This window comes from Onychostruthus taczanowskii, unplaced genomic scaffold (assembly GCF_017590055.1).
Source record: "Onychostruthus taczanowskii isolate IOZ18803 unplaced genomic scaffold, ASM1759005v1 scaffold22, whole genome shotgun sequence".
Classification (NCBI taxonomy): domain Eukaryota; kingdom Metazoa; phylum Chordata; class Aves; order Passeriformes; family Passeridae; genus Onychostruthus; species Onychostruthus taczanowskii.
This window is the reverse complement of record NW_024499462.1, coordinates 5,338,618-5,915,333: the sequence shown is the minus strand read 5'-3', so window position 1 is coordinate 5,915,333 and position 576,716 is coordinate 5,338,618. Positions and strand designations below refer to the sequence as shown.

General features: G+C 38.8%; 2 protein-coding genes across 3 annotated transcripts in view; both read left to right on the top strand.

Annotated features, from left to right (window-relative positions):
* WAPL (WAPL cohesin release factor) overlaps positions 1-22,958 on the top strand; it is a 64,043-nt gene extending 41,085 nt beyond the window's left edge. For both annotated transcript variants that reach the window (XM_041404798.1, XM_041404799.1), the window contains exons 7-20: positions 661-813; positions 1,050-1,186; positions 3,162-3,273; positions 8,426-8,653; positions 12,518-12,629; positions 13,604-13,701; positions 15,231-15,307; positions 16,489-16,664; positions 16,974-17,089; positions 17,779-17,940; positions 19,160-19,367; positions 20,534-20,622; positions 21,654-21,749; positions 22,099-22,958. In XM_041404798.1, coding sequence (XP_041260732.1) covers positions 661-813; positions 1,050-1,186; positions 3,162-3,273; positions 8,426-8,653; positions 12,518-12,629; positions 13,604-13,701; positions 15,231-15,307; positions 16,489-16,664; positions 16,974-17,089; positions 17,779-17,940; positions 19,160-19,367; positions 20,534-20,622; positions 21,654-21,749; positions 22,099-22,164 — 1,830 coding nt within the window. In that variant the 3' untranslated portion in view covers positions 22,165-22,958. The remainder of the gene's footprint in view (positions 1-660; positions 814-1,049; positions 1,187-3,161; positions 3,274-8,425; positions 8,654-12,517; positions 12,630-13,603; positions 13,702-15,230; positions 15,308-16,488; positions 16,665-16,973; positions 17,090-17,778; positions 17,941-19,159; positions 19,368-20,533; positions 20,623-21,653; positions 21,750-22,098) is intronic.
* A 71,170-nt stretch (positions 22,959-94,128) lies between these two features.
* Positions 94,129-576,127, top strand: GRID1 (glutamate ionotropic receptor delta type subunit 1). Its single transcript, XM_041404961.1, has 16 exons — positions 94,129-94,226; positions 96,326-96,481; positions 288,136-288,420; positions 361,429-361,634; positions 463,633-463,686; positions 475,374-475,547; positions 486,009-486,170; positions 487,420-487,539; positions 525,600-525,701; positions 527,043-527,240; positions 529,122-529,446; positions 530,885-531,023; positions 549,141-549,336; positions 556,966-557,132; positions 558,480-558,720; positions 575,699-576,127. The coding sequence occupies exons 1-16, from the start codon at positions 94,148-94,150 to the stop codon at positions 576,125-576,127; spliced, it is 3,033 nt and encodes a 1,010-aa protein (XP_041260895.1). The 5' UTR covers positions 94,129-94,147.
* Positions 576,128-576,716: the final 589 nt, after the last annotated feature.

Here is a 576,716-nt window from a genome sequence, read left to right as displayed (position 1 = left end):
AGAGTGTGTTCTACCTGGTTTGAGGTCTGCTCTGTGCCTCTCCTGGCTCTGTGTGGCTTTTGTTGTGCTGCTACACAATGTACTGGTAGTCTCCTGCCTCCAGGCCAGGTGGAGTTTGGAGTGTGAGGCTGGAGGGTTGGACAGGAGCGCAGTGTCCTGGCAGGCAGGGCCAGAACAGCTGGTGCAGAGCTCTGCTGGGCTGAGGCAGGGCTGGCTCAGGGCTGTGCCCCCATCCAGAGCCAGCTGCTTCCTCAGGGCTTCATAGTGCAACCAGCCTGGGCATTCCTGGAAGCTCCAGTGCAGAGGGGTAAGAGACTTCAAAGAGCAACAAATAAACAATGGATTTGATTGGTTTACTTACCCTGAAGCTTAAGGAACCAGTGTAAAGGACATTTTATTCTTCTGCTGGTTTTAGTTTCAGAATTCAACTGGAGCTTTCCTGATACTTGGAAATGGTTTTTGGTTTTTTTTGTCTTGTATTTAAGAGTAGACACATTGTCACACAGCTTAGGGTATATACATCTTGGTAGTGCAAGGCAAGGACTAAATAGTCCCAAAATGTGAGTTTGACAATTGCACACCTGTACTGTTTCCTGATGTATTTAGTGTATGTTTTCATGCTCAAAACATCTGCCCATTTTAGCACTTTCTTATTAATAGGTAAGGCTATCTTCAAAGGAGGCAATTCATAAAGATGATGGAGTTTTTAAGGCTCCTGCACCACCTCCCAAAGTGATAAAAACTGTGACAATACCTACTCAGCCCTATCAAGAGATAGTAACTGCATTGAAATGTAGGAAAGAAGACAAAGAAGTAAGTATTCTTAACAAATTTTTAAGATAAAGAATTACTAGTAATCCTAACTACTGAAGGAACAGTGTCAAAACACAATTTGGCTTTCCTATTAAAAATAATATTTTGAATGGCCTTTATTAACATCTTAATGTTTCCTTGCACTTAAAACTGAATAGATTTTTAAACTGTACTTGTTAAGATTATTATCAATCCCAAGAGCAACTTACTTAGGTCAAAATATTTGTCTTTTCCAGTTATACACTGTTGTTCAGCATGTAAAGCACTTCAATGATGTAGTGGAATTTGGTGAAAATCAAGAGTTCACAGATGATATTGAGTACTTGCTAAGTGGATTGAAGAGCAATCAGCCCCTAAACACACGTTGCCTTAGGTAAGACATCTAATACAAAACATAGAACCTGTATTTGAAAGAGATACTGAATTAAATATGCATCAGGGAAGTGACCATGCTTTAAAATTTCATTAACATTTACCTGGCACTTTTGCCATGAAGAGTAAAATTTGAAAATAATAATTAAGATTGTGTATTTTGAATAATCATAAGCAGTATGGCTGTGAAGATGAAATAGTAAATTGTGCAGTAAGAGACATCTTTAATGCACTTGTTATCCTTGCTGTAAATTAAAAAATACCTTCTGATGACTTGTTCATGTAGTACATCTTGTGTGTGATATCTGTTCTGTTTTTAGTGCAAATTCAATTCTAAAATAAAATCCCTAAGACTGCAGAGTTTGAGGAAAATCTAGAACTGAGGTAACAGTGAGATGTTGTTTAACTTCAGCTGCCTGTTCTTTATCTTCTGTTGAGAAGTAACATAACTGGCACCCAGTAAAAGGACTGATGCTGCAATATTAATTGGGAGGTTCCTTAACTTGCCTTGGGCTACTCTTAATATTCGAGTTACACATTATTGTGAAATTGACATCAAAAATGTTAACCTTACTTTGAAAAAGTTTGTGACTTGATACCAGTGTCAATTGCCTGGACATGAAAGTAATTGTAATAATGTTAAATAAAATAACCATGCAATAATATTTTATATACCTAAATTTTCCTTTCCGTTCAGTTAAACTAAAATAATAGAGAAAGAAAAGCTTGAATTCATAGAGAGGCGATGGCAGTGCTTTGTGATTTGACTGTGGCTGAGAAAAAGCTTTCTATGCCTCTAAGACAGCTACTTCAAAATTTATTTGTTCTTCAGAAATTAGCAATGAATATTGTTGCTGGAATATAAGTACAAGAATTCTATCACCAGTTCGTTTATACACTATGATAAGAATAAATTACTGCTATAATGACAGTTTAGGAATAGTTTTCATATGAGTGCTCCTTTTTTGCTCATGTAGCAAAATTAATCAGATTTTTAACTAATTCTTCACAAATTTATATAGTGGAATGTAACTTACATAAGCACAAGAAAAAATCTTTTCTTTCAGTTAACAAATTAAAATGGAAATGTTTTTCCAAAGGAAATCAGTGTGTAAGGAGAGGAATAGATGTAAAAGACTCAAACAGGTCAGTAAGCTCTGACTGGTGCCGTTGTGGTTGGAGATTGAAAGACCCCTTGTTCTTTTGAACACCTTACTGTGTGAATTTCTTAGAGGCAGGTTCCTCAGCAGTCATGGAAGACTTGATTGCAGAATCACTCCCACATTAGTGCACATTTAAAAGCAATGTATTTTTAGCAGTTGTTATGTTGCACTGTGCTAGAAATGGCAGACATCTTACTGAGAAAGCTAGGGAAAAGTGCCATTTTTAAAATAAACTCTTATGCTGCTCAGTGATTACTGATACATTTGTCAGATCTTTTCTGAAATCTGTAGTGTTTCCATCAATTATAAATGCAGCAATAAATGTAAAAAGAAGCTTTAAGTATAAGTAATGTTGGGCTTAGGTGAGGCTAGTCAGTTAATTAGATAAGCATTAGATAACAATGGAAGCTCACATTTACAATTTCTCATAATGTCTTGGTCCATAATGAGCTTTCCCATGTCTCTAAATCAGAGCTTCATGCTTAATCCATGGCACTTTACTTTCAGTTTAACTATTGGAAATTTTCAGCTTTTTTAAGAAGCAAATTCAGGCTGTCCTTTAAAATCCTGGTTTTAGCCAAGTTTAATCTAAAGCAGACACAGTTTGGTGCTGATAGCAACTTGAATAAAATACTGCTCAACAGTTGATGTTCACCAATTGCAAACCTGCCTTTGACAAATTTTAGAAGAAACGTTCCAACAGTTTGCCAGGGTCTGGGGAACGTGGTCAGTCTTGTGTTGAAGACTTGTTTATCTGCTGCTCTTGTTAAGTGTGGTCATTTCAGTCATTCTAACCCAGTTGGTTTTCTCCAGTGTAATCAGCTTGGCGACCAAGTGTGCCATGCCCAGCTTCCGAATGCATCTGAGAGCACACGGGATGGTAGCCATGGTTTTCAAAACACTGGATGATTCCCAGCACCATCAGGTATGGATACACTGTGCATTTCATTGATGTCTGGTGATACCTGTTCTGCTTGGGGGGGGATTTTGTTCAAGGTCAAGCATCCAATATACTGTGTACTGGTGTGTGTATATGTATTTATATATATATAGTATAGTGTATCTAATGGTGCCTCTGGGATCAGTGGCTCCATTTTAGGGAGCAATCATCAGTGGCATAAACAGCTAGAGCACCTGTGTTCCACTGACAAATTCCTTATTCTTCTGTTCATGTGCTTCTTGGTTTTGAAATTCTTCTAAAAACTAGGGATTTTGTAAAAATAGACTGTGCTTTGGATTGCTGTTTATTTATACTCTTAAGCTTTTTAAGAGTTGTATTGTTGTATTTTAAATTCTTTCAAATACATTTGAAAGGAATCCTTCCTCTTTATGTTTAGAGGTGGCTCTCAGTGCTCATTTCCAGACTTGCTTGTATTGTAATTCTCAGAGGAATTGCCACCTCTGCTGTAGCTGTTGTAGGGATTTTTTCATGTCTTGTGCTTGTCTCCTTGAGCACTGCTGTAATTGCAATTTTAGGATTCCCTGAGCATATATAATGTTCTTTTGGATTCTAGGAAAGGTAAGTTTCATCTATTTATGGTAACATGACCTGAGAGTTAAACTGAAGCAGTTTGGTTTTCCTTCTTATCGATGTTACCTCTGTGGGGTATCCCTTGAGATATTTTTACAAAAGCTGAAAAGATGAGATTTTACTTGAAATGGGTAGTAGCTATGTATGTCAGTCAGGTTTATAATTTTCTGTAATAGCTCTAGAAGAATGGCATACAATGCAGAATGCAACTTTGCACCCACAGAAATAGACTTTTCAGAGATGGTATTTGACATCTTACTGTGGGTGAGGGGGAAAAAGCTTTAGTTTTAAGTAACTGATTTAGAATAATAGCTTATTTTCCATCTCCCTCAAAAATTAGCAATGGTTAATTGTAAAACATAGGCACCAGGTTCAATGAGTTCATTATTTTGTGAGCTGTCAAAATAGTGCCAAGTGATACTAGAGTAAATGAAGTACAGTCACTCTATTTAGGACAGTTACCACCACTGAGTTGCAGGAGATCAGCAGAGGACAGCTACAGTTCCCTGGAAAACGTACAAGCTTGCTTGGCTGTATTTTTGGCTGTCTTTTAACAGTTACCATTATTCCTTCATTTTCAAAAGAACTAGCACATGCAGTTCAAAAGGAAATTGCATGCTATTATTAGTCTGCAGTAACAAAAAGCATTGATTATATTCACTATTTTCAGTATATTTGATGCAATGCTCCCTTTTGTCAAAGAAAAAATGGATAGTTAATGTTTGAATATCGTTACAGTACAATCTTGGTACAGGTTTTACAGTATTGTAAAATTACTGATTTATCAAACTACTCTTGATAAATGCTAATGGATATGCCCCGACTACTGACAGTATGTACTTCAACACTAACATCTCTGGATAAGCATGCTGTCTGTCAATACTACCTTTTCATTCACTAATTATTTCACTGATACTTGATTTTTTTCCAAATTAAATCTCAGTTCAAAGTAACTGAAGAATTAATAAATCACACTTACCTTTGCATGCATGGCTCAAATCCCTCTAAGATAAATAAGAACTAAGCTAAAAATGCACAATTATGTGGTTAATATTTTCTTAAAGTATTTTGAAGATGGGAAAACTGCCACAATGACACTGTTAATGGAAACAAATATGAACTTATATTGCATTCATTGTTCAGATGCAATAGAATAGACTGAGTGTACAGGGGACTCTTTAACATTTCCATAAGGAGTATAAAGCAGCAGTTGCATCCTGGCAGTTGGCATTTCTTGAACCAGCAGGGAAAACAAAATACCATCTATCTTACAGAGCTTTGCCCAAAAATAACATGAAAATTATTTGTTCCGCCAATTTTTTCCTGTAGCCTTGTGTTTAAGCATAAGTTTTTAATTGACTTTGTCTCTTCAGTGGTGCTCTGTAAAGATTTTGAAGTATTATTAATTTTTAAAATAAAAACTATATTTCCATTATAGCTGTCAATAGTTAAGCACAGAAATGTGGTTTTATAATGTCATGAGCATGAGAATAACTTAAAAAAAGATAAAAGTGCATTATATGTAGTGCTGAACCCTAGAAAATAGCCATCTGTTCCCACAAGCTGGAGTATAAATAGAACTAGCAAGAGAAGACAAGGATGAGAGTGGGTGTAAGTGGTCTGCCATTTCTGGAGTGTATGTTCAAACCAGGATGTTTTCCTGAATTCTGTAGAAGTATGGAATGCAAATCCATAGTTAGATACACCATGAAATTTATGTCTAGAGCAAATTTTATTTATTTTACTTTTTCCCTTCTCTGCATTTATTTGGAAGCAGAATGTGTTTTACTCATCTTAAAGAGTAGAATTAGATGGGTGAAGCTCACCCAAAAAATCCCTCTCCTACTGCCATCTATAAGGGTGGAATTTGGAAGGATTGATTTGGTTCTTTGGTTGGGTTTTTTTGTTCTCTTAGAATACTGATCAAATAGGAGTTTTAGCAACAATTTTCCCCTCATTCCAAACTCAGAATTGTGTGTATGGTAGGGCATGAGATGACTGAAAGCTATTGTGATTAATTAAACATTTAGAGACCATCAGAGCAAAATGTAGAATTGTTTTACTCAAAATGAAGATTAGAGGGACTACGAGAAATGAGCTTTACAAAACCCTTCTCACTGGTATGAAGCTAAAGCAGGTTTGTTCCATGCTGTAAGCACCATTCACATTTGAGGTCCTTACTTTGGTATCATCAATATTTTCCTGTTGCACATCAGCGTTTGGAGGCTTATTGCCCTGAATCTCTGCTGTGTATGTGCTGTGGCAGGAACCTTGGCTCTTGTTTCACTGAGCCAATCCACCCTTTTTGCTTTCCCAGCAGCCCTGCTGCAGCTGTAAACCTCCTGCATCATGTCTGGGTGATCTGATCACATTTTAGTGTCTTGAAACCTGGTGGCCAGTCTGAAGGGAAGTGTCAGCAGAGCTGATGCAGGTGGAAAAAGAACCATTACTCCCTTCATAATGGAAAGCTGGTTGGGTTGAAAGGAAGGGAATCTGGAACAGGCAAGGGCTTGGTACATATGCTTACAGAGTGAATGTGATTGCCCTTACCAAACTTTGGGGTATCTGTAAAGCATTTCTGAGTAATGATCTAAGAACAGTCTCTGACTTCTTGAAATGCCTAAATAATGGCAGCCCAGATTATAAATTCAACACTTTCCCTCTGTTAACTGCTGCATACTTTTTAGTTGATAGAAACTCTCTTGGGACCTTCACCATTTTTTTTTAAACCAGGAAACTCACCTAGATAATGCTGGTCGTTAAAATATAGTTCTTCAGAGATGTTGAAGTCCCATGTTGGCTGAACAATAATTAGCTAACCTTTGGTTCCTCTGGAATGTGTGCATTCCTGTGTCCTGTTTTAATTGCTGCAATTCTGGAAGAACCCAGTTCTTCAAGGAACCTGTACAGTTCAAGCCAGCTGCAAGTAAATGAAGAGTAAACAATTTCTCTAACTAAAACAATAAAATTACAAGGCTTATGGGAGAAAGTTACTGAAAATCAAAGGTAAACAATGTATACCTTCTGCAGACAGGTCACATAGATGCTTTCTGGTTTACATCTGGCAAGGCTGAAGTAGTGATAAAAGGCTGGGATAGTGATGCTCACAACTGAGAATTGTGGAGTTTTTTAACAACCCTGTCTTCATTTATTCATGAAAGATGTAGATTTGGAAACTCTTGCTTCCTTCCTTCAGTAGTTCAAATGTGTCTTTGGTAGTTGGTCAGATTAAAGTCTTTATTCACCTGAGGATTTCCTTAACTCAGACAGGAAGGAGTTTTGACATAGCTTTTGATAGACTGTCAGCTGCCTAATCCTGTCTTGGAAATGCTGATACTGCTTAGTATGGCCAGGTATGACTATTACTTACTTCTAAAATAAACAGAGTAGATAATGATCGCTTTGGTGGTTGGCTGAAGTCTAAACAAGATGTTAATCTGCTGTGACACAGAATTCTGCTCTTTCCTGTTGAGCTGTACAACATTTATATTCCAGAATTAGTTTGTTTCCATGTTTAATTTATCTTATACAGGAATAATTGTGATGGATGCATGCAGCATGTTGACTCCTGAGGGTTGACCTCAGTAGGAACACATGCCCCACACACCCCCCAGCTCTCAACTTCTCCAGTTATTGACAGAGGCTTCTGAGAGTTTTGTGTCCAGCACACCTCTGTTCCCAGTGAACATTTGTCCTCTTTCCTGTAACTTAGAGCTCAGTGCAAGTGTGGCACTTAGACACCAGGGATGGATGGCTTTGTTTCACTGCTGTCTGACAGTCTCTTCTGCCTTGGCTTTTTTGGAGCCTCACGAAGGTAGAATTTAATTCCTTCTTCAAGAAGAATCAAGTATTCTTTAGCCAGTCAGATGTGCCTGTACACCAATTCTGTGTAAAATATGAGCAGTCAAGTTAATTACATTCATGTGTTAAGGGCTGATGGGGATGGACAGGGGGAAGCTGGTTTATACTCTGGCTACTTCTGAAAAGCAGAATTCCCCTGGAAAGAAAATGTGTTTATGCTGGAAAAAATTGGATAAATTATTAACTGACAGACCCATTTGACAGAATCAGAATTTATGTCCCCAGGCACTCCCTCTCTACAGACAGTGTCCCCATGATCCCTGGATTTTCTGGTGCTGTCACCAGTTCATCCCCTCAAACCAGAATGTTCACCTACCTTGCCATGTACCCTGAGCTGTTGCACTTTGTTCCCCTGCCGTCTGTCTCTTCTCTAATATTATGTTACTGGAGTTACTGTTTCTTACTCTGTCTGCAGCACTGAGTCTCTAAAAAGTAGGAATCCCTGCTTTTCTACTAGGGCTTTGTAAATATATTGAGTGCTTTATGTCTCAGTTTTATTTGTCAGGAGAATGCTTTAGTAACCTCCTAGAAGGAATCTCCATTTAACAGTGGGTGCTCATGTAAGTGCCTGTCAGGCATTTTCTTTTATGAATCTTCAGCTTGTTCATTAAAAATAGTGAAAAGTCTGCCTAAAATGATTAGTAAATGCTAACTGTTTTTTTTTTTCTTTCTCTCCCAACCCAAGAATTTGTCCCTTTGTACAGCAGCTCTAATGTACATCCTTAGTAGAGATCGCTTGAACATGGATTTAGACAGAGCTAGTCTAGATCTGATGATACGGCTTCTAGAATTGGAACAAGATGCTTCCTCTGCCAAGCTGCTGAATGAAAAAGACATGAATAAAATTAAAGAAAAAATTCGAAGACTGTGTGAGACTGTTCACAACAAACATCTTGATCTCGAAAACATCACGGTGGGTAACATGCTTTTATTGGAAAGCCTTCGCAGTTGTGGAATAATAAAGTGGAAATTTGCAAGCATCATCCTTCATTTCACGTCCCCAGCAAAGGATTCCTGGTGTTTCATCTACCTTTTTTATATACCTGACTGCGCTGCAAGTGTTTTCTTCAAATTTGAAATTTCCTTTTTCAAAGGCTGTTAGTGGGATAAAGTTAGGAAGTTTTTCAGCTGTCTATTTACCCCTGCTAAGGGTAGCTAGTTACAGGGAGCAGTTGCAAACAAGTAATACTAAATAACTGTGTGTTTAAAGCCCCACTTAGATTCACTCCATTTCTTTGCTTAGGTTTTATAAGTACTTTCACAAATAGAGGATTCTACATGGGAGTAAGACTATTGTGTGCTAAATTAAAACTGTGGTGCAGGTTTTCACATTTAAAAAAAAACCCATCCTGCAGAAACTGATTTTTCCCTACCCAAAGTGTGGTGGCAGTTCTGTTGCTCACCACGAATGTGGATGAATTTTTTTCCTTCCTTTCTCAAACATACTCGCTCTTTATGAAAATACCTTCATCTGTAGCAGAGTGAGCCAGTTCTGTTTAAAAAGAAATTGGATGCTATCATCAAGCTAGCTTAAAAAATAAAAAAGCTGAGTTGCAAGGTTTTTTAGAAGAGTATAATTTAAGAATTGATTGACAGATTGATTAGATGAGTGGCCATAAATGACAGAAAGAAGTAATGTGTCTTTGCTTTTGCCATATTTCAGTATAGTTGATGTTAGTATGATCTTAATTTTTTGACATCCTGTAATACATTCTGTTCAAGATTCTTATTAGGGTTTCTGCCTTTTTTTCTGTAATGTTTATACCCTTTTTCCTGTAACACTTATACTCAATGGGAGAAGCTTCTGATTTATTGCTTATGAAGTGAGCTTTTCAGAGCTTTGTCTGTGCAAGTAATGTTCCAACTCCTGGCAGTAATCTGCAGTCAGGATTGTGTTCCATATTCAGTTGAACTAAAAGATGATGTGCCTTGTTGAGCTGGTACTTTGTTCTGTAGCTTTTGGGACTTTTGTGTCAGTTTAGGAAGAGTTTCCTTGGGGTGTTTTCTCTCCAAATTCTGGCTATGGAACAGAGAGCTGAATTGATACGAAGAGTCACTGTTCTGTAGCTTTAGCAGGAGCTGAATTTTGGGTGAGGAAGATAATATCCATGACGTCATTGTTAACTTTGGTAATCAGATTATGGTGACAATGGATTACAATTTTAAATTTTTAGGCTTGTTTCATACAAACATATGAAAGGTGCTGGTAGGGAGCTTGAATTAACTTTCTGGCCTTGGAAATCTGCAGAGAAAGAACGAGCATGAGATAATATTCTGCACTTTTAGTTTATAGTCTGAAAATACCACCACAGACTGAAATTTGTTCTCTAGGTGGTGATCAGCTAGGATTTGGGATAATCAGAGTCTTCTTTCAGTGCTGTTTTGGCACTGAAGGCAGCTCACATAGTCAGTGCCAGGATATTTCTTGCACTATAAAATGTAAGACAGCTCCCTTTATTAAGCATGGAACAGCTGGTGCAGGTTCCTCATTGCTAAAGCATCCAGCCACAAAGACCACTGTCTCCTGCTTGAGCTTTTCTCATATTCATAATCTGATCTAGCCTGTTGCTTTTTTATGAACTGTAATTCTGTTCTTGTGTTTTCTTAGACATGGGTTTTAAAAGGAGAGGACATATCAAAAGGGTCTCTGTTTTATGAGGAAGTTGTTCATGAGTAAAGAGCATTAATATCCTCGGCCATCAGTTTCAGCTGCTTTATTTGTGGGTTTTTCCCTGAGGCAGCTCTATTTCTTAAATTTATTTCGAGCTGTTGCTGTAAATGCATTGAATATTGTAGTGCCTCACAGATGGAAACTGGTTTCCTCCCAGCTGCACATCTAGAAGCAGAGACTGTATAGTATTAAGAGAATATTTGCAAGCCAAATGAGATGATTAGGTTCTCTTCCAGTTTAAAATAGTAGCAATGGTAAGTTGAGACAATAATGAACTTCATATGTTGAAGATCAAGCTGCTTTCATGTAGATCCCTGTCATGAGATACAATAAGTAATCTCTGTTTTGTACTAAATGACATGCAGAAAATGAAAAAAAAAAAAAAAAAAGCAATTCTTCTGGGGGTAAAGAAAAGCTCTGTGCTTTTTTTGCTTCAGACATACCTAGTGAGAAACAAGAGGATTGCAGCAGATGTTTTTATACTTCCAGTTTGTGCCTTACCAGTCCCACCTTCACTTGTTTGAATCTTACACTGATCAAGCAAAGGTGATCAATTAGCTCCCTCTTTCCACAGACAACGTTGTTTGTGTGTCTGTCTAGAAGTGAGGCTGGACTAATTTGTGCATTTTCAAAGGTTCTATTTTCTTGATGGCTATTTATGTTAAAAACATAAACCCAGAACCAAGAAGGAGGTGTGTGCAGCTTGAAATCGTTCCAGGCTCGCTGTGCTGCATTAGAGGAAGATAAACCTGAAGAACCTGGCCTTCACCTCAGCAAATGGCCTCGTCTGTCAGTGAGCACAGCCCTCTGGAGCTCGTGCTTTTGCAGCTGCCTCCTCACTGTTGCATCATAACAAAAGCCTTCAGGAGTGACTTCTGTTTTCAGATGGTGAAAGAGCTTATTCTCGTTTTCACTCTCAGCATAAGGCTGAAATGTTAAGGCAACCATGTTTTGGGCCTTTGGTGTTAAAATTTTGTAGTAATTGACAAAAAATTTCAGTGTAATGGGTTATTTTACTCAAAAGCAAAAGGATTATGAGGTTTTGTTGCTTTTGTTTAAAAAAAAGGAGAAAATTGTGTCCTTATTAAGTGTGTACAAATATAAGATTATATTCTTTAAAAGTTATTTCAAGTCTTATTGCCCTCTGGCAGAAAACTAATCACTCTGTTTTAAATATTGTGTGGCCTTTGAGCTTTTTTGGTGTAGGTATTTAGGAAATTAACTGTCCTGCTATAGATTTGCTGCTGCTTGTGTTCTCTTGATCCGCACAACCCTTTGCTGATCCAAGGATTCTTCCATTTGCCCCGGAGAAATGCTGTTACTGTTATGCTCATAGTGACAATGTGCTGCAGGGCTTGCTCCTACAACCCAGAACTTCTTTATCTGATCTTCAACTTTCTTTTCCTCCTTGGAAATCAAGTATTTTGAAAGCAAGAAAAGCATCTGGAGATGCTGGGGAGTGGGGTGAGGGCTCATACTGAGACAATGGAGTGTTTGCTCAAGCCTGTTGAGGACTGCTCTAATTCCATTTGCAGGGAGTGAATGTACCTTTACTGTTGCTGAGTTTATATGTGTTTTCCTCCTTTTTTCCAAAAAAGTGTATCAGTAAATATATGCAGGTTTCCTGCAGTTGTTCAGTTTAATTGTTTTATTCTGTAGGGTTAAAATTAAAACTACAAGATACCTGCATTGGTAGCAAATGTGATCTATGAGCAGCAAAGCCGACGTATCTGAGAGGTTGAGAAGTGTGTTCACTGGGGATTTTCTTGATTTTTTTTTTACTGCCTGGCTGATTTGTCCATTTACTTTCCTCCACTTGTTGATTTTGGTAACAAGAGAAACAGATGGCAGGAATCTGCTTGGGTTTTCTAAGCTATTAATAAAATAAAGAAAATTTGAAAATGCAAAGTACCTTTTTTTATCAGTACTGTCATTTTTTAAAAGAAATGCATATTTTCCAGTCTGTTCTTGCTCCCTCTGGTGGTGGTTATCAGAATCTATACTTTAATTTTTGTGCTTTTCCTATGACGTGTATTTGTATGACTTGCTACATTGGCTGCAGCTGCACATGATGATTTCACTAACTCCAGAACCTCACTCTTTCAGACTGGGCATTTGGCAATGGAAACGTTGTTGTCTCTCACCTCAAAGCGAGCTGGGGACTGGTTTAAAGAAGAGCTGCGTCTTCTGGGTGGTCTGGATCATATTGTAGATAAAGGTATAGTGGGGATACTGCTTTGACAGCATGAAAAAAAAATTAATTGTAATAAAATGTTTGCTTTTTGTAATGTTCATTTGCTGTGGTTAAAAAGAGAAATATTATGTATTTTTCTTAGCAGTATTAAAAATAAAATACACAATTCAATATCAAGTAACTGAGAAATATTAGTGATTTTAATCTGTTTTTGGTGGGATTGGAAGTAGTTTTCATGTTAAACAGAATGTATAGAATGTTGCATTACAATCCATGAGAATAAAAATGGCTTAAGCTTGGACAGAATGCTGTTACATATCTCTGTAGAGCACACTTATTCTTGAGTAGAATCTCCTCCTTTATAGTCTTCTAGAAGTATTTTCAGACCAGATATGTTTTAACTAAATATACCGAAAGAAGTAAACCCTTCAAGAGGAAAGGGGGGGAGGGTTCAAAGATAAGCCTGTTAGTGTGTTTTTGATCAGAATCTCCTAGCTAGGAAAATGGATGTTTCTAAATGAATTCTTGACCTGAATAAAGCTTGGTCTTTAGTAAGCAGTGTGAGGACAAAGAAAGGAAGGACTGGAGAGATGGAAGTATTCAGTTTGAACACAGTTTCAAGTTACTGTTTCAGACTTGTAAAGTCTGGGAACTCTGTGCTTATCCTGTCTCTTTCCTCTTGTAAAAGACTCAGAGTTAATAAACATAGTCATGTGCTAGACACTGTTATTAGCAGGAGAAAACAATATATGGTTAGGTAATTTGTAACAACAACCGAAAACTTGTAAAGACAAAAGTTGTAAGGTTTGTTTTTTTCATCTACTTGGAGCAATTAAAAATTTTGGAGTGCTGATCATGTTTTCATGATTATTTCCTGCCATTAGAGGTGTGTGAAGTGTAAAACGGGGCTGATAACTCTTGAGTAGCTGGTTAGTTTGTACACCTGGCTTTTGGAGACCTCTTACTTATGGAGGAAAATAACTTCTTTTTGTGTTTAGTTAAAGAATGTGTGGATCACCTAAGCAGTGATGAAAACGAAGAGAAGTTGGTTGCTTCGTTATGGGGTGCAGAGAGATGTTTACGGGTCTTGGAAAGTGTGAGTATGAGCAGAGCCTTTGCATTCCTGAAAGCTGCTTCTTAAGCAGTTCTGGTTTACATTCTTTGAGTATATAATCACATTATAGATCTATAAGGTTGATTTTTATTTTTTTATAGAGTGTACTAACTTTCTGATGCTTATCAGCGTTTCTGTAATGTTTGAAAATTTAATTTGCTATTCTGAATGTGTGTACCACACTCCGAGATTATTTTTGTTAAAAATAACTAAATATGACATGATGCTTTTTCTCGAAGTTCCTACAAAAAGCTGCTGTTTATGGATGTTGTTTTTGATGAGTTTTGACTCTAATGTGTGTCTTGTAATAACTGATCATTATAGAAGTGGGATATTCTTAGAAGCAATAAATCAATGTTAAGAGTCACTATTTTGAGCCATCAGCTGGGGAAGTGCTGAAAGAGAAAATTGTCCTGAAAGGCAAACGAGTCCTGTCATCAGTTCAGTGTGTAAATGCAGGTGCTAAATATTTCTTTGAAAACTTGTAAGAAAACAAAAAATACGTGGTACTTTTGTGGAGTTTACTTGGCAGGAATGGTGTGTGTGTGTTTCTCTGCAATGCCTTTGCTGAGTTCATTGTTTGTTACTGGTGTTACTCTGTTTCTGTCATGATACTATAAGAAAGCAGAAGAGCCTTGTTATGTTCTAGCAACACATCAGCAAACAGTGGGGATCAGAGTACAGGTCAATGAATCTTGCTCAACACCTTAAACCCAAATGAGAGGGCAAGTAGTTACAGTGGTTGCTTGTTTCCTTCACTCAAATAGAAGGACAGACTTAAAAAGTGTAAATGCAAGCTAAAAACTGAGTAACATGAACAGTTGTTGAAGGGTGTCTTAAAAATTCTCTTTACCTTTTTGCTCAGCAGTGAGGAAAAAAAAATTCAGAGTAATTTTCTGCTTTTATATTCAATAGATAGAATTGCCAAGCAAGAGTAGAAGAGCCTTGTCTAGTGTCAGAAAATTCATATTTGGACTTGGGGTGTTTGTGATGTAGTAAGATCCCTAGAAACTTGGGAAAGATGACAAAATTCAAAACAGGCCAAATCATGCAAGCCTAAGAAAAGAACTTCTGTTGCTTCTGAAAATGGATTCCAAATTTCAGTCAAGGGAATCAAGGCAAACCTTGTGTGTTATGGTTGGATGCATAAAAAGCTCTCAGAAGTGGATTTGATATCAAGTCCTTAAAATTCCACATACATGATTGTGTTCTCTATACACACTTGGGATACTGTAGTCCCAGAGTGTGGATTCAGGGTTTTGCTGTGGCAAAGCATTCTGCTGCATGGTTTCTGTACTTCATCAGGGAAGATGGTTTTATCTTCAGTGCCACAGTTATTTAGACATGAAAACTCCAAGGAAACACTGAAAAATGAAAAGTGAAAGTTTACATTGGATAATAGCCAAGAAATGTGGACCTGAATAAAGCATAGTAGTAGTAAAAGGGAATGCTTCTCTTTCAGGGGAAAAGACTCTCATATTTTTAATACTGCTTTCTCCTTCTCTCTTTAGGTAACTGTGCATAATCCAGAAAATCAGAGCTATCTGATAGCATACAAAGATTCTCAGCTCATAGTCTCCTCAGCTAAGTAAGTAGTAGAAAAAAAATCCCCAAAAACTCCAGTTTTGCAAAACACCTCACATGATAGGTAAAAAAATAAATGCATTATATCAGAAGATTCTAGGGGTAAATAACCCCAAAATTTCCACTGTTGCTTTTTCATTGAGTAAAGTTCATGTAGATGGGGGTTTGGGCAACTACCTGAGTACTAGCAATGTGTAGGGCTGCTACTGTTTGGTCTGTAGAAGCTGCAGACTGTGGATTCATCTCCTGCTCTACTAAGAAGGAGCACAGAAGAGGATGAAGTGACATTTATTTATTGTGTTTTTGTTATGCTTAACTGTTTACTGGAATGGAGCATAGCAGAATTGACAGTGTAACTAAGAATTAAAATAGTGAAATCTTGTTCTTGGCATTTCTCCCTGGCAGAGATTCTTGTACAAACACCTCTAACCCATTTTTCAATCTGGGTGAGGTCTCAGTTGGCTGGCAGAACCTGTCTGCCCTTGTATTGTTCTTCTTAATAGAACAAATGAAGCTGAAAGTTTGACTCTGCATACCTCATTGGAAACATAATTTCATGGTTATAGATAACATATTTGGAGTATTTTTCTTTAAATTAAAATTAAGCAAACCACAGTTTAATCTGTTAATTAAAGCAGCATATATTTTTGACATTTCTGGTTTTGTTTGTAACTGAAATCAGTGTGGTGTTTTAACATGAAACTAATGTTATGCAGTAAAGTCATGCCTGTGGTCCATTAGTGTTACAAGATTAGGATATTACTGCTGGGAAGTCATGTGTCATTCCTTACTGAATGGAAGTAGTTCTGAGAAGATAACAAGAGAACATTCTGGTAGCACTCTCAGAATCATGTTGTGCCAGAGGATATGAGAGGCTGGGTTTGTAGGAACAGGAGATAGCTTTTGTAAGACCATGTGATGAAGCTGGGAAGGAAAATTAACTTGCTCTTGAAATACCAAGCTGATAAAGCCCTAAGATTTCCAGGTTTTTATTTACACAATTTTCATTTGAGCTTATAAAAGATTTTACGGGTGATAAGTTTATTATCTGTCCCTACAGACTGGGTGTTAGAAAAATTCTGCATAAAGCTCTGTTTCAGGTTTTTTTCCCTGTGAAACAAGTCTAAAGGTGAAGTGCTCTGTATGTTGTGAAGATAATTTTGTTTCTGCCCCATCTCCCTGCAGAGCACTGCAGCATTGTGAGGAGTTAATCCAGCGATATAATCGTGCTGAAGACAGTATCTGTTTACCAGACAACAAGTCTGTGCCTCACCAGAATGTAACCAACCACGTGGGTAAAGCCGTGGAAGACTGTATGAGGGCCATCATTGGGGTCTTGCTCAACCTGACAAATGATAACGGTAAGACAACAAATTTGTGCATATTCTGTGCTGAGGTGTCAAACGAACCATTAGTGTGAATACTTTTTTGTATCTATGATGGTTTTTCAAGTCCAGTGCTATAAAACAGTTACCCATGGTAGATGTTTGCTTGCAGCACTCAGTAATTTGTCTTTGCAAACTGGGTGACGAATTGCAAGTGTGAAGTGTTCAGATGAGGGCTTGGGCTGAGAGTGGCTGGTTTGTCATTAGAGCCAAAAGGCTTTTATTAGGCTGTTTACCATTATAAATGTGAGTGTTTTCACTACTGAGCCTCTGAACTCTTTGCAGAATGGGGTAGTACAAAAACAGGTGAACAAGATGGTCTGATAGGCACAGCGATGAATTGTGTGCTTCAGGTTCCGAAGTTCCTACCTCAAGAACAGAGATTTGATATTCGCGTGCTGGTAAGCTCTTGTGCTTCTCGTATCAGCAGAAAATGATGTACCTCCTTCTTGTGCATTGAGCTGCTCATTAAGGAATAGTTTCCCCTACAGTTTTCAGTGACAATATATATACCTAAAGTGAGGTACTTAAAGTTTTTGTAAGGATTTGGTGGGTTTGAGGGTTTTTTCCCTGTGTTTGGTGGGAAAAAGTGCACTGCTTGATGAACAGAGGGATTTAACTAAATAAATATGTGAATTAATAATTTTCAAACATCTTTTCAGTTTTGGAAATATGGTTGATATCGTTGTTTGAGTTAAAAGGTTTGTCAGATTTACCTCAGCTTACATAAAATGAGTCAGAGTGGCCGAACAGCAGCAGTGAAATTGTGTATGTGAAGGATCTCTTATGAGCATAAGTTCAGGATTGGACGCCTGAATCCCTAACCTTTGTAAAGGAATTCTCAGCTCCAAAAATGTTTTCATGTTCAGAATTAGAAAAACAGAGATTCCTGCATAAAATTTCTCCTGTACAGGGATCTCTGTTCCATCTTGTCTTTCTTTAAATCCTGATCCCCCTGTATGTCAGAGTGTTTCATAAGTTCTGTATTCTCAGAAAGATAAGGCGAAAGATGTTTATCTAAATAGATGTTTTTTGCTAAATCATCTTTTTTCCAATGTGTGTAATCCTTTTTGACTCTCCAATTTTGCAGGGATTGGGTTTGTTGATCAATCTCGTGGAATACAGTGCCCGGAACAGGCACTGCCTTGTCAATATGGAAACATCGTGTTCTTTTGACTCCTTGTGTACGGGCGAAGGAGACGAAAGCCTGAAGATAACTGGACAGATTGATGCTGTTCAGGCTTTAGTGCAGGTGAGAAGTGTTTGTCCTGCAGTAGTTCCCATTTCTCATTATCAGACTGTCGGGAGGAAGGGAGAACTCAGCAATGAAAATGTGTCAGTTTTTCTGTTTAGCATTTTGAGGCGTGGAGCAGGGTCAGGGGAAGATTGCTGCTCACAACCCTGAGTTCTGCAGTGCTGTCCATTGCAGAAACAGCTTCCTGTAAAAGGCAGTGGTTTACAGACATCCAGTAAAACTATTTTGTTCCCATACAATTTATTTCTAGTTTTATTGTTCCTAGATTATTTACTTTGACTTCTATTTTAAACCAGCTGTAAGCTACTTTTCTGTTACATACTTTGCTTCCATAATTTTTTTTAAAGTACTATGTTTTGGGGACTTTGCAACTTTAAATCAAAATACAGGATCATCCTTTATAAAGAGCAATAAAATACAAATGTAATGATTGTGGATGTGAAACAACATTCTTAAATTGACTGTAAAGAAAAAAAAGAAACCCATCAATAAAATGAAGAAATTAAAAAAAAATCCACCAATAATTTTGGCAAGTGAGCTTCACCACGCAAACTAAAATGAAAAAATTGAAAGGAAATTACAGATGGCTTGTTTCAGTGGAGTTAATTTTATGGATGCTTTTAGCAGTTGTATTTAACTTTGTGGAATAACTGTCCAGTAGCAGGCAAAAAAAATCAGTAAAAATAATGATATTAAATACCTTAATATATGTAGCTTGGCAAAGCAATATTTAAAATTGGTTGTATGGTATGGGAAATAATTCATGAAAATAAGTGTCTAATGTGGGGTTCCTGGTTCATTCACATTCTTTGCTGTCATTTTAAACAACTCCTTCATATTTTTGCTCTAAGAAATCCAAGAGGGAATAGTTAGCATGAAAAGAAAAGGAAAATTGGTAGAGAACAAAAATGGACAAGAAATGATGGCAGCTTTTAGTCTTCCAGCCATGTCTCAAGGAAAGTGATTAAACTTTGATGATGCCCAAGAGGAGCCTGTCAAGCGGTTCAGCACCAGGCAGGGAGATCTTGCTTTGGAGCACAGCGCTGGTGTTGGACCACATTATATTTTCCTTTGAGGAGGAAAAGCCTATTGTTAAGAAAAGTATTGAAGGCTAATTGTATTAAGGAGTAAATTATGAACAGGAAATAAAAGTATTAAGTCAATGTGTTTAGGGTTTAGTTTCTAATGGAAATTCTCCTGGAATTCCCCACACCAGCTGTTCCTGGAGTGTGAGCGAGCGGCACAGCTCGCCGAGAGCCAGACGGACGAGCTGATTAAAGAAGCTCCCACAGCTCAGCATGACAAGAGTGGGGAATGGCAGGAGACAAGTGGGGAGATCCAGTGGGTCTCCACAGAGAAGTCAGATAGTACTGAGGAGAAGGATAAGAAGGAGGAAGATGATGAAGAACTTGATCTTAATAAAGGTACGTTGTCTGGCTGTGATGAGCTTGGAAAAAGCAAAGAACAGTGTGATGGCAGAAAATCCCTCCTTGTCCTCTGCTTCCTCTCTACATCCAGTCTCTAGGGCTGAGATTTCCTCAGTGTATCCCAGGTGAAACTGCTGCATAAGTAGGAGCTATTCACATCTGAAGCATGAGAAGTAGGAGCTGTTATGCTTCTTTTAACCATTATCTGTTTCTTAAAAAAAATGTTTAAAAAAGCCCAAAAGAAACATAAAAAAAAAAAACCCAGACCTTTTTGGGACACTCTATGTGCAAAATATTCTGGAAAGGATGGCTTTTAGGATGTTACCTTGTTCTGGAACAGTCCTTGAAAGTTACCTGCCTTAATTTTATTTTCCAGGGTTCTTGTTTCAAGCTACTTTTAAGAGTTGAGGTTTTTTCCCCTCCTCTCCCTATTTGCCTCTTCTGTCCTCATCTGCTTTGTGTGTCTGTCTTTTCCCTTCATCAGTGGTGTCTGAAGTGCCTGTGTAGTGCAATGATGTACTGCATCTTTGGTAGTTTGTTCCAGGAGTTTGAGTATCTCTGCCCTGTTAGATAGTTTGTCTCTGGAAAATGGATCTGAAACATGATTCCTTCTTGTTTAATCTTCTAATAGTAGATTCAGTGTATGACTTTTAATAGTATTTTCATCTTATGTTAATAGATGTGGCATATTACCTTCTCCAAGCTTGCTTTATATCCTTCCTCCTTTTTGTAGCTCCATCAACTGGTGTCTGCAGTTATTTGTAGTTTTTCCTAAAATGCAGAGTCATCAGCAGAAAATGCTGTGCCTGTTACCCTTAACACAATAAACTACTTTGGGGGAAGTTTTAGAGGCATATAGTATCACATGAAACATTTGCATTGGTTGTTTGGGGTGTTCAGCATACTGTTTGCACATTGAAGTGGCAAATGACAAAATACTGTGCAGCAGAATGAGTTGAAACTGAATGAAGACCATTTCTCGTGTCAAGAATGTGCTGCTGAGTCAGTATGTGTAGTGTTTCCTGATCTCTAAAATCTCGGTCCAAAAGCTCATTTTGTTTGAGGAAAAAGCATTCTGGAAAGTGATAATGAAGGATTGTATTTGCAGCAGTAAAAGATACCAGCTGCTTAGAGAATACAATAGACTGTTGTCTCTTTTACAGCTCTTCAGCATGCTGGGAAGCACATGGAAGACTGCATTGTGGCCTCATACACAGCATTGCTTCTAGGCTGTCTCTGCCAGGAGAGTCCAGTAAGGGAATAAGTTGATCCTAAGTCCAGTATAATGTTTAATCAAGTGATAATTCGCTGCGTTGAAAGGGGTTTATTAAATTGGGCTTCAGTGTGAGCAATACGTTGGTGAAGCTACACTGATGTATACAGCTTTGGGAAGAGTTGCCAGAGTTATTCCAGCCAAAACAAATTTTTTGAACATCACTGTGTTTATCAAAAACAGTTGGAATTGAATATTTGACCTTTTTTACCTCTCTCCTCTTCCTTGTAGCCAGCAAAAGAATTAGCTTTGGAAAGGCAGAGGAAAATTGGCTAAGCCTGTTCATTCTCCGTAGTTTTACTAAAGACGTTACTATTTAGTAACTTATTCATTCTTTATCAGTCTGCTTTAGTTTTTTGCTTCCATTGAAATCAGATGAACTTGTGTGTGTCCCTATTAGTTCAAAATAATTGTCTCGGATTGGAAACATGTAGTAGAAAGCTGAAGTTAAAAATACGGAACGCCAATGGCTGAGAACTCAATAAAGTCTGTCAAAAATGTGTTCACATGCAAATGAGTTCAGACCTGTCTTTGGGCTTGTCTGAATTTACCATGGTGCAGAAATGGCCTCTAAGGTGCTGTTCTGTGTCTTTGGACTGATCAGTGTCCATAACAGTTTCAGTGTTCTGAGTGAGACTGACAATGAGATCAGTAATACCCAGCCCTCCACAGTGGTAAAGGGAGAGCCTCTCCCTATCAGGGGAGTGGCTTGATAATCTTGTGGGTCCTGAGAGCATCTGATAGTCTTTTTTTTTTTCTTTTCTTGTTTTATTTTTTTTAAAACTTGAACAAACCAACAATAAAAAATTATTTAAGCAATTGTTGTCTATAAACATAAACACAGTGATTATATGAGTATTGATTAAAAGAAACTTAAATCATAAAAATGACAGCAGAAGGCATCTTTATGCTGTGAATATACTTGTCTCAGTGCATCTCACATGCAGAGCATTATTGTTCTGTGTCAGAAAAATGTTTCCCAAATAAGACAAGATTGTTTTATTTCTTAGATCAATGTGACTACTGTGAGGGAGTACTTACCTGAAGGGGACTTCTCAATAATGACTGAAATGCTCAAAAAATTTCTCAGTTTTATGAACCTTACTGTAAGTAATGCATATTTCAAATTGATATTTGTAGATATTTTTGTAGTTTTGTGTTCTGTTATTATTTCATGCATTTTTAGAAGCATTAACATTTTTCAGTTTGCATCTTCGTAAGAGCACAGGACAATATTCTGTTTTTTAATACTGAAAGGCCATTTGTGTGTCATAATTTTGTCTGTCATTATATTGTGGGCAGGAAGATGTTTCTGAATTGGCTGCCTGAGCCTAGTTGCTTTTACTGATGCATAATTGTAAATAGTAAAATTCTGAAAATAGAATAGCTCTCAGATATTTGAAGGAGGTGCTACAAATGCTTGTTTGTTACTTGTGTTTTCTATTGCATTTGCAGTGTGCTGTTGGAACAACAGGCCAGAAATCTATCTCTAGGGTGATTGAATACTTGGAACACTGCTAGATACTTAACTTCCGCTGCAGGCACTCTAATGCTGGAGCTACCCTTAGACAAAAGAAGAAGTCATGAAAGAAGTCCTTGAAGGATATACCAAGAGCATTCATCTGTGTCATTCGTGTTCGGATTTTTAAGGCTACCTGGTCTCTTAACCATGCATTCAGCATTTTCTAAAAGACAGTTACTACATCAATCTGCAACTATCAAAAATGAGGGGAAAAAGGTTCTGAGGAAAGTAAATAAAGAAACCTTGCTGTTTATGATGCAGTGCAGTATTTAAATATTTTTGGCAGGGTTTACCCTCCCTATCTTTTTTCTTGCTTTGTTCGTGACAAGTTTCAAGGGGAAAAACTTGCTGCTGATAGTGCAACTGCTGTTTACTGTTGAGCCACTGTTTCATGCCAGCCAGGTGCAAAGGCAGCTTAGCTACTGAGGTATCAAACAAATGTTCTAATAAAGAAGTTCTGGACAGCAGCACCGCTCCTATTTGAGTTTAATTTGCTCCTGCTTTTTTTATTACTAGATGATTCCAAAATCATAAAATATAAATTTTTAAATACTTTTGTGATTTTAACTACTGTCTATATTTAAAATTTGTTGGAATCCAAAGAGGCGAGGATTGGATAGTTTATTTTTTATACTGTTTGGATTGAAATTAGGTTGTTGAGCTATTTCTCTCTAATCTGAGTTCTAAAACTCCCATGGCCCATGTACTGTAACCTGCTAGACCATAACGCTTTGTAGTTCCAAGAGCATGCAGACCCATAAACACATAAAGCCATTGAGGGTATGTTATCCACTAAAGGAATAGTGACTGTAAAAAGTTGTGCCCTGTTAAAATGCAAATGAAATAAAGAAAGAAAAAAAAAAAAAGATGTAAAAAACACTCACTCGCAGGGTAGTTTACACTTCCGATAAGCAAAAACTTATGAAATGCTGTTTTAATTTGTTTCAAGGAAGAACTCAAGGTGTGTTTTATAATGTTGAATACAATTAATTTGGATGCTTTAGGGGGAATAATTTTCAAGAAGCTAAAACACCAATGGGGATTAATGTTTCCAGCTGACATAATCTTTCTATTTCATCCTTCTGTAGTATGACAGAGTTGAAATGCATACAACACAAAGCCTTAAATTGCTGATATAGCTAAGATTTTGTTCAGTCTGAGGTTTAGTTCACAGCAAAGCATTGTGTTTGAGGACTGAAGTGGAACAAAGAATCCCAGAAAATACATGATTTTTTAAACAATTTTTTTCTTGCACTCACTATTCAGACCAACAGAATTGATTATTAAGTATTTTTATTAAGGTGGTCTTGAATATTTGCAGACTGTTCTGCAATCCGCTTCGTTGACATTTTTAAATACCTGTATAGGTAGTTACATCATGTTACTCCATTGAATTTGTAAAACTTGAAGCCATAAAAATATTAGTTCTATGTATAATGAGGGGGGAATAACAGGAAATCTAACCTGCTTTTAGATCTTGTGTTATCTCCGTGTATAAAGTTAAGAACTTGTGCTTTTGTATCAGTGCCAGCTGTAAATTTTTTACATACAGTGGCTGCCTTCTATGTCTTCCTATTTTTGATAATGCAGATTGTTGGGAATTCTGTAAGGAAGTAACTGATTAACGGCAAAAATCTTACGTTGGTCATTTTTTTTTTTTTGCATTTTCTCTCATCACCTTCTAAAACGTAGTGTATCAGTGTAACTTAGAAAAGTTTTTGAGGTTGTGCTCCCCTTCTTCAAAAAAAACCAAAACAGTGCTGAGAGAGAGAGAAAAGCTGTATGTAAATGATCTGCATCAGGAGAAAATTATTAAATATCTGGCACATCTAGTTTTTGGATTTCAGAGATTTTCACATCTACAATGAGATTTCAAATTGGTTATGTAGTTTCATGTGGAGAGATGGCAAGAAAAAAGATGCAAATGTGATGATAGGGGAAAGCAGGGACAACTACCTTTCTTTGTTACACTGGTAATTGTTTGGGAATTGATTTACCTCAGTGTTTAACAGTTTTTTTTTTAAATGTAACTAATTGTCAAGCACTGACAAATGCAGATTTTTTTTTTGAGGGTGGGGGGAGAAATCACCCTGTGAACTGCAGTGCATTTTTGTGTGTTAGACCCTCAAATAACTCTGCATTAAAGGGTACTTGAGGTCAACTTGCAAATTAAAGTTTTAAAGTAACATTTTTTCCATTGTAAATATTTGTGTAAATACTCTCAATTGGAAATTAGAACAGTAGAGTACTTTTCTGAATCCAATCCTATTTTTATTTTATACAGTATTTCTCAGCTGTGATCTTTGGAGCAAAAGCCAACGGCAGGAAAAATAGTTTGTACCAGTTTCATGAAGTATGTCTTTGGGTTTTTGTAAATAATTTTAACTCAAATAAAATTGCTACTTTCAATACATATCTTGTCTTTTAACATGCAATAAAACACTCCTCTGAGTGATTGCAGAAAGAAGGCAGTGTCAGGTAAATTGCTAAAAGAAAAAAAATGGAAAAAGAAAAATGATGAAAAAAACGATAAAGGAGCATCCTGAATGTAGTGCTTTGCTTTTCACCTGTGTGTTGGAATGGAAAAATTCAGTGCCTGGATCTGAGGCTGTGGTCAGTCAAACCAGCCAAGGCTGGAAATTTTCTGGAGATGATGTATTGTGTCTCTTGATGCATTTTGGAGTTCTCTGCACAAGTTGATCTTCCAGTAACAACTCTGGAGAGCTGTATGCAGAATAACATAAATGTGATAGAGCACAGGGCAAATGGCAGAGTTCTTATTGTGAGACTTTTCACATCATGGGGGGTGTTAATGGCTTTCTTAAGTGAAAACAGAGGAAATTGTCATGGATGTTCCTGTTTCTTGATTAACATGACTGATGCTTTAATTTCAGGATGGATGTTTTCCCATGGATTTCTCCTTAATTGGTACAACTAGCTATGGCTACAATATGCAATAATTCATGAACTGTAACATGAGTTGAATGTGATGTGTCCTCTCATTGCCACTTGGAACAAGCAGCAGCATAATGTAACCTTTTCTGTGCTGTAAGGGAACAGTACTGGAGTTTGAAACATGGAACAGTGTGTTATTAGTGGGTGGTACTGTAAGAGCCAAATGCAGCTTTATGTAAGCAAATGTTTTTTAAAAATCTGGTAAGAGTATTTTCTCTTCTTTTGTTGGTAGGTAATGGAAGCATTGTGTGTTAATGCTTAGGGGTGACATCAGCATTTGCAGATTAACAGGATAATTGTGAAGCTTCTACAGAAGATTTGGGAATCAAAGCCTTTCTCATAAATTATTTCCCTTTCAATCTGTTTTGAAGTGCTTGATTTGCATAGGAGAAAGTGATGTGGTCTGATGCGTATGGCACTGATTTATCTCATATTTCCTTTCTGGGCATCACTAAGCAGAAGCCAGACTATACTTGGTTAGCTGGGGCTATAACCAGGCAAGCCCATGTATCTTTTCCAGTAAAGTTTCTTTTCATGAATGTGATACTTTTCTTGTTTAAAAGGCATGGAAAACAAAAAATGTGAATTTGACTTCAAAAGATAAAGAGGATTTAGGTAACTGCCATTGTTCTGCATCAAGCCTGCCCTTATTGGATGGCCTGTTAATTGGGTTTTTGAAGATAATGAGGTGGGAATTTACCCTGAATTCCACTAGCCAAGTGTTTTCAAAACCAGGCCACTGTAATTTTTGATACTGCTGCTTCTCTTCCTCTGTGTAATATGTTCATTTGTCTTTGGAAAAAGGACACCTACTGGGTTCTTTCAGCTGTGTGGAACAGAAGCCTTTCATACATACTCTTTTTTACTTGCCCAAAGATCCCCTATCTGAGGGACTGTAATTTAGTAAGATGTTTGCAGCATCAGTAGGTTCAGATAGTCTTCCTGTAAACAAAAATGAAACCATTATAAATAATGCAACTGCTAGACGTCCTTACCCAAGGGTAGATTTGTTTGCTAATGCCACAGGATCTTTATTCCATTTGCACAGACTGAACTGAATTTGCAGCTACAGGTTGTGCCCCAGGTAGCCACGCTAGGTACGATACATCTGTGTGTGACAGCAGCACTCTGGTGTCACGCACAGGGGGCTGTAAGGAGCCCTGGGGACAACAGCCTTGCTGGGAGCTGCTCTGCACAGAGCCTGACATCTGAGAGGCAGATGTGTCACATCTATCACCCGCTGTCTTCAGACTGTATCTCCACATCTCCTGACCCGCAACTTGAACTTCAGTTCATCGCTTCGGAGAGGTAAATGCCCAGGACACTCTCTCCATGTGTGAAGGCCACATTGGTAAATAATGAAGAGTTGTGCAGGTGGTAGTACATATTTCCAGAATTCTGGTCTGTCTTAGGTGGACCAAAGTTATTTAAAGGAAGGTTCATTGAACTTCTGCAGACTAAAATCAGGTGATATCTAAGAGCTTAGAGTAAAAGAAAGAGTAACAAGAATTGTATTAGATACACTGCTTAGTGTAGGAATTCCTTAAATTTCCTGTATTATCAACACAAGATTTACTTGTGTCTCTGCATTTAGTTTTTTAAAGGTTGAGAGGCAGATTGTTAACCTGGGGTGTGAAGTGGATGAAATCATATCAATCCACCTGTAAAGCTGACCCTGTGATTATGTCCCAGAACGAGTTATTTTGTTTCTCACTGTTTGCAGTACATCAGGCATGAAAACCAAGGTGGAAGGCATTTGCAGAAGTTTGAAGTGAGAAAGGGAAGAAAGGAGTTGATTTTGTCAAGTGATAACCATTCAGGACCCTTGTGCACACCTTACCCCTGGGAATGATGTTGAAGTTGTGGAACTGTTGGTTTTATTCATGGGTGTTTTGTTGGCCTGTTACACCAAATATATGTGTCTTAAAAGCATTTCTGGGGCAAAAAGTTTTAAAATATCCACGCCAAGTTGTTTTCTGATCTAGTGTTAAATTTATAGTCTGAATTGAAGTACAAATCATAAGCAAGTCTTGGAGTAAGATCACTTTGTGTCACAGCTTTGTGCAGAGGCAGAAGTACGGGTTCAAAAGCTTGATATTCAGGTTACTGAGCCTTAAAAAGCAGTTCAGTAATGTGTTACATAAAACTACTATCAGATTAAAACTGCTATCTGGTGTCATTTTGCTGGCTAATATTTTAAATTTTTGTCTTCATTTGACAAGGAATTTTAAAGCAAAGCTATCTTACCCAAATTAAAAATATCTAGGTTGAAGTGCTGTAATGAAATTATACTTTAGCAGCAAAAATTGAACATTGTAAGTTAAATAGAAATGATGCAAATATTGTTTGTAGTCTCTTCTGCCCTGTTTTTTAAACCTGGCTATAAATTTTTAATAAGGAAATTCTTCTTTATATTGGAAAACCCTAATTGCAATTTATGTGCTGAGTATATTCATGCATCTGAAATATCCAGTTTCAGAACGGAGCTTCATATTGCAAAACAATGTTTTTTTGTGATACCTTAGATTACAGTGAGAGCCTTACTGAGGTTGTTGTGAGAACAAATTTGTAGCTATTTTAGCCCAGATAATCATACAAGTTCCCTCTTATTTAATGTAGGTTCTAATGGTTATTCAAGTATAATTTCAAATGTGAGACAAAAGCAAACATACAGGACTTGAAGTCATTTAAGTATACCTGTAGAATATAAATTTAAATTACTGGGGAGAACCAGTAATCTAGAATGATTGTTAGTCTATTATACATCCAGTCTAGGACTGTAAAAACACCCCCCAAAACCTAAAATCATTCTGTTGAGAGAACTAACTTTTGATGTTCCTCACAAGAAGAGACAAATGTACATCTATCCAGGTGTTATACAATGTTAAGAGGTTTATACAAAGATGAACTGTATGTTAATTCTATATAATACTTGTGATTAGCCTTCAGAAGTTCTCAGGAGAACTGGTTTGTGCTCTTTGATACATGATACAGCTTCAGCTTTTTTTTAAATCTGAAAATGCCACAGGATCGGTGTGTTTGGTTTCTGAACTTTGCTACCTGGGACCAAGTGAAGCAGCTCTTGAACAAAAGGTGTCTGTTGGAACTTTGGGTATGGGGAATACTTCTCTGTCAGGGAGGTTTCCACAGGTGTCTACACAACCCCACTCTTCTCTGCAGATTTTACCTGGTCACTTCTTTCAAAATGCTCAGTCCAAACCCTGCTAAGCTCAGTCAGTCCTGCATTGTGGTGGTAGTCTTTAAGGCTGAGCTCAGTCTGTACCTTTTTCTGTGAAAAAACCTCAGCAAACGCCGAGTTCTCAGCAAGACCCAGAGTGCTCTTGCGTCAGCGAGACCCGGGGAGCCGGGGCGCGGTGCCAAACCCGCGGCCAGGGGCTGGCATGTGCGCAAGGGCTTTGCTCGGGTCACTGGGAGCGGCCGTCTCGGGCTCTGGCTGTTCACAAACAGCTCGAGCCGTTCACAAAGGAGGAGTCTGAATTGGAACGGGGGGGGGCACCTGCTTGGGCTGTTCCTGCACCAGATCTTGCTGATGCCAGAACTTCCCCATGTTTCCCAGGCTGATTTCAAAATCCACCTGGGTGCTGAGCCGTTGTGAGCCTCATTCCAGTGAGAGCAGCACATGGCACCATCGCAATGCACTTGCTCTCCTGGGTCTAAGCAGGAAAACACTTGCATTAAGATTCCAGAAATTAGAGTCCAAGGCCAGGAGTTTCTATGAGCCCAGATTTCATCACTAACTACTGTCACATGTGAGACTCTGCTTTGGGAAGTCAAACCACACTCTCACTAACCTCTTTGAGAGGTAGAGGTCATCTTCCTTTCAAACAGAATTTTAGGCATATGCAAGACAAAGATATCTCAAAGAGCAGGACTCTCCAGTACATTGTAGTCTCTGTTTTAATTGATGAAGTTTCCACAGCAGCAATAAATGTCTAATTATTTCAGGAGCTTACAGAATTTTTGATGTCCTGGAGATAAATTAAGAATTGTAAAGATTCAGACTTGTACAAAACAATGATGTTTCAGCAATAGCATCCTAAAAAAAATTTCATCTGCTTGTGACCAGCAGTGGGGAAGAAAAATAAATACCCTTGGTTAACAAACTTTACGTAGAGATGAAGTCAGAGACACAGAGGTCTGATGGGATGAAGAACAACCATCATGCAAGTTATGATATCAGAAGCTGGATCAGCTACTGGGCCTGGTGTGTGGTTGCACAGCACTCCCTGTTCTGAAATGTCATGTATTACTTGGAAGAGCCAGGTGCTGCTGAAGGCTCTCAGGGTCTCCAGATGGGTGAGCCATTAGCCCATGAGCGTTGTACTTCCCAAATCATACTCCAGGAGTACTGCATGGTGTCTAAGGTTAGGTTGCAGAGCATATCACCTACAAGCAGGTGCCTTGGAGATTCCATACACTGCTGAACCAGAAACAACTTCTTGCACATTGACAACTTGGCAGGATAAGCTGAGGTCAGTGTTCTGCTCAAGGTTTGGCAGTGCACAGTGTTACAGCTGCAAACTTAGTATTTCTCATAAAGTTGTTGTCCAGAACAACACTGGCATGTTGCTGCCAGGTGCCCTGGGAAGCTGCTTTGCTTTCTTCATTGAATGCAGTTGAAAATTGTACATGCCTATGACATTTCTTTACATCATTCTCTACTCATCTTCCCCTCTCTTATTTCAATATCACTGCTGAAATAAGATTTTATGAGAGAAGTCCTTTGCAGGAGTACCTGAGTGTTGTTCGAAACTGATTCTAGAATTTCTCTTCTACTTTGGGAGCTGGTGAGGGGAGAGGAGGGGATGTGAACCATCCTGGTCTAAAAAGACTCTTAAATTACTACTGTTTCAGAATGCTGAGGTCTGCTTCCATCAGTCTAAGGTCCAGGCTGCATCATGGCCCTTGATTTATTGCCCACGTTTCCGGTGCCAGTTCCACAGAAACACTGAACACATGAAGTTTGGAATCCTGAATTTTCACACCACAGTAAGAACCAGCACTGACTAATGCACTATGCAGTAGTAGTAGAAAATAAGAGATTTACTCAGGAGTAAACTCACCTGCTATGATGTCCAGTTGTAAGAACAGATACTAGGGTAGAACTTTCGTTATTTGAGATGCTGTGAAAGGTGTGAAACTCAAACTTTTGATGTCAGTGTTTCAGAACAGCCATCATAAGCATCAAACTGCAAGGAACAAAAGGAAGATTACAGGTATTTTTCTCTTTTTACTTCCATGAGGAGAGAACCAGGAGGTACACAAACCTTAACAACACAGCTTCAAATCTGTCTTGCCAAAACAAGCTCAAGATCCTGAGCTCAAGAGTGACAAGTATTCCATTAGCAGGTTTCATGCTGATTCCTTCATCTTTGTAGAAACACAGTAGCTGCTGAAGGCATATTGTGCCCCTGCCTCCTCTGATCACCCCTGCAGCTGACAATAGCCCCCAGGGATTATTTGAATTATTTTGCGGAGGTTTTGTGGCTCTCAAAACACTTCAAGGGTTGTTGTGAAATCCTCTCTCTGTGATGCTCTGCCCATGGCAGTGGGGGAGAGCTGTGCATGTGTGGGCAGAGGAGGTGAGTGCGTGTCTGTGCTGGGCTCCAGAGTGCTTTGTTTATGCAGGGAGCTCTGTAAAATGCACCTGGAGCCTTTCAAGGGGAACGCAGCACAGGCAGAGCAGAGTTCTCTGCTGCTCTGAAGCTGAGATACTGGTTTATGCCGCTCTGGTCACACTGGCTGGGAATTGCTCACATTACTGTGTAACAGGTACCACTCTGGTCAGATTGCAGGAGTGTTCAGAGGAGATCTTCTGAACATACGGATTGGTGACAATAATGTGGGATTTGGAATGGGAATGTCAAGCTCTATGAAAGGTGAGTGATAAGGTGTTAAATTGTGTCCTGCACGGGGGAAACGCATTATCAAACATGAGAAAAGCCACCACACCTTCTGGAGTAAACAGGTGACTTTATGAAAGAGATGATGCCTGAATGTAGGGCATATGTAGTGCTTCCTTGCAGCTCTTCTGCTTAAACACAGGATTTACCGAGGAGACATCCCCACCAGTGTCTGCCAGACAAACAGAGCTCTGTTCTTACTGTTTGTCACTGTTTGCAGAGGATCTCAAGACAGAGAGCACACTGATTCAAAATAGACTTCTTGGAAATTTGGTGGAGAAGTGTCAAGGAGGTGTCCTGTCAAAGCAAGAACTGTGTAGGTATGAGAAGAGCCATCAATCACTATCAGGGCCAACTGGTGTGGACCAAGAGACCTGAAGCAGCTCCGTGAGTGACTGGTTTATGTGTCACTTGCAGTGGGAACTAGAGGAAAGATTGTGACTTTTGAAAGAGCTTCAGAAACAGTCCTACTAACCACAGGCTAGCAAGTTTAACCTCCTTCCAAAAGAAACTGCTGAACAAGTAAGTCATACACTAATAAAACACAGGCAGCTGGTGTGATACTTGGCTAAATATTGGGGGGGAACAAAGGAAACTGTAAGGATTGCTCTTGAAAGCCCAGAGGAGCTTATAAGTAAGCAGGCAGTTGTGACATAGTTAATATAAAACCATGCAAGTGTTTGTTGGGAGAAACTCTGGAAATCATCTAGTCCAGACTTGTGCTCAAAGCTAGATCAGGTCAGCCCTGGCTTTGCCCTGCAAAGTCTTGAAAACATCTGATGATGCAGATTGCACAGCCTCTCTTTGTAATCCACACCAGGGCTATGCTTTTTCTCCTAGAGAAGAAAAAAAAAAAAGAAAAAAAAAAAAAAAAGTTGTACTTGTCAAGAAAAGAAAAGGAAAGGAAAAGAAAAATGAAAAGCAAAGCCTACAAACAAAAAACCCAAATGCAATAAAAGAACCAGACTTTTCACTAAAGCTTCCTCGTGCCCCTAAGTTGTGGAGAGAAAAAAGTCTTCTATTGGACTGATACCCTTCACTCCAGGGGTTTAAAAGAGAAGAGCTGAGCAGAAATAGCAGTTTCATCCCTGCAGGAAAGGAGGAGACTGCTGAGTTACCACGGGCTGTTGGCTGGGTTCAGGACTGCTCTAACAGGAGGAGGGGCTGGCTGGGAGGGAAATGCGGGCACTCAGCACTCTGCAGTTTTGGGTGTTTGTGGTCAGATACAAATCTGAGTGCCCAGAGCTGCACAGGCTGTAGGCAATGATGGCCTGATTGGAAGTCTAATGAACTTGTCACTGGTAAGTAATGCACAGGAGGAAAAATAGCTCTGTACTACAGCAGGTTAAACTGCAAATTAACTGTTGACTGCAGGGGTGAGTCTAACTATTCAGCTCCTACAGAGGGCAGAACATTTGTAACATTAGGTGTAATTAGGAAACAAATAGAAGAAGAAAACAAGAACCATCTTGGGATCACAGGATCTATCCCTGATGTTGCCTTGTTCAGAACTCAGCATGGATTTTGGGAAGTAGCAAGAGGCAGATACTTTATCTTCTTTTTTCTGCTTTATACCCTGATTCGTCAGCAATGTGGAATAGCCAGAAGAGGTTAAATAGTCCACAATTCTTCAGCTTGAAGAAGACATAATGACTGGAGGTGCATGACTGGCAACAGTAACAACAAAAAATCAACTAAGATGGGGAAAACATGAATAGAAAATGACTGCTTCTCCCAGTGCTCTCCTTTGTTCTTGTAACAGGGAGTCCAGTGCAATTACCAGGTAACAGAATTTGAAATAAGCAAAAGGAAGTACACTTTAACACAACACAGAATTAAACTCTGGAACTCGCTGCCCCACAATCCTGGGAACAGTTTACTTGGAGTGTTTTGCTGCTGAACAGTATCCTTTGCATGCCAGGCAGCTCAAGTACACAGGAGTGCTTGAGGGAGCAGCATCAGCTCTCTGGTTTCTGCAAGAGCTCCTCTCTCCTTTCAAATTTTGCCCCAGGCCCCCCTGGCTGTGCCATTCTTTGGTGGCAGCACCGTGTGTGTTCTGCAATGTGCACGTACAGCACAAGCAGCTTTATTGTAGTCTAATTCCTCAGTAACCCAGCAGTGTCCCAGACACTGCTTCGGGATTAGCTGGGCTTAAAGAGTCATGTCCCTGGTTGACAATCCTGGAGAGGCAGACTGGCCAAGCCCTGGCTCCCTCCATGGGGCAGGGAGAGGGTTTCCACCTCACTGCTTCAGTGGTAGCATGGGTCTTTTCCCATTTCATCCATACTCTCGGTATTTTTCAGAGTTCACCATATTCCTGTTTATCCCCTTCCTGCTTCTTTTCTAGCCCTAATTCTCCCGTTTGCCTTCTCCCAGCCTCCACATGCCTATTACCCCTTGTATAAATAATTTGCATTCTTTTCAAAAATAATCCAAGTCCCCTCTCAATAATGTGCTACACTCAGATTCTGTTTCCAAAAATACTAAATTAATGCCACAGACAGACAGACATGCCTTGGCAGCAAACCTTGCTCCCGCTTTGACCCTGGCTGGAGATGGCCTCGCTGCAGTGGTCAGTATCCCCCGGAGCAGTGCAGGTGTCATGAATCCAGGCCGGTGAGAACCCTCCCTAGCCAGCCCTTCTGCTGCTCCCCTCTGAGTGCACCACGCGTTCCTTTTGGGGAACTCAGCTCTTTGCTCAGTGCTGCTCTCCCTGCGGCAGCCCCGGTGAGGGAGGGATGTGAGATGGATGTGCAGCCCCGGGGCTCAGAGAGGGGCAGCCGGAGCAGCCGCCAGGAGCAGGGCTCGGGGCTCTCCGAGTGCTGACAGCAGCAGTTCACGTCCCCAAATGTGCCACCTCTGAGCTCAACCCCTGCACTGCCGCATGCCGCTTGTTCCCAGTCCGTCCAAGCATGTGGGAGGGCTCTAGCACGGTTAGGAAGGTCAGGCTTCTTAAGTGACCCAAATTCAAGGAGGTACTAACAGAACTGTATACTGCTCTCTCCATGGCCAGCTCTGGGTTAATTATTGAGGAGTGATATTTTTGGTAAAGCGTTTGCAGCAGATTCTGTGTGTCTGAAACCTTGTTCCCGTGGAAGTTCATCACAATGTCATGCATTTCATTAATTTTAACCTTTATTCTATGCAATTAGTAGAACTGTTTCTAAAAACCTCTGAGTTTTTTCTGCCCCCTTTCCACTGAGAAGGCTAAACAATGGGGTGAGTTTCTAGGCATGCACATCACAGAAGAGCAAGTTTGGCTAGGATATAAATATAAATCCTTAGAAGGCAGGAGGGAGAAAGAATTGGTTTACAAGATGGAGACTCTCAAAGAAATGTATAAATGTCTAAAGTTAAATTCAACAAATAATCTGCTATTCTGCCAATAAGAAATATACACTTTTAAAAACAAATTGAAAAAATAATTGCAATGCTTGCAATCTTTCCTACAAAAGAGAGAAAGATCCTTAAGCAGTGGCAGCGCTTAGTATAATTTGCCTAGATTCATACACTGATTTACATGTAAGAGTACATTGCCATGACAACTTTTAAATCGTGCTAAATTCTGTTCTTACTACTACTATTTTTTTTTTTTGCTGTACTTTGTAAAGTGACCTGTAGTCTGGGATCTCCTCCACACACAAGGACCTTAAATCCTGCATCTGTAACTCTGAGTAGTTCTAAAGCTTGTTACCCTCAAAATCTTGTTAATCAAGAAACAGAAACATACTATGTATAAGTATATAAAAAAGCCAAGATTATATTGTTAGTATGGCTGAAATCTTAACTTTAAGAATCATAATTAGTCCAGACCTAATCATTACAGAAAAAATCCACTTCTATACAGTAATAATAATAACAATAATCATCGTCAACAACAACAACAATACAACTATGTCTCTTATACTCACAGTTCCAGCTCCTTGCCCCTTTCCTCGTGTTGCACTCACCCTGCCACTTCTCAGGGTCCTCATGTTGCTGCCTTCAGTGTGGTGGTAGGGGTGCTAAGGCTGGTCACCAGCACATGAGGTCTTTTGGCTGGGAGGGATGTGATGATGGCTGCATCTTTCTCGCTCCAGGATCCACTTGGGGCCTTTTTTTATATTTGCCAACAAACCTTCACACCTTGCTGCTTCATCACTGGTTTGCAACCCACATGATATCCAAATTTGCTGATGTGTCTTGCATATGATGGAAACTTGTTCTTTGTTCTGAGTGAAAAGGTGGTTTTGTTTGACTGTAGTTCTGTGTTTTTAATAGAAAACAATGGTTGGTTTCTTTGTAGCTATGGGGCTTCCAGTGGCAAACCCATGCCTCATCTTTTGTCATCTTATTCCTGTACTCCTCCCCACTGCATCCTGTGCCTCCTCCTCTCAAGGCCTCTGCCACCACTCCAGGTCTGTTTTCTCCACATGACATCATTTATGTTGGTTGTATCTTCTTCTGCACAGAACAATGACCTGTCAGTCCTGCCTGTGCACAACTACAGTGGTACCATACAAGGGTAAGCAAAAGTAAAACCAAGTCATCCATGACCGTGTGGTCAGAAGAAAAAATGCTGTTACAGCTAAGCCAAAAGAAAACTTGCAGGTAGGTCAGCAAATATTCTGCCAAAGCAGGCAGGCATGACTCTGTGCTGAGGCCTCAGGGCAAAGCACGTGGGCTGTCCCCAGCAGTGGCAGAACTGACACAGGGCAGAACTGACACAGGACTGCTACAGGTCACCAGCAGGCCACTGTCTCATTAGCAGGATGCGACATCACCAAGTGCTGCTGCCATTCTGCTGTGTCACATTCCAGCTCCAGTTGCAGCAGTGCCTGACAAAAATAAGGTACAGGTGTTGAGCAGCAACATCTGGGATCTTAGTTACTGCTCCTACAATAAAAGAATCCAGCCTGGCATTTTGGTCTTGCTCCAAGCTGTCTGGGCAGACGCTTGAGTGGAAAAATAGCTTGCTGGTGAGATCAGCCTGTTCGATCCAGGCAAGTGAGAAGAGTGCATGTTATTAAAATAGAAGGCAAAATGAGGCAATTGCTCTGCCTGTCAAATAACTGGGTAAATCTTCTCAAAGTCTTTGCTCCATGTGCTTTTTTAGATTTGGCTATCTGTCCTATGAGAGTCAAATATTCTTGGCAGTGGAAATGCTGCTTTCACAAGTACCAAGTGCCAAGCTTTTAAAAATTAGTACAATGTAGAGAATATGCTTTGTTTGTATTAAAAAGTTGTTGAGACAGGCTTTAAAAAAAAAAAAAAAAAACAAACCAAACTTTTTCTGTTTTCAGGAGCTATGCCTGGTTTTCACTGGAAGTGCTATGAGGCTGGGAATCTCTGTGCAGCTACAGCTGTACTCTTTCTCTGTATCCAGGAGTGGGAAGCAGTGTTCCTGGCATGCCTCCAGTCAGGAGGGACCAATCCACAGCTTGGCAGGCAGAACATTGTTTGTGCTTGGCCAGAGCCCTCTTGAACGATTTGGACCAAGTGTCCTTTCATGTTCCCCACCCTGGGGCACTCCAGAAAGTCCATCCCAGTTAATGAAAGGCTGCACAAGCTGAAGCTTCATTAAACCTGCAGAATGGCTGCTAAGCCCATGCTTTAGTTTAATTCACAAATGGGATTGAGTCAAGTGTTTACCAGCTCTCCCTGACCCCAATCCCCAAAGGCTCGCTGTGTTTGAGCTCTGAGCTTAAACGTCTCTGCAATCCTGCTTCTAGGCCAGGCTGGAAAATGAGGACACTCATGTTTCCCCATGGCAATGGCCCTACATGAGGTGAGAGCTCATGGCTGGCCTGTGCCCTGCTTTCAGCTGGGATGCAGTTAATTTCTTTTTTCTGGCTGTTACAGTGCTGTGTTTTGGATTTGGAATGAGAATGACGTTGGTAACACACTAATGTTTTGGGTTTCGCTAAGCTGTGTTTATCCTAAGTCAGTGAATTTTTGCCTTTTTCTTTTTTTTTTCTTTTTTTTTTTTTTTTTTTTTTTTTTTGTCACACTCTACCAGTAAGAAGGTACACAAAAGGAAGGGAGCATAGCTGGGATAGATGACCTGAACCAGCCAAAGGGATATTTCACACCATGGAATATCACTCCTGGAGGAGTGACCCAGCAATGGGGCCAGTTTGGGCTTGGGAAAGGGTGGTTCTGGCATTGGTCAGTGGGTGGTGCATCGCTTGTTTGTTTCCTTTTTGTTATCACAATTACAATAATTTCTTGTCATTTCTGTATTTTACTTTGCCCTTGGCTATTAAATTGTTCTTATCACAGCCTAGAGTTTTACTTTGATTCTCCTCTCCATCCTAGCACGGTGAGGGGGAGTGAGTGGCTGTCTGGTGCTTTATTTCCAGCCAGGTTTGTCTTCTGATTTCCAGACATTGAAAGTGTGTTAGGCTTTTCTTGCAATGACAAGGGCTACCCCCTTTCAAAGGTAGGTTTTATTTAATCTTCTTTTCAAAGGGGAGGGTTTTTTGGCCACCCACAGGCACCCTCGCACCTCTTTGGCTCCTGGCTTCCTGCGGCAGATGGGGTGGGCAGGAGGAGCCCACCCTTGGCCCTCCCTTCCCCTCATGGTGAGCAGCTCCTCGGAGAGGGATGGAGCCAAATACCCATCAGGGAGAGATGGAAGGGAATGTGTCAAATGTAGAATTCAGGTTGGTTGGTGGCTGCTTCTCCCCTGGGTACGACTCTGGGAGCTGGTGGGGTGTTACCCCATAGCCTGGGCTGCTGCCCAAGCCATGGGGTACCTCACCTGGTGATGGCACCCCTGCTCATGAAATCCATCCTGGACGGCTCCCCTCAGAGTTTCTCTGGGACTCCAGGCTGTGAGCACGGACGTGGGGCTGGGGAGCGTCTCAGGTGTGCTCCTGAGGGAAGCGCCCGGCCCCCGGCCCAGCACTGAGGGAGAGGCTGTGCCCGGCATGTGGGGCCAGCCCAGCGCCAGGAGCCTCACGCAGCCCTCAGGGCTCGGGCTTGCTGCGACCCCGCAGCGGCTGGGGGCTTCTGGAAGGTTCCTCAGGCAGGTGAGCAGGGGCTGGGGGCTTCCGGAAGGTTCCACAGGCAGGTGAGCAGGGGCTGGGGGTTTCCGGAAGGTTCCTCAGGCAGGTGAGCAGGGGCTGGGGGCTTCCGGAAGGTTCTGAGGGGAGGTGAGCAGAGGCTGGGAGCTTCCAGAAGGTTCCTCAGCAGGTGAGCTGAGCCCAGTGCCTTAGGCAGGTAAGCGGGCTGGGCTCTCCCTGCCCTGTTGCACTTGCAGGTCTTGGCCATTGTTTTTCCCGTGTGTTTTGAGGACAGGTGTCAGCCATATGTTTTGGGAATAGGTGTCAGGCCTGTGTTTGGGGACAGGTGTCAGCCCCATGCCTGTACGAGGGCAGGAGGGTGCTGGGCACCCCAGGAGGAGGGCCGTGCTAAGCTCACCCTGTGTGACCCCAAAAGGCTCAGCCGTGGCCAGGTGTTTGGCTGCTTATATTCGTTTTCGGTAACCAGCGGGGGGTGACATGCTGGAATTTTAACTTCGGAATCGCAGAAATGAGGCATCGCGTTCTTTAAAGGTCAGAGCTCAAGATAAAACTCCGCAGGTAAAGACATTTTCTTTTGTGAGCTGGTCATGAGCTAGCCGCTCGTCTGCTGCTCTTTTGGGCTGTGTTTGGGGCATACTACACAAACCTAGCTGTGAATTTCCTGTGGAAAATTTCCATCAACAAAAAAAACCTGTGATCTGTTACAGCTGAAACTGTGGAAAAATAGTTGTGAATTCTGGGTTTCCTGATGTGAAGAAAAAAAAAGTCGTTTGTATATAGTTGAAGTATCCGGCTTCACTTATATTTACAGAAATATGTTTATTACACTCTTCTGTTTGGAAATTTACATTCTCCTGGACAAAACTAATAAAACATGGTTCTGCACGGTGACATTCACACTGTGAAGGTGATATGTTGCCTCTGCCCCAGAGCAGGACTGTGGCCCTCCATATTTCTGTGGAGATTAGAAGAGATTATTTTGAGTATTATTGGCTACCCCTAGCAGACAGCTAGGAAAGTTACTTGGTGTCACTCATTCCCTGGGAGCTTGCCAACAAGTGAATCCATGCCTAATTACATGGTCTATTCAGCTGCAGCTACTTCAATATCCAACCCTGATGTTCCAGTAAATGTGAATTTCATGTGAAAGGACGTAAACATCAAACTGCAAACTAAACATGATGTACACCCTGGACCTCAGGGATGCACCAGGGCTGAGGAAGGCACACTCCTAACCTCAATGAAAAAGAAACAAACGAAAAAATAAGGTTGGAATGTTACTGTTTGTGTCTAAGAAGATTCTTCATTGCACATGTGCAAATAAAATGGTAGGGTACTCACAAAAAACCCAGTTAGTTGCTTTGGATAGTGATCAGCATGCTTGCATCATTAGAGATCTTTGCATAAAACAGAAAATGGCCTAATTTAACACAGCAGGAACTAAGGAGGGGGTGATGGTTGGAGCTTAAGCAATTAATAATTAAGTAGGAGACAGAAGATATTACCTGAGAAGAAAACAGGCTGTGTAATGTAGACGTGACTGCTGTGGTGTATCCACAGGGAAGATGGGGCTTGGACACAGTTTCTGGGCAGCACTTCATCAAAATGCAGTTGCATTGCAGATGTAAGGCTCCAGTGGAACTATGTAAATTGATAGAAAGGATCACTCTTTAGACTGTTCTCTTTTCTCAGTTTTGGAAGCTTAGGAGGTTTTTGACTCTTAAGGAGTTTCACTGCCAAAAGCTCTTTCTAATTTCTGTAGTAAGGCAACAACTTAGATGGAATAGACACCTTGTTTTGTGGGGTTTTTATTCCTGTCCCTGTCTATTACACAAGGAAAGAAAAGGGCTCCCTGCTAAAATCCAGGCATGCAGTTTCTATTTTAAATCTCAAGTGTTTGTTTTTTGTGCTACAATACTGCTGACTTTGCTATAGTTATACATAGTTCCTTGCCCTCTGTCCAAGACATTTTTAACTCCCCTTTTCTGTTTTAAAGAGAACTGAATTGGAGAAGAAACATGCTTCTAATTCAGTCTTCTTTTTAGTTTCAGTGGAGATGGAAATTGAAGTTGCTCTTGAGGGGAGAGTGGTAGATGGACCAGAACTACTTAATATCAGAGTCATAATTCATACTGCTCACATCTCATCTTAGAAGTACAAACTGTACTGTTCCTGAAATGTCAATGCTTTTTTTCCCTATTTAAAATATGGATTCGATCTCTTCATCTTGAAAAAAGAACTTGGTGTCTTCATTGATTTCACAATACAAAATATTCATGCAAAGCCTGACTTCTCAAAGGACTGTGAGGCAAATGTTAGCACGATAGCAATAACTTAAATCAGAGGTTTTATCTCTGCTGAGCCACTTCTTTTTTTATCCTGTATGTTTTTAGATAATAAAGCCCTTTGTTGCTAACTTTTTATATACACTTACAAGCATAGAAAACATTGTGAGTAGGCTGCATTTGGGATATTTAGTTGCAGCTGTGCCAGGTTCCTAATAATAACAATTTAATTGTTACAATCATGGACTTATCTCAGTTGCTGTGTGAACTTTAGATAGACCCTCAGTAGCCTACTGAATTCAGTAGGAGCTTCTCTTCTAGAGAAAATTATGAAGGTTTAAAAAAGGAGTTCATCCTCTTGTGGATCCATGTGTGCTAATTGTAGTTCCAATTGCTCGTCATTGCTCCCTGGCTATACTTTCTTGCTTTCACAGCTTGTTTTCCAGCTGAGCAGTCCCTGTACAGTTCTAGTTCTGCTTCAGAAGAAAATATATTAGATTCAGTGTGAACTCAACAAGGAGTGATTTCGTCAGCTCTGTCATAGCTAAGATGCTGTAGCTGTGCTCTTCCCCGTTTTTAACTGACATAATTGTGCTGTCAAAATGTTGTTGTGTAAATCAAGCTGCAGTGTGTTTGCAACATCAGTGCTAATGTGGCTGGTCTGACACTTCCTTCTAATTACAATTTGCATATTTGCAACAGTTGGCTGAGCTGCAGGAGGTGCTGAGATGGGCGAGTCATGTCAGGGAGGCTGGGAAGGAGCTGGAGAGCTGCCTCCAAGCACAGTCTGCAGTGGCCCCAGACCCAGACAGGTCCAAACTTTCCACAGGAAAAAGGGACAGAGGGAGGAAGAGAGGCCAGTGGTGCAGCAGAATGAAAGCTTGCACCGGCAAAGACAAGGTCTGGTTCAGCTACCTAGAACAGAGGATTCTGCTTGGAATCCTGGTCTGCTGGGGGCAGATGGGCTCCATCTGTCAGGCAAGGGGGAGAGCATCATCAGTCACAGGCTTGCCGAGCTGACAGGCAAAGTTTTAAAGTTTCTGTGGTAAGGGACCTTCAGCCCATCCCACTCCTACCAGTTGAATGCCAGGTCAGCAGGAGATGCCCAGAGCCTGGAGAGGGGCGGCATGTGAGCAGGAAGAGCAGCCAAAGGAAATCCAGCCAGTCCAAAACTTCACTGGGAGCTAGATTTAAATGCAAAATGCTAGATTTAGATGCAAATGCATGTAGCATTGGGAGAAATTAAGAGGAGTTAGAAATGTGTACAGATCAGCAGGGGTGTGGAATCATGGACATGTGTGGGATGGATCCTGTGACTGCAGTACTGGAATGAAAGGATTCAGGTACTTCAGGAAGGACAAGCAAAGGAGACAAGGAAGAGCTGTTACCATCTATGTTAATGTCCAGCTGGAGTGCATGGAGCTGTGCCTGGGGATGCATGAGGAGATGATCGAGAGCTTACGGGTCAGGATGGAAGGAGGGCAGGGACAGTGCATTATAGTGCTAACCAGGAAGACTGAGTGGAAGAGGCAGCCTGGTCTTCATGTATTTTTTCAACCACCCCAGTATCTGTTGGAGGGACACCACAGCAGAGCATAGGTAATCCAGGGGGTTCCTGGAATACACTGATGGTAACTTCTTTCTCCAGTGAGGAGAGATGCCATGCTGGACCTTGCTCTCACAAAGAAGGAGGGGCTGGTGGGGGATGTGAAGCTCCAGGGCAGCCTTGGCTGGAGTGACCATGACATGGTGAAATGTTGAAGTGTTAGGACAGTGAAAAGGAAGGGCACAGCAAAGCCCCAGCCTTCAGGAGAGCAGACTTTGGCCTCTTCAGGGATCTGCTTGGTACAGAGCCATGGGATAAGGTCCTGGAGGTAAGGGGGTTTCAAGAAAGATGGTTCATATTCAAGGATCACCTCCTCCCAGCTGAGTTGACCCTATGTGGAATCCTGTGACAGAGGCAGTACAGTTTCTTAGCTGCTTTCTTACTTGGCTATAGAGATCGTGCAGAATACTAAAAAGGCCTCTAGGACAGATTATAGTAATGATGGGGTTCTGAGACCTGTACTAAAATACTTTCTGAAAATTTGACATGGTATCAATATAGGAGGTAAACACTTTATCAGGAATATAGCAGTCCTCAAAAAGATTCATGGGGAGTGGTAGGGATGGGAAGAGGTAAATACTTGCCCAGACAGGCTTTACAGTGTCTTTTGTCACACGTGGTACAGATCAGAAAGAGGAACCAGACATTTTTCTGCGATAACCATAGATTCTGAAAGGAGAAACAGCAGGCATGGAAATTCAGCCAGTAAAAGATGGGTATGTCTGGCTGCTGTGGAGAGCTTTTAAGCCTTTCAGATCTTTGTCTTCATAGCTGAAATGTTAGCATGCATAGGTGTTGTTTAGTGAAAATGTAGCTCAAAGAATTTTTATTTCAGTGACTGAGACTGATGTTTTGCTACAGAGAGTGTTGGAGTAGGGAGCACAGACTGATTCCTTTCTGCTTAGCTCAAAAATCTCCAAACACTACACCTTTTTTAAGTCACTCTCTAAATGACAAACATCTATTACTATTAGGTTCAACAACAGACTCTTTTCTCCTTTGCTAAGCCCCTCTGAATCTCCATCATGCATTTTTTATAAATTCTATGCTGAGATCTTTATCAAAGCTTAGCTGGGGAGCATGGTACATGACCATTGACTGTACCCCTCAAGGCAGTTTTTCTGTTGAAATGAAATGCCTCAGCTCCTCCACTCTGCACACCTCTCAACCCAAAAGACAATACCCAAAAGGCTTTTTATGGTTATATAAATTACCATGTCCTTCAGAGTGTAGTTGCTGAGAAGTAGCTGCAAACACACATTTCCTTTAGCATTAAATACTGTGTGGCCTACAGGTCACAGAGCAGCGGCAGCTGCCTTTGGACAGCTCCTCTTGGCTCATTTTGCTTCTCCCCTTCATTATACACACCTGCTCCTGGGGAATTCAGGTAGATGTTCCCTAAGGAGGTCTTATGGAATAAGAATGGAGGTGGTGCCCATTTTTGTATTTCTGTCCCTCTCCTACCTTTCACCTCCTCTGTCTGAATGGCCAGCTCCAGAGCATAAAAACAAGTGAAAAGGGGATACAGAAATGCTAAATGAGCATTTAGCTGTTCATTTATCATTGGTAACCTGTTTGTTTGGGGCAGACATTGCTAGATTAACTGGCAAAGAAGCATGAAGCAGAAATGGCTGGCAGGGAGCCCCATAATGCCCAGCACTATGGCCCTCTCTGCTTTGCTTGGAAGAAAACATGGTAGCTCGCATCCACAGCCTTGAAATTAATCCTATTAGACACTCTTTTGAAAAAAACCAAGAGGCATGCAGCTTTCCACTTGGATTAATTCTCTGTGAATCTATTGTAAAGACAGCCCCTCCCATCGTGCCTTGTATTTCCACATGCTCTTGAATGAAAATGAGCTTGAGACTGTTGCAAGTTTCAGCTGTTCCAAAAATCTAGGAAGATAGGGAGAGGATGTGACAGCTTGGTCTGTTTTGCTTATTCAATTAACAGACCATCCAGGGAATAGAAGATTTATAAGGAGCTGTCACTGTCTTTGGTGATCCCTGATGGGTTTCAAGTTTTCATAAGAACAAAACATCAATGCCTATGGTGAGGGAAAGACCCTTTTCCATAACTGAAACACCCCAGCAACACTTTGTCCAGGCCTGTCCTCTTCCTCAGACCCATTTTAAGGCAGGTGGATCTTCATGGGGATCTCTTTTCAGGTACAGATGTGTTACTACTGCCCTTCAGGATGACACCAGTCTTGCAGTGATTTACTTTCCTTCTCTGCAATAAAACAGAAAATTGAAGGGTTAAGAAAAAACTTTGGTGCCACTCAGTGGACTGGGAAGGAGAAGAACATGAGTGAAACAGGCTCCTTTGAAACAAACACACTCCTGAGTTAGAGTAAGCCATGCAAGAGGAGAAAATACTAAAGAGAAAAATAATGAGACTGGGAGGGAAAGTGTTGCTTTGCTATTATTGCACTGAATATCAGTAGTGAGGTTTGCAGAACCTAATTACAGCAAACTCATATACAAACCCCACATTTGCAAGCAAGTGAAAAGAAATTATTTTAGGTCAAGGAAAAGGATCCCAGACCTTTAAATCTGCTATATCTGGCAGATTTACTGGCAGCAGAGAGATGGTGATTCTTTTACCTTATGTATGCACAGAAGTGTTAAGAAGTGGGTGTATCTGCTGGATTTCACTCCATCCTCATTAGCTCTGCTCCCATTACAGTCCCAGAAATGCAGGCCTTGGGAAGAGGCAGTGTTTGTGTTTCATAATGCCCTCTACAGGGTCTCAGAAGCAAAACACCTGCTCAAAGTACTGAAATGTGTTGTATTAAACATTATGTAACAGCAGTTTGCGCACTCTAAGGAAGAAAGCTGAAATATGTTAATCAGCAATACTCTGCTGAACAATACATTGCTACCTTTCTGTGGCTAAGCTGGAAAATTGCACATCTAAGTAACTTATTGATCAAAAGAGCCTTTAAATAGCAACAAAACTGCACAGTGATCCCTTCTACATTCTGCTATCAGTGGATGTGTTGCAAGCCCAGAAGTAGTCTACATTTTTTGAGGCTGGAACAGGCCCAGAATGCTATTCCACTCTTTCTCCTGGCCTGAAAACAGAATTCTGGATTTTTTTTTTAACACTGCCATTTGATACTACACAGTTTTTGGGAAATCAACATATGCCTATCTATTAAACAGCACTTTTTTGTGTGAATTTGGCTCCACTTCTGAAGAGCCAATAACATTTGAATGCATTCCAGTTTCCATTGTAATCCAGGCTTGGAAATTTGGCCAGGCTGGAAACTTGGAGAATAGCTTGGGTTGCATGAAAACAAACATTGCAGCGCTGAACACGAGGCCCTTAAAATCAATGGGAGACTTTTTCTCTTGCCTGCCCTGGGTCTTGAGGCCGACCATGGTTTGCTCTCTCCTTGGCCAAAAGGTTTGAGGCAAGTGCTTGCCCATTGCTATTTGTGTCAGCTTACTGAGTCTCTGCTGGGCAGCCACAGGAACAGGGCAGGACTCACAGGCTGGATCTTTTTCCCCCAGTATAGGTAGGGCTGCTGTTACTCACTATTACACCAATTTCTGTAGCACCTCTTTCGTGGTTTATAGCTCAAATGAAACATTTGGTCTGAAATTTTTCATACTGAATTTTTTTTCCTGAAATAAAAGTATATATAGGTTTTTAAAATTATTATGTGTTTGGGTAGTATTCCCTTATTTTGGAACAGGGACTTATTATATAGTAAGAATGATGTTTCATATCAGGAAAAACTTTTTTACTCTGTAGCCAAATTCAAATGAATTTTCAGTTATCAAAAAATATATAGGAATCTCTAAGCAGTATGATGAAATGCAGTCTGTCTCTGGGCACAGTGTTTTTTATTGCTAGATCCTGCTATAACATCAGAAGGGTGCTGAAAATCCACATTGGATCTGATGCCTACCTGTGTGTTCTCTTATGTTTTGGGCTTGAATAATGTCTGACCATTTTCAAAAGGAAAATTGGTTGGTTGGTGTTTTTCTTAAGGCAGATGTTTCCCTTCTCACATAGATGAGTAATTAACTTGTTTTTAAATGTCTCATAGCATCTTTGTAATACTTGTGTTTTTGACAAAAGCTGCTCTTGGCATATGGGCAAAAAGGAATAATACCCTTCAAACTAACTATATCTATCATGTTGCATCATTAAGAGAATAGGCTGAAAAAATGTGATGCTCTTAGACAGTTATGTAAATAAATTGCTTTTCACCTATCACTTCCAGTAACCCATCCTTCTTTTAGGAAAATGGGTAGGTGCAATTTCTCTCTCAAGAAAGATTTAATGCCACAAGAGGCAGGGAAAATATGAACATGTCTGTTGCTCTTTATTCCCCAGCTGGTTTCAATCCTCAGCCCACTCTATATTGGCTTCATTATCCTTTTACTGAGATATTTATCATAGGATTCATTTTTCAATTGTACTCTTCACGAAACTGTGATAAAGAGCTTATTTTACTATCTTAAAGTCTTTAGAACACACAGCATTAGAACTTGCAAGTATTTAATTCAGGATAATTTTAGAAGAGCAATTAAATTCACAACTGCACTTTGGAAGACAGGATCATTGCGTGTATTTTTCTTGCACTGTAATAAGTAAATGTGCCACAAACCTTCATTTCCATGGCATACCTCTCTTGAGAGTGGTATTGGAGATAGCATTTAAATCAAAGTAGGCTGTAAAGCTCAAAGCTTCAAAGCTTAGATGTCAGCTATGATGTCAAATTCCTACTGACTTTGAGCGAGCTGAAGATAAATTAACCTATAGCTTGAATTCCTAAATCTACCCCACTTGTAGTATTTTGCTGGTTTTTTATATACTTTTTTTGCCTGTAATGGTGAAACTAGCTTCTAAACCATTTTCTATGGAATAGGGGCCTCTGTAAGTTCTGTTACATTTTGCTCCTTATATTGGTACACTACTTACTGAAGATAGCATGTAGTGAGAGCCAGATTCAGCTCCTGCCCTCGTCAGCAATCGGGAAGATAATAAGGTGCCTTTAAATGCTTTTATTTCTTTACCCTTCTTTGAGATAAAAGTGTATCAACAGAGAATTCTACAGCAAGCTGAGCTGGTTTTGTAATTATAATGGCTGCCAGTTGAATCAGGTAAAATTAATTCACTCCAATTGCTTCTCTATTGTGGTTATTTTTAAAGGATTTTGCCTCACAAAACGTGTCTTCACATGAATACATTTTAAAGGAAGTATCACAAAGCATTTTGTAGTGTAAAATGCATTTCTTTGGTGTGTGGGTGACAGCTGAATGCCACAGTGGACTACTGAATAATTGCTCACAACTGGGGGAGCCCTGGTGGTCCCACTGGGGTCAGTTACAGAGCTCAGGTCATTTGCAGATGAGTGGCTGAGTAAATGATTAATCAGGCATGGCCACTGATAATGGGGGAGCTCTGTGTCTTACAAGAGACTGAGGGCATGCAGTGGGCCTTGTCCCACTTGAACAGTTCTTCACTGAGCTGACTGGGCTAACAATTAGACTTCTCTGAGCTTGTTTCCCCTTACATCAATATCAGTTGTGTTTCTCTTGTCTTTCAGTGACCTCACAATCCATGTATTCTCTGTTAGATCATGACTAGCTGGCCAGGGCCAGGGGGGCAGCTCACTGCAGTCCCATGCTTGTTGGTTTTGCTTGATAATAATTTCTTTAGATTCATTGTTACTAATGTCATGGAAACAATGAATTGTTTCCATTCAATATTCTAAGCTGGGAGATCCGAAGCAAAGTTGAATGCCAGATTTTTACCAGTAATTAGGAAAAGAGATGGAAAAAAAGAAAATTCAAGTTGATCTCATATAAACTGTAGGATGTAAGATAGAAACTGTGGCCCTAAATTAAGAAGTGTTTGCTTTTATTAAAACAAATAAACAAACTTACCAGCACAAATTGTTATTTCAGAATTTTATTATTTTTAGTGCCAGACAAATTTTTTTCCCAGACTACTCAGTTGCTGAGTTCTATTTAACCTACAGAAAATCTGGATTTCAAGAGAAAGTTACTAATCTGATCACCTAGTCATTCACTCCAGAAGGCAGGTAATGATGGAAGTATTCAGTGTGTATTTGTGGTGATTCACTTTGTGATTATAACCTCCTTAGACTGAAATAATTTTTTTACCTGCAGCTTTTTCTCACCTTTGCTTCTTTCACCTACTCTGTATAAAATTTTAACTGACATAGGGCATAAATCTTGAATAAAAACCTTTTTAAGAATCTTTCTTTTGAAAACCAGCTTACTCTAGGTTTGCATATTGATCTATTGCCTAAAACATTATGGGTGAGGGTCAGTGGGAGTCATTTGCAATTGCTGTGCAGCTTTCTGAGTCATGATTTTCTAAGCTCAAATGACTGTTCCTTCATCAGATCTGTTTCTGTAATGTATTTTTTTAGATTTTAACCCTGTTGAGATAAAGTCACGATTTCAACAGTTCATTCTATGTTTTTCTAATAGGGGACGTCCAAATATTCACACATGTACAGACTGTGCTACAAGGTGTTACTTTTGGAGAAAACCACAGCTATGTCTCAGGAGGGGAAAAATTTTAATCTTTATAGAACTAGTCATGAACCTGGATATGGCAGTCAGGCTGAGTTCAGTGAGTCTGGGCTGAGCTCTGCCAATCAGTTTTTAAAATTGAAATACAAAGGAATGAAAGGCATCTTCCTGTTCTACACTGGGCATGCTGTGTGGATGATTCCATGTGAGATCTTCCAGGTTTTCCAGCCCCCCATCTCGCACCTGGCCACCTTTTCATCCTGTGCACTGACAGCACAGCTGCTCTTGGTGAGCTCTGTCATGTGGGGAAGCTGAATGGAGAATGGTTTGGCCTTTTCTGATCTCTTATGATTCACCTCACCTGCCTCCTCTGTATTATTAATCTGAAATGCTCAGCAGAGCTGAGGAATTTGGTATGTTCAGCAGGGTGAATATGATCCAAAATGCTGCTCTGCTGTGTGATAGGGAATACATTGAAGGGGGTAATATTCCATTCCAGACAGTTCCCTCTGATTTATGTGCGGAGATTTAAAACTATCCAAACATTTCTCCCACTCACTCTTGGCTTCTGCTGATCTTTCAGAGTCAGTTTCCTGAATTCTTCTGTCCTTACGTCTGAGCTACGCAGCATAAGACACATAAACGTTCTGGTTTTGGTGCTCATGATTACCTTACAGGAGACACAGAATTTTATGTGTATTCTCCAGGATTCCTTAAAATGTGCTGATCAGCAGATATGCATGCCTGTAAGCCAGCTTGATAGAATTGTGAAATAAAAACACAGTAGTACACAAAGCAGCCTTATTGTAGGTCTGGGGATTTAGAGTTTTCAAAAGACTTTAGAGAATTTTGGAAAACAAAGCCCGTTGAGAGTCAAAAATATTTGTATGGTTAAATCCTTCAGCCATTTTGGAAAAACTTCTCATAAATGAATAAATATAGAGAAAATCAGTGTATTCACACCCAAAGAAAGAAAACAAGTCCAGGAAATACACAGATTTCAGATGACAACAGGCAAAACAACCTGAAAAACTATAGATTATGTAAGAAAAAAAAAAGTACTCTGAAGTTAATTTTAAATTTACCTTATAATATATACTTTTGGAGCTTGGATTTTTTTTATTAGTATACTTAACCTACCCAGTGCCTAAATCTGGATTGAACATAAGTTCTAAGTAACTGCTGTGACTTCAGGGGTTCAAATTTTGCTCTTGAAAATCCAGGGAAATAGCTTTGGAGCTAGCTAGAGTATGTAATTCTCCATTCTCCTGCAGTGAATGTTGCCTTAGTCGCTGTTGCCTTTCATTTGAAGACTCTGTAACACGGTGTTACATCCAGCACAAGCACATAAATCGCTTTCTTGGGAAGGTGCTGCTTGCAGAGGCTGGCTCTTGCCTGCCGTCCGTCAAGCAGAGCCTTGCTCAGTCTGATACCCCTGTACCTCAATTCCAAGAGTGGAGGACAGAGCTCCTTAGTCAGATGGCAGTTGCACCAGCTCTGCTTCTCACAAGGTCTTTCTGTCGAGGTTCTGCTGCTGTTGCTGTGCTCGGCGATGGAGAACTGGTGTGCTCATCACTCAGTTCAGATGCTGACGGTCATCCCTCCTTTTATGTTGTTACCACAGTGCTGGGAGTTCTTCCACAGCTCAGATGGCTAAACCAAGGGAACTATATGTGTATGTTCTTGGATAGTTTTTAAAAGAAAACATAGTTTTTTATTGTTTGTATTCTGAAGAAAACCCAAGATTTACATATGTACCTTAGCTTCTCTTCCTGTGCTTTCTGATCACATGCAATGAAGTTGCTTTGTATGTTTAGATTTTGTCTCAAATACAAGAATTTAATGTAACAAAGGTCAAGGTTTCTAATGGATAAGGATATAAGAGACGAAAACCAGAGAATAGGATTACCTTGGTACTTTCCCAATCCTTTACTGTTGAGGAAGATATTCACCACCTCTTTTGAATTTTAAGACAGGATACCTGGCTGTAAAATGTGTCATAAAATAGGATAACTGCTGTCAGAATCCAACTGTAATAATTGAAAGAAAGGAAATCTTAGAGGAAAAAAATATTAAAAGAAAAGGGAAAGGCACTTTTAACTCTTAAAACAGGGGAAATATAATAAGGCAGTGAAGTTCTTTAAGACAAGTTATAGTTACATCAGCCTGGAGCTGAGATGTTCCGAGGGCTGGAGTTTGTAGAAGGTCTTCAGGAATTGCAGGCAATGAGAAGAATGGAGAAAAAAAAGCAAAGGTGTAAATGCATCACATCGCCTATCTGAGGGCTAAAGCTGGGAAAAGAATGGTTTGAATAAGACTTCTGCTAGGAATGCAGAAGGATGTTTCAGTCTCTAGCTCAAGGGCTAATTTCACTGAGTGAGGGAGTGAAGGACCAGGGGGAAGTCATGGTGTTTGAAGGATTGGCAATGAACTTTCAGAAAGTGAGGGAACACCAGGAACAGAAATAGCCGGTTGGGAAATGATAGCATCTGTTTTGAAGGTCTACAAGCTTCCCTTGTGTCTAGAGGAAAGGATATAATAGTTTCTGTGCTAAGTCAGAATAGATGGAATTGGCAGTTTGGGAAAAATGAGAACTGGTCAGTGATTAAAGCCACAAGACTGAGCCACTTCAGTGTCACAGAAGTGCCTCTGTATGTGTTCCACAATCTTCATTCTATCTGAATATTCACTATGCAAGCAAAAGTTTCTTTAGGACCTGCACAGGTATAAGTCTGTAAGGAGCCACTTTCCTGTACTGAGACACATGCCACAAGCAAAGAGGTCAAGGGAAATCACTGGTTTTTACATTGCTGGGTACAGACTTGTTCACAGAGCAAAATTCTACATGTGGCTGCCTAACTCCATTGTAGGACAAATTTAGAATACAACTTTACACTGAGGAGATGGAAAACTTTGAATATTTGAGAGAAAGAGGCTTAAAATATGTTCTGGACAATTAATTTGTGTCTCTCTACCCTGAAAGGAGCTGTTTATCTATATGATAGAGACACCAGAGGCATTACCAGTACAAAGTACCCTGCCTGCATACACCAGTGTGCCCTTGCATGGCTGTAGGAAGTGAGAGCCTCTCTGGAGGCATGACAGCTGAGAGTTTCCAGTTCCCTCTGCCACTGGCAGCCTCTGAAGCTGACAGAATGTTGCCAGCTAATGCCAGCTGATAGTCCAGAAAGGCTCTTCAATTCAGGCACCCTACAGCTAACATAAGGGGACTGCTTTATTTTCACAGTACTAGCTCTCAATGTATTTTCATTTATGCAGAGGGGGTAAAGTGCAAAAAAAAAAAAAAAAAAAAAGGCAAGGAGTTATTTATCTAAAATTCAAATGGAGTATTAGCTGCGTTACCATCTGACAACGGAGGGACACAGAATTAAAGACAAAGGTACATGCCTGTGTATGTCAGACATTTGACTGTCTAATCCTGCCCAATTGCTGCAGTCAGGATCATAGAGATTATTTTTGTGAGCTATTGCTCAGCAAAAGCAAAACAGATCAACCGTAGTTTGTAGAATTAAATCAGCCCTGACCTGAGGCATCCAGCACAAAATACAAAGCTTCTGGCAAAAATAGAGAGAAATATAACCAGCTTGTCCTCCTTAAATCTAAGTGAGGAAAATGCATCTGGTGTAGCCATAAAATCAGAGGTGACTTGTTTTAGAAGGCAGGAAAACATCAATTTGTCATTCTGTAGCTGTTTTTTGGCTGAGCAGAGTTGCTGTAGGGATCAGAGCGGTCAGTGATAGAGAAAGACTATTAAATGAGTCCACTCCCCTGCACACATGGACGTAATCCCTTGATGCAAATGCATGGTTTATTAAGGTTGCAGTGTACTGGCTGTGGGAGTCAGACCTCTAATAACATCATCCCTGGAGCTCTGGGGGAACAATGCTGCTTCTCTTTAAGGGTGAGCTGTGGGTGGTTGTGCACTAGTGATGTACACTGGTAAAAGGGAACTTTCCTTGCTGCTAAGAAAGGCCATTTGAAAGGAACTATGAATGCTCAGGTTAGCTGTACGTATTAAGTGCTTTTCAGATATGTTCATTTGAGGCAAGCTTAAATTCTCACAGCAAAATGTTGAATTCAGATTCCATTCTAGTAACGTTCAGTCTGGAGAGGAAATTTCCATTGGATGATGTAGGAAGTCTGAAGGAGAAGAAGATTTAAAAATTCTGGTGCTGTTGGAATCTCCATCAATTAGCTAAATAAATAACCAAAAGAAGAGTTCTAACAAACCAGACTGGATGCCGGGAAGAGACTTAGAGAACCAGGTAGCTTTGTATTTATTACAGATCATGTGTCAGTGAAGACTTTTGTCAAGTTCTCTGTCCTCCTTGGGATGTCGCGACCAACAGCAGAGTTGGAATCACAGCCATGTCCTACAGATGTCTGTGGTTGTGTCTGGGCCAGAATGTCCTTCCTGCTCCCCTTACTCCAGGCTTTTGCAGCTGCTGTGACTCCCATCCATGCTAAAGACACAATGGTAGGAGCACCAGGATCCATGAACTGCTGGGTTTAAGCTGCTGTGTTTGTTATGCGGTGCACATTGAGGGTCTAAGCTCTGAAGCCCAGAGACAACATGACTGCATCAATGTCTAACTAGCATCACAAGAGTGAGCTTGCATTACATTTTCAACTGAGCTGATGTTTTTGTTATCACAAGAGACTCAGTTCATCACAATAAAAGTAATTCATCCTTCACTTTCCTGTCAGATCCTTGGGCCTGCTTCATCTTTTTCTATTGTAGGAGATGATGTCTTTGCAAAGGCAAATGAAATGCAGCTGAGAATGTAATTTTGTTCGCTACCTGTTACTTTACAAGCTCAGTGTAGCATGGGACAATACAAAAGAGAAGCCCTGAAATTGGGACTATTGGTTTTCCCTGTATTTTTTGTTGAGGTTTCTGAAAGATGTAATTCACTCCAAGTTTCAGTTTGACTTGCTGCCAGGATCCATAAACCAGGAAAGAAATCCCCAACCCTCAGAAAACAGCTCATGGCAAGGATGTTGAATTGGTTATTCAAAAATCAAGACAATTGCTAACTTTTTTTAAAAAATATCAGTCTTATTATAAAGCCTGTTGCTAATTGTTCACCCATGTACACATACACAGTGTTAGAAATTTTGACCCTGAGATAGCATCATTAATAGCTTTGATTCACCTTTTAGAAAATTAGCCACAGTCATTTTTCCCCTTCCTAAAATAAATGTGAGAGGAAACATCAAATTAATCATAGGTACAAAGACTGCCTGTAGTGAGGTAGTTCATTAAGCTCCCTTTTCCTATGGAGATCAAAGTTTCTTTCAGAACTTTGATCTCCATAGATTTTTTTGTGTTGGAGTGTGTGTAGTATTCTGCAACAATGAAATGCTTTGCTGGGTCGTTTATCATCCTTTGCCTTGAGGAAGGTTTATACAATTACCTTTGTGTTTGTGTCACACTCTAAAGTTTTATAATCCTGCCTTCCAGAATTTGTGCAGTGGAAGATGCACATTAGAGAAGGTGCATCCTTGCTTCTGAAAGCCCTTCCTTGGAAGTTGTGTAATTACATCCCTTTACTCCAAGTAAACTGTTTATTTTCTGGTGCTGTTCTCGGGCTTACAGCACCACCTACAAGTTACTTCCAAGCTGCAGATGCGGACTGGTGTCCTCCTGTGTTTGTGCACCCCCTGCCATGACATGGCTGCGGGTGGCCACCTTTCTGCAGCCCCGTGACAGCTCCTGGGACTTCAGCCCTTGCAGCTGGCAGCAGGGCTTACCAACAGGTAAGGATACTGTGGTTCAGTGACTTTGTCTTGGGAGCCGCTGAACTTCGCTCAGTTCTGAAGGTTCCCACATCCCATTTATTCCTCAGCTCTGGATTTTAATTAATGAAGGAGGAGGAGTTGTGGAAGGAAGTCTTTGTTGGCACTAGGGATGGACCATATGCCAAAACTTGGTAAACCAGTCTGCAAGGCAGTGATCAAGTCCAAAGAGAGTCACTATGGCAAACAAAAGCAGCTTTATTGTTTCATCAGGTGGAGATTCACACCAAATCATTTGGATTTGTTTGTTAATTTTAGAATTGCTCTATCTCAATCTTACAAGTTTAATTACTTAGGCTTTGTGAGAGTGAAATTAGTCACACTCTGGCAGTGAGATAATTGAACTGCATATACCAAATATTCTTGAACCATTGCAATAGCTGTAATGGCTTTGGTGGAGTTTTTTCTTCCCTATCTCAGAGTACAGTATTACTCTCATACTTTCTTGGCACTATGTGCAGTTCAGAAGGTGTTTATCTGTAGCTCTTCTGTCAGTTCATCCCTCTCTCTAGTCCAGCTGATAAGTTTTACTCAGGTGAAAATTGTGAAGATACATGTTATTCCTCCATTTCTTCTAAAAAAAGTATGTTATTTATCTTCCATTTCTTCTAAAAAAATTATGTTATTTATGCTTATGAAAAGGCCCTTACCAATATGGATACACTCGACAGCTCTTGGAACAGCTCACAACTGGCTATCGCCATACCAAATGAAGCCTGCACTCACACAGGGTTCTTCTTGCTGTTGTTAAGCAGAAGAGGGAGATTATTATGTTCTATTTGAGGAAAATTTTGTTTAAATCGAAAAACTTTCAATATGGCTCCAATGCAAAACCAGCACATTCCCTTAGATAAACCTATGTTAATGAATTTATCCAGTCTGAATTTTAGTTATGGCTTGTTTGATGTACCTTCATCTAAGGCTTCTTTCACGGTAGCTGTGAGGCAATCCCATTCAGTATCTCAGACATGGACACAGTCAGGAACTTCCTGACAGAGTGACTGACTCCTGCTGGTAAACTTTGAAAAGTATATTGAGCTGCAATTGTCCAGATGCTGTTATTTTATTTTTTTCCCCTCCCTTAATTTTTTTAGTTGTCAAATATATTTGTATGGGAATGAGATTCAGTATTTTAGAATTCAGAAGCTATGGGTAGGACACAAGAATGTGATTTCAGGTGAGGAGAATAAGCAGCAGGAAGAGAAGAAATGTCAAGTAATTATACAGGTTTCATATCAGCTACCACAATAATACAATGAAAACCCAAACGTCTGAGTCTCAGCAGAGAGTCAAAATTGTTTCTAAACTGAGAATAACTCAAGTTTTGCATATATGTCAGGTGCTCTCTTGGATTGTGTTAATTTGACAACCAGACTATGAACTTGTAGAAAAGAAAGATTTATTTTATTAGTGTGTATTGAAGGCTTTTACTGAGCTTTTTTATTATATGTTGCACATAAGACAAACAGATTTTTTGCAATATAGTAGCAGATGACAACTCCAGTCCAATAACTCTAACAAAATCTGTTACCTGAGGTAAGTGCTTTAGATGTCTGTGGGAACAGCTGTAATAATTACTTAGTTGTTTACCTTGATGTCATGCAGAAAAGAGGGGAGGCCAAATGATAGCAGATGTGGAAGTTTTAATTACAAGGAAATCAAATGAGGGCGTCAATTTTGGGTTTAAGATGCTGGCAAAGCTTTCTGCTGAGGCTTTGCTGAGTTAATCATGTTTCAGAGGAAGTCTTGTTCTGTCCTTGCACACATTACAGTTTGTTTGAAAAAAGCATGTTTTTTTGGCAAGACTCTCCTTCCCCATGTCCTTAATCATTTCAAGAAGAGCAATGGAAGCACTGCTCTGAGGCCTTATTTAGCTCAGCACCTTCTCTGCCTAATTAGCAAATATCCTGTGTCACTGATTTTAAGAATTAGTGCGACAATAGTTCTCTAGCTAATTACAGCCTACTGACTCTATGTTGAAGAGGATTAATTTCCAGTTATCAGGGTATAATATATAGAAATGCTAACAAGAAGGATTTGCTTGCATTCTGATACAACTGCTCTTTGAATGAGGACCAGGTGTTGCGGGTCTTGTCCCACCATTCCCATCTTATCACTGACATCGATATGTTTGTGTTGCTTAAACTGAATCACTGCATGTGCACCTCGAATGGACATTGTGCTCCATCAGGGTTCTTGAGTGGGTTCCCTAGTGTGGGTTTGGGTACACATAATATACATAATTAGAGCAGCTGGAAGCCTTTGTTTGCAGGTTAAGGAATTAACCTGGATCCCACCTCAAGCCACCAAGCACCTCTGTCTTCTTCAGGGGCTAATTTACTCTGCTTGGTGTCTCAGTTTTCACTCTGCAGGATGAGGGTAGAATAAATCCACCTGTAAGATGGGAGAAGTGCAAAGGTAGTAAATGCTTCAGCAGACAGGAGCAGTGATCCCGATTTCACAGCCTCCCTTAGTTTCCTAAGTCCTGGGAGGACTCAGCCTTTTTGTTTGATGCAGCAGCATATGATTTAGTGATCCTGCCTGTAGTACAAGCTCTTCAGTTCTGGTGCTTTCATCCCTACCATTGCACTGACACGGGATGGTGTTCTGTGTTTAACTGTAGCAATATGAGTCTCTCAGGCTTGCAGTTAAGAATTATTATCTTCCTAGAATAGATGAAATGTCTTGGGTATTAGGGGCAATAAAATTTGTATCATAACTTAATTTTGTTCCCTAATAAGGAGAGAGTGAAATAGAATGATCTCAGGGCTGAGTTCCCTTAATGCTTATGGGGCTACTGCATTTGAAACAGAGAAATTATTTTATTTCTGTTAATTCTTGCTTTCCAATTTTATTCAAGCATTTGAAAATCTAGGGAGATTTTTTAGGTATTCAGTATGTTCACTTTGCGTTTCAGGAAATATGTCTTCCTGTTTTTGGTTTTTTAGGTTTTTTTTCCCCCCTGGTTTACACAGGTCATCTACAAAAAGTGGGATTAAAATATCCATCTGAGAGTCATCCTCCTTCATGTATTGATGCCTTTTCTTTCCCTGGGATTATGGACTTTTAAATTTATATGTGTTACCTTTTTCTTTTATATCCACAGTGCTTTAATTTCTTAACATTGCATTACAGTCACACCTTTAGTCATACCTGAGTGCATTCACCCCTCCAATGGTGAAATCACCCACTGAATTAACTCCATACAAAAACTTCAAAGCTACAGATGAAAATTCATGGTTTCAAATATATTTAAACAAACAAACCAACCTACCTATTGAGAGCCTATGAGAAGTCTTGAACTGCTTGTTTTCCTGCAGAGAGCAATGTGGCTTGAAAAATAATGTGTGTTTTACTGTTACTACTCTGTAGAGCACGTGTGGGATACAGGCAGAATCTGAGAATCACTGAACATATTCACAGCTCTGTGCACAGGAAATCTGCAGTCAGACTGTCCATCACCATGTCATCAGGTTCTCCTCTATGCTCACAGCTGACTCCAATGGATAGTAAGTTCTGGCTTCACAGCTGACTTCTCAGTCACAAAAATACTGCTATCCTTGCATCTAACTGTTCTCACATAATGCAGGCTCCCTCCTCCCAGAACTCAATTTCACTGCCACTGAACCAGTGATAAAACCTGAGCACTGACAGGCGAACAATTGGTGTTCTTGAAGGCAAAAAAGGAACCTTATCACTTGGCTGTGCAGATTGTGATAGGGAGATGAGTGCTGAGTAGTGACAATTCAAGATGAGGGATTGCAACAAAGGGGAAACAAAAGTATCTGTACTGATAATGAAATTACTTAACAGTTCGGATTTACACAGGACTTCAAACTAGTAATCTACCAAACAAATTGTCACAATTATTTACATTTCCTAACTGCTCAAGCAACACAAGAACTAACACTATTTTTCATTTTTACCTTATATTAGCTTGGATATTTTTACATAGGGGATATAACTGCAGAGAATTTGACAAGGGTAGGCAAGAATTCTAAATTATACCATATGAAGGGCTTGTATTTAATTCTTCCAGCTGTTTCCTTTCCTCAGCAGGTCACAGGCGTTAAAACTCAAGCATTTGAATGCAAGTTACCTTGCTTTCTAATGAGCTTTGCCTATCCTTTGTCCCTCTGTTTTTATTCATAATTTCTCCAGTCCTAGAGAATATATAATATTGTTGGTCAGATCTGAGGCACACTGGCAGTGCTATCTATGACATTAGGTATTTTTTCTGTTTACCAGTATGCTGTGGTTTAGCCGGTCCAGGTACTTGTGGTTATGCTCCCAGAGTTAATTTCGTCAAGTGCAAATTCACCCCTATGCAACTTGGTTTGTAGTTTCACATTTGCCTAATAGGACTCCTCATTTCCCTCAGCTAGAAAATCTGCTCTCAGCTGCGGCTTAATCCTGTTCCTGTTTGTGTTTTGGTGCCATTTGCAGTTCTGAGGAAAAAAGATAAGAGTAGGTGTGAATCCCTCCCGAGTGCACTGGGAGTTCAAAATCTATTTAGCTGGCTAAGTCCCCTCAAACACTTACTGGTACAGGATTAATATCCTGCGCCCAGTGACAGGGAATAGAGATCACAGCTGTCTCCTGGTAGGGCTGCCACTCCCTAGGGGACCTGCAGTGAGTGACTCCATTAAAGAAGGCTTCAGAATTGCACCATGTCTACTAGAATTTACATTATGAAGCTATTTATCATGAAGAGCATTATTTCTTGGCCAAAGAAGGATCAGGTGGATAAATTATATGATGCCTATACAGAGTTTAAAAATATCTCTATGAAATTGTAAAAAGGCAGAGATACTTCTCATGAGGGAAGGGAAAGTGTTAATCGCACTTACAGCCATCACTTCAGGAATGTGAGTTGTTGGTAAGATGCTGATAGGTAAGATAACAAACTGCATCCCCATGCTGCATTCCGATTCCACTTGTTGCACGTCTACAGCATGTCTCTGAAGCACGATTTCTTTTCTGACCTGCTGTTTGTATGAAAAAAGCTAAGGGAGAGTAACACATTAGAGCTGTGTCCTCCTTTTTAATAAAATACCAACCTTCCGTCGAAGACAGTTGTGCCATTAGCACAGGCTGTTTCCTAAACTTGCTTTGCCATTGCTTGAGTCTTCTAATGGCAGGATGAGCTGCACCTGGGGCCCTTTAGAGCAGAATTGGTGTAGTTGAGCCCATCACTGGATACACCCAAAGACTTCAGTGTTCCTTTGAAACGGCTCAGTATTGACTTCACTGTGAGCAGCTGCTGCTAATTAATGTGATTTAAACCTCCTTGTGTGGCAAGTAGAGCAGTGTGAAGCGGGCTGGCTGCAGTAACTGGTAGGTAATGCGCTTTGGGTGTGTTACTGCTATTAGAGGGGAAAGGGACTTCTGATCCGTTCCTTTGCGAAAAGAAGTAGTTTGCCAAGACTGGAGTTCCAGACGCTTATTTAGGGTTTGCCTTAAAGCTGTGTTAGCCTCTGGCACAGAGGGGCCTGGATTTTACTCAGAGAAACGTTTTGCCTTGTAAAGAAAGTCCAGCATCAACTTCAGGTGGGTTTCAATTACAAACTTTTGTTAATTGTGCTCAGTCTGTAAGGACGGGACAGTTGGCATTGCTACCCAGGCCTGAATATTTCTTTAATGTTTTGGGGAAAATCTCATCCTTGAATGGGACCCAGTACATGTAGAAACTATGTGCTACTTTAAATAAATTATTTAAAAGCTTGTTTACATTGGTAAAGGTATTTTGGAGGAAATAGCTGACCAATTCATGTCAGGCATATTGGGGCCTCTCTCATTCTGTTCTTTATGTTTCCTGTATTAAAAAGGCACTATGTTATCCTAATGTGAAATGAGCTTTGTGTTGCATGGATTACAAGGCACTAAAGGGCAAATACATTGTCTAATTCTGCCCTTTTGAATGTTCTTTAGGATAGTCCTCAGGTTCATAATTATGTTATATTAAATAACTTTTACTTTACTTGTAAAATAATTCTGCTTTTATGTAGAGAGTGGATCATCAAACCAGACAATGATAAAGAATGAACTATTTTCATGTTCAGCTCTGTTTCTCATGGGGTATTTCTGAGCCTAAGTGTACAAGCTTAATAATGCCTTAACCTAGTTTTTTGCATTCACTGTGAAATAAGGTTCAGAGAGGTTTATGATTGTAACTTTTATTTTGAATCAAGGGGGAGGGGAAAAACACCTTGAAAATACTGCTTTGAAATAGTCAGATGCTACATTCTCTTAAGTTATTTAGTCAAATCCTGTCAGTGTGTATGACTCTTCCAGCAAATTTAAGGATAAAAAATCATCACTATTTTCAGATGCCTGACCAGATCAAGATGCATTGTCACATTGTGAGCCGGCTGAAATGTTACCTGTGTACAGTAAGGAAAAGAAACCTGGATTACAAGCAGAACTCAAAATTCCCAGGTTGGTGTTCATTCCTGTGTTGGGGCTTTCTCAGAGAGGTGACTGCTGCAGCACTGACTAATGGTGGTGAGTTCTGTCCCATTGAGATTATGTACATGGGTCCTGGGATGGTACCAGATTTTGAATTCTTGTCTCTGAGGACAGTAATTCCTATGTCTTCTTTCACCTAGGATGTCTCTTTTTCTGGGACGTTTCAGTGCAAGAAATAAAAGGTGGCTGGGAGAACTGAGTGTTTATGTGGCCCCTAAATGGGATTACCTGGGATTGGCACCTCATCATGGGGAATATTCCCAGATTATAGACAAGCAATGTTGTCCCAGGTAGCACAGCACGATCCTACTCACTTTGCTGCTTCTAGACTATCTTTTTTGCCCTCATTCTTCCCTTTTTTCTTTGCAGATGAGACGAGCATGAGGATCAATAGGTCTTTTCTCAGTTTGTTAAGGGCTTCTTTTCCTTCCCCTCTGACTGAGTTCTTAAATTACTTCTGCATCCATATCCTGAATGACAGTGAAAATTAAGTCAGAATAGCCACTTGATCTTCTGCTGTTATGAACAGAAGTGTTTGAAAGAATTTCTTGTTTATGCATGGGACTTTTGTTCCAGCTAAACTTCTTTCTGCCTCTCCAGAAAGGGGCAAATAAATTTCAAGTTTGAAATTAATCTTTTCTGTTTTGCTAAATGGAAATTCAGCTTTTACACTCAGTTAGTTAAACAATCCATTAGTGAGAATGGCATCATTTCCTAAGGTGTTATTTTGAATCATCCTGAAAGACCCTCTGTCATTCTAGGATAGAACTGTTCTGCATGGCAGTACATTTAGTGTGAAATACTTGACATTTTAAAATTTGTTTGAAAAGGGAAATGGATTAAAAAGTTAATTTGTTACAGTGTATTTCCATGATAGAAAAATTCAGGAGGTCTTGGGTTCCTATTTTCAGGTCAGGAGAGATTTTAACTTTTACAAATCAAAATAAAAGGGATTTCTACATAATGCATGAATTATGTATAACTTCAAAGGAAACTTTCCCAGAGGAAAGTTTTGGTTGTCCTTTCCTAACTTCTCTTTACCACAGGGAATGGGAGATAAAGGAATAGGCACAAGGGGATGATTGAAGTATTAATAAAATTGTAGAGAGACTTTTACTTCCACAGTAGATCATCACTTTGAATCCACCATACCTGTCAGTGCTGAGCAGCTGCTTGTCCTCTTTTGGTCATCACCAGCTCTCTTTACCAAGAGGATGATGACACTGCAGTAAACATCAACTTGAGCTTGAGACAAATTGAAAAAATGGGTCAGTTTATGAAAATTCTTCATCTGAAGGCCTAGTGAGTTTGTGATATAATCTGGGGAGAGAAATATCTTTTTGGACTGAAGGGGGCTGCTGCAGTTCAGCTGTGGAATACAATCCTTGCAATAAATTGGAGTTATTTTAAATCGAGTTAGGCTGGGCCTTTGTCCCCTTTGCTCCTTGGAAGGATGCTCCAGATTTCTCTAATGGTCTTTTTTTCCCATCTGCTCTGGGCTGGCTTTCCTTCTCTAGACCCAGGAGCATCTCTGTCCTGCAGGGCAGCCTTGGGATACATCACAACAGTTTGCACACTGTTTGAGTAGAGCAGTCCACTGTCAGTAGCAAATGCTCTCATCACTGAAAGACATAGAACAGATTCTTGACCCTCTGTGATTAAAAACAATCTAGAAGTGGCTCCAATACTTGGAGTTTCCCTCTGCTTTAGAAAAGCACAGGAAAAAAATGCATGTTTCTTGTTTTGAAAATGTCAAGCCTTTGTAATATGTGTGACTTAGGAATTAGTTTTGAGTTGTTTGACCTCTGTTTAAATTTGAAATTAGAGTCTGGATATTTTTCTAAACAAAACCACCCAACAAAGAAAACCTTTAAGAAATCAGGAACTATTTAAGAAATCGTTTGATGGATTTTAAATTATTTTTTCTGCTTTGACAACTATTGTGTTAGGGATCATTTCAACTCAGTTTAGAAGAAGTTCAGTTCTAAAGGATAGTTGTAAGATAGCATTGTGTTTCCCAGGGGTTGGGAATCATGCATGTAATTTTTCAAATTAATGACAAGACTTGGATGAAGTGTGTACTCTTGGAACAAAACTGTCTTGTTAAAAAGCACTGTGTTTAGACAGCTTGCAGCAACAGGAGATTAAATTGTTGGATTTGCCTTTTATATAGCTTGATTGATGAGAAAACTCTGCTGCAGTATTCTTTGTTTGTCAAATGCCACTCGGCTGGTCGCATTAACAAAAACAAATATTTATTTGGTGCAAGATTAAAAAATTATATTGCAGAACTATGTGACCAGTTTCTGTAAAGATTTCTCTATCTCTGTAGGGGCAAAAAGTTAAGATATGCTGAAACACTACTGAGAGGCGCTGTGCAGTGTAACCAGGGAGACATCAGGCAATGCCACTGTCACAGAAAAGTGGTTCTTGTTGGTCATCTCTTACTGAAGGACGTTGCAGGAATAACCTGCATGTGTTTATAAAATCAAATGCTTTCCCTAAGTGCCTTCTCTTCTCCTCCTACTCCTTTCAAAAATAAAACGACCCTGCCTTTGATGGAAGTTCTGTTACTGTCACTCCTCACATGTAGCTTGCTTTGTGAGGGGTTACCCCTGTGCATTACAACTGATTGCAGCCAGCTGCAGCACTTTTATCCACAGGAGGCAATGGAAGCTTATCCATACAGTTATCTGGTTTAGGCACTCGAATGTGTTGTTTTGGTTAGGACAGTGCTGTGGACTGTGTCATTGGAATGAGTGGGAACCTAAAGGTGGATTATCACAGTGAAAAATGGGAAAAACAGAGTTCTCATGGTGACAAGCAAATTGTGGACATATTTGATATGCTCTCTATACCCTCTTTGTATAGAAGAGGACTGGCTTTTAGGATTTTTGTCTGTGTGTATAAGAACAGATTTGGGATTCCATTGCCTCTGTAATTCCACACCATTAACAGTTATTACCTGCTTATTTGCAGGGGATCCTCTGTGTGCTTCTAGTTTGGATTTTTTTTTTTTTTTTAAACTTGCTTATCTAAATATGGTGTTTGTAAAAATGACTTTCACATTAGCTGTAGGTTAATGTAATGTGAAAGACATGCTGGGCAAACATCCTCTAGATAGTCTGGAAATATCTCTGATCTGTGGAGTGTTATCTTGGCTAGTTCGTATCATATCCCAGGGAGTCAGTTTCAACTGTTCTTTTATTGGTGTATTATTTTTTGGAATGTAATTGTCAATTACATGAGAATTCATGGCAAAGGACAGTGAGTAATTTTGCACCCACTACCTACAGTCTCTGTCAGCAAATGGCCTTCTCCTAGTGGGATTTATAGTTACTTCATGGTTTCAAAGGCGGAGAATTCAAATTCTGTTTGCTGTGCTGTGACCAGTGTTATGTTATTTATTTTCTTTCTCTCTGCTTTTCAGTCTGGCCTTAAACTAACACTGCTTCTTTTATTCCAAAACGGAGAGAAAATGTGAACCTTGGAGGAGGTTGCAATTATTTTATCCTGTCAAGGTGTTTTTCCTCTCTAAAATAGGAAAAGGTGGGAGTGTAGGGAAGAAAACTAAGCAAAAATTAACCCTAGTTCCACCTTACTTATAGTGAATATTTTGTAGGTTTATTGTCTCTGCATTGCATTCTCCTATTGATTTTTGAGGAAGTGTGTCTGGGGCAAAACTGAGGTGTGAAGATGTAATCCCCAGAGGTAAGGACTGTATAAGTGTCTGCACAGCTGCTGTGGGGAGATCTGACTTAAGGTCTTTCTTTTGCACTGCATTTCTTTTCTGTTCCAACTTCCACTTCTAGATTCATTAAAAAGTGTAAAATGAGGAGAGAATGAGTTGGTTTTTTTTGGTTTTGAGTTTTGCTTGTTTGGTTTTGGGTTTTTTTGTTTGGTTTTTTTTTTTTTTTAGTGTCTTTAAGAGATAAAGGTAGATCTCCTATAGCTCTCATTTGAAATAAGTGAATGAAGCATTTGTGACCACTTTGTTTCTTTGTTTGGGGTTTTTTCCACTATTTTTGTAGTACCTACTCTGTAGAAAGAGAGTGTATGTTTTAAGAGGCTCACAAGCTGTGTAAGGAGGAGCAGTTGTGCACCGTGCCTGGGTGTAATGCTGCCCATACAGGAGGATTGCAACAGGTGGGATGTTTCACACAGGAGCTGTGGATAACTTGGAACCTGTGGAAGATATTTGCTTCTGCAGGAGACAGCCTGCAGCCTCACAGGAGCAGCCGAGGTGATGGAACTGAGCTGGGGATTCAGGTCATTGTTGTCATGTCAAGTGAAAAAGAAGAGTTTAAAAGACCTCAGAGAGCTGCATTTAAGAGACATTATACATTCCATAAGTACACTAGAAAAGCTTGGTTTGGATGCTGGAGTCCCCCATCCCTTTTAACTGTGATCCTTTGGCAAGGTAGGCCATGTCAGGGAGTTAACTGTTAGTTGTGTCCAGATGAAGGCTGTCCCACAAACAGGAAAGGACATTGGTCGGGGAGCATGTCAGTCTGGCACTGCAGTGCACTAAAGCACACCTCTGAAAGAGAAAACCAACTCCAACAAATTATTGGGTGGTGTATGAAATAAAGCCCCAGATCTGCTTTACCTTTGCAGAAGCAAATACAGTTTATGGTTGCTTAAGTAGGGGCCTTCTGTTAACATATGTTGTATCTTGCAATTTCTCAGCCTTCCTGCTCAGCATCTGTGAGTCTCAGTAGCAGAATCGTTGCTTGGAAACTCAATTGTCTTTTTGCATTTACTGCTAGAAAAGAGTTTTCAATTCCACTAACTTGATTATCATGGCTTGTACATAGATCTAAAACTCCTTAGCAAAGGCAGTTTCTTTACTGGCAGGATAAATACTGCAGCTATACAAGAAGTGCTTAACAGTGTTTTCAGCAGAGCTGAAGCTTTTCCAGTGTGTTTGTATTGCTATTGTGATATAAAATAAGTTGCAGGTTCCCATCACCTGACTACTGGCTTCTTTGAGAAGTGTCTTATGTACTGTTATTCCCAGCTTGGCAAGAAGACTTATGGGGATTTTTGGTGTGAATGGAACACGTAATGAGCTGGGTTTCTTAGGGATTATTAATTCTGAGGGTTTGGTTTGAAGGGAGTGAGAAGGAAATAGTGATCATTGCCTTGTTTTCTGCGTTGCTTTCCCCACCCTCCTCTGTAACATGAATTTCACAAACCTTGCAGGATCAATACTTAAACTGCACACTAACGTGCTTTGTAGACTACAGAGAAGATGGAGAACATGAAATTTTTTTTTTTTTGTTCATAGTGTGGTTTGAGAGAAAAATAACAGCTGCAGTTGCCACTTTCAGTTGTGCTCAGGAACATCAGCATCTGAAGGTGGCTCTACCAAAATGAAGAGAGGTTGCCAGGGCTTTTGACCTTATTGCCACATGAATTTAAATATTGGATCTTAGGCTGTGTGCTCTAAAGCCATAGCAGAGTTATTTTTCACTCAGTTTCTAGGAGTTATTGCAAGGACTGAAAATTGAGGTAAATGCCAGGGTAGGCTGCATGAAGTGTTAGATCAATATATGAAATTGGCACGTGGAATGGCAGCTTTGAAACTGATGTGCATGTGAGCGTGATTGATAAGCACATTGAGAGCCTTTTAAGAGAAGCTTGGGGATTAATTTTGTTTAAAATGGATGGGAAACAGTATTGATACAACACTGTGTACTACACTTTATGGTAAGTTGTACAAATGAAGGCTTCAAAGAGTATTTAAGAGCTATATGCTATTTTTTTTATCCTCAAGAGTAGTATTAAAATCAGCATTCTAGGTTACAGAGCTTATGGGATATGTTTTCCCTTAGCAGAGAGGGATGGTAGCCTTTGTGGTTTAGCTAGTGCTTGGATTCTTTTTTCACCCCCATCTGTGGCAATTTTCATTAGGAGTTATATGTATCTGGGCTTAAGAAATATCATACCTGTTTAACATTACATGAATATAGGATTTCTTACATTTGTAACTTTTAAAGTCTGGGTACGCACTAGAAAGTTGCCATTTAGTCCCCATCACATCTCTTGTAAAGTTTAGTGACTTTGACTTTATTCTGTGGACCATAGAGTGGTCTGAAAGTATGGGATGATATCAAGTATTTAATTATGCCACGTGTGCCAGTGCAGTCAGCAGCCAGGTTGTTTGCACTCCTGAGGAAGTGATTTGGCAGTGAGCTGGGATTGTAAACAGTAAAAGGAGAACAATGTGCTGCTTCAGTACTTTGGTATAAAGGGCTGTTCTTTCCTTGAAGAATGTAACCACTGAAAAAAGAATTACAGCTCCCCAGTTAGAGCCAGCCCCTAGTTTAGGGCTAGGTTATTGTGTTCTGTTTGTGGTTTAGATGTTTCCAGGCAAGAAGGGAGAAGAAAGTAGTGTCCTTTCCTCCTCCTTAAATGTTTTCCTTTATTTCAAGGATCTGAGATCTTCAGTATTGGACCCTTAGGCTCTTTTACTACCATCTGAAGTTATTTATGATCAGGTAGGAGGTAGGACAACAGTTCTTGCAGAATGTTCTTGCTAGGCTTTTTTTTTCTTAAAATTGACCTGCTGGAGATTTCTTAAGGGCATGCGCTCCCAAGCTCACTCTTATATGAAAACTGTTGCTCTCACTTCTCACTGGACACTCGGAAATTAATTTTTATGATCCAGTGTTGTGTGCTCTTCTAAAAATCACTTAAGTAGTGGGCAGAAATTTTGCTTTGGCATAATACAAAAATGAAGATGATCTACCCATTTCCATGCAGTTACTGCTGTTGTCATTAATCCAGGTGTGGTTTTAATGGCCCCTGTTGTTTGGATCTGCTTAGCAGGCTGACCTAAAGTCTGAGCATGGAGTTATGTTTAAATTTGCCTTAATGAGGTTAACTGGAAACAAGGGAGCTGTTGTTGGCATGACAGGTAGTCTACAGAGAGGTTGAAAGTAAAACTCCAGCTTGCTGAGAAGTTCAAGCAGCAAAATGTGAGGTACATTAATTAAATGCTAGTAGTGAGCAAGTGGGGAGCCTATGTTTAAAAAGACTGGGACTTGTATGGCATTTTAATGAAAATGTAAATAAGAATTTAGGAAATAAGTTACTTGGGAATTTTCTTTATTTTTCTTTAAATCTTTGCTTCTTTGCCTTGTTGTAATAAAATTAAAAAAAAAATTAAAACAATATTAAGATATTTCCTCCAACCCAGAGAGCTTCTATGCTCATCTAGAGTTTCCTAAATCTGAAGTAGTCCCAGACTCCTGTTGCTGGCACAAGAAGGGGAATGACAGTGTCACTGACCACAGCAGAAGGGACATGCTTGGAGTCCTGGCTGAGACAGTGTAAGCACAGCTGTAACCCTGTGCTAGTGTCTGTAATGATACAAAAAGAGGCTTCTTGCAAACTTGATGATTTTCAGGATCTGTACCTATTTCCAGTTGGGGCTGACAGATACTGAACTTGAAACATTGTGACATTAAAGATTAACAAAAACCTTTGAATGCTAGTTGGGGAGGATTGTATATTTTTTCTACCTTTTTTATACTACACATTTATGTCTAGAAAATGTCCAGTTAAATCCTTGACCTTTCATATAAAGCCTTGAAAGATCCTGTGGCACTTTACATGAGAATGTGACTGCTGTGAGGGGGCTGGTGTTTGCTAATTGAATCTAAATTGACTTATACTGTGATGCAGTTTTAAATATTCTGCAAACTGCCTGGTAGCAGAGAGCAGGATTTTTTTTTAATTAAAAAAAAAAAGAAAATTACATTTTTTTTCATTTTTTTAAGCCTTCTAGTAGATTCTGCAGTAAGAACTCCCTGTTTCCTGGAGAAGAATCTGCCACTGCTAGCATGATACAAGTATTTTAAAGATGAAACATAGAGAGGCACATGCCATACTCACAGGATATTTTTCTCTTCCATTATGCTGGCTTTCTCTTGCTATCTTTTGAATGTGAAGGTCTCTTCCAGCAAGACTGCTCTAGCTTTGAAGGAAATCTCACTCTTTGAGAAGTGGCTTGAAGTAGACCTTGTTTTACTCAGTGCAAAAATAAGTGTCCTACTCAGAACGAAGAGACTGTGAAAATGAATTGCCTATATGAAATTCGTATGAATGTGTCCTTAAGAAATACTCTTCTTCTCTTTTCAAATAGCAGTAATAAATATATAGCAAGGAGTCTGCTGGAAGAGGTTTTGCATTTTACTTTGCTGGAAGATGTTCTGCATTTTACTTTCTCTTATGAAACATTTTTCCACTTTGCTAAGGTGGTGGAGTTCTTTAGAATATTTTTTTTGTTGGTGTCACATATATTAATTTTACCACAGAATACACCAAAGAAGAATTTTCATGATCCTGGTTCCAAATGTCACTTTTGTACCACGCTGGCTGTTTGGAGCTCTATTCCTATGGAGTAGAAAGAAAATAAGCTGCTTTGGAAGGAGTTGTTTCTAAGGATTTAATTGGCCTTTGCCAGGATAATTGTTTTAGGTACACCATATCTCACAATATTGAGCTAAGAAAGGTTGCATCTCCATGTAGGCTTTAGTTTTATGTTGTCTTCAGTGAGGACAGTGCTTAGACTGCTTGTGGTCAAAATTCAAAAAGACTTACTGATTGCCAGTCGTAAAAATTTTTATCCCATCTCTTAAGTAATGGTGTCTCTGTTTAATACCCACCAAGTAGGAATATTCTCACACAAAGAGGAAAGTCTCAGAACTAACCAGGTAATTCTGTTCACCTGATGGAAATAATTTGCTGTCTCTCAGATCTGGGATGTATTTTGGGTTTAATCTTGTTCTTCAGTTTTTTCCTGGAGCTGGAGCTGCATAAGTCAACTTTCACTATGTTAGTGGCAAAATCGATGGATTTTCTTAGTATAAATTAAGCAAGGCTTCCTTTAAATTCAGTGTAGGAGTAGAGGATCTCAGGAGCATGGCATGAGGAAGTGAAGTACCTCTTGGGAGAATTGGTCAAATAGTCACATACTATTTCTTCCTAGCATAATTCTGCTCCAAGATTACGCCTAAATAGAGAGAGAGCTTAATAGCACAGTATCTTCAAAGATAAAACATAATTTCCTCAAAGAATAGACATAATTTCTCTAGTAAAATGTGCATTTTTAACAGCACCACCTGGTGACTCCCATAGCAATATTTCCTTATTAAGTTACAACTGATTAACTTGTTTCTTTGGGATAGGTCACATAGCTAATTCTCAGTCGCATCAGCTTGTCTGTAGTTAGGATTTTTGCTGATGTGATACCAGTCATTGATTTATCGTTATTTGGGTAGGTTGATCTTGCTGTCTGTGACTTTCCACTAAGCTACTTGCTGCTGTGAGCTTTTACAAGAGATAAAACCTGTTGTTAGCCACACATAGTTAAATCAAGGTAATGGCAAAATATTTGAGGAGGAAGAGACCACATCAATCTTCAAAAACCATACAGATGTCCAGATATGTCCAAGATGAAGTTAGCTACTTTGTGCTGACAGTCTATTAACTTCAGAGGTTAGATTTTATTTTGTTTTTTTGTGTTGTGTCCTGTGCCCCCTGATTTATTTTGTGAAAAGTCTCTAGCAAGTTAGTTTTTATTATAATAACCTGTTCACAACAAAGTGGAAGCTGACTTGCTTAGTAGAAGCTCAGATATTAGACAGCTATCAGACTCTGCTTCTAATATAGATAGGATTCTAATAAAATATTTCAAGCTTATGAAAATAAGAAATAAAGTATTTCAGGCAATGTGTCTGTCATTTTTATCATATTCCCCCATAGAGTCACTTTATGAGCTAATACCATCTGCAGACTGGAACAGGAACATTAATAGTAAGCTGAACCTGTCATGCAGGGTGTTTATCTAGAAGATCATTTTAATACAAGAACCCATAATCACCAAGAAGAAAGCTGAGGGTTCTTGAAAGTCTTTTCAGGACAGCAGTGAATAAAGGGTAAGGTTTCTTTTCTGCTTTTCCTTGTAGGCTTTTCTTCTGTTGCCCTGAAAACACCATGTGTGACCTGGCTTGTCAGGGATGACCAGGTCCCAGTGAAGTCCCATCACTGGTCCCCAGAAGGAGGCACAATGTGGGTGTAGCAAAAACAAGGTAGAAGGTCACTGAATTTATTTATCCCATTGAAGTAAGTGGATCACAGGGCAGCAGCATAAGAACTGCAAAATCTGCAGTTAGGTTGCAGTAGCAGTTTCCCAAAAGACCAATTGTAAGAGGCAATACTTTGGACTTCAGTGATTTAATATATTCTAATTCCCTGGACCTATTCAGTCAAAGTCACCATAATAAAGCTGATATGAGAAAACACAACGAATCAGGTTGTAGCTGTTTTAAAGATGGGTTTGAACTGTGATTGAAACAGGGTAATCAGGGGAAACCTCTGACATTGGTGATTTACCTTTTCTTTAAAGTAATCTTATTGTAGCCTGTAGGACAGGATCGATAGCAGGTGAGAGACAAAGGCTTCCCCCTGGTTAGAAGGGAGGCCTGCTCTCAGTCTGCAGCACTGATTTAGCTCTGTTCTGTAAGAAGAGGAGATTGGAGTAGATTGAACAAATGGCTCTGGCTTTACTTGCACTTAACTGAGAGATGTTTAAGAAATTGGCACTAATGGTGCAATACATTAGTTATGTGGCATGGGGATTTTTTGTTTGTTGGGATTTTTTTCTTAAGCCTTCAGAGAAGAGGATACTTGTAGACAGGAACTTAAATTGTTCCTAATGCTAGCGAAGAATGATTACCTTGAATTTTTCCTGCTAAATGCAGAGAATTGGTGGCTGTAACTATTGACACAGCTTGATGCTTAATTTCAGTTTCTTCTTCTTGTTCTGATACCATGGGCAGGATGCAAGTTAGCATCTAGAAGAGACAAAAAAAAAAGGATTCAGTGTAAATATGTCTTGCACAAGCCCCCACAGCAGTCCGGTAAATGAAAAATGCTAATTGGATACTACAGCACTCAAAATTCTGTAGAGAAATATCTTTGGGCATACCTCTGCCCACTTACTCCCAAACTTCTTTGGACCCCTTCTTTGTGTTACAATATTTCATTCTATTGTGGATTTAAAACTCTGAATGTTGAGCTGCAGGGTGTTAGAGCTGGTGCAGTGCTTGGGCAGACATTTGGTAAGAAGTGCTTCTTGCTTCAGTAGAAACAGAAGTGGACATGCAAAGCAGTGGAGTAGATGAACAGATGTTCTTCAGGGGTGTCTAGAAGTGTGTGGGAATTTCCTCATTTCTGCTTACTACAAAGGATGCAAAATGCTTTCCCTCTCCCAGACTGCAATAATAGGAAAACTGAATTTCCATGTATAATTTCTGGAATGCTTTGCAATTTATTTTGACACAAAGTCGATGCCACTAGCTAGAAAGAGACCCAGCTTGCAGGGAGGAATTCCCACGGAGCACGTGGCGCTTGTGCTGCTGCTCTCGGCTTCCCTTCCATGTCGGTACGGCAAGCACAGGTGGAGCCTTTCCGTCCTCGGCTTCTCCGAGAGAGACAATGACTTTTGCAGGCAGGCGATGGCACTGTTGCACTGTAGCTTCTCAGCCTTCCATCCAAAATGTCTCTATTTATAAAAAGGGCTTGGTATTTACCAGGAAAGGAGCATATGAACCAGATGCATTGCTGCAAGATTTTCTTGAAATAATTCTTTATAAAAGAACAGATTTGAGTTTCTGAGAAGTTTATATGTTGCTAAAACTCCCAGAAGAATGTGTTAACATGCATCTAAATTGGATGTTAGCAGTGGACACAGTTTAAGGCATTCTTATTTATTTTAGATTTAAAATGCAACCAGCAAGTACTTAAAATCCTTTCTACCTTTATTTTATTCTGGAAAATGCAAACTTCGTTTGTCAGAAGTCTTAATACGTTGTTTTCTGCAATTCACCCAGAAATTCCTTAGGGCAAAAGGCCAGTTCTGAAGGATGCCCGGTCCACACGGGCAGACATCTGTGGTTGTTGTGGAAGCAGCATTCAACCTGCTTGTCTTGACTCACCACAGTTGTAGGAACATGGCAGATGGACTGAAATAATTTCTTTGGAGGGATGGGCTTTTGCCATGTAAGGCAGCGCAGATCTTGATCAGCACCTTCAGCTGCGAGATGAGTTCAGTCAGAGCTGTCACTTGTGCACTGACATCAGCACATGGCAGCAAGGTATCTAATCTTGCTCCAGTCATGCCACGCTCCTCAGATGGAGTCCCATCTGGGATGTGCTGGTAACAACCTCAGCGTCGAGGTGATGAAAGTGTAGGTAACAACGGGAAAGTCTGCGTTCAAAATACAGATGGTAGGAAAAGCTGAGCAGGCTGTTGCTGAAATTAACTCAACAACTCAGTCCCTTTTCTTGGAGGAGCACAGCCACCTCTCCCTTATAGCAGTGCTCTGTGACTCCCTTAGTTTTACCTGAATGGTGCCTGTCTCCTGTTCACCTGCATCTTTGTTCCAGCAAGGCCTGGGCTTAGTCTGAAGGTAAACCATGCAGTCTGGATGAGATACAGCTGTAAAGCTGCTATGTGTCAGTACACAAGAAACACTGGCATCTGTGTTTCCCCCCCGTCACTGACCAACCGCTGCAGACTGGTGGTGTGAAGTCTCTAGTGAACAAAAAAAAAGGACCAAGTCCATGACAATCAGCAGACACATTATCTGGAGTGAAAATATGAAACCTCTGAAAAGTTAAACTGCATCAAAGTCTTTCTTTCACTCTGCTTTTCATTTTTTTTCCCAATTGTCACCCTGAAAATGTATAACTGATTTAATGGAATCTGTGAGATGAGACATCATGGAGTATTTTTGGGAGGGCAGAGGGAAAAGATACAGATAAATCTGGTCAGTTCATTTCACTGGCACTGCATTAAAAAAAAAACAAAAAAACCCCAAGTTCAACATGACATTTCAAAAGTAAATATGTTTACTATGCTTAGTTTTGATCAACAAAAACTTATTCAGCTTGTACCCACATCTCTTCAACCTTCCTGCCAGCTGTGGGAAAAACTGACAGAGTGAGTTGCTTTACTGGAGCTTGATTTCTCACTTGAAGGACAGGCCCTATTGCTGCCTGATGGGGTGTGTAGGTGACTCAACTCTGAGGCCTTCCTACTCTGAGGAAGTCAATTTATTTTCTGGACAAGATAAATCAGATTAGAGGTAACCCAATAGCTTTTGTGAGAGTATCAAAGGCAGCCAATCAAGCTAATAATAGCAGCATTATTACAAGACATCTGATTCTCATCCATCACTAGAAAGAGATAATTAGCTAAAATATCCCTTGGATTATTCTAAATCCATACCTAGAATACAAGGGTCAGGTGCAAGGAAGGCATATATGTGCTAAGAGCTGTTTCACCATCTGCCTCGAGAGAGGAGATGAAATGTTGGTTGGTTATTTTGCTGTACTCTGGTGGTGGCTTGTGAAATGTGCTCTTTTCAAAACTGTATTCAGCCAGTTTTTCCTGAGGTACTGCTGGCCAGGAGTTTGATAGCTGTCCTCAGGACTCCTTTAGAAAGGTATTACATAGATTCAAAGGGAAAGCTGCTAAATTTTGTTTTTCCCCCTGGGTCTCCCTGAATTTTAGTAAGTCAGTAAGTAACTGGAACATGCTCAGGGCCAGCAGAGCAGCCAGGGCACTGTCTCAGATTTCTCATCTACCTGCTGGCCATGCAGTGCCACTACAATCATGTTCATCATGTGCTAGCCTGGTAATAGCATGAATAGAAATGCACTAAAAGAGTTCCAACTTTGTTTTGTGTGGGGGCTTTTATACTAAAGCTAATATTCTTTCAGGTGCTGTTTTGGACAGAACCTTCTTGTTTTGTTTGTTGTTTTGGTTTGGTTTTTGAACTTTGAAGAATGTTCCTCAAAAAATACGTTGGAACAAAGTGGATTTCTTTACCTTTAAATTTCACCTGATCATGCAATTTGTGCCTGTGTGTGTAGATAGGTGATGACTTCTTCTTGGGAATGGGAAAAACAGACCTTTAAAGATAGAAGCACTACTGGAAAATTATTTCACTTGAGGGAAATGGATGGTCACCAGTGATGGCGATTTAACTTGAAACAGGTAAAACTAGCCTGGAAAAATCATTAAAATTATATTGTAAAACTAGTAACCATGAAGTAATACAGGCGTAAAGTGAAAGAATTTAGAGGAAAAATAGTTATCTGTACTTTTAAAGCAAGGCACTTTTAAAATAGGAATTAACATGATTAGAACTAAGGTATCATCATTTCCATTTCAGAAAGGGGGAAAGAATGCACAGATGCTGAAAGACTTAAGTTCACTCACTACTGCATTACTGTCAATGCCAGATGTCCTAAAAATATTAGAACACAATATTACCTAGGAGTTAAAGAAGAACTAAACTTTATCACTTAAAAAAATATTACTAACTCAGCCAAGAATTACAAACTCACCATGTGTGTTAGGAAGTGTCCTATGGAATGTCAGGCAAAACTCCAAGTGTTCCGCATTAGGAAGAGGCCAAGGTACATGACCCTAGTGTTCCTCCTGCACCTCACTTTTTTCTTTCTCCTGACAGCACTGACACCTCCCTGGAACATCCCATCTGAGCCCCAGGTGTCTCCAGCAAGGTTCTGCCTGTCATTCATGATGAGGAATCTCCATGTGAAATTAATCTAGGATATGTGGCACTTATGCATTAAGTGCTGCTGAAATTGGGCTGAGTCAAAATGTTGATGACCTACCCTGCACTGAAATGAGGCTCATGATGCGTAGTGGCGAAATGCTTATTTCAATACTTAGCTGATGATGCACTATTTATTTTAAGGCTATTGAACTGTGGGTTTCTGATAAGGTTTGGGAAAGGCAGCTATGAAATGTCCTGATTGTGTATCTGCCACCACTAGAGATGAATCAGAACTCTGGAGGCAAACACTGCTGGATTCCAGGTGTTTAACATCTAAAGTTGTTTGTGAATTTCTGTACCTTAGATATGTAAGTCTCTGCATGGAAACATATCTGATTACATAGAATAGTCTATTTTAAAAAATCCTAGTTTGGACTTCAAGGTGTAAACTCTGTTGAAGCTCTCTTTGGATAAAGGTTTTGGACATGAACCTCATGAAGTCACTGTTAAAAAATTAATTCTGCCTCATTTATTCCTTTACAGAAGGAGTACTCACACCAACAAGATTAGGTTGAGGATTTATGGATAAATACTCAGAATTTTCCTTCCAAACATCCTTGTGTTAGTGTTGCCTCTAAATGTTGCATTTAAATTACAAGACTGAAATATTGTTTTTTTCTTCTTTTGGAGGTAAATGCCTTTAAAATACTATGTATTTTTATGCAAGAAAACAAAATAAGGGACAATTTCTTGGAAGACACTATGTTTCTAATATCTGGGTCTGTGACTATAAACCTTTTTGTAGTTAGTCTAGGAGACCACAGATTTCCTAGTACAGAATCAATGTTTCTCTGGGAATGCAAGGCTTTGCTGCTGGGCTTCCCTGAACAAGTCCATTCTAGCTTTCTGCCTAGAAGGTAGTCCAGCACATGGCACACATGGGTAGAGTCATGCCTTTTTTTTTAAAGCATGTGTTTGCCACACATGCCAGAAGCCTGAAGATTTTTTTAAAAATTGTGTTCGTTGAATAACAGAGTTTAAACTGAACTTGCTAAAGAGTTTAAAAAAGGCAAATGAAAATCTGCTGCAACTAAGTGCATCAGAAACTGAGCCGTTTTTTGATAGGTTTAATGACTAGCACTGGTTATTTGAGAATATAATATACTTTTATCTTACTATTGGGAAACTCAGTTGCTTTTTTTTTAATTAGATGAGTTTTTTGCATTTTCTTCTGAAAGTTTTTTTGCACCAGCTGTATAATATGAAATTAGGGAACTAATTTAGAAATATTCTGATATGCTTTGTGAACTGTCTCACAGTAAAGCCTGGTGTGGCAATAAGCCTACTTATGGTGTCTAGATCCAAGTGCTATATTAAAGGTTCTCTCTCTTTTGTCAGGATCTGTGTGACCACTGTTACTGAAATTGTGCTTCATAACCTGTTGAACAATTTGTGTTGATACCTAAAGTAACTAACAGCATGATGTATTTAGGTTGTTAAACTGTGTACTGCAAATAAAAGATCTGTTTCAAGGAACTGGTTGGGTGATCCAGTTTCCCTCTCCCATTTGGGGACTTGGGCTGCCATGCTGTCTGAAGGTATCAGCAGAAACAAATGTTTCCCAATGCAACAGTGAGTTAAACTTGTGAAAATAAAGTGTGAGTGATGGTCACATTAGGACTGGTTTTCAGGATGGCTTTTTTTTTGCAAAACTCTTACAACTTTCAAATAAATAAGGGCTTTCTTTAAGCCACTTTACCAGGATCACTCATAATTTGAAAATAAAATATGCATTTTTCACTTCTTAGGATTGGAAATAAGTGCTTCAATTATCTTTTCATACACCTGAGAGTGTTTGATCAGCAATTAATACTGCTTGCCTGAAAAGGAGGACTTGAGTTCTGTATTAAAGGTCATTGAGTTGTAGGCACCCATAATGAAACTGTCTTTGGGAATGATTAAAGATGCCAAACAATAGTGGCTGTCAGCACTGCTTGGGCTGTTGAATCCCTGCATCCTTTCTCTTTAGAGCAACTGATCAAAGGCAGAATTGACAGCAAAGTCACGTTTTTCAAGACGAGAGGTCTAAGGGATGGCAGGTTCGAAAGTGTAATGTGCAGGGGCTGAGGGAAAAGGATGTGTGGGAAGGAAGTGTGTTAACCAGATGGCTTCACTTTGCTGTTTTTGGGAGCCCTTGAAGAGAGTGAGGGGGAGATCAAGGCAGCAAGTTTCTGCCTGAGCAGGGTTTTCAGCCAAAGGGAGCTCTGTGTGTGCTCTTCGCCTCCCTGGTTCAACTTGACAAGGCTCAAGGTACACCCTGTAAATAAACTCCCTGGTTCTTCACTTTTCGTCTTTGGAGCATGCTGCTCTTGAGTTGGACACTGTATCATGCTAATGTGGATCCTCTTTCTTTCTGGAAATGGATGAGCTTCTAGTTACCTTTTTTCTTCAGATCAATTAACAAAAGATCCAACTTTTGTTAACTTTCATAACTGTTTAATTTCAGGGCTTCTGAAATTTGATTAGAACTTCTAGTTCCATGGGAACCAGTCAGTATTGGCTAATTGATATCTGTGTGCACCTTGGTGACCTTTAGAACAATCTAATTAAAGCGATGCAGAATTCCTCTGGAGACCTATGTCTGCAGGCTCACAGTGGATATTATCATCCTCTAGGACTCCATTTAGGGGGGATCCTGTGACTTTTTAAAGACAAAGCAAATCGGGATTCTAGGCTACTGCGAAAGAACAAAGTGGTATGTAGGGATGAAAAAAATGTTGCATAACCTGTAACATTGCTCTAACAACCTTACCGGTAGTTACTACTAAAATACTCTACGGTAAATGATATGCGAGCAGCCTTTAACCTAACAAATGAGAGGAGGGGGGGAAAAAAGATATTATTAGCAAGCATAAGATGAATCATGACTATATATTCCCCAAACTGATGAAAACAATATCTGTGTTCTACTTGGAAGAGGTTTCAGCATGTGGGTACATTGGTTATTTATTTGCTGCAACTTGAGATAACCACTGTTAATTTATATGAGTGTCAACCAACTTTGAGTACTGCCCTTTAAATTAATTGCAGGGAACAGTTTTAAATTTTTATTTTAGAATTATTTGTGCCATTTCAGCTTCTCATCTCAGCTGTTCTTGATGTTATTCATTATTCCTCGTCTTGTTACTGAATTACATTTCGTGAACTAAGTGAGATTGCTGTGATTTGTGATGACATATGGTTCACTGAATTGCCATGATCTCCTGCTAAACTTGTCTGCCATTAGTTTAAGACTCTTGGACTTTTATAGGAATACTTCACTGACAGTGGATTGACTAGAAAAACTGTATATTTCCTTTATATGACACAAATAGGAACTTTTAGGTGCCCAGCCCAAAACCCACAGTTCAGTTGTATCTTCTGGCCAAGTTCCAGTGCTTACTGTATGCTGTGTCTCTGAAAGAAAAGAGAAGGCCAGTTTGCTTTTTGGATGCATCACTGAAAAGAAAGGTATTGACTGTTGTTTGGGTGGCCTTTCATAAAAACAGCTTTTTTTTTTTTTGCTGTTGTTTGTATTTTTTGTTGGTTTGTTTCAGTTCCTGATGGCCTTTCTCAGCCTGAATGAGTCCAGGCTATAAACAGTGCATGTTGCTCTTGGTGTATGAAAAAAATCACATGGAAAATTTGTGTCAAATTTTTTCAATTTTCCTCAAATATTTACACCAACTTGTTTTAAGCTTAACACAGTGACCTCGTTTTTGGTAGCAAGGCAGGGATTTCTACCATTTCTCTGGCCTCTGAGGGAGAAGCAAATCCTGTGTTCTGGGATGGAAGGCATTATAATCCTGTTGGTTCACACATCAAACTGCTTTGTCAAAGTGCTGTAGAGAAATAGAAAGGTGACAGTTCCTGTCCTGGGCAGCTGTTCCTTCCAGTTATCTGACAGACTCTGATGGAGAAACACAATGAGGAGCTGTGTCAAGGCAGGGGTGAAGGCTGAGGCAACAGCAGAGACTGCAGAGGTGAAAGCAATTGAAAGTGGGAACAGAAATTGTAGGTTGATCTCCCTAAGAAACTGCCAAAGTATAAATTGTCACTGACAGTGCTTAGCTATTTCTTCTGTGTTTGCTTGCCCTGTGAACAGCTGAGTGTTTATGGGTTCTGTTGGAGGCAGAAGTCCTAATTAACCCAGTGATATAAACCCCTCCAACTTTATTCTGATATGAATACACAGTGACCCACTTCAAAAAATCAATCGCTATTTCATTAATTGCATTAAAAACAGAAGACTATGCTCTAAGAGAACCTAAGATCTGGATATTGGGCTACTTGATGAGTTAATTAGGAATAGAAGTCAGTGACAGTCAAACTTAATAGAGATGATACATTCTAATATTGGCCTTTATTATGAATGCTTCATTTTAATGGTGAATATGTACGAAAAATTCATCCTTTAGGTACTGACAAATTTAATGCAGGTATATCTGCTTCTAACTCTCTCTGTTCTAAGGAAGACCTTTTTTTTCCTTTTTGCTTGTGGTTTTGTTTAATTTTTTAGATTAAAAGCTAGTTGCTATTTTTTCTGAAGTTGTTATAGATCTCTTGGAGCTTCTCTCATGGGACACCTCTTGTGGAGATCAAAGAACAAAATCACTTCTGTCACATTTGTGGATCATTGCAATATATAATTGTGTGTGTGTTGTGCTATTTAAATGACTGATTGAAATCAGTTACATGAAAGTATAAATTGCTTTTTAAGTAGATTAGAATAATAAGATAGGAGTTAGATTATTCAGGATGTATGCCCAACCTGTTTCTTGATGTTTAATGGCTCAAATTCTCATAACCAAAGGTATTAGTATTAAGTGTTGTAGCACTATCAACCCTGCTGAACTGCAGCTCCTGGAGTCAGAAATCCTGTACATTAAAAAGAAACCAACAGATGGCATTTTATAAGCCTCATGCTTCATTGTCCTATAAATAGAGATTATCAAATGCATAATGAGCATCCAGCAAGAATAATATTCCTTCTCTTTTAACTACTTTATTAATCATAAGTAACTAATACCTTTTTTGCCTCTTGCTGGTAGTTCTGTACGTAATATATCTGATGTTATCATCATAAGACTGTGCTCATTTGTGAGTTAACATTTCAAGTGGGACAGAGAGAACACAAGTAGCGCCCACTTTTTTTGGTCTTCTGCTACCCATATTCCTGTAATGTGCATATATTGGTGTTATGATTATATTGTCATTTTCATTAAGGATGGATTTCAAATGGTTAGAAACCAGATTTTTTTTACTAGAAGAGAGGATGGTAACTGGCAATTAAGTATAAAGTCTTAGTTGAAATAAGTGAAAGAAATTGCTTTTAAAATAATAATAATGCCAGGTAGACAGAGATTGCTTATGGATGGTGTAACTAGCTGTGCAGGAGAAATGTCAAAAGATGGTTATGGGAGCATTTGGAATGTAGAAAAATCAATCTGAAAGGGTGTTACATAAAAACTGTGCCTTTTATCATGATGGTGCCTTAAGACTATTATCCTGTATCCTGTGATTATGAGGTTCTTTCCGTTGTAAAATTGCTCTACCTTTGCTCATATAACTCCCTTAATGTTATTTACTGTCTTCTGTAGAAGGAAAGCAATGTGCTGCTTTTAGTCATGTAAGAAGTAATGAACTAAACCATCTTGTTAAGAGAAAATAGATCAGCAAATCAAAAGTGTGCTTTGGAGCAGAGAAAGTATTACACAGGAAAGAACCCTCTTTATTTCATACATCTCCTTTCATTGCACTTTCAGAGCCATGTCACCTTATTTAAGGCCTTGTTGGAGCTACACCCATGAAGAGGTTTTGGTTTTGCATCAGCAGTTCCTAGTGATTCCTTGGCAAAGGTTAATCTCTCCCCAGATTACAGGTCACCGGAGACTTCCTAAGCTCTCAAGAAGGGACATGGTTCTTACCAGCATTTGTTTTGGTTTGTGACATTCTGGGGTTGATATATACACATAGAGAGTAATTTTGAATATTTCTTTATTTTATTCTAGAAAATACATGTTTTTGTGAGGAAAATTTCTTGCAAACATACAAACCAAAGCTTTTCTTTAAGTTACTTGTTTTGCAGTTTTTGTCAGCAGATAATGTCAGGAAAGGAACAAAACTGCCTCTTTGTCTTAATGAGGAGTGAGACCAGTAGCCTGATAATAGTTTCATTAATGACTATTTATCTGTTAGTAAAAATGCATGAAGCATGACCACAGAGCTGTGATTTGGATCTGTGGCCATGAGTGACTTTTTATGGGTGGGACTTGAGCTTACAATGCAGATTTTTTTTGGTGCAGCCACTCCACTGCCCCGAGAGCTGAGTTGGTTCTTGCAGGTCCCTCCTTCTAGCCAGAGGCTGTAGTGTGGCCATAGAGAACTGAGTAAATCCATCCAGGGACATGGGACTGGAAAAGGAATCCAAAGCCTGGTCTATCCCCAGGATGAGCCCACACACTCAGTTCTTGTGCAGTCAACCAGTTTGCTGCCCTCGTCTACAAGTGTGATTATTAAATCATAAACAAAGGCTTGATTTTTATATTCCTGGTGTCTTTTTAGAACAAGGAAATATAGAAAGCTGGATTCCATTCTAACATATATTCTTATCAAAGTACTAGAGGCAGCCATACTTTTTGCAAGGATATTCTTGATAAACTTTTCACTGGTGGGGAAAATGAAAAAAAAGCTGGAGAGGTGAAAATCTGAGCTACTTAGATTGAGGTCAGACCCATTCCTAGCCACTTGGCTTTGTTTCTCCACCTATGCTTTATTGTCTCTTGAAATCTGAAACAGCATCCTGAGCTGCTGCCTGTGCTGCTTGCCAGGATGGTTTGTGAACTGCAGAGAAGCTAGTGCTGGCTGTAGCTTTGTGCTGAAAGAGAGTTCACTCCCTTTAAACCCTCTCTCTCTAGCATTAATCCAAAGCAATTAATTATTTTTCCTGTGAGCAAGAAAGGTTATTCTTCTTGTGAGCTGATTGGGTTATCAGTAGATGTATTAATTTAGTGATCTGATTCCTTGAACCTATTGATTTAATTGTAACTGTTCACTCAATTTTTTTCATTGCATTATTCCATCTTTAGTTTAGTAAAACTGTACAGTGAATAAGCTTAGAACAACTATAGTTATTTAAATGGTTTTTTCTTGTTCAGCCTTGAAATCAAATCCATAATTGCACAGTTCAGATTTATTCCACTACATTGCAGCAAGATGAGCTCAAGGTTACAGAAACCAACAGATGAGAAATTTGCTTGCGTCTTGTTTTTGTTTCGCCACCAGTGTTCAAGAGTCCCTTTTAGACTCCGTCAGTATTCTGAATTTGTTTCTCCTCTATAAGCAATATAAAGTCTGATTGTGTGCTAATGGAAAATCGTTTGAGCTGCTGTGTTTCCACCTTCATCAACAGAAGGGTGTTTTCATCCTGTGCACACAAATTCAAATGATTCACTCCTAACTGCACAGAGTGAGAACTTCCGCTCCAGCATTTAGAAGTCTAAATAGAAGAAATCATTCACTCTTCTTTTAAAATGCATCCTCTGAGGCCATATTAGTTAAAGCACAATCAAATACTGAGCCCAAGACTGATGGAATTGAACGGGCTGCTGCCGCTGAGGGACAGAGGTGTTGCCAACCTGTGCCTGCGTACCTGGCTAGTGGGCAGCATGCAGGAACCAGTCTCAAATTCGGTAGGGAACAGGGTGGGTTGCAGTTTCTGCCTGCTTAACCATTAGATAAATCCAGGGATTGTTCTCCATCTAGCAGCAGTTGGCCCCATGGTTGGCCTACAGAGCCAGGATCTGGAGCCTGGAAACTTCTGAACTGGTGTTTTTTGTTAGTAGTGATCTAGATAAATATGAGTGCATGAGTGGTGGATTATCTGTGACTCTAAAGGATCTGACAGATTTTAATCACTGCTCTTGCAGTTTTGTAATCAGGCAATGATGTGGCTGGGTGGGCAAAAAGAAAAGGAATGATATTGCTGATGGAGGGCTTTAGCTTCTGGGGCCAGAAATGCTTCTGCTGAAAACAACACTGAGCCTAGATTATAATACAAAATTAATCTCAGATTATGGAACAAAATCCATGCACCCATATTCACTTTCACTTTGAACAGAGAAAAGGAAAATTCCACATTTTTAACATGTATCAGGCATTGCCAAAATTTTGTTGAATTGAGCATCTTGGGCATGCTGGACTGAAAAGAAAAGCATCAGTAGGAAAGGGTATCTTTTGAGTCAAGTATTGCACCTAGCAATTATATATGTTTGTCAGGTTAGGAAAACAAAGTTATGAGGTTTGTATTCCTAAATGGAGGAAAGGACAAATAACTGTGAATGGATAAAGTGCACAAAGAATCAGGGTTTGGTAGGAACATGTCTTGTTATAATAGTTCCTTTCTTTAATAGCTCTTCAGTGTGGAATTAGAGGAAGGTAAAGTTCACTGAGAGGTGTCTGTAATGCATTTATTAAGACGTTTCTTTTATGTGTGTAAGGCAAAGGTGATCAGTAGCTGGTTTGCAGCTAGTCCAAGCTTTCAAAAGAAATCCAAGTAGGTGTCAATATTGGCAGGACTAGAGGAGTGACTGAAGCAAAACTGTTCTGCTGCTCTCCATGGTGCAGCAGTGCTGAGAGCAGCTGCATGCCGCTGGTCGTGAAAAAAGGGACCTGTGCAGAAGTGACAATTTCACTGTGATGATGCCAGGCCACTCTGGTTTTCGTCTCTTGTTGCATGGAAATTTTGATTTTGCCCAGTGCTGGGGGGGTGGGGGGAGGAAGTAATTCTGTTGTGTGGACTGTCCTAAATCAAAAGCAAAAGGGTTTTGGGGTTCATGAAGACTATTGTGTTTGATGCTGATTCTCCTGAGCCCCAAAGCCTGTTTGATACAGAAGGAGGTAGTAGAACAGTTGTGGCTTTTATTAATTTATTTTGACTGGTTTGCACTTAATTAAGGGACATCCATGGATGCAAGCTGGAAAGAGAGGCTTTGAATAAACAATAGGATGGCAAGTGCTGCTATGCCACCTGTTTCTCCTAAAGACGTTTTACTTGGTGAATTATGGGAACTATGTGAAATCATTGAATAATGGATGCATCTTCACTTAGTGTTTCTACTGGATTTCTTTAGATTTGGACTCTAAATCTGCTGCTTGACAGGGAAACCTATGTATTAATAAGCCCAAGTAGGGGGTAAGGACAAAGATATCTGATCAAAAAGGGAGAAGGGTAAAATATAATTTATCCATAAAGGTAAGTCCATCAGAAGCTTAAATGACTAACAACAATTTAGAGATAGTGTTCCAAAGAAGGCTCAGAAACAGATTCTTGCTTTATTGTAACACATGACACAAAGATCACTCTGTACCTGTGATTTTTGTATTTTGGTGCTTGTAAGTCCTGAGTGAAACAAGGAGCTTGTGGTGTGAAGGGGAAAGAGGGGCTACTCTTGTGTTTTCACCATGTACTCTGTGGGGAAAAGGATGTTTAGCTACTTGGGCAACAGGTTTTGTGGATCTGCAGGTAGATCAGCACAGGTGGTGGCATTGATGCACTTCCCTGTATTCCTGCAGGAGAAAGGCAGAAGTGGAAAAGCATATGCATTGTTACAAACAACCCACTTTGCAAACTGGAATTGAGCTGGCAAAACAGTAAGATAGCTAGGAGGTTGAGAAAACAAAAGCACAATTTGCAAAGAAATCTTGGAGAGGTATTTCAAGGTTATGTTTGGAATAGAGCAGGAACTACCCCATGGAAACTGGTCAAGCAATAATACGGTGTTGATGAATCTGGAGGGCTGCTTGACAGCATGAAAAGTCTGTAATGATTGCATACCCTCAAGTATGCAATTTAAAATGTAGGTGTAAGGATATATTTTGGTTTTGAGGTTCGTTGTTTGGTTTTTTTTCCTTGCCCCCTCACCCTGCATAATTTATTTAATGTAAAGTGTTCTTCCAAGAGTGCTTTGCTTCCTTGCTTGTGGACTCTTGCATGACTCAGAGCAGTACATGAAGAATCTTCCTATATTTCCAGGGAACAGACATCTCTACCTTACTATGCTTTGAAAGGTCAAATTCAATTTAATAAGTTTACCTCTCTGGATAACAAGCATCTTTTTTTAACTAGTGAAAATAAAAAAGAAGATTTTACATTTTGAAAACAATAATCTAAAGCATATTATATTTGTGTAAGTGTGAAGTACTAAAAGCTTCTACTACTGAAACCATACTGGTGTAAATCCTCAGTACATGTTGAAGTCAGTAGCATTATTCGTAATTCTATTATATAGTCTCTGTAAAAAAAGCAGAGCTGCTGGGAAATGCAATTCAAATTTGGTCTTAAAGTGCTTATCTAAGGGCTGTATCCTGCCAGCATTTTAAAAATAAGACTTGTAATCAATGCCATTGCTTAGGAATCAATGTTGCCTGGTCTAGTCATGTGTGATAATACAGCACTGCAGCAAACAAAGCTATTTCCACTGCAGGCTTACATTCAACTGGATAGCATGTAGCTGCAGTAAAATATATTGCTGTATAGTGCAGCATAGTTTGGACTGGGAGCAAGGTGAAAGAGTATTTAGTGATATTATGGGGCCATTGGAGAACGTGGGAACTTTAGAAACTGTTGGTCAGTGAAGTTTCATTAGGGTGCAGTGACAGGGACTGTGACTCATGCAGTGCTGGATGCTTAAAGTGGCGCCTGTTTTTTATCCATCCTGCCCTTTTCATAAACCCTTTACTGCAGTATCTCCAAGTTTTCAGAAGACTGGAAAAAATGTTTGGGCTTTTTTATGCTCTTTCTCAGAACTGTTGAGTCAAGTAAATGGAGTAATAGCTTTAAGTTCACTTTGAATAAGAATCAGTAAAGAGAGGTCATTGTTTCCAGTGTTCTCAGGTGTTGTGTACCTGCAACCAAAGTGTTCTGCAGCTCTTCAACTAATTTGTACTTTTTCTGTAGCTTACACTTCTACACTGTGGCAATAACATCCCAGTGGTGCTATGTGGAATGCTCCAAGCTCAGGTGGTCCTGGGCTGCCTATTTCCACTGGCCACAGTATAGACTACTGCAAAGGGATCTAAGATACGCTTAAGAGTTTCAGCTGAGGCTGTGTGAATGGCAAGGGAGAGGTGTTGAAGGGATGAGGCACCACCAAGATGTGGCTTGCATGACTCAAACCATTGCAAGGGTTGTGAGTGCCTGGGTGTACCCATAGAAATAGTTTCTTTTCAGGGAGCAGCATAAAATGTCAACAGAAAATCAACCTGACATAAACAAACTTCTTGACATGGGAAACCTGGGTTTGAAAGCTGTTCTTGCACACAAACACCTTTTACAGCCAAAAGTAGAAAGGAAGCAGTGTGCTTTTCTTTTTTTCTTCTCCCCCTCTTTCTCACCAGGCCATATGGAAATATTTCAAGGTGGCTTTTACATTTTTTTCTTTCTCAAAAGAGATGTATATTCTTCCCCTGCTGCTTTTCCAACACCTAGTCATCAGGACACCCCTTTCTCATGTGGAAGACCTAGTTCAAGTGCTTACTCTAGCAGAATAGAAGAGATTACTTGAATGTAACTTAGAGGGGAATATAACCTGCTTGTAGCTCTGGGTGAGTTTGTCTCTAGAGCTTTTCTTATCCATCTCAATATAAGGTATTGTCCCCAATTTCACATAAACCTCCCCACCATGGTTAAAAAATTGAAAGGAAAAGAAGTCATTAGACATCTGAAGTCCTGTCACTCAGGCCGGCAATGGAGCTTAGATACTGAAAAATTGCATCCGTACTCAGTTGAGTGGAATGGGTTAGTCTCAAGTACCATAAAGAGCATTTTTGTTTGAAATTATTTAAAATAAGACAATTTTTCCCTAATCTCTAGGATCTACAAACTTGAAATTACTTAAAATTACTTGTTTGACCTGCCAAAAATACACCTACTGTGTCTCCCCTATACCTCCTAGAGAAGAAGTAGGACAGCTGACTGAGTGCAGGAACTGAGGAAGGGAACTTGATGTTCTTGTTCACCCTTAAATTAAGAATTGAATACAATGTTCATGCAACAGTCCACTCAATTAGTCATGAAATGAATCGGTGCCTGTGTTGGGAATGGAGCCCAGGAATCATGGCCCCTCTGCTCCAATGGCTGGACTGCACTGCCTTTAAAAAGTATTCCTTTCTTTGAGTAGGAAATTTAAGATATACCATGACACTTTGCTTTTCACTTGATTGTTTTCTTTCTTCTAAGGGACAAAAAATACAACAAGCAAAGGCTTTGGTAGAATAATGTTTTAGGTCAGGCCTACAATGAGAAGCTGGTGTTTCTGCAAAAGAAAAATCTTGATTTCGACACTTCCTGGGAACATGAGTATGAATTATGAACTCCATTACAGGGAATCTTTTCCAGAAGAGCACACAGATCATACATTCTGCCATTAATGTTAATGGCGTCACTGAGAAGCCAATGCTGCACCTCGTTTTTACTAATGGTTGCAGAAACACACTGGGAAACAAACAAATAAACAAATCCCACCCTAAACAAGAAAACCCAAGCCACCAACTCCACGACACAGCACTGCAAGAAAAGAGAGGCCTTACCTACTGGTAGAAATGGCCCATTGTGAGACAGTCACTAAACATAATATAGTTTATTATGCACTGCTGAAGGATTTTTTTGAGGTAAAATTACTTTTCTCTTAGAGTACTTTCCATTGCAAGGCTTTCAGAGGACTCTGCAAACACAAACTGCATCAGTATTTAGTGACAGCAAAGGATTGAATTAGTGCAGTTGAAAAGGTCCCTATTCTTTGCCTGAGACGCAGAAAGGGCAGCATTCAAGTTTCTGGCTTGTAGCAAAATATTTCTGCTTACATCACTTCTCAGTGGAGTTTGCAGTAAAGCAGGAACAAACACGAGATCAGTTACTGGGTCTTGGCTGGAGGGCAGAACTTTTTAAATGTACTTTCCAGACTTTTCTGGTTCTCTGCTTCACCATGCAGCAGCATCTACTTTGCTGGTTTTGTTACTGTCTAGACGTGTAAAGTGCGAAGTAGCAGGAATGTCACTTCTCCAGAGTCTTCACCTAGCTGAGGTGAACTGCAGGTTGAATTCTAGTGGCTTGCTTTTTCCTTTGTCTGGCACAACCACCCTGCAGCAGCTTCAATTGGCTCTAACAAAGCAAGGATGTGTTTTTATGGTCAGGTGTTGGGAAGTTTTATAATAGTGGAAGTACTGGGATATGCATTCACAGTGAAGTATCTTTAAAACATAGGTGTCATTCTTGGCCTATTATTGCCTGTGAGATTGGTCAGTATGTATTTATGGAGGTTGCACATCTGGGGCTTTTTGTGTTGTGATTTTCCCTTTGGGATGTGTCTCTTTGGGTTGCTGTGATGGCAGAGGACAGCTGTCCTAGCAATGTCTCATTATCTGTAATAGGCAGCTCATTGAACAGCTCATGAGACTGGACTGTGTGTTCCATGTGGATGGATCAGTGAGGCATGCAAGATGTTTTTGAATGCAGTTCCCCTGGAGAGGTTTTATATTGGAGAATCTTGTAAATTCAGATGAATGACAGTGAAGTTAGTTCAGAGATTATCTTGATATGGCTACTATTAAATTAGGAACAATTGACAAACACTTTTACTTGGAGAGCCTGCATTCTTACAAAACCGTACGGTAACAAAGATGGTAACCGTGCCTACCTTGCTTCCTTTTTATTTTAGGAAAAAAAAGGATGCATCTCTGCTCAGGAAAAAAAAATTAACAGAGTTTAGCCTTTTCCAGTTAGTGTGCAGTGGATATAATGACAAGGCGCTTGCTTAGAAGTTAAGGAGAAAGGTATTTTTGCTTCTAACTATGTACATTCCCATCCCTTACAGTAATAACAAAGAATTCTTTGGTCACCTGAATGTTAGAGTTCTAGTGAAATACATATTGGTGATATTAAAATGTTGTGAATGAAGAGGTTCCCTTTCTTCTGAATCAAGGTATTAACTAAATACAAATGCCGAGATAGAGATTACATTTACCAACACTGATACAATTCACCTTGCACTACATTAGGAGTGCATTTATGCAACTATAAAAATGTGGGAGGCTGGAAAGGCCTATCAGGACACTTGTCTATTGTAGAAAAAAAAAATAATCCCATTAAAGAAAAATAGGGTGTGAAAAGTCACAGTTGAAAGAGAGCAGTAGGAAAGTATAGATGAATCTTATCAAGATGCAACAGATATAGCAGTGATGAAATTAACCAAACATAGGTACAAATTAAATCACATCTAGGCTGTGTGTACTCTGCTGAATCAAATCAGGTAAAAAATAAGGAAATAACAGTGCTTTGCTTCCTTTATGGTATCTTAAAAGGCATGTCAATTCAGATAAAGTGTTAACTGTAGCAAAGTTTCAGCTTGTTAGTAGGCACACAACAAATTAATCAAGAATGTCAACTGTCCTGCAAAGAACTCTATAATTCAGCAGCCTCTTCTTGTAGACTCTAGCCCATTTACTCCTGCAAGATTATCATACTATGCTGTCAACCATGAAAAGAGAAAAGGTGGTTTCAATAAGCTAAAGGAAGCTTCAATAAAGCAGCTGAAACCTCTGGCTGTCACCACAGGAGAATGACAAAATGAGTTTTTAAGCATAAGCATCCACAAACTTTGGAATTAAGTTAGGCTTGAGGTTTTGCATTATTCTTTCTGAAGAGAAGCACAGCTGTTGAATTTAAAGGCATTTTAGAGTAAGAAATTTTACTTTTTTGTGGGTGTGTTAACAATAGAGATCTTGGCTATTGTGTAAGGAAGGGAGATTGTTACCATGTGTATTAGGATATTTTGGGGTTTTTTTGTTTTCATTCTTCCAACTCCATAGACTGAGCAGCTAACAACTGGAGGTATTAGCTGCATCTTTACACCTGTTTAACTGATACAGAGGAAGAGTTCCATTTGCTTTCAGAAGGAATAAATCATTGCTACATGTACACAGATACATATATACACAGCTTTATGTGGGGAAGCCTCAGTTTAGCTATAGTAAATGGGTGAAACTTGCAAGAACACTCAAGAAAGACTGAATCTTAGAGACTTCAATTTTTTTTTCTGAACATAGACTATGATAAAAGTCTCAATGTTATGGTCTTGTAGAGCTCCTGCTTATAAAGCAGTTTTGTAAATGTGAGGTGCTTTCCAGATCCAGGCATACCCTGCAGCTATGGTTCTGATGATGCCTTTCAAAATGTGCCTCATTCTTGTTATGGTAGCACAGAAGGACAGAGCCCTGGGCACAAGGCTCTGAGTGTGGCACTGCACAAGCCTTTCAGTTCACCTTTCTAGGATGTTCTGTGTTTCTAATTGCAATGCAATTTTTGGAGCATTACTCCATCTGTCCTCTTGTTGTAGCAAAACCCGTTTGGTGCAGGTTTGATACTATGTTCATTCAGACAACAGAAATGAGCCTAGCAATAACTCGTGATAGGTCAGCTCAAATCCACCACAGTGGTTTGCAAAGGTGGTAAGAGCTGTCTGAGACATGCACAGAGTTGCATCTGTTGCCACAGAGTAGAACTGTGGCTACGTGGCTGTCGCTTGAGTTGAGGGTTTATACCTCACATATTTCTCTTGAGATGTCATTCTTCTGTTGGCACTGTAAATCCAGTGGCACCTTGTGGAATAATGTGTCATGAGTTGTCCCCTACACAATAATGATGGAATATCACAGCAGCTTGGAACATTCTTAATATGCAAAATATTGGCCTTCTAGTGCTGTTTGCTGCACCTAAACACTGCAAAGTGTCAGCGATCCCCCAGCTGCAAGCGAGGATATGGCAGGGTTGAAAGAAGTGTTCTCATTTGTACTGGGCTTAGAAATGTAGCATTGATAGCTTGTTTGGAAGAAGGTGAAATCACAGGAGAAGTAATTGTTATGAAAAACAATAATCCAAGCCAAAGTTGTTGGCTTTTTTTTTTTTTGTTTGTTTAAAAAAAAAAAAACAACCTAGAAGAAGAAGAGAAAGGAAAAAAAAAAATGTAGATAATATGAAATAAAAGATAATGCAACCTGAATTAAAACCAGACACAATGAAGTTTTGATGTGGCAACTTCTCATCTTGCAGAGATGCTACTGAAGTTGCAATTCTCTTTGCTGTGGTGGATCCATTTAGGTCGCATTGTACTTTGCATGTTACTGTCAGTTTTTATACTATTTGAGACTTACTCTATGCATTTTTCTGGCTTGTTTTTGTCTTTTGACTGTAGACTTCTGTCTGTTTTTGGGGCCCATTTCAGTTGGTCTGTTTTACTGTATTCTGGTCTCTGGTCTCTTGTCTTTTCCCCTCTCCCTCCCTTGGCTGGGATCCTTTTCTGCATTCAGAGCATTTGCTCTTGGATTTCACAGGAAATTTTGTAACTTGTCCATTTCACTGGGTTTAGAGTATTAATATTTTATGTTACTATTTTTCTATTACTAAAATAGCACCCAGAGGCATCCCAGCTGAGGTCAAGACCTTGCTGTACAAACTAAAGTAGGAGGCAAGCCTGCTCCCAGGTGCTTGGAGGGCAGCTGACTGGTGTTTGGGTGCCTGCATAAATCGTGGGATTAATAGCTGCATATTTCTACAGGTTTCAGGCTAGGATGCCAAAGCACTTCTCACACACAAATAAATTTAGCCTCCTTTCCTCTATGAAAGTCAGAGACTTGGTTCTGCAGTAACACTTTCCCCCTCTCTAATTCCCACACATGTACTTGTTACTGACATATATATGACTCTGGTCAATATAGGTGCTTAACTTTTTAAAGAGCCTGTGTAAGTCACTAAGTGCATATTGATTTGAAGCAAATGTAAATTAGAATTAATTTTGACTTGCTAACGTAGTCAAATAAGGAACATTTCTATTGATCTCTGTCCCAGAAGCCAATTATCTGGATTAAGCATTTTTATTACGTGAAATGCAGAGTATAGTATATATCATTCTGCATTGATCAGTGTGAAATTGCATATTTAAGACAAGGACTGTAAGTAAGAGTAGTTAACAAGTGATTTATTTTTAAAAGGCATATCTTGTTTTATTTACCCCCTGCTCTTCCCTGTTCGAATGCTGTGTTTGTAACTACTGCTGAATAGGAGGTTGTTGATGCATGTGAATCAACAGGGATTCTTGTTCATATCATTTCCATTTCAGCTTCCTTCCCTTTCACTCTGCTCCATCTATACTGTGTGTTCCCTCTCCCTTCTGTCTTCCCAGCCCCCTTATCTATATTTCCTACTCCTTATGTTGAGCAGTTCTTGCCGTACTGCATGAAAAAAATGCTTTCTACACTGAACAAATACATCGCAGCCATCGCTCCTGCAAGCAAGCGCTGCTCAGCATCAGGAGCATTTATTAGCACACGTACAGGGGATGATTACAAAAAGTGTGCTGAATACACATGACGGCGATGCTGTAGCCAGTGCCAGGGGTACGGACGCGCCGGCCCCTTTGCGGCCACTCTGCCGGGGCTCAGCAGGCGGCGGGGTCCGCTCCTTCCCCGCCGAGCCCCCGCTCGCCGGTGCCATCTCGGGAGCAGGATGCGGCCACGGCGCGCTGTTACCAGGCTTGCCGCTCGCAAGACGGCGACCTCCAGGAATCGCTCTTCCTCCCGTTATCCAAAGACTGACATTATCTGTATGTATCACTATAGCGGTCCGTGCCTCAGCCCCGCAGCAACTTAATAATCTTGGTAACATCCTGCTCTCAACTCATTTTCTTGGCAGTAGTTTTAATTACGTTTCGGGCTCCTGAATGAATTTGTTTTCTCTGGGTCCTCGGTATATTGAGACGCTTGTCACGTTTGGGTGCCTGCAATCACTGATGCGTTTGTTTTAGGGGATGAATTAGTCTTCTGAGCCCCGAGCATGTCCAATTTATGAATTAGATTTCATTGAAAGCTAGAACAAAACAAAACAAGAAAAGGTTCTGCTGTACCACTCTTCTTCCCCACCACCTCGTCCCCAGCGCGGGGATAAAAACCTCGCATTTCCATTTCTCTCCTCAAACACGGATCATGTCCCGGGCTCGAGCGTGCGGAAGGAGGAAGGGGCATTCCCTCCACCTCCCGCTTCCCCCGTCGCTGAAGTTGGAGCAGCGGCAGCGGGCGCAGCCCCGCGCCCTTACCTGCGGGGGCGTCCCGCGGTGCCGGGCCGGGCGGGGGCTGCGGGAGGCCACGTAGCGCTGGGCGCTCTCCGGGCAGCGGCTGCGGCCCCGCGGAACAGCCTGCGCCCGGCAACCGGGAGCTGCCCACCCGCCTCGCATCCCTGCGCTTGGAGCATTCGTCCCCTACTCCATTCCTCGGGGTGACATACATTATATATAAAGATATATATATATATATATACGTATAATTCTGGCTCTATGAAGGCGGGCGGCGGCGGCGGGGGGGCCGCTCCGCAGTTCGCGGTCTGCCGGCGCCCCGGCACACACCGAGCGCTGGAGGCTCCGCCGCGCCGCCTGCCAACCCGGGATCTACCTCCGTTATTTTCTAGCCCCGTTTATTTTTGGTGTTTTTTTTTTTTTTTTCCCTCCCCATCACCCGTTTTCCTCAATCTTGGATAATTCTTGGGGTGCTGGGGGATTTTGGGATTTTTTTCTAAGAGGGGGGCGTCTGGGCATCTCCCCCCGCGCCCGCTGCCTTGCTCCACCTGCCCTTGCGCCTTTTTTTTTTTTTTTTTTCTTTTTCCCTGTCTCTCCACCAAACCCGGGCTGATGTGCTGTGCGAGAGGCTGGAAATGGAAGTGTTGATGCTCTGGCTTTTCCCCTGGATATTTCAGTGCGTTTCGGTGCGGGCGGACTCCATCATCCACATTGGTAAGAGAGAGGGAGCGGGGGGGGGGGGGGGGAGGGAGAGGGAAGGGTAGATAAATAAATATATAAAAGAAGCGTAGAAGCGTCTCGTTTAGCCGCGATAATGTCACGGGCAGTGGTGGAACCCAACTCCGCGGAGAGACAGGAGGATAGATGGGAGGAAAGCAGCTGTATTCTGCCCCCGGTTGTAAAGTTAGGACCGAAATGCCGCCTGTGCGCCGGGCAGGGGACCCGCCGGGGCCGCCGCTGCGGTCTCCCATGTGGCTGGGGAGTCTGTGCTTGGACCTGTTTGCGTGGAAAGGCTTTCTTCCCCCCACCCCCCGCCTCCTCGCCACCGAAAACAAACAACCGCCCCCATCACCCGAGCAGGAGAGAGGCATAATCTGAACGTGCTCGCAGGGAAAACTTTCGGGGAGACAATCCCCTGGTTTCCATCCCCTGCCGTAGCAGGTGTCAGCCAAGGCGGAATACAGGGGGCGGAGAGGGAACTTGGCTGGGAAAGGGTTAGGACGGCGAGCTTTGCAGCGGCTCTGTGTGAGTGTGTGCGTGTGTGTGTGTCTATGCGCGCAACTGTTGTGGTTTGAATAAGATCTCATTAAAACCCCTGGGCAGCAAGAAGGCTGGATCAGTGGGAGGAAGAGAGAGATGAATAAGGGGCAAAGGAAAGGCTGATGTGAACTTTTATGGCTTCTGGGAGCAAGGCACGGTGATGTCCGCGGGAAGCCTGGCAAGCAAAAGCGAGGCTCTGCAGTCACCTTTTGGCTGGTGTTGAAAGGTACCAGCAGGATCGAAAACGAGGATGTTTAGGGGCGGAGAGGGGGGAGAGAATCACTTGTAGAGGATGATAGAGGAGGAAACGGGAGTATGTCTGGGAAATGGACAGCCGTGATTCCCACCAGCCTTTTGGGGAGGATGGGAGATCAGAAAAAGGAGGGGGCCGGGGTAGGAGCCATCCTGGCGAGGGGAGGCTCCACGGATACGGGAAGAAAGTCCCGAGGCAGGGAAGGGGAGAAAGGGACCAGCCCTGTAACAAGTTTCCCGGCACGGACGGCTCCGGGGCCAGTGGGAATGAGGCTCCGGTCGTCGCCGCTCGCCTCCGGAGCGCAGCCAAGGCAGACAGCATTGCAGAGCCATTAAGGAGACGGGGTCAGCCCTGACCGCAGCGGGGGACTCCGGCCCAGGGGCAGTCCCCAGGGCAGTGCAGACCCCCACGGCACCGGGTCCAGCCCCGCGGGGAGGAAGGGCCGGGGTAGGAGGGTGGGTGAAGGAGTCTCCGCGGGTCTCTCTCTCGGCCCCGCTTCCCTTTCGCGTGGACCGTGTCACCTCGGCTTCTCCCCGCACGAACTTCAGCCGGAGCGCTGTTTGCTAACTAAGTGCTGGCAGAAAGAGCGGTCCGCTGGGCAGGAGCGGGGAGCTGCTGTGTGCAGGGCTGTGATGCACACCGGCAGTGCACGGAGGCTCAAGCCACAGGCACGCACGGTGTGAATCAGCAGAACTTTTCCAGGCTGGGGAATAATGTTTTTTGCTCGTTTTGTTGCCAGCTCTAAAGATCTACCAGCACCGCGTACAGCAGGGCAGTAAGCCTGGCGTGGGCACACACACGCTCCGCGAAGAGGGATTTTATGTAACACACATCGCCAGATGTTTTCACGTTAACTGCATAAACAGGACAGTGAAATTAAAGCTTCCAGGTTACTGGACACAAATCCCGGCTTCACATTCGTGTGTCCTTCTAAGCCTCAATAAAACCGCGGCCCGAAAGGCAGCATCCCAGGGAGAGGCGAGCAGCGAGCAAAAAGTTGGTGGAGTTTCCAAGCCTGCTCCCTTTCCCGTCACTGGCGAAGCAAGTCCATCACCCCGCCGTGCCTCTGCTTCAGGGCTCCGTAAATGCCGGTGGAGCAGAAGTGACCGGGAGGAGGGCTGCGCTGCCCCGTGCTCCGGACGAGGCCGCCCACGTGTGCGGCGCGGCCCCAAGGGCAGCCGGTGCCCCCGGGGCTGCCCCAGCCGGCGCCGTGCGAGCCGGCTTGAGCGCTGCACTGCCCAGAGGGGAGTGGGGGTCCTGGCCAAGCCCTCCTCACCCTCTGCCACCTTCCTCCCCTCAGGTGCCATTTTCGAAGGCAATGCTGCCAAGGACGACGAGGTGTTCAAGCAGGCGGTGTCGGATCTGAACCTCAATGACGACATCCTCCAGAGCGAGAAAATCACTTACTCCATCAAGCTCATAGAGGCCAACAACCCCTTCCATGCGGTGCAGGAAGGTGAGCGCCTCGGGCGGCACTCCCGGCGGGGGGGAGTTGGGTACGTGGACGGGACGGGGCTGAAGGAGGATCGTCCCGTCCCATCGGCCGGGAGGGGCTGTCGGTGACAGCCCGGACCTGTCCTGGCGTTCGGCTGGAAACTTTTCTTCGGTCGGGGGTTGGCGCTGTTTTACAAGGAAAGGGGAGGGACGGCGCGGTGCGGCGGCGGCGCCGTGCCCAGCCCAGGCGGGTCCGGCCGTGCGCGCAGCGCTGCCCGGGCCGGGGCTGCAGCCGCGCTGCGCAGGGACGGCCGGACAGGGCAGGGCTGGGCAGCGCAGGGCGGAGGGGCTCCACAGCAACCCTGCTCCGCCAGTGCCGAGGGCAGGCCGGGCCACGTCGCACCGCTGCCCCCGTGCCACCAGCAGGGCCACGCGTGGACGCGTTGGGACAGGGCACGGGAAGGGTCCCGCCCGCAGGGAGGGAGGCGGTGATGCGGCACCGAGGGGCCGGGCAGGGCGTCTGACTCTGGCCGGGGCGGCCGCGGAAGGTGCGGGCACAAGCCGCACTTCTCCCCGAGCATCCAGGGAGGCAGGGCCGGGGCGGCAGCGTGAGCGTGAAGCATCCACGGGGGGCCGGGCAGGGGGTGAGGGGGCTGGCTCAAAGCCTTCCCTGAGTTTGCAAGATCTGAAAAGTAGCTCCGTTGGTAAATCATTCCAATTAGATTTTTTTTTTTTTTTTTTTTTTTTTGAGAAAGGGAAACGTTTAAATTAATCAGCTTGCCTTTACAAATAAGACTTTAAAAAGATATTATTTGTGATTTAATGAAGCGAAGGTTAATTATGGCCTAGGTTATTTAAGAAGGTTTTTTTTTTTCAGTAGTAATTATTCTAGAAACAGAAAGCTATTTATATACCCAGACTAGAATATTTAAAAAATGATTCATCACCAGCCTTACCCTTAGTTTTACAGAGCACAGTGAATCTTTCCCGGTATGAAAATTTGCATTTATCCATATGTATTTATGTCTAAGTTGTGTACATGTAAATTATGGCTACAAAATTATACCAAATGTTAATTTTCATGAACTCTGAACAATTTCTTCTGCTCACTCTTTTCCTCAGAGTAGGTGCTAGTTAGTATTATCAGGAGAAACAGCAATATATGTATTTTCAAGGGCCTCATCCCATTGACGGTAAGATTCCTTCAGCTGCTCTGAAAACTTAGCAAGGTGCTATGAAAAAAAATCTTTATGAAAATGGGAAGAAGGAGATTTGAAAACAAAACTGCACCCACATATTCAGACACCAGAGGAAACCAAAAATCTCCAAGTACTGGTGGGTTGATTTATTGGCAAAGAATAAGTGAACAATTGGATCTTCTTCCATTTACAAAACTCAGTGTCCTATATTGGAGCTTATTCATATTCATGGAAGTGACAGTAGTTGGCTGGCTGAACAATAGCTTTCAACAATGTCTCTTCTCAGAAGTAAAACTGTATGAAACCATTTTGGATGCCCAGCGATCTGAGCTGGCAGTCTGGTGGATGGGGTCCTTTTGCTCAGTTTTGTTAAAAGCAGGAAAGCGTGACCTAGTGGTGGATTCTTCTTGGTCTAGTAATACTTTTTAAAAATTGAGTTATTTGCTAACCTTGAAGATTGGGGTTGCATTTATGAAGACTACTATGAAAATAAATTCTTTCTGTTGAATTTCTATGCTGCAACCACAGAAAAGAGCCTGGTCAGATTTTCAGCCATTTTGTTACAGGAGCTTTGTGCTGCCTGAATATATGTAAATGAAGACGTTTTCTGCTGTCCCTTCCAAGATGCTCTTTGACTGCCCATTGCAGTTTGAATTGCTTTTTGATGAACTGATACCATGCTGGAGAATTAAAGGAAATGGTTGATGATTCTTCACTATTCCAAAAAGAACTTGTTCTCTCTCGCTGCTTCATTAAGGCACATCAAGGTGTTTTCTTTTGGGAGAACTGTGGAATGATCCTTTCTGCAAGTACAAGCTTGCCACAATGGGAGGCCTAAGAAAAGAGTGTCTGACTTTGCTCAGTTTCCTGGCTTGCTTTGTTGGTTCAGGTCAGGTCTTTTTTTTTTTAAATTTCAGATTTAAGTTTGTACCTTTGAAACTCATCCATGTGGGAAGAATAATCCATGGGATGTACAAGTTACTGGTCTGTTCTTACTGAGCAGTGTCTCATTGCCCAGTGTTACTTGATGTTCTGATTATTCAAAATCTCATCACTGTTTGTATATCCTGCTCATTTTGGTAAAATACTGCATGTAGTAGTCAGAACAACCTGGAGTAAATCCACTGCCCAAACTGCTCACAGAATCTTGCCGCCACTACATAAAACGCCCTGACATCCACATTATTCTTCTGCAGCATCTTTCCAAGCAGTGGCATGGAAATCAATGTTGCAAGCCTTAGCTTCACAGGGATGGAACTTTTTTTACAAGTGAAAACCAATTTGGAATAGATCATTGTCTATCACCACCAGAATAGTTCACACAAGGAAACCAATCAAATACTGTTTTTATTTGAAGTGTCTTTTGCACAGTCTTGTAAGATGACATTGTAAATTATCCTTAAGTCGTTTTAGAAGAGAACTTTAAAGAGGGACCTTCATTTCCATGATATTGTGCTGGTAGAATTACAGAAAGTCATAATTCCACATAACAATGTCTATTACACAATGATGAAACTTTAATTACTGAGATAGTTCTAGCGTGTCCTGACATTTACTGTGCAGTTGGAGAACATCTGCGTGGGTAGGAAACACAGAAGAGTAGTACCAGCAGGGTTTTCTTAGAGGAGCAATGCATTCACAGAACTAAGGCCAAACAAAAGATACCTTGCTTTTCATACATAGTAGTTTTCAGTGCTGGGATGTGCTGAGAAGTATTGGTAGATTTTGGGGAAAAAAACCCAAAAAACTCTAGGGACTTTGCTATAGTCAGGTAAGGGAACTATAGTGATACTCTCTGGTGACTGAAATCGGTAAATAAAATTCAGAGATAGTTTTTCTTCAAAGACTTGGTGGACGCTCATGTTACCCATTGTGTCAGGTACCAGAAAACTGCAATTAACAAAAAGTATAAATTTTGTTTCCTTCTTTGTCTTTCATTTCAATGTGTATTGCATAAACAAGATCCTGTTTTGCTGATAAGTAATGAGATTGTTTTGGTCCCATTAAACTCACTGTATAACGAAGTGCAGCAAATGGGTGCAAGGAACTCCAGTGGCAAGGGATGAAACAGTAAAGAATGAACAGACCCTGGTGTATGCATAAAATAGTCCTCGTTTGTTTGCCCTTGCAAGCTGTTGTTGCATTTGGTAGAATATTGCTTTTATGTATGTGGCAATTACTTGAGGGAAAAATTGTTTTTTCACTGACTGTTATGGGAGGAAATATACATGGGGAATCATTGTTCTTTTCATGTGATGTCGAGAAATAAGCTCAAACCACAAATGTGAAGTTAAACTAGATTCTTGCTTCCAAAAGAGTTATGTGCTCAGTTTCAGTTAAATGATTGCAGTGTGAGCTTGTTTTTGTGTGGCCTGTATTTAAACTAGCTGTAGTAATCTTTTTGTGATTCAAGGATTCAAATAAGCTCAAAGCTACTTTTTAAGGCTTTCTGTTCAAACTGAGATTTCTGAGCCTGTCATTGGTGCTCAGAAGGGATTGTGTGCATGACATACGGGTGGCAAAAAGGTTTGTGGATGGGCTTGAAAATGTGATGGCATGTTTAAACCAAAAAAACCCAAACAAAACTGACCTGTAAGTTTTTAAAATGTTGCTTTCAAAGCGGGCATAGTTAGCTGTAGGTCAAAACTGGAACATGAGAAAGCTAATATTTGCCGTTTGTAGCATTCTTAGAAGAAGGGATCCAAAGGAGCCTGTTACTCTGAAACTGCAAAACTTTAAACCCCTTTTTCTCAGTGGATGATGCTTACACATCTGTGGAGCTTTCCTGGAGCTGAAACTTGCTGTTCTCTCTGCATAGCAATTCCAAATGAATCGTTTCTAATTTGAGAGGCCTTGTATGTGTGCTTGTTGTTGTTAAAATGCTGTCAGTTCTGGAAACCAGAAAAAATTTGGAAAATAAGAATGTGATTTGAGAGCAAGAACGGTGTTTCATGAATGGGTTTATTGTCAGTCCCATACACACTGCTGTGGTTTCAGAGCAACTCAGAGCTGCTTAGTTTTTGGGTGTCTTTGCTGTATACCATTGAGTGAATGTGATCTGTTATCATAGTCTGTAGTACTTGGTAATGATCTGTACTTGACATAAAATAGAATAGACAGAATAGACTATTGGAAGTGACCTACAACAATATCTGGTCCAGCTGCCTGAATAATTCAAGGCTGGCCAAAAGTTCGAGTGTGTTGTTAAGAGCAATGCCCAAATGCCTCAACCACTGACAGGCTTGTGGCATCAAGCACCTCTCTGGAAAGGCTGTTCCAGTGTCTGACCACCCTTGCAGTAAGGAAATGTTTCCTCGTGTCCAGTCTAAACCTCCCGTGGCACAGCTTTGAACCATTCCCACACATCACGTCACTGGATCTCAGGGAGAATAGATCAGCACATGGCTCTTATCTCTCTTGTCTCAGCACATATATTTAATGTTACAACCACAGTTGCTTTCTACAGTTTTATTTGCTGAGAGGGTGTAAGCTGATGAAATAAGATGAAATACAGATCTGGAGAACCAGACTCAGCAGCTTCATTGCTATTTACATTTGTTTGTGAAATATTGCACGTACAAATTACTAGGGTTTTTTACTATTATCATTATTTATTTTTTTTTATTTAAAAAAAAAACCCACAAACCCAAACCCAAAAATTTATTGATTTAACCACACTGGCTTGGGGAACTGGGTGCAGAGGTAGGACTTATAGGCTGTACCTAGATTTTTCAAGTAAAGCATTAGAAAAAAATCCCACCTGCCAGAATTGCAAAGGATTGGTTTATATCGATGTACTGTCAGTTTTTTTTCCAGTGTTTTCTCTTGAGTCTTTTGCTGTCAAGTAACTTTACCTTTATCTGCTCTTCTTCCATGCTTGAACACAGATTTCACACTGTTTTCATTGGGGTGCAAGGTCTTGTTTGGAAGTTTTGACAGGTGCACTCCTAACTCTCTGGAAAGCAAATACTGTTACATACCTTTTTTCTTCAGTTTAATATCAACTTTCAACAGTTTTTAAAAGCCAGCCAAAAAGTGTAGGTTGGGGTTCCCACCTGTGGTCAGAGAGGCCTTGCTGTGCAATGACATGTTTTTTGTTTCTGCTGGTTCTCTGCATTTAAAAGCTGTTACTCAGTGGGGTGAATGGGTTTACCAGTTTTACCTCCTTGGGCCCTCTGAGGTCAGACCACGACTTGTTAAGGACTGCCACAGTGAAGACATCTGTGACACTGTCGTTTCATCGTGCTTGTTTATGCTCTACAGTATCTCTTGGTGTATTATAAACAAGAGTGTTTTCAGAGCTAATGAAAACAGCGAATTAAAATAGCCATCACCTGATATTCTTGTGCTTTTGTTATTGAAAGCAGGGATGTGCAGTAGGAAGGAAAGGAGTTGATTTTGCATGAGGGAGTCCCTTTGGTGCTGAGGATGAAGGCAGGCTACAGTCCATGGGCCAATATCTATATCCCCTTTTGTTTTGTTGGTTCATCCCTCTTGCTGTTTGTTACTTGGTAGCCAACAGCTGTTCTGTTCTGGCCACAGTTTAACTGTGGGTGCAGAATATTTAGTGCTTCTGGGAGGCAGTCCCACTCCAGCACGCCCCTGTTGCAGTTTGGGTGTTTTCATAGGCTGTACCGGGTTAGTTCCACCCCAGCTTTGCCTTTGCAGAGGTTCCTGTCAGTTCAGGCTGGGGCTGGGCTGCCCGGAGCTTGGTGTGACACAGTGTCACACACCGGTGCTGCAGGCATTTAGGGGAACAAGGATGTGTCACAGCTGAGCATCCCAAGGGAGCAAAAGGCTTTCTGTGGAAAAGAAAGTGTACAAGCAGTGTAGATGGGACCTGATTGGAGCACCTGGTCCTGCCCCAGCTTGGTGGAGTCTGGGGGTAGAGAGGAGGCCACGAGAGGCATCTCAGTCCCTGCTTGCTGTAGCTTGCTGTAGGATGACAGGGTATGCCTTATTATTTTCATGCTTTGCAGTTAAAAGACTTAGTTTGAAAGAGTTATTTTTATTTTTTTTATTTCTTCCATCTGCATAGCAGGTTAAGTATTAAGCATTTCTTCCTTCTTCTAATTGCAGACCTCCTAATACTTTTATTTCCACGTAAGGTGTGGGTGACCCATCTATTCTGAGGGTCTCATATAGAAAATTAGCTGCAGGTTAGGCTACAGCTCCTTTTCAGTATGTAATGGTCTTTCCCACTGATCCTGCTGCTGATCCTGCTCATTTACCAAGGAGCTGCAGTTGGGTTTCTTATTCTGGGATTTCATTATGGAAAACATGCTACTCATTAACTGGTATCTTAGAAATTATCCCAAAAGATCAGAAATAAGCAGTGTTCATAAAAATGTTAGGGAACGTGTTTCAGGGTTAAAGATTTTCTTTGTGTTTCACTTATTTATTATTTTTTAGAGAAAATAATTTTCTGAGCACTTTGTTTGTCTGTGGCAGCTGTTCTCAGTCATTAATGTGGAGGAGGATCTGTAAAAGTGAAGTGAGTACACAAAACCTCCTCAGCCTGATCTAGTTAAAATAATGGCTCAAGAACAGGATCCTGAACTGTGAAATACAATCTGGATTTATGCATATATATGCTTGCCCATATATTCCATACAAATAATTTAATTGCTAGACTTACTGTAATGTGTCCAGCAGGGAATATGCCTTGAGCCTTTCTGTGTTCAGAATCTTCTAGCTACAGATGATTAGGGGATTGACTATTTAAGTATTACTTTTGAAATTACATTTTTATACTTGCTGAATGAGATGAATTTAATATTTTGATGTAATTTATCATGCTGAGGTTGAGCCGTTCAGTGAAAGTAGTTAAAGCTGCACATTCTTTGAATAGAGGGGATGTCATCTTTATTAAAACTGTTTGTGGCTTACCACAGTTGTTTACTGGAAGGAAAATAAAACAAAGCCTCAAAGCCAAGTTATACAGCTATAATAGTGCCTAACTGTAAGACTACAGCACACCAAGACTGTAGCTGAAACAGTTACTTCAGATTTCACTTTTTGTCATTTCAGAGCAGCTCAAGTCTTTTTTTAGGCAAAAATCAAAATGTTTCTCATACTTTTATTCATAATAAATTTCCTCTGAGGGGAATTCCTGCTGTGTCTTTATTTGTCTCTGTCATCTTTTGCTTAGAGGTGTTTTTTCAACTTGCCCTTCAGAAAAAATATTACTTGGATTGTTGGAATCATGTGTGAGTCTTGTAATTGTAGGAAACTTAACTGTTTTTTTTTAATATGTAAAATTTTGCAAATGTGTGTGTTTTTCTGAAAGCGACCTGCTAGAACAAAATTGATCCACAGAGATCTTTTTTTTAGTTGGCAAGAGATTTTTCCATAATTTTCAGTTATTTGAGTTGATGATTTTGAAAAATGGTTTACATTTAAAATGTTCAATTTCACATTTTAACACTTTTATTTTGATGTCATAGTACTCACACTGATTTTTCTTACACATGGAAATGCTGTAGGTCCTTTCCATTTGGAAACCTGTTGAAAGTGGTCAGGTTTCAGAGTGAGGAATGACATGTTTTATGCACAGGGCATGTACAAGTCCTGCAGACTTCCTTACACAGAACTGTGTTGGCTCTGAGGTCGAAATCCTTGGTGTCGTCCTGAGAATCCTTTCTATTTCACTCTTCACTGAGGAAAGGGAGCAGCTGATGCTGATCCTTAGTGCAGCTCTTTTCATATTAGGAATCTTGTGAAGGAAATGGAAGTGAGATTGTTAAGTATTATAGAACATTTTAAGATACTCATTTTATATCATATGTGGATATGTAAGAATTTCAAAGGCAGATAATAATGATATGCTAATATACCAGGTCTTCTTACGTTTACATAACTTTCTGGCAATAAATATCTGAAATGAGAACTATGTTGAAAGGCTTTCTTTTATGTTTTTCCTAATAGCTTGCATTTAATTATAATTTGGAGTCTTGATTGCTGTGTTTGAAAAAGGCTTCAGGTTTGTGGGTTTGGAGTGCTTTTTATGGCCTGAAAGGTTTGCCTTATCAGGAAGAGGCTGTAGCACAGCTTTTGTGAAGTTTCTTCATTCTGACCCTGTGGTGCCTGTCCATTTTCTCTCTTCTCCCTATTACATATTCATGTATGCAGTAAGAATACTGGAAAGAACTAACAGCCAGTCCTTAAAGGTAGAAAGAACCAAGAGGCATTAATTTCAAGTGTTGTTTGGCTGCATTAAAACACACAGCAGGGTTTCTGCTGCTTGACCTTACTGAGAACTATTCCCTTAGCAACCTTTCATAGAGGGAGTAAAAGGACAGTAAGAAAACAATTTCTCCCCCATATAGTCAACCGAATAATATCTAAGAAATTAATTTCTCCTATATAAACACATGAATCTCAAGCCAAAAACTCCCAGTGGGGCCAGGGACTCATTAAGTATCCTATTCCTCAGTCTAGTCATTTTATCCTCTGCTTTTTAATTTACTTATCTGAGTCTTGGAGATTTTGACTAGTAACATTGCTGATGAAATGCTTTTAATGTCCTCAAAATCTCATTGACAATCTGGTTTGTTCTTATTTAGAAATTGAATAAAAGGATTTTCCATAGAACTGAATGATTGTAAAGTGAATGGGAATTGTCTTTGTCAGTGTGTAAATGACCTTATTTATGCCGTTACATGATATTTAGGAAACACCAATTATTTGCTGCTTGATAATACTTTCAGTAGAGAAACTGTGTAATGATCTAGAGCATTTCCATAGCCCTTTGTCTTCTTAACCTCTCTGTTACTAAATAAGGGTAAAACTTGGGATGTTGGAAGGAGAAGTTTGCTTACAGGAGACAGTCTCTCAGTGTCTGTGCATTTGCAAATCCTTTATTTTAAAACAAGTTGTTTAAATTTAATTTTACATTGATTTAAAAAATGCTTCATAACTCCCAAGTAAACTCTGGTGTAAATTGAGCATTGTCTTGTGTGAAATATTAGCTGCATTCTATTTGAAGTGACTGATGATTTGCCCATTTTCTATACTACTTGAAAATATTTTTGGAATTAGTAAAGTTATCTGAGAAGTTTAGAGAAAAGGAACATAGGATGTGATGTCTGCAAGGGTCAAACCAGAGAGGGCTAGGATGTTGAAGTGCACAAAAAATAAAAGGGAGCAACCCAATTATCTGCTTTAAGTGTTTTTTGCTTTTTTTTTTTTTTTTTTTAGTGAAACTTTTTTTTTTTCCCTTTCCTTTCAGCTTGCTTTTGTCCTGAAGTTCATCAGTTACTGTGGAAGTAACAGTGTTTTTGATATGGGTAGGGCTTAGTGACCCAAACAGAAAGAGAAAAAGCTTGTTCCTCCTCTGGTCTGAGCAAGGTGTTTGCATGGTATGGGTATGGTTTTTAAAGAGGCTGGAGAAGGGCAGGGGTGCCACATCTTAGACAGTAATCATTTTGCAAATAATCAACCTGTGCAAGGCATTTCACTTTCCAAGAGGAGAAAAGGGATTTTTGCTCACAGGACGAGATGGGGAAAGATACAGTGGATCCGAAGTTGAGGTTGACAAACCTCAGCTTGTAGAAAGCCCCTTGCCCAGGACAGCTTGACAGGAGCACTCCCATATCTGGGTTAAAGCATTGTGTTGTCCACATGAAAAGCAATCTCATGTTTCAGCACTACCTAACTTTTTTTTTTTTTTTTTTCCCCCGTTTAAAAACTGTCTTTCTAAAGGCTTAATGCTTTGTTTTGTGTTGAGGGCAGTTTACATTTTTGTGACCATGGTGTGTCCTCTTTGCTTTTACACTGCTGTTTTGAAATATAGTGTAACATCAGATGAAACTGAGAGTCATCTGGGCAATGTAGTTAGTGATACCTGATTATTTTACAATCAAATCTGCAAGCCTAGGTCTCACAAGTGTCTTTGAGTAGACTTACTACTGTTGTTACTGTCTTTGAGTAGACATTTTTTCAGTAACCCAGAATTTTTCTCAGGATGTGTTTCTCTCTGTTGTCCATTTGGTTTGTTCTTAGTGTTTTATTGCCAAGTCAGGGACTGTAGAGTTGCAGCTGGTATCTTTCTGTCTGGGGTTCTTAACTAAAACTCCAGTTTCTCAAAAGCATCTAGCTGAGGAGAATTTCCTGTCTGTGGCTGCACTTTCCAGGGCCACTTCATCACTTCTAGCCTTGCCCCATTTTGTATGAACAACAGGTCCATCATTTTACCTCTTGGTGAGGTCTGTAAATGTAAATTTTCTCTTCAAATTCTGATGTCTTTTTTACTTGTCTTCTCTTGTTTGGCAACATGGTGTTCCCCCATATTTCCCTCTTCCCTGCCATTGCTCAATGCAATAGATTTTATGAACACGCTTTTCATGATTTACTGGATTATTTTATTTCCACTGCATTTTAATCATCGTGATGACATCTGTTGGCAGCAGTACACAGATGCTTTGTCAGGGTATATTCTAAGGTTTGTAAGTGCTTACTATGTCTACATGACAAAACCAAGGTTTTGTCTTTTTCATTTACATTACAAGAAGTGGGATTGCATTATGGAAATGAAAAGTGTCTCTGGAAGACTTAGTGCCTTTCAGTGACTAACAGGTGAAACCTCAAAGTTTCATGTAGCTTCCTCTGGGTTACCTGCTGCAGTGAGCCTTGCATTACAGAATTAAGCCTCTCATCCTGCTTTCACTGATATGAAGGGTAATCTTCCTCTCTTTTAAAATATTTTTATTTTAGATTTTAACCTTTAAAGCTGTCCATCACTGCTATTGTAAGAAAATGGAGAACACACAGGGACAAGAAGACAGAGCTGTGACTTCAAGGCATCTCTATAGCTCTGAAGAATGGCAAAATATTAGGAATGTAATAAGAAATTACAGCAGTGGTCAGTTGTATTTGCTATAGGGCATTCTGGCAACGCTAGTACCTAAATGTAACCAGGCTAAAATGGTAGTTTGGTCAAAAAGCACTTCCTAAAACTTTTGTGAACTTGAGGCAGATTATTCATTGTCATAACTTCAAGGTATTTGTGTTTTTTTCTTGTGTTAATAATGTTCAAAGAGGTGTTGCACTTTGTGAAGCTCAACATGAAGAAAAGTACTTGGTGGTATGCAAGAAGTAGCTTGTTGATCAAAGATGGGACTTAATGTCCTGCATTCATGGTGACACTGGGGCTCTAAACCAGATTTTGGTAATGCTGATAACTGGTTTTTGTTGTTGCTGTCCTGCAGGGAGGCTGTTTGTAATCTGAAGTCTTGTCTCTTGCCTTGAGAAGTTGTGGGTGGTTGTGTTGAGTCAGTAGAAGTGGCACATCTAAAGGATGCTGTAAGAGGAAGGCTTGGAGCAGGATGTGTGTCATGTTTTGGTTCTGAAATGTATTTTCTCAGAAGAATAAATGAATAAGCTGTGATATGGGGTAATTAATAGGGAAGAAAATTCTCTTAGAACTCTTGTGTTTGTAAGAGAAAATGTGTTTTAAAATGATGCATTCTTTTGGGCTTGCAGGGGAGAAGAGCTTATAGTCTGTAACTTGTGACAGACTTACAGTGTAGGAAGTTATGTTTTATATATATATATATATTTTTTTTTTTTTCTTCCAGAAATAGCATTGCTAAATTGCCCAGGGGTGTAGTTTACCTCAGTGTAAAACCTGTGCATGGAGTGTAAGTTAACTGTGAAATTCATACACAGTGAAATGCAGCAGAAGAGCCCAGAAAACTACTGAACAAGGCCCTGGAGAAAAATATGTATCTTACATACACACAACACTTTGCCTGGCAAAATTCAACTTAAACTCAGTCAGGAGAAGATCAAGGGACAGGCAGAAAAAGGTGTTAACCTGAATTGCTCAGTTCACTTTCTGGGACAATTAGGGGAACTAATAAGGTAAAATTGCTATGTCTGAGGCTGAAGAAGAAATAGAAGGAGATTCTCTGAATGCAGAACAGCACAGCAACAGTTGGAAAGGCTCTGCTGGCTCCAGTGCCCCTGAGAAGTCCCTTAAGGCAAATTGAAGGCTTTGATCTGTTTGTCATTTAAATCTGTACCCATCTACTTTGTTGGTGAGGCGAACCAGACTTAGAAAATACAAATAAATATAGAGATTTAGAAAGTTCTGTCATATCTCCATCTCTTCAGGGCTACTTTGAATGTATAATTTGAAAATATCTTGTCAGATTATCACATTAACTGGGAAATAGTCATATATCCTAGGGCCTTTGGAAAATGCACTTTGAAGCTGAGAAATTGAAGAGGTATTTTCAATTTTAGCATGTTATTACAATGTTATTAAGTAGCTTGAGAACTGAAGAAAAACTTATGATAGTGTTGGTAAGATGGAAGCTATCTGAGGAAGCTGGGCTACAGCTCAGATAGACATGCATGAGGGGAAATGAAATTGCTCCTCAAAAAAGGTCAATATATATGTAAACTTCGAAATGAAAATAAAATTTTTCTGGTGATATTACATATATGAAAAAAAAAAAAGAGATTATTTTTTTAGCTTTTGGTCAGAAAGTTTTCTACCAGGTATTGCAAAATCATTTTCCTTATGAAAACATACAGAGTGACAAATGAAGGTGTAGTTTGATCTTGGTCTCATAAATTCCAATTTTACAAAGTTCTGTGAGTTTCTTCATGAGAGTTTGTTAACATGAAGTGTGCCTGTGAGCTTTCTGAAAGATTTCTAATTACCTTTGTATCCATTTTTGTAAATAATGGTTAATGTGGGAAAAGTGTTGCCATCAATGTAGTAGAGTGTTCACACTGCTTTAGAAAATTGTGCCTACAATGCAGTCATCTGAAATAATACTGAGATTGAAGTTAATGGTGGGAAATATTTGCTGACAGGGCTGGCCTCAAGGCATTCTTTTTCCTTCCTAAATGCTGATAAAATTTATTGAAATGTTCTGAAGTGTATTGATGGTTGTCTCAAGATGGCTTAAAAAAGTATTATGCCATTCTCCTCATAATTATAGTCTCTTTTTGATGAGATTTTAGAGGAAACTAATTTAATGTCCTTTTCTATAGAGAAGTATTTATATAGAAAGTAAACTTGTTGAAACTATTAGTTATCTTGATACAGGGAAAGGTCAACTGATTTTCTGGATGCTGATCCTGGATTAAGTTTTAAGTTGTGTAATTTTAACTCTAACTCTGGTTGCTGGTATATGAAAATATGTGAGGAGAGGTGGGAGTCCCAATATATTTTCCAAGCTCTGATCTGTACAACACAGTTAGGAAGACACAACTTTGTGACCTCTGTGTGTGTCCTTGGGCTTGCAGTTCCTCTTCCCAGTGCTCATAAAGTGTTATCAGATACTTCATGCCTGCTCCTGACACAAGAGGGGCCCAAAAAGGGATCTTCCTCCTGAAAGATAACTTAAGGTGCTTGGTAGTCTTTAGCTTCATTCCTTATTTTCTTTCTCTTCCTTCTCACCGCTGGCATCCTTTGATCACTGAAGTACCAGAGGGAGTGATGAGATATTTGGTAAATTAGCCTGGTGCACCTCTTGCTTAATTCTGCAGCACTTGTTTAAATCACAAGTGGGTTAAACAAGATACGGACTTGTGAAGAAATTTTTCTCCTTAGTGAGATAAGTGGGAAACAGCTGCTTACTTTATTTTCACACTCTGTGCTCTGTTGGATGGGATCAATTTCTCAGAGTTTTCTGAACTGTTTGGCATAGAACAGTTGATATTGTTAGGGGTCAGTACAGCAGCCCAAATTTCATCTGCTCTGCTCTTGTGTTGTGGTTCTGGCCTTTGGCCTCTTATTGTAGACTTTGGCCTGGCTGTAGGTCAATTGTTTTCAAGCTTTTTCCATTTCTGTACCTCTGGAAAATTTTCTGAGTGCGTTGATCATTTAAGTCTACTTAAACTTGGTGATTGCACCAGTGTTGGTTGTTTTTGTTTTTTTTTTTAATTGCCTAGATTGGTCTGTGACCCACAGGTTGAAAGCAGTTGTAGAAGATTTAGGAAATAGTCCTTGGTGTTCACAGGACCCATGTGTTACTGACTTGTTTATTATATTTTCCCAGGATTCCAGAGAATTGCAATCAGTGATCCCAATGGTCTTTCCAGCTTTGTTCCCCTGGCATGGAACATAAATAAAGAATTGTAGAAGGATTTAGGTTGGAAAAGACCTTTGAGATTATTGAGTCCAACCATAAACTGACAGTCTGCTCAATGCCACTAACTTCATGCTTATGTTGATTTTCCTTAAAAGAAATAATAATCTGTTAAATACTTTTTAAAAAAATTTTATTTATTTATTTATTTTATTTTGGTGGTACTGAGGATTTTTTTTATCATTAGCTGACTACAAAGACTAGAAAAATTGACTGGTGTTCTTGAATGATAAGCCTTTATCTAGGAGCTGACAAGCAGTGGAACAATCCCCTTGAGTTTGCCAGTCTTGTTTTCTGTAGGGAAATACAATGTGAAGGAGGAGAACCTGTCTTTGGAGGTATAAGCCTGAGAAATATAAAATGAAGATAGGACTTCAGGATGTCTGACAACCATAAGCTCAGATATTGGCCTGTTTGCCAAGCATGACTGTTCCACTGTCATAATGCAGAGTAGGATTCTTTAATAGCTGCACTTCAGTGCTTGTAAACTAGTGAGTGATTATTTCATCTTGTGTTTATATCATTCATCAAAGCAGTCTGGGCTGACAAGGCCTGGAAAACTCTCAAAGATTTGCTGCTGTTAATGCAGTGTGCTACAATGGGACCTTTCTTGTACAACAGTGTTGCTGAGTACTTCTAATACCACAGTCTCTATTGTCACTGACTGACTAAATCATAGGAGCTGCATGTTCCTCCCCATCCTCCTCATCGCAGCAAATTCCCTCTGTATCTTTCATGTGAACATTTGAAGTTGATTATATTTGTTGCCATTGATAACAAACAGTAGTTTGCTGCTTTTGTAAAAACTCAGGCCATTTGTTTAAAATAGAAAATAGAATTAGCTGTGTGAATATTTTGATGAACTTAACTGTTTTCACAAGTATAAATAAATCATTGCATTTGCTAGTGTTTTACTGCTCTAATTTACTGAATTTATTAGATGTTTCTTCAGCTTTCTTCAGTTCATAGAATTTTAGTCTGAGAACCACAACTTGCTTTCTTTTTGTTTACAGAGATTTGAAAGCATAACTTTATAACCTTCAATAGCCATATGAACTTTTGCCTTGCCTGATTCTCAGCCATATTAAAGCTTAGGCTTTAGACCACACATAACCTCATGGCAACTCTTTGTTTCTAATCAGTGCCAACCACTGTTACTTTTTACAAGCAAGCTCAGAATTTGTGTACAAAAGGGCTTTCCAGGCCCATGTGTGTTTAGACCTGATCTGTGATCCAGGCAGTGTGAGTACAGTGAGCATGAGCCATGTCCAGTCCTGGGGTTAATTCTACCCTGTCTGTAGCAGAGCTTGACTCAGTCATGGGAATCTCCTTTGTGATGCATTTCTTTCCAGGTTAGCTTGGCTCTTCAGCCTCAGTGAGTGTGTGTCTTACACAAGAAAACAACTAACTGGTTTGTTGCTTATGCTTATTGCAGTCACTCAAAGCCTTTTGCAGGTATTTCTGAAAAGTTGCACCCCTTTAACTCAGACACAAGTGATCATCTCACAGGTGACAGTGTGCCCAGCTGTGCTGGCTGAAGACAACCAGGCCTCTGTCACTGGACTAACTGCTTCCAGCTGAGTCAGGAGCCTCAGCAGGCTTGACTGACCTGTAAAGACTTGAAGTGGTTCATTCTAAGAGAAAGAACTGCAGTCTGATATGTGCTATTCAATATAGGCACAAAATAAAGACTACAGTGGGGGAAGTTATTTGTTGAAAATTGCTCAGTCAGCTCTACAAGAAAGAGGCAATAAATCCGCTTGACTGTCTTCATTAATCCTCAAAACATCTGTTGCAACACTTTTTATGGTAACTGAAGTAGGTATTATGTCTGATTGTAAAAGTTATAGATAACATAGCTTTTAAAATTTATTGCCTGTTTTACTAGTCATTGACAAATAATTTCTAAAAAGAGGCTTTACAGGGTCTGATCTGTGGAGTTCAGAGATTTGGGGTTGAGAGTATCTAAGTCTTTCAAGGAGAGTCTGAAGATTTGCTATCAAATGATCTTCCAAGCTTGTAGCCAACTATTGCTAAGAAATAAGGAAGAGCTAGCCAAGTATGGACAATGGGAGAAGGAAAACAGAAGATCCCTACAGGGGTCTCCCAGGCCCTAATGTCAGCCATACAGGTGAAACTTGATATCCCATCTTAACAATATCTTTAGACTGTAACAAGAGAAAGGCTCTACTTACCCCACATCACCACACTGCATTTAATAATTTACTGTAGCTTCAGGAAGTGAATCTGGAAACAAATATGTCAGGAGAGAGGTCAGAGCTGGAGCTGTTACTGCAAGTCCTACAGAAGAGTGCTGAGTCTACTTTTTTTAATACACAAAAAATGTTACATGTAGCACAGAACATACTCCATAGTGGATTAGTGATCCATCATTAGTTTTTGAGCACTTTCAGTGGAAAAATGTAACAAAAGTTCTTTGAAAAGGCAGGTAAGCAACTTTTCTCCTTTATCATACTTCTGAGCAAAATGTAAAACAGAAAATGCAAACAAAATTAACCCCTCTGTTTATAAATTCATTCAATGAGGTTTGTGAAAGAGGAGCTGGAAAACTCCCTTATTTCATCTTTGGTATTTTGAAAGCTGAATAGAGTGCAGCTTTTCTGTTACGGACTTATAAAAAATTATTCCTGCCTCAGAATGTATGCTTTTTGGTGACAGTGATGTTTTCTGTTACCTCTGCTTGTTCTCCTAAGCAAAATCCAAGGAAGCCCTTGCTGTCAGTACTGATTCTTCTTGTGGTAAGGAATATTTTTGGTCTGAAAACTAGGTAGCTAATCAGTCTTGGTCAGTGTCAGTAGACATACAGAACCACTGCCTTCTCTAATTTCTTTTGTTTCACATCATGAGAATATTTTGGAGAAACCCCTAAATTTCCAGGGAACTGTTAATTCTTTTAGTGTTCTTGGATATCTGACAACAAAGCCTTATTGTCATTTAGAAGACTTTGAGGTAAAGGGAATGACTTCAGCCTGAGAGCTGTGGTGGGCATTGCCGTCCCTGTCATTGATGGTTGCTAGTGCCAGGGCTCACTCAGACACACCTAGAGCTGTCCCAGTGCTCACTGAGGCACACCTAGGGCTATCCTAGTGCTCATTGAGGCACACCTAGGGCTATCCTAGTGCTCATTGAAGCACACCTAGAGCTGTCCCAGTGCTCACTGAGGCACACCTAGAGCTGTCCCAGTGCTCACTGAGGCACACCTAGAGCTGTCCCAGGCCTGCTGATCTGGCTTCTGTGCAGGCACCCTGGCAGGGAGAAGGGAAGGGAGGCAGCAGAGGGGTGGTGTGGCTGGATCTGCCGCCCTCGCAGCTGGCAGGGGCTGCTGAGCCTTGCACACAGACAACCATGGGCAATATGCCCTCTGACTCTGGGCCAGTCGCAGAAGAAACCTCACAAACTGTTCTTGGGACTCCTTGGTCTAATGAGGGAGCAGGATGTGTTGGATTGCTCATGACTGATCATCTGGTCTCTCTGTCAAAACTTGTTACTGAAGTCTGTGTATGTGGGAAAATTCCCTTTTAACTTCAGTGAGAAAGCTGCAAACTGAGGCAAGTGAGTCCCAAAATCTGGAATTTGAACCAATTAATTGGCCTGTACTTTTCCCGCTTCTTATATATATATGTGTGTGTGTGTACATATATATATATATGTCTAAAAGAACTGCGCACCATTAGGAAGATTATGTACATATTTTCTATACTTTTGAACAGTCATTTTTTGAGCACTCTTGTATCTCCTTTATAGGCCCAGCCTCTGCCAGGCTGGTTTTTGATGAGGTGACCCAGCCATCAGCTGTTGAGGCACAAGGTCCCTGCAGCTCTTGCTGCACTTAACCTTGTGTTTGCATTGCACTGGAACTCTTCGGTCAGGTACCGACGTGACCGTCTCAGTGTCCCCATTTCCCACAGAACACTGAACCCTCCACTTAATATCTCCTTTCAGTCTACCCAAGCTTTAACACTACTTGAATCCCAGTAAGAAGTTCTGTGATGCCGAACAGTGTATGTCTGGTAACTTGCTGTAAACTTGCTGTAAAGCTCCTGATGATTTGATGCAACAGAAAGAAGGCATATATCCACTGAAAATACTTTTGTTCTTTCCATTTGTTCTGAAGCCAAATGCTTCAGAAATAACTCTAGTGGTTGGGTTTACCTCTGCAAACCTGAGTTTTTTGATACTGAACAATTTCTCTTCAGAAATTACTAATTAGTTGGAGGCTCAGGATAAAACATGGAGGCGTCAAATATGGTAAGAATCTCTAGGGAGGTTGCTGTGTACCTGCCCTGTGTGTTTGATTAGGGAAAACTTCTAAAGCATAGGAAAGAGAAGCTGTCATTCTTGCCTCTAATGGGAGGCTTTAGAGATGGAGCTGTTAACTGCTCTAGAGACAGCACTGTGGATTTCCCTTTTGAAAGTGTCTTGAGAGATAATTTTCCTTCCCCAGATCCCTGGTGACATGAAGGGCTCAAAAGCATGTGTCTGACTTACAGCCCCTCAAAGCCTTCTTATCCAGAGGAAATCTTCCCTGGAGTCTCCATAAAGATACTTGAAAAGAAAAGGAGATCACTGCTTGCACAGGGCCATAAGATCTCATAAAAAGGAAAAGCTTTGCGCAGTACAGGATTTTTCTTTTTTTCATATACCCCCTAATGACTGAAATCAGTTAAAAAACCCCAACTATAGCCTATCACACAGCAATGGAGAGGACTTGGGTTAGACAAAGTTTTTAACTTTATATAAACCTTCTTTGTGTTTTATATAATAGCTGCATGTCACTGTGAAGGACTCTAAAATGGCTTTCATCAAGAGGGATTTACATGAACTGAAAGACAAGGTGATACTAGTACTGACTTGTTTCACATGTAGTCTTTGTCATTTTAGCAATGTCAAAATTTCTTATAGCCTAGATGTTTCAAAAAGGCAGATAGGTACATGTAAATGGTTCTTCAGAATGTTTATAAGTTTTGGGCTTGTAAATCAGAATTTAAAAGCCTCAGTCTTTATCTGAAAAAAAATTTAGTCACTTTCCAGTAAATCTGTATTCTTTTAAACATAAATATTTTAGCCATTCTAGACCATTTTATTGCCTATCACTGTATAGATTCTGATATTCTAATAAAATAATCTTTCTGCTCTACCTACTTGTAACAAGCATTGTGAGAATTAATTAACAAGTCCTGATTAGAATATTCAGCACACTCTTAAGCATTTTATTCCAAGAGATCTTGCCTTGAAGTGCTTTTCCTTTCCCCATAAGTATTAGGATGAAAGGTCAGGAAACAGTTGCAGTGTGTGACACCAGGGATGTGTGTTCAGATGGTGGGGTGAGGGTTGGCTGCCACACCATTTGCGGGTCTCTGAAATTGCTGTTTTTATGGCCTTTTGATGGCTTTGCACCAAAAGTTTTCTGAGCATAGCTGTCCCTTCTCTACTGGTGTCAGACTTTGAAGCTGAAAGAGAAGTTAATAACAAGATTTGTGAGAAAACTGGCAAGGTCCTGTCAAATCTGCAACCACCTGGTTTCACAGTAGTACCTGTTTAGAGAATATTTTCATCTTTGTCTGTGGTTTTCTGCAGAGCAACCACTAATACTTAATTAGTTGGTTAATCACAAAAAATAGCAGGACATCAGTTCATATGGATTACCTTTATTTAAAATAACTCTTGGCTTTCATAGTAATAATCCTTGGTCTTACCATTATTTTTCTCTGGCGGTTCTTCAGTTACCAGGGATCAGCTACAGGCCCTTCTTTGGCAAACTTATAAAATTACCTAGGTGGCAGGCTCTTGCGTGGAAGGAATTGATATGATATTGATAAAAGGCTGTTATTTTGTTTGTCTTGAGAATGCCAGTATCCTGTAATTTGATGAAAACTCCCTGGCCAAGTCCATCAAGCTTTCAATTATTTTCTGTGACCTTTCCCAGTCCTTGCTCTTGTCCCTTTGGTTTACATTTGTCCTCAGAGTGCTATGCCAAAATAGGGTTTGGCCTTAGTATCTGTCTGTAATTTCCTAAAGGAAAATAAACGACTGCACCATTTCTGTTTACCTTTTAGACTGATCTTCTTTTGCTACATATCTTTGATAGCTGCCAGAATGCATTTCCAGCTTCCTCAATGGCTGAGTTTATCTCCCATCAGATCTCATTATGTTCTGCAGCTTTACTGCCCTAGGAAGGAAGTATATGTATTTCTTCATCATGTTATTGTTTTCTGCTCTTTTACAAATATAATCTCTTCTATTTTTGTCCATTTCTGAACGTGTGGGTAACAGCAGTTACCCAGAATAATTGCTTTGTGTTCTGTAAATCATTGCACCACAAACAAATTCCCTTTTTGACTGTACTGATGTCTCTTTTGCCCCTCATAGTCTCGTCATCACACATTCCTGCATCATGAAGTGCTTTCTTTAGGCTCATCTCTTTCCTTCCCTGCCACTCCAGAATTTACCGATGTTATTTCTCATCTAACCCTTTCGTTTTTTCTTGGCTGCCTTTACTTTTGGACCTCCAATCTCTTCTGTTTCCCCTGCCAGGGCAGCCACAGTCATCAGATGTGTGTGATGTAGGATGTCTGTTGCCTTAGTACTTTCAGAAAGCTTATGTGAAAAGGAAAAGGATACAAACCCTCACATTGCTTAGTAATGAGGGGAGTCAATGTGCAAGGGATCCTTGCAACAGAAGAAAATCCTTCTTCCTCACTCAGAAGAAATCTGAGGACTTCACCAGGAGGAAGACACATTCCCCACACGTCTGTATTTCCTTTGTGCCCATTTTCCTCTCAGGCTGGATGCACATAAATGTGCTTATGTGGCAAGTCAAAGCAGGAGCCATATAAACTGTCTTGGACCACCCAGATCTCAAAGTCACTGCATGTTCATCTTTATTACAGCAATCATGCTTTCAGATTTTATATACCTACTATCTTTCTCTATCTAGGCCATATATCCCATTTAAAGTGAAAGAAATGATGCATCTCATCTTTAAGATATTTTTTTCCCCATCTGTGCATTAGCACAGCTGTAACTCTAAAGGCTACACTTCAAATGAGTGCTGAATTCTTACACTGTTTGCAGCAACAAGCACTACAGTGATAAAAACACTTCCATCATGGGCTGTAGCTTGGCTCTTGCCTCCCACTGGGCATCCCTTTCATTACCACTGTTTGTCTTTAAACAGCATATCTTGTCTGTGGACACAATGGAGAGACAAGCTCTTCAGAAATGTATGCAATAATAATCATCCTTTCTGCAGTCTTTTCAGAGTGGTGAGTACTTTGGGATCTGTCCTTCTGTAGCAAAATAGTGGCATTTCAAATGAACTTTATTTTAGGGAAGTAAGGTGAGGCAGTGTCCAGGCAGTGAGGGAAGTATTTCATATCAACTTGGCTATGTGAATTTCATAGGTAAACATGAAATGCTCAATTTTTCTCCTGGATTGAGGTGACAAGACTATATGATGTTGAATCAGAACGAATGATGAGTGTTAATTTTTACCCTGGGTCTACAGTGGTGAGTAGCAAACCTGCAGAGTGTCAGTCTCCAGTTTGCTCATGAACATGGCACCTGAGCAGGGCAGAGAGGGACTTTTGGGTCTTCCTGATGTGAGGTTCCCTCTCTTAGCGAGGGTAGGGGTTTCATGCACATTTTCAGTACATCCATCAATAAATGAAAGGAACTTCTGTTGTAGGGAAAGGAACTTTTTGTTTGCTACCTTTCTCTGTGATTATTTTGTTAAGTAGGATGAGTTTCCTTAGGTGGGAAGCCAAAGTAGGCACAAATGCTCTTTCTTAATTGTGTACTTGGTAGTTGCTTGTTGATGAATTAACTCAGCAGTTTGGACATTCAGAGTTGGCTATTGTTCAACTTACCTAACCCAAATGCTTTGGTTCTCTGCACGTGTGTGATATGTGTCAAACTTTATGTATGCCATAAAAGAATCAAGACAGCTAATTTGGAGTCTCTGTTAGTCAAAAGGCATATTTGAAGGCATCGTGCATCTGCAGACTAATGTTTTTAGCTTAGATGAGGCTCTGGAGTGAGTTTGTCACCATTAAATGAGGGTTGTTTGCAAGGTCTGAAAAATAACAACTCCAGATCCATGCAGCCATTGTCATGTAGCTGCATTATGTGAAATTTATTCTGTGCCTTCCAGTTCTCTGAAGATTTGTGTTGTTTCTGCAGGGAACAGCTTATAGAATCCAGTAGCTATAAAAGATCTGTGGGAAATTACAGTTACTGGGAAAGTATTTTCTCCCTCTTCCTCTGGTTTGATTCTCCCTAGTTTTCTATCTATGATGGAAAAATGTGTACCACATTGCCATTACTCTAAAATAATTCCTGCTGCTAAGCACTGCAAGTTTGATGTGACACAGTCAGTGTTGGGAGCATTATGATCTGTATCATACTGTCTCTGAACATTCTTCTTTGTATGTCTGTCTTGTTTGGGTTCTTTTTATAAACTTTTAGTGTCTTCTGTTTCTAGTTTTTGTATTAAAAAAAAAATTAAAATTCTTATGCTTTTTTTCTGAAGACAGAGACAGGGATATAATGAATGTTTGTTTTCAAATACTTTTACTAGGCAGTGATCTCTATACTTTTTTTAAAATTTAACTGAAATTTTGGATTTTTGAAATAATGTTAAAAAAAATCTTCATGACAGTAGTAGTAAGAAGGATAATCAAGTAGTCATTTCCTTAATCCAGGCTAGTCTATTGAGTACCTCCTTTAGGGTTCCATCAGAGGGTCAAGATTTGGGTTTTGGAGACCAAAACACAGTGACAGCTTCTGGCATTATAACTTTTGGAAATACGTGCCTTACATGTGCTTTCACTGTTTTTGTTTTGTAGGGTGTGTAGAAGATCCAAAGTCCTGAACTTATCTGCAAAATTTAATTTTCTTCCATTCTTATAATTAGAAATATGGAAATGCACACAAATGTCACATAATGTACAGGGATATCAAAAACCATCTTGTGCTATTGACGTGAACTCTTAGTTAGATACTGGCAGATTTTACACTTGCCAAAAGCTGAGGTTTTGGGGTGGGAGGAGAAAATAGATAAATTTAGAGTGAAATGCAAGAAATTTTTCACAGAAACAAATGGAATTAAAAATGTATTGCTACACTTCTGGCAGCATCTTCACATAAAATATTTTGACTTTTTTTCTTTTGGAAATGATGCAGTTCAGGGATAAACCCTAACAGTTGTTTATGTAAACTGTTGTTGGGAAGTTTTTATACCTTTGCCAACTATTCCATATCTCCAGCTATAACCAACCATTCTATCCTAGTTTTTGGCTTGAAGAATTCTCTAAACTAAAAGGAAATATTGTTGAAAAAATAAAAATGTCAAATATAATTTGACATTTGCATTAAATATTTGGTATTTAAGAAAAAATGTTTAAAGAAACATTCCTTTTTTCCTCAGTATTTTACTTCTGTAGTGGATTTTAATTTTTTAAAATGTTTTGCTAAGCCTAGCTCCAGCAATAATTCTAGGAGCTGTAACTGGTAAATAATCACAGGTAAATGAAATATCTCTGCATATTTCTGTACATGCAGACAGGCTGGCATTGTGATATTCCCTTCAGGGAGGGAATACGTTGTGAGAAATCGAGTCTGCAAATTATCTGTCATAAAAATGCTTTATTTCTGGCAAAGCTACAAATGGGGTGTCTGTGTTGATGCATGCCCATAGTGTCATTAACCATGTTCCTTAATAACTATTAATTAGCTTCACTGGAGCTCTGGAAGTCCAGATTAATTACAGTGGGAGGGCCAAGGAGAAGTAAGAAGCTCCTTTATTTCACTACTGCTGAGAGTTGAGTGCACTTAGGGAATGGAGACTGCCTTTGGTCATTCTCTTTGAGTGATGCTGGTTCCCTTGGATCTTTTTACATGTCACACCTGAAATATCACTTATTAACAGCATCCAGATCATGACTGGGAAGAAGTGCATGCTCCTCTTCCTTTGCATGCTGGTATGCAGCTGCCAGGACTGCACACAGATACAGTGCAGATACTGTTATGAGATTTTCCTTCATCTCTGTATTTTCACATCCAGTACCCTTTGTTGCAAACCTTGTAAACAAAATGAAGGCAGAAAAGCTATGAGCTATTGGGGAATGCCCCAGTGGATACAGGAATTGTCAAAGGACAAGTGAGAAGACCCTCTGCACAAAGTTTGTTTTCCCATGAATCACACAGGAGCTCCCATTACACATCAATCTGCTCGAGGATGATTGTTTTAGTATATTCTGGGGTGGAATCCTCTTTATCAGTTTTAAGAACTAGAAACTTGTGAGGTTTTTTTATTGTTCTTCAATAACTATCACAGGATCAGTTCTGTTGACCCCACTCGAAGAAATACACCAGTTGGATTAGCCATAATTACTGCTCATATGCAGATTTTCTTGGGAAGTTTCAGAATTTTCTCAACCTTTTTCTATTTCCAGTTATTATCAAACAGTTTCTCCATAAGGAATTAGCCATGTTGAAACTTAAGTAATATTTTAAATCACTGCTGAAGAGCAATTTTTTTTTTCTCTCATTTTGGAGTATTTAATTATTTTGTCCCTTTCTGAATGGGTATTTCTTTGTTGTCCAAATTCCTTCTAGTAGTACTAGTAGAGAATGCTTGCCTGTTGTTGTGCAGTCACTGATGTCTTCAATATAAATGGTGTGAGTGGCTTGAAGAGGATATTGCAGCATCTCACCAGGAGAGAAAAACGCCTGTGACCGCTTACTTGTCTTACTGTATTTTCCAAATACATTTCTTGATACTTATATTGCAGTTGGACTTTGGATGAAATACAATTTTCTTTTTTGGATAAAATACAATTTTTCTTTTTTTTCTTGTCCCTGTGAAGCTCTTGCATCCTTAGTCTGAACAAGCATTTCCATGTCTGTTGGCTATTCATCAGACATTCCATTGTTGATACACTGATGTGTTTTAAACAGACATTTACTGTTTAAATACAAACAGTAATTACTGCTTGTTTTCTTAATTCTGGTTCCGTTTTTCTCTGATTTGTCAAGAACACAAGGGTCATAGCTAGTTTTATTAATTTTGCAGTGTTAGAGTTCTTGTACTGTTTTTAATCCTAAATTCCATATCAACATCACCTTATTGGAAATGTAGTCTAAAGCCTGATGGTCTGTGTTGCTTATAGGTTTTGGGTTTTGATTTGGTGGTTTTTGTTTTTTTGGTTTTTTTTTTTAAAGGGAAGGGATAGAGCAGAACTGTTTGATATGGTTTTCTTGTAATTTATGCTGTAATAGTGGAACTCAGTTACTAATGTAAGCTTTAAGCTGGCAGGTACATTGGTTTAGATAAACAAAGCTGTTACCATTTAATCTTGGGCTACTGTAGGTAGGAAGGAAACACTGTCTCATTCAGGTTGCTTTCTAATTAGGAGGGAGGATGGTAGGACCTGGAGAGAATTCTGCAATTCTCACTTTGTAACGTAAGACTTAGGCTTCAACGTTCATTTGTATGTAACTTACTCTTCCTGGACTTCAGTGATGCAGAATAGAACAGTCTTTGACATTTTGCTTTTATTGTAATAAAATTGTTCTTGCTCTTATTTTAAATTTTTATGTATTTTTTTCTTGATACCTGAAAGAGCAGCACGTTAATTCTTTTAATATCAATCTAAATATGTAATAAATTCAGGGTTGGTCCAGCCTTCCAGCTGGATTTTGTAAACCAGTAAGGAGCAAATGGTCTTTGTTGTCACTGCATCCTTTCTGTCTCTGTGGACCTGAACCCAACTTAAAATTTGTCTTACTTCTGTATAGTTACTCTTAGTGATGTAAAAGTCAGCATTGAAAACAGCATTTTTTGTGAAAAGAATATAAAGATATTTGTTTAATAAATATATTCAGGGTGCCTAATCCTAGTGTGAAGTTAAATAAAGCAAAAAAGAAAAACTTGGACTTCAATTTTCCATTATTTACAAGGAAGAGATATTCCAGTGTCTTAGTAGGAAATTGTCTTTACATTGTAGATTCTGAGCCATTACACTGTACCTTTTAGCTCAGATAGGATAAGACCTATTTTGTTCTCATTAGATTTATAATCCCAGAATTAGTTTCAGCACAGATTGCTTAATGGAACAAAATTATGCCGACATTAGATAATAGTTGATTTTTACAAAATTGAAGATGTGAATATGACCAAACTTGAATATATATCACTCAGAGCCTTTTAAATTATCTATTAACTCTTGGCTTCAGTAACATAAAATGGATATTAAAATGCAGTTTAGTGATTAATCCTTAAGCTTTTCCATGTTATACAAGTTTTTTTAGTAAAGTTGCAGTCCTAATTATTTGTAAAAAATTGTACATCTGTTGCTCAGAGTAGGCATGATATTGAAATACCAAACAGATAAATTTTTCCAGCTTTCTGATAGACATTTAAGTGTTTTTATTCATCAAGTGTGGGTTATTTACCATCATTTACCATTTACCAAAATTATTTACCATCTTATTTTATGAAGTAGTCCTTAATGTGATGCAATTTCATTAAATACTGATAGACAATTGGCAACTGAAAGGGGGAACTTAGTCTTGGGTGTGTTTTCCAATTGCAGTGATACTTCAGAGGACAGTTTTCTACATTCAGGTTTGTGTTTCTGAGCCTATGTCTCTGTCATTATTTTTACTGTGGCAGATCAGCATTAAAAAGGAAAAAGAGGCAAAGGTGAAAATTCTCTTCTACCATGGCAATACAATTTTGTGATGGCCTCGTCTTGTTCTGTGTCTTATTCTGTGCAACTGTTATGAAGGCAGGCTAGTATGCTAATATGGAAGAAATATAGATTTTGCTCCAACAGCACATACTGTCTCTAGGATGTCATTTAATCCCAACTGTTCCCAGTCTGCAATTCAGTTGTAGCCATGAGTGGTGCAGAAAAAGCTACTTGGCATACCGTGGTCTTACTGGGCAGCAAAAATATACAACCAATTGAAAGAACAGCTTGCAGATGTATTGCTGTAAGAAAACAGAATAGCTTCATGACAGAAAAAAAGCAGAAAAAATATATGTCTATTTGGGTTGTGCTTCAGCGTGGTGCATGAAACCGTGTTACTTTGTCACTTGGAGGCTGATTCTCAGTGAGAGAACAGATGCAATTCAATATGTGCTGGCTTTTAACCAAATTTTAAAATATGATAGGAGGTTGTAATTTTAACATTTCATTATACTTAATGTTGGAGGAAAACTGAGTCTTTGAAGTCATGCTGGTTCACTGATGCATGTTGTGTAGCTGCCGTTAATTTGAACATGAGTTGTGCCAGTGAAGTCTACAGAGGTCTTAAAACATCTGATTTGGTCCTCAAAGCCACGTGCAACCTAACACTTAACACTGGTGGTGAGGTAATAGGTTTTATTTATGGTGATGGACTTGATATAGATTTTCTTATGCCAGCATAGGAGTTTTTTATCTGATCTAGGGTACTACTGCAAGACACAGTGTGAATTTTGTGATGAGATTCATTAGTAACCTGCTATATACTATTAGATTTAGGATTGCTTATATGTTATAAGACCACTGACAGGACACCTGGGTTTAGTGATTTTGTAAAGGTGTGTAAGTTCACACGTGTAATTTCACAAACAGTTTCCAATACACTGGGACTATTTGTGCTGTGTTCAAATTTTACATGTTCTTGTTGAACCTAAGTGATATTCAAAGTGGGTTCTTTTTTTCACCAAAATTATATGGGTGTAGAGATTTTTAAAATGGGAAACGACCTTTTGGAATCTTTCTCATTTTTCATTCTTTGTGTGAAATATTTGACATCTTCCTTGAATTATTTTCATTGGTGAAAACTTCTGTCACAACCTGAAGGAAGCAGCCAGATAAGGAGTGAGAGTTGCTGGCACAGTTCATATTCTTGGAGGTCTGTGGTATTACTCTTTTTAGACTTCTCATAGGCCAAACTGTTTTGTCTGGCACTGTTTAGATATGTCCAGATTCCTCTGCAGAATGCAATATCTGAAGAATATTTAACCTTTGGTCTTTCATACTGCTCACAGGAGTCAGCCTCCTGGAAGATCTCACATGAATGTAATGAAAGGCTTTATGACTGTAGTTCTACTGTGATTATTTTATAAAAGAGGAATTATAAGCCTCTAAGTTCTGCTGAATTCCCTTGTTAACAGCCCCCATATAGTAGAAAGCTTATTATTTCCTAAGGGAAAAACTAATATAAATGATATTGTAATGTGCCATTAACAAGAAGGTGACAGTTTTACTTGCACTATTAGTTTCAGGTTACTAATCATGGAGAGCAAAATATTTCATGTGCACTTGACTATAATTAACCCCTTATGCCTTTCCCCAGTAGTCATGTCATTTAACAAAGCTTCATTTGCAGCAGCTCAGTAACACAGCATGTGCTCCTACACATGCAAAGACCACTTCAGTGACTCCCTATTGCTAAAAGCTGCTCATACTGCAGGGCAACTTGTAGGATTAATTAGTCCCTCTCTGAGTTTCTTACTGCTGTTGCAAATTTTAAACACTAGACAGTAGGCAATTCTGCATTCCCAGAGTCTGTTACTACCTTGCTCTTTTAATTCTATTTTTATGTTAATTGCTATTTTCTTGGTTTGATCACTATAACATGGGCACACATAGGATACTAAATGTTGTTTTTCAGGAGAAAAGAGAAGGTAGGTAAAATTGGATGAAACTGAGCATTAATCATGTTTGTGTAGAGTTTGTGTCCTGCCTATATTTTACATCTGTAGCACTTGGCTGTATCATCACACTGTGTCCTGCTGTTGTCTAAAGCTGAGAAGGAGGAAATGCCCCTTAGTCCTTTACTCAACTAGAGCACTCGTGCTGCTGATGGGCTACACAAAGGTAGCCCTGCAAGGTGACCCTGGCAACACCAAGGTGTAAAAGAGCCTGTGGCTGGGTGCTTTGCTGAGTTCCACAAGGCTGAACAAAGATCCAGGCAGGATCTAACATGTCATTCACTTGTTCCTGTTAGCCAGAAGAGCCTGAAGTCTAGAATTGTAACTATTCTAGAGAAAGGGAGAAGAAAGGTGCATGACTCAGCCCACTACAGCTCATGTTGCTGGAAGTGAAATTGCTTGAATAATCTTTTAACTGCAGATCAGTTGCTCAGCATCAAGTGATGCCTACCTGTCTGGTGTCCATTTAGTATTATCAAGTGTGTTTAAAGTGTATTGTCATATGCAGTGGTAAAGAACTTCCCTGAATGCTCCATTTGCATGTTTTCCTGGTGTGCGGGGTACCATCCTGAAGGTTAGATATGTAAATAGTTTTTACTTTATGATTGGTATTTGCTGTAAACTTGTACATCCATATTTGCTGAATTGGATCTGTAGTAAAGATTGATTAATGAAACAGTAGATTTCAACAGCGACAGAGAAACCACAATGATGTTTTGAGAAATGTATGTCTATTTTTTCCAGTGTTGGAAACTTGCATTTACACTGGAAAGTTAAACTATTACTGCATGGTTGAATTAAAAGAAGCAAGGAAGGAACAGGTCACAGTAAGAATACTTAAAATTACTTCTATTTAAGATTTTTTAGATTAATTCTGTTTAACAAACTGTATACAGCATGAAAACTAGTTTCATCTACATGTGTTTTTTCCTATTGATTTTTATATTAATTTAGAGAAAACTGTGGTCAGTTTTTCAGTTACAGGGAATTGCCAAAATAAACAACTGTTCACAAACTGGAGGGTAACTGAGAGAGTTGGTAAAGTATATCTGTGCACTGGAACCGTATTCTCTTGTTAGCTGTTCAGATTCTCCTGGTCAGCAGGGTCCAGACAAAAAAATTAAAACTGTGTTGTGACTGGTTTGTCTAGACCAAATGAGTTACTAACCCTCCCTTCTGCAGCAGCAGTAGTATGATAAACGTGTGTGGGATATGCTAAGACTTGCAATCTTTTTTCAGTCTAAAAGATTAAATCTTGTGTGGGGAATGGAGTACTTTATTTAAGGAGCAATTACTTCAGCTTCTTCCATCTACTTTAGTCAAAAGGAATAATTGATTCCTTTTCTCTTGGTGTGAATCTTGCTCTTCAGAATGACATTTTCAAAATTTTCATAATGCAAATTTTGTATTTCTTCATCATTAAGCTGAAATGATAACTGCACCTCAGCTGCCTAAGAAAGGTCACAGAGAGTTGGATCACAGATTGCTTTTTGTCTCTCTTCCCCAGTCATTTTACAAACCCATATCCTGCTCAACAGAGCCCTGAGTAAGGCAGCAGCAGGTGCCCTTGCTGCAGTGAGAGGAATTCAGGCTTTCGGTCATCTCCACCCCAGAGGGTGATTACATCCCATAAACACTGAAGACTTTTAAACACTCTGCACGAATGACTTACTCAGGCCTTGTATGTCTTTTTGCCTGTGCAGTATTTATTCATTAGAATAGATTTGACTTTTAAGAAACAATTGCTAATGCTGTGTGACCTCTGAATTGGAGAAAACATTTAAAAGTGCATTAAAAATCAGGGCAAAACCAACTTGTGAAATAGAGATTCATTCTGCATGTTTTGAAATAGTGGTTAGATAACATTTCTGCACAGTTTCAATGACACAAGGACTTTTGTAAAAGTTATTGCAGATCTATTTACCTTCAGAGAGGTACACAGCGGGCATCACAAATCAGTAGAAAGCCATACATTCTACTGCATGGTCAAAGCTACTGACTTTGCTGAAGTGTCTTGAGCAATTTGAAGAAAACAAGCTTTTCTTGCAAAATAAAGGATCCCTATCTTATCGGGAGATGATCTTCTAAATTTACCTGGAAATTTACAATGCCAGTTTCTGGCTGCCCAATGTTGAGACAGCAGGTTAGGAAGGTTCTAACCCTGTCCATGGGAAAACTTGAATGGGAATTAAGATCTTTCATTAAGATCTGAAAGATTATAGTAGGGAAATGCCTCTGTTTATCATAAATGAAATAGAATACAATAGTATTTTGCAAGATAAGATTTAGGATATAATTTATGCAGATGATGAAAGCATGAAACTGAAGAATTAGTTTGGTCACCCTCCAAGATCCACAGTACGCTGGAAGAATCCAAGAAGTCTGGTATGTTCATGAAACATGTAACAGGATTTTTGTACTCTTTGGCTAACGAGTGTGACAGGTGCAGTATGTTCTAATTGCTCAGAATTATACTGTTTGAGTTTCTCTTTCTTGTTTTATTACTATCAGATGCCAAGCCTCTAAATGCGTTCACACTTCTAGTGACAATAAAACATGAAATTGTCAGTGTTTGTTTTTCACGTGTATCCACGCGTGTGAATGTGAATATGTAGTATGTGCATCATATTAGCTTTGACTGCAGTATAACTTCAGTCTTCTTATTGAGAATTGGCTGCACTGTGCAATGTACCAGCATTACACATGTGCAAAACATTTATTTTTGCTGACTTCATGTTTACTGTGGAAGTTTGAAACATTTATTCCTTTCCCTTTCTTTTCCAACTTTATTCTTTTTTTTTTTTGAATAACCTAAAATTAAACCACTGCAGGGCTTGTTTTAGATTTTACAGATACTGAAACATTATTAAGTACATTTAAGCAACTGATCTAGCTTTAATTTCTGCTAAGCTAATAGTTTTTCGTTTGTACTGTCCATTTTCTTCTGAACAGAGGGGTATCTGGATTACAGAAGAATTATCAAGCACTGTTATAAAAAGTGGGAAGGGCTGCTTGTAACAACACTAGGAGCTCTAAGGAAAAGCAGACAGTATTTTACATCTGATTGTTCAGTTACAATAATAGCTTTCATGTCTGCAGCAGTACAGTGCCAAGTTTTGTAGAACATATGCATTGAAAGTGGTTTTATGAGAGATGAAATAAACTCTCAGAATCTGTACTCCGTAAGGCTGGATTCCATTAAATGAAATGTGCAGTTTATTCAAGGCTAACAACTCTTTTTATGCTTTGGAGAGGCTGAAAACAAGAAAAAAATCTGCTAAGATTGCCAGTGTTCACTGACATGGGGGTTGAGTGAGTCCCTCCAAATGATCTCAGAGTTCTTTGGAACAGCATATTGTTAATGATCAAAATTATATAAGATTAGGCCTGCAAAAGATTGGCTTTATGTAATAAAAAGGTGTCAAGCCACTTAGATGGAGCTAAGAGAATTAAATTAATGAAAGGCAGTGGAATCAGGTCTCCAGTGAGTACGGCATCCACTGATCAATACAGCGCGTTAGCAAGTGCTGGGGAGGGATCTGTTTGGAATGCTGATGGCGAGCAACCACTGCAAACAGCCACCACCAGCTGGGGAGCTGCTCCTGTGTCCTCATGTGCCCTGTGCAGCCAGGGGCCACCGAGCCAAGAGGGCTGGCTGAGCCTCTCCTGCCTGCTGCTGCACTGTGTGCAGGGGATGGCACAGCGCGGGTGATGAGAAGTGGGTTGTTGGCTCCGAGTTTGTGATTTCAGTAAGGCCCTTTTCCAAGTGGGGAATGCCTCTGTCTAAATGAGACATGGAGAATATTATCTCTATGGTCTCAGCCAGATGTAAGGGGCAATTGCCTTCAGTGGTCAGGAATTGCTACCAGCCCAAGGAACCGAGGCTTTTACCATGACTTCTGTAGTTTCACATTTAATTTGCACAACCTTTCAGGTACAATTTATTAAAAAAAATTAAAAGACTATCTGAAGCCTTAAAGCCTGTGTGCCATAGGGAAGTATGTACGACAGTTGAATTTTGCAACTCGAGATTTTCTCCTGTTTTGAGACAGTGAAGTAGAATCTGATTATTGAACTGCTTAGGCAAAATGCTGCTGCAACTGAGCAGTCCCTTGCAGTGAAAATTGTGGCAGGATTTCCCAGTTTGTGAAAAGAATCAGAGCTCTTGAATCAGTCATGGAGTAAACTGAGGGAATGATCTTTTAGAAAGTTCATGCCTTAAAAAAACCTGTCATAGCCATGTGTCATGCACCAAGTTTGTCAGCCATATTACAGAAGTCTAAAATTATAGACAGCAATGTTAATAGTAAGGTTAAAGACAGCAAGAGTTAGATAGTTTTTTGCTGTCTATGTAAAAAAAAAAAGAAGGCTTAGGGGCTTCAGTATCATCACAAAGTTTTAATGCCAATTAGCTGCTCAATTATGTTTATTGTAAGTAAATTAAGAAATAAGATGATGATGGAAGTGATGATACACCTGAAAGTTCCAGCAGAGATAAGCAGAAGGAAGGTTTTGTATTTGTGGAGATTTTTGGTGTTGGAGTAGCTGGCAGGTTATTTTTCATTTTTGCCCATGGTAGGTTGGGAGGAGGAACAAGTTTTTTTTGCCTGGGTGATGACAACTCTGGTTTGTAAAGAACCTGAGGTTCACATGGGAGCTTGTCAGTTCAATTGTTCTGAAAAATATGAATAAAATAATTATCTTCAGTGTATTTTCTATTGCTGTTGTAGCTAGAGATCAGTACAATAGTCTCTCTTACTTTTGATCAGTCATCTGTACAAAATGCTGTGTGTTTTAAATTGTTCAAGTTCAGGAACTCTTCAGAAGTGTGTAGATACTTGTTCTTTAAATATTTCAACATTTTTCATTTTGTACTTTCACGTGAAGCTATTTTTAAAGAAATTGCCAATGTCTTTGCAGGGAGCAATAATAAAAAGAATAGTGAAGAATTACAAGAAGTACCATTTAAATGCATGTCTGGGAGGCAGAAACTTGTGATATTTAATCTCAGTACTAAAACTAATCCTTCTATGGCATTTGCTTCTCCTAGGATTCTCGTAATTTTATTACTACCAGAATTATTTATATTGCTAACACTCAGGCAGCAGTCCGTAGGTTTTAGCAATTGATCCTTGTGCCTCATTGGAGACATTCAACAGGGAGGGTGTTAGTTTTCTTCACTCAGTCAAGAACATGCTGTGATTGCTGGGGCTTGATTCTGGAAAAGTCCTAAAGTCTTTGGTCCATTGTGCTTATTACTTGCACTATGCATGTGCACACACTACCTGTATCTGTGTGCATGTGTTTTGGTAAGGATTATTTGGGAACAGAAAGGAAAAAGCTAAATCCAGCTTACTTTGATGTCAGTGTCAACCAAATGCTAGTTCCAAGAATTATCTTCAACAAATAGTAATCAACAGTAATGAACAAAGGGTTATCCAGATTTATTCTTTTAAAACTATCTGTGAGGTTAAGCAACCAGCTGGTTGAAGAGACTGATTGCCTTTATCTGACTATTCCTTAGGAATGGACTGTTGAGATAAATGCTGTTAATTAAATACAAATCCTTTTCTCCATTGTACAGAAACAGCCTTGCCACTGGTCCCTCTCCTAATCTTGTTATAACAGTCCCCTGATAGGTTTCATTAGATTGTCTTGTTAGCTGATACAGAGTATTTTCTACAGCAGAACAGACATAAAAGTTAATGAGTTATAATGTTTCTCAAACACTAATGTTTTCTTTTATTTATTCACTTTTGCTCACTCTCATCATCTACTTCCTTTTGTTCTGTTGCCCAAACAAAAGCCATGTGTGAAAACAGTAATTTATTTACTTTGATTAGTTTTTATTTAATCTGTCATGGTTTATTGGATTTAATTACTTTTAAACCATTAACTTAAACTGAATGATGTGATGGGGAGAGAAAAGCCCTGAGTGTGTTGTACAGTGGGAATAGGACATGCCATGAGTGAGTTCCTGATTTGCTTTGATGGAGAATACCATCTATTTTGTCAGGAGAATTTATGGAAATATTGTCACTTTTAATTGCATGTGTGGCATCTTCTCAATTTCTCTCTGCAACTTTCTCAGAAAACCAGCTGCAGAGCAGCCTTTGTTACTTCAGAGGCTCAGAAGATAAAGGCCTATTGAAAAATGACCATTTGTAAAAAGCAACAGTTGTATAAAGTAATTCCAGTATTTGGAGTTGTCCATGATTGTGCTAATTGATGTCCTTTGGAAGGTGAGTTTAAGTAAAAGTAGCATGATTGGTATGGTACCTTGTTAACAATTTATAGATTACTAACCATCAATAACTCAATTAATTACTCTGGTACCTGTCAAGCTCTTTTGTTGCTGAATTGTTGCTTAGATAGTGCTGTTGGTGTGTGATGCTTCTTTAAAAATTTCTGGCTGGCCTCTGAGACTTTAAATTAGCGCACAAGATGAGGTGCATGATTGTTGTAATTGAAGCCTTATTGCAAATGTTCACCTTCACTTTTTGTGTAGGACATCTGGTATATTGTCTGCTTAACTGGAGACCAAGAGTTTTTTGGCTTTGCAGAATGATTCCAGCACCCTACAGATGAGGACCTCACATTTTCCCATTTCTCAGAAATCACAGTAGCAGAGGTAAACGCCACTGCTGAGCTCTTTCTTGTCTGGTACTCACTCTCTACTTCTCCTTCTTCCAACGTATCCTTTTGCTTTTGGGCCTTGGTTAAAAATTCTGAGGAGTCAGGATCTGGGGATTTTCCTCTTTCTTCTTAGAAATCTTTTGATGAAATGAATGTATCCTCAGAAGGTGATGTCTGCTAAATTGATACTTTCCACCAAAGACAGAGAGCAATGTTAGGTGTAGCATGAGGTGCACAACTCATATGTCCTGGCTTCCAAATCATGGGTTTTTTTCAAATGTAATTTTATTCGTCTTTCTTGCTCCACATTATGCACATGATAAATCCCCAGCTAGAGCTGGCTCTCTGAGGAGGAATATGGGTAGAAAAAATGAGGACACTCTTTAGGCAAGACTGCGTCTTCCCATTTATTTTGCACTTTTGCATGGACATGGTTTTATTCCATTTGGAGCTGCTGCTGCTGCTGCTCTGAGCTTTCTACTACAGCATTTGTAAATACATCCGTGGCACTGGCTCAGTGTTCAGAGGGAAGGATGAGCGTGTCCTCGGAGAGCAGAGTTGAGAGTCTTTGCCAAAGAGCTGTAAGATTTAAGAAGCGATGGCTGATTGCTTGGCAGATGAAAAGTGGGTGGGCTGATTCAAGTGTGGGTGCTGGCACGAAAGAAGAAATAAAGCTGAGAATAAGTACAGGAAACAAGTGTGCAGGTAGGAGGAACAGAGGAACTGTTTACTCAGCAACCTAATAGCTCTTTCAGCTCAGGCAGAGCAGAATCACAGTGATCTTGGTGGTTTTTGCTTAACTGGTCCAGCACCACAAATTTACTGCTCAAGCTTTTTAAAAATGTAAAATGTGTATGGGTTTGATTGGGTAGATTTTAGCATGAATTATTATGTATGGTTTAATTTGAATTAAGAGTATTCATACAAGCTTTTAATGGGTATGACTAAGTGGTGAACTGTTCTTACTTCTATTAAATCTGAGTTCAGACCAGGCCTTAAATATCAGCTGGCTTCTAGAATGTGTGGTTAGGCTTTTATCTCCTAACACTTTTGTTTGTTTTTTTTTTCTGAAAAAAGCTTTTACTTTTTATTTGTCCAGACTTTGTGCATGGGTACAAGGAATGGTAAAGTCTTCACTGAGGCAAGTACACTGTCTCTTTAGTGTATACAGTTTTCAGAGATCCAAGTTCATCATTATACTGTGCAAAAGAGCCCTTGATGAAATGTGCTTGAAGCACAAATAGCTGGTAAAGCTGCTTCTTTTGTGTAGTGTAATAAGAAAAAAAGGCATGACTGATTACTTATATTTTGTCCTCAAAGACAAAAAGTCTGTCAAAGACATCAAGATACACTTGAACAGCAACCATTCCAGGTTCTGCCTTCTATGATGTGTGTAGTAGAGGTCTACAGTATGAAAATGGTTCCCATGTCCTTGGTGAGCAGAGCCCTGTGGGTATTCTGTCTATGAACATATGATGAATTATTCTATGAGAAATAACAAATGTTTTCTTTCAGCCCATACTGGATTTTAAACATGCATCTGCTACTTTACCAACAGCCTCACAAATGCTGCCACAAAATCATAACTTGCACATTTTGGTCTTGGAAGCAAATGTTACCTATAGGCCTTGGCTTCTACCTCAGAGTCCCCAAGAACAGTTATAAAATGTTTGTGTAATTAATTTTTTTATGGGATACAGCTTTTGTTTATTTAAAAGATACAGAGTGTAATATTATCCAGGTGTCTGAAACTTCTACCAATGCTAACAACAGAGAATTCACAAGTGTTATGGGCTGAATCTTCCAGGATACAATGCAGGAACACAGTGAGCAGCCCCTGCTGCTACTGAAGTTACTGCATGAAGACTGAGCATCTGACCACTTGTAATTCCTGAGAGCTGGAGAGTGTTTGGCATCTAGTGTAGATGCAGACAGGAAAAAAATCCTTCATCTCACCTTGCAAAAGTTCAGCCATTAAATCAAATGGTACTTTCACAGTTAGCTAAGTCCCCATAAAATGTGAATGGCTAAGCTTTTAAAAAATGGTTCTTGCAGTTTTTAAGACTTGTAGGTTAGAAGAAGAATAGAGCCATAGGTTTAGGAACTGAGAGTTACCCAAATTTTAAATGAGTAGCACTTGAGAATCTATCCTCCCTTTGCTTGTTTGATTAAGTACCAGATTCTGTTCCTCACCCTGTCGATAGAACTGACAGTGTCAGCAAGGAGAGATAGAACCTGTTCATGCTTTCCAGTCACTGCCAAGAAGAGACATTGAGGAACAAACCCAAATTTCTTTTGCAAGCCTCTGATCACAGTGGTAAAGCACTAAATGACCCAGTGCAGAGCCAGCACATTCCTGTGGCTTCCAGATCAGATTCTCTGAGCCTGACCAAACTCCATCTGGGTATAGTGGAATGTCTCCTAATGCCCCCTAATTTTGTCAGAGTTTTCTGTATGATTTACCTCAGAAGTATTATTGCTACTTACAGAGGGACTAGCTTTAGCTCTTGGTGTCTATGGTGTGAAGCTAGACAACTACCTTTGCTTCCACAGTCAGCCAGAACCTGAATGATTATAGCAAATATAGGAGACTGGGTGTACAAAATGCAGCACAGTAAAAGAGGATAAAGTGTAATGGCTAAAGGAGAAGTGTGTTGGTTCTTCAGATATCAGTGATGAACAAGTCCAGGGACTTTACTGCCTGGTTAATAAAAGTGTTTCCATTTGGGAAAGGAAAGGGATTAATATTCTAAGTGATTTTAATCTAAGGGCTAAAAAGATGTTTGATCTGGTCCTATTCTTGCAAGCATTTTAAGAAGTAAAGTAAAAACTGATCCTAAATAAAATGTAATTACAAAGAGGGGTAAAAAGAGATATTTACACTTGTGGACAGGTTTTTTTACTTTTTCAGTTTCCTTTTTGAGTTTATTACCTCATAGATTTGTTCAATTTCTTTTTTCCCTTGTGATTTTATTTTTTCTTTGTTGGTTTTCTGTATATTTAATTTATAGTGTTTACATAATAAGCATAATTACACCTAATTATGTCATCTTTCCACTGAAACCTGTAATTACAGTTGTGATGTGTAATGACACCCATGTTAAATTTAGTGGGGGAAATATAAAGGGAGACCATACCAAATTAATCTAAAAATGAAATTATATAATAATACAATAATACGAACCCCCTCCTCCAAACAGGGGCAATTGAATTAAACCAGTTGAATTGTTACTAATCAGACAAATCTTGTTTCAATAGCATTAACTTTCTTTTTTTTTTTTTTTTTAACATGAAGAAATAGTGTTCAGTTTCTTTTTCAGATCACATTTTTGCTTTCTCAGATTCAGAGACTAATTTTAGGATTTTTCCCTGGCCAATAATTACGCAATGTTTTGTCTAAGCATTTCACTTATGATTTGCAATTAGGTTAAACCAGAGAATTAAAAATCTGCACACTGTGTGACAAGTACAAAAATAGACACAGATTAAAGGAGGTCTTTTGTATCTTGAAATCTTCTACATTTTAAGAAGTAGGGTTTTAGCAGTAGTAAATATTTAATCAACAACCCCAAACTTCACTTAAAACCCAGAAATCACTGCCTTTATTATCCAGATGGAAGAAAGCTGTAACCAAAGGCACAGACTGTAATTGTAGAAGATGATTTTTAATGTTGCAAATACATTATTCATTTTATAACTGAGAGTCCACTTAAAGGTGAAAAATTTTCTAGTCCTGCTGAAGATGGAATAGCAGATAGATAGACAGATGTGTAGCAGTTGTGGGCCTTGACAGAGATTTTTGAATGTATTTCTTTGTTTCTGGGCCCCGTGTGATTCCCCTCTCAAGAAGGTGAAGGACAGAACTGAGCGAGTCACTGAGTTTGTGCTGAAGGCCGAATGTCTCAATGAAATGAGCATCCCCGAGCAGGTTCCCAGACTCTTGGGCATCACATGGGCTACTGAAATACTTGTGGAGCTACTACTTGTGTAGTAGCCTCCTCCTTCAGGAGGCCAGAGTGCAAAACCTTTCACCCCTCTGTCTGTGGAGACTCCAGAATATACATTGCTTCAGGTCATGGTGCAAGACTTCAAATAAACTTGGGAAAGGAGCTCTGGAAATTCTGGTTAGCAGCCTGTGAAGAGGAATGAAGTCATGTTTCCAAGTCATCTTGGGCATGCTCTGAATACTGAAAGAGTGACCCCTTAATTATTCTGATGACTCATATTTAAATTGTTCTAAGTGATTTATTCTTGGTATGAGATGCAGACCTTTTCCTAATAGAAAAAATTTAGATTGGGCTTTCCTAAGGTCTTGAGCAGAAAGTGCATAGGCAAGAGATGGGAAAATCCTGACTTTTGGCACATCACGGTGAGACTCCCCAAGAGGTTCTAACTGTCCTGTATTGGTACCTAATCCTATTAGAAAGCAGCAGCAGTTGCTTGCAGTCTTCTAAAGGAAGCTGATCTGGCCCAGTGCCACCTTCAAACAACGTCTATTGCCTACCGAGAGCCTCTTTTGCCTCATTGGTGCAAGGTCAAAGTTTGACCTTGCAATGAGTTATCTTGGGAGAGATAATTCTGTTTGCAGTCCATTCTTTTTTCAATACAGCCTTGTCAATAGCCTCCTCTCTGAAAAAATGCTTCCAGGGATTCATTTTGCAATCACCACCCCATTTATAAATGGGCTTTTTCAGGCAGATGATGGCTGAGCTGAATTCTACCACAGTTAAGGCACATCACTTGTAACATAAAAGGGACTTTACTCGATGGGCTGGATTTCTGGACTTGTTTATTAAAACACAAGAATTAAAATGCTGTACTCCAGTTCCACTCACAAGTTCCTTATGCCCTGCCCCTCCTCTCCATTTCAGTCATTCACTGTAGCAGACTCTTTTGCATAACTGCCAGCAGCACACGTTTTCCAGCTGTACAAATGAAATGGAAACCACTGAGCACAGCTGAATCAGAGGCATGATTAAATATATTGCAAACTACCAGGAATAGGAGGAACATGCCATGAAGGCATCGTATATCAGGCAGTGTATGTAGGGGAAAAGAATCTGTCAACTTATTCTATGTTAGTGCCGTGGTAAATTGGTGCTTACCTACATGTGTGCACGTGTAGAGCTTTGTAAATACATGGAAGAAAAGTTAAATGCCTGTGAAGACTTCTCAAGCTATTACTCTGAAGTTAGCAAATTAATTGGCTCAAAGTATCTTTCTTGCAAATGAAGTCTGAAAGCTGTTTATGTTTGACTGAAATACCATAATGGAGAACAAATGAATGACACACTTAATTACATCTGTGGAATTCAATAAAACATGCTGCTAGAACATATGCATAAGGGTTGCAGCAGTTTTATTTTCTGAGAAATTAATTGCTTTATTTTTTATTCATAAAAACACACAAAATGGTACTTGGTGTTTCAGTTATTTTTTGTCTGTAGCATGTTTTTATTTTCTCTGAAACAAGATTTGTTGAAAGGGCTTTTGTCCATTGATGTTTTCAGGACATAATTTCTGAGCAGCCCCCAGGTATTTGATACAGCTCTTAGTTTTCTACTTTTTTTAGGATCTGCCACTGTGTACATGTATGTACAGTTAAAACATCTGCTTTGGAGTACCTCTGAACATGTCCATTATATGCATGGGCCCTGGGATTGATTTCCTTACCTCCACCTGAAAGCATTGAGCAGGGGTATGACAGAAAAGCCAAAGTAGCAAGACAGCAATTTATTATTTGTGATGTTTTGTCTCTGCAGTGAATGTGCAGTGATCCTGAGCCTAAGCAGTTGAAGTAGTTGGGTCTGTCTAGGTTCTCTGGGAAGCAAGTGAGTGAGGAGTGGAAGGGACATTTGGGATTTCCTCTTGCCAGCTGTTCCTTTCTGTACTCCATGTGGTGATAGACTGTTTTCCAGAAGAGTCTCCATACTGTTTCCTTACAGAGGACTTGACTCATCCCAGTGTAGGCAACAATATAAAGCTGTGTTGTTTACACTCAGTGATGAGTAGGTGGGCACCAGGCTATGCTGTTGATACACATTACATAAATTTAGGTGGGCTGTTAATTGACAAAAAGTAAATTGAACACGGTGAAGTTCTAGTCAGAAAGGAGTTAAAGGTAAATCTCACAAAAAAGGCAGGAAGAAGGGCAACATCGTGACCTCAGTGAATTCTTGGAAAGGAAGCAGGTAAAACCCTCTGGAAGAATAGAAAGAAGGATGAGGTTGCAGCAAGTTGTACTTCTTGAATGTACCTGCATGAAGAGCTCAAGTGATGGCTGAGAGCCACAGAGACCCACGCAGACTTGGCGAGGGCTGTGAGAGATGTAGCAGAGTAGAGGAAAAGCCTTAAGGCCATTGTAAAACACTTCGCTGTCATTCTTGCTGAACCCTGAGCTCCCCAAGAGGGTGAAGTGTGGACCCTCTGCTTCCCTCTCACAGTAGGAGCTATCACAGGCAACTGTGGTCTTGGAAAGTCCCAAGCAAGGATTTGTGTTGACTGTGAGGTTGCAAATAGTGTTTTCTGTTCTTTTACTTCCAAAGCTGCAAATCTGAGGAAGGAGGAAAGCACCAAGGCTGATTCCTTTCTTCTGTCTTCTCTTCCCTTCTCTTCCTGTTTCTCACTGTATCCTAGCAGCCAGACTGCAGGTAGAAGGGCTCCATAGGGAGCAGTAAGATGTGGTGGCCATTTAAATACCAGGGATGTGTTCTGCTTAGAAATGCTTAACTCAGTGGTAGAAACACTATCAGAAGGTAGGTTCTGGGTGATTTGGTGTTATCCATCACTGCCAGTCGCTTAATTTATCCATATTGTCTGTTTTAGGACAATGCATCTCAGCCCTTGTCTGCAAGAGGGAAAAACAAAAAAATATTTTTCAACCTGTGTTGTCAATTCCATTATGAACTCCCAAATAATGTTAATAAAGTTTTTCTTTCATACTTCTCAGTAATAAAGCTGAATTTTCCATGTAATATATTTTTTATTTTATAGTAAAACAAGGCCTTTTTTACAAACTCTTATCACAATGAAGCTTTCTCAGATGGCTACAAAAATATTTGACATTTTAAGCTCAAAATGGTGTTGATACTATCCAGGAGAAAATCCAAAGTACTTTGAAGCTGGTGATGGAATTTTCAATATGCTCACTGACTGCTAGGACCCTGGCAGATATGTTTTCTTTGTGTGAGTTTCAGAAATAGTTAATTAATATCATTAATGCCATTTGACGTTACCTGTGCTCCTTTTGAATGAAAGCTGATCTGAAATTTGGCAGAAATTAAATAGCACGAGAAAGACCAGGAACCAGTACAAATGGAATGTCAAGTACATAGTTCATGTGTTGATTAAAAGGCAATTACCAAATCTATGGACAACCAGGAAATTGGAAATGCAAGTTGAAGTAGGAGGAATGGACAGAAAAATCAGTGAAACCACATGGAAATTGTTCACGTTCCTCTGTGTATTTAAAGTAGGTATGAATACTTTTGCAATGAAATCTTATGATTTCACAAATAAGTGACAGTTTTAATATTAAGTCTAGAGCAAGGGAATGTCTTTGTCCACTATTTGACCACAGTTACCTGTTGCATTTTTAATGACAGCTTTTTGCAAAAAGGGTAATTTATTTCCATGGTTATTTTGTCAGAGAATGATTATTTATGTGGAAGCAAACTAGGGAGCATTTTTGATTCTTGAAGTAAAAGTCACTAAGTACATATGAGCCATTTAAAAAATCAATTTTATTTCATTCCAGGTTTCTTGTACTCTAGACAATTGCTTTTTTGTCATGATGGCTCAGGGTGACTTCAGGCTGACAAATCTTTCAACATGACAGGGTGCACTTAGTGCTCTGAGGGCATAAAATGGGTTCTGTTTATCAGAGTCTTTATAGAATTATATATATGGTGGAAGCCATGTCAGAATTTATCTCAGTCAAAGCTAATATTAAAATCACTGTCAGTTTCCAGGTGCCTCACCTATCTTGGAAAGTGTTGCAATTGGTTAACAGTCACGTTTATTGATGTCAACTTTTGATGGATTGTGTGAATAAAAGAAGGAAGAAAAATATTTAGTATCCATTGTACCAAACATCCATGTTTCAGTGAACTATGGAAAAGTATCGATGGGCAAAGTGTGTTATCTTTTACAGTGTTGCTTGTTACAGCACTGTATATGAAATATAAGTGTTCTTTTTTGTATCGTAATTCTTGAGGTGAATTTCCCTGGAGGAAAAGGTAACTGTTTAGCCATGAACTAGAAAATAGTTTTCTTGATAGATGTACCTAGTTCCATTTGGTAACAAAGACAAGAGCAGATGTGAGTAGCAAACTTTCCAGATCCACACATATTCCAGCATAATTTTGCTGTAGCCACAGTTGTCACAGAAGTCACCTCATGTGTTAACTCATTTAACCTTTGTGGATTGAGGCCCCCTGAACTCAGTTCCAGTACTGACTTGTACGCTGATGGGGTTAGAGCCTAAGGAGGGAGGAAGAACATGGGCTTGGAGGAAGTTTACAAGGGACACACAGAGAATCAGAGGTCTGTTTCATGGCAACACAAAGCTGCTCCTCAGCTTGTTAGAGGGAATGAACAAATTTCACTTTCCTGTGTGCAGGAAAAAGCACTTTCAACATGGGAATATCTTACACATGCACAAGCATTGCTCTGGGAGCTCATGCATCAATGTGATTATGGGTGTAATACCTGGATTTACATTTCTTTGTTGATGCAATTCTTGCTTATGTCAATAGGCTAAGTCTGGTACGTGCAGGCGAGGAAGAAACTTCTTTCTATTATCCTATATAGTGTATTGTTTTGAAGAGGTCCCTTTTTTGGATATATTAAAATGAATGAAGCTCATCTAGAAGTCAGAAGTCATATTCACAGCAGTTAAATTCTCAACATCAATTACTTCTATCAACACTAAACTAGGTTCATCTGGGGAAGAAATATATTTCCAGCAATACCTGAAACCCATTTTAGGAAATACATATTGGAGAAGCATGTTGCGTTTGGAAGGTGTGATTTGATTTCAACATAGAAGACAACTAAAGGGGCATTAAGTTAGTAAGGATGTGCTTTTACTGTGAAAAGGTTTCACTGCATTCATGCCCAACGACTTTATAGGGGTGCCCATACAGCACTGGTAGAAGGAATGTCTCAGGTTGTTGTGACTGTTGGAGGATAAACTGTTTGCCTTCAAACAAACAGAAGTCTTTGAAACTCAGTAGCTGTCAGACCTGGGAATGGCATAACAAATCTCCAGCATCCTCATAAAAAAACAGAGAACAGTATTCACTGTGGTGACGAGAGCAAGGGAGCTGTACCAATGAGATGCTCCAAAATACATTTGGTCACCACACAGGAGCACAGGCCCACACTTAGGTACAGTCATACTTCAGAAAGATTTTGAGAAATAGTAAACAATACACAAATGATTTTTTTTTTTTTATGTTGAGTGGAATTTTGAGCAAAACTGGGTAAGTGGTGAGCACATGAACAGCAGCATTGCTTTTGTGAAAAGGATGCATAACCTTTCTGAGAGTTACTTCCTGTGCTGAAGCTAAGTGCAATTTAACATGTCTGCTATAAAAAGCCATCATAATCCAATTTGTATAATGAGTTAATTGTTAAATGCTAATAATTATTAGTATATTAAAAAAATAGTCTGACAGTTACCCTGTAGTAAGGACTCTGTGCATGGAGCAGAATTCCCATTCTGGTTTATCTCCATCATTCAGTTGTTTAACTTGGAAAGAATGGACCTCTCTTTCAAGAGAGAAGCATCCTCTCTTTTTCTTGGGAAGGTATGTCAGCATGATCTATCATAAACAGAGACACCTTCAGGAGACCATGTGTAGTTTTGCTGCTTTATAAATACAAGTTCTCAAATATTGAAACTTACATTGGTTAACTTGGTGTGAAATTGATCCAGTTTTAGAATGGGTAAGGAAGAAAAAAAAAGGGCCCAGAAATATATCACCAGTGAACTCTGCAGTCTTAATTGGTAAACAATAGAGCTGTAACTATTTTGTTTTGATTATATTCACTAACGGAGTAATTATCATTTTAATTGATATGTATGAACAGGTGCTTACACTGAAAGCAGTTTCAAACTGGGATGCGTTATGCTTGAAAAGTAGCTTGGGTGATTGTTCTCATTAGCCAAACAGATGGCTGGACGTTTGCTTGCCATTTTATGGAGAGAGAATTATAATCTGACAATATTTTACATAGTATGAAATATTTATAAATCAATAAAAAATGAAATTTATGCTCAGTATTAGTGTTGAGTAAATGCAACTCACATGCTGGGGAATGGCATCTCCATGATAAATACCGAGCTACTGTTCTAATTACCTCTTCTGGAGGGTTTACTTTCAAGTGCAATGAAGCTGGAGCATTGGCATGCTCAGGAGTACATGGAAGCAGATCTTATTTTAAATGATGGATTTTACCGCCCTTCTCTGGACACCCTACATCTATCTGCTTCATTCTCATCTATTGCCAGGTTTTAACAAACCTTAGGGCTTCTTGGGAGAAGTCTTGCTTTGCATCTCTGCATGTTAATTTGGTACACTCTGAATGCTGGCTTCTACATTTTAGCCTTGTTGCAAATGAGGTTGTGTGGGCATTTAAAAATATTTAATCTGAATTTACTTTTATGTTTGAGAATCCTCTTCAGTTATACTCTGTACACTTTAAGACAGTACTCTACTATGTGGAATAGTTGTGATGGATATATTGCGCTCTCTTGTCTGGATAGCACTGTGGTTCTGATAGTGTGCACTCCAGCATAATTTGAACTTCCTCTCAATTTGTTACTATTCTTGGCAAAAATTTCTGATTTTTGAAAAATTCTATTTGATGTCAAAATGAATGTTTGTGGGATTTTTGCTCCCAAAAAATTAAGAAAGAAGATATAATCTGTCGTTGTTGTAGTCTGTAGAAGGCTGTCACTTCCAGTTTTGGAGTAAAGGAACAGAAACATTAGCATTGTTTTCCCATATTGCCCTGAGATCCATAGACACTGTTCTTTGGTGTACACATTTTCTAGTCTTGGTTCTGAATCCAAAAGTTATTTTCCAGTGAAACTTACTGAACTTTGTAAAGTCTTATGAGAAGTCTGGCTTCCTACCAAAACCAATCATCACCTAAAATAATAAATCTCAGAAATCTGCATGTTAATATGTGGAGTTTGCTTGCTACTTTACAGTTTTAACAAGGTATTTTAACTACAGCTGGTTGGTGGTGGCCAAGCACCTGTTGAGTCTTTTAGATATGATCTCCTGCTATGCAATACTGCACCAGAATGAATCTCCTTTATTTGGCACCATAATACTTTCCAGAATGTTGATTGCAGTACCTGAAAGAGAAACAGAAGACCAGATTGAGAGATCAGCAATAGCACTTCACAAACTTCAGAGTTCTTGATGATTGCATTGCTTTAATATAGTGTTCCCATTAATAAATGTCAAAGAAAACATAATTATGATACTGTGGCTTAAATAGAAAACTAAGAAAAAGTAATTCATATTGCACAAAATATTTGGAAGTCCTGATAGCAATTTCTTTTAACATTCAAATGCCATAAAAGCTCACATATTAAATATGCAATTATGGCCGCAAATCTCGAAACATATTTGGGGGAGGTGGGAGGGCTTTTGCTTAGCACTGGCACCAAAACAAAGCTGTAACCACCTCTCCTTTTTAGTTCCTCTCCCTTTTCATACCTCCATGGCCACATGATGAGCTTTTTTGCTTTAGACGTTATTTCAGCCATGGGATCCAGATGAAACTGCGGCCACACAAAAAGCCATGCTGGCATAAAAAATCAGAGTGTCATGGGCTGGGTGGAATGTTTGGGATTAGAGGAAAGCAGGACATCTCTTGGTAACAGCAATTGCTTTTGCTGCCTTAAAATATTTAAACTCCTGCTGTTCCTGGAGTCTTTTGAGTACCAGGCTTGGTACTGCCCCAGCTGGGGAGCCCTCTCTGCTGCACGAGTGCCCAGTCAGATGTAACTGCAGTGTGCTGTCCCTGTGTACCAGGTGTTACTCTGTTAAGGAAGCAGCTGTAAATTTCAGATGCTGCTTAGTTGAATAAAAATGATTTTTAGCCTTCCTTGTTTTTCTCTCCTGCAAGGGATAATGTCCTAGGCACAGAGCTTCCAGTTATTATCTGTAGATGAACTTGTGCACTCTACATTCTGGCTGAGCACTTGAAGCTAAGATGCAGATTCTTTACTGCAGACAGACTGTAAGGCGCAAGGAATCTAAAACTGCCTCCCCCTTGGTCCTGTGGGGCCAAGTGATAAGGCATTTCATTCTAACCAGTGAAGACATTTTTGGTGCTGAACAGCATTCCTCTCTGTTTGCTAGTGTCAGAGGCTTCAGAACAGTAAATAACATCAACAGATTTTCTCATGTTTTAGCCACATTGTTCTGTAAGCCAAAGACAAGGCAAAAGGCAAAACTAAAAATGAGTTGTTTCAGTCAAAATATGTTGAACAGCACACTTCTCTGAAACTAAGTTACAAATCATTCTGTCAACAAACTGAAATCAGTTGGCCTTCCAAAGGGAGTGATCACCATGGTAACAAAGGATCCCAGACACTTCATTTCCCCCAAACCTTTATTTATGTCATAAATGGAATAGGAGCCCATCCTTCTTTTACTGAGGGAACAGGAGAAGTATTTTCATTGGTGCTTGTTATCTGCCGAAAAATCCTCTCCAAGTTGCACATCACTGGGTGATGTTTGCTGGAACAGGTGCTCCTGCAGATCCGCTACGCAGAGGCTTCACTTGACTCCGAGTGGAGACCCAACTTTGTAAAGCATTGAAATGGTCCATAAAGGCTGATGAATTGCCAGGGGAAGTGAGACGAGGAGAGAGGGAGAAAGGAAGGTTTGGTGCTGCTGGCATATGAGTACTGGAATATAAAAGCAAACTTTCTCCAAAGCTAGTTTTCTTTATTTCCCATGGTGAATTTATCATATTTCAAGGGCCCAGAGCTCATAAACACACACCTGGCTCTTGAGTTGCAATTTGTGTATTGAAGCCTCTTGTTGTGAGGTTCCTGTGCTGGAATAGGCAAAGTTGTTTTACTGTTATTGTACACACAGTCAGTTCGTTCTTAATTTAATTTTATAAGCATCGCCACAAATTTTGTCTGCAGCTCTGGTAGGCCATCTGGAGCAGTCATTTTCCTTCTTTTACCTTTATTAATTTCACATGCAATAGTAGCTCTTCACTTCATAGTTCAATTATGAACTAAAGAATGCAATGAACCAGAACGGGTCAGTTCAGACTGGAAAGGGATCTTGAGCAAATGCAATGAACCAGAACAGGTCAGTTCAGACTGGAAAGGATCTTGAGCAAAGTTCTACACTCAAGACCGTACCTTAGGAAGAAGAACTGGTCTGAGCACTGATTTTGATTGAAATACTGCAGCAGAGTCTTTCATTGCAGTAGGGCACAAAGCTGGAGTAAAAAACAGATAAAAAAATCAGTTGCCTCTTTTTTTCCCTTCCATTTCTCCCCCATTATTCTTTGCTCTTACTGCTTTATGAACAAGATCCTTATCTCAGGTCTATTTTGCAAACCTGTTCTCTGCTTGGCCTCAAGCAATGCCTGGAGACAGTTCCTGATGGCCTTACTTTATCATGCTATGTATATGTATTTTTGGGAACTATTGTGATGCCAGAAGATTTTGCTTAAGAAAACAAGATTTCTCAAAGCACCCACCTGAATTTCACTCTTGACTTTCCCTTTCACTAATTGTGGCCTTTATGGAGAGTCTGTTGTTCAGGCTCAGAAATGGGTATAAACAACTATTTTAATTCCTAGATTCCGAAATAGTTTTGAAAACCAGCATAATTTCAAAGTTAGAGTTTTTTTTCCTAAATCCATTCTATATGCAATGTTTTTATTAAAACTAATTGATTTACTGTAAATATAAACTTAAGTTCCATTATTATAATGTGATGTTCATTATAGATCCTGTCTTTATCTTTCATAGTGTGATGTAGCAGGATTTTCCTTCTTTCTGTTCTTTTTGCTCTTTTTAATGTGATTCTGTGATGAAACATTGATCTTGAGGTTTCTTGTTTGCTGTCCTTAATTACAACATAAAGTGAGTGTATGGTACTTCAGCTTAAAAAGAAAAAGTGTAGATACATAATAATCTGTATATTGTTACCTGTTTTAAGAAGAGAAACTAAACATTAACCAGGAGAACCTTCCATCCACCTGAAGGAAAACAATGGCGTAAGAAAGTTGATCACTTAAAAAAGAAGGTTGTGTAATTCCATTCCAATATCTGTCTGTACCACAAAACTCAAAAGTTTGGAATGTATTAGGAGGGGAAATGTCACAACTCTTGTCTATCACTCCTGGGCTTTGCCATCCTTACTGATTGCTCCTTTCACTTTGTGATGCTGCTCAGGGCATTTGGGATGCTTTCAACTCTGTGCTTTAGTCCTGTAGTCTCTTTTGCATATGCAACAAGTAGGCCCTGGTGACAATATTCAGAATTGTAAAAAAGACTCATTGTTGGCCACATACGTCAGTGATAATGAGAACAGCTTTCATATCCTTAATCTTTAAATTTCTCAGAGTGCACTGGAATAGTTCCTGCATGCATGTAAATATCCACATCTAGTGAGAACATCCTTTAGGACTATCTACCGGATGAATTTCACTCTAATTTTCTGTTCCTAGGTAGTATAAATTCAGATACAGCATCCTCAAACTTGTTAATTATTTGAATAATCAAGTAAACTTCCTGGTGAATGTTGTTTCCTGTCTGTATTCTTAAATGGTTCTGTCATGATTATTTTCACTTGAGAAAGTGTTTTCTGCTAATGACATAATATTTCTAGTGGCATTTCTGTTTTAATTTATTAAGATCCCAACTAATTGCTTTCTTTCATATGCTATTCTAGTAGACCACATTTTGTGGAAAATACACAATGAAATTTGGATATGTTTAAACAAGTTATTTTTTTTCTAATATGCATAAAATTACTGGCCAAATAGTCTGGGTAGGTCTGTGGGTGAGAAATACTGGCACATGATATGGAGCATTTGAATAAAGACGTTTCACGTTTTAATATATGCTGGCTGGCTTAGGGTAAAAGCCTTAAATGGAGATTAAAGGAGAACATAAGCAAAATGCCCACAACCTGAACCTGAATAACTGTATAAATGTCAAAAACCATAATGGGAAAGCCACAAGGAGAAAGTTTCTGCATTTTGATAATTTGCAAGAGATCATGAAATCAGGAGTCTGGTGAGATGTTTTTATTAAATGAATTTATATTGATGCAGAATTTGAGGTCAGGTAGATAGTGAAGTTTAAATAAGGAGGCAAAAATGTGTGGATGCTCAGGAAAGTCTTAAAATTCTTTAGGTTTGTTAACTGACAAGTACTTGGATGTCAGTCTAGGACACAAAATAGAAAGACATGGACAGTGAATTTTTCAAGGTAAAAAAGAAGGCAGTTTAATTTCTGATTCCAATATTTACAGATTTCTAAAAGTGACAGTGGATTCAAGGGTGAAAGTGCCACCTCTTCAATGACACTGGACAAACCAACACTCTATAAAATTTCTCCTCTTCCACAAAAGAAGGCAAAACAATTAATTATTTACATAAAGTCTGTGAGAAAGTTCATTACAAAAAATGTAAACATCAGAAGGCTTAGAAGAACTCAAAAGAACAGGGCGACACTTGTTTATTGATAGGGACAGTGCAAAAATGGAAGTGATTCAAACAGCCTTCAATCTGATCCAGAAAAGTCCAGTGCTGAGGAAGTTAGATTGGGTGAGAACTGCTAGAGAAACAGAGAAACAAGGGCTTTTAAGAAGGCAGACATATAAAACTTCAAAATCTCCTGGGGGACAGTTTAGGGAAAGCAGAAAGTAAGGTGACCTGCTTTCAAACAGATGACATTAACAGCATAATTCAAAATTATCCATGTGTGGAAGAAGGATAGCAAAGGAAGATTATTAAAGACTAACTTGACTGAATCATGAACTCCCCACTGGTTTTATGTAGAAAAGAAAATTAGTTAGTTTACTAAGAACAGCTATAAAAAAGTAACACAGATTTATAGAGAGGTACTTAGAAAACCGAGGCACAAAATTAGATGTGTTTAGCAAGAAATATTAAGGATGTCAAGAACTACTTCTATAATCACATTAGCAGCAAAAGGAAAAGCTTTGGTCTTCTGTATCAACAGAAAAGAGATTTCTCAAGAGATGGTATTAAGAAGGCCATTGTTCTTAAGGTCTTTTGAAAGAGATCAAATATAAATAAGAACAAAATTACTGCTTACAATAAAAGGAAAAAATAAGTTCCAGCATGGGAAAGAACTTTGAATTTAGCACTTTGATTGTTAAAAATGTTTTCACATCAGCCCATGATACAGTGTTTAAAACATCTTTGAGTGAACCCCAGGGTCAGGAGTAGCTGCCCTGTAGAAGCCTGTGTAGGGTGGGTAGCACTGAAAGAAGACACGGGTTTCTTCATCTTTAAAAGAGGCCATGGAGGACAAGGGGAACAGGATTATTAATCTGGGCCATTCAATTCCTACACACATTTCTGAAGCACAAAAGTAAGAGTAAATTGGTTGTACTGACCTCACAGTTTGGAGCAGGACTGCCTACTGGGATATATCCTCTCAGAGTGTGAGTAATTGAGGTACAGGGGGTATTTGCATTGCACTCTTCAAAAATGTGTAATTTGATAGGAAACCTTGTCTTTTGTATCACACTTCAGATAAACTTGTTCCTTTTGCATCTGTCAAGGTTCTGTATTTATCTTTTGGTCTGGAAATAGTTGGCAACAACCAAGCAATAAAACCCCCTATTTATAAAGAAGATGCAGAAAGCCGTTTGTTCTGTTTATGTCCTTGTTTGCCATATAACGTAGGATCAGTAAAAAAAAATGTCAGCAGCCTTAAGGAATACTTCAGCTCAATAAAAGAGGTAAAAAGTACTAACTCTGGGTCTGTGAGGTTTTGGGGGTTTCTGTTTGTTTTGGTTGGTTGGTTTTTTTAAACACTGTAGCACAGAGTCCTTAAAATAGAGGTTAGTTTTCTTCTAGCAGTCAGAAGAAATCATTGGTTTGATAGAATCAAAAGGACTGCTGACTGAAGTAAAGGTCATTGTTTTACATTGAGAAGTTAGCAAGAGTAAAACAGCAAGAAATAGAGGTCTCAAAATGGACCTGCAAAATCTGATGATAACTGAGAACTTGATAGGGTAAGATATTTGTGGATTGATTTATAATGTTTTTGTTTACTTTTTGCTCTTCATTTCCTATGAAAATGTGGAGAAATTATATTCAAACCCTTAAAAATTACTTTTCTGTGAAATAAGTGCGAAGTTGTGTTAAAGCTGTGCTTCACATGCAAGTGAGAAAGGACACTAGTGAATTTTTGAAGTCAAAGTGAGTGCAACAGCTGCAATTGATAGCAAATGTCTGTTGACTGGTACTATGGGTTAGAAAAAGCCCAGGTCAGAGATCCTGTCTGGGAAAATGAGGAAGTGATTTTCCAGAATAAAATCTCCAATACTGTCTTGGTAGATGTTATTTTTAATGGTAATTTCTGTAAAATTCAGCAGTTGAAACTAAAATGCTGCCAGATTTATGGTTTGTTGATATGCATTTAGATGGTTGTGCCAAGTAATTTTGTTAAATTTTTAAATTTCATGGTTGCACCTTAATTTTTCCATAGAACCCATATTCCCTTTTGTGCTCTGTGGGATATATGCTCAAAGGTTGGTTGACAGCAACATTTGAGCTTAGGTAATTCTGTTTTAGAAAACTGAAAAATCAAGTATAAATATTTTAAATATAAGAAAAGTGCTTGTCAATGTTAACTTCTTAATCATGACAATACTTGGAGTAAAGACTACTAAACTCTTACTGCATAATTGTGTAGAACTAGGTATTTAATATTAATTTAATAGTAACTTGCAAAAGAAATAAATTAAAACCCAAATATATTCTTGATATATATAAACCATTTCATGAGGGCTAAATGCTTTTTAGCTGTTTCATGTGTTTAATATTTATTGGTCATTAACATACTGTGATTAACATACTGTTAAATCCTGAAGGATAACAAATTGAACTAGTTAAGCTGCATTTCCTTTCTTCCTCTCCATTACTGCAGCTCTCCACTGTAACTGGTTAGCATTCATTATTTATGCAATAGATGTTTTTAGCCTTTTTTTCCTCATATAGTATTTCTGCTTTTTCCTCTCTGTGGCCTTGTTTTTCACTCCAGATACATGGTTAGGGCACAAAGAGCAATTTTGCAAATGCCTGTTAAATGTTGTTCCCTTGTGCAAATGCTTACTGCTGATTAGTGATTGTATGCATTGCACATTTGCAGTTTTGTGTTGGCCTTTCCAGTAAATCAGACATAGTGACTTCCTAGGTTGGAGCAGAAGTACCAATTGGGGTGTAACCTCTTAGAGGATGTGCAACTCAGAGTGTGGTGGGGGATAAAAAAGGTTAAGAAAGGGGGAGATTAACCAATAAGGCTGTATTTGTTAGATCAATGGGATCTCAGAATCGTTCTATTCGAGAGGTAAGAGCCCTGTGACAGAAGCTCATTGGCTCTATCTTATTGCAGTAAAAGGTAACATTCCCTGTCCCTGTTAACTCAGGAGCTCCGGGGAGGCTGGGAGCACAATGTGTCTCTCTCAACCAGCTTTGTCAGAGTGAGGCACAGCTACATGAGCACAGTGACCCTGCTGATGTGACAGGTAGAGTAGGAGACGTGTCAGCTGCATCTTCTCTGACACCTCCAGGTCAGCATGGGGCCTCTGCTGCCTTGTGCTTCTCGCTTGTGCTTCCCACTAATACCCTGGCAGGGCAGGGGGAGTGGCAGGTGAGCGGGGTGCTCTGAGAGCAGCAGTGACAGGTACAGGGCCCTGAGGAACAGGCCATATGCTGTGCTGGGGGGCTGCAGTCCCAGCTGCCTGCAGGGGCTTTGTCACTCACAGAGTGACAGCCACTCTGCAAGGGACTGCCTTACATTGTTCCAAAGTGCGAGAACACAGAGCCTCAGGGAGAGCTGGGAGCATTTCCCGTGCTCTGTGGCCACTGGAAGACAGGGGCTTGTTTGTAGGCAGAGCCTAGGTTAGGAAGAGAAGTAATGAGGAGCATGGCAAGACAGTGATGACTGATGCCAGGGGAAATTGCCTGCTCCAGGTGGCAACGGAGCAGAATGGAGAGGTGAAGCCTTCGGTTACTGTAAGGAAGGAAATGAGAGCATGAGGAGGAGGTTGGTGAGACCTTTGTCCCAAGGAGGTGGGCAGAGCACAGCCTGGTTGCTCCTGAGTGCCCACGGCTGTTCTGTGTCCCAGGGATGGGCCCTGCATACCACCCCACCTGGGGCTGCTTGGGGCCTGCGTTGTAATGTGTAATATACCTGGAGGACATGGGGTCTTGTCCCTTCCATCATCACCAGCTTTGCAGTGTTTGGATATTTGGTGTATTTTTCCTGCCTCCTACAACATTAATATATAATTTTGTTTCTCTTTCCACTGTCAGCTGTGTGTGATACACTGTTTTATTTCCTCTCTGCCTTTCCTTCTGTCATTATTCAGCTACAAGGGATCTATATCCTTTTCCTATTTTTTTCTTTGCATTCTTTCATGAAAACAAATAGATCTTAGCAGATTTGCAAAATTATATAGTGCACTTAGCTTTTCTGTGTTTGGGATCCCCAGCCAATAAAATGGGCTAGTGACAGTATTCTCTAGTAGTCATTCTACTGTTGGAAGTGTGATTGAGTTCATGATTACATCTGTAATTTTAGATCACCACATTTGTCACATCACTGAGGAAGGTATTTACCTCTTCATGAGTTATAGTAACATTAATAATAATTGCTCTGCTTTGCGTTAGGCTGAAGAGAAAGGTTCTTTTTATTCTTGTGTCCCATTCAGATAGCTTCTGGCCCGCTGGCTTGTCACATTACCTTAGTTTTCACCATCTGCAGTAGCACTGCTTTTTCCTGTTTTATGGCATACCCGAAAATGGTTATTCTAAAGGGGTGAGAATGTAATATTCATTGTAGTGCAAGAGATACAACAAACATTTAACTTCCCATTATCCATTCAGCAGATAAATCTGTTGTTGTTAAGCTGTTTTTCTAACTGGTTTTGTCTCACTGAAGAAATGATAATTTCATGCCAATTTGTATTTAAAATTTGATAAAACAAGGCATGATTCCTTAGAATAAAATGTAAAGTTTGATCTATGGCTAAAGGAAAATCAAGTGCCTTGTTTTTTAGTTTCATTTTACCAACAACTAAGTTTTTATGTTCTTTTAAAATACAGAACTCTTGACATGAAAAAACTACACAAACAGGCTTTTATTAACTCAGCATAGGGTTGGCTTTGCTCTTTTGTCTTTTATTTCTGAAACTGTTGGCTGTCAGTTTTTCTTATCCTAGACCATTTTTCTGCTTAACAGGAGTGAATGTTTTCGTTGTCTCAGAATCAGAAACTTGTGTATGCTAGACTAGTACCTCCAACAGAATGAAAGTTTAAGACATGGAACTTTTAATTTCTTTGGAGAGAAAGACAGAACTCCAGCATGTTTTATATTATATTGCAAGTTTGATAGTAAAACAGTAGCAGAAGACCTGTAGCCAGGAATGGCGTATGGCACAATGACTAAAGTTGACTCAAATCTGGCTTAGCTTTTGCCAGAATCTTAGGTAATTCCTCTTTCTAGATAGGTGAGAGCAGTATTTACAGAGGCAGAGGAATGACATCTGTTTTAGAGACACTGGAATAAATACACCACAGAGGATTAAAACAGTCTTTGCCCAAGGTCATGAAATAATTTAGTGAAACAAGTTGTGTGTAAATATGATCTCTACTACTCATGTGTTGAAATGTGACAAACCATTCCCTATTTTCTTACATTCATTATTATTAGGCCTTTCTCCTGTCACTTCAAATTCCTTCTCTATTCTTGTGCTTTTTTCCTTTAGGCGATTTCTCTTATGACAATTTTATGTCCACTTTTTTCCATATACATTTGCTGCCATGGTGTCAACAAACATCAAAAATACAGATAAATAGAGCTAATTCAGAAAAACAAAAAGAGAAAACACAATATTTATTAAATTCTAGGATTTAAATTAAGATTAGTTTTGAAAAGAAAGAAGTATTAATATTCTTTAAGAAAAGTGCAATATACTCACCAGAATTCTTTGTTGTCACTTAAAAACATGTATAATAAACTGTCAGTAAAATTATTAAAATTAACCTTCCCATTTAGACACTAGAAACTGGTTCTTTCATAAAGACTTTGGGTTTTAAGAACTTGGCAATCTCAGATGAAAAATTAGTATCAAATTTGCAGAACATGAACTGTGCTTCTCTTTGCCCCTTCCTTGAGGCTGTGTTGCTGTGCTCATTCACAGCCAAAGTGCCAGAGCAGGGCAGGGAGAGGCCTCTCCTTCAGGGGGTAAAGGTTCTTGGACCTTTGGTGTGGAACAGGTAGTAAAAGGTTCCTGTAAAGGGGGCCTCTGTTCCTGCTCTTTCCTTTTTATTTTCACTTTAATAAATTATGATCTTTGAGTGCCTGAGAGAAATAAATTTCATTTCTTTTGTACCCTTTTATACAGAGTTTTGTAGTATCACTTTCTCCTTCATTACGCTCTTTGTGCCAATGATCCTATTTTTGCTCTGTGACTTGTCTACCTGCAATTTTTTGTTGTTGACTGGGTATTTTTGAGAGATCTGTTGAAGTTATTGCATTTGTCCTTGTACTGGGATAGTTTTCTGGGACAAGATCACTGTTTGTATATGACATACAGTTTTTTCTTGGCAGCATCTTTTGATGATGTGGCCATCCAGAGACTGTGCTGACTTCTGTGCTTTGCAAAGGCTGTAGGTTGATTTATTTCCAAGTTAGATTTGAAATGTAGAAAATAAAATCTTTGTTAATCCACTGTCTGATGTGTCCTTGGTTGTGGAGGTTTTTTGATTTGTTAGGGTTTTTTTTTATTTGTTTGGTTGTTTTTTTTTTCTTTTTTTTATTCAGGAGTGTGGTAATCAAGTGTTATGTTATTTTTGTAATGAAACGTTAAGGATTTCTTTTTCTAGTTTTGATGTTAGTTTTCTCCTTTTTTATCCATGTGGAAGAAATCTTTCAGACTTAGCAATTTTTATTTATTTATTGCTAAATCTGCAAATTAGATGAGTAATTCTCTTATATGACCTCAAAAACCTAAGTTTATATATTTGCATTTAAAACAACATAAAAATTGAGTTTTCAATTTATACTGCATGCCTGAACTGTATTTTGTCATATCTCAAGTATCAGTATCATCTTTCAGATGCGGTGATCCTTGTTACACCTTCAGAACTGAGATTTACTAAGTTTGGTGGTGTTTTTTTTTGTTGTTTGTGTTTTTTTTTTTGTTTGTTTGTTTGTTTTTTTTTCCTGAACTTATTCAGAGACTCTTTGGAAAGTATGAGGATGGGGCCAGTCTCTTAATGTTATGTGTGTTTTTGTTCTGCAGTAATTAATTCCAAATTAATGTAACAAGGTGCTCTAGAGCTACCTAAGACTGCCAGGGGAGGCACTCCAGGTGAGCTGCATATGAGACTGGGTGTTCCTGAACAGGTCAGAACACTCCTGATACTCTGAGCAGCGCTCCATTTACCAGTGCTTTCCTTTGGAGATTTACCAGGTGATAAAAATTGCTAGGAAGGGAGTGGGTGTTAGTAAAAGGTAGCAATTAGTTGTTAGTCCCTCAAGCAACTGCAACATGATGCCTCCATGGGGCTGGTTTCCCCTTTGTGCTCAGATCAAACTCACACTTCCATTAATGAGAATTACCTGCAGGTGTCAAGGGAAGGGCAAACCCCTCTGTCAGCCACTGGAATGAGCCTCCTTGTTTCTACACAGAAATGGAGAAGATAAGACTCACTCTCTGTTTTGCTGGTGACTCTTGCACTAAACTGCAATTCCACGTTGGCAATACATTAGTCAGTTTTATAGCAGAACATCACATGTGCTTATATAGGTTTAGGTGTCTCCTTGCCATTAAATTCCTGGTGAAATATAAGGGAGCAGGCTGTCTCTCAGATCCTGGAAAAAGGTGAGCACTTCTCTTTGCAACTCCCTTTTCTGTCCCCACGGTCAGAGTCGTGGTGGCTCATTGCAGTCATTGACTCCTGTCTCATCCTGTGTGGGCAGTAAGGTCTGTGCCACTGCTGTGCTGAAGTGCCAGCATCCACAACAGCTCTGCCCTCTGTTGGAACAGCTGTGTGACAGTGACAAAATCATGGCATTGTGCTCTAAACCCATATAATCATCCGGAAAGTCGGGAGGTTTGACACAAACCCAAATATTTTAAGCTTCTTTCAGCAAAATGGACTTTCTTTATGCACTGTAGGGAGAGTTCCAGTGATGTTACAGTGCTAAAACACCTGTGCGCTTGTAGGTGATAGTGGGAATACAGCAAGACCAGCAAGGATGTAGTGCTGCTGAATGTGCTGGCTTCTTTGACACTGAATGGCCTCTCACAGCTTAATAACCACAAAGCAGTGACAGGAGCCTGCATTTTGGCAAAGGGTGCCTCTCTGTCATGGTATTTTTTTTTTTTTTTTTGAAAGTAGATGAAAGAAAATGCAATGGAGAAATATATTTTGGTTTTATTTGCTGATAAAGCCAAGTGGATGGCAACCAAATTATGTTGATCTCTGGGCTGCAGCTCCAGTGGGTAGAAATGATGTGTGGGAGGTGAACTTATGGCCACAGACATCAGCCAAAAGGCCTGATTGCTGCTTTGTTGATTGGAAGGACATTTCAGTAGTACTGCTGCATTACAGCTGGGTAAGTTGCATTGGTGTGCTCATTTTGGTGAAGCCAAAGAACATATTTATGCTCTGAAAAGTAATTTAATATTTATGATAGATGCAGCAGTTGTGTGGTAACTTATTTTATAGTCCTTTAGAGAAGACTTCTTTTTAGAGTTGATTACTCCTTCCATCTCGTAATACGTTTCTTTGTAGTCAGAAGTTCTCAAAGATGTGTTTGGGGCACAAAACCTCAGACATCAGAGTAGAATATTGAATAAATATGTCTATGACTACTGATTTGAGAAGCATTTGTAGTGAAGCCACACTTTTATTTCCTTGTGCACTTGAAATCCTGCTTGGCAGTAATTGTCTCCAAAAAGAACAAAAATATTTTTTAAAAAAATACCTGAGGAGCTATAACAGTAGCAAGGATAGTCCACCTCTTTCCCCATTTTCAGCTGCTTGCCTTTGGCTTAAATTACAAGGATTAGTTTAACACTGTACTTTAAGCTGTATTTGAAGAGAACATGAGAGTCCTATAAAAAATTGTGACATATGCTTTCAGTTTTCTCTCTCCATACCTCTCCTGCCATGTTGAGTAGTCTTAAGCTTTGAAGTGTGCCACTGGAAAAATGTAACAAAGACATTTTGTGCCATGATACACTGTCTGTCTTTGCAGTTACTGTGAAAGCTCTTCATGGCATGACATGAAAATTTTTATGTTGACTGATTGCTCTATAAAGTATTGTGTACTTTTGTAACCTGGAAAATAATGATGTGGGGATGATAGCTGTGAAGACAGGCAGGACTGCTTGTGTTGCCCACTCATGAGGGATGCATTACTAGAAGCTGGTTTTGGTAGAATTGTGTTGTGTGGTATCTGCCACAACTGCAGAATCACTGTTTTTCAAAAAAATTAGTCGTTTAGTTTAGAAAAAAATTTTCAAAAATATGTTTACTTTCCAGCAAATCAATAAATGCTCAGGCAAATGTAGCAGGCGATGTGCCCTTGACAAAGACCATTGGTATTCAGTAATAGTTTCTGCCTGTCTTGCTCTCTGTCTTGGTCATTATGAACAGTAGCTTTGCCCAGTGCTGCTGTGCTGGGTCAGTTCTGCGCTGGGATGGGAGCCCTTTAGGAACAACTTTTGTGCTGGAGAGGAGTCTAATGATTGTGCATCATTACCTGGACTTGTGTTCCAGTTCTTCAACCCCTCTCTGGAGGTGCTCTTTTATGGGTAGTAAAGAAAATAGTTACGACACTTACTCTACAGTATTAAAAATCTCATAGCACATAGTGAGAACTCCAGTGGCTCCCACTTACTTTAGTGCAGTTTCCCCATTTGCAAGGCAATTCCATTGTCTTTCAGCATTTTCATTATAAGGAATGAGTTAGAATACAATTATCCGAGGGTTTTTTTAATGGTTATGATAGGTGTCCTCATTTCCTGTCCCAAAATTGCAGTAATTAAATAGCTTATCTTCATCTCAGAACTGGCTGAAAATCAGAGTGGGGATGTGCTTGCCAGTCTTTACATGTCAGTGTGTGACAGCACTTTGAGGTGCCAGTGACCTTGGGCTGTCCACAGTTAAGTATAGACACTGCCTAATTCTTCTGCTCTAAAGCAGAACCTTAAATTCAGCTAACAAAACTGAACCTATTAAATACTCTGCTGTTGTAATTTTCTCACTGGCCTGAGAGACAAGAGTTTTGAAGGTCACAAAACTACTGCTCAGTTATTTTGCAACATCAGTTCACATGCAGGTGGTTGTACTTCAGTGTTACTTTTTTCTAAAAATGCACAGAGAAAGGAAAAGAGTAGAATAAAATGATCATTCTGTCAAGGCTAACAATCTTCATTAAAATCTAATGGTTTTAGTGGCTATTTTCCATTTTTTAAAAAAAGCTCTTAGAAATTGGATAATCAACAATATGTTATGCAAGTTTTTCATTAATGCTGTTAGCTTGACTATTTCTTCATCTTTTGGCTGACTAGTGCTATTTTTTAGTGGAAAACCAAAGAGTTTGCAGAAACTCCAGTTCCATGCATTGCCTTGAAATCACTGTTTTTAGGTTGATCAATCAAATATCTGTATTTGGTCTGATTAATATGTGGTTCAATGGTGAGAGTTTGGAATTCCTTTGTTCTAATTTAGATTAATTTATTCTGAATGAAGAAACCATGCAGTCAGCCTTGAGACAATGTAATATGAGATACAGTCCATATTATGTTAATCCCAACCAAACTAATTTCTTGAAACATTCATCTGATTCCTTTGTCACACTCGACCCTCCTTGATAGGGTTGATACACAGGAAGTCCCAGAGAGAAAAATCTTAGTAAAGCAGTAGAAGCAGATGAATTTGCAGTGTGAAAGGAACTATAAGAATGTCAATTCTGAACGATTTTCAAGGATACTGAAGAACACCACTTGAAGTAGTTGAACAGTATTGACTTGATAACATACCTGATTTTAAATAAAGAAGTGCATGTACTTTATCTACCAAAAAAATGAATCAACAAAATATTAGTGCAAAAATAATTGCTCTTAGATCTCTTTGTTGTTGCATAGTTATCACCGTTGAGAAATACTCCTCAGTTCTTCAGCTGTTCTGCTCTTCATCCTTTTTAGCTTCCTCCTGAACATGAAGTGGGGAATTTCTGCAGTTTCATATAGGTCATCTGTTGCAGTAGAGAGATGAAACAGTTTTTGGAAGTTACAGAAAAACTGAGCAACACAAGCCTGACTCTTTTCTAAGCTCTATTCCTGTTTAGAATTAGTGATCCTGACTACAGGTGGTTTTTGTTCTAAGCCTCCTGGAAGTGGTGGTCAGGATATCAGGGGCTTTCACTTCCAGCTCATCATTTTGGTGCATGGACACTCTGAGTCTACATATTTTTGTTGTCACTATCTCTTTATAAAACCACAATAATATAGAAATAATATACAGGACTTTTCACGGGGACTTTCCGGGAAAGTTCCTATTCCAGTTCATTGCTTCTTCAATTAATAAAAGATGAAAAATGAGGTTTATTTTGGAGTATGATTAAATAGATGTTTTATTTGAACATGAATTCCCTCCTTTAAATTCAAATAAAAATGGAATTTCAGTCTTGATCAAGTTTAGAACATCCAATATTTTTTAACATGTTATTCTACCTCCTAAATATAGAACTCAGATAATATATTTTGGTCAAATAGATGCTCATGCTCTGCAGAGATCCTCTTACAATGCAAGTGCAAGCCTGTACAGATGTTTGATTAACATTTAGTATCCTTTCTGCTAAGTGTGGGTTTGGTTTTTTTCAGTAATTGAGGGTTTTATTACCATGTCTGCATCTCTCTGTGTTTAAGATTCCTTCTCAGATCCATTGCTGCTGTCTCCCATCCTCTTCCAGCTCTGGGCTCTTTCCTGACCCCTCTCTGCCTTTCTCTGTGCTGCAGTCCAAAACGCATGGCTGTACCTATTTCTGCAAGTGTGCAGCTCCCTCTGTCCCAGACAGTCCCATCTGAGGTGTCTGTCCTGTGTCATCTGGATAATTGCACTCAATAATAATATGACATCTTGCCTCCAATGATAATTTTCTACACCTGGAAAATATGATTATATGACCTTATCTCCTAGTGCAAGAACTTGAAGTGTTAAGATATATTTACTGGTTTGTGGCCACCTGTAAATTATTTCTGTTCATTCAGGTATAATTAATGTACTTTTGACCTATTAGGGCATCCATAGCTGCAGAGCTAATTAACTAGGAAATTATTTTTGTATGCATACAGGTGCACTCATTTAAATGTCACTGATTTAATTTAATAACATGCTGTGAGTTTGGACATGCTGCCAATTTGATGGAGTTGTTTGTTTCTTCTTTAATTTATTCTTAGTAAGTTTCTTTGTCTTCTTTTTGGAGTCTCTGAAGAGTTTGGATGATAATTTTCTGTATGAATAAAGTGATGCTTTGTTTTGGTTTTGGTTTTTTTTTTTGTTTTTGTTTTTAGATAGTGATTGGATGTTTTAAAATAGTAACTATTGTTTAGGGAAAAATTAGTTTAGGGAAAAATTAGTTTCAGTATTTGGACAAGAAGAGAAGATGCGGTTCTCTTTCTCAGAACCAGCACTTGACAGAGAAGATGTTTGCTTTTCAGAGTTCTTAATAAAGACTGAATAGGTAATGGTGAGTTAACATTTATTGGAAGCATCTGTTTAATTACTGATATATTGAAGGAATATTTTTTCCTATTTTTTGTGAGAGACATCGATTGTACTAATGGGAAAATGACATTGCAGCATGTTACGTATGTAGACGTGTCACCTAGAACCTGATCTAAAGGTAAAGCATTCCCTGCCAATCTTTCCCTGTCCTAGCACAGTTTCCCAGCTCAGGCATAGCCAGAAAAATTGCCTGGCAAGCTGTGTAAAATAATGATGGCTGGAATGAATCCCACTGGATGTGCTGCAGGGCTCAAGGACCCGGAGGTTGTGTTTCATTCCTGTCTTCAAGAAATCAAACCTCACTCATTGGAAGGAAAGGAAAATGATATTTTATGTTTATAAGACTGAGATTAGAAAACATAAGCCAGCTCTGAGCTAAAATTTTAAGTCAAAAATACAGCCAGTGTCCTTCATGTATATATATTGTTATTTATCAGTATTGCTGGTGGTTTTCTTAGAAGTCACTTCTGGAGGGTTTAGGGCTTTTAAATTGTTCAGAGGATTAATGCAATGCTCTTACATCTGAACTAAACACAGTTCAGCTAAGCCAGTAATTTGTACAGAAAGATAAAGTGCTTCTCCTTCCAATCAAATTGCACAGAACTGAATTTCCAGTTGTCTTTCATAGCAAAGGATTTTATTGCCTCCTCTCTTCACAAGAGAGCACATTCTCTGTTTGAGCATGATCTTTGCTGTCTTAAGTTCCAGATCTTACACACTGTAAGACCTATCAGCCAGTGCAATGGCACTTATTCATATGAGGGAACAGTCCTTGACATTATCAGAGAAGAAAATCTAGGATGTGGAGGGAAGAAAGTCTTGCCAAAGACCTTCCTCACATTGACTGAAAACTGAGCCTTTTCAAAAAACACTTTTACCATGCTGTACAAGAATCAAAGCACCTTTTTTTACCCATCTTGAGAGGTATTTAAAGTGCAAAGCAGCATAAAACGTGTTCAGTTTTGTAGTTCAAAGACGCTGGTTTTGCAATGTTGTCCTGAAAGAAGTCTCTCAGTTTTTCAGTATCTGCTTGGTTAAATCTCTATCTGAAGAATCTACTGAAAACAGGCAGGAGTTATTCAGCTAAGGCACAAATCTTGTGTCTTGTACAGAGCCTGGGTGCCCAAGAAGTGCTAATGCAACTTAAATGGGCCTGGCAGGAGGATGGCTCCAAGTGGAAATGCTTGCCTTGCCCTGGAATGCCACTGACATCACAGCTCTTCTCTCAGCATTAAATCAGGGCTCAAATATCTGAACAGCACCAGCTGTCATCATTCTCACCAATAGGGAACAGCCACCTAATGCAATCACCAACCCTAAACTATTCCCAGATGGATGGTTTATTCCAAATTCCATTGAGATTTTCTACTATCGTAGTGCTTGTCAAGCTCAGAACTGCTTTGTTTTTTCCCAGTGATCCTTAGACTCTCTCTAAGCTTTTTTTTATCCAGTCATATAAAATCTTAAGTGACAAGATCTAAAGCAAGTTGTTTTATTATACCAGTGCTTTTCTCCCTACTGCTTATTTCTTGGCATATTTTGAATTTTTTTCATCAATGTCTTTCATTAATTTTTAACAAAAATAAGGAAAGATCCCCTCACTAAAAAGGTATTTATATAAATGTGCAACTAAGATCAGAGTCAGGATTCTCCCTGGACAAGATCTTTTACTAAAAAGCAGAACTCTACGAGAGAATTTATTGAGTTGTGGCCGTCAAATTATGCATATTTAATGTTCTATTTTTCCTAGCATATATGAGATATTGCATGATCCTTCTTTATGACCACCTGCTAGTCATCAATTTCAGTCTCATTGTAATCTCAGCTGAAGCTTTTCATTGTTACTTGTTCTATTCTTTTAACTATAATGACAATATGTATTACCTTTATTTCACATTCTGAACATTTACTCAACATTTTTCCTGCTTTGAAAATTTATATAATATTTTTGTCATTACTTAGAATACTAGCAGGAGTCCCAAAATAATGAACTTTCTTTTCTACATGTTGTAAACCCCATAAGGTACATCCATTCAATTTATAAACACTAATACTTTCAAAGAACTTCTTAGAAGCTGTTCATCAGTGACTATTGCTAGACTGTTTGTCATAAAGCTAAATTGTCATTTTTTCGTTATCTCAGGAACGTGGAAGTTTATAAAATTATATGTGTAGTATTTACTGTGAATTTTCACTTAATTTAGTATTATTAAGCTCTGATGAACTTAAGAAATGAAAAATGAGCTTGCAGAATATTTTACTAAATTATTTCATAGCTTATGATTTCTATAATTGAATATTCATAGTAATTGTAAATACTATCCCTGAAACTTTTCTTTCTCATTTTTTTGCATTTTAGTTTTACACATACCATGTTTAGTTTTGAAATATCTCAACTAATTTAATAAATGAAAGTCTCTTGCTGAGCTCTGGAGGTGGGGTTATATATTTGCACATACCTCTCTTGGTTATTCAAGGCTTTTGAGGAGGGTGCATCAGTTCTTATTGATGGAAACAATCTCCTATGAAAACAAAGTGAAATTTACCCTCACATGAGTAATACGTGAAAGCTCAAAACGAGCTCTTGTTACACGTAAACATATGCTGCCCTATCAAAAATGTTCACTGCTGAGTTTTTTGATAACTCTACGGCAATTCTCATCTGATGTTCTCTGGAGTCCTCAGACTTCCCTTACCCTTTTCAGACTGGCTAAGGCCTCCCTCCTTATGTAAAATGCTATTTAAGAACTCATGTTCTCACTGATTCCTTCTGGTTAATGAACTAGTGACAGGTGTCTGTATTGAATATTTAAACCTTTTAGCAGTCTGCAATATTATTGACCATTCAGGAATTTTTGGGGTATTTTTAGGACCTCATGAATATTTGGGCTCATGCTTGAGTAGCTTCATCTCTTTTGTCTTTCATCAAGGAAGAATTCCTTGGTGTGGTACTAGGCAGATGTATTACTGATGGGGAACTTTGTGGTCTCAAGTTCCACAGGCATATGCTATCACTGTTCTTGCTCAGATCCATTTGTGTTTGTGATCACCTGAGACATCCATGGAATATTCTGGGGAGCGCTGACATAAGGAAGTAGATTATGTGCTCTTCCCTACTCTCTCCATGTCGTGAGACCTGAAACAGACTGTTTGTCATCCAGTGTGCAATGTTTACCTAATCACACTGAGTTTTACAGAGAAGAAATAATTGTAATTGGTGCTATGTGCATCAAGAACTTTAAAGGGTTTGAAACCAAACGTTGTCCTGTAGTGATAGTTCTAGGCAGTGGGATGTGGCATGTTGTTCTTTATGTAAGAAAAGGTAAGCTGTTCAGAGGTAAGCTGTATGAATAGCTTTTTAAAATGAGACAATGAGACATTGCATGATCAGAATATTTTCTCTAAACATTGTGTTGCTGACTTCAGTATTTGAAAGCAAAGGTCTTTCTCCCAATAACTGTGCTTTGCTGATGGTTATATCCTTCACCAATTACAGTGGAACAGTATTTTTTCCTTTATGTCAGGAATTCAGCACCACAGGAAAGTAATTTAGCTGTTTCAAAAGAAGAATGTCTGAGCTTACTTTCTATAATGCTAGTGTCCAGATTCCCCCTGGTTCAAAGCGGGCCACTTGAGCCATTGGTGATGAGAGTTACTGAACGAGACCATGGTGTATTTTTGTCATGTTGGGGCTACAAAAGCTTGTTCTGTGAATTCTGAAAACCTCCAAGGCTGTGGCTGGATTTTTGTCTTGTTGTGCTTCTTGTTACACACCTTCATTAATGATGCATCCTTGAAGAAAAGGTTTTTACCCTCTAACCAGTAGGTATTCTGGTAGACATTTGCTTTTCTTCAAAAATCCATAATTGCATTTTTTGCTGAGGAATCATCAACATTGGCTCAGTTTCTGGGCACATTTCAGACGATGCTCTGTGTAACGTCCTCCAAGTTTTGCTCACACATCTCAGGCTTGTGTTCAGTGCTGGCAGCTATTCTGCATGAGACCAGGGCTACAGCAGAAACTGCGTGGTGTCACATCAGGCTATGGGATTGTCAAAGGCCATTCAGTTGTTTCAGAGGCTGGGTTTGTTCCCCAGGGAATGAAAATCCCTCAGTACCTCACTGCACCGAGATGCTGAATGAGTCCATGTAGTTGTTACTAGTTGTTACCAAACTCTGCCAGTCTGCTTTAGAAGCCATGTAGTTTATTGAAAGCCTCACCTCTGGCTAGTTGAACATGCTTTCCCTTGGACTACTCAAAACTAATTAGAAATAACTTCAAAAGGGTAAACCCTAATAATGAGTCACTTTAATTCAATAGCCTCTGCTGGCAGAAAATTACAAAATCACTTTAATTCTTCGCATAGTCAGGGTGCTTTAGTGGAGTCATGAGTTTGTATCCAAGGGCAAGCTCCAGGAACATTTTTAGAAAGATTTCTTAGGCATTTCATGCCCACCGCAACTAATTTTAATTACCTTGTTTTAAAGAAATAATTTAGCTTGCAATAAATGCTGTGCACATGTGAATACTAACGGTTTATAATTCAGATCATAAAATGTAATACAGAATACACATGAGACACACAGGCTGAGAGCTTGAGAAGGCCAGTTCCTGTTCTAAAACTACTTAATCTTCTTTTCTGTCTTCCTCCTCTTCTTGTCCCCTTCTCCTGCCTCAAAAAATTGAACTAAAGAAACCACCTTTATTTGGAAGTGGACGAGTTCACATGCCATAGAAAGTAAAGCTATTCCTCTGAAAGCCTGGGGGAGATACCAGTCCATGTTCTATCCATGGATACACCTGTTCTGCTGTATTCTGAGCAATACTGACGTGCTGTTCTGAAAAGCCATGTACGGATGTACCAGGTTAGCATGCAGTTAACTCTTGTAGAACTGACCACATTCTCTGGTATGTTTGATTTATTGAAATTTATTCACATGATATGATGCATTTTTATTTTATTTATTTAAAAGAAATCCTAACCACTAATTATTGTGAGCTATTTAATATATGCACCATGTGGTTAACACAAGCTGTGACTCTCCCCTTTGCTTTTATGAGCTCGGTGCTAATGCAGTGCTATTTCTGACTTCGGGTGACATGCAGTTCTATAAATGGAGATAATTTGTTTTGCCTATTGAGACACTAAGTTGTCTGAGCCAGGACTGTTCCCTACTATAAACAGTACTTAAAATGAGGTGATTGTAACATCAGCTAGTGTTTCTGGGGACTGTTGCATATTAATGCATGCAATATGCATCAACTGCCAAAAATGAAGGATTTTCTTATGCTTTAAGGTCCCTTGCTGTCTAATTTTCTCTCCTCTGCCTTTGTATATTCCCAAGACATTTGTGATTTCACCTCCTTTCTTCAAATGATTTTGAAAGTTCAGACCTAATATATTCAGTAGTAAAAAGCCCAAGGCACCAGTGTTGCTTAGGCAATCTAATATTCATACTCTTTTCAAATATTTATTTGTACAGTGCTAATAAATTAGAAGACAAGAATGTGACCTTTCCCTTCTTCCCCTCCCTATGAGTGAGAACAGCTATCTGACTCAGCAGCATCTAAAACAGGTCTTAAAAGTGTAATTTCATGAACCTAACACTCTTACTAATTTCTTTCTTAGTGGTCATTGTAGTAGAGGGCTCAAGTTTCCAAACCAGCCTTATGTATCAAGGTTTAGGTGTGAGGTTTTTGAGATCTTTAGTTTTAGGTGAGCTTCAAACTTTTATAGACAATGCATTATGAGGAATTACATTTTTTATTTGCATGTGCATTTTCATCTTGGATCTTATCAAAAGATACTTTTTCATGTCTAAATCTCTACTGTTAGAAATGCTGTTGTTGCTTACTCGATTTGTGAAGGCAACGACTGATGTGATAATTTAGGGTTGCTTGTAGTCATGGGCATATCTGCTGTGAAGTAAAGTTGGGATATGTAAAATATCTTAGCTCCAAGAGAAAAAGGAGAATTTTCTTTTGAAATCTTTAAAGTAAGTATTGCCAGCTGGAGCTGTTAAGGTGACTACAGACCTCAGGGACTTTAGATGGAGATTCATTCATAAGGCAAAGGCAGGATGCTGGGGTTGAAATCTATCATGGTCACAAAGATTTAATAAATGTATGCTATGTGCTGAATATAAAGCACAACAAGGTTACCTCTTGTTCTCTGTGGAATATTTGTATGCTATCATAGTTCTTGCAAACAGATTATTCCAAACAGTATTGAAGTTGATGGAAAGACACTGTATTTGAAATGGTTTTGCCAAGGAACTTCAGTAATGCAAAAATACCTATGAACAAAATCAAGTTAGTGTAATGAGGGAAAGCAAACATCCTCCCCTCCAAAAAACCAAAACAATTGAGCCTTCCTTGTTACCCAAAGAGCTCATTACAGCCGTAATTTCTATTACTTGTAAGTTTAATGAAATGTGGCTGTAGAAATAGACTCAATTCCTGGATTCAGATGATTCAGATTGTTTGCTTATTTCTTAAGCTTATTATGCTCAGTTGTTTCTTGCATTTATGTTCCACTTCCAAATAAGAAAAGTGGGAATTTGAATTTGATTCTCCTAGGAAGTGTGGGTGTATACATGAATGTCTGCCTTAGCATACAGTATAACCTTAAGGACCTTAATTTCTTTTCAAGTTATTATTTTTTATTTCTTCAAGGACCTGGGTTTAATGAGACCTTATTGCATATTGCAGAAATTACAGAATTATGCAAGAATGGAGCAAGTATTCAGTGATCTTTTAGGGCTTTTTCTAAAACTACTAAGTTTATAAAGCCACAGAGTAATCATTCTAACAATGTATTCATTATTTAGAAGCTGAGTCTGAAAACTCAGTCTGAAAACAGTCTGAAAACTGTATTAATGCAAGAAGAATATTTGGAGTTTTGTGAGTTTTTGGAAGCACAGATTTGAAGCTAAACAGGGATTAAGTTCTGCTCTTTCTTCCTTGATAAACTCTTTTTCTCTGCAAAATTGAAATGGGCATAGATGGGACACAAAATGCAAGTATACAAGCAATAAATCTTTCCTTCTTCCTCTGCCCTGTTGATTTAGGGAATAATTTTACGAGATGTCAAGGTTTTGGAGAATGCTGTCAGATTTTGCAGAGGTGGTTTGTATGCGCCAGCCCCCTGCCCAGTGAGATAGGTGGGCACTGATAAGTGCTCTTCCATTGAGTTTTGGCGTCACTGCTATTTTCCTGATTCAGTTAAATTAACTTCTCAGCAAAAAGTTTCTAGTTTTGGTCACTTGTCTCTTCTCCTCCCTTTGTTTGCCTGGTTTGTTTTCTGAGCACCAGTGTATCAGGCAGGCATGTTTCCAGAGCAGCTTTTCACAACTGACTTACGCTTTCGTTTTTCATTCCAATGCCCCTTACTGTGGCTGAAACTTCAGGGTTCTGTCAAGGCTGGTTCAGAAGCACAGCAGTGTTGGTGAACAAACCTTGAGGCAACCCTGCCAAATACAATTTGCATTGCTGCAGTCTCTGTATGTTTACAAAGTGTTATTGTTTTGACAGTGTCTTAGAGGATATGTTTTTGTTATAAGGATTATGACCAGGTAGCCTCAATTTACCTCCAGATGGTCATATGTCTGCCCTCCATATGACATTTCTATTTACATATGCATTTTTCTGTGTCTTCAGGTAAAGGATAAATGTCTGTGTGATGGAAGCACAGCCTAGCTTGTCAAAGGCACTATTTGTAGAGCAATATGCAACTCACAGTAATGTCATTAAAGTACCTCTGAATATTATTTGAGTTACGTTCAACTCTTTAATTTCATCAAATGCATCTAACAAATAATTTGCCTTTAGAATATAGATAGTACATTCATGCTGTTTGAACATAAACAAAAATATTTGGATGTCATTTTTCCAGGCCTCCTTGAAAAGGGTTTAGTGTAACTTGGTAGGAAATATTCTTGTGTATGTGGTGTTGTTACTTGGTTTTTGTGTGTGTTTTTTAAAAGCACATTTTATTGTTTCATAACAATACCATGACTATTTTTCCCCTTTCTCTCAAGTGTGTCATTGGTATATTATAAAATTAAGCACTGTATGCACGCTAGAAAAATGCAAGTAGTCTCAATTCTTTAAAAACCCAAAGTAACAACAGCTTTTTTTTTTTTGAGTAGAGACAGTTCCCCATTTCTTCAGGGTTACTCAGGAGTGCAACATTCCTATGCTTATGGCAAAAAATCAGACTTTCTGGTTGAATGGTGAAATCTTCCTAAAAACCCATGCATTCTTGTATTTTGTACATAGCAGGGAAGGTCTCCTTTCTGTTTGCCAGCTACCAGCAGTTTCATGGGTTGTTGCTCTTCATCTGTTTCTCATTCCATTCCATGAACATTGCCTTTTTTACCTTTTTTTTCCTTAATAAAGACACGACAAATGTTGCATCTCCGATAAAAGATGGGTTTGAAGGTGCTGTGGTATATATTTCTTCTCCTGACTGGAACAGACAAGGCTCTGTGTGTGTGCTGTGCTGGCAGAGGCGAGCTCTGAGTGCAGCCTCTGCTGGGCCCCAGCACCGAGCTGTCCCTGGAGGGAGTGACCAGCACTGCCCCTGCAGAGAGCCCTGGCTCACAGGGAGAGAGCCTGCTCTGGGAGCACAGTGCTGGAGCTCCTGTCATTTTCCATACTTTCATACCTAAAGTAGTAACTGACCTACTTTTTGGCTTTGATTTAAATCTATTCCTTTCCCCAACAACTCTTTTTCTTTTATCAGTGGTTACTATAAATTCATCTGGCAAATCACAGCAGATGTAATCCCAACGCTTTATCTTTCTTTGGATTGCATCTGTGTTTTACTGAATCTGGTAATTTGCACTGAACTCTAAGCTTTATTTGCAGTTATTATAATATTTTACTTCCTTCGCTTCTGTAGAAGTGTTGGCAAAGAAAAAACAACAACAAAAGAACTAAAATTGATATAATATGTCAGAAAACAAACTTTTAGAAAGAGCAAGTATGATAAGAGTAAGTATACTTATTGTTAATATCTTGGGTACATCCTCTAAAATACTATTCTTGGTTTTGTCTAGAATGTGCTAAGATTAAAAATATTTTTTAGAGAAAATGTAAGATTCTGTGGAAAATTTCATATTCCCCTTTCAAGGTGAATGTCCAAGCCCTTATTTCTTTTTCCTTGGTGAAGTTTTTAAGACAAGCTCACCCCTGACCATGCTGGCTGTCAGTAATCAGACAGCACCCTTGGAAATGACACTCGTATCAAAAGGTGGGTGTGATTTGTGTGTGTGTGTGAATGTGCCCTGAGAAAATGAAGGAAGTTGTAGAGCTTTCTATGACCCAGCAAAGTGCTCTAATCATTAGGACAAACAACATCTATTTCTAGGCATCTCAAAAACCTTCTCAATCACCAAAATATTGTTCAAGACAAAGGTATTAAATGAGTTTCCCAATTTCATTTATGATTTTTGTTCTTTTCTTGTTTTTTTCTTTCCTCCCAGAAGGTTATTCCAACCAACCCACAGAAAACAGCTCTTCCAACTTCGTAAATTTAATGTCTGTCATTCACAGACATGTACATATACAAAACTGTAGTTTCAGAAAACAAGTTTCTGGTGAACAGTTTATATTCACAACATTGCAAGTGTGTTATTTCCTAGTATTTCTCATTTTGAGTCAGGAAAGCTTTGTCATTTTTATATTTGTTACTAAATTTTATGAGCAAGATGTACAAACTTATTATGGTCAAAATGCTGTTCTGTCATAAAAAGAAAGCACTGTGTCTCTGTTTATATTTACTTAATTCAAATGCCAGATCAATTTATGCTTGAGAATCTTTTATTTAAAGTTATTTTTTATGCCAATAAATAGTTTTTTCTATATTTTAATATATAGTAATGAAAATAATTCAGTATCTTGTCACCACTGATCAAGTTGGTCTTACGAATTTCATAGGCATTTCTAGCAAAAATTTACCTAAACCACAGTAGCAGAAGCTTTGCTCCACTGAGTCCATGCTAATTAATTTTTGAAAAAGGCAGATTGTATGATGATGATAGTAAGGAAAGAAACAGATACAAGTTTGACAGATCAGCCTGGGCTGTATTTCTCATGTTAAGAATGGGGGACTGTCTCCAGTTTGCCAGAATACCCATTCAGTTCAAGGAAGGATGTGCCTTCCTTCCCTGAGCACGTTCCCAGCCTCCCCAGAACTGCGCTGCAGTGAACCTGTCAGCTCCACTGGGCAGGGCCTCAATATCACATCCTTACAGGGGATGAGACGGCTGAGATGTTGCAAATTGCAGACACAGTGAAGAGACTTTGATTTATAGGCTTGTTGTTCTTGCAGAAGAGACACGAATGCTTAATTCTGAGTTCTGTTTCACATTATGCAAATTGGGAGGGAGATAGGTGGTTTAAGAGATGAGGCATTGAGGTTTTTAATCTCCAGGCTTCCATTTCAGGTTCTGCATGAGTCAGAGCAGTTGTGAAACCTTTTTGTTTGGCCAGCAGTCCAGTCTCCTCTGGGTTTTTTATCCATTTTACTGGCTTGTCTTTATTAATTAATATGCAGCTTAGCAATTTCAGCAATGACAAAAGTCAGTGTCAATACGAAATCTACTTTTTCAAAAATAAGGATACCTTTCTAAGCTGACAGCAGTGCAAAACTTGCACTGCAGGAAGCTTGTGCTTCTGCTGCCTTTTGAAGACCAGAGTTTGTTACTCAGAGCTGTTAGGCTGGAATCTTCTGTTGGTTTCTTGCAATAAATAATTAGTGAAATCTGGAGTATGGGAAATTGGATGTATTTATTTTAAAGTCTCTTGGTTTCTGTTTACTACAGTACTTTAAAACTATTTGTCTTGATCCATTGTATTTCTCAAAGGGATATATGATTGTATTCTACTTCTCAGAGCTGAAGAACATTTGAATTGACTTATAGCAAAGCCTATATAAAAAATCACTTTCATGGTGGGAACGGGCCAACTCTGAATGCTCTGGCTTCCTGCAAAGTGACCATGTTTGGTTTTGTGTGTAGAAAAGATTAAAAGAAAGATGTTTCAGAGAGTGAGATGCTTTCTTGCTAAAGATGTCCCTTTAGAAGTTTCTGTCATGGTAACATGAGGTGTGGAGACACAGCAAGTCCAGGCTGTACCAGATGGAACACTTTGCTAATTGGTTAATTCTGCTTTAGTGCCTGGCCACCACTTGACACTGTGGCACAGAGAATTTTACATAGATCCAGCAGGGAAGCTTCTCATTTTTATTATTCTGAAATATGGAATTGGCTTTGATGAAATGAACTGTTTTAGTGAGATTTTTCTTAAATTTTAGCATGTTCTGAGATCCCCCTCTTTAACCCTGCATATGTATAACTTTTTTGAAATTGAAATTATAACTGGGTCTTATTTTCTTCAGTAGGCTTCAGTGTTCTTGTAGTAGTTTTTAAGATCATGGCTACTGATTCTGCAAGTGAAAAACTGCATTTTCAGTAAATGTGCTAATAATAGATTTTGCTTATGGGCTGTCATAACTACTGACTAATGGATCTGTGGACAGGATGAGTGCACTCAATTCTCCTAATTCAAAAGCAAGCACCCTTCTGGATAGTGGGACAAATTTATTCTTGGAATTATTCCATACGCTTAAATGCACTTACAGCTGAGCTGAATTTGCACCCTAAGGTCCTATTTGAAGAAAAATAATCATAATTTCTTCAGTTATATTCACAAAGTACAGCGACATCTTTTAATTTTTATTATCATATTTAATGGCACTGAGAAGTTCATGGTAACATAGTAATGTCAAGCCCTGCAATGGTAACAGGGTAGTGGGAAAGAAGGGGGCAGCCTCTTTCTGCAGATGCTAATTTGCAGCACAAGATTTTGATGGAGATGAGGGATGTTTAACTAGCTGTTTCCTTAATTTGTTCATTCCTTCTGAGCTTTGGGAATGTATATTTTCATTATTTAAAATGAAGACACATGCTTCCCAAAGCTTTATTAGTAAACATTTGGTATTGGAAATGAACAAGTTTAGAAGACAAATTTCCTGTAAGAGCAGTGTATTTGTCAACTACTCACCATACCTATGAGAGGCTCTTCAACATGTCTTCTGTGCTATACTTCAATGAGTATTGCTAGAAAATACAAATAATTAGGGAATGGAAAATGTAAGAGTATAGGAAGACAGGCCGGGTTAGCTTTGTCTGGAATGTGGAGATTGTGATTTGGATTGCATAAATCCCCTATTTCCGTGCCATTGACAACACTGCATTCAACAGTTACAGAATCAGAAACCGTTTTGGGTTGGGAGGGACCTCTGAAGTCATGTAGCTCAACCTCCCTGCAGTAGGCAGGGACAACAAAGGAGATGACAGATATCTCTCTCTCCAGCAAGTTTTACTGTCAGGAGGGCTAACAGGGGCTTGAAAAAGGATCTCAGAGAAATTTTAGCATGCCCAAGTAAATAGTGTGTTGGAGGTAATTTAAAAAGGAATAGATTCAAGCATCAAATATTCATATGCTTTCTCTAGACAAACATTTATTATGTTCTGCATTAGGAGCTTGTTTTCCCTCTCAGACATATAATTTCCATGCTGGTAGATGATTCCACTTACAGTGTATTTATATTTTCTAAAGGCACTTACCTTCTTGATTTCTTGCAAATATTTTTCTGTTTTGGTGATGGGGGAAGGAAGCAAAGAACCTCTAACCTTGTGGTGAAGTCAGTTTAAAGATGTAAATAGCAAATTCAGAACAGAAATGAGACATTTAGAGCAACCTTTCACCAGGAATTCCTTTCTGCAGGAAGACGTATTTGTTTTTGTGTAGCCATGTAGATGCACACATCTACACCTTATTTATATTAGGGTGCATAAAAAGGAAAGCACACATCAACTCTTAAGAGCTGACCTAGGCTTGTCTTTCCAGAGATTTTGAAGTGCTCCATATGACCATGTTAGTCTAGCCACTTTTTCTCTGCTTATTTATGCCTGATCACTGGCTGAGAGCATTGTTTGTTCTGTGGCATTTGGGAGTCCTCTTTGAGAGTCTTCTAGCCATAAGTGGGAACCATAATGCTCGCTGGAAACAGGTCATCAAGCAGGTTATTAAGATAACATGCCTTATGCTTTTTGCCTAATACAAACCTGGTTCTAATCAGGAAGGAAATAAAATTCATTTTCCCACCTCAATGTGCCAATTTATCTAGTGGACAGTGGTGCTTATGTTATCTAGAAACATTTAAATTTTTTTCAGTTTTGTTTTTTCAGTTTGTGAAATAAAATGGCATGTTGTCTTGTCTCCATGACACCAGCACTTTTTGAATCCAGTTACAAATAATTTGAAAGAGTTTCTTCAGAAAAGAGACAGCTGTAGAAGAATATGATAGAAATCTCTAAAAACTTCACTAAGATGGAGGTGGATTATCTGCTCACTGTTTCTTCTAATGCAGGCACATTCACCAGGTGAAAGTAGTAGGTGATAAATTTGAAACACATGAGAGAATGTGGCTGTTCTTGCTCCAGATTGCTGAGGAGGTAAGGTTTTACCTTCATACAGGGACATCTTGAAAATTTAATGAGAAAGAAAAGTGCTGAGAGTAATTAAATGCACAGAAACTATATCCAGGTCCTAGTCTGAAAACTGTTGGCTTTCTGAGCTGAGAGAGTAGGTTGAAGCAGGGAACAGGTTCACCCTGTTCTTACTCTCTTCTGTAGCAATCCTTTCATGACCCCTGGTGTGGAGAGAAACAGACAGATGAGATAGTAAGTGTATGGCTACCTGGAAGAATGATCAGCTTGTTCATGAACCAACTGGTGTTAAAAAAAGCAGATTTTTTGCCAACATGATTTGGAAGATACTTTTAGCACATCAAGAATTTAAAATATTTCTCAGATAATAGTGAAGTCAAAAGAAAAAAAAAAAAACAAACTGTTGCCTGTAACTTGTAATCTCTTAATTTTATTTATTTTTTTTTTTAGTTCTGCAGCTCTTGGGCATAATATAATCACATTTTTATTAATCCAAAATACAAAGCATGCTTTTGTCAAGCAGTTACTTAATGCTTTGCTATCTATACTTTCTGTAACTGTTGTCGTGGGAAAAAGCAATGGTAGGTTGAATTAGCTGAAAAATGCCACAAAGCAAATGGTGTTCTAAACTGTATAGGCCAAAGTATTGCCAGACTGGAGGAGGATTTTGGTTTAGTGGTGTTGCTGAGATGGTGAACATCTGAGTGGTTCAGAAAAGAACTTTAGAATGGATTGAGTGCTGGAGTATGAGTGAGAATGCATATTTGGCTCATCATTTGGACTTCCAAGCATGTATTTCAACAGCTGAAATATATAGCAATGTTTAGGAAAAGTGCAGTAAAGAACATGGTTCTGTCTATTTTTATTTTATATCTTGGTTTCAGTATTATCTCAGTGAGAAGGAGAGCACGATTACAAGCAGACAGTTTACACTTGTGTTTCACCCAGCTGTAGCACTGCAGCCTCTTGGAATGATGTCCTAAGCCTGCTACCTATACAACTCCTCCTTATATTGTCACCAAATTTGCACAAATGTGTTATCCCATTCACATATTTTTTAAAGTTGTCCTTCCCTTTCTAACTTAAGGAATCTTAAAAGATAGCTGGAGGGCTCTACCATGCTCAAGAAAGAACGAGGAAAGGTTCTGCTGCAAGAAATTCACTTGTTGGTGCAGAAGGTAATCGAACACCTCGAGGTGCTGTGCAGAGCCTGAAGAAGGAATATAAACCAAACATGCCCTGAATAGGACCGTGTCAAAGTGCTTGTCTCCTGTGAGGTTGTGAAAGAATTGAAATACCAGAGGGAAGAAAGCTGTGAGGAGTAGCTGTTTATCACACATGCTTCTGCTTGCTCCTATTTAGAGCTGCTTGCAGCTACTCTCCTCCTTTGGAGCCATCCAAGACACACAGAGAAGCAGATTGCTTACAGGCTGGGAGAATAATGCTTTTTTTAGCACAGAGAACACTGTATTATCTCCCTTTTAATGCTGTGCATGTCAGTACCTTGCCCAGCTAATACTGCCAACATGTTTTCCCTGGAAAGCTTTAAACAATATGAAAAAGCACTTTGGGAAAGCTTGTAAAATTCAGTCAATTTGTCACGATGTTTTATAGTTTTATCACCTTAGTCAGTGGAGACTGAGTGCTGCATAGCAAACCAAAGAGAAACAAGCTGGAACCATCCCTGCTTTTCTATGTTCTAAATAGTCCCTGACATTCAAATACCATGTTAAAGGGCTGCCTGGTATTGACTGTGGTAGTAGACTCATCATAGACTACACAGCAGATAGGCCACTTGGGCAGCAAAATAAGTCTCTGGAGGTGATTATTCTTATTTTCCCTTGTTTTTGTCATCTGACAATAACAATAATTATGGCTTTGGTGAATCTCTCTAACTTCTTTTAACAGCGCGCAAGACAAGTTAAGTAGAACAAACTTGTTATGGATTCCTTTAAATGCATGCAACACTGAATAAGGGGAAATAATGTAACACCAGCAAATTATTTGGATAACATTAAAATTGTGTAAGATTGGTGCTTTTTGTTTTAATAGTAGCTGTTTGGCAGACAGGCTCTTGTAGATAAGAAGGATGTGGAATATGGAATTGCAGAGCTTCTAGGATCTTTTTTAAAAGGGTATTTATACTTTTATAGGTATAAATATAAAAGGTATTACATTTTTACAGGTATTTATATGAAATCAGTGTCACTTTGATAGCCTGACAAAGCTACAGAAATGAACCAAGTGCCAGAGTAATTCTTATCTAGAAGACATATTGAGGGATATTTTTTCCTATTCTGAAACCACATTTTCAAGGCTTATTTGGTTTTATCTGAGTCTCAAGTGGGCTCCTCCTTGTGCTCCAGAGTCCCACGAGACCCAAGTGGGAAGTGACTTACTGAATGTCAAGAAGATAAAAAAGGTGTTATTTTGTGACTTGATTTGGATGAAACAGCAATGCCCAGAACCCTGACTGTGTAGCAGACTGATCCAAGGATAAGTTTCACAATTCAGTACCTTTTTTTTTGAAACTATCATGCTTCCTCTGTCTTAGCTGTTCAGAAGACACCCCAAACAACTTTTCCATTATTTTTCTCCAAGAGTGCTAATTTCAAATTAATGTATTGCATCAGATGGTCACAGGATGTTGCACTCTAATTTTTCTGCAGCTGTGGAGCAGCCAGTCTCCTACAGCTTTCTTCATGTGTTCTGCCATCCTCTTGGTGTACTTGTTCCAGTAGATCTGGGGTTTCATACCTTTCTTTCTGTGTTTTCATGCAGACACCTGTTGCAAGATACTCTGCAAGAGTGGAATGTGCAGACCTGCCCTGGCACGGTGCTGTGCCAGTCTCAGTCTCCAGGCAGTGCTGGGGTTGTTGCCTTGCTCTGCCGTGGGTGTAGTTCCACTCGCTGCTGCTTCACTTGGTCCTCTCCCCTGTGGCTTTTCAGAGAGAAAGCACCTCTCAAAATTCAACATCCTCTCATCTTTTGTGTTTCCACACAGAAACTCAAATTCTGTTCCAAGGCATGAAATGTGTGCAAAAATGGTACGGAAGGGTCCAGGGAAGGTCATGGCCCCAGAGCAGCCTAGCCCCAGTCAGGTGCAGGGCCACAGGAGCTGTATGAAATACAGCTATCAATCAGTCATGGATTTCCTGATTAATGCTTTTACAAGTGACAGGACACGTGCTTTTGTTATTTTTGTTACAGTTTAGTTGCTAACCTTATCTAGAAGTCAAAGTGGGATTCAGCACAGAAATGTGAAATCCTGAGGGTGGGGAAGGATGAAGCAGCTACAAACATTTAATATGAATTGCAGAGGCGGCAGGGCTTTGCTTCAAATGTTGCTTGTACTTTGTGCTGAATTTATTGGCTGTGTAGCAATGGTGATGGAAAGAAGAAAACAGGACAGAGAGATAATGGTTATCAGGGTTTTCATAGTTTTTTTTCCTATGTGATTATTGATGATGTTTACAGCACAAAAATTAACAGCTCTAAAAAGAAATAATTGATAGGAGCTGTCAGTATAATGATATTATTGTTGGAAGCTTGGTGTGGAATAAGTATGACTTGAAATGAATCAAGGATTGAATATGTCAGTGGAAGAAAAAAAATTATAACTGAAGGCGATTCACTAAGTTAAATATTTGTTAGCACTTTATTCCGCATGTAGAATAAAAATGCAAAGGTACCAAATCTGAGCACTTGTCACATTTCAGCGTGTTCAAAGTATAATGATTACTGTAGTTATTTAGCATAATGATTAAAATAGTTGCCCAAAGTACTTTATTTATAGCAACATTTATAATTAGGTGCTTGAACATTTGTTATTTCAAACAGGAATGTCCTGTAGAGCTAAACTATGTGAAATGAATTCTCCAATTAACGAATTTACATATCATCCTTTTTCTATGAAAAGTAAAATAATTTTCTTCTTCTTGGCAATTTTTGTTACTATTATTTTGAGTTTTTTAAAAGGAAACAATATAACATAACGCCTTGTCATATTTAATTCTTAAACTCAGCTATTGTATCCTCAATGAGCAAATATGACAATTATTTTCCGGCTGGAACTCCCCAGATGTTATTATTTCATGGGGAATTCTTGATCATGAAGATTCTTTTTATTCTTGTAGATTTCCCCTTCCTCCCTCCCCCAAAAGATTGCTTCCCCCCAGCAATACCTAGCATAAAGAACTGAGCGTGAAATATTTCTGAGGATGAATCAAGTTCATTCTTTGCGAATTAAATATCATCAAGTGCTTTAGTAAGTTTTCTATTTCTTTTAAAAGTCTCTTAAAATTAATTTCAATCAGAGATTAAAATTAAAGATGATTGTGCCTGGTGCACATTATGATATAATACCGTTATGATGGAGGGTATTCAAATGGAGTGGTCTAGAGGCTGATAAAGGTGTTCAGAGGACATAAAGGCTGTGCCTAAAACCTTGATTTAGGGTAAACTCCTTTGCCACCATTTTGAGTACCAAGCACAAGAAGTGAGTTAAATATTTAGGCAACGAGAAGATTCTCATGAATAGTTTCTAACTCCATGGAGGGGTGAAGTTTTTGTATACCAAGTTCCTCTCAGTCCAGATTTCTGCCCCTGTCCATGCACAGGACACTGAGATGATTGGAGACCTGATCAAATGCTGGTTCCTCTGCCTGCTTTGGATCAGAGTGCTGAACTCGTGGTCCTTGCTTCCTGAGGCATGTTGTGATCACTGATCCATCCAGCTACAAGGGAACATTTCTGGCCTCCTTTCTTTGCTGTGTGACCCAGTTGAGATGCTTTTTAGACTCAGTTTGTACCTGAACTCTCTAGAAGGTTCATGGCTCTTGTGATTTGTATTTGTGAGTACTCAAGTTCCTCTTGTCCAGTCTGAGGAGTCTGGGTGTTGATCAGGGGGCACTGGGTTGGTGAAGGGACAAGTTTGATGCTCTGGCTGTGTCCCTGGGGGAAGAGTTCTCCATTCTGGTAGGAAGGCTTGGTTCGCCCTTGAAACGACAGGATATCTGTTTTAAAAATGTTATACTGTGATATGTTATAAATGTCTTGCTGATTTGAATGTAGTTTACTACTTTTTTCAGATGAGGCTAACTGCCAAGGAGGAACACCACTATTTCTGGCTTTCCTTTCTTTCCTTTCAAGCTCCCAATATACCTCAAGAGAAATAGGGATATTGTGAAACCAACTTCTGCCAAAAGTGAAGGAATACAGAATTTGTCATGTGGGACATGAGGAGCAATTGTGATTCTGGGACGTGTTAGTTGGACCGGCTGCTGCTCTAAGCTAGTGGGACTGGTAGTGTTCTACTTTTAATAGATTAGGTTTAATAGATTAGTAGATTCTTAGTAATAATGGTAACAATGCTCAGCGTCCTTCATATCAGTTTTCATGCCTTTATCGAAGGGTGGTATTAACCCAAGCCAAATTAGGAAACAAGATGGTATATGGATATCAGGTATTAAGTATTTACCACTCTGAAAACAGATCATTCATGCCCATTAGCACTGATGCTTCAGTACAAAGAGGTGGGTTTGGCCTTCTGTTTTCTTAACTGTCAAATACTGTTAGGTACTAACTTATGTTCCTATTTCCAAAGATGCTTTATTCCTTTTTAAGAAATTCTTGTTGCTCTTACTTTTTTCTGAAAAAGCAGAAGAGGTGGTTTCCTACAGAAGTTCACACTTTGCTGGGAAGCAGGGAAATGTATGTTTTTTGTTCAAGCAGCTCAAGTGTTTCTATAGCCCCTTAAAATCATGAGTAAAAGAATTCCTTTTTATCTGAAAAAGCCAATTTGTTGAAATGGTACCATCAGAAATAGATACCCAGGCCCATAACAGAATTTCTTTAGAAGGAGACTGATATTTAATCTGCTAGTTCTGTCTAACCATCAATGGCACTTAGGGTTGCTTTGCTGTTTTACTGAACGTGGGATTTGAGGTCAGGCTATTTCAGGTTGCATATTTAACTGTTCTTTGGCCAGGACACTTGCTGGGGTAGGAGACCCTGGTATTCTAAATTGATCAAAATAAAGCTAATGTATAGGTAGAATTGGAATCCTGTGGTCAGCAGGCTACTGGCTGATCTCTGCATGCCTCTCTCTGGCTTGTAGCTGGTGAAGACTTTCCTCCTAAAGAATAATATTGCAGAAGTGCTTGGGATGGAGGCTATAGGTCTCTTCTCCTAACTTATCAATGTGTGAAAGGCTAAAGGCCCGTGGCTGTGTCTTCATGATGAGCTCTCACTTTTGGATCTGTCGGTGACACCAAAGGCAGTGTCTTGGTAAGGGAAATAGAAAAAGAATTTCTGCTTGGCCTATATGTCCTGATTGTCCATTTAGAAGAATTTAAAGCCCTCCTTCTTTAATCTTTTTTTAAAGCTATATCTTAGAAAGTTATTTTAAAGGCTGTATCTTATAGAAACAACACTATATCCATAATGGAATGTTTTAGTAGGCATGTAAAATGTAAAGTGTGAATTCTGTGAAATATTCTTATATATTACAGAATGTGTTTTTTTTTTTTAAAGGAAATATTTAAATTAAATTTCTTTTTATTTTCCATGCTTTTCCTGTGTGCTTCTAATGTACCTGAAAGATAATCTAGAACATAGTCATATTTCTAAGAAAATTATTTTTATTAAAAATTATTTCACTTTTCTCAGAAATGTCACTTTGTTTTAGAGTACAGCTTAACACAGCATGATCCCTTTTGAAACATTATAACACAACACAAATGTGGTTCCAGCCACATGAGTAATTCAACACAGCCTGATGTGTAATTAATGCAGTACTTCACAATGTGAATGCTTTTTAGAAGGAATAAAAATGCAAGTGCAATTTTACAAGATAATTGACAAGTAAAATGACCTGAGAGGAATATGATTTGACTTACTCTGGAGCAAACACTGGCTGTTCAATGGTTGGTAATGTGTACCTCACATACTTGTAGACTATGCAGTGGGTACTGTGGGCAGAGGTAGTGAAGAAATTGATGGCAAAACTGAAAAAAAGGGATGATAAATTTCTTTAGTTTGAAAAAGACAATTGGGCATTGTATGAAGATAACAGAAGAAAAAAAGGTTTGCAGGAGTTGGTTATTTGTAGCTAAGCAGCTCCAGTATGTTGAGATTTATTTGGAATGTCAGGTAAATATGAACCCGTTTATGCTTTTACCCTGTCCTTAGCACATGATTTTGAGAATTATTATGTAAAAAAAATTTAAAAAAAACCCTTGACTTTTTTACAGAGAGAAAAAGAAATCCATCTTCTGAATTAAGCTATTGTTAATTGGCTAGTCTTTGGTAAAAGGGATTATTATATCAATTCTGAACAATATCAGAGTTCACTTTAAAAAATCCTAAACCAAAAAAAATCTTATGAAATTCAACTTCCCCGAAAGGGATGAAGGACAGAGCAGCCCAGGAGAAAAGCTGGGTTGTGAGTAGAGGCTGGGGAGAGGAATCATGGATGGTTCTTGGACATGGCAAAACTCCTGCTCAGATTGGATGTTCTTGGCTTTTACCTAATAGTCGTTATGTATCATGTGAAACATGGATGAGACTTGGGGAGATCTCTGGAAGGGAAAAATGCTCACTGTCTTTGTCAAGCCCTGAAAGGGCTTCTTGCCTGGAAGGGGCTGGCCAGCTCCTTGCAGAGTTGCTGATTTGGTGGAATCTGTGTGAGACTGCTGTGGGAAGAAAAGAATCAGGGCTGAGAACCACACTAACATGGGAATAACATTGTACACTTTAGTTCAGGCTCGAGGACTGTTTTTATGCTAAACCTTGAAACACAAATGTTCTTCTCAGTCATTTCCTAGTACCAGAAGGCAGCTACTCTCAGGGCAGGCTTTTGTTCTCATGGATTGCTTCTTCAAATACTGGTAAGCAGAAGTGTCACATGCAGGTTTGAAGAGCTGGTATGTCACAGTATACATCAAACAGTGTGTTTAGAAGCAGAATACCTGCCAAGTAAAGGTGTCTTTTGTACATCTTGCAGCCTAAAAATACACTTAAATAAGACTTACCCTGTAACAGTGCCAGGAGAGTGCTTTTAAATACTCAAGGGAATTCTAAGGAAAGGTTATCGTCTCTATTTGAAACTCAAAATTCTCAAAACTTGAAAATCCCAAGTGTGGGAGAACATTGGGTAATCCCTAGAACTGCACAAATGGTAGCAAATTTGAAAATGGAGAGTACACAACAGATACTTGTGCTAATATAGCAAAGCAACACCTGTGATGGGAGGGCTGTTCTCACCATGGCTGACTCAAAGCCTATGACCACCTAATTAGTATTTAGTAATTCGTTATTCAGATCAAAAATGCTGGATTCCAGAGCCAACACAGGATTGTAGCAGCTCTGCGAATTCATCAAAATACGTGTAAACTAGTAAAGAAATAAATGCAAATGTATTTTTATATTTCTGGTTTGTGTTCCCTTAAATGTGTGCTGGGAAGCAAGGATTCTGCTCCCTTTCCCAAGGAGTCTTGTCTTCTTTCTCTTTGTCAGTCAAGCAGCTACAGTCACTAGCAAACAAATTTCTCCTCTGCTGCAGGGCTGAGGTCAACCAAGCCCAGAGTTTGGCTCATTAGGAAGGCTTAAAGATACAAAGAAGTGAAATGTTCCCCTGACTGTTTTGCTGTCTATGATGCATTTTAATCCTTTGTGTTTTCTGTCTGCCACAGTCAGTCCTGGTTTATGCTCTCCACACCAGCGTGGTTTTTGTTTGTTTCTGTGAGTACACCTGTGCTCCTGCAAGATTCCTGCTGTGCTCATCTCACTCCTATTGCCCTGCTTCAAGGGAGAATGGTCTGGGAATATGGTGGACTCTTGTTACAGGTGCCAGAGCTGCTGATTTTACTCTGCAGCTGGCCAAATACACAAGCGTTTTGGGAAGCCAGGAGTGCATGGCCATGTAATAGCACTTGGCTGGACAGCAGCTACATAAATAGGAACATAAATGAAAGATTCATAGGCTGAGCTCCTTCAAGGCTGTGTGGTCCTGCAGCTCACCAAGGGCTCTCCTTGTCATCCAGCCCCAGGTGCTTTCCAGCTGAGGAAGTGCATATGGTTATTGTCCGCTCTTTGTTCTGTAAATAAATTAACAATCACAGTTACTTACATGCCTATTCTGGCATCTTTGATACATGAACAGGCTGAGATTTTGTGTGCGCACATGTAGTCAGAAGAAAAATACCTCTAAATTGAGAAGGATGTTATTTTGGTGGAACATCTGCATTACTATATTAGCATTTACTGACTAGCAAACCTTAGAAAACCTTGTAACTAACTCTGTATTTTCACAGTTAGCAAAGGGTACGACATCTGAATTTTGCTTTATACTATTCATCCCTCCTGTGTCTTGTGAAGAATTGAAATGCACCTCACTCTCAGTTATTTTCTTATGTCTTAATTTAATTCCCATTCATTTTCCCCCATGGCCTTCAAAGAAAAGAAAATAGGTGTGGCAGACAAATTGGAAGGTAGGAAAATACTCTGTGTCAGCTTTTCTGATTGTGTCAGGTGTACTGCAGAAAAAATAATCTACTTCATTATCTCCTCCTTCAAGTGGAATACTAATCAATATCAAGGACTGAAAGAACAGTGTTTGACAATGCAGGATGCTACTGAGAATTCACTTTTTAAAGTTATTCTTTTATAACAGAAATTAACTGTTCTAAATATTTTTTTAAATGTTTAAGTCTTATAGAACACTGTATTACTACTTATGCCCTTGAAAAGGAGATGCCATTGAACTGTCCTTTAACTGCTTTCTACTCCACCTCAAAAAATAAGAAGGAGTTATATCATCTTTCAGGATAGACAGAGCAAACTGAGAAAGTTTATAAAGTAATTTTAATTATTTAATTTAATTTAAGGTAATGTTAATTTAGAGGGCAGTCATAAGTTCCCTTATTCTAACGACTCTGCTTCCTTATGCTACGTTTTCCTTTCTGCGCCATGTTTTAGCTCTGTTTATATTCATTAGTACATGGGATGTAGAGAATGCATTAGAATTAAAACAATTGACTTTGGGTGGTTAGAGCAACTTAAAACAGAAGGAGTGCACATATATATAGGAGTATTACCTGCCTAAGATAGTGTTTTACCCTGTGAAGAGCATTTACTGCTCTCTCAGGCCTAGAATCAGTGTAAATCCCCATCTCTAGAAAAAATAACACAAAAGTAACCACCTTCATTCTGTTTTAATGCATTCTGAGCTAAATGTCAGCTTGAGAGATCTGTCCTTCTCTTTTAGCTCTTCTGTTTTCAGCAGCAAGGTGATAAGAGGAGTAGCCCTGGTTGGATGATGAGATTGAGGCAGGTGACAATCCTCCTTCTTAGACATGTTCTAATTGTAAATTTGCTCTCTTTCAGTACACAAAGATGAGGATTCATGACAGCTCATGTTCCCCTTTAAGGCACATTACTGAGAATGAGCGTTTTCAGAGAGCTTAGCATCTCAGTCTCTGATATTGTGACAAGTGAGGTCAAATAATTAGTGTTGAAATTCTCTGAGTTTTTTTTTTTTTTTTTTCTGAAAACCTGCCATCTTTAATACAGTATTGGGAAAGAAGACTTGAACCCAATTTAAAAAATGCTGATCACACTGTTTCTGTAGCTCCTCCTGTGGAGGTTGAATGGAACACCTGTAAATTTTCTGTCCGCTGGTGGCATGTAATTGAATTTTGTAGATTAATATGCTTTCTGTGATGGACAGTGACTGTCTCTGAAGAGTTTCTCTAGCCAGCAACCAGACCAAAAGACGTGCAGTCGTAGACAAGAATATCAGATGTCATCTTGCTGCTCAGAGTGAAAGCATTTGTCTTTTTGCTTGGAGGTTTGCATCCCTCCCTGGCTGACACACATACAAAGGCCATCAGGAGGTAGCTGCAGGCTTTGGTCTTGCCCTCCCTTTATGGGTCATTGCTTGGCTGTAGATGATGCGTGCTCCAGGATAACCTTAGACATGGAAGATGAGGTTTGAGCTCACCTTGCTGTGTCTGTGTTTGAGCTCACCTTGCTGTGTCTGTGCATCTGTCTGTGCCTGCTTGGCACTTAACAGAGTGAACAGGCAGCTGCTGCTGCCCCGCCCATAAAGTTCTGGTGGGGATCTCTGGGGACAGGCAGCCTTGGCTCCGGAGCCCACATGCTCTCAGATGATGATGATAAGGAAGTTAGTTTAATTCATGATGCCCCTGGTTTTGGGCTGAGATCCCATTCTGCCCATTATTTTAAAATGGTCTAAAAGGTATACCATGCATCTTGTCTCGTACAAGGTTGCAGCCATGAAGCTAAAACTCTCTGTGTCTTCTCCTGAGCATTTGAAGATCTCTCTTTACAAGATCACTCTTGAAGAAACGAATATTTCTTTCTTGGGAAATACTGTTCCTCTATCTGCCCTAGAAGAAGATGTCAACATCCTTGTTCTCAAAGTATATTTTGCCACAGTAAGAGGTGTTTATTTTCTCTGCTTTCTCTACTTTAATACCAGCTTCAAATGGCTTAATCCTCCCTTAACGACTGCAGCTTGGCCCTGTGCCATGAATCCACCTGTATTTGTAGACTTCAAACCTCCCCCCACTCCCCAAAAAAAACCCCAAACAAAACAAAAAACTGTGAAGAATATTGGAAATCTAGCCAGAAAGACCCTCTTTAACTTCCTTGGCAGAGAGCCTGGAAAGGAAGAGAGAACACAGAATCAAAATAAATTACAGGATTCAGAAGTGCATTAAATTAGCCCTAAGAAATTGCTTTCTCTTGGTATTAGTGAGTAGTGGTAATTTGAAACACTTCAGCCCTGGTCACTTTGTTATTTTAAAAGAAATAGAAATACGGATGTAGGAAAAGAAGCCTGGAATAATAAGGCCTGTGTTTGCATTTTCAATTGGTAACTTAAGGTGAAATGCTTTGGTTAAGATGAGACAACCAAGTGAAGAGTTAATTCTAAGAGGTGTAAAAGGAATCAGAAGATAATTTATTCTTGAAGGAATTTCTGGATATTCTGTTGTCAATCCCCTTACTCAGAGCAGGGCCAGTGAAGATAAGGTTGCTCAAGACCTTATCAAATTAAATTTTGAGTATTTTAAAGGCTGCAGATTTCACAGTCTATGTGAGTTTTAGATCAGAGAGGAGAGATTTGAATCACAGAGTTGAATCACTCTTTATATTTGCCTTCCTCACAGGGTTTTAGGACAGGAGTGCATTTTGGTTTTGCTTTGGTTATGTTTTGCCCAAGTTAATAAATAATACAACCTGTCTCTATGAAAACAGAGAAGTTCACATTGCAGATGTTCATTGGTTAAATCAGTATTGTCTGGCCATTTTTCAAATGGTGCTACCATGCTATTTGTCTTCTCTGAGGACTAGGAATCCCCCCAAAGATGCTGTGTAGGTTCCATATAATGCAATCACTAGTAGTCAGTGCATGTGGACTGGGTCAGCCAGGCAAACTTGATCAGGTTATTTGGCTCCTGTGCTCATCAGCTTCAAAAATAATTCCTGCCAGGAGTTTGAAGCTCCCCCAGTACAAGCAAGAGAGTTATTACAGAGCTCTTCTGGCTGCAGAGATCTTTCCACCAGCTTAGACTGCAACTTCATTTATTTTTTCCAAGAATTGACCATAACTAGGAAAAAAAATTCAGACAGGACAGTAATTAATGTCATTTTCTCCATGCGTCAATGGGAAAAAAGACTGTATTAACAATAAAATGTCATTTATGGAGTGTGCAGCACAAAGATTATCTCTTCATTTCCTGTAGGTGAAGATAATCCTATATTTATTGTGCAAATATGTAATCCCAAGGGTGAGGATTTGCTGCAGAGTGGGAAATATTCACCTCAATGCAATAATAAGGAATGAAAGAATATAAAAAAATTAAATAATGAAAAATGACAGAATCTTCACTCCTCACAGTTTTTATGCAGTCCTTAATTGTGGATTCATTTAAATACACCAGAACCAAATTCTTTCTGTTTGTGCTTTTCTTATCATTAAATGCTTAAATGAAGAGCATTTCTAAGGATGTACCATAAAGGCTTTATGAATATTTATAAATATTAATGCTTTTATCCCCCTGGAACCTGGTAAAGTCCAGAGGGTACGAATTTGAAAAGGACATTCTTTGGTTCTTGTCTGCCATATTGAGTTTCTGAGTTACTCTTTATTTACTTCATTTATTGATTGATTTATTAATTGTGCCCTGTATATATTTCACTGGCTGCGATAACAGAGGCACCTTTCAGGATTTGTTTTCCAATATCTATCTCTTTGTCCTCCTTGATGGCTTTATTATAACGGCTAGAAGGTACAGTCTATTTTCCAAAAGTTGTCTGGATCAGCATCCTGTTGTCTTGGAATTTGGAGATGTGCTGCATAACAAATGCAGTGACGCAGTAGAAGAGACACATCAGTGCAGGTTATAATTTTTGAGCAGAAAAGAATAGTGTAGACATTCCTGCGAGTACTGGGGGAGAGAAATGAATCTCCAGAGGGTAATTCAAAGGAAGTCTTTGGAAAGGAAGGATGGCACACTCCCCTGTAGTTCACAGAAAGCAAAGGGAGCTAATCAGTGTTCTGTCACATCAGACAGAGCAAGTAAACGTTGAGACCTTACTTGGGGAAGGCCACAGGCTGAGGGATCTCTATTTATTTATCAAGGGTATCACTTCAGTGCAACTATGAATTAGAATTGTACTCATTACAGGACAGTCATTCTACCCTCTTTTTTTTTTTTTTCTTTCCTTATAAAGCATTCTGTAGTTTCTTTTGGTTTGCTTTTTGGGATTTGTTTTACCCTGAATGTTGCTGACAATTTTGCCAACATGGCTAACTTTGTAGCTAGGAAGTAGTATCATATGCCAATGTAATCTACAAATAAGTAATTTGAGGGAAAGAAGAATTTCAAGTTTGTTTATATGAAAAATAAATGAGAGATTATTTGCAAAGAGAGATCCAACATAAGTTTAATTGAATATATTTACATTTAGAATGCAGAAGATTAATAACAGTAAATGTAAAGATTTAATGTGCAGTGGTAAGTTGTCTTTCACCGAGGATAATGAGTTGGAGAAATTTGTGGAAAAAACAAAGTAGTATTTCTCTGGGATGCTTACAATGCTCTCTGAACTTTTATGATGTGTTTCAATTTGCCTTTGAGGCTAAAAAATCCTATCCTTAGCAAATATATCCTTATTTTAAAGCTGGGGAACTGAAACACAAGGTAGACTCTGGCTTCCCTAAGGTGCAGGAAAATGTGTGATACAGAGTAGAAAGCAGCAATTTGGTTTTCTGTTTCCCAGGCTGGAAGGCTATCCCCAAGTTTATTTGAGATTTATTTATAATTTGCAGTAGAACCTGCTTGGTCGGATTTAAGCAAATTGAGACACTGAGGGCAATTTCTATGGCAGAAAGAATTTCAGTGCAGTCCAGACCGCTCTGCCTCTCATCTCTGTTGGTTATATCCAAGAGCACAGAGCTCTATGGGAAGTTGGTTTCATATTCCCAGTCTAACAAATGTAAGGGTAGTTTTAGGATAACCCACTGCACTGCAGTGTGTTGTATGAACATCCCCTAGTGTGTAAACTTACCACATTTTGTGGAGTCAGAGAACATTTTGCATTCTGTCTCCTTAATTTATTAAGTTCATGAACTTGATGGTTCAACCAGAATCTCCCAGTTCTGCCACAGATATCTGGATGTGTAAGATTGGTCAGGACACTTATTCTCTGGGCCCTGCAGTTCTCCTGCTATAAACTGAAGGCAATGTTTCCTTGCCCTGGACAACATCACAATTCATGTCTGTTCAGTGCCCAGAGCCAGGGGGAAGACAGTCATAAAAATACACCTCTAAGTACCCTAGACCATTAAGGCTTTGCAGCCTTGAAACAGCTCTGACTGCTTTATTGCTATTAAATAGGGAATGAATATTTTGCAGTGTCTACATTCTGTCCTGTCTAGAAATGCAACTCTGGGAGAGAGCTGGGAAGGATGAAAGCTTGCTACTTCCCTTGTTTGTTGTTTTGAAACAGAAAAATAAGTTTGTTATTATTACTTTAAAAACAGTCTCAGTTACTGATTTCTAGAGAAAGTGTGCATTATGCCTGTCACTGATGTGATTTTGCTGAGGTCAATAGTACTGTCAAATAAATTTATTGATCAGTTTTCTACCTTTCACTAAATCTTGACTGTTAAATTTTGTTGCCTAAAATTTTCTGTTTCTTCTGCCACCATAACAGAAACCATAGAAGTTTTGAGAGAGTGTGATTAGTAACCTTCATGTAGCCCAGCTGGCCTGAAGGCTCCGTGTGTGCTCAGACACACGCACACAGATACACAAATTCCAAAGAGCAAAGTGTTAATAAAGGGGTACTCTGGAGCCAGGAATTAAAGTTATGCAACATTTAGTGCCTCTCTGACCTGAAATAACTTAAAACTGGAACTTATTTTGAACCCTTCTCTCCTAACCTCAGTTGGCAAAGGCTTCAGGAAACAGGATTTGCAGACCACCTTGTTTTAGAACAGAGTAAACAATTATTTCCAAGGATTAGAGAATGGACAAATTTTCTTCCCTCACATGTTGATATGGATAATCTTTCTGGAGTCCAAAACCCTAGAGGAGTGATGGAAAAATGATCTGTAACTGTATGGCTGACATGATTGATGAGAACATAGGATACTTCATGTTCCTGTCATTTTTTAATCCAGACCATGTAAAAGGGTTAAGCTGTGCCTGTTGCTCAGCAGCCTGTGGAAAATAAAGCAGTGCATGTTTTTACAAACCTTTGTGAAAAGTTTATGTATTTTTTAGAGCTATTTAGCAATTTAAATACTTGTTTACTTGTTACTTGGTAATACCAATGAATGAGGGAACTTCTTAAAACCAGACTTAGAGAATTAAAAAATGTTAGTCTGAAATTGGAAAGGAACCACTAGTGGATACCTTATGAAAGAAAGACTTACACAATCTCTAGCAACAAAAACTTAATAAAATAAAGAACTTGGAGAAGAGTTAAAAATAAGACAGATCCTCTGATGTATGAAGAAGTATTTTCTTGCTCTCCCAAGAGACTGAGTTAGTTCATTCAGGAAACTTTTTCATGCTTCATCAACAGATCTGTGACATTGATTTTGTTATCAGCTTTCTGTTTTTCTGAGTTCCAGTGACAATGTTACATCTGAAAGCTCCTCATCTTATATTAGAATTTTTGTGCATTATCCTATGTAAGACATTCATTAACACATAATGGAACATGCAAATTAAGAAATTAGCCCATCACAGAGCACAAAAATAACAGATCTGTCTCATAAGCCTGTTTGTCAAGTCTGCCAGCATAGGCACTTAGATCAGACTTCTGTGCTGAGAGTTGCCATGAATTTCCAAGTAGGTGTGTAATTAAGCAGAGTCAGCAGTAAAGTTTTGATCATGCTTTGTTTGCTTTCTTATTTTTAATAACTGAAGTCATACCAAAAAAAAAAAAAAGCTTGTGAGTGAATGCAATATGCTTTGCCCTAGAGCTGTTCTTTAAAATTACATATTGTTAGCCTTTTTCACATGTTTCCTTCCCAACCAAGAATATCATGGAGTTGTAGTTTAGGATGCTTCCTCAGAAACTCACCCTGAAGTGATCTGTATTTTTCTTGTCCCTTGACTGGTATTGGGGAACTTAAAATCTTGGGCTCTTATTAATTGATAAAACCCATATTTTGCATTTCTTCATCTCTTGCCTTGATGTCAACATTTGAAAGGAAAAAAAAACTCTTTTAGCTGAATAGCTTTGAGAATAAAAAATGCCCCAAACCAGATCTCTGAACTGGAGTTGAAAGCCTTCTAATTACCCGGGCAAGAGCAGAAATTATGTTTCATGAATCATTCAGAACAAGCATGCTTTTAATCCTCTTCCTGATTATACTTTTTAGTTGGTATTCTGGAAACACCCTCCTTCCTCAGTTCATTTTCTTGGTGATGAGTTTCTGTCTGCTAGAACCAGAGCTGAGCTGCTCCTTCTTCCCTGACTCTGAAATGTTCATATTTTTAAATTTGATTCGTTAATCATGGCAAATCTGCAGTTTTTTAATGGAAAGGAAACATGTCATCTTCAATGTCAGAAGGTGCATGATTATATCACTATTGATTTTCACTGAGAAACCCCTTTAATTTAGCATATTTATATTTGTATGAAGTGCAGTTGAACTTTTGCCATACTTAATTTGGTGGTAGCCTAATTATACAGTTCAATACAATCTAATAATCCAGGCTGAAGTACAGGACATTAGAAGATTTTTCTTTGTGATTTAGCTGGCAGCAAACACTAATCTTTGTGGTTGTTATCAGAGAAAGACATCTGAATCTATAGCAGTATTTGTCTTTTCCTGGCACTCAATTTCTGCCTTCTCTGTCTGTCAGGGTTTTGTTTATTGTTTCCGGTTCTTATGGGCTCCAGACATTCATCTTCATTTCTGTGGTTTTTCCCTTCTCTCTGTGACTCACGGCAATAACTTATTTTCCTTTTAGGTTGGTAAACAACACACTGATGTGTATTCTGGATGTGATGTGGGACGTTGCTGTTAGATCAGAAGCAGTGACTCAGCTTTCTTTAGCCAGCAAGTGGCCAGTTGCTGATTCACTTTGACAAATGTCTGGTTTATAGTGGACAGTGACAAATTTGACAGTATTGAAGGAACTCCTAAATAAAATCACTTTTCCTTTTATATTCTTTGAAGTCTGATAGAAGGACAACTAGAGGGAGAAAATGTCTGTTTAAAGAGTGACCTTGATGATTTAAAATAATGCATTCTGTGATACAAAAGAAATTTGGATGCTACTCCAGTATGAGAAGTTACCTAATAAACTGACTTCATTCTTGGCACAGCTACTGAGTAGTTAATCAGTAATACAGTTATCTCTCCTTGCTTTATTACTCTACTTCATATATTTATATATAAAGTTACAGAAAAATTTCTTGCTTGTTTTGTATGTGTGCATATTTTCTTGATTTGTGGTACAGAGTGCTCTTTTAGACTGCATAAGAGCAGCCTTTATTAATGAACCTGGATCTCTAATTACCACAGTACAATTTCCCCCCATTCCTCCTCCTTTCTTTGTCTAGTGACTAAAAGGTGATGAATCCAAGTCATCAGTCATCACCAGCATCAGCCTGTTCCAGTAGCAGTTTATATTTCTATTCTGCTCTTTCGGCTGATACACTTTACATGAAAGCCTTAATAACAGCAGAAATTAAAACAAGGGGAGTCACAGTGACTTGTAGGGACAGACAATGTTAATTTATTTCATGATTCTTACTCACTTGCTTTCAGAAACAGGAAGACAATAATCCCTCCTTAGCAGGATAGAATCTTGCCTGTCACTGATATCTAGAGAGGCTGGTCCTAAAGCCCTGTATGTTTGAAGATTACAAATAGGATAATGCTGCGAGTATACAACCTTAATACATGAAGATGGGCAGGACTAATCAGATAAGAAAGAATGGGTCTTTATGCTTTTAAAATTACCACTTTCTATTCAGTAGATTTTTTTGTAAAGGAAATGTGCTGCTGCTGACAAACAGATATAAATGGAAGGACTATTTTTTCATTAAAAATAGGGGTTTTATTAAATAAGAATTGTTTGTTATGCATGGATTCAGGATATGAAAACTGGTAGAGTCAATGCAACTGAAGTAAGCCAAAGTTGTGCCATGAGCCTGACTTTTTCCTAGCCCTTTTTTAGTTCTCTATTAAACAAAGTAACATTTCCTAAAGGCAACAGGTAAATTTGTACTTGGATATGTTTCTAAATCTCTGGCTAGATTACTTGGTTTGCTATATAAAGTCTTGGTCTTTCTTTCTTTGCAAATGGGTATTGGAAAGGAACTTTCATCATCTAATGTTGGATATGCAGCAGTCTTTATTGATATCTGCTCCTCTTGGAGAAGATTTCTGTTCATAGGGAAGAAGGTTATCTGATCCTAGCCTTTCAAGACTGTGTTGAAAAGCACCTTGCAAAAACTTTGGTAAATCACACAATTTCTGAAGACTTGTAGCCTTTCTGAAATGCAGTTCATTCCTGAAAAGTTTTTCATAGTTTTGCCATTTGTTCTTCACAGACATTTACCTTGCTGGCTTAATAACAGTTTTCTTCATTTTCATACAATGACATCACTACTGGACAAAATTGAAAAGAAATGAAAAACTGAAAAAAAAAATAAAAGAGGTGAAGTGATGAATCACATCTGTTTGAGTGAGTAAGTACAGCAAAGGATCACCTAGTAAAGTACAGAGTACCTTCAGAACAGCTGAACTGCCAAGGAGCAACTTTAGGATGTCCTTTTGTGAAGGATTTATCTATGGAACCCCAACAACAGAAAACTATCACAGGGCATAAGATGTATTCTGTGGCAACGAGATGCTACTCATTGCAGTACTATAAACATAACAGTGTCCTGGTGAATTGCAGAAATCTTAAATCATTAGGTTTGGATTTTCAGAACTATCTGCAACTTTTCTCACTACTCATTTTATTTATTCTTTATCCCTTAAAATGAATTAATATGTAAAATAAACCAGCACTGCGTGACTGAAGTTGGTGGATACATATATTTTGGGGAATTTAAAAAGCAGTGAAAAATTTTGTTTAAAATAGTTTCGTGGTTTGTCATTTACCCATGGGCTTCCTTCTGGCTTCCTCTTCGTTTGTCTCAAGCAGTTGTTTCATCTTGTCTTTCTTGTATTTCATTGGCTTTTACACCTGGTGAATTATCTTTACTGGGAAATGCCATTTGTTTTATGTCTGTACAGGGCCTAGCACAAATAGGACCTAACCTTGTCAAATCTCTGGTTGCAAACAGCAATATTAATAATTAAAGATGGCACAGGAAAATTGGATTGAGACTGGAGTTTGTATGAAAGTAATAGTCAGTGTAATAAAAGGCAGTCTTTAACATATAAATGGGTTTGAGAAGATACAGTGTAATGAAATTCAACTGCATTTTTTAGTACTTTTCATGTCATGTCTCCCAAGGTGCTTTACAGCACAATAATCATAATTAACTCTGGATTTAATCAGTGAACTAGTGCAGTAATCCACAAAGTGGGACAGTGAGTTACAAGAGCTTGATGTTGGTGAGGACCCCAGTGACCGTGCTATAATTCATGAGGAGGTGTCCGTGAAACCCATCAAGGCTGGGTGTGGCAGAGTGCACGGGAAGGCAGTTCCATGTTCCAGGGAAGCAGCTGGAACAAAGTCCATTTCTTTGAGAGCGTAGTAATGTGAAGATGGGAGGGTTGGGATGTGTGCTTTGTTTTAGGGTGATACTGAGAAATCATAAGAGGAATTTAAATCACATTTTCTGGTTTGCTTCAGTTTTGCTTTTATGAATGTTTGTGAGTGCAAATATCTCTCAAACGTGAACTCTGAATTGCAAGTACTGGTTTCTTGGCAACCACATCAGGACTTTGCTATTTGCAGCTAGAAAGGAGGGTGCATTTTAAAACAGTCTGCAAATTTAGAGGTTTTGATGGCATTCATGGTAACCAAGCTCTTAGGTTTGTTCTTAGTCCTTAGACCCCTAAGGGCACTACACTGTTGATGTAGTGAGTGCCAAAGTAAACTTGAATTACTTAAGGTTCTTCTGCTTATTAGAAGACAGTCTTTAAAATACAAATTTTGCTATTAAGAATGTTTCAGACTTGAAACAGGTGTGTTCAATATACTACTTGTATAAGGTGTTTCAGATGGATGATGATGGGCACTTTTCATGTCACCTGGAGATGATGATGACAGGACTTGAGGAGTGTTCCTGTGAACACCCCCTGGGAGAGGAGGAAGAGGTTGTTCAGGCATAGAAAGGATCAGTGTGGGAGGGGTAAAGGGCATTTGATGCAGTGATATGACCCACCCAATTTCAAGTGTATTTTTCCTCTTCTTTCTACCTTCCTCCTTCATCTTACTGCCTCAAATCTAGGGAGTGTATTCGCTGCCTTGGATCTCTGTGGAACACAGATACTGATGAATATCAGGCAGAGTAGGCAATATTCCAGTTGCTATCCAGATACCTGATATGAAAGCAGTACAATTTCAAGTCTTAAATATGTTTTTCTTTGCCATTGTATATGATTTACATAAATTGTTCTTTAAAAGTAGCAGTGTCTGTGAAGAATTAATTTTAAGTATTTATTATTGTGAACAATTAGAATGATTTATGTTGTTATTGCTGTCTGAGCAATGAAATCTGTGGTTATGAGAACTGGCTCTCAATTTACAAGATACTGATTCTGCTGAAGTTCAGATGAAGAAAAGAGGAAGGTCAGTGAAAGGAGGAAAGTGAGATATTTTCATTGTCTTTTTGTGGATGTTGGTGCAGGCTCTAGAATGTAAGTTCTAAATGTGTGTTGGATCAAGGTTTTAGACTGTGAGCTTTTAGGATCTAAGAGAGTTTTTAAATTATACCATGAAGGATTTATACCCTACTTTGAATAAATGTTGAATAGTAGTACTAAAACAGCATAATTGTCATGACTGCATCAAAGATTCCTATAAAGCTTCTTATTTTGTTGCACTGCAATATAAATGCCCCAGCACATTTAACAAATGGGAATGAATTGATCTTCTTTTACCTTCAGAGAATGGATAATTTTCCTACAGATAAGGAACCCCCAATAGACATTTCTAAAGGAGTCAGTCCAGTCATTTACAGTGCAGTCACAGCTGGGAACCAGCTTTCATTCTTCATTGCCATGACCTTTCCTCACTCTACCCCTCTTTGCTCCTCTTCAGCCCATTTTTTGGAGTTAGGCCCCTTTGAAACCATGTGTATTTTTTTTTTAAATTTTCTTTTTCTTAGTCTTAATACAATTTTCCTTCTATATAAGCAGTGCTTATATAACTCTTGAGGGGTTTAGTAGTGTTGTCTGGTTCAAAGATGCAGAACTTCTTGAGCCAGAGAACGGTGATTACATACTTATCTACACAGTGAAGAAGAAATTACACTCCCTTCATACCTGGAACTTCTAATGTCTCCCTAGACTGCTGATGGATGCAGCCACTGCATCATTTCTTTCTCAAGCTACCTCTGCATGAAGCAAACTTTTACCCATATATTTATTATTTATTAAATAAAACATTTATTATTTTTCTTATTATTTTCAGAATCTCTTGACACAATTACTAAATTATGTATGCCTATGGGTATGTTAGTTTGTGTAGATAAGAAGAACAGTACAGGTTTCAATTTTCAGAATTAGAATAAAACCTAGCTACATATCTCAAACAGCATACCCAGATGAAATATCTATTGTGCTAAAGCAAATAGTGTTACTTTTTACTACTCCCTCCTGGAAAAGGGCCATGTTTTTGAGATGAAATCCAGCATCTCAAATGAATTTTTTATATAACTTGATGTAGCAGGATTCATTTTCTCCATCATCTAATGGATCATGTTTATTGAATCAGACAAATTCGAGAATCTGAGCTTTCAGATGTAGAGGGCAAAAAATTGCCTGTGTTTGTTTGGCATCATCGATTTATCAAGATTTTAATCTTGTGCAGATACTTACAAATTGAGTTTCCATCCCTTTGTGAAAGTTCCATTATCTTAAATCTTTAAAACCTAGTATTGAGGAAAAAATGATGTTTAGGAAAACCACCAGAAATATTTTATAGAATTTTTATAGGACTGCTATAAAGTAAATGAGTGGTTATTGTGTTTCTGTACATTATTTTGATTCAGTGACTAAGGAGAATATGACTTCTTGAAGGAAAAAATAGCTTTGATCAAGCTTTAGCAAGGTGAGTAACAGAACTTCTGCAGTTCTGCCTCTCTTAAAGATGCAGATACTCAGCTCTTCGGGCTAAAGAAAGATCTTTTCTTCTGTTGAGAGATTTTTGCATTGACAGCACTTCTGGCTTAACTGTCTGTCTGGTACTGTAAAGACCGATTGCTCCCATCACTGTAGGATAGAACCCTGCCTATTTGCACCTGACACTCTCCTTTGTGAACACTGTGGAATATTGCAGCTCCCCAGCAGGAAAATTGACCTTGTTGCACTGAAATCAACTGGGAGAGTTACCAATGACTGCAGCAGCAGCTGGGTCAAGCCCAGGGTTAAATTCTTTTTTCCCCCACGTTGAATCCAGCAGCGTTCTGTTACAGGATTTCTGGCAGCTTTGCCTATGCCATAGACAGGCCTGGAAGAGAGGGCATTTGGGGCTGGCAGAGAACTCCATGTGCAGAGCAGGTGTGGGCTGCTCATCAAACAGCAACGAGAGGCAGCTGTGAGGGAGCCTGGGGCAGGGAATGGGCAGCACCTGGGGCAGGGAATGGGCAGCACCTGGGGCAGGGCATTAATTTGAAACACCTGGGGTGGAGGTGGCCTTGCTGCAGCAGAGCACTGAGGGTGCTCAGGAGAGGTGATTGTCTGCTGGAGGACTGCCTGCTTTTCTTCCTTTCAAACAACAGCTTTCAGGTCAGATATCTGTGTTTTAGGAGTTGATGGTATATCTTGTCTCTGTGGGTAACAAATAAGGCTTATTTGTTTACTCTATTTTGGGTCATTTTTGCTTATTGTGAGCATACGTTTTTATATATGAGTCTTGGTTTGTGTTTGTGGGCTAGGTATAGCATAAATCATTTCCAGGACTGTCTCAGAGTGACAAGATTGATGTGTAGGAAAGTATCTGAGCTGGAAAGAGTTAAGCCTGAGCTAGAAGACTGACAAAAACTTCTCCAAGTTTCAGACCTAGCCCCCTTTGGATAGGGGATTATTACTTACCTGATATTTAGATGTGTTGGCTGTCTGTCTGGAAACCGTGGACAGGTAACTGTTGTGCCTCCAAGAAGGCAATTCTATTGTGTGCCAAATAATTACATGTAGTATTTTAAAATAAAATCCACTAGATTTCATATTTGTTGATTTCATGCAGCTTGGCTTTTGCCTTGGCTCTTAATTGTTAGTAAACTAGACTGAGATCAAGATTTTTGTGTGTTTTATAGAACACTAGTGGATGAGACAGATTTTGAATGATGTGTACTAGAAATCACTTTGAATTTATCTGTTTTTATGCTGAGTGATAGATATTATATGCAGTACTTTATGGATTCGTTCTCTCCTGCTTGTTTAATGAAACCTTTTGCACCTGTGAAAAGTGGCTGTGAAAGGTAAGGAGCAAAGTCTAACTCTTAATTGTGCTACGAATATAAGAAACAAATACAAATTGGAAGTGAGTACATTGATATTCATAGTTCTCCTTCTGTAACAATATCCCCTGTAGAAAACTAGAGCGTATATAGCTAGGAGGTTGGTTGGAAAAGCTTGGCTGGGCATCTGCTAAGCTCTAGTATTAGGAAACTAAGACCAAATGTTTTTAAAGCACCAGCTGAATCTTATTGTGGTTTGTAATTAGGTACAACTCTCTCACATTTTAACAGACACTTCATTTTTATTCTGCCTCTCCTAGAGACTTTTTTCATACAAATTACAAGGGTTTGGAATGAAACAAGGTGTATGCTCTGGGGCTTTAATTGCTGGCCGTTAGTAAACAGAAGTTTCTTTGCATTAAGTTATTGCAGAAGCTTCTGAATAACTGTTCAGGGGTATAGCTTGCTTTTGTTTGGGGGGACTGTTTCACCTTTTGTGAATGCTAATGGCACACTTTGAATTACAAGGATTTATTTCAGAGACTGTAAAAACTGTGAGATATCTATCAGCTGAAAGGCAGCTCAGTGTTCCTAAACTAGCAGTGTGTAAATGAGCTCTTAGGCTGTATTTTTTGAGCTCTGTGAAGTGCTGTACGGTGCATGTGTCCAGCTGTGAAGGATTACTGTTGATCCCACTAGCTCATCTAGAGAGAGGTTTTTATTTTAGCTCCCACTTTGAAATACTGATTCCTGTCTTGATGGAGTACATACATAATTGTAATCCATTGATTACTTTACTTTTTACTATTCATATGCCGTATTGATTTATCAACCATAAACTTTCATCACTGTCATCTCTGAAAGCTCTTATCTGGAGTGCCACTCATAATGAGAGAGTTTATACTGCTGTTACCTGTCTCTGGTGTGGTAAAATGGGTTGCTTTGCCTCCAAAAACACATCTCTCCTGAAGGATGGAAGGACTGATAGGTGCAATTTTTTGGGGGGGTTACTGTAGCTGCCTGTTAGGAAGTTTTTTTTTTTTCCTATTAGACAAGTTTGCTGCCATTGAAACCTAACCTTAAGTATCTCTGGGAAGGGAAAAATGAGAATAATTAAATCAATGATAAGTGGTCTGCAGACTGCCCTTGGGAACTCTAGCCAAGCTTTCAGCTCCTAATAAAAAACCCATTTCCACTTTGCACCCAGAGCAGAAATTGAGGCATCTCCTCTAGCCCTAAAATAAGGAGAAACAAACTCAGCCAATTGAAATCAAGTCTGAGCTAGGGGTTTCTTCTTACTGCCTTCAAGTAAGGATGTGGGAGGATGCAATTGTTCAAACATTATAAGGTGTGTTCGAGATTTCGGCTTTTTTTCTTAATTTCTCCACTTTTAATTTCCATGACTTAACATCTTCCCTGGTGGATTTGTGCAAAATTTTAGGCATTAGGTGCCACCCAAACATTCCACAATACAGGGCAGTATATTAACAATGGATTTTTGGGTACACTTCAGCACAAGAGGTTTGAGCTACCAGAAACTGTCCTGTCCAGAAGCTGGGGCATAACATGCTTGAATAAACAAGTATTTTGGTTTTCCTACCTGCTGTGCCAAGTAAATTTAAAACTTATAATTTTTAATTAAAATTCAAAGTTAAATCTTATTTTTTAAAGTAATTTCATCAGACCTTTTCTTCTTACACTTAATGAGTCAGCCATATATCTATATTGATAGAGAAGCTCTTGCTAAATGTTTTTAAGGTTTACCCATAACAGTCTTAGTTTTTTATGTTCTGTAGTTTTAGTCTTAAGCTGAAGGTGCAAGCTTTTTGTTTTAGCTTTCTAGCAAAAAAAGGTTTTTTTCTGAAATCAAGTTGAGATTGGTTATGACTTTTTGTAGAGATCTTAAAAGGTGATGCCTGCATGGAAACTGATGCTTATGATGCAAAGACTGATAGCAATATACCTCCAAAGAAGTTGGAACTCTTGACATAGTAGCTTTTTGTAAATTCATCTTGGACTGGTATTATGCTTTGGAAGGTGAGAAATGGGTCATGCAGTGGAGAGCCAGGTGAAGTGTGTGAGAGGCTGTGAAAGCAGCACCTGTGCTGCAACTGCCTTTGGACCAGCCTCTCCTCAGCACAGGTGAAAGCTGTGAGATTGTTTAATGCAGGTGCACATTCTCTGCACATTTTCTTGGGGAACCTTCAACAAAAAATAATGGTATGACAACAGGGACTTAAGTGTGTGAGTGTATAGATGTGAGTTTAAATCACTAGGTTAATTTTTAAATCAGTCTCTGCTCCAGTTAGTACCTTTTGGTTTGTGTCATGAAGCAATTTCAGACTTCACAAACCAGGCTTTTTCAAATTAAATTCAACAGGAAGATGCTCTCCAGGAGCACTCCTGAAGCTGATAAGGGGCAGTTAGCTCATAGCACTGGATCAGTGCTAGTCCCAAGTAAAGCCCTTATAATCCTGTTCTGGGAGCACTTGGTGATCAGCACCAGCTGGTTCAGTGCTCAGAGTGCAAGATCTCCTCACACTGTCTTCAGTTACTTGCTAGTATAGATAAAGCATGGGAATTAATTAATATTTCTTTAAAGGGAGGGTGTTTTTTTTGGATTGAAGTTGAGGGATGGAAGATAAGTGTGAAGTATGTATTCAATTGAATTTAAAGGATTAGAAATGTTTCTCATTTGAATACACTACACTATTTATACTTGGGTTTTTATTATTTTAATAAGGCTAGATGAAAATCTTGCCTCTGTCACTGTTCACAAAGATCAAGGGATGATTATGGTAGCACTACTCCATTGACAGTAGTCAGTGAAACATGTAGGGCACTTTCCTGAGATGGGAGAAAGATCTTTTAATCTCTTTTTGATAAAACGTAAACATCTTTCAGGAAGAAGGTAAATGCCAGCTGTGTAAGTGATGGGAGGGGAGGTAGTGGTGGTTATTTTGCATTTGCCATTTCCCACAGAGGGCTTCCACTTTCCACACAAACATTTGTATGTTTTGTAGACAAAGAAAGTGAAGGAGAATGACTCTACCCCCAGATAATCACCCCCAGGTCCCAGTCTGCACTCCAGTCTTCTGGTGCAAAATGGGGCAGCTTTAGCAATTTGCATTGCACAAGTCATGTTCTTAATAATGACAGTTAATCTGAGTCCCACTTCCATGTCTGTGTTTAAAAGAATGTTTCAAGAAAGTGATAGTTTGAATTCCACAAGATTAAGCAAATGCAGATGGGGGGTGGGGGGAGGGTGTGAGGCAAGCCCCAAACTCAGTAATTAAGGTTATGTGAATGTAACGCTTTCATCTTCCCTTGTACTGTTCCAATTTTACTCTTCATCACATTCTATGGATTCTTTTTAATCTGTCTCCTGGGTGATATATTTTTTTCCTGAGAGCTTGTTGTGCCATTGTGACTGTGGGGGATAGTGTGCCATTTCTCCTTTCCTGCCGCTATTTATTCAGAAAGATGAATTGTGATTTTTGTGTGCTGTTTCTAGTTTGAGAGCATGCCAAAGCTTTTTAGGGTTCAACATGCCTGGTGTCCTTTTGCTGTGGAGCTGGACTATACCTTTTGCAGTGATGAAGAGCTGTTTGCTGTAGGGGGAACAGGAATCCAGCATACAGGAAAAATCACATATACCCATGATATTAGCAGTTTTTGTAGGTCTTTTGTGCCTTAAAATAGCATGGACACTGTGAAAGGAGCACTAGATGAAAGTACTGTAATTGAAATACAAAACTATGTATCCTCACCAGAAGTTACAATAAGTCTTGTCATAAATGATGCATTTTTTATGCAGAACTATTTTTTTTTTTGGTCTCATAACATAGGGTGCTACCAATTATTAAGGAAGTAAACCAAAGGGTAGTGATTCCTGGGCTTCTTTATTCAATGTGAATTAATTTCTTTAAAAGGGTTATTTCTGTATTTTATTTTTCTTTAATGGAAACATTTTCTTTCATGAGACAACTGGATAACACAGTGTTTTCAGGATTATATTTGTTCAGAGGTTAAATAATGCTGAGTAACCAAACTTATAGACATAACTTATTCTGGTTTTTGTATGTGCATATAATTGGGGGTCTTTATGTTTAAGCATACATACACACTTATTTACAAAAATGTGAAGTTTAAGATGACTTTGAGAACTTGTAGCATATATGACATGGCATAATTATAAAACAGGAACACATACTGTGATTTATGCTAATTCTAGCTAAAAAAACTTTTCATATTACTTTTAAAATTGCATCTTGTTTTCCAAGGGAAATTTGTTTGTGCTTGTTATTAAGGTGTATTTCCTTTTTTCTTGTAGTCTGGTTTAATTTCAGCTGCACTTGACAGGAGAGCAAAATCAAAGAGAAGGCTGTTTTGGGAGATCCTGCTAGGATTCCCTGCTGAGAAGGAGGCCCTGTGCTTGGAGCAGGGGCTTTCCTGTTTTTACCACAACAGAATTTCAACAGCAGGTGAACAGTCTTGTTTGCTACTTGGCCATGGCATCCCTTGTGTTTCCTGAAATAGTTTACGCTTTAGATTCCAGAATTGGTTCCTATTAGGACACAAATCCATTGGAAATTACTCTGACTAGTTTTCCTACTTACAGAACTACTTGTTATACTCCACACTCATTTATTCCCCCTTACCTTGCCTGTTGAAACCACCAGAGCAGTGAAGAGCTATTCTTGCTTTCAGAAAAATAAATTTTAGAAAGTGTGTTTTGTTAAAGTTATAGGTGGATCAGAACATATAGAATAACTATAGAGAGAATAACTTGAGTTAATTAAGGGTTTTGTTTGATCATCTTGCTAAATTTATCTCAGAACAACTGAGCAATACTTGAAGAAATAAAAGCTTTACTTCAAAAGTTTTTTCTAGGTTACTTCAAAGTTTGGTGGTGTTGGTACCAACTTTTTTACAGCTCTTCTCTGTTTAAGATGTGTGTCAGTTTGCATGGAACTAGGTGGAGAGAGGAGAGTCCTTTCATGGCATTTGATGTTGAATGACATGAGGAAGGAACTTTATGTGAAGGGTGGCAGAGCACAGGAACAGCTGCCCAGGTAGGTGTGGAGTTCTGTGATAGTTGTTAAACCGTCATCAAAACATTTTGTCATTTTGAAGGGAAATGTGGCTGGGAAAATAGTCTGCATTTATAATAAAGATGATTTACTACACATTTTGTAGGGGACTGGGCTTGAGGAGAAGGAGGTTTTTAACTTTTTTGGAAGCAACTCAAGGACTACACATTTCAGTAGTAGTGATGTATTATTCAAGGGAGAGAAAGGTTAACCTCATAAAGCAGTGGGAGAGATATTGAGCTCTTTATTGTTCCATGGAACAATACATGAGGAAGATTACAAATGTTTTGGAGGGCTGGAATCATGGATGCTGGATTGTTTGATAAAGTACTTATGAGTTGAACAGAGTTGAATGTAAAACACCCAGCTATTCCATGCTGTGAACTGACGTGTTCAAAGTGCTTGCAACTGTACTTAGAGTTGGTGCTTTATGTGCAAGGCTTACAGTCTTGGATAGAGCATTGGAAGCTGAGTTGTAGTGCACTGCATAAATCCTCTGCTCTTGTGGAGTGAATGCTGAAGAACTGCTATTTACAGATTTTCAGCTATGACGCATCTCTGACAGGAATTGTGCAAGGGAGCCAAGCCAGTACTAAAGGTTGCTGGTTGATCTGGTCCAAGGGGTTTTTAGGTACCACCAGAATTATGTTTATATTTATGTGGTCCCTCAGCAGTTGCTGTGAAGACCCTGGCTTTGCAAAACATATGCACTTAGGCTAAAGTTCTGAAAAATGTTTATCATGCTTCAAACAAAACGTACTGAGATCTCACTTATGTGATTATTACAATTGTATAAATGTTTTTTGATAAGGCAGTGAATAACCTCTGATTGTCATCTTTGGTCAAGGAATGTAAACAATAGAAATTGGGCCTTTTGGAAATGATTTTACAGGTTTATGTGCTTAAAACTTACTTCACTTCTTTAAACTGAATGAGACACGTTTTGGTACATTGAAATCCTCATGCACAATGCCTTCCGGAATAGCCCATGGGGTATTTGTCCAGCCACTGAGCAGGCATGCAAGTCATGACCTTGTGTGACATCAAGAGGAGCCACATGTCTCTGAGTTTAATGTTTGTGTCTTTGTCCAAGAATCCTTGTGAAGCTTTCTGAGAAAAAGAGAAACAGGTAGAAAGAAGGGTGATAAAGGAAAGTGGGGAAATGAGCAAGTACTACTGGGCTTTTGCAGCCAAAACTGAAATTTTGAGTTTTGCCCCAAACTCGGCCCAAAAGTTCTCTCTATTGTTCTCCTCCTTTTCTCTCTTGGATCTGCTGGAAATATGAACTAAAGAGGGAAGAGGTAGCTCTTCTTTTTTTGAGCCAAAAGGTGTGGAGATTGGCTTGAGCTGCCTTTGCCAGGCTACTTTGGTTGACCTATGGATTAATGAAACTGAGGTACAGACTTGTTTGAAAAACAACCCTTGAATTTCTAAATAAAATTGTCACTGTCATCTGTTCTATATCTGCTCTTTACTGCCCAATCTCTGTTTGAGTGGAAAGCTGTTTGACTACCTTCTAAATATTTGCGCTTTGCTAATCATTCATTTCGGCATACTTGTTGCTTACCTGGGTGTGTCAGGACTTTTGTATGCTTTCTTTCTTGTGTGGGGTTCTTTTAATTTGATTTTTAATTTTTTTTTTGTTTTGGTTTTGTTTGTTTGGATTTTTAAATCCAAACAGTCTTTATGAGACGTTTGGCTTCTGTTCTACTTATTTTTTTTACTTAAAAATATCACTCTAAATTTGGAACATTTTCTTCATGATCTTGTGTTATAGGAAGTGACTGCTCTTCTAGCAACATGTTTGCTTGTATGAGAAAGTTGGTACAGATTTCTGCTTTTGCATTTGCCACAAAACTCCATGTATGTGAATGTTAATGGCTTATCTTTGAAATTAAGAATGCAATGATACTTATACATAGCGTAGGATTCTTTTCAAATGCTGAGTACTTTCTCTTGTTGGGAAAACATATCCTTTAAAACTACTGTGCTTGATTAGGGTTGCATGATGTGGGTTAAGCTGTTCAATTTAATTTGAATAGACACCTTCTGACAATTGTCTGAATCTTACTGACAAATGGTTCTCAAGTTCTTTTTTCTTGAAAGAAAAATACAATACAGCTTTTTTTTTGTTTTAAGATAATAACTACACTAAGTGCTATTTCAGCTATTTATTTAAAAACAAGGTATTTTTAGTTTCCTTACACTTGTTCAGCTGGTCTTTTAAAAAATAGTGATGAATGTGTACAAAACAGAAGTGAATACCTTGGTGAAAAAAGGTAGATAAGATTTTAAAAAACAAGGAAGTTAATATGATAAAAGCATAATTTTCAACTACAAAGATTAGTTTTTCAAGATAAGTATCTTAAAATGATCTGGAGAATACATGTTATTAATAGTAAAATATTTATTAAAAAAATTCTAAAGCCTTCTGAGGAAAATGTTTGATTAAGTCATAGATCCTAATCTATCTGTGTAGCTTAGAGCTGGTTTGATCAGAGCTGAATCTCTGTAGTTGCAGTTTGTTCTCATGAAGCAGTATAAAGTCTATTTATTTGAAGTTCTTCATTGGTATTTGTCTTCTCTTCCTTGTAAATAACCTTATCCACTTAGTTCAAGTATTTTAAATACAAAAGAAAGAGGAGAATTAGAGAGAAACCATTCCAAACATTGAAGAAATGTATTTTAGGTTTGTGTGGGGAGGTATTGTTGCTAAGTCAAAATTTTCTTCTGCATGAAAGCAGAAATGAGTAGTAATCTATGACATTACAATTTATGATGCTCTAGGTTTGACTTTTTTGTGAAATTTCTAATTCACTGTAAGTTTTTGCTTACCAATTAAAACCTATTTTTAAAAGAAAATGTTTGTTCTAAAGTTGTTCTTTTTGTAATATATTATTAGAATAAATTATAATGTTGATGTTATATTCTGTAACACAGGCTATAAATGGATTCGGAAGTGTCCAAATGTATCTTAAATTATTAAGCACTGTCCTACCAAACCAGTTTATTCCTCATTCTTTTATAGAATGGAGGTGTTGAAATAGTCTATGGATTTTTTTCTGTTTGTTTTTTAATCTGATAATTTCCTTCTTCCCTGCTACCTATAAAGCCTCTCTTCACTAATAACTGGACTCCAAGGGAGGGGAAAATGAAAACTTATAAATTTTAAAACATCTCATAAAAGAGATGTAAACCAGCCTTATGATCTATAAAAATGTTACAGATTGTAAATCATCTATCTGGGGACCTTCCAAATCGAGATGCAAAAGCATTGCTGCTTATTGGGCAGTTCCCATCCCTAATTGCATGGGCGTTTAGGATGCTAAAGCTGTAACCTGTAAATGGAACAATACTGAATGTGGTCTGTTTTTTTGGTTTTTTTTTTTCTTGGAGCTGAGGATAGTATTTGGTTTTTTTTAAATCTAGGGCTGGAGCAGTGGACTGGAATGAAGCATTGTGGTAAAAAAACTGTAAAAATCTTTGGCTCTTTCAGGGATTTAGGGTTGTTAGAGATGTTAGGGTGAATATAGCCTCTATTGGATGGCATATATTCAAAAATATTAGCAGTATATTAACAGAAGATTAAATGTTTCAACTCCATTAGACTTGGGATTCTTGCCTTTTGCACACTTCTGTTGGTTTAATAGAAACTCCTGTTGTCACTTGCAACAACAAAATCTGATGTGTTCTTCACATTTTTTAGGTCCACTACCCCTATTTTGAGGTCCACTAGCCCTATTTCCTTTTACTTAGAAGGTGTTACTTGTTAATTTTTTGCTTTGTTGGTTTTTATTGCCTTGTGTAAAAAGGTCTTGATTAACCAAAGGGAAAATTGTAACCTGTGAATCCAGATACAGGTTGTAATCTCCAAGTTTTGTCCATGAGCTGCCTCAGTTGCACACTTCTGTTGGTTTAATAGAAACTCCTGTTGTCACTTGCAACAACAAAATCTGATGTGTTCTTCACATTTTTTAGGTCCACTACCCCTATTTTGAGGTCCACTAGCCCTATTTCCTTTTACTTAGAAGGTGTTACTTGTTAATTTTTTGCTTTGTTGGTTTTTATTGCCTTGTGTAAAAAGGTCTTGATTAACCAAAGGGAAAATAGTAACCTGTGAATCCAGATACAGGTTGTAATCTCCAAGTTTTGTCCATAAGCTGCCTCGGGGAATTGCTGCAGGAGAGATGAGGTCACTTGCTTGCTGAGGTCTTTAGCTTCTCTGTGGAGAGGTATAAAGGTGACAGTTCTAATGAGGGTGTTTTTCTGTGGGCTTGTGCTCAAAGCAGCTAAATGCAATCACCCCTTGCAGACATGTCAAAGCAGACCCCAGAGAGCATAGCTGGTGAGATTCTGCTGTCAGAGTTGAGATCATTTAGCACCTCAAGATCAGGCATCAGATAACAACCTTTGGTGTTGACTTGGACAGAATTCAAACTACTGACCTATAAGAAAAAAAACAAACACCAAACAAAACCACCTTTTTGAAGTAGAATTTTTACTACCAAGGTTCTCTTTAAAGCTTGGCAGTCTTGTTGTCACTAGCAGTCTTTGCACTGCAGGCACAGCACTGATCTTCCCCTTGTGTGTGTGATGAGGGAAGGGAACAAGATGTGTGAGATGAGTGGCTGTGCTCTCCAGGACAGCATCACTATCTCGTTTTGTACTGGAAAACTAAAGCTCCAGATGACTAGAGATTATGTACAACTCAAATCAGTCAAGTCTTTGTTAGTTTGAAAAGCTCTTGTATTTTTCTGATGTCTTTATCTGTGTCAATTGGTAGAGATTCCTGATCATTTATCAGTGGAGATTATATGGTGATGGAGAAAAAATTTTCATTTGACAGGCTTTCATATGACAAATTGAAAAAGATTGTCACTCCTGGGGTGTGGTGGGGGAAGTGGGTGGGAATAAAAGAGGAAGGAGTCTGGATGTATGTGAAATTCTATGATCTTCATCACTGCACGCAATTCACAATGTCATTGTTATCTAAGATAAAAAGGATACTAAGGAAGAAAGGATTCTTCTCTGTTGTGAACTCTGAAAACACCCATAGGAGGTTCTACTTCCCTCTCAGTACAATGGGAGTAGAGTTTAAAATAATTTAGGCAAGTGAGTTTCTGTTCAGTTGTTAGAAAATTTTTAGTCCTTGCTTGTTAGGGGGTTGGAGGGCTGTTCTGTTCACAGGTGTTTATTCAACTTTCTTTTTCAAGAAAACTGCTTCTGTACTAGGAAGTTCTTGAACTTAACTTACAACTGCTAATTATCCCAACCAACTCTGCTGTCCTATTCCTTTGGCTGAATGTCCAAGAGAACACTTGTCCAGCTGTGGTTGTGCCTCCCCAGCCCATGTACTGAAGATCACAGTAACTGAAGCTGAGAAATTCCTTGGCTATTGGTATGGAGCAGGGGAGTCGTGTGGTGGATTTTGTTCTCAGCACAGCAATGTGACATGAGAAATTTGTTGCTTTTATTTCGTTCTTGTATTTGTAGTTAGAACAAGCATTGGCCACATGTAAGTAGTTTTTATTGAACTGAGTCTTCTGTTGACATAATGGAAAAACAAAATGCAAGGTTAGTAGACCAGATGATTATATAGTAGGACTGTGTCTTCATATTATGCTCAGAACAATGCACAGTCTTGTTTTTTGTGTTTTGTTTTGTTTTTCCTCCTTCTTCTGTGACTTAGTGAAAACTTAGTTTTCATTGCAAGCCTGTTCCTGAATAAGTCTTTGTCACATTTCCACCCAAAACTCTCTTTTGGTCATCTAACCTACTGCTGCAGTGAATCAGCCAGTTATGACTGATTTAGTGTTATAGGATCAGGCGATGGGTGGGATAAGAAGCCGAGTTCCCCACTGCCAAACACGCTGTTACCTCATATAGAGGATATTGGTTCAAAAATGGCTATCACAGAACACTTTTCAATGATACACATCTGTACCAGATACTTAAATGTGACAAAAAAGCTTTTCCTGTAATGAAGGTTTCATTTTATAATGGTTTTTGCCTTTTGGAAATAGTCTGTAATCTCACCTCCATGCTGGTGATAGTTCAGATGGAGGAATATGCTTTATTTTCATATCATAGAGAACACAGAAGAGTGCTGGGCTGATGAAAGTACCAGTACCTGGATCAGATGTTTTCTCATTGATGTGACAAAACTGTATGCCAGGTTGCAAGCACAGGGAGACAGATGAGCCAGAAAGGTTAATTACTTCTCATTTTCTTACCCTTATGTTTATTTCAAATGCTCTTCTCTTTCAGTGCCTGAAGGTGGCCAATTAATCTTCCATGCTTTTGTTTCTACCCAAAAGAATGGCTGTGGTGTGTCTGGCTGTTCCTGACAAAGGTGTGAAGAGTTCTGTAGCAAGGAAGAGCACCAAGAAGAATAGAAAACCATTTTGTTTTCAGAAGCCTTTTTGAGGGCTTGTTTAAAGCTAAAACTTGCAGTGATCTTAGCATGAAATTTCTTCCACCAGGAAGATTGTGGCTAATGCTTGGAGAACCGTGGTCTCTGCCTTTCTTCAGAATAGAGTAATTTCATTCCCTGCAAGTTGTATTCAGAAGGAAGGCTTTCAAATAGAGACCCAGCCCCAGGGAGCCAAGCCACCTCCCTGAGTACATTGTCTGTACTTCTCAGCTTCTCTGCTGTTAAATGATTTGCATCACAGTGGTTTTGTCACTGCAAGCTCTGACTCTCCCTAGCTGTATGGAACATGAGATGGAGCTCTGCTTGTTCTCTCACTATTTATCTTCATATCTCCATGAAAACAGGGTAAATCAGTGTGAGTTTCTCCTGTGGTGCCCTTCAATCTAAAGTAAGATGCGTTTGTATGTGGGTGTTTTTTAATGCTTATTGCCCTCTATTGCATTTTCTGTCATCTGAAAATACTTTGAGAACCTGTGCAGAGAATGAAATTGTCTAACAGCATTTCTTCCTGACTTCTGCAGCCACAACTAACTGGTTTTTCCATGTCTGCTACACCAGAAACAAAAATAACTTATTAAAACTAATGTAAGAAAAGCTTTCATATTTTTTTCCTTTTTAAATTTCTTGTAATTTTTTAATAAACAAATTCCATGCTGCGGAGTGGTGTTGATGTTGCTCAATGTTCAGTTTCACTGTCAGAAAGTTGCCTCTTAGCTGGCAAAGAATCAGTAATTTATCAGAAAATTTATGTCAAAACTATGTCAGCATGAAGTCACCCTGCAGAATGAGAAGTTGAGGAAGTTTAATTATTAGAAGACGTGTCTGGCAAATGAAGGCAAAGTACTTTACAGGAGGACCTCACAACTTATGGAAAGGGATGTTTCTGTGATCTTGATCATAAAATAATCAGATTTTAAAATATTTTAAGAATTATTTTTTTTTTAATAGCTGACCTCTTTTTTCCTGTTCCATCTTTTCCTTTGCAGTTAAAAAGTATTATTCAGAACAATGAATGATAGGCCCTTTTGGACATATCCATGTCCTGAAAAAGCATAGCTGTAACAATATTTCACAGTGCTGTGCCAGTGGTGTGGTGTTGATAAGAAAAAAGGAAGAGAAACAAAATAGTAAAATGTGTTTTTGATGCAGATACATTCTTCTTAGTGGGAATTCTAAGCAGTCCTCTCCATGTAGCTCACAGCTTAATTTAAATTCATTGAAGGGAGCTCTTCAATGAGTTGGTTACTCAGGAAAAGTGTTTTTGGTCAACCAATATGATGAAATTCTGTGAAAATGGATGTCCTGTGAAGCTCTGAATGATTCTAGTGGAGCTTCCCTGGACTGATAGACCTGCTCATAAATCTGACAATTTACATTGTGTTTACTTTTGTACAGGGCAGAAGTGATTTCAGGTGAGGGAATGCTGAATTGCTAACATGCAAGTACCTGGAAAACTTGGCTTACTCTTCTTTGGGTAAGATGGAAGGCTATGTCTCCAAAATTGAGAAACCTTACTGTATGGCTACTCACCTCATGAGATGAAGATATGCTTTGTAGGCTTTGTCATGTTTATCCTGGAGAAAGGACATGGTGATGGAATGACTGCATTGAGCACAGGTGGTTTCAGTAGTACTCAGATAAGCAGCATGCTGGTAGGTTAGGGTAAATGTTGTTGTAAGATATGTGTAGTCTAAAAGGATATTTATTTTCAAGATATGACCTGCAAAAATGTGGAATTATTTCCAAATACATTCTTGCCTGCCTTTGCTTCTTGCCTCACTTTTGGAAGGCATACATTCATGTCGTGCTGTGATGCAGAATATCATGCAATAGGAGAGCTGGGAAAGAAGTTGTCCTCTATAGGATTTGGTTTCATATGTATTTGCTCTTATTGTTGCACTCTGAAAGTCTAATCTGTTGAGGCCTTCCATTGATAACTACCATTTTATCAGAGCTACAATACCGAGGTAGTGAGAAGTAGTTGGGTTGTTTAGCAGGTTGAATGCTAAACATGGACTTGGGAAATTTCTTCAGCTTCTTCTCTGCATCTTTGACTCTTTGGAGCATGAAATGTCCAGTTTACTTTGTCATTAAGTCTCTTCCTCTTCAGAATAGGGTTGTTATTACTGTTTTTAGCTGTTTCAAGATCTGTTTGAATGTCTCATACAAGGAAGTACTGTTTTACTCTTCTTCAAGTTGCAATTTAATGGGCCTTTCTATTGTTGTTTTAGTAAAAAAGAGAGACCTCAATAGTCAGTGCTTTTTTGATTACTTTCCCATTCCAGCCAGGTAATTTCCCTGGACTTGAATTTGGTTCATAGCTGTGAAGAAACCTGAATTTTTTTACTTGCTCTCATTCTGCAGTAGAAGTTGAGATTTGAAAAGCGAGACTTCTCATACCCTTTTTCCTGCAGGCCTTTGATTATTGAAGTACAGGGCTGGTCTTTACTGGACAGGATTTAGAATGGACATAATGAAGCTGGTGGGGAGTGGTGAAAGATTTCTGTACAAAGTAGGAAAAAGGAGTGGCAAGAGCACTGATATGATTTAGGGTATCATGAGCCTCACTGGTAAAGGAGACTGCTAGTCAAATGAATGAAGAATTGGAGCTACTTCAGGTCTTGCAAATGAATAAAAGAGGAATGATAGTTTATTAAAGGGCTCTGGGGCTGAAAATGGACACGTTTTCATTTTCAGCCTGTTACAATCTTGCAGTTAATCGAGTTAGCATGCAGAAGTCAGTACTTATTTATTGTAATGTTCTTCAACTTCAGTGCTTTTGAGATTGCTGTTTAACACACAATAACTGTTGTATCTAGTTTTAATTAAACATACAGTCATGCATGCTAAAAACATGATTTACATGTTTTTCAGTGTAATGATTCCGAAGTTATTTTTCTGGGCATTTCAAATGTTGGTTGAAAGTAAGATTCAGAGTAATTGTTTGGCTTTTCATAAGAGCTGCTTCTAACCCAGCTCTATTCACCCATCACTCCTCTCTGTCTTCCCTACCACACATTAAGATTTTTAATCTGAAAAACCAGGATTGAATTGTTACGTTCTACGACTTTGAAACCCTGCCAGCCTGTACTCAGTAATCTCAGAAGAATTAAGAAAAGAGTGGATGGACTCTGTCACATTCATTCACATCATCTTAGCTTGTCATCGGGTCAGAGGCTAAAGGAATGATTGCATAACTGCTACAGCAGAGACACAGGCATTGTCATTAAGGAATGACTGTGAACCAAACAGGCTGCTCAAATATGCTTGTGTGCAGCCCTTGGGATGATGCTAATCACTAACATCTCTGTATGCTGGAGGTCTGAAGTCACTGTGAGGCCACTTTTTCTTTTTTTCAAATTCTACTTTAATAGAGTCAGAAGGAAAATCCTTAGCTATAAACATTGATGTGAAACTCTTCAGTGGCACTGTATAGGTGAACACATTGATTTGCAATAAGGAGGCAATGCTGTAGTCCTGCTGGAGACACTCTTGCTATGTCTGTTCATATTGTACACTTCTAAGTACACTGACCAAGACTTGAGCCTCCATCCTCATCTGGGAGAGCTCAGCAAGGTACGTGGTTGCTTTTGATGGTGAATTTGGTTTACTGTACCTTCTGTCCATCCTAATGAGCAGACAAGAAATCACTCAGTGCAGTGCTGTGAGCTCTGTGCTCAAGGAAGATGGGCTGTGTGCTCCTAGTGGGGTGCCTGAGCTGGAAGCTCTAGGGGCAAAAATGCCCCAAAAGCTTTGGACTACTTGTTGTCAGGGGTGACCTTGCTTGTTGCATTTGTTCACAAGTTTTTGGGTGTCTGGCTGAATTAGAAGAAACAAAATTGTGGAGATCTGGTGGGAGAAAGGGGAAGGGATTCTCTTTGCAACTCTGAACTCTAATTATTTTCATCTATGCTACTGTGAACTTCCAGATGGCATGATGCTCTGTTATTTTCCAGTGCACTGCACCCTTTGGGGAATTTTCCTGAGGAACAATGAAACATATTTGAATTTGCATTCCATCCTAGTACCCTGCAAATGCCTTGTAAGCAAGACTCCCTTGTCTGGCAAAAAGCGTCTGTGAATTAAGAGCAACTTGGGTTAGGAGTCCACCTGCCAAATTAACTTAGTTTCGTTCAGCAGCCCCAACAGATTTTATTTAGCAGGCAGTCTGTTCCACATTTGGATGATTTGCTGACATCATGTGCTTTCTTCCTCTAAATCATCCCAGATGAAAACTGGGGTTTTATGATGCATTGAACATTCTCTCTCTCTAACCTGCTAATGCAAGATAGATCTTGCTTATTTTAGGCAAATCAGCTCTTATTATATGTCCACATAAGTGCTCATTGTAAATACTTTCTTTGAAGAGTCTAAGACATAGAACATACACCAGCATTCATATTTACAAGTTTTCAGGCTCTTACTGCAAAATGTTGTATGTTATGGAACAAGTATCTGGCTATTTCAAATATTTGCACCTGTGGTTTCTTAGATCCAAGTTCCATTCCCTCACCTTTCTTCTTGCTTTAATTTTTTCTTTCATTAAACTTTCCGTATGATTTTTGTGCTTATTTTCCCCTATAAAGGCATACTCTGCCCTGTGTGATATTACAGGTGGTAGGGAAACTGTATCTAACAGTTAATCTTATAAATAGGATTTTATTATTTTTTTTTTAAATATAACTAGAATTTTAGTAACAAATGAAATAGGCTCCCAGAGATGGTAGAGTCACCTTCCCTGGAGTTGTTTAAAGACTGGATGTGGTACTTAATGCTGTGGTCTAGTTGACGTGGTGGTATTTGGTCATAGGTTGGACTCAATGATCTCAGAGGTCTTTTCCAACCTAATTGCTTCTGTGATTCTGTGAAATAGCCTGTTTTCATCTGTCATGTATTAAAAGTAAGGAGAGAGATGTGGAAAGTAGTGGGAGGACTTGCCAACAGGCATCTCTCCATCTTGCTTTTTGGTTTATGATTTGAAATTGGGGTCTGTAAGAATTTCCATCCCAAGAAAGCTACACATACAAATCTACGCTCTTTATCTCCAGGTTCAGCTGGTTGCTCTAGTGTGGTAGAGTTGGTTCCCCAGTCATAGTGTTTTCTCCTTTGAACAAAGGCAGCTCAGATGGCTATAGGTGTGCATTCTCCAACTTTCTCTGATGCAGTCCCCTCTCTGCTTGCATAGTTGATTGAAAAATTGGGGGAATAATGTATTGCACGCCAGCATAGCTTTGAGTTTCCTTTCCTGGAGTTGGTTCCCAGCTTCAGAAGGTCTCAGAGATCAATATGTTTATTTCATAACAATACTCGAAGAAGAGAATTCAGCTCTTTGTGAGAGAGGATTTACAACTCACGTAGTGCCTGGGCAGTGGAATTGCAAAATTGAAACTATTGTCTGACTAGCAAAGGGATAAACCCAATTTAAAATAGGGGATTTATGCTTGTCCAGCTGTGCATCTACTTTAGGGCTACCAGTACCCTGTCAAGTAGCTGGCTTTTTAATGGTTTGAAAGAGGTTTTCATGGTAGGAATTGCACTGTAACTGTCCTATTTTTCAATATGTACAAGCAACTTATACAATTTTTATTTCCACAATAAGATAAGTTCCCTTAAAACAAACAAATGCTCCATTACTTTTCAAAGTGAAGTCTAGTCTTGACAAGGAAAATTCCTCTGTTTGTGTGAAGTTACCTTGAATGATGATGGAATGGAATTGTAATAATATAAGAATTCTTGCTTTTACTGCCAATACCCTTGAGTTTTAGCAGCCTTACAATGTCCTCAAAAATCAGCCCAGACCAAAGTAGTTCAGAACCTCATCTTGGCAAGTCTTACTTAGATAGACAAGATAGAACTTACTAAATCAGAATCTAATGCTCGTATATTGTTTGAATCGTGTATGCTGTAACATAGGAACTGTAGGTGAGAGGTTGGAGATCAGGTCGATTTACAAATAAAAATTCAAGAGCTTTTTCTTCTTTCCTGTGGTGGTAAGGAGCAGAAAAAATGTACCGTGTGGGCAGCAGGTGAGAGTGTGAAACATCCTCATTTACTGTTCAGGTGGACTCAGTCTGCCAGTGGGGATGTGTAATAAAATTCCTGCATGCAGGATGCAGTACGTACAGAAAGACTAATTTTTTTTCTGGTAATGTCTGCACAGAAATGTACTTGAAAGTAGAAAAAAGATCAAATGCTGTTCTGTCTCAACTGCCTTTTTTTTTTTTTAAATTTTTGTGCAGAAAATCTGAACCACCATACATTTGGGGAACAGCTAATGTTTCAAGACTTCTACTCAGTTACTGGGCCAGTATTTGTTTATCATACCCATGTATGTCTTGTGGTTCTGATCTCCATTAGGGAAGGAATAGTACAGTCCCCAGTCCACTTGAGCTCAGGAAGTTGAAACTCTGTGGTAGCTGATGCTTTATACCAGAAGTAGCCTATAAAAGACCAGACAAACGTTTTCTCTGTTTCCATCGTCTATTCCCTCCTGCTTTCTTCTTTGTCCACTCCTTGCCACCCACCCTGTTTTTTTGTTTTGCTGCCAGAGGCAGTTTACCTGTGGCTTGATGCCAGTGAGTAATGAATAAAATGAAACCCCTCAAATGTGTTTGCAAGTACCCATGAAGGCTGGCTAATGCTGTGGTCTCTGTGGTTTATACTGGTGCCCATGAGATTTGATTGGTTAGGTGCCTATTTTTACTTTATGTGATTTTGTCTGAGGATTTTGTGTCCGTCTCCAGAACATTAATTTAAAGGAAACTTTATAACTGGCAATGTAAACTAGGACTGTTTTTCAAAGGTGTAGTTGAAATAGAGAATGAATGAGTAGAATTAATATCTTCTACCAAAAGGATCGTCTTACTAGATTCGTAAGCACTAAACTTAGGGAAAAGCTCTTACTCAGCCTCACTGGATAAACAGCATTGAGTTGCTATGGGTGTGACCAGGTGTTCCCTTCAGTCCTGGGTAGACACAGCAGCAGTTTGTATTCTCACTGTGGGAATCGGGAGCAGTGAAGGCTTCCCCTGGTTGTCAGTAGTCTCAGCAGAACGCTGTATAAAGGCATTTTGTTTCTGATCCCTTATACCTGACATCCGTGTGTTTTTCCGTGTGTAACTTTTGTACGGGGTTGTGTGCCAGTGTTGGGGATAAACATTGCTGGTTTTGAGAGGCTTTGTGGGCATGAGTAAATTGTGCAGTTTTCATTTGCTGTAGATGATAGAAACCAGACTTGCAGGTGCGTTTCCAGACTTCAGGAACAATGCACCAGGTACTTCCCAGCGTCTGCATTCTACAGACTCTGCTCTGTCTGCAAAGCACCAAGGGCACCTGTGGCACTACATGCAGAGCAACTGCGCATAGAAACCACTTTGTAAATGAAATTCCACGCCTCACACAGTAGCTTGCACTAAGGAAGAATTAGGGATAGCTAACTAGGAAAGAAAAATTGTTCCTCTGTATGCCCTGCCAAGCAGGGTTCTCACTTTGTAAATGAAATTCCACGCCTCACACAGTAGCTTGCACTAAGGAAGAATTAGGGATAGCTAACTAGGAAAGAAAAATTGTTCCTTGTTATATCTGTATGCCCTGCCAAGCAGGGTTCTGCATATAAACAAGCATTACTGCATAATTACAAGATGCACAGAAACGTTGAAAATATATAATGCTGTTCTTTATTGCATCAAAATATTTGTGATTTTTTTACTATTGCAGTCTTTCGCGTAGCACATTTCAATTTTTTTTTTTTAAGTTTTATACATAGTCCAGGGAAGAAGACTGCTTAAGAACTGCCTGCAGTTATCAATACTCACCCATTTTATTGTGCCTGTGGTGACTAATGCTTTTGCTTACTTGCCTATACAGTACTTGAGCAAAGGCCAGGGTTTAATTAAGATTCTAAGTCTTATCTTAATATGCATAATTCAGTAATTATTAAAATTATTTCCTTCCTGCCTCATCTATTTGTTGTTGTAATTCACACTTAATAATTTGAGAGGTTGAGAGCTGTTGGCAGAAATTCAGTATTTACATGGGTTAATTTACTAGTTTAATACTGGTCTGTGAATTGCAGCTGTCAGTTCTGTCCATTCTATAATGAATTTATAATCAAAATATAAAAATTAATACCAAATTACAGGCATAGATATTTAAAAAATCAATGAGATGGTACAACATAAATAGTAGTACTAGGTTACTGAGTGACTGGATAAGGCAACCAGAATTAAATACAAGTATTGTGGGAGAGGATGTTGAAGTAGTAAGGCAAGTCCTTACACAAAACATTATTTTGGATAGAAAGAGGTAGATATTTTTGAAGCCTTATTTATTGTTTAAGCCTATACCTTCTGCTTTTGTTGGCCGTGGGAATGGGAGGATGTAGTGGCTCAAAAACCTCTCAAACACTACACAGTCATTCCTCCCCCCTTTTAATTTCCAGCTGCAGCATCCTTGTTGAGCTGCGTAGATGAGGTGGTCTTTGGGTCTTTGCTCTAGGAGGCAGGGTGGTGAAATAACTGAGTGCTGAATGCTTGGATCATAAAGTATGAACAAGACTGTCCCTTTGAAAATTGGGAGCAGCCTTCAGTGATCTGTAGAGCTCATGTGATGTTTTTCCATTACTGTTGCTATGCTCCACTGTACCTGCAACAAAAAACATAATTGAGACCAGCAGAATGCCTTGCCTACTGGTGCAGAAAAAATAGTCCTGTGTACAATTAAAAAAGGCAAAACACCCCCCTGACATCTTCCCTCCTTCTCTACTCTACACCACAAGCCAACTCCCTCAGCTTTGACTTGGAAGTAACATAGCTCCATCTGGCAGTGGAGGTCACGTGAAGTAGCTGGTGTCAGAACAGGTTGAATACTTTAATTTGGAAACTGCTACCTATAAGTACCTAAAAAGAAAAATGAAATACAAATGATGCACTGTGGTTGTCATCCTGGGTTGTAAATGGCACAACAAACCTTTTGGACGTTGCATACTCTACCCAGAATCTGTTACTGTGGTTATTATTTTGGAGACTTTTTAAGAAACATTGGAAGGTCAACAGTTAGAAATCTTAGGATCCTGCTTGTGAGTCCAGAATGTAACACTTTCAGTAGCTATGTGGCCCCAAAGCAGGATGTAACTCTGGGATAGAAAAAGATACTTCTATTAAGCAGGTAGTGTGAGAAGGTAAATTTTTCCAACTGTTTAGATTAGAATGATTTGAAATTAAAATCCATATGTTATAGGTATTCCCCAGTCACAAATTCTCCAGTCATTCTGATTATGAGGTGCAAATAACCTAAACAGTATCTTGTGAAAATTTTTCTGGTTTTTTTCCTTTTTTTCAATTTTGGGTCTCAAATACTTGGCCTTGGAGTTTCTAATGTACATAGTGGAAATGAGAATTCAAACCATTTAAGAAACCACAGGTTTAGTTAGAATTTTTTGCAGACACCAAAACAAAAGGTGGTATTTGTAGCTTATTTTAACTAAACTTCTACTTACTTTATAGAATAATGTTGTACAACACAGCAATGCTGATGTGTATATGTGATCAGGTGTTACATTAAAGAATTTCTAAACTTCCGTGGTATTACTCTAAGCACAGCAAGGTGGTGGATCCATTATAATTCAAGAGGAGAAAATGTACAAAACCCACTAAATATCTCAAAACTTCTGGATTCAGATGAAATTAGTAGAGGCCAGAGTAGGACTATTATGGTCTGTGCCTTCCAAATCTCTCAAGAAATGTTGATGGGTTGGTGAGATTGTTCCATATCCTGCCCTACTATAATAATGTTCACTTAAAAATGGTTGAAGATTGTCATGTTCCAAGGGATAGGACTACAGTGTAGAGATGTCCTGCAGAAAGGCAGTGTGACGACACCCTTCAATGAGCTACATATTACCTCAAACTATGAAACTTGTATTTGTTTATGATAATAGCAGCCTGAAAATATTACCTGCCACTCTTAAAATTTTTTAGAATTTCAATTGTGTTCTCTGAAGGTAACATAAAGGTTAGAGAGAAGAAACCTATTTATGTCCTATTAATGAGAAGCTCAAGAATGGTGGTCAGTATATCTTTGAGGTCTCAATTTTAGGATTATTTATAAAAGTGACAGAGAATTAGTCAAGACTCAATAGGGTCTTGACTCAATAGGCATAATATTCCCCTAGGATTGCTAGTTTGGGTTAGTTTTTCAGATTTTTGTGGCTTGTTGACGTTTGATTGTTGGGCTATTTTTGGAGAGTGGGCAAGGGACATGTCATGCTTTTGCTATAAGGACTTTTTTGTTGTTATTTAAGTAGTGCTAAGTAAAGCTCTTCTATTTCCATCCACATTTTCAAAACCAGACTGTGAAATGTGCTTTAAGCATCTATATTTTAAAAGGAGTCTCCTGGGTAAAAAAAAGAATAAAAGCAGTTTGGTTACCATAGAGATTGTCGTGCTCAGTTTGCTCCATACCCTGAGGTGTGTGGAACTTAAGACTGAGCTACTCTTGCAAAGTAACAGGTCTTGGTTCCTTTTGTGCTTGCTATCCTCAGAATGCAGCAGTAATCCAATTGTTCTGAGAGGGAGCTTTTCTATTCCTTCCCTCCATCCCTAGTGCTCATCCATTATGGCCAGGGACTATTGCTTCAAGCTAAAGAACTAAGCTGGAGTGCTGCTGTGGCAATAGGAAAGGCGGTTAGAATGTGGAGAAGGGACTTGGTGTTGAAATGGGAGTCAGCACGGTTAAGTAGAAGCTTGTTTGGTTCTTGCAAACAAGACACAGGAAAGGAAGAGTCATTGTGATAGAAGGAAAAGTCACGGCATCATCTTGTCTTTTCTGCCTTTGTGACGCTCTTTAACAACCAGTGTGATGCCAGTTCCTTTACTAATGGCAGTTTTAAGATCAGTTCTGGGAGGGAAGTTTGGCTGAAGATGACCCATGTGTGTTTCTTGTTTGGTGTAGAGAACAATTCGTTTGCTGCTGTAGGGCTCTGACTCACTGAGAACATTATCAAGTGCTTTGTAGGTATGGAACGAGAAGCAGTTCCATGAAATCTTTAATGATATGAGTCTGGTCTTTGAATTCTGCTGCTCTGTAGGAGTTAATCCAAAACACAGTGAGGTAAATGCCAAGACCCCGGTGGCTTGGTCAAGACTTGTCATCAAGCTATTGAACTGAGGAGCCTGTCAGCTTTGCTATTCACAGTCCTCCTCCAGACAGTGCACGGTGGCTTGTTCCGGTCTTGCTTTCTGCCTCCTTTAAAAATCGAAACAATTACGAAAACCGTCTTGCCAAGCAAACCCCAGAGAATGCATTGTCTGGTTATGTCCATTCTTACATTGGACAGTGAGGGTCCATGGGCAAGAACATGGTTTCATCCAGTTCAGATGTTGATGATAGATGCTGAAGAGAACATCAAAGAAAAACTTGAGCAAAATCTGTCATGTCAGGACAAGCTTACCTGGCAAGCTTTTAGAATGACAGATTTACACTGTACTGTGTGGTGTGTCTTGGACCTCTCTTGAATAGACCTGTTGCAAGCCCATCTCTATTTGTTCCAAAAATGTTCACTAAAGAGTTACCAATTTTTTTTCATTTCCGTGATAGTTTAATTGCTTTTCTGTAGTTCATTCTAATTTCAGGTTAATTGTGTACAATTTGATGACAGTGTGCTGTGTCTACCAAATGCAAATTCTCCAAAGGCTTAGAGAGGCATTTAATTTTAATGAAAATGCCATTTGGGAGGGAGATAGGTGATTTTAAAGCAGAGGTCAATTTTGGCAGCTAATGAGAAATATCTTTCTGAAGGACTTTTTTTTTTTTAAGAATAGAAAACCATGGGGTTAGAATGACAGATTTACACTGTACTGTGTGGTGTGTCTTGGACCTCTCTTGAATAGACCTGTTGCAAGCCCATCTGTATTTGTTCCAAAAATGTTCACTAAAGAGTTACCAATTTTTTTTCATTTCCGTGATAGTTTAATTGCTTTTCTGTAGTTCATTCTAATTTCAGGTTAATTGTGTACAATTTGATGACAGTGTGCTGTGTCTACCAAATGCAAATTCTCCAAAGGCTTAGAGAGGCATTTAATTTTAATGAAAATGCCATTTGGGAGGGAGATAGGTGATTTTAAAGCAGAGGTCAATTTTGGCAGCTAATGAGAAATATCTTTCTGAAGGACTTTTTTTTTTTTTTAAAGAATAGAAAACCATGGGGTTTTTTTCTTCAGTCAGGCCTTACAGTGACTTAGGAAGGCAAGATTTTTTTTTCTTTCAGCAGTTTGAGAGAGCCTACTTTGGCAAAGCTTCATGAACCTGCCCTCTTTTTGGTGCAGATGACAAGTGCTGCTTTTCTTACGGCCAAGTATCTATTGGCCAGAGCCATGTATAGAGGGGTGGGGGCGTGGAAGGAGCAGAGTAAGTAGAAAGCAAGTTTATGTGAGTACTTTGAATAATCCATGGAGACTGAGTAATTATGTATGGCTTTTAATGATATGAAGATGTTGATGGTAAGTAATGGGATTTTTCCGAAGCAAGAAGAAAACTGATGCTTAAAAAACTAAGAAAATGTAATGTGTAACTGCAGTTCTGTGCCAGCTTTTAAAAAAATATACAGTGTCAAGTTGAAAACATTTAAGACTTACTCACTTGTCAAGGAAAAATACTATCAACTGAAAGGGTGATGATTTCCAATTTGTCTGTGGGAAATGACCTTGCTGCATGCTTTCCCATCTTTAAAGGGAAGATAAATCCTTTTTATTCTACATGGTCCTTTTATCCTGTCCTGTTCATTTGTTATTTGCCAGGAAGCAGATAGGATTTGAACATTGCCTCAGCCTGGACATAGGAAAAAGTGGTTTTTAATTACCCAAATGGAGTGGAAAAGTTTGTATCCCATTAGCAATCCTCAAAGACTAAAGAACCATAAAGTGTAATCACTTAAGAATGTGTGTCTATAGTATTAAGCACATTTGAATGAATGCCAATGAATGAGTTTTAAGTGGAGCCAGTTATGAAAGTCATTGGGTATATCTAAAGTGTTTGGTTTAAATTTCAGAAACAAACATCAAATAAAACCCAACACAAAATGGATTTTTATAGCTAGTCTGTTCTCTCAGATGGAAAGTAATTTCCTCCTTTGAAGGAAGTCTTGTACCATAAACAGTATATTTGGTGAATATCAATGACATTTAACTGGTGGGCTCGTTCAGGAAGATTTTTTTTTGGTGAAAAACTCTTCTCTAACAACGTTTGGTCTCCTGACTTTTTTTGTTCTCTTTCTAAGTTAAAACTGTGGAATGTGAGCAACAGCATACAGATGATTTTTTTTCTGAAAGAAAACCTCTGGCAAATGATTGAGCTGTGACAGGGAGGTGCCAAATGGGAATTAGGTGCCCATTTAGTTCTCACCGCCTTTGAGCATATTAACTGCCGTTTGTTCTTTTGTTAATCTCTCTTTTTGATCCTAAGTAATTGGCCTCTGCCTGTGTATCTTTATCTCCTTCTGTGAGGCGTGTGTGAAGGGGAATGTGTTGTAGGGATATTCGGAGTGCCCATCGAAAAGAGCATCAGCTGTGTGCTGGCAGCTCCTTGGATGAGCCAGCACGCTCAGTGTGGCCTGTGGACCTGCGGAGTGGGAGAGCACCAGAGCTGGGGTCACCTGCTGGTGACCTTATTATGCCAGCAACCAAAATGAGTTGCTGAAATGTGTAATAGTCAGGCAGGGGCTGGATTCCATGGATTCAGTGCAAGCTCTGTATTGGCTGCCAAGGCATGGTTGCTCTGGCTGATAACCTCGGACGCTATCACTCTCCTGGTATCTACAAGCTTCTTGATTGAGATCCAAGATAAGAGATCGCAATTTTTTTGCTCTTTCAAAGCTTAAAAGAGCTCTCAGCTGCTTCAGAATGGAGAAAAAAAAAAACCCCAACAAAATCAACACTTCCCCTCCAAAGCAGAAAAAATCCAGAAAGAGAACAGAGAAAAACCATAACAAAAGTGATAACCAAAAAATGAACAAACTAATAAAAGACCCCCACAAACAAGCAAACTAGAAAAACCCAACCCTAAGCACTGAACATCAAATATCTCTGAGGAGCGCTTGAGTTTGAATGGGGGAATGACTTACACTGAAGTTCCAAAAGGACAAAACTGTTTGTGAAGCCTTTTTCCTGCAGTTTTAGGAAAACTCCAGCAAAATGCTAAGCAAATTCACTAAGTCAAGCTTTTTATAGGTTAGTAATTTCATCTGACTTGTCATGATGCTTTAGTTTGCTTTGCAAAACTCGTGATCATCAATAGATGTGAGAAATATGGCTGGGAGCATAGGTAAGACCTTTGCAAAACTCGTGATCATCAATAGATGTGAGAAATGGCTGGGAACATAGGTAAGAATGAGGATCCATATCTGGGCTGATTTCACTGGTTTTTGAGTGTTTTTTCGATGTTTTATATGTTTGTATGCTCACCATCTCATGTGCAGAACTGGTGCAATGAGTGACATAATTTTATTAAGCATCAAAACACTAAAAAAACCCAACAGCATAGAAAAATGCTGGTAAACGTCTGTTTTGGAAGGTAAAACTGGAAAAGAAAAAATAGACATAGGAAAATATTTTTCTTTGTTATTCAATCTGGTTAGTGAGTTCCTTTTCTCCTGAGTGCCTTGGATGGCACAGGAAGGCTTGTAGGGGGAAGTGGGATCATAGAATTAACAATTATATATCATAGAATTAACAATTGCATAAGTGCAAGCAAGACTGAACCAAGCCTGATTAGACAATCTGTGCTGTGTAAGTAACTTTTGTTGTAGGGGTGTTTGTGGAGATGTGTGCAAAACAAAAACAGTGGGTAGCTTATAAACATTAATTAAACCATGTGGTGGTTTTGTAAGTGAATATTGTACAATAACTAGGAGTCAATTACACATTTTTTCGAAAGGGCATTTAGTGACACAAGGTGAGCTACTACATGGAGAAATTCCCTCAGCTCTTGACTAATAGCCATAACTCCAAATAGTTACCAAGTGGTTTTCTGCTGTCTTAGGCCATGACCTTTGCAAGAGATTTCCCTGTAATTTCTTGGTAATGTCGTTTGAGTGCTGTATTTTAGAGTTTTCTATAATCTATTTGTGCAATTAACTTAAAGCACATAATTCAGTATATATTATTAAACTATGCAAGACATGTAATACTTTATATACTTTAAAATATTGTATTATTATATGAAGTGTTAAGCTCAAAATGCTTTATTTTAGAAGTTTAAATTTAATTTCTTGATGTCATGGATGATAAAAAGCAGGATAGTGTGTTCACAGACCTGAAGGAATATCTCAGTATGTAAATGAATCCATTTACCAGCTTGTTTTGTCATATGTGATTCTGACTTCTCTCAAGCACAGTTAAAGACTGGGAGATGTTTATATACAAATAAAAACTCCAACCACACATTGCTTTAGAAGGCTGGAAAGTCTATGTAGAGGTCTCTCTTTTTCAAAAGCACATTGGTATGCAGACTATATTAATGTTGCACTTCTTTTAAAATTATTATTTGTTAACTTCAGCAATTCTTAAAATGGAGGAAGAAAACATGCATTGGCAAAACATGAAATATTTCTTTAGTGATTTTAAACAGCAGAAAAAAGTCTTTAGGTTTGAGTGAAGCATTTACTTGGCCAAGTAATAGTTTCATGATATTGATGTATTAAATCTATGTGAATAGATGTAGTGCATTGTAAATGGAACTTTTATTGCATTAAAATCAGTGAAATGTAGGACTTCAAATCGATAAAAGGGTTAAAAAAAAGTCAATGTGTAAAGGACTAAAAACCAATTAAAAATTGAAATGCTTTGCTAGATGCATCAACAATACTTTGCCCTAAAAATGTGCAGACTGTTTGATTTTTATGAAGCCAAATCTTAAACTTCATTTATCACCATGTTACCAAATCCTGCTGTTACTTCTACATTCTTTTTAGTTTTCTGACTTGAGAGCAAGTCCTGAACTGAAAGATCTCACCGAGCCTCGACTTCATGTTCTCTTGAAGTAGGCAGCTCTTGTGGGGCGGGGGGAGGTTGTTCTGAGTCTTAAAAGTTGTGGAGAATTTATTTTTGCCATTGTTAAAATGGTCTTAGGGTTGATAGGCCCTTGGCAGCTACGTAAGTGTGCACAGCAGCCTTTCACCTTTGTGCTTGATTTCACTGTGTGGAAGTGGAAGTTGTTTTCAGGTTGTGCCTTACGTACTTCACAGCTCAATCCAGTTTGTCTGCCTCAGGTTTGGAGAGGCTGAGAGTGAGATAACAGAGGGATAAGCAGGTTAGGGCTGACCTGAGGCACAGGGAAGGCAGCTGGGAGCCTGTCCAGGAGCTTGGCACAAAGCACTCGGCTGCTAGCTCGGGGTTTGGAACTGTCATTTGACCATCTCCTTCTGCAAATCAGAAAATCCTATAGCTGCTGGTCTCCCAAGGTGCTGTATGGTCTAACGAGTTGTGTACTGTGCCCAGGAAGTAACTGGCTCATAAAGTGTATCTCTGTTTTTGGAAGTCCTGAAAAACTGATGGTGGATCAAGTGTCCTCTATTGCCAAGTGATTTAGGAAGTAAGTAAAACATGCACTAGAATGAAGTACCCAACTCCGTGGCACAAAAGAGACTTTGGAGCTTCTGAGTTTATTGTCTAAGAGCTCAGTTTGGTATCTGAAATGCTGCAATGGCTGCAAGTCAACTCCTACAAAGTGGCATAAACCCTGTCAGAATGCAGCTCCCTCTGCCAAGATCTAGGACAGGAAGCTCCTGCTGTGCAGAAGCCACGATGAGCAGAGTCTGTTGCTGGTGATGAGAAAGGAACCCACTTAACTCAGCCTGAGGAATTACTGCTCTGCTGAGCTGGATCCAGGCAACAGTCTTTGTACCTATGAATTACTTCAAGGTTTTTAAATTTCCGAGTGGGAAACCCCCTTTGGTGTGGGCTTGGTATTGGGAATAGGATGTGCTTCTATGATGCTACAGAAATAGTCTGCAAGTCTCAGTCTAACGTTCTATTCTGATGATTTTTTTGTTGTGAGTTAATGTCTTTCTTTCTCCAGAGTTGTCGGCCTTTCCCTCTAGGGACCCTTACATCTGAGACAAATGCAACAGAACAGTACTGACTTGTGAAGGGCTTTAGGCATTTTGAAAGATTAGTGAGAAAAAAATGGGATAAAAAATCTGCTTTAAGGTTCTATTACTTGATGATTTATCTTGAGCTTCAAACTTTTGGTTAATAATTACTTGAGGGTGGGAAGGGGATAAGGAAGAAGAAATTACCTTGTAATGGGAAATAATTTAGGACTGCTATAAAAGCTCTGTGTTCTCTTGACCACTTGTAAATCAGGTCCCTGATCCTAATGCCACTAAAACTAGTGAGTAAATTAGATCTAATTATTTCAGGAGGGTATAGATAAAGTTTATGCAAGTAAAGGTTTTTAAAGTCTAGGCCCATACTGTGTGGCTCATACCTGCTCAAAATTTTAAACGTTTAAAACTACTTGCATGCATGGGAACTAAAATTGGTGAAGTAGAAATCTTATATAGGAACTCGGGGAACTTTATTTTAATTTTTCCTCTAACTTCCAAAAAGCAGTTGGACAATGGGACACTGTGTAAAACATCCCTGCATCTCATAATTTCCCATGGAATTCTGCTGACAGACCAGGATGGTTTCTGAGTGCTCTGGGACCTGCCACAACTCTGCTCCTGGGCTCCTGAAACCAGCTGTGCGTGTCATTGCTGATGGGTTATTGGCTTAAGGCAAAGAGAGACTCTGTGGCCAGTTTCCCAGTGTCCCTGTCCTAATCTGAGCCTTATAATATCATATTAACAGATAAATATGACTCCTGACCTATTTATTTTCAGAACTATTTGGGAAGTGCTGTGGGTTGCATGATGTACAAATCTAAGATTTAGAGGATTACTGGGGAATATTAAATTGTTGTGGCTAGATCACATTCAGTTGATGAATAAAGATTTTTTTTTTCTGAAAGTTGATGCATAATATAATTTTATTCTTAGTCATCACAAGCTTCTCTTTTTTGTATTTTTTTAAACAAAAAATATTTGGCTTCTTTGTAGAAGTCAATAAGCTGCTGACAATTTTAGGCTCCAAATCAAAGGTCCATGGGTTCATGAAAGTCTAACTCCTATTAAAGACCAAGACTTGTTCCTGATCTGGTGAGCACTATCAGATTGTGCATCACTCAAATGGAGAGAGGTGCATAGGAATTGCTTCTTAATATGGCTGTTTCTTCCACTGTGCTTTCATTAGGCCACAGGAGAAGGGGGCCAAGTTCCCATTATTTTAATGCAAGTAGCAGCTGGAGGCCTAGTTTTGCAGGGAACTTACCTCTGAGTAACTACTGGGCTTAATCATGTTAGTAAGGTAAACATTTCCCCAGCATAGAGGGCATCTGTGTCTTTTAAGTGAGTAAGGTTTGCTACATAGTGGATAACAAAGCCATCCAAATAATTCCTCCCTTTCTAGGTCAGTGCTTTCTTCAGTGTGCACTTGTGTTTTGAGAGGCAGTGGCTGTGAAGTCTGTTGGGCTCTGCATTACATTGGTGTCACGTTTTCACTTATTCTGTATGTTAGAGTGTTGTGGATGATGTTGTATCTGCAAAAGCTGTGCTACCAAAGTTGTCAAGCTTCAGCTAACAAAGTGTGTACTCTTCCCTCAGGAGATATCACTCTAATTTTAGACATTTGAAAACAGGGTATAACAGAAGTGGAGATGGGAAAAGAAGGTGAGAACTGGATGTATTAGATTAGTAAATATTCTGAATTTACTCAGTAAAAGTGGAGCAGGTAGAAAAAGTACATCAAGGAATGAATGACCTTTGTTAGCTCATCATTACAGCTGTCAGGATAAAAGCAGATCTGGAGATGTGAATCAGGAGAGCAGAGCAGATGGGTATGTTGAGGGTAGCTGAAGAGTGAAACTGAGGACAAGAAGTGGAGGGTTTTTTATGGGAGAAGCGGGTGCTCTATGTAGTCTGATGTGCCAGATCCCAAGTCCCTGAATATTTGATCATGTTTAACTATGGATCTGGATGAAAGAGTGAAAATATACTGAAATATACAGTGAAGTCAAGAAGGTTATTGCTAAAAAGCTGAACTGTCTCATGTGTGAGGAAAAGAGAAGTAGTGCAGAGACCTAGGTTTGTGGAAGAATAGAGCAATATAAGTAATACAACTCTTAGTAGTTGTATTTTGAATTTTTTTTTTTTTTTTTTTTTTTCTGGGGAGAGTGTGTCCTTCTGTCTTGAGTGCCCAAAATGAGAAGGTTTTGCTAGTCAAATGTCTGTGTGATGGGGGCCTGGATGAGAGTTTCAGCTGTCAGAGCTGAAAGAAAAGGTCACTCCCCAGACACTGTGGTCTTTGTCCTTTTAGATTTGCTCTTAGGGAGAGTTCTAAATGAGGTAGTACAGGACGAATATGTGGCCCATGAAGGGTTTACAGTGAAGAACAAACTGTATTAAATTAAAATATGCATAAAAACTAAATTAGACTAGCTTATAAAGTGAAGTTGAAGCCAATTATGGAAATTAAGCATGATGTAATAGTTAATGAAACCAGTGTAGCAAGCACAGTGAAGCTCTGCTGATTGCCAAGAACATCTTGCTTTTACAGTACTTATGTAACCATCAGGAAAGGCCTCTGAGTGTTTTTAATAACAATAAGCCTTTTTAATAACACTTTCCTGCTTATTTTCTCTACTTTTTTTCTGTGATAAATTGTGCTGCAGATGGGAGTGTACATATTTAAAAAAAAAAAATAAATTGTAATTTTCCCAAGCAGTATTCCAGGTTATGTATGTATTTTTATTGTCATTGTGCGCTTCTGTGAATGCATGTGTGTACTTCATTAACAAGGAAGTTCCTGGCTCCTGAGGATTTTTGTTGCCCTTCCCAGCTGAATGGAAGATTTGTGTGGTTATTTATCATGATTTGTTTCCGTAGTCAGCAGTCCAAATTTAATTTAATTAGAGGAAAGAAATACCCAACAAGAACACAAAGCAATGTTAAGGTTGTGTTGGTTCTATGATAGTAGCTGTTTCCAAAACTTTGTGTTTTTAAAAAAAGGCATAATGTGAATTTGAACATCACAGAACTTGATTTGTCATTTCTCAGAACACCTCAGCCTTACTGCGTCAACAGAAAAACTAGATTTCTCTTCACAAATACTTGTCTGACTGAAGCAACAATCAAATAAGTCTAATGAACAGGAATCTTCATTGAAACACTAATATCTTAGGAGAGCATGATCCTTGGAGTTGGTTATCCTGAAAACTCTAACAATCTTCAAGTAGAGATTCATTTGGGCATCAATACTTGCTCAGACATGTATTGCTTCATGTTGTGGAGAAGAACGTCTAAAGAGGGCTGTTAACAGTTTTGCATCGTTAACCAGGCTGTAATCTAAATTTGTGTTAATATCATGCAATAAGGAGAAACTGTTACTAAGTCCTTAGAAATTCTTGTCTCTGAGTTATTATGCACTGGGTAGCAAGATACACCAACTAACTTGTATTTCTGTCATACCCAGCTAAAAATATCTTGAACTAGAATCAAAGCCTGGTTTTGGGTTACTGGAGTTTAAATGAAGCAGTGTAAGTGGAAAATAACCAAAAGCAGAATGGATAAGGCTATGCTCTAAAGATGCTCACTTAGATATGTGAGTTCGTACTCAGTTAATTCTCAGCCAGAACTGGAATTCTGTGGTAGGTTTTTGATAATGATATTACTGTGTCTGTGATCCTAGGCTAACTTTAATGAATTTTTAAAAATTAATTACATTATTTTCTTTGCTTTACCCCTCCCTCCCCCAGCTTAGGTTGTTGCCAAAACTGGGGTTTTTTGCAAATAATTTGTGAGAGCATTGACTCTATTGCACATGAAATAGTGGCAACAATGCAACTCATTGCATTGCATGTGTCTTTTTCCCTTGTCATCTCTTCTGCCTCATAAAGCAAACATCCCAAACAAAGGATTAAATAAAAAAGTATAAAAGGAAAGGGGAGTAGGAATAATAGGAGAGGAAGCATGAAGTAGATTAATATTTTTCTTTTATTTCAGAGAAAAATTGATTACAAATGAGACACAAACAGGTTTCTAAAGCACTGAATATCACTGTCTTTCCTATATTGGCTAAACACAATAGTATTTTGTATCTACACAGAATGATCAGATACAAAAAACTTGATGTTGGATGTTTTTATAGCTAAGGTAAATATAATTACCAAAGAATGTAATTTCCAGTTTTCATTTGAACTTTAATGATTTTTTTTTTGCGGGGGGGCTGGCAGGGACAAAGTGCTCATTTGAATTTCAACACGTTACATTATTTTCCATCTTAGTTAAGTACTTTGTTGTAAGACTTTTCTAAGCCTAGGGTTCTGTTTGTGAGCATATTACAAATGTTATTGCCATTTTTTTATGGAAAGAAGATAAAATATTGTGTATGTCTGTCCATTTTTTTTTTTCTGCTTGCTACATACCACTGCAAATTCAGTGTGAAATCACTGCAGAGATAATTCATACCATTCTCCAATAACTTGCATTAAACCAGAGACACCCCAGAGACCATAACATTATCACAGGGATTACAAATGATGCAAATGCATATCTGCCATGCAGGGTTAAGCTAGACCATGTAATTTCTGAAACAACAAAAAAGAAAACAGGTGAAGTGTGTTTATTTCTCGTCTGTCCATTACAGCCAGGTTTTCAGCTACTGCCTCATGATTATTCTGTGGGAGGAAGGAGGAAACCTCTTTTAGGAAAGGTTCTTGATGAAAAGTCATAAAATATAAAGCACAATTGAGGCTGAATAAACTTTTCAGTTCTGGAATATGAGGCATGTTAGGGATATGCATGAAGGAGTTTTTTCTGAACTGATGAAGGGCATGGTAGCAGAACATAAATAAATGGATTTATCATAGAAAAGTGAAAATTAGCCTAGAAAATTGTGCAGTCTTGGTTGTTTGCTCTGGTATATTTTGACTGTACAAAAATCAAGAAAGTAACTTTTGCCCTTCGTGACTACACACAGGCTCAAATTATCACCATGTCAGAGATTTCAAAATAATGGGTAAATTAACATTTTAACTTTTTGTACTGAAGCAAACACTAGAATCAGTAATGGCCTGCTTTAAGGATGCCCTTTCCATTTGTCCTTACTTCATGTCTTTGATTATACATTGTATGTTGCTTACAATTTGAATAGATCCAAAAAGTAATAAAAACTCATTGCTAATCTATGGAAAGTTTTCTGGAGCACCAAATGCTCAGAGTGGAGGAGAGACAACAAAGTAAAAAGTTTATGCAGGCTGCCACTTTGTCCCTCCAGAAGAACCAGCTGACCTTAGTGCACTTGCTTTTTGTGTCCATGAAACGTATCTCCAAATATTTGTTTTATAGGTGTGTGTACACATATATATTAAAAATCCCCTTTATACATGCTAGATGTGCATGTGCTTTTGGATGTGTCTGTCTGTTTGGTTCTTCATACAGTAAATCAAATGAAATTGGGTTTTAGTCTAGCATAGACTTATTATTGGTGACCGTCTTGAATGCATTTTCTGGTTCTGTATATCACTTACAATTTAAATAGCTCCAAAAAGAAATAAAAACTCATTGCTAGTCTATGGAAAATTTTCTGAGTGAATTTTCTGGTTCTGGTGATTTGGTTAAAGGCTGACTTTATCTTGTGAATTAAACTGCTTACAAAGACACATGCTTAGCAGCTTGGTAGTTGAAATTTTAGTCTGTTATCTTTGTCCATGTCAGTACTTATACTTGTCAGATATTTGCCATTTTTGTTCTAGTTGTCATTTGACAGATTTGGAAACATCATGTGTGAAATTACTGGGGCAGTATAGAGCATGGTCTGCACTATTTGAAATGAGTGGAGGCACAGTGTCAGTGAATTGCACAGGCTGACCACAGCCAGCTTTCTTTGCCATGTGCTGAATTGCATTGTGGCCAATAGTCACTGCATCCCATATATTATAAAGCTGGAAAACAGGACATTTTGACATTCCAGGACAGTTTGACATGCAGAACATGAATCTGTTCATGTGGATGTGGCTTAGCAGTTCCTTGTCAATTTGCTTTTTTTCTATAGCTGGCAGCTAGCTAACAGAGAGCAGCTATGCCAGGAAAGTTCCTGATGCTGACTTTGTGGTTTGCCCTAGCATAAATAAGAGCTGGTACATGACCATCTCATTCATGGTGGGGAAGAGCACGAAAATTAAAGGGTTGAAACAATCAACGGACAGTGGTTGCTTGAGTTTTGTTTGCAGTTCGTTGAGCATCAAAAGGCATAGAAGCAAGTTGACAGATTGTTAATTCCTTTTCTTACACATAGCACCCATTATAAATATAGAAAAGGAAGAAGGAGGTTTGGGCTTATTCCAGGCAGGATCCCAGTTCCCTCCATTTGGTACATGGGTGGTGTTTCCTCTTCTGGCACTTGGGGATTTGATTGTTTACACAGGTTTGCTTAGCGAGTGCACAATTTAAAAAATGATTTGACAGGAAAACAGACTTGCCTGCGTGTGTGCACAGGAACATGGGAGTTTATACCTTCTGTATGGATGCAGGGCATGGACAAGAAACCCACTGCTGCACTCCAGAGAAATGTGTCTGTGATGGAAACCTTTTGGCCCATGCTCAGCCTTTCTCCTGCAGCTCCCCAGAGCGTGGCTCCCTCCCTGCTGTTTGCTGGGGTGAGCAGGGAGGGGCACATGGCTGTGAGATGGAGTTATTCTTCAGGACTGGCCAGAATTTTTAATTCTTGCTGTAGGTACTTGGTGTTTGGGACACTGAAGGCCTGCTGGGGATGAAAAAGGAAGACAAAGCTGAGTGGGCTTCAGTGTCTGCCTGCAGCGTGCTTAGCTCTAATATATACGTGAAATAAATCATGCATTTATTTTATGGTAGCAATAGTGATTTGAGTGTGTGTGGCGTTTGTATTGCACAGGGTGCAGCAGCTTTACTTGCTGTGGTTTTATTGTTGATTGCAATGTAGATTGTTTAGAAAACACTTAGAAATGCACAATGCAGAGCTAAAATAGTTGCTATCAATTGTGTGCTTAGGAGATTATTAAGTTCATCAGCAGACTCAATATTGCCCTTACGTGTTGATCAAGATCTGTCATCTCTTCAGGTTTTGTTGAATACTTTAACTATACTATTTGCCTCTTTTACATTGTTTTAATGACAGTTCTTCTAAGTAAAATGTGAAAAGAGAGCTAAGCTGAATCTGTCTTATATTCATGTCATTAATCTTATGGTTACTCAGCTGTGCTTGTTGCTTCACAAAAAAATCACTTTAAAAGCCAGTTCAAATTTTCCATTTCAATATTAAGGAATATTGCAGGAAGAGAAGTGAGTACAGAATGAGTTGTGAATGGAAGAAATCTTTTTAAAGCCTGTACAAAGTCTAATGTCATTAACAATACCACTCAAAATGTGATTGTAAAATCTTTGGGTGTCTGTATTGCTGTTTTAAACTGTGCTGCTGTTTTAAACTCCACTGGTTGTTCTGTGGAGTCCTGTTGCATTATGTTAGTTGTAAACCGAGTGAAAGCAAAGAAAGCTATTTCAGTATTTTGTGACAGCTGCTTCAGTGCTTTCAAATCCATCAGGTGAGCACTTTTGTCTTTTTCTCATTACTCCTTGGCAACATCAATAAAGAAGAATATAAATGGCAAATTAAAGACAAAATGACAACAGTACAAAAAATTACAGCAACTTTTTCTTTTGGCTCCTGTGGGTGCCAATATTGTGCTCATATAATTTTGTATTAGATGGATGTGAAAATGAGATTAAGTAAACGTAATGGAGTTTTTGTCAGCACTAGGGAAGCAGGGATGTCTTACAGGGGTAAACATAGCACCTTTTGCAGTTTGAATTCTGTTTCAAAAAAGCTGGGCCATACACTTGTTCATTCTTCTACCCTCTATGCTTTAACTTCGCCAGCCATGCATTTCCTGCAGGGATGCTTTCCATACTTTTCTCTTATATCTTCTGGGTTTCTTTCCTTATCTGTGCTTTCCTGTCCCTCACTTACTGCTAATAATTAGCATTCTTCTGGAAGTCAGAGTGTTAGAGATCCCTGAAATTGATCTGTGTTGATTGTGCAGCCAACCAACAATGGCAGAGCCAGGGCTGTTCCCAAGTCCCAGTGTCAGCATTGTCTGGCAATGTTGTAGCAGCCAAGACCTCTGGCTGGTTAGTGTGGAATGTTTTTCTCTTCATTTTTTTAGAAATGCAAGGTACTTCTATGTAACCTGAAAAATTCTGTGCTTTTTTGGTCTTTTTTCCCCCTTGTTTTGTTGTGGGTTTTTTTTGATAAAGGTGAATTAGTAGAACTTCCTTTAAGACTGATAAGAGCAATGTGATTAGATTGCAATTACATGATCTGATGTAACTTCTGCAAAATAACCTTTCAACTGACAAAAAAAACCCGTTGAAATAATTCTGTTTCAGTGCATCAAATAAAAGTATAAATCTTGGGCGAAGTTCTTTCAGTTTTCTGAGACAGGCAAAAGACTGTTTTATAAGAGGGTGTCATTTTTGTGTTGTAGGAATGACAAATGACAACCAGTGATTAGGAAATGCTTTAGAAGAGTTGGTAAAGAGGCATTTAATAAGAAAGGAAATTAGTTTAAAAAATGCCAAGGTACACTGAGGGTATGGTTTCAGAAGGGATGATAGCTTTTTCTGTGACCAGTAACCAGTAGAGTGTTGAGAATTGTTTTGAAATGCAAGGAATGGGACAAGCCAAATAACCTGGACATAGAGTATCAGGAAATGCTTATTGCAAAATGAAAAAATGATGATAATTGATGATAAAAGAAAAATTATATCTTGATATTAAACTAACTCATGCATTTATTTTTCTGGAATACATGTTGGTCTGTGTCGTGGAGGCAGCTTGGTCCAGCTGAGTAAGACTGGCTTCCAAATCATAGCCATTTCCTGAGCTGGCGGCTCAATAATGCTTTCACCAAGCTGTGCTCCCTGTTATTGCTGGCCCTTCTCCTGGGAGCTATGCTTCCTGTACTTAATTAGATGAGAAAAAGATGAGCTGTTCCACTCTCCCTCACTTCAGGTTCATGTCTGGATGGTCCCAATTCCAGTGCTTAGTAGTAGAGCTCACTGAGCTGGCTGCTAACCTGAGAAGCCCCCCTTCAGTGAGAGGATCTGTTTTGCCTTCTCAGCATGAGAAGAGAGTAAATTCCAGCTAAAGTTGCTCCTTTGCTAGCATCAAACCCAGTGTGACTGTGGTTTGGGGAAAGAGGAAGTGTAGTGCTCCCAGTGCCTTGGTCATGTTGGATATTTTCATAGCTTGGATTTAAAATCTTCCTTTCTGCTCTGAGTTACATCAATATGCAGAAAAAGATATCATGTTCTCTAATTAACAGTGAAATGAGTCCTGGCAAATACAGTCCTCCATGTACCAAGCAGCCAGAAATGGTTTAAAGGTTCCAATACCAGCCAATGTCAAGCTTGCATGGAAAAGCCAGCTCTAATAGGAGCTAAGCTGGATTGGCTGAGTGCTTGACTTTTCTAAAATGATCTGCAAAGAGCATTAATTAGTAGCATATCAGCAGGCTGACATTTGAGAAACTTCAGTAAAACTGCAGTGATGATATTGGTCAGTAACAGTAACACCATCTTGTCATTGAGGATTTAGGTAAATAAGGTTCAGAGGACAGAGGTTGTAAGTAGGTGATGTTACATGAGTCAGTTGCATTTGGTGCCTTCCACCCCACACAGCTGGAAGAGGCAAGAGAATGTAAAAACAGTTGCTTTGGCCACTGCCTTTTTTTTTTTTTTTTTTTTTTTTTTTTTTTTTTTTTCTTTATTTGTAGTTTTTTCCTTTTACATTGTAACAGGATGATCTCACATTAAAAGGGTATCAAAATGTACACAGGCGAACAATTTGCAGCAGTAAATAATTATTCAACTTTGTTTAGAAAAATATATATATAAGGGTTCTTCACCTTTCTAAGGAGGGGGAATGGAACAGCTCATTGTAGGCAGAAAGAACAGAGCCAGGTATTTTTTACATATGGCTTTTGAATTTAGTAGAATACTGAGGGAGAGTGGGAGGGAATCGGCCTCATTTGTTACAGTATTTGCAACCTTTAGCTGTTCCCAGGTTGTTACAGTCGGTCCTCAGAAGGAGGACTAGGACAAAGTTCCCTCTTCCAGCATGGGAAAGGTCACATGGTAGAATCCAGAAACATTCACCTTGTGTGCCAAATGCAGATTTTCTGAAAATAGCCATATGCCAGTTTGTTATGGTGATGTGCACATGCTTGAGCTAGTATGTTGCTCCTGATGCCAAGTGTCTGTCTCAATGAGCTGAGTAAAGCAGAGTGTCAGTGCAGCGAGTATAATCCATTCTAATATTAGAACGTGGGGCCGGATCCTGCCGGCCCAGCCACGGCAACTGCAGCTCAGGCTGCTCAGGACCTCTGTGCTCTCTGCAAACAGCTCTCCCTGCTTCTCATTGTTTTATTTCTGTTTATAGGAAGTATGAGTAAAGAGCAGCTAATTGCCTCATAAAATATAGCTGCTGTATGGTCTAGTGGACAAAGTACTCTGTTGAGTTTTTGTTTATCTCAATTAATGCACTTCTAGCTTGACAGACAGCCCTATCCATTGTCATCCTATGTGGAAAGGAAGTTTGCAAGTGATGAAGGTAATACCATTAAAAAACAAAGAAAACCCCACCCCCCCCAACCCCCCCAGACTTATCTGGCCATGTCTGAATTTGAATACCAAGGTTAAGAACTTCTGAAGATGAAGTTGTACAAGGAAGTAACAGCATGACATGTTGGGGGATAGGTGAGTAGGTGAGAAGTGTAACTTCTCAGGCTCTAGCTTGCTTTGTTTTAGGAAGGGAGTTTACCTCCATAATTGGCAGTCAGATATCTCTATCCCACACAAAACTTTAGGAAAACCCATCTCAGAGCACTTTGTTGACTTGGAAATGGAAAACTGGGTAGGACTGACAGGAGAACTGTTCAGTGCTGATGCTGCCACCTTTGGGCCAGCTGGAAATATCTTCACATAATGTCACATTTTCTTTCAAAACACCAGTTGCAAATAAAATTGCAAATTTCCCTGACCTCCAGAGATTTTGAGCACTAATCTAGTCCAAAACTCTTCAGTGCAGGCCTGCCTATTGGACTTGAACTGAAAACCACAATTGCACCTATCTCATAATAAGTATTGGTAATAAAATTTAGGGCATGCTATTGTAAAGGGTATGAGTGCTCATTTTAGTCAATATTAAAATGTACTCTCTCTTGCCTATGCTTCATTTCAGTTGATGTTTACTTCTAATAAATAGATCAGTGTTGATGCTTAATTCAGTAGTGTATTTGCTTAATATTCACTTGTTAAAACAGAATAATCAAAAATATTTTTTCTTTACAACCCATTTCTACTCAGCACTTTGCACCTGTCAAATCTGTCTTTTTAAGTGCTTTTTATCCTTTGGTCAGTTATAAAAGCATTGAGGCAGGACAAAGATATCTAAATATAATGGAAAAATAAAGATACAGTGTCAAAAATGTTTGGTGCTGTCTCTGACTATGGTACTTGTAGGAAACTCATCACCATAGTAACTAAGCCTCTGCTAAATAATTACCAAAAGATTAGTTTTTTTTTGTCTACTAACTATGTCTAGCCTTGGCTATTGTTTTAAATGTAAGAATGGTATATACATACATGTTAGCACACTGCATTTGGATGATGAGCCAAAGAACTCACCATATAGGATCCTAATTCTTGCAGAAGTGATTTCTGATTTCTAGGTGTTCATGGCTGCTGTTTTGTCACAAATGAAGGAACGGTGCAGAACAGTTTTAATAAAAGCTATCTTAGTGCAACAGCTATCATGGCAAGCCAGACCTCAGGAAAAAAAAGCAAACTTTTGCTACAAAGCTAAAGCAATTTATTGAAAGACATTAGATTTGTGTTTAATAAGCAGCTATTTGAAATAGCAGAGCAAAATTCCCTGCCTTGGCTCCTTGGCTGTTCCTCATTCTTCATCAGCAGCACTCAAGCATTGCCTTGCTCTCAGTAGATCACTGGTGTTGCATTTAATCTTCTTTTTTTTTTTTTTTTTTTTTTTTTTTTTTTTTTTTTTTTCCATTTCCCCTGCAGTATTGTGCAAAGCAAATGTTCTAATTTGGTTTGGAGGATTTGGTGCCCTGCAGGCTGTGTAACCTGGGTGAACAATGAGCAGAGGAGCCAGCTGCAGACTCGGGGCTTTCAGCATCTTCATTTACTTTTTTGAGCTGCTGATGATCCTTTCTCTGAACTCTTCTCATGTAGAGTGACCTCACGTTATCTTCAGGAGCATTTTGGAGAACACTGAAGTCTAACAAAATCTGTTGCTGCTTATGGGGGAAGTGGCCTACTTCTCCTTTGTTTTATTGCCTAGGGATGCTGTTTCATGGGCATATTCCATTTTTAACCCCATCCTTTTGGGAGGAATTTGCTAGCTTTTCATGCTACTCTTAGCTGTGAGATAAACTTACTTCTCAAAATGTGCTCAGCTTGAACATTCTGAAGAGCTCTAGTGAAGTGACTGTGCCTTGAACGTGTTCTTGCAAAGCAGCGCATTTGGGTTGAATATTGACTTTTGAAGTCTTTGTGCTTCTGGCTGAGCTCAGTTTCATCTTGTTTGTTGGGAGATCAAATGGGTTTATTTTCTGTAGTGGCTAATGCAGCTTGGCGCTTCAAAGAGCTGACAACCAAATGATCTCTGACTTGTAGGTGTTTTTTTTTCTTTTTTTCTTTATTGTGTAAGAGCTGTTCCTTGATAAACAGGCCATGAACCATTTAGGACCAGACTTCTGAAGTATGTGTTGACTGTGCTTACAGCAACTAACTGAGGTGAGGCACAGATAAGTCCAAGCTTATAAATTGATTTTTTACCTTAATTTTTTTGTGTTGAAACTGATGTCTTTCTCTCCTGGTGAGGAGCAGCATCCAGATGTCTGACCAAGGTAAACATGCACCTTTTATCTTTTTAATTTATTATTATATTTTTTTTAATTTTTAAAAATTAGTTCTTGGTGTGGGGGAAGGTGAGGAAGAGGGGAAGAGGAAAAAATACAGCAGGGATTGTTCTTGATTTTCTTGTGTAATTCTGACATGAATCCTACAGGTTGTAGATGTTGGTGTTTTTTGTTTTGTTTAGGTTTTTGAGATTTTTTTTAAAACCAAAAATACCCCATTGTGAATTAAAGCTAGGCTTTAGCACACTAAATATTCATCTGTTTGAGGTACAGGCATGAGGTCTCCCATGACAGTAGCTGCATTGTATGGTCTTGAACAAATGTGGGTTACCCTAGAAACAGTAACAGGAGCAAGACCCCTACCACAGAGGAGCCTGTCGAGGTGTTTTGAGATCACCACATGTAACAGCAGTAACTTGGGACCTGTACTGTGAAAGGAATTTGTTGCCATAAAACATGTATTTAAAATTGTATTCTTGTAAATATTCCCTGTAATTGTTGAAATGGATGTGTGGACTGCGTTAGGAGATGCAAAAGAATTCAGAGCAGTTTCTGTGAATATCATATGGGAGCCATGTGTAGATGTACAGTTTTCAAGCTGAACTGAACCAATGAGATGAACATTATGAAACAAATTCAGATTGTTCCCCAAGGAATCAACCTTGCAATTTTCAGCCCAACCATTCCTCTGAAATCTAGAAACTTAAATATGTTCTTCAACTGGATGTGGAACATCTCTGCAAATAAGAAGGTAGAGCCACTCAACGTGTTATGAAATTTGTTAAAATTTGGTTCAGCAGGGTATAAAATGGACATGCACAGATTTCATTAGCTCAGCCCATGTTACTTAGAATGGTGGTAAGCACTATCTCAATCCGTTATCTAACAATAATCTTCTAAATGGCAGTATGTTTAAATTCCAAGTATCTTTGCTAGTGCAATAAGTGAAAAGAACTTCTCTCTAAGGATGATTCATTTGGGAAAATGCCCTTGAAAAAAATCTCCTTGTATCCTAGCTAAGGATATGCATATTAAGTCTAATCTGCAGTTTTAAATTCTGCCAAAGATGAAGATTTATGATTGAGGTTAGATTAAACCATGGCAATATGGTCTTGGTTAGTATAATAGCAAAGTATGTAAGTGAATTTTAGGCTACAGAAAGTACAATTTCTTGTTCATAACATCCATCTCATTTAATCTGTATTGGAGAAGTCATGGATATAACATCTCAATCATTATTACTCTTAACAGACAATTACTCTTCTACTGACTCATGTCCTCTGACATACGGTTTGCTGCTTCTCAAGGCACTTTGAGGCTATTAAATAGCCACATGACCCTTTTGAGCTAAGCCTGTGGACCTTCAATTGTAGCTTATATTTATGCAGTTGACTTTTTGTCCATGTCTCTCAGTCCTTATTTTGGCTTGCATATTCTAGTTCCTTTTCTTTGAAAATATTGAATGGATTTCTAATTTTTAATTTTAATTGATTTGGGGGACCAGATTATTAAAATAAATCAGTTTGCTGTTGCTTGCTGGGAAATACTGAGCTATATTTCCAAGAGTTAAATCTTGCCCAGCCAGAGGTCTGCATGTGAACAGCACTAAGCAGCTTCACAAATTTTTTTCCTGTTTCATCTTAAATGTTTTGGTTTAGTGTGTTTAGTTGGTCATTTGATTCTGTATAACATCATCTGGATAGATTTGAACAGGGATAAAATCATTGGATAGAATCCTGTCTGTGATAAGTGAGAGAGATTTTCATCTGATTGTGCTTCGGTTTCCAATATCAACATTATCCTTTCCATGTATGCTTCACCAAGAGGGAAAATAGTGCACGGTGTTACAGCTGACTCTGTGACCTCTGCACACTGTAAAACATGAGGTACGTGAGGATTAATGGGGTCTGGTGTGCTTCAAAAATGGAATTATGTTATATGATTAAGAAAACCTAATCTCTCTGGATTTTATCAATATATTGTGTAACAATCTGTGTGAGTGAACAGCTACTGAGAAATGTGCTTTTAAATAAAAATGTTGTGTTGGTTTTGTATGATATCTAACAAAGGGAGTCTAAGAATTTAGTGGTAATGAAAGCAGCAACCCAGTACAGAATTTCCTCTGTAAAGTCTCCAGGGTTAAATCAAATGTTTGTTTGGTCTTTTCCCCCCAAAAAACTTGGGGTCCTCTGTCCTGAGGAGTGATTCTCACAGATTTTCTACTCTGATGGTCCTGAGCAACCTGCAGTTGCTGATCCTCTTGAGTGTGTGTGGGTGGACTTCCAGCCTCAGCTGCTGTGTTGCTCTCAGGAATTAACTGGAATTTGCCCTAAGAGATAACTTGAGAGGATTGGATTTTGCCCATAATCTCTTCCTTTCACAGTTCAAAGAGGTGAATTGATCTGCCTTCTGTTTAGGGTGGCCGTGAAATTTTGTGGAGTCAAATTTGTATTTTGATTAACAACATGAATTTAATAGAGGCGACTATTGTCTGTTTCTGTGCTTTAAATTAGCATCAGAGGAGTCTGTGTTCTTGAGAGTAGGTACCAGGGAGCTCTGAAATGAATGACATATCTTCTTTAATGCTGGACTTCATAATGGTTAAAAAATAAAACTCTACATAAAAACAAAAATCCATGTAGTTAGCTGAATTCAGTAATCTTTTTGCATGGTTGAAGGTGTCTAGAAAATGCCTTTTGAACTGTTTAAATCAGTCTGCATGATGTGAAGCTTTCTAGTAGATTTTTAGAGAGAAGATGGTAGAAAAATAGCTAAAACTTTTTTTTTTCTCTGTAATTATTAGCATCTTTACTAAATTTTAAAAATGGAGGTGTGTTTGCCATTGAATACCTTGTTAAGGGACCTTTACTTGATGCTTTCAGATTAACAGCCCTTTATTGCAACAGCCTTTATCATCATAAGGAACCCATCAAAAGTTTTAAAAACCATCTTTTGTTTGTGAGCTTGTAGTGAATTCTAAAATTTCCCCATATTTACATGAAAACAATAGAATTCATTGTATCTCAAAATTTGTTACTGCCTCACTACTAAAGTCATATGTCTCCATCAAGGTGATCTATGTGCTTGTTCTCTATCAGTTACTCACTACAAAACCATCTTGGTTTAAATTACGGGAGAGGTAAATTTCATGGTAGAACACAACACCCCTTTGTTACTAGTTGAAGCTCATTCAGAATCTAGATCTAAATCTGAATTCTGACTTCCATTACATGCTTATTAAGACCATGAAGTTCAGTCATTTAACTGAAGCTCTCATTCTGTGTTCAGTTTTTCCTTCTCCCCTTCACCTTGTTTTGTTTACATCCTTTTTCCTGTATCCATATTGTTATTTTCAAGAGGTACAGAAAAACAATGTGTTTTCTTGTTGAAATAGATAACACAGAAAAAGATTCAGCAACTAATGCCATGGGTATTTCCAAGGGCAGAACAGTGCTAATGTAACAATGAACAAATAATAAAATCCACCACAGAGGGATTTCAAGTCTATAAAACAAATAACTTGTATGAATATGATAATAGACCAAATGGGTTCAGAAGTGATTTGCATTGGTACAGCTACAGGTCTGTTTTAAAAAATGTAGCTGGATGTGAATTTGAATATTTTCATGATCTGAAAACATCACTTTCAACTTCTTTCTTTATTCAGAAATTCTTATGCAGGAACTGCAAGAAAGCTGTGCTTGTACAGATAGATTAGAAATAAAGAGTGTAAACCAGGCTATCTAGCTGAATATAAACATCTGGAAGGTGGAAAGTAAATTATTAGTTTTCATTTTAATATTCAGAAATTTTAATAGGAGATTTTTATGCTCAACATCAAGACATGCCATTGATGGCCTTTCTTTCAAGACTTGTATTGAGCCTTGTGTGAGCTTAAATTTAGTGAAAGACAGATGGGGGTGTAAGGCTTGAACCCTTGGAACTGTGAGGTTTAAATAAGCTTTCTTGTGAAGTGGGTTTTAAAGAACAAGTGAAATTCTTCTTAGTCCTGTGAGGTTCTTACTGATTTTTGTTTGAGACACCAGCCTCCTCTCTCCCTCTGTGGCTAGATCAGCTTAGCTGCCTGCAGTGTCACCTTAGAGCAGGGTGCTTTTTCTGCATGGCAGTGAACCAGTAAAGGCATGTGATGTGCGAATATATTACATTCAACTTTTTATATGATTTTTCAGCTTGGTTAAAGTGGGCACAAAATAATTAAACTTGTTTTTCAGGGTTGAATTCAGTCCATCCTAGAACAAATCCAACAAAAGCAATGGGGAGATATTAATAAGAGTAATCATCCAAAGGGGGGAAAAAAATCAATTCAGGTTTTGAAGTCAGCCTGAATCATGCCTGCTTTAAAACAAATACTAGAAACAAAGAATATAATTATTCTTCAATTTTAATTATTTTTCAGCTTGAAAACAAATCTGTATCCTAAAGATACAGGTTCACTTTTTGGTTGCATACTTGTTTCTGTAGAGTCTTAAGGTAGTTTCTTAATCTATAATTGGCAGGTTTTATTCAGTAAAATACCTTGACAATATACTTTGCTTTTACTTTGTGTGTCATGCTTGCTTTTAGGTACAGCTGCTTTGAAATCTAGTAATTTGTACATATTTCAGGTTAACTGAGTTCTTACTCCCCAAGAATTAGCCCATTATGAAATTCAATTACTTCAAAAAATATATTTCTATCATATGGAACAATTCAGCAGTGGAGTTAACACCTCATTCACACCTTAAAGAATTTAATCACTGACTTAAAGGAATTAAGTGCTGAATTTAAATGCAATCTTCTAGCAGCATGTGTTTGGAAACTTGTAGATAAAAGATCAGTTTAATGGAATTGTGGTGCCTCTTGTCTCATATCTGGCAGAGCACAGATGCAGATCACAGTATCTGTTCCATGTGGTGCAGCTGTGCGAAACCACAAAGGAAAACACAGTGGAAAAAACACCTTTGAGGGACTAGAGCAAGTACAAAATCATGAGCAGAATCAGATCTGCAAAGTACCTGAGAAGGTCACTTACAACACTATTCCAGCAGTATGCTATCAATGTAAAGCAGCTGGAAGGTGCCTTTATTATGAATGTTGTGTATATGTCTGATCTGACTGTCGTGTTGTTTTCTGTGTGGAGTCAGGGACCTTCTGGCAAAAAAATAAAAAAAGAAGTGTAAAAACATACTAGCAAGTATTTTATTGACTTTGCATTGCAATGTCACTTTACTCTGACACAAGCGACTTTTACAGCACTTTTGCTTCTGATGCTAAAACTGTATTTGATGTCCAAAGTTTTACAGGTCTTCGGGGGGAAAGCTACTATGGTAAAGTTAAGTCTCTGAATTTAGAAGGCAGTAGTTTACAAATTGGTAGCGACCCTAATCCTACACTTGGGGGATTACATACTTGGGGTTAGTCTGCCTGGCTGGATCTAAGAATGGGACAAATCTGCTGGGTGTGTCGTTGTATTGTTTGCTTTTAATGAGGTATTTGATACAGAATCTGCTCACAACTGCTGGTATGTAGCAGAATATAAACCCTCTTTGCCTTGTTAAGAGTCATAGTTGGCTGCAGACCAGTGGTCAAATCCCCGAGCAGGCAAGGAGCACAGGGTGCTCGTGAAGAAAGAAGACATTGCTGTCTGTGGCTATGCAAGCCTAACAGAGCAGCTAAAGAGAGCTTGGAGCTGCAGCTGATGAAAATAAAGACAAAGTAAACCTGGTTCTCCCGGGGCAGTTCTGGCAGTGGAGTATGGGTTAGGAATGATAAACTGGGAAAGCAGCTCCTCTTTTTAAGAATACTGGTTGAGGAACTGAACATTTTGAGACCATTGTTGTCAGTTCTGATACTTAGAGGTCTGAGGGAAATTTGATTTACTGTCGTTAGAAGTTCATGCTGGCAAGGGAAAAGGTTGAAACAACTTCTTTTCCAACCTATCATAGAGAAAATCCTTGAAGATTGCCTCCCTGAATGTAATCATCTGATCAGGCTTGTATCAAGAGAATTCCATAATTGCCTTGTTTTTGTGAGAAGTATGGGGACCGAGATTACTTTTTGGCAAATCAGTTATTTAACTCCAGCTCCAGGATAGTCTGGCAGAGCAAATGACACAAGACAGTGTCTGTCCTGGATTTATTAATTGTGCCTTACCACAAACCATGGGTGAATTCTGGCACGTTCCCAGGACTTGCTCAAAAGCCTCTGAAAAAATGTCAGCTCCCACATGGTGAGTTTGTCTAGGTGTAAACAACAGAGGTGCCAGTGTTACCTGTGTGCTGGGAAGCAGAGGAAAGTGAACTTGCCCATGGAAAGCAGCATTGAGGGCAGGGAAACTGTAAGGAGGAGTGCAGGTATCACAGCTACCAGCCAGGGCTGCCAGGCTCAGCATTTTCCCGTTCTAGTTTACAGGTGCTAACCTAGTGAGCACTACATGAGGCACTGGTGGGCTTGGTTGTCTAGTTTTTGAGGTCCTCAAAGTGTCCTAAAGCTCTGTCCAAAATAATAAGATTGCACTACTCATGACCAATCCCAGCAGCTATTAGAGGGTTAGCAATAACTAAAGCTATGGCTAATGGTATCATTTTATGAAAGGAGGCCGTGTTGGATAGTACATGATGATTAACTCCTGCTACACCTTTTTAAGAGTCCTAGAATCCTTAATTTGTCTTTAAAAGTCTCTAGAGTTAAGCAAAAGAAACCTTGGAAGTACTTACCTAAAAGGCAGCACTTCTAAGCTGTGCAACTTCCCCCTGCTGTGTAGTGCACCAGCAGGAGTACTTTAAGTGCAGGTTTTTGTGAGGATTTCCACATATGATTCCCTTCTAGTTCAGCCAGACTTCTGAATCCACTGAGCTGATGTTGTTGATTAAGTGCTTAATACATTTTGTACCCATACTGTTGGTGCTGCTGGGTTCCTAAACTTGAAGAAGTGTGGGTAAAAGGCAACTGCCTTGAAAGACACTCTTGCTCTGAAAGACTTCTTTGCATCGTATGTACAGTTGTTTGGGTAATGGGACTTGCAGGCCTGGCTTACAGTCCACTCTCCCACCTCAGTGCTCAGAATATAGCACGGAAAGGATGTTCAGTCTGCATTAACAACAGCAAACCACCAAAATCTTTGTGTAAGAGAAATGACAGCATACTGGTAGGGTTTAAACCCTGTTGGTTTGGCACAGAGACAGTTTAAGGCACAGATGTGTGCTCAGAACACAAAGGGTTGAGTATTGAATGGCAAAACTTTGCTTATAAATATGCCATATTGGGGTGGAGTAGGTATCTTGTTAGGTATTTGCTTTGTGGAGTAGATTCAAGCACCTAAATCAGTCAAATTGCACTGCTTTGAATGGAGATATGTTTTATATGATAGATACTTTGCTGGGAACTTTGCATCGGCCTGATAATGTCTTGGTTACTTCTGAAAGCAAAGATGGAAAACAATTGGGCTCAGTGATTTTGAATATCACTTTATTAATTATTTGATTCTGTTATTGTCTTCTGGCTTCCTAGGCCCTTCAAAGTGAAAAAATTCTCACTAGTAACTCTTCTGAGTGTGTCACTAAATCTCCTTGAAAACTGGTTAAATGGGTAATATTGAAAGAAATTGGCTTGTGGTCAGTAATTGCTGATTACTTTATCAATTTCTTTAGTGGTTGCATGTATTTACATGTTAGTCTCATTCTCTGTTGATAATTTGCCCCTTAAAGAGACCGTGGAGCCTTGAGTTGATGTTAATATTAGAAAGAATTTTTCTTCTGGCAATAGTGGGTGTCAGACCCTGATTTTTGGTGTAAATACTGTAAGGAAGATGTATCAATGAAGGTGATTTTGTGCTCAGATATTAGAGGCTTAAGTTCTGAAAAGTTGTGTTAGGATTCTGCAGCTCTGTTGTATTTAGGACCTGTGCTTTGTTGGATCAATGTGTTCCGAGAAATAGTACCTAAGTGATTTTTCTTTTCACAAGAAAAAAAATCTTTTAATGAAAATCCTTTTAGTAGCAACTGTAGCAAATGAAAGCTGTTCACATTTACTGTTAAACTGGCTGTAAAAGAGAACTTGCAAACCAGCAGCAAACAGTAACAACAGAGCTCCTATACTTGAATAGGAAAATGAAACTTCCGACCTACTAATGTGGTCTTTGCCCTGCTCAGTGGGTCCTTGTTATCTCAGTGGTGCCTGAAATTTATGGTAAAGATAGCCTACTTTTCTTTATTGTGAGCCATGCAGCTTGTGAGCTCTCCTGAATGCCTTTCATGCAGCGGAACTCAAAGGATAAAATGGTACCCCACTATGGCATGCCGGGCAGCTGGTAGTGGGCTTGGGAGAGTTGTGTACAGTGCAGCCTAAACAAGAAGCAGTTGTGTAAAGTGAGAAGAAGCTGTAATTTTTAAGAGTTTAGGGAATTATCATCTTGCTAGTAACTATAGTCCTATCTCCTATATTGCAGAAACCTGCTAACTCAATTTGGAGGAGTTGGAAAGTGAATTAGAAGATTTTTATGCCTCTTCTTAAGCTGTAAAAAAATATACTCTGTTTTTGAGAAAAGGAATGTGCAGAGGTATCACTGCTGGGATCACCGATTATCACTGAAGGGGTATTGGGGACAAACAAAGGTGATACAGGGACTCCATCATCAGAAGGCATGAAAAGACACTTTATTATTAGAAATCTACAGTTCTTATAGAAACAATGGTGGACCTAAGACCTGATTGACCTTTAGGAAACTTCTCTCACACTATTGGTGAACTATGAATAACACACTCTGGAGAATCATATCTGTGAACAACAGTTATGGAAAGAGACATAATAATTGTTTTAATTCTTTCTCTGACCTTTCTCACAGCTTCTCACAGCTTCCCAGGAAAATCCTGGGACGGCTATGTCTCTCTCTGTTCAGAGGATATGTAATTACCACACAGAGGGGTGTGGCTTTGTCAAGCCAAGTCACTTTTGAGCCTTTTAGCACTGGCCAGACATCAGCTCAATACAAATGTTGTTTGCCAAGTAATTTCCACATATGAAAATGCTTCCTAATGTGATATGAAGAAAATAGTTTCATTTTACTTGCTGATTTAGCGTTAGACTTGTTGCTTTGCCATTGCTTATACAGCCAGTTTTCAGTCCAGGGAAAAAGCAAATGGAGGATTCGGGAGGACCTGCACTAACACAGTTTGCTCCAGTGACTCTTAAAGGCAAATGTTGGACTCTGCTCCCCTTGAGCTATTGTGTAAGTCATAGCCTAAATCCTAGTTTCATTTACCTTTAGGATTACTAAAAAGGAAAAGGTGAGGTTTCACTATCGCTGAATTCTAGTGGCTGTCAAAGACGGGCCAGTCTTTGGAACTTGATTCTTCACTCTGGATAGTCTTATGGAAGGAAGCAGAGCATAGCAAAGGAGAGTTTAAGGAGCAAGGTCTGCATGCACAAAGAATACAAGGATGGCATCTAAAACTTAGGAGGGTCATTTTTACTTTCAAGAGGAAGTGATAAGAGCTTTCCAGAGCAAGTAGAGCTGTGCTGCTGTGTTCTGAATCCCTTTCTGCAGTTCTGAAAGAATAGCAATGTAACAAGATAATTTTTAAGGCAATTTCAGTAGTGGAGACAAGAAGGAATTAAAGCCTAGAAGAGGCTTCTGGCAGAAGCTGGGAAAAGGTAGAGATGAATTTTGGCAACTTTTCCATTGCTGCTCTTTCAGCAGTAATGGTTACTTATGCTCAGCACCCTCTTTTTGCTGGGAATGGCAAATGATTGCTTCTACATCTGGTGTCTCTGAGAGATCTGGCCAGCTGGCAGAGAAGTGCCTCCTGATGGACTGAATGACCCTGTCCCCTCAGAGACTGAACATGGATGCTGCATCTGCTGGCTGGGAGATTTCTGTGACTCTCGTTTGCATTTCTCCTGGCCGGAGCAGTGGGAAGACTCCCCTCATTATTGCACACCGATAGTGCAATGCTTTGCCATCAGTGGTCTTGTCAAACCCTTTCTTTGAAGTCTAATAAGCTTGGGGTGTTTTGGAATGGGGAAATATGGCTGGTAGAAGGTCATGTCCCTGGGCCTTGACTGTACTTATATCAAAGGATACTTTTAAAGTTGTTGATCATCTGTCAGGCAGCATGATGAGATGCAGAGTAAACCAGAATCTCTTTGATTTCTTCACTGGTAAGGTTATCTGTATGCATGCCGGTCTTGTTTTTCTGTTCTTAGCCGTGGGCTTTATACAGCTATTGATTTTTTTTATTTTTTTCTTCTGGTTGTTACAACATTAATGCTTATTCAGGTAAAGATATTTGTTATTTTCCCAAGACAGCCTCACCATTTGTTAAGAATGTGACGAGCTTCTGTGTGCTGGTAATGACTGCTTTAATTCCAGCAGACAGAATGCCTTACAAAACGGCAGGTTAGATATTCACAGCTAGTTCTGTGGTCCATTACAGCAATTCCTTTTCTTCTTCACTGCAGCTAGCATTAGTATTCAAAAGCTGAAAGCATGTTGGTGGAAAGCTACCTAAATATTTATGGACCATTGCTGGGGTCAGAGTAACAAGGGCAGCAAATTAAATTAAAGATTTACACCATGAAACAAAGCGACTTATCAATCACTCTTTGCCAAGTTGCTCCTGCTTTTTAAAGAAGTTATTTTCTTAGGAGATCGTTTCCAAAAATGAACTTGAGCATGAAATTTTGATCTGTAGCTTCACTTTAATGTCTGCATTATGTCTTTCAACAAGATGAGCCAGTGGAGAAGACCTTGCATGACCATCAATGCTGGCTGGTGCATAGCTTGATTCCATGAGAACAGTACTCAGTGTCTTTTATCTGAATATATCAAAGCCTCTGTCCAACTTCTGGTCATAAATATACCCCTGAGTGAGTGAGGAAATAAATGAGACAAGAAACTGAGATGCAGAGACTTAAAATTCCTACACTAAGTCAGACTTAAGACTAGAAACCAGGATTTCTGGAGGCTTTGCATTTAAGCTTTGCAGTCAAACCTTGGGTTGGGCATGGAATCTGGCTGTGCTGAGCAGTGGGCAAGCTGAGATGGTTTTATGTTTTTCTGGAAGGATGTAAGAACCTCAATAACCTGGCATGTGCTTTAAATGAGAAATGACACTTTATTGTTTTGTGAAAGCATGGCAGAATATATATTTGAAATGGAAATTGCCTTGCTTATTCAAATGAAAACCTCTGAGCACAGAAGCCCTGCTTTCATTATTTTGATTAGAAGCTAAGTATTTTGCAATAGCATGCAAGCAGGAAAAAAGCCAAATTTCAGAGAAGAAAATACTTTCTATTCTTTCAATTTTTAATATTTTTTGTACTTTGAGATGTGTATATTCATAAAAAAACAAAGTAAACTATTAATTTTTATTTTTATTTCATTTTGAGATAAATTTAAGTAATTATCTAACAAGGTCTCCATAATATGACAGCACAATGTGAACAAATAAAAAGAAAATGAACTCAGCAGTAATTGACTTGAATAAACAGCATGCCATCTTTTTCTTTTGGATTTTAGCTGGGGATTGCATAAAACAAAGCCCCAGGACCTGACTTAACATTAATTCATTTTCTAGTTTTCTTTCAAAGTTATGTCCAATACTTGAAGAGAATAAGTCTGGGTATTTTGTTACAATACAATAATTATAAACTAAAAAAATTACATTTATGTAAAAAGTGCATGCACATGTTCAGAATATTTTTTTTTTCTAGGAATTTTCTAAAGTAGATCAAAACTGGTAAGAACAAGCATATAATCTTTCCAGTTAAATATTGAAATAGCATTTATTTGTCCAAAGTAGGCTACATGTGTAGCAGTGGCAGTTTGGAATAAGCATTTGTGTTTTGCAAATGAAACTGGTCTCTTTGGATGACTCACTCCAGAGAAGTTGTGTTGCTAATCACCCAAAAGGGATTTTGGATGCGCTTGGAGAAGATACATCCTTGTTTGCTCTAGTGGAGTGCCTGAATATTAGCACTTGCAAATATTTTGGTTTGCAGTGATTGGTAGTTCTTTTGCTTTCCAGGGAAATAAGACCTTAATGAAGGTGAAAGGGAAAAGAAACCCAAGAAATACATAAAGTGATGTTCACTCTTAGTATATAAGGCCAAAGATTTACGGAGAGGATCTGAGATTTATTGTCTCTAGATGAGGTGATTGTTTTGTGTCCTCTCCTGTCATCCCCCTGCCCTGAGGAGCAAATATCTGTAACTTCACTGAAATTCTCAACAGTGTTTTAGGCTCAGCATCTCCCAAAACATCACCTGCAGAAAGGTAAATTTGTGTATTTTCCAGTATTGCTAATGGCACTGTGATTTAAACTGTAATATTTTCCTTAGAATCACAGCAGTTGAGATCCTGTTTGTACCAATCACACTGTCCTTTGGGTTACCAAAAAACCACAGATGCAACAAAGAACTTGATATCTTTAGAAATTCAAGTTTTGCAGATTCTTAGCCTGAAAAAAATCGTGGCCTGAAGACCAATTCTATGCTGAGTCATTAAAGAAAGCTCTGACATGTGGGTGCTCCAGTCTTCTTATTCTGGCTCATTAATATTGGGCTGATGCTCTGCTGTAGGGCCAGTGTGGAAATTCCAAGAACTTCACCAGCTTCAGAGCATCCCCATATTTATCATTCACAGACATGCCTGTCTAAACACAGAGTCTTTCTTTTGTGTTTTAACTGTATACTCTTTTCCCCAGTGAGGAGGAAGGTGCACAGAGCCACAGATGCCTGAGTGAAATTCCTCTTGCTACCCTGTGAAAAAATTCTGAAAAGTTCCTATCAGTTAAGAATCTTAGATGAAGATATTTGCCACTAAGGATCATCAATAATAAATGTTCATGATTTTTTTATTAAAGATTGAACTTGTGACATTTCCTTAACTTTTGAACCTTGTGCAATACCTAATTGAAAATGTCTTTATTTCTCCCACTCAGGATGAAAGACATCTAACAGTTCACATCTTTTTATCTCTGTTAAAGGAATCAGTTTATTTTTTCCTGTGTGATTGATGCTTCCTCCAGTGCTTGCCTTTCCCTCACTCTTCATTTACTGGCTGTGGTACTGCACATCTCTCTCAGCCAAGGTGGTGCTGACAGCATCAGTGAAATATTTCAGTGCAAAGACCAAGTTAACCAACAGCTTTAAATAGGTCTGAATGGCTGCAGGGAGTCAGACACTGAATTGCCTCATGGCTTTGGCCACCATGAGAGATCACTCTGTTGATCCTTTCAACATTGCAGAAAGTTGAGGGTTTATGCATTCAGGTACTCCATGCAGGACCCTAATTACAGAATGCTGGTTTGAAAATAATTCCTGACATTGATGGGGGAGTTAGGCATGTTGTAGCTCTACAGCAGAGGATACTGACTCTGAGTATCAATCATTCTAGAAAGACATATGTGTGGAGTAGATTTTCCTTGCTTCAATTTTAAAATTCAAACAGTAAGTGCATACTAGAACACAACATTTTGTGTATTTTAAAGTGTATGTATCCCTGTGTTTGTCTCTTTCCCATGATGTGGGCAGTAGGATGAGCTGTACTTTTCTCACTTGGTCACTCAGCTTGGACAAACTTGGAGAAAGACTCTTGAGCATTTTTCCTGCTATGTTACAGAGTTCCTAAGTATTTTATATCCTGTTTGAAGTCAAAGAGAAGTCCTTAACAGTACTGGGAATAATGTTATATACTTACACACTGCTATTTGAATTAGCTGTTGTTAGATACTTCCCTAAGATGTACATAACAAGTCTTGTCTCTGTGGAAGCTGTATTTATTTATAATTGATTTTTAAAAGCTGCTTTGGAAGAATTGTGGTTCCTTCCATGTGTGATAAGCTAAACACAATTTGGTTCCATTCTTATCCCCAGGTTTCGTTTATAATGAAAACATGTCTGACTTTCCTGAGCTGGTAGATTTGAGGGAGAGAGAAAATGAACATATATGGCATGTCCCGGTATGGGACTTGGAAATACACAATATTTCTCTGCCAGTACAATTCCAGTTTCCATATTGTATTTGTATTTTTCTTGGTTACCCAATAGAGGGGCAGTCAGTGACTGGTCAAAAGGGTTTTTGATGGGAGTGCCATTCTTGCATGGTGCTGTCTCCAGAGGGTAGTTTTAAATAGCAGGTGCACCAAGAGTTGTTGCTCTGTGTAAGATAGCTCTCCTAACTTCCCAGCCCTGGTGGGAACTGGACAAGGCTTTGGTGGAGAGACTTTTTCCTTGCAGCAGAAGACAGTGAAATGTGTGTGAGATCAGCCTAGCTCAGTGTCATGCTTGCCAGCAATGCAGCCTGTCAGGAGGGCAGCAGCAGAGATGGACAGCTGGCTGCTTGCCAACAGGGAGCCTGTCTGGAAGCAGTGTTTCCAGGAACTCTTCAGGAATTGCCCCTTGGAGTGGCATTTGGGCAGCTCAGCCCCAGGGGCTGCACAGTTGCCCTGCTCTCTGTGCTCTTTTACTGCTGTAGTTGATTTCCACACTTAAAGAGAAGCAGCTAGAAGCCTTATTTCCTGGGGATGTGATTTGCATTCTGTGTTTAATTAAAGCATGACAATTTATGCCAGAGGATTTTAAAATGGGAAATGGAACGCTTTTTGCCAAATATTGGGATTTCATAGAGACTTGGAAACTCCTTAGTGAAGAATTTTATTTATAAGTTGCAGCCTGTTTTGCAGGGCCCATTGAGTCTGGCTTTGTTTTCTTCTGGGTTTCTCCCTCACTGGGTTGTTTCAGCATCACATAATATTGGTGCAAATACCCTACTCAGTGACAAAACTGTTTGAGAAACAGGGCACTGACCAAATTGTTTTTCTAGTAAGGAGCTGTGCCTGGGGACTGTTAATGAGAGTGAGAACCTCCTCTGCACTAGGTCAGAGGTTTCAATTTGATGACATCAGGCAAATTTTAACCTCCCTGTAAAGCTGTTAGGTGGCTTGTAAAACAGTGGTTGATGTTTCATTCTGCTTGTTAGTTTTTACAGGACATCTGTAAAAACCTTGTGACCCTGACAGCTTCAGTGGTAGCCTCAGAAGAGAAGTCAAGTATTAAATAGGAACAATAATGTGGATAACTGTGAGGAAATACTGTGTACAGTAGGTCAGCAATTCATAACAAGGCACAAATATTTATCACCTCACTTTGTGAATGAGGTCACAAAGTTATAATTTTGAATTCAGCTGTTTGCAAATAAATTCACCCAAAATTTGTTAGTTTTGATTAAGCATGAAAAGAATATTCTATTTACAAATGAATATAATTTCAGGCCACCTGAAATTTAATCTTACTTTGTTTTTTTACAAAAGTTTATCTTGAGTAAACCTGATAGAATTCACCCTTCTCTTAATTATCAGACAAGGTCTCAAAGCTGAGAGTCACTTTGCCCTTTTTTCTGGTTGTGCTGTATGATATGGCTATCCACACTTCAGCGGGGTACTGCAAAGCTGCTCTTTGGAGACAGGCCCATGAGTTATTCACATGTAGATTTAGAATGGTTAGAATTATTCAAAATCCTGCTCGTCCATCAGAAATTGAGCTGTAAACCATGGAAAGAAGAGACATTTTCATGTGCATGAATTCAGCATCTTTACAAGTTGGTTATTTGATGTTGTCAAATAATCTGCACAAAGCCAGAGAAAGCAACAGATTCACTCTTGGGGGTGAGGAATCTGGTGATAAGGGTCAGAGATTGGGAAACTCTTGGTGAAATGTTTGTGTGCTGGACTTCTCTCAAGATTACCCAGATATATCTTAAACTTTACTTGATTTGCAAAGGTCTGGGGTTTTTGCAGATAACTCTCGATGGTGTGTGTAATTGATGCTGCTCTCTTCTGCCTACCCAATGATGTTGAAGGGCTTACCCTGGATGCGGAGAAGGGAAGGAAGTCCCCATTCTGCAGAGTGTTTGGATTAGAGCAATTTATACTAGAGTCCACGCAATCCTAAGAATACATGCAATGCTGGAAGTTAGAGCAGCCTGGACCATATTGAGTTCCTGTTTGGTTTCAGAACAACCCCCGGTGTCCATTATGATCTTGTTTTACTTTGTGTGTACTTAGAATTTACAGTTTTCAGTCTTTTTCAGTTTAATGTTAATTTGTGCCTGTTGAGGCTTGTTTTGTGCACCAGAAATAAGGCCTTCTAAAGATGCCCTTCAGGGTGGCATTTTTCTGGAGTGCTGGGAGAAGCTGAATTGGCCCTGCTCACAGAGCAAAGGGCAAGGCCAGAGTGGGGAAGGCTGCTGATGGTAACTTTTTCCCTTGTAGCTTTTCCATAGCTATAAATACTGAGAAATTGTACAGTAAATGATGCATTTTGAGTGGATGTTTTCAGTGCTGTCTGCCACATCTCCCTGATGCTTCAGCAGCACGTAGGTTCAGGTCTAAGTGTTGGCTGGGGTATTCATCTTCCTCTGGAGCAAGGCCCTGGTTCTGCACTTCAGGAGGATTTGTAACTCTGTGCTTTGGCAACTTTTCCCTATATATGTAGCTTCTGTTTGGAGATTGTGATTTCAGGTGGCCTTGGGAAATAATAGATCCAGCAAAGGGCAGGATTTTTCTTTGTTATCACTCCTTGTTGCAAGGGCTCATTCCTTGTCAGAGATTGTCTCCTACCAATCTCAGCAGAGCCCAGGAGAAGCCCCTTTCCATTCCCTCTGGCTGTGCTCCTGCTTGTGCTGTTCCCATTCTGCAGCCCCACTGGGAGTTTGCTGAACTGAGGCAAGGACCGCAAAGCATGTAGTTAAAACTTAATTTCTAATGACTGCTTGCATGCAAAAGGGCCAAAATAGAATTTGCAGATGCTTTAACAGAAAGCTAAGATGGCTCATCATGGAGAAATTTTATTCTACTCTTACAGATTATTAATATTACATTTATTATGGAATTGTTCATTTTTTGACCTAAAGCCTGAAATGGGGGAAATTATGGGTTTACCTACCATAAGCAGCAAATATTCATGCTCTTAAGTGAATTTCAGATTGTACCAAAGTAATTTCCTTTGTAATTAATAACACCAATATAGCTGATTTCTTATTTCTTTTCCATACTAGAGTTGTCATCTAGTAAATTATATACCTGTGATTTCCTGTTGATGCTGAAATATTGTCATTTAATGGCCTGCTATGCTCATTCATGGGTACACAGAAATAAATAAATCAAAGGAAACAGTCTGTTAAAGTGCAGCATAATTATTAACACTGGATAGGAACTACTCTTTGTGCTATTTCTTGTGTTCAGAAGATATGAAAGATGTGGATTTTAATCAGTTTCTGTGGGAGAGGCTTATTAAAAAGATCTTCAGGGATTAAAGAAGCAGAGCAGAAGAGATTATAGTTGTGTTGGTGAAACATCTTTTAAGACATTTCAGTGTATTTTTATCAAATGTATTGTAACCTATGTAACATGATGAGAGAACAAACATCATCCAGAGAATATCCTTTGCATCACTGGAAACTGATAAGAGCTCTTTTTTCCTTTGTATCTGTTTTTATTTCGTATTACTGATGTGTTATTTCGTATTACTGATGTGTTATATCACAGCCTATTACATAACCTAATGCCCCAACAGTGAGAAATCGAGTGGGGGACCGAGCACAAGTGTCAGTAATGTAGCAGAAATATAACTGAAAACATTGAGCAGCACACAAATGGTCAGAAAGCCAGGCAGATATAACAGCCTTTGCAGCTGCAGTACTAGAAATTTTCAATGAGAGAGAAGAATTGCAAATGAGATATATAGAAAACTGTTGTATGGGCTTTTTAATAGACAATACTCATAGCATCTATTCATCCAAATTTGAATACAGCAAATAAAATTAGATTCAGATTGTAGTTAGTATTTTTCTGAAATTACATTTTGAAACCATGGATTCTGTACTGCAGCTGTTTTTTTTTTCCAGAATCCGTGGAATTTCTAATAATAATATAACTTGCTCTAAATTGCCTTTTAAAAATGATGTAGTCTTGTACTTGTGGTTCACCATTAAAACCTGGCTGCCATGTTTAAATGGTTAGGTAAGGACAGGTTATTTCTGCTCACATAAATAAGTCCTGTGTGGTCTGATCCTGTAGAATGCCAGCACCTATACTCTGTATCTCCAGTGGAAAAGCATCACTGCCGTGAGACAGATGGCTGGAATCAGAGCTCTGACCTGGCCAAGGGGAGCTTGCCATCCCGAAGGTTGGTCTCTGTGGCTACAGGATTTGTGCTTGCTGCTTTCTTGGGCCATACAGCTGACAGTAGTTCAGTGTGAACTAATACTAAACAAATGGCACTTATTATTAATTGCTGTATTAAAAAATGAAGTTTGAGTGTGGGTTGGGCAACTGCCAAGATGTTCTTGTTTACATGGTTACTACCATCACTGAAAAACTTTCCATTATCAATACAGATTACTTAAACTTTCTTTTAATCTTTTATGAAATCTCTAATCTGGTAACAACCCGTTGACATCTGCATGTGATGTTGAATTCAAATTCAGAACATCAGTTCTGGACATGCAGAAGCCCTGCTGGTGAGGTGTGTGGTGATAAGGCCTAATTTGGCTGGGGTGAAGGACACTCATCTCCACATGCAGTGACTGTAACGCTGTGGGTGCATTGGAGTACCCTGAAAACTGGATAGACCCACAAAGCTTTCCAAAATGGTGCAGTGCCTTTGGGCCTGCAAAACTGGGCTGGAAGGTAAATGCAGTTTTACTAAAAATCCATAGTGGGAATATTGTATTGTTATGAAAAGAATCTTTAAATTTTGGTTCTGATAATAACATTATTAAGATTTATGTTACATTGTTTTTCTTATTTTTATAATGACATGTGGTTTTGAAAGTAATGTAGCTAATATTTCATGTTTGAGATTTTGATTTACTATTTTACTCTACCATTGTGTGATGCTGTGAAATGAATATGATTTAGCAGTCTTAGACCTTTAGTCTTTTGTACTGATTAAGAAAAAATGATCTGAAATGTCAGGATTTCATATAGAATGAAAAATATATTTTCGGTCTTATTTCCAATTTATATGTACCTGCAAAACAGAGGAGGACCTTTTAACGATGTGAAGGAGAAATGGAATTCCAGTGAAAGACAATCTGTCTTGAATTTCTCAAAAATTTGAGCTCTTGTTTGAGTCTTGAGTGATTGCTAATTGCTTTGAGCTGTGCATCTGTGAGAAAAAGGAACATTTCAGATTATTCCAGGGCAAGGTGGAGCAAAATAACCTTTTTGAGGAGAGGAAAAAGTGAGAGTCTGGCCAAGGGGAATGAACAAATAGTGAAGGAGAGAGTGAGTGAAACAAAGATGACCAAAACTCCAGGTTGCAGAGGTGATGACAGAATGCAGTGATGAGGAAGAGGAGTGAGAATGTCTTCGATGGCAGGATTGCCCAGTGTGCTCCGGAAGGGCCTGTTGCTTGGTTTTAAACCCTCTTCCCAGAGGAGCTGGTACCAGTCTCCCATGGCATATGCCCAGTCCTGAGCAGGGCTCAGGTGTGGGTAAATCCCTGACTGAGCTGTGCAGAGCTCTCTGCAAAGGGAAATGCCCCCACATTCCCCAAGGAGATGGGCAGGGCCTTCCCTGATGCTGTCAGTGTGTCAGCAAGCTGTGAGAGGTGGCAATGGTGAGTGTGTCCCCTGGGTTTGTTGGGAAGCTGCTGGAGGCACAAGGGGCTGCGTTGGGTGCAGAGAGCTGCCTGTGGAAGAACACAGTGTTGTTGGCAGCCCAGGGCCTGGGCTGGAAAGGGACATGGAATGGGTACTGAGGAGCTCTGCTGTGGGAAGCCAGGTGTGATAATTCAGATGTCTGAACAAGGTCTGGAACATTACAGTCAGTATGAAAGGTGGTGTTCGGAGACAACTGATTGTGTCATTTCTGCTTCTGGAACAGAATACATGCCAGCTTCTTAATTTTTTTGCTGTTTATTGTCTCATTAACTTTTGTCTCAAGGCTGTGTAATATTTTATTACCTGCTTTTGCAATACTTGTTATAAACACCTACTGAAGCTTCATATTAAAGTAATCTCACTCCTGGCATTCCAGGCTGGAGTTCTCAATTCAGATTTGCCATAAAATGCAACCTGTGAGATAATTATGTTAGAGAGAACTGCAGTCTGCAAAATGCTTTAAAAGCTGGAGTATAATTAATTATAAAGTGACCTCTTAAAGAGAGTAGATTTATTTCTTTAGCATGAATTAATTTCCTGATAGAGATTTTGGATTGCCATCAAAACAGAATTGAATCTGTCAGTGTCTGTTGCTATTACCCCATCTAGCAGTATTTACCAGCTTTGATGTGATGGGAACTCTTCTGGGGGAAAAAGGGCTGCTTGGGGGCCAGAGCTTTCCAACCCTTAACTTCCTTTCAGAATGTCACAGTAGTGCTGATAGCTATTGATGTGTCTACTATAATTTACTAGAAACTGTAATGAGATCAACAGCTCCATTCACAGAAGTGGCCGTGTGCCAGTGAGGAGGTGTAAGGCTGGCTCAGGCTGACTTGTACCAAACTGTGATTAAGACTGAAAGGATGGAGGTTTGTACTTCTTTGCTGCTGCTCTGCTGGGCACCACAGCATTGATCAGCAACCTGTTGTTTTTGTCTTTTTAACTATCTGTGCTGTATCTCTGCAGGAAATGAGAGTTTTCAATGGATAAACATTGTTTTCCCTTTTTTTTTTTTTTTTTTAAATACAGCTTTTGTATATAAGTTAGTTAGAAAACAGTTCATTTTGGATATAGCCTGTTTCCCTCTGTAACCTCTGATGATTCTGACTTAAGCTATGTTCAGCTTGTCCTTGGTTGAATACTGAACCTTTCAAAAGTGCTTGGTGATAGCCAGCTGGTGTGGATTGCCCTGTCAGTGCAGCTGCTGATGCTAAACCTTTTGAAAATAATTGTTTGAGTATACATTTAATAGGGGTTCTCATCATTATTTAAACTGTATTAGTGGTATTACCCTTTAATTGTAATATTACTAATCTGGCTGAATATAGCCTGTGCATAAATTTAAAATGTTTTCATTTTCATGACTGGCAGTATGTTTGCAAAGATTTTTTTTGCTGCTAGATCAACCTTTCCAGTCAATCTGCATGCCAATGCCAAGTATACAAAATGCATTTTGTTGCTTTCTCCCATAATTATCTGCGCTTCAGAAACATAAAGGTATTGTTGATGAGTCTGCTTTTAAAAGCAGAGAAATGGAATTGTATCCTTGAGGCAGTCAGATCTGAGTGTTTCTAGTTTGAAAAGAGCTTTGGATACTTAATTTGAAGTAGCCAATGAAAGGCCCTTCTGAGTGCCAGGAACCTTGTGCTGTACCCTGCTGCATGATCATTGCAGAGTTCAGGGGCTGCGTTGGGACTCTTGGAGAGAAAGGCTGGTGGTGATGTAAAGTTTAGCCTGTTGCTGGTGAGGATGAAGGAAGCCAAACGTCCTGCTTTGGATCCTGGTCCCTGGTGGTGATGTAAAGTTTAGCCTGTTGCTGGTGAGGATGAAGGAAGCCAAACGTCCTGCTTTGGATCCTGGTCCCTGGTGGTGATGTAAAGTTTAGCCCATTGCTGGTGAGGACGAAGGAAGCCAAACGTCCTGCTTTGGATCCTGGTCCCTGGTGGTGATGTAAAGTTTAGCCTGTTGCTGGTGAGGATGAAGGAAGCCAAACGTCCTGCTTTGGATCCTGGTCCCTGGTGGTGATGTAAAGTTTAGCCTGTTGCTGGTGAGGATGAAGGAAGCCAAACGTCCTGCTTTGGATCCTGGTCCCTCTGCTCAAGTGGAATGTTTGCTGCAGTGAGTGGAGCGCGCTGCCCAGGAGGCCTCAGTCAGGTGGAGTGGTGGCACTTGCATGAAGCTCTGGCCCAGCCAGCCCAGGGTGCCCCAAGGAGTGGCTCACCTCTCTCTGTGGCAGTGTAGTAGTGCCTCTATAGTGGATTTTTTAGCAGTAAAGGCAAAAGAAAATCCTGTAGCAGATTATCTTGATCTGGTTGTGTTGTGGTAGCACAAGGCTTGTTGTCTGTGGTTTAGGAAAAATCTGTTTTAAAGGCCAGTGAGAATGTTGTTTTTATTCTTGTTCAAATCTGACTGTGCTGCAGCGGGGAGCTGACACATCACAATGTGCTTTGCGTTTCTTTGAGCATGAACCTCTCACAAGGGAGTGATGTCCCACTGGTGGATCTGATTGTCTCTCCTTAGAGAAGAGGTAGAATATTCAGAGGCATCTGAATATAAAGATCAAAAAGAAAGCAGCTAGGGCAGAATGGGACAGAGAGCATGCTTTGGACAAGGGCTACTATATTCTCATAGAAAATTTTGCTTTTTAAATTTTTATTGGCAGAAAGAGCCAGTAATGTGTACTTGTAATCTACCTATCTAGGGATCCACTTCACTTAGTTGGACTTGGAGCCCAATTTGGTTTTCTTACATGGAAAGCTGGTTGTTGTCAGGAAACAATTATGTTTGGCTTGTGTACTTTATGCAGCCACTCTTTAATTTTTTAAAATAAGGCGGTCCCTACTGGTGGGATTGAGAAGGAATGTGGAGGATATATTGAGGAAAATCCTGATGGCAGCAGCCAGCCTGTACCTCTGCCTAATTGCTGTAGCCTGTTGCTTTACAGTGGAAAATGCATGCTGAAAAGTAATTGTATATACTTCTACATTTGAATGGATGCAGGAGCCTCGGTGTGCAAGCTGAGTGAGGAGGATTCCCTAGCCGTTATAACATGCATTTCAGAGCTGAGTGAGGGGGATTCCCTAGCCTTTAAAACATGCATTTCAGAGCCAAGAATGAGGGAAGGGATGGTGAGAGCAGCCATCCATAATTTGTCTTGCTTCCACAGTTTTCACAGCTTGACCTCAGAAGCAGCCATCATGACTGGCTTTGGAAGGAAAAACCCATAAATTGTGTGTTTGTTGATTTAAGGATCTGTTTGTCTAGAATTAACAGGATGACGAGCCAAGTGAGTATTGATGCTGATTGCATACAACTCTGATTTGGATTATGGAGCTATATACGATTGCACAAATTCTATCAAAGGCAACTTAATTGCCCTAAATTTATTTGTGTTTGTGCTGAATCATAATGAGAGGTCAGTTTTCTTACATGGGAGAGGAGATTTAAACAAATTCAGCCTCTGCTCACATGGTAAAGTTTGCTCCACCTCTAAACCCGCAAAACTTTTATTTTTTTTAGCTCTGCATGTATGGTGGTTTTGTATTTTACAAGTATAGTGTAATGAATGTGTTTTGACTGGAAAATGGGAAAGATGAGAGTATGGTGGGAAAGGCAGATCAAACTTGATTACCTTTCCAACAGAGTTACAAATCTGGTGAATGATAGGAATTCAAGAAATGTAATGGATTTGGACATAAGTAAAGCATTAATAACGCTTCATGATAATCTGCTTCATGAAATCTTACTTGAAAATATTGATTCAAATTTACTGTGATGGAGATACTGCCATATAATATAAGAGTTGGCAGGGCAGGTGTAAATGAAGAACAATCTTAAATGGATGAGGCTGGAGCCTTTGAAAAACCCTAGAGAATAATGCTATATGTGTTCTAATGTTTAATATATTTGTTAGTAGCACAGAAAATTAAGTATATAAAGTAAATTCTATGGAGGTACTGAACCATGAATATCTCCAATACAGAAGAAAATAGATAATGCAAAACACTATTGAGAGTTATTAGAAATGAGGATGAAAAATAGGAAGATGACTGTTGAAAAATATAATCTGAGTCATAGCTGAAGGGAAGAATAATGCATAACAAAATTCAGAACAAAACAGTGAACCTCAGAAAATAGATTTTTTCCTTTTCTAGTTAATGCAGATTAATTGAAGGTTGAAAGAGCTTTTCATTTGGGCTTCTTTGTTAGGTAAAAAGGCAATCAACTCCCACAAAAAACCACACCCAGAATCACGAAAATACACTGCCTAAGAGAGGTGTAGATATACTCTCCAAAGAGTCTGCTCAAGAGTTCTTGCAGGATTTATCACCTAGCAGACTGCTGTTTGGAAGAAAGTAATGCTATCCATGAAAGTGTGGCCTCAAAGACTAAAATGCTATTTGTAAAACTTATTTTTTTAAAATCCTCTTAACCAGTTTGTCGCTATGAAGCATTTGAGTGGCGGAAAAAACCCGAGAAGACTGTTAATAAAACAAAACATAACCCCCGTTATCAATAACTCAAGTTAATTTTGAAGTTTTTTCTGAGCCGGTGCATCTTGATATTAAAACTCTTTTTACAAGAGCTGTTTGACAAAAGAAGTTATGAATAAAATGCAACCCATGAAGTCTTCCTCTGGCAGTGTGCATGTAATCACATCAGAGGAAATGGCAAGGTCACTGTGTATTAATTCTCTGGGTATTTTATGAAATTGACCTTTTCTGGTGTTGTATCCTAATTAGTGTAGGCAGACCTGCTGAGCAGTGATTCGAGGAACATGTAACCTCACCTCTGAGGTTGTGGAGGTCTTTGATCATCCTGTGGATTAGAATTTCTATTCACGTCCCTTCTGAACTATGGGCAAACTGAGCTTGGCATTTCTCTCACTTACATGGTTCCCCTCTGCCTGATGGATGCTGCTGTTGCTGTAAGATGAAGGAAATCAGTATTTGAAGGCTGGATATGCACAAATGCAGGCATAGAGTGAGAAAATGGTGGCTTATGCTTTCAATAATTCAGATGCCTACCTGCAGCTAACACCCTGCTTAGGCTTTTTGTCATCTGAAGGTATCAACCTACTATAGTTTCTGTGAACATTAATGATTTTTAATATCTCAGTAAAGAGGAGGAGCAGGAATTTTAAGGAGTAACCAAGTCAGTTTTCAGATAAATTACATGGGAAATGTCTACAAATATGCTAACTAAAGATTTGTAATTTGTGCTGATATTTAACTATTTACTGTTATTGCAAAGAGCATTTCTGTCTTGTAGTCATATTAAGTGCTGTGAAACTCATGTTTCTAAGAATGCAGGGTATTTATCATACTTACATAACACAGAGGTGTATTTTGACTTAGTAAACAATATGAGTCATTATCTTCTCTGGCTTCTGAACACAAGCTTCTAAGGATTTGTGGCAGATATGAGTGCAGAATATTGATTAATAGCAGTAGTACCACTGTTACAATAAGCAGTCTTAAAATACAGCTTTTCTCAGTTGTGTGGGCTTTATGGAGGATATGAGAAAGTCACTGTGCTGAGAACTGCAAGGCTGATCTGACATCTGTGTCTGGTGCTCTGAGAACTTAAAAAAGGTTTGCCTGGTTCAGAAAAAGAAAGTTTGACAATCTTTTTGTAATGACTTTGAGACAATGTTTCTGGTAGTCAGTTGCTCCATACTCATGTAGAAAAAGCTTTTACAAAAGAGAGAAACTGAAATCAGGAAAGACTGAAGCTGGAACAAACCACACATTCTGAAACAGTTATGGTGATAAAATGTTGGATTACTGAAGCTGAGCATGTGGTGAATTGAAGAAGCTCTAGACTTGATGTGAGGGTTGTTTGATAAAATTTCATAGCAATAGGGTACAGAACCTATTGTTCTGTACAGACTTAATGGCTATAATGAAATCTACTGGCCTTAAAAATATGAAACATTATATTTATTGTTGTAATTTCTAGCTGGTGAAATGAAGATGTCAGGTATTTAGAGGGTGAAGTATTATTATCATTCTTTTTATATTATTATTGTCTCTATTACATTTTTCCAAGTGATCAGTGACACCTGCCATATTGACGTGGTGGTAAATGTAATGTAGCTTGTTTTGGCATATATAGATATTATTGAGATCAAGATTACTGCTGTGAAGTCTGGAAGGACATACTATGATAATCTTGTGATAATATCAACAGTGTCTCACTGGCCATCTCCTTTGACCAGCAGCCTACAACAGCCAGATGTTCATGGCCCCCACCCAAGTGTAATTTTAAAACTTCTTCTGCCCAGTGTTTTAAAGGCTGAGAATAATAGCATGTGCCCTTTTCCCAGATCTGCTCAAATTGGTGCCTGTTATCACAGCTAAAACTTGCATTTTTGGTCGGACAAGAGGTGGGCTGAAGTGTGCAGTCACTGTGCAGAGCGCAGGAGGTGGGGCTGTGCTTGTGCCAGCTCTGCGCTGCTAACAGTCTAACCCTGGGGTGGCACCTGGGGCTCTGGGACAGCTGCTGCTGTCCCCTCTGGGGACATCTGTGAGCTGGGAATATCTCCAGAGCTTTCAGTGCACCTGCCCCTTAGATTGCTCCTTTTAAGACCTTGTGTGCAAAAATCTCATTTTAAAAACATGCACATGACCTCCTGCCTGAATATCACCTTCTTTTTATGGTTGATCTAATTGCGCACCTAAAGCTACAAATTTTGGGAAATGTTGCTGTAAATTTTTATTTGATCAGGTATATATTTATGGATTTGAGCATAAGATGATTTCTGCTCTGCAGTAGGCAGTGGAGTCTTGAAATTGGAATAACTGCGGATCAAGAAGAGTGGTTCTTCAAGATATATTGCATCCTCATTTTAGTTTTTTTGATTTTAAGTATGCCCAGTAGCACAAGGAAGATGGATTTTCTTGGGGGGAAAAGGGCAACACTCCCAACTTTATTATATATATTTTAAAGCAATAATTTCAAGTATGCACTATGAGAGCATTGTCAAATATTGTTCATTATGTGTAATCATAAAAAATTATTAAAATATGTTTTAAATATTATTCATGCAAGATTTATTCCAGATATTAAAAACTTTCAAATAATGAAATGAAAGACTTTTCAAGCCAAACTAATTTAATCTGGTTTTAAAAGTGTTTCTTGTAATATCATTCTAATTTATTCCATGATTCCACTCCTGTTCACTGTAGACCACTTAACAGTGCATTCATCTGGTAATTGTTGCTGTCACTTCCATACCGTTTCTGTGAATTAGGAAAAAAATCTTGCATGACTAATTTTTCATTGACTGTCCCCAGGCCCTCAAGGACTGCTCAGCCTTTTAGAGAAGGTTGAGAAAGGAGGTGGGGACCTTGCTGTGCTGCCATCTGTGGAATTTCCATTCTCCCATCCCTCCACTGGAAAGCCTTCTTGCAATGATGGAAAATGACTGACTAGAATTAACAGCATTTAAAAATGAATGATTTTGTGAATAAACTTTGTAAATATTGATAGAGACAAATTGCTACATGTGTCCAAAGACACAGTCAGTTAAAATGTAGCTGTGTGTTTTCTTGAGTGAGGCCCTGCACAGCTGTGCATGAGGGTATTTTATTGCACAGCATCTGGAATATCTGTGACCCCTGTCTCCTTTGGGCATCACCAGAGCAGACTTCATCCATCCCTGCACAGGAGCCATAATTCAGCCTGTCTCTGTTACCTGCTGCTCCTCCAGGCCCTGCTTTCCTGCTTTTTCCTGCAGCTCCTTCTTTGTAACCCTCTGGGCAGGTCTCTCCTGTGAGCAATAGAGCAATAAAGCCTCAGCCTGTTGTTTATAAGATATCTCTGACAAATTAAGCCCCCTGAAAGACAAAGGCTGCTCTCATTCTGCTTCCCATCTTACCCTGTTTGAAACAGCATTGAAGTAACTACAGGGATATCATCAGTTTGTGATACAAATCAGGCTGACCCTGATGGGCAGCAAGTGGGTTGATCCAAGTGCTCTGGAGATGCTGTTTCAATAGGGAAAAATAAGCATAAATATAGATCATGGTGCTCAGAGGGAGAGTTTAGATTTCCTAAACTTTTTAATGTGGAGCAATTCAGGCTTCTTAAATAAATTAAGAAATATTTCAGTAAGTAAAGTATTTTAAACAAGGGTGATATGTGGTTAAGAGTAAAATATTGGCTGGGGATGCTTTTTATCTGCCAGGCTTCCAGCCGTGTTAGAGTATGAATTTTTGTGCTGCTTGGAAAGTGGGTAAGATGGGCCAAAGAGATGTAGGCAAGTGTAGGAAGTTAATGTTATGGAAAAAACCTGAAATTTTCTGTTTGTGAATTTAAGGTGCTTTTTCTATTATCTGTTTACAGCACCAGACACACATCTGATAATATCTGCTTTGAGGATTAAATTAACTTCTTGGCATTTTTTTGAATTAGGGAGCATATAAAGGCCATTTAATAGGAGTGCTGCGTTTGATGAGCAGAAATTGAAGACAACAAGATTGCATATAACCCATTCTGCAGATCCTGTTAGGATTGTGCATCTTTGTGATGTTAAGAACAGACTCTCTTCTTACTTGCTGCTGCAGTTTAATTTTTCACTTATTGAAACAAAATGAAGTGCTTTATTATTCTTTCCTCTCCTTTAAATTAACTGTGGATAATGGAGGATTTATGCTGCATGTACAGATCATGAAATAGTTGAAGGAAATGTTTTTCCAAGATGAGTAGAATTAAGAGAAGCTATCTTGGTTTCCTGTGCCTTGTAAAATGAATGTTACTTTTGCCACTGGGTGATTCTCCTTGAGCACTTGAGTTCAGTTGTTCTGGTTTGTGGTTGTGCCATTCTTTTCCACCATTTACTCCAGCATGGCCAAATGCTTTGCTGGAGCAAGTCTGGAGTGGGGAAGAGGTAATGTAAAAAAGAAATAGCTCTCCATTTGTCCAAATAATTTGCAGTGGCAACTTCATAAAATTGAATAAAGTAGCCAAACAGGATGATATATGCTAGAAGATGGAATTACCAACTGGAAAACAAGAAAGTTATTGCAGCAGATGAGCAGGCCAGAACAATGGAGCTGGTGATGTAGCAGTGCTCAGTTGGGTGCAAATGAAAAAAACACAGACAATCAGAAAACACAAATAGAAAAGCTGGCAAGAAAATACCTTCTGGTGCTTCAAAATATGCTCTTTGATTTCACTGAGGCAGGTAAAGATGTTCTCAATATTTTCTGAAAAATATGAATTTACATGTAGCACAGACTTTTCCGAAGAAACACAGTCATGTTTATTTGCAATTAGAGATTGAGAGAATTTGACTGTTCTGTGTTTCTACAGATATGTTTTTCTTTCCTAACAAATGCAGTATTTGTGCCTGCTCTCCGTGGTGTATCTGTCTAGTACTTGTTGTTAGATGGGCTCATTGCTGATGTCCTGTGTGCTGCAGTTTTCTTCCTGGTAGGGGTGGATGTATTAGAGGGGCATGTGAAGATGGCAGAAGAGAATCCTGCCCACAGTGGGGTGTGGCTGTGAGCACACCCACACATTGCCCTGCAGGGCGCTGGCCAGCAGGTCTGTGTGACAGTCCACGCCCAGCTGCTCCCCACGCTGCCCTGGAGTGGCCTCAAGGTCAAAATCCCACTGCCAGTGGGCTTGGGGTACCCTGGATCAGGCTGGGCATTATTCCTGCAGCCCCTGTGCTGGGCAGGCTTCATCAGCTGGCAGAGCAACCTGCTTGCCCCTGAGCTGAGGGGTTGTTTCTGTCTGAGCAGTCTGAGAGCAGTGACAGATTCCTGGCTGTGTGACAGCCCCTGCGGCACGTGCTGTGTGGTGGGAAGAGCATGTGATGGTGATCTGATGTTAGCTGGTGAGGACGTACCTGTGCTTGACTTGAGCTTGGATGCTGGCCAAATACCAAATGCGTGTCCTCCTGTTTTTCAGGCTGTCTGCTTTAATAAATAATAATAATTTTGGGGAAGCGGACATAGGGGTGGGAAGATACATATAGTTCAATAATTATTTGGATCAGGTATGACAGACTACTTGTTGTGTGTTTTTTTTTTTTTTTTTTTTTTTTTTTTTTTTTTTTTTTTTTTTTCTCCTTTCCTGGGTATTTTGTCTTCTTAGCATTGTGGGGCTGTCAAGAAACATTTTCTGTTGTAATATGCTACGTGTGTGTTTTCACACAGAATATATATGTGTTCACATACACAGTAGTAAATTTGAAAACTGTTATTACCATTCAGGAAAGAGATCATGTATCTATTGTGGATATTTCTCAAAAACCACTACTTGAATTCTTAGTGACAGTAAGAAATGACAAATAAATCTTAAGGATTTTTAAGAAAGGAATGGTGAACAAATCAACCTCATTTTTCAAGTGTACTTCTGTATCTCAGTTTCTGTGTGTAGATCTGATGATCCTGTCTCTTAAAGGTCACAGTAAAACCGATAAAATCTAGAAGAAGGACAAGAAGGATGGTTAAAGGTGTGAGCTGCCTGTACAGGAGGAGAAACACAATATATTAGGATTGCTGTATGAAAAGATATAATAGTAGAATGTAAAAATGTGGATGGGAGAGAAATAAGAGTAGGAAGTGAGAATTATCTGCATGTTGTAATATGGGATCTAAGGGGTGTCCAACAAAAATAGATGTTTTAAAATAAGTCCTCTCTCATGGAAAGCACAATTAAGTTGTAGAGCTTGCAGAATAAAGGACAACAAATTATACGGGACTTAAAATTCAAAAATTTTCATAAAAAATAATTATTTTGTAGGGTACATCCAATCCAAAGAGTGGATTGGAAGCCAGCTCTAACTCAGGTTAGTTCTGTTAAGCTGCTGGAACTGCTGTCAGTGTACAGGCAGGAGGGTCACAATACATGCTCTGCTTCATGTTGTTAATTCAGTTATGGAAGGAAAAGGGAAGGTAGTATTGGGATAGGTGGTTTCTTATTCCCTTTTTGCCTAGTGATTTATTATTCAGTGATTGTGGCTCTTTGGTAATGCAGGTCTCTTTGTTTTTGGCTGTAAGACCTAAGAGGCAGACACTGTTTTTATTTTTGTAATTTAAAAAAGTAAAAGTGGTACCATTTAGCTATGGTATTTCCTCTGTTATTAGCAGGGTTTATTTGCATTAGTTTAGTTTCTTTGTAATTGTTGACAGTGCCATTGCTTCTCTTGGATGTTCATAGCTGGATTGTGGCTGAGGGCACAGGCCACAAGGTGTAAGTCAATTATTAGGGGTCACAGAAGAGCATTATGCAAGTCAATTGCCTTGAAAATGTATGTCTACATGCAAACATACATATATATGTATTTTAGTGCAAAGTCCTGTTTTTATTCCAGTCTGGTATCTGTATTCCAGCTCTGAATAGTAGACCTGTCTCCACTGCTGTAAGATAAATTGGGTCTGAATTTGTGCTCTGTGTTTTCAGAGGTTCCAAAGTGAAGAGGGCATTATGACAGTCCAGCAAAGATAATGCAAGCAGAAGAGTGTGTTGTCAGGGGTAAACGAATACTTTTGTGCAAGCTAGTGTGTGGTAGATCAAACAGAGAGGAATCAGCCCTGCAAATTTTGAGGCTCCTCTTCAAAGCAACACTTGATGCTGTAGCAAGGCTCTCTATCCATTATTTGCTTGTTATTTTTATCCAATGGTGTACACCAACCCAGCGATTTTAATTGGTGCTTGTGGAGGCAGAAAATGAAAACTCTAACCATGATTCTGCTTTCTGCTCTTTGGTTCAGAAAAAAACATTTTGTTTTTTCGTTTTTAATATCCTTGAAGTTTATTCTTAAAAGTGCATTTTAAGGAGTTAGTGTTCTTCACTAGTGTATTGGGGTAGAATACCAAGGTGTGTGACATGCATATGTGTGCACACGTTTAACTGAACTACAACAAATACTCCAAATTGAAAATTGGGTACAGTCATGGTCCAAGTGAGATATAAGATAAAGTTTCCTCTAAAACCAGTAACGGCACTGTAAGTATTCATGGTGGTGTAATAAATCATTCACCTTGTTAAAAGGGTTATCCATACATCCTGAAATTTTGTTTCCATTTAGATGTTTTAAAGGACAAAGAAATGAGTCATAAGGATTCTGCTGCTGATAATAAGCAGCACATGGTAATTTTTTGCACTTCAGACATGAGAAGGAGCCTTCATTTCCACTTCTAAGTAGTAAATCATGGGTGATTTGCATAAAGGAAATCTGTACTGGAGTGAGTGTAACGTTTCTTCTTAGCCATATAGTGTGGAGTGAAAGGCTTGTTGAAAAGTTCTGTACAGGATTTTGAAATATTTTAGAGGAATTTTTAACTCATGTGTTTAGCCTGTGAATTCTAGAGCAAGGGTAATCTCAAACAATTCAGCACTGAATTGTTCCTTATTTTTGTGGTATCATTTCCTTGGGAAATGGTGTAGGTTTCTAGGGCGGGTTCTGCATCCCTTGTTGAATCTTGAATGAATTCATATTTTGGGAGGTTTTTTTGATGGAGGAAACCATTGTAATATAACAACTGCACTGAGTGCATCAGAAACACGTGGGGCTTGCCCAGAACATCAGACCTTCTGCCCTACTTTGCATTCGTGAGATGTGCCACTTATGGGCTTGTCTGCACTGCTCAGTGCACTGTAGCACGGAAAAACCTTCTGTGTGACTCCAGAATGACCTAGCTCATGTACCAGTGGCCTGTGCAGCTGTGAACTGCACAGTGCAGGCAAAATGTAAAGTCCATTTGCAGATTATGTTGGTTTGGCTTTTCATGTCTTTCCAGAGACAGGAAGATTTGGTACTAATAATTCTTAAAAAAAACAGGGGTAGCTTTATAATCAGCTCACTGTTCTTTTGGTTTTGTTTATTATCTCTTCAAAGGACTGGAACGAGATGTATGACATGTTTTGCTCCAACACTGCAAGTGCAATTTCATTAAAATAGGACAGTTACAATACCTTTGAGATCCTATGAGACAGCTTGTGGCTTTTGCTGAAGCTGCAACATGATTTCCCAAAGCAATGCCCAATTAAACTTGGGGTTATAAGACAATGTGATCTTCACCAAAGATGGAAACACTTGCTCTAAGGTATACTTTTTTTTTTTTTTTTTTTTTTTTTTTTTCCAAAATGTTCAGACAAAACTATTATAGGTCAATGGGTTACCATATGGAAAAATCATGCCCTGGCAAATGCTCTCAGAAGCCAGCAGAATATCTGCTGTTCTGGAGAGAGTGGAGGTCGGAAGCTCTTGTAGTTCAAGAGCTCTATGAAGGTAGGTGAACACAAATGCTTAGAACAGGAAAAATGCACAAGTTCTATCCTAGAAATAGTGTTTAATATTGTCATCCCTAATCTGGATTTGGGAAGAACAATTATGTGTGGGTGACACCCATCCAGGCTAGGGAAGGCAGTAACTCAGTGACTCCAACAGGAGTAGGTCAGTGGGCCCTGTAATGGCAGCTGAAACTCCCTGCTGAAACTGGCAAAGGTGTGCTCATGGGAAAATAAGGAGTTTCACAGCTGTATTGGGATTTATGGAGGAAAGGGCCCAAGTGTCACTGGAGAGAGATCAATGGGAATGTGCTAGGAATGCCATGGTTTTCCTTTTTCCTTTCTGGTGACTGTGTTTTGTGAAGATATATGTGACACATGCTTAAGTATTCACAGGGAAGCAAAAGCTGATTAAAGACGTGGAAAAGAGCAGGGACTTGTAGCTATTAAAAAAAAAATCATAATTGGAGGAAGGGAAAGGGTGATGCAAAGAAGAGAGCAAGAGGGACTTGATTTCAGCTCCATAGGAGGCAGCATCAAGGCTTAAAACCAGCAAGAACTTTGTGAGCTCAGAGTTAATGTAGTGAGCGCTTAGAATCTTGGTAGGATTTTTTTATTTCTCTTTTTTTTGGTAAGGCTTAGACTCTACGCAGATAATTAGAAAATGCACAAGTACACTTGATAGGATTAAGAAATTATAAAGACTTTAAATCATGCTTCAGCACAAAAGCCAATGAATATGACAATATTCTGAAGAATATTCCCTTACAGGACTTTGGTTTTGTGTATGTCTGCAGAACATTTTAAAAGCTTTAGAGAGATTAGTGTGGTGTCAGTGACAGACATGGAAAAGACACTGGCCTTGATAAACCAAGCTAGCTAATATGATAGATTCAATATTGTATTTACCTTGTGAATTGAAGGTGTTGCTTGCACAAATACAACACTGAACTCTGACAGAGGAATACTTGGGGGATAACTAGTCTTCACAAAATCGGCCCAAAATTATGTCTCAAAAAACCTTCACCCTTAGCCTTTCAGTGACAGATGGCTGCAAAACCATGTTGTACCATACTTTGTAACAGAAGAGAGATGATCCTGGACTGCACAAGGAATACATGGACAGTCATCTGCATAAAAAATAGTTTATAGGATTCAGATTTCTGGTAATTTACTTTTTATAGCACCTGCCCTGTTTTGATTTCAGTAGCCAAAAATAATTTAACTTGTGATTCTGCTGTGCAGGGCCTGAAATGACATGACAAGTATGTATTTCTCTTCATGCTGTGTTAGCCACTCCAACAGAATGCAATTGTATACTTCATGCAAGTACTTCAGGAAAAACACAGATACAAGAAATATGCAAATGACTACACAAATGAAATTAGACCTTGCTGTCATTAATTTAACTGTATAAATTATCCATGTGACTCCTTGCCTTCTGTCAGATGTGCAAAGATGAGAAATGGAGTTTCCCAGCCAAATCAAATTGATCCTGAAGATAAAAGTTTAGTCTCTCCTGATTTGTTTAAGTGGCATAAAGCATTGTGCTTATTGTGACACTCACTCCACTCAAACACTGGCATTTCTAGTGAAGGAGAAAGCCTATCACCCTTGGTTAGGGATTCTGGGTGATGGAAATTGGGGATTGTGTTCGACAGATTCAGTCTCCATCTCAGCTGGCATGCACCCAAGGTGTACAGGAGAGCTTTATGCTGGAGGCTTTGTATGATTTGCCCTTGAGAGCTCAGACTTCTTATTGCAAAAAGATGAAGCAAGAAGTTGCTGGCTGGTGCTCACCCCAAGTGGAGCTTATAGAGACCAATCAGTAGCCAAATTTTTTTGGCTTTCAGACCCTTGGGAAAAGTGACTGGTGAGGTGAAGTTGTACATGGGCATAGGAAGTGTGAGGGCACTGGTTATTTAACTGCAGCTGAGAGCGGGGATCTCCTACTCAGGGTGATGGTTAGTGTGGGTCAGAACCTGAGGGCTCAACCTGAATCCTGTCATGAGGGAAGTGGGGAAGCAGGAGTGGGAGATGGTGGTGGTGACATGGTGACAGGAGTGGCTGGTGCATTGAACTTCACCTGGTTTTCAATTTTTGTATTAAAAAGATGCATATTTTACCTTCCCCGCACCCTTCCCAAGTGTATAGATTGTAAAATTATAAAAAGGCATTACCTGAATTGAAATGTCCATGTTTAATTGCTTAACCTTTGTTTGTAAAAAAAGTATCATATGTTCTTCATATGAAACTTCTTGTGGTTGATCTTTTTGCTTTGTTGAGCTTTATACTTAAATGACTTCAGCAAGGGTCAGCGGGAAAGAAACTTGTCACTTCAAAATACCTGCCCTTTTTGGATCACGTTTGCTTCCTAGTGCATCAGCACATTGTGGGGTACAAAGAGATGCTTTAGCTGCTTGTCTTATGGGACTCTGTGTGCACCCAAGTCCCTGATTAGGAGTCTGTGTCAGCTCCTGGGCCTTGCTGCAGTTCAGCTGGTTGGATTCTGAACATCCTGTGTTGAATATTAGAAAGGGTACATTCACAAAATGTGAAAGTTGTCTTCCAGTTAATGCAAAACAGAAGTGTCTTGAGAGCGCTTGTAGAAAACATTGCCTTTCTTTTCATTATGCATTTCATTTCACTATGTGTTCTAAAATTAGTCTACAAATTGAACATTACCTACCTTTCTATTTTTTAGTCTTTCTGACAGTTTAGCTGATGTATTTGGTCATTGCTCACTAAAACCTTTTCATTCAGTTTTGATGTTCAAAGACACTGAAGTCCTATGAATTACCTGATTGGCAGTGGTCAGTGCAGTTAATCAAATGTATCATTAAACTGGGGAAAAATCATAGGCACTTCTGCTATTTACAACCCCCTTTTCCTAGCATAAGCAAGTATACAGTGCAGTCTCCCGCATGCAAACAGGACCAAGGAAATTGGGGGAGTCTTAAGTGAGATGTTGCCTTTTGTTGCATTGCACAGAAATGTCTTCTAGACTGGAAAGGGATTTGGAGTGGAAGTGATAAAAAATATTTTTCTCTAACTGCCCAGGTGTGGTGGAGACTTAAATGTACAGAGCAATGTCTGTCCTGCCCAGCAGGGTCTGATCCTGCAGCTCACTTTAACACCTTGCTGTGCTTGGCTGTAACTCAGGGAACAGAGGAAGCAATTTGTCCCTGTGGTGGATGCTGGCCTCGGTGTCCAGCCTGTGTCTGGTATGTGCAGCCACCCTGTTCTAGGAGAGGGCTGTAAGGAAGGAGCATCTGATAGATGCCTTTGTTACACCTACATGTAGTTGTGTAAAGTGTACAAGAAGGAGCAAGACTTGATCCAAACTTTAACCTGCTTCAGTCTTGGGCTTCATTAACGCCTTCTGTTGGTACTGTGGCCAAGGATAACATATTGTGCCTTGGGCTCTACAGCTAAGGAAACCTGTTATTGTAAAAAAAAAACAATAAAAACCCAGAACTTTTCTCTTGTAGAATTGAGAAATGCTTGTCAGTCTAAATATATATATATACATAAATAAGAGTGGTCTCCATGGAGTTTCTGAGACTAGTAAATGTGCAAGGTCATTGTCTGCCAGACAGACAGCCTCAAGATGTAGATTTGGACTACATCAAAATACTCTTACTACATGAAAATGGAGAGCCTCTGTGACAGAAGGCCCCCTGAGAAATCAGCTGACATGTCTATCCAGGAGGTAGTTTTCCTGGTTGCACAAAATAGTTTCAGCCTGTAAGGAAATCAATTAATTGCATTTCATAGTAGTTAGTTACTGAGATGAATCGGGTCCAAAATACAAGTGGTTCGTAATACTTCATGCATAATTAATGCTATAGAAAATGCTCAAAAGCTGTGTAGAACCCAGGTGATGTGGGGAGGGACAAGGAGTTTTCTACATCTATGGTATGTATTTAGACAGAGATCCTTGAATGAACAAATGTGTTCTGGCCTAATGCTCATGAAATGGGATCTTTGGGAAATGGTTGTTTGAAGTAAATTGGGAAGGTTGGATAGCTAACAGTCACCACTGAGTCTGCAGAACCAGGCTGCCCTGTTAGAGCTCTCAGGGGCTGTGCCTTCATCATGTGTCTAGGGATTTAGCTTCAGAAGGCAATGCCTCTCTTTTGGAGAGATTTGGGAAACTTTAAAAGCCCACAGTGTCAACTGTACAGGTTATTATCAGTCAGACAAGAGGGTAATGTTCTGCCAGGCCTGGGTAGTGATTCCCTGCAGCCCTTATACCTTATAGTCAGGTTGCTTTAAGAAAACAATTCAGTGATTATGAGAAAAGAATAGATGCTGTGAAGAATGTGACAATTTAGCTGGTGTATATAGCATATGTTCTGGATGACACAGTGATTTTATAAAGATGTTGTGCAGTAAAAAGAGAAGAAATCAGTGTCTAACAGTCATACAGTGATGACTGAAGAAAGCCCACCTCAGCCCTGCAGGGAATACCATGGTTTTTGTCAGGATGTCCAGGCTCTCAGGCTGACAATGTGCTGTCTGTGGCATCCTGCTGTAGCTTGATTTTTATTAGTCTAGGATTTGAGTGTTTCTCACAGTACAATTCCCTTATGATTGGGACAGCATGGGGATTGCAAGAAGGCTCTAGATGTTGTGGCTTTTCTAACATTTGATTTTTTTTTTTTTACTTGGCTTATGACTTGAGCATACAGTCATAATATATGTTCTCAGAAAATCTGTAAGATCCAATAATGCATGCCTTCAGTGGGAAGCTGGTGATATATGAACAAACAAACAAAAATTCATCATTTCTCATTAGAAGTTCACTTTTCTAACAAGTCAAATAATTTTTTTAACTCATAAAATAATATTGAAAGCAGGGACCTTCTCTGAACTACTCTTTCTGTTTCAAGATTTGAGGTGCATCTTTTCCTTTCCTTAAACCAATCTCTCTGTGTGCCCAGCTTGAAATCAGGTACTAGCTTCTTCATTATGAGGTTTATCTTGTTAGTTTAAGCATTTTCCTTCCATCTGTGTTTAACCCTCTGCACGAGCACTGGTTATTGGTGTTACAAATCCCTGTAGAAACAGATTCAGAAGGTGCAATATTGAATTCCTTCCTTGTCCCCACGTGGTAATGCTTTGGTAACTGTCTGTTCTGACCACAGTGCAGTAGGAACTCTCTTGATCTTCTGTAGAATACATTCAAAAGGGACAAAATTATTTTGATTTTAGACTGTGAGTAAAGAAAGCTACCTGAAGGTGTTATATAATGAGATTATATGAACACAAACATAAAACATAACAGCCAGTTAAGTCTTCTTAGCAATAAAGCCTAAGTGGCACCTAGTAAGACACGTAATACGATATTTCTGTATAGATGATGCCACAGGGCTTGGGTTATCCTGTATTATCTATCCACTCTGACAATATATATATATCGTGTATATATAATGTAGTTACTGGTAACTCAAATCAGTTGCAGTTGAAGGAATTGTACAACAGCTGAAAGTAGAGCCTTTAAGTGAAGCAGTATCTTCCTGTGGAATGTGAGGTGTTTTAAAAGCAGATCTTCTCTATGTGGCTTCCTCTAGATGACTCTGAATTTGTGTGATATTCATATGGCGAGAAAACTTAGGTGCAAGTTGTAATTAGACTGATTTTTAAACAATTTAAAATAATATTAAGTATTCTGCTTTTCTGTTGGTTTGAGGTAAGCCTGGTTATCTCCAGTGTAATACCTGTTTATCCCCAGAGAGAGAGGGTGACATAGTTTAAAAAAAAAAATTAAAAAAAATAAAAGGTCTGGTTGAAAATGGGAAAAACTTTCAAGAGGTCAGGTCTCATTTAAACATCAAAATAAGAGCCCTGGTCTTGCAGCAGCCTCTGGTAAGGAAGCATGTAAATGTTGAGACTTTTGAAAATCTGCCCTCAGGTTCTCAGTGGGAACTACCAGGTGTTAAACACATTTGAACAACTGGCTAATTTCAGGTATTCAGATGAGAACTCCTGACAATTTGTGAATTTTGGTGTTTTCCCATGATTTGTCTCATGCAGAGCTGAAGCGGGGAGAGAAATTCAGAATAATACTCCAATAATTCAGAGGAGCTTTAGTAGGTGTTAAAAAAGTTCTGTGGTGTCTGAAGTTATTTAGTGGCAACTGCTAAAAGGAAAACTGGAGAATGCAGATTTGCCGTGTTTTAATGCTATCCAGTTTATAGCACTGGATGGCCATGGGGGATTTGAGATCTGCTAGCAAAGTGGTTTTTATATCACAAAGACTAGTGCTGAGTGAGGACAGGAACCTTTCCTTAGTAATGAGCAAAAATAATTTTGGCATTTGTTATGTCTTTCATGAGTGAGGAAAGGAGAAAGTGTTCTTTTTAAAGTTGATTTTAGAAAATGACATAGCAGCTTTAGACTGTTGCTAGGCTTGGGATATTTGCATAATCTTTGAATGCAGTTGTAAGTATGTGATACATTGCAGAGATCTTTCAATAGATCAACTCCTAAAGCTTGTCGATAAATAGACGCTATAAATACCTCCTGAGTCACAACCAGATTCATAAACACTACAAGTCTTTCAGCAGTTGGCATAAATAAATGAATGCTGTTCAGATAAGTGGGCTCCTTCACCACGGCTGTGCTTCCCTGGCTGTGTGAAGATTTCTGGTGTCTCCTCTGCCTTATGTAAAATCACTGTCCCCTTTGCTGGTAGAAGTAGCAGTTGTGGGAGGGCGAAGAGCATAGATGGGACCATAAGGATGAGTTTTAGGGCTGTGCATTTCTGGAGCTGCTTGGTGGCGTATGGCACTTGCTATCTGTGCATGAGACAATGGTGTAGCCTTTGTGAACTTACCTTGAGCCTCATATCATTTGGCTCTGGTAACACAGCCGCCCCAACAGCATTATGCATGCCCAGAGCCCTCCTTAAAGTCTGAGGATGTGAAGTGCTGCTTAGGAACAATATTTGGGGTTATTTGACTTTGTTGTTTTCAAGTAGGCACTTTAGTAAGCACAATGGCAGATTGGAAAGGAGATCATGCGTCAGTGTTTTGGTTTGCTTAAAATGTCTGCGTGAGTGGGAGTGTGCAGTGAGTGGCACGTGCTCCTCATGTGCTGGGGAAACAACAGGAATCTTTTGTAGGTAGTGCAGAAGCAGTGTTGAGGAGGCTTGGGCTGATGCTTATCCCTTCTCCTTTCAGCTTAAGGTGTGATGCAAAGGTGAAGAGTTTAAGCCTCTCCCCAAAGGGAAGCTTCTCTTGGCCTTATTTGTGCAGAGATATCTTTAGATAGGCAGGCAGGGCTAGCGTGTTCTTTGGTTGTGAGTGCTGCTCTGAATCCAAATGTGCTCCTCAGGACCAAAGAATGGGAGGTTTTATCAGCTTATCTGGAATGGCCATGTTTGACTGCTTTTGTAGATGGCAGAGGAGTGTTTTCCTTTTGTGCATGCTCCAGCTGAGCCTGAGCCACACTGACATTGAAATAATACTCAGCATGTACAAGTAAAATAGTCCCAAAGGAAGCAACAAAGTCAGGCATCCCTGCAGAATGCTAACGAGGGTGTAAAAAATACTTCTGTGTCATTGATTTGTTGTGAAAGGCGGGTGAAAAACCAGAGGGTGAGAGAGTGCAGCTCATTCTGTGTTGAAGGGCAAAAGAAAACATAATTATTGAAGAACTTACAAAGAACAGAGATCAAATATGCAGTGTTCAGAAAAGCAGTTATGTTCTGTGAATAATTGAGATGGTTTGCAGTTAATTCTACCTCAGAACTAGTGTTGAAGGGGAAAAAGAAAAAAAAAGTCAAAGCTGATTCAGTGCCACCAAGTGCCTTAAAATAGTATTTTGATGCCATTGTGATTAATGTGTAATTCTGTAGAACCATGCACTATTCAAAATTACCAGAAATGCTTAATCACATTTTTAAACATGCCAAGCTACAATTCCAAGAGCAAGTCTTCACTAATGGAGTTACATTTTGTTGAGAAAACAGAAGAACAGTTATTCTGCAGAATTTCTGTACCATTGAATTTCTATTTTAGCTGCTTATGGCTCTTTTTATTATTAATTAAGAAAACTAGAAAAGGTTTAAATTCTGGGATGTTGCACATCCTTAACCACTCACAATCCTGAACTGCTTTAAAAAAAAAGGTGTGGTCTTCTAGATCCATCCAACTGCAAAACCAATAGCAAAAATCAACTCCAAAGCAGTTAGGCTGTTTGTGCTCTCAGAGCCTCTTACCTTCTTAGGAGGAGCTAGTGAGCAGTGCCAGAGCTGTCTTTTGGAAAAACAGGGCCAGCTCTTATCTGTCACTAGTGCTCTCAATTGATGCACTTTTATCAGTGGAGTGTGCTTTTTGCTGATTCCATGGCAGTAGCTTCTCCACACAAAATGCAGTGTATGCAATGAAGACTAACCCAAAAACCTTACTTGGAAAATAACTGGTGTGTTTGTTGACCACTTGATGGCATCACTCAGTTGTGCAGAAACGAAACTGTGTTGTCAGTAGAGCAGTGTTACTTGTGCTTGCTGTTTTATTTCGACCATCAAAGAGTGAAGGGAGTTATTAATACACTCCCATAAATTAAATGAAAGGCGCAATGCTAGTTTTGATCATTGTTTTTATTCTCTGTTGTATATTACTTACCATTTTGGAGTAATTTTTTTGTCTGCATAACTGCAAACAGAAGAGTGGTCTAGACTGCTCCTGGTTAATTTTTCAAGAATGGCAGTTAGTGGTTTAGTGGGTTAGTACTGACACAAAGAATATTGTCCTGCACAGAAACGGTTTTTGGTTTGTCTTTCCAGTGATAGTTCTTTAAATCTCCAATTATTACAGTTAATGTGAATGCTAGGGAAAGGGTTTTGGTGTTCATCATAGGTCCTGTGAAATGACAGCATTTTGCAGCCTTTGTACCAAAAGCTGTGTGTGTGCCAGCCCACAATGAGAGTGTGCTGAAAATGCTGAGCCAAGGGAGTAATGGAGCAAACAAGGCACAGTGGCAATTATTTAGATGTAAAGGACACTTCTGGTAGTGCCCGGGAAGCTCTGAGAGTTTATACATGCTGAGAACTGGCCCCCAAGACATCAGGCTGTAAAACATAGAGTTGGAAAGAAGCTGAAGATCTAAAAACCACTTCTCTGGAGCAGGTGGTGTCACTGAGCAGTGACAAGGCCCCTGTTAGTGCCCTGAGCCCAGAGAGATGGAGCCAGCTGCTGACCCCAGCACCTATATTCCCTTATTCCTCCTCCTTGAATAATGGAAAAACAGCCCAAAAATTGGGGAATGACCTTTAGAAGCAATTTTCCCACTTTTTTTGGTAAACATTTTAAAATCTTCATGCTTTCCTTGCTTTTGAGATGTTCTTCAGATGCTGCTTTGTCAGAGGTATTCTGACATAGTGTTTATTTGAATTCTTATGTGTACACCCTAATGAATGAATATACTGACTGGTACACCTGTCCTGCCCTTTCTCAGATAGAGGAGGAGGGAATACTTATTGTTCTCAAACATCTTATCCAAAAAATGGACATGCCTAAGTTGAGGTACTTTCGGGTTTTGGTTGGCTTGATTTTACTTTTTTATCAAACAACAGAGGAGAAATTGTGAGTTTTCTTTCTAGTTCTAAGATGCATTTTGTTTTGGTAATGGAATAGGAAATATCCATCTTCACTGCATATAAGGTGATATGGCAATAAAATGCTACATAAAAGGTTTTTTGCTGTCTACCTTTGTTATCTTTTCTCTATATTATCAGTCATTATGTGACAAGTAACTATAGCTTCATGTAAATTTCCTAATAAAAATAATAAATTATTTCTTATTTGTAGAACCATAGTGTAAGTATAGAACATAAAGGTAAGTAAAAGCCTACAGAAATGAAACAAAGAAAAATAGATTTATTGCTGAGTATCCAAAGGCAGAACAACTGCACAGAATGTCATTAAGTGAAAATGATACAAATTCATTATGAATTGCCTTTCTCAGTTAAGAAAAGAAGCTGAAGAGTGAGAAATATAAAATGTGAAGCAAGAAATAAATTACTCCACAGAAAACCCCATTTAGTGAAGCATGAGGTTCAATGAGTGCTTAGATAACTAATTTTAATGTTTTTTTTAATACAACAATAATAGGAATGAATCTTTGTATAAATCAATATTTTTAATAGAAGCATTCTCAGTGATATAGATGAGATTATTCTATAATTTTTTCTGCCTCATCAGCTGGTTTTATACGTTTTAAAGGCCTTTTGAGTCCTAAAGAGAAATAAGATATAGATAGCTCATAGTCTTTTGCCATTTTTCTGGGTGACTGAATTAGCTGCGGGTCTGTGCCTTAACTTCATGGAAGTCTCTCATGTACTGCAGCAGAAACAGTCAGGTTTTCCTTAAATATGTGTGAAAACACTTCTGTGGTTTGTGTTATTTTGGCTTTACCTGGAAGAATTGTATCATCATCCTCTTGAGTTAGACTGCATCGACCAAGCAATATTTCATTCTCCTTGCATCTTTGTCTTGTCTATCTCATTTCAGTACTCCAGCAAACCTCCCAGAAGGGCTTTTTCCATTTGATTTGGGAATGTCTCTGTGGGCGTGTTTCCCACAGACCCTATGTCTTGATCTAAGACACAGTTTTCCAAACTGATACATTTTTATCTCCTAACTCTTGATTGTTCGAGTGTTTTACCCCAAAATTTTATGTGTATCTCTGTTTATATAGAAATTGGCTAATGAGCCAAATTGCTAATTAAATTTTATACCCATAAATAATACAATAGTTCGTTTGTATATAGCACATGACCTTCTGCATCTGCTTGCTAGCTCAGTTGGGATCTGCTAACTATGTATTTTCAGCAGATATTACAGGGCTTCATAATCTCATGGAATATTAGGATTTAGGTTCCCAAAACCTGGGTTTTTTTCCCCAGAATCTGCTGTGTTCTTCAGACTTTCAAAGATAAATAATGTGAAAAATTAGTTTTCTGTCAGATTGACTGAGGCAAGCATGAAGTCCTTTGTCTCAGCAGGAAGGTGGCTTTCAAACCTAATCACAGACACTTAAGTGCCAACTTAGTTAATCACTTCATTGCAGAGTAATACAGCATGTCTGAAGTTATCTTCCTTCCTTTGAAAACCTTTCCAAGCAGAAAGGCAGCAGCCTCTCAATTTTCAGACAGTGATTTTTTTTTTAAATGCAAGTTATTTGTGATTTGGATGATTCTTCATTTGCAGTGAAGAGCTCCTAAATGTTAGTCAAACTGAAAAAAGAAAAAAAAATATTCAACTAAAAACTTGAAGAGGATTTATTAAGTATGAGAGGGTGTCCAGAGTGGGCAGGATGGTGATGCCTGGAAGTGAGAGACAGAAAGACATTGAAGTTTAAAGAGGCAGCGTGAATGCCAGTGGATATATTGTTGGAGCTGAAATTGCACTGGTAGCTGCTCTGTTGATAATGGAGGAACAAAGGATCAAGTTTCTACCCTTTTCTGACAATAGGAAGTCACTGAAAGGGAGACTGAGAGATGGTCATGTTGTCATATTGCCAGGAGCAAGATAGCAGTTTCTCTCGGAGTATTTTAATCCCCAGTGGTTTGGAGAGAGAGGGATTTAATTACAGAGATCTGAGATAAAGCTCTTAATGCAAATATCCCCATGAAGATGGTGCCAAATCAGGATTTTGCCATCTGCACCTGTCTTCAGAATTAGGAAGTACAGGAAGCAATGGTAGAAATGCAAGACCTGAAGGATGATTGCAGCAAAGTAGGTCTTGCATTGTCTCATGTGCCATGAGGAGTCCCACTGATGAGAAAGATTGTGTGGATGAGGCAAAGTCTGAAAATTAATAGCTTCTTTTTCAGGCTTAAGTGTGGTCTTAATGGAGTTAGAGTTGTGGTCTGGAGTTAGAGATGTGGGTCACAGAGTGAGAGAGTTTTGCATATATTGCTGTGATGTGAGAACAAAATTAGAGGCAATAGATGGAGAAGAAAGCAGTGTCTTGTGAAACACTGTGATGGAAATAACAGATCAAGATGTAAAGTGTCAAGCAGATGTGTAAAAGGGGTCTCTGAAAACAGACTTCAAAAGAATAGGTTAGGAGAGATACTTCACCAAACCAATGAGAAACAGGATTAATCAATAGTTTGGGAAACTTCAATGAGATCCAAGAATAAGCTTGAGAGATGCTCTGTTGATGGAGGCCAGCACTGAACAAGCACCATGGCATGATTTAATTCGTTCAAATACATTAATGAAGATTCTTTAAGTATGATGATCATGTTTTCATCATGTTAGACTACACATTTCTTACTGTATGGTTTGTATGATGTTGGTATCTTCTTAAAATGACGTTTGATGGTGATAAAGAAATTCTCAGCGCAGTAAACTGATATCTGTATCTGTTTAAATAGCAGTCAAATCTGGGGCAGGATTACCAGAACATTGCTGTCCTTTCATGTGTGGAACAAATACTTTAAAGGCCTTATTTCTTAAAACCTAGCTAAGTAAAGATATCTGCAACATAAATAAATATGGGGGCATTTTAGTTAGAAGACTATTAAATATATATTACCATAACTACAGTAGTTGAAGATGACTGAAGTTCTCAAGGTGTTTTGATTCCCCTTTCCCTTATGTTGGTAGTTTGATGTGGACCAAAGCATTTCAAATAAAATGTAGTCAGCTTGTAAGAATGTCAAGATCAGGGTTATGAAATGTTTATGCAGAAATCACAGATTCTTTTGAATGCTTATGAAACTGCAGCTGATAGAATTAGCCATTTACTCAGTCACAGAGTCAAGGATATTTGATTGTTGCTGCAAATCCATAGCTATTGTGAAGTTAAACAGAAAATTTCATCACTTTTCTGGGCAAGAAATTCGAGGAATGTGGGGGAAATACTGAAAAAGAAAAAAAAAAAAAAAAGTGGTCCTCCAGAGTTTTCTTCCAAGATTGTGTAAACCTTGAATGTTCCCTTGCTAAGGAATTTTGAGATGCCTTAAGAGCTAATGAGTTTTTTAATGGAGTCTGTTATGTTGTTGTTCCCCATTGTGTTACTCATGTAAAAAGTAATACTTTCCTTCTTTATGTCCTCAAAGCTTATTCTCACCCTTCAGTGCAATAATTGTGGCGAGGTTGAACTTCTTGGAATCCATTGTATTTTTGTATAATGAAAGTCTTCTATTAGGAATGGCATGTTCTGTTTCACATTCTGTAATTTGACTAAAGAAAGCAATTCAGAAAACACGAAACTTTTTTTTTTCTTTAGTCGTTCCAGTTTTTATTGCCTGCTACCTCAAAACAGAGGCAAGAGGAGCATACACATACTAAGTAACATATGCTTTTAGCCAGAACATAATCAATTGACAAAAATATCAGAATGTGGAAGCGTATTGACTAATTCTTCAATCCAACCCGTGTACACAATCTACAAAACACTGGGAAAATGCCCCAGCTGAAATGGTCTTTGCTGAGATATTTCGGCTGTGTTTGGTGGGCTCTGCTGAGAGATAAGGGGGCCCATTTGCCATGATCTGTCGCCTCTATGGTCTTTCTGCTGCTAATAAGCAGCAGCTTTTGGTTAGTGCCAGCCGCTGAATGAAGGTTTTTCTTGTTACACAACTGGTGATCAGCTCTGAATTGCACAAATAAGTAACTCTTCAATGCAGTTTCCCATCAGAAAGGGCTTTGTTTTTTGTCTCCTTCTGTCTGGTTTGCAAGTAAATTGTTCCTGCTACAGCCCCGTGTGGCTTGCTGCTCTCACCCTTGGTGACAGCAAAGCTTGCTGGCTGGTGATCTCTGCAGGGGTTTATGGCTCAGCTCTGCTGTTCTCTCCCTCTGTTCTCACTTCTCTGTTCCCTCCCCTACTGTGACTAAATAAATTACCTGTATGACATGTTCGGTTTTCTCTGGCAAGAAGCCTGGGAAATCAAATCTGTTCCCGAACCTGGGTCTCCCATTTGGCAAATATAATGCCTCCCTGCTGTTAAATCAGGTCAGCTCTCAGGAAAAACAAAGAACAATTTCATATAACTATAATCAACACAGAGTAAATTTAGATAATGCAGCTGACATATGTTTATTGTAAAGACCATCAAGGAAATAATTTTAAAAGCTCTTAATCTTTGTTGCATCAGGATACATGTTGAACATTCTGTGCACAGAGAAGATCAAACATTTTCTCTCTGTTATCCCATATCAAAGTGAAATATATCTATTTTCTGTCTGGTCTAAGATGATTTTTGATAGAGTGGTTCATTGGTTGTGTGAGAAACAGTTATGTATTTAATTATGAAGACTTTAATTAATATTAATTGATACTTAACTGTTAATTACTATTAATTATTAATAACCTACTTCCTTTGACTTTCTGGCCTCTGAAAGTGTAGATATACTTAGCAGTGTTTGGAGGAGGATAAATAAATGCTTTTAATAGATTGTGTTCTCTTTTCTGCCTTTCCACCGGAGATGAGGCAGTAGGTCAGTGCCAGTGTGGCTGCAGTCTCAGCCTGTGCAGTCTCCTTGCAGGGGGAAGCACCAGCATGGGCAGCCTCCCTTCTCCAGCTGGAAGCTGAATTTCCTGCTCAGCTCTCTGGGTGTCCCAGGGGGCTCTGAATTGCACCCCAGAGGCTCTTTGTTCATGCACTGTTGAGGAATTCGTGCAGACTGCCCAGGGCTGTGGAGCGTCTCCTGTCCCCTCCTGTGTGGCTTTGCTGTGCTGGGGGAGCAGAGCAAGAGTTTCCTGTGGGCATGCTGTGCTAGTGCTTGTTGGGGTTTGAAACAGCTGCTGAACCCCTGAGCTTGCCCCCAGCCCTCTTCAAAGGTGGAGCAGGCAGTTCCTAGGGCTAGTGCTAGCCTAGCCTAAAGGATCTCCTGTGCTGAGCTCCCAGGGCTAGCTTTGCTGCCATTTATTCACTAGAGTTAGTAAAACCCAGCATCTCTGGCTGCCTTACACTCTTACAGTCTTCTTGCCCCTACTGACTGAATACCTGCTGAGGGCCCTGGCTGGAAATATTTTCTAACTGCAGCTGAATATCAGGTTGCCTGATCTGGAGAAGTCCTGCAAGAACACAACATGTGTGGTGCTCTGAGCAGCAAAGCAGACTGCCCAGGCCTCTCCACGGTCTGTGTTTCAAACCCAGCGTGAGAATAATGGTTCATTCCCAAAAACAGATGGGGTCAAATGTATATGCTGTGTTTTTAAATAATACGTGCTTTTCCAGACCTTTTTAAGGAGAGCTACAGTGTTGCTAATAATTGTTTAGTTATTCATGAGTTTTCTTGGTTTTAAAGAATGCCTTCGTTGTTTCTTCAGTGCTCTGAGACACACAGTGAATGTTTTGTATCACTTTAAAAATTCCCTAAAAACTCTGCTGTATGAGCCAAGTCCTTGGAATGGAATTTACTCTTTATTTTCCAAAATCTTCATCCAGTGCATCCAACAAGGATTAAGGGGTTAAAGCAGTGAAGTGAGTTTTAAAAAATGGGAATTCATGCACCAGGACTGACCTGAAGCAAGGGCCATAATCCACATCAGCTGCTGTCTCGGGGACTGACAGTAGTTACGTTATCTATCCTCAACTTTGGCATACCAGGACAGATTGCAGATACTGTCTCCTACTCTGAAGGTGCAGGACCTGACTCTGAAAGGCTTCAGCTGATAGCCTAATATAAATAATTTCAAAGGCAAAACCTTCCTCCTTCCCCTCTTAGCATCGAGGTTGGCCAGAGGAATTGCTGAACCCACTCAAACCCTGCTTTACGTCTTGTCTTCTCCAGCCTGCGACCTGATGACCCTGGGGATCTTGGCCCTGGTGACGTCGACGGGCTGCGCGTCGGCCAACGCGCTGCAGTCGCTGACGGACGCCATGCACATCCCGCACCTGTTCGTGCAGCGCAGCACGGGCGGCTCCCCGCGCACGGCCTGCCAGCTCAACCCCAGCCTCGAGGACGAGGAGTACACGCTGGCCGCGCGCCCGCCCGTGCGCCTCAACGACGTCATGCTCAAGCTGGTCACCGAGCTGCGCTGGCAGAAGTTCATCGTCTTCTACGACAGCGATTACGGTAAGGGAAGGACAGCGCTTCAGGCTCCATCATGTTTGTTTCTTCTTAGCTGGGAGGTGGGGAGGGAAATGTAAAGGGAAGGGTGGAATATGGCGTGCTGGGTTTTTCACTGACAGAGGAGGATGTGTTTCGAGTGGATGCAGGTCTTTGTCTTGAAGGAAAGGTTGCTGTGAAGACTAGTTCCCAGAGAAGGAGCAAAGTTGCTTAGCAACACCTACCCAGACAGACAAAGTTTGAATCTTCTCACACTTTTTCAGTAAAATATTAATCAAGGGTTGACATTGATCAGCAGGGGTCACACAGATGTGCAAGGAAGTTCAGCATGGTCTCTCCCTGTTCCAGAAAATGATTTCTATCAAAGCTGAGTACAGTTCTCTTTACAAATAACTTTGCAATACCTATTACTTTTTTTTTTTTAATGTGCTTCCCCACACTATTCTGTATCTGGACTGAATTTCATAGTGATATTCCTGGCATTAAACTCTACTGAAAAGTAGAGTTAGCATTTTCTCTAAATCTCATGCATTTCCTTCAGCAAAATTCTTCCTTTGAGCTGAGACTTGAGGAAAAGGAGTCTCTGCCCTGTTACCTTATGATAGGCATAAAGAATAACAAAACCCTGAATCTCTTATTGTGCCAGGCTCTCAGAGGGAAAGGGAACTGTGTATACTTTTTTTTTATATCCCCCCCATCTCTGCTCTATTGATATGAACACTCTTCCATATGTTTAACTCATGGTATATTCAGCACTCCTGTCTTAGGATACAGGATCTGTAATGGGGAAAATAAATTTTCTATGGTATATTTTAAAAGCCTGCTAACACTTTTGCTTTAAAATGTGATGCATAATCTTTTGACATGGTGATTTACCATGAACAGAATATAAAAAAAACAAACGTAAGGTTAAATCATCATAGGAAAAAACAATCTTATGTATGTCTATGCATATATAGTTTAGATTTTATACATTTTCCACCATTGCAAAATAAATCTTTTTTTGAATTCTCCCTATATACTATCAGATTTTCAGTGCCAAGTCAGAGAGAAATAGCATCTTTGGTTTTGAAATTTGGTTAGTCCTGGTCTAAAAATCCCCAAAATCCAAGAAGCAAACAAAAGAAAAATAACAGTTCTGAGTCTTGGGTGAAATTTCTCTTCTCAGTTGCTAGATAGTTATTTGCTGTTTCTTTAACAGGAACATTGAGGATGATGAGGATGGTTTTAAGTCGGAAATCAACTGAGACTGTAACATCTTTTTAATGACACAGAATTGTTTTAAGCATGAGAAGACTTCCATGATGCTTGTAAAGCTAATCTGTAGACTCAAAAATTTAGTAACCCAGCAAATAAACTGTCCTGTAATTACTGTCCTCTGTAATGCTTGAACAGTGAATGCTTTGAAAGCAGAAGTCACAAGGTGCATGGTAGGTGTTCTTTTGGTGGCCCTGTGGTAGTGATGAGAATGTTGCTCTTTAGCAGAGGATTGGGTTTAACGAGTCAAAATTATTCAAACAGTTATTTCAAGCATGAAGGGGGAAGAAATAAAAATATTAGGATGTCTTAGAAACACCCCAGATGCTTGATGTGCAAACTACTATTTTCCTTATTAGCCTATCTGCTTACTGAACTATGGTATCCCGGATTCCAGTGATGCATCTGTGTTTCTTTGTCTTCTTTTTTTTTCTTTTTTTTTTCTTGCAAAGGCTTAACATTTCAGTAGCAAATCCTGAAACCCTTAATTCATATACCTCTAAATTCAGTTATGATCAAATTTCTCTTTTCCATTTGGCACAGGCTAAGTCATTAAGGTTGTGGAAGAGTGCCACAGGTGTTCTTCTCCTTCCTGTGGGGAGTGTGGTGTGCATTGCAGCTGCTCTTTCCTCTCTTTCTCCTCATGAATAAGACATCTATCTTATGTTAACTCCTGTAGAATAATTTTATTTGTAAGAATTTGGTGGGAGGGGTTTCCATAAAGAAGCCAACTGAAACTTGTCAGATCTGGGTGTGGATTAATGAATAGAGGATAAATAACCAATCCACTTCCTAGGATCTTGCATGCTGACCTCCAAAACAGATGCCTGGCTCCAGGGGCATGGCCCTTTCCTCAGCGCTGAGCTTCCACTGAGCCTTGCTCCTGCTTCTCCAGTAGCACATTCCTGCCGGCCGTGATAAGGGAGGTGACATTTGTGTCTACAGAGAGTTTCCAGCACTGGGCTTTGGTGGTTTTCTATAATAAGTGGTCCATTTCTACCTGGTCTCTGAAAGCTGTACCGTTCCTTTGAGTAGTGTTTTAATTTGTTCGTTTGCTGATCTCCAAAAGCCCTTGGTTTCCTCCTTGTGGAAACTGTCAGATTTTCTGAAGACTAAATAGCATTGCACAATTTAAAGAACTCCCCACGCTGTATTATGTTGAAGCTGAAAATTATTTATTAAAGTTATTACTTGTCCCTTCTTTGACATACATTTTGAATTACAATTTCTGTGGAAAAGTAATGGACTTGGCTGTGAGAAACACAGAGTAGTTTCTGAACAGCCTAACAAGCCCCTAGTATTCTTGTGGTTACAATGAAATATGCCTTTTTTCACACTGAAATGACAGATAACAATGTGTGCACAACTTCAGTGAAGGGGTGTAGTCCTTTACAGTAAAATGCCTAAAAGTCTATAACAAGAAATTGAGAGATTCCTACTGAGCTGTATCAACGGGGAAAGATTGGTTGATAATTGTCTATTCAGTTCCCCTTTATTTATACAAGAAAAGGTAGACGTTAATGCAGATATTGCATCTTCATGATTTAGCCCTTGTTTTTGCACTTCTCTCATTTATGGCTTGTGTGTGGTTTCAGAAGATGCACAGAATCCTGCTCCCCATTGATCACACTGGGAGGCTGCTGTTGCTGAGACTGACATTCACTTTTTTGGTGAAAAAACCAGCTACCCCTAAGTTTGCCATTGGCTGTCAGATGGTGCTCTGTGGAACCAGGTCTACCTGGCTGTAAAAGAACTTGCAACCCAATTCTGGTCTGTTGTGTCATCCTGAGGAGGTTCAGCTGCGCTGATATGTTATGAATTACTTTTTCCTCTACAGCAGAATCTTTTGTGCCTCCACATATATTGCAACAATGTGCACAGGCCTTCTGGGAAGTTTAATATTTTATTTTGCTGACCTTCTGGATGTAGAAGCATAAGTAATCAAAGTTTCTGACAGAAAAATTGGTAGTGAGGCAAGTTTCATAAAGAGTCTTACCAAGCTGTAAAATGACTATCAGTTAAAAGCAGTGGGTGCCACCCACCAGAAGATGAGGTTGGAAAATAAACAGTTGAAACTGTGCTTCTAGGATGAGCAAATAAACAGCTATGTGGTTAAGGATGGATTTGAGAAGAGTTTTGGAGGCTGGATGTGAAAATGAAAACAATGAGGCATATTAAATCATATTTCTAAAGAGAAATGTGAGTAATAGCTATGTTTTCACTAGATTAACCTTAGTACTGAATGACAATTTTTATCTCTATAGTTAGATTAGGTCTCTGCTTTCCTTCATACATGTCTACATATCTATATTATGTATAAAATGTAAGATAAAATTGGGGTATTTTGAGTCCACTTTGTCAATGAAAATGGTATTAGATCTGTGAAAAGTAGCTGTATTAGTTTATTCTTAAGTTTTGATGTCCATAAGTGAGTGTTGTTTGCTGAAGAAAAGTGTTGTATAAAAGTTTTACAAAAACTTTTGAAGAATATTTGACCTCCCAAACAAAACTATGAAACTTGGTTCCTACAGGAGAAAAACCCCAAGGCCACAGTTTATTGATTTCTAATTTGTAAAAGATTAGAGGTCTGTTCTTTTCCATTGATGCATTAACTTTGAATGCTACTTGATCAATCTTGCTATGTGGAAGGAACTTAATTTTCGAGTGACTGGTTTTGTGGGAAGTTGTGTTTCCCACAGCAATTATGTGGCAGTTTCATTTTTGAGTCCTGCCTGTCAAGGGCCTCAGCCATGATTGTAAATTACAGGAATTGTGCTATTAATAATTTTACAACAAGATATTGGTCATGGAATGGTCTGTTGTTTGTCAAGATCCCTTTGTGCAGGCTGCTACCCTTGCATTTATTTAATTTGCAGAGGAATATTTTAATGAAAAGTGAGAAATGCATGCATTTGCACAGTCCATGTGGAACACTGCAAATCCCTTGTGATGTGAAATATTGACTGTCACAACAAAAAACAAGCAATACAGAGCATTTGCATATGAGTGACTTTCACCTTACCTGCTTTAAGTTTTCTTTTGTCCTTGTCTGTTTATAACATAAACATCTTCTGCTTTCTGTGTCGTGATTTCAGCTGCCAGACAACCACTTCTGCATCACTGGGGCTGCCATATTTCCAGTGAGCACGCCTTCCTTAATATAAATACAGGCAACATGACACCTGAGGTGTTGAGGCACCTGCACGTGTATTGATTGGTGCCTGTTCAGCAAATCTGACCCTACCAGGAAGTATCTGAATTTTCCTGTGTGAGCTGTGCATGCATGTGAGTTTGCATGTGTTATTACAAATACCTGTTTTTTTTGGTTTTTTTTCCAACTGGTTGGTGCATCCCAGCTGGAACTGTTGTGGAAAAGTTTGAATTGAGATTGCTGTTTAATAGTAAGATATATGGATTTTAAGCAGCCAGCTGCAGAGAAATGTAACTTTATGCGCATCAGTCTGCAACAGCGATCGCTTAGGCAGGGAATCCTCAGCCACCTCTGCATTGATGCTGCTGTATGAGGTAATAAAGGGGAGGGATGGACTGGTGCTAAGCACCTTTTCACCCAACAAGGAACAGACTTGTCTGAGTATTTATTCTACTCTCTGCAGTACCTAGTTACTCAGGCATAACTGTACACTGGATGTCTAGTTTCCAGAGTAATATAAAATCTACCGGGAAAAATGAAGACCTTCCTGTAAAAAGTTTGTGTCTTTTAACCTGTGATCATCATTGCAGCTGCAGAGAATGCCAGGAAAGAAAGAATTCAGCCAAGTTCTGCATGTCTAACAGGGAGTTTGTGATACCATGGGGTAGAGAAAAAAATTGACCTTTTGACTTTTACATTGAATTTGATCTGGAAGCTATTGAAGAAATGGAATTGTGTTATCCTTGAATCACTTTTCTGACTGTAGCAGCACTTAAAGTAATTGGTCTGTTTAAATTAAGCACGGATTTTTGTCATTTGTGATGTTATTTCTTTTTATTTAGTAATGCATCACAGTATATAACACCAAATGTAATTAAAGAAAGTCAATTTCACTTCCAATTATTACTTATACATTACTTTTAGTACTTTGATTTTTAAGGTATGTGAGTGTGTGTGCTAATAGCAGCAGTGAGATTTCTCCCCCTCTAATCCCCATAATTCCTAGCAAGGTGTGGGAGCACGGGCAGTGGTTGTTAATGTGTTTCCCATAAAACATATGAAATGCTTCCAGGACAATGCCTGATGTGATACACAAATGATCTTGAACTTATGGTACAGCCTTTATTCTCAATGTGTACTGTCACAGCTTACCTGTAAATTTCAGTGGTAGCAAAAACCAGTCAGAGATCTATAGATGAAGAGTTTGGGCAGTTTTAGGCACCTTGTGTCCCTCAAAAATTCAAGGCAAGTTTGGGAAATAATTCTGAGCTTTCAAACAGTTTGAAAAATGTTTTGCGAAGAAATGATGCAATTTATTTTAGAAAATTCAAACCTCCCTGGACTAACACTTGCAGAAGAGGTTTGCAACTCTGTATTCAAAATAGATATTTTTAAGATCACTGGGTATCTTAAAAGACTTCAGAAGTCTCTATCTCAGTGTATGCTCACGAGAAAGGGAAATGAAAAGTGTTATTAGAAGCAGTTTTCAACCAGTTTTTCAGCTCATTCATCTCGTCAAAAGTGATTATTAATCTAGTCCTGAAAGCTGTCATTGTTCGTTCTTTAATATCTTTTTTAACTAGTTTCATTTTAGTGACCAGTCTTCAGGCTCCACTTTGTAGCAACTGGGGGCTATTGGTAATTCTGTTTCCCCCCCTTTAGATTCTGTAATAGAATAATAGAGCACACACTGTCTAGAGAAAGGGCAACATCACCAGCCTGGAACCATTTTGGGCAGAGAGGTCTTTGAAAAGTGTAGATGTCATCTGTAGAAGGCCTAAGTTCTTGACTTTCTTTCCCTGACTGAAGGCAGATAGAATCTCTTGAGTTAGACTGATGGCATGAAGCTAAACACTTTGTTCAGATGTGTGAAAAAGACAAGGAGAAATGTAAGGATGATTTGGTGTACTTGAGCAGGGAATCTGAGGACCCCATTCCAGGAGGGAGTCTCTTCAGTTCAGATTTGTTAGGGACTGAATGCTTACACATCCACTTAGAAATTTTTGGATTAAAGCATAGCTGGACATTGAGCAGAAAGGTTGGAGTTTATCCTGGAGGATGTATGCAGGGCTTCAGACAGTGACATCATTCTGAGAAAATATACTCAGATATCTCAATTTGCAATGAGCTTTGAATAAGTTCCCAATCCCTACTGGCTTTCATGAAAACAGTAGGGGAGAGGATTCATCTGTGTGTATACATATACATGCAAACACACACATATGTATGGATAGATTTAGATACAGAAATATTTATAGAGATACTTGTGTGAATTTCAAGAAAAACAGTGAAGGAGTGTGTCTGTTTATATACATGCATGTGTATACACTTGCGTGTAAATGTGTACATGACTCCATATACAGAACCAAGGAAACAGATTTCCTCTGCTCCTTTTGTGCCTTTGCCCAGTCCCCCAGTAATCCTTCTCATGCCACCATGGGCAGGACTTCTTTGGGCTCTTCTGTTTGGAGACTATTTCTGGTTCATTTTACCCAGGTAAGAGTTGGTGTGGCTTCCTACCACTTCTTTTTGTTTTCCTTATTGAGACAGAAATCCTGTTTGTTCTCCTTCTCACATTTCTGTGTTTTATTCATTTATTTTTCTGATGGCTGAATGTTTGTGTGGGTTTGCTGGCTTTCTTCAGTGCCCTGTCCAAATTGTTTTTAATGTCTAGCTAGCTGTCTACAGCTGCATAAATTGCATCTCCCAGCCAGACACTTGCAAAGGGGGCAGAGTCTTGCTCTTTATTGAATTGAGCTGTGTGGGCCTTTTGTACCTTCTGCATTTACCTTCTCATGTATTTAATGTTTGGATCTGGTGCTCTGGGAGTTATTTTAAGAGCTATTTCAATAATTTTAGGAGAAAATGCATCATTAGACTGTAAAAATTAAATGAAAATAAGAGGAAAAATGCTTCAAAGTTTGGGTTTTTCAGAGTCAGAGCCCATTACCAATGTAGTCTGGATGTCTGAGTTCTATTGGATGGTGATTTAATATTCATCGTCCTATTATAGCATTTGTTTAAGTGGAAATAATGCATTCTTTTTGTGTACAAATTGAATAAATAGGATTAGTCTCACTACTGGGGAGCATTGAGTCCTACAGAGATGCTTTTTTAATACTGGATATTTTGTTTTAATGTCTCTTGGTTTAGTAACCAACTCAAATAGACTGTTTCTTACAAAGCCTTATGGGAGAATTACAGAGGGCTTCAAGAAAGAGACAAAAATTGAGCTGGGACATCCCTTGCAATAATTTAATCGATTTTTCCCTGTTATGGGAGAGCACTTAATGGCAACAGCTACTGTCACACTATTTGGAGAGAGTAGTTGAGTTCATAAATTTGGAATGCCTTATGGGGTGAGGAACTATTGGCAGTCCCCACTTCATTGAATCATTTAGATTGGGAAAAAGACCTTTAAGATCATAAAGTCAAAATATTAACCATGTCCTTAAGTGTCGTGTCTACAGGTCTTTTAAATGCCTCCAGGGATGGTGACTCCACCAACTGCCCTGCTTCCCTGGGCAGCCTGTTGCGGGGCTTGGTGATTCGTTCCCGATATCCAGTCTAAACCTCCCCTCACGCAACTTGAGGCCATTTCCCCTTTGCCTGTCACTTGTACCTGGTAGAAGAGATGCACCCCCACCTGGCTGCAGCCTCCTTTCAGGTGTTTGCAGGGAGAGAAGAGGTCTCCTGTGAGACTGCTTTTCTCCAGGCTAGACACTCACAGGTCCCCGAGGTGCTCCTATGGCACTTGGCTCCAGACTCTTCATCAGCTGTGCAGTCCTGTAAGCACTGCACGATGTCACTCAAGATCACCTGCTCCATGGCCTTCCCTGGAACCTTCCCTGCGCCCCACCTCATCCATCAGCAAGAATCAAACCTTGGGGTGGATAAATCTTCAGCTGTTGCATAGCAGATGAGGAAGGGAATTCAGGACAGTGATTTAGTGCTGGTGTGGCTTGAATTTAATTTCCAAAGTCAGAGTGATTTCCTCTGGTCACTCTTTGCTTATATCAACAGCAAAGTATCTTCTAGCAAAGTATGTATGGGGAGTCAGGCAAATACAGAGACTGTGCAATAGAAGAATTGTTATGTTTATACCAAAAGACCAAGCAATATCCAGTGCCTGAAGTACAAAATGTCTTCTTTGCCTCGCAGGCCATAACCCAGTGATCTCACTTGTCCTAAAGCAGTTCCTCAGTAATTCTCAAAGTCATTTTGCTTTGGCCCACTTGCATTAATATTTGACATTGCCATTAACAGGAATTAAGACATACCTCATCTTCCAAAAGCCATATAATAATGTTGAGGGAACTTTGTTAAGAAAAGAAAAATCCATTAACTAGGACCAACGTTTCTCTGTAATCACCTTTCTCCTTCAAATGACAGAATCTTTACAGGAAGGATCTGTCGTTTATTTTTGTCATAGGGATAATAATCCCTCCTGCTGTGGAAGAATAATTAAAGGTCAAATTCTGGCATTGTATTCATGAATCAGCACAGCCTGAGCACCAACACCTAACTGGACACCCCACCAGGCCCTTGTGGTGCAATAGAAATCTTGGCTGAAGGAACAGCAGTGTTCTTTTATTTTTAGTGAAGTTTTTCTCTCTTGCTTTGCATTAAGGATGCTTTGTAATGATTGCCTTATGTATGGAAGCATATGTGAGTCCATCAAATTATTTATAAGTAGTTTGGACCACCCAAAGTGCACACTCCCTCTTTAGCAAGGAGCATTTGGTGACATTCTGTGGCTTTGCTGTATAAAGAAGTATCTGTGGGAGTCTTTATGGTGCTGCATATCTTTTATTCTCTCCCATCCTGTGCAGCCATATAAGTCTGGACAAGCTGTAATTAAGTGAAACAATATATTACAGTACTAAAATAGGAATAACAAGGGCAGCCTTGCAATGGGAAGGGTGGGAGGCGAGCAAAGAGGAACATTTAAAATGCTGGGTTATTGGCCAATTAGTGGGTTTGACTGAGTACTCATGACAGGTGTATTTAAGTTTTCTTTCTCTCAAATCCTAATTAAGTAATTGGAAAGAAAGAAAATTCCAAATTAAGGTAGAAGGAGAGCCTGCAAGCCTAGAGACAAGTGAGTTTGGCAAGTTCAGCAACCCCCAGTAACCACACACTGGCTTCAGGGAGATGTGACATTGGTGTAATGGCAGTGATGACACAAGGGGTTCAAGTGCTTTTGGGGGGAATCTCAAACCATCCTCTTCCTATTCGGATTCCTATTATCCAGCCAGTTCCCTTTCGATCTGATTTAGACAAAAACTTTACAAATTAGGAGTAAGAGAAGTCTTGAATATTTTTTGGTTATGCCAGAGAACAGTAAGACATTTATAGTCTCTTCAGACAGATGCATCAGAAAGGTGTTTGATGGTTTATAATGTGCTGTGCTTGAATAATTTTTAATTATTCTTGAAATGGCAAGGTAGAAAACTACAAAGTTAGCAATGAGATTTGTCTGTTTCCCTTTGTGGACTTAGCTATGGTAAAGATGGTAGAGTGGCTTAATTTTACTAGCGCAGCAACGCCACTGCACTTCATTTAAAAAAAAAAAATCACCAGGGTAAAAATTAGCTAAAAGCTCCACTTTTGGGGGAAAGAAGAGAAGGAACTTTGTTTTTAAGACAGATCTATTTTCTTGTTTAAGTTTAAGAATCTGGACTGAGTCAGTTTAAATAATAAATTTGAAAAATTACTGTAAGAGCTGATGTGCCACTAAGGTGAAAAATTAGTAAAAAGTCTCCTTGAAATCCAGATGTTTTTCTAAATTCTATATGTTTAGGAAATACAGGTGATCAAGGCAAGAGAGAGCTCTGAAGTCCTGCTGTGCACAAGGTTGCACTGTGAACTTGATTGCAGACTCTTAGATAGCAAAGAATCAACCCAGCAGCAGCAGGTGCTCGCTTCGGTTTGACACCAGGGCTTTCCAGAAGAAAAGGGTCTTGCAGAGTATCCAACGGTACTAAAAGCTTTAATCAGAGGTTGTTAAACATGAGTATTCCAAACATTAGACACAAAGTCACAGGACTAGTGAGGGCTGCTGCTCAGGATTTGTTCCCAGTGTTCCAGTGTTTAATCCCTTTTGTGTGCTAATTAACCTTCTGTGTTTCATCTTCCTCAGCTGATGTCAGGAAGATTCATTGTTATTCTTATATTGTATCATGGATTGGAATGGAGTAAACCATCTGTACAAGAATTCTAAAAACCTGAGTTTGCAGTAGTTATTGTGATGGTTTAGGATCTGCTAAAAATATTTTAATTTAATCATGGTTAATGCAAGATCTAACTTTTTATTGTTTTTAAATTCCTCTGAAGATGGACTTTTCCTTTGCTTAAGACTCCATGAAATTTATTAATCACTTTATAATAAAACCAAACAAATCTGAGACCCTTCTCCTGCAGAGGGGCTTGCAGTGCCACCTGAGGGAAAGGAACATCTTTACAAAACTAATAATCACCTCAGGCAGGGGGAAGTATTTGAGGAGCTCTGACCCTTTCCAGGAGAGAATTGTATTTTCATACCAGGTTTTTAATATTAATATATGAAGAAGGATTACCCTTGCTGTCTAGTAAAGCAATAGCTAATTAGATATTTGGTTTTTAATAATGAAAGTTAGTGTTAGACAATCATTTGGGGATTCTGAATGATTGTTTAGAAAACAAAAAGCCCAGTTGAATCTCCTCCTAGTTGTGCTCACTGCTGCTTTTCAAGTATTACCTCAGCAGAAATCTGTAGAGACATGTTTTTTGTCGTGGATTGCTTAGAAAATGAGGTAAGAATACCTATAGTTTTTGCATGTGAGTGGGAGTGATTTTGGAGGTGTTTAGACCAACATGCTCCTGAATGTTCTTATTTGTCTTACCAAGCTAACTAAAAAAAAAGATTAAAAAATATTGATTTTTATATTCTCTTTAGCAGAACACATTAACCAAAATAAGCAGCTAAATGTTCTTTCCCTTAATAATGGTTTAAAGACTGGAAATTGGCAAACTAAAGGAGACCTGTGGGGATATATGCAAATAGCTTTGTTCTCCCATATGTCTTGGGTGGGAGGATGGCTGCTTTCTCTTTAGCTAATTCTTTATGTGTTAAAGAGCTGTGGTGTTAGGGGAAAAGATCTTTATTTATTTATTTAAAGGAAAAACGAAATACTCTGGTAATGATCTGAAAGAAACATTTAATGTTTATTGTTGTTAATTACTGTGGTAATTGTATAGAAGTGGTAATGTGTGATGGTAATTGCTAGTTTATTTTTTTGAAGAATGTTAATGCATCCACAAGTGAGTTTTTCATTAGAAAATCTTGTGTAGGATGTAGCCATGTTGTCAGACACCAGACTCTGCCCACAGCCTGTCTCATGGTGGGGCGTCTCTTACAGAACTTGACTGACTTATGTAAAATATCATATGTTTACAATAAAATTAAGGCCAAATAGTCATTAAACTTAAAGCTGACAAGATGCTTCATCTCTATGCTTTGAACTTCAATTGCCAATGAGAAGTAGTTGAAATTTCAGCATCAGGGAGATGACTGATTTTCATTGGCTTTTAAAGCAATCTCAGAATTTGGTCTACAGATTGTTTTGCCTGTTGAATACATTTTTACCAAGACCTTTTTTAAAAAAATGTGACAAGACTTAATTTTACTGAAATTTAAGGGGCTCTTCCTTACATAAGTTTAACTTGCCAGTCAGGTTTACACTCGTGGCCCATAATCTTCCATTTACCACATGGTTTGCAGCAGCAAGCAGTGTTCACATCCCTGTGGCTTTTCCACAGCTTTTCTGTTCAAAATGTTTGGGTCACGGGCTGTGTGTGTGGTTTAGATTTGTTTGCTTTTTTAAAAGTGGCTAACATTTATCACAAACGTGGTTAATGGCTGTGGCGAGGGTTGAGCTGAAGTCCCACCCCTTAATGTTCCTTACAAAAATATCAGTAACAGAAGCCAAGCCAAAATCTACCTGTTCACACTTTCCATGAGAATCCTTTCAAAGAAAGGTGGTGTACCCCATTTTGTCATCAGTTTTGAAAAGAAACTCTGAGTATTGATTCATAATAGGGGCTGTATTTGTTATCATTCCTGTTGGAGAAGGCACTTCCTCCTCTCTTTGACGCCTTGACCCAAAGGGCTTAATTCAGCAAGAGATTGTTGAACCAATGGGGATTTTTTTCTGAACTACAAGCTTCAGGAGGGGCTTCACTGTACTCGTAGGCAGTTTTGTTCTCCTTGTATTGAGGGTAAGGAAGTGAGATCAGTATTTATTAAGTCTGAAGTGGCTTCTGTGTTCATTTGTGGTTCATCTGACAGCCATGCACTTCGCAGTTAGTGTTTCTATTTAAGGTACAGGCTTTGTCTCTCTCCTTGTTTCACACAGCAATGGGGAAATGGAACCATCCCTATTAGAGGTAATTGGTAAAAAGCCATAACTACTGCCACACTATGCACTGAGGTTTATAACTCACTTTACTTGCTGAGGCTGCAAGTCTGAGCTTGGAAATGATTTGCCTTTCTCCCTTTGTAATCATATGCTGCTTTCCGAGGCTTCACTGGAATGCAAGCCGTGAGGACTGCGTTATTATTCTGTCCTTTGCTTGTGAGCTCGCCCTCACGATGGGAAGAGCTGTGGAGTCATTTGGGCAGCATTAATTGGGGACTAATCAGGAGCTGGTTGTCTTCCTTCCCCTGCAGTCTACATGACAGCTGCCTGTACGGTGGCACGGCAGTGAATAAAGCAGAGGCAGCTTTTTGGGAGAGCTCTGTTGATTTGGCATGTCTGTCCTTACAGCTGCCCACCCACTGCTGAGACTGACTGGTGATGTAAAGGGTAGGAGAAAAAGACACAGGAACATATGTGCTGAGACTATTTCAGGGGACATTTTTTTGTGCTTGTACTCATGTCCTCATGCTGACACCAAGTGTTGTCACTTATTGCTTTACATATATGTGCATGTATGTGTACAAATGTGTATGTCTATGTGTAAATGAAGAGCAAAGACAGCTCATGCTTGTCTTGATGAATGTTAATTACCTGGAACCTATAATTAGAAATTGAGCTTTAAATACAGGGGTAGCATAAATACCAAAAAAATCCCAACTTGTGGAAATAGGAGTTTGGTTTGGCACCATTTAGACGTATGAAAAAAGGTGTTTTTTTCTGGGAAAATATGCATTTCTTGGTTTTTTGCAAATCAACATCCAGCTTTTCAGGCTTCCAAGCAAGTCAGTTTTATGAATTTGGAGGGTAGGAACTAATGCATAGCACCCAGTCTTTGTAGGAACATACCTCCTGCTTCCTTGTGCTACCTCCCTTATGCACACACAGCACAAATGTGAGGTGTGTGTGTCATCTTTGCAAGTGCACATGTTAAAAAACCAGCACGGAACCCACTGGTAATGAGTCCTGCCTGTAGTTGTTAGAGCTATAAAGGTTTTAAAGGTACAACTTTGTTTCCAGGTAACCCTGTTACCTTTGTTTACCATTTTGCTTTTCAGATTTTATTTGTTGTGTTTGGTCTGTCCCAAAGAGTAAGTGATTTTGGCAAGGTCAGGTTTCGTAGGTAATGTGATGTTGATTTGTGAACACAAACTGTGTGGCAAACCCAGTGGAGTTCGTGTGTTTGAGCGCTGTGAGCTGACTGCCTCTTAGTATTTTCTTCTCTTCTTGCTTTTCCTCCTCTTTCTCTGGTATTTCAGATGGAAAGTGTAACATTCCCAGCACACCACACAGCGTGTGCCAGGCAGTCTGTTGTCAGGGGCTTCCCGAGGTGATGCTGCCGTCACCATGTGCTGGGTGTATGAAGTGTCTTGTCCCTGCCATCTCCCTGTTTGGCCAACACTTTGTTATTAATGGATGATCAAACTGGGAGGTGCAAGGAGATCCATGGTACCTGAGGCTTTGCTGAGAGCCTCAGAGAGCTGAGTCTGATAGATGTGGTGTTGGGAGTTAGCTCCATTAGCTCCATGTGTATTATAATTAAAGTCAGGCAAGCTGATAAATATTGGAGATGGTTGGCTGTAAATCCTGATGATAGTCAAGGTAAAATATGTTCTAACTTACATGATACTGAAGTAAAATTACCTGAAGGACTTGTCTCAAGGACAAATTCAACTTCTTTTTAAGGATTAAAATATTTCCTAAGTTAAATTAAAAGATAAAAATTAGATGTGATGTTAAGATGTTTGAAATTGTGAGAGCATAGAATATTTTAGTGTGAGTTTAATCACGTTTTGAAGCACTTCAGCCTGAATGTCCGTATGTTAGAAGAATGAGAGCTTGGTAGACTGTGGAGAGACATTTGCTTTGCTGTGCTAGTCTTCCTGCTTGAACACTCTTGTTTACTGTTGGAAGCTTAAAATGATTGATAATAAAGCCCTCCACAATTTTATTTCTGTCATCTGTAGTGTTTGATATTGCTATTAAGGCAAGTGACAAAAGGTATGCAGACCTGAAGAGATGTAATTGTAATACAATAGTGCAGCTTTCTATGCTAGTTCCCGCTCCCTGAGACATTTTGATAATTGAGAGCTTGTTTCTGCTTTCCAGTGTGTATTAAAATGGTAATAATTGCATCATCTCAGTCCTATCCTGCCATATTAATTTTGAGTTCCCATTGTATTGGTCTCTGTGTCATTGTACCCAGATGCTTATATGGCAAACATTATGACTGGGAGGTAATTCTGCCTTAGGTAATGCTCTTTTCCTCTAATGCCCTTGTATACTGATGATTGAAAGTTTAATATGTTTACACCTAGAGGATTCCTGCATGAAAGTGGTTGTTGTCCTTTGAGAGTGGGATGTGTATAGATAGCAAGTGTTTAATTCATACCCCTATTTTCTTCTCATGATTAAAGATTTTTTTTTTTTTTTTTACTGAAGATGTCTCTTAGTGAAAGGGGGGAAGAAGGGACAGCAGGAGAATAGGGATCTTGTTTTTATGTCTGTTGATTTTAAGAATGTATTGGGGTTGGAATTGTTTCATAGCACTATGGATGGCTTGTGAGGATGTTTTTAACAGCATTATCCCTGGACTGTGGGGGATGCTTTGGTTCCCTGGGAGTGAAAGGTGGGATGCCTCTGTTGAGAGCACTCTGCTTCACGCTGCAGTGGTGGGGAAAGGGTTTGGCACTGGCACAGGTTTGGCTTTGGGCAGTGTCAGAATGCTCCAAAGGAGTGCTGGGAGACCCAAATGGCAGGGACCAGGTTGTGGAAAAATGGCTTTAGATCTTGGTTAAAAAATGGTCTCTTTCCCATAGCTCTTCTCTGTCACAGACTGAGTTAAAATTGAGTTTGGTTGTTGAGTTGTTATTCAATGCAAATGGGCAGCACAAATGGATGTTTTCTGCTCTCCAGTTTCACAGGCTGGGTTGGGGGTTTGTACGGGACAGATCTCTGCATCCAGTAATATTTCTTGTAAGTTAGGGATGCTGAGAGAGCAGCTACAATGTATTGCAGAATGATTGAGACCTGGGTAATTTCTGTGCTGCAAAATGTCTTGAAAATTGTTAATATTTTCCTTTCACGAAAATGCAAAATAGTTTTTCATATAAATTCCTGTCCACAATAAATGCAGGGACACTGATATCTTCAGGCATCAGCAAGGAGATGAAACTCCAGAAATGCTGGTTTTATTGGCACAATGTCAACCTGCTGCTGACTTTTGGGGTAGTTGGCCCTGTTTGGTCTATGAAGAACAACATTTAATGCCTTGATCATGAGGTCAAAATATATAAATGCTTGTGTTTTACTTAATTTTTGATTTATTTTGGAACATTTTGAGTTGGTGTACACAATAAAGTGTTTCAATAGATGCAGTTTTCATCTTTAGAGGTAAACATTATTTCTCATGCATGCTCTCTTTCTGATAACACTTGGGAAAAAAGGCCAAATAAATTTAATATGCAGATGCTTTTTGCTTTATTTTTTGGATGTTGACCTTCCCAGAACAGCACTAATGATTAGTGCTGTTTTGAAGGCAGACATCTCGCTTTATCTCTAGAGTTTTTCTGTATTTTTGAAATGTTAAATTGAAGCATAAAGGGAAAATGTTTACTTTTATCTCTATAACTATTTCTATGTAGTTTTCTGTTTGTTGACAGGCAGCACTTTGTGCTTCAGCACTGCACAGCTCCAATCAGCACACTGATCTTCATGGTGACTTTGTGCACACTTTGCCAACATTTTTACATCATTTTCCTTCCTTGTTTCCTTTTAACCCTTGTATTTATTGAAAAGCCCTTTCCATATATCAAGCCCTTATTATCTTTACTAAAGAAATGGTGATAATCTCTGACCTTAGAAAAACAATACTGTTTGGGGACCTGGTTCAGCTAGACTTCTACATCAGGAGCTCATTTTTTTACTCTATTTTTAACGATGAAAGTTACTCTTCAGATTGTTATACAGGAGTAGAACATGAGATATTTATGAAAGATCAGACATTAAACCTTGGCACACTTCCCTTACTACAGGCTTGTCAATGTATTTCTGCCCAGTTTGGAATATATACTACTTTAAAAAAGCCAAAAAAAAAAAAACCCAGAAGATAATGTGTTTTCTTCGAATGAGTTCAAGTTTTTGTTTCCAGTTTGGACATTCCAGTTTAAATCATTGTAATTACTAATTAGCATTGACTGAACATTAACAGAAAGTATTGACTACGGAGGATTATTTATTTTATACCTTTTTTTCCAATTTTTAAAAATTACTTAGAAATTATTTTAATTCAGGAATATGCCTGGTTTTTCCATGCCTTTAGAGAAGCAATTCCTTTGATTTTTCAGTTTTTCAGTTATTTTAAATTCTGTTGAAGTTAGGTAGCCAGATAGGTATTTTCTAAAAGTATGTTTGAGAAATTTTTTGATTATTTATGTGAACCTGCATATACATGTGAATTTATAAGCAATATGATTTGATGTGTTTGTAAAACTCTTTCTCATGCTTTTATGCTTTTCAGAAATTATAAATCTTTATTAGGAAAAGCTTGGGTGGTACCTGTTTTTTTGGGTTTTTTTTTGGTAGGAGTTAAGTTTGTTTGGTCTGTGGAAACCAACAATTACTGTGGATAAAAGCAGATTCAAAGGTATTCTGATGAGCTGGGAGATATTTGTTTATTCTCAATAGAGAATCCAAAGTTTTGGTCCAAGTCTGACTCGTGTGCCTCTGCCTGTAGCAGAGCACCTTACTGAGGCTGTTTAACGCCTGCTCATCAGTCTTTGCTGTTAACCTGTAGTCGATGAGATCATTCAGTGGGGGATTCCTTGGCAGGTCTCAAATTGCAGTGTAAGGAGACAAAATGTGTTGCCAGAGAATGAAAGATCACCTAATGTTTTCTCTCTCAAGGGGTCGCTTCCAGAGGGCTGGAGTGCCCTGCCTTTCCTTGAAAAACCTCTGTGTTTTATGTCTGTAACTGGTGTGCCACGTCAGCTCAGATCCGATTTGCGCGATTGTTTTTCACCTGCTGGATTTGAAAACTGTTGAAAACTTTCTCCTCATAACTCTGTGAAGTTGATCACGTATTGGTTACTTGATCATTATGACATTAAGACTATTAGACTTGATTAAGTCTATTAAGACTTGATTATTAAGACATGAAACTGCAATAGTGCCCAATCCCTTTAATATGATTGCCTCAGTGTTAAAAAAAACCCAAAAACCCCAACAGGGTAGGCATAAAGTAGTAGGGTAAGTGTGTGTTGAAAAGGGTGTCCCAAAGGGCTGCCTGTAGATGCTGCCTGCATTATGAGATGAAATTATTATTGCCATATCAATAGGGCTGTGTCCTTTAAAGAATTTAATTCCTTAAAACTGTTTGGAACTAAGTTCTCTCCTAATTACTAGTTAGCAGAGGGAAGCCTTTGATAAAAAATCAAAATAGATAACACAAAAGAGAGAACTTAGTTTGTAGAATACAATATTAGAAGAATCCTTGTAAATTGATTGGTTTTTACCTCCACCACCTCTTGTGTTGTCTTCTACAATTTGCCTATATTACCTATCTGCTTCTGAGTATTGACATTCACAGTCAAAACTAGTCTGCTGGTACTGCAAAAAATGAGTCAAATCAGTGTTGAGATTTCTAGCAATAATGCAGTACAAATACTTTTAATAATTCTGTGGATCCTCTGTGTGTGTGTGATTTCTGCACTGAGGCAGTGAGGTGCTTTGTGAGTCACACTATCTGAGAGAAGCCTCAGGAAATCCCAAGATCCCACTGTATGTGTATAAATATATTTGTTTTCAAATAAGACTCTGGACCCGAATACTGAGGTACAATGCTGAAGTGTGTTGGTTTTTTTGGGTATTTTTTGAGTGATATGACAGCAATAGCATCCTTTAACTTCATGCCTACACATCAGTAGATTTTGAGAGAACATATGGAGCTGCAGAATGGTTTAGGTTGGAAGGGGACCTCAAAGAACATCTGGTTCCAACCGACCTGCCATAAGCTGGGGTGCACCCATAAATTCTCTGGGCAATTTGTTCCAGAGTCTCACATCCCCACAGTCAATAATTTTTTCCTAATATCGTCTCTAAATTCTCTCTCATTGTGAAGCCATTTCCCCATTTTCCTGTCACTATGTGCTCTATTCACTCTACATGAATAAGAACTTACAGCTGGAAAAACAGTAGCAATTATTTTTTGTGAAGAATATTTTCACTGATTTTCTTCAGGAAAAATGTCATGTCTTATTTACAGTCTGAGGTAACTTGACATCACTGAAACACCTTGGCCTTCCAGACCAGAGCCCAGAGAGAGGGGTAGAAAGGGGGGGAAAGCTCCTCTAATTAGGGTAAAGATATAGTGAAAGAGAATATAAAAATAAGTTTGTCCCTCTTTTCCACTCAGAGTACAGAAGGAAATGGAGTAAGCTTGGGGTTTTATGGAAAGTTAGTTTTTGGACAGCCTATACTCAAAAATTATTTCATTGGAAAAATGTGTTTTAACAAGGTAATTACTAGTCATTTGCTGAGACTGATTATAGTGTAAAGGAGCAGTTTAAAGGCCCAAGGAGAAATAAATGACTCAGAAGGAAAAAGTTGTCATCCACCCATGCAATCACCAGAAATAGAGAAAACTTTTACACAATAACAGGTACAATTGTGGGTTAAGGAGCCAGGAGCCAAGGAGCTGTCAGCCTGGAAGGCAGAAGAGGAGAGCCTGCTGTGAGGAGCTACTCCTGACAAATCCCTCTTTGCCTCCATTCCAGAAATGGGACAGCATTAAAATCAGTTAATGCTCAGGTGATTCTAATTATTAGAAATGTATTTTAAAACCCACTATATGAACTTGTTTGATGTGGTAAGTCAGTTGTACTGCATTTTTTTGAATGGCTGGGAAAGGCTTTATGTTTCTAGAAATGCTCTTTGAAGTGGGGTTTTTGGTACCGCAGCTTTTGAAGGCACATCCAATTTTTTATGTGATTAGCTCAGATACCAAGAGCAACACAAGCCTTAAGAGGTCTCAGTTCCCTGCTTCTTTAGCATGGTTTTCTCCAGCTGGTCTGTCTTGGTCACAGCATAATTGGTATTTGAGTTTTTCACTTGAAAGCTGGTTCACATATGACTGAGAGCTATAGCCGCACCTTGAACTGCAATGCAAGCAAACTAAATGTGATCACTACAGATCGAGCTTGCATCACACAGCATTCCTGTGGGGGTAAATTAGACCTGCCAGGTTTGTTCTCACCACTTTCCAGCTCCCTGAATTGCTCTCTGTCACTTGCTTTACTTGTGTGAGAAAGACGCTTCCCAACAGTGTTCTCACTGACTCACTTCAGGAGTTCCAACCAACACCCAGAAAATGTTTGAAATGTAAAAGAGTTGGCCCCATGCATGGCTTGAATACTTATTTATTTGTGAAAGCAAAGTTCAAGGCACAGAAGTTTCTCATGCTAGGAGATATTTCTCAGAACTTAACTTGAAATCTTAAAGCTGCTATGTAAGATGGTCTCTAATGGAGAAGTCTGGGGAGAGACAGATGAGCAGTATCATGATCAACTCCTAAATGAGTGAACTTCATCTCTCCCTGATTTATAAAACGAGTGGAGCCTTCAAGGTTTCAGTGGGAAATATTATTCCTGAAGTTAATGTGTGAGTTCTTCTTAATGCTTTATAGATTAACTTTGTTCCAGTTGGCACCATTAAGTCGAGTAAAAGAAGCCATTTAGTTCAATTCTTGACCTGCCTCCCTTCTACCCCCAGTTCAGAACTAGAATTTAAGTTGCTGTGTTTGTGAGACTTAATCCCACTGTATGTGAGGAAAGCAGCTCTTTACCTAAGTCACTTCAAGAAATGATAGGAAACCCCCCCCAGCATATACATTGATATGTAAATATAATTCTTAAAATTTGGTTTGAGGTTGCGTATGGCAGTTTTGAGTAGCCATCAGCTACTCAAGACAAGTGATACAACTAATTAAATTCTACTTTTATAGATTAAATTGATTCCCAGGAGCAGCAAAAGTGTCAGGATAGAATGGAACTATTTTCTCTTTTTCAGGGCCTCATTGTTTATTTTTTAAATTTTAGTTCCTAAGCTTGGCTACTTGAGGGGAGCGGCTTATTCTGCAGGGAGCTTCAGGCATTATCAAAACAGTCAGGAATGTACAGATCCTGTGACTGGAGTTGGTAAGGAGAAATGTCGTGCACTTACTGTGTCTACAGGGGTTGGATATGCTCCAGGACAGCAACAGTCCAGACCTGGAACCTCCACTTTTGACTCTGTGGATTGTGTGCATTAATAGTCATTAAAAATATTTTCACAGACAAAGAAGGGGAGGGAGTCAAACAATCAAATGTTAAAAGGAAAACTGTTGGTGATCCAAGGATGGTGTTCCACCAGTGTGGAAATTAATGCTCAGGAATGAACATTGGCACCTTTTTTTAATTGATTAAGCTTTTCTCTCTCTGTTGAGCTGTTGGAGGAGGTGCTGCATTTCCTTTTGTTCTCTATAAGAAATCAGAAGAACAGGAGAAGGACAACAATATGCCTTGCTCAGCAGCCTAAGTTTGAGATATATCTGGGCTTTGGTTCTTTGTTTTATCTTGGTTGTCCATTCAGTTTCCATCTGGGTGCTTCCTCATTTTTGAATGTGCAGAAGTGTGAATTCTTTTTGGAAGCAGAAGAGAACTGGAGCACTTACCAGAAGAAAAAACAAGATGGTCATCCTGGACCAATCTTTGTCACAATGGTTTGAAGAAGGTTGAAAGTCTGGATCAGTCTGTTTGGTTCTTTGGTTTTTTTTTTTTTGTTTTTGTTTTGTTTTTGGTTGCTTGCAAAAGCAGGAATGAGAGCCCCTTTTAATGTAACACGTCTGTCTGTCTTGCAATAAGTAGTCCTGTAATGTTTTCTGGTTTTACGTTGCTGAAGAACTGTGAACAAAATGTATGTTTGGCATTGGCCTCTTCAGCAAAACCTTGTAATGCCATAAGCCTAATGAACCTTCAGTTGTGAAGGTTACAAAGTCTGAATTTCCACATCAGCTATGTTCTGTGTTTTCGTATTAACTGTCACATTAAGAAAAAAGATGATTGGCTACATTTATTGCACACTTTTCATTTAGATGTGTATTTTCAACTTCAAAGGTTAGGTGTCAGGTTTTATAGTTAGGATAACTTGGACAGAATGCTAATCAGGAGCTCTAGAAGCTCTCTGAAGAGTTTGTAATGGACCACTGGAGGAGTAGTGGGCCTCTGGCTCTTTTCTCGTGCAGTTCTCCCTTCAGAATGCTAATCAGGAGCTCTAGAAGCTCTCTGAAGAGTTTGTAATGGACCACTGGAGGAGTAGTGGACCTTAGGATGTTGTATTTCCCTCTGGCTCTTTTCTCATGCAGTTCTCCCTCTTTGTTTTCCAAAACACGTTTAGATGTTGCTTGCCCTCACTGCCTGTTTTGGTTCATGTTCTGTGTAAATCTAAATGTGATCGCTAAATATCCATGGGAGACGTTATTTTACTTGCCCACTCTGTTCATGCAGTGGGAGCACCTTTCTGTATTCAGCCAGCTGGAGTTCCTTTGAATGTGGAAATGTAGCTTTAGTGTGGATATTGCTGACCTGCAATCTCTCTGGCTATAGAGTGCTTTTCTTAAAAAACAAAAACAAAACAAAAAAAAAAAAAAAAACAAACAAAAAAAACAAAAAACAAAAAACCCAAAAAAAACACAAACAAAAAAACCAAACTTTCACATCAATCTTTTAATAATCCCTATCATTCTCTCTATGAAAGACTATTCTTATTTTTCTTTAAAAATATAGGATGCACAACAGGAGTAATTCTGATTTTAGTTGTTGATAAACTCTGGAGCCATTGGCAATCTAATCAAAACACAATAAGAGAGTCAAACTGTGGAGAACTATATGAAGTAACTTCCAGTGCATTGCATGAAAAAATAAGGAACGTTAGCTTTGATACCTATGCTAAAAGCTGTGGAGACTCCTTAATATGACTAGGATAGACACACACTCCCCACCCCAAAAGCCTGGGTATTTCATTGTCTTCAAAATTCTCTGGGACTGTTAACAGTTCAAGAAGAAGCTGTGAAGACTGAGTTTTCTGTTTTATTTATGTGTTTGTTAAATGACTGGTGGTTATCACAGATAGTCCTTGAAGTGTCCTTGAGAAGATTAACATTGACTTCTCATGGAATGGATAATTATCCTACAGTAGCACCTCTGAATTCATATAGAGTGGGTGGGCTTTTGGGAGTCTGTGACAAAGAGCCAATGTAATAACTTCAAGCAGGATGCTTTGTGACAATGCAAAAGTTCAAGTGTACTGAGGACCATTAATTGTGTCAAACTTTCCTGCTACATCTCCTGGGTAATGAGGTGGAAATGAAGAGAGATCATTCTGAACAGCCAGTTGCTAAACCATCTTTGTTTATTGAAGATTTTTTTTTCAACTGTTGCTTGTTTTCTTTTATCTTTTGTTTGTTTAGTTTGACTTGTTTTGTATGATGGAGAATGTAATCTTCTAAGAGTGACTTCTCTCTTTCCCCATCTGTTCTTCCTTTCTTTATTTGTTGGTGACATTTGGGTTGGGTTGGTTTTTTTCTTTCTTTGTAGGGAGATGCTTTTGATATCAAGGGGTTTTAGGAGCCGTCTCTGACAGAAAGACTTACAAGAAACTATACAGGTAGAAGATCAAATCCCAATTAGATTGCTGTAAAATAGAAGTGTCCTGCACAGGTAGACACACATAGCTGACTTCATACTGCTGTTGTGCTGTGCTTCTGCCCACAAGGGGACAGACAGAGTGTTTTGGTCTAAGTGTACTGAGGGAGGGGGGCAGGCTGAGTGAAGTGGGGCAGAATGTGCAGAGCAACTGGCTCAATTAATTCCAAAGGTGGTGGGGAATTTTTTCAGTGTCTTCCTTCATACTGTTCTGCAAATTGATAGAAATGGTTTTGTGCTGTGACTTTTATAACAACGCAAGTTTTAACACTCTTTTGCTTCCCAGGAGTGCTAGAGCAGATACTCAGGTGCCTGACAATATTCTGGTGCTTTTAATTCCAGCTGGGAATACAGCGATGGTATTGTAATAGGGTTTGACATCTCTGGCCCTCCTCCTACAGGTGATAGTTTATGAAAAGGAGCAGTACTGGACTTGTGGGCAAAGAAAGCCTCCACTAATTTGACATGTAAAGAATCCCATGCCAAAAGCAAGAGGAGTTTTTTCTGGGCAGTCCTGTCAGGTGCCTGCATTGTGGTTTGTTTTCTCCCACAGCTTATTAATCTTCTCTTCTAAGCACAGCTCCTGTGAAGAGTCAGGTCTGGTCTCTCCTGGTGAGAGGGCATACAGCAAGCTAACAAACTGATTCTACTCTGCCACTGTCAGGAAGCAAAACTCCTACTGACTTCATTCAAAACAAAAACAAGCCACAAATGCAGAACACCAGAACAACAACAAATGGCTGGTATCTCACAGTGCTCCTTTCCTTCTTTGTCTCTTAAGACCCCATGGCACTGTTTTACTGTTTTTCTTCTGAAGAAAGCGACTTCATCTCAGCTTTTGTAGTTACTTTACTTTAGAAACAAAAGGAGACAGGCAGTAAATAGCCTGTTTGCTGGTGATAACCTGTTCTGCTCATGTTCTGCCATAAATGTGCTGAAATGATATTATACTGATAAACTCAGCATCTTGGTCTCTTCACCATTCAAGAGTTTTGTCACAAGGGGTTAGATAAAATTTCTCACTATTTATAATAGTGTCAAAGGGTTTAATTTTTACTATAAAATTTTTTAACTTTAGCTCTGCTAGGTTTTAGTCCATATACAAAGCAAGTATCTTCCACTGACAGACAGAGATAAAGTGATATGTACATATTTTTAGAGTTTATTAAAATATTCTTAATCTAGAATTAAAAATTTTTAGTTTAGGGACTCTTGGTCTTCAGGAGAGGATAAAACTGCTGTCTTCCAAACCCCATAAAGTGCTCTGAAAGTAAGTCTGTAACCCTGTAAAATTTGGAAAGAAATGAAAAAATATGTTTTCTTTTGCTATTGTTTAAATATGAAGACCAAATTGAAGGAGTGCTATTGGAAGACAAATTAAGCAGCACAGCAGAGGTGTTGTGCAAAGAAAGAAAGGTCTTGTCAATAAAAGACTGTGCAGTGAATAAGTCTTTGGTTCCTTTTTGGTGCATACCTTGGGAAGTCCTAAAGGGGCATGATGGAGAAGTTTGCAAATATATACTGAGAGGAGCTTTCATGGGAGTGGGATTAACCTTTAAGAATTCTTTATATCTAAATGCTTTTAAAAAAAGTTTTATTTTTATCATAAAATGAAGTAGTGCTTCAGTCTTACCAGAGTAAGACCTATTTATTTCTTTAGTGTTTGGGGTGTTAGCTTGAAAATGCACTTTGAATTCAGGATGCTGTTTCAGTGATTAAAACATTATGGGTGTTTTTTTTTTTTTATTTTATTTTATTTTTTTTTTATATTTAATTGTCACGGATGGTAAATATCTATTGTCCCTGAGATTAAGGTGATGGAAAAGAGCAAATAGTTATCTTTCTTTTATAATATTTCCCTAGGGTCTTGGTGCCTAAAGCAGATATTATGAAAGTTTTCTCTTTCTGCTTTTTACAATGTTTAATTATCCATAATTTCCTTTTTTTGCAAGCTTATATGATGGGGTTGATGGGGAAGACAGACTCTCAGACTGCATAACAATACAGTTTACGGGCCAATTATATCTATAGGTTTTTTTAAGCCAGTGATTAATCTGAATATTGTCCCAAATTGAGGATATGGTGGCTCAAACAATCAGAAAACAAAGGCAAATAACTGGAGCAGGAAGGCATATCCAGGGGTGTCAGTGTCTGGTTAAAAAAATTATTAGACAAGCAGAACTTCAGAGCCAAAAGATGAAAGTTTATACTGCAAGATATATTGCCACAAATAGAAAAGCAGGCCTGAGTGGCATTGGCATAACTGTGATACAATTACAATGATATATTACAGACATGCAAAATCACTGAGAAATGCCAAGGAGTTTTAGTTTTCTTCTCTTAGTGCCTGTATTTTTTTTTCAGCCTCAGTAATTACTAACATAAGATAATAATATAATATAATTTGAAGGATTTTACACATTTGCAAAATGCATTAACGTTGAAACCAGTGTTTATTGAAGTTAGCAAGTAGTTCTTGAAGTTTGTTTTTTGTCTGTTAGAACTAGCTTATCTCATATTTTAACATTAGGATTCTTTGAAAATAAGAAGCAGAGTACTGTATATACATGGAAACAGAGAACAGGTGAAACCCACCCCGTTCCTTTCTACTTCAGATATAAATAAGAGTTTGCATCAGTTCCTTTGGGGTTGGGATGGCTGCAGTCAGGAGCTGCCAAAGTGGTCTGGAGTTCTGGAGTATTGCTTCCAGGCAGGGCTCAGCCCCAGAGTCACAGACCTTCCCATAGCAGCAGGGTTTTTCAGTCTAGAGATATTTAAGGAACTGTAAATCATCACTTGTAATCCCCTGTGTTGATTATTTGAGTAGGGTGGATTATGCCATGGGTCAGGAAACAGAAATACCAGTTCTGGCAAACCTGAATTCTCTGTTCATTCCTGCATCCAGGAATGAGCACAAGCTGCTGCTGCCACTCCTTCACCTCCACAGGCAGAGCTGTCACTAAAGCTTCCTCCTTCACCCTCTTCAACACTTTCCTCCTCTTTCATAACTGGGTAGAAGAGACACTTTAAGACAAACCTTGAAGGGCGGTGTGTACAAATTAATGTCCTTTCATGTCCCTTTTCAAACATGCTGCTGCAAATATTTGTGGGACCTTTTCCCCTCTCCTCTTCCACTGTTATTAACCACAGTTTAAGGAAAATCCTGCATGTCAGACGTATTTTTCTCTTTGATTAGAAAAGAAACTAGAAGGAATGCTTTGTAGTACCGTGTTGATACAAGACACCAGGTTAAAAACATTTTGTTGGAAGTAATAGCAATGTAATAAAACAATGGTTTGGGTTTTATTCTTGGGTCCTCTGTCAGCCTGTTGTTAACCTTTCTCTGTCTTGTCATGCTTTGACTTTTCTGCCTGAAAGGTGGGACTGTTTTTCTTTCAGGTATTCTGGAGTCTGTTGAGTAGGAGCTTTATGTCAGTGTTTGGAAAATAACAATCTTTTATAATCAGTTAACTGGCATTTAATGTTTGAGATCTGTGGTCCTTTCATGTTCTTTATTTAAAAAGAAAGTAAATATATAAATTGAAAGCAGATCAAATACTTCAGTATCCAGCTCCTGCCTTTTTTGTCTGTCTTCCTCATATGAAAAAATTTCTGATTTTCAATATGTGTGTCTTGCACAAGTGTGGCAATAATAGCTTTTCTTGGTATTTAATTTGTTGTCATGCACATGATTTAGATACCTGGGCTTTAGTGACAGTAGCAGCTTGAAATCCAGATCATTTGTCATCTATATTGAGATTGACTACAACAAAGCCTGTTGCTCCAGCAAGACTGAATTCTGATCCAGATTGAACAATTCCTTCGTGAATATAGCACTGCAGATGAATAACTTGTAAATTAAACAAAAGCAAAACCAAAAGCAAGCAAATAAAATCAACCTTTCCTCCAAATCTCACTGGTATTTTTAGTGTTGTCAGGGATGAGGTTGAGTAAATATAATCAGCATTTCTTCACACTGAACTGCCATCATCAGACGGTGTAGATAAAGTAGAAGTTCATTTTCTAAGGCATCATACTTCTTTCAGATGTTTATAACTTTCTTAGATAAGATTTCAGAGAGCATATTACTCGTAATGATAATATGAAACTATATAAATTTGAACAAAGTGTGTTTTTTTTCTTACATAAACATGAAAATACTTCTGAAGTGCTTCAGTAACCCTCTACCCCCTTCATTATTAAATTAAGGATAACAATTATGTGTGCTTAAGATACAAATATGCTCTTATGCGTGCAGAAATATTGAGCAAAGGATATGTCCTTGTGGGTTCATTTTTTCAATAAAATAGAATGACAATGTCAAGCCTTGCTCAGCTCAGCACAGAAAGTGTGAAGTTGGAAATTAGAGATGATTTTCAGCACACACAAATTTCAGTGTCTTCCATTGTGCCCTTAAAGCTGTTGCATGTATTATGTGTACCACGTTAGCATTTCATATTTTCAGCTTGATCTTGCAATTTCTGAAGGGCACTCAACATTTTGCTGACTGCATGTGATGTCTTTAGTATCTGCTATGTGTATTGGGTGGACTTTTAAACATTATACTGTTTTTTTTCTGGGCCCTTGAGCTGGGTGTTGAAGAATCTTAGAAAAGCCATATTCCTAGGGGTTTTTCTGTCTTTTTTTTTCAGTTTGTGAAAGCAGCACAGCTCCTTCAAGGACTGAGACTAAAATCTTAGGGTGAAGTTACTGTCTTACTAGTAGTACTTCTTGGGCTTTTAATAATTTTATCAGCATTCATTTTTTATGAGTCTACTTTGATCCATTTCCCACAATTCCTTTGTGCATGTTTGCTTAACCTTTTTTTTCTATGTCTTCAAGTAAATGACTTTTCTCTGGCAATATGAGAGGAATAATAGGTACTGATAGATTGAAGAGTATCTTAGCAGTGAAAAGAGGAGGAAAAAAAAGAATAGGATGCTCAGGTAGCTATGTCTGAACACTGCAAGGAGGGATTTTAAAGATAATATGTTGACATAAAATTCCCCATCAGATTTGCTGGTAATTTACTTGGATGATGCAGATTAAATTAATTACTTTTTTCCAGTTTGGTCAATGCAGCAGAGAGTTGAGCTACCCAAGAAGAAAGCAAAGTACCCTAGGTTTGAGGTGATTGCCTCAAAGTGAGTATTTCTCTGTGAAATGTGACATGGGATTTTTTGGCATGCTCAGATGGGAACTGATCTGGTGAGCTTTTCACCAAATACATTTCAGCTTCTGGGTTTAACTTGTGGTGCTGCTGCAATGACATGACCTTATTCAGAGCACTCGATTGCCCAGTCAGTCTCTTCAATAATTAGGCCTTCAATAAAGTGGGGAGAACATTATTAGTTAGGTAATAATTTAGGTATTCTGTGAGTGAACACAAGGTGATTAGAAAAATCTTAGAAGTTCTTTCCATCATTGCTGCTTTCTCTAGCAATCTGCTCCCACTAAACCTTAGAGCACCCTGGCTTCTTCCTTACTGGTGTTTGGAACTGTGGACAGGCAGATTTTGGGCAGCTGTTGAGACCTGGGAGGTGGCAGAAGTTGGCTGGATACAGCCTGCCTTGAGGCAGGCACCCATCTTCCTAGTGCTCAGTGTCGAAATTCCGGTTCACAATTCACAGGTTTGGAAAACATCAAGCAGCTTTCTCAGCAATTCTCACCTTTAGGATGGGGCTGAGAGACCTGTACCAGAGTGAGGTACAGGTGCTGTGGGAACACAGGCAGGGCTTCTGCAAGGGGCTTTGAATCTGCTGCTGAGGCAGGTTCTAAATGTGTTTCATGTCATTTCAAATGTGTTATTTATTGAGCTAATGTTTTTCTTTTATGCTGCTCTTGTCATTATGGTAAATTCTTTAGAAAATGATTGTATTTCAGTTTGGTGCTACTTGCTTCACCATCATTTGTTCTGTGCTAACATAATGACTTTAAGAGGAAATGCATTTATATTGGGGTTTGGCTTTATTGGACATGCTTTCCTAGACTCCAGGTAATATTTTCCTTAAATTCTTTGCTAAGCCTTTCAGCAGTTTAAGTAATGCATTTAAAGAATTTCTATCACACTGTGGCCCTGATATTTAACAAAGAAAAGTCCTTTTTGTGAATAAGGAGATTTGAACATTAAAATGTTGTTTCATTGCTTAGTGCCTAATTTTCAACATGCCGGTATTGGGCTGAGAAACTTAAAATACAAATAGCACTGGTAACATGTGGAATAACCCATGGCTGTCTTGAGAGTTCTGCGTGTTGAAATGAACTCAAATGGTGCAGTTGTGCCTCTAAAATAGAAGAATATTATTATGTGCCAACTATTTTATTCTAATGTTTTGATCTTTTTTCTTATGTTTCCATAACAGGCTGTTGCACATCTAACTGAATGTGCAGGTATTCAAATCTCAGTTGCATGTACAGTGTTTGTATATTTCTACCAGTGCATCTTTTTACCAGCTTTTCTTTGCTTTGTTAGAAAAAACATTACACAAGGAGATTCAGTGTAAAAGAATGGTAGAAAAATTAACATTGGCTCGTACAGTTGCTGTAGTGTAACTTTACAAAAGATAGATATTCAAGCATAAATTTAAACTCACATTAACTGTGAAACATGAAACGTTCTGAGGCAACTTTCAATGCTAGTAATAGGTGCTTTATTGCTATTTTGTGTGCTTGAAGTCTCTGCCACTGGGTTATGTCTTTTTATATTGAATATACATTTTCTGTAATGAAAATTGTAATTGTGTGTGCAATGGTTCTCAGGCAAAATAGCTGTGTAATTGCAAACTTGCACTGGAAAAATCCCGTCATAAAAATACCTGCTAATTTTGAAAATACAAAGGCCTAAATCTGTTTTCTGAGAAGTTGTGTTTGTTCAGTGTTGTTTGTCCTCTCTCTAGAAGAATTATCTTGAGCTTTAGGAAGTGATTAATTGTAAATAGGAAATACTTGGAAAACTTTGAAACTTTCCAAGTACTATTTAATAACTTCCTTGAAAGGTGCAGGGTGTCATGGAAAGCTGCATTTTTAAATTTGACTTTTTTTTTTTTTTTTGCTAAAATAATAGGGCTATTGTTATTTATTTGACGTGTTGGGAAGAGAATAGTATTGTGGAGTATAGATACATATGAAAACAAGAATTAGGCACTTAAAATTCCTGGTATGGTTGCACATTTGTTTTGAAGCTTGAAAGCAGTGTGAATTTATTTTTCATCCTTTTTGAAATATATTACATCGTTCCATAAGTTTTGCCTTTCCTGTTCTGTAACCTCTGCTCACTTCCTTCCTTATCTGAGCCTTTTATAAATTCATGTGCTTTAAGGCCAGAGAGGATTATCTGATTTGATCTATCTTGGATATCACTTAGGTAGCAGACTGATTCAGTTTTAGCGGATTGCTTGGAGAGTTACTCACCCTAAACAAAGGGTCTCAAATGAAGGAGAAGCTGCCATTTGCCTCAGGGAGATGGTTCTCATTGTGTCACTAGTCTGATTTTCACTTCCTTTTCCTGCTTCTTTTTTTTTTTTGTCTTGCCTTTCTAGGCTTTGCACTTGGTTCTCTCCTCGAACCAAACCAATAATGTCTTCTTTCTCACCTATTTAATTCCTTCTTTCTGCCTTTTTCTGTTAACCCCTCTACACAACTCTCATCTTTACTTAAATGCATCTTTTATCTTCTTTGATCCAATAAAGAAGAGGAATTGATAGATATTCCTGCTTTTTGGACATTTCCTTTCTGCTCTGCTCCTGTTCTTTGATGTTTGGGTCCACATGTTGGCCAAGGCAGGGCAGCTGAACTCCTTTTAAAGTTTTCTTGAAGGCATTGTTAAAAATGCTATTTTCATTGAATTGTTTCTGTGTTCAGCTGATCTCAACTGAATCTGGGAGCATGGCACAAGGAGAAACAGGCTGCTGTGTGGCAGGATCTTGTAGCTTTAATGAAATGAAAGGGGCACTGGTAGAAACATTGCCATAAAGCTCATCGCCACGTGAGAAGCTTCAAAGAAAGAGTTTGGAAATCTTTTACAGGAGCCACTGATTGTGGTTCTTTTACTGCACGTAAAAGCAAATGAGTCATGCAAAGGTCACAAAAGAGAGTTTTTGGTTCTTAAGTTTATTGCCAATATTATTGCTGAAAATCTGCGGAATTGTCTTCATCCTGGTCTTTGGAATTTGTACACTATCATGAATCATTCTGTTCAGGTGGCTGTCCTGTGTTCCTTTCATGGCGCTTTTACAGTGACAGAAATTCTTCTATGAAACAAAAGAAATATCCTTTCCTGGCTTGCACAAACTATACTGAGAAGTGATCTTGCGCACAAAGATTTACTAGCAGAGTCTCTTAACTGATGTCATACCTTCATTGTAGTCAAGAATTACTTCTGTGGAAAAAGAAGAACAAAAGCAGTATGTCAGGAAAGGGTGTGAGGTGGCTGAATTACTATTTGTAAATATTTAGCAAACTTCCAATAAAGATGCACTAGAGGAGATAGAAGATTAAAATGTATAAAATATACAATTTGTATATGTAAACAGTGAGTTAGTGCAGGACCTATCAGGCCAAAATTAAGAGACTTACCTTATGGGAAAAAATAGGTGAGATATTTCCCCTCTTCTTTTTTATATGTTCTTTAACATTTGCATTTTTCTTTCTGTTACTGGTTTGTTTTGTTACTGTCCTGATTTCACTTTTCTCTTTTCCTGCATCAGGTTAGATACAGAAGCTGTTAAGGAATTGCAGAAGTGACAATTGTGCACACAAGTGCTGTACTATAGGACTTGCTCCAGCTCATCCTCAGCTGGATTCTTAGAGAAATGTCTTCTATCTCTTAATATTGCTGCTTCTCCTGCTGTACACCCTTGTTGGTCTTCCAAAACATTGTGCATGGAAGGCTGGTCGCCAGGAGATCTGGTGCTTTTATGTGTGATCTTTTGAGAAAGTGCTGCTGCATTGCTGCTTGAGAACAAAACTACAAGCAAGATACCAGAAGCTGCTTTTTCACTAAACACATTCATTTTTCAACGTGTCTTAGTCTGGACAGACCGGTAAAATGCACACTGCAATGCCACAGTGGACTGTGGATTGCTGCATCAGATCTGCAGAGTTTTCCTGTGGCAGCATTGGCAAATGTTCTAGGACTGCCTTCAAATTATTTGATTCCAGCTTTGAAAGTCTTCCTAGCTTGCTAAAAGCAGTACAGGTAGAGAAATGATGCTATTTCCATCTGCATGCTGGAAAATGCAAGTGGAGTTGAGAATGTGTGGGATAAATTGTGAGCACCTCTGTGAAATATGATCATCATGTAGATGCCTGATAACTGTCAGTGTTGATCTCCTGGGCTGCTGATGTACTGATCTAGCTGAGATCAAGGTAAGTGTTGTACCTGTGAGTTATGTTGCTGTGCACTCAACTGCACAGAATGAAGGAACTGTGCTTTTGAAAGGATAAATGGCTATTACTTTTTTCCCAAGTATCTTATCACTTATATCTGCACACAGAAAAGCATGAGTCAAGAAGAGTTTGGTTGGATATTAAACATTCTCCTGCCATGTCCATATACTACTTTTTCAGAAAGTGTTTGCTTCAATTTTTAAAAATAGTGAATATGGATTATTGTTTTCCACTTGTAGCTTTGAATACAGATTTATGCAGGTACGATGACTTTCTTTATGCTTACTTAATTATTTCAGAATAATTTCATCCAGATTTCATAACTCAGGGCAGTAGAATGAAATGAAAATGGAAACTTGTTTGGAAGTAAATACAGTAGAAGTTACAATAGAAGCACTGAGTTTATTGTGATGACAGGTGGAAGGTTCCTCATGTTTGAGAATCATCTGACTTGTCAGGTGACACTTTGAGTGAACACTCTAAAAACCCTCTGATACTTTTTGTTAAGAATTATTGTGTAAAATACTAGAATACTCCTGTAACATATTTCTTTAAAGCCTAATTTAATAAGCAGCAGTAATAGAAAGTGTAGATTTGTTTTGAAAGCATTTTGCTGCACAGCCTGATAGAAAGAGGTAACTCTGAATTTTTCTCAAGGAGAGCAGAGAGGAAACACTAAGTCCTGTATTTCAATCTGTTTTAATACATGATTGCATATATTCAAAGTATCTAAGAAAGAAATGAAAACTGGCTTTGACTGTGTGTTGATTCAGCGCAAAACTTTTTTGAAGTAATGCTGGAAATGTCACTGGCAAAGTTTACAGGAAGGAAATTGAAGCCCGAGGTTTCCTGTTCAAGTACACAAACTGAGGTGCTCCTTGTGCTGCGCATCCTTGCCCTGCCTGTTGTGCTAATTGTGTTAGGCCCTTTATGCAATGTGCTGGTGACCAGAGTCACAGAGAAGAAGCCAGCTGGACCTTCCCGAGAATAGCATCCCTATTTCTGGCCTGGCCAACTGAAGCCCAGGGCACAGATTTAACTGGTGATTGGCCCTGAGCCCAGAGCCTATGCAATGTGTTACAATCACCCTTCTCCTAAGCTTTCTCTGATCTTCATATTTTCTTAGTTCAAAGAAAGACATGGTCTTGTTCTCCTGGCTGTTCATATTTTTCACTTTTTCTTGGCCATGTCAAGATAAAGCAGGTAGGAAGTTTGGATCTCTGAGATCCATCCAAACTAAAAGACAGTAGTCACAACCATATGGTGTGTTTTATCCCAAGAAAGATGACATTGCTTACATGTGCACTGGGACAACAAAATACTTCTGGCAATAGTAAATATATTACAAAGGAAGAAAGAAGCTTGGACACCAAGTGAAAATAAAAATAATAACTGAAGGTGTAATTTTGAGAAAGAAAAAGAGGTGATGTTGCTTCAGATGCTGCTGAAGCAAATAGCTCAAGAACTTGAACATGAAGGGAAGCATGAGAATTCTTTAAAGGCACAATACACACACACACTCTAACCTGGATGAATAATTGCTTTAAAAGTTCCTGTGGTGGAGCGGCAAAGGGAGAGAGAAAAATAGTAATCCAGGCAAGGATAGACTTTATAAGTCTGTATCAAAAAGAAAGTTAGAATTTGGAGGAGGTGGAGCATTTTTTTAAAATGGTTTTACATACATTTTTATTTATGTAAAAAAAAATATTGTATGAAAATAGCTCACGTGTCTGAAGGCAATGTGTTCTAAACTTAAACTTGAGATCTCTCCTTGGTAAGCCCACTACTTGCTTAGGTGCAGGAAATGCAGTCGTTCTTACATGTCTGTATTTTGGCAAAGTTCTCTGTGCTATGCCATGTGGAAAATTGTTGGTTTCAAAAGGGACTGATGTAGGAATGGCATCAGTGGCTCAAAAGCGGGAGTAGCCTGTTGTGCTGAAAGTGATATGTATAGGTCAGAGAGCTGAGGGTTCTTTCTGGAACCAGTCTAATTCTCTTTACTCTCATGACTCTGTCATGAGGAGTAGCATGGTATGATTTATAATGCAGAGTGACATGAGTTAGTGGGTATCTGAGCAGGCCCTCACTGTGTGCAGCACCCATTCCTGCCTCAAAAACCAGGCTGAGGCACCTGCCCAGCCTCTGAAACAGGCAGCTGGCCTCCTGAGATTCCTCCTGCTCTGAGTCACTTGTAATTTACTGTGACCTTTGCCATTGCTCTCTACAGAAGAGCTGAATGGGAGCCAGGATGGAAAATGTGGAACTGACATATTTCTAACAAAAGTACCTGGGAAGATCCTGATGAACTTTTTCCATCCCATTTTGTGAGATGTCTAGAAATAGGCCTTCCATTTTTTCCTGTGTTAGGATATATGTATTATAGAGTAAGGAAGTAAGTACTCCAATATATTTTGAAAACAGGACTATTAATCTCTAATCTTCCTTAAAGGGATGTGTAACAGCTGGTCTGCTGATGACAATGGAAAGATAAAAATAAACCAGCTTCATGACAAAAAAATAATGCTGACTGATTTTCTTTTGTGGGGTTGAATGTAACAACTTTTTCTTTTCCATGTGGGAGAGTTGTTGCAGGTGCTGCTTGCACAAAACCTGATAGCTATTATTAGAGTAAAGGAGTACTTTCATGTGGTAGAGTTCATAAAGAATGTAGATTGATGACATCTTTCTCTCAGGAAATTTATAATCAAAAGTGTAATCCCAACCCACGGGATTTTTCCTTCTCTGTACTGCTGATAAGCTCCTGTCTTGAAGATGTTATCATGGGAGATTTAGATGACTGTTCTGTGCTTATAAGTACAGGAATGGGCAGCAAGGCATTACTGCAATAAATTTTAATGCATTTTTAAAAGCAACCTTTTGGGATGGAGTGTTGAGGATTCAGTAAAATTCAGGTTGTTATCATCAGAGGAATTGTTTTGATCTTTTCAAAGTCCCCTGTCTTGTCAGCAGTGTATTGTCAAGCTCTGTGAATTCATCAGGGGTATTGTGCTATTTGGTTCCTTCTCTTCCTATTCCAGCTCCAGGAGTTATAACAGAATGTGATTGCTGTAACTTTTATTTGCTTGTTTATTTATCATGAGTATCTCCTGTGAGACATGATTTTTAGGGAAGAGAAAAACTTCAATGCTAAGAAATCCATCTGTGAGATAAGCTAAAGGTAAAAATAATTTTGCACATCTCTCACAAGTATCTGTGTTTTTTCCAGTAAGCACTATGTGTTTTGGAATCCTTTTTCTGGTTGAGATTAGAAATACAGACTGCACAAAGTCATAAAGCAGAAAAGAGTAATATTGGTATTAGGAAACACAGAAAAAATAGCTCGGGGATCTCCCCACCAGTGAGTAACCAGAGAGTGGTGTGACATGGTAGGTGTTTGCTGCATACATGGTTCAAAACAGTGAGGCAGGGCTGTGCTAGAGAAACAGGGAATTCTCAGAGAGCAGTGCAGTCCTTCTGTAGGTCTCTACATTTTTATTGTGTGTATGCTTGGAATGTTCCTCGAAGTGAATGTTGACCACAGCATTTCTGCCTGTCAGCGCCCAATGTACTCCTCTGGTTCTGTAGAACCCACTGGGCGGCTCTGCAGCCACTTCCTTTGGAGAAGCTCTGAAACACAGCTGGTGGTGCAGGCCACCTCAGAAATGCATTCCCAGGTGTGTGGGAAAGATGGCAGAACTCACACAGGCTTCACTTAGGCCATCATTTAGCCTGTTGCTATCAGCTCCTGCTTTCCTGATGAGTGTAAAAACCTCCCTTGGGGTTACTTCCTTGGGGTTACTGGTGCTCACCCTTTGCCTGTAGACAGTACTCTGCAGGTAAAGCCACACTGTACCAGGGAAGTGCACATTAGAGCCCAGGCTCCTTTCAGAAGCATCCAGATGAGCTGGAGCTGAGATGCTGGCTGGGGGTGAGGGCCAGCAAAGCACTGGGACCCCTGTATGCCTCTGCAGATTCCTTCAAGAAAGTCAGCTGTACAGGAAGCTGCTGCTTGCTAAGGCTGACAGGGATTTAGTCTGTAATACTCAGTGGAATTGCACGTGATTAACCCATCTCTCCCTGCCCAGCTCCTGTTGAGAGCTTCAGCAGTGGTTGCTCACTATTACATCCAAGTGATTTTGTCAGTTCCATGGATTCTCAGCTGTTAATTTTACAGTTCTCTTCATAATCAAAACAATTGAAGCCGTTGATTGGCACTAAAACTGAGTCATCTCTGAGATGACTGTGAGATGTGGAATAGACTTAGAAATACCTGAAGTTATTCAGGAGCAGTCAGCTCTGAGGGCTGAATATGAGCTGATTGCGTGTAGACAATTTTGAAGTGGTAAACTTGGGATGAATTGTTGTCAAAACAGTCTGGACCGTGACTGCCTCTCTGGTGACTTTGAAACAGATATTAAAACTTGAAACAAGTGACGTATCTGTTCTTGAGGTTTATTTTATTTTTTTTCTTCCAGTTTTTACATTAGAGAAAGAAATTGTAGCAAACTGTGCATTAGTGAATGATGGCTATGCAGGCAGAGGCAGTCCAGATATTAATTTGTCTAGAAACAATTGTAACATGGTTTAAGTCTATGATGTATAAAAGTTTTTTAAAAGCCACAGACAGCTTTTTTATGTTAGCTCTGTAGAGAGGAAGATAGTCTACTTTAAAAGGTCTTTTTATGCTGAAAATACAGAAAGGTCATGGTATTAATGGTGTGGTATAGTTTAAAATATGTTCCTATGCCAATTTACTTATAGACTCACCCTTTTTTTAATAGGAAAAGAGGCATAACCAAGCAAAAAGAAAGTTCTCTTTGCTTGCTTATGCCCCTTTTCCTGTATGGGAGACTAATGCTACAGGAGTTGCTCCTTTATTTCTTTTTGTGGAATGGTTGCAATGTAGGTTAGAGTATAGCTGGAGTTGTTTTTTTAGCTTTAGGGGATGCAGGTACTAAAATGTGAGTGGAGCTGAGCACCCCATCAGTATAAACAAGGCTGAGCAGTTTGTGGGGCCGAGCTGTAATCGCCACCTGTGTTTTCAGTTCACGTGTCACAGCCCATGCTAACGTCCCAAAAAGCACACCTAAGCCACCATGACAGAGGAGGAGCTGCATGCCATGTGCGAGCCCAGAATAGGTGAGTTTGTGATGAAAATGCAGGATTTAACTCTACTCTGGTGCAACCTCAAGCAGGCATTTCCAGTGATAAGAGGCTTGTGAATGCCTGGAGGCAGACGAGAGCCTGCTGCACCTACTGCGATCATTTGATTTCTTGCTTGCCTGGGCTCTGGGAGTCTGTAGGCATTTCATTAGTAATAGTAAAACTGCTGAATTCATTAAGAATCAGATGAGAGTTCTCCTCATGTGTCAATGAAATTAAATGTAAAAAAGTGCTTAAGAAGTGATAATAAATTTAAACAGACCCATAATTTGGTAGAAGGCACAGAGCATGACGCTATCGCACAGCAAGATCACTGACTTGTTGTATGTTCAGATCATTCCTGTGCTTAGTGCAATTGGGTTTCCTTCATGCTTCATTTGCTTCAAACAGCTGTATGTTTGTGGAAGTGAACATTAATTGTTCTGAAATTTCATGGTGCAGGCATTCCTGATCACAGTGTACTATAGACTGCTTTTCCCAGAAGCGTCCTTCCTTATTTCTTGACTTGTGCTTCTAATGTGCTTCGCAGCACTCACAGGTTTCCTTTAGAAACCAGCTTAAAACAAAAGGTGGTATATTTTTCTTGCAAGCTTACTTTTTTTTCCCCCCTCATTCCTGGCTTAGACCCTTAGCTAACCTGTTTCTGCACATTATGTATTTTTCATTTTTCTTCTCTGCTTAATTAAGTATCTCTTGATTGAAAAAATAGCTGCTCCAACTGAACACCCTGTACATCCGCACTGCCTTCTCCAGGAAGGACTGACATAATTTATAAAGCTCCAGTTAAGCTCATAACCGAGCCAATGAAGCAGATAAATAAGGTTCCAGCATTAGCTTCCAGGGTTTTTTGAATATTTTTAAAGCCTGAGTAGAAATCTCTTGATTGGATGGAGTCAACATGGCAGAATACCTGCTATATCAGGAATACACACTGAAAACTCCCAAAGTTTTCACCAGTTTGCCAGGCACAAAATGTTCCCTTCTGTCACGTGCCCAGGGTGTCCCTGTCTTCACAGAACTGGGCATTTGTGCCCGTGTCAGCTTAGGCTTGTTTTGGGATCCCAGACTAGTGCTTACTCAGAGGCACAGCCTTGGTGGCAGTGCCAGCCAGTGCTGTGACTTTGGGCACTGGATTGGTCCCTGCTGCCCAAAGGAGCAGGGCACACCTGGGGCTGGTGTCACACCCTGGCAAAGAGGAAACTGAGGGGGCTTTGTGCTTGTAATCACTTGTCCCTTTTTCAAACTAGAGCTTTGCCTCCTGATGGGTTAAAATGACTGTTTGTGCTTTGTCTCTTTGGATCGATGTATCCTGCCTACTTTCCACTGCAGTGGAACAGCCTTGGCAGAGGGGATGGGGAGGGGGTGGACCCAAAGCAATAAAAATGAAGCTTGACAGGGGTGCAAGCTGGCTGAGAAGTTGCTTCCCCCCTGCTGAGATGTGTAGATGTTACTGTGACTGTACAGTGAACAGACAAGTTTATTATTTCTGTGAAGCCCTTTGCAGAAAGCATACCAAAAACAGGGCTTGTGCTCAAGAATCTAATTACTTAAAAGCCTAATCTGAGAGCTGTTGAGGGAAATAGGAAGTTTCCAGGTAAATACATGGCAGGAGAGAGATCTCATGGCTTCATCCATGTTATGAGCTAATGATGTGGGTTAGAGAAATGAAATGAACAGGTATTAAGTTTAGATGCATACAGAAAATGGTAACAGGTTTTAGCTTGTCTGACTGGTGACAATGTGGGATTCAGTTTCTTTTATTGTTTGTCTGAGGAAAAATTAAATGCTGGTGCCTTCCCTTGCTGCTGCATCCTGGTGGGAATGGTGTGCTGCATGCAGTTACCTGTGCACCGAAGAAGGGCACCGTCTACCATGTACATAATTTATTATTTCCATGGCAACTAGCAACCAGTGTCAGTCTCAGAATATTTCCCCAGTAAAAACTTTGTGTTTCATATACCACCTGAATCAGACTAAGGGAAAGGAACTTGTCTGTAAAAGAAATATAGTTGGGTTCTTATTAGACTGTGATATATCATGTTGAAATCAGTCAAAGGTTTTCTCCAGACCGTGCATGGATTACTGGGTTCAATTATTTCATCAGACAGTGACATTTATACTGCAAAGGTCAGCAAAAAAAAGAAATCAATACATTTTAAAGGATAAAATCAGTCATAAAAGAACCTCACCAACCTGAAACTCATGCTTTAAGAAGCAGATATTACTATTAGTGCATTTGCTGAAAGGCATCTGCCAGTTTTTAAGGGCAGAGGTTTTTTTCATTAGAATGAAAGGAATTTCTCTAGTGAAGTATATGGAGAGAAAATTCAGTTATATTGACTTTGGAGGCAAACAAGTGGAACAGGGTTGGGAATTTTAAACATCACTAGAAAATATACTGCCATTACTAATAATTCTTTAGTCTGTGTGATTTGGTTTGTGATAATACGCTTTTATATACTCACAGTATATACATTTTGAATTGCAAATTGGCAAGGAGTTTTCTTTAGGTACTCATTTTTGTTCATGCTGAATTGCAGTCATAGTAATTAACTTGTAGGTGGAAAAGTGAAGACGTGTGGATAGAAAGTTAACTTTCTTGTGGACATCTGTCTGTCCAGCCATTACCATGAAAACTCCGAGTTAGGTTGTCGAGGATTTGGAAGAGACAGGTTAATCTTAATTACTCTCGCTTTGCCTTTTTCAGTGTAGGTAGGACAGTGTGTCTTCTACATCCACTAACATGTTCAGTTAAAATCTGCTGGGCTATTTACATAGTGGCTAATACCTCCCAAATCCTGGTTTAGAGAAACCCAGTATGGGGCATTAGAGGGAACTAATCTTTTGTCCCAGAAATAAGCTTATCTGAACAAACGAGACAGTCTTCATGCAGTTTCAGTTTCAACTGCCCTGCCAGTGTCCTCTGCAGGTCTGCTGTAAAACATTGACATCACTGTCAATCCAACATCTTTTATCATCCCAAGCTGGCTTTAAAGTCATCACGAATTTGCATGAAAGTCAACCTAAGAGAATTAGGAGCCTGGCATGGCAGAATTTTTGAGGTCAGAGCTAGAGTATATTGGCAATATCAGTATTGTAGAATCCTTTGTGCTGTAAAGACCCTTCAGACCAGCCAGCCCAGCTGTGAGGGGCCACCCTGCATTGTGCTGCCCTTTAGACCATTCTGACACCGCTGCACAGGGCAGCTCCACCTTCAGCCTGGCAGCAATTTATCCCCTATTATCCACAGACTCTCTGAGCTGACACATGGCTTGTCTTGTGGAATGAATATAGAGAATTGTGTAGTTCTTATTCTGAAAACGATTTCAGAAGACAAAGTTTAGCTGATTAGATTATAAAAGTGACCCAGCTGAAAATAGTAAAACATGAATAATGGCAAATTCTTGGTGTCTTTGAATTACTTTCAAGTGTCTGCTCAGACTATCAAAAAGCTTGGTGGGAGGAGTACTTCTTTTTTGTGTCTGTGATTATTTTGCTCTCTGACCAGCAGCTTTAAACCTCCAGAGTCAGGGCTAGACATTTCTGCCCTTGTGTTGTGCATATGTGCAGATGAAGCTACCTTTCTGTCAGAAGTGCTACAGAGGTCCCAGAAAAAAGTAAACAGAGCAACAGTTGTTCTTTTTGAGTCAGATTTGATTGATTAAGCATGTAGTCATCAAAGTACACAAGTGAAAAATTACTCTGTTGGAGAGAAACCCCTTAATTTTTGGTTTTAAGAGGCCTTTTCAATGAAATAAAATGATTAGCAAAGGACTACAGATAGCGATAGGTTAGGTCCTGAATGTTCAGACTGGGTGTGCATAGCTTCAAGACAATTTCGTTTTCTTTCTGTTACCTGGGTTATCAGCCAGTCTCGAATGTGTTCCTTTCCTGTTCTTCACTGAACAAGAACATACTCTTTCTTTAGAAAGAAATAGTTCTTTACATCTGCATCATATAGGGAAAAAATGAGAGGGGACATGCATCTGTAGAGGTGGAAACCATGTATTATGTGGTAGTTATTGTACTTGGTCTTGTTTTTCAACTTTTCTTCACCTTCCAGTACTGTTAAAGAGCAATGAATCATAGAGTGGCAACTTTGCTGCACATCCCTTTGACATGTGAGACTTTTTTCTGCTTCAGAATCAGATGAAACCCAGAAAGTTTGAACATTTTACAAATTTGGTCTTTCCCAGTGAGGCAGCAAGTGGTGATTGAGTCTTTGTAACTTACAAATTTTGTATAAAGTCAGTTCGTTTTGAGATCAAAATAAGTAAATTCATACATTGCCAATAATTTATTTTCTAAGTATAGAAAAATATGTTATTCTGAAAGTAACTGGAGAGCATTAATTATGCTTTAATTAACATTATTAAGGACAATGTTTTTTTCCATCACCATCTTAATTTGGATTTCCATGGACCCTTAAATTAGAGAGTGCTTTGAGTGTATGATTAATACCACCATTTAATCAATCTGTGACATGTAGACTAGAGTTTTGTCATGAATGGCTCTGTGAACTGAGGTTCTCTTGAACTGGTTTTGTATAACCTATGACAATATGGGGATAGTAACTCAACATACTTAAAAATAGCTGGTTTTAGATGTATAGAGTGTCTACAGTGGCCACCTACACCATCTTCCCTTAGGCCCCCACAAAACAGGCAGGGGTCACTTGCAGACCTCGTGTTTTATCTCAAATGTCATGAGACCCCTATTTGTAGATGTTTGAATTGCTCCTAAAGGGTCTGACAATCAAAAGCTTCAGTTAAAGATGGGGAACAGATGGGAATAGTTAATTAGCCTTTATCTTACTGTTGGCATTTTTGTTTTGCTGTTTTGATTTTTCTTTTGTGTGGAAATTAATTTTAGAGACTACAGAAAATACTGAATGAGTTCCATAAGTAAAATTTGCAAGTAATGACACTGTATGGTTCTCAGATGTGATATGACAGTGTAATTTCTTTGTTCTTTGAGGTGCTCTGGATTTTTCCATAACATTTGAATGAATGTCCATGTATCTTCAGAACATGGTTTGAATTTTGTACTCTGAGCAGCTCCAGGCTTTTTTGTCATTACTCCTGATAAAGCTGGTAGTAATATTTCATAGGAGGTGCAAGCCGTGAGTTTTTCTGTGCCTCCTCTGGCAATGGCTGTGTAAGTGGAAATGTGGCAATCCTAAATAAAAAGTCCTGACATTGTGTGCACTAGAACTACTGTATTCACCTTGGGCAGCATAATGTGGTGCTGACCTCTCTCCACAGAACTTTTTGTGGCTCTCTGTGCCCTTGGTAGGCATGGAGTTTGTGTAGGTTCTACCACTGCACTGGGGCGTGTAGAGCAGCTGAAGGCCATAAGTGAAAGCAAATTCTTCCAGTTCTCAAAGTAACTTCCACTGGAAATATAGTTGCATAGATCACAGAGAGAAACAGCAGAATATAAGAGGATCCTTTCAAACAACAAGGGACAAATGTCAAATATTTCCAGCTGTAGAACATTAAACAGCAAGTGGTTTATTATAGCCATTCAATTTGGAAAATGGGAAATATGTCAGACCTAACATTAGCTTTTTGCTTTTCTTCTTTTGTCTTGCTCTCCTGTACTTTAGGGGAATGCTACATCCTTGCTCTGATGTGTGTTATGTCCAGAGCACACAGTGCACAGGGATGCTGTCTGGTTCACTACCTTGTTCAGTGTCAGGGAAAGAAATACAAAGAAAACATCCTTCCAAATCTGACTTGACTTGCTCATCATGCCAAAGAGGAAAGATATGTTTGGAAATAACAGTTTAAACTAGGAAGGAATACAAAAGAGGGCATTGGCATTTGAAACTTCTCCAACTTAATAATACTGCTGCAAACTAATTTCATAGATCACTTGCACACCACAACCCATTTAAATCAAAGTGTTGTCCAGCTACTAGAAAAAAAGGAATTAATCTTGATCATCAGCTGTTGTGCCTTCACATGTGTGATTTTGATGGAGGCTGAATAGGTATCTTGTAAAAATCTGGAGGGGAATAAAAGGGTAAATGCTTAGCCTCAGGCAAGGACACTTTATTGGAAGATTTTTATAATACAGTCCAATAAAATTTTATTTTTATTTGGAATTCCTATTGTGAACAACATTGTAAGCTATTAAACAAAGAAAGAAGAGATAACCTACCCAAACACTTGTTTTCTAATGATCACGATAGAAGGAGAACCTGTGGAGGTAAGAAACCATGCTGCTAGAGGCACAGTGAAAAATATGAAAAAAACAAACAAAAGAACCCCCAGCCCAACAATATTTTTTGATCATCTGTTAAATAAAAGGAGGGTGACATATTTGGTTTTGTTTAGAAATATATGGTTGGCATTATTCTGTGCATCTCTTAATAGTGAGAGTATAGGCTATGTTAGAGTTTTCTGTTGTCATCATTACATTAGTGGTAGGACACTATTCAGGTGTGGACATGAATATAAATAATTGCATTGAAATGTGGCATATGCTTGCCTACTTGGCAAGATATGTTTTGCTCTTTGCAAGGTGCTAATTTTCTGAAGTGAATAGATACTGGAAGCAAAGGCTTTTGGAGAGGGGTGTTTCCTGCACATGTCTGAGGCAGGCTTGGAGCTGCACTGCCCAGGGTGAGGCAGGTGCATGTGTGAGTGCACTGTGCATTTCCTGCAGTGCAACTCCATCTTCACTCTGACCTCTTGCTCTTCACTGCTTGACTTGGGGAAGAGCCATAAGCCAAACCACACCCACTGTTTTCCAGAGTTTTGGGGTGTCTTCAGGTAATTTGGCAGTTTCCAGAGAAAGGAGTGTTGGTGTTAGGGTGAGATCTGTGTCTGTTCCCTGCCTTGGAGGCTGAATGGATCAGAGGAGAAGATACAAATTTCTCTTATAGGCCACCCATAGATGCTTCCAAAGTCAGGTATCATATGAAGGCAGTGCTTCCTGCCAGGTCCTGGTCATTAATAAAAGGCATTTAAAAAATCTAGTTGCACCTGTTAAAGAAGAAGTCCATTTTTTGACATCTCTAAAGAACAGAGAAGTAGATGTTCCTCTAGGTTTTGAGTCTGACCACAATTTGTGTGGCTCCATCACAGTTATATCACTAGGAACTTTTGTGACTGAGAAACTGGAATTCTGAGTTACAGAGTGGGGGGTGTAAAGAGTGAAAGTCCTACCTCAAAGGGCCACCACCACTTGTTCCCTTTGGATCACTGCAAGTATTTGCTGTAGTAACTAAACAGGTGGAGTGGGATGAGGTTAGTTTGTTAAAATTGCATTTAGTTTTATGTACATATCTCGCTAAAGAGATCTTCACACTGTCAATCCTGTCACTGTCTCAGTGCTTGCTGTTTCCTCAGCAGTATGAAGGCTGGTGCAGGCAGATGTCTAGCTCTGACATCTGTCTTGTTTGCCTGTAAGGCACTGTGCACACCTGGGGTATGAGCTGAGTAATAAATAATGGTAATAACTGTGATTAGAAGCAGTTGTCATGAAATCACAAACCCACTGAATATTGCACAAACTTCCATTTAGGCATTTGCATATACATGTGCAGAGATGTGTGTGAGCAAACACAAGCAATCTGGATGATGTATAATTGGTAGGGTGCCGAGATGAACACATTGGCTTGAGTAAAGCAAACCACAATTTATGACCAGTACTGTTTGTTAAAGCTCTCTAAACATATTTCACAAAATTGGAATTGTGTGTTTTTCAAATGTGCTAAATATTTATATACTGCTTCCCTAAGTACTGAAACATGGAATCAGACTGTGTAGAGATCTAATTTGATGTGAAATGTATGCAATTACCAAGGAAGGTGTTGTTTCATTTTGTGAGGTAGTTCCAAACATAGAAGGTGATTTTATTTGGTTTTGTTCACTCCTCTCCTTTTTTAGCTGTGGTTTAGCCCACAGAAGCAAACTGAAATTCTCACCACTGGTTTCACTTTAAGCAATTAAACTAAAAAAATCAGTAACATGTTGGGATCTACTCCATGAGACAGTGCTGTGTAAGTAATGCAATAAGGCCTTATTATATTTTGTCTGTGAAGTCAAGATCCTTTCAATTTACTTTCAGCTCTGTTTTGGTTTTAGTATTAAAAACACCTGAGGGTCTGTAAATTCATAGAGTTGCCTTTGAGTTTTTGCTGCTATGATTTTTAAGTGTTTTTTGATTTTTTTTTCTTATCCTGTTTTCTTTGGGGTAATTCTCATTCAGCTTGTTGATAAATAGTGGTTTACTGCCCTATGAAAACCTTGGGTTAAGCATTTATCAATCTTCAATTCATCCAAATAGCATACAGGGATCTTCTGATAATTAGGCCAGTTTGTAACAGCTCATAAAGATTTTTATAGCAGTTTTTACAACTGGGGTGGATTGCTGGCTCTGCTACTCTGACTACTTTAAACAACTGGTGTGAATTAGAAAATTCCATATTCTTCAAATGTCCATGTATCTGAATACTTCTGTTATTTTAGAAATAAGATACAAACTCTTTGATGTAGGAATGCTTTTAAATTTTCATTTTCAACACTGAACATTCTATTATGAACTTGATAGCTTCTTGTCCTTACAAGGCAGTGGTAAACACTAATATTTGAAGTGCATGACACAGGTTTAATCATCCATGTGAGTTTTGCTCACATAGTGGAAATTAAGCTGGAACTAAATATGTGTTGGACCCTTAACTGAGCTGAAATTTGTACAAAATGATGCTTGTGGATAAAAACTGAAGCATGGAGAAGAGTACAGGAGCAGCTTGCATTAGAGCACTTCATTCTGTTTTTATTCAGGGAGTAAGTGGAAATCTTTAATCTTTGAATGCTGTTGTTTTGGATTTTCCTAGCTGAGATTTGAGGAGCACTGATCGAAGTCATGACTTTTAAAGAGTCACTTGAAACTCAGTAGTTTCCTCTAATCTTGTGCTGCAGCCTGGTACAATGTAATAGTTGCACTTTGACATGGTGGGTTAATGTGAAACTCAGGATCAAGATTGAGACTAAGTGGGTTGAAGCATTAAAATAGGTTGAAATGTGGAAAAAAAAAATCGTCTCACCCTTTTCCAGAGTTTTGTGCTGCTGTAATGAGTGGCTGCTGTTAAAAATTCCTCACCTGAAGTCGTAGCTGTCACTTAGTGGCATCGTTGGCTAGAGCTAAAATAATGACTGTGTCAAAATACAGGAGTGTAACTACAGGGGAGGGAATCAGCAGCAGCAGACTGCAGCTTGCCTCTTAAATCAGATACAATTGTTTTGGAAATGTCCTTTGCAATATTAATAATTTAAGAGCCAAACTGTGGTTAAATGCTTGGGGAATGCTAGAACCCTTAAATGTCCTTTCAGGTGAAATTATTATTTATATTTCCCTTGAACTGTCAGTAGTCTCTAATACATGTATGCTGGTTTGTATCCCAACCTGCCAAGCAGAACTGACATTTTGATAAACTCAGTGAGGCTTTGGTCTTTTGGAGGAGGATGCTGTGTAATGAAATTAATGGATTTTGTCTTTGGAGGGGAGAGTTTTGGCTCCTTCACTCTGCAGCATTCAGAGTGGACAGGGTAGGCAGTCAAATGCCATCTCTTGTAGACATCTGGTCAGTCATGGCCCACCCAGCCTCTGAGCTGGAGAACTGCTCCTGCTAACAGACCCTCCCATTTTGTGCAGTGCAGAAAGGACTTTTCCATTTTTATTTTGATCCAGGGGCACACTGAAACACACTTTGTGTGCTCGGGAAGGTGGATCCTTATAGGCAACGTAATTTGAATCCAGCTGTGAAGATGTTTTGCAAAAGACAACACAGACACAGTGTCTTGTCAAAACAGAGGAACTTCTCTGATTGTCTCAGGTGTATTCTTCTTCTTATGGGGGGCTGCCTGCTAACTGCCAAGGAGAATTGGCACACATACATGAAAATAGATCATGGCAGAGCTTACAAAACTATGTTTACCATTTGTAGCTGTCAAATGATATGTGCTTGTCTTCTTGTTTGAAATCAGCATCTGCCCTGCCCAAAATTGGAATGCTCTCAGAGAATCATAGAATATGATCTGTCATGCTAACATAAGCAGTTTCTTTCCTTGAGAAGCATGTTTGTCTTACATGGAGATAATGGTTCCAATTTTAGTTCTGTGTTTTGGCTTGAGGGTCTCGGTGGGCTGTGGGCAAAGGTGATTTGGGGCCTGACTGAGAGTTAAAATACAGATGGAGCAGGACCAGGAGGAAAAGTGGGAGACCAGGAAGCTGTGGAAGGACAGGGGTTATGGTAAGGATGGGATTCAGTAAAGAGAGATGGGATTGTGCTGGTGAGGGCTAGAGAAGGCTCCAGAAACTGAAATGCACAAGATGAAATGGTGTTTGTCTCCATTGCTCAGTCTTTATCTCAGATTTCTGTGCTGGTTCACCACTAAAAAGGAAAAACTTAACCCTTGCTTTTGTAGCCAACCACCCTGCCCCAAGACAGGAAGATATGAGCACCTATGAGACAACTGCAAAATTGCAAGTATGTTTTTGGTGCTTTGGTGCATCTGTTCTCTGACTCCCTCTGAGAGGTCATCCTTGTGGTTCTTTACCATTGTTTTGATCTGTCCCAGTTTGTTCAGAAGTTGGCCCCTAAGTCTCTAGCCTAAACTGCTCTGTGTGGAAGGCTTGCTGTAAGACACTTCTTCCCCCGGCACCTTCCCAACCTGGCAAGATCCACCACAAGGTGTGTTTCTTCTAGCACTGAGGAAATTAGAAAATACTGGTAGGGATTTTTTGTCCCTTTCCCAGCACATTTTGCTACTTTGTTTTTTTTTCTGTGTGTTCTTTGTGCTACAAGACTATTGGATGTGATTGAAGCTTGTGCTTAACCAAAGGAATAATTAGTTTGGATACTGGACACCACAGTAAACTGCATTTAAGCAAGCTAGGAAAGTGGAGAGGTTGTTTTGTATCTGGAGACAAGCTCCTCTAATCAAGTTTATTTCCAACAGCAAATATTATGCAAATATTATCTGTACTTCTTTAAAAATTCACAGCTCCTCTCTTACCTGGAGTGACTGGATCCTCCGCTCCAAAGTTGCATTTTACACTTGTGTGTGTTCTCTGCCATTGCATTTGGATGAAAATGATCTGTAAGCAAGTGTTAGGCAGGCTTCAGAAGCAGAGGTCAGACTGACCTTCCTCTGTGTCTGAGTATCCTTGCTCCAATGTACTGTTAGAACAGTAATTGAATGGATCTCACAGTGAATAATAGGAAGTGAATCATGCTTTTTAATTTTTTTTAAACTCTCCACCAGCCTGAAAAGAAATTAATCTGGCAGAAGTTGCACGTATTGCCTTTTTCTCTTTATTCTGAGTTCCTGCCTTCCATGATTACTATGACAGGGCATAAAAATATGAAAGGGGAAGGAATCCTTCTGAGCTGCTGTTGTGCATGCTGCACACTGGGAGCATGGCAGTCCCGCACAGGGAGGGGAGTGGGTGTGAGCAGTTATGTGCACAGGTCTGGGGCAGGTGACTGCACTGCCCTGCATCCCTGCTCCTGAAGTGGTATTGTCCTGTCTGAGGCACTGCAGAGCTCAGTGCTGTAGAGAAAAATGGGTATTTTTCTGTTAAGTCTGACCTCTTTTTGGAGAAAGAGACAGGGAGAAAAGGGAGATTGATTTAGTCTCTGTGTATGTGCCATATGCTGAGGGAGCATTAGTCTGCACCTGTGAGGTGGCAGAGGTTGAAGGATGTGAAGCCTGAGTTGGTGGAGTGATGGGGGGAAGGGATGGAGGCTGTAAAACAATTTGTTCAGGAAGCTCATGCAACATGTTGCACTGAGAGGTTAATCTAATTTTATCTGTGTTACTTGTTTAATGAATCTTTTGGTGTGGTCCTATTTATCTTCAGGTTAATGTACTATAGAGGGTGTTTTTCTAGAACTACTGAAAAGTGGTTACATGCTCAGAGGCTGTTTCACAGGCAGCCATGAGACCTGATGTGGTCAGACAGGTGATATTAGCCTCACATTTTCCAACCTCTTCCTTTATTTTTAAATGTACAAAGTTTCAGTGGAAGTTACTGTTTCATGGAAACTGTAGAGCTAAGTGTTTGTAAGCTAGTGTTGAAATATTCAGGATTATATGTTTAAGCCAGAAAAAGGAATTTTCTTCATGAATGCTGGACCAGCATGCTTGAAATAAGCAAACAGGAAGGAATCATCAAATAAATGATTGGGATGTGCTGGGTGCCATGGTGACAAGGACAGCATAAATGTTTCAGTTCAAATCACTATTTAGTTGCCGAATTCCTGGAGTGTGCCAGGCTTTTCCAAATAAATAAAACTTTTAAGGAGAAACAGTTTAAAAACAACTGTTCAGGGGCCTCATTAAAAAGGCTCCAATCAGTGGTGAGCTCTGTATATTAACTCATAGATTTGTTCTTAAATGATGGCATGTATAAATGGAACACGGAGCAGGGTGTCTCAGCAGCAGCCTTCCTGGGCCAGGACTGCTGATGGATTCACATCTGATGCTGAAGGAGGGGAGTTTGTTACTTGGAGAGATTGAGGTTGTGATGGGCTGTGGCTGCTTACAGAGTAACCCAAGAAACAGAGCAGCTCAGTGTAAGTTATGTCTCGCTGCTGCTGCTGCTGCTGGGGGTAATATTTCCTTCCAGGAGTTTGTCAGTGCAGGGCTATTTTCAGGAGCAATCCACTAGAAATTGCACACTGAGCCAAAGTCAGTAAGGTAATAAGCAGATAATAGGTCTTTCAAGTGGTCCACTTTACCCTTCACTTTTCCTGTTCCATCTAAAATAGAAAAAACAGTCAAAGAATCATGGTATCTGATTGAGGGGAGATTAAAGGCCTTGAGAGTTTTTCTCCTTAGCAGAGAGATACCTTTTTTTATTCTGTACAGTATGAGAACTTTATTGCTCATATTGCTGTGTTATTTTTCAAAGTGGGTGCATATAACTTTTGAAAAGCTGGGATCTCACAAAATTCCTTCATTTGGTGAATTTAATGCAACTTTGATTAGTCAAATAAGCTTTGTGCTACCTTTCTACAAACTTCTCTGAGTTGTAGAATTGGACGCTCTCCTAGGGGCATCTTTACTGAATTCCCACCTTGCTGAACACTGTGGTGCAAAACTATTGTGAGCTTTGCACTGTGAGGATGGCAAAAGCTGAAGGGAATGCACTGGTCCATGTCCCAGACAGTTCAGGTGCTTTTCTGCTCGGTGCTACGGGTGGGCCATGAGGTGGTACCCACTGATAACAGCTGCAATCTCACTCGTTCTGCATGGGGGGTGATAGAAGCTTTTGTTGGTCTCAAATCTCTGCTGAGTTCCCAGACATTAAATAACTGCTGCCAGACTTTCTTCTGAGCTTTTGAAAGTAGCACTAAAACATGGTGAGAGAGTGCCTGTGTGTGTATAGACATGTATAAGTGAAATGCATGGGAGTGTATTAATTTTCTTGCTTTGTGTGCATCTGCATCTGTAATTAATGATGAAATTTCTCAGAGATTTCTGGCTTTTTTGTAAGCAAGACTCATGTCCAGAAAGTGTTGTAGTCTGAGAGGATAAAAATCTAGTTTTAGAAATTTGTAATTTTAGAAGTTCCTGAAAGTGCAGCTAAAGGTACAGGTGGGTAGATAGCAGCAACTTGCACACTGGTAGGTGAAATTGATTGTTTTGGTGCAGCACATTCAGGGTAGCACTGCAAAAGAGCAGAGTGGAAAACGGAGAGAGAACAGCATGAGGAAAGACACTGCTCCAAGCTTGAGCTAACAGACTGTCACTTGTGCTGCTGAAAGTTTTCCTCACAGGGGTGATACAGTCTAGCAGGAAAATAACCAGCATTTTTTGTGGACTGGAAAAAGTGCAGTGGCTGTTACAAAAGCTCAAAAGGGCTCATATTCACCATGAAAAATAGGAGAATAAATTACAGTGTTGACAGGGGACGGTAAAAATATTACGAAGAAAGGAGCAGCTACTTTTTGGCTGACCCAGTGTACAGACATTAAAGTTTCCAGGAAAGAGGATGGAGAAACTGCTTCTGCAGTTCAGTCAGAGAGAAGGGGATGGAAGAAATACCACATGGGAAGGATACTGGAAGACAAGTTAGCATTTGAGCAGGTCAGAAATGTTAAGGATAGTCTGCAGAAAAATGTCTTTTTCATGTTCATGCTAATTTGCAGAAATTTATGAACATGTATCACTTTGGATAGCAAATTCTCTTACACTTTTATTCTAGTCAAAATGGCAGGCAGAATTTTCCAAGACAGCCCTTCAAAAGATGATGGGAGCTTCACATTCAGGTTGTTTGGTTGCATTCCCTAAATTCCTATTAATATTAATGCATATTGTGTGCAGTAATTGGAGACAGAGTTGAAATGGCATTTAGCCCTCTTATTGTGTTTGAACTGTGTATTTTGTCTGTTCTCAAATGTCTCATTTTGAATTAGAAAAGGAAGAGATAAGATGACCTTTATGCAGACAGAGGGTTTGCACTTTCTTCCTACCTTAAAATATAGTGGTACTCCTCACTGATATTTATATTTGAAGATAGAAAATGTAGGTTGGCACCATAATTATCACTGATCTATAGTTTATGAGGCAAAACAGCAAAGTTGAAATTGGAATTTTAGAACTATGTTAAGGACTTTGATACCTTACTCTGTTGAGCTACTGCCAAATAAATACACAATGGAATTATTTTTTTTCTAGATGACAAGATTTGAAGTGAAATAATCATATTTCACTCCTAACTGAATTTTAGTGCTACTTCTGAAGGGGAGGATTAATTGTAAATGCTTTCTTGGATATTCATTTCCTTTAAACTGGAAATTGCTTTAATTAAAATGAAAACTCTTGACATTGAATTTAAATGTTTGTCTTCTGTATCCCACCATAACTTTGTTTAATAGGCATATACAGTTTACTGGAGAAAAGCCATTCTAATTCCTCACAGGAAATGATAGCAATTCCTCTATTAAAAGTTCAGCCTCTGTGGTGAATGGAGGTTAGACTACTCCATTCACAGTGCTTCATGATTTGCCTCTCACAATTTATTGCATGGAAGTGGAAGACTTCAAATAGATTCCCTGAATTATTTGAGCACATCCTGAAGATGATTTATTCCAATTATTGAATTTAGATTTACTTTTTGAAAGTGCAAGTATAAAATCATCTGTCCTGGTGAAGTCTTTGCATCAGGTGTTTGTCTAAAGCACCTTGTCTATGGTGGGTCTTCAACACAGCAACTAAGACTGTCAGAATGCTTTCCAGTAGCAAGATATGTGGTTGTTGACATAAAGATGCTGGTTAAAAAGTCTCTGGAATAGCTTGGCAGTTTAGTTAATGTGATAAATAATTACTTGTGGGTTTTTTTGGACATGCATAGTGAGATTTTCTTTTGCTATAGGTTTACATTAGACTGTATTATAGGTCTAACTGGGTCTGATTTTTAAAAGTCAGTTCTTGTTTGTAAGTACGAGTAGCCTGAAATGGACCTTTCTCAAGCTGAAAAATGGGCAAATAAGTTGGTTCCTGTATAAAATCCATTCCCAGGACCTTCACTTTCTGAGGCTCCTCCAAAGCAGCCACCAATTCTGGTAATTGGCCATTTTTTCTACCTGAATGACTCTTTCACAGCTAGAACTTCTTCCAAGGTCACTTGCTTCCTCTGACAGAGTGGTATGCAACATCTCTTTTGAGTAAGCTTTTTTAATTCCTGGTGTCTAAACCATCACGCTCTCCCATACAGCTTAGGCCATGCAGCTTTGCTTCAGCTGCATCTCTCTGCTGCTTTTCTGGCTTTTTTCAGTTTGTTTGCTTTAATTAGTTGTTGTGGAAGGTTTTATTAGTCCTCTGTGTTCTCTGTCAACTATTTGCTTGCTGTTTGCTAGCACAGCCTTCATCGTGAATAATCTGAAATGCATGTACTGGACAAGGCAGCACCGTTTGCTCTCAAAAGATTGATTGTAACCATTGAATCATAGCTTTGATTTATTGTAGGTCTGGGCAGTGACTGTGGGTGATGGATCACGATGGTCATGGTATTTCAGAAGTAAAGTTCAAATTATATTTTGAAAGAATTTTCCCCTCCTTTGAAGCATCACGTTTGTAATCTCATAGAGTTTATGGCAGCAGATGATTATAGTGATTGATTCCTCCAGGATCCTATTAGGCCAGCTTTATTTTGCCAATATAGCTTTTTAATTAGTGGGTTTTTTAATATTTTCAGCAATAATTGATTTTTGAATACAATCACTGGTAATATTTCTAATAAGTCACTCTAAAGACTAAGTTCCTTCACGCTGGCAGTAAACAATATAAGGAAATAGATTTTATCATGGGGTTCAAATGGTTTTAATCTATCAATCTCTAGACGTTAAAGATTTTTGTATTCCTTAATTCTGTCTTAATAACTGAAACCTAGCTGTTTAATTTCAAAATTTAGTTGATGGTGCTGTTTTGATTGTCTCTTTGTACTGTGGGGTTGAAAATTCATTCTTTTGGTTAAATTCTGGAGCTGTTCTAAGGCAGGACAAGGAGTGGAACAGCAGCAAATGTTGCCAAAAGCAAAATGCAGTGAATGACTTTTGTAGAAGTTTGGCTGGGATGGAGTCAGCTTTCTTCCGTCCACACACTGCTTTGGAGTAGCTCATGGCAACAGTTACTGATGTTCCAGGGCAGATCTGAAATAGGGAAATTGTGGTAAGAGAAAAATACTTTCACCTAATTTTGAAATATCTGAGTACAGCACAGCACATTGCCCGGTCCAGGACTAGCTGCTGGAATATTTTTGTACTGTAGTACAAAAGGAGAAGCCGTGTTCAGCTTTTAACTGGGCTCTGCAGAGATACAGTTGGTGGACAAGGCAGAGAAGATTAAACTGGTGATGTGTGAATACTTTTCCTTTAATGTGGTTGGCTTTGAATGGAATCATTAAGGTTGGAAAAGACCTCTAAGATCATAAAGTCCAACCATTAACCAAACACTGCCAGGTCCACAGATGCTTGGATGTTAATGAAGATAAAATGCAAGGGATTTCTGAGCCTTTGGATGTGTTTCTTAATGATCTATTTAAATTAAGTGAATATTGCTGCTGTTAATGTAGAATTTGGGTAATTTACTCACTTTAAAGCATTTTGTCCTTGCAATAACCATGTGAATTAATGCTCTAAATTATTTAGATGGGGAATGGAGGCAGAGACATCCAGAATTAAATTTTAGAGTTTTGTTTTAGAATAGTGTTAAAAGTATCCAGGAGCTTAACAGTTTTATTGGGGAATAGACTGGAAAGTTCTGAAATTGTCACAAGTGTCACCTCTTTACAACATCAGACCTCTAAGTATGTCAATGAATATGATCCTAAGGGACTTGCCAGAAGCCAGAGATGAATAGTTTAAGTGTAGGAAACCTCTAAGATCTCCTCTGGTTTACTTCTAATATAATTCTAAAGACTAAATAATTTTACTCTAATTTTTTCTTTGCTCACTTTCCCTTTTTGTTGGGATATGTAATTCCTCTGAGAATGAATCTTTCATGAAGGGCTGACAGGACCTATCACTGGGTGGATGCCATGCAAGTTAGGCTGCCATAAAGAAGTAAATTCATGATAACTTGATAATGAAGTAAAACTCCATGAAGAGCACTGGCAAGTTATTTATTCAAGTGCGTGTTTGATATGATTTTTTTTTTTCAACATAAAACTAAATGCTAGAATGTTGAAAATATTTACTTCCAGCTGTAGTTGGGAATTACATATCTAAAATCACAGTTACAGATGCCTTTACATCATTTAGGCATTTTTAAGAGCAAAAATGGAGTCTGGAAGTATTCCCTCTTGTTTTCTGGCTCATGGCCTTCAAGATTTTAAAAAAAATAATAATCACATTTAATAAACATACATAATTTAGCTTTGTAATGTTAAAGTTATTAAAACTGATGAAGACTAATCGCTGTCAGTGGTATAAGTCACATTTTAATCACAAGGTAAATTTTGCATTTCCAGGCATGCTGTTACTGGTGGTCAGAATACCCAGCTCTCTCTAACTGTGCCATACCTGTATGTGATGAAAAGACTGAGTGTTCTTATCACTGAAATCATGGCTCTATTCACTTGACAGCATTTTCCCCTACATCTTTTTTATTTCTTTCACCATAGCCCAAGCACTTGGTTAAGGTTAATATCAGAATGTGAATATCTATATGCATTATAATACAATTCCTTAGCTGAATAATAAAAGTGTGTGTATTCATCCAGTGTATCAGATTTAATAAGCATTATCATGATCAAAGTCTTCTAGTACCAAAAGGTTCCCTGACATTGCTTCCCTAATATTATTGCCTGTGCAGAATAGTTGGATGATGGTTTCTGGGATGGCCACCTGCAGGGAAGGGCATGTCAGCCTGACAAGCACAGGCTGATGAACACAGTTAGCTACAGATTATTCAGGATCAAAGCAGCAGGGAGCCGTGAAAAAAATTCATCTGCTCCTGTAAGGAGAGCTGGCATTTTCTCTCTGTGAGCTGGCCATCCCACCTCTATCCAAATGGACTTGCTTTGCCTGCTCCTTTCTCCATCTGGAAACGTCAGAGCAAGCTGTCCTTTCTGATCTTAGCCTCTGTCAGGCAAATGGAGACGAGGCAGAGGGGGACACTGAGCTAAGAATCTGCACACACTGAGCCTCAGAGTCCATGTGAAAGGCAGGGTACCATGCCACCCAAAGGGATGGGGGATTTGGAGGTGTGCTGTGGAGTCTTACCTTCCTAACTCTGCAACAGTCTATATGACAAAAGTACTGCTAAACCTGCAAGAACACCTCTTCTGAATGTATTTGTTCTTGTAGGTAATAATCCTGGCCTGATTACTACAAGTTATTAACCCCTTGCATGAGTTTGGTGCTGCTGAAGTAGAACACTGGCACCTCAGGAGCTGATTGTGTTCCAAGTCACAGCTGGGTCCATCCTACAAGGCAGTGGTTCTCCAGTCCAGGGGATGCCTTTGCAGAATAAATCCCCTGCTTCCTCTCCTTCCCTGCTCTTACAGCCCTCTTTCTCTGTCCTCCACCCTGCCCTCCCCTGCCGCAGCAGCCCGGGGAGGTGTGGGGAAAGCAAAGCTTATGTGAGCTGGCAGGAACTGCAGAGACCTTCAGGGACCCAGGATGGGATTGTGGCACCACTGGTGATGAGCTGTAGAGGCACCTGTAGCAGGGGCCCTTCTAGGGTGAGATGGCCTGCAGGAGTGAGACCCTGTGAATTAGGAAGGCTTTAGGGGCTCTCCAGCTCCCTGCCTGGCCATGTCGCTCACAGGTCAGTTGTTGAGTTTGCAGGGGTCCCCAGGACGAGGTGAGAGGTGAGTGAATCTGACTCCATGTTCTTAGAAGGCTAATTTATTATTTTATGATGCTACATTATTAAAGGGTACTATATTAAAACTATACTAAAGATAGAGAAAGGATACAGACAGAAGGCTTAACAAGAGTGAATAATGAAAACTCGTGACTGCTTCCAGAGACCCAGCACAGCTGGACCCTGATTGGTCATTAAGTTAAAACAATACACTTGAAACCAATGAAACAATTACCTACCACATTCCAAAGCAACAAAACAGGAGAAGCAAATCAGATAATTATTATTTACATTTTTCTCTGAGGCTTCTCAGCTTCCCAGGAAAGAATCCTGGGCAAAGAGATTTTTCAGAAAATATCGTGGTGACAGTTAGTGGCCATCCTGGCTGAGCTGCAGTGCTGAGGACAGCTCTGCCTGCTGTTCCACTGAGCCCCTAAGGGGACCATGCTCTGTTTCAGAGACACTTCAAAGGCTGGACCAGAGTCTTCTTGGGGGAGAAGGGGAGAAGGTGGTAGATCATTAATGATTCCATGGAGGTAATGACTGAGATGTGAGTGAGGAGCAAGAGTCAGGGTGCTCTGGGGTAGAGGTGAGTAGACAGAGGCTGTTGAATTCAGAAAACTGCACCCAAAAAATTACATCAAAATTTGATAACTATGTCTGTGAAGAAAAATAAACTCCAACTTCATTAAGTTGCCACTATTTATACGTGCCCAATGCAAACAAAATTATGAAATTACTGCTTTCCATGTAGCATAATCAAAAGAAATTGTATCAGATCCACTTAAGAAACCTGTGGGATACAATAACTTTTATTTTAACATCACTTTCAGCTACTTTCAATAGAGCCTAAAAGAAACCAGGCAACTTTAAGAGAAGCTTGACCCTTATGTTTGTAACAGTAATCAGATTATATGAAGTCTATAATTAGAGCACTAATATGAGACATTCAAATTAGTTGAAGTGCAGGCTGTAACAAAAATAGACATCAGACATCTGATGAGTCTGAGACATCAGACATTTGAGTTTCTATGTAGACCTTTGGAAAGTCTTTAACAAGGAGAAAGTAGTAGTGTCTGTCTGAAAACAGAATGATATTCAACCTTGAGTTTTATGTCTCCTTAATATAACCTGTTCTTTTGATTCTCCAGTCGTATTATTTATGTAGAAAATGCAAGAAAGACCTGCTTGTATCTTCAAAGGCTATATTTGCAGCTTATTTTAATTTTTTGACTAACAGTGTCACAATAAAATTGTAAATACAATTAGAAATTGGAAAAAAGAAAGTTCAAACCCTTATCTTAAATAACATACCTCATGAAATAAGAACTTTCATTTTGTTTTTCTCAATTTTTATGTATATATAAATATATATAATGCTGCTCAGTTGGCTGAAGGGAATTGTAAATCAAAGTGGCAATTTATTGCAGTGGGAATAAGGGATAGGTTGGATAAAAACATGAAGACTAGAAATTAAGATATAAAGCATCACAGGCAGTGTCAGATAAATAGCACCAAAAATAATTTGCAGGAGTAAATTATAAAATCAGAAAAATTACAAAGTTTTGGAAACATTTGTTTTGGTTATTCTCAAGTCCTTTTTGGTTTGTAGGTGGTTTTGGATTTTGTTTGTTCATTTGTTTGTTTTCTTTCTTCAGAACCAGGTCAAAAATGTAAATGAAGCAGCAGGCTTGAGGATACACTTCACTTTGTGTTGGTTCTTTCCTTTCTGTTCTTTAGTAGTTGCTGGAAGAATTTGCCTCAATATTCCCATGGCACTCTTCAGTGTCCAGTTCTTTCATTTTCACAGTCAACCTTGCTATCTCTCTTCACATCTCTTTAGCCCATGGGACTATGCACTTCACTAAATCCACTGTGAATTTCACATGATTCAGTTTCTTCTTTTCTAAGTAGGTTTTTTTACTCACTGTCTCTTCAAGTTGTCATCAGCATACTGCAAAGTTCAAAAAGGTTCTTTTTTTCCCTGGTATGTTTATCTTCAATTAACTAGTCTGTATTCATCCTAGTATTCCTCCTTTAGCTTCTGCACTTATACTGTACCATGTCTGCTCAAGGGAAATATTTTTATTGCTTGCTATTTATTGCTATAGCAATGGAACCCTATTACCCCCTCCTGCCTCTTCTGCTACAGAGATTTAAGCAGATTTTCATGGTTTTGCTCAAATTTATCCTTATGGGGCTGGGAAGGAGTCCTTTGATATATATACACACACATATATACACACATATTATATATATGTATGTGTGTATATATACATTAAGTGTGTGTGTATATATATACCTATTATACTTATGTATGTTCTATGTAAGTAAATCTCTCAGCGTTGTGGAATCAATAAATCAATCATGGATTGCTTCATCTAGAGATGAGAGGGGTCTCTGTAAGAGGAGACTAGGGGTTTGTTTCACTCATTAAAGGTTAATTAAAATTGCATGTTTCAATCATTGAAGTATAAATCAGAAAAATTATGATTTAAATTTGAATAGCACAGGAAAATGTCTGTTTGTTCATTTGCTTGTTTTTACTTGTAAGACTTAGTGATAGGGGGTGAAAGAAAGCATAAATCAGGATACTATTATAATATAACCAGAAACTGATAAGCTGATATTTTTAATACTAGACTCTTTCTACATAAAAAAGAGAAAAAAATGTCTGTCTAAAGAATGCAATCAGTGATCTTCTAAATCTCAAGAGCTCAGCTTCCAGCTCTCTCTTTTTCTGGGGTTAAAGCACATTTTGCTGATCATTCATTCCACTCTTCTGAGCAAAAGACCTCTGTTCATACAAACACTGAGCACTTGTTTCCAGGGGAAAAAAAAAAAAGTTTCTTTTTCATGGAAACAGTAGCTAGTGTAGGAAAGCCTCGGAGGTGGCTGGGATGTGTGGTTTGCTGTCACTGGATCCGCACAGCGGTGTTTCTGGGGACATGTCAGGAGAAATGAAGTGTGAAACTGTATCTGCAACCTCTTGCTAGAAGGCTTTGAAATCAGGGTGTTTCCAGCAGCTTACATGGCTGTCTCATTCCCTGAAGTTTACAGCTATATTGTCTCTGCTGCTGTGGAAGTCAGTGTAGGGCTGTGTCAGGAAATGCATCCAAATAAACCACAGACTGTTCAGAGCTGGAAGGGACCCACAGGCATTTTAAGTGAATGGTCCATACGGGGATGTTTAGGGTAAGGAGGATGGCGGCACAGATGAAATCTTTTCATGCACTCTGTGACCAAGAGCACCTCTTGACAGTGAGAAAAATTATTATATGAGTGAATGAAGAGATCTGAGGAAATACCTGAACTGAAATGAACCTCATTTTTGCTCAAGGGAGGAAATTAGGAGAATAAAATTACAAGAAAATCTAAGGGGGAAAAAAACCCCCCAAATAACCAACCAAAAAAAAAAACAAAAAAAACAAAAAAAACAAAAAAAACAAAAAAAACAAAAAAAACAAAAAAAACAAAAAAAACAAAAAAAACAAAAAAAACAAAAAAAACAAAAAAAACAAAAAAAACAAAAAAAACAAAAAAAACAAAAAAAAACCCCAAAAAAAACCCAACCCAAAACAAAAACCCAAAACCCCCATTTATTGTTATTTTGCCTTCCAAAGATTTCCAGCTGGCAGTCTTAAGTTGTCTTTCAGAGATCTGGGCCATATTCTCCTCATAAGAAGCCTCTAACCTTGCTACCCCCCACCTCAAGTTATTAATTATAGTAACCAAATATATTTCAGACGCAGAAGTGCTCGAACATATTATGTAGGAACGTACATAATGTGGTGATTATCACGGTCAATAAACTCAAGCCCTAAGACAACTGCAAGAGGCCTTACCTATACTTGGTGCATTAATGAGCTAGTAGAATGAGAACTGTTAGTTCTCATCTGCTCCTTGTATTAATTAAAGTATGTGGAATTTATCTTAAAGCTGTGTGCTCTGTTGTGTCCCCAGAATAAAAACCTGAGATTTATTCTGCCTGGAGTGAAGAGCAGAATAAAAAATAAAAGTAAAAATGTTGTATGGTTCATGTGGAGTTCAAATAGACTTTCCATGTCTTTATAAAACATCACATAGTTGAATTGTTCCTGCAAACTCAGCAGATTTAGATTTTTCTTTCCCTCAGAAAATGCAATATGTAAAAGTAATGTGGATTTATTAGCTATAGTTTTAATATTTTTTGTTTTCCTTTCACTGCATTGTAACAATTGTAATCTTTTCTTAAGGAGGGGTATCTGTTTTCCCCTTTCCAGCTTATCCACCAGAACAGAAAAAAGAGAAGTCAGTAATTACATTAGTCGTGTCTGTACCTGATTGATAGACTTTGAGATGTCTGGCAGTAAAATATTATCCTATCCTTTCTGGCACAACATCTTGTCCTTTTCCAAGCCATTGCTTTATTTAAAGTAACTGAAATTAGCACAGTGTCTGCTCCTGTGAGCTATGTTCAGATGTGTGGATTTGCCAGCACCCACCAAAGATAGCAGCACCTGCACGCTCTTGCTCAGACAGAGATGTCCTTCACATCCTTTTTTAATGATGACATTTCCTCTGGTGACTTTTGGAGTTGCCTGACTCCTTTCCAGTAAATTAGAAGACATTAGCTAAGGAATGAAGTTAATTAGGGGGAAAAACGTAAGACCTCTTGAAATATTGACTTTAGGGTGTATTGGATTTCCTAAATGGCCTTCAGATTAATGGCTGTGATAAGTGGAAGAAAGCTTGTCAGATTTTGGGGGAGTTGCTTCATCTCTGAGTCTTACAATCAAGTTTAAATTTACTGTGGCAGATAGATCTCTCAATTCATTTACTCATAAATACACATACAGGAGATGCTATAGGAGCCTCAATTTCGTAAACATGCAAGTAGATCTCCCCTGCTGCCACTGAAGTAGACTTAGAACCCCAAACATGTCTTGCTTTTGGATGTGAAGAGTTGACTCCTCGGGTATCTGTTTACCATTGTCCTTTTCTACAGCTGAGTATTTAATGATGGGACACTGTTGTCCTAAGCCTGTAAATATTTCTCTTTGCTGTTGCTGTGTAGAAATAAAGTAAAAAAAAAAAAACAAAAAAAAAACCAAAAAGTCTACAATGCCTTCATAAAGGCCAGATATTCCATCATGAACATAAGCTGTTAAACTATCAGGATTGTAGCTCAGAGAGAAAAAAATAGCACAGGAGCAGGGATTAAAAAGCTGAGAAGCTTTTTTTGCTTGTGTATTTTATTGCTGTTTTGGGAAAGAAGGGCTTCACATCCAGAAAGGTGTAAGTGTGTCCTGCGCATTTTAAGTGTTTGTCCTGATAATCATCATCAAAGGAATAAATTGCAGTGTGTAGTAACTATGCACTATATTCATATGTTGAGAGATCTTGTATGTGGGAGGGGACTTGGCACTGAATTTCCTCACACAGAGCAAAATATAGAATTGAATGTTTGTGAGACTAAGGTCTGCAACATCTCATTTTTCACTTTGTAAAAATGTGCTTATTTTGTTTGCAGTCTGGTGAGTGGAGAGCCTTCTGACAGTAGTCCTGCTGCAGTCTTCCACCTCAGAGTGACCAGTTGTCTTTTCAGTAATCATTACTCATTTTGTTCCTAAAGCATGGAGCTAAGAGAGGGATGCCTGAGGTTTAGCTGATGAACAAAACCAAGATGATCTATGGTTTTTTTTTTTTCTCTAGCATGTTCTCCCCCCACTCTGAGTTCAGAGTTCTCGTGTTAGAGAAAGAAGTACTTGTATTTGCCATTGTACTACAGTAGTTGTCATGATGCAAATGAATAATCGGCAATTGATTTTTTCCCTTTGTTTGTTATTGGCAGATTCCTACAAGAGGGAGTAATTGGTGGTCATTAGATGTGACATGAACTTAGTTTTTGTTTTCAATTCCCTCTTTCTTCTGCCAAGAGATTTGTTATCTCAGTAGGAATCCTTCTCATCTCGCTTTTGTCAGAAAACACCGGAGAAAGTAGAGTCTACAATTGATTTTTTTTTATCCCTTTGCATTTTTCTGCAGAGCTTTATGGAAACTGTCTTGCAAAAATGGGCTTTAAAAATAAGTAGGAAATTAAAGGAGGATGCATTTTTTTTCTCGTTTTCCAAATTCGATGTCTGTATAAAAATGCTCTTTGTGAGTGAAACAGCTATCCAAGGAAATCAAACTGCCAATACTATCATGCTCGTTACAGCCTGATGGGCATCATGTAAATAAAATAAAGATTGTCCAAAGGGTCCTTCTTCCCTGTTTCTGAGCTGAAAATATGCCCACTGTTGTTCTTGCCTTGCCAGCAGGTGAGTAAATATTGGCAGGTTCAGGATGGGCATGGCAGGGCAGTGAGCTCTGTGCAGCTCAGGCTCCTGGCGAGCCGGTGTCCATCTGGTGCCTGTGCTGTGGTGACAGAGCCTTAGTCAGAACTGCAGCCAGTGCCCACCCAGTCAGGGTGGGCTCCTGGGGACCAGCTCAGTGTCCCTGAAGCACCTGGTACTGAATGCTCTGGAAAGTGAGCATTGGAGTGAAACCTGCCCAAGTGGCAGCGCAGGAGATTGGTGGTAGTACAAAATTAACATCATTAAGGAGTTGGTTATGAAAAATCTGAGACTGGTAGAGAAATAGTAACCTTACAGAGAATGTTTCCTCAGTGAAGACTCTATCCCTGGAGGGTGCCAACAGTATTAGAGCTGACTCTCTGCTGTCTGTGTGCCCAGACACATAACTTTTACTTGAACCTACAGAAATGAGAGAAACTTTTTCCAATCACAGAATTACAGAATAAGCTGAGTTGAAAGAGATCCACAAGGATCATTGGGTCCAACTCCTGGCCCTGCACAGCACCATCCCAAGAGTCCCATCATGTGCCTGATAGTATTGTTCAAATGCTCCTTGAGCTCTGTCAGCCTTGAAGCTGTGACCACTGCCCTGGGGAGCTGTTCCACTGCCCAAACACCCTCTGAGGAAAGACCCTTTTCCTGATATCCACCCTCACCCTGCCCTGACACAACCTCAGGCCACTCCCTTGGCTCCTGTCCCTGTCACAGAGCAGATATCAGTGCCTGCCCTTCCCCTCAGGAGGAAGCTGTGCCTGCAGTGAGGTCTCCCCTCAGTCTCCTCCTCTCCAGGCTGAACTGACCAAGGGCCCTCAGCTGCTCCTCACACAGCTTCCTCTCAAGGCCCTTCCCCATCCTCATGGCCTCCTTTGGACACTCTCTATTAGATTATATCTTATATTTTGATGTCCAAAACTGCACACAGAATTCAAAGCAAGGGTGTACCAATAAAGAGTTGAATTATTATTTGCTGACTTGGAGTTAAGTAGACAAGAGCAACAAGCTCCTGTGTAATGTATTTATACATTTGATACTGTCCAGGTGTTTATAAAGTACATTGGGATGCTTAGCTGGAAGGTGTTGTATGAACACACATGATAATTATTGTCACACATGTAAAAGAGGAAGATCTTCCTGCCAGTAACCTTTCCTCAAGGGACAGTTTAATTTCTCTATCTGCCGTAATTCCATTGCCATCTCTCTTGAGATCAGAATGTGCAGTATTTAAAGCTGACTTGAACAAGAGAGAGATTCAGTCTGCAATCCATTAAATCCAAAGGGAGGAGCTTCTGACTTCTCTGCTGGACACTTAAGTATGCACACACAGAATTACTTCTGTGTGACTTCTGATTTTCTCTGAATGAGAAGAGAGAACCTTTGTCTCTCTATTTCAGGTATGGCCTTGGCACATTTGGTTTGTTTCAGGATGCTTTTACTTGCATTTGCTTATCCATAGTTTAGGGTTACTGGTGTTATTTCTGAAAGGAGCTCTTCAAATGTCAAAATACAATAACAAAAATTACCATACAGTAACAGCTACATTTCTGTGAAAGCTGACAGGCTTACAGTTCCAACATCTAATGGGTACTATTAATTCAGGTATTCATGTAAAATAATATGACTTCAGAAAGCGGCATCTCAGCCCTTCAAGAGAAAAAAGATGTGCTTTCTTAAGGTCCTGGTGGATTGATGTTTCGATTTCTGGTACTCAGTCATAGCAAATATTAAACTCAGCAATTTAATGCAATGATTAAAATTAGTTTATGTGAAAAATATTTTATTTCAACTCAGGCTATACAGTGGTAAAAGCATATTTTCTGCCAATACAACTGGTTTTGGTCTCACAAGAAGATACAGCAGTTGCACTGTGCAGTGTCTTGAAAGGTATTTTAATATATAAACAGTAGTAGTGAAGTGAGAAGCTAGTAAAACTCATTTCAGTGGTTTACCATTGGGCAAACAGTTGGCAATTATTGCACTTGGAAGAATCAAATGGATGATTTGAATATAAATGCTGGTTCTTCAGTGAATTCCCTTTTTACATCAGTTGTAGCATATGTCCACATTTTTTCAACAGTAGAGAATTTCCTGAGGTGCTTTCCCTTGTGCTTTTGAATGCTAAGTGTTAAAATCCAGCTGGAGAGACCTGTAGTTGACCTTTCATGCTAAATGTGAAAGGGCTGTGGTAGCCTCTAAAAGGCTTTTGTGCTTCTGGGCCTCCTGAGAAGTTCCAGTTACCTTCAGATTGGATCAGCTGTTTCAGGTGTGAAACATCAGTTGTGCAGAGTAACTTAAATATTTTTAACCTTTTATGATGAGTCTGGAAGCATCTGTTTATGCATGCGACGCATCTGGCTTTGTGGTGCATTCTATCCCTTTTCCATCTGTTTGGGAGTGAAAATAACCTGTGATTTGACTCTATTCAAAGTAATTTTTATCTTTGAAAGTCTGAAAATAATATTGATGTGGGCAATATGTAACATTGCAGCCATTATAGAAACTTCAACCTTTGATACTACAAGGAGTTCAGAGTAGAAGTTTGCATCTGGTTAACCCTGATGCTTGGATCGAAACACTCATGGTAGGACTTTCTGTTTCTGTGGAGAGGTGGTCAAATGTCAGTCAGTGATCTTGACTTAAACGGTGAATCAATATTCTATGCATTTTTCAAAGTTTAAATTTCTGATAGCCTGCTGCATTTTTTTTTCTCTGAAATGTCTCATTTCTTGCTTTTCTCTCATGTCTTTGAGAAGGGGCTATGCAGCTTCTAGGTCTGTTTGGTCAGGCAATGCAGGTGCTGGTATATTGCTTTGTGTTTGATCCCTGTTAGTAGGACTGTCCAGGAGAGAAAGGTAAAATCAGGAAATGGGAGATCCAGTGGGATTCTGAGAATTCCCAAGTTTTTATGCTGGTTGACAACTGATTTGGATGCTCAAAGTTTACATTAGCTTAAAGGAAGCTGAGCTGTTTTGTGGAGGAGAAAGCTTTGGAGAGTTACATGGACCATCAGTGCATAGAAATACAGTGAAACCACACCTGCCTGAGGAATTCTTTGCACTGCAAACAGAATTGTTGGGAGAATTTTCAAGGGAAGCATCCACAGTTCCTCCTGATTTACATTGTGTATCAGAGAGAGGTCATGGAGTGAGCAGAACTTCCTGTCTGGTCTCATTTGGTCCAACTTTTCTTAGCTAAGCTGAATAATAAAAAGTATCCAATCTAGTTAATGGATTTAATGTACTTGATATTCTGTCTACTTGCTATAATGACTACTTAGTTACTGACTTCATTTCTCTATTAAAAAAAAGGGCAAAGAAATAGGGATATAATTGCAGAGGTGTTACTGTGAATTCTGGCATATCTAAAAGCATGCAAGAAGCTAAGGTGTTTTTTTAGTAGAAAGTTCTTGAAATAAAACTTAATTAGGAGTGAGGTAACTAAATTAAGCACAGTTTGAAATTGTGAGTTCTAATGTTTGTTGAAAAATTATATTAGCACTGATTGTAGGAATGTGGCAGGCAAAGACACCCAAGGAAATTATGTAGGTGAAGTGAGAAATACAAGCTTGGGGAGACATTGTAAGAACAGAGAAAAAAAAGTAGAGAATATATTGTGTTAATATCATTTTCACATTTTTACTTGGCTCCAATAAGTATTTATGTTCCAATATTAATGCAGTCATATATGTTGTAACAGACTATGTTGTTATACTTTCTAGTCCCGTCACTCTATTTGAGCAGTTAAAATAATTCTGTGAGTATTTTAGATTGAAACCTTCAGTGCTTGCTCAAAATCTGTTCCTTCTAGATGATTTGGACAAAATAATTCCCTTCAGAAACATTTATAATAGTCTTTCTAGCATTTGGAGAAATAAAATGCTGTTATTCATTGACTGAATAATAAGAGCTACTTCTGAAGTATGTCCACTTTCAGTTTTCTAAAATTCTAGAATATGTTCAAATCCTTCAAGTAGGTTATTATCTGCTGCAAGGACACAAAGATGGTATTGAAAATAATTTATTCAGAAAGCTGACAATGCAGCAGGAGACTAATCATCAGGATATGTGTCTCTGTTTGTAACACCAGCCATATTATCCCTTATTTCTAATGCAAACAATTGGCAGCTGTGAGAATTAGGGAGAACAGCCAATATAAAATAAAAAGAATGAAACCCACGAAACTGAAGTGGTTTAGGAAACATGTTTCAGAGTGCTTATGTGTTATCTTTCAAATCAATGAATCCTGGAGTTGTGTGTTTTATTCTGTGCCAAGAAATGAAATAATTGTCCAATTTATTGTCATTTTGTTCTCTTCAAAGTAGATCTTTGAATCAGAGAAGAAACAGTATTTTTTTTCTTCTCTCTTAGAATTTAAGTATAAAGAACAATGCCTTGAATACCCATCCTCAATTCTCGGAAAAGGTAAACTTTTTTTTATAAGTGTATAAATGCTAAAATAATGAAACTATCCAAACCTCTCTGATACTCTTCTCACTGCTTTAAATATCATCAAAACAACGCTCAAATAAAACTGACACTGGGAAAAAAAAGTGTGAAGTGTAGAGCCTGCAATCTGCAAATGAGAAAACTCCAAACCTCACCATCTCCTGCCTGATCTCATTGTTTTTCACACTTATTTATTCCTCCCTTTTACAAATGTACCAGCGAAAGGATTTGCGTAGGTTATTTGAAAACAGAGCTGGGTGACGACACTTAGTCCTCGCAGAATCTGCTTGGATGAGAATGACAGGGTGTGAAATTATATCCTGCTGCTTCTTCAGCTGTGCTTTCAGCTCCAGCTTGGGACTTCAGTTTGCTTCCAGCTGTTTTCCACCCAAAGTAAAATGTTTCCTGGCCATGTGCTGCCTCTGTTTCTGTCAAGTGGGGTTAGGAACTGGTGTTGAAAAGACGATATAGTGCTCTTTACCTCCTGGAAATTCTTTTCTGCAATGAGCCATCCTAAAAGGCCAGCTGTGCCCAGCCACACAGCTGTTTCACACAAAAATAATAGCTTCAAGCTCTTTTGTCAAGGCCAAGAATCAGATCCTGTAAATTCATGAAAGATGAATGCTACAGTAAACTCTAGGAACTTTTTTTGTATAAAAAATATTATAAATAATGTAATAAAAATGAAGCGCTTTGTAGGTGACAATAAGCCTTATAGGTAGCTAATGCCACATTTGGTACTATTTTTTGTTTGTGCTCCAGTCAGCCAGCACAGTATCCAACCTAACCTCTAGCAGGAAATTATATATTCCATTATTCCTTATAGTACAATAAAGCCCTTTATTTATGGTAAGAGTTAGTTTTGTTGTCACAGTGACAGAATTCATATCTTGGCAGTGTATCAAGGCTTTCCTTCCCTCCTTGTAGTGGTTATCCCTAAAAGTGTCCTATCCTCCTGTTGTCAGACCTGCACATGTGGTTTATCTGTCAGCATTTGGACAAAGGCTCTCAGACACAGAGATTTCATTCTCTTTCTGGTCAGATGTAACAGAAGAGGCACAAAGGTCATAAGACATTTGCCTTTTTTTCAAACTCGTCTCACTTTTTTCTAGTTCTAGTTCCAGCCTGTCGATTCCATGGTTGTGGTTGACAGCAGAGTATTGTAAACTTACCTAATTATTGTGTGGTGTCATGGATCCCTTTATGAGAAGTGCATTTTCTCTAGCACAGTTTTCCTTCAAAAGTGTTTCATCCTCTTCAAGAAACTGATGTTCTCTAAGAGGAAATGTTCAAATATTTCCTCTTAAAGTTCTCATGCTGAGCATGCACAAATCAGAGAGGCAATTAGAAAATTAAAGTATGATGTTGTGATTTCAAAGGCCAAGTGTAGGCTACAACCTGAGAAAAGCAAGTAATTGTAAAACTGAAGGCAGAGGTACCTGTAGGCTGTGTACCTACATTAAACTGGTCTGTCCTTTGTTCTAGACTGAAGTGAGAATTTAGATTGCTATATTTGGCCTATGAAGTGTGAAATGAATGGGGACAAGGCACTATTTCATTAGTAATGGTCCGGGGTAACTCTCTAATGTTAGAATCTAAACTTTTGAATTAAAAAAAATCACTATTAAGACTACAAGGACAGGAAACAATTGTATTTTAACAGTCAAAACTTTATTTTAATATAATTCTATGTGAACTGTATCAAACTTCTTTTAGTGTTGAAGAAAATGAAGGATTAGCAGCCCTAGATATGAGAAGTGGAAAGAAATTTATAACTGTACATGTGAATATTTCTGTTTCAGCTGCTGTGGAGCAAACCTCACTTTTTCTTTAGTGTTGCATGGAGTTGTGATCTTCTAAATGCAGGAAAAAAAATGAGGGCACTCACTTCCTAGTGTGATGTCAGATAAAATAAGACTGAGCCTAATTTATTATGTCTTATAAACAGATGCTCCTGCATATGGGCATGTGTTTGTGTGTTTGTGTACTGATACATTTTAAGAAATGATTGCCCTCTTGGTAATTGTTGTGAATAATTCTTGGTGAAAAAAAGATTCCATTATGTAGGCACCTAAAGTTGTCAGTCACCTCTTCAAACAATTCTCTTCAGTTCCCACTTCCACCTTTGAATTCCCACTAAGCTTCCTTCTTTTTCCTGGTGTCAAGTAAGAGCAGGCATGTCAGCATTCAGGAAGGTATCATCACACAGTTCTTCCTAATTGCCAACACTGAATAAATTCACATTCACTTATATCTGTGAAAAACTCACAGATTGTGCTTGCACAGTTGAGCTTGGACAATCTCATCCATCTCAGATTTTGCTTTCTCACCTAGCTGGAAAAATTCAGAATCCTTTCCATTTCTCAAACTGGAAAACAGTCCATTTTCCTTGGGGGAAGGGTTTGTAAGGGAATATACAATGCCCTTCCATGTCCAGATAGTCTTACCAAGTGCATCAAGTATTTTGCATTGTCTATAAGAATATTTCTAACCAATAGTTCATCAGGTCAGCTGAAAACGTGAGACAAAACCCCCCAGAGCAGTATCAGCACGGTTAATCTTTTGTAAACAGCTTTCCTTTGGAGGCTTGCACAAAAAGACAAGTCGTTACTAAACCATGAGAAAGGGAATTTTCTTACTGCTTGTTAAGCACTGCAGGTAATTTTGAAGGACTGAACATCATTGAAAGAAAAATCTTTGTGTTTTGTGTCACGCATATCCATAAAGTTTGCACATGTATAGTAATGAATGCTTTCTAATGAATATAAATTCACAAAATCCAAACTGACTTTGAACTTTTGTGAAATGCTTTAACCTGTAAATGATAATTGTTTGTCACTGTCATTATTTCAGCACACCTGCAATATATAGCAGTTATACATGTGCTGAAGTTCTCTTTGCTTTCCAGATATACCTGCATAACAATAGACCTGTTCCTGGGGTTTAATTCCCCCTGACTGGGAATTTTGGATGGTGAGCAAGTCTGAGGTTTATGACAGTGAGACAAAGCTGCTATAGACTTGCCTGAGTTGAGCAGCAAAAGATCAGCACAGCCCCCATGAGTGCACCTTTCCTGATGGTGTGCCTGGCTGGATGGTCATGTCAACCAAACCAAAATTAAAATGTCAGTAGAGAGTCTGCTGTAGTTGGCACAATCCAAGCTTAGTTTCTACTATTTCTGATGCTTCTCTGCAATTCAGCTGATTTTTGAAGCCAAATTAATCATATTCACAAGCATTCTCATGTTTGGATAGAGGTGTGAGGCTACTCAAGGCAGCTTGTTTTTGTTTTGGATCTGGCATTTGCTAGTTGACCCTAATATATTGCACTTGTGCATGAGCTAAACTGCTGTATCCTCACAAGATGTTACTTATGTTGGGTCTCAGATGTCATTTTTTAAGGGGGATGAAAAAGACTTCACATGTATATTCTGTGGCCATTCAGGGGTGGTCTAAGAGCCCACTCAGGGGTGGCAGCAGGGAGCGCTACTGCCTTCAGCTGGACTGGGCTCCATCCTCTGACTTGAGCAGTGTCACAACATGGTTACTTCAGGATTCAAAAACCCCCATACTATCTACCAGCTGGTACACTGTAGTCTGTAGAGATTGTTAGTTACAGTGACATTTTCTGAAGAAAAGGTTTCACTATGGGATCAGTAAATGTGCTCTATCTTCCACCATTCGGCTTCACCCACGCGACAAAATTTAATCACAAAAGTATGAGAAATGAATGTGACAGACTTCAATACTTTGTTATTCATGACAAGTTAGACATTTTTCCCCATAAAATTAAGGGCTTCTAAGGACATGGTACAGCTGTGATCGGTCACTGCTAATTTTGAGAGTTCAATATAAGCTTTGACGTTTTTCTTCTAAATTTCGCTACAAAATAAAACCTCAGACACTTATTACAGACAAATGCTGAGAGTATGAATGAAGATTGAGTATAGTTTGAACAAGCATATTTCAACATGAACATATGTATTCCTTCATGTTAATGCCAAAAAATGTGGTTAAGGAAAATAATATTTTTTCAAATCATCCTAAAGTTGAGGCACAGAGCTCAAAGGAACATGTCTTGAAAGGGCTTGTTTACTTGATTTGTCTTCTTTGAACCACTTTGTTTTGTTTTTAAACACTAAAATATATTGTAATTACACTGGGGCTTTGTGTATTCTTTTATGAGTTTATGGATAAATGGTAAACCTCTGGTTAGGCAGGTTATTTCCAGGACAGGAGAAAAAAGGGTAAGCCAGAAGGAAGGCTGTGTATGTTCTGGATCTTGTATTTTTCCCTTGGGAAAAGCAACTGTGTGAGATTATAGAAAGTGAGAAATTTAGACATGAGTGATTTATCCCCTGCTTATTTATCTGGACCTGGATTTCTGCATTTGACCTGTGATGCTGTTGGGGTGGGGCTTTGTTGTCTGTGCAGTGCTAAACCCCATAGCCTTGAGCCTCTGGGGAGGCTTGCAGAGCCACCCAAATGCATGAACTGGCTCTTCCCAAATGTCATTCTCAGACCTCAGGGAAAGGCAATTGATGGAGTTTCCCTGTTGGCACTCACTATGAAAAATGGCTGTGTGTAACACTCTTCTTCAGAAAGCACTGCTGGAAAAATAGTAAAGAAAAAGCCTTTTCCACCTAATTAGTGCTGCTTGCCTAACTGGAGGAGGTTCATGCAGTGGCTTTTTTTTTTTTATATCTTTTTAATTTAATTATTTAATTTTTTTTCCTCCTCCTTCTGTGTTACAGATATACGTGGGCTGCAAGGATTTCTCGATCAGGCCTCCAGGCTGGGGCTTGATGTATCATTACAAAAAGTGGACAGGAACATCAGCAGAGTGTTTTCCAACCTTTTCACCACCATGAAAACGGAAGAGCTGAACCGCTACCGGGACACGTTGCGAAGGGCCATCCTACTCCTGAGCCCACGGGGAGCCCAGACTTTCATTAATGAGGTCAGTGCACAGTTTTTTTTTATCATCAACATTTCAGAAACATGATTATGACCCACGTCTTGCCCTTTTGACAGTGCTGGTTGTTTAATGTCAAATAAGATTGTCAGACTCTAGTGCCAGGGAATTGAAATGTCACATGCTCTGTGGAATGCTTGCTTTGTGGTTAATGCAAATGGGGCAACATGGACCAGATATTATATAATACAATAAAATATACAGATCTGTGGGGGGTATTTATTTTTGTCTTTTGTATCAATACTTTTGTCCTGGATTTCAACCATTGTTAATAAGTGATCAGAAAATCTGCAGTAATCTGTTAGAAATGAAACATAATGTGCCTGAGAGAGCTGTCTTTGCTGTGGAAATCTCCAAATTTGTCTTAAAGGGGCACATTACTGATGGTTGAAAGTTGAATCAAAGAGATTTTTATGAAATATAAAGTTGGAATTACATGTTTGTCTTCTTTTCTTAGTGGTTTCTTGAAATCAGCGATGCTAATTAGGACAGGGAGTTAGCTGTTGGGCAAACTTTTAATTAATGTGCTGTGGGCTAAGTTTTGGCATTAATTAGTTTTATCCAGCTTTCTTAATATTAAATAATGAATTATTTTACAGTGCTTTCTATGTCAGGATTGAAACAAGAATTTGAGCCTCAGTTTAAGTTTGTGTATTTATTAGCTAAGATTTTGGCAATAAAGTAGGGGTTTGAATTTTTTTTAACTAACCAGGGATATGACTGAACCAAGAAATTAAAATGTGGATGGGATGTGTTTCCAATTATCAGTTTTGCTCCATCAAAGCCTGCTAAATTAAAAAAAATAAACTCAAATTAGCTCATTAGGTGTTTTTTTTTTTTTAATCATAACAGCCTTAGTAAATTATCCACTTTGGTGTTCATCAGTGGTCTTTTAAACAACAAGGTAAATTTTATCCTAAATAAATGAAGCAAATAGGTAGTTTAGAAAAGACTAAGCAGAGGGATAAATTCTCCTCAGGTTTGTGCACACACAGGCATTTCCAGCAGAAGAATGAGGGAGTTAGGTGCTCTCCAAGTGTGTGCAGCTCTCCACAGCTCAGTCAGCTGTTTTCATAGGAGACCTCCAGCAGAAATGCACATTGCCAGGGAGTCCTAACAAACTATCCAAACCAGGTTAAAAGGAAATGTTTTATTCAGACCCCAGTTGGGTGGAAGTTGTGTTCCCCTTGGGGACACAGGGCTCTGGGATTGTTGGGTGAGTCAGGTGAGTGCCTGTCAGAACCCTGAGGTGTCTCCAGGGTAGGGGCCAGTATTAAACTGTATTAAACTCTTTTACTACTCACTTCACCTTAAAGCACTGTATATTATAGGCATTAAGACTAATGACCCTGATATATTTCCAGCTCCCTGCAGGAGTTTAACAGTGGGCAGAAATGAAAAGTAATTTATTTGGCAATCTTCCTGTATTGAATCTTGATTGATTCAGAAAAGCCTTATAAGAGAAAATGTAAATCTTAGAAAGGAATTCTCCAAAGGTTTGAAGATACGAGGTGCAGAGCATAGGGGGAGAATCTTTCCTAGGCAGAGGCTGAACTTCTATTTTGTGGAGAGTTATAATGACTGCAGTTCTTCAGTATCTCAGTCAATAAGCACAAGTAATTATCTACAGCATATTTTCAGGGAGTCTAGAATAATAACCTGCAGCTTAAATGAAATATGCATTTTTGTGTATTTTACTGAAATGCATCATTCACAGTATGTGGCAGTATGTTCCTTCGATGGTTTTACTCAATTCCACAGTTGGTGTTTTTTACTATAGGTACCATATTGCTCTATACTGACTGCTGTTTTTATCAATCTTACTCTACACCTTAGAAATTGAGGGGTTTTTCAGTGTTTGGGGAAAAAAAGTTCTCTGAAATAAACCTAAGTAGCAATGCTAGAAGAAAATGTAAGGGTAATTTTTAGATTTTGCACATATTTTTTTTTTCTTTAACTCCCATTAGAAAAATAAATTGAAGAACAAAGAGGTTTTAAAGCTGGAAATGGAAAAATTAATGTGAAAAAGAGGTTTCTTACTAAGATTTTCAGTTTTGCTGAGTTGATATTTTGTAGTAGGGAAAACTGTCTGACCAACTTCAACCAGATTTTTGTTAAAATGTGTTGGCTAATAACATATCGTCATGAAAACCAGGTGCTGAACACCAACCCTCTAGTGAAATACGGAGCAAAAATAAGAACAGTGTTTGGATTATGAAACCTGAAATAAACAGATTTAACAGATTTTTCTTAGCAGAAATCATAGATACCAGCCATTGGAAGCTGATGCAAGATCTATCTTGCCTTGTTTGATACTGCAAGTGATATATTTTTCTTCGTAAAAATACATGTCTGGGTTTCAGTCTCATCATCTCTTGGGTGGGCCATAGAGGTCTCATCTGATTTTGGATGTACAAAGAGGACTCTGCCATCTAATGTGTGAAAAACTTCTGAATTGTGGAAGAATTAAATTTCTCTATTTTTTATTTAGGGATGGTTCTCATTTAACTGTCTTAACATCTCAGTGACTGGTTCTGTCATATGTCGAAGTTACTGAAGTAGAAATTATTGACCTTTTGTAAATTTTCAAGATTCAGTGTTTTGCTATGAAACTGCTTTGACTGTAAGAATGGAGAGGAGATGGAAAAAAATCTTTTCAATGGTATTGCTATAAACCTAGAATCAGCCTTTATTCAGAATAGGGATGGTAAATGCATTTATAAAATGTTAACTATCTTAGGTTATGCATTAAAAGGGCAATTAGGGACTGAAGCAAACCTAACCTAAAGAGTGTCCCTCCTTAAACAGTTGAGAAAAATGTTCCTTTCTCCATCTGCAGAAATCCCAGATATATTTGTCTCAATTGTAACAGGTGTATGTGTGCCAGGAAAACAATTTTGTATTTTGAAAAATATGTGATCCTCTTGCAAGGAAATAAGAAAAACTAATAATTCAGAAATGTGAAGATTTAGCACTTTTACCTTTTCTCTTAGTTTCTTTGGCCCAGACATAGGAGTCTGAGACTCTAAAGGCTCCCTCCTTGAGACAGTGAGGATTCACCTGCCTCTTTCACTTAGCAATGGATATGTTTTTACAATTGCAAGTAGAGGTATTATTTGTATGGATTGCTTTTATCATTAGGGCTGTACAGTGAAATTAATAAATGGAAAAAAGTTCAAAGAGGTGACAAAAATGATGAAAGAATGGGAGAGCATGACCTCATGCTATAGACAGCCTGCCTGGGAGAAGAGAGCTGCCAGGCACTTGAGAGGAAACAGGAGTGGAGGAGGAGGAATTATTTAAGGTGATCGTGGGATGTCTAACAGGAAGTAATGACCCAAGCTAAACAGGGAATGCTTTCTAACAGGGAGGTCGGTGGGACAATGGGAGTGCTGGGCAGGAGAGTTCAGGGAGGTGTCGTCCTGCAGGGCGTTCAAGAGTTCACTGGACAAAACACTCTGGTAAATCAGGCTAGCAGTTTGTCCTGAACTGGTGTGCAGGATGTTCAAGGTGACCCAGGAGCCCTTCTGAAGACCTGCCAGGAAACATGTGTTGTGTGAATAAGTTTAGTCTTTGTGCTTTTTATATACAACCTATCTGAAGAGAAGGAAAAGATCTTGTAGTTCAGTGCTTCTTAAGTTTCCTGTGGCAGGTGTGCAGTTCCTGACCTCTGTGGAGGGTTTGGTTTCTTAATTCTTCAAGAACACATGATTCATTTGGGATGTGTATTTTAATAGAATTTGTCTTTATAAATAGAGGTGATATCAAATGCTTCATAGACTTGACTCTTCCTTCTTTGCAGTATTTATATAAAACCTTTGCTTTTGAACACCAGTGAAATGGAGGCTGTAACCCAGTTGCAGGTAGTTATTGACTTGAATATAGAAGGCATTATCAGCTTTACAAAAAACCTTTAACTCAGTATTACTTGTATTTTTGGCAGCTTCACTGAAGTGAAAAATGTTTTTGTTGAGGTGGATCTCTGAAGGTGTTGTAGTTCCTTGCGAGCCTGCCTTGCCTGTAAGCTGGTGAGCTGACTGCAGGAAGGTTGTATGCATATATCTGCAGCACAGCAGCCTAAAGCAGAACTCTCTGCATGCCTAGGGTAGTAAGCAAGTTTAAAAAAAGAAGACTATAATGAAAGAGAGCAGATTAACTCTTTTAAAAATTAATACAAAACTGCTTTATCAATGTGGCAGGGTTATGTGAATCACAGCAATTCCAATTTGAGCTGCAGCTAAAAATTTCCAGTATAACACTGTGTTAAACAGCTGTAATTTATCTCTGCCCTGTTTCTATAATCACCTCAGTGTCCTCACTGGAAAGCAACGCCTTCTCTGTTTCTCTTTCACCCTAGTTCCTGCTAAATGTTCTGACTGATTCTTTATAGATCTCCTGCTTTTGGTTTGGGCTTTTGGGGTCATTTCACAGTGATTTGTGGCCTTCCTTCAATCCTGGCCCCTGAAGATGCTGATCTCCTTCCTCCCAGAGCACTCTCAGCTGGCACCTGTTAGAGAACTGTGCTCCAGCCTTCTCTCTTTCCTTCTGCAGTTGGTGATATGCTATCACTTGACTGGAGCTCAGTGAGGTATTTATAGAATCTTGAACAATTTGCACCCACAAGCAATTGTATGAAATAATTTTCCAGGGACATTCACTTCTTAGAATTTAACAGGAAAAAAGTTCAATATTAATTTTCTGGCACTTAGCACTTCATCTCTCTCTCTCTCTTTTTGAATTTTTATTTATGTCACAAACATTCAACATATTTGTCCATATCTCTGTTTTATATGCAGTATATAAACATCTTGAAATATTGTTGAATAATTTTGGGAAAAAATATGCCTCTTCTGTTTTTAGAAGGCAATTTCTATGTTTAAAGAGCTGCTAGTGATTTCTGAGTACTGGTAGAAATAATGCATTATTTTTTCAATAGTTCAAGTTAAATTATGCCTGCCTTATTTCTCTAAATCCTCCTCTGGTATCCTATTTCTTCCTTAGAGCTAAAATCTTGTCTACTCTTGTTTACATTTTCAATATGCTTAGACTCTTTGTGCTTAAAGACCATAATAATTATAATTAAAGCCCAAGCAAACATCATTGATTTGCTAAAACTTAAGTGTAAACAAAGCCCTCCCATTCTGGGATAAACTGGCTTTGAAGCAAGTTCCTTTCCACTGGGCCAAAAAACCTCCCAAAACACAAACTCTCCTGTTGCCATCTTATTGCAAAGGTTTTGTACCTTCTTGGTGATTTCTCATGGGCAGCTCCTCACAGCCAACAAAGTCCATCCAACCTTCTGGACCAGCCAACCTGCTCTTTACAATACCCCCCTAACTGGATCCAGCTGTGGCCTGTTAAGGGCAGGCCTGTTCCTAATTCTTGATAATTAGCACAGCTGTAACTCCTTAGGGGTGACATTACCACTATCTCTATTCTCCTACATTCTATCTATCCACACTCTCCTACGTTTTTCTTCACAATGACTAATCCAAGGGATGGGGTTATGCTCACAGGGATCCCAATCAAATGTGTTTGGAACACTCAATTACATGGATTTGTAGACACTGTGAAGAGGAGGGAAAATTGTTGAACAAATGACTTTATGAATTGCTTACATAGCTTCATTTAAATGGCATTCCTTTTATTACTGCAGGTACAGGTGACAATAATTTTAAATTACTTTTTTTCTTTACTCCACTAGAATGTTGCATGAGACTTTGAACCTGAATGTTAACATCATGAGAGGCAGGAGGCTTGCATCCAGTTTTGTATATCTAACAATAACTGATAGCAGTTTGGTGAGGCTTTATGGGTCAATTGAGCAAAAAAAATCCAGAAATTGGATGCACTGGCCAGAGGTACACAAAGCCCTTTTGAGTCTAAATACTGCTTTATTGGCAGTTTTGCCAAGTCTCTCAGTGTCAGCAATGATGTCTGGTGTGAAAGAACCTGATTTCTCTGCTCCTGTTCTCAGTCTGATGACTGGGTTCATATACATAGAGCATCATGCATTTTTAAATGTCATTAAATCTGTATGTACAGGAATCAGGCTTTCCTCCTGCTCCAAATGCTTCAACCTCAGTGCACTTTTGGGTCCTCATTTCAATGCAGGTGTTCAGATGTTAAAGCATGAGTAATTTCAAATTTTGCTGCTGTCCACACATAAGGATATCAAGTCCAAAGGAAGCTGTGCCAAACATCTAGTTGAAAAAATTGTTTAAAAATCTTGAATTAACATTCATTTGTGTTGTGAGCTTCACTATTTTTTTTTTAACAAACCATTTTTTCAACATTTTTGTTTCATCATTTGCTGATGTGGAACTGTGAATGGATTTAACCTCAAGATAGGAGGGAAAATTCTATCTGTCAGGAGAAGCTGCATTTATGTTTGGGGTTTTTGGAAGGAACAGGATCTATTAATGATTTGGAAACAGACATGTGTTGTACTGGGACAGACAATCCACTTTCTTCAGTACTGCCTTTAAAGCACTCAGTGCTGGTTTTTGCAAGAGCTGAGACAGGACAAATCTAGTGGGCACTAAAATAACAAGGCTATCAAAAACTAACCCTTTCTTCACCTATTCCTTCATGGAGCTGTTTTCCAAATTATTTCACTTCAGGTTGTTTGGGTGAGTCCTTGAATACTGTGCAGTTTAAGGATAAAGTTCCTATGCATCTGTACTTTTTAGTATAGTGCAAAGTGGAATTTTTGAATACTCTGACATATCTGTGGTCATTATAATACATAAATATATGCACAATGTTTCTCTGAAATACTGCAAAGCTGAAGATGACTTTATCATTCTCAGCAAGGATAATTTTCTGCAATTTAGGTATAATTTACCAGAAAGGAGATATTACCAATTAATTATGGATGATTAATTTTAAAATAGGCTCCTGCAGTTGCATTTCATCACTATACCAGTGTTTGACTATTGTAAGGCACTGACAGAAACAGCACAGGTACACGATAAAAATATGTTTGCCTTACAAAAGTCAGAAAAAGTAATGGCCATAAAAAAGCTATTTACCATCTTCCAGTTTTACTTTTTCATATAAATCTAGTGACTTGTTTAGCTGACTGTTCTGCAGAAGCTTGGCTTTGAGGATTAGAAAATACCTACTGTAATTATTCAATATTGAATTTTTGAACTTAAAACACCAGTGTATACACATCATAGGTACAGGTTGACTTTTTCCAAGTTTCTAAGCACAGGGACAGACTTGGGAGTACAGGACTCTGCACAATGATCACCCCCATAAAATGCACTTCTAGACCTGTTGTGCTGGATTGAGAAAATCACTGATCTATTTTGCTTGTTGCCCCAGAGGTCACAGAAGAAGGCCATTATCCTTGGAAGGGATGAATAATAATTGCTGATAATAATTTGCACCTGCTTGGCATCTTTTCACAGGAGGTTTTTAGCAACTTTTAGCCCGTGAAACAAAATTATATTTACCCAAGACTTATTTTTAATTTCAAACTAATTAAAAAATCAATGTAAGCCTTTACTAATTGCTGGCAGCACACAGTTTAGTGCTCTGTAGGAGAGAAGAGCTCAGGTGAGATTTATGCGGGTTTAAGATTAATCCCAAGGAAGGCATCCTAGGACTGGTGTTGCATTCCTCTTCCAGTTCTGTGCACCCAGTGTAGGTGGGAGGGTGAGCCTTGTTGGGGCTCTGCCCCCTGTGTAGGAAACAATACTGAGTGCTGTGTCTGCTCCTTCACAGTTCAAAGGGTAGAGTTCCTAGAAAATCCAAAATAGAGCGTCGAGGGAGTGCTCTGCAAATGCAAGCGGAGAAACATTTGGGAGCCTTGATCATTAAGGACAAGCAGTTAGATCTGATTAAATAAAGGTTATAACTTGAGACAGAGTGGTAACTGTGCAAGGAGATTGCCTTTTCCTGAGGCAAGGAGTGTTCTGTGTCAGAGGAATAGCATGGAGTGTCATCAGCTCCAAGTGCCAGGTGTCACTTCATTTACCTTCAGACCTTGGAGGGTGAAAATACCGCTAAACTAGCAAGGGTTTAAGAGCCCTTTTGGAAAGGGTGTGGAGTCCTATGCTAATAATTATTTTTCCTGGTGCTATTATAACTGGTGTGCTTATTCTTGCTGTACTTGAGTGGCTTGTTATGGACTGGGATGTTGTTTTGCTAGGCGCTGTATGAATTTTTGTCCTTAAAGAATTTGCAGTGTTCAAGAAATGACAGATAAAGATATCTGTGGAATAGAAAGGATTGATTATGAATGTTGTTATGGGACACAAATAGTGTCGTCATTCCATGATCTTAGAAATTAGCATTTTGAAAATAAAATAAATTAAATTGAACTAAACTAAACAAAGGATTTAAAAATACTTGTGGAAATGTTTTTATAAATAGGGGTAGGTGAAGAACATTGACACTACGGCCAGAATCTTCATGATGAGTTAGAGATAACCCGAAAGATTGGAATAAAATGTGTGTGATATTGGAAGTGAAGATTGTTAGCATATCTTTGATGTGACAGGTAACAAGGGAGCAGTTGGAGCAATATGAAGAGTTGGGTGAAATGATCAAAGAAAGGAGTTAGAGATCCTCTTTGCAGCAGAAGTTTCACTGGGATATGAGAGGAGCTTGTGATTCTTAAGGTCAGAAAGATGTACTTGGCAGTAATCAATATGTAATATCATCAGAGCTGGGAAAGGAATTTCTGCATTACAGATGGGTTAAAAAACCTGTTTGTTAGAATGATTATGTCTAGAGAATCTCTGAGATTTTGGCTTTATCCTGGATGAGAAGTAAGAGTCAAAGATGACTCCTGTGTTGTAGTCCAAATTGGCAGGTCTGATATTCTGGCTGTCCATTTTGACTGAAAAAAAGGATTTTCTTAGCCTTTTGAGGGGAGAGTGTTGAGAAATCTCCTTATCCCCATGAAGCTTGTAAGGATATCCTGAAAGCAGTCAGTTTATACTGACCAGAATATGAAAAATGTCTCACAGAGAAGTAGATCAAGACTCATCAGCATATGAATGACAGGGGATTTTTTGAAATATTAGGGGGGGGGTTTTTTTTTTTTTTTTTTTTTTTTTTTTTTTTTTTTTTTTTTTTAATTTGCTTGCTGGATTGAGTTAATGTAAAGGAAGAAGATTACAGAATGAATGGGTGTGGGACCCTCCTTGTGAACTTGGAGAATTTCACAGAAAGCATTCCCTGGAGAGATTATGCTGGGGCGTCATAAGAGGAAAACCAGGAGAGAGGTGCTAGAAAGAGGAGGTTTACAAAGAAGAAATGTCTTCAGCCCTATTAAAAGCATTTGGCAAGTTCAGCAGGAGACAGTAACAATTTTAGAGTGTGGCTAAAAAAGTGAATGTCAGTAGGAGCAGTTTCGGTCAAGTGAAGCATGTGTTAGAGGGTCTGCAGGTGGAAGGGAGAGGAGGGGTGGGGTGATAGGTATAGGGATTGAAGAGAGTGAAAAAGGACAGGTCTACAACACTTTTGGTCTCAGGGGAGAGAAACAGGGCAAGAAGAAGCTACTTTAAAGGTATGTGGTGAGTTCTTCTAATAGTTGTCAGGGCAGCCATGTGGAAGATGTATTCAAGGGTTCCAAAGGCTGGAAGGCATTGGACATGTGGAATGAAGGGACAGGCTGGCAGTGGGAGCACTGTGTGTGAGCTGAGGTTTGCATCACCTTTTTAAATGGGCACTGTGTGAGCTCCAGGGTGACAAATTAGGAGCGGGCTCTGTTTGTCTTTGCAGCTCTTATCAGATGTGCAGCTGCTCTGTGTGTTGTCCTCCAGTCAAAGCTGTATATTGGCAGACAGTAGAAATTACATGTTTTTGTTGCTGGTTTTTCTGCTGTGTGCAAAATTTTCTGAGAGAGAAAAGAGAGTTTTTCAGGTCTTGGAGCATTTCCTTTGCAGTGTGAGGGCTAAGGGAATAAAAGTGGCTCTGACAGTATCCTTTGTGGGGAAGGACTTTGTGTCCTAAGGATAATTTCTGATAGTTTTCATTTTTAGTAATACCTTTTTACTGAATAAGTCTTCTTGCTGAAATTTGTAGAGAAAAAAAGTATAATCAGGTTTCTGTACAGAGATTTGCTGTGTTCGCCATTGTTTTTGTTCACTGCTTGTTCAGGGTTTTGTTAAGGTATGTTTTCATAGCTTTTATTTAAAGATCAATTTCCAAGGTTGATCTCTTCCTGTTGAGACAGGTACCTAATGATTATTGTTACAGAACATTAAATGTGGAGGTAGAGGGTCATTAGTCCCTTTTTTACCAGCTGGGGCATGGGGTTACAGAGAAAGTAGGCAATTTACTGAGTTCTCCTGAAACAGGGATTGAAGTTCTAAATGTCAAACCAAGAACTTGCCCAAAAGGTCATCCTTTCATTTGATACTGCCAGGTATGTCTTTGCCACCATTGACCCCTGGTTGTTTCATTTGAGAGGACTGATTGTCCTGTCAGTCCAGGGATCCTTTTTTCAGACATGAGGCCTTTAACCCCTACACACTGCGTCAAATATTAAAGCTCTCTTTGAATAGTGTGTGTTGGCTTTAGTTTCAGGTAAACAATGCAGCTTGCACATGCAGTCCTACAGGGCATTTAAAGGGGTGCTCAGGTAACTTTAAAAGTCTGTATTTTATTTATTGAATGGAGTCCTTTCATTGTTATGGAGTTATAGTTTGCTATAGACCATGCACTGTGAAAGAGATCAATTTGTTTGGCACTGACCCATCCATTTAACTTGAAGCAATCAGATTAAAAGCTTTGCACTTTATTAATGTGTGTGCAAATAGCAACTGGGTTCCAAGGACACTCTTTAGGAAAGCACCTTGAGTGATTGGTCTTGATATATAATTCATATTTTGCTTCCAGGTTTCCAAAGGAAAAAAATCACATTAAAATTATTTTTAGATAATACTGTAAAGGGAAAAAACCAAAGCATTGGTGTATGACAATGACTTTGTGTGTTTAATGGAAGTATATTGACTTGAAAATGTTTCAAGTTCCCTAACAAGTTTTTCCATAATTTTATTAAAGAGTATAGAGATTATTTTGAGATGTACATCAACACATTAAAAAGTCCTCCAAACAAAACACATTTCACCACAGTGTTCATCTTCTAAACTGTACTAGCATTCAAGGTATTTTAAAAATCAATGTCAGTTCTGAATGCATCTTGATTGAGAGTAGGAACCACCTAGAAAATAGAGCATTTCAGCCTGGATACAGTTATGAATTCTTAATAAAAGTGTGTAGTTCAAGACAGACTCATCCCTGATGGCTCCCATAAACAGCAGGCACCCTGACACTGGAAATGCCCCTGAGTAAATAAGGTGGTTACAGCATCCAGAGCAAATAAGCAGTGGAACTGTCCAATTTGAAAAAAACTGTGGCATGCACAAGTGCTAAAAATAATACCAAGGAGACAAAATAGTAGTAAAAGGAGAAGCCTAAGACCCCATAAAATTAATTAATAATTACTTAATTGAGCCAATTAATAGCTATTATATTTAGTGCTGAGCATGTCTGAGTAAAATATATGTGCTTATGCAGTATAAATATATATAAATAGAAAAATATGTATGTACAGTATGTATTCTATAGCTATATACACATGTACAGCATGCAGATTATACCATGCCCAGGCCAATCACTTAAGAACAAATTGTATGTCTGGAAATACAGAAGAACAGAGAGTAAATGTTTGTGTTTTGTGCAGCTGAAAAGGAGAATAAAGATATTGGAGCAGAAATGAACCAAAGAGTGCAAGGTCTTCAGGGTTTTTCTGTTTCAGCTCATTAAGATTGTTCCCATTTCTGATGTGCTCTACTGATATTTGCAAATAGTGTTGGTGCCTTTCAGCATAAACTGGGTGAAGAACTGTGTCTTCAAAAGCCTTTTGGAACGGGGCATTATTCATGCAGGGGGCTTGCCATGCTGATCAAATGGAACAGGAACAGCATAGAAAAACTACCTTACTGAGGCTCATCAGCCCTGAGTTTTCTGTGAATGATGAAGACACAAAAAGTAAAATAAAAAAAAAAAAAGGTCAAACCCTTACTGTGAGTGAGCAGGGAAAAGCTGTATCCTGGCAAAGCGCAGAGACCTCTTAGGGAACATTAGGAATGCTTTAGTGTGAGTGATAACATCAGCCAGGCTTTGGTCCCAGACCTCTCTGCAGTTTAATGGTGACTTGAGCAGAAACTGCTATTTGTGGTTTCCAAATGAAATTTGTGGAATGCTGCAGTCCCAGATGATAAGGAAAGCAATCCTGAATGAAATGACTCAGTGGCAATGTCAAAGCATCAACAAATTTGTGAATAACCTGAGGCTGAATAGTCAATTCTGGCATTTCAAGGCTGGTCCTGCTGGCATCTGAAGAGGAAAGGCCTGGCTGGCTACATGAAATTAGAAGTTACTGAGAAGGTAAAAGGGAGTGTTGAGCTCTACAGTTTTTTAAGTAGGAAGTCTATGGATGTGTTTAAATTGTCCTGGCTGTACTGGTGCTCCTGTTGCTGATAGCAGATGCCTCACATGTCAGGGGTATAGCAGTCACACTGATGTGGCCACAGTGTGGTATGCATATTCCTTAATCTCTGGTCTGGTTTTTGCTACTTTGAAAAATGAAATTCAACTTTGCTAGCCAGAGAATTAATGTCTTTCTCTTGTTCCTTCATTTCACTCCCCTTTCCAGAGTTTCCCTTTGTGATAGATTTGACTCACCACTTGTGGTAAATAAGAGTTTCAAAGATCCTTACAGAAAATAATAGTGCTGCTGATGTTAAAATAATCTACATAGGCACCTAATAAGATACATTTGCACTGTTATAATTGGTAATCTGAAGTAAGAATTAAGAGTATATATAAATCATTACAGAGAGGTAATGACCCAGTTATTATAAAGCTGTGTCCGGGGGCTTTGCTTATGTGTAAAGCTCAAGTAAATATTTGTCACTTTGACCAAAAATTTATTAAAAAGAAACATCTCCAAAACCACAAAACCTCACAAGATCTCACTAAACCACTGAAGCTTTCATGCTGGCTGCTGTAATTAAAAGTGAACACAGTGAACTGTGTTTTACCAAGCATTGGAGCTGTGAACACCCTCCGTGGCTGTGGGCAAACAGTTAAATCAAAAGACCAGTGGCTCTAGAACATAATGGCACCTCTCAATTTCCCACTCTGGTATTGATTTGCAAATGAATATGCCTGTTTGTTTATTGGAATCACTATTATTTCAGCAAAGTATTCCAGCCAAGGTGCAGCAACTTTCCAAGGGCTCTGGATTTCATTGTTTATCAGTGTCAGTTGCTTATGGAAAGATCAGGAGATGTAGCAATGGAGACTTGGAGTAAGAAAAAAAACAACCCACCAAACAATGAAAAAAAATGTGTGAGCTAGAAAAGTATTTTGGTACTAAAGTCCTTAAAAAGACTAAATGAACTTTAAAGAATAAGAATACAGCAATGTTTCAATTTCTTTAATAAGGACAAAGTAGTATGGGAAATCAGAGCATGTGTGCCACTGCTTTTGCTAAAGCTCGTTATTTACTTGTTAATACAAGCAGTCTTAAAAGAGTTGCTAATCTGCTAGAATGACTTGTGGGATATGGAGAATCTGTTTGCAGTATATATATAATTATGTGAACATTTCAGGGATAATTTCTTCCTATCACAACAAAAGTGTGAGGATAAAATCCAGTGTTGTTCCTAAGAAATCAGAGCAAAGTAACGAGAACAAGGCAAGCTAAGTAGATGGGGTAGTTTAGATGACTGGGCAAGTCATATGTTTGTGTCAGTGTCTTGGGTTTGAATTTTCCATATAATGAATGTTTGATAAAACTTTGAAAACCCTTTTTCTTAATCAACAAATGTTTCGTTCACCTAGAATGACCAGTTTCCATACATGTTGTAGTTCATTTTGGGTGGGGGGGCACCCCAGGGTGTCCCCGGAGGGCCCCCTAGGCTGTGAGTTGGCTGGCAGCAGCAGGCAGGCAAGGAGATTCCACACGGCTTCTGAGGGTGCTGATTAGAAGAGGGGTTATTAGGGGTCCCATCCCCAGGAGCAGCATGGTTTCTGAGGGAAAAGGGGACAGGGAGGGGGAGAGGGAGAGCTTAGGGGAGGGAAGGGCCAAGAGGGGAGGAGAAGGGCTAAGGGAGGGGAAAGGTAAGAGCGGGACTGGTCTCGCTCGCACGGTTTAAGACGGGGGTTGAATGTGGGCGCTGGAATCAGACTTGGGCCAATGGGATTACAGATACAGGATGGTTCAGGGCAGGACCACAGGCTTAGAATATCCATACATTTTGGAGGGGTGAGACAGAGCATGCCATCTAAATAAAATGCAATACCACACATACAGTATGTTAATGTTAGGAGGAGAATTAGTGATTCTGACACACTGCCCTTCTCCTGAACCTGCTTGTTTGTGGTTGTGCACGTTGTCCCTCGGTCTTGTGCTGTTCTCCCTTGGTCCTGCACAAGAATGAAGGCAAGGGAATGGGGTTTTAAAAAGATGGGGGTTTAAATGTCTTTTAAAAAGCTGGGTAAAATAACATCATCAGCATGTGAGGCAAGAGTAAGAGGGAATGGAATAGCAGAGTGCCGCGTGTGTCTTGCCCTCATTCAACCTGGGAATTTCTACTCATCAGCTGAATCTCCCAAAGAATGTCAAAATGTTATTGAAGAAAATCCCACGTAAGTTCCCTCCAGCTCTTTGTTGCTCTTGACAAGAGTACATGAAGTTCTCTAATGTGCAAGGGAACTGTATCAAAATGGCTGGTTTGTGCATTTCCTGCTGCTGTTTATTGGCACTATGGCTTCTGGAAAGGTTAAAGTAGAGCCTATTCATCCAGAATTCTGGCAGCAGAGGTAGCCAGAGTTTTGGTGCCAGTCCCCTCATTTGAGTTTGACCTTGCTTTCCTCTTGGTGCTTGCTGTAAAACTTCTCTGTTCTGACACTCAAAATGTTCTTGATTTGAGAGCTTTCCAAACCTTGTGATAAAACAGATGCTTCCCTCCTGTCCTGTGTCCCCGCTCAGTCACTTAAGCTCCACCAGGGCATGCCACCAGGCTGCTGGTGTCAAGGACCACAGTTAGGCTGAACAAGGTGTAGAATGGCAGCACATTTCTCGGTGGATCTGTGGAAAGTGCAAATTGCCACTTTTGCACCTGGTCTGTACTGGGCTTTTGAAGTGCTCTCCGTTGCTCTTTCTTCTGAGGGCAGCCCTTTTATTTGATGCTAAAACAAGAGTTCTACCAGCACAGGTGAGGACTATCTGTCTTTTCCTTCTCAAATTAGCAGTGTCTAGCCAAAGGATACTCTTAGACAGCTATGTAAATAGCCTTCTGCTTGTGTATTTATTGTAGTTTTCTTCAAAACTAGCAGATTTTTTTTTTTTTCTGAAAGCGAGAAAGCTGTTTTCTCTCTTGTTCCCTTGAAAGTCTTCTAAATCATTTGGGAGAATATATTTGGAAAAAATTGACTGTGCATCAAAGACAAAATTAGACCTCATGGGACAGTAGCAAAAGAGAAAGTATAGAGTAAAGATGTGATTTCAGAAGGTGATGCGAAGGGCTCTTGATGGTGCTTAAAAATTAAGTTCCTAACAGGTTCAAGAGCATCAAGAGGGGCTGCAGAGTCACAGAATTTTGATAGAATTAGGGGAAATGCCATCTGCAGATTCATAATGTTAATATTACCACGATATCTCATTTGTTGAGTAGGTCAGCAGGATTAAGTGGAGGCTGTCTAAACAAGGATGAATTTTACCCTTAAGTCCTCAGGGATCAATAGAAATCTGAAACTGCAAAGACTGAAAATTGAGAGCTACTTGTTTTGTGTAGAAGACATTAACACTAATAGAGTGACATGAATATTTGGAAACATCCACTGATGTCTTAGAACCAGTGTGTCATGGAGGGAAGGAGTTCAGCAAACATCTTGAATCTTCTGATTCTCATAATTTGAATATTGCTGGAACTGTTGTTCTGATATTTTATCTATATTTCTATTATATAACTCTATTGAGAAGGCAAACTTATGATGGAAAGCAAATGATAAATTTGGAGAGAGCATGCAGAGACTTGTATTTGTATTTTGGGAGTGTTTTTGGTTTGCCTTGCAAGAACCCTGTTTGTATTTAATTTAAATATTTATAATCAAATCATGAATTTTAAATGTAATTCAATGAGAAGAGTTTGAGTTAGCTGCTATTGCTGCCAATAAATAGTAAATTCCCTTCAAAATTAGCAAATTAAGTATGATATAAGCTATTAAAAATACTACCAATAGAAATCTGGTTCATTAGCTATGTTGCTAAGGTTACAAATGAGTTTCTTCAAATTGGCAAACAAGTTTTATATATAAGTTTATGTAGAATGGAACTTCTAGTTTTGCGTATTTGCTATCCCTAGATATAATAAAAGCAATGCATACTGACTTTGATTGTAGTTAAATAGTATGAGTAGGAATTTATATGCATAGACTATAAGAAAGACTGTAAGAAAATCTTTTAATTTAGGAGTTTGATAGAGAAATCAAATGCAGCCAGTAAAGTCCTCTGTCCAATAAAATGTATGAGTTTTGGTAAGGGCAATATTCTATTTTCCTCTGAAATTTGGGTTCTTCTTTACCTTGTTTTGTCTACAATTATTTCCTCTCTGAAGTGATCCTAATGTTCGTCCTTGTTTCCCAGACTCTGCAGTTAGTTCTCAATAGTTGGTTTGGAATAATACATTAACAAAGTATAACACTTTCACACTTTGTCTGACTGGATCTCAAAATTGGATGGATGATCCCTGTTTATAGGATCAAAACCAGTTTTAGCCATGTAAATGCTCCTTTTGAGAAAATTAGACAATTGAAAAATGTTAGTTCTACTTAATGGCATGCCTCTCTCAGTGAAAACTGATAATAAGAATTTTCTATTAATTTATGAATAAGTTATACTTAGGATCAGATCACACTTTCTGCCTTTAGATGTCAAAGAAACCAAGCAGCCAACACAAACCTTGTCAGATCTGTACTGAGCTACCTACAGAATGTGGGCAGAGAGTGCCAAAGTCATTGGACAGATTTTATTTTAGCCTCTTACTTCACTGTTTTAACACAGTGATTTTTTCCTAATGAGAAAGTTGACATCTAGGTTATACTAAACTGATCTAATCTCTGATTTAACCTCATGGCTAGTTATTTCAACTAATTCCATGACCAATGAGTTGTCCTGCCTGCCCACAGTAGCTGGGCTGGGTCACAGGAGAAGCAGATGAACAGGGAATAATACATGGATGCAGGGTCATTTACAGATGCAGCTGTCTCACACGTGCAGTTTGGAACAGCCTTTCAGGCCTTTCTATCACTTCATTTGTAGTAGGGCTATCATTATTTCATGTTCTTTCAACAATAAAGTGCAATTCGGATGTTTTATCTCTTTGTCAGGGAATGTCACAGATTTTGCACTGTTTTTTTTTTTTTTTTTTTCTTGTTGATCCTAGGAAATGACGGAGCTGGACTGTTGGCTTAAGCTAGCTTAGCAATGGGTTTGTTTTGTGATGCTGAGCCATGTGGTTATTGTGTAAGTGAAATTAGGTGAAATGGAGCCCTCTATTAATAAAGCAGAACACTATAATTCCATTGCTGCAGTTTATTTTGTTGTGATGACTTGGTTTTTAGTGCGTTATAACAAAAGCTTAGGTCATATATTGATTGGAAAATTGGTTAAATCTGACTCTCTGACACTTAAAATCAACTCAGTTTGTCAATCAGAGATTAATGTCATTGGAAAAAAAACCCAAAGTAATCTTAGAGGAGGGAAAATTTACATGAGATGATGACTCTAGGGCCTTACATAGCAGAGCTACATCACAAAAACCTTTCTGTCTTTTGTAGAAGAAGAGTAATGGTTATGAGGGTGTGAATGGATGAACTCCTAGAACTTGGTCTGGAGCAGAATATGTCCTAATTTCTGTGATCAGGTTTTTCTTGTACTGATAGCAATGCATCCAGGGCTGGAGGTTCTAAAAATGCATATTCAGAAAGGGCCCAGGGGAATTCCCAGTGCCACTTTACTCTTCTGTGCTGACTGCCTGCCCATGGAAGAGCTGTAGCATCTCTTACCTGTGTGTCACATGCTGAAACATTGGGGTTTTTGTCACAACTTGTAGAAATAAAAATTTACAGTAACACAGGGTTGGATTCCCTTTGTCCCTCAGACCCTGGACATATAAAGACTTAGGAGTTTCTGCTTCCATCAGGCCATAGGAAATTCTGCTCCTCTGGTCTTAGGTCTGTATGTTGACATCTGCATCAGCTGAAATCTGAGACAGACTCCGTACTTTTTTGCTAGGCCACACTGCATTCATTTTCATTTCAGGGCCAAGTTTTCATTCCTAAAAATGGAGTTCAAATTAGAGGACTTGAAAGCCCTCCTCTTAGCTCTTTTCTTCTCATGACTGCTCCCAGGCTTCCTTGCTGGTGCTCTCAGTTCCCTCAGGAGGTGAATTCCCAGCAGTGGTGTACCGGGGACAGTGTTCCTTCCCCAACTGTAGGCAAATAAGGTAATCACTTTTTATCAGCGTCCTGTTTTTAGGCAAACACTTGCCAGACTGCAGCAAATAAGTTGGTATTGACCAAAAGTAATTACCTCCTGTGAGGTGATCAGTGGGGCAGGCTGCTCATACATCTGTAATTACCCCTGCATTCCCTGGAGTGCATAGAGCAATTACTGAGAGCCAAGAAATGAATCACTGGGATCTCAGTTGTTCCTTCCTGATGGTCTCAGATGTCCTGGGATGGGTGAATTGATGCTTGGTGCTCTGAACTCCTTGTGGTGTTAGACACAGCCTGGCCACAGCAGATCCCAGAGAGGTACCAGCTGGGAAAAGAAATGAAATCAAGATTTGCTGGTGCCCAGCACCACATGGGCCAAAAGAAATCAGGAGAAATTTGAAGGTAAACCCATGTGCTAAAGTTGCTGGTACTCTTTGAGAGAGGACCTGCAACATTAGATTTACAATCACTCTGAAAATATTTATTATAATTAATTTTTAAAATTCTGCATATATTTTGTCTGAGTTAGCATCAGTTATTTTTCTTTTGATGCTCACTAAATTCTTGATCATGATGATTTCTGTAATAAATTTTAACCTAATGTCATGTGAGAAAAATGCTCCATTATTGTGTTATGAGGCAAAAAAAAACAGTTTAAAGGCTGCTGTCTCTAGTTTCTTTCTTGCTGAGAGTATTTCTATTACATCTCCTTTTATTAATCATCTTGCTGAATATGATTCCATCATTTAAGTTCTTCTTTCTACTAGTTTTCTGTGGCTTTTGAGAATTCCTCTCACTTGGAGTTCAAGTTCTTTTACTTACTGTAGAAGTACTGTGGCTTTGTCTGTGTTGTTCTGCAAACTGACCCCATTGGTGACCTTGAGAAATGACATTTCTTTTTTAAATATACCAAGAAATTGAATGAAGGGAAGATAAAGTATGTCTGCAACTTACCTAATCATAAGGTGATGAAGCAAAATGGGCAACAACACAAAAGAGTATTACTGGGTGGAAATGACCAGAAGGAAAGTGGTGGAGCACAGAAATGACCTCAGATAACTTTCTTAAACTCTCATCTGATTTGAACTGGGAACAGCATGCATTAACCAGCCAAAGACAAATTCAACCTTTCATTAAATACTGTGGCTCTGTTTTAAATAACTCTGTAAAGACTGATGGACTCATTCAGATGTACTATTTGTCTTTTGGGCTTCTATCAATGAATCAATGTCCTTTATTTGACTGGCTGACACGTATTTAATTTGGTGTAATATATGATACATGGAAAATGCCTTTCAGTTTGAAACATTAATGACTGATCGTTGCCATCACTCAAGTTCTGCCTCTTACAGTTTAGTTTTTTTCTATACTCATCAAGTTTACTAATAATGATTAAAGATTTTCTTAGTTACATTGTCTTTGACAACAGTGATGATTAAAGACACAGGCAACTTGTGTAATGGAACAGTTCACTTCTGTCTATCATTGATCTTCCTTTCCATATTATCTGCCAGTTAGACCTAAACAGAAGTATGGAAGAGCAAGGTTATTCAGCATATTTGAATGAGTAATTGATGAGCAGACATCAGTTAACCCAATAAAATATATATTTTAAAATCTGTAATCAAGGGAAGGATATTTCATGCTTATGGGAATATTGGCATTACATTGGAAATTAGATATTTGCAATTAAGATGAATAATGTATTACATTGTAATGGATAGTGCAGTGGTAGTACATCGGTTTCAAGTATTTAAAACTGACGCTTCATTTGCAGTTTAGGATTTTTTTGTGAATTCTCTATCTGGTTACTTAGAGATCCCTCCTTTTTGTATATTTTTGATGGGAGAAAGTACTTCAGTTTCTTAAATAGAAAGACTTGAAAAAGAAATGAGTACATAAGAAAAAAAAACCCAAATTTCGATCAGGGCGACATAACCAATCTGGAGTTTTGTTTCAGCACTGTGTGCCTTTGGTAAGTGTTCCTGAGCTGAGATGTTTGGCCCTTGACTGAACTGAGCTGCCTTGTTTTCAGTTCCCAGCTCTGTGGCTCACCTGCTGGCTGACCCTGGACCCAGGCAGGCCATCACCATGCCGTGTGCCTTAGTTTCCCCTTTGTAAGAATCACCTGATGATATTGACTGGCTCCTTAAATGTATTGAAATCAAACATGTTCCTATGGACAACCTCAAGCAATGGCTGCTCTTTGCACCTCTATTTAGAAGGAGAGCATACAATTCATCTTCACACCAGAAGTTTTCTGGTTGGTCACTGACACAGAAACAGAGCTTTCTGTCCCAGGCTGTGGTAGGAGGTCTAACTTCAGGAAATCACTTTATCTTGCTTCTATTTCTTCTGTTCCCATCTGCTAAATAGGGATCATCACCTTCTTTTTAAAGTGGTTTTGAACCTATAAGAAAAAACAATGCTGTACAAGAGATACAATTTACTTGTGCTCTCTTTTTAACTTTGTGCCCTAAATGGCCTAAAGTTGTCAATATTTGGGGAGGCTTCATTGTGGGTTTCAATTGTACTGGAGTAATGTACAAATGTTAAATCTTAATGTGTAAATGAGCTTCTACACTACATTTCTCTATTTCTTTTGTTACTTTGTAATGGTAAGTTTCAAAATTCACCATTCATTATACTTGTAAGGCATCATTAATACTTCTGGTTCAATAATTTCAGAGTGAGAAAAGGGTAGCTGTCTGTTAATGATTTATATCCAGTTTCATGGCTTAAAACCCTATTTTATTTCTGTAAATATGCTTTCTAGAAATATTGGAAAATAAATCAGAATAATTTAAAGGTTGTTTGTCTGAAGTAATAGTGTGCTTAATACATTTGGATATCATTCATCATTTTCTTACAGATATTTGAGCACTACTTTTGATATGTGCACAAACTGTGATATATGTATGAAAGAATACTTTAAAATGTATTATATTCTTAGATGTAGTGTTTTCATAATAAATAGACATCATGCATGTATTAAATATTCAGTAGGGTACATATACTTAAATAATGTGTATTTTTCCATATATTTTTCCTGAATTAAACAAAAAAGGCATTTAGAAGAGACTTAACCACACAGACTTTAGATTCTTGAGAAGAAAATAAGTAAAGATTAGCCAATACACCTAAAGCAGTAATATACAGATTAGCTGTATATTACTGCTTTAGGCATACACATGTGGTAGTTATTCTGCAGTCTTTGTTCCTTCTGTTTAAATTGACTGAGAGTGAGCTCTTAAGTCATAATACAAGGGTGCATTCTGTGCATGAATATATTTATTAGACAAGAGTTCTAGATGAGGATATAGACATAATCTCTTTGTCTTGAGTAGATTTTCAGGCTTGAATTCAGAAATACACTCCAGCCTCTTCCCAGAAGTTCACCAGACCTTACTATATAGTCAGGTAGAGAAAAGGATGATGGTTTCATTTGCTGTCATTGTTACCTGGTTCCTTGATGTTGTGTGTGTGTGGGTCTGTCACAAAAGGCTGAATTCAAATGGTCGGTTTACAGAACATTCATCTCTTGAGGAGTGGAGTGCTAGGCTGCTTCTTGCACTTGCATACTTCGGCTGCAGTTCTGACCTTGACTGTGTAGTGTTTTGTATGATATTTAGACATTTCATCTGTTTTTTCAACCCGTGGAATCATGCCTGGTTTAAAGCTTGCTTCTTGCCATATGTTTGCAGTGCAGTGGCTCCAAATCCTAAATTATTCTTCCTTTACTTTTCTTTTAGCTTCAGTCCTGCACAGAGTTTGTCACAGGCTGGACACTCAGGTAGAAGAGCACTGCTTTAGCAGCAAACATGATCTTTACATGGAAGAGGTAAAATGGCTCATATCAGAATAAGACAGAACAACAAAATGAATCTGAACTGTTTGCTGTTAAAAAAGGAGACTACAACTGAGAAGGAAAGCTAGAGCTAGTGATCAAATTGGAATGAAATAGATGACTGAGCTCAAAAATGTTTTTTCAGAGAAATAACAATAATTATAGCTTGTATTCCCTACTGGGTTATGCCAACACCTCTAGTGTTCTGTCTGTGATAGTGGCAGGAGGAGATGTTAGGGGTCAATAGGCAAACCACCCTTTACTGCTCAACATCTCAGCATCCATCTCTTGGATTAGGAATATTAAAGAGAAAAGGCAGGAATACTCTCTCTCTCTCTCTCTATACATATATATATATATACACATGTATGTGTGTGTGTGTATATATTTTAAATTTTTTTTTTAATTAATTAATTTGAGCCTGTTGGAAATGGTTGTTTCCACAGACACCCATAGCAACGAATTTTAGTTTGTGACCCAAGATGTAAAGCCCGTAGGAATAAGAAAGGATATGTTGAAAGTGTATGGGTGTATGATCTTAGCTGTCTGATGGGCCACATGACCCCTGGCAGAAGGACCTCAGTCAGTGTTTTCTGACAACACAAACAAAATATAAATATTGAAGTTGGTGTCAGCCTGCAGGGTCAAAGTTGTCTGGGTTTTGGGGAATAAGTGGATTCAGAAAGTGAAGAATAAAACCCCAGTACAAGTTCATGATGTAGACATAGAATGGATTCCAGCAGTTTTCTGCCAAATATTGAATAAGGGCATGTTCAGCAGTGAAAATTTAAATGAATTTGCCTATGATATGGAATAAATTTCACTATGTGCTTCGTGAAGATTACATCACAGGCACCGGTTCATTTGTGCTCAGCTACCACTTTTAAAAATTTGTGACTAACTCAAGAGAAGGAAAGGTAAAGAGACTGATGGATAAAGAAAGGGCTTGGCCTTTGGGATTCTTGTTATCTGTGGGAAGATTTTGAAATTTGAATTTTTCTTGATGAATGGAGCTGCAGGTTGTTATCCCCATCTAGAAAAATTAACAAAACTCTTTTAGAAAATAGTGTCCCACCTTGATCATTGGTTACCTAGTCAACCTCAAAACAACTTTTTCATTGATTTATAGGATGAAAGTGTATTTCCCAGAATTAGTCTAAGCTTTCTTTCAGCTTTGTATGGTTTCTTAAGAGACAGTTCTTAGGATGGAGAAGTTTGCAGTGTGCAACTCTTCTGTAATGTTGCAAAGGTAAATATCCTTGTTAGAGCTCAGCCTCCTGCCATGTAGGACATTCCTGCTTTAATCCTTGACTTGTCTTTCCTAACCTTTTCATGGTGGTCCTTCTGTGTCGTTTACTTCTTTGTGGTTCTAGTTTTTTTGGTTGCTGATGCTTTTGAGGCCTTTGAGGCCTACAAGAAGGTCATTCTTGTAAAATGGGATGATGCATGTGAGTTATTCTTTGTGGTTCTAGTTTTTTTGGTTGCTGATGCTTTTGAGGCCTGTCATTCTTGTAAAATGGGATGATGCACGTGAGTTGATTAGGCTAGCAAAACCCTGGTGAAGAAAAAAAGGAGAACAAAGGGAGTATACCTGGAGACTCCTTCAACTGCTATTAGCAGGCTTTGAGGAAAACAGATTTTAATTTGAAGATTTTAGAAAAAAAAAACACAAATGTTTTTAATTCAGTTTTAAATTGGAAGTAATACTTGACCAAATTAATGTGAAGTGATAAAGAACAAATTTATCTTTTGAAATTAGGGCAATAATTTGATTATATTAAAATGCACCTCCCTACACTAGTGAGGCATTTAGATAATTTGTTCTAATTGCCATTCCTTCTCATACCCAATGCCTAGAATTAAGAAATGTGGTTGTTTTGTTTCTTGGGTTTTCTTTCCCAAATCTACTGTCTAATATCATGCTCTCTCCCTCCAAATTTGGAAATGAGAACAATGAAGCCAGCAGTGGGTGATAACTTTCTCACTTTTTGCAGATAAACACATTGCAGGATTGGGATCTGGCTGCTCCCAGCAGTGTTTCAGCTATAGCTGCTTGTCTGCCAGTGTTTAACTCGTTGGACTGTAAAGTGTTTTTACATAACTAAAGTAGGAACGGCTGCAAGGAAAAGAAAAAAAACTTCCATATGTCTATCCTCTGTCTAAATAATGGACAAAATATTTATTCTATTGGGCTATTTCTAAGTGCTGTGGGGTAGTAAAGATGAGGTAGAGAGGTACGATTATATCCTGTAGCAGTTAAATGGAGTTAAGTGCTTTCTTCTATTCCCCTGGTTATTCTGTGAGAAATTCTTCTGAAAATATATCACACTGATGGTATCCAGGGTCTAGAGCCCTTCCAAATGTACAAGCTTATTCCTTATTTTAGCTCTTTGTAGAATAAATGTGGTTGTAAAGGAACTGATCATTCAGTGAAGTACTTCAGTGGGTTAATTTATGGTAGGGACACAGCAATGGGGTGCTCTGTCAATAAGCGTCATTGTTTAGGAGTTCATCCACAGCAGCAGTGAAACAAAAAGATACATTATTTTTCAGGCTGTAAACCTCCTTTATTGCTATTTTGGTATTTCAGTTGCAGGCTCTGCAGTGAACAGTGTGAAAAAGGACCACTTGGGCTTCTGCTGCATCCCAAGTCTCATGAAAAACTGTAAACTGCTCTGCAGAGATATAGGAGAGAATGCAGTACACAAAATGCAGTTGTTGTGTTTTGAGATTTCAAATCTGGGTTTGTAGCACTGACATAGCACAGCTGGGGTTCAGTTCGGCTGCTTATAAATGGGCTGTCTGGGGTGCAGCTGCTGGCCAAGTTACCAGCAATGGTTTTAACTGGGCCTGCAAAATGCCAAGTTTACTTTTTTGGGGGGTGGGGAGGATAAAATATTTTATTTACAGAATTACAGAATGCCATGTATACAGATAAAAATACATACACACACACACACACATAAATATATATATATATAATACATATATATCTGTATGCTGATTTTTAGGTAATCATGACCCATGCTTCCTTCTTGCTTATGCCTTCTTTTGGAAGATTGTTTGATGTCAACAGCCCCACAATGACCATGCTCTAGTTTCCTAAGCTTTTTGTTCCCTTGGTGATGTGTTTCTGCTCCAGAATGGAAATTTTACTTTGTCTGGAAGGATGTGAAAATAAAAGCTGTTCAAAAACCACAGAAACTCATGGGCAGACACAGGCATGTTTCTCAAACAGTCACAATTGGCTTTATTTCCTTGATCCCAGCAAAATTAGAGGAGAGCACATGGAGTTGGCCAGGACTGTTCGCTAGACCAGTGGCAGTCACAGAATCGGCTCTCAACTGTTTCATCTCAGCCCAAAGCAGTAACTCCTAGATTGCCTTGCCTTCTGAAAGAAACCTTTGCTAATTATATTAGAGCTCTTGGCAGACTTCAAGGACTTGACAAAAAGGATTTGTTGACTCTTTCCTAGAAGTGGTTTCCATGGCTTTCAGTGGGTATGTTTCTTTTCCTGACACATCATGAAAGCTGCTACTGAGATAGTATTCTGCAGGCACCAATGTGTATTCTTTTAAGTCCTGTTTTTGATGCTGATAACTGAATAATCATCTCCGTTATAACCATCCTCTGAAAAACTATCTGGTTCCCACGGCACTCTAGTCAGTGGAATTCTACATTTTCCTGTTGTGAGGGAAATAAAGCATGCATGCAGGAGTTACAGATATGGAAAGCCAAAAAAATGTTAAATACCTTGGTCATTTCAGATCATTTAAGATGGAAGTTTGTATGCTAGAGAAGCACTGCAGCAGTTTAATACCATCCTTTCCTACAGGCATAAGGGCTTCTGTGATATTTGACTGTGACACTGTCTTACCATGCAATTGGATATGTGGGTGTCCTCATTATAGAAACTCACTCAGTTGTTTGTGTTCACTTTTGGCTTTATTGAAAAGCTTTAACTGTCTCAGAGTTTGTTACAAGACTGAATTGAGTAAATGGGGAGAATACTGGGTATAGTTCAGTTTTTGCAATGTAAAATTTCTCCAGGGATTCAGCTGCATGCCCTTTACAGCAACAAAAATATGATGAGTTGGTCCTTGTTTTTGCATCAATTATTTGTTTGATGCACACTGAGCTTTTGAGAGACTGCCTTTGATGTTCAGCAGTAGCTGTGTCTGGTGTGACCCTTGATGCTTCTTCATGGGTGGAAAAAATTCAGTTAAAAGATGGACAAAATCCCATTTAAAGTCATTATGTTTCTATTGAATGGTATGTTGTACTTCTGCATGTGGTCATTAGTCTTATAAAAGAACCACACAAGAAAGCTGAACATATTTGCATTTCTTTCTTCCTTCCGTGAACTCTTGACTCTTCCACTTTGGTTTTGTCTCTTCTTTACAAGAAGCAGCAGCTTTATAAGGCTTCATCAACCAACACTAATAAACTGTCTTGAAAGGTTTGGGGACATCATAGATTTTAAGAATTGATTTTTGTATCATTGAAGTGAATTTGCATTTTGTATTGACCTCAGTAGACCAATATTCCTAGCTGAAGACAGCCCTGTTTGCAACATGGCATAAAGCCCTGCAAGAGGAAATGGAAACTAGTTCCTATTCATCTGCCTTGCTAATAGATTAATATTTTTAAATTAAGCCATAAATGAAACATTTACCCCTATTAAATTTTTCTGGGTAATAAATCTGTGTCGAAGCATGTTGAGCAATGCTGACACTGGTGCTGTGTGTTGTACAAAGACAGCATTACAATTAGTTGCAATTTCAGCCATGTAACGAGGTAGCCACAAGCAGCAAAAACCCTCCCTCCTCTCCCCCCTCCCCAATACTCATTCCATTTCAATGTGTCTTTGTAAAAATTATTTTCTCATAATAAAGACCAAACTGCCAACTTTCAAAGCTCAGGATGAGTGTAATTGAAAAGGACACCTAGTTTAATAAGTGTACCTGTAATTGCCTCCCTCATTTCAGACAATACTGGGGGAAATAAAATTAGCTGAAAATAACACATCCAGAGAATCTGTATGGAAAACAAAAAGATAATAAGCAGTTTCATGGCACTTAATTTATATCATGGATTTGTAAGCAGAAACCAGTGGACAACAGGGTATGAATCCCCTGTTGTGTTTAGAGATTGACAGCCCTATCTTGCAGCACTCACGAGTTGTATTTTAGGAAGTTGGAAATAGAGATAAACAACATAGCTTCAGATCTGGGCATCTTTAGGAGCTCAGACAGTACCTGATTGAGTCTGTCAGGAACAAGACATTGGACGAACAGCTGTCGAGTTCACTTAAAACCTCCCTGCAGTTTCAGCGAGCTGGCTGCAGTTGAGTTCACTGCCATTTGCAAGCTTGTATGTGTAATGCCCATCATTGCAAAGGTTGGTTTACAGCAGAGTTTAGGTCAAGATAATTTTTTTTTCAGTGGCCAATTTGTTATTCTCAGTTTTTAAATTATATACTTCTTTAAAGTGCACCTTTCATCTTTACAGATGATTTTCTTCCTGTTATGTTCAGTTGAGGTTATGGTGATGCAGTAAAATTGTTTTGATGCCACAGCCACATCAGTCACAAGCAGTGATGTGGAAACTGACTGGCTCCACTGCTCAGGTTGTACTTTAATGAGGAATTAGTCTGTAGACAACCCTTACACACTGAATTTGGATATTTATTTGGATGGTACTTCACCAGGGAGAGCTCAGATACTGTCAGGTAGCTGCATTCAACTTGGACTGAAATGAGACCTGCTGCACTGGCATGTCTGGTAGATTATATGAGATTTCCTAGGTGGCATTGCCTACAAATGTTAAGACTTAAGACGTAGATACATTGGCTAAATTCCAGTCAGAAATCCTTCAGCCTTAGCACTAACACTTTTACAGCATTAAATTTTTTACAGCATTTAATTTAATGTTTTTATCAGGCTTCTCTCTTCAGCAACTATTCAGTTTTGTGAAGATCTCCTGGAATACAAAAGCTCCAGAGAACCTGAATCGTTCTGTCAGAGGAATGATTTGGTAATCTGATCTTTGTAAATGCTCCTGTCCCAGGAGCTGTCCTGTGGTGCAGCAGTCAGTTGTACCTGGGCTGGCCCTGGTGTGCACCAGAGAGGGGCAGGGGATGTAGCCTCAATATTGCACGGCCTGGCACAGCTGAGGTGCCCAAAAGGGCTAATGTCTTCATAAAGAGAGATTCACATCCAAGGTAAAGCTCTCTGCTCCCTGTGTCCTCAAAATTTTTGGGGTTTTTTGGTTAATTTCAAAGTTGACTCTCAAAAAATAATAAGCTCGGGGTAGTGGTCCTGTTGCTGGGCAAGCTCAGGAGATTGATACCCAGTGAATATCCAGGGGGTGGTAGAACAAACAGTGTACCTGTTAGGAAATAGGTTATACCCCCAAAGAAACACTAATTTCCTTGTCTGGAATTGTTTTTATCTTCCCTTTTGGGATATAGTTAGTGTACCACTAAGTTTTTTATAAGTCACAAAGTGCATGTTGTCTACACAGATGACATTTTTATCTTGGGAATCAGCAGTAGAAGTACATGAGTGATGGCAGGAAGAAATTTTAAACACAGTCTGAACAATGAGCTGAAACAGACACCCCACCACCCCCAGGAAACAAAACGTAAATGAAAGGTGGATGCATCTTAAACTGGGACAAAATATACAGGAAGGAGAAGCCACCTGTAAAATACGGTTCCAAGAGACAAAGAAGAGGTTTATTGCAACTGTGAACTGTCAAGAGAAATTAGGCTAAACTACCTGCTTAGTCCATGTAGCTGTAAGGTGAACAGGAGATAGGAATCTCAACAAAGGATCTGAAAATCTGAAGGATTCAAAGACATCCTTGCTTCTTTTGCTCAGCTGGCTCAGTTAGTTTAGATACCTTTAGTTAGGTGCAGAGAGTATCTGCACTGAGGATATGCCTGAATTTGATACCCTCCAGCACTTGCGCAGCTAGTTCTGGGACAGAATTATCTCTGTGTAGAATAAATATCTCCACAGACATTTTAAGATTTTCCATCCTTACTTTGGGAACCAGGTGTAGGATAAGATCTCTACCAGAAGACTGAAATTAGTGAGGAGAAAAAAAAAAAAGCCAAAAAGCCAGAAGCATTAAAAAGGCAATAAATGCTTCCAGAGCAATGACCTGGCATGCAGGGAGGTGCTCAGGTGGAAGGAAGTGCAGGGCTTAGTACCTGTTGGCTTTTATTAAACACCAGTCTCTCTGAAGAACATTTCCCTACTGCTCTTTCTGAAGAGCTCATGCCATGTTTATAATGATCATAGAAGGGAGAAAAGGTTACACACACTCTGTTATGCAACTGATTTTGCATTCACTGGACTGGATTTGAATGCATGAAAAAGTGTGTGTGTTTATATTTGTACTTGAAGCTTACCTAGGACATAACCTTTATGGAAAACAAAACATTCCTAAAATGACATTTGTTTCCTCACATTAATTGGAGAGAAAGTTGTGTATAACACGATGCCAGATGCTTGCTACCATCACAAATCACTGCAGAAATAAAAAATGCAGGGCATAATTATCTAAGGAAATAATAAGGCTAGAAGTTTGGGGGGGGGGTAATTTGTCAGGTAAATGAATCTCAACATGAACCGTATGAGCATGGGCTGATACCTTATTTGTCAGGAAGCTTTTACCTATTGAGGAGGACAACTGCTTCATTGCTGTTTTCCTTTGCTTATCTTCTTGGCTTTCCCTTATGATGTTCTTCCTTACTCAAAATACCCATCTTGAAGTAGAAAACAAAACTGAATATCCAAAGTGGCAGGTGTTAAAACTGGATGCCATTGAAATAAACAGTGATGGAGAAGGAAACGCAGACCCTTCCAGCATTAAAAAGACCTTGCTTATAACTGTTGAAGAGGATAACGCAGCTAAAGCATGCTGCTTCTATTTTTTTATTCTTGCTGAAATATTACTCATTAGTAGATTTGTAAAAATGCCAAACTTCACCTAAAACCCAGCTGTTTACAGCTTTATTTCAAGTTCAGTACACAGCTGACCATCTGACAGGGGAATTCTTGATCTGTAGCCTGAAAATCAGATACAGAATCACTTCAAATTGAATCAAAGAACCTTTTTTAAAATTTCCTTAGAAAGAAAAAAAAAAGGCAGTCCAAATAAATAATTATGTTTTGTTCAAAATAAAATGCTTTTATCTAACATAATTCCACACTTCTATTTATCCTTTTAAACAGTATCCCCTCCCTGCCCACACAAACACACACACATGTTAAGATGCTAAACAATCAGAAGGAAACAAGTCTATGTAATGAAAGCATGTGGGATTTGTCACTCTAGAAATTTGAACTTGGTGACCTATTTTAACCAGATTTGAGGTACAAGCAGAAACATCAGAGTTGCTACTTTCCAACATGCCCTCTGGGAGGGAGCAGGGGCACAGCAGTGCTTCTGGCCTGGCCCTTCACTTCCAAAGTTAAAGCCAGAACAAATGGATCACTTAAAAATATAGTATTTGCCTTTTTGAATAAATGAACAAATCAATCCAGGGCTGAGGTTACAGTAACATAATGCACTTCCTCTAAATAGAGATGAATACAATTAATCAAAATCTTTATCTCGGATGAATCCAATTACATTGGCTTAAAAATGTAAATTGTTCATTTGTGTCAGCCTCCTGGTTTCCAGGAATTCAGGCTCTGAATAGCAACAACATGTCAGTTAAGCTGCTCAGAAACAGACATATTTGAGTTTTAAGTGACTTCCTGACATTTGCCTCTTATGTAAGTTATTATGTAAACAGAAAAAGGTTATTTTAATGTACATGGAGTACTCTGTGAGTGTCCCTGTGTGAGAGCCACATTCCTCAGTCCAGCTTCCTTGAACGCTTGTTTTGCTTCTACTTGTTGTGGAAGGGTGCTGCTGCTCTGAGGATCTTGCTGGGCTTTTCACACTGGTATGCTGTAGCTTCTTAGTGTATAACTACATGCTGTGGTACCCCAATCAATTCCTTTCAACCAAAGCAAAGGTTGCCTGTGTCGGGTTCCTCACTGCGGATGTTGCTCCTGCTCTGCTTGTAAACAGCAGTTGCATTTTCCCCTAGATTTCCCTAATAATAGAACAAATATGTGTGTGTGGACATAGTTTTGTAAGGAGAAAATGTGAAATTCAAATAGAAGTTAATATTTAGATCTGTGGGTCCAAATATTTTTTAATTAGAAAGGGTAAATACACTATTTCTCACTTTCACCAAACCTCAGAAGTCAATGGAGCGAGACTTAGGAAGCAGATGTAGCAGATGTGAACACAAATGCAACAGAAATGGTGTTGTGTAGAGGGGAGTTCAGCACCAATTCTTCTGGAGATTGCAAAGAATAGAAAAATTTTGCTGGATAGAAAAATGTAATTTTGAGAAATTAGAGAATAATGGAAATTATTTTGTATTATATGGTATCCATTTCTGGAAGCAAAGTTTCCAGTTTTCCATAGGCTTATTTGTTAAGATCAAGTGGTAGTATTAAATAACAACTAGAGCAAAATGATGCTTGCAGTTGTATTTATAGGGTGGTGTTAATTACCTGTTAAATATAATACTGATGGTAAGTTATTCTTAGATACTGATGTCATGAGACATAATGTTAGGTGTAACTTCTTTTGATGGTGTGCAGACAGTCATCATTGAGGAAAAAAGAGGCAGGGAAGAATCATAATTGGGAAAAGAGAACAAAAGTTTTTGGAATGATTTTGGTAATTAACTGTAGTAGAATGAGGATGGGAAGGAGGACAGAATCCACTTATTAGAAAAAAAAAAGGGATGAAGCTGTTGCAAAAGAAGAAAAGTTGGGATGAACTCACCTGGGATCCAAATATTTTGAAACTTGAAAGGATTTCTTTTCTTTTGAGGTTCACTCAAAACAGTCTCCGGTGCATTTTAAAACCACGGTGCTAATTGTTTCTCCCACAATGCCTGACAGTCAGTCAGACTTTTAAATACTCTTTCCAATTACTGCCACAAACTCCTTTGTCTTCTATCAGCACAATAAAGCAGTTTCACTGCACCTTGCTCTGATGTAGCAAATGAGGTTTCCTGCATTCCTCCTGCCCTGTGTCCTCAGTCAGTCACTGAAGTGATGATGTTTCAGAGAGCCTGCCTTCAGGTCAGTCCAGACACAGTCCTGCAGGGGCTCTGGGATGTTACCAGTGAAGGCAATATTTGGGATCACTCGGGAATAAGGGAGGAAAGGATTGACACATCTTTGTGCACTCTCCTTCTGCTCTCCCCTCCTGTGGGGGCAGGGGTATTTCAGGCACAATGTAAGTCTGACTGTAATCCATCACAGCTGCTGTCATCACACTGGCTCTCTCTGAAGTGAAGCTTCCCTGTTAAAATGTTTTGGGAAATGTCTGTTGTGGCATTCCTCGGGGAGCTCCCCACGGTGTGGGGGTTAATGCTGCAGGGAGCAAGGGCCCAGCAGGGCAAACACAGTCAAAAAGCATAAACCAGTCCCTGTTTCACATCGTTCTTAATTTGATGTTTTGACAATGTGATGAAGACCTGGAAGTTGAAGAAAAAAATTAGTGATGGTATAATAAAATAATTAAGCCTAATTTCTTTGTTTAGTCCCAGGAAGGGATCATGAAGCTACTGGTCAACAGTGAAATCTAATCATTGCTCTGTTCAAAAAATAAGAAATCTACTATGTTCTTCATCCTCTGATGTGTTCAGAGAAGTTTAGAAATAAGTGTTCATGGAGAATATTGATTAGATTTTGATTCAGCTTTCTCTTTACTCTTCAGTAAAGGTTAAGGAGGGCAAGAGCAGCTTTCAGTTCAAACTTCCTATCTGATTTTAACCTCAGTCTGTTGCAAAGGCATCTGACAATTGGCTCTGGGTATATGTATATATTTTGGTGTATATAGTGAGAAATGATTAAAATATAGGATTAAATGGGTTTTGGGCACTCTTGAGTGGAGGCTTTGGATTTTAAAGGCTCTTGTGAGTTGGTGCAAAAAAGCAATTGGAGTCTCTTTTGTGCTTACCAAGAAAGGTGTGGGGGAAAAATGACCATTCTGAGCCTAAAAATGCATGTTAGCACAAAAAATACAACATACCCAAGACGATATAGTATGCTTTAAATAGTTCTAAAAATATCAGAAGCTGGTTTCTTGAACATATAGACCCTCCTGCCTCACATTATATTAGCAAGTACTATTTTTATCTGACAAAAATATAATCCAATGAAATAATGTACAAGATGTCAGGCAAGGGGTATCTGTTGTTGCCTAGTATGTGCTAACATCTGTTTACCCCATATGGGAAGTTTTACAGCAGTCTATATAGAAACAATTTTGGTAACTGAACATATTTTGTTTCTCCTGACTCATTATTTATTTTAGGAACTCCTGCTTGATATAGCAGCTCTTTCTTTCTGAAGAGCTTCTTCCCTTATTATAATTAATATTTATCTATATTTCGGTTTCATTTGTGAGCTGTTCTTATTCCTACAAAAGTTTAACTGTGATGTGCTGCAGAATGACAGCTTCAGGTGGGGAGCAGGCAATGGGTGAAGAGTTGAACATGGCATGGTGTGAATGGCAACGGCATGGGGCCATTCCAGGGTGGGGATTGGAGGCACACCGTGCAGGCAATGTAGAGGAAATGAGCTTTGTTTACTCTGTGTCACCTATCTCAGCACCTTGGCAGTGATAGCAATGAAAATATTTTAAAACTTGTTCAGTGCTGCTGGGCCTTGCACAGGGGGGATTTTCACCCCTAACAAGGCCTTGCATTTCAAGCAGCGCAGCGGCGCCAGGATCATAGCGCAGAGCGGATCTCATTCCAAGCCTGGCCGTGGTTTGTGTTAGGCGTTTGTCTGAGTTAAGAGTGAACAGAAAAAGCCTAACAGGAGACAGGAGGGACAAGACCGCCAGGAGACCACAGGGGAATCCCCAGCAGAGCCCTGACCCGTGGCTCTCAGCTCAGGCGCTGCCCCAGGTTTGCTGTGTCTCAGGCCATGTGCTCAGGTGTGCTCACCATCTGCCACGGGGCCACCACAGGGCTCCTCTCAGCCCGGGACAGCTGTGCCAGCTGCTGCAGGTCCTGGGACACTGCCCCAGCAGGGACCCTTCCTGTGCCACCCTACTGTGCTGCTGAGAAGGTGGCTCATAAAGCATTTCCTCCTTTGGTTTTCCTGGCGTGTTTCTTTGCATGTGAGGATGCAGGAAGCCCATTATCCCTCTGCAGTCATTTTCCATGCACTCATCCAGCTGAAGGCTCATATTTATCATGCATACCTGCTTTTACAAGATCTTTTTATCTGCACATTTTCACTCGGGAGCAAGCTCTGTAACAAGAAATTCTATGACTTTGTTGAATGTGTGATTGATTTATTTAAAGAAAAGTGACAAAATATATCTTTATTTGAAAAGCCAACTTTTATCCTCTGTTGCCTCTCCATTATAATATAGAGCTTCAACTTATGTACAGATGATTCCCTTGTAAGCTCTGATCATTTTGCATAAGTATTAGAAAACTGAAGCTGACCTTGAACTGGTGAGTGCTGTATTTATAAATGGAAGAAGGATTGCTTTTATAAAAGATTTGAAAAGATTTTTTGTGGTAGTAGTCTTAAAAAAACACAACAAAATTATCCTACCAATACTCCATAAAAATGCAAATAATGTTCTTTCAAGCCTTGTTAAAGGAATAAATTAATTTGTGTTATTAAAAAACATAACTGGAACAAAACATATAAAGCATACCAGGTAAAAGGTAGGTGCTCTATAATGAATGTTTTATTACCTGTTTAGTTTATTGTTTATATTTTAATTATATTGCTTCCTAACAGACTATCCCTTTTGTAAGAACAATTTAATATATAAACAATCATATCTTAAACCTTTAGCTGAGTAATTATATGCATTTTAATTTTAGCTCTGGGGAAGTTTTAGGCCTGCTCTTTGGCAAAAACTTTCTTTGCTAATTGCTGACTGGAAATGTTATTATGTCAACCCCAAATCAATAGAAGACTAAAGAAAAAAAGAAATGCCAGCTCTTCAGAAAAAGAACTTTTTAATTGAGGTGAGCCTTTATCAATTCTATGTAATATAAATGGTAATAACTTTTGTGCGAGTGGGTAGATACTGCAAAGGATGAATAGGAGAGTTGTAGCTTTGTATAACTTGGGCTGAGAAATGAACTTCAGGAGAACATTTGTAGCAGAGGTGTACACTAGACAGTGTGAGTATTTAGCATCATTTTTTATTATTCTGCTTTTAGCAAATAATCAGGAGGCTCTAAAGACTTCTTCACACAGTGTGGGCCTAAACTTTGGAATTTCTGTCCAGTGCTTTCTCTGTTACACTCACAGTGTATGTAGTTTACCTTTAGGACTTCACTGAAGTTTTTCAACTCTTCTTTATCTAATGTTTGTGGCATGATTTCTTGAAGACCCTTGTCTTTACTGGAGAGATAGACTTTGGTAGGATTTTAGTAAAATTTAGATTAGCCTCAATAATGTTAGTAGATTCCTTTTTAATTCGAGTATTTGTTCCCCAACTTGTCAGCTAGTAAAGATTGTGCCATCTAGCTTATATTGCTCCACCCCAATGAAAAGCATCATTTAGAAAAACTGAAGGCTAAAATGCACTTGCCTCAGTGTTACGGGTATGGAGGTAAGGGCTCACTGCTCTTCTCTGCAATCTTTGCTTCCATAATTTCATCTGTGAGCTTGCTCCCCTAATCTGAAAACTTCCTGCAGGACCTAATTTACCTGTCTATATTTGCTACCCTTGAAGGCTGCACGGATCACTTCTATAATACCTGAGGGTGTTAGCACCTCTAACAGAGTATTTTGCTTTGGGAAAACAGGTATCCCGCCTTGAACATACTGACATTTATTGGGGCTTTTTTGTGGCAGCAAGTAATGTCTTTCACTACTTCTGCTTTAGTTCATGCCATAGGTGGAAGCAGAAGATGTGGAACAAATGTACAGTGCAGGTCAGGCTTTGGGAGAGATGCCTGGTGCAGGTGTGGCCGGGGGACAGGGGCCCTTCATGGGGCAGCACGGTGAAGGGCATTGTTCCTGCACGGTCCATAGTGCACAGGGGTGACTGAAGTGTGGCAGGGAGTGCACAGAACAGAAAGGAAAAAGAGAAGTGATCATAGAATATTCTGGATTGGGACGGGACCCACAAGGATCATTGAGTTCAACCTCACACAGGACCCCTCACAGGACCACCGCAAGGCTCACCCCATGTACCTGAGAGTACCGTCAAACACTTCTTGCACTCAGCCAGCCTTGGGGCTGTGACTACTGCCCTGGGGAGCTGTTCCACTGCCCAAACACCCTCTGGATGAAGAACCTTTTCCTAATGGCCAGCCTTGACCTGCCCTGACACAACTCCAGCCCACTCCCTTGGCTCCTGTCACTGTCACAGAGCAGAGATCAGTGCCTGCCCCTCCTCTTCCCCTCAGGAGGAAGCTGTGCCAGCAGTGAGGTCTGTCCTCAGTCTCCTGCTCTCCAGGCTGAACTGACCAAGGGCCCTCAGCCTCTCCTCATATAGTCTTCCCTCTAGACCCTTCATCATTTTCCTTGCCCTCCTTTGGACACCCTCTAAAAGGTTTGTATCTCTTTTACATTTTGGTGCCCCAAACTGCCCCCAAGACTGGAGGAGAAGCCACCCCAGTGCAGAGCAGAGCAGGACAGCCCCTCCCTTGCCCAGCTGGCAGTGCTGGGCCTGATGCCCCCCAGGACAGGGCTGGCCCTCCTGGCTGCCAGGGCACACTGAGATGTGGTTGTCATTGACAAGGTTTGGGAGGGAAGGGGTGGCACGAGAAAGATGTGCACACATGTAAAAACCCCTTTGGAGGGAAAGTTCATCATCATTAGATGATTAAAGAGGGAGAATCTCAAGCTCACAGAGGATCCTGTTCAATTGAGAGAAAGGGGCACAGTTGGTCCTGCTGAGGGATGTTTAAAGAAATATGAGAGAGAGTTAGCTGATAGCAGTGGGAAGTGAAGCATCGGTGTGGAATCAGTGATTAAAGGGAGAATGAGAAATAGAGATCATATAACAGTCTGAACATTCTCTCTACAGGATGTTGGAGGGGCATCCCTGTCAGAAAAAGGGCAGGGAGATGTTGCAGGGGACAGTGGTGTGGGATCTCTGATGTGTGACAGATCTGGTCTGTGATACAGCGTGTGGCTTCCTGTTTCTTTGTTGTGTTTCCCCTGTTATCTTGTTATGTGCCTCCCTCCATATTTTCCAATAATTCCTCCGTCCTGCAGGGCTCACCTTGAGCATTTGGCTGCTTGTGGCTCCCTTGTCCCTGTCCCTAGAAGATCCCTTGCTCTTGTGCCTTTTTGTAAATTGTGCACACCTGTCACAGGGCAGCACAGCAGAGACTGGCCCAGAAGGTCAGTGTTAAACAGTGTCTTTGAATAAACCATAGCTGGGTGAGGTAGCTGCACTTCTTTCCTCTTTCTGTTTGGCTTCAGACACTTGCTATCTAATTACTGAGCACCTTGTGCACTGAACCATACAACTGGCCTTTTCAGTGAGCTTGTAATTCAGTCACTGAGTCATACTGACCCTCCTTTTTATCCTCCTTCTGATGTATTTATAAACTTGCTGCCTGTGCCTGAGACAGCAAAAATTATTCTATAATCTGGACTTCAAAGATGGTGAGAAAATTCAATTCTCAATGATTTTCTTGTGTTCTCTGCAAAAGTAAAGCTCATCTACAACTCTGCTTTGTTGTGCTGCATCACAATAGTATTGCATATGAACCGATGACCAAACCTGTTTAACAGCCTGATTTAAAACAGAGCTGAACTTTAAAATTTGCTATTTATGTGAAGATATGAGAAAATGTATAATGCAGGGAAGTGGTCCAGCAGAGCAGCACTGTCAGCATTTAGCTTGCAGGGGTATGTGCCAGCTATCTGTGTCACTGCCGTGTCAGATCTGTGAGCTCAGCACTGTAGGTGCTAAACTCCATCATGTGCTTGGTTTCAGAGCACTGCTTTCAGTCTAAACACGACACATCCCATCATGGTGGGTGCTACATAGAAGTGGTTTTCCCCTGTGTGTTAACCTTGGGAGTGGTCATGACTGATTGCCCTTTTCTGGCTCTGCTGGCCACTGATGAGCTTCATAGGCAATTTGAAAGTTCTGTGCATTTGGAAGTCTTTTCCACCCTCTTAGAAGCACAAATGTATCTATGTATGTATTATAAAAACTCCCAGTATTTTCAGCCTCACACTTACAGGTTTTTAGTTGCGGAGAAACAGGTCAAAACAAAGACTTGGAATTTTCTGGTCAATTGTGGAACAAACCGTTAAGTATTCCTTCTATTTCAGAAGATCTCACAAAATATCCTTAGGGTGAGGGAGGAATCCTCTAAAACTAGAAGACTGCTTCTATTAACAGATATTTTGTAAATGCAAAATTGTATCTTTGGAAAAATGTTAACAAATGTGTAGAAGATAGCTGTGAGTCCAAAATAGTCCCCCGATTCATTAATTTATGATTATTATTTTCCTTTTAATAGTGGCTTTCCCCATAATTTGTATTTCCTTCTCCAGGAATAGTTCCACTATTAGCCTGTGATTAAATTGATTGTACTTTTCTTTCTTGAGCTCTGACAAAAAAAAATTATCTCAACGAAGTATTCAGCAGTGCAAATCTAGGCACTTCATTATTTTGTCAGTAGCAGCTGATCAGAAGGTATTTTTTGCCTTTTTTTTTTTTAAAGAAAAATGAAGAACTTCAAATGTTTAAAAGTGCATGTACTCAAACATGAAACACATAACAATATTGTACTAATGGCATCGGCTGTGGGCTGGACCCTTCAGGAGAAAAATGAGAGAAAGTCACTTGCAATCCCACATCAGATGATGCTCTCTATCCTTTTGACAGCATGCATCCTTTCTCCTGTAGGCATCTGCTGCTCTCCTGGGCAGTTTTTCCTGATGGGGGACAGGCCCAGCAGTCTGTTCTGGCCTGGAGATACACCCAGTGCTGTGTGTTCCTACTTCAGGTGTCAGGAGCAGCCTGTGCTTAGCACTCCTAAGGAAAACTTGGTTTTCCTTGGCTGTCTTGAGCATCCCTACATGACATCTTTCTTTGTATAAAGACATCCTCTAAAGATGGTGCTCAGCAGTGATCCTTCTCCCTTCCTGATTTTAATGGAATCTCATTTGTCTCCTGGAGACCTGAGAGCTTTCTGTGATACATTTTCATACCTTTTGGGATACATGTGTGACTCAGTCCACACTGTCAGCACTGCTGTTTGTCATGGACTGCAGGCTGTCTGTCATGGGATGCAAGGAAAGGGTTTGTTGGTGTCAGCTGTAAACTGTGAGGCCTCTAAGGATGCTTTTTGTGGTTTACAATGATAGTTTGAGAATCTCTCTGGGACAGGGAGACTATTCCCCCCTGTCATTAAGGATACCTTTTCCAGGAGCAGAGAGGTGTGATGATGGTACCTATTTGCCCTTCTGATTTCTGGACATAAAGTCAGGACCCAACTTTTTTGGTGCATTTCCAGGCTGCTGGGGGCTTCAAAGTGTTGGCATGACTGGCAAGGGGAGCTGCAGAGTGCACAGGAGCACAGGCTGGGTTGGGGAGTTGCTGCAGTAGCCACTGCCTGTGCTGGGGTTTGCAGGCTGGAAAAAGGGGCTTGCAAGGAAACTGAGCTGCATCTATATAAAGCAACATCTTGGTCTTCATGGCCCTCTCTGACTTTTACATTTTTCATTTCCTTCATTTTTGTACCTCCTTTGACAGCTTTTTATGGCAGAATTGAGGAGTTTTCTGTCTCAGGTTCTGCCATTTTCCTGTGCAATACATTGACCCCAATGCAAACATCTGGAGGCAGCTGTTTGGTGGTCAGGTGCAGCAGCAATTCCCAAGGAGCAGAGGGAGCAGGGCCTCCTGGCTTACATGAGGACACAACTGAGGCTGTGCTGGAGCACACCAGAGGCTTACAGGGATGAGCTGCTCACGAGCTGCTGGCAGCAAATGGGAGCAATTACCTAACAGCAGGTGAGGTGCTGGGCTCTGAACACGTCCACACAAGTTTCATGTTGGTCAGCATGGATAATCCAGAGGAATCATTCTGGTGGTGTTACCAGTTCCCTTCCTGGGTCTGATGTGATGTAGAAAAAGGAATGAAGTATTTTGGCATTATAATGAAGAATGAGTGATGGTGGATGTGACCTGCTCTCCCTACAGTAATTTTGCTGACAGAGATATATCAAAACTTTTCTTTATAAAATATTCTGTAAAATATAAGGGAAATAAGTAGAATGTCTTGAAGGCATAAAATAGTTTTTTATTTCCAAGGTTTATGCTATGAATCACTCCCTTGATTTGCATCCCAATAATCTGATTTATACCCATTTGTTGTTTACTTCTGTTTATGTATAATCTGTTGTCTGATCCTGGTTATCTTCTTTTAGGGCTAAGAGAGGATAATAAAGTTGGGCTGTAAAACAACAAAAATGCTTAATTCTTCAAAGTCACCATTTTTCATGCATTGCAATGGGTATTATAGATTAAAATAATGCAATAAATTATGGCAGCCCAAATGTTTGTATTTCTTCACTTCTCATTTAACCATAAAAATCACAATGTTCTTAGTTTATTTAATTTAGTCTCCATTAAAAGAGATTTTCCCCATCAAGCAGTACTGGACTCTTTAGAAAGGAACCACTAATAATCCTCTTTAAGTGATCAATTAATAATATTCACACTCTAAGACTTTTAAAATCACTTATTCCTCACACTTCTAGGTGGTGTGTGTCTAGATATAGTAAGTTTATATAGTTACTAGAAGAGGCCATTAAATGGAACTGAATAAGGGAAAAAAAGTTTTTCTAGTAATTGTTTTAACTTATAAAAGATGAAATTTTAAAACATACGTTGAGTAAGGTGATTTTACAAAAATAATATATTCAACAAAACATATCCTTCATTCCCAACCATGGTTCTCAAAATAGATCTTAAGCAATTTTTTCAGTTTGTTTCATGCAATCAGACCTGGTACAAGGTGCTGACGACCATTTGCTTGAGAAATTACAATATCATGACTTTGACTTCTGAAAGAACAGTCAAATTAATCTAATCCTAATAATCCAACACATTTCCCACGTAATCTCACAATTTTGTTGGAATTTCTTAGTCCTGGGAATTGGATACCTTGTATACCTGCTTATGTACATACCGAATATTTTCTGAGTGCCATCTTTCTACCTGTAGAGTTTCTCCTTTTTTTTTTTTAACTGGAAAAACTGATTAAGCAAATCTTTGGCAGAACTTTGAAAAAATATTCTAATGGCCTGCATGTTATTCATGGCATAGGAACATCTGACTTCTTGCATATTATTACTGTCAGGGTGTAGATTTTTTAATGTTTTTGTGTTTTCAGGGTTTTTTAAAGATGAAACAGTTGAGAAAGGCTTGTGACAGGATATAGAGAGGAGCTAAACCATGTAGGCAGTAATTAATGGGATTACAGGACATAAGAAAAAGCCTTTGAGAACCCTTTCTCTTTATGGTCACTCTGGTTCTTGCAACAGAAGGCTTCCCTTGTAAAATCAGAGCAGTAGGTCCAGCCTCTGAGAGACTTCACACAGGGCTCTGCTGCTCCTCCCTCTGCTCCCTGTGGCTTGAGTGCCTTGGGGATGAAGGATCCTTCCTCAGTGACAGGTTCAGCAGAAAGCCTGAGTGAGGAACTGCACATCATCCTGCATTACCTTCCCACTAGGAAGAGGAAGGAAACACGGAAGGAGGAGAGGGAAAAGCAAGAGAAGACTTTTTGTATTAATGTTATCATTTGAACTATGAAATTACTGAAGGTATTGAGAGTTCTTTCATTTACAGTGCCTTTACAAATACTAAATTCACTTTAAATGGTGTGAGTATTCCCTCACTGAGCCTTTATATGCTGAGTTTCTGCCCAGAGCAGATTTTTGTGATTGTTGTAAGTCCTTAATAAAAAAGCTTCTGCAAGAAATGTCAGAGATTTAACTAAAACATCATGAATAAAGTTGAGGAGGAAAGTGTGTTGAATAGAAAGGTAATGGTATGAAGCTTGGAGTAAGTATATAGCAACAAAAACAATTAAAAATCAGTGCCTCATAAAAAGGGATGGGGGGGGCAGGGCATGTGGTCTAGTGGACAGCTGTGTTTGTGGTGCTGATATTGTGCTCAGCACCCACATTGTTCATAAGCTTTAAGAACAGCCTTGTCCTACTCAGGATTCAGTTCACATTCTGCAGCCATCACATCACCTGCAGAGGCAGGAGTCTCCAGTAGTACCAGGATGGAGCAGCCCAGTGACTGAGTAACATCTACTTGCTGAAATAATGAAAAGATGCTTACAGCCCCCCAAGCATCTCCCCAAGAAGTATTGGCAGGTGTCTGTCCCCTTCTGCAGGAAATTGTTATTGCAAATCAAGAAGAGATAAAAGTAGGGAGTTGGTGTGTTCTTGCACTCTTTGGAACAAAGGAATGTGCTCCTTGTGTTCCAGAACAAGCAACAATTTTCTATATAGGGATGGCAAAGAAGGTTTTACTTAGATTCACTCACATAGTTGACCACTGTTAACTCTTTTTCATTATTAACACAGGATAACTATTGTTGCAATTATTAATGCCGTGTCTGATTTACTAAGTTCCACTTTATTGATTTTATTTTGATTGGAGTAAGACTGATTGCTGCCTTGGAAAACAAAGTTGTCCTTGAATGACACTATTTAAGTATTACATTCCCCTAAACATTCATTAAGCCTCAGGCTTTAATTAAACCTAACTATTACCAGTAAATGCTGGAGGTGCTAAAATTGGGGCAGGAGTAACTGGATGTACCTAGGGACATTCTGACTAGAAAATGTCAAAATTCCTGGGGAAGAAGACAAAAACACCGAGGCAGGGTTTGGAGTTTTGGGGGATTTTTTTGGTTCCTTTTGTTTTGTTTTGGTTTTGTTTTTTTGGTTTGGTGTGTGGGGGTTTTTTTTGTTGTTGTTTTTGGGGTTTTTGTTTGTTTGTTTTGTTTGTTTTGTTGGGCTCTTTTTTGGGCTTTTTGTTGTTTTTTTTGTTTGTTTGGGGTCTGTTGTTTTTTTTTGTTTGGTTTTTTTGGGGTTTTTTTTTTGAGCGAGAGATAGATCAGCTATAATAAAATTGCTTTTTAACCTGTCTTTGTTCATAGTGGTTTATGAAATACTTTTTACCACATAAAGGGAAAATCTGTTTTGTATATGTGTACGTGGCTTTTGATTCTGTGTCCTTTCAAATATATGTCCCTTGTATATGTGTACATATATTTTGATTTTGTGCCTGAGAAAGCTAATGAGCTTTTGGACAAAGGAAAAATCTTGTTCTAGATCCATAAGTTCTAGGCTCTGTTTCTCTTACTTACTTGTTACATGATGTTGGAAATACAATCTTTCCCTTCTTCTATTTCCTCTCCAGCACATTTTGCTGCAGCCTTCGGGCTTTTGTTTAATGGGAACCTAGCTAAGTTTGTTTATTATTGTTTTCTTCCTTGTTTTACATGATATCTGTGTTAACTTCTCTAATAGTTTTGGCATGTCCCACATACCTCTGTCAGTCACTGCAATGCCACTTCTCACTCCTCAGTGAAGATGCACTTCCCTTGGCTCTGCCACACTGCTGTCAACCAGCATTCCACTCATGTGCAGAAAGAGCTAAAAATACCTTTTTTATGTATAGAACTTTTTAATCTGTAGATCTAGATTCATTTAACAGTTCCCATCTCTGTCTCTCAGTGTCATTACAGCAGTGTTGACTTCCCAGGGTCACACAGCCAAATTAACAGCAGAATAAAATGCTGGAAGCAATCACCTGGCTTGGCCTGCTTATGAAAATGTCTATGTACAGGCAGGTAACTTAATGTTTGACACAGCTTGTGTTCCCTAGGATGAGCAAAACTACTTAATTAGAATGCATTTCCTTCTATCTTTGCACGTATATCATAATAGTAAAGTATTTTGCTAATATTTTCTGCATGACACATCTGTGCCTACTTAAGAATTTATCCATTCTGCAGCAAAATAGCTGCTGTTGAATCAGCAGTTTCCTAATACGATGTAATAATAAAGAATGTAAGAGATTTTGGCAAAAGAATTTGCTTAGTGTATGCTGTTTTATGATTAGAGGTGGCACTTGGGCTTTCAGGTGAAGTGCTTGAAGAATTTAGATAATAAAATGTTGTATTTTGTGCACTTTTGCCTCCTAAAAAGTGACATGTACTTGTTAGAAACAAATAGAGAACTTAAACATCTACAGATTTGCTTTGGTCCAGTGAACACTGGAAAAATAGGTAGATTCTGTCTGTTGCCTTTTGTTACTTATCGCTGCTCACTGAGGTGAGCAGACTCAAACATTGCACTTGTGGCATTTAATTTACCAGTGGTGCTAGCTGTAGAAAGTGTAACAGTATCCATAATGAGACAGCCATAATCAGAATTTGATAAAGTTTATTAATGCCTTATCAGGACTTTGGAAGGCTCAGCACACATGTTCTCTTCCTGTGCTTTATCTCATTTAATGAAATTTGAGAACTGCCTAAGCTAAGGTGTTCTCTGCGGCTCATTAGCTCCTCAGACTTCTGTCAGGGAGACATTGGTCAGATAAATCAACAACATGCAATGTTAAAAAACCCTGAGATGTCATTTTAATTCTATGACTGCAGTAAGGGATGGGTGCAGAATCAGTGTCGTGGCTGCAGGGGGAATCCACGTTTATTGCCCCGGGTAATGCCAATTACTGTAGGTAAACTAAGGGACTGTATTTTTTTCCCATGAATTCAAGTTGTGAAAAACAAAATGCCATGTATTATTTTGCACCAATAATTGAGACTGTATGATATCTAAAGCACTGTTTAAATCTGGTTCTTAAAGACCTCAGCAGACATAGCCTAGTGTAACTGAAAACACTTATGGTGGTAACAGGTAAAATCACATAGAATTTATGAGAGTTTCTATTGGTAGAAGAATTCCAGTACATATAGAAAAGATTAGATTAATTAAGGCTATGAGACAATATTGTCTTGTGTTACCTTCTTGAGCTCTGCTGGATGAGTGTGTTTCTAATGGGAATACCCACTTCCCAGAAAGTGAGCATGGTCTTTGAATGGCACAGGCTGTGAAATTTCTGGGAGAGTGAGCAGATTTGGGTGTGGATCACATGGACCTCATAATTTCTAATGTTTTGTTTTCAGATTGAATCCCAGTGCAGACTGGGCCTGCTCTTTCATTGCTGAGAATTTTATTTCTTTATTGTATTTGAGTAATTTTGGACACATAATATAGTCTCTCCACCCTGACCTGGGAGCAAGCTGTGGCATGTTCCTACTGTGGAGTGGGAAGCACTACAGATGGTCCCTGCAAGGGACACTACAATTACACCCTCCAGGTGGAATTATTCTCATGTTACTGAGCTTGTGGTTCCACCTGCATTAGCCTGGATCTCCCTGCTCCGCCATCCACCGTGCCGCAGGGCCTCACCCCAGATTCCTTGTTTGCAAGGCAGGGCTCTCAGTATTAAAACACATTGCTCACTCAGTGCTGAAACACATCTCAGAAACTTCCTCGTGGTTTTCATCTACTACAAAAATTTGATTCAGTCACTTTGCCCTAATGCAAGGGTTCCTTATTTTAATTGTTTCCTCGAATGCCTGTCCTTCCTGAGCAGTCACTGGCCAGAGCTGTGGGCATTTTTAACATTACAGCATGCCCCCTGCTCCCCCCAGGCACTGCTGGCTGCTTTGCAGTGTAAGCTCATCCTTCCTGGGAAACTGGATTAGGCAATAGTGCCCAGAGACCAGGATCAGTCCAATGCTGCTTTTGTCAGGGAAGGCTCATTTCTCAGGGCAGTGGGTTCCTCTGTGGGTACTATGCCTGTCTGGTGCCCAGTGCTGCCCCACACACACATGCCCAAGTCCCAAGCAACCAACGTGTGCCTTTGAAACAGCACTCTTTCCTTCATGGCATCATTCAATATCATCTGTAGATATGGCCCCACCTTTACACCTTATTCTCCACAAGTATTTTTTCAGATATTTCAGATATTTTTCAGATATTTCTTGGTCTTTTATGGCTCGCTCCTCACCTTCTTTCTCTACCAACACTCGTGTCTACAGCTGTTTTCTCACATATTCCCATTCTGTCTCCAGCTGCAATTGTGCAGTTTTTCTTCCCTTCCTAAATGAGTTTTCCCTGGGGTGAGGGATCCCTGAGTTATCCCCCACCATTGCTGGTGAGCTCAGTCTTGGCCAATGGTGTTCTGTGCATTAAAGCTGAAGCTAAGAACAGATATCAACCTGATCTGAATGCTCCACTGACAGCATATCTGCAGCCAGGCGAGAGGAATTTCAAGACATTGTTTTGATTATTAAACCAGTAGGAAGAGCTAAAATCAGTAATTTTGAAGTATTATCATTAGCTACAGCAATTGATAATCAAATCAAAATTGTTCTTTGCCTTCCAGTCTTCTACCTTTTTATTTCAAAGTCGTATACTTTTCTAAAATCATATTGTGAGGGTGAAACTTGGCATTAATTTCGATCAAATGCATTGACTTAAAATATTATAATGAAGTAGAATACAAAAAGCATCTCTTCCTTTTTAGGTGGATAGTCTGGCATATGATAAAGTGTGGGCAAGGGAACCTAATAACTTGTATCTAACCATTAAAGTTGGGATATTTTATTACAGTAGCATCTTCTCATGGAAAATACTTTTAGTGAGGACCAATTAGTTTAACACTTGTATAACCTAGCACAGTGGAATGTTAAAATTTTCCTGTGTGAGTTAAGCTTTATTTATTGTACTTTCTACAATAAATAAAACTTAAGTTTTATTTAAAGGATTACACAATCTCATGGTTTTAAAATGTTTTTTAAACTATCTTTTCAAAACACTCTGTCAATCATAAAATGTTGTCAGTTGAAAACATTGTTGAAGAAAAATCTACATTACTTCTCCAGAAGTAGAGGAATCTGAACTAAGGAAATGAAATTACATTGCTTGGATTGAATTTCATTAATCAGAACTCAAGTCCTACATACACACTTTGTATGTCCCTCCTAGTTAGGTACCATTTGGAGAAGGTTTCTAGCATATTGGACAGGCTTGAGGGAACAAGAGTAAATCAAATCAACTTAATTATTGGAATATTCTTGGAATGGGTTGGCTTCCAGTTGCCAACTTCAATGTGTATTTCTTTGGGATAGCTGGGGTAGCTGCCTCTCTCTTTGAGCGCTTGATGAGCTCTCACCAGATTGGACAGGCAACTTCAGCAACGTCAGAGGGAAGAGACAGATCTGCCACCAAATTCCCCAAAGCTGTGTCCACTCCATCACACTTGTGTAGTATAAGGAAACTGATGTCAGCTGGGCTGTGCAGTTAGGCATGTGCTCCCTGTCACTGATGGCTTTCAACCTGGCTTGCTCATTCTTCTGTAATCTTTTGGGAATTGCTGGGTTTGGGTATTTGGGGGACACTCTTTTATTTTTCCCCCATTACTGTTAAATTAATGATAAATCATTCTGGCAAGAATGGAAGAAAATGCATCTCCTCTTCTCCATTCTCCTTTCATTTGAAGTAAAATCAAAGTTTTACATGCTTTGGTGATTGTGACTGAATGGATTTTCTGCACACTTGTAGACAAAATTTTACCTATAAACAACCTAAGTAATGAAGCAATAAGATATATTTATTAGCATAAATTCTGTCTGGGGACTCCGATACTATAAGTTTTAAGACCTAGGCTTTTTTTCTGATGAAAATTACTTTCCAAGAGTTAGCCTAATGCTTTGATTAACTTTGAGGAGTTCAATAAAATTAGAAGGTTTTAGAGGTGGGTTTGGGAGGTTTCCTTTAACATGGTTACTAAATGCTTTTGCCTTTAATGTAGCCTTTTGCATATTACTGCTTTCAAACATTTGTATGTATACTTACATCTTACAAAAAAGCAGGGTAAAGAACATTTAGCTTGTTAATAATACAAATTCAGGTGCTCATCATGTGCATTTAACACCACTCAAAGAATATAAAAAGGCTGGTGTCCTGTGGAGGTAGTTCTGAAAAAAAGACAGAGAGGAAAGATTCTGTGATGTTGTCAGCTTTGAGTGCTTCCCTCTGCCTTCTCCCACGCTGAGCTCAAGTGCTTTCCTAGACATGCTTTGCTGTTGTGCCTTCATCCACCCTTGTGCTGTCTTGAAAGGCCCTGAGGCAGTGGTTGAATGTAGTGCTGCTGTTCACAAATAACAATTGACCCAACCTTCCTTCTTGTGGGTCTGATTGGTGCAAATACATAATATTTAACATACTAATAGAAATAGTGCATAAAGCTAAGCTAGAACAAGGAAGATGATGGTAAGCAGGACTGTCTGTATAGATCAGCAGTGCTTATTAAATAATTAAATATTTTATATGTGAGATAATTTTATACTAGTTTAGGAGATATCTCTTTTCCTTATTAGACTGGGCTTGTAGAATTATTTGTATTCACTTACATAAACTGCAGACTGTTGAATTTGAAAAGCAGTGTAGTTTTTTGCCCTGAGACTTTCTGCAGCTTTGTGTTTGATAGATAGGAGGAGTTCATAGGGAAAGGTTTTGAAGAGTGAGAGACAGGGGGTGTAAAATAAAAAGTTAAGACTATTAAGCTGAAAAATAAATTATGATGGTACTGCCAGGATAGTGGAAAAAACTGTAATGACTGTCAAAGGGAGAATTAAGAAAACTCCATAGTCTTTCCTACCTAATTTTCATCATGTTTTTAAGTTTTGGGTGTTTGAAGATTCAGAGGATTGGTTTGAGGTGGTTAAAAAGGCTTTACATGACAACCATCTTTAATTAATGTGGGTTGGTCAATTTATTAATTGTAATTTACTCTGTAACAATGGAAACATTAGAAAATTAGCAGGACTAAGGATGGTGTTTAGAAAGCTAATGAAAACGTTCACTAAGAGTCTTAATTAAGCACTAGACTGTGTGCACTGCCATTTAGGAGCAAGTCTTTTCAACTGCATTCTTCAAAAGAGGTAATTGCATCTTTCTCAGGGCTGCTGAAATACTGTAGCAAAGGGCCAAAATAATTAATCACAGTAATGCAGAATAAGTGATTCCAGGCTTGTGTTTTTTATGATCTGTGCTCAGCTCCCTGGATATGAACCTTCCACTTCACTTGGTCCTGTATGTTTGTACATTAACATATCTGCACGTTAATTTAGATTTTGTAACTTCCACGTGCCCAGGTCTGTGTGTACCAGGGGTGGCACTGAGCTGATCTGCAGAGCTCTCTCCATATCAACCTCTTTTTCTGCACCCAGGAAATTATCTAGCTGTTAAAGCCTTTTTGCACGTTTCTGCTCCAGTAGAAAATGTTCCTGTGTATTCCACAAAGCGAAGCTGATGCTGAGAATAAATAGCTGCAGTCAGTCACTTGCTCTGAAGTTGAAAGATTTGGCTTTGAAATCTCAGTTAATGTGATGTTATCTGAAGAGTGGCTGGTCAAACACACAGAGCATTACTCATAGCTCCAGTATTCAGTCCAAACCTTTTGGAACATTTGTGGCTAACTTGTTTTCAGACAAATATTTGTACTGTTTTTCCAGAAACAGAAAATGAAGTTCTAAACACCCAAAGAGAAGCTTTTAGACTTTTTTTACAATAACTTGTTTATGATTATCCATATCTAAAATATATATTAAAAATGGTAATTAAACAGCCTGTTGAATCTAAGCACATGAGCAAATGCAATTTGAGTGTTTTACAGATTCCCTCCCTGCAATGTGTTTATGAAAGTCTGAAATTAAGTTTTTTACTGTTATGGCTTACTCTAATGTTATCTTTTCTTCATTCACATCTGCTGCTCAACTTTCAATATTGATTAAATGGCAACACTCTCTTTGGTGTAATCAAATTATTTAGCAAGTCCTGCTAAAATGCCTGAAAATAATTAAAATTAAAAGCTAGACCAATTTTTAAATAAAAATGAATAAATGAATACTCAAATAGCTAATGGAATGGTTTTGTGTGTACACTATCTGTGCATAAGTGTGGAACAGAATTGCAAAGTTGCAGTCTTGTATTTTGTATGCATTTATAAATAATTTTGAATAAGAATATTTTATGCAACTCCTCAAAGAAATGCAGATATATTATTTCTTTGTATAATTTTTATCCTCATGGATAGCTGTTGAATCTAAGCAGATAGCAATCTCTCTGGTTCAGGAAGCATTGTCTCCCTTTTACAAAGCAAACTAAAGCAGAATTTACACCATTTTTCCTGATGTTTTATATGAATTTGCTTGTACTGGTGGAATTAAGAAAATTCATTGCTGTCATTAGATGTAAAAAATTGATTTCTCTGTTCAAGACTAAGTAGAGCAGCTTTTTTCTCTTTATATACTTGAACTTTATTGTGTTGGTGAATTGCTCTTTAATAATGCAATCTTTTTTATTCCCTCTCCCAGCCAGCTTCATCACATTACCTCATTTTGTTGCATATATGAAGGTTTTTTTCTGCCAGCATCTTAATGTAATTTTTAAATGTAAGCATATGCAGATCTATGTTCAGGTCAGAGAACTATTCACATAGGACAAAAGCAAGCAAGGGAGAAATTTAACTGTATGGCAGAGATGTATTAGGTTGTGAAAGAGTCATCTTAGGGAAATGTTATAAACCAATTCACCTGAGACTTTTATAACTGGAATTGACAAAACACTAGAAAATGGTCTGTAGAGTGAAACTTGTGCAGTGCAGAGCACTAGCTGAAATGGGAAAATAGAGCTTTTCAATCTTGAAATTCAATGATTTTGGGGTAGTGAGATGAATCACATCTGTGGCATATATACAGTTCTGATTTCACGTGGTATCAGCACTATCTGGAAATTGACCCATTTAGACACTGAATATCTGCCTTGCTTTTCCTGTTCTCCTCAATAGCTGGCTTGAAAGAAATAGTTTGGACCATGGTACTCCATTTGTAACACGTGGTGCTGCATTCATGAAAGTATCCTGGAAACAGTCCTGGCATTGATAGACTGCCGGGTTTATTGTGGGGCTTTTTGCTTGCTTGGTTTTTACTTTTTACAGTATCATCAAGCTGCCTGTTGCAGTTCTCTTTCTTGAGCTCTACTTTTATGTCCAAGTATGAAAACTTGTTCATTTTTGATAGCTGGAATGACTCAGTCCTAATGAACTACAGTTTTTTGTGGTATTTCTCTTACAATTCCAAGTTACACCATTAGCATGTTGACATTCCCTAGCAATTTTTGGACAGCAGAATTTTCTATATTTGTTTCATCTGCATGAAAAAGTAAGAACCCAGTTATTGACAAAAAAGTTTTTTTTTTCTTAATGAGTTCTAAAAATTACACAAATAATTTCTGTGGTGTTAGGTGTTGGCTTTTTGTTTGGTTGGGTTTTTTTCTGAAAAAAGAAGAAATTGGGATTGCTCAGAAACTCCCAGTTTCAGCTCTCCAGAGCCACTGCAGCAGTGATCAAAAGTCATTGCTATCAGCAGGAGTTTGACAGGCTTGTTGCTCAATTTGCACAAAAATTTTAGGATGCTGTTGTAGAAGTTGTGAAATTTGCTTAATCTAAGGTTTGTGATATAAATCCTGTTAAGGCATTGGAGGCAAACTGGATGTGTAATATAAACATAATTTTGTTTAAAAGTCTTCAAAATGAGTGTCCTAAAAGGTGTTCTGGTAAGTTGTGCTTTAGTCTTTAATGAAAACCTAATTTTGAACATTTTTGTGCTGGTGCTATTTTAGTACAAAAGCCATGGAATTTTGCCTTAAGTTAAAAAATACTAAAAACAGACTCATCTGACTATTTGCTCTACTTATATTTTCTTTTGATCCCTATAGACTTTTCTTGTGCAGAACTTTCATTTGCTGCACTTGGCTTTATCTGATTGAGATATGAGGTCAAGTTCTGATACTACATATCCAGAAATAGTACTAAAGCCCAAGATAATTTTATTCTGCTGATGCTCAGATAACTTAGTAAACTTGCAACCTGAAAGTGCTTCTCAATTAAAAGTCAGAGGGATTGCAGCTGGTGGAGGTGCTGGTTGAATCAAAACTGAATGATTGGTGGATAAATTTGCAATATGTTACTCTGAGATGTACAACTTCATCTTGGAAAAGCAGATGTTTTCAGAATCAGATATATTTTATTTATTGGATTAGAAATTAAAACAGGGCTGAAGTCTGGATTTACATTCCTACATGGCAATGGAAATCTCCCATGATGCTGGGAAATCTTCTTCTTAAGATCATGGAAATGGCATGTGAGTGCAGCCTGGCTGTGCAGTGAAGCAGGATTGAATCTAATATTTGGGAACGCTTTTCAAAGCCTGGAGAGGTTTTGAGGAAAGCTCATGTTGGCATGTTTGCATGTTTTTGTTGAAACTCCCCAAGAGGATGTAGCCAGGAATAGTCTGTTAGGTCAAGGTGTTTTTTCTTCTCCCAAACATGCTTTAGAAAATTTTCACTTTTTGTTAGCTAATAGAATTTAAATGAGGACTTGAAGTTTACTGTAAAAGATCAGTAATTTGTACAAACAAAAATTCCCAAGAAGGCCCAGAGGTTCAGTCAAAAGTTTCTGGAGAACCTCAATGCTGATAATTTTCAGTGCTGGAAAGACAAAACCATGTTTTGGTAACCGAATTGTGATTTGGTCTTTCCTGAAGCTACCATGTTCCTATGACTGGCTGGGAGCTCTTGCTACCACCGTACCAACTTTCATGTGCTGATCAAATCTTGCCTTAATATTTTGCAGTAATTTTCATCTTTATGTTTTTCACAACTTTTGTCTGAGGTGATTTTGGTATCACAGTTGGAAAGTCCTGAATTGTATTGTACAGCACTTGTTTTGTTTTCTTTTTGGGTGCTTGTCCCAGGAAAATCTTCTCCCAAACCACTATGTTGTAGATACTGTTGCTCAAATGTCACTGCATAACACTGTGAATTACCTCATCAATTAGTGACTAATTATAACATGTAATTTGGTACATGCATTCAGGTAGAAAAGAGTATGTCTAAAAATATTATTTCCTTTCCTGAGTGCTGTACTGGTCTAATTGTGCCTCGTGTTTACTGGGAAACGATTTGTGAAAGGGCTGCGCTCCTGTTGTCAGATCTGTGGTTTCTGTGGAGGGGGGTGTGCACGCATGCAAGTGGTGACAATTTGTAATTTCATATTGATCCTTTCACCATCAGGGACTCTGAATCTTACAGTTATAATGCAAAATTGATGGCTTTGAACATTTGGCTGTCAGATACAAATTTTCAAATATTGCCCTTGCCTCAATCACACCCAGAACATTTGTCCAGAAGATTTTGAAATTGCAAGATTTTTCTTCTGTTAAAATGCTTATACAGTTCCATAGGAGTTAAAAGTACCAAAGTAATGAAACAAAGAGATACTTTTTAGATTTCTTTGTAGTTTATTGTCACTATTTGTCTTAAAGCATATTGATGAATAATGTAGTTGCTATTAAACTTGTGGGAGTTGATATCTTTCAGGCTTATTTATTTGGTTGCATAATGACCTGTCAGAGACCAATAACTTTTGAGAATGAGAATCCTGTTGATAAAAATTAGAATATTTGTAGATTTGGACAGCAGAACTAAAACTGCACTGGCAGTGTTCTGCATCTGTTCCCAGCTTCTGAAAGCAGCAGTTTAGAATGTTCCATCTGTAATCATCTACTGCTTAAAAAGAGGACAGTGACTGTTTGCTATCAGCTATTAACACGGATCAAGACATTTAAAGACCCTGTGAGCCAATCTGGGTGACATTTCCTCAAGTAATACTCTATTTATTGGGAATGTGCTGTAGGTAGCAACTGCATCCTGCTCTGTGTCCTGTCTTTCCTACAGCATAAATTCAGTAACATATATTTTCTTTGTTTTTGATGACCTGAGACTCTGCTGTTTCTGGTCACCTTCTCCTGCTTTTTTTGCTGGTCAGTTTATTTCCTGATGGAGAGAATCCTACCCAGGGCATTTCTGCCACCTATGCTTATTTAACCTCTTTAATTATTGAGTAGCAATCCTGTTTTTGAGCAGATCTGCTGCTGGTGGTGTTAAGTTGCTGTGGTTCCTGTACGGTTGGGAAACAGGCTAAAATCATTTTTCTATAATAAAAAATAAGGCTAATAATATGAAAATGGTGGTGTTTAACTGGAAGTTTCTCTAGAGGCTTAAATTTCTATCTTCTGTAATTACAGAAGGTCTCCTGAGCTTTTTGGTGACAGAGGTTTATGAACATCAGTTTTATAAGACATCAGAGCTCAGTAGCTAAAGGTATTTTTAGGTGTCCAAGTCACCTTCGTGATTTCAGCACTAATGTTTTAATTTCTGCAGAATAAACAAATGGGAAAAATCTGCAGCTTCCCACTGGGACATACAATAGCTTTCTCCAATAAACTGTTTTAATTTCCTGCATTTTAATGAAAGTACATTCTGTGATGGGGATTTTAAAAATTAGCAGACTGTTAAATGGTTGGTGCAGTTGCAGCAGTGGTGGGAAAATGCCATTTTGGCTCAACAGAGGCAGGATACCTTTTAAATTCCACTACCATGTATAAAACTGTATCTTCAAAAATGTAATTCATGTGCAAGTATTTTGGAAAGTGATGTGTGCCTGGGCTGTGTCAAAATGTACGTGGATCTTGTGGCCAATGGTTTGTTTTTTGTTTTCCTTTTCATAATTTTAATTGCTGAAGGAATTCATAACAGCTTAGAGAAGAAATAAGTTGAAAGCTGAAGAAGTACATGACAGGTAGGGTAATGTAGAAGGAATTTATTGGGAAAGACTTTAAAGAGATCAATATTTACATAGTTTCTATTATAAATCTACAAAAAATGTCTCACATGCGGGAAAATTTGACTCACACTTGAAGATTTATATCACAGAAATAGTAGGGCTTAAAAATAAATGCATAAATATTGTTTATGTTTGAAGGCAATGTCTACTGGTGTTTGGCTGATAGCACAGTGTATCTCTGGGAAGTACCTTTTCCCATAGATTAATTCCAATTATAGAGAACACAATTGTGGACCTAAATGGATTGCCATGATTGAATTTTAAAGTGCAGCACAGTAATGCCTGCAGCATGGCAGCCAGTAATAGATGCAGTATATATATGTAAATAAAGTTGGATTTATACACCAAGAGATAAACAAAGAGAAAGAGTTGCTGTAAGGAAATAAAAGAAATTATAAAATTAATTTTGGAAGTAACTCCAGAGTAATATATGAAGCTTTTAAATGACTGGAAGTCTGGAAAAACAGTTTTGATAGTAAATTTCCTGGACTTTTCATTGGGAGCCTGAGCAGCATAATGCAGCACTGTGATTGCCTGTCTCTTCATTTTGTAACCCTTCGTTTGGTTTAGGGTTTCTCTGGGGGAGTGAGGATTATTAATAACAGAAAAGTCCTGGAGAAATTCAGCCTTGTTGTAAATATCTAGTGGAGGGTGACTTGCAGTGACTGCCGAGGGAACATGCATCTGATGAGAAATTATGTATTAAAAATCTGGCATGTTCTACCTGGCTATTTTTAACACGCTGCAGAACATGTGGCTGATCCCCCTATCTGCTAACACTTTTTCAGCACTGGCTGTCATAGTCCTGTCGCATGCACCACATTTTTAATAGGTTGCCTCTTTTTCACTCTGCCTCCTCTTATTAGTCCATTATGGAGATTATAAATATATAAAATTGATCTCAAAATAGAATTACCCAGTCCTATTAACTTCCTGACTAAGGGAGGTGTGTAAGGCTTCTTATTTTCATGTTGATCCCATATTGATAAGTGTAGGGATTTTTAGTTTAGATTATTTGATGTTGGTCAGCTGATTGGTTTGGGTCTGGTAGTTTTGGGTGGGTTTTTTTTTTTTTTGGTTTGGTTTTTTTTGGCTTTTTTTTTTTTTTTGCTCTTGTTTCATATGAGACTAGTTCTGACTGCAAACACTTTCTGGTGTAAAATACTGACAAGCACAGAAATAAAGTAGTTAGACTTGTCTTTGTCTTTTCACTTTGAAGAAATACTTGCAGTTTTTTAGACTCATTTGGAGACCTAGTTTTAGCTGAGGGACAGTGTTTGGATTTGTTTCTGGTACTTGTTTAGGTCTTTTTTTTTCCACAGCAGTGTTTTGGCAAATCAGTTATGGAAAAGTTTAGAAAAGTATCAACCATAGTTATAAAGAAAATTTATGTGGATTCTGTTTAGTATGGATTGTGGAAAATAGAAATTACTTGCTTGTGTTATGAGTAATAAGTTCAAATGCTGCTTGTATTTAGACAAAAACATCTCTGATAGCTTCATTCATTATCATATGTGGAATAAAAATAATATATGTGCTTTTTCAATTCCATCTCAATATTTATAAAACTCAAAGCAGTTGTTTTTATCCAGGCTGACTTTTGAAATAAATGGTAGCACAAGAACTGTTTCTCCTTAGGTAGACTTGGCTCTTTTCATTTTACTAATTAGCTGCTATTGATTAGTGCAGCATTCTGAAAATATATAATATGTCAGAATCTGAGCAAGCCTCATTTATCTAGACAAATGTTGCTACTTCTTTAATTTTCATCCAGATTCAGTTTCACTTGAGAAAAATTATCATCTGGCTTTAGTTGTGATAGGCTGTATTTGCAGAAGTTTCAAAGCATGTGATACAAACTCATTAATGACAACAGCATAGATTTTCTGCTGGCTTTAACAAGATTTAATTCAGGTACAGAATACACTGAAACTGCAGAAAAATATTTGTTTTACCAAGATGCTGAACTGGGCTGTGACCTGATTGTGTTTTGAGGCTGTGGCAGTTCTGCTCTGCCTGGACCAGCAGCACTGCAGCAGGGAGGCTGATCCCAGGGCAGGGAGCCTTTCCTTGTCCCAGGGCTGTGGGCAGGGAAGGGCAGTGGCTCCATGCCAGCCTGCAGCAGGCAGAGTAGCCCCTTTATGGCTGTTAATATTATGGGCCACTTACGGCTACTCTTAGAACTGGAGATTTAAAATTAGATTTTTATCTTTAAATGACCAATAATACAATAATAATAGTAACAAAATCTCTGCAGTGTTTCTTTTGCCCTCTATTTTTCTCCATTATTCACCAGTTGAGAGTTGAAAGCTTTGCTCACTAAAAAGAGCACTTGGTAACTTCTTTGTATGGGATTAATTTTTTACAGTCAAAAAGAATTTACAGTAGCAGTGTTCTGAGTTGATTATTGACCACTGATCTTCACTGGGGAAGGCAGGATCCATAGAAAAGAACCTGTATAATGCTTGTGATGTTATGAAATACTTTTTAAATGAGCATAATCTATAAAAAAGTACAGAGAATGAGAATTATTGTGTGTGTCAGCGATTCTTTAAAGTTATTTGAAGGAAAAAATTATACAGCCACCAGCTGAAGTAAGCAGGGGCCCCTATTAGTTTAATGTGCATCAGCAACTCAAATATTTGGTTATTCTAGAAGGTCCCACTTGAAGTCAACCATATTCTGGCAGGTAATTCTTCTTAAAACAGAGTAAGGTATTTTGTGCTTTTATTTCTTTTTAATTCAAATTTAATTAGACAGTGACATTTTATAGCAATTGAAGTAAGCATGCAGTGGAATTAGTGTGGTTATGTTTAAGTGAAATCACTGTTCTGATTTCAGATCTATGTTAGGCTGCACATGACAAAACTGCAAGTTCAGAACCAGTTACGTTGAAGTCAAAGAAAAGGGGGAATCCTGTCAGTAATGGGATATCTGGGACAGGAAGTCCAAATGGGGAGAGTGATGGCCTTCATTGGCCATTACTGGATTTAAAAATGATTGGGGAAAGGAGACTCTTTCCTTTCATGGCCGCATGAGCTTCCAGGTCAGTAAAGCTGTGATTGCGGTACTTGTGTTCAGAGACAGTGACCTGAACAAGCGAGAAAACCCAAATGAAAACAATCATTGGAGGTATGTCACCATCCCTTCACACATGTGTAACAACTTTTGTAGGTGTAATTCCCACCTACACACAGATTCCATAGGAAGGATGCTGTCTAGGTACTCTCCAGGAAAAACTTGTGGGCAGTGGGCTTACGAGTTGTCCTCTGTGGAACCACGTTCTCCAGGCATGGTAGAGCTGAAGGCTGAGGATGAAGATAACTGCAGCACTTAAAGATCCCTTGAGCAGCCTCATGGGGTTTCTGGAGAAAAGATCATAACCCTCCGTATCTTTGTCTTTTCCTAAAGGTTTAAGGGTGAGACAGAACCTATAAGATGACAGATTCTGATGATAGTCTGGAGGTTCTTAGGATTACAGTGGCTCTTAAAACACATTATTTTTCCTACAACTGCATATTTTCTAGCAGTCAACCTGCTGATTGGAGAGACATACCTATCATCACATACTTGTGTCAGAAGCTGAAAGAGAAGTGTCTTTGGCAAAGTTATAAATGAAAAACAATTATGAAATCCTCGTTTTCCAGGGATGCAAATCCAGAGAGTTAATCTTTCAGTATGTGTGGCAGGCAGATGAAAAAGATTCATACCTTGAATTCAAGGACCCATCAGAAATAAAAATCTTTTTAGTTGCTCAGTTAGTTCTTGTTGTAAGTGATTCAGAATATTGATATATTCCAACAAATGCTGTAGTTATATCTATGTTTCCCCATTGCTCAGTATCTGTTATTGTTAATGGAATGTTGCCTCAACATCTTGATTGATTCTCCTTACTCTTTAAACCCATTTTAACAAGCCTTTGATAACATTCTGAATTTTCTGGAAATAGCTAAGTTCAACATAACTCCATTATGCAGCAGGGGGAAAAGATTGATCTTATTTATTACATGGTAGAAAAAAGGGGAATGTTGTCTGGGACTATAGGAAGACACAAATCTAGGGTGCATTTCTCTTATAGGAGGTAGAAACTCCTAAGGCCACTTGGTTTCTGTGGAGAAAAGAAATGCACATGCTCAAGTTAATTTGTTGTATAAAATTCCCTTAGCAGCTCTGTATTGGGCAACTTGTATGGGGGATTATCAAGTAAGGTTCAGCTTTTAGGAGAGACCCTGATATATCCCTTTTATTTTAGAAATCCTGTATTTTGATGGCAATGTTAACTTTGCATTTTGCTTGTTGTTTTCTGGTACATCTTTGTTCTTAGTTCTGGGAGAATGAATGCATAAATAAAAATCCACTGCTCCTCTGCTGCTCTGCTGCCATTTTAATCCCTATTTATCTTACTCTAAGATGCCAGAGAGGAAATTTAATGTTGAGTATTGGTTCAATAAATGTCAGGGAGGGTAGGCAGTTTATATCCTCTTTTGCAATAAACATTTAGTTCCCCTGACAAAGACAGTATTAGAATATCAGGAGGGGAAACTGGTCCAGTAGCATCTGCTGCTTTCAGCAGCTGAAAGTGTGGGGTGCTACTGGTGACCAAGCACACAAATATGAGTCTCCAGAAGTGATAGATATGCTGGGATTCTGGAGGCTTCCTGATAAAAGTAAATATTTCTTGTTCAAGAACTTGAACAATACCTGAGACTTGGACTTAGAAAATGTCTGCCGTTTTCCTCTCATCTGTAACTATTTTGTAGGCATAAACTTTTCATGGCCATGGTCTCTTTGCACATGCTATTTTTTGTATGCTTTATTTGCATTAAAATAAAAGACAATTGCATCTCTTACCACTCAGTTAATGAATGGCATGAGACTTATTAAGATAAACTTGCTTGTATTAAAATGAAAGGTGGGTGTTATTTAGGAAAAGGCAGAAATACACAATTAGAATATAACATAATGCAAATTATCTAAGCATTGTTACCATGTCAAGTGAGTTAAGGTGACAGGTTCAAGAATTTACTATGCAATTATTTGTTTTATGCAGCTTTAGTATGTCATGTGGATTTTACAGTGAGCAAAATAAGGCAAAATGGAAATGAAGGAAATTTTTCTAAAATTAAATGTTTATCAGTTAGAAGTAGTGAAGTTAAATCTCTTGAGTACGAGATAATTAATTACCATACCTATTGTATTAGTCCTTTCCTTCTGCATCCACCAGGAGACTTTGGAGCAACCAAGCTTAATTTGTAAGGGAGCTTTGTTACGATGATGAAGTGGTATCAGAACAGCATTGATAGCTGGAAAAATGTAAAAATAATAGATTTATAATATTTTTTAGAATCAACTATTATATCACATACATAGTAATATAAAATACCTGATGTATATATTTCATATTCATTGTCTGTACATAGTTTCCTATACATGTGTATCATATACATTGGTTTATGTTCTTTGCCAATACCTGAAATCCTTACCAGTGAGTTTTTGAAATACAAGTATTAAAAATTCTTCTCAGTCTTGAAACCTAAGATTTTTCATCTTCATATATCCCCATGACTGATATACTTAAAAGGCTTTCAGAGCTTTTCTTATTACATTTCTGCTTTAAGCTTATGTTTAAAAGTAGGAGGAAAAACTCAAATGAAGCCTGAAATTTGAATTAAGGATAGAATTAGAAGCACATACCTAGAGAGAGATGTAGAGACAGACTTTCATCACTAAATGTAGTGAATCTTTCATGCTAAAGTTCTTCAGAGCACCTGAATGCCTCCTGCAGAGAAAAGGTGTGAGAGAAAAGGAGAGGAATGATGTGACCAGGCATTGACACACGGTCAAGTGTGGTCATGGCACTGGCTGGAGATGACTTCTTGGGCTCTGTTGAGCAGGGCCTGGCAGAGTTATGGAGCCAAACTGGTGCCAGGACCTGGATTTAGCTGGGGCAGGAATGGTACATCGAAATTGTTCTGAGCAGATGCAAAATTTCAAAGTGAGGAGAAGCGTTAAGGCTGTGGAGTGTGGCTGCTGGTTGGGCTGCCCCATGGCCAGAGTCAGGCTGCACTGGGGTCTCTCCTCTGCCTCTGGGCTGCTCTGTCTTCAGGGGGTGTTCTTGGATCCTTCCCCCAGCTTCCAGCCACCAGCAGCCACATCCTGGCAGTAACGATCCTGTTAAACAACTATCATGTAAGCCTGTCATTCAGGCTGTCAAGAACACAGAGGCCAAGCATGATCATTTCTTTTCCCCTTCCTCTCTCCCAATTAAAAAGCTTGTTGCATCTTTCTGATAGTTTAATCATTGAAAATTGTGGCCGTGAATGTTGACGAGATGCAAATGAGGGCTGCCATCTGTTGGCAGAGCTTGCTCTCCCTGCGCTCAGCGCTGAGTGGAGAGCTGGTGCTGGGTGTGCTTGCTGTTTCCCTGCACATGGGAGCTGTCACACAGGGAATCTGAGATTTGGAATGAGTGCTCCTCTCTTTGCCCTCATAATGAGTTTATTTCAAGCAGCAGGAGGACAAGTTTCCTTACAGTCACAACAGGATAACCAGGGGATGGGACCCAGCCAGCATGGGTTTAGGAAAGGGAGGTCCTGACTGGCCAACCTGATCTCCTTCCGTGAACCTTTGTCTATGAGGGAGAAGCTGTGGATGTTGTCTACCTGGATGTTAGTAAATTCACTGAGACTGTTTCCTGAATCATTCTCCCGGAGAAACTGGCTGCTAATGACTTAAACAGGTGACTCTGCTGGCTAAAAACGGTCTGGATGGTGGAGGTATCACTGTTGTGAACGTGCCTCTTCCAGACTTGCAGGCAGATCTTTTGATCTTTACTCATTCTTTGGAGATGAGTTACACTCTTGAATGTGCTTTGAGTGGAGAAGTGGTTTGGGTTTTTTTTAAACTACAGGTTGATAACGTCTTTTGGCTCTGTCTGGTTCTTGAACTGTGAATAATCATTTCCTATCACCTTTTCCAGGCTATTTAAAATTTTAGGCGGTTATCCTACATTGCCTCAGTCATATATTTTCCAGCTGAAAAGCTATATTCTATTTAGCCTCTCCTCACGTGGAGGAGTCAATTGACTGACATGGCTGACTTCTTTCAGCTTTCTTCACTGAGAAGTTATCATACTGGAACTATTTTAGGTCATTAGAAATTTAGAAAGTATCATATTGTATTTGAAATTACTTAAAATATTGTACTCTAACCAAAAAACGGTTACATAATGGTGTTCAGTCCTAAATTGCTGCTTTCTCCCTGTCTCTCTCCCCTAAGAAATCCCCAAATCCAAAGACAGCCACACGTACAGTAATTCAAAAGCAAGTCTTATGTACAGCAATTCACTGTGAGAATATCTATTCTATCAGGTCTGCTCCTTCCTTCTGACAGATTCATCTTACACTTACTGGCATGTAGCAGAAGTTCTTGCTGCAGGTTGAAGCAGAATAGAACCCCCAATTTCACAGTAAGTTGTTTATGGATGAGGCAAAGTTAATGGTTTTTATAATCTATGTGAAAAAAAATACTAAAGCATCAATTACCTTCTATAAGATGGTAAGATAATTGATGTTTTAGTGGTTCCATTCTGGTCCAATCCAGTCCCAATCTGGCTTGACTTAGAAGCCAGCTCTGCTCTTGCAAGATGGATCAGCTTTCATGACACTGGCACACTGTATATACTGTCTTCTGTGTTGTTTGCCTTTTTTTTTTTTTTTTTATTTTGATGCTTAAAAAAGAAAGTTATCTTTTCTTGCTTGAATAGTGTTTTTACAGTCTGTGGGTTTTAAATTGCATTTATAAACATCAGTGCACAATGAGCTACTATAGATTTAATTGTTAACTATTTTTAAACCGTAATGTATACTTCTTATTTTAGTACTTGGACAATTCAGCACCATTAATTTAAATCTTGAGAGCAACAACACAGTTGTCATGTATCTGAGCTTATAGATGCTCTCAGGATCTCTTTTATGACTGTTCTCAGCAATGACCTTTCAGGTAGGTTAATTTCTGTTCTGCTTTTACTGACTCCCTTGGAGAGAATTTTTGGCCAACATTTAAGGCATAGTAGCCACATAGCTCCTTCTTTCTGTGTTTTCTTCTGGTAATAAAGTAAGGAAAGGGAAACCCAGCTGTAGTGGTTTTCCTGTGTGGAAGACCCAAAAATTTTTATGCTCCTTGTCTGCTAGAATGGGATGGGTCAATGTCTTTTGCCGTGCTCTGTTAGAGCTGATCACCCCTGCAGAAGCTGATTCCTTGTTTCTCCAGCAGAACTGGCTTTGAAGCTTTCAGAGGGACAAGCCTGCTATGACTGCTATCATGTATTTTGGATTTGGTGTGTCCTTTTGTGATCACCCCCTACAATTTGGAGTTTTTTGACGGTGGAAGACACGAAGTCAAGTGCTTTCCAGTCTGGGTGATAACAAAGAAGAATGAATTAACTTTATTATCACCTTTTGATTTATTAGAAGCTGGATTTTCACAGCATCCCAATTGGGAGAAGTCCCTAGACCCACACTTCCTGCAGTAGACACAGGGTCCAAAGTGCAGATTCTACTGATGAAAGATCAATTCTCTGAGGACTGAGTTGTCCTTTGCTACTGCTCTTCAGTTCAAATAAATACAATTCTGTTACAGTGTAGAATATGACCAGCTGTAGTACAATCTAAATTGCTCATTAGAAAACCACTGCATTGAACATGGTTTCTGGTTAATAATTTTTATGGTTTGGTCTCACATAGCTCCTAAGTGTCTTGCTTGTAAAACAGGATTTCTATGCAGAATGGCTGTTATTGGTGTTCATCTGGAAGCTGAAATTCTGCTAATACTAAATGCACATGGTTAATAATGGTTTATATAGATGCCAGAACCCTGGTATCAAAAGGACCAGCTGTATTTGAAACACTTGGACTAAATGCTACTTAGGAGCTTATATAACTTACTTTTTCTTTTTTTCCTATTTTGATAAATTGGCTTTGCTGTCAGTTAAGCGGTGAAAACTTGGACAAGGGAGTTTCTTGAATTCATTAACCTAAAAATGGTATTTTAAGAGAATGGAATTTAGTTTATAGAACAGAAGTCCCCTGCAAAACAACAGATGCAAATGACAAAGCATCAGAGATTTTAGTGTGAGGTTTTTTTCCCCATATGTACTGGGGTAGTGAATCTCTCTAATATGTGTCTGGAGTGATGAGACATATTACAGCTATTTTGCCCTGAAGGTTGATATTGGAGAGATTATTTCCCCCTCCGCATACAATAAATAAACAGTAAATTTATGATAGTGGACTTAAGGTGATGTAAAAGTTGAACTTAATAAACACATTGACGTTTGACTGTTTATTTAGATCTCTATGGTTTATTTTCCTTGGAGGAATATCAATATTTTCCTTTGACTAAAATACAGTGTTCATGTCCATCATTCTGGCATAGTTCTTCTTTTAGCCTTGTACCTAAACTTAGCTGTTTACCTAAAAATGTTATATTGCTTTACCTAAGATAGTTTTGTTCTGCATGCATCACATCTAATCTTTCATCAATTGACTTTTTCACTCCTAATTTGGGCCATGAATGGTGATGGGCTGGCACTTTGCTGATACTGAATAGACAGTTGGTTGTTCAGTATTTAAATCTGTGTAGCACAAAATTGACAGAGATTTTGAATACGCAACCTTTACACAAAGTATTCAGCCAAGCATGCTGCCAGTTGCTTGAATATTATTTTTAATGACACAGAGGTAGGATATGACCTGCCACCACTGCAGTGCTGTAGAATAAGCAGGCTTCTTTTCATTCAATGTGATGTTATTCTCAAGGCACTGGTTTTCTGTAAATGCACGTTATACTTTTTTGACTAATAGAACTGGAGACAATCATAATAACTAATAATGTAGCTGACAGTGTATACTTTGGATAGCTCAAACTTTTTGAAAAAACCCCCATGATGAATAAATATATTTTGCGCTTTTTTTTTTTTGCTTCTTTTTAAATTTTAAATGGAACAATTTGTTTTAAAACAAATCAATATCTCTGAATTCTTTGCCATCCAGCACAGCATTAGAGAAAACCAAAAAGAACATAAACATGTCTAACATGATTAGTTTTCTTTGCCAGATACAAGAACAAGATACAAGTTAAACTAACAGTAGTTCATAGAATTGCATTTATTTCTTCACAGTGTGACTTTTAAATGTCACCATACTTTTAAATTCAGTTGAAATCAAAGAATCAAATTTAATTTTTTATTATTATTTTTGCATTAGGCTGTGAGAATTTACAGCTTGTTTATTCTCTTGTTCCCCTCAATTCTTCAGTCTCTGAATTACATTAGAGCTCTTGAGATTGTGTAATGTTGCAGGCAGACACATTTTCTTTGCACGCCACAAACAATCCATTTTCTGTATTTCTCCTTGTTTTAGCTTTAATTACCAGGAAAATTTCCATGAAATGGGATTTTATTTCATAAGAATTTAACCCACTTGTGCTACTAAATCCCATTATAGTAAGAGCACAAATGTCAAGGGGATAAGTAGAAGGAGGAGATGAAATCTTATGGAGAAAGTACTCAATTTAAACTAAACCTAAATATGTGTCCCAGAGATTTGTAAATTATCTGGATAGATGAAATATTGTACTCTCACATCTAAAAAGTTTTCACTTCCTTTCAGGAGTCTTCACAACATGGAGTTTTTGTTCTTTTTATTAACACACTTTATGAGAAAACAGAATGTTCAGAAAATAGTTCTTGCAATATTAGAAAGAACCCATTAATTCTTATCTTTATTTGTTCAGGATGTAATTTCCACAGAAAATTATTTTTATTAAAATTGATATGAGCTCTGAGCATATTTATACCTCTCATTTCTTCTAAGGTTGCAAGTCATCATTGTATTTTGACTCTGTAGGATAAAAATGGAAAAAAGGAAATTCTCTGGCTAATGAACATATGAAAATGTGAGAACTTTTTATCTCCCTTTGTGATTTACATCTTTGTCTTTTACCATTGTCCATGAGAAACTTTAAATTCTGTCTGCCATGTGTTTTTTATAATGTGTGAGGACATTCTTACTCCAGTTTAATGCTGGCAGTTTTGGCTGATGGGCAGATATCTTGTGATTGACCTGAAACCACATTTCTAGAAATGGCTGTAAAGTCAGTGGATAGGAACTGTACATGCAAAGTCTCAGAAAGTCTTTACATGTTTTTTTTTTTTTAAAACTTATAAGGTGCTGAGAGAAAAATTATATAAAATTTATACAACATGAGCACCTGCTTAGGCTTTGGGCATAATACCGAGTTATAAAATACTTAGGTCGTAGTGATGGGGATATGCTGCTTTTGTTCACTTAAACTAAACCTTGCAGTTAGAAATCAACAATAAGAATATTTTACTGAGCCAGAGTGTTGTTTTGTTTGGGTTCTTGTTGTTTTGGTTTTTTGTTTGGGTTGTTGTTTGTTTGTTTGTTTTTAATGATGTTTTTTACTGTATTCTGTTTTCCCCTTTCTCATTTTTCCCCTTTATAAACCCGACGTGTAAGAATACCAAAGTGTTTGGAAGTTTGCTGGGAAAAACTCTATAGCAGGAGATACAAACAAATGCTAAGGTCAGAGATGTTCCTCTTTGAAGTGCTTGTGTTACAGTTAAGGCTGGCAATCACAAGGGGTTCAGTGTTCCAGCCAGGATCTCTTGTTGCCATGGCTCTCCCATCACCCTGATCTGCTGCCATCCCCTCTGTTGTTTGTGGGAGACTCTCAGCTGCCTTGTGCCATCTAACTTCCCATTGCTCTGCGTGACTTAAAAGCTGTCCTGGGCTGGTGTTTGGCAAGAATTAAAGCTGCTTAAATAGCACAGAGAAATGGTCATTTATCCCTTTAAAACAGGAGATTTTGCTCGGGGGAAGAGGCCTAAAAACAAGCAGCACAGAATGGAGAACTGCTGAAGAATTCTGTGTTCTCTGCTCAAATCATCTGCCCATTAAGATTATGCTGTGCACACACTCCATATACCCCACCTCCCCTCAGAGATCCAAACTACTTTTAATGTCCTAAAGTTCACTGCCTGACAGAGATTGCTGCCTCTTCAGTGGGGAAGTGGGGGACAGAGGCAACAAAAACTCAGGTGAAATGAATCATGTAGAGCACAGCTGTAGTTTATGGATTCAGGCTGCCTTTTCAATCCCAAACCAGTGTTTGTTTCCAGCACAAAGAGGCTTGTGGTCACTATAAACAGGATTTTTAGACTGCCATATGCTGTGGAGGTCTTCCTGCACTGAAGTGCTCAGCATCTTCAGTGCTGAGGACATTTATAAAATCGTTAATGTGTGCAGAGACTCTTGTGCTATTTATGTTCCCTCTGCAAAGTGGTAGACAGAAATATTGCTGTTTCTATTTTTAGAGTACTTTTGGTGAGCTTACACTAAAAAGGTCACCTACATATTCCTGTGGTGCCTTGTGCCAGGGAATAGGGTCTCTAGGCACTACCATGAAAACAAATAGTATTTCCTAATTATAATAAAAACCAAGACTTGATGGAGGTGTAGTATGAGTCACAAGTCTCCAAAGTACAGGAGGTGTTATTTAACATTTCCTTTGCAAAAGTACTTAGAAACATTTATAAGATTGTGCTCTTCGCCAGAATAGACATTTTGCAGAATTTGAGTGAATGACTGTCCTATTTCACTTCAATAACACTCAATGAATAAAAAAAGAAAGAAAGCAGTCTACATCCTTTGCACAATAAAGGTCCATTATATTTCTATTTATCAAGGACATATTTCATCCTATTTGCAGCCATTTTCTTTCCTGAATGTGTTCTAACAGTATTAGGGTGTTTTTCTGTGGTAGCTGTGAGGATGTAGCTGATAGGTTTGTCCATGTCTCAGATCTGTGTTAGCAAGGGCATCAGCCAGGCACCTTTTTTAGTAAAAAAGCTGCAATATTAGCAAATAGAGTTGAAGGATGATTTCCACTCTAGCAGGAACTAACTTTTTCAATTTACTCCTAAAACTGCTAGATCCCTGCCTTGCCATTTTTTTTTTCTCTGTGTTTTTAAAATTTGCTACACTTACGTTCATTGCGTTTGTAACATTATGGCACTTAATCTCAACTTGTTTTACTACTATGAAATTACTCTGAGTTGTTTAATCATGAAAGAATCTCAAAATAGGGTGAATTGGGGTAAGCAAAGACTAAATAGGTGGTGGTGGTTTTTATTCTCCGGACATCCAATTCACTCCAGTTTTCTGCATGATGCTGTTCCTGACAGTGCGGATTTCTCCATTTCAAATGTTGTTCCCAAGAATCAAGTGAAAACATGTGTTCTCAGACAAGCATTTTATTATTGCCTTACTCCTCTTGCAGTCCAGGAAGGTGTGTGTAACTAGAAACATCCCAGACTACAGGTAAACATATAGGTGACATTTAGACTAAATAATTTCTTTTCCAAAAAAGCTGCTTTTAATTTTTTTCCCCCTGTTTTCAGAAATCACTGTACTGTGAACTGTACCTGTTTTTAGGGTGAGCTTAGGAGATGATCTGTCTTTTTATTGGGGGATGTGTAGTAGTATTTCAGTGATGAGCAAGAAATGAAAGCTCCTCTGACAGTACAGGAAATGCCTCTTCATAAGAAGCTTTATCACTACTGATAATGCAGTAGTTTGATCTCTTCAGATATAATCATAATATGCATCCTTTATTTTTGTTACTCTGCTTTTGTGGGAGTTGGTTGTTATGGCTTTTGTGATCAGTGCAATCACACCTTCACTGTGTAGTTAAGTTGAATTATATCCACTGAGCAGCAGTGCAATGAAGTGACCCCCACCCATCTAATAGTGCCTGCCTTTGTTCCCAAAGACTCATCTGCTTTGGACTGACTGGACAAACATTTGGATGGCTGGAGTTAAAAGTCTCCTGAGGAAGTGGTACAATGCAAATTCTGGTACTTCAGGGTTTTTCTTATGTCCTGGCTACTGAGAACTCACAGAAGTGTTTGGCACAACCTGAGTGTCTGTCTGTCTGTCACAAATAAGGCCTCAGAGATCTGGATGAATGCTCTGCTTGGGACAGACCTCTGTTGGTGTGTGTGCCCTGGGGACAGGGGCTCCCTGGCTCGCAGCTGTGTGTCTGTGTCTGGGGGACTGCTGAGTGCATCACACTTCGGTCAAAAGAACGCGCTTGGCACTTACACTGAGGATTTCAAAAAAACATCTCAAAGCATTCAAAAACTTTAAAGAGCAAACTATTAGAGATTGTCAGCATTGTGTGCAGCACTAGAGATGTAGGGCAGTATTCTGACGTTAACTTTTTCATCAAGCTGTGTCATTAAATTAGAGCTTAAAATCTTTGTCGGGGTCCTTTTTTTGAAGAATGTCATGCTGGAAAAACAAACAAGTTGTTTTAACATTTGCTAAATCAAGCCTCTTGTTTAAAATTAGTTGTTACATTTTTAGAAAAACAGTATTTTTACAGACTTCAGAAAGGAGGGAGGGGAAAGCTGAAATTAAATTTTCATGTGAGATGATAACTTAATCAAGGCTCTAGGTTATACACAGCACCAAGGAAGTTAATTAAGGCTATATGGAGTAGGAATACAATGTACTCCCAACAAAAGCTTTGCTCCCAACATGTGTAACTTCTGCTTATTACTTTAATCTTTCAGTAGCCCTCACATAACTAAAATTATTCATTTGTACATATCATTCATAGATTTGGAAATGAGCTAATTCCTTATCATTTCAAAGCAATGTCTGGAATATGTATTTTGCAAACAGAAATGTTTTACTTATTGTAAACATATGTTTACAATGTTTTTATATGTTTTATAGTTAAAAATGTTATATATGTATATATGTTTTTATATGTTTTATAGTAAAAAAAATTGTATTTTTCTGATCCTCTGGTTAAGCAGAAAAAACTACAAATTCAAGGCTATGCAGTTTGATGCATGTGATGCACAGTAAAAGCCCTCTTAAAAATTACTCAATGAATAATGTTGAATCCCTTCACTTATTTCATATTTGCTGCAATGCAAATATGAAATATAGTAAAGTAGTAAAGCATAAAGATCTATCATTCAACTATATGAAGGATAATTTTAGATAAATATAACTTTTTGAACATTTGGTGGGAAATATGGGTAGTAAAATTTTGCTGGCAGTTATATATCAGTAGGAATCTTTGCTTGCAAGGATTTGCTCAATATCTTGACTACTAATAGAGACCCTTCAGTAGTAAAAGCAGTAAATTTGCACTTTCAGCATAGATAGGAAAGCTTAGCTTGAAGCTAAAAAGCACCTCTCCTATCTCTGCTGGTGCCCTACAACCTTTATAGGACAAGATATGCTTTTTAAATATACCTGATTTTTATAAGTGTGGGAGCATCCTAAGACTCAATGAAGTGGAAAGAATCTTTGCATTTCTCTTTTGTTGTATCCTCATGCTTTTATTCTGCTTGCTTTCTCTTCCTTTTCCCAGTTCCTGTTTTGGTTATCATATCTTTGAGGAAAGAAATCTGAAATACATTCAGAACCTTTTAAATACTACTGACACTTGTTTTTGTTTCTTTTTTAACGTGGATGATTTCGGTCCACAGACACAAAATGTATCTGTGCCTGTTCTGGAATTAGCAAAGCCTTGGCAGGAAAGGAAAACTCCCAGTGTCGGTAATGTTTGAGTTTCCCCGGCTGTCAGAATGAAGCCACTAGTCTATCACAGGAAGAAAATGATGATATCAAATAATTTTTGTAACATACATTAAAAAGTCATAGCTTCAACTTTAGTAATGAAGCTGTGTAAATTCTGAGTTTCACATTTCAGGTGCAATAAAAGTGCTGAATATTAATTCTGAATCTGTATATGCTGATAGATACAACAAAATCTTTCTTCCTGTAACTGACAGACAAGGAACTTTGTTTATTGCTGGGCAAAATGTGAAATTTTCTCTTTAGAACATTTACATTTTGAAACGTTTGGTTTCATTTCCTGCATGCTTGAGGCAGAATTTGTGCTAGCCCTTGGGAAGGAATTGTTTCACAGCAGTTTAAAGCCTCATTTGAAGAAACAAATGAGGAGGTCTGGTCATTTTTTTTGTAGTGTGTGGCTTCTTGCAGTTCTCAGTTTACAAAGTAGCATTGGATAGTGAAATTTTATCCCTGGAAATTATTAAAGCAGGAGCACTAAAAAAATATAAGATAAAACTGTCAAGAGCAAACACTTGCCTATCAACTCAAGGCTTTTCATAATTGAAACCCAGCAGGTGAGAACAACTTATGAGGAGTTTAAAAATTGTGCATTATGTTATACTTTCATTAAGGAGTTGTACAGGAGTAATGATCTACAGAGTAATACGGAGCAAATTCTGGTAAGCTTTTCCCCAAAAGAAACACTGACTTTTATTACAGAGCCAACAGTAGTGAAACCTGTTCTTTCCTCTATCCAGAATCATGGACAATATGTTATTACTATTTTCAGTTGTAAATATGGGTCAAAAATCTGTAATTTTTTTATCTTGCAATTTTTTTTTTCTCCTTGAAGTTCTTACAGCTTAATGTGGTATCAGCAGTGAAAATTCAAAACTGGCAAGAGATGCTAAATAAACAAATACACAAGTGACAAAATGAAAAAGAGCACATTTAAAATAGCTAAATTTTGGCTTAACTCTTGTGAGGCTTTTAGTAAAATTCTTTTTTTGTAAAGTAAAGAAAATTAATAGTAAAATGACCAGAATGCCACTGCAAAAAGAACAAGGCTACTAGGGTGAAATTCTGACCCATTTCAAGTTTTCTATGGAGATTTTACTGCCACTCTGTAAAATGCTGTGGCATGGCCCAGTCTTACCATCTGGTTGTGATGTTTTCAGTTACCAAATTTTTATTTTTCAGCCTTTTGAATTAATGTAGATGTGATTTTGCAATTTATATCAAGTCCAAAAGTTTGTCATAGAGGGCTTCTGTTGATCTATTATTAAATCAATTCCTCAATAGAGGAAACTCAGTACAAGGTATTTTTAGAAGCTTTTCTCACAGTATCTAATGGACACTGGCAGCCAGGAGGGCCAACCCTGTCCTGGAGGGCATCCGGCACTGCCAGCTGGGCAAGGGAGGGATTGTCCTGCTCTGCTCTGCACTGGAGCAGCCTCTCCTCAAGAGCTGGGCACATTTTTGGGCACCACAACTTAAGAAGGGTATAAAGCTGCTAGAGAGTGTCCAAAGGAGGGCAGTGAGGATGGGGAAGGGCCTTGAGAGGAAGCTGTGTGAGGAGAGGCTGAGGGCCCTTGGTCAGTTCAGCCTGGAGAGGAGGAGACTGAGGGGAGACCTCACTGCAGGCACAGCTTCCTCCTGAGGGGAAGAGGAGGGGCAGGCACTGATCTCTGCTCTGTGACAGTGACAGGAGCCAAGGGAGTGGCCTGGAGTTGTGTCAGGGCAGGTTGAGGCTGGTTTTCAGGAGAAGGTTCTTCACCCAGAGGGTGTTTGGGCAGTGGAACAGCTCCCCAGGGCAGTGGTCACAGCCCCAGGGCTGGCTGAGTTCAGGAAGTGTTTGGACAATGCCCTTGGGCACAGGGTGGGACTCTTGGGGTGGTCCAGTGCAGAGCCAGGGGCTGGACTTAAAATCCTCTGAATCCCTTCCAACTCAGGATATTCCATGATTCTCTGATAATTACTCTGCAGTACAAATGCCTGTTACACGATGGCTAAGCTCAGCACAGATAGAGATGGGAAAGGAATATAAGGGATTTATTTCACTTTCCAAACCCTGTTGTGAGCTGTGTGGTGGACTCGTATTGTTACTTGAATTTATGCATTTTTGTAGTTAAGTCAAAGTAAGAACTGTGTTGAAGCACCACCTCCAGCCATTTCATAGTCAATCCTTCTCCATAAAATACAGGCATTATTGGTCATTTCAGAATAAAGGAGTGTTTCAGATAAAAGAAAATGCTTTGATGTTTTTTAAATGCAATGTTTTGACTTCTCTTTCATTTCAATAGAACATTATGTCAAAAGGAGAAAAGCAGCAACATTTTAGGTCACAAATAAATCTCTTAGTTTGAATGACTTTTGTCAGTTGACCTAAAATTGAATTTCCCATTATTTGTAAAAATTTTTTTAGAAAAACTTTTTTTAAGAACATATAGTTACAATTAAGTTGAAGCTGTTTTATGCATTTTAAAATTGTCTGCCAGGAAACTAAACAAAACCCTCACCATTACTAACTGAGCTCTAAGCTGAGGTATTTAAACATAGAAATTATAGCAGCATATAAGTCTCCTTGCAGTTAAGGCATATCTGTTAATCTGTAACCTGTATAAAAAACAGATTTTGCATCAATCACAAAAACCAGTGTATTTTTATGAAAGAACAAAGCATTTTTAAGTGGCATATAAGTAAAATATTTGATGTTCCTAATCATATATAACATAACCACCCATCTTCCTCAGCAGCATCTTTTCTGAAAAGTCATCTTTAATTACTTTGAAAGGAAAATCCTACTATTAAATTATACAAGGGATAAATGTTTTCTTTTTTCTTTCTTTTGCAATTACTCCTGAAATAAAGGAGTTTTGAATGCGAACAGAGAAACAAAACCTGAGTTTTCGTATAAGCGATTCATCACTCATTAAAATTTCTACTGTAACAGTCTCCTGGATTGGAAACATCAGTATATTTAATTGGTGTTATTAGGCAATTATTTTGTGGACCTATTGCATGGGAAAACTATTGTATTAAAAACATGTCACTTGGTCCAAGCTGCTCTCAAAATTTTAGCATAGATGTTATGAAATCCTCAAATGTTTGTTTTCTTGCTGGCAGGAAGAGATACTGCACAAGCTGTTAATGGAATTAGAGAAATCGTGCTGTCATAGAGCATCTCAAATCCAGTTTTGCAAGATAATATTTTCTTTTGAGGCTTACATGGCATTGTATTACCTGGTAGACTTTAAATGTTAATAGCACTGTTATCTATGTATATGATTCACTTCTATTTGTTCTGTAATAGGATTTTAAAAAATTGCACTCTAATCTGAGTGGAGCTTTGTAGGGGACTCTGTTTGGGGATCCTTCTGCCTTTACAGTAGATGATCAAGAAAAGGAGAGAGACTGCAGAAAGGCTACAAAGTGGAAGGGAGGGGCATGTCTTGAGGGACACAAAAGGAAGTTTCACAGCTTCCTCCATAAATCTTCTTGTGTTGCCCTTTTTGGAGGAATTTGAATGTTGAAGCCTTTTTTTAAGGCTCCTTAGTTTTACCCTTTTAACTCTAAGACTTTTGTTCCTTAGTTTGGATTAGTATATATTTTGTATAATTTACAACAATATGATAATTTATTTTCCACGAAACTGTTGCATTTTAAATACCTGTTTATTGTTACATTCTTAAGTGGATTATTTTAAGTTAGCAAATATAGAGATGTTAAATTATACAATATGGCACTTCTAAATTTAAATCAGTATTTAATATTGAGTTTATGTTTTTAAATGTTTATGATTCAGGTTTTCATATTGTATGCATTTTTGCATTTTCTGCTGTACTAACATACAAGAACGTAAACCTTGTAATTTCAGTTAAAAAGCAGATTCTTGTTCAGGAAAGTACCAAAGTGTGCAGTCAGCTGAAAATAAACAGGGAGGTATCTTCAGAAACAGGACTGAGAGATAACTAACTCAGAATCAATCATTATTAATTTCTGGATCAAGGGCATGGCAGTTCGGGTGAGGTTCAGGCAGGAATACATTTCTTCTGTATCCTTTGCAGTGCAGGCGGTCACAAGAAATAAGTTACAGTGAGATTTTCATTGTGTGACTCATACCACAGTTGTTCCTTAACAGTGTGATTCACACCCATGAAAACATTGTGTAATGAAAAGCTGTCCACTTTGTGAAATCACAAATTGGACAGCTTTTTTTCCTTCAGTTTATTTTTTTCCTTTTTTAATTGTATCTTGATTTCAACATGAAGCTCAGTGTTTGAAAACTGCTCACAGATTTCTCTACTGCGCATTGCATAAGCATGCAAATATCTGTTCTAAATGGTTTTCACTTTTTGTGCTAATTTTTAGAGACCTTTTGGCCCCTGCATTACAAGTCCCTCTAGAAGTCTCTGATGGTTGGTTTCTTGCCTTCTGTTAGCACTGCTCCTCGGTCTTCACTGGGTCTGCACCTTAGGGGCTGCAATGCAGAGCCAGAGGTCCTGTCATTAAAAGTGGAAAAAGAGAAAAGCCATAATGGAAAAGAGTTTGGGAGAACTATGCTGATTGCTTCTACTGGTCATGCAGTGCTGACTTCACAGTCTTCCTTGGATACATAAAAAACAAGGGATGGACAAACTAGGGAAATGTTAAGTAGTCTGGTCTTCTCTAAACCTATCAGCAAGGTTTCTTCTGTAATCAACAGAGAGATGTCTTCAAAGGATGTTTTATTGGGCCTGTCTTTAATAGTCACTCTGGAGCTATTGACTAGTGAGCTGCTTGGGTGAGGAGCCTAATTTTACATACCTGGAGTTAGAAGAGATAAGTCTCTCTGAAGTGCACAGGAAGGAAAACTAGCATTTCTAATCCTGGGAAAAATTGTTGCTGAAAATAAAATGTTGCTCATTATCCCATTTAGTTTTCTTATCTAAATGAAAAGTTCTTGGGTGGTGCTGGGTGCTGTACACATCTCTGTGAGGGACTGGGGCTTAGACACCTAGTGACATGGGGTATTCAGGCTTACAGTAATGATCATTTCATGAAAATTGCTTACAAAAAGCAAAGTAGTGGAGTCATAGTATCTTAGACACTAAATAGAACTGCATGAAACATACAAAAAAACCTAATTTTGCATCAAGGAAGTATCCTTGGCTTTAAAAGATGTTTGGCATTATGAGTCATTAGTGATATTTTCCTGAGCAGTCTTTTGAAAACTTCTCCCATTTCTGTTCAAGTGAAAGGACATTATTTTCCTGTAAAGTTCCTAAAGAACTGGGCAGTTAAGACCAAAAGGCATTTACAGTGTCATTCAAACTGAATGTCATTTGTTCTTTTAAACTAATGTTTATGGGTCAGAAATTGGCACTTCAGTGTAACTACTTTCAGGGCATTTTGGATGGACTGGTGAAACCATAAAGAAAAGGAAATAACCCAAAAAACCAAAACAAAACTCAACAAATGGAAAAGAAACAACAGAAAATGTAAACCACTCCATTAGTAGATAGAACTATTACATGACCAATACTGACTTGGAAAAACACTCCATCTTTGCTCCTTGGCTCCACTGTTACTACTTTGGATTCCCACAGTGCACTGTGGAAGTGTGGAACCATTCCAGGATGCCCACAAAATTCTGTATATATGGCCTACCAGGAAACTGGTGGCATTACCTCATAAAAGGACAGCACAGGAGTTTGGAACTGTGCTACCCAACAGCAGAAATGTCTGTCCTGTCTCAAAGAGTTCAACTCATTTCCCAGATTCCTGTGCCAACAGCAGTAGAGGTTGGTGCTCCCAAGTATGATGGCATTACTGGGACTACTGGCATTCAGCAGCACCATGGCAATGGAACTAGAAGGTTTCTCAATTTTGGACATTGGCTTTACAGCCTTAGCAACAACTGAACAGAGTGGAATAACTGAGATGGTGTTTGAGTGATTTTAAATATACCACGTGCCTTTTGGAATCAATGAGCTTGCTCCAGCTCTACTTATATAGTAAATATCCCAGTGACATACAGTGCTAGGGGGTCACAGGAAATACTGTACAAAGATGATTATTGAATGAATTTCATTTTTGTATGTGAGACAAGGTCTTACCAAGAAACCATCATACCCAGACTCCACTTAGTTTCTCCTTGTATGATTTAAGAATATGTTAAAATGTAGATACTTATTCACAGCAACTGCCTTGATGTAACTTCAGCTGGCAAAGATCTTACTATTACTAGGCATGTGCTCAGTGATCACTATTGACCAAGACTGATTTTGATTGGTCAGATGTGAAGAGGTCAATGAAGTTTTTCTGTTCCCAGGTGGAATGAAGTCATGTTTTGTTAAAATATTGAAGTCATAAAGATGATTTTTTAGTTAATGATAAATATGGAGATTTGGAGAAAGGCAAGAACTCACATTTAGACAAATATTTTTATATAAAAATCAATAATACATATATATATATATATATAAAAGTTTCTATATTCACTTATATTTCTGAGTAATCAAGCTCTAAATTTTCCATGGTCTTGCAATTGCTATAGTGCATCAGTTTCAGAGTAGGAAGCATACAGGTGTTAAATCTTCACCATTTCATAATATATCAACATTCATAGACCTATTCAGTTGTAGACCAACAAGTCTGAGTGGTTACTTTATCCAAGAAAATGTCATGCAGTTTTTTCCACTTCCAGATGATTAATTCAAACAAAAAAAAAAAAAAAAAAAAAAAACCCGGTGGGGGTTTTTTTTTTTTTTTTTAATCTTTTCCAAAATTAAGCTGTTAGTGATCCTAATAAGTTCTGCCATTATATCCTGTATCAACAGGTCCTGCCCATCCTGTCACTTTTATATATCAGACATTACCTTTGTGTATTTACTTAATTATGGGATACTCAGCTTTTCTTTAGAGCACACTGGAAGTGCTGGAGGGACTGCGAGCTTCAGATCAGCTCTGGAGTCATTCAAGTGTGAATTGGCTGTGAGTCTCTGCTGCCAAGTCTGCAGGGGAACACAAAAGGTCTGTTTTCATTTCCTGCCATGAGTAAATTCTCAGGGAATTTGTGCATTCCTTTTGGCAAAGAAAGACTTGTTCAGTTTGTGTTTAAATATGTAAAAGTTCACTTCCAGACGATTTTTCAGGTCTTCTTAATTTTCTCAGGAGCCTTTCTTTTCAGTAACCCTTATGAGCAACATTTTCATGAGAATAATATTCTAGCTCTGGATTTAAGTACAAATATATTGAATGTGTTGGTTTTTTGAAAGATCCTTTATTACACATTCTTCTGATTATTTCTTTGCACATATATATAGCTTTAGATTAATGCTCTTGAGGGGGCTGTTATTGGAACACCTAGAGCAGAAAACACCCAAACCCCACTGAAAAAGAGACTGCAAATTCATGTCTGAATACAAACTTTGTAGTTGAAGAATTGTTCATTCTGAAAATCTGCTCCATAATTTATCCCTTTTAAAAATGAAGTCTTTGGACTGGATGATATTAAAGGCCTTTTCCAGCTTTAACCTTTCTATAGCAGCTGGGTAAATACTGAGGAGAGGGAGGAGGGAGGGAGAGGGTAAAAAACAATAATTCCATCCCTCAATAGGTTTTTTTGCCTGTTGTTACCAATTGTTGCACATGTCATGGATTGAGTTAGTTACCTGTTAAATGCAAGGTATTTTATTAAAATGTATTAACTCCCAGCCTGTGTGTGTCCAAGGCAGTAGACGTCAGGGGCAGACCGTACCTACACTTGCTGCTTAGGTGTTCACACCTTGGCACTGGCTTTCCTTGTGCAGGATCTGAGTTAACATTTCTCTGTACAGCTAAGGCACAGTCTCAGGGTAGTGCTGAGGTCCAGACTCACTGGTATTCAGGCAGTGCCTGAATTTTGCCGGAAAATTTAAACCTTTAACCCCACGAAAAAATTACAGATGGATTTCTAAATACAGTATGCTCTACCCATTAGAAACCATGTGCAATTGCCTGCAGAGGAGCTGTGTCCACAAGCAGTTGAGTTTCATGTATTTTCATGATTTGGGATCCTCTTTTCTTCAGCCCAGTCTTGTTTTTGCACACTGCTCAGAAAAGACCTTGGCTTTTCTGAGGCTTTCCAGTCTTCTGTGTCTCAGGATTCTTCTGATCAACCTTCAGATTGTGAGATACAATTATATGGGGAATTTATAAGGCAAATTATAACAGAAGTTAGATATTTTTAACTTTTCTGAGTACAAATTTCCAGACTGCTCTGTTGCTAGAGCTGAATTTTTTTCTCTTTAAGTGTTGAGTTTGATTTAACATTTCTATATTTACATTTGAAATGAGAACTTTGTAGCATGCATCTGTGTCTTGTGTACTTTCTCAGGTATTGCACTTATAGGTTCTGAGCCCTTAGAAAAAAATAAATTTTATTCACACAGCACTTTATGATCTAAGTAAGCATTTATGTGCTCTTTTGCTCTGGCCAACAAAGTATTTGGATGTTGAATCACATGTTCAAGGTTGCAAATGAAATCAGTGAAGGTCAAGGGTTTTAAAGTAATCTGTATTAATCTCAGAACAGTTGCTTATTTTTATATGGTTATATTTTGCTTAAATAGACAAACATTTACAGTAAAACTATTTTAAGCTACTGCCTCTACAGTCGTGTTTTTTCTGGTTTTTTTTTTTTTTTTTTTTTTTTTTTAGAAGAGGTAGGTGCTTTCTGATACCTAAACGTAGAAAGTAAATTGAAGACTACCCGTTTAGATTTAATTTTTTTCCCTGATGAATGCACTGTATTTTGGAATGGATCTTCAATTTGCAATTAGTATTTTTAGGCACATTTATGAAGGTGCAAATTTAATTTTTCTCCGAAGTATAATAATTCAACTGAAATTCGTCTCTGTAACCTGTAGTCTTTATGTGTCAGAAACATGGATTGTTTGTGGAACAAACCATATGTGTTTTTTTAAGTACAAGAGTCAAGAAGTGCCTTTGAAAATGCTGATTTAAGTATTTCCTGAAGCTGCTGTAAACCCAGTAACGCCTTTGTGCTGGACAGGCAAAGGGTGAGGGATGTGTGGGTTAAAGCATTTCTAACTCTCTTTGAGTTTGCCTCAATACTTTGTAACTTCAGAACATGTAATGCTAACTGGTAGAAAAGATAATCTAGCCTTTGTGGTTATTGCAGAGTGTCTTAATTATTCCACACTTTTAATCAGAATTAGCACAGTGGTAGGGCAAGGGGAGTTGGCCAGTTGCTAATCCTTCCACTGTTTGTTCTCCTAAATCCATATAAAATCTCTCTTAAAAGAATAAATATTGTATATATTTGAAGAACTTGTATCAGTAATTTATTTTTCTGAATCTTACCAGTAACCCTGTTAAAATAAAAATAATTAGATACTCTTAAATAGCTAATTATTGGTGGACCAATCATTGATACATTATTTTGCTACCTGACATGAACATCAGGATTGATCCATGGTATATAATTCTCTACACCCCTTAATTGTTTTACATTTGCTTGTTTTAGAACTGTGAATACTTTGGGGGTTTCTGGGCTTTTTGAGATTTTAAAAAAAATGAAATTACTGGTTTAAACTGCCCCTCTGTTAACTCATTTAACATTCTGTTGTCTCTTTTTATTTATTTGTAATACTGAAATATTTTTTCATTGCATATATTTTCTGAGCTTCCATTGTCTAGCAGTTGAAGATTCTTCATTTTTATCTATTAAGATTCCTGAGTAAAGATTGCTTTGAACACATTGCCAAACTAACTCATCCCATTCAGCTTTAGTGGGGTAATGTGTGTATGCTGTGTTTGGGTTACAGAAGATTTAGATGCACTGCCAGAAAAGAAATTAAGTAGCAGTTTTGAAAAGCAGTTTTTGAAAGGATAAATTTGTAATATCAAGGAGACGGAGGAGCTTTTCAGTTTATTTGAACAAGTAAATGAATAGAGGAGGAGAAAGAGAAATCTTTGAATTATTGTTAGATATGAATAGTTTTCTATCTTGTAAAGCCTTTTCTTCATGTACCTCTCTCTCTGTGACTGTCTGTCAATCAGAGTCAGTTTGCTTAAGGACCTGGAAGAGGCTGGAGATGGCATTGTGCTTGCCAAGGAGTATGATTGCCCTTCCACTTATTGTTGTAGGCTGGATACTTCCCTTAACAAAAATCTGCTCTTAAGGAAAAATGCAGGAGAAAACTTGGACCTGTTACATCTGGTGATAACACCTTGGGTAGCAGCCCACACCTCGCATAAAGACCTCCAGGTCTGGTAGGAAGTAAGCTTGGTTTCCATTAGATAGCTCTGTAAATTAACAATCTCTTGGGGAAAAAAGAGATCCATCCAGGGTTAGCAGTTGGCACAGATTTATGCTAACAGTGGTAAACAGCTTGTTTTTCAACCTTGGTAATTGTAAAGCCAAGATTTGTGCAGTGATATGTTGATTTCAGCTGGAGGTAATCTGAAAATAGAAAGCTATTGGAGTTGAAGCAGAAGTGTCACCACATCTTGTTGCCACTTCAGGTTTTTTGAAGGGAAAAGATTTATCCTGTTCTCCCAAGCTCTGGGATGAGGGAAAAGCAAAAGAGAAAGGGGAGGAGCTGGAGCTTGTGGCAACACACAGAAATCAGATGGTCTCGGTCAGGCTGGGGAAGAGGGTGATGAGAAATGTCAAAGGATGTTCTCAGTGTGTTGCTCGAGCATCCCCAGCACGTGTGTGCAGTGAGAGCATGCGAACACACGAGCACTCAGCTTTTGTCCCACAGCCCCCAGCCACACCGAAGGATCAGTGTGTTAGCTGCTGTACTGAAAACCACTCTTTCCCACAGGGGACCTAAGAAGGCTTGACAAATTAGTTTAAGAATACAGAGTATATGAGGGGTAACAAAACAAATATTAGAGCTAGTTAGCAAATGATCCAAAATGTTTAATGCCTCAAATAAAGAAATTTATTTTGAGAAAAAAAGCCCACAGCGCCAGCTGCAGTGGCTCTTGCACACCTCTTCCTCTCTGCTTCCACACCCTATTGTTTTCTCAGGACAGAAGTGGGGAAACAACACTAAAGCAAAATCTAGAAAATTGATACTTTCCTACACAAAAGGAAATAAAACAATGTGAGAGATTTGGATTACAGTTTCCCGCTTTTGTAGAATTTTGTAGATAAACAATATCTTTGGACAAAAATGGGAGCTTTACTTTGCCATTTAAGATAAACCCATGTTTATTTCATTGCTAATGCACACCAATACATATGTTTGTAAAGGACAAGTAAGTAAAATAAATGTCAACCTCCCTGTTACTGCTTTGCTGATGGGAGTTTGTCATTGGTATTATGATACAAGAGTTAAATGGGATTTGAAGGATGATAAGATCTTGCTTTTACCTTTATAAAATATATGTGTGTCATATATTTATATGCAGATGAGAAAATTCTGCTGTGTGACAAAAGGAGAAAATTGTGTTGGATCTTTCTGATTTGAAGAGGCATTTGATTTATCATATTTACTGCAGTATATTGTTCCAGCTAATACCATACCTATTTAAAAAGGTATAAAGTCCTTTCAAATTTCTTTACAATGCTTGTGGTCAGCCTTGCATGAAATAGCCATTTGTTCTTCTCATATTAAAGCTTGTGCTTTCATGTAGTTCTGAGAATTTCCTATTACTGTAAATTAATTTCACTTCATTAAGTGGCTGGGTCACAGGCAAGGGAATAATAGCAGCCAGAGACACAGGAGATTACTGGTTTGAATAACCATAAATTGGCACCCACCACTTTCTCTCTAATATTGGAAAGAAGCTTCTGGCTGTCAGAGCCATTTGATTAATCAAAAAAGCCTATGAATGTGAACTTTAAAGTTAGACAAGACAAAATTATTATCTACACAAACAACATTTTGCAGCGTGGAACAATGGATTCTAATCCCTGCGGGAGACGATGGTAAAGATTCAGTTCTCTGTGTTACTTTGCTGTTATTTCAGGTCACTTGTGATTATTCAAAGCCATTGACTCAGCAGTCTTACATTATGCATAGAGGGCTCAGTTGTGAAGAGATGACTCCAGAGCATGGAGAGTTTATTATTTAGATATTAATTTGTCCTCTCATGTAAATGATTATTTCTTTTGCCAAGATGATTATGATAGGGTCTAATAAAAAAAGATAACTCTTGCTTTTTTCATGTTCTTTTTTCCAAGTCTGGCCCCATGTTTTTTAAAAACAACTGAAGAGAGACCCGCTAATTTCAGTTGATTGCTGATGAAAACACTAATTCTAAAGAAACCTGAGGGGAGCAATTTTTCCAGTATCTAAATCCCCTTATACTGGATAGAAAGGACAAAGATGCATTGAAAAGCATCTTTGGTGCAGGTGTTTCAGAAAGGGCTGTAAAACTGCCCTGAGGAGCAAACTGGAAACTGCATGGTCAGAGAGGCTGAATTTAGGGTACAGTAGCTGCAGGGAAATGCAAACAAGTTAGCAGGCCCCCAGAGCTGGAAGTATGGTGGATATTCCTGCAGCATTTCCTCTGAAACCTTGCACAGTGTGTGGAAGGGAATTCCTGCTGCTCTCTTCTCAGCCATCCCCACTGCTCTCTGTTTAAACAAGGGTGAAAATTTCAATTATTGCTCTTTCTGCATCAAACACAGCTCCTGATATCGAGTCTGTCTCCTCAGCCTGGAGTTGTATGTGGCACAAAGGCTTTCAGGGTTGCAGTCTTGTCTGGGAGAGAGAGGGAAGATGATGGCTCTTCTGAAAGCACTTTGGTGGTGGCAGCACATTGTCAGCTCTGTCAGAGGGCGGAGGTTGAGGAAAAGCTGACAGGTCTTGCCTTGCTCTGAAAATACCACATGGTATTTATTCACTCTGCCTTTGACATACTCAGATGGAAGGAGTGGTGGTGATTTTTTCTGATTTTTTTCCTTGTACCCATGCTTGTCATAGGATTACTCGAAAAGAAAATCTTGTTCTAAAGATTGATCACTAATTTATCAATGTTTCTATCTTATCCAGACTGTATATGATGTATATCATGTAGCTAAGGGTGGCATAATTACTTGGATAATTCTGCAAACATTTACATATGTAAATTCAAATGGGGAATTTGTATCAGCGCAATTAGTCATGCATTTTAAATCCTATTGATTTTAAAAGTATGGTACTGAAAATTCATAGCCATTTTTGAGTTGCTGTCACTTTACTTACACATTGAAGGAACTTTAACTTTTGCATCAGACAGATGTTTCTGACGTCTTTTTTTTTTTTTTCCCAAGGCTCCTCATTTTCTGTGGTAGTAATTCAAGCAGTGATAAAAACAAGACATTTCAGTTTATTTCAGTTATTACTACAATTATTCATCTGAGACAGGCTTTGAGCCTTGCTTGGCAAATAGGATGGAATAGGAAAAGCTCAAGATTTCATGTAGTGGTTTCCCAAGCTGCACAGGCACAGAGTTCAAAAGCAGAACTTAAGAAGCATCAGTATATTGAGCAATTCATAATCAGTTACTAAATGGAAGTTCAAGTTTTATTAATTAATAATGCTCAGTAGTCAGAGAGAAGGATTCAGGCCTACGTGAAGGTTGTGAAAGCCATGTGATGTCCTCGTTCTCTATAAATTACAGGAATAAAACAGCTAAAAATCCATCCTAAGATTGTTTTTTGGTTGCTATTAGTCTACCACAGGTTCTAGCAGTGGAATTTCAAATGAGAATTTTGTAACAGTGCAATGTTGTAGTTTCGGTTGTTGTTACTGTTTAGGGTTTTTCTGAATAAGCCGGGATTTTCTGGCAAATTTCTGGCACTTGGCTTGGCTGAAAGGTGGACCCTGTTGTACAGAGTATTTGACAGAGTATATACTCATATTGGCATACCTTTTCCTCAACTAAGTATCTGTAGTTATGCTAAATGACAAACTGCAGTGGCTATTTGCTGTTTACTGAGCCCAAGGGAAAAAATGTCCTCTCCATTTTTTTTTAACTAGACAGGTAGTTGGAGCAGATAATAATAATAATTTTATTTGGTTTTTGGAAGCTGGTGAAGACTTGTTCTGCTTGTTCATTTCTCACAGTGCAGCTTCAGTTGGTATAAGGTCACATCTCTGAGTGTGAGGACAGGGGAATCCTGTCATTGACTCCATCCCAAGAACAGAGACAGAAGTCTCTGGGCAAGAAGGCTTGAGCACAAGGAGCACAGGTGTTGGAGTAACCAAAACTACTGAGAAAATGAACATTTGTTACAAATTCTTTTTTTTGGGGTACACCTTACTGAGCCTAGCATACCTTATTTAGGGAAGACCCAGAAAACAAGAGACACATGGCTCAAAATTCCAGGTGGCCTTTCATTTTCAAAAGAGCAGGAGAACCTAGAGTTTAGAGTTTTCATGCAGCTGCAGCAGACTCTTCAATCTCTCTGGGGACTCATGGGGCCAGAGATGCTGTAGAGGGGAAGGAAGAGTTTTATGTTTGTAGAGGTTTATCTACAGCTAGGGGCAAACAGCTCCATCTGTCTCTGGGTTTGGAATGGAGTAAATAGCTGGTGAGAGTTTCAGAAGGAAGACAGGCTGTGTACTTTTAATTAATTTGGGAAATAAATCTTCCTGTGGAATAGGAGTACAGAATAGCTAAGGGAAAGCAAAATAATGGTATAGGAGCGTGCTGCAATCTTCTCACTTGACTGATAGTTTTTCTGTTTCAGCTGTGCAGCACAGACAGGTGAGTAATGTCTTGTGCTTGTTGAGAGGGACAGGAAGGAATCAGCTGACAGAGAGACAGCCAAGACACAGATTTTAGAGAGAATTGCTGAATAGACTTAATGAAAAGAAACAGGGAACAATGGGAGGTGAGGGAGAGTGATGTTTGAGCATGGTACGAGGCTGCTGTGAGAGGCAATTTGCACAGAGCTCAGCCATGTGCTATCTCATCTGACACAGCCAAGTGAAGTGCTGAAATGTGCTTTCAAAGGCAAGGCACGAGCAAACCTAGTGGGGGAAATGGCTCCTTGCCACTTGTCCCAGAAGTGTCGCCCTGGATGGGAGAGGCATCTCTCTTCCAGAAGCCAACAGACGGTGACATAAAAATGTACTTATTCAAACCATTTCAAAAGGACTGCTCCCCTCTGTTTTCCTTTTCCTAAAGCCACAGAAGGGAGTGAATGCATGACACATAAGGAGAACAGAAACAGTGTGCTGTAGTAATTTACATTGGAGTTCCAGGTAAGTGCATACTTTGACCAATAAATCCTACTTAGATATAGCCAAACTTAAAATCAGTGGCCAAGATCTGCAAACATTCTTCACTTGTTAACATAGGTATTAATACAATCCTGCTGTTCTGTATGATCGCTGAAAAGTTGCAACAGTGGTTTTCCTACCCATGTCAGTCCTAGATTTGCAACATTTTATGCATATCTGTGTGTATTACCAAAATGCACATGTATGCTATCAAGTTACATCAAACTTGAGAAAATGTGCTCATATTTTCCCAGGAATTTTATGATAAATCCAGGAGTAAATTTTTTAGTCTCTATTCAGTGTGGTGAGAACATGACTTTGTTTAAAATACCCTCTATGCTTTGGATGTCACTGCTGGCCTGATTTTTTCCTTCCATTTTCTTTTTTCTCTTTTAAGCTCCTGTCCCCAGACAGATATGTGGATATGTATATGTATTTGTGGGAGCATAGCCACACAGATGTGTACAAGCACAAATGTGTATATTTACCCAGGGAAGGGGCAGATATGGATTATGGATTGACAGTTCTGGCTATGAGCTTCAGATTCAGGAAGGAACAATCCTTCTGCTACCTTCCAGTGTTCAATTAACAACCCCAGACTTAGCAGCAGCTGCAGGAGTGATGCAGAAGGGTAGAATTTGCAAGTGCAAACTTACAGTGAAATAAGCTAAGCTTTAATTTTCAGTTTGAATGCTTTAATGGAGGAAGTAGTAGAAGGCACAGATAAATGTGCATGGCCAGGAGAACACGTTTCTAAAGCGCTTTTCAAGCAGAGATAGCAGATGAGCCAACAGTAAGGATGTGTTTGTGATCAGGGCCTCTGGAACACTGACTGTATCTCCAGGAGTGTGCTCTCTTTTGCTCCTTCTGGGGCAGAAAGCAGCAGGTTCAGCACCCCTTGGCTCTCACAAACTCTTCTACTGAAGGCAAGAAAGATTCCAGGTTTTTAAAGCAAGGATACTGTTGAAGGTCTTGAACAAGGATGAGTGACTTGAGCTCCTTGTTCTGTCACATACGGGTGATGTTTATCATGCATTTTATCTCTCTGCCCTAATTTCCAATTGCAACAAGAGGTCTTGTCATACTATATATATGGTTTTTTCCTACTCTTTTCTATTGAAAACTCTTTCTATATCATCTTGGTTTTCTCCAAGTGGGAGTGGTATCAGCCTGATGTGAACATCGTGGTGGTGGGTTTTCTCCCTCCCCACAACTCTGCCATACCTACTTTTATCAAGAAAGCAGAATCCCAGATTTCTTTACTTAGCTTTGGTGTGGGCATTTTGTTGGGTATTTTTTTTTTTTTGGGTTTTTTTTTTTTTTTTTTTGTTTTTTTTTTTTTTTTTGTTTTTCTGTTTTTTTTAATAGATAGTTTTTTATAAGCACCTATTAACTGATTTACTTTACTAACACAGGTCTGGGCAACCTGGGTCTTAATAGTTTTCTAAATCCATCAGTTCTCTAGGATTTGAAGCAATATTTGATACCTGGAAAAAAAGACTCCTGAAGATGAAATCTTGTCCCCTTTGACTTGAATGAAGTTAATATTCATCCCATATTATTTTATTAATTCTTGAATCATAATTATTTATGTGCAAGTTCTTCAGAACTGAAGTAATCATTCTTCTTTTCTCAGCCCCAAATCCAGAATATAGCAATTCAGCTACATAAAAAAATAGACTTTGAAAAATGAGTTCCTTTTCTTTGGCAGTCAAGCTTTAGTAAATAATAGACATTATGGTAGACAATTCTTATCACAATGGTAAAGGATTACTGCTTTTGTAGTTAATGCTTTAAAAAATTAGAACACCTTAATCTTTTAAAAACAATTTGGGTTTGGAAAAACAAATTACATTGAACCTGACAAGATGCTTGCCACGTTCCAGGAGATGCAATTTACAACAGCTGAGATATTAAACCTTGAACGCCTGAGTTCCTAATAGGAGCAGGGCCTCAGTTATTAACTCTTTCAGCTCTGCTATACTCTATAACACATAAAGTGCATATTTTTGTGTCTTCTTCATAAAACCCAGGAGGCTGCTACTGGGTTTCTGTACAGTCTCAGTGGTACAAGATAGGAAGTGATCTCCTGGTTTGCATGCTTCTGTCTCCTGAGAAGAGAGGCCGTAAATCCATAAATATGTATTCCACAACCACTTTCCTAAACTAATCATGCTCCTGAAATGAAACTGTGTGTTTTGGCCTGCCACTACCATTGTGAGGTAAACACAGAATCTCCACATAAGACTTAGAAGAAACCTTTTTATTCTTGACGAGAATATATCTATGATAATACTTGTGTCCATATATCTTTCATATCATGTATCATAGCTAGCATGGCCATGTGAGTTTAGCAGGTGGGATGCTTTCTTTTTATCCTCTTGGGGTCCTTAATATAGTACTTGAAACACAGGAAACATACTGTGTTATGATTATGCTACTCAACTGTCCAAACTTAAACTCTACTCTCAACCTACCAGAGACTTCAGGAGTCTCTGTTGGTGTGAATACTTTCTTACTCTATTGATGACATTCCCTCTGTTATACGAATATATCAATCTACATGTATCTATCCAGCTATACTTATATATATCTTAAGGTCTGGTTGTTCATGGGTGTACAGATTGCTACACCAGAAATAATGAACCTGTAATAACACCCCTGGTGTTTTTCAAATGAAATTGATGAAGTTTCAAATGATAGATGTTTCTTTGTTATCTTGAGTGCATTTCTTTGTTATCTTGAGACCTTTTTTTTTGTAGTAGTGAATTTTAACATAATTATATTATCTGGCTTCAGAAATCATCGCTTTTTAAATGCTCTATACATACCTGTGTATTTATCATACTTCCTAGTTTTCTATTGTAGTTAATTCCTTTGACAGTATTTGTCAGATTCATTGCTGATAATATTAAGTAAGCTCTCAGGTTCCAAAGGACTACCTGCTGAGTAAATTGGATAGGTGAAAACTTCAAAATCTAAGGATGGCAGAGGAAATTTGGAATTTCTAAAGGTCTCTGTTGTGAAGCTAGGAATCTTGACTGTACTTAGCTTCATTTAACTAATGATTGCACATTTTTTACAAGATTTATTATTATTATTATTATGCTCTGACTTCAAGAATATAAGTTTTATTAAATGCACACCACCCCTGTAGAACATTTTAATAGGTAAGGATTATTCTTCTGTGTTCAGCTTTGACTGTAGGGCTGCTATCCCAAGACACCTTTCTTTGCTTCCCTCACATAGATTCCACAATATCCCTGTTAATTTTTTTGTTGTCTGTTATCTTACTAGGTAAGTAGCACTCCCTTTCTGAATAAAATGTCACCACACTTGTATTCCTATTGCTGTTTTTACATTTTGCACTGCCCTTTTTGGAAATGACTGTTAGTTTATCCTCATTAAAAAATTTTATAGCCTTACAAATTAAAAGTAGTTTTAGAGACTGCCCTGTATGCTTTTTAATATTTAATTTTCTTCTATTAGTTTCAGGCTTAGTCCCTTAAGCCCAACACTGAAGTATAATCTAAAATAATCAGCCAAGAAGTTCTCACTTAATGAAAATACTTTCCAGTTGTTGCATTTGCTGACCATTTCTTCCTATCACAAGTCTTATCTGTCTCTTCCTTTTCATTAGCTGCATCCTGCTTCAATTTGCACTGTACATCTCTCTCACCTATATATAACTCTTACTTTATCCAGAAGTAACTTTGCAGTGACACCTGACCTAAGTGAGAAAAGGTTGTTTTTTTTTTTTTTCTCTTTCTTTATTATTTCTTTTCTGTCACCAGGTCGTATTTCTTGTCCTAGCTAGCTGAGCTCTTCCCTGAGTGCTCTCTGATGGCAAGCCAGTCTGTCCCTCATGCAATTCAACAGTTCCTGGGATTGTGTGAATCTCCAATCTTCTCAACTTTATTTTTCCTTCTTGTGGTTTGTGGTTACTTCCTACCTCCCCTATCCTCTTTTCCCACTTCTTCATCTATGTTTTTTAATCTTCTGTGTGTTATACTCACCACCCATAGGTCTCAGCCCTTGGATTTTATCTTCCTCTGTGCTTGCTGAGTTTATCTAGGTCTCTTTATTTGCTTGTCTGTTTGCTCCCTGCAGCATCTCTGTTTCTCTTTGCAGAGTAGCGTATCAGTTGCAGCTGAAGGTACCTGTAATGTGTGGTCAAATGCATGGCCTTGCTCAAAGGCTTGGTGTGCCTAAGTAGATTCTGCAAACAGAGAAAAATGTTCACAACACAAAACTTATGAATAGAGCTAATAGGCTTGGTTTTGTTTCCATCTCCCATGGATTTTCCCTCAAGAAGGATGGATTTCATGCCAAATTCCTTGTTCAGCACTGTTTGTTGTGTTGTCACACGACAGGTTGCTGTCACTTCACCTTCAGAAAAAGAAATTAACACTTCATGGATGCTTCCATACATTAGCCTGAAATTTGAATCCATTTTAATGGGATATACACGGAAACAATTTTGTGTTTTCTAGTCATAACTTGTCACAAACATAATTGTTCAATTAAAACTCTGTACATTCCATAATATTTTGGGACTGGTTTTCTTCTCTTTTGAGCAGATCATTAGAGTTTTAAAACATAGTCTGATAGTCCTCTACATAAATGATCCTGCATAAATGATGTACCATATAATGGACATTATTTTTTTGTCAGTGAGGTGTAGGCTACTTTAATTAAACTTAATAGAAATTTCCCTTGTGCATCCTTTCACACCTGCATGGATGGAGTGATAGAAATCAGTGCTAAGGGCAGTATATCACAAGTCAAACCAGCACATATTTTAAAATTAGAAATTTATTATTTTCTCTTTTTTCTTCCTCTGGATTTGTAGGGAAACTCGGGTACATGGAAATTCGTACAAAAGTCTCTTGTTTCTGCCTCAGAAACACTGGGAGAAAAATGTCACTACTTAAAATGCTAAAAATGACTTAGTTTCAAGAGCAGAATCGAGGCATAGTCTGTAATGTATGCAGTTGTCCCTTGAGTCAGAAGATAAGCTGTTGCCCCAGACAGTGTAGAAATGTTCAATCTCAAAACTCCATTTGCCTATAACTCTGCAAACACTCTGTGAGCTTGTGTTAGTTAGATGAAGCAGCAATTTTTTCCAAGGATGAAATATGTTGTGTTTTTGTTTTTGTTTTTTTTTTAATTATTAACTTTGCCATTCGCTTCTGAATAACTGTGTGCAAGCCTTTAGGAAAAGTAATTATGTTTTCCAGTCAATTCTGCTCATGTCCCGTTACTGTAATGTATATTTTTAATACCATTCTTGCTGCCAAAGATAAAGCTGATGCAGACTGGCAGTAATGAGATCACCGTGGGGCTTCCAGTGTATCTGTGCAAGCTTTTTTGAAAGTATAGGTGCAAAACATCATGGGATTGGACCCAAGTGGTGAATATTTGAACATCTGCTTGAAAGAAAAATCTGCAAACAAAAAGTGAGTTTATTTGTGCCTGCTTTCTGTTGGCATGAGCTGTACATGCACACCATGCTGGGTGACTGCTGCCTTTGTGTGCCCTTCATAGGCTCATAAGGCTTTGCATAAAGTCTTTAAGACTGTGGACGTACTGAGGGAGAGGAAGCCCTTCCACACCACCATTGCTGCTGCTCCCCAGGGGTTTCCCTCCTCCTCCAGCATCCTGAGAGTTCTCACTTGGCAAATGCACAGCAGGCCTGTATCCTCAGGCAGTGGAAAGAACAGTAAATATTCATTCCTCTTGGCAGGGCTGGCCAGCAAGTCTTGTGCTTTGAGATGGTTAAGGTGATCTTTCAGATGTTCTTTAATGCTCACACAGCCTGTGGCACTGTTTGTGCATGTAAAGTACCCTGTGACTGACAAGAAGGTCCTCAGACCTGTAAGGACTTTGCTTTATTTATGTATTTATTTTGCAATTTAAAGCAGAAGAGTGCTGTAGGCAGGAAAGGCCTGTTTTGAAAGGGATTATGTTTTAGTCTGACTGTTGCCATCTTTCCTTTAAAACCAGACATGATTTTTAAAAAATTTAAGAGAAGAGATGGAATGTATGTGAACGGATGAAAATACGGATATTGGACAGGGTAACCTTTGATATTGATATACCCTTCCAAGTTCCTAGTTTAAAATCCCATAACCTACGTTAAATAACAGCTTTGCAGTGTGGTTGGCAACTTTGTGGTAGAGGCAGTAAATCAGTATCAAACTGTAAGCTCCTGAAAATCAATGTGGTCTCTTCAAGCAATTGCTGGTGCTTTCATTTCAAAGTTTGTGGTACGTGACCCTCAGAGCTTCAGCTATCATGCTATCAGGACAAAGTCTGAGCCTTTTGAAGGGGGGAATTAGGAATGTGTAAGTTGTGTTTTCACTGTTTGGCATTGGGTGCATGTCGGGTGAGAAGTTTGCATCTTTAATGGAATAGTTACCATCTGCTGTTTGTACCTGCAAAAAGATTAAGCTCTGGAAACCTCTGTGCAAACTCTACATAGTTGAACTTGCAGTTGAACAGGAGCTGGAGTTAAAGCTGTTGCTCTGAGCAGAGCTGAGAAAACACAGTGAATGGGAGTGGTGATATGCACTGAAATTGTTGTACCCTGACTGTGGAATGGTGCCTATTTTGAGGATCCAGAGCAATCCTCCATGCTGAAAAAAGAGCGTCTTTGCTCAGGGTCTGTGCCTGAAAAAGCATTTTCAACCTTCAGACCAATGCCCAGTCAATCCCCTGTAGGCATTCCAAACAGAAGACTTAAACTGCTGTATTGTTTCAATGGAAATCTCTTCTGTTATTAGAAAATAGATGGAGAATCAAACAAATTTTTTAAAAAAAGCCAACCTTCACGTGCTGGGAAGTTCTGATGAATTTTGGTTTATTCTTTGGAGTGTGACTCACGTGTAGAGTTCTCAGCAAAACATTATAAAATTCTTTGTAAATGTCTCTAAAAAGCAAAAGGCTTTTTAATGGAATATAGATGTACAAACCTATTATTTTCCAAAAAAAAAGGCAGTGTCAAAGTGAGAAAAATTTAGTTATTCTTTTAAAAGGATTCATTGGATCTTCAAATTCAACTTGACATGTGGCTGTGGCAAAATTGTAAGTACTGTATTTCTGGGAGGTTTTGTTCCTTAGTCACCATTAGATTCATGTCTTTACAGAAATGTTGCTTTCTGACAGCTGTGCAATTATCTGGTGTCACTACCATGCCGTGTAGTTAAATGGTCAGCAGTTACCATGTTTATAAACACTGTGTGACATTTGAGCTTTGAAGAGTACATTCTTACTGAATGCTTTTGGAAGAGTTCCATGTGCAGTATTTTCATGCATCATTCAGTGGAATGTGCACTAAATGGGATGGCAGTGGAGATTGACTGTAATAAGCATTACGTATGAAATGGGAATCAGATTAAACAGAAATCCCAGTGCATTACATCGAAATGATTAAGGCTAAAATGATAGCCAGTGCCACATATATTGCAGTAGTTACTCAAGAACAATACAGCTGTGTAGCTCAAGGAAGTTTCAGCAATCTTCTCACAATCTTCCTAAAGTTTTCTTCATCTCCAGTATTTCTCTTGATTAACATTTACCTTTTATGAAGGTTTCCTTCAGTGTATTTTTTTTTCAACGAACTATGACCTAAGTCATAGTCAACTCTGACCACAGGCAACCAGTGCAATGCAAACTTTAAATTGTATACTGTGGTTTGAATAATCAAATTATACTGATATATGCAAAATATCAGGTACACCTTCTAATTAGCATTCATCAACTCCAGGGGTCTGTGCTAAAAGCAGGTGAAGGTTTGAGTCAAGTTTACTCTTCTTTGTGTGAAATCCTTTGTTAGCAACCAAAAATGGGATTCAGTTGTGAACGGTATTTGGGAGTTTGCTTGGGGGATGTATTTAATTTTTTTCCTCATTTTTTTTTTCTTTTTTTTCTTCCTTCTTCCCACCCTTCTTTTTTATATTTCTTCCCCACCCCATTAGGCTGAGTTGTTTATCTTGTGGAGGAACTGAGAGAGAGGCCAAGACAGCACCATTGCATATCTTTTGGACAGAACATAAATGAAATATTACAGAGTTTATGGGGAGCAAGAACCCTGGAGAGCTGACTCAGACTAATGAGAGTACAGAGATCTCCATGACCGATTTGGCCTCTTTTTTGTGGGAGATTCAGGCTGAACATGCCAGGTTTATAAGCTTGTATTAATGGAGGAGCCTGGAGTGGTTAAAGTGCCACCAGATCTCGTGATAACCTTTCAGTTATGACTTGTGCTTCATCAGGACCATGGAGGGAAGAGCAGCTCATCTCAGCAGTGCAGTTCTACAGAAGTATCAGGCTTTAAGTTTTAATGTAACAGTGCATAACTTGAAATAAGGTCCCTGCTGAGAGAGGGCCGTCAATAATGTGTTTATAGAGTGTACACCAGGAATGAAGTCATACACATAGAGAAATATCAAAAAATGTGGATGCTAAAGGCATGCTAGGCTTGTGGTTCATTAGTGGCTTGTAGGAAGCTCCTATGTAGCAGGAGTCAGAACTGGCAGCTTCTGGTGTGTGATAAAATGAATTCCATCATTCCATCAGTGTGGTGATCAGGGAAACACAGGTGAGCATGCTCAGTGCTTTGGAAAAAACTTGTACATACACAAGGACTTTTCAGTTCTGGGAATAAGTTCAGAAAGAAGAAAGAATATGGAATTTCTGGCAGCACTTTTTTAGTAAAAGTTCAAATTGTTGGAAAATAAGGTTCAGTTAGAAAGGGACTGTTTCAGTGAAATTTCTGTCTGAAAAAAACCGTGCAATGGAAACCCTTTGAATTCCCATTTTGCTATTTAGAGAAGAAAAATTTTCATATTCCACTTTGAAATAATATTTAGAAATTTTAGTTAGCCTGTATTAAGTAATAAAAATAAACCTACAGGCTTGATCCAGTTTACTGCAACTGAATTTTATCTTCAAGATTCTTAGTCTGAATTATCTTAGTTTTATAGAGTTTTATCTAGAGTTGAGATGTTGTACTGGAAATTTTTGTTTTGACTTCTGTTCTAATGGTACCATTAACAATTAAACTTTAGAAATAGTATCAGTTTGGAGGGCGCTTTAGTATGCTATAGGAATTATAATATTTTTATAAATAATTTATTTATTGTGGCTAGCAATGCTTACTTTATTTTTGATCTAATAATGCTCCTCTGGAGATACTGAGCCAAGAGGTATTTATTTAAAATACAAAGGAAGGAAGATTCTAGGGAAGTACAAAACTCTCAGTCAGTGGTACAGAGAAACTGTTTTTCTGTGAAATGCTATAACCTATGCAAGTCACACCTGGACAAGAACTGCACTATTTTAATTGAAGAGCTTTCTAAATATAAGTTGGGTATCTAGGAGATATAGAATGAACCCATCTGTTCTACCAAAATTGACTTTTTCATATCTGCTATCGTAACTTGTATCCAAGACATACACAAAGCTTCTCAGATAAGCAGGTGCACTTTGATATTGTCCAATTAATTACTGTCAGTTGTATTGCAGTGGAAACTTATTTGTAGCTCTTCTTTGGGATCAAAACCAGTTTCCTGATTCTCAGAATGTTTTCCCAGACATTTAAATCAAGAACAAAGCTATTTTTAAAAATCCAAATCTATCTCCTGCAATGAAACCTAGCAGCTGGACCTAAGTTTGACTCAGTTTACAAAATTATATACAGAAGACAGTGACTTTTTTTTTTTTTCTCCTTTACTGCAGTTTTGCTACAGTAGATTTCAAAATGGTTCTAGAAATCTTTTCTTATTCTTGGTGGATGGGTGAAAGAAAACACAGTAGGCAAATAATTTCTCCAAAGATGTGAAGGGAAAATGAAAAAACAAAAAGCTCCTTTTGGAAGCAAACTTACTTGGGATAAGAGCTGGAAAGAATTTTCTTTTGAAACCTATTCAGGTGCAAATGTAAATTGAGCAGGTAATGAATTAAGGGGACTGATCCCTTATGAAAGATTTGCAAAGAGCTGAGATTTAGACATGACTATTTCTCCAAGCCCTCCTTTGCTCACCTTCTTTATGAATAATACTTAAAAATAAATTTAAAAAAGTAAGGAATGGGTTTGTCTGTCATTGTCATGCTGTTCTCTAGGAGGAACTCAGCTCTTCTGCAGGCTGTTTGCTCAGATACTCCATGATACTCCTCAGATACTCAGCAGTTCTGTGCCTGGGTTTTGCTCTCAGTGCTGAGGGAGACATGTGGTGCAGGAGCTCTGGGTGGGAGCCAGAGACCAGAGGCCCTGAACTGACAGCCCTTGGCATGGCAAGGGGCCCAGGGGTTTGTCGCCTGTCCAGAGCGGACACTGAGGGACGTGGCAGAAGCTAATGACACCCAGACTTCCTCTTTGCACTGTGAGAGGATAAAACTCAGGAGTTCCTTTGTTTGTGGTCTCCTCAGATGCACAAGATCAAGCTGTTGGTATTTTGTTATTGTACAAGATTAAATTATTGTAAGGTTTGAGATGTCTGAGACACTTCCATGGGAAACCTGGGATTGAGGCAGTAAGGGAAGCTGCTCTGTGTGAGTGCGGGGGTGCAGCTGTGAAGGGGCCTCTGTCCCTCAGCTGGTCCCTCAGGTGCTGCGAGTGTGACAGCCACAGGGGTCCTGGATGCTCCGAATGGGAAGTTTCCTTCACACAGGCAGCCTGGGACTGGCCATGATCCATCTACATGGTAGGGGTCTGCAGTGGGGGGTCTTGCAGTGGGAATGCAGCTGTGGAGGAGGAGCTTTGTAACAGAGACTGAGGCCTGGAGCTGTGGTTGAGGGATGATGGTGACACGGAGCACTCACTGCAGTGCAGTGCATCTGCTCCCTGATGACAGCTGTGATTAGTCATCTCTTCATGCCCTGCTTTCAGCTGGGATAGAGTTAATTTTTCTTCCTAGTAGCTGTTCAGTGCTGTGTATTCACTGTGAGAGCAGCACTGCTAACACCCTGATGTGGTAGTTGTTGCTAAGGGGTGCTCACTCCAAATCAAGGACTTTTCAGTTTCCATGCTCTGCCCCTGAGGAGGTGCACGAGGAGCTGGGAGGGAGCATGGCCAGGACACAGACCCAAAGTAGCCAAAGGCACATTCCACAGCATAGAGCACCATGCCCAGTGTATAAACTGGGGAGGTTGGCTGGGAGCTCTGGTGGCTGCTCAGGAAAGTGTTGGGCATTGGTCAGCAGGTGGGGAGCAGCTGTGTTGTGCATCATTGGAATTCTGGGGTTTATTTTTCTCTGTCTTTTTGTTCTGTCCTTTTTAATTACAGTTATTTTTCAAAGATTTTTTTGTTGTTGTTGTTATTAAACTGTTCTTATCTCAACCCACAGGTTTTACCTTCTTTTTTCTTGATTATACTTCCTATTCCACTGGGAGAGGTGAGGGAGGTGAGCAAGTTGCTGCATGGGACTTAGTTGCTGGCTGCGGTTAAACCATAGCAGTTTGCAAGAGATTTGGTTTTGAGCTCTTCCAGTGCCTCTTAGGACACCCTTTTCAAATTATTTTCTGTGAACTCCCCAATTTGCCCTCTGCTTTGTTTTTGTTATTGTGGAAAGCTGTGATGCTCTTTATCCTCACCATTAAGTTAAAGGATGTGCAAGTAATAACTTTTGCTACTTTGGTATCCCCCCTAGCAAAACGGTCTGGTGGTTCTTTTATATCATGGATTTCAGGGTGGCAATCTTTGTTCCCAAAAATTGAGACACAACAGGAACATCTGTGTTTGCCATCTGCAAGACATTTCCTTCTATGATCCCAGGGCTAGTTACAGGGCTTCCAGCCATTCCTGCTGCCTGTTCCCCTGGGTGCACAGGGAGGAGACAGCAGGTTTGTAACTATAACACTGCTGCATGTCATTCTGAACTCTTCAGCACATCTTGCTGTCACTGGAACACAGCCTGCCCAGGTCTGTTTGAACACCCAGCATCTCCTCTCAGTTGTGTCCAGCCACTGGTGCCTGCATCCCTTTTTATGCAGCCTGCTTTTTGCTGTTAACAGCAAGGTGCTGACCCTGACAAAGCAGCCAGGTATTGTGGAAAAGAGCCTTCCCTATTACTGGCCAGCCATTATGTGCTTGGAGAGGTTTTCAGGTTTAGATTTTTTTGAGAAGGTCAAGAAATGATTGTTTGGGGTTTTTTTTTTCCCCTCTGCAGAATTATTTCTGAACATAGCAGTATTTATTGCTTACTTTCCTAACTTCTTTAATCCTGCAACTGCCATTAGATAAAATAATGAACCAAGTTACTTTTTCATGAAGGCAGTGTAAATATTTGTGTTCCACTGTATTCCAATAAAAAAATGTTGTCATGGATTATTGGCAGTAAATTATTTTAAGTTATACATTTGAAATTGAACAAAACTACATATGAGAAACTATCTATCTTTGGTTATTTTTCATGAAGCTTCTTACCCTTTTATGAGTGTTGCTATGAGATCTGAATCTTAGTGTTCCTATTTTCATTTTCAGTTTCTTCCTTTTTCATTTCTATTGCAAATGCTTACTACTGAGAAATTAAACAGTTTCCTGCATTCACTGCTCCCCTTCCCATCTTCTAGTTCTGGCCTGATTCTGACAGTATAGTTTATATGTTGTCACTTGTAGTGGTCCACTGAGTGAATTACAATTCTCTTCTTTGAGTTCTGCATTTTACATTCGACTCTTGAATGGTAGTTGGGGAGGAAGAAAGGCACAGTCTCAAATAAACCCCTCTTTTTTTCCTAATTTTTAGAATTTATTTGCTACTCTGAGGTGAAACAAATGAAATGCTCTTTAATTTCCATTGTGCTGTTTATCTCAAAAGCAGATTTTCTATTTGATAGAAGTGTTTTGAAGCATTGCTCCCAAGTATCACTGAGACCCCCATCTACATAGAAAGTATAAAAACAAGTAGGACATTTTACACCTATATTAATAACTTTTCCATACAGAACTATGGCATACTTTAACCTGTAAATTCTTCCCCAATAGATGGCAATGCTTTTACTCAGGCACAGTGATCTCACAATTCATAGCCTACTTTCTTTATATAGGGTACATTTATCAATTAGGATGGAATAGCTCCTTCAAGGATGTTTCATAGGCAATTTGTTTTCTTTTTGAATAGATGGAGAAAATCTCAAGCAATTTTCAAGATCCTGAACAGCTTGAAGAATTAAAAATGGGTGACCATAATTTCTTTAAAGTAAAAAAAGAACTTCACTAAGTTGTGAACATTAAATTCTTTCTTGCTTTGAGAATTCTCAGTAAATTTCAGGTCTCCAGGACCTTGCTTTTCACACTGCTTAACTTTCATGAGCCTCTGGCAATAGGCTGGTGATATCAGAAAGTTGAAACCTGAGAGCTGTTTTTCAATAGGGTTTTTTAAAAGGTTTCATTGGATTGCAAGTTTGTAAATATGGTACAAAATGCAGGAAGTTTCAGCTCCCTCCCAGCACGTTTTCGTTTGGAGTAGCAGTTCAGGCTATGTGCTGCAGTTCTGAACAGAAGATATTTAGAGCCATTTAGACTTGACTACCTACGGTGATGTTTCTAAATACATTTCAAGCTATTAGAATGCAGAGCCATTGGCTCTGTAGGAGGAGCGCTGAGTGGTCTGGCACTCTGATGACTAAAGATAAACTCTTTAACAGCCTAAATTTAGGCACCTCATTTTAAAAACTTTGGCCCAGATATGTGAACCCAGAAGAATGAGATACGATAATTCATTTCAAATTCCCTGGCTCTTGCGTCTCCCCAGCCTGAGCATTTATTCATACAAATTGCTCACTGTTGCAGATGAATCACTAAATGTAGCCAGTGCAATAACTCTGCACCTGAGCATTATTTCATTCTGCTTTGCTAATGCTAGCAGCACTTTGCTCTTTCTCTGTATGTTACAGCACCTGGCTACTTTGGCTTTGTCTGGATATATTTGGGAGATGAATAGGGAGAAAATGTACACATTTTTGCCCTCCTGTTCATCACTGCTATCTTTCCTAAGGGCTGCTGTTCCTCAGGTGGTGAGCTTAATGTTCCTCCCAGCTTAAAACAAATGCAAGGGAGGCAATTATCAAGGGGATAATGCTCTTCATGATGAAGAGAATTACTGCGTTCTGTCTGTGTTGATTTTCCTTTTTCAATGAGTTTGCAGTTTCTCTTGGGATTTTTGTCTCTTTAAAGGAGTATTTGGCTTGGGAACATGAGAAATAGATGGAGGGGTATGTGTGTTGCCCACAATTTTCTCTTGCGGTTGTATGAGCTGCACAAATGAGCAAGATTTTAAAACACAGTTACTTAAGCAAGTAATTTATACCTTTTTTAAGGATACAGTGTAAATTAAGATTAATGTTAAAGACGCTGGTGTTGGCTACTTAGTGAAGTTTTACCTCATATTTTTGAAGGAATCGGATATCCCTTAGCCTATATCAAGGATGGATCTCTTGTCATTCCAGTGCAGCCTTCGAAGTCGTGGGCGTTTATTCTAAGCCAGTCATCTGTAGTCAGTGTCATAAGAGAAGGTGATTCATCCCATCTGACACTAAATATCTGAGAGGCTTATTATGCAAATGTGTTCTGAAGAGGAAGGTGGTTGATGATGTTCCTGCTCAGCCCAGTGCTACAGTCTACGGAGCCTCTGAGTACCACTGCAGTCTTTTTTGGCATACTGTGGAAATTATCCAGGTTAAAAACCAGTAACTGGAAATATTTTGTTCATTTGTAATTTTCTGTACTTTTTTTTTTTTTTTTTAACTGGGTTCATTTCAGTGATTCATAGGGCCATTTATAACAGAGAGATAAGAATATCTGTTCGATAAATGCGGTCATACTGGCACAGACAAAAGAAGTGGTTGAAGGCAGGAAGATTCTAAACCGTGTAATGAACTGCCTCCTGAAATACATGTGTGCACTGTTGTATTAGAAGAGACGAACACACTGCAGTAATTGTTTAACCATGTATTAAGCAGGACATTAACAATATCACTGGCAGTGTAGTGTAGATCTCTCCATGCTTGCTATCACTTTATTAGACTACTAAGTGTCTTGAAATGAGCTTATCTATGTCAAACAAAGGTGACATTTAGGAACTTGTGTGTTTATTGTGAGATCCTTCATCTGAGGTTTTCTCTCAGTACTAGTAGTGCAATCTTCTCCAGTTTTAGCTTCCCAGTGGGTTACACATGTATGGATAAATATGCAAACTGCTGAGATGGGATGTTTCTTCATAACATGTAGTGATTATCCAAGTTCATACTAAGAAGAAAATAATATGCAAATAACTTTTTCTTGAGCCTTATGTAAATATGAGGAGAAGATGAACTCTCATATAAATGTGTGAACTTCACTTGAGCACCTCATTGTTGTGTTTTTAATTAACTAGGTTAGTTAACAGATTAGCTACCAGAGGTGTAATGAGCCAGAGACAATATATTTTGGGAGGCAAATTGAAAAGAAACCCAGCTGAGGAGGATGCATTAGATATATCATAGAGAAGTTAGATCTCCTGAGCTGCATGTTCTGTGCAGTTATTTATCACAGGATCCTTTATGCTCATGTACCAGCCTGTCCCAGTGTGCTTTTGTGGTACAGGACACAGGGCACTTTGGTTTAGGAACTGAAGTCAGAGGAAGGTGGCTATCCCCAATTAGTGTTCCATGAAGCAGCAGAGGAAGAGCTGAATAGAACTATATAGAAACAATATCAGTAGCAATGAAAACAGTCAAAATGAGCTTTATAGTACATTTTTATGTAAGTTCTTTCTGGAATATATTTTCCATTGTTTTATTTATTTTTATTATTATGTTTCTTTTTATTTTTGTAGGCTGTGGAAACCAACCTTGCATCAAAGGATAGTCACTGGGTCTATGTAAATGAGGTAAGAAAGTCAAAAGAGAAAACACAGCTTGCTACATTCACTCATCACCATCTTTTGTTTCATATGTTTTGACACACCAGATTGAGCATACATGTAGCATTTTTGCTTTTTGAATGGCACAAGGTTCAAACTCCGTGGTGTCATTGCTTGTCTGTCTTAGTTGAATTGGCATAGGTTGGACACCAGAGGTCAAGATAAAGCTTCCAATATACCTCAGAGCAATTTTATCTTCCTGCTGACACTATTTCATTAGCTATTTAGGAGGCAGAGAATATCTCAAAAGAAATCTCAAACACAGGCATGTCCCTGGCAGAAGCTCACCCTCCTTCACCCTGCTGTGCAATCTGCACACAGATGCCAGGAGACGAAAGAGCCCTTGCAAGCTTAGTCCATTCAAATATGTATTTACATGACACACAGGCTTTCTCTAGTGCAGAACTGTGTTGGTGTATTGGCCAACATCCAGAATAACTTAAATTCAAAATGTAATGTTTCTCTCTGCAGCAAGTGGGATCCTGTCCTGCTACAATGATTATTTATTTTACCTTAGTGCCATGATGCCCTAATGAGAATCTGTTCAGATTCTTATTTCAAGAACAATGAAATGTTGTACCATATAAAGTAACTTATAAATCACTGATAAATGGCAGTATTTTATAATTTCCTTGTTTAAATAATGATTTATTTAAAGATAGCAAAATATATAATTTAAAAAGAACGGTGTTCACTGTCTTATTTTTACATTATAAATACATAGCCTCTAATTTAATAGCCAATTCCTTTGTTAATTTCTCCCTCCTTTCTTTGCACCTAGCTAATAATTTTGGATAGGCAACTTTTAATAGTAACTATAAATTGTATTGTATGGCATTAGACAGGCTCTGTAATTAAATAGGGGTTAGGAAAAGCGAGTGAAATCCCTGCTTGTAAAGGCTTTATAAATTCTTTCTAGTCCTTTTTACATTTAAGTACCTCCTGGTTTGTCAGCTGCTGTAATGACCCACTACAAAACATCAGCAAGATGCCCAGAGAGTCAGTGTTTATATTCACATAAAGATAATACAGTGCATATTTCCCTAAACATTTATAGAGGGGGAGTGTTTGTGAATTTTTTATTGCTTCTGTTATTGTTCAGATGTTAAAATTCACTTCACAAAGCATGAATCTGAAACATTGTGGTAAAAGCCTTCAGCACTCATGCACTAATGTGTGCACACTCATACACACACAAACAAATCACACAGGGTGTCAGTTCTGCTTCTCTTTTGGAAGCTTTTGTTTTTTTCTCCTTTGTGACTGAAGACTGGGTAGGGAAGCTATGGGAGCAGCATGTGAATTTAGAGTATAAATTTCTAGTGAAAAATAGCAGTGCACGTAATTTATAAATTTCTCAAAATGCAATTCAGTCCAAACAGACTATTAGAGAAGCTTTTCAGACTCACAAAACTTTGGAGAAGTCTTTGCAGGCAAAAGGAAGAGGAAATGTCTTGGCTTTGGCTGTCCTTTCTTTAACAGAAGTGCTGGAGTTTGTGTGTGTGCTTAAAGCTTCTGTTGGAAGGTGCATTGAGCATCTCCATGGATGCATCTATAGAAATTTGGAGGTTCCTTAGGGCTTGCTTCTTATTTAAGTGTGCATTCCCCCCATGCTAGCAAGAGGACAGACTGATTAAGCTTTCCATGTACATGTTTCCAATTAGTGGTACTGGGAACTGCATGAATATTTGCTGGAAAAGGTGATGCTGATTCTTACTGTGATTTGCGGAATGGAATTAACTTTTAATTCCCAACTGTCAAATCAGCTGTTTTTGATGCGTTTCCATAAGAGTAGAAGTCCATTATGCAAATGGACCAAAGTCTTAGCCGGTCCTTTTTTTTTGTGCCTGGGCAGATGGAGGACCCTACATTTCCCTGTTCACCCTGAAACCTAATGATCCCATTGCAAGGGAAGAAGGGTGTAGGTCTGGCTGATTGAAGGGGCAGTAGCTGGAAGAGAGCACAGGGACAATTTTTTCCATGGTGGTTCCTTGTAGGAAGAGCACTGGATGGCAAACATTTTTTAAGGCCTTTTGCACTTCAGGGAGCCATTGAAGGGCTTTGTAGAGCTTGGGCTTTTGAGATCTGCTGACCCAGAGCACCCTACAGTGTGCTCTGTCTCCCAGTTCTCATCAAGCCAATGAGGACCTGGAACTTGGACTTACCTTGCTACAGGAAGCATAACTATATAGCATGATGTTATTTCAGTAAGGGATTTTATTGTTTTCTTACTTTAATTAAATCTACTTTACTCTCTCTGCACTGACAATCTGATAAAAATTTGTGTTCTTTTTTTTTTTTTAATTATTATTTTTTTTCCCTTGTGTGCCTTCCCTTGTGGTAGAATAGGAGTTAAGTTTTGGAGGTAGAACAAATTTTATCACTTAAATTTTGCTAGATAAGCAAAACCACCAAGCTTTGGATGAGTTAACTTTAAATCTATATAACTGGTAATTACACGGGAAATGAGCAAACAGCTATACTGATAAAATCCTGTTTGCTAGTTTTCAATAACCCAGGTCTGTGCTGAAGTATCTGTTCAGTTTGGATGCCATTGCTGGTGAGAAAGGACTTGGTCATCTTTAGAAAAAGGCTGGTTAATTGGGAGTTAAATTTATTGTGTGAGGTTGGAAGGCTGAAAATTTGGCAGGTTTTCTAGGGTAAGAGAATACAAAGGGATGGGTCTTTTCAGGCAGTATCATGTCCTCATATGTCCTCTTTGCAGCCTAAGTCATAAAAAACTTACTGCTTAAAAAAAATATATATTTGTTGTCCACTTTTCTGGTTTCTAACAGGTTATGTTTCAATATCGCAATAGCAAAATCTTCCAAATGATGACTACTACATGCTTAGCTGTGTTTCCAGAATAGTCCAAAACACTTCATTATTGTTGACTGTGTGGGGAGTTGTCAATGACCTGCAGTTTTGGAAGATCTTTTAGAACATATCTGGTGTTCTGCTTGTACCTTTGCTGTTTATACCTTTGATGGTTGAAGTGACCCACCAGCTTTGATCAACTTGTGCTGCTGCTTCTTTTGGCAAGACTGGCACAGTTAGAGATGGCCCCTGTTTTTTGGATGCTTATTTCCTGCTTTTCTACCCAGTTTTCTTTATTATTTTTTTTTCTCCTTTCTTTGTCTTTCATACCTGGCATTAAGCATCTCTGTTGGCTCCTCATGACATTTTTCATTCTCTCCTTCTCTTTTTCTGCCTTTTCTGATAAAATGCTGTGCCTTGCCCAGGGCATGTGTCTGTGGGAGAGGTACAAGAGCAATACTTGAAACTGAATTTGGATGATGTTGTACCAGGAGCAGTGCTCCAGGAGCTTGTGTCTGCTTCTTTATTAGTAGCAGCAGTAGGTCTGGGAGTATAAAAAAGTGTTAGAAACCATATTTCCCTTTTTGTGGGACATTTCATGGTTTTAAAATTGTCTCCATTCCAACGGTAAAGAAAAAATAAATTATTCTGGAAAACTAGAATATTGAACAAAAATATAATCAAATTAAACTCAGTATTTTTTCCCCCTCATATCAATATATTTAATTCTAATTCCAAGGTTCTAAACATTCTCTATTTTTACATGTAAATTAGTACAGAAAGCAATGAACTTCTCTTCCTGGAATGGTACAGAATTTGGCAGATAATTCAAATTAGTTGTTCCACTATTAAGACATAATTTCTGTAATTTATTTTTTAACTTCTTTTTTATTCAGTATTTTAATCAAAAGCTGTAAGACATAGTCTGGCAAAGCACAAGACTACTTGTTGATATAGGAGAACACTTTTTGTGAAGGGCAGATAGGGATCAAAAAAAGGCAATGTAGTAATGTAGTGTTACATCAAAAAACATCTGTACCCACTCTGAACCTGAGGAGAGGTGAGGGAAAAACTTGTTTGGAAATATGCAGAAGACACTGTTTTTAAAAGTGCCTTTTTTTTTTTTTTTTTTTTTTTTTTTTTTTTTTTGACAGAAATGCCCCAAAGACAAGAAATTAAAATAAAGGAAGATTTTAATTTCCTTGCAGTGGAGATAATAGGGTTGGGACACAGACAGAGCTTCACAAATTTCCTTTGATTGACGTTATCTGTGCATGTTTAAAATGTTAAGGCAGCCATCAGTTCAGATTTCATTATGGCTGAGGAAGAATGGGCTAAGGAAGCCAGAAGGTAATTGGTGTGAAAGTGATCATGCCATGGTAACATGAACTTTTTGGAGAAAAGGGAGAGGAGGGAAAAGGACCATGGGGATAACGGACATCAAAAAATTGTCCAACTTCACAGCTTTGGGAAACTAGTAATGCTTTTGGAAAGACAACACAGTAAGTAAAGGGTGGTTGAAGAATTGTGGGATTCTCTGAAGATGAAGGCATAACAAGGTATCCTTATGGTGACAGTGGGTTATCTTCACAGAACTTGAAATCAGAGATGCATTCTAAAGAAAAAGTGATTTAAGAAAAGGGCTAGGGAAGAGTGTAAAGGAGTAACAAAGTAACGGATTATAAAATAAGGCTGTGTTGCAAAATGACTCATACCATGGATCATGAAAAGTAATAAAAAAGGCTTATATATAGCAGAAGATAAAGTGAGAGGTGATTACTTGAAAAATGGGGGTGTAATGTTTTTACTTAGTTCACTGATTCTGACTTTATAGAAACTATTAATTATTACCAGACTGTTAAGAACACCTTGTTGTAGTTCCAGTTGTTTTAGATGAATTTGAAGCACTCCACCAGGTGAGATTTAATATAGAGAAGTGCTTTTGCTCGTGGCTACAAAATGAGGTATAGGTGGTGAGCATCTTCAGGAGCAGCTTAGAATCCTTGTGGATAAAAGCCAGAATGAGAATCAGTGCTGTTGTGTTCCTGCTGAGTTAGCAAATGTAGTCCTCAGATATGATACCAGAAACATCCATTGTAAGATAAGGGAGGCAATTATTTTGCTCTGTTTGACATCAGCTTGGATTTGTTGGAACAGTATTGCAAGTTTTGGGCAAAATACTTTAAAACAGAACAAGGCATGCAGAGCAATGTTGAAAATGTAGAGAAAAGCACTTAGTGTGATGAAAGCTTGGTAAAATATGACCCATGTGTAAAGGCTGAAAAACTTGGATACAAACATAACAAGAATATGTTCACATCTTCAATCTGGAAATACAAGGGAAATACAATTTAATCTTCTGCAGTGGAAATTAGGTCTAGTATTGGAAAATGGTTTATGATCCAAGTGTGAGAGTGTATAGGAACAACTTCCTAGGTTATCTTCTTCCATCCCATCATCTGTCTCTTTTCATACCTGATTCTGCTCTTGTTTTTTATTCTTCATATTTCAACATCCTACTTACATTATATAAGTCAGCTAAATAATTTCAGTGTCACAATGGAAAGACAAATACACCTGTGTTTTCAATGCCACTGGGTATTTTCTGATCTGCACCTTCTGCTCTAGGACTCTCCATCTATCTTTTTTCAATGTGGTTATGACAGTGACAGTTTATGCAAAGAGTCACTGCATATACTTCTTACTGAACTATTTATTCAAGACTTTTGGTGGTAAACATGAATGTATGGGATCTGTGACTCATGGTTGGTTTCCAGCCATGGAAATCACGGAGCTCCATCCTTCTCTGTCTAGTGAATAAGCTGGAATGACTGTGTTTGATTGGATTTTGTCAGCCAAATCCACCCTTGGGGCCACCTCAGTGATTTGACTTAGCCAGGGATGAACTGAGCATTGTGTTTCCTGGTATCAATCATTTGTAATGGAGGATTATGTTGTAATTGTGTGTGGTTTGGGTAGAAGAATGCCTAGTAATGAATTACTTGCACTTTTAATGTTTTAAAAATAGATTTAATTGTAAGGTGTAAAAAGCGAGTCTGAAAGCTCAAGATCAGAGCTCCCTCTTGACTACAGTTTTCATTTGTTGCTTTTACATTACATTGATTTTCATTGATTCAGATCAATCCACACCAGAGCAGATACAAAGGAGCATTTGTCATTTACACAAAATAACTTCTTTTTTAGTTTTAGAATCACCACATTCTGTGCCAAATGGACTAACAAATGCTGAAATTCAATATTCGCTTCTAAGTTCTCAAATTGCAAACGGTAATAGCGGGGAGAACTAGTAGAAATTTCATTACATTATTTTTTTACTGTCTAAGAGATCAGGTAGTCTCTAGAAAGGAATGTACTGTAGGGTAAAGAAGTCCTTGTAGGTTAAGTGCCAACCTCCTGTCGGTATTTCTCAGGGCACAGTGGTTTAAGAAGTGAGGAGGTTAGTGGGTGACTGAATTTCTGTATTCCTGTGTTTCAACATACAGTTTAATGCTATGCAGAGTAACTTGAATCTAAGGTTGAAAATGGGCTCATTTCTTCATCTCTTAGAAGAAGTTGTGCTGTTATTTGTCCCATTTAAAAGCAAACAAACAAAAATCAAACAGCTTACACTGCAACATTGTGGGGTGGATAGCTGAAAGGTAAGTTGTATTTGTAATGGCTCCTGCAAAAAGATGCTTTTTTTTTATAGATAGAATGTGGAAAACCAGTTGATCCTCATGTACTAACCTGAACTTAATAACTGGGGTTTTTAAAAAATCATCAGTAGCTTTTGCAGTGCTAAGGAAAACCATGCTTATTTAAAAAACAAGTCAGGGACTAATGTTTTATTGGTGGAAAGTTCTTTTCAATAAGAAATCTGAAACAAATAGTTGTAGAAATAGAATATAATACAAATTCCAAGTCCACAGGAAAACAAAGTATTCCGTAGTAAAGAAACACCTGAAATTCTTGTAAGCTTTAATTAAAAAATAAAACTAAACTCTGATTAACACCCAGAAAAAGTTGCTTTTTAATATTTTCTCTTTTCAATCCTCAGTAAAGATCCTGATTTGAGTCAGTAAGCACAGAGAAACTACTAAAGCAAATGCAGCTCTAATGTATCTGGCTGAATTCTTCTCTTCCCAACTATTTTGATATTTGTCAGAAAAGCCTTCTTAGCTGAGAAAGAGAAGGGAAAAGTGATGTGGGAAAAAAGTTCTTGGAATTTTTTTTTTTTTTTTGCCAGAAAAGCAATAAAAAATTTTGGAAATATAGCAAGAGTAGACAATTCATCAGAGAAGCCTTAGACAGGAAGTTAGAGTGCTAAGAGACTTTGGGAACTCTGGGCCATGTGGAGATGACATTGTCCTCATCACTGGAATACCAGTCAAAAATTTTAGACAGCAGTTGACCTTATTCTTCCTTTTTGGACAGATGATGCTTTCCAAATGATGCTGGTGGTGATGCCAGTAGATGAATTTATAGATCTTCAGTGGACAGATAAAACTTTCTCAAGCTCAGCCCAGGTGATCAGTCAGAGCATAGTGCAGAAAAATGGCTATTAATGCTTTTCCTTTCCCCTCTCAGGACATTCACTCAGAATATCTTTCTGCTAATCCTTCTCTGCACTCAAGCTTACTTCTTTTTTCTGCTGTTTTCATAGGTCTCCCTTCACCACTGTTTCAGTGTCTATAGGGGGCAGTTTTCTATATGAGGGACAAGAAAATGTCTCATCAACCCCCTGGTGTGGCATACTTCTTACTTTCCATTTCCATCCTGCACTTCTGTTGCTTCTGCCAATATTTGTCTTCTTTCCTTTCACCACATCAGACATGCCCAGTATGTCTGTAGGTACTACTGGTCCTCTTGATTTGAGAATCAAATGGCTTCTCAGCTGTCATCTGGGCACCTCTTTATTATTTTCCTTTATAAAATATTTTTTGAAAGTTGAGAAAAATGAGCAGAAAATAGAATAGTAATTATCAGATAAAGTCTAGCTCAGCAAGATACTTTTTTCCCCAAGGGCAGCATGTAGGCAGGTGTAAGATAATGAGTGATGAGCAGAGTTTTCTTAGCACATGCCTGTAGAGCAATATTGGTAAAACTCACTTTGGGAGAAAAAAAACATATGAATGAAGTGGTTTTTCTTCACTTTTTTTGAGAATATTTTTCCAGAAATGCCTATGTTATTGCATTTTGGGTGATCAACAGTCCATGCAAATTGTTGTGGCCTAATTTTTGCTTGGGTAGAGCCAGGACTGGGGTCCTGCTCACTTTTTTCCTTCATATGGAAGTGCCTAATCTTATTTTCTTTGTTTCATTTTAAAGCACCAATCTGTGTAATGATATTTGTGTTTACTTTGATAACCAGAAGTTGGTAAACTATTAATACTTGCCTATATCTTACTTTTTCTTGGAAAACTTCAGACCGTTTAATAATCATTTACAAATACAAGTGGGGCAAACATTCTAAGATATTCTCAAATTGTACAAAAATACAGAGTAAAAAAAGTTTAAAAATAGAATAGAAATACAAGGAACACAGTGTGGAAATTTCAGAAGATTTAGGGAATGACACATTTCAATGCAAAATGTAGCAATTTGCAATTACAATTTATTCTGATTGTATTCCAGGTACTCTATATTTATTACTTGCCTAAGGAAATCTCACTTCTCTCCTTTTGGCTGCAATCTTCAACACTGCAGCATTTATATTTATTTATTTATTCTCACAGAAATCTGTGGGTTTTCTTTTTCTGATAACTGCTTGAAAGTTATACATAGACTTGAACCAGTACTGGATATGTACTTGCATCATGCCCAAAGGAATGTGTAGATTTTAGAACTGGTCTGATTCTACTGCTGTGGAGTTACACGGAAAGAGTCTCAGTCAGCTAGGAGCAAGCTCATAGATGAGCCTTGATGAGTTGGGAATTCAGTGAATAATAATAATAATAATAATATTTTTTCCCACACTAATATCAGTGGTGGGTTTTTTGTTTGCTTTGTCCAGGTTTTACTATCATTTTGTGTGCTGTCCACCCTGCTCCCCCCCATCCCCAGGAGAATTTTTAGTATGGAATAATATTTTGTTAAATCAGAGGATCTTTTACTGTATAAGCACTCACTATGATCTGAGAAAGACATCTGGACACCCAGTGCAGGGTCCTTATATCTAGAAATAGAGCTAATTAAATTAGGACATCCCTGTAGAGACTTTTAGGAGCATTGGGTAAAAAGAAGTAAGGTGTAGTACTGGATGTGTGGGAGGGCAATGAGGATGGGAGTTGGACAGGTGATTATGCACAGACCATTAGAATTCATCATTGTATTAGAACATTTTCTGTGGTAGGAAAAGTGAATGGTGTTCTTTCTTTGAAGGATCAATCTTTTTATTTGCATATATGTGTGTATATTTACATGTGTGTGTGCATCTGTTCATGTGGGATCCAGAGAAGCCAGCAATATGTAAATGTTGAACAAATTACCTCCAGGGTAAGCTGTGATGAACATTCTCAAAAAATAGCTGATTGAATGTTTTCTGGATTTTCAACAAGTTTTCATTTATAGATGTAAATAGTGCATTGAGGGGAGTTAGAATAATCCATCAAACAGTATTGATACTACTGAAAAAATCCAAATAAATCTCAAACTTGTCTCCATGAACATCTTTTTTCTTACTGCTGTTCTTTTTAATCCTCCAGTTTCTCAGGGATATATTTTCTGGAAATATGTTTCAGTTCTTTAAATTATTAACGCCATTAAAATTTATAATTTTCTGTCATTACCTCTAGGAAAATAGAGATTGTAATGTGAAACATAATTGTCTCATTCTGCGATTTGTGTTATGATAGTTGAGCACAACTAAAGCAGATTTAAGTATTCCCCTGAGCAATATGACGTGGTTTTGCAAACTAACTGAAGTTCTGTGTGTGCAGATAAATAAACAGATAAATTAATTCCACAAGTGGCCAATATTTGTGTTTCTGCCCATCTTTGAAAGGCTGTGTATCACTTAGAGGGGACACAATATGTGTGTGGTGAGAGCTGAACTGAAGGTTTGGGTGATGTGTGATTCTTTGTTTTTTCAGTTTTCAGCCATTTGGTCTGAGTGTGCCTACCAAGGGATGCAGCCTAGGAGGTTATGGGTTAAAGTTATGCCATTAAATTGTCTCTCCCTCAGACTTCAGCTTAGAGGTGTGTTTTAACACCCCTCAGATCCAGATCTTGAGGAGTCTGTATAGCTTGGGGGTCTGCTGCATTGCCTCTTTGTGAGGCTAGAAAACGCTGCCCAGCATTTTCTGTTAAGCCTCAAAACCTTTGTATTCTCTAAGAATATATTTGTGTTCTGATTTACTGTTTTCATGCCACACCAGTTGGTCTGTCATTAATGCAATGAATGTCACCTTCTGCAAAGTTAAAAATTCATGTTCCTAACAAAAAAAAAAAAAAAGGAGAAATTGGCAAAAAATAACTGTGTTGAGCCAAGGTACAGTACTAGTCAACCATAACAAGTAATTATTATAACCCCATGGTCATTTCCTTCACAGCTTGACAAAAAATGGCAAGAAAACAAAATTATTTTTTCTTGAATGTTAAAAGTCCAGGGCCAGGCTCACATCTGCTGATGATGCATCACAAGGTGTGGGCCCATTGACCAAGCACCTGCAGCAACATGAGTAATTTGCAGCCCCCTGAGCTGCAAGGGGCAGAGAGAGCCCTGTGCAGGCTGGGCACTGGGCTGGTCCAGCTGTGCAGCCAGGGCAGTCCAGCTGTGCTGGGGATGGGCTGATGTGATTTGCAGATGCTGCTGGTGGCCCTGCTGAGGACCTGGGATGTAGAGCAGATGCCTGGGGGGTGAGGGCAGGCAGCAGTTAGATTTGTGATTCTGTGTGTCTTTCCTCATAGTGAACTCCTGCCAGGACAAAAACATCACAAGCTGCCTCTTTGTTATGATTTCAGGATCAGCTAAGCCTGTGATTTTCAAACTGGGGTAAAAAAAAAGAGGTTTTGTTTTTGTGTCTGTCTTTAAACACAAAATGTATAAAGCATGGAGAGGACCTGGCTCCAGCCTCCCTGTAAGAGCAGTAGATGCAGGCTCTGTCCCAGGATGGATTAGGAAGTTGGGGCCTGTAAAGGTCTGCAGAGAAGCTTTAGAAATTGTGAAGCCTGGAAAGAAAAGCAGGCTGTCCTTGAGGTCTCCTTATATCTTCTCCCAAATTTTTCTGTGTGGACAAACTGATGTTCCTAAATGTGTCAGATCCCTCCATAAAGTTTCTTCTATTTTTTATTTCCTAATACAGACAACCTCAAAAGACTTCCTTGAGTCATTATCAGGATTAGTCTGCAGAAATGATCTACTGTACTTATGGGAAAAGTGCTTTCTTGTAATGTTGTTCACAGGTGAAATAGCCATATTTCCTGAAGACTGTTATGTTTTTCGATTGTTATTTTGTCCTGAGGATATAGTGAGGTTCTAGTCTGTCAAACAAAAGGTCTTTCTATATAAATTTAATTTCAAGCCTTTTTTTTTTTTTTTTAAGAGATCTATTGAGACCATTTTGGTGCTTTCCTTTGAGGAACTACATCTGCAAAACTGTAGTATTGCCAAGATGGATGGTACTGTGTTAGGCTGTTTTCTTTTGTTTCAGATGATGTATAAAAAACAGCATTGCTGTTATTAAACACAAAATAAGATTTGGCATAGACTAAGCATGTGCATCTGCAAAATATTTCTCCTATTGTATTTATAAAAAAACATTTAATCAATAATGAAAGAAATATATAAAATGTCTGAAGAAACCTATGTTCTTAAATGGCCGTGTCTCTGTTCACAGGAAATCACTGATAATGAAATATTAGAGCTGGTGCATAGTGCTCTGGGGAGGATGACAGTGATCCGGCAGATTTTCCCTCTGGCAAGGGACAACAACCAGAGGTGCATGAGGAACAACCACCGAATATCATCGCTGCTGTGTGATCCACAGGAAGGCTATCTTCAGATGCTGCAGGTCAGTAGCTGTGCACAGCGGAAAAAAGTCCATCTTAACAATTTGCCAATGGACAGTTTTCTGTGTATTAATTCAGAGGAGGAAGGAAATGAGTACAGATAAATCTGATCTGGTCAATGTTTCTTGACTTTATTAATTTATTTTATTTCCCAGTGCTTAGTGCTTTAGATGTGATGTTACATCCATGAAGTATCAGCAAATGGTTGCACTAACTCAGAGCTGATTCTGCATGTTTCATTCTCTTAAGAATCTTTTTATATTTGAAAAATGTCATGCCATTATAGTCCTGTGATATTGCTGCTTATTGCATTTATGCTTATTAAACATCTGTTGTGAAAGAGTTAATCTGGGAGGATAATAGAACTCTGATAGGTATTGGGCTGCAGAGCATTTCATATTTAGGTAATGGACTGAATCAAGCTGATGTATTCAGTCTGTCCCTTTTCAATAGTCTCAGAAGTCTCCAGCAGCTGCTAATTGTCTGTGCGTATAAAATATGCACTGCTAGTTCAAGTTTCAGGTTTTGGTAACACATCTGACTCTGGTGTTAGCAACATCTTGACATTTCTTGGCAATTTGTCCCAGATACCAGAATTTTTCTTGCAGTAATTTAAATATTATTTAATAGGTGCTATTTCCAATGATAGTGCAATAATTCAGAAACAAAGGCCTTGGACTTTCAATAGGACTTGTATGTTTTGATTTATTTTAGACATAGTTAAAAATCTCATTTGTATGACTGTTGAAGGTGTTGAATGTAGGTATAAACTTTAGCGTGACTTAAAACATAAACTCGCTTAAAAAACATTTAATTGCAAATTTAGTCTTAAACTGAGATGGGTGGAGTGAGGATGCCGTGGTTGAGCCTGTGGGCTGTCCAGTGTGGGTGTGCGTGGTGGAATGATGGGGAGGGGGCTTGGGTAGCCTTGGGGAGGGGCTGTCACCAGCCTGGGCTGCTGCAGCCTGCTCAGGAGGGTGTGTGAGGTCAGGGCTCCTGCAAGATGGAATCCTGTCCTGGCTTGGAAGAGTTTCAGACCAGGAGAGACAGGGAGATTGTCAGGGATGGAAGTGGGTTAAGATTTCCCAAGGGATAGAGGTGTTAATTTTACTTATTTGCACCCTACTAAAAAGTTGTAGCTGCAGAGAATGAAACCCTTTAAGGGGCAGATATGAACAGTTCTTCCTTGAAGAAATGCTCTGCTGGCTCAGGGTCTGTCCTAGCCATGGCAAAGTCTGGGAAAAGCCAAACACACCCCCTGTAGTTCTGAAGGTGGCTGTATTCTTTCTGCACAGGTGAAAGTCTATGTCTGCCTTGGCTCAGAAAGAAAAGACACTTTTGATCTTTGTTAGTTGTGCTGTAATGAGAACAAAGACTGCTCATTTCAGAGGATCAAAGCAATTTCCTGTATGATGAAAAATTATCTATGCTGCACCAACAAATCACTCATTGGGGAATAATCTTCCATTACAGCAGGATTTTGAGTATTGCTGCCTATGCTGGTTTATGCATAATCTATTTCAGAGACTCATCTGAAGGGCTCTGACAGCCCAGTGAGCAAGTTCTAATTTTCAAATTTGCAAACTGGCAACTGGGATCTGGTTTGCTAACACCGTCAGCCTCATATTCTGTTACTGAATTTAATTGATAAGGAACTTTAGATAAGGAGTCTTGTCCTACTGATTTCCAGATGTGGATTTTGGGACACAAAACATTCTCAGTTTCTGTCTTCCAGAAATTTTATACCACCTTAGAAACTGTCTTTGAGAGAATGGTGTGGTAATGTTATGCTTTGCCCATTAGTTCCTTCTCTATGATCTTAAAGACAAGAGAGATGAAGAAGTACAAAGGTAAAATGTTTTTGGCAGCTGATGCTGTAACTTTCATGTTCAATTGCATTGGCATGAAAGACAGAGAGCACATGTGAGAGGTCTCCAAATTAGCTGTCCCCAGTATATTTTTAAGTGTCTACAGAATGAATACAGGATGTGTTTGTCATGTGCAGTTGTTATACCTGAAATGTTCCATAGCTGCATTTATTTTTCATGGGTTTTGCCAAAACATCTTATGTAACACGTTATGGACATACAACTCATATTAATTTGAGTGTGACCGACTTGTTATTAATGGTCCTGTAATTCAGGTACTTGCAATTTTCTGTTTCCCTTTTCCTGCTTAAAAAAAAAAAAATACTGCTGACCTTTTGCTGTACAGAAGTACATCACTGAATTGCCCTCGTTGCCAGAGGTTGCAGGAGCTCCAAGCTCCATGTCAGGCTGCATGAATCCACCAGAGGCAGTGACCGCCTGCCAGCACTGAGTCTTTGTGTTCCTTTGAAGTACTTTGATTAACACCACAGTTTGGAAATCCCTGCCTCATTCTCCCTTGGGCAGTCTTATATTAATAATTGTTTGTTGTCAAGGTAACTTCCCAGCTATCGTTGGTTAATTATTTATTTAATGACTTTGCAGAAGAATAAGCTAATCTCTGTCAACCTCTAGCTGTAGTATTTTTCTAGGGGAGAATTTAGCACTTTTAACAAGCTGGTGAAGAAAGAAACATTTACGTCATGGATTATTGACTTTGTTCTGGCTAAATTAATGAAAATCTTTTTGGAATTATTTTGTTCTCTGTGTCTTTAGTATCATATCCTGGAAGGTTGTTTTTCAGTGGGTGATCATCCCGGTTTGGCATTCTGACAAGCCTTTTAAAGATCAGGCTGTTCTGCAAGCTCATCCAAAAACTCATCTGTTCTGAATGCTTTGTGGAAATCCAATCTTATTCCATCAACCCACTTGTCAAAATTTTGCTCATGCCCTTATTTCTTGCATGTATAATATACTCATCTGGGTTTCTGCTTCAAGTGGAGAAAAAGCTTTATAAAGTTTCCTGTCTTGATCGTTTTATTTGGCTTCAGAGGACTGCATTTCTCTCTGTCTTATTCTTCAGGTAGGATTTTTTGTGTCCATCTCATTTACTTTTGCTAAACGAAAAAGACACAGTTTAGAACTTGCTTTCTTCCATTGGCCATTGGTGTCATGTGGTTTTGGGCCATCACTGTTACCTCATCTGGACAGAAAGCACTGAAGCACTTCAGGATTTATAGTCCTAGCCAGACCTAGTATGTATCCTCATATGGCATTTGAATAGTATCTAGTGGTATAATTTGCTATTAAACATTTTAGATTATTTCAGAAATGTTCTTACCAACTAATTTTGAAAAACTTTTGCTGTATAATTTTCTTCTTTCCAAAATATTTCCCTTGAAGTATTTGTTTTGATGGCACTCTACAAACTTGGTTTTTGATGAAGGTATTTTTTTCTTTCATCAGCTTAGTCACAATGCATTCATAATTTTCAAAATCAGATTTTTAAAATGCTTTTTAAGAAAGATTTATCTTTAGAAATGTAATTCCCTTTAGTTTGTTTTGCCCTTGCTTACCATTTAAGTAGTTGATGAGTTCAATCCACGTAAGATTCTAAAGATATTAAAATATATTACAGGGACATAATGTAACTGAAATCATTTAGCATGACCCAAAATACATAGCAGGATTGAAAAGGCAAAAAGAAAACTTCAGCATATTGTGTCACAAAATTAATGAGGTTATTTCTTATTGAGTCCAGCCTCTCTACTGAAGAGTAGAGAATTTCAGGCATTGCTTGGACATATTTGAGGAGACATTGAGACATGTGGGAGGATATTCATTGAAAGAGCTGATCTTCTCCTTGAATAAAAATTCCACTCTTCAGTGATGTGTCCATCAGATATCTATGTAGACATCTCTTAGCAGTTGCTCCTACAAAGCTGGGTTTTTATTTCTGATCTATTTTCTGTTCAGGGGGCACTGCAATATAATTACTGTAAGTGAAGTTATTTTTTAGGATGCGTTTGAGTGCCTAAGCTTAAGGGCCTGATCCTGCAGTTTTGTCCAACTAAATGGCCTTATTCTCATTTGGCTTGTTAACACTGCTGTTATTACACAACTGTAGAGTGCTACTGAGGGGCAGTAAATATTGATTAAACCCTATTAAAGCATTCATTTTCTCCCATAAAGGATTGATGAGCCACATTTTTCCTTTTCTTTTGATGCAAACCTATATTTGCTAGTCTCTTTAGCAAAGTTTAATTTGGATTTTTGGCCAGATGTTCACTCACAGTGAAATTGTTTCTGAGTACAATGTGGATGTAAAGTATCCTTGAACTGACTTTACTGCCCATTGCACAGCACAAATCTCTCCCTGAAGCCCAATGATGTGTGTTTTCTACAAGGCATCTTAGCAGAAGGATTCATTAAAAACCCCAAAGCACTGTGGGTGTCCCGTGGCCATGGGGGGATTTTGTGATCATGCTGGAGGCTAAAACCCCAGGTAGGCTCTGCAATGATCTTTTCCTCTCTGTCTCTTTTGACTGATGGATTTCTCTATTTGCATAATCATTTCATTGAATTTTTGTTCACTGCTCAATCAGGAAGCAGACAGTAGTGGCTCAAAGAAAGCATCGGTACCTCCATTTTTCATTTGTTGTTGCCTCTGGAACCTAATTTGTACCTATATTTATTTATAAATGAGGTAGGATAAAATTATAATCTTTTACACTGTTTTGCAATTCCAGCATTTGCCTCTTGTCCTTCTGTTTGACTCTTGGTTATGTTTGGTTTTCTTTATCAAGGCACTCCTACTAGATTTTCCTTGCATAGTTAGTGTTAGCTGTGCCAAATTCCTGAGATGTTTAGTGAGTGAAGCCAATGCCTCGAGCTAGCAAACTTGAGCATTACAGAGTAATCCAGGCCTTGTATTATTGCTGACACATTGTTACAAAACATACTGGCAAAGAAAACACTTATAATGATTAATGCCCATAATAAATAACTGAAGGACAGTGAGCATTCAGAGACTGGGACCTGTGAGAAGGGAAGAGTGTTGTGATATGTCTAACTGTGTAAAAACAGGAGAAAATTAAAAAGGAAAGAAGAGCTACTTATCAATTAAAAAGAGATTCTGACAGTGTAGTCTTACAAAGAACTCTTTGGAAAGCTCATTGAGATAATTAAAAGTAGAACGGGCAAAACACTAAATAATACAGTAGTTAGATTCCTAACTGTCAGGAAGGAATTTGAGAAGGCTCAAATAAATATACGGTTGAGGCCTGTTTTTTTTGGTGATTGTAGGAGAATTTTAGTAATTTTATTTCATTTGCCTTAGGAATAATAAATAAATAGCCCTTTGGAAGTTGGAAGCTGACATTTGAGTCTTTAATGAACGTTTGTTTTTTGACTGTGTTTCCATGAATGCCAGAGTGCTGGCTGTGATCCCGCTCCCCCTGAGCAGCAAGTGTGTATTCATAACGTAGGCACTGGTGCGCTGTCTCACAGTGGGAGAGGCTGATGGCTGTGGGCAGGACCAGGACAAACAGCAGGCAGCCCCCAGCCTGCCGAGGCAGCCCTGGGGACAGTGGTAGCCGGGACAGGGGTGTGGTGTGGCACTTTGTGTGCCTCCACCAGCTGGGGCTGCTGAAGGGAGAGGCCGCGGCGCAGGCCTCAGCCTCCAGGAATGGCCGGGCCCCATCTCGCGATGCCCCTGCCCGTGAAAGGTGTGTCCAGGCACGGAACCTCCAGACACGCCTGGCTGAGCTGCAGGAGCCCATGGAAAGGGGGAGGAACATCAGCAAGGCTGGGAATGAGGTGGAGAGCTGGCTCCAAGCGCAGTCTGCAGTGGACCCACAGCTAAACAGATCCAAACTTCCCTGCTGGCACATGTGGGAGGGAGGGAGAGTGATGAAGAGAGCGAAAACTTGCAAAACCTGCAGGGGGAAGAGACTTTCCCCAAAGCCTGATGTGACATTGCAGAGCCACTTGACCACTTGCAGGCTGAAAAGACCCTTCACATCAGGGGAGAGGCTGGAGCTGAGTAAGGCAGCCTCATCTGCTCCTCGTTTGGCTCAACTAAGAAAAGACAGCAGGTGAGAGCAGCAGGTGACTTTCTTCTGAGAGACATGGAGGCACCATGGAGGCACCTGATATGACATTGTACCAGGGATGGGACTGAGAGCCTACAAGGCCTCCTACAGCCCACTGACCATGATCTGCTGCTGTTGATCCATGCAGTGATACAGCCTGGAGTGATCTGAGGAGGATCCAGAAGGAAGAGAAGTCAGTCAAAAATGCCAGGAGGCCTGCATGGATGAGCAAGTAGTTCCTGGACAAACTCAAAATACTAAAAGGCAGTCTACAGAGACTGGAATCTGGGACAGAAAACTGGTAGGAAATACAAAGAAATTGTATGAGCAGTCAGGGATCACGTTTAGAAAACTAAAGCCTGGAGAGAATTAAGCCTGACCATGATTTTCAGGTGAAACCCCAAATCTTCTATATGTGCAGTTGGTGATAAAAAGAAAATGAGCAAAAATATGGACCCTCTGAATGGAAATAGGAGACTTGGTTACACAGGATAAGGAGGAATCTGAAGTAAAAAATTATTTATTTGCTTCAGTTCTCACTGGCAAGTCCTCCAGTCACAAGTTGTGAATGCCCCATTCCCTGGCAGTGTCCAAGGCCAGGATAGACAGGGCTTTGAACAACCTGGTTTAGTGAATGGCATTCCTGCCCACAGCAGGGGTGGGGTGGAATTAGATGATCTTAAAGGTCCCTTCCAACCCAAGAAATTCTGCCATTCTTTGAAACACATTTAAGGAAACAAAACAAGTCAAATTTTCAGTTCCTCTGCTCTAACAATATCCTTGTTAGCACCATTATACCATAAATAAACCATCAATCTTTGCTGCTCCTGCCAAGATGCACTCTGTCTTTAGAGACACAAATGTGCAAATGCACTGGGCAGTACTTGAACTGTGGAAGTTGACACACAGGTTTAGGGCATGCTGGGGTGTCCATAGCAGTCACCATGATCTCTCTCCTCAGGCAGCAGGCATTTCTGGCAGGCTGCACTTCCTCTGAACTCCTCTTCCATCTGCTTTATCCTTGGAGCTGACTGCTGTGACCACTCACAGAGCAGTTTTGGCAGAAGCAGGGTACAGATGCCCAGCTTGGGAATGAGTTTTTGAAGTAGAGGCATCTCAGTGTCAGTTTGCCTTCCAGCTGATCTCTGGCTGGATTCCTGGCTCTGCTGGCCACTCAGGAGTTGGGGTCAGTCTTTGTGGCTTGCTGGCCTTCTCAGAAGAGCACTTGTCTGTGATTAGTCCCTCTGAAGGAACTAAGAGCTTTCTTCATAAATAACTTTAAAAGTAAAATAATTCTGGACAATCTCATGAAATTCACATAGAAACTTCCATGAAATGACATTTAATACTGTGATAGATTTCCATTCTTGAGAATTTCTGCTGTGCTCTACTAGTGTATGGTGGATTTATTTCTTCAGTGCAAAAAAGAGCTTCATAAAGTATGGAATAATTTCCAGAAGATAAACCAGAACATGCCTAAAATTATTAATATACAGGGTATATTCTTTAGCATATTGGTGAAGCAGTAACCATCATTCTTATAGCAGATAGATCAAAAACCATTTCAGTACTTCCAGCTCTTACACTGTCAGCAATGGAGAGAAAGCAGAACTAAAGACTACTGTCACTTCCTCCAAACATGACCAAAATCATGTACTTTGTTCTAGTCTAGGAATTTTTATTCTGTTAAGGGAAATCTCTTCAGAAAGATATGTCCTTTCTTCCTCTGCTCCCCTATGAATATCCAAATAGGGAAATTAAAAAAATGCTCCAGAGCTTTGAAAACCCAAAGTAGCCAAGTATGTTGCCTTGTTTAGCTTCTGTCTTGCTTTTCTACCTATTCTGAATGCTGCCTGAAGATGAATTTTTAAAATTAACTATTTTCTTATGCCTCTGACAGTACTGGTGGAATCAGAGTACAGCTGAACCCTTGGGTATCTCAAAAATTCCTTTTCAGTGGTCAAGTCCATACTCATAGGGAACTTGACAGTTCACTGAAAATTAAGATATGTGTGCAGGTCCAGTAACAAGGGTATACAGACCATGTCTGGTGAATCCTTTTTCTTTTCACAGTATGTTCTGGAAGTTACAGGAAACTCATATTGCGAATATGATTTATGACATATGCAGAGATTTTGCTGTTTTTGAATGTAATAAAGAAAACTATTAGAGTCCTGAATTTACTGTGAGATCAGGCCAGAATGCTTGTGTCTTTTTTCTTTTTTTTTTTTTTAGCTATTAAAGATCCAGCCTTAGTTGTGGAAATTTTGGTGCTGGTTTTTTCCTAGCTTGCATATTTTCTGCTCTAAAATAGAGGTGTTGATTGTGTGAGTAAGATGCAACTTACTCTTCCATAGATATTGCCTCTTCAGTGAGTAATGAGTAAAATATAGTTATGCATGCATGTCATTTTTACTGGAGTAAATAGAGTATGATTATATGATGGAAGGAATTTTGCTGATTATAAAGCATAATTTACTCATGTTTGGAATGAGGCTTTCAGCAAAAGAGAACCAGAGTGGCAAAATACCAGTGGATAATACAACAGAACATGCAGAATATTCTTTCCATGGCAAAAAAAAGTACCCTAGTATATTCTCAATAACATTTTCTTCTGCTTTGGTACAGACCTCCAGATGTATAATAAGGACAAAAAGTGGAGACTCCTCTTGTGCAGACCCCATCTTTCTATCTCTCAGTTTATAGCATTCTTTCACATGAAATTAATGGAACAATAGTGATGTGAAGTCCATTAAAGGTCTAGCTGAACGGTGAGGATTAGGTTGGTAAACACAGGATTGTTTTGTTTTGCTCTGCGGCAGGAGGTAATTTGAGTTGGGTGCAAGGTTATGCACACTGAGATCCTCAGTGCAATTCTCCCAGGCTCTGTCAGTCGGTGGTGTCTTCTCCAAGCACATGAAAAGCAGAAAACAGTGTACCCAACTGCATCTTGTATTTTGCCTTAGAGCTCTCTGCTAGCAAACCAAGCACTGGAGTGCTTGTTCAGCAAGGCTGGAAAGAAAAGGGAAAAAAGATGGCAATGCTAGATGAGAGAGATTCTCCCTGGTAGTATCTCATAGGTTTTGCATTGTTTTCATGTAAAGATCCTTTTTTATGCTTAGTCAATTAAATAAGTGTGTATTTGCAATATCTTTTATTTTTCTCTGTATTTTGATTCTTTCAAAATTAACTTTTGCTTAGATATCTTCTGTTCAGATATACTTATACTAGAAGATATTTCAAAGTACCTAGGTTTTCAATTTATGTCAAACTCCAGATTATGGAACATGAAACATTTTGTTTCTGAAGATTAGCATCTTAGAGACATCAGAAGTTTACTTGCAGCCAATGATTCAACAGTAATATATGTCTAAGCTTTCATAGAATGACACTTTTATTGGGACACCTAGAGAGTCACATTTATAGGAAGTGTGCAGCTGAATTAACTTCCACCTGCAACCCTTTCCTGGTCTCTAGGCATTACTTTCTAAGGTGAGCTAGAAAAATCCAGGAGATAAATGTCAGGGATGATCATTATTAAAGCCTACAGCTCAAAGAAATGTTGTTATTATTATTAGTATTAGTGTTGTTGTTGTTGCTGTATTAACAGAAAAAGCTGTATCTGGCCAATGATGTAAAGTGGAGATTTGGGTTTAGTAAAGACTAAATCTAACCCCCTGTGCACATGTTTGAAGGAGAGTGCATGTAAACTCTGGGAACAGGTAGAGAGTATTCAATTTTTTTTTTTAAATCACTTGTCTCAGCCAACTTTCTCTACTAAAGTTTTACCATTTGAGATGGATACCACTGCTTGTCAAAAGATCTAATAATGTATTGCTAGACATGTCTTGGTTTGAAAAATTAAATACATAGCTCAGCGTTACTAGTCTGGTGTTCTGTTCTTACTGGAGTCTTTGTCATCAATTGTTTATTTCTGTATCTCTCATGTGAATTGAAGTATAAGGAGGCTAAATTCAGTAGCTCCAGGGAAAGTAGCTCATAACCTGTCTCATGCATATTTGGTGGAAAGAGATGCTAAGACCAAAGTAATACTGTCATTTCTCCTCCTTCTATTCTAAGGAGTTGTGTGCGTGTTGGATTTTGCTGTTCCAGAAATTACGAGTTGCTCAAATGAATAGAACACCCAAGAACTTAATTCCATTCTGTCTCTCCTTGCTGAAAGGGCTGAAAAAGTAGCAATCCTTGTCTTTCATTGATAGATAGCTGTACTCCCTCTGTAGTTTGAGTTTATATGTGGAGTGTGATCTCTCTTTACAGCACTGCATTGCAGTAACGCTCAGGCAGTGCCTGTGTGCCAGAATCTCTTGGACAGAGGGGCTCAGGAGCACAGGCATTTGTCTCAAATGCTTTGACTGTTGAACATGTCAAACATACCCAGCTTTTAGTTCTTATGCCTTCTTTTGTTTTCTCTGCTGGTTTTTGATAATTTCTTTGGAGGGTGCTGCCATAAAAAAAAGAGGCTTATTCTTATTATTGTTTGCAGGTTTCCAACCTGTACCTGTATGACAGTGTGCTCATGCTGGCCAATGCTTTCCACAGAAAACTGGAGGACAGAAAATGGCACAGCATGGCAAGTCTGAACTGCATGAGGAAATCCACCAAACCTTGGAATGGAGGAAGATCCATGCTAGAGACTATTAAGAAGGTGAGAAAAGACAAACCACCATTGTGTGAGCAATTGAATGAGTGCTTCATGTCTATTTGAGCATTTGAAGAAGGTTTTAACTTCTATTCAACTTTTATTCGATGTGTTACAAACAAGTGATCTACAATGACCAAGGACAATCTACAGCTATTAAACAAGCATCTGATTTATGATAAACAAGCTACACACAGTGCAGTGTTGATCCAGTGGTGCGTGTTCTGCTTCTATTCTCGTAGCTGCCTTCTGTGGAGAAAGTAGGATCAGGAGTTGTCATAAGCATTGATTCATGCATTTTTTGCAGGAGGATAACTTAAGGAGCTTGGAGGGGGCATGAGGGGAAACTAATGATGAGATTTATGACTTATGTTCCATTTTCGACAGCTCAGATAGCTTTGTATGTTAGCTGAGCATTAGTAAGGATCTCCTTTTGTACTGTAGCCCAGAGCAGAGCAGAAAGGATCTGATTTGGCTAAGCTGTCACTAACAGTTACACTGTCTTGCACCATGCTGAAATACTCAAAGGTGGGCAGACCTATGGCTTTGCAGATACTTGGCAACTTCTTGTGTAAAAGTAACTTGATCACAAGCAATAATACAAAAAACCCTAATTTGTTACTATACTAACTTTTGCAGTTTTTCAGAAGAAACCGCCTGGTCCCAAATATATATTGATGAAATAATTTTCCTTTGCTAAAATGATGCAATTTGATCATTCTGACAAGTCCTAATGATGCCATCCTTTGTTGCTAAATTAATTTGAACTTTGGTATAGTTTCTTTGCTACAAAGCCAGAATCAAACTCTGGTAGTTTCACAGAGTTGCCATGTTATCTTTCCTTTGTGCCTCTCTTGGGAGCACAGCAGGCATGCCCCTTGTTTTGGGCTGGGAGTTGATGCCTTGGTTCTCAAGCCAAGAACTGAGCCCACTGCCCTCAGTTACACTGGGAGGGCTGTTGCCTCGCAGTCCACTAAGTCCCTTCTCTTTTTATTTGGGTCTATTTCTGTGGACAGTAATGACCTGATGGCCATAAACGCTGGGTGCATTAGTGCTAAAGTATTTTTCTGAAAGAAATTGAAATATTGAAATCTTTTGTCTACTGCTGGGTTTGAGCTACTGAAGAACATGCAAGGGCCACATTTCAGTTCACTGTAAACATGATTTAAGCATATTTGACATACATTTTATGCAGGGGAGTGTTTATGAAGGCAAATGTCTTCTGTTCTGAAATTTCTCAAACTTACTTCCTTAGGGTCATATAACTGGGCTAACTGGTGTTATGGAGTTCAGAGAAGATGGAGCCAACCCCTATGTCCAATTTGAAATACTGGGCACCAGCTACAGTGAAACATTCGGCAAAGACGTGCGGAGGGTAAAGATATGCTGCTTCCTTCTCTCTTTTGTTTTCCTCTGAATAATATGCATCCTACCTCACAGGAGAAAATGTTATTCTTCAAGAATGAATTAGTGCTATGCTGCAGAAGACATTTACTCTATGAGAAATATTTTCTAGTTTATTATGCACTTAAATCTTGAAAACTGGTTTTATATTGGTAGGCAGGAATCCTGTAAGTTATTTCTCGTGTGCAGTAATGATGCAATGCCATAAGCATCCTGTGACTATCCACAATTTAGCTTATGTATTTTATTGTTAATTAAGATAGGATTGCTATAATAGAAATATGGAAGATACAACACAATTGGCACTTGCCTTACTAAGGTAGATAGCTGAGTTTATAAATTACATAAACACACTAGGATGTTTTAAGTGTAGCTGCTGCAAGAATTTGAGATAAATAAAAAAATTCTGGAGAAGATAATTTCTAAAATGAAAGATGCTCTGTCATGAAAAATAAAGATTGACCTATTGGTGGTAGCTGGTGGAACAAGGACTGCCAAGGATTATGAGTCAGTTAAAGTGGTTCCATGGGATTATTGACATAAATTGTCATGTTCTGCGAAGGCTACCTTGAACATGCTCAGGCAGAGGGGTTGCTGCAAAAATATATGAAACTCTCAGTTGAACAGTGAGGTTCTGATTGGAACCCATGCTGTAAGTTGCTTCTAAACTGCTCAGATGGTTGAAATACAGACATTACCATGGTATGATCAAAGGGTCCTACATTAAACAGAGCTGACCAAAGAGGATTTCACAAATAATTAAAATATATATGATTTCTTATTTTCATTTGGCCATTGGTTTCTGTGATTTGCTTTGATTTGTCTGAATTACAGAAATGTAAGTGGAAAAACAAGCAATTTTTGTTTACATAATCATCTTTATCAGCTAAACATGAGATTCCTTCAGAGCCTAATTTGGCACAAGGATTCTGGACATTAAGCCAAAGTTGAGCAATATCTATTAGAAATTCAACAGAAGGGAGACAAGTATTTGAAATGCATAAAGTTCCAGGAGATATAATTGAAAATTTTCTGTTGCCAAAAACATGCCTCTGAACACTTCAGTTTTGCTTTTATATTGTGGTGACCAGAAAAGGCTGTTTCTCAGTCCTCTTTCATTTCTAGAAGACTGAAAATTAGGAAATCTTAAGTTTCAAACACTATGTGAATTATAAAAGATTATCTCATTGTCTTAATTTTGGAAAAAGCGTTGCCTATTTACTAAAACAAGGTTGGTTTAGGAGGTGTAGGAATCAATCCTCGTTCTCAGACAGAAGTATGCTCCTCGCTTTGTGCACAAGTATGCAAAACAAAAGTATTTGGTGCTGTGTGAGATGCTGTGGACTATCCCACTGTTTGTAGCTGCCAGTCCAGGAAAGCCTGAGTGTCCTATCAGTGTCATGTTATCCCTAGCACATGGATGCTGTGGGGCATTCAAGTTTGGTCCCATTTTGTTACAGAATTCCCAAGTGGCTTAAGTCACATAATTGCTTGATGCTTCAGTATTTACCTTCCTGTAAAATTGGCATGAACATCACTGAGCACAGGTTTGAGCCTTACAGGCAAACTGGAGTGTGTGAGTATAAGTTACTAGGTGTTTTCTAATGTGTGTTTTAAATAGGGTATCACAGATACAAATGCTCTCACTTAGGTATGTGCAGCACACTGACCAAATTGACATGCAATTCAAAGGTGTGAGGTGGAGATAACTAAGATATCACTCAAAAGAGGCAAAGAAATAGGTAAAATGACTAAATGGGAAAATTACTAAAATGGCTGACCTGGTATACTGGTGATTACTTTTGATCCCTGGTGTGCTACTTTGAGGTTGTTCTGCTAGGTGGTTAATAAAGGAAGGCTTAACTCTTTGGGTGTTAAATGCAGAACACTATAGAGTTCCCAGAAATTGAAAGGGAGAATAATTCTAAATGGGTAAAAAACTAATGGCTGTGGAATACTGCTCTGAGCTAAAATGAATTTCTGGAAATTATCCTTTCAGTCTAATATATAGAGAGAGTAAAAGTCAGCAATATGCTACAGAGGTTTGGAGAACTTGGAAGAGATGATACCTCTTAGAGCAAAATTACCATGGAACTACTGGAGTACAATTATTCTGGCAGCTTGACTTTTTATTATTGCAGCAAAAATATGTTGCAGCTAAGAAGTACTTTTAAAGGCTCAGAAAGTCATACTTGTCTTATTTATATTACTTGGGTGAGAGACCAGTTCTGATTTATTGTCAGCTGCTTCCATTTCAGCCTTTGGTCAGGTTTAGCTGTAGAAGCATGTATTTTGGGTAGAAAACAGAGGGTTCTTTCTGCATGGTTTTGTTTATGTATGGAAAGCATCTGTAGTTATTCATCCCTGTCCAGACCCTACAAGAAATCTTTGCACTTAGGATTAGTGACAGGGTAGGGCAAGAGACTGTAATGTTGAGTGTTGAACCTTAGAGGGAATTCAGTCAAAAGCTTTAAATTGGACTTTTAACACTCAGCATCCCTTACAAAGTTTCTTGGAGATCAATTCCACCAAAAAGATTCCTGGGAGGATTTCCAAGTCGGTAACTCAAATCTGCAGGAATTTTGAGAGCTATTTTGCAGAGGCATCTTCACTCTCCTGTTGTCCTGAGATCTGGTCTTTCTCCAGACCATTTTTCCTTCTGCTAAGTGTGATTTAGTTATGATTGCACCTAAATATATATATTTCATTGCTCAGTGTATTTTCTTTATACCACAACTCACTTTGTCTTCTCCTTTCTTGCTCAAGTCTAAAACCATGTGGTTTTAGTAAAGGCTCACAGAGGCTTTTGTGTATTTTGTGTGTTACCATTTGTTTTTCCTTTCAGTACACTTAAGTGAAAGGGAAACTTCAGAAAATGCTCTAATTTCTTTGGTTTAGACATAAAAGAACAGGGTATGTCCCTTAAGGTATATCACCTTGTTTTACAAAAGGCTCAAGTAATTGCCTTCTATTCACTGTGTACATATGGAAGTTTAGAAAGTGTTGTGTATTCATGCTTAAAATAGAGATTTGTGTGGTGGCTTATTGGGGCATTTGAAAGTTGAAGATTGCTAGAGAAATTGAAAAGGCTTAAATGCCTACTGCTTCATACTACTACAATGATTTTTGTTCCTAATGTCTATAAACACCTTCAGAAATAGCAACCAGAATATCTGTATATTTAAAAAAAATAAGAAAAATAAGTGGATGTAAAGTGATAAGGGAACTGAATAGATCAAAAAGGAAAAAGCAAAAATAAAGCTTATGTCCTACTTTCAACATCTAATGGTCATAGAAGGGGAAAGAAAGGCAGGACTACATTAATTCACTTCTCAGAGACTATCTGTATTATTAGCTCTTATTAATGGAAGCCTTGATGGAATTTTCAGAGCATCTGGGCTGCTTCATTCTTCTTATTTTCCTGCACTTGGGTAGATTCTACACAATATAAGAGCTGGATGATCCAGCTGTGAAGGCAGAGCTAAGGGAGCTGGAACTCCAGGGTGGATTTCCAACAAGTCTCCGCATCACCGTGAGCTCTTGAGGAGTAAACCTATTTATTCTCATTTGACCATGTGTGCAGAGAACAGCATAACAGCTAATACACCTTGCAGGGGTGCGATTAGGCTAAGTTAGATGATGCCTGTAAGGAGCTTTATGATAATCTTCATCTTCCTCTTTGGCAGGAAGATTTCCTGTAAGTCATAAATGATGCGAGTATTCCGTTTACTTTACGACAGGGAGCATATTTTTTTTCTAAAGCAATCTGCATTTCTTTCCCAAGCTGGCTGTAATGAAAGCAGAATTAATGGTTTGCACACATTTTGTATTTCATAAGAAGCATTCTGTTCAAAATGATAATGTTTATGGTTTGTTATTCATTTTTGTCAGTTGGTATGTTTTATTTTTTTTTTTAAATAGATTTTCTTGAAATATCAGCTTTGTAAACAGTTACAGTTGTTTCCTACAGCACTTCTGAGGCAGGCTGCAGAAGTCACTGTAAGTAGTTTTTGTGATATGTTTCACAGTTGTTGAAATCACATTTTTGAATTCTGATACCATGGTTTCGTTTGGATTGTTACTTTTAGACAAAATCTCATTATTATCATGATGACAAATCCTATGCTTCTTATTCATTGCAAAAGAAAAAAAAAGGTACTTTTAGACATCTGCATTATCAAGTGCTTCACCTACAAGAATATTGCCAAATCCCATCATATCCTGCTGAAAGTGATATTTACACCAAAAGAATTATGTGGTTCCTACCATAGTTGAATCAGTTTTACTTACATGGAAAAATACATTACTTAATTGTCTGGGTTTAGCTGTAAAACAGATTCCTGCCTCCTGCTTGAGCACTTCATAAACATACACTTGGGTGCAGTATTTCAGTTTTACTGTTTGGCCAAGGTATCTTTCAGCAGAAGTGTAAGACTGAACTTGTGGCTACTTTAGATCACTAAAATCCTTCTGTTACTTTGCAAAGGGCATAGTCCTCTCCCTCTTGGCAGAATGCAATTTCCACATATTTACATTTGGTTAAACTTTCTCTTTCTGCTTGAGTTGGTTAAATGTCATGGTGCAATAATTTGGAAAAAGAGCATTGTGATTCATCCTACTGATGAATAGTGCATTGTGTCAAACTGAAGAAACAACTGAAATATTTTACTCAATATAATAAACCCCTTAAATTTTTACTTCTGGTTTCCTGTGCATGTGCATATATGAGGAATACAAGTAAATGCATTCCTTGCATATTCCGTAAGTTGAATTATTCATGGTGAAAAATACAGCTTAATGTATAGGAAATGGCTATGATCAATTTTTAAATAATAGGAGAAAATTCAAGAAGAAACATAATAACCTTGAGCATTTTGGTTTGTTTTCTCCCTGAAATAAAATGGGGTCACTGCTTGCCCAAGTTCTGCAAATTGGGCTTTTTTTTCTAGATGAAATATACTTGATGTTGTGTATGCATTCATTGTAAAATTCTAGCTCAATTATTTCACTGAAGAGTAGATAAGCAGTTTTGAAAATTTATTTTTTATTGCAGATATGTGATACATAGTTATTTTAATTTTTTTTTTTTAATTCTAAATTATGTTTTTGGAAAGCAGTGCCAATGGGACCTCTCCTTGTGTATAAACTGTTACTTGTATTTGCAAATTGTGCCAGTGTCAACACCAAGTAAAAGGGATGTCTTGCAAATTTGAGTTGGAATTTCTCCAAGCATAAGATCGTGCTGGTCTTCCCCTTTGGAAGGCTGCTGATATGACATTTTCACAGCGTGAAGCTTGAGGGTAGATTTTAAAAAGCAGCCATATCTGAGGTAAGAGTGGGGCCAGCATTTAGGGTGCTGCAGAAGTTCCCACAATTACATGCACCATTACCGGTATGTTTAGAAATTCTGTTTAATTTCTAAGTCACATATTATATCATACCTAGCAGGTTATAATGAATTGTGGGTATAACATTCTCCTTTTTTCACACATATGCAGTAGTGCATAAAATTGGGATAATAGGAGTGCTAAAATCAACATTGTAAAAAGAGTTGCATCTTTAATTATGGTGTTTTCACCAAAGCTCCTGTAATTTATTGATGAATCCTGGGGGGGGGGGCGGGAGGGGTGGAGGTATTCAGAGTGGGATGACAAGAATAGCCCCTTTCTTGGGCTCAGCTGATGAAGAATCTGTGCTGAAGTGTGGACACTCTGAAAAAGCATGTATTTCCATACATGCAACAGGTCAGGATTTACTGAGCTTGAAAAAGAAAAGAAGTCTGAAAAAAAAAACTACACAAATTCTTTTTACCTTTTTGGAAATCCAAAAATGGAGATTATTTACAATTTTTCTTTTTCACATTATCAATCTTCAACAAAAACAATAAGCTCACTACTCCAGAAATGAGGAACAATTTGTATTTTCTAATTTCCTGCCCTGAGAAATATCTTTGATCCATGATTGTTGTTTAAAATTCACACCAATTCCAGAACTTTCAGTTGAATGTCAGAATAACTTTTTTTTAGTATAATGTCTGTTTAGTAAAATTGCTTTGAAACAAAACAATAATATTGATAATAATAATGCTGAAATACTGTTATCTCAGCTGTCAGATGGAATAGATGTCATCTTGGCTTTTATAAGGACATAAAATAAGGAGATCTAACATCTCTTCATTTACAGCATGATCTCAGTGTCAGGGACAGTTGCAAGAACTGTATATTGTGGGAGAGCATGCACAGTGTCTTCTCTGCAGTATTTGAAAAATGTTTTTAATTCTTCTAATGGTTGCTGCCTTGTATCATTTGATAAACTGCAAATACATGTAGGCCAAGCATAATTTATGAAGTAATTTATTTCAGCAGTAATATTAAAATCCAGGGTAACTCTGGTGCCTGCCTGTGTATATTGCTCTGATATATTCAATATGTCCAAAAGTGAATCTTTAAATATAGGTAGTTAATCTATTTGGTCATGCTTCCATCGTAGTTAAGAAAAATGAAAGAACTTCATAGTTTCTCTTCAGTCTTATTAAAATAAACAGCATAAATAGAAGTTATCTAAATTTCCCCTTCCATTTTTATTTTTATTTCTGCCATGTCATGCCAGATTACATTACTGTATATGAGTAAGTACTTTCTCATTAAGGTTTTCAAAGGACAGGTTTAATGACAAGGTTTCTTTGTGATCAGCCCAAATGTGGGACATGAGGAACTTCTGTGTCACCAAGTGTCAAAAACTATCTGGCTTGCTTTGACTTGGTTCCTTAATTTCATTATGCTTAAAAAAAGAATAATCCTTATTCCTGAGTTTACCTTTTTTGGAAAGATACTTTCAAAAGGGCATCAGAGTTCTGATTGAACTTCTTTGTCTTTATTGGCTAACTCACTGCATTTACAGTATTTGGCAGAGATTGCCTGCTGCTGTTCCAGGTCCTTACAGAACTGCCTTTAAATGGAGGACTTCCTGTTTCCAAACTACACAGGAAATGCTGAGTCTTACCTTAAAATAGATACAATCTATAATCAGTGTGAGCCTGTGTCAAGGAAAGAATTCCAAAATATATTTGGAATATAAGGTATTCTAGTATCACAATATGTCTTGCAGTGGGAGTGGATGAGTTTATGTATTTGTGTAAAGTATGCAGATAACATATAATAAAACTTGGTTTTAATTTTGAAAAATCTTTTTTACTGGAATGAAGATAGGCTTACATAACAACTAAAATGGAATATTCTTTCTGAACATGCCATAGTATGTCAGTATTTTTAATATATTAATGAGTGTCATGCAAAAACATCTACTTAACTCACAACAATATCTTTCCTATGAAAAGGTAAATTGCAGACTCAAACTTTAGTGATGAGGCCTTAAGAACCTGAGATTGTTGAGCTTTGTTGGAAAGGAGATGAAATTATTAGTAAAGGAAAAACAATAATCCAGGGAATCTCTGTTACAGTGAAGGAGTTAAGGAAGTATCCTGCTTGTCAGTTTTGACCAAAGCAGGTAGCCAGATAAAGGTTTTCTTTTAGAAAAAGAAACAGCATAAAAATTGTTAAATCTGACACCAGTTATTTGCTTTTAATTTACTTGCCAAGGCCAGTTTCTCTGAGTATGAGCAGAATGAGAAGAAAGAGTGCTTGCTTTCCTATGGCAGTAAATTCCTCTCAGTTGGAATACCACCAAAAGATCCCAAAAGGGTGTGCTTTACTTAGGAAAACACTTGCACTTGTTCTTACTGTGTCTGAAATTCTTCTGCTGTCTTCTGGTCCTGTCCTTTCTCCCAGCACCACAGGACTTTGGGAAAATAAAAAAAAAAAAAAAGGGGGAAGTCAGATTCTTCCTCCTGGATGCCCTCCTCGTTTCTGGGATACTGTGTCAGGGGTGAAAATGGCAGTGACATTTTGTGCTAGGTGGCTAAGGGACTGGTGATTCCACCAGTCTGTTGAGGGAATTGCTGGTTTCAGCAGGTTAACCTCAGAATCTCCTTGCATTGTTCATTATAAAGTCTTAAATTTTTCAGGTTTAATGCATTGGTAATATTTTGTTACAGTGCTCTGAGAGAAGTGGGTATGTTTTAAAGTAGATGAAATAGCAAAATTTAGGGATGGTGTCTGGCTGATACCACTTATTGGACATTTGTCTGGGTTGTTTTTAAGCAAGGATTATTATCTAAATATATATGAGGTTGGTAAAATTCAAAAGCAGGTGGACTTTTTTTTACAAAGCAGTCTAAAGCTTTCCAAATACTGTGGTTGGCCAGGTTGGTGACTAAAGGTACTGATGCTTTTAGTTCCTGAAGCCTCGCCAGAAAGTAGTCCTAGACAAGTACAAAAAAAAAAAAGTTAATATTTAGCAACTAGGAGTGTGGGTGATATTTAATTGTATGAGAACATTTCAGTGTGAGTAGTTCTGGCATCATCTATAATTTTCTTAAAACTTCAAGTGCAATTTATTCTGCTATAAGATACAGTAAGGCACAAGTCTGCTTTGCAAGATTGCTGTCTGAGCTGTATTGAATCTTAACTGAGCTCATGCTCTCAAAATGCTCTTCAATACAAAACTACAAGGCCACTGTAGCTGTTTGCATTTCAGTAGCACCTGGAGGCTGTGGTTACCTGGACTGAGAGATGTCCAGGTAATTGAATGTATAATTATTGTGTAATATGTAAACCATGTGGTTGTGTGTTCAGAAATCTGCTACTGCTGTTTTGCAGGTTTTTTTTTTTTTTTTTTTTGTTTTTTTTTTTTTTTTTTTGTTTTTTTTGGTTTTTTTTTTTTTGGTTTTTTTTTTTTTTTTGGTTTTTTTGTTTTTTTTTTTTTGTTTTGGTTTTTTTTTTTTTTGTTTTGTTTCTGACAGGAAAATGCTGTCATAGTCTAAGTTTGGAGAACTTTCAGTGTTGGGACTTCTCCAGGGTGTATGCCAAGATAGGGCTGAATATTTCTCTGGATCAGGTGTAAGGTGTGATTTTCAGGGTGTGTATAGCCAAGAGTGCTGTGCTGCTCATGGCTCAAACTTGCGCAGATAGCAGCTCCCTTCTGGAACAGAATCTGAAGCTGTGTCTGCTCTTTTCTTTCTTTTCTCCTAAATTTTAAAATAATAGGGAGTGAAGTATTTCATGATAGGCTTTCCAAGCTTTCTCAGTAATACTACATGGTGATTGCACTAGAGAAACAAGTGCTATCACTCCATGGCTTTTTGGTTTTCTTTCTCGGGCAAGAGAGGGCAAAAGATAACACAACACATTTACTTTATGAGCATGAGGGAAGTGCAGTGAGTTTTTGTTGTTATTTTTCATTAACTCTGATTGGTTTCTGAGTGTTCAGTGGAGGACTGTTCCTCGATAGACTCACTGAAAGGCCATTCAGCATTCAGGGCTTTCTTCTTTTTCTGAACACAAATAGGAACACAGTAACCAGTGAAGCAAAAAACACAGGTTTGCTGGCTGAGCTGGCTGAAAATGAAAAAACGAATCTGAATCTAGGGTACAGCCCACAGACTCTGCTATTATAATGTGGTTCTTATTACAGCACATTTCAGTTCCTTTCTTAATTAAAACAAAATGTCTATTCTTGTTGGGATCTCAGGAGGAGTCTCTTATGTCAGAGGCTTGTTCTCTGGGTTTCTTTCTCTTCCTCTCATGCATCCCTCACTTTCAGACCCAGCTGATGGACCTCACTTGTGTGTGTTATGTTCTGTGCCCCATAAACTTCTCTCTGCTCAGGAGAGAAGCCACAATGTCCCCCATTTTGGCAAGAAATCCAGGGTGACTCTGTGTGCAGACTGGCTCTGAAAGACTGGTGCCTTCCTCTGCTTCCCAATCACAACTTTTTAATAGAACTCAACATATTGTCATATTTGAACTGAGAGATTAAATAGATTCTATCCATTCTCCAAAACTATATTTATTTCCTTCCTGTTTCTATTTTGAATGACAGATGAATTGTTCAAAGATCTATAGCTAACTATGGTTTGATGTTTTAGAAAAGTAAGGAAGAAAATGTAAAATGCCTAGTGTAAAATCTCTGTAGAAAAAAGGGAGAGATTTTCGTATATGTTTTCATTCTGTATGTAGTGTGCTTCTGTATATTTTTCCTATGGGTGGTATTACAAGACTTTATTATCAATTCTACTGTGTCAGACAGGACTTAACATCATCATAATCCTTTATCCGTTATGACTTCTGTTTAATCTTTTTAATTATCCACATATCATGCTCTTTTTCTATTTCTTCCACTTCCAAGCTGTCATGCAAAACAGTCATTTATTGTGGCCAGTAGAGAAAACCCAATGGGAAATATGGATTGGATGGCCTTTTGTTATTTTATTCTTTTCTTTTTCGGTGAGATTTCATAAGGAAAGGAGCTCAGATTACACTAGAAGGGCATTTTTCAGAACTAATCAAAATTATAAGGTGGTAAGTAGTTTTGGCTTTAGAACAATCATTACAATTACATTAGGTTTTTTTAGCATAATTTATTATGATTTTTCATGTTCAGAAGAGAGAGTTATGTCTTTTAACAAGCACACTGCAGGCAAAACACAGCTTGGATTGGAAGGGACAGTTCCTCTTTGACCAGTCACTCCATGAGGGTAAAAAGTCCCTCCAGCTTTCTTGTAGCCACCTTTAGGTAGTGGAAGGTGCTATAAGGGCTCCCTGGAGTCTTCTCTTGTCCAGGCTGGATAACCTCAGCTCTCTCTGCCTGTCTTCCTAGGAGAGGTGCTCCAACCCTTTGATCATCTTCTTGGCTTCCTCAGGACTTGCAGCAGCAAGTCCTTGTTTTAAGTTGGGGACCTCAAAGCTGGATGTTGATATTATCAGGACACAAATTTTCTTGCTTACAATATGTCAGTTGCCACGAACAGGTACACTACAGCCTGTTTCTTCTTAATAAACAGCGCTTCAGAAAGAATCTTCACCTGCCTGCTGCTCCTGCTGCCTGCCAGGTTATTTTCCTCTATTCTCATAGATTTTGAGCAAAATATTCTTTAAGAGCCTGTGCTCATTTTGCTTGTGTCTATGTACAGGAGGATTTATGGTAGGTATTTTGAGTATTGATACTGGATTTTGAAGATAAGCTGCCCTTTTTTTTTTTTTTTTTTTTTTTTTTTTTTGGCAAAGAAATAGAGTTATCCAGATCCTCTAGAAGGATGAGAAGAATTGGAGCAGCAAGGATCTCTGCAGCTTCCTTCCCTCCTGTGTCTCTCAGTTTAGCCTGCCCATATGAATAATCTCCATTGCTCCACGGCAGTTAGTCAGGCTGCAGCAAAGATTAAATATCCTTTCCTGTAGCTGAATTAACTTTCTAGATGTAGGTGGTATAAAATAGGTACATCAATGTACTTACTGCCTCTCTGGCTTTAATTATTTCAGAAATGCTGTCTGTTCTGAATTCGTAATAACTGTGGGTATTTCCTGACTTGAAAGTTTAGCATCAGACTAGCAGCAAGGCTCTGTAGAGCCTGAATTTCTAGTTGAAGTGAGCTGTTTTAATTCTGATTTTGAAATACCAATCTAGGATATCTCCCTTCTGTAGCTCTGGCTTTCTTCAGTAGGTATTTCACAGTCCAGTCCAGAAAGACAGTATGTGGATTAATACTGCTCCAGATCAGTGAGCAAAGGAAGGGATTTTTTTTTCTCCTCCTTTTCCAGTAGAAGTAAACGCACGTTAAACCCAAAGTCATTTGTGTTCAGCCATGATCCTGCCCTGTCATTGCTCCAAATCCTTCCCTGTTCCCAATGCTTCAAGTCACCAAAAATAAGCATTAACAATGTCTTCCAGCCCAGAAATTGAGATGGCTACTAGTTTGATCTACCTTAGTTCCAAAATTTCTTTACTTTTCTGTTGGCATCTCAAAATCACAGAATCTCAGAAAGAGCTGTGTTGGAAGGGACTTACAAGAATCATGAATTCCAGCTGCTGGCCCTGCACAGGGTCACACCATGGGCCTGAGAGCATTGTCCAAAGGCTTCTTGGTGCTGTGACCACTGTCCTGGGGAGCTGTTCAGTGCCCAACCACTCTGGGTGAAGAACCTTTTTCTGATATCCAGCCTAAGCCTTCCCCAGCACAACTTCAGACCATTCCCTTGGCTCCTGTCACTGTCACCACAGAGGTCAGCCGGGGAGCAGCACAGTGCTCTGTGGGGAAGTGCAGCAGGAGCACAGGCTGTTAATCTGAGCAATCCCAGAAACCTGGGGATGCAGTGATTCACGAGGAAGGGACCTCCAGCTGGCCTGCAATTTAAGCAAGCTGACAGAGTCTGTTGATTTAAATACTGGCTTGATTGACAGCATCTCTGCTGAAATCCACTTCAGGACTAGTTCTGTTGCCTTTCTGATGTATTGAAGGATATCTGGTCTTGGCTGTCTCAGACTTTTCTTATGTCACCATGTGCTCGACTGTAAATCCAAATGGTCTCCCTGTTTTTGTTGCTGTTAACCATTTGCATTTAAATTTTGCGCAAGACTATAAAGCATGCAAAGTCTTATAGATGTGTACTGCATCTATAGATTTCACTGTCTCCTAATTTTCTCTGTGGCATATGAGAATCTGATTTTTATGTCAGTTGCTTAAAAAAATACAAATCAACAAAAAGCAATTCTTCTGGGAGCATTTTGAAGGCTTTATATGGACACATTTTTAGGATGGAAAAAGCACAGCACTAGGATTCATTACTTTACTATGCTGTGCTGACTAATTCTGTCAAAAATTCAGTGTTGAGAAACAAGACATGCCCAGTGGAAATGCAAGGATATGAGAAAACCAGAAAGAATTTATAGATACTACTCATCAATAAACCTGACAGACAATATCAGTGCTTCCTTTAGCTGATTACAAGCTAGAAATGCAGCTATGCTTTCCAGACTGTACATTATATTACAGAACTTAATATTGCTGTGAGGAAGAAATTTTCTGTATTATCTCTGCATGGTATTTTGCAGACAGTCCTGCAATGTCCCTCACAGTTCTCTGGGCTGGTCCAGCTGCAGCACAGGCAGGGCTCAGCTCTTTCCCTTCCCCTCAGCAGGGGATCTGAGCTGCCATCAGGATAACACACCTGGGACACTCCTGGCCTGGTTACTGCACAGGGAGAGCAGCCTCACATCCGCTCAGGGAGAGCAGAAAACTAGAAAGCTGGGATATTTGGGATGCTTCAGTTGCCTCCAGTACAGGAAGTTTTTATGTTCCTTTGTCACCTATCAGCTGATGAGGATTTGATAGGTATTTTTGGACAATCCCAAAGAAAAAGGCAACAGGTTGTCTAGTAATAATTTAGAAAGAAAAATAGGGCAAATTTAGATATAAAGAAAATGCAGGCTACCTTAGCACATGTGCAAATATTTATTTAAATCAGGTGGCATTTTTTAAAATAATAAAATTTTCATAGACTTAATAAGTAGTTCATCTTCTAGGTCGACTTTTTTCTTAATTTTCAGAATGTTAAGAAATGTTTTGGCTATCATTTTTGTCTATGGGATTTTCAGGAACTAATTCCATATAGGGTATTTTTTCTATGTGTATATATGCATACATTAGCCTCTTTCATGTAAAGATAAGGCTTTTATGTAAAAACCTAACTAAATTTTACCCCGTTTCACCAAAAAAAGCAGTAATTCCTTGCACTGTAACTGGTAGGCAGCGAGTACAACCATGCAAGTGGGGGGAAAGGCAGCACATGTAAGATCATCCAGCCAAACACACCAAACATACAGCAGTTCTTTAGCTTCTTTCTCTCTGCCTGTTGCTTCTCTTTGCAGCCACTCCAGACACCTTTGATTGGCTGTGCATCATTAGCAGGCTTCTGTAAACCTCAGCTGAGAGTTTATTAAAACCAGGTATTTTCTAATCATGAATGTGTCTCTGATTCTAATTTGTAAAGTCTCCTTTATTAAAGTTACTCTCACTTGGTATTTCTTTTAATTATCTAAGAGAAAAATGCACAAACTTTTTCTTTTAATTTTTCTTTTGCAAAGACTAAAACATTGAATTCTAGCTAGCTGAACTTTGATGTCTTTCTTCCTGCTTCTGCCTTTTGTCTTCATAGAAATTTGGTCTCCCTAAGGTTACCTTCATATGAAGACCTTTGCACTTCTGCAGATCTTTATTTTTCCTTAGTAGAAAATGAGGCTGCCTCAGAAATGGGTTTTGAACGGATTTTTAAATTTCCTCTTCCTCCAACTGTGGATTTGCTTCACTCTGCATCATGTAATAGCTTTTTATAAATATTTTCTCTTGCTGTTTTGTAGTAATCTGCTTAAAATAACCCAAGCCTGCTTATTTGCCATGACAAATGTGTCATGATAGATAATGTGATCTACCTGGTCATCTCCCAGCTAGATAATTTCTAATTCTCTTACTAGGTATGTTTGGAAGACAGTGATTTTTGTTGAATCATAGGCTATCTTGAGTTGTAAGGGACCCACTTATATAATCTAAATGATTAATTAAATATAGGGGACCAGAATACAAGTATATAGAAACGACCTTATTTGCAAAAATTCTTTGAATTTCATCAGTAGTATAGGTTGGTTTTTTGTGCATGTTTTAAGGGATTTATCTGGAGAATGTGGGGTGGGGGAGAAAGGACATCTGGGAAGAGCAGCTGCTTGGCTTCTTGTGAAAATTAGGTGCCTTAAAGGTGGCCAAAGTCCAGTAATGAAGTGCAAATTGATTTGGAGCTGATCACAGTCTGGCTCTGTCTCTTTCCCAGCCTAGCTTGTGTTTCCTTTAGGTGTATAATATTGGCCATAATCTCTTCTTTAACTTTCTTTCTTGTATTACAGTGGAAATCAGCTCATGTCTGCCTAGCTAGTTTCGTCTTGAAGTTTATTCTCAGTTGTGTTGTTTCTCTGAGTTTGAAGCAAATTTTTAGCTCTATTAGTTAATTTGTGATGCAAATTGACTTCTATAGAGAAAAATGTAAGCTGCTAGTTCCCATCCTCCTGAAAACTCCCTTGACTTTCCCTTCTCCAACTATTGTGTACTTTGAAATGATTTACCTGTCATGTCTCAAGCTGTTGACATTGTGACTTTCCACTGCAAAAATTACTGAATTCATGTGCGAAAAGATGAAGGGCCCTTAGGATGAAAATTTCTATACTAGAGTGATTATACCAACTGACAAAACTCTCAACTGCATGTGGTTCTTTTTTCTTCAAAACAAGAAAAAATGAAAACATTAAGACTTCCAGATGTATTATAAACCTCTGATATTGTTTTTTGAAAGAAAATGGTAGACATCTACCTCAATAAGGTTTTAAACAATCTTTCAACTTCAGTACTTTGTTAGATTATGCCCTCAGGAATCTATTCTTTTTATAATTATGACCCAGAGGAAATATTCTTGAACAGTAAGACTTTTCCACGCTAATAGCACAGTAGATGTAATACTGAATTCATGATTGTTTAAAAGCTTTCTGCCAGTATGAGGTAAAATGAACCAGCATCTTTGAAACAAGATACTAACTTTGGGTTGAATCAAGAACGATAATAAAAGCAAAATAAATTCTTAGGAAATATGTTGGAAATTAGTAGGTTGAAGATGAAAAGAGTGAAATTATTAATAAGAGAGTTTCTTTCATTACACAACAATAGGTGCCATTTGTGCTATTGGGAGATTTGTGGTTAAAATCAAAGGATCTGTGTTCTTTCACCGCTGTTCTCTTGTCACCTTTTGCTTCAATGGCAGTGAAAAGATGTCATGGGGTCAGTTTCATTTTCAACCAGAAAATGCAGTGTTTTGTTAATGCTCAGGGTAGTTTGATCAGTGTTATCAACACCACAGTCATAATAATTATTCTGTGTTCTAGAATTTGTATTGGACAAAGACTGCAGAGCAGTGGCACTTCCAAATTTGTGTGTTTTTCTCTATTTTGGTATGGAGAAAGTGCATAAATTTCCTCTTCAGTATTGCTACATGAGGAAAATAAATGGTAGAATAACCTATTTACAGACATGAAATTTCCATGAGCTCATTCATCAGCTCAAAGTTTTCATGGACACTGCAGGCCTAAGTGTTTCTCTTCAAACTTTGTCATAGAGTAATTCAAAATGGAGTCATTGTAGTGATCTCTTCTGGTTTTAAAATCAACTTTAGCATCTCCAAAATCTGGTAATGGAGCTGTCTTTCCCAGCTAGTCTCCATCTTGTGAAAAAAGCCCAATGTTTTGGGTTTCAGCTGCCTCTGAATCCCTTTTTTTGGGATTTCTATTTTTCAGCTCAGAATCAGGTTCAAATCTTGATGTACACAGAAATACCCCTCAATATCCAAATGTATTTACTTTTCTGATATTTTTGTCTTACTAAATAGAAAACTTTGTTTCAAAAATAGGTATTCTTTGTCCTAGTGTGAGACTGGAGTTTGCTTTTAGTAGAAATGTGTTTACATTTTTATTTTTAATTCTGAATTTTGGAATCTATTCATTTCACTTTTTCCCTTTTCATTGTGACAGAAAAATCTGAAACACAATAGTGACAGTGCCTAATATCTGTACACAAATACTGAAAACAAAATATGGACTTGCTGACTTCTTCCCTCAGACCTGATCTATGTGTCTTAATTTCATGTTGCAGAGCATATATTTAGTATCAAAATGCAGGAAGTGAAAAGCTGGTGCATTACCTTGGTGTTTTAGATCCTCTTCAAAATTTTTGATTGTTTTATGTATTTTGAGCTATGGTTATTTTTCGATGTGTTATATCTGCCCTGAATATCTTGCTTTGTAATACATGTAAAAGTCAGGTGGTGATATACCATTTATATGAGACTGTTCAGAAAGTCAGAAACAACTTATTTCACTACAGCAGTACAACAGAAGTTGATGTCCCTGATGAGACTTAATTCTGTCAGGGTTTCAGCTCTCCCAACCTGATTCTGGCTGCTCAGACAATTTCTCTGTATCCCTCCCAGGCTTCCTGCCCCTGCTTCCACCCCTCTGTAGGCTTCCTTTTAGTGTTTGACTTTGTCCAGGAGCTCATCCATGCAGGCCTGCTGGTGTTTTTGCCTGGCTGCTTCTTTTGGGATGCATCACTCCTGAGCCTGGAGGAGGTGGATCCTTGAATATCTTTCTTGAAACCCTCTTACCTCCAGGACCTTATCCCACTGCTCTGTACCAAGCAGATCCCTGAAGAGGCCAAAGTCTGCTCTCCTGAAGGCTGGGGCTTTGCTGTGCCCTTCCTTTTCACTGTCCTAACACTTCAACATTGCACCACGTCATGGTCACTCCAGCCAAGGCTGCCCTGGAGCTTCACATCCCCCACCAGCCCCTCCTTCTTTGTGAGAGCAAGGTCCCCATAAATTGACTCGGGAAATAAGTAGAGAGGAGTGTGGGGGAAGATACAGAAGTGACTGAAAAAGGGAGAACAGAGCTGTAAAAAATTCAAGTTAGAAAAGAGAGGATAAGTAGTAAATAACTGTATTTTTAACAAAAATATAATTTAATCTCATTGTAACCATAATGACAGTTAATTGTAGAAGTATCTAAAATAAATTAATCTGGAAAAGCAAAAAAAAAAAAAAAAAAAGATACCAAGCATACCAGTAGTAATTACAGGAATAGCCCTTTGATAGACAGGTCTAAAATTAAAGTTTGTCTTATTTATTTAGGTTGTAATAGAATGTTTGTCCTGTGTCTGTTATTAGAGATTAGAAGACATTATTGACTGTTCTTCCACAAGAAAACTGATAGCAGCAATCTCGAGCAAGGGGAAGTCAGACTTCTTTAAACCAGTTGATTAACCTTGTCATATTTCTGCTGGTGTAGTGGGTAACACTGTCAGATGTTTGGATGCTTTTTTTTATATTCAAAATTTAATGAATTGAGGGGAGAAGTGAGGACATCAGTGTAGAATAGAACAGAAAAAAGACCACTAATATTCTTATTTTCCTGTCAGCCTATGGTATGTCTTGAGCTGGGTAAACATTACATTTAAGACTATATTTGTAAAAATTCTATTTCCTTTCATAAAGAAACCTTTGGAAAAGTCTCTAGATTTAGTAAAGTTAAATGCAGTTTTATTTTGTGCTATAGTTCCAAACTGTCCTTTTCCTATAAATGGAATGTCATGTTGACAACTTTCATTACATTAAAACAATTTAAGGCTCCTACTGTACTTTGGGAAGTGTAGAGAGATTGGTTTGTGGTTCACTTGTGCTAGTACTAATTTAAAAATGGCCAAATGAGGCCATTAAAATGCTTTCAAAAAAGAAAGTTGTAAATAAAATAATCTCTAAGCCACCAGTTTCACAGAGATTTCACTATGATACTTTGGGAATGTAATCTATGGATGGATGTCCAGAATATTGTAGGAATAATTTAAGTGCCAGTTCCTGAAATGTTCCTGTTAACACATACAGAAATTCACTGGGAGCACTTAGCAAAGATATCACTGTAATAGAGTGAGCTAGAACCTCAGTTTTCCTACAGTTGTGGAAGAGCAGTCAAGTCAAGGGATTTGATCAGTTCAATTAAGGATCTTGCCTGGAATATTTTCCCAGTAGAATTACAGTTTCTATTCACTCTGCAAGCTGTGTAATAACAGTTCACCTAACCATATCTAATCTAGCTTTAAATTACCTTGGGCATTGCTAGTTTTATTTCCACAACACCATGAAATTCATACAAAGACTGCAAAACCCACTTATGCTCCTGCTAAAAACCTAGCAAGTACAGTTATGTGGATGCGGTAAATACAATGCAATTATTGTAAACAGGACTGCTATATTAACTGCTCATGTTCATGAAATTTTATGTTCCTTTTGGCATTATGCTAATAAATGGGGGTAAGTAGGAGAATATCAGTGTTGTACTAAAATATTTCACTGTCTTAAGCACATTATGTTCCCTCTGAAAAACCTGGAGCTCTGGAATTTGTCTGTCTTACACCTCTTGTGGTGAACTAAAAACTTTGGGGTGTTTGAAGACTAGAATTCTGATCTGGCTTTCTTTTAGGCCTCTTGTGTTCACATTTTACCTCAGTCATGCTCACAGTCAGTAAGCATAGAAAGCAGTAGCATACCAAATTCAAAGCGAGGGCTTGGGTTTTTGAATTTTTATATTGCTCATAAGATTCTGACTACCCAATCAAGGTTTATTTTGTGGGTTTTGTTCTTGTCATGTTTCTCTGAACACCAGAGGACTTATCTAGGCAGCTTATGAAAAATGCTACTAATAATATTTATTTCTTATGATGTTTAATGCTTGAAGCAAGGGGTCCTGATTCAGCAAAACTATTAACCCAAGTTTAACCTAAAAATTCAGAGTGACCGTTGGAATGTTTAATTTCTTTGCTGAGTTGGGACTGAAACTTTGCCCATTGTTAACATCCTCAGTTCTTGCTGACTCTAGTGAGAGCCTCATGCTTGTCTCCTAGGGCAGATGGCTGGTAATGTCTAAATCCAGCCCACAGAGAAAATTTGGAATGAATGTGATGATTGTGTCAATCTACAATCTAATTGCCTTGCAAGCTCTCTTCATCAGGTATTAGCATTTCTTGATATCAAAAGATAATAGTGTTGGTTTATGAACGTGGGCCAATTTACTGAACTTGCTTATTGTACTGTGGATGAAATTATAATGTCAGTGCTACTGTTATAGTTCATAAGTTAGACATTTTCAAAACTGTCTAATATTTCCAATTTCTAAGGAAAAAAGGGAGAAAATGAACAGAAGTAGTGTAATTGTGATGTGTCTGCAGTTTTCCTTTGAATATTTATTCTGCAGTAATAAACTGATATTGTCCAATATAAATCAGAGACATACTTGCAGATGTTAATGCTTGATATTTTATATTTTTGAGTTCTGCTTACTCTGCTGTAGAGAAATTTTATTGTTAAAATACACCATCTTTACCAAGTAATTTGAAGTTTGTGTCATAATGGTGGAAGGAAGGACCTTGAAGATGTCTTTATTAGATAGCTCATCAGAGACACAACTAAATAATATTTTGCCATGACATCCAGAGGGTGTTCTGGGAGGAACAAACAAATTATTCTCTCTTTCTAAAGGATGCTATTTGGTTACTAAGCTGGTCAGCCCGTCAGGTGCAGCAGCAGTAAGTGATGCTTCTGCTGGCTGCCATCAAGGAAAATAAACTGCATGTCCCTGCTTGCCTGCCACCTCTCCTGTGCTGTGGTATTCTATTTGGCCCTTAGTGCCTCTCCTTTTGTCTCCCTCTCTGCACCTACCTCCCACCTCCTGGCTTTCTTGCTCATTTTTTCCTGAGCATTCCCTCCTCTTCTTCCCAACCCTCTGTGCCACTACTCTGTGGGATTTAAACTGCGTCCATACAAACATTCACGTTTTCTCTTTTATGTCCATCCACTACACAGTATCATCATTTGTATCTGGTCCTCACAAACATCCTGTCCCCTTTTCTTTTCTAGCTGTTTTTCTTTTAAAAGCTGTGTCATTTTCAGTGCCATTTCTATAGTAACTTAGTATTAAGTTTGTCAGTGTACTTTTCTAAGAAAGTGGTGCATTTCTTTTTTTTTGTTTGTGGTTTTGTTTGGGATTTTTTAGAATATGCATTTACTTAATTTTATTCCTCACCTGGAAAACTTGTCTCACAGCTCAATTTTCTTGTTGAAGAAGGCTTGATCCCCACTTCTGGGAAGTGACCCAAGTTTAGTGATCTGCACTGTCTTAGAAGAATGCCTCTGGTGTTATTTCATATATGAAAATGTACTTCACATTTTACACAGTGAACGATTTGATTGTGAAGAATATTTGAAATGAACATTTTAATATGAAACTTTAAAATTATGGAGAGTTGACAGGGAGCCTGCAGGAGGAAGGCACATAATGTGCAACTGACATTTAACCTGCAGAGTTCATGACTTTTGTTCCAGCTGAAGGCTCCACATTTTTTCATTCTCTGCATTTATTCTTGTGTATTAGAGCTTTTTTTTGATCTATGGATAGCAGTGGCCAGATCTTTATGGAGGGGAAAATTGATGAACCTGATTATATTGCTGTTGAGGTTCAGCAAGGAGTCAGATAGGACATGCAGATGTTGCCACTAAGTCAGCTACCACTGGCATTTCTATTTCCTCCTCTAACTCTGCTTATGTCCCTCTCTTCATTATCAAATACTTGGCCATAGGGGAGAGGGTAAGCTGAACTCTGAACAATCATGTTTTGACTGTCAGTACCTAAAACCTTCTATTTCTCCCAGAAAATGCATTTGATACCTCTTATGTTTTCCAACAAATATTTCCCTTTGTAGCTCCCTGCAGAAAGAAAGACAGGAAGATAATTTTAAGAGGTTTTTGATTTGTGGCTTGAAAATCAGAAATATGATATAATCATATTACTCTGGCATCTGAAGACTCCAAAGTTTTTACTCTCACAATCAGTTACGTTTACAACTACATAGTCACTGGTGACATTGTAGTTGGGGCTCACAAACTAACTCATGAGCCAGCTAACCTCATGCATGAGGCAGGAGCAGAACGACTGCCAGTGATTCTCTTACTTTGCTAAATTACTTCAGCCAATAAAAAAAAGAATTTATATGATTTCTGCGAAAATTTTTGTTCTATCTGTTATGTGGCAGAAGTGTGAAATTCACAGATTTTCTCAGGCTTTGCCCAAAATATGTTCTACCATGTCTTTTGATGCAGTTTCAATACCACATATTATTAAGTGCTGATCATCCTAACAGTGACATTTTCCTGGAATATCACCTCGAGAAGATCTGTGGCCAGCAACTTTGATTGCACAAACAAACCTTGCTGACAGTGAAAAAGACTGAGCCTTGATAGCTGAGAAATCTTACTTAGTCAAGTGGTCTGAAAGAGAGCTTTTTAACATGGTATTTAGAAAAAAAAATCACATCAAGAAATTCAGCTGTAGTGATAGCTACAGTTGGCAGTTGGCAGTTTTTCACTTCAATGATGTTCTGGTGGGTAAAGTTGCACAAGAAAAGCTTTTATTTTGGTAAAAAGATATTAAATTGAAATTTAGAATTTTTTTAACTGGCCTGAAGGGTTTAATTTTGACAAGATAATTAAAAAACCACCACAATATTGACCTGTTTTAATATCTTCTGTGTTGTGTTGTGGGTCAGGTTCTCTCATATATTTCCTGTGCATGGTAGTCCTGAGGGACTGGAGCGCAACTGGAGGAATTTATTCAGTGGGATATGAAATATGCTTAACAATTGGTCCACAGAAAGAAATTGAGAAGTAAGCTTGCAATGGATACAAAAAAGGGAAATAGATTTCAGTACTGGAATAGATGAGATCTGCAAAGGATTTTTCCAAGGATTCCACTTTGTCAAAACATTTTACTTGAATTAAAAATGTCTAAACAAAATGTTTTGACACTGCCCAACTTAGATTCCTCTCCATGGAAAAGCATCTCAATTCAGGAGGAAATAAAACTTCCCGGTTTCTCATATGGTAGCAGTTCCAGCTTTTTCTCAGATCCAATCATCACACCTCCTTTAAATATATTCACGAATTAGTGATGTCTCAGATGGAAGGATTTCTTGGGCTGCTTCTGGAAAGGCAAGCATTCTCCTAGGGGAAGGATTCTATTTTAGTAGTGGAATTGGTTCTGAAAGGGTTCTAGAGCACCCATATTTTGGGAAGGAGGAAGAAGAGAAGGCATCAAGGTGATCAGGGAAGCATTCCTGCTTGTTTTCCTCCCTGTTTGAGTGGTCCTGTGCAGCCAAGGTACATCAGTACACCAGGAGTGCTCTAACTCAGAAGCATTTTACTGGTGAGCTGCTGTAACAAAGGAAGGCTATATTAAAGTATGCTTTGGGGATTTTGGTTATTATAAATTACATTCTTTGAAATCTCATTTAGAACCAGGAACTAAAATGATGTTGGAAGGCTCAAAGGATTAATTCTTTCTGAACAATAGACTGTCACTGATCACTCTGTAAAGTAATTATACTAAATTTAATTATAATACAAGTGCATTGTATGATAGTCATAGTGTGCCCAAAAGAGGGTTTGAAAAGGTGCCTCACAAGCATATGGACTAGCTCTGGGAGCACAGTGGCAAATTACAGATGTTGTAATTGAGTACAACTTAATATCAGGCTTTCTTAATTAAAGGTCTGGGGTTGTGTGGGGTGGGTTCTGGCTGGCACACTTTGCTTTTCAACATCATCAGCATAATGGAACATATGAACTCTTCCCATTTTATTGGTTCTCCCAAAAGCCCTTATGACTTCCCGTGGCATTAATGCACTTAAATCAATTCCAGTATCACTATTGTGTTGAAACCAGGAGAAATCAAATTGTTACAGCAGTGGCAGAAGAACTGTTGCTCATTCTGATAGGAATGCAGGAACTGCACATATCATATCAATATATCATATGCTGATAATATTTCGTAATAATCCTTGCATGAAAAATTAAGGCTTCCCTATTTCAGTCTCCTCTCCTCACTTTTGCATCCATCTTCGTGTTGGATTTGGAATAGTTATGAAATGTCTTTGCCCCTTGAACTATAAAAGTAAGAACTGATCCTGTTTCCATTTCCACCCTAGTGGCAGGCAGGGTGGAATTGGAAACAGGAGTCTAGGGCACTCCGTAAATTGAGGGAGCCACTTGGATCACATTCCTAACAGAACTGATCCAAAGTTAGTGATGTTCAGGTGTTTAGCCAGAATCTTTTCTTGGCCATGACAAAAGTTGTGTAAGTCATACATAAACAAATGAAATGAGTGCCAATGCTTGGGGAGCAGTTCCACAGCTGGAATGGTGTGGTGTGCAGTAAGCCTGAGAAGTTTCCTGCTCATGTTATTTTAGGACAAGTATCCTGGGAGAAGGATAGTAAGATCTAGAGCATGGTTATCAGGAATTACAATGCAGGAATGGTGGCAGTGAGAGGTAGATGCCTTTGGTTTGTGTTGCAACATATAAGGTGTTTATTATAAAGCAACAAAAAGTGTTAGGACCACAGGTCAGCACAAAAAAAATGAGTGCAGATTTGTTGAAGTTCCTGTTTGTATTCACGGCAGGCTTCAATTTAGTTTTGCACTTCAGTGGAAAAAGTTAAAAATAGAAAATCTGTGAAGAGCAAGAAAGCCAGTATAATATGTCTTCTTTTCCTTTTTACCTTATTTCTTTCATGCACAACTGCTTTGTTACATTGGAAATGTGGTCAAGATTTGATCTGGTGTTAGCCTTTTTACATCTATTTGGCTTAGTGTGATAGCCTGGAACACATTAATAGCGAGTCTGCTGTGGTAATTTACACCATCATTGAAATGATTATCAGATCCTGAGCTGTATCTGCCAGAGATGGGAAGAGTGTCAGTTTATTTTATTGAGGAATATTGAATGTGAAATCTTGCGTGAGCTGTAGTGTCAGCACTTTGTCCAGCATCCACGAGGTGACCTTTAATGTGCCTGAGAGGAAATCTGTGTTGATATGGTGGGCTGTTAGGGGGCTAGGGGTGATGTGCTGGTGGCTGTCATTGTTTGATGTGATTGCTGGTCTCTTAGTCTTGTGAGACTCCTTAACCAAAAGGTTCTGACATGTTGCTATGCAGCCCATTATACAACTAAGTCTTGGTTCTCTTTGATTTTCTGTGTGCACATGCAGCCTCTGTAATGTTGCCAGACTAACACAGACTGAAGTCCTGATGAAAGTCATCAACATGAGATTTATTCTCATTAGAAGCCAACTCCTCCTTTTGAGAGATCTGATATTCTTTCTCCTAACTGATGCAGTACCAATTCAAGGCCAGGAGAACTGGCATAAGGAGATAAAAGCATATCAAAAGAAGAAGTAACTAGGCTAAAAAAACTATGAAAACTATTTAGTAGTATTGAGAAAAATATTTTCAGTCCTATAAGTTTTTTTTTTAAATTGTAGCTCTCTATAGTGACTGTGACATTTAGTACTGAAAGGCAATTTAAAGTCAGATTCTTATGAGGGATAACTGCACAGGCTTCTTTATGCATACATATATATCTGTCTACATATATCATGTATATCATATATATATATATATTTAATGACAGCTGGGTGTTTCCTAAAGGAGACATGAAGAAATACCATTTTTATGACAGCCCTAGGTGAATGTGGGAAGGGGTATATTTTTACAGGAGTGCATTTTATCTAATTCATTTATGATCTTAGATTTAGCCTGTGTTATTCAGCGGGGTGAAGGAAAAGTCACCCACTGGGGGAGGTGTCTCTTCTCTGCCCTTTGAGGGACCTCCTGAAGAGTGCATCTTGTCACTCTTGGGATGCAGGGTCTGTGACCTGGCTACCCATCTTTGTAGCCTTCAGGCTTTTCAATATATGTTGGATGAGAAACAGTCAAATCTTTTTTCCCTCCTGGAATTCTAAAAATGACTGTGTTCTTGTGCTGGTACAAGGCTGACAGCCCTCAGTGTAGGAGGCCTTCTTCTGCTTGTGAGGAATGAAAAGATGTAGTTTTGTATGGTCTGAGCTGCCAGTTCTGTAAGGACCTGGCAATTGGAATTTCTTCCCAATCCTGGACTGTGTCAGTTTTGTAGGTCCATCAGAGCACAGATTCTCAGCTGTCATCTTGGCAGTGCTAATAAGCAGCATTTTAGTAGCATCTCCTGTGCTGATGTGGTGATTGTATTTGTCACCCATTCATTCATTCATCCCTTCCTGCAGCTGCTGCAGTTTGAAGACTGCAGTGAAACTCTTTGTCAGTCTCTAATGCAGGCCCTGAGAGTTCAGTAATGGCCAAGTTTTCACTCAGGTATCACAAGCTACTAAGCTGATGGGCAGCCAGCAGATTGTAGGGCCTTTCAGCCATCTGGGCTTGTCCCATGCCTGCTCCAAAGCAGCTGGGAATATTTTGCCATGGAGATGTGGACAAATCTGTGGCAGTCACGAGGGTCCAGGAAGAGGGAAGACATTAATCTGACTCCATATTCTTAGAAGACTGATTTATTATATTATGATATTATATTAAAAGAAAGTATATATTATATACTAAAACTATACTAAACTATAGAGAAAAAGATACATCAGAAGGCTAGAAAAGAAAGAATAATAAAAACTTGTGACTGCTGAGAGCCTTGACACAGCTGGATCATGACTGGTCATTGAATTAAAACAATTCACATGGAACCAATCAAACATGCACCTGCCACATTCCAAAGCAGCAAAACAGGAGAAGCAAATCAGATAATATTGTTTTTCTCTTCCTCTGAGTCTTCTCAGGAGAAAAAATCCTGGGCAAAAAGGATTTTTCAGAAAATATCCTGATGACACAAACCAACATCATTATTAACACTGTTACAATTTCTTTTAATTAATTTGATTTGCGAACAAAGTCTGCAGCCTTCAGACATTCTGGGATCTATAAAGCAATTCTGTGGGTTACAAAAAAAACCCTATATTAGCTGGACCACTTAGAGAGGCCTGACGTACTTTATGGAAAAGAAATATTGGACATTCAGTAGTTGCTGCAAATTCCCCTTAACTTTATGAAAAGTTGTGGGCAGTAATTACTAACAAATTATTTTACTGCAGACCTACTGAGAGGAGGGCGATTACTGCAGGGTCACAGCTTTCTACTTTGTATGTACCACCTTCTGCTTATGCCAGGGAAGGGATTTAGGAAGAGTTCCCAACAAATACAGTGGATGGTGTTAGCATTTTTTTCTAATAATGAAAGTGTTTTTTCCAAGAAACATTAAATAATTCTACATTTTACTGTGCATGTAGTAGGTAAGAATTTATTTTTCCATTTCCTAAGTATATATTATCTAATTATATACAATTCCTGTTGGTGACATTTGCTTTCTACTTTCTTTGTTCATCTGTTTCTGCATTTTAATGCCGAAATGCAGTGTTGAAGATTTCTAAGGCAGCTCTTCTAAGATAATTTTAAAATATAGGCTTAATAATGCACTCAAAAGTTGTCTTTCCTAAGTCAGTCTTCCAATTTTCCATGGGCTGATTTTTGGCTAGTCTCTACAATCTGGATTGAGTTGGGGGGGTGGGGGGTGGGGTGTTTGGTGATTTTTATTTCTTTTCCTCTTTCAAAAAATATATGGAAGAACTAGAAAATATGTAAGAGAGAGAAGGGTGACTAGAGATATCAGATTGCTTCTATATGAAGAGACATACAGGTCACAATTTTTCAGCTCAGTAAGCAGACAAAAGGAAGGAGTGTGTCTAGGTGCTTAGGAAATAAAGAGATTAAAAGATTAAATGAGAGGAATTATTCATTTTTTCTTGTAATAGAAACCTAGATTATACTTAATAAAATGAACTGGTAAGCAGCTTACAACCAATAAGAGGAAGTACATTTTCAAAGACTGCCTGCTTATATTTTGAAATTCATTGCCACAAAAGGTGTGGAACAGAGAAGTTTAAATGGACTCAGAAGACCTTAGGAAAATGAATGCCTGATGGGTCCACTGAGGAAATAGTCTTTATATTGCATTAAGGGGATATTTCTCACACTTTGAATTTCATGAGAGGGAATACTGATTTTTTTCTTTAAATGTATAAATGGCTGGATAACAATCACCATAGCAACAGAAAGAATATCAGGTTAAGGCAGTAAGAAAGGGATTTAATGAATGTAATGTGTGTGGTTTTTTCCTCCTCAGATATGTTTGTGGTAATTCTTTGCCATATTTCTGCATCCGCATTTCTCTGAGGGCATTGCCCATTTTAGCCCTAATTCTGTCTACAAATGCTCTGCTGTTCATTGTTGAAAAACCACCTGCCCTGCAGTGACCAAGAGCCATTTAGAGTGTAGAAATAAATCTTGTAATGTTTTAAGGTAGGGTGATCTTCAAATGAGGTCTGACCGCTGGGTCATTCCCAGAGAGCTGCTGCCTTTCCCTCAGCAGAGGTTCTGCTGCTTATCTGTGGCCCTCCATGGGCCCAAATTGTTTCTCTCCCTCCACTGAGAAGTTTGGACCACACATAAATCATGTCTTGTTTTCTAATTTGATCAGCTCTGACCTTTCTAGAAGCTTTTCTCAAGACTTGGAAAACAACAACGCATCAGGTGCAATATTAAATAAGCTCTGTAGTAATTACATAAACCTACTAAATTATTGAATCCTCCTAAACAAATGATGTATTGAACTCTAATAAAGCTTCTTGGAGATTGGTGTTTATTTTTAAAGCTGCAGTAAGGAATCTGAAAGGAGAGCCTTTAAGCAGCACACATAGTACAAGCTGTATTTCTTACCTGCTTTTATTTCTTACCTTTGACTACTTTGCTGAAATTACCACATCCTTCCTAGTGATGGAGTTTTGCTGGTATGTGGCATTTTGTGGAGCTGGGAGAAAGTATTTATTACTGTAATCTTTCTTATATACCCTATGTGCACTGTCTGTCAGTGTGCAAAATTGCTAAGTTCTCATTGTCCGGTATTTTTTTAAAAGCAAAAAATTCTCCTGAATGTTGATTTGAAGCAGGGCAGTAGACTGTAAGCAAAAGGTTTGTAAACAGTTACATAGAACAGTGTTTTTCATGCTTACCACAGTTTCTGTATGAAGACTATGCAAAGATTAGCTAAGTGTATTGTTATGTTCCTTGTGAATACTTAGCAACTGGTGCATAATTTATATAAACTATAATATCTGTGGATCTGGTGTTTGTATATTCTCTGCTAATTGGCTTTGTGAGCAAGCTGATATTATTTGCCTTACAAAACCTGTTCTATGTATGTAACAAAGCCCAAGGGATAAATATATTTTTGAAAGCTGTCTCAATATAGCTTGTTGTTAATTAAAACCATTAAATGCCTATCATTACAGAGAAGAAAATTCATGTTTTGCTTAATACTATCTACAGTTCTTCTCTTTCTTGGAAAAGCAATTATCCATTACCAAACACCAAGTTATAATTTTTTTTACTCATGGCTTTTGTTGTAGAGGATAAAAAATCTGAAAATCATTTAAGACATTTTGTGTCACTTTTTGTGAGTAGCGAGGATAAAGATGAAGTCATATTGTAAAGATCAAAATAAGGGAAAGTTCAGTAAAAATGGAACTTTCAAATTTATTACAAGAATTTTCAGTGTTCCATAGATGTGGACGTAGATTCCAGTGCCAATAACCAGAGCTGGTCAAAATTCACTTAAAATCTTTAGCAGGGAAGCTTTGACACTTAGGGTTTTTACTGATGTCAAGACAGAGTGTTAACTTGTCTTAACAACAATTCTGATAAAATAATATTGGGGTGTTTTTAATTGTAATTTTAAAATATTAACATTTAATCTAAGACTTTGACCTCTTTGTGTTTAAGTTTTCAATTTGGTTTATATATTACATTTATGAATCCACACCTTTTGAACTAAAATGCAAAGTGGCTTTTTTCTCTAAAACGTTGTCCTTGTTATATCAAGGCCAACAAAATATCATGAGGTAATTAGATAATGCTAATACTTATTTTTTAAATAAGTTTCTACAAAAAATTACTCCTGATGATGTGGAGCTTTTCATAAGTGTTTGGAGTTTGAGAGAAGAGCAGTTTTCAATACAGGATTGAGAACTGGCTTGGTAGGTGATATCAGAGAGTGGGCTGAACTTTGCTTTCATTCTGAGATGACTCAGTGTCTTTAGCCAGAATCAGAAAGTGATTCATGGTGGCCAGGCTTCAGAAGGTGAAAATCACAGCTAGTGAAATCACACAGTGGTCTGTACCTCAGGGGCCAGGCTAGGAAAAGCTCTCTTGTTAGAACTGCAGAAATATGGGTGGGTTTCTTAAATGTGAGACATCAAAAGCATTCAGCTCAGATCATATCCAAGAAACACAGTAAGGAATGGCAAAAAAAGAGCAGTTTTGGCATAGCCCGTTGTAGCATGCCAGTAAATTCCTACATGTTCAGCTCTCATGTAGAAAGACTGGAAAACGGGTCCTGACAGCTGTCAAGATGTGCCAGCCTCCCTTGCTCTCTCTCCCCAGTAAAATTCTTAGAACAGCACAACAGGGCATTCTTTGGTTACTAGACTCCATAGAACAGGACAGAACCTATAGGAAATCAGCATGAATTTGTATTTGTTGTTAGATCCAACTTTTCCATGATGAGGGTTTTTTGTTTACAAACAGTCTGCTGAGGTCACTATTGCATAAATAACAAGGATAGCTCTGCTCTCAAAAGCTAGTAATTTGCTACCAAAAAGCATTTCAGAGCTTTGAAAACAATCTGTTCTCTGTGTGAAATGGATTTGTTTCCACTTTACCTACACATAATGAGTAGTGGTAAAGGGAATTGGTTCTGTTTTGTCCTGAGCTACCTGATGTTCAGCAATTGGCTGTAGCATTCCAAGTATCCTTGGAGTCCAGGACATGTTGGATTTCACTGGACCATGACTTTGTCTTTTAAACTGCAGGAAAAAGAAGAGGGACTTGTTTGCCTTTCAAATAGGTAATCCAGTGGCAATGTGATTTTAACCATAACTTGTGACAGCTGTTGAGAACTTCATACCTGGATTGGTCTCACTTTTGTGATTACTTATCTGTTTTAATTTTATACTTAGAGACCTGGTTGTTCATATCAAAGGGTAATTTACAATGCCTTTGGGAAGTGCCTGATTCAGCAGTATCTTGGGTCCTCACAGTTAATTTGTTTGACCTTTAAAAGAGTTGTGGTGCTGCACGCACATCTTTTGCTATGGTAGTGCTGCCATCTGATTCAACAACAGCATTTCTACATTGTGGCACATTGTTTGTATTTTAAAGCCTTGAAAAGTGGCAAAACTGCAGGAGAACAGGGGTGGAAGTTTCTTGCCTGCATTTCAAGACAGAAGCCTGTGAGAGTCTCGTAGAAAATACCTCCAATTTATTTTCAACACCTTCTTTGCCACATTTTGATTTTATGTCAGGGAAATTAAATACAAAAATGTTGGGATAGAGTAATACTTCCCTGCACTTCATAAAGAAGCCATCAGAATAAGATTCTTGTTCATATTGTTTTCATCACTCTCATGATTGCTTCATTTAGTACTATGTCTTTCTCAGTGCCTGTGTTGCTGCACTAATAACGTCAGCATGTTGCAGTCACTGCTCCTTCAAAGACTAGTATTAATTGAAGCAATTTATTCTAGCAGAGATGAAGATGGCCTATTTATACTTTTATATAATGAATTACAGAATACGTTTATCTTGTCATGTCCTTTCAGCTCCTTTTTCTGCCAAGTATGGATTTGCTGCCCCAGACAAGCATTGCCCATGCTCAGCACTGTAGAACACAGGTGTTTTATTGTGTTGTTTAGGAGGTCAGAGATGTTCACCAGCTATCACAATATAGAAAGAGGAGCAACCCTGAATTGGTATCAATGCTGCTTCATTACCTGCTAGCAAAATAATATCTCAATCTGTGACATAAAAAAAATGGAGCAGTATCTTATTTCACAAAAAAGATAATTACCATAATTGATGGCCTTCAACATAATATTAAACATGATGTATATGCAATATAAAGTGTATGGTGCTGATCTATTCCCAAGGAGTCTGACAATCTGTTAATATGACCTTTAGGGTTAAAAAACCACATGGCTTCAATTCTGCATGAAACTCCTCAGTCACAATTCTATAGTAAGCAGTAGAATACCTTGGCTTCCTTAATGTTAGTAGTATAAGGCATCATGTGTCTAATCTTCATTTATGTTGTAGAGCTCTATTATATGTAAAGTAGTTGGCTTTTAATAGTATGGTCATTACATTTAATTGAATTGATCTTTGGCTAATGAAAAACGTAAGGGAAAACATTTCATCTCATGTCAAAATATTTGATATTCTCTGCAGTGAAGGACCATAAAAAATGGAACAAGATACTGCTGAGTTATGATAGGTAGGGTTGAAATTGTTAGCTGCAGTGAATGGCAGAATTTGAAGAGCAGGACCTGAATAAATACACAGGCTTCTAGAGAATAAGAATATTAATGCAGAAATACCTCTACCAAAGCCTCTGCTGGTACTCCTCTGTCCTAAACTATCCTTACTGTTTTGGGTTAAGTAACATCATTTTTCCCCTCTAGGTTTTCCCTCTCTATTATGTAGGAAATATTGTAAATGACATGGAGAGAGAGACTCCCTATCCATATGCTATCTAGTTACTCTCTAGATAATAGCAGTTAAGTACTGTCATTGATCTTACAAGGCAAAAATATGCTTCTAATGCTAATTTACACTTTGTTTCAATGCAATGTAATTTTTAGAATTTTGCATTGGTTTTGAGCTGTTTGAATTAACTTGAAATTTTTATTCCACTTTGTATAAATTCTCCGCTTGTTACTATGCAGCTTCTTGCCAAAGTACATTTTGTTGGCACAATTGGAGATTTGTTTTCTTAAATTTAAAATCAGAGTTTTGTGGGACTATCTACATGGTTGTAGCTCTGCTAATGCTGCTTTTCTCTGTATAATTGTGCTCCCATTCCCTCACATATTTGAAGGGCGTTGTGCTGCTTCAAGGGCAGACTTCCTGTGGCATCTCAGTCCCAGACATTTGCCATTTGTCTCGCTGGCTGCTCAGGCGAGCAGTGGTGTATATCTGTTTCCTTAGATATGTCAGTTCAGGTCAATTGCTCTTTCCTACTCAAATCCCTCCTTCAGCATTCTTGAACTTTCTATATTTTCTATTCTAGGTCTATGCTCAATTAACTTTATATAAAGTGTGGCTCTCGGGACTCAGTGGTGTTACGTAGGCTTGCAAAGTTAATGGTTGTAGGCTGGAACCTCAAATTGCTCCTGTGCACTTCTGACAGAATTTCTCCCTGGCAGAGTTCTAGGAATGGCTTTGTTTCAGCAGTAGGGAATGGTTTTTTCTTTTGGAGATGAAAGTAGCTGAGGTTTTCAAGTATTCTGAATTATAACATTATTTGAAAAAACTACACCAGTACATTTTAACTCTGTGGATAAAATGCCCCTATACCAGCCTTAAAGATGGCAATGAATCCACTCACTTGGGAAATGGCAAACTGAGGGGATCACAGGTTAAACCTTGCACTCTGGGACTTTAGCGAAATTGTTCCATGTGGGACAAAACCATCCTAATCACCTTTGGTTGGGATCCAGCGTTATATGAAACAATTGTTTGGATCTGGTATCTCTGGTGAATTCAAGAACTACCAGAGGGTTCTTTGATTTCCTTTATCTATGTACCTCATATACTGGATGTGCCAAACCCTTCCCATGAAAAACTGTTTTGCTTAGAAATACTAAAAAAAAAAATCACTGCCCTTTTATCTGTTTCTCATTTAACAGTCTTCGCTGAGAATGAATAAATGTTTCTAGGAAACAATTTATATTTCCCGTGAAAGGGTCTCTGTAGATTACAGTACATTTGCAGCAGTAGTTCTGTTGCCTTATATCTAGTTTTGTTGCTAATTTTCCCTTTTCTTGGTTATCATTATCTTCAATATTCACAGTTGCATCTTTTATCCTTTCTGTGTGAACTGAATCTTCCATCACAGTAGCAGTTGTCTTGTTCTCCCTTGATCTTCTTCCAGCATACCTAATTCATGTTCAGAGAGATGCTAACCACAGCGTTAAGAATGTACATCCTTCTCAGCTGTGTTGTGGCTGCTCTGTCCAGCCCGTGCCATGAGATGTGGAGTCCAGGACCACACTGCTACTTGTGCAGCAGTACTGTTTTACAAGCTCATCATCATTTGCATCTCATTGTCATCCTGCACAGCTTGATCGTTGATTTCTGTGTGTGTTTCTTCAGCTGAAGTATGCCTATTTCCCATTTTTCTGTTCCATCCAGTGTTCACTTTTACTTATGCAGGATGTGTATTATGGTTTGATGTTGGAGTTCTTACCACTCCTATTTATTTTTCTCACTGTTATAGTTTGATATATTTTGAGCACTCTCCAGTTTTGAGATATCTTTGCATCCTAGGCATTTTAATATTAGTGATTTCCTATTTCCTGCTCCAAAACAGTAAAAAAGCTATTAAGTCAAGCCAATCTTAATATTGACTTGCTCTGAGCTATTCAGAACTTTTCCTCTCATCTTGATACATCATTCTCCATTGTTCCATAGAAGCTAATCTGTAAATCAGGTGGTATTGTCTTTTTCAGGAGACAGATTGCCCTAGGTGAGGGTTCATAAGACTGTGTATGAAATAAACCTAAAATTCAGATACAAGCATACTGTCCTCTTCATTTCAGCTACCTATTAATTCTGCAGTACTATTGAAAAAGCAGTCAAGTTTCTCCAGAATGACTTAGTAATTTCTAGGTCTTACTGTCTCATGCTTATCTTCCTGTGATTCTCTTGAGAAATTTTATTATCATCCATATAGTACCATAAATTTGCAAAAAAATTGCACTAAAATTGGAATAAATTGAATTATTTTCCCTGAAGGTCTTACATTCTTAAAGACTCATTAAAGCATCAACAGCCACATCAGTGTCCTTTGCTGTCCTGGACACAAAGCCAGGGTCCCCTTGTAGAAGCAGCAGTGGCAAAGCAATCCCAGGGAGACAGCCTTTCCCTCTGCCCTTTTTCTAACTTTATGCAGCTTTTCACGGTCTCCCTGCCCCTTTCTGACCTTTTATCAAGTAGATGCAATCCTTATGGTGCCCCTCAATGGCAAACTGAGCATTGAGCAGCATAAAATTTTCACCCAAAGACTGGGAGTTTATATACTGTTTGAGACTGGGTTCTCAGTCCTTTGCTTCATAGTTTTAACATGTTTTGGACTTCTCTCTAGCCGTGGGATAGATTGTCACCATTTCAAACATTAATATGCATCTGCTGAGAATTATCTTGATTATTTCTCATGTGAATCATGGTTTTCCTGGAAAGCAGACCAGGTTTAGGATGGTATCATACTTAAAATTGTGTTAGATAGCAGTGACATGTATTATTTGGACAGTAAGTACTGCATTGTAAACTAAAATAGTGTAGATAATCACATTCAGTACTGTGATAGACACACTGAACACTTTATTTGCTATTGTCTGGTTTCAACTGTATTTACTAGTAGTTTGGGATAATTTGCATCTCCATTTGGTTGGGCCTGTGACAGATATTTGTTTTGCTTGTGTTTTGAGTAAGTGTCTGTTTCATCCTCGTTGCTTGTGGAGGGCGAAAACAATGTTAAAATTCTTATTTTCTCTCTCCAAACCTTTCCTTACAGTTCTAGTTGAAAATGCAGTAAATATTGACTAAAATTGGAGGCATGTTTTGAGTCAGGATTTTCCAGCAAATTACCTTTTTGTCAGAATTCCACATTTCTTTCCTCTGGGTAGCCTTTACTGGATGGTTAACTTCTGCTGTATGTCTAGAACTAGAGGATTCCCAGCAACAGGGCTGAAAAAAGAACAGAAAGAAAAGCTAGAAAGCTTTAAGTTGAAAATCTTTCATAAAGTAGCTGATTTCAAAACTTGAACTCACATAACCAGGTAACTTGAGAATCAAAACATCCTACCCAGACTGCCATTAAATACATGTTCCAGAGAACTATGTTTTTTGTTTTGTTTTGTTTTTTTTTTTTTTTTTTTTTTAACACATCTTGCAAGTGCTGATTCTGCAAGCAGTTGTTTCTCATAATCAGATCTAAAGGCCCTTTATCTCCTATCAGCTGATGGCTGTGCTATAACCTTTGGTTTCAGAGTTCTGGTAGGAAATTTGTACATATTTCTACAAAGAATGAAACTCTAATGGCCTTAACAGCAGTACTCATGGTGTGTAACCGTGCTGGAAATTAGTTTCTCAGGCACTGATCTTGACAGGTCAGCTGTCACAAATTGATATACATATCTGTAAATACATCAATCCTATAAACATCATTCTGTCTGCAAGAAGTAGAAGATAAAATTGCCACAGTTCTTAACAAATGAAGTGTTCCAAAGCACAAGGATACACAGGGAAAATCCTTTCTGAAAATGGTTTTCCTTATGTTCCATTTATGATTTTTATCTCTGTAGTTTGCTTTTAAGAGGCTGAAATGTTTGTACTCTGGAGTGCTGTTCTGAAGCAAAATATGCCCCTTCTCCTTGCACTTAGCCGTGCTGAATGGAAGAAGGATCTCACTGTGCTCCGTTTAAAAAAAAAAATTAAAAATTAATGGGTTTACACTGTCTTGTCTCCAGTATTTTCCAGAACTCTTTGAGGTAATGCAGAATATGAAGCAGAGTATTTGAGAAGTCTAGGACCCTCATATGAAATCAGATTTTGAATGGTGCACGTGTCAGTCCACCAGTGATGAAGTAGTAATTGAATGTGTTACATTTCCCATATTTAAAGACTAGTTAATCATCACCTGTGGATTTTGCAAGCCATTTTGGCAAAAATCTTGATCCTATGCCTAGGACAAGTGAAGAACGTTTAAACAGTAAGCTTTCTTTACAGATTTGAGACATAATAGATGCTATACACACCTACACTGATCTTTGAAGTCTGTTGAACCATGTTGATTTATGTCAAAGGAAAGATATGTCCATTTGGTTTTGCAGTAGCAAGGGCTGAGGAATATCTGGAAATATTTCAGAGCAAGCATCTAAATTCAAATTCAAAAGATACCATAGCTACAGTTATTTATCTGCCTGTGTTGCTGCAGACACTTGATGTGCAGACACTCCTCTGTCACTCCAAACTGCCATCACAGGAGGAGAGTGTTCCCTCTGAGATATTTTCCCTTCCAGAAGTGTCATTAGAAAGCTGAAAATTATTCATACATTCTCCTCCTCCATCCTCCAGGTCATGTGGATAAAAGGATGTTTACCTTAAGTCTTTCCTCTCCTGCATCTCAGCTTTCAAGGTTTAGTGACTGTGGAATAATTTTCATCAGTTGTGATAGTTGCTGAATATTTACTGAATGTCTTGTTCTTTTCTAGTTCCCTGTTTATCAGTTTAATGCAACAAACCAGAAATAAAACTATACAGATCTCTTCCATCACATTTTATTTGTTGATTTGATTTGTGAGGCTTTAGGATAAAACTGAAGTCATAGAAATAAATCATGTAAGACATCTAGCCATAAGCATTTTCAGTGAAATAAGTTCTTTCCAAGAAGATTTTGACTTGTTACATGAAAATTAGCTTCTGGCAGGAGGAATCCACATTTCACAGATCTTGGACTGTGTTTAATTTCTACAGGGCATGCCTTCAGCTAACAACACTGCTTCCAAATATGTGAGCATAGTATTGGTGTTTAAGAGTACAGCTAAAAAAAAAAAAAGAAGAAGAAAACAGTTTCTACTTGATACTATTTATGTCTCTTCTGAACAAAATGACACTGTGGATTCTGTTTGAAGGCAAAAGGAGTCTGACTGCTGCTGCTGCTGCTGAGGAGCATATGTAGTTTGAATAATCCAAAGGTCACTAAAAATTGACTTTTCTATTGAACCTGTTCTATTGAATTGGACTGCATCTCTCTTCAGAAAATGCAGTAAAATTATTTTTTAAAATACACATTTAATTGAAAAATAAAATATTTAGATGTAATGTTCCAGGAAGATATCCTGAAAACATGCATGTGGTACATCTGGTAGATATGACATACTTGTTCATCAGGAGCCTGGGAGCTCAAGAGGCTGTAATTGTTTTAGAGATCAGGTAGAAGTAGGACAACAGAGAAAAGAGGATTTGAGACAGGAGCTGAAGAAAATGTGAGTTGAGACAGTTTGACACCACAGAACCTGTGTCAAGAATTTGTGACTGTAGGTGAGCTAAAACACTGTGGAAAAAAATGTTGGTCTTTGATAAATATAGGGTATTTGAAAATAGGAATCTGAACAGAGCGGGAAATCTGGGATAGTGCAACCATAGGTAATCCTGATGACCCTCAGACAATATAAACTTACTGAGGAGAAGTGTAATCTCAGAGTGAACTAAATGAAATGATGTGATAAATACTACAGATAGCAGATAATTTATATTGCTCCCAATCTGAACATGTATTCAGGCAAGGCATGTGTTTATGTCTGTCCTCTGAGTCACACTCATTCTGATTCTGCATGAAAGAAAACCACACACCTCTCAGCCTCCCTCTATACGTTCTGGATTTGGTCAAGCTGCTGTTAAACATTTTGTAAATGCTGAAGGATTCCTGCCTGGCAGTGCTTCAGACTCGCTGCTTTCTGTTCCAGCTGGCGACGTGGGACTCTGAGAAGGGCCTGAACGGCAGCCTGCAAGAGCGACGTCTGGGCAACGACTTGCAGGGAGTGACACTCAAAGTGGTGACTGTCTTGGTATGATCCTTTCTGAGTTCAGGAAACAAAATGCTCAAAATAAAAAGGATCTGACTGAATATTTTGGGCACTTCCCGCAGTGTTTTCCCCTATCATTTTCAGTTCTGTATTTTTGGATGATCAGTTACATAACAAGGAAGATAGATGATGGCCCTTTATTATTTTATGTGAAGCTGTGCACTGTCAGTGATACAGAACATTTGTTTGTTTGCTTATGCTGTTTTTCTGCATTGTAATTCCTACTAGGCATAGAACCAGCATAGGGCCTCAGTGCACAGGGGTGCATTCCAGATACCATCCTTGAGCTTGGATAGGCAGTTTTCAGCATTTCATGGATTTTAAGATCAGATGGACCAATTATGATAATCTAATCTTGGCTCTTGTATGCTGCAGGCTGTAAAATTTAATCAAGTGTTCCCTGCATCAAGCTCATAAATTCCCATTGAGATAAACTATATCTTTTAGAAAGGTGTCATCTTTCAAAAAAAATTATTATGCTTTTGGGACTACTGTCTGTTAAACTCTGGAGCGGTAAAGAGCTCCTGTTGGCCAAGTGCTACATTAGGGGCAAATTAGGGCTTGAATGCATTCCTGGCTAAGATATTGTAGTCTACAGATTGCAGAATATGATGTCTTTTTTTGTTATTTTCAATTCCCTTTTTCTGAATCATGGTAGAAATAGGCACTATCTAACAGTACATATGTACATGAAGGCACTCCCTCCAGCCCCCAATTTTCTTTCCTCAATTTATGCTGTAGTTGGTGTGAGAGGTGAGCAGATCCATTCTGTGACAGTACCAGGCCATCAAGGCAGTCAACTGCTGTGGCTGTGCCACCAAAATCCCTGGGATCTGCAGGAAAGCAGGACACCCATCCCCAGCAGAAACCACAAAATGCTGCATTTCCTTGGTCCTAAAACAGACTTCTTAAAATACTCCAGAAACCTGTACCCATGACGGTTATTCTTTGAGTTCTCAAAATTTTAGATGTTCACAAAGTTGCAGTGGTTTTAGCTCATGTTTTAGTGTGTGTCCTAGATATAAGATGAAACCTTGTATATAAAAGATGGCTTTTTCAATCTGAGGTTGAATTTATTCTGGACCCTCTGCTCCTTCTCAAGAGCTATGGAAATACCAAAGCTATGGATAGTAGTCGAGTGCTGGGGCAGTAGTGTCTGGTTGGGAAGCTTCACAGTATCCCACTTTTTGCCTCAGAAGGTTATGGATGTCTCAAAATCTGTGCCAAGTTGTCCAAAATTAACTCAGAAAACACTCTTTTGCTCAGAGAAGTAAACTAAAAATCTTGTTTCAAGTGTCAGTTAAGATACTGTTTTGTTCTCAGGAAGAACCTTTTGTGATGGTGGCAGAGAACATCCTTGGGCAGCCAAAACGATATAAAGGATTTTCCATTGATGTCTTGGATGCACTAGCCAAGAATCTGGGCTTCAAGTATGAGATATATCAAGCTCCTGATGGCAAGTATGGACACCAGCTCCAAAACAGCTCCTGGAATGGCATGATTGGAGAACTCATTAACAAGGTACACAGAGAAGAAGTTGCATTGAAAAAAATTGCAGAAGAAATTAGGACCAGAACGCACCAGTGCAGAATGCTTCTGAGCTATGGGTAGTTTGAATGTGACATAAACTACAATTTAAGACTCTATACAGGGTAGGAACTAGAGAGTCTCTTGTTTTATTTGCTTCCAGCTGCTCTCAACATAAATTATATTGGTGTAAATCTATGTGTTTACGTTGCTATAAGAATAGAGGTCATGTTTGTGTGTGTGAGGGAATGAAATATAGAAAATAGAGGAAAAAATAAGGTATTCTCCTTAAAACTCGTGTTTTATTTTTTATCATTTTGTCTTTGAAAGTTGTTTGTAGATGGGACTTTGTCATTTTGTGATGATATGTTTAATAAAGACCAATGAGTAACGACAATAAATTTGACTCCCAAACAGGAAAGGTAGCCCCACTAATAGGGCATCAGAATTTAAACTGGTCTCAAGATTATTCATTCATTTAAAAATTACAAGACCAAATTTCTTAATTACAGTATTCCAAATCTAGTAAGTTAATTGAAATCCATTTAAGTAAATGGATAGACTTTGTAGGCTGGAATCTCCCAGAGAATGCAATAAGTGTATTTTGTTCATGTTCCATGTTCTTGCAATCTCATGTGGGACAAGCGTTAATCAAGAAGAAGAATCAAAGGAATTAATATTCCATGTAGCTGTTTTTTGTAGAAAAGGTTACTCTTCTTCAGTGGAGGTTATTACTGAAAGTGAAGCTTTCTCATTATCTTGTAAATAGGTGGCTCAGTATCTGTAAGGAGATGTTTAGGAAGAAATAGAAGCAATTAAAGCTATTGCAAACATGTGTGTGATAATGGGATGTTCTTGGTTGGTGCTAGGGAGCATAAAGAATTTTAAACTTATTTTGCATTGACATAAACTGTTTGAATTTAATGGATTTAAAAATAAGGTAAGAACTCCTGTTAAATTTCTTTGGAAATTGCTTTCTTTGAAGCAATAAAATATCTATTATGCTATTTTTAAATGGTATTTCTGCAACCATTTGTTCCACAGACTCCAAAGGGTTTCAAAGCAAACCTCCCTCATCTAATATTTGCTTTACGTTCCCAACACAATTAGCAATAGGAAACTGAATGTATATTCTGTTTTTTTTTGAAGAGGCCACTTTTTATTAAGACAGAAAATATTGAAAATCTAATTGAAGCTCTTCAAAAGCTTTGGGAACCTTATTTATTAACTCCTAGCTTACGCTTCATCGAGAGTGCATACTCTTTAAGGATTACTTGCATGCAAAACCTGCTTGTTTTAAATATTGAAGCCAAAGAGTTTCAGGAACAAAGTTGCCTTTGTGCATTCTTCCTGTTACAAGATTTTCCATCACTTTATTCATTTTAAAAAACAAACAAAATCTTCTCCCCGGTTGTCCTATGAAATCTTTTCATGAATATGGAAAGTTGGCAATACTGCAGGGAGAAAAACAAATATTAGCTCTTCCCACCCTGCTAACAAATACACAAGCTAAATAAATGGTGTTTCTTTCTTTATGGTCTGGGTTAATATGGTTTGGAATTTTAAGCCTCCTTTGGAAAATAAATGAGGGATAAAGGTTAAATATGCTACCCTTCTTCCAGAGAGGAGTCAGGGTCATGCTTTCTGTTCAAGAGTACCTTGAAAGGTTATGTTTCATTACTTTTCTTTGGACCAGTGCAATTAACTAATGTTTGAATGGTGAAAGTGATTCTGATTTTATTTTTAGAGAATTTATATAAATGAATCTAAATGTTTTAAGTTATAGAAGGAAAGCCATGGTTCCTAGAAAGCTTCTCCTGCTGTCCAAACTCCTGGTGGCAGGGAGTGACGTGACGTGCTGCATTTGTCTTGCAGAGAGCAGACCTGGCCATCTCAGCCATCACCATAACACCCGAGCGGGAGAGCGTGGTGGACTTCAGCAAGCGCTACATGGACTATTCCGTGGGCATCTTAATCAAAAAGCCCGAGGAGAAGATCAACATCTTCTCCCTCTTCGCTCCTTTCGACTTCGCGGTGTGGGCCTGCATTGCTGCGGCCATCCCGATCGTGGGGGTGCTGATCTTCGTGCTGAACCGCATCCAGGCGGTGCGGGCGCCCGGCGCGGCGCAGCCCAGCCCCTCCGTGTCCTCCACCCTGCACAGTGCCATCTGGGTCGTGTACGGAGCCTTCGTGCAGCAAGGTACTGAGCAACTGCCCACAGGCAGCTCTGCACGGGGAGAGCGGGCAGCACAGCTCAGTCCTGCCCACAGCGGGCTACAGGTGCAACAGAAGGATGGGCAAGTGTTATGTTTTATTAGCCCAGATGAGCAAAAGTGGGAAAGGTAGGCAAGTTTGGGGCTTCATGGTTTTTTTTTTGTGCTATTTCTGTCTCTCACTAAGTCCAGAAAAAGCATTACAGGCTTTTCCTCTTTGGGAAAGTTGTTACATTGGAAATAAACTACAGAGCTGCTTGGTGCAGAATTGCAGCACTTATGCAGCTCTGAAACTAGCATCTTTTTAATTGTTTGATGTATAAATAGAAATAGAAATGTGTCAGCTCATGCAACCTCCTGCATCCACTGGAGTGGTGAAGTGCATTTTGATGAAAAAATGCATGACTTAGAAATATATATGTTTTTGAACTCATGTGAGATAGTTCATCTCTTGGTTGTTTGAACTGAGTATATAACTAACTTTACACTCAGGAATCTCTCAGCATAGGACAAATCCTACTGAATTCAGTAGGACTGCTGCCATTAATAAAGTCATTTTGCAACTAATAGTTTGCAAAATCTGCCCACACAGGTTTTGTGCCATATCTATTATGTTAATTGTATTCTTGGAAGGCAAGTTTTATTGAATGCTGACATATGGATGCAGTTGTTAACTTTTTCTACATTTTTTTCATTGTGATTGCAAGCTTCTAAAGCTTCAGCTGGAAAATCCATCATATTGCTATGAAACTCGGTCCCTGATCTCATTAAGGTGGCAGCCTTGATGGGTTTAAGTGCAGTAAAATATAATCAGCGCAAACATATGCTGAAGTGAGTAGAACCAGCTCTATGGTAAGGTTTAGTCTCCAATGATACTCAAGAATAACTGTGCTTGAAGACTGCTGGAAAGAAACCTTCACATGATTTGAAACCTTGTAAAGGGTAACAAGTAATGACACTAATGCTTCAGTTTTGCAGATTTAAATACAGCAAAGATAGCACACAAACCATTAGGCAGTTCTGTGGGACTTTTTTTCCAGTTCTGAAAGGGTAATTGAAAACAGAATATTACTATAATCTGAACACTGTAATGATTTAATTCCTGCATATTAGTTATGCTTCTCCTTTATTATTCAACTTTATTTAGAACATTTTTCATGTTCTTTAGATTTGATCCTCAATAATTCTCAAGGGAAATATTTTGAAAGATGATTTTCTAGAACACTGGCTAGGGCAAGAGGTAGACTGGAAAAAATACTTGTGAATGATCAGCCTGAACAGAAGCAGTGCTTTTCCCACAGTGAAAAGGGCAGACTGGAGGCGAAGCAGAGAGGAACTTAACAAAGTTTAACATACATGGGCACATAGAGGGGGATTGCAAAAGGAAGTTGCTGAGAGACCCTCCATTTCTCTGTTTATTTGTAGGGGGTGAATCCACTGTCAATTCTGTGGCTATGCGCATTGTAATGGGAAGCTGGTGGCTCTTCACCCTTATTGTGTGCTCTTCCTACACAGCGAATTTAGCAGCATTTCTCACAGTATCAAGGATGGATAATCCCATAAGGTAAGAGCCTCTTCTTAACACGAAGCTGGAAACCTGGATTTCACAGGAAGGTATTATCCATTTCAGTGCTCATTCTTGCAAGAAGGAGATAACTCTCTAATAAAATACTCTGCTTATTTGCAGTGGCTGTTTTTCTCTCCTCTCCCCCTCTTCACCTTCGCTCCAACAGCCCTCAAGCAGTTCTGATGGAGGGGACAATGGCACTTTAGTTTTGTATTTTTCCAGAAGAGAGGTCTCTCGTGTCCTGCTGGTTGTTTGGTTGCAATTTGTGTGTGCATGTAACTTGGGGTTTTTTTCTTCAGATTTAAAGGCCTAAGATTTTAATTTTTTTTTCCAACAAAATGTGGACAAAACTTCCACCTTCACACTTGTGTGGAGTACTGGGAGGGCCATTGAAATTTCACACAGTGCTGACAAGGTTAGAGCCTGATATCTCATGTTTGATGTGGTAGTAATGGAGTGGAGCAGTAGTAGTGCAGCACAGGCTCTTCTTCTAGAAAGTGCTGAGCCAAGGATTTCAGGTATTAGAGCACAGGTAAGCTGCTGCTCTCATTTGGGATTGCATTGGGAAGACTGGCACTGAATGTTTGTGTTCTCTTCTTGAAACAGAAGAATTGTCACTAAGGTGAGGCTGGCATTTTACTTTCTGCAGAGGACATAAGTCCATTTATTCTAAACATGAGTTCAATAGAATTTCCAATTTTTAGCTTGCCCCAATGTTCATTTGCAGATATTGTAGTGCTTTATGTGGATGTATCATAATCATCATCATTATATCAGGACAATACCTTAACAGGCTTTGGTTTTAAATTCACTTTCTGTTAGTTTGGCCATAATAAATGGTTTTTAACAGTAACACAAATAAGTACTCCAAGTAATTTCTGGAAATAACATGAGAAACAATGTAGAATAAAACTATCCATGTATGATGCCTGGATGTCCTTGGAATAAGGTTAAGCTCAGTGAATAAATTGCTCTTGAAAAGCAAGGCACAAATGGCTATCCAGAAAGCTTGACTAATGATATTCTTAAAAATTTCTGAAGGTTCTATTTCTTTCACTGCAGAAGAAATTTTCTGTTTGGTCTAATCAGTACTTTCCAAAACTTAGCAAAGTTCAGAGGAGGACAGAAGTTGCAGTGTAATTACATGAGGAATCTCCAAAAAAAAAAAAAGAGGTTTAAGAGCAGAACTATGGATTTTTAGAGGAGGCCTTTGAGTATGAGCTGTTACAACATCTACAAGAGATTTTAAATCCCCTTCTTATTAAAATGAAAGGACATTGCTAAGAATCTTGAGGAGATAAATTATTTGGGTAAAGGACCTGCTCAGAATTGTTTCACAAGTATTGAACTCAGGCACCCTTCTACTGCTAGAGATGGCAGCTGGAGAATAGTAATTAAATGCCTTTCTATACCTAAAGGTAGCTGCCACTTCCCAGGTCCCTTTATCACATCCCCTTATACAAGCTGAGGATGTAGAAGTAAGAAAACATCAACAGCGTAATTCAGGTGCCAGAATGTAAATGCCAAAAGAAATGTAAGTTGCCAGAAGTTTCACTGCCTGTATTCCCTACTTGTCTGTAGGGCAGGGATCTCTAATGGGTGTTGTCAGCCACAATGTGGATAGTTCATCTTGCCTGATGTCAAAAGTGGTCCTGGATGCTGTGGTTTAGGTTCCCAAATCATTCCTGAAGTGCCTTGGTGAGAGGAGGTGGGGTAAAGAAATAGTTTCTTTGGAAACTTGTGTTGAACCTTCATCCATCTCTCAGCTATGATTTTCATGTCCGCACTCTTTAGGTGAAACAGTTTATAAAATAATTTGTCAGATTTAGAACAATTTTTTTTTCTAAGAAAGTAAATTACTGCCTTTCATGAATTAATTGTGGCCTTGTGCCTCAGCTCCCCATTCTAACTGGCTTCACATCCTATAATGTGCAGTGAATGTTTTTGCCTAACACTGCCACTCAGCTTGCCTGCATTCTGTCTTGCATGAACCCAGAAGGGAATACTTATGTGAAATCAATTTTTCCCACCCAAAGAGCCACAATGAGCTAGAGCTGAATATTTGCTCACCAGCTGAGAACTACCAAATCTGTCTGTGTACACTTCCATTGTTAAGAGAAAACAACCCCCATCCTTTCAGTAAATGTCTGCTGTTATCTCTTCCTCCATAGAGAAGTCCTCTGGTGTTCAGTGCTGCTGCCTCCAAATTGCCAGCAGGAGAGAAATAAGTATTATGATACTGCAGTAGCTGCAGCATAGTTAAGATTTTCATTACAACACTGATTTTCTTCCCAAGCCCTCTCTAAAACGCCTAATAGAAATTGTTTCAGTATCAAATTTGGCATGTGTGGTCTGTGACTGGTGAAATAGAAGTATCTTTGATTGAATAACTAGGTGTCAATCAACCCAGTGATCACTGCCTCCACAATTTCACTGCAAAGCAAGTGTGTCATATTATAACTAAACAATATTTATTAGAAGGGGCTTGGTGAGACATTCACTGAAGCAAAGTTGAACTGTTGGAAAGCAGATTTTTAGAATTATTGTGTCAGATGGAAGCCTGCTGATAAGGGAAGACTGTTTTTTGTTTTTTTATATCTGGCATTGGCAAGTCTCACAAGGCTATTCCACCCTGCTGTGAGTTTCAGAGGCTTCCTGTGGCTCACAGAAAGTTGAAATATCCTGTGTAGGAGGAATGGCAGAAAGCAGCTTTGATCTGCCACCTATATTTGTTTCCCGACAGTTACTTTGTAAATCCCAAACAGGATTTTTTGTCCAGGTGTCTAGATCCCAAGTAAGAGACGTGCTTAACTTGGAAAGAAAAACTATTCTTCTCCTTGGATTTTTTCAAAACGTCAAGGGCTTACTGGTTTTTTGGTCTGGCATGACAGCATATGCTTTCTTGCTCCTCCTGTGTCCCGTGTGCCCATCATTCATCCTGGTGTCATGTGGTGGTGGGGTGTGTCCAAATGTGGAATTTGAGACCCACATGAAAACCTTTATCCCCTCAGGAGGTCAAAGCTGACAGGAAATATGGTGTACCTTCCTTGGCCGCCTCAATTTTTCAGTTGCTAGTGGTTGGTGCTTCTGCTCCCCATTGATTTTTAATGCTGCTTCTTCATCCCTTTGTCCAAATTACCTCCTGCACTTCTCACCTTCTCTGTGCCCCACCTCCCAACCAGGGAACAAAGGCAACGTCGTGGTTATCTCAGGATTTCTGTGCGTGTGGACATCCACAGGCAGGGCAGTGACACAACAAGCAGATTTCCTGACCCCTTATGGGCAGAGGAGAGAGAAGTTATCTAGTTCAGTATGAAAAAGGAAAGGCAACTACTGATGGCAACTGCTTTGGAGCTCAGGTTAGGAAGCTGTGATCCATGTTCTAACTTTGTAAATAATCAATTCTCAGTTTTTGTTTTTAATAAGAAATCTAGGTAATGTTTAGAACCTCTGCTAATCTTCAACAATCTTGTTTAAGTTTAAACCCAAATGATTTGCATTTATTATTCTAATATTTGCCTTCAGTACTGTGTGCAGCTGAGGGGTCTTCTAATGGGTCAGTCTAAGTAAGGCAGAATTATTACATGTGAATTTGTTCTTTCTTTTGTCTTATTAAATTTTCAAGCAGCTCTTGGATCTGCTGTCTGACCTTCCATTTGTAATTATGAGTTTAATTAGCAGTGACTTAGATTCCAGCTTCATTTCTTGTTAACAAGCAGACTACATGCAGTTCAATAGCTGCACAGATATTCTGAAACCCAGGTTTAGGAGAGCTTGTCTGACAAGAGGCTAAGAATTACACAAGAAAAATAGGACATGAAAAATGAATTCTATTTTCAAATTCAAAAGAGTTTAAATTTTTTATCAAATTGATCCTTAAATTTGCACATGCCATGGATGCCTTGAGAGGCATCTGTACTATAAGCATTCATGAACTGCATACAAGTGCATGATTTTTCTGCTTTAAGATCTCAGCTGTTGTTTCATGATTTCAGATTTACTTATTTGTATTTTAATCCCCCTATTTCTTGTATTTTGGTGACAGCTGAAGATTTAGAGCAGCTTAGTTGGGGTGATAGGCTGGCACTTGGAAGACTTGGGTGCAAATTCTTTTTCTACCACAAGCTTTGTTTGATCTTGGCAAGCTTAGCCTCCACTCTGTCTTGGTTCTCTCCCTGTATAACACAGTAATAATATTTTCCTATATGGCATATTGTCAGTTTAGCTGTTTTAAAGTTGATGGCCATAAATGGCCATATTATAGTAGCACTGCAGGTATCAAAAAAAGATATATTTTCTGGGTTGCATACAAAGCAGAAGTAATCTCAAAATATTTTATAATAAAATGAGAAAAGTACTTGGAAGATGCCATCCAGAGGGAAATGAACAAACATTTCATCCACTGTAGTTAAGTGGATTTGATAGGGTTGGTGGCAAGAACCTAACCAGAATCCCTCTGTTCACAACAATTTTGTCTTCAAATTCCTCATGTTTGAAAACAGCCTTTCTCTTGTTAATATCAGATGTGTCCTTTTAAATATTTCATTGGATTTTCTTTTGTTATGTTTAATTTGTACTGTGTTTTGCAATGTCTGTGCAGCACCTCGGGCATGTTGGCAGGAGGCATGTATGAATGAGCATGATAAAAAAGAATTATTGTGATTATCATTAAAGGCCTGTGAGCAAAAGCTTCAATCATTAAATAACTAGATTAAGTTCCTTCATGCAAACAAAGGCTAAAAAAGAGTATAAGAAAGATGCAAGGATTCAAAACTTCTTTTCCTTTCCAGAACATTCCCTCTCTGGAGCACAGGGGTGAAATTTCCTGGGAAATGCTCAGTGCAGCAGGGCAGCAGTGCTCAGGGGCAGAGCTTGCCAGCATTTGCCTTCAGGCTCAGCTCAGGACAAGGCACTGGGCTGCTGCCAGTACTCCAACTCCCATTGTTTGTCTTTTCATTTCACTCCTATTGATAGTGCTGCCCAGTGGGTGCTGCCTGGAAAGCCACAGAGTCTGGAGCCTTTTGAAAAGCTTTCTGAATGTTGGCATATGTCGCTCAAGCATGGTTTAAAATGGATCCTAATTACTCCTCTAATTGAACAAGCAGGCAAGCATCTAAGTGCAGATATTTCCCAGGGATGTTTTTGTGAGAAAAATGAGAATGCACAGCTAAAAATCAAGCTTGCATTCCATCTCTCCAGTTGCCATTAAAAAATGTGGTGTAGATTGGAGATCAATGGCAAACCAAGAGATTTGTGATTCCACACTTCTCCAACTTGACTTTTGAGAGATCTATATAATATAGCATCTCTTCATTTGTTCTGGTTACTGAGAAGTTCTGTGACTGAGGTGGGTTGAGGCATTAAAATTCAGATGCATGCACAGTTTAGAGAAGAAAATGGTTTGGATATAACATTAGCAAAATCTACCATCTGTGCAGGTAATAAAAGCTTTATTATTTTTTTCTTTTGCTTTGAAAGGAGAAAAATCTAGCAAGAGTGGCAGCCCTCAGGACAGCCCATCAAAATGTGCAAAGATTGGTTTAAATCTGATATTTGATACTCTTTGGCTCAGACAGAGTCACTTTTTGGGTCAGGTTGTCTCACATTAATATAGGTTATTCCCCTGCTGTCCACAGAGGAGCTGTCTGCGTTCTGCATGCTTTCAATCCCACTGGCCCCTTACACCTTCCTTGTTGTAGGATGAGGATTCTTTTTATTACATGGATAGCACCAATGACTTATTCTGTCAGGTTGTATTTTCTATGTGACTCCTAAGGGATAAACAATACATAACACAGTAATAAAAGATTTTTGCTCAATAGGATACTTACATTTCTATTATTTTTTTCTCTAAAGAAGCTGATTTAATGTCTTATATGAACTGATAATAGCATGTAATATAGCAAGATATTAAAAAAGCAAAATAATTATTACTATAGCAAATCAAACAGAAAGGGCCTTAGAGCTTCAGACAACTCCTAACAGCTCAATCTATCATCTCTAAAGACAAAAACAGGAGGAAGAAGAAAAACTCCATAGAGAATTCTCTTTTGGAAATCTCTGTCTGACCATTAAAGAGGTTTGCCAGTGGGGTTTTTTCCATGTTTTCAGGCAGATATCTTAATGACATTGTGAAGTGAAGCAGCTGCCTGAAAACCAAACCAAACCAAACCCCCTGTAAAATAATGTGTATTTTATATAATTTATCTGTACTGGTCAGAGCCATTAGTGTAACAGGGCCCTATTATAAAAGCCATGCAGGTTCTGTTGCAGGATAATATAGTGAATATTACTGCATAGGTTTCCAGATTGCCAGAAGGTCTCTCTGAGAGCATTCCTGAAGCCAGAACAAATAAATTGTATTCACAAAGCTACCAATAGTAAGTAAACACTTAATCACAGTGAGTTCTTTCCTGCAAAACCAGGAGATGAAAGTCACTGTTCTCACTTATAAGAAGTTGTCCCTGTTTTTTTAATTACTGTCATTTCAAAGAGGGCATACATAGGCTTCCAACCCTGCTAATCACTTGAAATATTTTGGGAACTGCTTCATTTGTTCACGTAAGAAGACTCTCTTCTCACCTTGCACAATTCCTCCCCAACGACCAGTGGTTCTGTCATGTTTGTACCATGATTGTTCAGTGATAGATTTCCTCACCCACCTAACAGCAAAGGTAATTTTCCCATCTTCTGCTCTGGACGCTGGAAATTCAGTCAAGGGGTGACACAAATAGCTTTCTGCAGTGACAAATCATGAAAATTAAATTTATTGGTGTTGTGAGGAGGATTTATGTTTGCTTCTTGCCTCTTTTTATCTCATGCATTTGCACAATTCCCATACATTTATTGTATGTATGGTTAACTAGTCCATTGACTGCACTACACTTTAAAATTTAAAGAGAATGATTTTGGTTTTCTAGGTCCTGAAAGAGCTCTTCCAGAAGCTCTTGCAGCTTCTTATAATTTGTTTACTAGTTCCTCATATTAAGATAGTTTGCATGTGTGTCTTTGATATGGGATCTTTCAGGAATTTCCAGCCCTTCTGTATCCTTTATCTTTTAAAGCAACACCCCAAGAGATTTTTTTCTCTAGTTCTTGATGTTTGTTGAGTCTGGTCTTCTGAAATGTAGTATTTTTATGTTGTTAATCTTGTTTGGGTTTTCTAGTACCTCAGGATATTAAACTCCAATATCTTGCAAACACTTTTAATCTGGATGCTTTTCTCTTTGACATTTCCATTTAAATCTATCAGATCTAAAATAGCCACTCCCCTCATAAAGGTCTCCACAATAGAAGAGCATTCATTTTCACACCAGACACTCTTAACACCTTAACTGATATATAGGATGATATTTCATCTACTGAAAAAAAAAAAAAAGATGTTTCAATACATTCTAAAATATTTATTGACCATCTTGCCATGAAGTGGAAATCTGTAAACTTGCCATTTAAAGAAAGGCTTTTAAAATTGAATATCTTTATAAAAAGATTTAAAAACTATTCCTGATGATGTGAAAACAAACCAAAAACAAACAAACCCACAAACCAAACCAAAAAAAAAAAAAAAAAAGCCTAGGAAAATATTTTTAATCAATGCAGGTCATGGTTGTTTAGGGGAGAAAGGAACTTATTTTCCTTGGGAAGTAAGATACTACTGTTTATTACATGAGTGCTATACTCTCAGTTCTTACTTTGCAAAATATTTTCTGGAGAGAAAAAAAAAAAACAAAAAACTTTTCTGGAATAGTACTGGATTGCTAAGAGAAGGGTTGCATGCTTTTTTTCTATTTCCTGGGCTCGTCTGCCTTACTGAGCAATGTTCTCTTCTTCTGCATGTGTGCTCCTTTATAGTATAATACAGGACTGTTTCCAGACTCATCTGGAGATGAGGGAGAGAACAGCGTTGCCTCAGAAAAGCTGTTTTGATACAGCTGACAAAGTTTGTTGCATTACAAGAAATGTAATCACAGACATTGAAGTTGTTTGCCTTCTAAACCATTAAAACCAGCCTGATGTGCCACTGATTTAATTTAATTGATTTATGAATAGTCATGTCTATCTAGAAAATAGAAAACTATCAGTCAGAATGGGGTGGGTGTTTACCGTTTCTTACATATGACAATAATGCAATTTCCAAGCTCATATTTCAAGGTATGTAATTAGGCTGCCCAATAAACTAATTAATCTCAGTATAATGAGCAGACAGTTGTTTTTGATGTGCTTTTTTGGTGCTTTCTAGTATGAGGTTCAGTATTCAGAGAGACTTGTGTTCAGGGTGAGGAGAAGGAGAGAGGACAAAGGGTGAGGTCTCTCTTCCTGGTTACCTTCCTGTACATCAGGATAAGATGGGAAGTGCACCATACACTGTGTGCTCAGTCTGGGTCCTCTGAGAAAAGGCATGTGGGCCTCCAGACTTTGAAATATGCATATGTAGTGCATGCACTTTAGACATCAATAACAACTGATGAATGCTATATGTGCTTTCAGTATTAATGAAGAGCCCTGTATTTTGATTTCCCAGGAGTATGCAGCACATGCTCTAGCAATCAAGGTGCCTCTTCAGAGTCCCTCTGTTTTCTTCTCTTCCTTCTGTCAACAGTGATAGCTTCTGCTCTGCTCCCTGTGGTAAGGGAAGGGTGTGAAGCTGTTTTCCAGCATCACATTGTACCTTTGACAGATCTGAATTCATCTAGCCCCTCCACCCCAGCATGAGACTGCTGACATGCAGGACTCCTGATAAATGAAAACTTAATAAAGAGTTGTGTAGGACCTTGCTCCACACTGGGATTTCATGGGCTTCAGTGGTATCCTATAAAAAGTACCACTAACCCCGAGTAAAGGCTTATAAGCCAGTACCAAGAAGCCAAGCTTATCTGTTGCCCACTCAATTTAATTAAAAAGCTACTCTTTGTCATCTGAGCACAAAACAGAAGGGCAGCATTATCAGTACTTAGAGCAGCAATGGAAAAGGAAGAAAGCAATTTCTTCCCTCTCGATCTTAATCATTAATCTTCATTAGGATTTTTAGCTTCTGAATGTGAGCTGTAGAAGACATCAACGTAGCAAACAATTTAAAGTGCATCTGCATATGTAATAGGTAGTTTGTTATTTTTATTATAGGTAAAAGCATGTGTCAGTTGCCAGATGTGTTTGATTCAGACAATATGATTTTCATGCCAACTTTATGATATGTTTGATCTAGGAGAAGTGACTAAAACCTGCTGTTGGGACCGAGGTGCTGTTAAACACCAGCTGCATTTTTTATTTTAATTAATAATTTAAGGAGTAGAATACCTTGCTTTAATTAACATGTTAACCCTTTGAGCTACTCAGAGAAAGGCCACAATGGCAAAGTGATTTAAAACTAAAGCAAGGAAATACTCAAAGGAAGTCCTCCAAACGTGCTCTTGACAAAAGCAAGGAAATACTCAAAGGAAGTCCCAACAAGAGTATTTTTACCTCCAAACGTGCTCTTGACGTGTTTTCACTTTTTCTTTGCATTTTAATTTCCTTCTCACTGTTGAATGGAATATGGAGGATGGATAAAGGATCCAGGATTACCCAGATTTTTTAGTAGGATTGATTATTCTGGATTTGCAGGGTGAACGGCAACGGCTCATAGCTGCTCTGAATCCCTTTTTCAGACTTTTAACTGAATCTGCCAATGTTGTACAAATGTGCTGTTGTGCCAAATCTTTCCTTGATCTGCTCTGAAAATCTGCCCAGTCATGTAGCAGTTTAAATGTGGATCTGAGCATACAAATTAAAGCTCCAGACTATGAAATCCTGGGCCTGCATCTTAAAAGAAACTCTCATGTGCTAGATGCTCTGGGTGTCTCTTTGTCAGTCTGATACTTTTCATTGTTAAATGCAAACATGGTGGGCAAACTGGGGAATATCTCAAGGTTATTAAGCTTTTAAAAATAGGGAAAAATGGTGTAGTGAAGAGGGTTCTGTAAGCAGCCCTTGTAAATATAAAGGAAAGCCTGGCCTTTGACTTCACTGCCTTAGACAGAATTCATATGCAATCATAAATGCTCAGCTGTGAGAAACTTCATCCAGGTATAACAAACTATGGGGCCCCAGTGGATCCAGCTTTGAGATGCAAATGCTCAGAAACTAATTTCCATTGTTGTCACTATTAATGGAATAGTTTATTACACAATTATGTGGTTTTGAAAACATTTCAAGCAAAGCAATCATAACTTCTGCTGTAAGCACCATCAGTTTCTTTACAATATGCTAACAAACACATTGGGACAGAAAACATGGGACATCCAAAAGAAAAAATAAGTTACAAATAAGTTAATAAAAAAAAATCCGCAATCTAAGTGACTTAATGCTTTTACTGCCTGGAGAAGGTTTGGAGAGGAGAAGGGTTGGAAGTATAGTTAGAAACACTGGACTGGCAATCAGGAGATGTTTAGTTTATTTCTATCTGTTTAACAGATTTCTTTATGTGCAGTGCTGGAGCAGAGCCAGTGTCAGCTCTAGGCAAAATGGACTTTTAGGATCCAGTGACAAGTCAAGTCACACTCACACAGATCACTGCAGATGATTGGAGTAGTTGAGGTGGTCCTGAGGGCATAGCTTAGAAATAGCAATGGATAGGAATACCTAGAGGTTTAATTTTGTTTACAGAAGAACCTGTTTTACTGATTATGATGAGAATCCAGTTTGATTTTTGGAGCCAAGTTTGAGTCTTGTAGCCAGAAATAGTGTTAAAATTTTGAAAATGGGCATGTTTCCTAAATAAACTGCTGGAAGATACTAAGAACATCTGTGAGCAATGGGATACAGCCTACTTGTAGGGGTTTTGTCCTACATCCTCCACCCTTTGACTTCAGTGAAAATACTGCAGATTGTTCTGAGATCAGTAAAGCAAAATTGGAATTTCAGGTTCTGGTAGTGAAATGTATTTCTGCTGCATCTCAGACGCTTAGGAAGTACACAAAGCCTCCAAATGTTTTGCCAATACAATGTGTGTCGCTAGTAATTAATTACTACTAAAATCATAAACATGACAGTGTATCATTTATTAGTGGCTTGACTGTCTTTGCATTTCAATGGGTTTACATTCTGTTTGTTCACTTCTTTTAAAACTTAATCATGCAGTAGCTCTGCAGGAATAGCGCCTCAGTGAAAGTACTCAGTCTGCAGGGAAGTCAGTGCTGTGTCAGGAGTTAAGAAAACAGTTTAGTTTACTTGTCTTTCCCTTTACATGTAGGAACAGAGGAAGTCATTTGAAAGATATTAAATCAGTTTGGAGTCTGTACAAGTTCAGTGCTTCTAGTGCTTTGTGTATGTCTTATTTGGCTATTTTGTTTTTCATTTTTCTTACTGTTTGTATTTTTGTCTCCAATCCCGGGAACCTTGAGCATGTGCTTTTTTGTGCATGACTAGTTTCACTGATCTCAGCAGTACTGCTCTATCTATTGAGTCTGCTAGGTAGCCTACAAAAGAAGTTTCTTTAAGGGCAGTAGAAGGGCTCTTGATGCTGCACTGGGTGGGTGACAGAACATTTGCCATCACACATGGCATGCAGGATGTGTAGCAAACCCCTTCCTTCTGGGGCAGAAATAAAGCTGGCTTTAGCATCCTCTCCCTAGAACTGAATGTTACATTTTACTTTTGGTTGCACTTAATTTAGGGCAGTAATCCCAATCCAAACAGAGTCTCATAGAGATGGCACCATATTGGCAGCAGTGACCATTATAACCATGAAAAAAAGCTGCTGCAGTGCCATTACCTGCTGAGGAGTTCAATCACTATTTGTTTTAACTATAGGAAGAGTAGGGGGTTGACATGGCAACGTGTTCTGTGACACATGTCAATTGATTGGTTTTGCCACTGGAGGAAAGTCCCAGCTTCCTTGAAATGCTGTGTAGCAGCTGTTCCTGCCCCACTGGTGAGGAGAAGAGCAGACACAGCCCTGACTGTCTGCACTTTGTCTCCTGCTGTGGTTTGGAAAGCTTCAATCCTGGTGTGAAGGGCTGCAACTCCACTGATTCTGTGCAGTTTAATCTGTCAATACAGCTTCCCTTGTAGAGGCTTTTTTCTGTTAAGACTTTTGTTTAAAGTGGATGGTAGTTTTCCTGGAGATCAGATCAACCGTTTCATATGAATTATAAAGCAATATATATTTGCTGGTGAAGGACTTGACCCAGAAAAGTATATCCTAAGCATGCAAGTACTGCTGCTGATCCCTACTGGAGTACCTCTGTTGCTAAAGTTAAAATTTTGCTTAGAATATTTGATGAAGAAACCTGTTGATCTGCACATCACTGCACTGAGACAGAATTAAGAGCATTTAAAGTGACTTGCAGTGAAATGGAACAATGCAGGATTTGATCACGTCGCTATAGGGCAGTTGACCGTTGAAGGATTGATTTAAGAGCTCAGTTTAATTATTCATCATTTCAAAGAAAATCCAAGATGCCCAAATGAAAATCATGGACCCAGTTCTTTTGAAGTCTAAGGTTATAAGAAGTGGAGATGAACTTGTTTTCATTCTAGTTCTCTGTACTAAGAGTACAGCCATCCTAAGAATACCTTGAACAGTTTTATTGGCTCAACTAAGAATAATCTTTAAAGTAGCCCATCTTTTAGTTTTTGTATGTCCAGTTTAATGCACACTAACAACATTCCAATATTTGCCTGGAACAAACATTGAAAATCTACCAAATTATGTCATAATGCTTTCCTTTTTTTAAGTATATTTACTTTTTAGACTTGTAGGTGCTAAAGAAAGGTCAGTTCTAATGTTACCTCATTGTTCAGCCCTTTCTTTTACAGCTGAAGGCTCATGAAATACTGGTTGCACTAGTGTTCAGAGACATTAACTGCTATTCTCTTCCATTTTTAAGTGGGCTTGTGCTTTTTTAACTTGCATTTAGCAATACAGTGAAACTCTTCATGCAAGTCTCTGAGTCAATGGGACTATCATCCCCTAGTGGTACTTTATATTCATAACAGAGGGATTTTTTTTTTCAGCACTTCAACCAGTTAAACTGTTCAGCTTGGGTAGACCAGCTCCAGAAATTGTCTTTTTGTGAAAGTTTGAACTCACTTTCTGATGTCTGAAGACAAACTTTACCCTACTCACTCATACATTTTACTTAAAACAGGAGTTCCAAAGATTGTTCATTTGTGAACAATGGACTGAGGCTCAAATCCTTTGTCTTGCAGATTCATAAATAGATATAAAAATTAATCAGGACTCAGATCAGGACTGAGGTTCTGAATAGTAGGATCTGCTCATTGGTGGTACATTGTCTGTACCACCACAGTACCTCTTCAACCTTGATCCAGCTTTGCAGACTCTTTTCTCTTGGTGACATCTACAAATGACAATCTGATCTGGCAATGCTTGCTTGGCTTCCAAGTTCATCTCTTTGTGGGTAGATTCATGTGATCAACAACAAACACTATTTTCTTATTTGTCCTCATTGTCACTGAAAATTCTGCCTTGGAGGGAGGAGTTCTCAGCAATTTTAGGTCAAAATTCTGTATTTTTCTGCAGTTCACAGTAGGCAGAATTCTCTTTCAACTCATTGCTTTCCACTGGGTATAGCTTTATCCCATAAATCTCTTTTCAGATAGGATTTTATGTTCTAGGTTTCAGCTCATAGGTGTTTCTTATGCTTACAATGGTGGTATAAGCTTGTCAAATCAGTTCAGATACATCTGTTTTTACTTTGAAGTTTACTGGGATTACAGTTTTCCCAGTGCATAAAACACATATTTCCCTCTCACATAATTGCGTGGAGAAAACAGTTCTTGTTAGGAGCTGCACTTGTATTTAATTCTGCAGATGTAATGGATTCTTAACTTTTAGAGAAAAAAGTTTAAAAGAAAATAAATTAGCCTCAAGGCATTTAAAGATCGAAATTTAGGACTTGTACTATACATTTTATGTATGCATTTTTAAGACTTCATTTAGGCAGAGCAGCTTAAAAAGTCTCATCATCTCTGGTGCACTTTATCTTTATGGCAGCCATCACCTAGAATATTATGCTGCATTGAGCAAAAATCTCAGGGTCACTACAAAAAAAAACAATTTTTTTTTTTTTTTTTTAATGACAGCAACATGTTTTTCTTTTGAAAAATACTTTGATCACCTCTAATGATCCAGGTGCCTCCAGCTCAGTTAATTGATCAGCAGTTACCTCAAAGCACTGGTGTCAAGTTTAGTCTGTCACTTATTATTCATCCAGAAGTCTTAGGCATATAGCAGCAACAGAGTGAAATAAACCCATTCTGGCAGCATATTTTTAGTCTGTGTATCTACAGCTCCATGAGGCTTTTACAAGAAAACATCTCCAAAAAGTGTATCTTATTCAGTATTTTTATTCTGGCAATTAGTTCTAATGGTCTAATCATAAATGCTAATACTGCTGTTGCCAGTGTCTTCTGCAGCATTTGTTTTATGCCAGTAAGTTTCTAACACATGAACCGAGCAGAGAGTCCAGTCTTCAGCTGACTCTGCGTGGAGTAATTGTAATTCCACTGGGAATATGTATCAGTTGTTGTATTCATCTAGCAGGCATAAATAAGGGCATTAAATATTTTGGCTGGTAACACAGATTTAAAAGACAACATTTTTCTTCAGATTGACTGCAGATACATTTACTTAAATCAATTGGTTTACATGTACTTGTCAATTATAGCAATCACATGGTGGATGTATTTATCTACAAATTGAAGTTGTGCTCCTGTAACAGTAAGTGAGGGACATTGGCTTTTTCTGCTTTACTGACTTTATCTTTAATCACACTTATAAAGAACCTTTACTGGCTTGTGAGATCCAATAACTGAGGTGGTAAGGTTAATGGGGCATCTTGTTATGCTGCACATTTTTGTTGCAAATAATTTTGTATATTAAATGCGTGAAATCTTTGCCATAGAAAAGTGAGACAAGAATTTGTGTGGCTAAAGGAGATAGGACCAGCTGATAGCTGGTTGCACAAATAAAGGTTAAGAACAATGACAGCAGCTGCCTTTAGTGAATGACACAACTGTAAGATACAGCCAGTATCTGAAAAGTAGCAGTGAGTGATTTTGTCTGGCAGAGGCAAATTTGAGAGATTTAAAACAACAGTGTTTCAAACCTACCCTTGTGATTATCTTACTTCCCCCTGTAAAAAGTAGGAGATAATTCATCTCCATCCACTATCGTTTGTGTATGTGCCCATGGCCACTGCACCCAAATCTTTTGACCACTTCTCTAGCCATGGATGTGCTGAGCATCACCTCCACTTTCAGTGCAGAAATACAGCAAAGATATTTTTATCAGAGTAAGAACTGTGACTGAGACCACTCCCTGTGGGGATAATTTCTGAGATAGATTTTTTGGCTAAGTGGTCCAAAACATCAAACATTGCACTGCAAGTAATCCTTAGGACAGACAATACTCCACATTTTCTCTTCCAAGGAAATACTGCCAGCTAAAGGGGTTACCTTACTCCCACACCCAGGCCAACACTGTGCTTCCCTCCCTGCCTGTATGCTTGTCTGTTTATTGCAAGCATTTGATTTAAACCCCAGATTTGCTCTCTCTGCCCTGTGATGCTTAGAGAATTGAACAAACTGTGCTGCTCATAAAGCAACATGTTCTGTGCTTTTGTGCAGTACTGATTGTCAATAAAATGTAATTTAGCTAAAATAAAAATACTGATCGTCAATAAAGTGCAATTTAGCTAAAACAAAATGCACATTTCTGAGTAAAAGGTTCCATGGCAATAAAGGAAAACAGAAAATATTGATAATATTAAAATTGCAAGTTTAATTATTTTTTTAACTATCCAAACCCTCATGTTCAAACTTTCAGACAGAATAGTGGTATCAGGAGTAGGCATTTGTAAAGTTGTTACCAGCTGACACCTGTGTTAAAGTATATTAGTTAAACATATTTCTGTTACTGTGCTTCTACCAAACATGTTTTCCTACACACGTCAAAATCTCTACACTAAACCTGGTGGGAAAGGGTTGCCACAGAAGACCCTCCTGTGTATATTGAGTACCTTTCTTTGCCCTATAGGCAGAAATGTGTCTTTTAACAGCCAAATCATCAATTCCTGGGGCTTAAGCAATTCCCTGGGATATGATGAAACTTACTTTAAAAAATAAAGACAGAACTAAATGCAGCATGTAATCATGTAGATCAAGACTGGAGGAAAACCGGTTCCATAGAATGTACAGGAAATATTTAGGGGAGCAGAACAGAACTTTCAGGATTGTTAAAGAAAGGAACAAAATCTGAACAAATTCTCCTATTTTTCATTAGCCTCTTGAATTTCCAACAACCTCCAGGGTGTTGTTGGAAATTTTGTACTTTATCAATGGCCATATAGAGCTAGAGAAATAACAGGAGATTTGGGGTTTGATGGAACTCCTAGAGTTAGCCCAAATCCACAAGTGTGCAATGTACATGGAGAGAAGCTGTTCACACAGTCTTACTTAAAGCTGCTTAACAGCTTAAAATGATAGAAAGTCCTTAACACAATATAAGAACTTAAACCACTTAAACTGTTTGAAGCAGCTTGTGAGTTCGAAGCGTTTGGGCCAGGGGCTGTGCTGAGAGGCAGCCCTTGGAGCTGCAGCCTGGGGACAGGGCTCCCACAGGAGTCCCAGAGAAGAGCACCTTCTGCACCTGAACCTGGGAGGCCTGGGGGTGATGTGGGGAAGAAGAGGGAAGAGCTCTCTATGTATTTTTATGGGGCATTGTGTATATGCCCAGATTGCTTTGCTTTAAATAGTGTAGCAGGGAATCTTAAAGGCATGTGAAGTGTCAGCAGTGGCATCTCCTCAGTGAAACAGAGAAAAGGGTGGCAGAAAAATATTGTCTATGACAAGTCTTCAGCTGTGGAAAACAGCTTTGGCTCATGGGCCAAGGGGGAAGGCTCCTCAGGAGCATTGTGAAGAAATCTGCACAAGCTGCAAGCCAAAGTGTTCTGCTTTTGTGTCTCCAGGAGCTGGAGGTTTGGGGGAGGTGGCCTCTCAGATGTGTTGATCAGGAAGTTTTTGGTTCTGAAAGATTGTTTTTGGGAAAAAGAGGTGAGGCAGGGAGGATTGCATTAGTTTAACTGATGTCAAGCAATGTTAGTTGGTTATATCAGAAGCATATTGTTAGCATGTGAAGCCACACATTTATAAAGCATTTTAAAGAAAACAAACCATTACTTATGAGATTCAGTTTGGTCCCTGCTGCTATGTGTGGTCATCAGTGGTCGTGTGGTCATCAGTGGTCGAATGTGTTTATATGCTCAGATAATGGCACAGCACTTAGATGATACCTGAGGGCAGAGGAAGAAGGCAGAGGACTGGGAATGAACCTCTAAGAGAGGGAAAAAACCTAGCCAGGGTGCTGCTTCTGATGGCAGTGATGCCACCTTAAATGTTTTGAAGCTTTGGCTGGTTTTCATTGATGCAGGCAGTGATTTACACCTTTCAGTGCAGAGAAGGCTGTAAAACAGGAGTGAATTACATTCTGTACAATTTGAAAATAAATTGTGCATTCACAGCCACTCGGGGTGAGGCCCATTTACACTTCCAGAGTTGTATATGATGAGTAAATGAAAGTTAGGGCTCTGTGTGAATGAAAAATGCCTGTTTTACCAGAGGCTGTGAAAAGAGAGAGCAAGAGAGACTTGGTGGAAATTGGAAGCAAGATTTTATTTGTTTGTTTAAAACAGTCATATTGATTTGGAGTCAGATGGAGCATTGTAATAACTGCAAACTAATTCCACTGAATTCTGCGAGGTATGTCTGTGAAGTTGATGGGGCTGGAAGTTTATACTTATAATCTGAGTTTTTCCTGTGTTCAGGTAAGTCTTTATCACATTATATTCTTGTGCAATGTCGGTGGCATGTTATCTCTCAAAAAAAAAATCTTCTCTGTGGTGAAAAAGAGCTTGGGTGTAGTTAAAATCATATGAGCTCAGTACAATTAAATAATTACTTGGCTTTCCTTTACAATGAGGAATGAAATATGGAAATGTTATTTGGTGAGGGTGCTTTATAATGAGTGACAGACATTGAAAGAAACCATTTAATTAATGAAATCGTGCTAATGTGCTACATAATACTAATTTCTCAATATTGCTTGAATTTCAGAACATTTCAGGATCTGTCCAAACAAATGGATATATCTTATGGTACAGTCAGGGACTCGGCAGTGTATGAATACTTTAAAGCAAAAGGGACCAACCCTTTGGAGCAGGATAACACATTTGCTGAACTGTGGAGAACTATCAGTAAGAATAATGGGGCAGATAATTGTGTATCAAACCCTTCTGAAGGCATCAGGAAGGTAAGACTGGATCACAAGGGTTTTCATTTAATTTCTGTATCAATGTTGTTTCTATGCAGTTAATGATAAGTCACAGGAAAGAAATTACAGTCATTTAAAACCCCCCTGAATTCCTATATAAAGTTCCTTTTAGTACCTTGATGGCAGATAAGAATCAAATTTTGGTGTCATTGTTCTGAATTTAAGTACTTTAACTCTGCCTAAGTCTTCAGTATGTAAGTCCTTTGGATTTGGTAATAAGGTTTCTCAGTTTCATGGGAGCTATCATAATGCCTTTTTGGATGTAATTCTTTACATTATGCAGTACTGACTCCTGTCCTTTGCTCATTTGAGTTTGTTTTCTTTTCTGAGTTCATGATTGGAAACATGAGTCAGAATTAAGGGATTCACAGAACACATACTTGTTTCTCTTAAAACAGAAATTTCATGCAAGACTTTTCTTTGTTTATTCCAGACTTTGAAAAATGCATTCACATGACACTGTGTTTTACCAAAATGTTATTTCTCTGAGATAAAACTACATGGATTTTTGTGGAACAGAGAATTAATGTGGTATTCAAGGAGTAATATATAACAGCTTAGGATGCTGCATGTTTGTTCTAAGTCCTGTGATAATGAGTATTGGCCATTGCAAATGCCCATTCTCTCTCTCTTTCATAGCCTACCTCTCCCCTCTGCTCCCCATCTTGAATCTCAACAAAACCAGGCAGCACCTCACATCAAACACATGTCCAGTACATTACACAGAAGGGATGCAGGCATGCTGAGAGCCTTGGTGTGCTGCTCCTTTAATGGAAAGTGTCCTCTTCATCTGTCTATTGATTTTTTCCTAAAACAAGTTAAGAGTTTTTATTACCATAGTGAATGTTTGATCAGAGATACTCTTGTCAGTGAAACACAGATTTACTAGTTCTTTGTGCTTTTGTACGTGGGACATGTTAAAATGATTTGGGCTTGCATTTCCTTCTTATTTTTTTAATATTTTCAAACCTTTTCTGAACAGTCAGAGGGACAGTATCCAATTTCTACTGTTTTCACAGTGCCATGAAGAGGGTGAACACAAGTAATGCAAGCCATCCTGTTTCCAAATTCAAACTCCTTTAGCAAAAGATTCCCAATTCTTTGCTTGACTTTTGGACAAAATCTTCATGCAGACACTTCATTGTCTTAGCATACAAGTATTCAGTCAATTTGGGTTCACCCTGCCCTCAGCTGTCCCTCAAATGAACTTCCCCAAAGCCCTCTGCCCTCAGCTCCAAATCCCCTCTTCCTTGGGTACAAGGTAGAGCTCTGGCAATAGCAAAGTCTGCAGTGGTTGTTGGCTTTTTTTTTTCCTTAATCTGCTCAGCATTTTATGAAAATGAGGCCTCTTTTGGTATGTTTTGATAGCATTTAGAGGAGAAATAGAGACATTAAATACTTTTCTATGTATCCTAGCATTTAAGCCAATAATAAAACAATTTCACTTAGAAAAATATCCAGTATTTTACTTTTCTTTTTTTTTTTTTTTTTTACATTTTATGGAAGTGGATGCTCTTTATCCATGAAATTGTAAATACTCTTATTCTGTAAGCCTAGTGCATGCTGCCATTTATGATAGCTGCATTTGCTAAGCCAGAAATGTAACCGTAGATTGGCAGGCAGTTGAGAATACCAATTATATTGTCTGTATGGAGCTGGCAGCTCCATCCTATCTATGTGATAATAACTTTTCATACTAAGTTTGATTTCAGTGTTGTAGGGTGATTTTTATATAACTAGATCAGCTCGTTCAATTAATGTCAACAACAGCTAAATTTTACTTCAGTCCCCAAAGATGACCAAGGCTGCTATTTGATTAGACACCAACATAAATTGGCTTTAATATTTAATAACATTGTCAACTAAACTATTGTGTTTATAGTTTAAGTGTCACTCTTCCTAGCTCATTGAACTCTCTGAATAAACAGACAAGTTATCTATGTCAAGTATTATGGCTAGAAATTCTGGGGTTTTTTTAAAGGAGAATTGATGTCAGCCAAGGAAATGAGTTTCCATCCATAAATACATACTGCTGCATGAAAGAGATGTAAATGTGCCTTACAAATGTGTTTCGTAGGAAATGGGAACTCTAAATCTCTTTAGAATAAAAAGATTCATAAAACATTTTTCTGAATGAGGACTTGCCTGACACAATGCAAAAAAAGAAAAAAATCACTACTGTTCTTTCTTCCCTCCTTCTCCTTTCCATTTTCTTCAGACAGTATCACAGTTCAGCTGCAGTTACAAAGCAATGCTCTTCAGTGCAAAACAGAGAGTGCTGGTTATTTGTGCCACAGACAGGTATTTCAGGTGTTTGTCCCTATCCCATTTATCTTTCTCCATTTCATAGAGATTTTCCTACTCCCATTGACTGTCTGAAAACAAAGGGATGGCAGTGGAGGAAAGTCATGTGAGCTTTCATGGCGCATGGTTGCCATGGCAGAGGTGTCCCTTCAGACACAGCAGAGTCCCTGCAGCCACAGTGGCCATCTCCCATGGGCAAGGCACAGCTTTTGCAGCACTGGGAGAGCCAAGAAAAGGCAGGAATGCACTTCAATGTCACACAAGTGACAGGAGGACTCCTGAGAGCCGAGGGTGGTGGGGAGCAGGTTGTTTTTGCTGTATTCCCAAGGTAGTTGAAAGTAGTCATTGAAGATGGAAAGCCTCCTCCCTCTAGAGGTACCTCTGCACAGCACAGGAGCAGAAACCACAGAAACCACCAGTCCATACAAAGTGCTGTTTTGCCACTTTGAGCTGTCTGGGACTATCACAGATGAGGCTTGACTAATGCTGTCACAGGAATGTTTTTACAGCCATGATCTCAGTGAACTGTTTGCTTTGCATCCACTGGCAATCAGGGTAATTATTGATTGCACCAACACACTGTGGTTATTATTTCCTTTGGGAGCACCCATTTTTGCTGTGAAAGAATGAAGTAAAATGATCTCCATGTGATCCTGCATCTGCTATATTTACACATAGGAGAATTAAACTCATTATTGCATTCTATAATGCCCTGCTTTGGTTGAGATTATTTGTTCCCCTGTCCAATTAATTTAGTGCCAAAAGTTCTCTGAATTATTTCCTTTCTTCCTGTGTATCACTTTTGATGAAAAGCGATCAAAACCAAGTAGAGCACAAAATGAGAATGCATCATTGATTTAAGCAATAGCACAGTAAGAATTTTTTCCTTCTCTTTTTTGCTTCCTTAATGATCACTGAGCATTAAATCAGTGATTTTCTTCTCTCTTCATTCTAATTTTGAGAGTAGAAGTAGCTTAAAAGTTCATTTAGTATGATTTTTTAAAAACTACTTTTTTCACAATGAATGTTATATTGTGAATTGTGATTGCTCTCATAGAGCTTCATAAATTTCTCCATTTCTTGACCCAGCAGCCTTTGAAGCAAAAGCAAATGGTTCCTTAAACCTAAATCTATTGCATCCTGTAGTGGTTCCTTAATTATTTTAATACTTGAAACATTTCAACAGGATCAAATGGCATATTTTTTATTTTTATTAGAACTAAGATGCTTCTCTTAAAGCACTTTTTTATAGATAATAAATGTTATCAAGCCGTCTTTTTGAGCTACTCCACTAATGCCAATGTAAAGGTCACTTTTTGATATTTCTGTGGTATCAGCCATGTAATGGGATCAGCTACACTGACACTCTGTTGTGGCAGTAAATTAATGATGAATTTTGCATTATTCTGGCAGTTCTGTCTTAAGTATGATAGCTTCTTCATAAGTTTCAGATAAATCACAGATATATCAATGATTAGTCTGGAATCAATCTTTTATTATATTGTTATATTTCTTAGCACACTTTCTTTGAAACAACATTGTTTAATCATTAGTAAGCCAAGACAATATTTTGAACAATATTCCTCTATCTCCATCCACACTGAAGAGTGACATTATGGAGTTGTTCACTGCATTCCTGAAGTATTATTTACTTTGTGGCCCTTGTCTTGTCTAGGAGCCATCTTCTTTGGCCTTTTAATTTTTTAGGATTGTGAAGAATAAATATATATTTTTAATATAAGTTTTGCCCAGGGGTTTCTTTTTCTTAAATCTGTTTTCTAAAATCTCTTAAAACAAAGATAAATGTGCTGTCCTTTGTGTAAGCCAAAGCAGTTGTTCTGCCTGGGTGAAAAAAATGAATGCTGCTTTGGCAGATTTTCTGATAAAGAGGTTTCTGAAAGTTTAACCAAGTGATTTTTACTTTGTTGTGCAGCATGCCTGTATACTGAGAGTTACAGTTAGGCCATAGCAAAGGAGCAAAATATGAAGTACAGTGAAAAGACTGAAGTATAAATTTGAGCTCATTATTCTGTGTTTATTTCAGTCTTTTTTTTTGTATTCAAGCTATCTCACCTATTCTCAGCTGGCATTTGCAGAGGCCCTTTTACCAGTCTTCCTACATTCATGGAAGTTAAGGGACAGGCATGCCCCTTAAAGACTCGACGAAGACATTGGGTCTTTCATTTAAAAAAAAAAGAAAAAAGTTTAAACTACATTTAAAATTTGAGGTCTGTTTCTCATTGAAAATTAATGTCAACTTGATTTTTTTTGGCTTTTACTTCTTGCCTAGTGAAGGTATCTAAAAAGTCAGCTTACTTCAAACACACATGTATGTGTGCACTTTTGTATCTTGTACATATGTTTTTCAAAGTTTGACAGCTTTTCCTTAAATTGAACAAATGATACTGCTTAGCTGTCATAACAGATATTAACGGGGAAGTGAAGGATGCCGAATTTAGGCAGCAACTAAACATTTTGTTGTAAGAAAACTTTCCACATAATGAACACACTAATAGTATGAGGTCTTCACTCTTCAGGGAAGAAAATTTCACAAGTAGAAGAAGTTTGGAAAGAACTAAGTCTTCCCTGAGGAAAAAGGGATCTTTGGAGATTCTGGTTTTGGCAATCAGAGAGGGAGGAGACACAGCCTTGCACCCAGAATTTCTGGGAGTTGAGACGCATACACAACCAAGAGTTTAAAAGTCAGATTCCTGATTGTGCTAAAATGATCATGCTGTCAGAGAAATAATGCTCTATAGATGTGATGACATTGGATAGGCTGATTTATGTCATTAGAAATATGTAAAATAGATGTGAAGAGATCTGGCAGACTTGGTTTATTGACCATTTGCAGTCGCAGGATGTGATTTAGGATAGCAGCACGGCAAACACAAGAGAAGTAGACCTTTACAAAAGATCTGCTGTTCAGCATTGAAAGTCGGTGTACAAAGCCCTTGTATATAAGCTAACATACAGAAAACTGAGGATTGAAAAGTACACTCAATAATGTGGGGTTTTTTTCTTTAGCCAGTGTGCTGTAATAGAAATCAAATATTTGAGGAACATTGTATTTCTCAAGTATTACTAAGAGATAGATAAAGAATATATTGTGTTATTAGTGTTCTTTTCTACATTTTAAATGTAAAAAGATGATTTGATGACCAGTGTTGAGGACTCTCCATGTTTGGAGACACGAGGCTTGACTCTGTTTCAGAAGGCTGATTTATTATGTTAAATATTATATTAAAATGCTACATTAAGACTATACTAAAGAACAGAGAGATCAGAAGGCTCAACAAGAATAGAATAGCACAACAAAATCCTGTGACTGTTCACAGCCTTGGCACAGGTGGCTCTGATTGGTCATCAATGGAAAACAATCCACATGGACCAATCCCAGCTGCACCTGTTGCATTCCACAGCAGCAGATAGGAATTGTTTACATTTCTCTCCTGAGACTCCTCAGCTTCTCAGAAGAGGAAAAATCCCAGCAAAGGATTTTTCATAATATTATGGCTACAGACCCGTTCTGAAAGAAGAGAAAATAAATACATCTCTTTAAACTGAGCAAACCAGCAAAAGAACCCCAAAAAACAAAAAATCCCCCAACCCCAAAATCCCAAACAACAAAAACAAAACAACAACAACAACAAACCCAAGGGAAACAAAACAACATTAAAAAAAAGAAGACAAAAATTCAACCAACCAACTCAAAAATACCCAGAGAAATGTAAAACACACATTTTACTATATTGAATTAGGTCAGATCTTTCTGGGGTGTCCGATTTCTGTATATCCATCAGGCAGGACTTTTGTTCTCTAATATAATGGATTTTGAATAAATTCTGTGTACAGTAACAAGTGCTGCTGCTTTTGATCCCCTGAGGACATATTTTTAATGCTGACAGTTTCCTCTAATAGGTAGCAAAATCCTATGTATTATTTTTTACCATGGAACACATTGTGGCTGAATAATAAAAAGAATATTTTCCAAGGGTCCAGTGCACAGACTCTTTCACGTCTTACCAAAGACAAAGAATATAACATTTCTACTCTGTTTTAACCCAGAAGCAAAGGAATTTTTGGATCTTTAATTGCCTTGATATAGATAAAAGGGAATCAGAGAAAAGAGGTGGATTGCAGCAAGTACCTTACAGAAAGTCTAGGCAACATAATTTTACTCTTTGTTTCCCTGAATTCTGCCTCCTAGAAGACACCTATGATTTATTGTCACATGTAAACAACTGTAAGGGACTTCAGAAAGGTATGGTTTATGTCAAACTATGATGAAGTAAATTACCTTTTTTGCTCAACTGAGGAATCCAGTGTAATGAAATAACTGATGGAGTCTTACAAACTTGCAGGTGAATTCAAAATGGAGCTTAGAAAATAATTGGAAGGATGAACTAATTCTGTGCCAGAGCTATAGCAATTTACTAAGGGAGCTTTGTGAATCAGTTCCTATAAAGAACTAAAATACTACTTAAATATGTTAGGCAACCAATGGTTACTTTAATCAACAAAATGATATTTTATTTTACTATACTGAATCCCTATCCGGATATGTTTCTTGCATCTTGTGTTAATTACATTCATTATATACACTCTGTGCTGGCCTTAGTTTCAGTCCCAATTAAAGCTGATATTTAAGGATATCTGCATAGACGTGTATTAAAACAATATTTATCCCAAAACTGAAATAATAGTACATGCTTGTGAATCTTCTTACCTGTGAAGAAAAGAGGGAACTCTTCCAGCTCAGTGCATGCCTTTTGTTGTAGGACTAACATAGCTCTCAGAAGAGCAGTGTTTATTTGCAGGGCAAATTTGTTTATTTACATGTTTATATGAGCAAAGCTGAAAAATTACAATCTTGTTGCCTGTGATGCTCATCACTTAATGCTCATACTATGCCAGTCTTGTCACTTAAATGTATGGAACCAGTCACATTCCATGTCTCCTACAAAACATGCATCAAATTCATCATCTAAAGCAATAGCTTTCATTTATAATTAATAACCTGTTACATAAACCTCACCTACACTTCTAGATGTCTGTGCTATCCTATGTGCATACTTAAAAAAGAAAGATATTTTAGCAAGGTTTGAAGTAGGTGAGGTCCTGCTGGGAGACAAAACTGTTAGAAATATATTAAGAAGTTTAAGGTCTGCAGATAAACTGTGACCTAATGAAATACCACCAAGGAATAGTGACAAGATTTGGATTTGTTTGCTGGCTTAGGTTTTGTCCTACCTAGAAATGCAGTTTAGTTTAGACTGTGTTGTGTTCATGCTGTATTTACAGGCAAAGAAAGGAAATTATGCTTTCCTGTGGGATGTGACAGTGGTGGAATATGCTGCACTAACAGATGATGAATGCTCTGTGACAGTCATTGGAAACAGCATCAGCAGCAAAGGATATGGGATAGCACTCCAGCATGGAAGTCCCTACAGAGATCTTTTCTCCCAGAGGTAAACTGAAACAAAGCTCATTTTGTAGGATTTCTGTCTATAGCCAGCAACTGTTCACATTAATTTTGGCATTTAATTAATAATGAACAATGAATACATGACAGCAGAGAGGTTGTAAATTCAGGCTCCAACAAAGCTGCTGCTCCTTCTGCTCCCTGTGCATCTGGTTTGGGAGGAGGGGACTGGAGGTGGTGTGTGGCCTCACATCTTCAGACAGCTCTGCCTCTGGCAGAGGACTGATGTCTTCAGAGCTCAGTGAGAGGTAGAGGAGAGATTGAAGAGGGATCTTGAGCTCATGTCACATTCTGCAGGCTCTGAAGCAGTGTGTTGCTCCCTGCAGGAAGCTAGCAGCAATGGCCTGCCTCATCCTTTAGGGTGGAGGGACAGGTCGAAGACTCAGGATGGTGCAGGGCAACAAGAATTGCAGGGAATTGCATGGGATTGACAAGACCAGAGGACTATAAAACTATGCTGTTTAGTGATCTCTGAGCTACCAGCTGGGTATCTCTTGTCCATGTGAATGTGTACCCTGAAATGAAGACACACAGCTGTGCAGGCAGGTGTGCCCTTAGCAGAAGGTGAGCGTGTGCTCTGCTCCAGGCAGGGATCTGAAGCACGATTGCCTCATCTTGCTTTTCCTTTATAAAAAGGAGCAAAACTCCAGCTGCATAACTGGAGACAAAGCTGCCTCAAGAGAAAAGATTGTTAGTAAACAGCTAAAATAGTTATCAAACCAAATCCAAAATGAATCATTCATGCAGAGACGGGACACTTCACAAGAGACAAAACAATGATTAATTAGCAACTGTTAACACAGTAATTCAGGCATTAAGTAACAGCACTGAAGTAAAATCCTTTTGAATAAACTACATTTACTAAAATAAATGAGTTGCTCGCTGCTTAAACAGATTTGTACTAAGTGGTGCACAAACAGTAGCATGTTTAGCCTCATATATTTTTGGAATTACTGTAGGAGAGCAGCAGTGGAGTGGGTTGAGCATTTCACTAGTGGGACCAGCTGCTGCAGCTGAATGTAGCCAGACCAGGCATAACTAACTGGAATGTGGTGATTTCCCCTGGAAATGCTGTTTGCACTGCAGTGGAATTTTTGACAGTCTCTTTTTTTCCTAAAGTTACCCAATGGAGTTTACCTGCTGCTGTGAGTAGAAAGAAATCTTGGTATAAGGGAGTTTCACATGAAGAATACAACACTCTGGGGGTGGATGGGAGTGGAGTTTTGAATTATGGGATGGTAGGTTTAAGAGATGTGGAGCATAAGGAAAAGACAAAAAAAAACTGTAAAAAAGCATCTTTGCAAATAATACTTGTGTTTTGCAATTTCTGCAGGATCCTAGAGTTGCAAGAAAGTGGAGATTTGGATGTTCTTAAACAGAAGTGGTGGCCACGGATGGGACGTTGTGACCTGAATAGCCATACCAATGCGCAGACAGATGGCAAGGCACTCAAGCTGCACAGTTTTGCAGGCGTTTTCTGCATTTTAGCAATAGGCCTTCTTCTTGCTTGCTTGGTGGCAGCATTGGAGTTGTGGTGGAACAGCAACCGTTGTCATCAAGAAACACCGAAAGAGGTCCATAACTTTTATTCTTATCACAATTAAAAGTAGAAAACACAAAAGAAAGAGAGAGCAAGTGGAAGTTGTGGGATTTTAGGTGCTCTCATGCAATAAATTTGATTTATTTTGATTTGCCATACTAAGCTTTGCATATAACGTTTTGGGTGGTTGTTTCTAAGAAAATAAAAGCAAACAAACAAAAGTGTCTTTTGTGCACATGGAAGGTGCCAAACTGACAGCCCTGGAGACTAAAGTCCTCTATTTATTTGTAGAGCAGATACAGCATGGGCAGCAGCAGTGCAAACTTCCCCTCATTGCCCCACCAATGTGCCTCAGCCCTGACCTGGAGAGACCACCTTTAGGGGTAAGAGAGTGGTTCAGAAACTCGCCCTCAGCCACTCTGCTGTGAGTGACGGGGAGGCCAGTCACGGGCACCCAGCTGTGCCATCTGTGGTGATGTTTTCTCTGATCTGAGCCCCCATCCGTTGGCTGGGAGATCCGAGTCCATCCTGTGCAGGCTCTGCAGCTGCCAGACGTCTGGTAGCTGCTCTCCTTCATGGCTGACCTAGGCTGAGTTTGAAGAGGTACACGAGCAATTAAAAATAAATCAGCTAGTTAATAATTGAATAAGCCATATTGCCATGACACTGTTTAAATGCTTCCTTTCTTTTGAAGTCAGTTTTATTTCTAAAAGTAGGAGCCTCTGAGGAAGCTGACCTTCATATAACATGTTTTATCTAGGAAATTATATCTGAGAAGTTCTTGGGTTTGAAGTTTCCATTCACAGCAGCCAGAAGAAGCTAGCAATGTTAAGATAGAATAATCAGTCTATTCTCAGATCTGTCTTGCATGAAGCCTGTACTTCTTTACCTAGTTTAAATGTTTAACAAACTAACCTCTTGCAATTTTGGAGACACTGAGGCATTTGTAGGTGCTTTCATCTTGGAACAGATGTTTGTTACAAGCTAATAATAGCAGTGAGCTATGCTGCAGCTGGAAAATAGTACATAGCCCACCAATTCTAATCTCTCATTTTCAAGTTGCAGGAGCAGTAGACTGACATACCTGTCACCTGTATGCAATTTTGGCAAATTGGCAACCTGGTCTAGTGGAGGGTGTCCCTGCCTTTGGCAGAGGGGTTGGAGTTGGGTCCCTTCCAGCCCAAACAGTTCCGTATGCTATGATTTTGCTCTGCTGCCTTGTAGAAGTTGCTCCTGCTGTAACTCCAAAGGTGCCCCCACGGTAGTGTTGTGAAGGCCTAATGCCCAGCAGTTGGTGTTTCACTGCACACTGTGAAATCCTGCAGGGCATGGGCAGGGATACTTCCCAAAGTGTCCTCATGCTGTGTGCACAAGCACTTATGTGGCCATACTGTGTGGTGTGCTCCCCTCTCTACACTCAGGGAATTGCCTTTGTATTGTTGTAGAGTGAGATGAGAATATGACTTAAAGGCAGTTTCATATATCTAAGGTGAAATAATTTGCTCTTTTATTGCAAGGAGTTTTGAATACTCAGTTTCCATTGCTGAAAAAGGATCTGTCTTCCCGAGTTTAAAAATATTTTCTTTTCTTCACCCATCCCCTTCCTTTCTTTTTTAATACCTCTAAGAAGGATTATTGCATATCTATGCCTACCCCATCCCATCTTTTCTCCCTTTCCCATCCTTCTCCTTCTCTTTCCCTCCAATGTGTTCTTGATGGAGATTGCTCTTATACATCTGTAGTGCTCTTTGGCAGTTTAGGTCTCAAACATGGAATACTTTTAACCCTCTGTGTTTTAAAGTAGAGCTGTGCTTGGGGAGATAGATTGTAGTCTGTAGGGCTGGGTCTGCCCTTGGAGCACAACTAGGCTGGGTTAGAGGCAAATTAAACTTAAACAGAGCATGGACATGTTCCAGAAAGATCAGTGATGGGGAGGCTGCCAAGAGAGGGGGAGCAGAGTCAGCAGGAGCCCTGGCACAGCAGGTGTGAAGGCTGAACGAGGAGGTGAGAGGGCACAGGGCCAGCTTGAGGAAGGTGTACAGAGGGTATGCCAGGCAGGTTGGGGTGGAATGAGGGGTCCCATGAAAGGGACAGCTGGGTACAATGACAGGCAGGCAGCTTTGGGTCAGTCAGAACAGCTGGAGGGAAGTGTGACATCTGCTCAGAGCCAGGGACAGGCAGGATCCTCAGGAGCTCTCTGCCTAGGCCAATGGCCACATGTGACACGTTGCTCCAGCCCAGCTGCACACCAGGGGTTGGGGCTCTTGTCACAGTGACCACAACATCCCCTCAACCAAATTAGCAAATGAATGTAGCCATATTTCCTGGCAGATTAGTGGCCTGACATATTTTATTTATGTACTATCAGTGAGCAGGGATTGAAGTGGGACATCTGCTGGCTACTGCAATTAAGGTAGGAAACCAAGTTTCAAAAGAGATGGTGAATATAGGTTGGAGGTTTTTGATGTGTTTAAAAGAACCAGGTTTCAAAACTATGGTAAGGACAGGATCCAAGGCTGAGGGGGGTGTAGTGCTCTGGGCACTCCTCTGCTTGAGGCAGGAGCAGTGGCTGAGCCTGGCATAGGGGACCAAAAGCACAAGGAGAGTTTGATCTCCAGGAGGAGTGTGTTCAGAATAGCTCATTTCTAGCACTGTGTGTTGACCAGCATTTCTACAGCAAGAGCTATAATGACAGAGCTACAGCACGAGTAGCATACACAGAACATTACAATCTGCCTCTTAGCTGCATCTGGTACTCCAGCCAAGTCATTAGTTCAGTAAGAGCTGCAAACTCAAATCATGCTGCTGATTTTCTTCTGCTTTTTGGGAAGGCTTTGGCAAAACACAAGTCTTGTGATATCACATAAAAATTATGGGAACTGGGATGTCCCCCAGCAACTTTCTTCTGTGAAGCAGAGCTTGTGGAGGATCACAGAAAAGGTTGATTTTCTTGCAGTCTGAGATTAGACTTTGATGTTGCCTATAAGGCAAAGAGAAGATGGCAACATTTGGCTTCTGTGACCCTCACCCTGTCAGAAGCTTTATAAATCCCTTGGAAAAAATTCTACTGGAACCAGGATTGAATGAGGAGTTGTCTTGGCTTGTGAATCCCTTGTGTAGCATTCTCACTTTGGCATGACCCACCTGGTTCGTTGTATCATGTCAATTGCCAACTCCAAACAAAAGAAATGTTGGGACGATGAATGTACAACTACTATGGCAGATTTATGGCAGGGGTGGGTGGCGTGCAGCTTGCTGGAGAGAGAGAAAAAGCATTTTTTAGAGACTTTATTTTTTATGTTGGGGGTCTCTGAAGTCCGTGGCTAAAAAAATGTGCATTGCCTTCATTGGCATTGGAGAAACTTTTTCAGCTAACACTTAAGTGGTGTTTTTTGCCAGTTTGTTGTCTTTTCTTTTTCCACTTTGTATTCCTCAGGCTTTTGTGGAGGTTGGCTGAGCCAATACATTGATGTCCAAGGACTCAGATGTCTGCATGGTATAAATCACAGCTCTTAGTTACACTGAGTGTGAAGAATGTAGTATTAACTATGAGATGAAGATAAGCCTGTCTTTTGAAACCTGACAACATAACTTGCATGTTGATATTAATCTGATCTACATTTGTAGAGTTGTAAGACTTACTATCTCTACATTTGTAGAGATAGTAAGAGTTGTGTCAAGGGGACACTGCTTCCAATTAAAATATTTTTTTACATTTTTCACATATGAAGAAACTCAACCCCACAAAAATGTAAAAAAAGTAGTATTGTACCTATGCACTGTATCAGTTCATTAAGACAAACCTCCAGGAAAGATGAATTACCTTTAGTTTTCCATGTTGCCATTGGTTCACAATTGTATCTTTCAAGGCATAGGGAAATTTCTTGCTAGAAGAGCAAAGGCTGGGTTGATCTTTTTCAGGATGTTGCTACAAGATATTTTTATACTATTTGAAGGAGATTTGTAAAAATGTTTCTAATGAGTTCTGCTGTACAAATCTTAATGTTATCCCTATTTAATCCCTATCAGATCAATTTCACAAAAGAAAGATTAGCTCCAGCATCAGGAAAAAAGTTACTGCTGCAACACCATGCCACATTATTTTATTAGGGCTCAAGTTTGCAATCTCTTCAAGCTGGAAAATATCTGGTAATGCTAAAATTGCCTTATTACTTTCTAACTCAGAAAAACTTGCATAGGTCATCTTTTTTCCAAAAAGATATTCTGGAATTTATAATCACCCTCTACTCATTTTTGGTACCCAGCCGTCCAATACCCACAGTGAAATTTAGCCAGCTCATACATCTATCTCTCTGTGTTAAAATCTTGAATTTACACAGCTGCTACTCAGCCTGAAATACTGATACCTAATCTTTTGACTTTGATAAGCTTCAGAAAATTAAGGAGTTGTGAAAAATTAATATTTATTCTGGAGTCTTTGTTCAGTCACTTTATGTCCCTTTTAAATGACTGAGCAATCAGATAAAGTTATTAAAACTGGTACCATACAAGTCTTGAGCTTTTGACAATTGCCTCTGGATTTCTTTAACTTTTTGTGTGAGTCCTATGCATTTATTTCACAATATCAGTAATCCATAATGTAATTTGGATCATTTAACAGCCAAGGGCTTTGCCACATCATCAGATTGTTGGTAACTTTTATCCTCTTTGAAGGAATGAAAGGCAGTTTTCACATCTTTGTTGTCATTATGATCCAGCATGGCTGCTTCCTGCAATGGGCTCCCCAGCATCCTCTGTGCTTTATCAGCTGTGTCTTTGTGTGATGTGCTATTCTCTGAAGATTATTACTTCTGAGATCTCGTCAGAGCAATGAAGAAAGCATTCTTTGTTCATCCATATACTACAAAACAATGGAAGCTTATATGCAAAGATAAAATATCCCACTGTTCATGGAAAGAAAGTTAAATTCTCCTGTTTTTCACTGTTCATGAGATTATTCATTAAAAAATTAACAGGCAACCCCGCGTTAAACAAAATTAGTCACTTGTGCAGGATGATTTTTTGTTTTCTGGGATCTGACACTTGTTGCATCTCTCATAAGAGGTGATATTAATTCACTTATATTTGATATAGCTCTTGAAAGACAATGTTGGAATGACCCCAATACATTCTTAGTTTGAGTCTTTCTTTTCACAGATAATATATATGATTAATCAAAAATCTATTTTTCCAAACCAGCTGAGCTATTCCTAGCAATGTGAGTGTTTCAGTGTCTTTGGGAATCTCTAGTGCAAGACGATTTGGGGGTTTTATTGGTTAAGGCATAGCATAGTTTTCCACCTCCTGAGTTGCTTCTAGTTACTGTCTCATAACCTGTGTCAAATTTATAATTCATTAACAATCACAGCTTAGTTTGTGATTTCTTTCCTTTCTAATGCTTCTGCAAGATAATTTTATTCAATAGACTGTTCACTTTTCTGTCCTTTTTATTTTTGAATTATTAAAAGGGAGCAGCGTCTCAGGTCCTGTTCAGAGTGGAAACAGTCTTGTGTACTAGTAACAGGACCTTATAATTCCTATTTCCTACTACTCCAAGCTTAATAATGTCTTGAATCTCAAAAAGTCTAGAATCTGTGAGCTCTATGAGATAGTGGGAAGTAGCAAAATTATTCTAAAAATTGTCACAAGTATTTTGGCAGTACAGAGGGTGAAAGAAAAAAACCCTGTATTTCTGGGCAGGGCAGCCTCTTGTGACCTGTCTTAAACTCCCCTGTTTCCGTGTCCACTGATGTGCAAATCCCAGCCTACCTCAGGAATCCATTCTCCCAGCTTTAGCAGTCATGAAAGTTACCCACTAAGGCTCTCTTTTGGTATTGGAAGAGCAGGAATCCCAGGGTACCTTACAAATGGAAATAGGAGCTGGCAGCCACGAGTCCAATGGATCCAAATTTGTCACTGCTAAGAATTCTGATTTGTACTGTGTTCATCTCACTTTAGTTCTCCAGCCAGATACTATTCCATGGCAATTGAGGCCTCTGTATCTTCAGCAAGGTGTCAGCAGTGTTGGTTTTGATTATTAAAGAGTCTCTTGCTTTCACCATTATTTTCACTTTCCTTGTCTTTTTCCTTGTCACTTCATTTACCTTGTCTCCTTTGTGGTGTTATCTTTTTATGTGATAATTTGATTTGCCCCAGGATGGTTCCTTTTGAGAGTGAAAGGAAACACAAGATCATCAACCCAATATTTTATTTTTCCTTCATTGCATGTTCTCTATATTTTATCTTGTTTTTATTTTAAATTATTTTTTCTGTATTTTAATGACATGTCTGAAATCTTTGTACATTTTTTGCTCAGTTGCATATAAATTATCATTTGTTTGTACTACTGTATTGTATTCTACTTTTCTAAGAATAAATAAAGGTTTGTTTGGGGAAAATAAATCATGCAAACATCGGCAAAATAATGCATTTTAATGCCATCTAGAAATTCAGTTTCAAACCAGCTTTGAATGTAATAAGCTGAGAAACTTCATTTAAGTAGCATTTTTAAATCAGCAAAGCGTTGTTAGGAACCAGTCAACCCAGAATACAAAGTTTACTGTTGTTTGGTGATAAAGTATAAACTGGAAGAACCAGCCAAAAACAAAAAACAAAAAAAAAACAAACAAACAAAAAAAAAAGGGGCCAATATAATAGATAATATATAAATTACCTTGTACAGAAGCTGGTAATAGCTGGAAGGGCATCTTAACTAACTCCATGCTGGCTTTTTTTGTGAGTGAAGAAACAAAATTTTCTCTTTGGAGGTGCCTGTAGTGAAGCAGATATTCTGTAATTCCTGGTCCCCGGCAGGGTGCACATCCAGAATCCAATGAAATCACCCAACTCCTGCTATTGATCACCATAGATTTTGGTCAAGGCTGTAATGGGTTTAACAGTGACATATCATCCCCGTGATTTATGGCACAGGGCCCAGGCTTCTGCTACCCAAAGCTGTGGTGAAGCAATCGAGTTTTGTACCAGCATATTTCCCTAACTACTAGGAAGGGATTTTTGTGTTTGGTTTAATTTTTCTCTGTCATGTAAGAAAACCCTGCTAATGGGATCATTAGGGATATAATCTGGATTTACCTGGCATGAACCTTAGGTAGGGAAGAAAATTATTCAACAGAAATAAGCTTAAAAAATGAGTGTTGCCATGCAGGGAAATAAAAAAAGGGAATAACCTGTTTAAAGTTTCAGTTTGGTTATGAGTGTAAGTACTTGCTTAATTTGCATTACATTGCCTGTCCCAGAGAACTTCTGTGGCTACTCATGAGCTTGGCATGAGCTTTTGTATTTTACTGAATTGGAGCCTTAATGTGTCAGATTCTTTTAGATTCTTCACACAATGTTTACACAGCTAATTTTTGTATGTCTTATCTCAGCCTATGGTGGTATTTTAAAGCTGACTTTTTGAAGGGGGGTGTAAAATAACAAAATCAGTAAAAGTTTAAAATAATAAAAAGCATAAAATGTGACTTTTTCTCAAATTTCTTTTGCATTTTTGTGGTTTGTAAAATGCCTTAGGTGTTGATCTGACTAAGCATTTAAGCATGTACATAAAATTAAATAAGAGGTGAATTCTAATCTCACCCAGAGCACCAAAACATTTCCATTCCTTTTAGTGGCATAGGGTCAAACTTCAGTTGACTAAGCATTTAAGCATGTACATAAAATTAAATAAGAGGTGAATTCTAATCTCACCCAGAGCACCAAAACATTTCCATTCCTTTTAGTGGCATAGGGTCAAACTTCAGTTGCTTTGAAGCGCCATGTATGAACCAGACTGGGAGTAACATTGAGATTATTTGGTGAAGATTGACCTTACCATGCAATGATATTAACATGCAATTTATAAACCTATTTATTCAATTTAATTTAAATAATTTTATTACTGAAATATTAAGGGTATCACAGATACCAATACTGTGGAAAATATGTTTTTTAAAATTAATCAGTGGCGTGGTTATGATTTTCCATAAGTCCAGACCCATATTCATAGGTATGTGTATAAAAAAGAGCTACACAAACTCACTCAACAAGTACTATTTCTTCAGAATTATTAAGTATGCAAGAGTTATCTTTTGGGAAACTGGTGGCCAGATTTTTATTATGCTATTTTAATGATTTGGCTAGTCATGTTTTATGTCAAAATAAGAGCTTGGGCAGTTTCCAAAATACAGCCCTGAATGGGGGTGCAGAAACCTTTACAAAATTTGGTTTTTAATTACAAAAAGTGTGGCTAATAGTCAGGAGTAAGGATTTTGTAAGGCTTTTATATAGCTGAAGTGGAGATGAGAGGCTTTGTAAGTCAGTCAACACTGGGCATCAAACAGGTTGTGGAAACAATTCTTTGTCTCTTGTGCCAACTCTCTTCTACTCCTGGATAATAGGAAAAAAAGGGGAACTTTTGAGATTTGCATGTGACTAGATGGGAATGGTGAAGAAGGAGGGTGTGGAGCAGTCTGTTATGCCTGATGCTCCAGTAGAGTAATTCAGACTGTTAAAGGATAACATTGCTTTGATTTGGGCTCACTAGAATGAGAAATTGCATCCCTTATGGACTAGATTATAATTTAGAATTTAAAAAAAAATGTAAAGCAATGTAAATAAACCATTAAGTTTTAGTGAATTTTTGAATAGAACCTTCACAAATTTAATTTTTCCTTCATAAAATAGTAATCTGTCACCTCTCAGTGTAATTTTAGATGATGTCAAATTCTGAAAACACCACCCTCTTGAGGGCCATCCTCTTGTTGCAATGCTGTTTCAGACCAGAAGTATAAGAAATTATATGTTTGCTGAAAAGAGGGAAATAGTAATTAAATTATTAGCCTCACTGTCTTGATCCTTTTTTCTTTCTCCCCACATCTTCCTTTCCCTTTCCATCTGGAGATGGCCAATGATGTGAGGCTGGGCCTCAGAAGCATGGTGAGAATTTCTAATAAACATACAGATGGTTGGTTTCTTGTTGAAAATGCCTGCACAGATGAATCCCTGTTAGTTTTCTCCTCATCTTTACCTTCCCCTGGAACTCCTCTCAATCCTAACCTCTGTGTTGTGGAAATGCCTGTAACTGCAGTCTGTAGAGTGTACACAGTAGAGGTTTCTCCAGTTGCAAGTTCTCCTTTCTCCCAAGTTCCTTCGCAGAGACATTGGCATGCTCATCAACCAGCACTCATTCTGTACTGCATTTTGCTGCTTGTGCTGAGAAATGTTTCTTTGCATTCTCTTATTGTCCTGTTGATTTTTAACATCATGAAAACTGTGGAAACATCTGTACCATGTGAACCACTCACTCATTCTCTTTGTCGTTGGGTTACCAGCTGGTGAACCAAGGTTGGTAAGGATTTTAAAGCTTGAATATCTCAGCATGAGACTGGATGTCCCCTTTCATACTGAGTAACAAATGAAAATGTTATCACAGGCTCTTCCCTGGCAGGTTTGGGTCTATTGTGAGTTGTGAGGTCTAGGCTGTTCTCTCAGTGATTGCGCTTAATTACTGGATGGTGGTGTACGTGGGAGCAGATCACTGCAAGACACTGTGGGGCAACCTGCAGTTCCCCCATCAGGACTATGTCCTGGGTATTTATTCACAGAGACAGGGATGCACTTCAAGAGAATAAATAAGACGAAGAGAGGTTTAGCTGGTTTGAAGTGGTGTGCAATGTCAGCTTCACTGGCCTGCTGGGGAGATTGCTGTCTGGGCTATTCCTGGCAAGGCTCACAGGCAGGACCTGTGGGACACATCTGAATTAGACCCCTGCTAAGACATTATTTCAGCTTAGATAAATCCAACCTGGGTAAGGTGTGCAACAGGACTGTGGGAAGATGGGAACTGCTTCATGAAGGTTCTTGCTACTTGCACCAGTTCTGTAGTCAGTCACTCTTACTTGTTTGGTGTCTAGGCTTTTGCTAATAATTTATTTACACCTATTTTCTGGCTGAGGGTGGCTATAAATAAACTTTGGCAATGTATTTGAAACAATTTTCTATCACATTAACATCAACTTTGCAGTATTCTGTAATATCACACTTTTTTTCAGGTTTACTTAGAAAGCAAATGAGTGTTAATATCTCTTCATAAAGGAATTTCTGCTCTCTGGTGTAGGAGAGCATCACCTAGTGAATAAGGTGGACTCTTGTACATAATTTGTATGAAGTTTTGTTTCGTTGCAGATGATTCTACATTGAATGAAATTAACATACTGCAAACTTTCATTTCTTTTATTCTTTCAATTAGGTAACAGCCAACTGGACCTCACCTGATGCCAGTCTCAGTGCCTTCTTCTAACAGATGGTTTATGGATGATAATTTAGCTAATTGCTAATTTAACATACATGGTAGAGCTTCCACTTGTAAGAGCTGAAGCTTGATTGCAGGACAGGGCCTATTTCTAAAAGCAGGTTTTCAAGTAGACTCTTGAGGTGCATCCCTGCGTATTTCCAGTAAGATTGTGTTATGGTCAAACCAGCTCTGAGCAGAGCACACTCAGAAACCACTCAGCAAATTTTATGTAACATTAAGTGCTATTTGACTGGGTCAGCTGCCTGTGTTAAATTCATGACAGCAGACATACATCGCCACTGCATCTGTGTACGTCTCTGCATTTCACTGCATTGTCGGCTGCGGAATTTCCGCAGTGTCACACAGTGAGTGTCACATAACGAGTGTCACATAATGAGTGTCACACAGTAAGTCTTATTAAAAAGGGGTTATTGGTATAAATGTAACACCATACTGAATTGTCGTTGTTTTGCAGCACATCTATTACATACATCATCACTGCTTTTTCTTCTTGAGCAAGCCAGTTATGCCTGGTTTTGCCAATCTGTCAGAGCCTCCTGGAATCAATTAAAATTACAGTTTTGCATATGCAGGAGCTGTAACTGAAAGTAATGATAATGACCCTGGGTGAATACAGGATTTCAAAATAATCCTAACCAATTTAACACATGCAGAGGTTCTGCTGCTTTATTTCTCTTTAACAAACTAAATATTTGAATTCATGATGTCTGAAACTCCACAGACTGAAGTTGGTTGCTGGGTGGAGCTGTGGGATTTGATGCTGAGTAAGAAGAGAGTAGTTTGTGGGTACCTGAGCATGAAAACTTTGCTGTTTCAGATTTTTTTCTCTGCCTCCTTTTTCAGTTTTGCAGTAAGGCTGGCTGTGCCTGGAAGTGCCTCAGTGTTCCTTTCTAGCTGGGTACAGGTGTGCCTTCCAGCACCTGCGTCTCATGACCTCTGACACCTGTCATAATGAACACAAATATATGAGTCAGGAGGACTTTTATATGGGTGGGAGAGAGACCAGAATGTTTCCTGGTCAAGAGCAGAAGAGGAAGTGTTTGTCTGACACTGGAGCTTGTCTCAAATTTTGAAACCTAGTCCTAATCACAAAATTAGCTAATTTTTAAAAAAATAGCTCTTGCATAGAATGAAAACCTAATATTAGCATTTGTGTCTTGGTTTCTTTCTCTCATCAAAAGGTAATCCTTCATGTTGTCACCCAGGACAGGGAAGAAAAAAAACAAACCAGAAATGTGCTCTGATTGATGATTAAAGCTATATTACCTTAAAAGCTTTGTTTTCTGCATATCTCCTGAGTGTTATTAACTGCTTTAACAGGCTTTTAATTCTTGGCACAGTTACCAGCACCTGACTGGGAGGTATTGACATATGCAAGATGTTCCCTCCCTGTATGGACCTGTCTGCCCATATTGGTTATGTTTCTGAAATTTTCGTCCTTCTGAGGTCAGGGCTCTCAATCTTTTTCTTCTCTAGTCTAGTGTGCTTTTATTTGTGTTGGATGTTGATGCAACTTAACACAGTTTTGGCATAGTTTTAGCATCACATTTCTGCAGATAATAGACTTTCCTGTTAGGGCATTTGTCTTCCCTTTTTTGCCTTGCTGGAACTGCTTCATCATCTTGTAGCGTTTTTATGTCTTGAAGTGGCTTTTCTTCAACTCTGATAAGCTTAGAGAAATCACAAGTAAAAAACCAGACACCACAATGGTGTCTGTAATTAAAATATTTTTCTCAAAAAAATTTTCCGTTGGAACATCCCAAGTGTTGCAAGCCAGTAAACTAAGCAGTATTACCATTTAATTAATTGTATTTAGAGTGATGTAGGTAATTTCTTAGCTCCTTTCCAACACCCTTGAATTTGATCATGTTAACTGACTCCAAACTTCCCAATTAGTACCATATTCTTTCAATATGACTGCCCACAGGCTTTATTAGAACCAACTGTCAAGAGTCACAGAAAATAATCTAGGAAAAGAAAAATATTGATTACTCTGTAAATCATGGTGTCTGCATTTATATCTTGTCATAATTTCACTCTGTGTGAAAAAGGCAGACTTGGTTAGTCCTGAAAGGGAGTCAGGATTTTGTCAGGATTTCTTGCAGGTGTGTCCATGCAGGTTTAGTCATTCCCAGGTAATTCTGGTGAGCATCCTCCAGCTCCACTCCAAGCCAGGGTGTGCTCCTGCTGTCAGTCATAGGCCATTGAACCTGTTGCTCATGATCAAGTGCTTGGGACATATCAGAAACCTGCCCTTCAAAGGTCCTTCCAGGACTCAAACGCACTGGGGGACATTGACATTTCACTTGGTATTTAGGCATAAGAGAATTTCCTGACCAGGAGCGATGTTTGGTTAGCTGTTTTCCTTAAGCCTGCAGAGGATAAGCCTAAGTGTATAATTAATTTTCCTTATACGTTTCTTTCCTTCACTGATTAATTGCTTCAACTGATCTATTTGGAGTACAACATTAATATTGAAAATAGAATTATGAAGCCAGCAAAAGAAAAATATTTTATCTTCTCCTGGCAACACAAGCATATACTTGTGTCCAGCACAGCCATAGATGAGAAGTGAAGTTGAATTGGCATGAAATGTCTGAGATGTGACATATTTATAATATTAAGTAAAATTTATATATTAAGTGCAAAAAAAGAATTTTTTTTACAAATTACTGATATTTAATGAGAAGCACAGAACTAAAAATAAAGGAGAACATGGAGCCGACAATGGATAGAGCATAATAATTTTTAAGATTTCTTTTTCTGGTTTTATTGCCATTTAAACCTTTCTCCATTTAGCTTGTTAGCTTTCAGTAACATGTGTTATGTTACTGAATTGCCCAGAAGAAAAATAAAGGGAAAAAAATATTAGATTTACAGAATTCAGAGACTGAAAGTTTGACTTGTCACACATTGCTTATCCCAAAACCTCTGCTTCTGGAAATCTTGGGATTCAAAGTAGTTTTATGGTATGCAATGACAAACTAATCTTTTCAAGTGTTTCTGAATTTTATCTTTTTTTTTTTTTTAAAAGGATTTGAAGAATCATTCATTCACTGTTAAGGTAGTCTCATACAAACCTTGACATTTGGTTATTTAGCTGCTCTTTTCTAATAAGACAAAGAAAATGGAAAGAACCTTTAAAAATGTGATTTTATAATTCCTCAGAGACAAGTTGTTTTCCATAACCTTTGCAAACATTTTGTTTTGACAATGAAAAGAGGGAATAATGTGAATTCCTGTTCTGTTGAAAGCCTTTAAAAACTTTTCTCTCGTCTTAATAAGGCCAGCAAGTTGTCCTTAATGCTGAAGAAAGAGAAGTAGGCAAGTGAAATCATCACCCCTACCTCTTAAAGAGATCCCAAGAGTTTACTTCCCTATGTACTTCACAAAGTGTTCTGATGTAGATAGAATGGGATGTCTGTGTGCAGGAACTGGTTTTAATCTTTATTGAGAATGAAAATTTTAGCACAGTGAAACATGAGTTTGTATTGTGAAACATAAGCAACTGCAAATCCACCATTTCTTGAGGAATGCTGTCCTGGGGTGGACTGTGGACAGCAGAAGAAAAGGCCTGTTAGGGCAGGAGAGGGAATCATCCTAAAGGATATGGAATATTCCTTAATGGTCCTTAATAATCCCTATGGTCTGGACCCAGAGATGTGTATTAAGAGCATCCCAGCTGTGGCTCTTCATGTTTATGTCTTAAAAGGGCTCAGCGAAATGTGTAACTAGGATTAATTCATGCTTTGAATTTTATGACCTTCTGTGCCCAGATGCTCCAAATGAAGATCCTGCTTCATTCAGGAATTTATTTTCTCTCTGCAAACAATTAATGACATCTCATTGCAGTTATTGAAAACTTACCTTTCCTTCTTGGTTGGCTTTGTCCAAGTCACATTTTGTTCACTAGCAAAGCAGAATGAATACACTTAGGATGTACTTGCAATCAAAAAAAAAATTAAAATATAAATAAAATATTGGTGTATATTTTCACTTGAAATTATCTGAAGAAGGCATTAGTGTTTGGCAAAAGCTCAGAAAAATGTAAAAGCCTCATTTAGGAAAATTTGCTCTAATACTTGCTCAGCTCTAACCTGAATTCTCTTTTGTTTTTTTATTTTGTAGTGGAGGCTCGACAAGAATAAGAGTCCCAGATACCCAGAATGCCATCTAGGAGTCTACATCCCAGCTAGCAGCATCGCTTAGAAAAGAAATAGTACAGGGTACCTAAAAAGGCATTGCATAATGGGCTTCTGGGAGTTAGCTCCTTAGACACAGTATCATCATACATGGTGCTAGCTGCAGTTTGTGCACAAGCAGAACTTTGCAGCAAGCTTTAGTTGAAAAACAGGTGAAGAAAATGTAGCAGCGAGTGGTCGGACATCTGTTCCAAAGGAACCCACCCGGAGAGGTCAAGCTTACTTCCATTGAGAATAATGGAAGAACTTTTCTAATGTTTGTCCCAGGTCTATGATTTTACTTCAGAGAAAAGGAACTGAGAAAATGATGAATTATATCCATGTAATCCTCTGGACACCATACCATAAATCCTTAAGTTTCCTAGCTACAGAATTTAAGGAAGAGTGTGTGAGTTATCATCAGCTTAGTACATTGTCTAATGTATTGAATGAAGGGCCTGACAGGTCAGGTGTGTTTATTGTCAGGAAGGACTTAATATAGCTGCAGGGATCAGCTGTTATCTGTTCAAGTGTTGTGTGATCCCTTCATGTCAAAAAAGTTTATTTTTTATTTTATTATCAATTGATTTTTCTCTAACTCAAAATTATCCGATTAGAGGATTTGGCTGAAAAAGCAGGATTTTTTAAGTTATTTATTTGTTTGGTGAAGAAGATTATAACCCCAGGTTTCTGGGAGCTTCATTGGGATTTTGGTGAATTTATGACATAAATTAAAGAGGAATTCATTTTCCACTGATTAACAAAGAATTTCCAACATGCAGCTCAGCCCTGCAATTGTAGAGCAATTGTAGTCCAGTTGAAATCAATATGGATTTAGCATAAGCTGAGGACACAGGTTTGAACTGTACATCATGTAACACTAATTCATTTCCAAACCTATGCAGGGATCAGCAAATTCAACGGTTCTTGAGTAATGTAGAAGGGGTGTTAAATCACAAGGTTACAATTGAATCTGTAGTTGACATTGACTGGAATCAAGGACTTTGGAGTTGGCTTGTCTATTTACAGGGAAAAGCAAAGTTGCATAGCAGAGGATACCACTGGAATAAGAGTGTAATTCTCTGTGCTCCACCTGAACACCAGTGATGAAATATTAAAAGGAGTGAGAGGCAGTTAGACTTTGTACTTCATTCCCTGAGCCTGGACCTTGGTATGAATCAGTAAGGCTGCTGGTGTTGTGTTAAACCAACACTTAAGCCCAGGTTGACCTTGGGCAGTCAGGGATTACTGGAACTCAAAAGTTTTGGGTGGTCCTGCTCCCTAGGTTGGAGCCTTGTTCTCTGAGTAATGTAATTACAGGTTTGTGTTGCACCGGGGAATTTCTCCAGTTCTAGGGTTGTTGGGCTGTTATGCTTTCCTGCTATTCTGCTGTGTGTTACACTTGCATCAAATAACTACAGCTGCAATCATAGCTGTGCTTTATGAAATGTAGAGAAATTACATAATGTAATACCTTTTTATTGGCAGTACAACGCTAGCTGTTAAAATTCAGTCAGACAGCATCCCAGGTGGTTGACTTCACCCTGCCAATTTTGTTGCTTCCTAGTTTGAGCATCTTGAATGCTGTACTGAGGTGATAAACAGCCCACTGTAGGTCTTTACTACTTCAGGATTTAAAGACAACTCCTTTTGCTGTATTTCCTCATGGATGCTAAAGTGTGTTGAGTGAGTGGTTCTGACAGACAGATAAGAGACCACTCTGTGAACCCTAGGAAACACATTCTCAGAAGATGGTGATGCAATTTCTAAAGACCAACACTGTTTTCCTGAGCTCTGACCACAGACTTTTCCAGATGACATGTCAAGATGACAGACAACTTATGGTCTGTCATGCAACTGTTCCAAATACAAATGCATGGTCCCCTTCCCATGGCTCCCAGAATAGGCTTCTCTCCGTCCTGCTCCAGTGGGTTTATATTCTGTGCCACACAGGTGACCCAGGGCTTCCTGATGAGAGGTCAGGAATTCATCATCACCGCAACCCCTGGCAGAAGATTTCAATGAGGCAACTACCCTGAAGTCAGGGTTTTTTTACTGACCTGTTCTTTGGAAAATGTTCTGCAGATACATGAGATAGTGGTGAGCTGTCATGTGGTGACAAGGGGCTCAGCTGCCCAGCGGAATGTGGAGTCCCAGGTCATTTGTTTGCCTGCTGTAGGCTTTTTTCTGAGCTTGTGCAAGGTGAGCCGAGGGTGTGAGGGATGTGCTGGTCCCTGGTGCCAGCCCCTCTTACCTGGAACACAGCCATCAGTTTACCTCCCAGGAGGATGGGATTGACAACATCAGGAGCTCCAGCAGGCTAACATTGAACTGGTGTTTTCTTCAGCAGGTTTTTCATCTGGAGATGTCACCAGACCCTAAGGGTTTGCACAGGCACAGTGGAAATCCAAGTGATGTAATAAGTGATCAGCAACTCTGGTCACACAGAGGAAAGGCAGGGGGCCGGATGGGGTTGGAGATTGTGTTTGGACTGATTGTTCTGGTTTCTTCCTCACTAGGACAAAGAAGTGAATCTGGAGCAGGTGCACAGACGCATGAACAGTTTAATTGATGAAGACATAGCCCACAAGCAGATCTCTCCAGCGTCCATCGAGATCTCAGCGCTGGAGATCGGTGGCATGCAGCCAGCTCAGACCCTGGAGCCGGTGCGCGAGTACCAGAACACGCAACTTTCTGTCACCACCTTTTTACCAGAACAGACAACCCATGGTGCCAGCAGGACACTCACAGCTGCCTCGGGCAGCAACCTGCCGCTGCCCCTGAGCAGCTCAGCCACCATGCCCTCCATACAGTGCAAACACAGGTCACCCAACGGAGGACTATTCCGGCAGAGCCCCGTGAAAACCCCGATCCCAATGTCATTCCAGTCCGTGCCGGGGGGAGTCATTCCAGAAGCAATGGAGCCCTCGCATGGAACATCCATATGATGAAAACAAACAGTACAAACAACCAGCAGAGATTTTTAATACAAAATTTAAAAGAAACAAAAAAAAAAAAAAAAAAAAATGAACTCTTACATTTTTCTTGTATATACTTGTAAATAATGAAAGAATGAAGTGGGGTAAAAGTGTATTTTGAATATTCCCAATTTTCGAAGTAAGTAAAAAACAAAACAAAAAACAAACAAAAATGTATGAATGACTTTGTAAATTTTGTTCTATATGAATAAAAAGGCAAACTACTTGTGGTCGTTCTCAAGTGCCAAAGAAGACCTGTTACTGGGACTGAGGGCCATATTTTTCTTTTTTTTTCCCATGGATTTCAATACTTATTCCCTTACAGGTATGGTTTTTTTAAAAGCAAAAAATTTATCTCTTTCTTGCTAGAAAAATTCACCATGCTCAGATCTCTCCTTTCCCCAGAACCCTGTTTTATTGCCAAGATGACAATTCACTCAGAGAACTTAGCAGCTGGTATTAGCATAGCAGTAAAAAATGCTTTAAAGGTGAATTATAACTCAAATCCAACAAACAATAAACAGAGAACATTTTCCTTCTAACAAGGATTTAAACTTCC

Coding starts and splice junctions, on each gene's coding strand:
- GRID1 (XM_041404961.1), top strand. CDS start 94,148: ATGGAAGTGTTGATGCTCTGGCTTTTCCCCTGGATATTTCAGTGCGTT. Junction 486,171..487,419: donor TGCTAGAGACTATTAAGAAG/GTGAGAAAAGAC, acceptor TTACTTCCTTAG/GGTCATATAACTGGGCTAAC. Junction 558,721..575,698: donor ATCAAGAAACACCGAAAGAG/GTCCATAACTTT, acceptor CTTCCTCACTAG/GACAAAGAAGTGAATCTGGA.